At 39.5% G+C, this 576,716-nt stretch overlaps 3 protein-coding genes, 2 long non-coding RNA genes and 2 pseudogenes across 11 annotated transcripts; 5 read left to right on the top strand and 2 right to left on the bottom strand.

The window, feature by feature from the left end:
* The first annotated feature begins 1,964 nt into the window (after window positions 1-1,964).
* Window positions 1,965-3,794, top strand: LOC309870294 (ATP synthase F(0) complex subunit C2, mitochondrial pseudogene; annotated as a pseudogene). The gene is made up of 2 exons: window positions 1,965-1,999; window positions 3,235-3,794. The product of its transcript is annotated as an ATP synthase F(0) complex subunit C2, mitochondrial pseudogene (transcript).
* A 145,742-nt stretch (window positions 3,795-149,536) lies between these two features.
* LOC309870141 lies at window positions 149,537-207,688 on the top strand. Its single transcript, XR_014314507.1, has 5 exons — window positions 149,537-149,677; window positions 153,289-153,380; window positions 163,500-163,555; window positions 205,336-205,407; window positions 207,418-207,688. It is a non-coding gene; the product is annotated as an uncharacterized lncRNA (long non-coding RNA).
* Window positions 196,343-382,976, bottom strand: ANO6 (anoctamin 6). 2 transcript variants are annotated; one of them, XM_082742292.1, is made up of 21 exons: window positions 382,203-382,656; window positions 335,447-335,500; window positions 308,475-308,554; window positions 275,715-275,843; window positions 261,120-261,185; window positions 259,904-260,191; window positions 259,573-259,686; window positions 257,436-257,551; window positions 251,097-251,231; window positions 243,983-244,088; window positions 239,866-239,926; window positions 232,494-232,636; window positions 230,187-230,264; window positions 225,091-225,316; window positions 223,854-224,023; window positions 223,552-223,649; window positions 217,175-217,305; window positions 210,228-210,433; window positions 205,805-206,007; window positions 204,419-204,524; window positions 196,343-199,532 (listed from the first exon to the last, which is right to left on the bottom strand). In XM_082742292.1, exons 1-21 carry the CDS (start codon window positions 382,273-382,275, stop codon window positions 199,326-199,328), a joined length of 2,790 nt encoding a protein of 929 aa, XP_082598418.1. In that variant the 5' UTR covers window positions 382,276-382,656; the 3' UTR covers window positions 196,343-199,325. The 2 variants fall into 2 exon arrangements, with proteins under 2 accessions (XP_082598418.1, XP_082598419.1); XM_082742293.1 differs by lacking the exon at window positions 335,447-335,500 and having other exon boundaries at window positions 382,203-382,976.
* A 48,310-nt stretch (window positions 382,977-431,286) lies between these two features.
* Window positions 431,287-533,245, bottom strand: LOC309870140 (uncharacterized protein). Of its 3 annotated transcripts, none has more exons than XR_014314505.1 (7): window positions 532,898-533,245; window positions 469,140-469,243; window positions 450,794-450,854; window positions 442,526-442,711; window positions 438,487-438,796; window positions 435,365-435,469; window positions 431,287-431,587 (listed from the first exon to the last, which is right to left on the bottom strand). XR_014314505.1 is itself a non-coding variant. In XM_082742295.1 (5 exons), the coding sequence occupies exons 2-5, from the start codon at window positions 469,191-469,193 to the stop codon at window positions 438,907-438,909; spliced, it is 333 nt and encodes a 110-aa protein (XP_082598421.1). In that variant the 5' UTR covers window positions 469,194-469,243; window positions 532,898-533,245; the 3' UTR covers window positions 438,867-438,906. The 3 variants fall into 3 exon arrangements, 1 of the variants encoding a protein (XP_082598421.1); XR_014314506.1 differs by having other exon boundaries at window positions 438,487-438,641; XM_082742295.1 differs by lacking the exons at window positions 431,287-431,587; window positions 435,365-435,469; window positions 438,487-438,796 and adding an exon at window positions 438,867-438,938.
* LOC309870143 lies at window positions 435,555-512,266 on the top strand. The gene is made up of 3 exons (XR_014314509.1): window positions 435,555-435,617; window positions 505,261-505,394; window positions 511,647-512,266. It is a non-coding gene; the product is annotated as an uncharacterized lncRNA (long non-coding RNA).
* On the top strand, window positions 503,480-504,215 carry LOC309868835 (ribonuclease P protein subunit p29 pseudogene; annotated as a pseudogene). Its single transcript has one exon. The product of its transcript is annotated as a ribonuclease P protein subunit p29 pseudogene (transcript).
* DBX2 (developing brain homeobox 2) lies at window positions 532,057-567,055 on the top strand. 2 transcript variants are annotated; one of them, XR_014314504.1, is made up of 5 exons: window positions 532,149-532,623; window positions 546,237-546,332; window positions 558,085-558,272; window positions 563,658-564,172; window positions 564,494-567,054. XR_014314504.1 is itself a non-coding variant. In XM_082742294.1 (4 exons), the coding sequence occupies exons 1-4, from the start codon at window positions 532,203-532,205 to the stop codon at window positions 563,985-563,987; spliced, it is 1,035 nt and encodes a 344-aa protein (XP_082598420.1). In that variant the 5' UTR covers window positions 532,057-532,202; the 3' UTR covers window positions 563,988-567,055. The 2 variants fall into 2 exon arrangements, 1 of the variants encoding a protein (XP_082598420.1); XM_082742294.1 differs by having other exon boundaries at window positions 532,057-532,623; window positions 563,658-567,055.
* The last annotated feature ends 9,661 nt before the right edge of the window (window positions 567,056-576,716 follow it).

The raw sequence follows: 576,716 nt of genomic DNA, 5'->3' as shown, positions 1-576,716 counted from the left end.
GGGACTCCTATCTGAGATAAAGTGGGCCATGGTTAGGCATAAAGTAATTACGCTGAAATTTGTGAACTTTCATAATATTGTTCCTTCACAAGGGAAAGGTCCATCAATTCAACGATGAGCCTGATCATTCATGTTTGGCTACAGAAGTGACTAACATGATCCACTGATAAACAAATGTCCTAGGGACTTCTGATGGCAAGACTAGGGAATTCCAATCAACTTTCTGCAAAGGACAACCAGAGGTGCTGGACAAAATATTTTTAAAAATCTGTTTGAAAACATCAGCTATCTAACATGATCGTAAAGAAATATAGCCTAGGATGTGGAAGAAATAGAGGGACATGGACATAAGCCCAACATCCAGGGCCATTTTTCCTTTTGGAACATTTGCCAATTCCGGAGGAGCTATTGAGAGCCTAAGACATTGAGAAAAAGTTTTTAAAATGTTTATTTATCTTTTCCATTTTTATTGAGACATAATTCACATGTAACATGGTGTAAGTTCAAGGTGTATAGTAAAATGCCCTGACTTATATATATTGTAAAATGCTTACCATTATGATTATCAAAATGATTAATAATAAAGTTACTTAATACCCATCATCTCATCAATATATTAAAGATTTTATTTATTTATTTGACAGACAGAGATCACAAGCAGGCAGAGAGGCAGGTGGTCGGGGTGGGGAGCAGGCTCCCTGCTGAGCAGAGAGCCCAATGCGGGGCTCGATCCCAGGACCCCGAGACCATGACCTGAGCCGAAGGCAGAGACCCAATGCACTGAATCACCCAGGCGTCCCTGCTTGAAAATTTCTTAATAAATTAAGAATTTCTCAATAAGTACTAAAAAGGGGTCTCCTGTTTGAAATTTTCTTTTTTTTTAAGGATTTTTAAAAATTTATTTATGTATTTGACAGAGAGAGAGATCACAAGTAGGCAGAGAGGCAGGCAGAGAGAAAGGGGGAAGCAGGCCCCCCACTGAGCAGAGAGCCCGATGCAGGGCTATCCCAGGGCCCCGAGACCATCACCTGAGCTGAAGGGAGAGGCACAACCCACTGAGCCACCCCGGCACCCTTCATCAATATATTAAAATCGTTTTTCTTTAGGGGTGCCTGGTTGGTTCAGTTGGTTAAGTGACTCTTAATTTTGGCTCAGGTTATGATCTCAGTGTTGTGAGATTGGGCTCCACACTGAATGTGGAGGCTGCTTAAGAATCTCTCTCTCCCTCTGCCCCTCATCCCCTTTCTCTTTCCATCCCCCCCACCCGTATCAAAAAAAAATTTTTTTTTTCTTTGCAATGAGAATGTAAGCAAAGGTTTTGATAGCTTCATGGGGCTAGGGTAGAGATTAGAGTACAGGATTTTCTAAGTTATTGAGGGTTCTGGTGGAACTGCCTCAATTAGGCTATATTTTGAAAGTTCATACTCAAAATATAAGGGTAAACCCAAAACAGACAGAAATCTTAAAGAGCTCAGGTTAATCTTAAATCATCTCAATCCTTGAAATTAGATTTAAGTTCTCAAATTGTTCATGCCTCCAGCTACCTGATATGAATATGCGTAAAACTTCTTTGGAAAAAGAAACCATCATTATTGACTACAGATGAGTTCTACAAGTAGTTCTATAAATACAGCATGCAGCACAAAATAGAAAATAACCCAACATATGAAGTGATAAACTTCACGAACAAAATACAACAGAAACAGACAGTAGAAAAAGGCCTACCAGGGATTGCCGACACTGTAGTCATCAGACACAGACTAAAATAAAAATGTTTACTGTGTTCAAAGAGATAAGACCATGTTGCACATTTAAGACTAAAACTGGAAATTATAAGATACAATAACAACACAAAAAAAGACTTTTTCTTAATTTTAATAAAAAGACATAGATAAAGAGAGAATTAGAAAATTAGAAGAAAGGTCAGAAAAAAATATTAAGAATGAACATGGAGAAAAATAAGCATGGCTAAAAAATATAGAGGATATAGTGAGAAGAGGTAATGGTATATATATATTATGGGAGTCCAAGAAGGATTGAGGAGAGGAGACAGAATGGGTCACAAATAATATTGGAAAAGATAATGACTGAAAACTTTGCAAAACTAATGAAAGAAACCAAACAACAGATTTAAGAAGGTCTAAAAACCACAAGCAGTATAATCGTAAAAAATTTTAATTTATATACAACAAAGAAAAAGCAATGAAAACCAAAGAGAATATATTCTTAAGCATAAATCCTTTACATGCATTTATACCTATATAAATCATTGTTATATTTTCAACCATTGGCTTTATTTGTAAAACTTGTCTTCTTTTGTGATTTTGATCTATCTTTACATAGTCTTTGATTGTTTATAGGTAAATTTCTTTGTTTTTATTTATTTATTTATTTATTTATTATTTTTAAATATTTTATTTATTTATTTGACATAGAGAGAGAGAGAGTGAGAGTACAAGAAGGAGACTCCTCCTGACCATGTTGACCAGGGAGTCCAACATGGGGGGGTTGGTCCCAGGACCCTGACCAGAGCTGAAAGCAGACACTTAACGGACTGAGCCACACTGGCATCCCAAGAAGAAAGGCTCTTTGTTTTTATTAAGGGATTGTAAATTTTTCTTCTCGTAGGAATGGCAGAGTAGATTCATGGGGTGACCCAATCAACTGCTTGTGGATTAAGTAGCAATCCCAGCATCTCTAACTCTGTAGGGAATGAAAGTCTGTCTGAAGTTATGCCAAGGAAGGAGCTGACAATAGGGATATTGTTTTACTAGCTACATTGGGTTCCCTGAGGAAAAGAGCCAACCCACATGTATTATTTAAGATTTATTTATGGTCTAGTTTAAAAAAAAAAGATTGAAACACATGTAAAGTAAGACATTTAAAAGTAAAACACAACAAGAAAGAACATAAGTTGTAGATAATTTCTGGGGCAGATCTGAGGGACGAGATAATAAATTTGGATTCCACTATTCTGGCTTAAAAACAAAGAGGGATAGGGGCGCCTGGGTGGCTCAGTGGGTTAAGGCCTCTGCCTTCGGCTCGGGTCATGATCCCAGGATCCTGGGATCGAGTCCCACATCGGGCTCTCAGCTCAGCAGGGAGCCTGCTTCCTCCTCTCTCTCTGCCTGACTCTGCCTACTTGTGATCTCTGTCAAGTGAATAAATAAAATCTTAAAAAAAAAAAGAGGGATAAACCCAAGTTTACTTAACTTTGACTTTTAATTTTTTCAGAAACACAAAACATACAGATTCAGTTAAAAAGGCAACATTTTGCCCCATCCCTCTCTGCCTTCTCTGCCCTGGGAGCAGCTTTCCTGCCACAGCTGCTCATCCCCTGAAAACGTACACCTCTGCAAAGTTTGTTTCCACCCGTTCTTGGTCAGGAGCACCTCTCAGCTGTTGAGCTGATCACTGTCTGCAGTGGTGCTAAATCCACCCGAGACACTGACAGATGAGGCACCTTATAAGGGCCTCAGCATCTTGGCAGCCCCACATCCCCTGACCTCACTTATTCCTAGCCGCAGCTTCCAATCCAGTGCCATTTCAAGGGACGTCCATACAGCAGCCAAGTTCATTGAGGCTGGGACTGTCACGACAGGGGTGGCTGGCTTTGGGGCTGGAACTGGAGCTGTGTTTGGGACCCTTATCATTGGTTATGCCAGGAATCCCTCCCTGAAGCAATAGCTCTTCTCTTACACCATTCTGGGCTTTGCACTCTTGGAGGCCATGGGGCTCTTTTGCCTGTTGGTGGCCTTTCTCAACCTCTTTGCCATATGAAGGAGCCGTCTCCACCTCCCATAGGTCTTTCTCTCATGTCTCATCTATGATGTATGTTCCTTTTCCTAAACCTCCCTAGGCAAGCTGAGGAAAGTAGTTGGCTCAGGGTTTGACAGAGGGAAGACAAATAAATGCTGTATTAATAAGAAAAAAAAAAGGGGCAACATTTTCCCTGGCTATTTAGGAAAGGAAACACTGAAAGTGGTTTAAAAAAGCATTGGATTTGGTGGTAAGACAATTGGGTTAAATTCCAACTTTGCTACTCAATAACTGCTCAATTAATCTCATTGAGTCTCAGTGACTTCAAAAGAAAAGAAAATAAAAATAACTGATCCACCTATCAGGGTCATTATGAAAAATACATTCAATTTGGAAATAATAAAATAATATCAAAAAAGACTTGAGCACCTAAAGACACAAGAGAATGGATAAAGGTATCTGCCTGCTTCAAATGAATTCAGGGAACCAGATAAAGTTGGATTTCATTTCAGCGGATTGACTGGAGAAAAGAATCCAACCCCAACATCAGTAATCTTAGAAAAAAAAGAGGTATTAAGAATGAAGGTAAGCAAATATTGTCTTAGTATTTACCAAGTGCATATGAGTGGGGGCAGGGAAGAACATTGAATTTTAGGAACGAACACCTAAACTATACTGATTTTTGGCAAGATTCTATAGTGAGTTTTGAGATAGAGTATTCATTAGGTTAAGAAAGAAAATTGCAATTACCAGCAATCAGTATGGGTCCGCTAAGAACAACTTATAATACCTGGTCTTTTTGTTCATGGTAGGTTGGAGAAATGCATCATGATTCCAGCAAAGCATCTGACAAAGTTGCCGGGTGTCACTGAGGACAAGGTGAAGACTGGGATATAGAAGACAAAAATAATTAGGCAGATTCAAAACTGACTGAAGGCCTGTAGGATCTCCTGCTAATGAACTGATTATCAACTAGGTGGAAAATTTTAGCTGACATGCCACATAGGGCCATTCAACTTGTGAAATTATCAGCTCGGATAAAAACAGAATACATGCTGTCTTCATTTTCAGATGCTGTAAAGGAAGTTAGTACATTGAGTGATAAAATAAGATGCAAGAAGATCTTGATAGCCTGGAAAGAACAGTAAATTAAAGAGAATAAATTTAATAAGGACAGATGCATACAAAGTAAACATTTCCTTTGCATTAAAAATCAACTGCACAGGATGGTGGAGATTTGGCAGAAAAGTGGTTTATGCAAAAAAAAGTTCTCAGGGTTTTAGTTGCCAACAAGGTCAACATGAACAAGTCATGTGATTTGCAAAAGAAAAACAAAAACAAAAACCCCACAATCAACCAAACAAACAAACAAATAAAACCCCCAATCTTCTTAGGCCAGATCAAGAGAAATAGCCCTTCCAGAAAAGGAAATAATAGTATTCTGTATTTGGAATTGCTTAATTCACATCTGGAAGATGGTGACTAGATAAGGGTGCCACGGTTTAAGGGGAGGGTGTTGATAAAATGGAGCTGACCAGAGGACGGTAATCAAAATGTTGGAAGGTCTGGAAATAGTCATATGAGAAACAGCTGTAAGATCTTGGTTTGTTTCGCCTGGAAAAAGGGATGGTGTGCGTCTGTGTTTACAGAGGGAGATAACATCATAATGTCTATAAAGAATTTAGCACAGGGCTCTTTACATAGTAAACATCCAATAAATGCCAACTATAATTATAACTCCAACTGGAGAGGACTCGAGTATTCTATGTAACCTCAAAGGGCAACACTAGGAACAATGTGTGGAAATTATGGGAACATTATTTTTCTCTCAGAACTAAACAAAGATTTAACAGATTGTTTTGTAACCTGGTCATCACCCTAGATGTTGTAGAAATTTCTGTGTTTTTATAATCGACATAGCAATCTAAAGAGGCAAAACGAGCTGGAATTATAGATCATCTTGTGGGTGAGAAGCAGACCATCTTCTGTCAATTGGCCATTTTGGAATGACGAGTTTGTAGAATGAAGTAAGACACCTCATTAGTAATGATTATGTTTGTTGTCTGAGTGGGAGATGTTTTTGCCGAAGGTATGACATTCGTTTCTTTTCTTTTTTAAGGAGGAAAATATTTTACAGGAGAGTGTTAGGATCATTAGCACATAAGAGCACCCAATAAGTATTTGTTTAATGAATTAGTTATCCCGACAGAAAGTAATTCCAGTTGTAACTGCTGGAAATTCCCATATGGAAATTGATAATGAGAAAATACTCCTTTCCCTCCTAGCCTTAGAGAAGAGTTTTTCCCCATTTTGGGGGTACTTTGTGCATGTGTGTGCACACATGCAGACACGTATATGAACTTATTCTGCCCAGAGAATTGTTTCTGCCTGAACTGAAGAGAACTATCACTGTGTCTTGCTCTGAGATGAGGCGTACTTTGGTGCATAAGGCACTCCTCAGTAACTTAATGTCACTTGTTCCTTCAAGACTGACAGTGCATTTAGAAGTAGAAGCAAAATGGAAATCTCTCTTTCTCTCTTCCCTTCTCCTCTTGATATGTGTTTTGGAAGTAGGGTAGACAAGCACACCTGCCCTATTGCTGACTGAGAAACTTGAGAGCAAGGCTCCTACTGCTGGTTGTATAGACCTGGCCAGCAGCCTGTTTTTTTCAAGGGACACATTAATAGTCATCATTAATAATGGAACAAACATCTTTCCACTGAGCTTCCATACTGTAATGAAGGCTACTGGTAAACTCACCTCTATGCCCTGCCCCTAAGTAACCACCTTGCTTTCTAGAGACCTAATCCATTAAGCTGTCTAACATTTAAGGGCAGATGCATGATTGTTTTGAAGGCTAGGATGTACATACCAACTCTACTTAAATCTATTCATACAAAGTGATATCACAAACACCTATTTCTCTGGAAAAAAGAACTTTAGAGATCATGGAGTTTTACATCATTCTATTAAAGTGAAGTTGAAAGACAGCCTAATACTTTGTTGAAGAGGTTCACCATCAACCTTAGCATCTATGCTTTAGACGTTTTATAAGGAATAGAAGAAGAGAAGAAATAGAAGAAATGTGGAAATAATTCTGGCTTTTAAAACTTGCCTCCCATTCTGCAAGAGGTGGTTTGGGCATGAACTTATGAGGTTCAAGGGGAAGAAGACAGGTCTAAGTAGAGTCATGGAGAGATACTCAGACCCTAATGAGATTTATTTTTAGCACTTGTCAATGGAATTGTGATGGAGGTGCTTTAAATGATAGGCTCTTTTAAAAAACTGAACAGTCATGAACAGCATTAAGTTTCGGACTTTAAAATTATGTTTTATTTAGAAATTAGGACAGTGATAAGATGTTGTTTGTATTGCCTGTACTGATGACAACCCCCTTTCCTTTTCCTCTCAAATGCATTGCCTTAAATCTGGTAAGTTGACCAGAAAGGAAGTAATTGTATAGACTCAGAAAGCACCAAGTTATAAGGGCAAGAATCTAATTTATACTTCGTGCTTGAGACTAATGTTGAAGGTAATCGTATAATATACCCTCTAATGTGATTCTTTAACACATGCAGGAATTTACAATATCCTCCTCTCGTTGGTATGGCTTTATCTCCTGTGGAGCCACTTATCTTGTTTTTGTTTGTTTTCTTTTGCAATTATTTATTCCTTCCAGGATTAGAGAGTTTTGATTATTTTTAAAGCTGACCTATGACCTTAAATCCAAATTGTTATCATTTTTTAAGGTGAATTTTTAGGATATCCAGGAACTATTTGGGCACATTCTTCATTTATACTCAGAGTCTCACAAGATGGCTTATGTTTCGGGTGAAAACTCTGCTGAGGTTATTTTCGTCTCTGCTGCAAGCAGAGTGGCCTTACTATTTGTCTTAACACTGGGGGTAGGAGTCTCTAGGCAAGTGAGATGTCTCTGATTTGATTTGAACGTTAAAATCTGGAAACACGAAAACCTGTCAGAGAGCCCCCATTTTGAGATTATATTATCCGAATGTCAAGATATTTGCGGTTATCTTGTTTCTTTGCACCTTGTTCCACCACCTTCTGACTTGAACACAGCTGACTTCATCATTAAGATAAGTAACTGGGAAAGAACAGTGATGGTTTCTAATGGAGCTGGCACAGTTGTGAGAAGGGAGAGCTTTTTAAGTGGTACGAAGCGGATTTGGGTATCTTTGAAGTTTCTTGTCTGTGATCGGAATGAACCCCTATGAGTTATAACTGGAGGGTGTTCTCATGATGCCACGTCCTATCCCTGGCATATGAAGAAATAATTTTCTGGGGTGTATGAAATGCAGCAAGAATTTTTGTAATACCAGCATTGAGAGCCTGGATGAAGCCGAGCATTGCGCTTTAGGTGGGAAGCCTGGCCCGTGGGCTGTTCTTCCCTCAGGATGGTGGCAGGGTGTGGAGATACGGGACCGCAAGGGGTGGGGACACAGAAATGGCTTGAAGTTGTGGTACTTCTTATCTTTGTGAAAGCCTACTTTTATTAAGACATTATGCTGGGTGTATTGGATGTTGAGGAGAGAAAGGAATGCTTTGGAGGGCGAAAAGAGCATAGAAAGAATACTTCTGAGGAGAATCAGAAGGGAGAAGGAGTGTTCTCCAGAGTAGAACAGAGGAAGAACATGGTGGCTCAAACGGGAAGGGAGAGGCTGTTAGTGAATGTCCGCAGGAAAAGTAATTAGATCGAAGTTCCCTTATACCTAGGACAGCTGGCCCGCTACCTCTTCCCTGCTCTGGCAGGTGACTGGAGGTTCAAGAAGTTGAACTAGAGCAAGCAGGAGGGAAATGCTGGAAGGAATACGAGAAGATGCCGTTGGAGGGGGAAGGCAGCTGGCTGGAGCAAAGTGTCTGGATCTGCTGGAAGATTCACCAGCCGACGCCTGGAGCTGACAACTGAGCTGATGGGAGGAGCCGCAGTCAGAAACCTGCAGAGCAGCTCAGAACTGGTAAAGAAAGCCTGTTGTGGGCTTCAGAGTGCAGAGGTTCTGGAAGAACTTGATAAGGGCTGGGAACCTTCAAGCTGAGTAGGAATAGAGAAAGAATTTCTAAGAGACTATTGCAAAAAGTGACTGTTCTTGGCATTTAACCTCTATGAGCATTACTGGGTTTGGAAAGAATAATTGTCCCCACGCAGGCAGTTCACAAAAAGGGAAGTACACACGCTGGGTACACATATGCGAGGGCGTTCAGACTCACATGTGATTGAAGGAGATGCATATACAAAGAGTGGTCACCTTTAACTAAAAATTAGCAAAGAATGTGGACCAGGGGTGTTGAAATAGGTGCTGGCATACTCCTGGAGGGAATATAATGAACCATTATTTGAAGACAGTGATTTGACAGTGTGTTGATAGAGTTGATACAGTTTTTATTTTTTTTAATTTTTTTTTAAAGATTTTATTTATTAATTTGACAGAGAGAAATCACAAGTAGATGGAGAGGCAGCCAGAGAGAGAGAGAGAGGGAAGCAGGCTCCCTGCTGAGCAGAGAGCCTGATGCGGGACTTGATCCCAGGACCCTGAGATCATGACCTGAGCCGAAGGCAGCGGCTTAACCCACTGAGCCACCCAGGCGCCCCAATACAGTTTTTAATTTATTTGTTCCCTTTGGCCCATAAGTTCTGGGACTCTCACCTAAGAAAAATAACTGGAAATGCAAATAAATATAAATGATAAAAGATGTTTAACACTCATTAATTTTGATAATTAAAATTTAAAATGAACTAAATGTTCAACAATAGCATCCAAGTAAATTACGGTGCCTTGCTGCAATGAAATATTATGCAGCCATTAAAATTTATATTTGCCAAGAGTTTGTAAATTTGAAATATGGGTGCAATCACTTTAAATAGTAGAAGCATTTGTTTATATTTATGTTCTCAACAATGTGAAAAAAACACTTGAAGGAAACATGCCAAAGTACAACTGTTTCTAGGAGTGTTTGGATTATAGATGTTTTCCTTATCTTTAAAACTTCTTTATTGAATTTTTAGGTATTCTAAATAAGTTCTTTTTTTAATTAAAAAGCATAGGAAATGATGCCTTTGGAGAAGATCTGGAAGAACGGCTATATTTTTTTATTGATTAACTTCAAACTCATCAGGGACCACAGATATAATGAATTTGTAGAGATGCAATATTTTAAAATCTGAAATTATGTCGGGAAATGAGTAAACAAAGTGTGGCAGGCAGAATAATGCCCTCCCCCCACCCAGAAGATGTCCACATCCTAATCACCAGAACCTGTGAATATGTTAGGTTCTGTGGCAGAAGAGAATTAAAGATACAGATGGAATCACATTTCCTAATCGGCTGACCTTCTGATGGGGAGATTATCCTGGCAATTTTCCTGGTGAGGGCAACGAAATCACAAGGGTCCTTGTAAGTGGCAGAGGGAGACAAAGAGAAAATGAAAGAAATGGAAAGGTGAGAAGAACTTGAACTGACATGACTGGTTTCAAGATAGAGAAATGGAATCATGAGCCAAAGAATGTGGGTGACCTGTAACGTCTAAAAAAGGCAAGGAAAGAGAATCTTCCCTAGAGCCTCCAGAAGGAGCTAGCCTACCGACAGCTTGATTTTAGCTTTTTGAGAACCATATCAGACTTTCGATCTCCAGAATTAAAAGGTAAATTTGTATTGTTCTAAACCACTGAATTTGTAGTGATTTGTTACTATAGCAACAGTAAACCCATACACCAACCGTGATGCCATCACTGTGACAGAAGCCAAAGTCACTACTAAGAGGACAAGTATGTAGGCCAATGTTTGTATAATAATTTCACATATACAAAATGCTTTCAGCAAGCATTAGATCATTTGAAATGCACAGCCATCTTGTGAAGGAGAAAATACGTTCTCCTTCTGATTTTTACAAGTAGGAAAACTAAGACTTGGAGCAACAAAACAAGTGGCTAGAGGGTTGCCCAGTGGCAGAGTTGGGATTCAGAGCCTGGTCTCTGGCACCCAGTGCCATGCCGTGGTCTCTCTCTCACCATGTACACAACGTAAGCAAAAAGTAGCAGAACCTTTGTAAACTGTGGGCCTCTACCTTGGCCAAGAACAGCAGAGGAAAAGAATGCTGTGAAGAGCTGGTGTTAAGTTTATAGGAATTTTTTTGAAGATTTTATTATTTTTTTAAGTAATCTCTACACCCAGCATGGGGCTTGAACTCCTGATCCTGAGATCGAGAGTCACATGCTCTCCTGACTGAGTAGCCAGGCTCAGTTTATGGGATTTGTTTTCAAATCAGATTTATGGGATTTGTTTTCTATAAAATTTTTGAAAAAAAAATTAAAACCCTGAAGTAGTACATAAAATGTAATAATCTCAAGCCTGTGGTCCAATTATTTTCTTTGTCTCCTCCAAAGAAGGGAATCTATATTTCCGCATGGACAAATGGGGGAAATTCTCAGTTTCTGGGAAGGATAATCTAACCTAGAGCTTGGCCTTCTCACTGATGTCACTTTGCCCTTCTCTTAATCATAGATGCCCCCATCAGATGATGGCAGAAGAAATAAAAGGTGACATTCAAGCCCTTGAAATAACCTGGTGGTTATTTTTATGTGTCAGCTTGGCTGGGCCAAAGAGTACCCAGATATTTGATCAAACATTATGCTGGGTGTGTCTGTGTGTTTCTGGATGAGATTAACATTTGAAATGATAGATTCAGGAAAATATGTTGCTCTCCCTCATGTGGGCTGTTCTCTTTCAATCAACTGAAGACCTGAATAGAACAGAAAGGCTGAGTAGGGGGGAACTTCACCTGTCTGCTTGTTCAGCTGAAACATTGGTCTTTGCCTACCCTTGGACTAGAACTGATGGCTCTCCTGGTTTTCAGGCCTTTAGAATTAAACTTAAACGACACCACCAGCTCTTCTAGATCTCCAGTTTGCTAACTGCAGAGCTTGGGAATTTTCAGCCTCCATAATTATGTGAGCCAGTTCCTTATAATAGGTGTCTCTCTCTGCCCCCCCCCCCCTTTCTCTAGCGATCCATAACTAATAAATACATCCAGAAGTAACTAAATGTTAGTAGAAAGTCTGAGGAAAACAGTTTCAACCCCCCGAATAAGCTAATTTGAGCTTCTTAATTTCCTTTTAATTATTCTGGAGGTGGCTGTCCTCCCAACATTCAGCAGTTCAAAGACAGGCACCAGGAATGGAACTGCGGATGCCCTTTAGGAAAGCAAGCACAGACTATCAGTAATTAGGGGTTCCATCTATCAGGACCAGATGTGGTCAGATCCCAAGAGTAGGGGCCTGGGCCTGAGGGAAGTGCTGGGCAGGGTGTCCGGATAAGGGTCCGCTCTACTGGGCAATGTGAAAATGAGCCTAGGGTCTCTGTTGACCAATTTTTATTTATTTATTTATTTATTTTTTATTTTTTATAAACATATAATATATTTTTATCCCCAGGGGTACAGGTCTGTGAATCGCCAGGTTTACACACTTCACAGCACTCACCATAGCACATACCCTCCCCAATGTCCATAACCCCACCCCCTTCTCCCAACCCCCCTCCCCCCAGCAACCCTCAGTTTGTTTTGTGAGATTAAGAGTCACTTATGGTTTTTGACCAATGTTGTGATGCATGCTTCCTACTCTCCCTTTTAATATCTTCTAGGGTAGTCTCAATAGCCATCATGGCCACAAATGAACTTCTAATAAAAAGGTTGCAGAAGATTCACTTGGAGAAAATGTGCTCTGGAGAAGAAGTTGTTCCCCCTGTTTTGTATCCCGCCTCTCCCTTGCCATTCCCCTTCCCTTCCCTCGCTCGCTAGTTAGCCAGTAGTCTCTGCCCTCCCCACTCTGTGAGCATACATAGCAGGTCTGAGGCTTGCCCTACTTTCCCCTCTCTCACATTCAGAGGGAATGTAGCAAACCTCTCCTCCCTCTTGTGTGGAACCCAAGACCCTCACAGCGATGGGTGGTCCCTCCAGCGATGTGTGTGGGACCCTCCAGCGATGACCATTGGGTTTGGCCACTGTGCCCTCTGGGGCTCTAAGGAACATACTGCCTGCCTCTGTTTCACACTATCAACCCTAAAGTACCCCTGATGCACGCTATAGACCTTTGCCCCACTTCTCCTCCACCCTACCCAAGGGTTAGAGAATTAAGCTTCTACTTAAGATCCAGTGCCCCAAGACCCCAGGCGCAAACCCAAGCCATCTCTGCAGGTAGCCTTGAACCCTCATCCTGGGGTGAGCCCTCTAGTGCCCTTGGACAGACCTCACACTTGGCAGGTACTCTTCGATCTGGCTGGTGGATTCCTGGTCCCTGCACCTCGCGCCGTCGTGCAGACTGCTTCATTAAGGCTGCTGCACCAACTGCTGGATGACACCCAAGCCTTCAGACCCCAAGCCTTGTCAGTCTGATCAAACCTCTTGTACAAAACTGGCTTGTTTCCAGTACCCTCCTGCCCTTGGACTCAGTCTTGCCTATTTTGCTGCAAGCATGGAGCTGCGCTTGAAATAACTGCCTAAAGGTTCCTAGAACCCTGCACAGTGTGAGGAAGAAGTATTTGTCTCAGAGGGGAATTGGGCCGCCATTGTCTGTCTCCTCTCGGCATGTTTCTGGAGGACTGAGAGTTTGTCATTCCTGGAAACAGGATTTAAAGGGCTGCTGGGAGGGGCGCCTGGGTGGCTCAGTCAATTAAGCGTCGGACTCTTGATTTAGGCTCAGGTCATGATCTCAGGGTCATGAGACTGAGCCCCGACTTGGGCTCTGTGCTCAGCTTGGAGGCTGCTTGAGATTCTCTCTCTCCCTCTCCCTCTGCTCCTTTCTCCACTCTCTCTCTCTTTCACTCCCTCTAAAGAAAAAAAAAAAGTGACTCTTAATCTCACAAAACAAACTGAGGGTTGCTGGGGGGAGGGGGGTTGGGAGAAGGGGGTGGGATTATGGACATTGGGGAGGGTATGTGCTTTGGTGAGTGCTGTGAAGTGTGGAAACCTGGCGATTCACAGACCTGTACCCCTGGGGATAAAAATATGTTCATAAAAAATAAAAAATTTAAAAAAAAAAAAGGCTGCTGTGAGCAGTAGGGTGGCTATCAGTTGAGGACAGGGAATCAACGTGCCCTAAGCAGCTATGCTGGCCGAGAATTTTCTGTCTTCCAATTTGTAATTTTCCCAGTGCCCACACGAGGCAACAGTTATTATTATTTTCCTTTACAGAGGATGAAAGTGAATCTCAGAGAGGTGGAGGGAGCTGGGGTGCTGTGGCGTGGGGATCCATGTCTGCTCTATTCTCCGTCCTGTGTTAGGTGTCGTTCTGCCGTAGATGTTTAAAAAAACAGCACATGTCACAGACGTTCGAGGCACTCTGTATCTACTAGTTGTTTATAACCTTCTTCCTTTGAAGTCTGTGTTTGTGGAAAGTCAGGCTCCTACTTTCCTGGTCACAGGAGGTGATATATTGAAGTTCTTTTTCTGACGTGTGATAGAAGTGTGTTTTTCCTGATGCTTCAAGATGGGGAAAAAAAACCTCTGACCGGCCCTCTGGAAAGTTGTATTTCTAGATGCACTGGAAGTTTTTCAGTAGTAAAAAAAAAAAAAAAAAAAAAAAGCTAACATTTCAGTTTAAACAGTGGAGGCATTTTTGTCTTGGCGTTACGACAAGGTATGAGAAATGAAATCAACATACTATCTATACTCTCTCAACAGGGGGAAGGGAGCACCTCGTGTAGAGTTTAGATAGTCTTATCTGGTGAAATACCCCGCAAATAATCTTAAATCATAAAGGTGGCTTTGTTGTTTTCTCGCTGTGCCCTGCTGCCCCCTATCGGGTCTGGGGATGATGTGTGGAGGCTGTTCTCATAGGGGTGGGCCTGGGGGCTCGCTGCCAGTGGTGGCAGGTGTAACCCGTGCCCAGGCCTCCCTAAGCTGGCTCTATGTCATCTAAGGCTGTCCGCTCTGTACTGATGAACCTTCAGTGAAGGCAGATGTGTGGGCTTTCTCAAGGGCTTTCCAAAGAGGGAAAAACAAAGGCTTCTATTGATTATGGTAAAGTCAAAATTTTTTTCACCTGGAGACAGTGGTTTCTATTGTACTTGTAACGAAGATGATCCTCTAACCCAGTGGTTTTTTTAAACCTTTCTTGGATTCCATATTCCTTCGAAAAGCTAATGAAAGTGGTAAGAGCTCTTACCCCAGGGAACAAAATGTACATGTACATCCAAACAAAATTTTGTGTGCTTTCAAGGGTTCACAAAGCCCCGGGGGTATGACCTAAACTACCTCCTCCCTTGGGGTTATTTATTCTAGTTTTCTTTTATTTATGAGAACCTATTGCCTTCCCGAGCTTGTGGTCAAACATAGCAACCACTATTTTTATTTTAGTATTCATAAAAATGAAATCTACCTAGGAAATTTCTTAGCAGTTTAGCACAAAAGTTCACTAATTAAGAATAATCATTGCCCATCTTAATCAGCCGCTGATGCTTAGTTCTTTAGGTTCTCCCCAAATGCATTTTTTTTAAAAGATTTTATTTATTTATTTGTCAGAGAGAGAGTGAGCGAGAGCGAGCATAGGCAGACAGAGGGAGAAGCAGGCTCCCTGCGGAGCAAAGAGCCCGATGTGGGACTCGATCCCAGGACGCTGGGATCATGACCTGAGCCGAAGGCAGCTGCTTAACCAACTGAGCCACCCAGGCGTCCCACCCCAAATGCATTTTACTATTTGCATTAATAGCTTCTTTCTACTCTTGGCTGTGGGGACTTGGTGGGAGAAGGGAAAGGAGGAGTGTGTATTAGAGTCACCTGGAGGGCTTTTTAAATAGTGCGGTCTCTTGCTCCTCCTCCTCCAGAGTCAGGACTTAGAGTTGCAGACCTACGGGCTGTCTTCACGATGCCTTGTGGAAATGTGAGGGCTCTCAAGCAGAAGGTACGAATTCTACTACAGTCTGTGCTGTTTATTACAATTTTGTGTCCAAAGAGAGGGTGGGTGGTTTAGAGAAGTCACAGAATCTGACAATGTTCGAGTTGGGAGAAATGATGTAAACATTTGATGGTGGTCGGTACTAAGAAACACAATGTCCACTTACATTCTCCCCCCCCCCTTTTTTTTTGTTTAAGGTGGTGCCATTTTACTCAACGGTCTCATTACAAAAATAACCAGAATGTGTATTGAGGCAGAATTAGGAAAGATCCTCTCTATCCCCACCCCTACCCCACCCCCGAGCCCCACCCCAGGTTTCCACGTGAGTGGCGCCGGAGGTGGGGGGTGCAGCCTCTTCCACACAGTGCCCTTGTGGCTCTATAGAGGGACCCTGGCTGAAGAGTAGGGGCCTGGGCTTGGCCAGCACTGTCTATGTGAAGCCCCCACCCTGTCCCTTTTAAATAGGACTCGCGACATCAAACGTCTTCCCTGCCCTGCTGTTGAGGTCTTCAACAGGACAAGTTGTCCTAGAAATTTCCTTCCAGGGGCGCCTGGGTGGCTCAGTGGGTTAAAGCCTCTGCCTTCGGCTCAGGTCTTGATCCCAGGGTCCTGGGATCGAGCCCCATATCAGCCTCTCTGCTCAGCAGGGACCCTGCTTCCTCCTTTCTCTCTGCCTGCCTCTCTGCCTACCTGTGATCTCTCTCTCTGTCAAATAAATAAATAAAATCTTTAAAAAAAAAAAAAAAAAAGAAAGAAATTTCCTTCCACCCAGCCAGCCAGGAAGGTAGTGAATACCTATATACATACCATGGAGATGTGCAAAATGTTACCATGGACGGCATTCTAATTTTTCTGTCCTACTCTATTCTAGTGCCATTCTGGTTCCAAGACACTAAATTAATGGGCTATAGCCATAATTTGAAAAAGTCATGCAGACGAATAGCCTTCGAACTAAATTCTTGGGATTGTCTGATGAGACTCAGGACTGCCTGTGGTGAGGGTGAGGAGGGGAAGGAAAAGGGTAACGGGGGGGGGGGGGGAGAGATAGTAGGCTTAGCTCCTAGTACCCCTCTCCCCCAGTCAGAGGAGCTCCATCAGGATTTTATTTATTTATTTATTTATTTTTACAGCATATTGGGATTCTGTGTAATACTTTATTTTAAAAACATCGAAAACCACTGACCTAACCTATTTTACAGATGAGAAATTTAAATTCAATACTACGTGATTTATTCAAGTCAGACCAGTAGGTTAGTAACAGAGAACTACTCTGATTTTTTTTTCCATCCTTCTTTTGTTTTCAGTGTTAATTAATGTTTACTTGGTAAAATGTCAAATGATTTAGCAGAAATTATGAAGAACATCAAGCATCTCTCACCCACCTTTTATCCCAAAGGAAATTTGTCTGCTTCTGATTTTAGACTTTGCTAACTATCCCATAACTCAGAATATCCTGTTTGCCTCTCTGCTCCTTAATTTATCACTTAGACAACCCTGTTGACTCCCCACTATGCAGGATAGAGGCTTAGCTCACTTTTCCTATCACCTCCTCTCTCCCTCTTCCCAGGTGTTTTCTAGTTATGTTATTTTTAGCTGCATAATTGATTACATGTGTTATTTTAAGTTAAACTGTAGTCCTCTATTTCTGATTATATCCTCGTCTTCTCACCCCATTCTATTGCCTTTTCTATTGCACCATTTCCAGCACCTCCAAAAACAACACCAATGCTGAGAAATTTTAGTTGACAGTAAGATGAATTAAAGTGTGATATGGCTCCTTCCAGAAGCTAGAGAAACTTTACACTGTATTATTAGAGATACAAAGTCAATAAGCATAAGGTTTGAAATAGGTGGATCACAAGAGAATTTCTATAACACACACACACACACACACACACACACACACACACACAGTCTGGTCCCTGGGAAAAGAGACCAAATATTCTTTGTATTTCTACCTTCCATTGCACCTAGGTCTGTGTATTCTGTTCGGCAACAGAGGGTAAAACTCAAACTGGCAAATGAAAAAATGTTGACATGTCAGATACAGGCTGAAAATAGAGAGATTTCTAATAAACCGTCCTCCAATATGGAGGTAGTAAGTTAGTAAGTTCCTTAGGACTGAGTGTCCAAGCAAAGGTTAGGAAAACCCATGTTAAGGTTTTTGCAGAAGGGCGAATGTCCCCTGTGTTATTTTCAATGCTGAGATTTTGTGATTTTACGGAAATAATGGCATGTTTCATAAGGTGAGTGTTGTTAGGTCATGCATTCTCTCTCTGTTTTAAAAAAAAAAAAATTTTATTTATTTGGCAGAGAGAGAGGAAGCACAAGCCAGGGGAGCAGCAGGCAGAGGGAGAGGGAGAAGCAGGCTTCCCATGGAGCAGAGATCCCAACTCGGGACCCTAGGATCATGACTTGAACTGAAGGCAGATACTCAAACTGATTGAGCCCCCCAGGCTGCCCTAGATCATGCATTTTCGATGGGGGCGCTGTCATCCTCAATAGAACAAAAATCAGTTTGGGGGAATGTGTGGAGAAAAAAACTGAATGATTTGTGGCCCTCCAAAAAGCTATATTACATAAACAGTTGTACAATATATCTGTGACATTAAAAGTTTATGGCAGGCAGGACTTAGGAAGAAAAACACTACAAAGTTTTGGGGATGGGGTAGGGCAGACCATGGTTCAGAGCTGAAAAATACTGAAAAACAGGTTAAGAAACATTGTGCTAGGGTGCCTGGGTGGCTCAGTGGGTTAAGCCGCTGCCTTCGGCTCAGGTCATGATCTCAGAGTCCTGGGATCGAGCCCTGCATCGGGCTCTCTGCTCTGTGGAGAGCCTGCTTCCTCCTCTCTCTGCCTGCCTCCCTGCCTGCTTGTGATTTCTCTGTCAAATAAACAATAAAATCTTAAAAAAAAAAAAAAAGAAAGAAACATTGTGCTAGACTTCACAGTACATTGGTAAGTTCCTGTATTGGTTATATCCCCTCCCTTGGGAAGTCTTTTGTGACTCCCTTGTTCTTTATCCCTGGGTGGAAGGATTTGCTCTCCGGGTCCCACAGCCTATTTATTCTCTGAGTTGTCCCAGAGGCAGTTTGGGGAGGAGTGTTTCGTAGGACTGGATTTGCACCAGTTTCTGACATTGACCGGCTGTCTTACTGCTGATAACTGATGTCATCTCCCCAAGCCAAGCCTGAGTTTCCTCCTCGTAAATGGAGCTAATGACTGTCCGTTCATTCCACACCGGGTTGCTGGGATGTTTAAATTTTAAGCCCTCAACGTGTGAATCTAGAACCACTAGAATACGCCCGCGGGGCAAGCTTGTTAGATAGGCAGCGTCTCAGGCCCCTTCCCATTCTGACTCTCTCAGAACCCGTATTTTCATAGGATTCCCAGATGATTTGCAGGTACATGAAAAAAAACCTGAGGATTACCTTAAATGAAATAATGCTTGTAAAAGAGCTTATCACAGGACCTGATGTTGGGGATTATTACTATTCATCCCTTTCTCCCACACTACATTGTCAATTCCATGTCAGGACTTGGTCCTATTCATCCTCTGTCCCCAGCCCCCAGAGCAGTGTCTGGCAGATGGTAGCCACTCAAATTTATATATCGATTAAAAGTCTGCTAGATGAGAAGCCGAGAGGGGTGAGAAGACAATGCTTGCTTTCTGAATATAGCTAGAGATGACTTTTCTGCTCAGTCCTATTATCTGACTCCCAGCTCCTTCCCCCTCCATCTGGAAATGAAGACCTTCTCCACTGGGAACTTGTCTTTTTTTGTTTTGTTTTGTTTTGTTTTGAGGGCAGGCACATTTAATTAAGAAACTTTTATGGAGTGCCTTCTTTGTGTGCATCTTGTGTGGAAGAAAACAAATACGAGTAAGACACAGCCCACCCTGTGCCACTCTGTGTGCGTGTGTGTGTGTGTGTGTGTGTGTGTGTGTACTCTATCACAAATCTCTTGCAATACACTCATTTCAACCTTATCTTGGCTTAAAAGATAAGGAGCGAACCGAAACATATGGGGTTTGTTGGCACACTGGGGCTGAGTTATGAATACTGTCACAGACACAGGAACCAAAGATTCAGGCAAGAAAAACAAGCTTTAATAAAAAGGTTCCAGAATTTAGACACCATTTTCTCCCTCCACCCCCCCACCTGCCCTCAGTGAACCCCCTCCTCCTTCTAAATACACTTTCCTGCTGCAAATAGCCTTCAAGTTTACCTCAAAATTACCTTTTTTTTTTCTTTTGTCAGTAAGAATGATCCAACACATTTGCTCCTTTTATTTTTGCTTTTGCAGATAATTCTTTCTTAGAATAGGTAGGTCATCTGGTGACAAGCTATCCTTAGTCCTCTGTGCAAACTCTTCACCTCCTTAGCCATGGTGCCCTTTGGAGTGAGAGAAAACGGCCTTTCTTGCCCTCCCTCTACTCCTTGTTTGAAGTCGTGCATTACTGGAAATCATCCAATTTTTTTTTTTTTTTTTTTGTACAAAGAAATTTTGTTCCTGACTAAACTATTTGAAGTGATTTTTTTTTTCTCCTGAGGTATATATTACAGCAAATTTTTGCTCTTTATTAATTATACTTGATTCCCTTTTTGAGGGCATTTGGATCGCACTGGGAGGTTAGGGACGGGCTGGGTCAACTCTTGGGAAGGAACATGGGGGCAGATATCCAGATGCCTTCGGTAAGAGCCACGATAATTCAGGACACTGGTGATTCAGGGCACCAGCCTTCCCTCTGAGTCAGCAAGATTAACTGTAGTTTGCAATGCTTTTCATCTGGGAAGCTATGGACTTTCCACAGATGAGGTCAGTTAATGCTGTGAGGCAAATATTATGAATGTTTCCATGATTCTTTGTGGTTGAAGAGTGCACAGAAGATGGTGTTACCACCCAGGTGGGCATCACGTAGCTTAGAGCACCAGGGAGATCCTGTAACCTTGCCTCTTAGTCTGGCTTTTGCATGGTGGGGAGATGTGGATTTTGGAAAATGGTCCAGCTTATGATTAGAATCTTCATCTGGATGTTCCATAAGCCCCCAGATTCAACAAGTGACCTGTGCACTCCTCTTTGTCCTCTGGATTCATTCTCTTGGTTGCTGACATTGCCATATGCCCATCTGGTGATGTCCTCTGGATCTTCAGCATCTAGCACAGTACTTGACATATGGGAGATGCTACTCAATGTTATAGAACATGCAAACAACTTCTCCTCTTCTCTATGACCCTTTGCCCCCACAATCAAGCAACCATGCATCAGTTTGCCCAACAGATCTTTACTGAGTACTTATGTGTGAGGTATTGTACTAAACTCTGGGGGATCTAGCCATTAGAAAAAGCAGACCAAAAACCCTGTCCTTGTGTTTACATTCTAGCAAAAGGAGCCAGATAATAAACCAAATAAATGATGTATTTTAATGGTGATAAGTTCTACCAGGAAAAATTAAGTAGATAAAGGAAGAAAGTTGTGTTGGGAGGCAGTATTCAATTTTAAATACGGAGGTCAGGAAAGGCTTCACCAAGAAACTAACAGTTGACTAAATATTTGATCTAGGGAAGGTCAGGAAGTTAGCCCCCCAGATATGAGGTTGGTGCAGGCAGCGGGCTATGAACATGCTTGGCAGTGGGAAGAGCAAATGCAAAAGACTCTGAGCTGGGAGCATGTGTGTCAGGTTCAAGGAATAGAAAGGGGGATCAGTGTGGCGGGAGTGGTGTCAGCAAGGGGAGCAGAAGGAGAGGAGGTCAGAGAAGTAAGTGGTTGGGCAGACTGTGTTGGGACACGAAGGCAATTTTGTGTGAGTGGAGATAGAAAATCATTGGAAGATTTTGAACGGAGTGGCCTGATCTATGTGTAAAACAGGATCACCCTGTAGTTTTGAGAATAAAGCGGAGGTGGGGTGTGTGTCGGGGAGAGGAGGGGATGGGTAGGAGACGAGATGCCAGTTGGGAAGCTTTTGAAAGAAACGCTGGTTTAAAAAAAGAAGAAGAAAGAAAGAAATGCTGGTTGCTCAAGTGGAATGGTAGCAGCTGAGATAGTGAGAAGTGGAGATATTCTGGACTTATTTTGAAGGCACAGTCAACAAGGGAGGCTGACAGATTAAATGTGGGGGTGTGTGAGAGAGCAGAGGAGGAGACAAGGATAACTCCAAAGGTTTTGATCTGAGCACTTGGAAAGCTGGAGCTGAGGAAGACTGCAAGAAGAGCGCTTTATGCTGGCAGGTCAAGAATTCTGATGTGAACAAGTTAAGTGAGTGATGCTTTAGGCATCCCAGTGAGGAATATGGATGGGCTGCTGGCTGGGCACACGTAGACTTCAGGCCAGAGAGCTGGACTGGAGATCTAAATCTGACAAAGCATAGAGTGTGTATGCAAAGCCATGAGACTAAATGAACCCATCTGAGGAACCACAAGAAAGTCCAGAGGCCCAAAGGGCTGAGCCTGGGGCCCCAATGTTAAGTGCTAGGGCCATGGGGCAAAACCAGCAGAGGAGACTTCGAAGAGAAGCCAGTGAAGTAAGAGAAAAAGCAAGACTGTGTGATCTTCTGGAAGCCAAGTGAAGAAAATGTTTTAAGGAGGAGAGAGTGATTGTGTCACATGATGCTGTAAGGCCAAGTAAGATGAGGACTGACATCATTCCCAGGGCACAGCAACAAGGGGCTCCCTAGTTATCCTGTGGGAGCAGGTGTAGTGGTGTGATAGAGTGAGTTCAAGAGCACATGCGAGCGGAAATTTGCACTGATGAGTGTAGATCACTCCTCTTCCCTTCCTCTAGTTGGAGTCTTGCTCAGGTCCTATCTGGCCAATTGCAGGAGGTTCCCTGGCTCAATTCTTGATAAAATCTTTAACGTGGCATTCAGGCTCTTCACAGTTCAGCTTCAACAAACTTCCACAGCCTCAGCCCCTGATAATTCCTATTCTTCGCCCTGTTCCCAAATCAAATCCTTTCCTCCTAGTGTCAAGAGTTCCCTCAAGCTTCTAGGCTATCCTACATGCTGTTTCTCTGGCAAAAAAAATCCCAACTTCAGCTGCCTTCAGTACAGTGAACTCCTGGCCATCCTTCAAGATATAGTCAAGTGTCATTTCCTTGGGTGAGTCTGCCCTGTCTCGCCTGATTGGCAGAGCAAGTTCCTATCTTCCCCCACCACACCCCCACCACTTTATGTGTGATTATACTTTTGCACATATCACACACCATCATGCTGCAACTTGTCCACAATGTGGTCACTAAAATTCTAACAGACTGATAGCTAGTATTTATTGAATGCTTACTATATGTGTTGTGGATAATGCTTTGTCATCTTTGAATAGCTTTATGAGGTAATCACAACGATTATCCCTTATCTCATGCATGAAACATTGAGTCAGAGAGCGATGAAGCAACCTGACCATGGCCATTTAAATTCAAGACACAAACCTAGGTCTGGATCATTTTAAAGACCATGCTAGAATTAACTTTTTAATTAAGATTTTTTAACTAACTATTTTTTGTTTACTTTTCAAGAATTTTAGTTGAAAAGGTTTAGGTGATACTGAAGGAATTAATGTTCCTAAATCTGTGAAAGATTTTCATCTTTTTAAAGTAAAGTTTGGGGCCTATTCACAATATCTTCCCTCTTCTTCCAGTTGTACCTTCATACAAAAATTTCTAGATTTTTTTTTAATTAATTTTTTTCTCACCATAGCACCTACCTTCCCCAATGTCCATCACCCAGTCACTCCATCCCTCCCCTCATCCTCCCCAGCAACGCTCAATTTGTTTCCTGAGATTAAGAGTCTCTTATGGTTTGTCTCCCTCTCTGGTTTCATCTTGTTTCATTTTTCCCTCCCTTCCCTTATGATCCTCTGTTTTGTTTCTCAGATTCCTCATATCAGTGAGATCATACAATAATTGTCTTTCTCTGATTGACTTATTTTGTTTAGCATAATACTCTCTAGTTCCATCCACATCGTTGCAAATGACAAGAGTTCAGGTTTTTTGATGGCTGCATAGTATTCCATTGTATATGTACACCACATCTTCTTTATCCATTCATCTGTTGCTGGACATCTAGGCTCTTTCAATAGTTTGGCTATTGTGGATATTGTTGCTATAAACATTGAGGTGTATGTGCCCCTTTGGATCACTGCATTTTTATCTTTAAAATAAATACCCAGAAGTGCAATTGCTGGGTCATAGGGTAGCTCTATTTTCAACTTTTCGAGGAACCTTCATACTATTTTCCAGGGTGGCTGCACCAGCTTACATTCCCACCAACAGTGTGGGAGGGTTCCCCTTTCTCCACATCCTTGCCAACACCTGTCGTTTTCTGACTGGTTAATTTTAGCCATTCTGACTAGTGTGAGGTGGTATCTCATTGTGGGCTAGATGCTCATCCTTAATAAAATTCCATAAACATAGTAACTTAGATAACCCTACTTCATTGATAAGTGTGCATTTAAACCTTGCCAACATAATAACGACCACAAACCAACAACATAATTTTGAAATTTATACAGATAGGGACAAAATATGAAACTTCAAAATTTCCTTTTATAGAGTAAAACCACCGTCTAAATGAAATAGTAAAATGCTGCCCTTGAGACAGTTACTAAAATTTCTGCAGCCTTTGTGTACTGTTGCTCAAAACTAAAGTATTTATGAGATTATGTCCGCATTCTAGACTGGCATTGCCCAGTAAATCATGTTGGGGTGATGACGATGTCCTATAAATCCACATTGCCCAATATGGCAGCCACAGACCATAGGTGACTATCAAGTGCTTGAAATCTGGCTAGTATCACTAAGGAACTGGTTTTTATTTTAATCAATTTACATGTAAAAAACTACACATGGATGATGGCTACAATACTTGGCAGTTCATTACTAGAAACCCAGGCAACTCCAGATACCTTAGGTAAATACTATCAATGTTGAGAAAGTTATGAGAGGGTTTTTATTCTCTTCTTTTACCTATACCATGACTTATACCATGGTACACAATAACCATGACTAAAAATTCATATTTTGAAGAATGTAAGATGCCACTGATTTTAAGATGCATTATTTTGTGTATGTCTAAGAAAAAGATTGCTGACATTTATGATTGTAAGGCATCATTGATTGTTAGGCACATTGCAATTTCAGAGACTAAAATGTTGGGGAAAACTAATCCTAGAATCAATGAAAAACTTTAATATTTTGATCATTTCCAGGAAATTCCCTGGATGATTTCCAAATGTCACATTTTTTTTTCCTCCTATTAACCTCTAGTATGATTAGTTAAGACTGGGTGGTATCATTTCCAGTTTAACTTAATTTTTTAGGTGAAGTATGTGGCAGTAAGAACTGAAGTAACAACCAAAAATATTAACAGGTTGTTCCTCAGAGGATCAGGAAATGACATATGCATATTCATGTTATGGGCGGGGCTTGGTTTCTTGACATCTATTATTGTTTCCTTTCTTCCTCCCCAGCGCTGTTCCATTTACTTTTGCTGTTTCTTTCATTCAGGCCATCCCACTGCTTGTCTAAGTGCCAGAGCTCGTGGTTGGTTAATACTGAAGGATGCTAGCTCAGAACTAAGTGATTATGAATTCTTTGCCCTGTGATGCGGTATTGTCCTCTGTACATTTTTCCTAAGCCTTCACCTTTTCACTGAGGGCGGTTCCAATGTAATTCTTACACTCGTCTAACCTCGTTTTCTGACTGTTAAGTGCGGCCCTCTGGTTCCACCTTCAATTTTTGAGATCTCTTAAAAAACAAGGCACAAATCCAGCTCCTGTAACTAGAACCATCTCCAACTTTGAAGTGATTTAAACCCAAATGGCATGTCTTTTAATATTTAAAGCATTAAGTCCTAATCCATCCTCTTTAATGCTTTCACTGTATTTCTTAAGATGCAAAGAAAAGGCCCGATCCTTTACCCAGCTGCAACAAATTAATAAGTAATTTCAATGAAATAAAATCATTTTGGTCCTGAGATTCACTCCACGTTCTCCCGTGCCTGGGACTTTAATAAAATTGGTAAAATGTGTGTGAGGTTAAACATCTGAGCTTTGGAATTCAAGAAGACCCATGACCTGTTTGGTAGCTTTTTTAAAATTCCTGGTCAACAAAATGATCCTTTCATCTAATAAAAGATGAAGTTTTAAAACAACATATTGTTAGGAAAAGAGTACTTAAATCTAAGAATAGTGTGTCTTGACAGAAAGGTGCCACCAATCAGGCAAAATTAGAAACACTCTGAATATGAGTCACAGCGCTTTTAAAAACCTAATTTGAAGAAGGGAAAACAAGACAAAACAAAACAACAGAGAGCGCTTGGAATCCTTTATTACAAAGGCAAGGAGCCAGTGTTCAGGCACTCCTGCAGAAGGAGTGGGTGAAATGGAAACCAAGCCCAGAAGTCTCTGATACCTCTCCACACACCCCCACATTTATTTATAAAAAAGGAAAAAAAAAAAATCAAGTCAAGGGCTGTTAATAGTATCAGTTGTCATCGTACCCTGCACCTGACTAGAAGTCTTGAAATCCTCAGTGGCGCTGGTTCCTGTAAATGATGTTAGCAATCCACAGGCAGCCTCTTTCCCTCCCTCAGAGAGTGCCTGTATACCTCACATCTGCTACGTAACCCCCTGTTTTATTCCATAATTAACAGAACCACGGTAAATCTCCTTTCTGAGAACCTGAGCAAAGGAAGATGATTTTGAGGCCATTGCCTCCCCTCCACCCCACCCCTCCCCCCTCCCAGAAAACCTTACGGTTTTCTTTCAGGAAAGCAGTGCAGCATTATATCTTGCCTTTTCTTTCTAACATGGTAAGTGCTAATTACACCCCTTGGGTACACCTTGGCTGCTGTGTTAAACACATCTAGAGTTGTTTTTCTTATTACCATGAAAAAAAAATTTGACATGAAAGACTACCTGTGGAGGCTCGGAGGGACATCAGAATAAACCTCCATAATTTACAGGTGAAGCAAGGCAAGGATGCTGAAAGATGGGGTAGCGCTGAGAGAGAGGTGCAGGGAGGTCCCTATTGTGTGAGTTTGTTTAAATGAGGAGATGAAATCAATATGATGTAAAGAAGAGTGCCCCTGGAAGAGAGAGAGAGAGAGAGAGAGAATGTGTATGGGGGAGATGGGGCCCCGTGTTTTCCCCCAAATCCGCACTTCTGCTCATTGACCACTTACCATAGATTCTGCTGTCTTACTACTTCTGAAGTGGGTAGGGTAGATTTTCAGTTTACTCACTTAAGTCCATAGAAACAAGCTGTTCTTTGTTATTCTGTAACCCAACTAAAGTTTAATCTTGGAAATTCAGCCCCTTTTCTTGAAGGGCTCTTAGGTGGCCCCTGAGGGTTACTTCTGTCAGCTCTGTTGGTCATCCTCTTGGGCATCGAGGTTGACATCCTTGTTCCCATTGAGCCTCTTAGTAGTGGGTCCGTGCAGGTCCCAACTAACAGCTCCCCGATTGATGTCTGCATCTGCCCTGCTCTGGAGGACTGGAGAACGTTCTGGCTTAATCTTCTGGGCAGACCTTTCTTCTGTTGCCCTATCAAGCTGGCAAGGGGAATTCTGGACTCTGCCTGGGAAAGGGGTCCATGGAGTCTCAGAGCCGATCTGGAGCAGGTGTCATTACTATGTGCTTCAATACCCTCACTCCAAATATCTGGGCTCAGGTGAGTCACAGAAGGCAGTGTGGCTGGGCCTGAGGTTCAGGACCTCCTAGGAATAGCGCTGTTGACTTCCCTACAAAGCCCCCTTCTCTGTTGGTGCCTCCAAACCCCACCTCACCCCGAGACTTACTTTGAGATCATTATGCATTCTCTAAAATCTTTTGTCTTATGCCTGGAGTTTACTCAGAGCTCAGGTTTATACCATTCAAAAAACAAAGCATCTGAAACCCAAAGCCTTGGTTTTTAGCTGAACCTTCTCATCCCTGAGGAAATAAATACTGTTCACCAAATATGAGAAAAACAGTGAGGAAACGAAATGGACTGGTAATAGGAGGAGCCACAGCAAACATCCAGAAATATCGTCACATCCTCTTTTTCTTTCAAAAATCCTTTTCTCCCCGATACAGAGTTGAACTCATTGAAGGAAAAACCCAGTGCACTGAGGCCCTGACATATGTTTATTTCAGAAGAGGAAACATTCTCTTTGACTTAGTAGTTCTCAGAAGGCTAAAGTGTTTGCCTTTCTGCTCACAAACAGTAACTTCCCTTTTTTCAGCACAATCTCCAAATGCTCTGTCCAGTCTCTGCTTGCATTGTATTCTCCACAGAATCTTTCTGGACTAAATTCACCGACCCCCTGGAAGCACTGGCTCCCTTGAACCACTTGCCTTCTCCTCCTGGAAACAGGTTAGTGGTGTGTGTCCCTTTGTACTCAGGTGAGAAGCCATTTCTCTTTGGGACATGGGGAGCGCGTTCCACTTTACAGTTTGTAATAGGCTCTCATAACTGAATAGTGCTCTTACAGGACAAGTGTTCCCCCATGAAGTGAGTATCACTATTTTAGATGCGATGCAGTGGGGGCTTTGAGGGGCTCACTGGGTCTTTGCACCCAAGTTGTCAGGCCTTTTGTCAGTACCCACACACCAAGCCTTCTCATCTACAGCTCTGTGATTTCCCTCCTCCTCCACCTTCCATCCACCAAGGCTGATATGAACTTAAATGAGCTCATCCATTCAACTGACATCTACTGAATGTTTTGTGTTGGGCTTGTATGAAGCATGGGATGATAAATGGTGACCAGAATAATTTTGGACTTTGTCCTCTACTTTGCCCATGGAACTGATGGTCAGAAAGGAAAAGAGACACCTAAAAAAATAATAATCACACATACATATATTTTTAAAATGTATACAGGCCTAGAAGAAAAATACTAGGGTGCTCTGGGAGCCTGTATAACAAATGGATCTGGTCTAGTCCTGGGTGGGGTGCCTGGGGGGAACATGGCATTGTAGGAATGCTGGGGAGTGGGTGGGAAGGATTTCCTGAGGAAGTGATGTTTGCAATCACCAGGCATTAAGTAGAAAGGAGATGGGGTTGGGACTTCATCTTTTGTAAAGACCCTGATGGGGGGAACCTGCCCTTGGAGGCTGGGAGTGGAGCCAGCAGGACAAGAGGGGATGGTCTGTGGATAGGCAGGAGAGGAAGATGGTTCAGATCCAAGCAGGCTATCAGGTATTATGATTTTATTCTGTAACACATGAAGTCAATTAAAAGTTTTATTTTTTTTTAAAGATTTTATGTATTTGATGGAGAGAGATCACAAATAGAGTGGCAGGCAGAGGGAGAGGGAGAAGCAGGCTCCCTGCTGAGCCAGGAGCCCAATGTGGGACTCAATCCCAGGACCTGGGGTCATGACCTGAGCCGAAGGCAGCCACTTAACTGACTTGAGCCACTCAAGCGCCCCAGTAAAAAGGTTTTAAAGCAAGGAGTGTCTTGATTCTGTTAGCATTTTGGAAAGACCTCTGGGTGCTATGCAGAGAGCGGGGAAGCTGAGCAGGGCCACTGGCAGGTAGGAATGGGCATTCTGGGGCCACTGCAGGAGTCCAGGTATGTTTGGATTCAAAAGGTTTAAAAAAAAAAAAAAAAAAAAGGAAGGCGTAGGAATCTACAAAGAGCTACTTCTAGCATTATGTATCTATTTATCTGTCAAGGTCCTGGGCAGGAAAAAGGTTGCACAATAAAATGGGGTAATGTGAAAAGTGTTTAATAAAAGGACTACTTCTAGGGACGCCTGGGTGGCTCAGTTGGTTAAGCAGCTGCCTTTGGCTCAGGTCATGATCCCAGCATCCTGGGATCGAGTCCCACATCGGGCTCCTTGCTCAGCAGGGAGCCTGCTTCTCCCTCTGCCTCTGCCTGCCATTCTGTCTGCCTGTGCTCGCTCTCTCTCTGATTAAAAAATAAAAATAAATAAATAAATAAATAAAATAAAAGGACTACTTCTAAAGGTGCATCAGAGGCTAGGGAAACACATAGGGCACAGGACCCCTGAGTGCAGTTTTCTCCACTGGGGCTGAAGGGGTCTCACATAGAAATAGTCATTGCAATTCAGAGACACCACCGGACAGAAGTGTGGCCTTCAGTGAAGGGATATGGCCAACCCACACAACCACTGGGGTATGGGGGTGTGGTAAAAGGAATAAATATCCCAACCTTGCTGGGTGTTTGCCCTCCCTCCAGCATCGGGTAATGTTCTCCATTGGTGAACCCAATCGGCGGCCCCGGGCCCAGGAGGGGCCTGTTGATGTCACCAGACAGAGCAGGCTCCCAGGGGGCAGGGAGCCGGGCAGAGAGTGGATCTCAGGGGCACATGAGTTTTGCAACAGTACGTGGATTATGCATGTTTTCTTGTAACCTCACACTCCATCCCTTGCCAATACCAATGAATGATAAAAGTCTTTGTAGGTGGAGATATTTTCTCTTTCTTTCTTAAACACATTACTATGTCTGCTGGAATGTGATCCTGCTTACCATTTGGAACAAGAAGTCTTTCCTTTGCTTTTTTTCCTTTGCAAGTGTATTAATATTTAGGTTTTTTAAAAAAAGATTTAGTTATTTTTTTTAAATAGTTAAAAGATTATTTATTTGAGAGAGAATGAGAGAGAGAGAGAGAGCACTCACAAAGGGAGAGGAAGAAGCAGACTCCCCACTGAGCAGAGAGCCTGATGTGGGGCTTGATCCCAGGACCCTGAGACCATCACCTGAGCTAAAGTCAGATGTTTAACCAACTGAGCCACCCAGGTACCCCGAGTATATTAATATTTGGTTTAAGAAAATTCTGTGAAAATATCTTTTTTTTACAAAAAATACTGAACCACTGGCGGGGGTGTAAAGATGTTCCCCTGAGTTGGGAACTCATTTCCTCCACTTCTCAGATTTCTACTGGAGACTGTTCCATTAGAGCAGCTCCCCCGGGGCTCTTGCTTGTCTCTCCTTGTGTGGAATGGGAGAACTGCCTGATTGTTGGACAACAGCCTTAGGTCTCTGGTTCCCGAGTGGGTAGAACTTATCTATTAAAAGGCTGTGAGCATTAAAGATTTGGTTTCTTCCTCCTGTTTGCCCTGGAGCAGTGCAGGGTTGCAACCCTGAATCAGTACTTCTGCCCTCGGTTTCACACCTTCCCTTGAGCTCGAGTCCCAGTTAGGACAGAGAGCTGCAAAGTGAGCCTATTTGATGACACATCTCAGCCTTGTCCTCTAATGCAGCGGTAATAAAACTGACATTTCAATCTTGACTGATTCCCAAGTCTGTCTGCTAAATTGGTTCATAACCTGAGTTTGGGAAAGGAGGATTTTATTTATTGGAACTTTTTAGAACTCTGTGCTTGGCATTACTTGCCGGGAAGATAACGCCACGCCATGACAGACCCAGATCTCTTGCAGATAACACGGAGAGAACCCTGGCATCTCTGAGACTTCAGGCACCCAGAAACTGGAGGCATTACTAGGAGACAGGTAATGTCTGCGCTGTAAAATGTCAGTGCCTAGAGTTTGGAAAAGTATTGGGAACTCAGGAGTCAGACTAGTGTTTGAGTTTGGGCTCTGATACATTCTAGCTATAGGTCTTCTGCAAATTATTTAAGCCCTTTAGAACCTTAATTGTATCACCTGTAAAGTGGAAATTATATTAGGTCTTACTATTTATTATTGTCACAATTTAGGTAATTTTCCCTAAAATAGTCAAAAGTACCCTTTAAAAAGACCAAGAGGGCCCAGGCTTTTTTCTCTCACTCTGCCTAAAGTGCAGGGTAAGAGGAAGTACTCTGCCACAGGGAAAGAAAGTTCTGGAATACATTCCTAAGACTTCTAGTACTTTCACCTCTGGTAATGAGATCTCTGACCACAAGGTCAAATCATTGAACTACATCCCCTTTGTTAATAGAAAAGTTACTGAAGTTGATAGAGTTTCTATTGGGCTATTCAACTTCCGATATGTTATGCAAATCATAGCTTCTGTAATTTCCACATGTATGTGTCTCACTTGGAACTTTGAACAGATCTTTTAAGCTCTGCCTAATTTATCTGTGCCTACATCTGAGTAACCATGTGTTGACTACACTGTAGAGTTTGATTTATGTATTTGGAAACCTAACTTTCTGGAAAGTTTTACAAAAATTACTTTGACTAACCTTTGATAAGAAGCTATTAACCCATTGTGATATCATTAGAAACTAGCTCTCAAGGACCAACAGGATAAAAGAGAGGGCAAAAATAATTTAGTTGTTTAAGTTATAAGCAAGATTTCTTCTAGTCAATAGACGATTACAATTTATAATCAATATGCTGATGGAGACAAGGAATTTTTTTTAAACATTTTTAAATGTTTAGTATAATTGACACATAGTGATACATTAGTTTCAGGTGTATAACAGTGATTTGACAAGTCTATATATTATGCCAAGCTCACCACAAGTGCAACTACCATCTGTCACCATACAACATTGATGTATTTCCATTGATTCTATTCCTATGCTGTACCTTTTATCCCTGGACTTATTCCATAATGGGAAGCTCTATCTCCTGCTCCCCTTCAGCTATTTTGCCCATTCCTCTTCCCCTCCCCTCTTGCAACCATCAGTTTTCTATATTTATATGTCTGATTCTACCTTTTTGTTTTTAGATTCCATATATGAGTGAAATCATATGGTATTTGTCTTTACCTGTTCGACTTATTTCTCTTAGCATTATACCCTCCCCTCTAGGTCGATCCAGATTGTTGCAAATGTCAAGGTCTCAACATTTTTTATGGCTAATATTCTATTCCAAATATACCACATCTTTATTCATCTATTCCATTGTGTGTATATCTATATACACACACACCACACTTTATCCATTCATCTATTGATAGACACTTGGGTTGCACCCATATCTTGGCTAATGCAAATAATACTGTAATAAACATAGGAGTGCATATATCTTTTTGAATTAGGGTTTTTGTTTTCTTTGGGTAAATACTCAGTAGTAGAATTATTAGATCATATAGTATTTCTATTTTTAAAATTTTGATGAACATTCATACTATTTTCCATAGGGGCTGTATCAATTTACATTCCCACCAACAGTGCACAAGGGTTCCTTTTTCTTCACATTTTCACCAACACTTAGTATTTGTTGTCTTTTTGATTCTAGCCATTCTGACAGGTGTGAGGTAATCTCTCATTGTGGTTTTGATTTGCATTTCCCTGATGATTAGTGATGTTGAGTATGTTTTCATGTATCTGTTGGCTATCTGTATGTCATCTTTGGGAAAATATTCTGGTCCTCTGCCCATTTTTAGTAGGATTATTTATATTTTGTTGATGTTGAGTTGTGTAAGTTCTTTATGTATTTTGGATATTAAAGGTTAATGGAAATTTTCATGAAGACAAAATGGCAGACAATAGTAGTGAATGCCTGAGGAGTTAATGCTCCCTGAATTGTACTTACTGAGCTTCTGAAATTTTAAAACTGGAGGTTAGGTAAAAATTGTGTAAGATAATTATGTCAGATGAAGACCATTTACTATTTGACTCAAGTCCAGTGGGTTTTTCTTAATAAGAAAGCCTTAGAGAACACAAGGGCAGGGACAAGGTATATAGGAGAATAAACGAATGAGTTCTTTCAGGTGGGAAACATAATTGGGAAATGAATTATCCTTTTTATTGGTACTATAAAGTTTCTTCTCTTTTATGAAGCTCCATCCTCATCAAGACTAGCAAAGTGATTGGCATAGAGTAACCATCATGTAAATATTTGTTGATTTGATGGATCCAAAACACAATGTTGGGGACGCTAAACTTCCATTACTCGTGAAATAGGAACTGTGTTTTAAGGTGGGTCAGACTTGACCTGCTCTTGTGCTTTTAGAAGTCATTTTAGTTTTTATATCGTTAGTCAGTTAACACAGTGATTCAGTATATGCATTTGGATGTCTCACTTGCTCCCAAGTCTTTTGGAGACCCACAAGAGTCCAAAGAAGCCTCAGAGCAATGCTGGGGAATTTGCTACAATCGCTGATTTTAGGGTCAGTCACTTCCTAAAGAAGATGATTAGGAAGTCACTAAATGTGTTGCCTAAAATATGTGTGGTTCAGTTTTCCTACTTTGGAAGCCTTTTTTTTTTTTACAAATTTGGTGGACTCCCAGTCAGTCTCCAAGATTTGGTGGAAATATCTGATAGTCTCCCAAACTCCCCTCAAGTGAAATTAATGATTCCTCCACCACATCTCAACAACACTCTCCTGCTCCTGATCTATATGGTGCCTCCTAATTATCTGCTTAGATATCATCATATTCTTCTGAAGTTATTTGTCCTCTGACTCAAGCTCCCAACATTCACCTTGATATTAGCAATTACTGGTCCTTGTTACTGGCCTGGTAACCAATCAGGAACAATTAAGCTCTCACAGGTACTCTATAAGGATTAGACGAATATGTGAATAAGAATATAGATTTGAACTAATACTTCTTCTTATAGATGTACTTATAAAATACTGTAGTACCTGAAAAATCTTATTGGAGTAAATGGATGACTTTTGAGTCCAATTGGGAAAACCAAATCTAAGTGACTTTTCCAGTTCTGCAGGCTCAGGTATGTTAACAAGCAATGATTTCCTTAAACTGTAGGTGGACCTGGACTGTAAGGGAGTTGGACTACAAGTGGAGTGGAGCCTAGTAAACTTCCCACCCATTCCTCTCCACTCCTCCAAATGAGCATTTGGATTTAGATAGTGAAACATCAGAACCTTACCATTTATAGACCTCTTGAGCTTCGAATGCCAGCTATCTCTTTTGGGTAGTTTAGGATTCTAATTAGAGCATGTAGTTGCTCACTTTTTGCTCTGTATACGCCCCTGAGTCTTGAGGCCCGACGAGACTGTGAAATGCCTGAGGGTGAACCCCTGCCTTTATATTTCCATTTTCTGATACAGAATATGTAAGTAGCCTATAATTAGCAAAGAGTTTTTGATGGAAATAAATAAAGGCGAATAGATGGAGCATAGCTCTCTTTCTTCGTCTACTCTCCTGATTTGTGTTTTCTGTCCTCACCTAGACCTTACAGTTTTGGATCCGAGTTTCTCCTCCAAAGTCAGGCTTTTAAAGCCAAACATTCGAAGTCACAGAAAAAAAAATCCATCTAATCTTTTGATAAATATCTATTGAGTACTTGGTATGTGCCAGGTGCTTTGAATACAAATAAGAATGAAACATGACTCTTGACCTCAATGAGCTCACGGTGTCATTAAATAGCAGATAACAGTAGTTATTAGTTAATGGTCATTCAAGCTAATGTTTTTACTTAGATTTCAGCTATCGCCAAGTTCTTGGGCCCTCTGAGAAATTACTAGGATGGAACATAGATTTGTTCTATAAACTGTGACTTAAAGGGAATAAAGTGCCATAACCTTTTCCCCCATAATGGAATTGTTTTTCAGAAAAAGTGCCAAGTCTTAGAATTATGAATATTGAAAATTTTACCAATACAAATATTTTAGTAGACAGAAAAAATTAGAGATATATAATTTTAGTACTACCCAGGCTTAAATAGGAACATTTGGGGGGGGGAGAGATCAAATGTTGGGTTCGCAGTTCAGCAGCAACAAATAGGGGTTTTTCAAGTATTTTTTTTTTTTTTTAAATAACAACACATATGGGGAAAAGCTTGTATTTGGTAATAACTTTTCAAACAAGAGGATGTTCTGGATTCAGGCTGGCCACCAGAAGAATTTCCGCCTGATTTGGAAGACAGAAGGGAGGCAGCAGCCATGGGCATGTAAGGGTGATCTAAGGCACTGGTTTCTGTAGCAGCTTGTTCATGTTGTCACTTATATACAGCCTTACTTTGTAGGTTGTGGGGCTGCGGATGGCCCCGTGGCTCCTTCAGCCTCTGCAGATCTCCTGCTCCAGCTCCTACACATTGTGGACCAAGTGCATGGGCAGCTCCGTGGTGAAAGGCACCTGCTCCTCTACAGGTCACCAGCCTTATCAAGTCAGAGGTGGTGAAAGACAGGTGTGGGTGTCTTTTCACTCTCTGGGCTCTAGTTTGCCCTTGTGGGTTCCAATTTGTCCATGTCTGTCCCTTCTGCATACTAATCTTGCAGACCCACAGCAATTTCAGGCCCACGACTAGCTGCCAAGGTAACAACTTTCCATAAATTTTCTAACAATGTCCATAGTTGTGGAAGTTCCAATCCTTACACTCCTTAATACATGGCATTGTGGTTCTTCTTATCTGTCTGAACCATAGCCAAGGCAGAGACTAAACCTACATCTTTTAATGAATCCACTGACAGGATTTCTCTGTTTCCTACCATCCCATCTCTGACCCCCATTCCACTGGGCACCTGAGGAAATAGTTTAAGAACCATGTTGTGCAAAAAGGGGCACCTGGGTGGCTCAGTGGGTTAAGCCTCTGCCTTTGGCTTAGGTTATGATCTCAGGGTCCTAGGATCGAGCCCCTCATCAGGCTCTCTGCTCAGCAGGGAGCCTGTTCCCCCCTGTCCCCCTACCTGCTGATCTGCCTACTTGGGATCTCTGTCTGTCAAATAAATAAATAAAATCTTTTTAAAAATTGCATATCTTTAAACCCTCGATTCATGTTCAGTGCAGTAAGGTGCACACATAATGAAAGACCCTTGAAAGCTAAGGGAAAACCAGATTCACGTCACCCCTCTCAATCTTACTATGGAATGTGGTTCATTGAGTGGGAATCACTCACAAAATGAGTCCTCCATTTTAAGTTATGGCTTCTCTTTCTTTTTCTGTATCTGTGTGGTTCCCTTGATCACATGTGGTTGACCTTTAGGAAATTAAATGCATATAGAATGCAATGCCACCATAAGAACACTGTCTTCTTCATCAGGCATTTTCTTCATTTCCTTTCTAGTTTTAGTATCGATGACTCTTTGCCCTCAAGTTATTTCATTCCTGGCACCCTCGCTCTGGAGAAACCCACTATTTCCCCTCAGCTTCCCTAGCCCGATTCAGCTTTAATCTTCTTCCCAAACAACTACAATGTGAGACTTGAATGGTTGCTCCTTCAAAGTTGTAAACTGAGCAAATTTATGCTGTGGATTTTGTTACTGGAGTGAAATGAGCATGCCTAGGTCATTTGAAAACATCCTGGGAAATACTCCCAATCCTAAAAGGATTATGGGAGGATCATAATTTATCCTATTGTTCAGTAAGGAGAGCAGTTTCTTGGTAAGCAGATGCTTAGAAGCAGATGCTATTTCAGTATTGTCACTTCAGAATTGTGTAAATCTTATACTTAGCTGTGAGTTTTAATTAATGAACTGCTTACATTAAGGTTGGGTTTCTTGATTTATTGAGATTTTGTTTCACCTACATTCCACTTAACTAAATCCACAAGCTTCAAGCTTGATTTACATGTCTCATTTCCACTGAAAACACATTTCCCTTACAATATTTACAACTTTCTTAATAGGAAGTCATTGAGAAACAAACTTTTGCTCATTGTAACGATACTAGAATATTATAAAAATTCAAAATCTTCTTTTCATTTCTCCTGTCCCTATCTGAAAACCCACAGAGCCTGCCCATTGCCTATAAGAGAATGTCTTAACCTTTTTTCACTCAACATATGTCCCAATGATTTCTACTTTGCAGACAAACTCCCACAAACATCATAGTCCCAAGAAAGCATACACTCTGGATTATTGTTTGTGACCCATATTCCTGTGGCCTTACCAGTGCAAATGAGGTCACAATTTAACCTACTATCTCCCGATTGATAGCCTCCACCTGTGTGAGAGCCCATGCCCTTCTCAGGTTCCTTCTAATTTCTTTCAGGGAGTCTCCAGGGGTGTTTCAGGTGGGCTCCCAGCTCTCTGTATGTGCTTGTGAATTCGTAAGTTCTAGCCTGTTGACCCTGTACTGGCCAAGAAGTGATGCTGCCCCTCCCATGTTGACTTCACGGTGAGTTACTCCTTTATTACTGGACTAAGCACAGCACTTACTCTTTCCTTAATTCTTCCTATGGAGACCAGGCTTTGATGTTAACCAAAACTACTGAAAGCTTGGGAGAATAGAGGAAATTACAGCAAAGAAACTTACAACTGGTTATTAAATGTGGAGGCTCTTGGAGCTGTGCATTGTAGCCTATCACCATATAGGGGTGTCTTACTTACTGATTCCCTGGATATAGGGCTTCCTCTCCAACTAGCTGCCAATCTCCTCTTCACCTGAGGACACCAGCTCCCCTTATTGCCACCTAAGCAGCCTGGATATTTTTTTTTTTTTTTTTGAGTTCTAAGCCTACAAGAGTAAAGCCTAAAGGAGTTCCGTCTTCATCTCTGGTTTAGTGTCTGCCTTCCCAGTTGTCACTCTCAGTCCTAGGATCTGCCTCTGTGCAGGGTGACTGTGAGTGGGAAAGTCCCCTGAAATTAGGAGAAATATCATTTATGTTCACATCTGGGAACTTGTCTTCAAAGAAACCATCCAGATCCCAACCGTCCAGACTCATACAATGGATAAACAAAAATAGGAATGTTACTTCCTTGTATTTCTCTCCTCCAATTGCAAAAGAAAGGACAGCTCCTTTCTTCTTAATTTTTCAAAGTTTGAGTTGAGCAGTTTTAAATAACATCAAGTGAGTTGAATTTGGCCAAATCCAGTTGTTTCTCTTTATGCTTTTTCCAACATGAATTGAAAATTGTGACTGTACGTTCTTCCTGTGGTTTCAGTTTCTAATGTCCCAGTAGCAACAACTCAGTCAGAAGTCCACAGATCTCTATAAGACAAGGAGTTACTTCTTGGGTCTAGGTACAGTCTAGACCCATGTTTTTATTTTTTTTTTAAGGAGGAAATATAATATTAAAAAATTTTAAAAACTTTATTTATTTGACAGAGATCACAAGTAGGCAGAGAGGCAGGCAGAGAGAGAGAGGAGTAAGCAGGCTCCCTGTTGAGCAGAGAGCCAGATGCGGGGCTCAATCCCAGGACCCTGAGATCATGACCTAAGCCGAAGGCAGAGGCTTAACCCACTGAGACACCCAGTTGCTCCTAGACCCATGTTTAAAAGGAAACCCATCTCCAAAGGAAATAATTTACAAAATACAAGTCTGTTTAAACATATATAGGCTTTTACTTTAGACCCACAGCACCTCAAGCTTTCTATGTCATTTCCATAATTAAATAGCTCACTGATGCTTCAGTCAGTACAGACTAGGTTATGCTGTAGTAACAAACAACCTCAACTTTTTTTGTTGTTGTTAAGATTTTATTTATTTATTTGAGAGAGTATGAAAGTGATCATAGAGGGAGAGGGATCACAGAGGCAGAGGGAGAAGCAGACTTGTCACTGAGCAGAGAGCCTGATGTGGGGCTCAATCCCAGGACCCTGAGATTATGATCTGAGCTGAAGGCAGACACTTAACCAGCTGAGCCACACAGGATCCCACAATCCTCAACTTTGAAGTGGCTTAAAATTTATTTCTCACTTATGCTATATTTCTGCTGAAGGTCAACAAGAAAGCTCTGCTTGTTGTAATTATTCAAGACTCAGGATGGAATAGGGCTCTTCTCAAACATTGCTAGTCTCTCTGCCACAGGTCTAGAGAGCTCCAGAGGTTCTTGCACGGCCCATTAAGTGCTTCTGACTCAGTGTTACATGTCTCTCGCTCAAACACATGGGAGTAGGAAGTTCAATCTTATCATGACCCTCTCATTTTTTTGAGATTTGAAACAATATCTTTAGTTGTATATGTGATATATCTCTGTCACATAATAATAGGTCAAATCTTTTGATGATTACCAAACCTAGCTGTTGTACTAATATATACCTTTATGTGTATAACTTATTTTCATTTTAAAAATCTTATGAGGTAGACACTATTATTATCCCATTTTATAGATGCAGAAACTGAGATACAGAGAAGGGATAAGTAACTTTTTGTGGTCATACGCTACTACTTGGTAAGGTTGGGATTTGAATCTTGGCAGTCTGTTTTCATATGCCATACTCTTAGCCACTGCACTGAACACATCCTATTCAACTTTCTGAAGCTGAGTTTTTCATCTGCCTACCACTTCCCCAATGCTACCCCTGCTCTTTCTTCCTTTTCCTAAGTTGGGCAAATGGCGTACCACCAGCTACCTGATTACATCCTATCTGATTACATACCTATCAGACATCCAGGCCTTCTCTTTCAGCTCCCACATCCAATCCAAGCCAGTTCTCAAGACTGACCTCTGTCACCCTTTCTGTCTCCTTGGTACTGCAGTCCCCTCCTCAATGATGTCTGGAATTGTGTCCCACTATAATCAGTTCTCCACAATGCAGTCAGAATGAACTTCTAGAAATATGTAACTAAAGAATTTTATGTGCTACTTCCTCACTAAAAAACCCTACAATCACTTCCCATTTCCTATGAAATTAGGTCTGAAATTTTATTGTTCCTTCTTCTGCTGGAACAGCCCCAACAAACACATACACACAATTTAGCTAACGACTGCAAATTTCCACTTAACTGCCACTTCTTCACAGAGACCTCCAGACTGGGTTAGGTCCCCTTTCAAATTCTTCTAAATACCTGTCATCACACTTACATTGATTTGCCCAATGTTTGTTTTCATCTTTAGAAAATGAGTTTTATGATGATTGTTTATTTTGTTTACTGCTGTATCTGTGGCACTTTAACCGTGTGTGGTATGGGGCAAGGCATTTAGTACATATTTATTGAATGGATAAGTGCATATTTACTAACAACTTGCAATCCACTTCACGTGGGTTACAACACTGCAGTGGAGAATCTCTGGTTGGGAATTGCTGAACTTCTTAACTGGTGAGGTAGTGAAGTAGTGGGAGGAGTTGGGGCTCTGATCTTTGCGCTGAGTTCAAATGCCCCATAGCTATTGACCAGGCTTGACTATGGGCCAGTAACCTAAATGCTCTAATGTTAATCTTCTCATCAGGGAACTGGGAGGAAAGGGGGCCTCACAGAATTGGTCTGGAAACTAAGCCAGACTATGCTAGTTCCCTTCTTAGGCTATTGCCCAGGAGTCTTGTAGCAATCTCACCTCCTGGACCTTTCCAAAGTCATCTTTTGCTAAAGACCTCAAAATAAATAGCCTTTCTTCCAGAAATATCATCCCTATTTCTGATGCATGCCTGTTTCCTGAAAATCCAGCTCAAATCTCACCTTTTAAAATAAAATTTCCAATATGCTTCGTTCTGTTCCTTTAGCATTTCAATAGAAAGTTCACTCTATATCAGTTTGTGCTTGATCATACCTGGCTTTATGGATATTCTCCAGCTGGTTACATGGAAAGGTGACAAATCTGTAGAAGTGGTTCTTTTGCTTTGTATGCTGCAGAGTGCTTTGTACAAAGTAGACTGTCTTAATCATTTATTAATTGATTTGCTCATCCTATCTAGGAAGCAGAAGTTGTTCTAATCATATCTGTTTCACACCACGGTTGTTAGTTTTAGCCAGGAGTATTTTAAACAGAAAAGAAGGTGCTCACGTTGACAGGTTATGCAGATGCGTTTAGTCTCACTTTGTCTTATTTGACACATAGACAAACCCTGGTTAGTGGTTTTTTTTTTTTTTTTTTTGTATTTTTTTTAAGCTTGATCTTCTCAAAGAAATTATTCCAGTGAGATAGAAGAATCAAATTTCCTTAGTCCATTAACAAAAAAAAACAATTAAAAACCTTTAAAAAACCTCAAACTAATAGCTAAAAAATTAAAAAGAGAAAAACACAAACTAAAGAAACCTCCGTATAAAAAAAATAAATGGCACAGTCCTATTTCCACTAAGTAAATTAGATCCATAGTTAACCTCTCTTCATCCCAAAGTCCCCCTCTACGTCTAAATGGTATCACTGGTGAATGCTCCTTAACATTTCAGTTAAAAAAACAATGCTAGTTTCACTCAAAAATCTTCCAGAGAATCAAAGGGAAAGGAATACTCCCCAACTCATTTGTGAGACCAGTTTTATCTTGAGAGCTATCCACTATTCCTCATGAACTCAGATGCAAAAGGCCTTAACAAAGTATTAACAAATTGAATCTAGCAATACATCAAACTAATAAAGGGCACCTGGGTGGCTCCGTGGGTTAAGTCTCTGCCTTCGGCTCGGGTCATGATCTCAGGGTCCTGCATCGGGCTCTCTGTTTGGTAGGGAGCCTGTTTTCCTCCTCTCTCTCTGCCTACTTGTGATCTCTCTGTCAAATAAATAAATAAATAAAATCTTAAAAACAAAAAAAGCTAATAGAGCATGACCAAATGAGGTTTATTTCAGGCATAGTAGGTTGGCTCAACATTTGAAAATCAATGTAATTCACTATGTGGACAGTCTAAAAAAGAAACTGTATGATCATTTCAATAGATGCAAAAAAGACTGACAAAATTGAAGGTCCATTCCTCAAAAAACTCTTAGCAAACTAAGAATTGAAGGGAATGCTAACCCAATGTAATAGACTGCCTCTATCAAAAGAAATCTACAAAGACAACTGAATAGTAGCTGACTTTTAGGTGTTCTTATGAAGATCAGGAACAAGGAAGGCTTTCCATTGAACCAGAGGTCTTAGCAAGTCCAATAAGGCCAGAAAAGCAAATAAAAGGCATACATTTTGGAAAGAAAAAATTAAAACTGTTTGTATTCTCAGATGACATGATGGTCTACATAGAATATCATGTAGAAGCTACCAAAAAGCTTCTAAATCTTATAAGTGAGTTTAGGATACAAGAGCAATACACAAAATAATCATATTTCCATGTATTATAAAGTCACAATTAGACACCAAATTTTTTAAAGTACCATTTAAAATAGCATTCAAAACATAGACTACTTGGAGATAAACCTAATAAAATATGTGCAAAATTTCTATGCCAAAGATTAAAAAGCACTGATGACAGAAATAATAAAAGACCTAAATAAATGGGGTACATTGTGTCTTGATAGACTTGAAGACTCAATATTGTCAAGACCTCAATTTCCCTCAAAGTGATGCATAACTTAAATGTAACTTCAACCAAATTCCCAAGAGGCTTTTTGTAGAAATTGATAAGCTGATTCTAAACATTATATGGAAAAGCAAATGCAAAAATACTTCTGAAAAAGAACAAAGAGGACTAAGCCCAGCTGGTCAAGACTCACTGTAAAGTTACAGTAATCAAGACAGCCTGGTATTGGCAAAAAGATAGACACATAGATCAATTGATCAACAGAGAAGAGAACGAGAAATAGACCTCACAAATGTTAACTGAGTTTCAGCAAAAGTATCAAGGCAACACAATACCGAAAGGCTAGTCTTTTCAATGAATTGTACTAGAGTACCTGGAAGTCCCTTTGTAAAAAGTGACATCCATACAGATAGCGTGTCACCTTGTATTCAAAAGTGAACTAAAAATGGATCAAAGACCTAAATTCAAATTTAAAACTCTAAAGTCTCTAGAATAAAACACAGGCAAAGAATCTTTGTGACCTTGGGTTAGGCAAAGATTTCTCAGAAAGGACATGAAAAGTATGATCCATAGAAGAAAAAAAGTTGATAAATTAGATTTCATCAAAATTTCTCATTAAGTGTGGTTGCGAGGAGAATGTAAGGAAGACAGTCCACAGACAGGGATTAAATACTTGTAGAACATCCATCTGATAAAGGATTGGTAACTAGAGACTATGGAATTCTCAACATTCAGTAATAAGAAAGCCAACAAACTATTATGTGGGCAAAAGATGTGAACATTTTTCTTCATCCAAGAAGAGATACACATGGCCAATAAGTATTATGAAAAGATGCTGAGTAGTATTAGTCTATAGAGAAATGTAAATTAAGAGCCCACTATGATGCTACTACACCCCAGTTATAATGGCTCAAGTAACAGCAAACTGACAATATGAAATGCAGGTGAGACTCTTGAGTAACTGAGTAACTGGACTTTTCAGACATTTCCTGGTAGATATGTAAAGTGATACAGCCAGTCTGGAGTGTCTGACGGTTTGTTAGAAGTCCACACAATAACCCACGTATGAATGTTTATGGTACCTTTATTCATAATTATCCCAAACTCAAGACAACCAAACAAATACTGAATGGATAAATTGTGGGACATCCCTCTAATCATAATAGAATATTATTCAACAATAAAAAGGAATGAACTCATCATACACAGCAGTGCGGAATTCAGTAGCGTTTGCAAAGTAAAAGAAGTCTGATTCAAAAGGCTGTATACTGTTTGATTCCATTTATATAGCATTCTGGGAAAGGCAGAAATAGAAAGCAGATCTGCGGTTGCCAGGTGCTATGGGCTGGGGTTGGGGTAGGGGATTGACTACAAAAGGATGCAAGGATATTTTTAAGATGATGAAAATATTCTCTACCTTGACTCTGGGGGTGGTGGTATGGTTTACATGACAGGAGAAACCTCTCAAAATACATAGAACTGTACATTTTATCTGGTTTTTTTTTTTTTTTTTAGAACTGTATGCTTCCAAAGACAAATTTTACTGCTTGTCAATTATAGTTCAATTAAAAAAAGAACATTTTACAAGCCTCCTATAGAAAGTGGATGTGGATGGAATTAGGAGAGGATGAAAACCGGCTCAGTGTCGCTGTTGCAATGTCTCTTCTGCTCCAGCTGCTGCTCCAAACGCTGTCCCACCTGGAGCGGGGCTTATGGGCAGGAGCAGGTGGATTCAGGAGGGAAGGAGGAAGGAGCATTAGCTCAGTACTCTTTGGCTGAGAATACCTGGTTTCATCCAGGGAAGATAGCACCAAAAACCAACCAAACAAAAAACTCCTCTGCTTGAAAAAAGTAATCAAAAGAAGAAATTGTCTATCAAATTTATAGGGACCTGTCCAACCTTAATACTTTTTGATTAACCCAGTTGCTAATGAGTTAATGCCATAGTCAGAAGGGATGTTTGTCTTCTCTAATTTTCACATTTCATTAAACCCATTAATTCTACATTCTCTGTCTCAGATACTTTCTTCCCCACATCTCCATGTGTTCATTTCAAAAGAAATGGTCTTATCCTTAAGGTAAGAGGAAAATTTCTAGCATTTTTTTTTTTTTGCCAAAACCAAACCAAAACAAAACAAAAATAAACTCCCCAAAGCATTTATTTTGGTAGGGAATGATTACACAACAATGAAACATTGTGAGGTAGCATGAAGAAATTCCTGCAGCTCTCCAAGCTAGCTTAATAGCTGTGAAGAGCTCTAAGGAAAAGAGTGCAGGGTCAAATATTATCCTGAATATGACATTTGGGATGATTTGCTTTTTACCCTCTAATGGTCTCAGTAGGAGGTCTCATCAAACACATTGCATATCCATTTTTGCCAAACACTTCTGAAAATTCAAAGAACAGCACCAAGGTGTTTTATTTCAAATGTTGGGCCATACCATTTCCCATGACACTTGATTATTTTCCCTTCTGTGCTTGAGGCTTGACCTTTTCCAAAGGGAAGAGTGCATTTGGGGTGAGTTTCCCATGCCTGATGATCTGGCATAGAGATACATGACAACCAAACTTCTGGTATTTTCTTGGACTTCCACAATTAAAAACTTTTCTTCCCCAGCTGTCAAGCCTCATGTCCCACATTTTGATAAAGTTTAGAAGGCTAGAGAAGATGGGCTTAATCAGATCTAACACCAGAAGTTCTGTTCCAGAGCTCATCAAATTATACCTTACCCACAATAGGCTCATTATTTTGTTACTTTTGTGAGACCAATATGCAGTATTTAATGGCATGAATGTGGTTGTGTGAAAAAGAAGTTTTGAAAACATGTAAATAAAAATCGTGGGATAGGCTTAGCTGCTCAACTAAAGAACAGGATGTCTTCTCAAACCATTAGAAAACTTTTATTTTCTTCTATTTGCCTCTTTCTTTAACTTTTATAATTTTTTATTAAAATGGACTGAACTGAATTATATTTGGGAGAACTTTCTGTACAGAAGAATCAATATGCCAGAGTAGGTGATTTTTTAAATTTAAATTCAATTAGCAAACATATAGTACATTATTTTCTGATGTGCATTTCAGTAATTCATCAGTTGCATGTAATACCCAGTGCTCATCATATCACGTGCCCTCCTTAACGTCCATCACCCAATTACCCCATTTCCCCACCCACAGAGTGTAATTATTCTTACCAAGTGGAACTGATTACAACATGGAACGCACTTCCATATTCTAACAAGAGAAGGGCAATAAAATTGATACTCTCTCAGTGTCTCTAGGATATTTAAACTTAAGAATGCCTAGACAGAACATATGAACTTTACTCTCAAAAACAACATGTCCATCTTTTTTAGGTGCTTATGTTTAAAAGTCATTGTTCATCTGCCTCTCCTTCTGCTCCTGAATGTAGCCCATCAGCAAATCTCAAATACATCTTAAATCACACTACTTTTCTACATCTCTAGGGAGCTAGTCTAAGCCACCGTTCTTCTCTCGTCTACAGCAGGGCTTGGCAAACTTGCTTTGTAAAGGGCCAGATAGGAAATACGTTTGCCTCTGTGGGCCGTGTAGTCTCTACGGCAACTGCTGAAGCTTGCCATTGCAGCATGGGGGCAACTGTAGACAATACGTGAACAAATGGGTTGGCCAAGTTCCATTATAATTTTATTTATGAAAGCAGACCCTTGAAAGTGGTTTGCTGACCCCTGAATTAGACTACTTCAAGAAGCTTCTTGCCCCCTGCATCCGGTCTTGCTCCTCTCCCATTCTTCATCCTGTAATGGCAGTTCTCTCTTTACGCCTGAAATCGGGTCACTTCACATGGACCAGTGACTTTCTATTGCTCTAAGGTCTAAATTTCTTATCATGGCCCTGTGTATTCTGATCTGACTACCACTCCAGCTTCATGAAGTATTAGTTCCCTCAGTCTCTGTGTTTTAGTCACAGAGACAATTCTTCCCTCCTGGAAATGCTCTTCCTAACTGTCATTGCCCAGTTAATTCTTCTTTGAGTCTCAGTTTACATGTCACTTAATTTGAAAGGTCTTTTCTTTTTAAAGATTTTACTTATTTATTTGACAGAGAGAGGGAGAGCAAGAGCCCACAAGCAGGGGGGAATGGCAGGCAGAAGGAGAGAGAGAAGCAGGCTCCCTGCTGAGTGAAGAGCCTGGTGTGGGACACGATCCCAGGACTCTGGAATTATGACCTGAGCCAAAGGCAGTGGCTGAACCACCTGAGCCACCCAGGCACCCCTGAAAGGTCTTTTCTGATGATCACCTTCACCCAGACTAGTTTAGATACCCCAGTATCTACCCTGCATAGCAGTTGTAATTAGTTAATTTTATAATTATTTGTAGAATGTTTCTCTCATTAAATAACAAGCTCCCTGAGACTAAGGACTGCATCTTGTTCACTGCTATCCCTCTTAGGTCTAACATAGTGTTAGATAACCTAGAGCATAGGTCAGTCAGTAATACATCAGGCTGCAATAACAGAACTTGATTTCAATAACTGAACCAAAAGTGGATTTATTTTTATCACATAATAAAAAAGTTGAAGATAGGCAGTCCAGGGCTGGTATAGTATCTCTATAGAATCATCAAACTTGTTGGTCTATTTCTTTTTCTGTTCTCCTCACAGTTGCAAAATGGCTGCCACAGTTCCAGGAATTGTATCTGCATTTCAGACAGAAAAGTCAAAGACACTACCAAATGAGTTTCTTGCCTTAAACACACACACACACACACACACACACCTCTTTCATATACGTCTTTTTTTGCTTTTTTAAGACAGGAAAAGAAGGGAGGGGAATTGGGGAGGTGTGGAGGGAGAGGAAGAGAGAGAACTTTAAGCCAGCTCTATGCTCAGCACAGAGCCTGATGTGGGGCTCATTTCACAACCCTGAGATCATGCATGACCTGAGCTGAAATCAAGAGTCAGATGCTTAATCAACTAAGCATCCCCCCCGTGCACCCCAACTGATACATCTTTTTGTCTACACCTGGTCACATGGCAACTCCTAGCTGCAAGCGTGTCTGAGAAGTTACACAATGATATCTTGAAAAAGACGGGATTATATTAGTAAAGAGTAAAAGGGGATTGACTATTGAATAGTACTGGTGTCTGTCCTACCAAGCAGGTTCAATAAATATTTTTTGAATAGCTAAATGAAAATCTTAAAACTCATTTGAAGTACAATAATTCTGCATAAAAAGAATGTGAATAACAATGGCACTTGAATCTATGTTAATTTTCTTGTGTTTTTTTTTTAAACAAATTTCACTCTTATGTTTAATGTTATAGGTCATCATTTGCTGTAACAATTTTGAAGGGTCAGAAAAAAATGTGTTTAGGTGGGCAAATCCAAATGTATAAAAATTTGTTTGGTGTTTTTGGTTTTTGCTTCTGCAGAGATTTTTCAAACAATGTTCTGCTGGAAGGGCTTTAATAACATGAGCATTTTAGGCCAACATTGTTTTCTTCAGAAATACCTTATTACAAAATTATAATATATAAATATTTTAGCAGTAATAATATGGGTAATGGTTGTTAATGGCCTGATCTGCCTATGGGCTTCTAATTCAGTATAAGGTATTTTTTTTTCAGACAATACTGTAAAAATCTGATTTTATGTTGCCCTGCTGTGAACATCTTCAAGTCAAATAGTAGAAACAATGCTCTTCTCTTATTTAATGTTTTAATAGCTCCCTAACCTATATTCAGAAGAAGCTATATATAAAATGTAACCAGAAGACAGTCTTTTTTTTTTTTTTAAAGATTTTATTTATTTATTTGTCAGAGAGAGAGCGAGCGAGAGCGAGCACAGGCAGACAGAGTGGAAGGCAGAGTCAGAGGGAGAAGCAGGCTCCCTGAGGAGCAAGGAGCCTGATGTGGGACTCGATCCCAGGACGCTGGGATCATGACCTGAGCCGAAGGCAGCCGCTTAACCAACTGAGCCACCCAGGCGTCCCAGAAGACAGTCTTAATAGCAAAACCATCTAATCTTCTGCTGTCCATTTTTTTAGTGTAAACTTTTTTTTTTACAGTTCTGAAAAGTGAAAATTGGATTTTTCCAAATTATTAAAAAATTGGAGCAAAGATGTATTTTTAAGATCAAGGTACAATATTAAGAATTTTTCAATGCTTAATAGCACTTGAGAACTTGTCAACTGGAAACCTTAAATCTTTTCACAAATATCAGCCCTCGGCCAATGCCCTGGACCTGTTGTGTTGCTCAGCACCCTGGTCTTTCTTCTTGGTAAGCACTCCCTGACTTCCTTTTGAGGAGTCATCTTTCCCATTGTGTGCAGACTTGGTGGGATTTCTAGGACCCAGGGTAGCACTTGGACTCTTCTCCTGAGTTTTGGTACCACTTCTTCTGTGGTTGGGTTCATCTGTCGGACCACTGCCACCAGATGAGACCACTCAGAGGCTGCCCCAGTTCTTGTCCTTCTATGACCTGACCCTTCAATTTCCCTTTGATTCTGTGAACTGGTTTACATCCTTCCAGCCAATTCCTGTTCTCCTGGCTCCAGTTGCTGCAACCGTAGAGCCCTAGGGATATAATCCGCTAGCCAAGAATATGAGCTCCACAATACAGAGGCTATGGCAGAGACTGCTAGAGAACTACACAGTGCCTTTACTTTCTTACAGGTTGCAGGTTTTACTTAGGGTGGAAATATGTCCAGCTAAAAATGCTTACTCTCACATTCTGATTTGCAGCTAGGGGTAGCTGTGTACTGTAGCTCTGGTCAGTAACATGTGAGCAGAAGCCTACAATCCTATCTGCATTCCAAACAAGCAGAAAGGGAAAGGGAAGAAGGAAGGAGCAATGCCCGTGTTAGGAAAATAAAACTTCCCAGAAGTCCCTGGCAGACTTCTGGAATAGGTGTCTTGTGATCATGAAATTACAAGTATGAGCATAAACCCTAGCCCTTTAAGGAGGCTGAGCAGAAAGAGAGAGAGAAACTGGGTGCCTGATGCATCTCAGCATGTCCTACCAGCCCTGACTGCCTCCCTCATGATTTCCTTCAAGTGAAAATCATGATACCCTCTTCAGTAAAGCCACTGGAGTGGGAATTTCCTTTAATTTGAGCCATGTTGGTTCCTAACTGATACAGGTGCCTGGTCTATTTTATTGCTTTAACCGCATGCCTGGCATGTAGTAGACATTAAATATATTTGTTGAATGAATGGATAGTAATCACTAGCAAGAGAATCCTCATTGATGCACACAATTCCTCAATCATTGCCATCTCACAGATGGGGAAAATGATACACGCGTGTAATGTACTTGTGGTTAGTAGCTGTGTCACTTGATTTATCTGCTCTGAAGTATGGGCTTTACCCAGGTAAGTTGCAGAAGAGAAAACGAATCTCTGAAAAGAACATATGTGGAGAAGATAACAAATTGTTATTTAATAATAAATTCTGACCTAGGAAATATGGCAAACAGATATTTCAGAATGTTGCCAAAGAGTCACCAAGACCTATGAGATTTTTTAAAGCCTAAAGCTGTTATCTCAGCATCCTCCTAGCTGGTGGCAAGGCTTTCAGTTCGACTTTTGCCCCATGAAAACCCTGATCATCCCTTTGAGACCAACCCTACTCCCATTCCCCTTCAGAAAGCCTTCCCTAACCACACTAGCTGGCACTCTTCTCTTTTGTAAATTCATATGTCACAAGGTCAATTTACTTAATCCAGTACAACACCATTTTTTTTAAATTTTAATTTTAATTTTAATTTTTTTATAAACATATAATGTATTTTTATCCCCAGGGGTACAGGTCTGTGAATCGCCAGATTTACACACTTCACAGCACTCACCATAGCACATACCCTCCCCAATGTCCATAACCCAACCCCCCTCTCCCAAACCCCCTCCCCGCAGCATCGACTCTTAATCTCACAATACAAAACCATTCTTGATCGATGATAAGAGTCCTTACAGAAGAGAGCAAGGACTAATCATTTTCATTTCCTGTTCGAGGTGATACTTGGTCCTATCCAACTAAGCAGCAGAAAGTAGGGGAAAGAGTGATGAAGGGAAAATGAGAAGATTTGAATTCATGTTTGAGGTCTAATCTCTGGTAGGTCATTCGGTTCATCAACATTCTGGAAGCACCCTCCTGCTGTGAGCACTTTCTTGAGTCTCATTTGCATTGTCTGAGAAGTGGAGAAAGTAAATAACACCCAGATTACAGGTTCCACTGGGCTCCAATGAGACAGTAGATGTGAAACTGTTCTCTGTTAGTTGCTGTGTCATAGTAAGAGGTCTAAATGTACCTGTTGAATTAAATTTTATATGGTCAATACTCTTAAGGCAATTTTACATGAAGAGGCTTGAGTGTTTTCTCTTGGTCACTTGATCTCTTTCAGGTTTTATGACATTCTAACTTGGTTGTGTCACTCATAACAATCATTAAGGGCCTTAAGTATTCCAACAAATGCTGGCTATTACCCCCACATCATTGGACATGCAGCCAAATGCCCATGATGTGGTCGCTACAAATTATCCATTAGCCTCTGGAACTTTGCCAGGACCTCATTCAGCCAAAGAGCTCAGGCTTGAATTAATCAGACATCCAAGTAGTTAGTTACACAGTAAATGTTCTTAAGGCCTTCTGTGAGAAAGAACTGAACAAGGGCCAATGATCACCTGACTCATCCATGCAAAGCATGGGAATTTTTTTTTTTTAAGATTTTATTTATTTATTTCACAGAGAGATCACAAGTAGGTGGAGAGGCAGGCAGAGAGAGAGAGAAGCAGGCTCCCTGCTGAGCAGAGAGCCCGATGCGGGGCTCGATCCCAAGACCCTGAGATCATGATCTAGGCCAAAGGCAGAGGCTTAACCCACTGAGCCACCCAGGGACCACAGAGAGCATGGGAATATTGATCGAAGTTACTGAAAACATTTGTTTTTCTCTTTTTTTGGTCACCTCTAATTCTTTACACAATTATGTTCCACAACTTCTTTATGGTTTCACACAGCAAAACATTATGAACTTTGTTTTACAAAAGGTCCTATCTAATAAGCCTCTCTCTTCCATTTAAAATATTTTTATTCCAAAAATCTGATGTAGCCTTGTGTTGGGGAACAAACTGCTTCTACTTTACATTTCCGGAAATCACCTAGACTTAAGGAATGAAATGCTTTAATTTGGGTTCTCTTAAAAGCAGAGCCTGAGACAAGGATTTGGGTGCAGGTGATTCATTTGAGAGGTGATCCTGGGAAGAAGGAGTGAGGGAGTCAGTCAAGTAGGACAACGGAGGAATAATCAACTGGGAGCACTATGGAGAAGACACTTCAGCTGAGATCACCTGATTAGTTCACAAAACACTTCCTGGAATTGTCCTGAAAGACAGTGGCTCCTGCCTCCCATCAATTGAGAGTTTCTTCACAAGCTTTTCCTCCCCTGTATTTCCAGGCTTGCTTCTTATGCCCAGATGAGTAAACTCCAAGGTGTGGTGAAGAATGCTGAATGCAATATCCCATTTGAGTTAAGATATTGGTAGTGTGAGGTGGGAGGGCTTGAATTTAACTGTCCATTGTAGCCATAGCTGACATTAGAGATGGGCGGAGAACATGTGACAAGGATACCAGAGGCACCTGCTACATGGAGTTCTGCTTTTATGGGTATACATTATCCTGATTTTGAGATATTTACATGTAATTGTAGTAGACAGATGTCTTCAGCAATAACAACAACAACCATAATATCACCTAATCTTTACTGAGTGTTCTGTATGTCAGGCTCTGTTGTAAGCATTTGAAAAAAAAAGGTTCCTTCCCTCCAAGTGACTGCCATTATTATGTTAATTATTATGAAAATAACTACAGTTGCATGCAGTTAATTCCCAACTAATAATTTTGACCATCTTTATTATCATTACTAATAACAATAAGTGCATATTATGAACACAGTCAAAACAGCTTCAGCTTCTTAAAGAGGACCCAGAATCCTGGGTCAGATTTTATTCTAAAATATCCAAATATTATCCCAATTATGGTGTTTTTTCATAGTGGTAGGGAAGACAGGGAGAAGTTATATCCAGCAGACCATATTCTGTGCAGAAACTCATAGCCCGCTGTGACTGTTACAGATGGGACATGTGTTGGAGAAAAGTCAAGAATTTTTGCTTTAGGCTAAACCAACTTTTCTTCTTTATAACTTTTTTTTTAACCTTAAAAAAAAGTAAAGCCAAAAATGTCCTTTTTAATGTCATTTATTTTTAATTTTCTATTCAGAAGGTGTTAGATCTGATTGTGTTGAACATTTTCCACTTGGCTGTTAACTACAAATTCCCTCAGAAGAATAGTGTTGAAGGGTCTTCTACCCTGGGGACACACATTGAAGAAAGAGACAATCAGAGCAGGCCACTCCTCTTCAGTGTTGGCACCAGGAAAATGGCAGGCTATAGTGCTGTCCTAGGAAAGTAGGGCTGTGGGGTGAACTCCTCTCCTGACTTCACCTGGTATCTCCTTTTCAGAGAGTTTCCCATGTGAACACTGAAGGCATAGGACAGCCAGGGGACTGATCGCTGTTTGAACAGTACTCAAATGATTGTGGTTATATGTCTATACATAGATTTCATCTTGCTGCCTCCCGGACTTGATGTGTAAGTCATGACCACCAGGCACATGAACAAGTGTTACCGTGTTCTTCATTTGTAATGTTTTTGTGGCAGGCACCCTGTGCTAAGAGGCAGGAGATCTGCATTTCCTGGTTCAGCTGGTCACCAACTGACCTTTAGCAAGTCACTTCTCTTTCTCTGGCTCAGTGTTCCCAATGATACATACTGGAGTCCGACTGGCTGAGTGGTTAATTCTGTTCTAACTTTGCAATCTGTAGCTTATTGTATACAGTTTGATTATACATTCCTTTACATTTTCTTGTTTGGGATGGGGTATGGAAGACAGCAATGGTAGAAAAATCCCCAAATCATAAATAATATTCTATGCTCATCCTTAGAGTTTCTACTACTCATTTCTTTGTCTTAAGAGTCTAGAAAATCCTGAAATGGAATGATTTTTGATTTATGTCTGTCTCTTTCTGAAAGAGTTTGAAGGCAAGGCTTCTTGGTGTGTAGGTGGTGGTGGTATTAATAGAACTGGCATTGTTACCCTATTGATCCTTCACCTGGCTACTTGGTGCTTCAGGATTTTCTGATCCTTCCATCTGGTGGTTTTACCTGTGCTCTCTTGACTGCTTATTTTTTAACTTCTGAACTCTTCAATTCTGAACTCTTTCTAGCTGATGCTCTTTAGAAACACAATTTCTAAACCCATCAACTGCAGTTCTTTTTTAAAGGTAGCTTCAAGTCTTCTATTCAGTTCAGGGGTATCTCAACACAGCCACCCAGGAAAAGCCAATGGATCGTCTTTTCCTCTCCTTACCTGATTTTTAAGCAAGTAATTTTAGATGCTGTTACGATGGAACAAACATACTAGAAAACGAGTGAGCTCCTTGACAGAGTACAAAATGTAATCTAACAAATGAGAGGCAGCATCATGGCATCTCATCTTCATAGCAAGAAATTGAGGATAATATAAATGTCTGAAAACAGGGATTTGATTAAACAATTGATAGTACATTTATACATTGGATTATTGGGTTACTGGATTATTCCTGTGTTACTAAAAATATGTTGTAGAGAATTATTTCATAATGTGAAATATTCTAATTGTATTGTTAAAAAACCAAAGCAGGTTACATAACAGAATTTACCATATAATCTTTAAAAAATACTTTTTGGGTTATGTGCAATGCATAGAAAGAAAGACTGAGGGGCACCTGGGTGGCTCAGTGGTGCTCAGGTCATGATCCCAGGGTTCTGGGATCGAGCCCCACATTGGGCTCTCTGCTCGGCAGGGAGCCTGCTTCCTCCTCTCTCTCTCTCTGCCTACTTGTGATCTCTATCTGTCAAACAAATAAATAAAATCTTTGAAAAAAAAAATACTGAAAGGATATAGAAACATTCACAGGGCTACATATTGGCAGGTGGGAGATTAAGAGTAATTTAGGATTTTTTCCCTTGTTTACTACCTGAAGTTTCCTAAAATGTCTACAAGAAACATGTATTATTTTGTGATAAAAAAAGAAACAAAAATACAAAAACAAATTTCAGATGAATAAAACAGTACATGTAAAAACAAAATTTTAAAAATATTAGAAAAAAATTTAGGAGACTCTGTTTAAAATGAGGCAACAGGGAGATCAAACAAAAACAAAGAGAAGTGACCAGAAACTATAAAACAAAAGTATATTTATTTGACTTTATAAAACCTAAAATATTTTATTTGATAAAAGAGACCATAAAAATGACCCCACACCTCTTTGTAATGTATACAAATGTTGAATAACTATGGTGTATACCTGAAACCAATATAATATTGCATGTAAACCACACTTCAATAAGAAAATATGACCAAAAAATGTATAATCTGAAAAATATTTGCAATACATACAGCAGATAAGGGTTTAATAGCTATCCAAAACTCACAACTTCTACAAACACATTAACACAAGAAACCCAAATGACCGGACAGTAAAATGGACCAAGAACAACCATAAGACAGATGACATATGCAAAGATGTCCCATCTTTTGAGCAGTCGGGCAAATGAAGATGTAATAAAAAATGAAGTATCTGGCACCCACTAGAATGGCAGAATTTGAAAACATTGATAGCGCTTCATGTTGTGTGAAAGTAGAAGATGATCTTCTCACCATTCTTGGTGGATGTATAAAATATTTTAGCTTTATTTGAAAGCATAGATCGTGTAAATGACCATAAAATGGATGTCATTTGTTCTAATAGTCTGACAGGAGGGCACATTGTCTCCCTCTTCTGCCATTTTTTTCCACGTGGAGAGAGTTCTATCTGGGGAGCAATCCTGGCTTCTGTCCATCTTTCAAAGTCTCTTCAACAGTTGAGGAGCAAGGAATCATCTGATGGGGGAATCTGAGGGTCAGAACTCCGGCATGTGTAGCTCCGCCCCTCTCTGGCTCTTGGATCCGCCCGCTGGAGAGAACATAGGCTCCGGGGATTTTCCTGGCCATGTGGGAAGCCCAGGGCTTAAGGCCCTGCTCCAGTAAGGGACCTGTGGTTCATTAGCACTGCCTGGACTGGGTGGTGGTAGGGGAGTGTGTTTTCTATGCAGATGAGCTCTCTAGATCTCCCTTCAAGATAACTTGCTGTGAGAAGTTTACATTGTGAGAAGTTTACAGTGCTCATGCTGAGGCCACATTCTCCGTGGCTGGGACAGCTTTCATGGTGGGGCCCTCCAATAACCTGGAGGGACTTCTCCAAGCTACAGGGCAACTTGAGGTTTTTTCCTTCCAATCTTCCCTTCCCCCAGTGCCAGACCTGCATTATCATCTGTAACCTGCATCACGAACAGGTTGTTCGTGGGTGTTCCCTCCCGAAAATTGTTTACAAGTCTAATTCTGTCTTGACAGCTGCTTCTCCGAGGATTTAGACACTTCGTTGGTACTAGGAGTGGTCTGAGGAAGCAGTAAGCTGTGGTTGGGCTGGGTCATTTGCTGCTGGCAAGGAAGGCCTCAGCCTACGTGCAACTTTTCTATTGTTCCTGTAAAAAAGAAGAAAAAAAGACTGCAAGTTTAGTTGCTTAAAACAGCACAGATTTATTCTCTCAAAGTTAGGGAAGCTAGAAGTCCAGAATGGGTTTCACTGGGCTAAAAGCAAGGTGCGGGCAGGTCTGTGTTCCTGCTGAAGGCTTTACGGGAGAGTCTGGTTCCTTGCCTGTGCCATCCTCCAGGGGCTGCCAGTATTCTCTGGCTTATAGTCCTTTCCTTCATTTTCAAAACTGGTGACCTAACATTTTCCAATCCCTCTTTGACTCTGATGCTCTCTCCCTCTTAAAAAGGGGGAAAAATATATATATATATATACATATTTATTTATTTATTTATTTATTTATTTATTTATTTTAGAGAGAATATGAGTCGGGGGAGGGACAGAGAGAGGGAACCAAGTAGACGCCTCACTGAGCGGGGAACCTGACAGGGGGCTCGATCCCAGGACCCTGAGATCATGTCCTGAGCCAAAACCAAGAGTCTGTCTCTCAACAGACTGAGCCAGCCAGGTGTCCCTCCCTCTTTCATTTATAAGGACTTTTGTCTTTACACGGGACCCACCAATATGCACTTCAAGATAATCTCACCATCCTAAGATCCTTAGTTTAATCACATCTACAAAGTTCCTTTTATCATGTAAGAAAACATATTTACAGGTTCTGTATTTTTTTGTTTGTTTGGGTTCTTTTGATCAGGGTGGGGAGCGTTATTCTTTTCTGCCTAACATCGCGTAATACGCAGGGCACTGATGGCATATGGTAGCAGCCCAATTGCTAAAAATTTCACTGTTGGTGACCTGGGTGAGTGGGAATAGCCTTGATGATTCAGATATTTGAAATGCAGTGGGGCGGGGTGTGGGGGAGAGGAACAAATGCATATAAGCGCCATGGTTTGGGTTGGTGTTTAGAGGTTGTATTAATGCCCTGCAGAGAGATAATGAAAAGCTGAGAGCTATTAATACAGCACTAAAGCCTAAATGGGAGAGCCGGCAGGATTCTCTGTGGGAGTTTCCAAAGACACCCTACCTCCTCAGTGGAAGCTTGGATGTAGTTGAGGAGCAAGTGTGGGACTCAGTTTAAAGCTCTAGCTACCCCTAAATTCTCAAGCCAGGTCTAGAGTGCTAAGGTCAGGGTCCTGGTTGGGAAGACTTGGGACCCTGATATAGGAGATGTGGGCATCTACCTTGATGCCCACAGGCATCGTGACTCTATAAACTCCTCTGAACCCAGGGGCTTTCAGCCCATCCCTCTGTATGAAGATCGAGCCTTCCTCTCATGTAGGAAGGCCCTGCAGAGGCTCGCCTCCCTGAGGCAGCAGGTGTCCCTCTAAGGAGTTATCCCTGCTGCCTCTCTTGAATACCAGGACCATAACTGGGTTAACTCCCAGAAGAATCCAGCTTGGATGTGCTAGGCTTGATAAGAGAGGAAAGAGAGTCCTCTCCGCAAAAGACGAACTAGCATGTGCTGGCAAAAGCAAGGACAGTAGGCCTGGGAATGAACTTTGATAAGGTCTTAATCCAGGAGGCAGAACATAACACTAGATGAGCAAGAATTCACAGACTTTAGGAAACTATCTCAGGACGTGAGATTTAACACTGCCTAAGACCACAGGGGATGGGGCAAGTTTACTGCTTAGGGAGGCTCTTAGGAACCTGGGCGTGACTGGTGGCCCAGCTGATGGGTCAGGAACCTGGAAGGAAAAGAATGGGTACTATTCCTCAAGGAAACTACCATTGCCTTGGTGGCAATTCAACTACGTTGAGTCCCTTCCATCCTAGAAGGGCCAGTATTTTGTCCTCATAGGGACAGGTAACTGATGCTTTGTATGGGTTTGCCTTTCCTATCTGCAAAGCTGCAGCCAAACTCCTTTAGAGGCTTACAGAATGTCCGACCCGCAGGTGCAGAAGCCTGTACAGACAGCATAACACCTGACCCCATTTTGTAGGAGACAAGTCCAAAACAGGTGACTTGAATATATTTCTGCAATGTATTAAGTGCGAAAAGCATACAGACAGTGTGATCCCATTTTTGAAAAACCAACAATAACAACACTACTTTATATAGGTATTTGTTTGTGATTCTAGCAGCATGGAACTGTTATGAAATTATACATACCAGGTCATTAATGCTGGTTACATGAGACTTGGGATGGAGCAGAGGGACGTCTGCTGGGGGAGGGGGGGTGGGAAACAGGGAGTAGGAGGAAGTTTAAGAAAAAAACAAACCTGCATTTTTAGAAACTATTCATGATGAAAAAGAATATTATGGTATTATCCCATTCATACAAGTTGCATGAAAGATGGCCACTAGAACAGGAATAGCGGTTATCTTAAAGTGATAGGATTCCAGAACATGGCAGCTTCTATCATCATCTGTTGCTTTTTGGCAATCCCTCAATCTTATATATTGAAACCTCTGTCCCTTAACCACTCTGGTTTTCAGTGTTTTCATCTGTGAGATAAGAACTTTGTGATGTGCAAAGGCAGTAATAGAGTTTCAATATTTCAATTTAAACAGTTTAATTCAGTACAAAGTTAAAAAAAAAGATTGAATGTATACTATGTGCCAGGTAAGTTGCAGAGTGCAGGGATATGAAGATGACTAAGACATGGTTTTATAGCATAGAGGGTATTCTTAGTGCACTCGTGCTGTTATAACAAAAACACCATCAATGGGGTGGCCGCTAAACAGCATACATTTCTTCTCACAGTTATGGAGGCTGTGAAGTCCAAGATCAAGATGCTGGCAGATACGGTGTCTGTTGCAGACCCACTTCCTGTTCATAGATGGCCGTCTGTTCTCTAACGTCACGTGGTGGAAATGACAGGGGACCTCTCTGGGGTCTCCATCATAAGGGTGCTAATCCCATTTATGAGGGCTCTTCCCTCATGACCTAATTGCCTCCTAAAGGCCCCACCTCCAAATACCATCAGACCCAGTAGAGAATCACATATGAAAACAGATGAATTTAGCATATGGGAAGTGCTATAATATAGGTATTACAGGGTGGTATGGGGTCTCAGGCTGTAGTAAAGGGGCAGAGTTTGGAAAGGGTACGTGATACTGAACACCCCCACCTTAAGAAATGTCCATTTTATGATCTCGACTATTTTAAGAAAAACAGTCCCTAAAATAAAGATGAAAAAGTCGTATGTCAAAATCTTGACAGTTATTCCCCTCCCGTACTCTCTACTGTTTTCTCCTTTTTCTTTTCAGTGAGGGTTTAATAAAGTTTTATCTTATTTTGGTTGGATTATATCAGCTCAGAATGGTAATACTCCTGTCTTACATGTGTGAAATGCTCTCTAATGAATCTAAATGAAAAAAACTTATCAATTTTTACTTACATGGTCATCATGGTAACTCAAGTATTTAAAAGTAGAGAGCTCATGATAGACAACTAGTATCATAGTAAAAGGTATCCTTAGCAGCAAACATTTGGAAGCTACCAGGCAAGAACCCAAAGATACTTTCTGGCTCTGGGATGCCATGGAGAAAGCCCCTCATGGTCCTCTATGTGCACCCCTTTGACATGACCTCTCCTAAGAAAAGGTGTGTGGTTGATCTGACAGTTACCCATTGATTTCACTGCCAGGTTTTCACGCCCCCATAGATGCTTCACAAATCATGGAAGCCCACACAGCTATTTTAATTCCTTTCCCAGAGCAACTGTAAGGGACTGGAATTTTATGTGTGTAGAAATGGAAACCCAGGAGTCAAATGATTTGTCCAGAGAATTTCGGAATTAGAATTAGATCTGGAAACTCTTAGTCTTCTTCATCCATAAGCTGTGAAAAGAGCTTTAGAGCTGTTGATGGGAACCTCTCTTTGCTGCTGCTAATGTTTCAAGGGCTCCTGGGTTCCTGTTCAGGCTCTTGTGCTATCCATCACCTACCTGGCCCTAGCCTCTCTTTCTGGTGTGTTGTATGACTCCTGCTTCCTCTGCCATAGTACTCACATGTTCATGAGAAGCACATAATGTTTATCTTTCCCAGTAAAGGATAAGATTTTTTCAAAAGATTTTAAAATTTATTTATTTGAGAGAGAGAGGACATGAGCTGGGAGGAGGAGCAGAGAGGGAAAGGGAGGAGCAGACTCCCCGCTGAGCAGGGAGCCTTACTCCGGGCTCGATCGCAGGACCCTGAGATCATGACATGAGCCAAAGGCAGATGTTTAATGGATTGAGCCATCCAGGCACCCCAAACTATAAGATCTTTTTCATTACTTTCCCTCAACGCCTAAGTTGGTACCCGACACAGTGACTATTAAGTAATGTATAAATTAATAAAAACGTCTCTGACTTTGGGTCATGGAATGGCTAACACATATTAAGGGCTTATGAAGTGCTAAGCACTATTCTAAATGTTTTACCTGTATTAACTCATTTAATTCTCCCAGTGAACCAAGTTTGGGGGGTATTATGATTACTCAGTATTACAGCAAGGAAAGTGAGGTTCATTAGCTTGTGAGGTCATGCAGGCAGTGAGTAGTAAAGGTGAGACTTGAACCCAGTCATCTGATTCTGCAGTCTGTGCTCTTAATCACTCTTCCATGTTGATTTTAAACTCATTTAACCTCCCTACATATCAATTTTTCTAACAGAAAAGTGGCTTGAAATATCTACTCACTGGACTGTTTAAGGCATTAAAAAACAGAAGAACACGTGAAGATTTGTACACACTAAGGTGTTATGTTTTATTGTTATCATTAATGTTAATATGCAATTGCTAATCTCCTTAGCCATCACATATCACTTTTATGCCAAGAAAAATCAAATATTGTGATTACAAAAACATACTGCTGGGTAATTGATAATAGTAGAAGGTTACAAGCTATGGTTTCTTAATCTTAACTATTTTTAGACTTCCTGAATGACTTTAGGAAAATAATTTCTTGTTACCTTGTTGGGTTTCATTTCCCCATCACATAAGGGGTCTTTGCTGCCTGCCCAGATCTGTTAATCAAGTACTTGATACAAAGCATGAAGTGTTCTTAGAGTACTGGGGAGGTGACTGAGCAAGGGGACTTAAAATTCTTAGCTGAGAAAGGAGAGAGTCTCCCCCTAGTGTTCGTCTTTGTGCAGAAGAATCTGAACCCTACCTCAGGCTCTTGATTTAGTCTCATTCTCAAAATCAGAGTGTGATTTTTGGAGCTAGAAGTTCAGAGTTCCAATCCTACAGCAGCATAAATGAGAATTTATGTAGCATATTAAGTGTTTTATGTAAAGTGGGGATGGATGTAAACATGCACGGCCAAGTAGCTGTATATTCACAGACGGGTCCCCATTTGTCTTTGAATCATTTTAAGATATTGACCCTTTGCTAGTTCAAGATGATTACTCCATGACCCAGTCCAGGGTTGACGAGCACCCTGGGAATAAATAAAGAAACTAGTTTTCATTGGGTACATACTAAGTGACAAGTTCCTTAACAACCACCATCTTTTCAATTCACAGTAACTTTTGGTTGCTGTGAATATGGTTACAGTATGTGGTTACAGAATGTAACTATTTTTTTTTAAAGATTTTTTTTATTTGACAGATCACAAGGAGGCAGAGAGGCAGGCATAGAGAGAGGGGAAACAGGATCCCTGCTGAGCAGAGAGCCCGATGTGGGGCTCGATCCCAGGACCCTGGGATCATGACCTGAGCCAAAGGCAGAGGCTTTAACCCACTGAGCCACCCAGGCGCCCCCACAGTAACTTTTAAGGCAGGTATTAGTCTACCCAGAGATAGGAAGACCAAGGCTCAGAGATCTTTAGGAGCTTGCTCAAGTATTACACATTGTATGCATAGTAAGTGTACTATTCAAACCCAACTCCAAGACCCATGGCTCTGTCCTTTATACTTTGCGGCTCAACCTATGGACTCTGGCTTCTCAGGGGACCCCTGAGGGTGTCTCAACATTTCCAGCCCCCACTGAGTAGAGGTCAACCCTTCCTGTTTCTCTGGATTCTTTCCTTGGTTACCTCACCAGTACTTGTATCCATAGCTTGATGGTTAACCAGATAAATTGTTAATGTTACTATTCATGGATAACATTTTGGTTCATGGATAATAATTATAGGGAGTATCTTGACCTAAGAGAGAGGTACTGTAAGTAGAATTGTAGGAAACTAGACCTGGGCGTGGCATTATTTAAAAACATCCTTGTTTTAAATAACCTTATTATTTGGAGATCAAATCTTTCAAAACCTCAGTTTATGGTGGCAGAATAATAAAAGTGATGTTTCTTGGTTAAAAAAAAAAAAGGACTCTTCTTACCTCTTAAATCATGGCTTTTTCATTCGACATGTGGAGCCCGCCAGGCCAGTAATTTATGATGGACCTATGCATTATCTTATATTCTCTTCACAATTTCGTATTTAACTGGAAGTGGGGGAGTGAGGCGAAGGGAGAGGAGGGGAGATGCTCTTTGGCAAATGGTCAGTTCTATGAGCAAGTTTTTGTTTTTGTGGTTCTGTAGTTATGTCGGTGAATGAAGCATCCCATTCATATAGTCCCGACTAGTTATAAGCTAGTATTGAGTGATGGCCAATTACAAGTTATTCACATTTGGATCGATATCCCAGACGTGAGCTCATTAACCCCAAATCCTATTATCTCACACATGTGAAGCAGATTGTTTTTAATGTGATGACATTTTCACTGTCTACAAACCTGAGTTCTGATGTAGTAAAAAACCCTCAGCAGATAGAAGCAGAAATGAGCAGCTGCGTTGATATCCACACAACACGTGAAATGACATGTGTGAATTAATACATGTCTGCTTGTGCTATTTAGGGGTTCAGTCTCAGAGTCGATGACCTTGGTGAATTTCCTAGACTTTTTTTTCTTATTCCCCATCTCCTTGGGATTCCAGCTCTTCCTCACATCTAGAAACCTTTCCTCTTTAGATGTCTATAGATGATGAGTCCCTGACTTCAGGCAGTTTCTTTATTTTCCAAGACATTGGTTTTTAGGCCTGTTGTTGCTATGGCTTTTATCTATTTAATCCTCTCTGAGTCTCTCCATAGCAATTTTAATTAATGGGCAGGTTTTCTTTATGGAGGGAATGCTCATACCTCTTAAAGATATATCATTGCCTTTGGTGAGTGCTGTGAAGTGTGTAAACCTGGCGATTCAGACCTGTACCCCTGGGGATAAAAATATATGTTTATAAAAAATAAAAAATTAAAAAAAAAGATATATCATTGCAGTAATTAGAATCATTTATTCATATGCCATCCCATTTTCCACCTTTGCAAGAGCAGTCAAATTTTTCTTCAAACCCTTATCTACACAGCCAATGAATTGAACCCCAAATTAACTCTGAATTACGTGGCTGCATCTTACATTTATCTTTTGTTTAGGGGTCCACTTTGAGGCTGGCTGCCTGAACATCCGCTCTGTGGTCTTCAAGTAAGTGGGGGGGGAAGCTTTGACTTTTTATTAAATATACTAAAACAAAAAACCAAACAAGAAACATTGACTATTTTCTTCTGGTCTGACTCATGATGTCATCTCAGTGGTATAAAATTTAAATTTTGATCTCACAACATTTGATATTATAGGATCATATTTTCCCCATCTGTAAAGTGGAGACTACCTTTCCAGCGTACTCACACAACAGCTGTAAATATTAGGTGCATTTGCAAAGTGTATCATGCTATATAAAAAATAGGTACATATGTACTTATCAATGGCTCTCTTTTGCCCCCAGGCAACCTTAGCAATGTCTGGAGACATTTTTGGGTGTCAGACCTGGTGGGGGGAGATGCTCCTGGTATCCGGTGTGTAGAGGTCTGTGATCTGCTAAGTATAATGCGAGGAATAGCCCCTACACTGAAGAATTATCTGCCCCCAAATGTCCATAATGCCAAGGTTGAGGAACCCTGAATAAAAAGACTGTGATAAAAAAAAAAAAAGCAGAACTTGAGCCTTGTTCAAAAAGCATCCTCTCTCCTGCTCCTCTCCCATGTCCATTTTCCTAACTAACCTTTCCGGTGGTGGGCAAGCTGAATCAGGTAATGAAATACTCATCGGAAGTGCCACTCCTCCTACAGGTCATTAGGTGGAAGAAGCCAATTTGATAGACACTATTTTTAACCTTTCTTATTAATTAAAAAACATCATGTAGATAATCTTTAGTGGCTGGAAGGGTCAGGGTGAGTAGTTATTCTACGCTTTTATTTCTGTTCTCTAGTTTATCTTTCAGTACAATACCTAGTCATTAAAGAATAAAATTCTAGAACCTGAGACGGTTGCCAGAGACATGACTTAGGTCCATGACTAAGTCACTGAAGACAGACAGTGTCTAGATTCTTTTCCTGTTAATTGCTGTCCTAGTAACAATGATAGGCAGCAACTATTGAGCATTTATATAGGTTCAGGCCCTTTGTATGCATTACCTTATTTTGTCTTCACAACAATCCCCAAAAATAGTTATGTCATGCTAGTCAAAACATTTTTTAGAGTTTTTTGTGTGTGTGTTTTTTTTTAAAGTTTGGAGGGATGCCTGGGTGGCTCAGTCAGTTAATCATTGGCCTTTGGCTCAAGTCATGATCCCGGGGTCCTGGGATTAAGCTCTGCATCGGGCTCCCTGCTCAGGAACCTGCTTCTCCCTCTGCCTGCTGCTCCCCCTGCTTGTGCTCTCTTTCTCTGACAAATAAATAAGTAAAGTCTAAAAAAAAGTTTAGAAATAGAACTTTCTATACAGTTAAAGCTTGTGTCTGCTGCTTGCTCAGTTCTCCTAAGATGGTCAGTCAAGCAGTCAGTATACATAGAATTTCCTATCTGCACAGCTCTTTGGGAACTCAGTGACATTTCTTTCAAAAAACACGAGCTTTAGCTTGAACAGTATAGCCCAAATCTTTGTGAACACTATAGTGTTCACCAGTAAATGGTCTAATGTCTGCTAATACAATAATGGTTATGTAAATCTTGGAATAAATCTTAGTATATTTACACAGATTATCTCAATACGTTGAGTTTTATGAGTAGGCTCTCAGTGGAACAGTGTGTATATTATAATAAAGTTATGTTGAAAATATATCTACACATTTTTCAATGCAGGAATTGCTATGTGGAAGGATTTTTGCCAAATTGTGAATTATGGTTATCTTTGGGGATAAGATTATAGAGAAACATTTTCTTTCTCTCTATGATGTAAATCTTTTATAACCATGTATCATTCTAAAGAGCAATAAAAATATTTCTATTTAAATATACAATAATAAAAGCTAGTAGCTCAAGATACGCATACAAAATATAATTTATAGCAAAGCGGGAATAATAAACCACATAATAGCTAATATTAATTGCATACTTAGCCTGTATCTGGTATAGTTCTAAGCATTTTACATACATGAACTCATTCAGTCATCACAACAGCTCCATGAGATTCATCCAGTTTTTATTCCTATTTTATAAATGAGGAAATGGAGGTGCAGAAAATGTAAGTAAGTCACCCAACGTCACGGAGCTAGTACTTGGTTAAGTCAGGACCAGAACTTGGGCAGGTCAGTTCCAGAGCCCATAAGTTGAATCTTTACCCAAAAGTGCCAGATGAATGACACCAGTGAGGATTCTAGAAAACTTTGGAGGGGAAAGGGCTTGAGGTCATTCTGGGTTCTCTGAAGGTGATCACTAGCTTCCTACCAGATGAGAAGCAGGGCAGACGCAGTGGCGAGGGTACCTTTACTTTGCCCTCAATACCTGAAATAGTGTCTCCCCCCTTACAGACAGCCGGTATTTGACACGTACTTACTGTATTTAAAGTTTGTAGATATCCTAAGATTAATCTGTTTTCTGGGTGTGATTAGAACCATTTCCATGCCATTTCACAGACCAAGTCTTCATGTGGAAAGAGGGTTTGACTGTTCTGTGCCTGGTCAGAGGTGAGAGGGCATGAGGTTTGAGAAGGTGTGCATTTTGTCCATCATGCATCTTGCATTCCTGAGCACCTGTCAAGCTCAGGCAGTGTTCCAGAGACACAAGACACACATCTTGCCTTTCTCAGTGTTTACATCTCTGTGGTGAAAGCTGTCAGAAACAAATACACAGGAAGACACCAGGAACACAGCGATCAACCCTTGGGGACATCACAGCACTGGGGGTTTTGAAAGTTACATGAAATGTACATTTTGTAATAAATTAAAGTGTTACTCTAATAGATAACCAGAAGGGAAAAGTTCTTATATCAGGCAAGTTACTGGTGTTGTATTATTAAAACAAGGAAATTAAACTTAATGGCACCAGAGGGAAAATGATAAAAATGATTTTCTGGTCACGTGTTATTAACCATAATAAAATAAATAGAGGAATGGTAAGTGGGGAAAGGGCTGGGTTGTTTGTCCCCTCAAGGCAAGGCACAGTTAGAGAAGAAAGCTGCTTCTCCTTTCCATCTTAACTCTTTCCTGGGCTTTCTTTAAGACCCAAAACTGTGTTTGCGGCTTTGTATTCCAAGGGGCCCCGGAGTCCACCTTAACTGATTCTCCCGCAAGCTTCAGAGTTACTTTATGTTGTCCTTGGAGATAGAAAATAAGCTTTTACCTCTCGTCTGGATTCATTTTCAAAAATGATTCTTGGAAATGAGTTTTCCTTAGACACATTTATATATAATGACAGGCTAATATCTTACACACCATTACTGTATGTAATAACAGTGTGACAAAACTGACAAGAACTAGACTATAGATGTAAGGCAATTAGCTGTGGAGGGAGAGTTATCCAGCAGAAAAGATGAGCATCATCGCGCAGTGTGGTGACTTAATGGTTACTAAGTGATAAATGTGGCCATCTCCTGAGGCAAAACTTCAAATAAATGAAATTTGTCCTCACAGCTCCACTTTTCTTCTTTGGCAAATGCTTTCCTGTTGCCAAGTCCTTCCTACCATGGAGGAAAGTCCTGGCCCCGAGCCTAACTCCTAGTCGGTGATCAATAACTCTGAATGAATAGACAGATGGACTCACTCGCCAAAAGGTGGAAGGAGCTTTTCACATCACCCATTTAAGTCTCTGAAATTGTTTGTGACAGGAATGAAGTGTTAATGATGGGATTTTAGGGATTAGTGAGGAGATGGTTTTAGATAGAAAAGACTTCTCTCTGGTGCTCTTCAGCTCCTTGTGCAGCCCAGGGTGTGGGGGCGGGGCAAGGAGCAGACTCTGGAGCTGGACTGTCTCAGATTGTATCCCTGTCTGCCACTTTCCAGCTGTGGGGTCTTGAGCATTTTCCTCACCCTTGAAATGGGGCTAGTCACCCTATTGACCTCACAGGGCTGTGTAGAGGATCATAAGAGATAACTTAGATGGCTAGAGTATCACAGACCCGAGCTCCCCTTCGGTGATGTCACACGTCAAGAGAAGTCATAGGTGACTAAGGTTCCAAAGAGAGTGAGTAGCCAGGTGTGGATGGAGCATTTCCCATCTGTGACCAGGTACAGGGCAGTGTAACTGCTCCTTTTTTTCTCCTCACTCTCCCCTTCTTGTGAGAGCCATTTCTCCCTGTTGGATAGCAGAAGAATAACCTCCTCTGACTTGTCCTATTGCTCCTTCTGCTTGGTCACACTGCCTCCTTGCTTTTCCTCAGACATCCCAGTGTGCTCCCCTGGTCAGGCCTCTGTACTAGCTCTTTCCTCTGCCAGGAGTGCATGTCCCCAGAGGTCTCCAGGGATGATTCTTGGACCTCCCTTGATTTTTGCACAGATGTCACCCTCTAATTGAGATTCACTATGACCATCCTGTAGGAGTTGCACCCCACTTTCCCACACTCGGGATTTCTGCTACCACTAACCCTGCTTTTCCAGTAGCTCTCACCACTTTTTAATATGCTCTATACTTACTATGTTTGTCATTTATGTATTTGTCCCTTAACTGGGAGGGAAGGTCCTAGAGGGCAGGAATTTTTGTGTGTTAGGTTCATTGATACAAGTCAAGTGATACGATCATAGGCACCGAACAATATAATGGGCACTGAACAAATGTTTGGTCAGTAAATGAATGGTTGAAACAAATGAATGTATTGCAAAACATAGAAATGTAAAGAAAAACCACAATCCTTGCAATTGCTTAAGCTAGGAAATCAAGGATTCATCTTTGGGTCCTTTTTCTTCTTCCCTCTCCTTATCCAACTGGTCGTGGCCCTGAGGCTTCTCTTTCTGAAATATTCTTCATCTACTCCCTTTTCTCCATTTCTATAACTTTATTAGTTCTTACTGAATTTTCTAAGCCAATATTTTTCTTCTTCTCCAGTTCCTTGCTACATTCTGAGCCAATTGTTTATGTAAAGTACAGACCTACTGAGGCCACTCCAGTATTGAAAAGCCGGTTAATGCCTCCCTATCAACCCAGGATGAAATCCAAATTGACCCTAATCTAACAGCTCTGCCATTAACAAATCCTGTGAAGTAAGCAGAATAAGTACCCTTACCACATGTGCCCACAAGAGATGTCCGTGTTATCATCCCAAGAAACTTTGAATATGTCAGCTTACATGGCAAACGGAAATAGGGTTACAGATGGAATTAGGCTGATAATTGACCTTAAAATAAGGAGACTATCCTAGGTATCTGGGTGGACCTAATATAATCACAAGCGTTCTTAAAAAGTAGAAGATAGAGTCAGAGTCAGAAGGAAGCATGACTACAGAAGGAGGCCAGAATGGTAATATGTGAGAAGGACTTGAACAGCTGGTTTTAAAGATAGAGGAAGGAGGCCATAGGCCAACAGCATGGACAGCTTCTATAAGCTGAAAGACAAGGAAATGGATTCATCTGGGATCCTCCAGCAGGGAACATTGCCCTGCTAACACCTTGATTTTAGCTGGGCAAGATCTGTGTCAGACTCCTGACTTCTAGAACTCCAAGATAATTTGTTTTGTTTTAAGCTAATTTGGGGCAATTTGTTATAGCAGCAACAGAAAACTAATACACTGTGTAACTTTTTTTGCCTCTTTGGGCTGAGCTCTTTGAGGTTATGCTGTATAATGGGGAGAAATGATACTAACCTTTTGAGGTTACTGTGAGGATTAGAGACAATATTTACAAAATGCCCAGTTATGCCGCACACCTAGTAGGTACTGAACAAATAACAGTTGTTAGCTCTTGTCATCTTGTCCTTCTAAGCCACAGGTCATTTCCGAGGACAACGAATCACTCCCTGTTTGCTATGCCCACAGGGAAGAACCCAAATCCTGCCTAGTAGATTTCTTCCTCCTTTGTAGGCCCTCCCTAGACAAGTTTCTCAAATGCCACTCTCATGCCAGGCAAATGTAATTACCCTTTCCCTGTTTCCTCAACTCTATGATTCATACAATAACTACGTGAAGTAGGTATTATTATTCCCAGAGGCTGGGATGAGGGTGAGACAAGCAAGATGCCTCGGGTACAAAACTTAAGGAGGCACTCATTCTTAGGTTTATGCAAGTGTTTTGATGTACCTTACCCTAGTTCTGGTCCTGATTCGTCCCATTTTATTGAAAAGAATCCAGGTTCAGGGAGATAAATTATCTTGCAGGTAGGTGGCAGGGGGAACAAAGTCTATATTCTTATTTTGCTATCTACAGGTTCCTAGAGCAAAGCCTGGTACACAAGCTTTTGTCAAATGAATGAACTGAGTTGGTAGGATGGGTAGCACGTTGGCCTGATATTTGATGTAGTAGTGGTGGTAGTGGTGGTGGTGGTGGTGCTGCTGCTGATCATGATGATGGTGGTGGTGGTGGTGGTAAATGCCCAACCTTTACCATCTATACACTGTGTGCTAGACACTGTGTTAAGTGCTTTGCATATAATTCTCCTCACGGCCATTCCATGAGTTAGGCACCATTATTATCATTTTTATTCTAATATGAAGACCTGAAACTCAGAGAAATTACCCACACGGTCTGAGGTCATACAGCTAGTAAGTTTTCATTAAATCTGGTGTGAACCTGAGCAGCCTGGTTCAGGAGCCCTTAAACTTGATTTTTGTCAATCTCACTTCAAAGCATTGATCAAATATTTTGTCTATCTCAGAATAATCAAAGGCTGGTTACCCATCTAAGGGTTAGCTCTGAACCTTCGAGGGTCTAAAGGTGTTTCAAAACCTTTCTAAGGAAGATAGCTCTGTCCTATGTCAGCAGGGCTGATACGGGAATGAGATATTTAAGGAGGCATTGAAGCTGAAGGAGACAAACTCAGGATAGCAGACATGCCAACTCTGTTCTTGTGAAGTGTGTTTACTCATCTGTTATGAGCTCACTCTAATGTAACTTTACTTTTGGTGTAATAAATTGTATTAACTTTATGCTTGAATGAGTTATCTCTCAAAATAGAAAAATGTGTATTTCCAGGAGTCTTCTTTCATTTACACATGGAAGTCTATGGGAGTTTAAAAAATGGATTTTAAGAGCCTCAGTGATGGCTAAGAAATTGCTATTTCAGTCTTGAAAATTGCCTTTTCTACCAGAAACACTGAGCAAGGAAATCAGGCTATCTGATCTTACTGGATTGGAAAAAATTACTCAGGTGCTGAGATGGCCTCTAAAATTTAATCCCTTTCCCCTGGCCCCTGATGTTATGAAAGAAATTAAACCTCAGGTTCCCTCATCAGAATTCCTAATAAATAGGATAATACAAGAAGCTAAATTATTTCTTTTAATGAAAGATGTCTCCCAAATGTTCTAAGCCTTTTTTCTCTGTTGTGGTGAGATCCCAATAACTCTATTGAATAGTCTATTAAAAATTGGGAGCCTAAATAAACTCATGAGTTTAGTGTTATTTTTCTGTATACAAAGAGCGTGATCTTCCATCTTTGGACCACAATTACTTTGCTTATGTTCAATGACAAGCAACTGTAATGATTTGGTTTTAGCCCTGTAATTCAAGTAGTCCAGGTCCAATAGCAACACTCAGTCATTCTTTCTTTTAACAGCCACCTAAAATTAGTTGAACTCTTCTTTACACACAACTGTGAAAAGTCAAAGATCTTCTCCAAATTCTCTCCAATGTGAGAAAAAGTGTTTGGATTCTCATGGTGCCTGCCTTTCACCCTTGATTGCAAATGTCTGCAGTCAACACAATTTTTGATCTCTTCTTAGTCATCTGTCAGCTATTGTCCTCTCTTTCTAGTGTTCCATTCCTAGCATGTTCCTTTTTTCCTCCTTTACAAAAGGCCCTCTAACAATATTATAGAATGTAGTGGACGTTTACTCAAAGTTAGAGACTCAGTGGGAGATTTTAGCATAGAACAAACAGTAAGCAATCCAAAAGTAAATCTTAGAATTTCCAAATAAGATAAAGAAAGCTGAGAAGAGTGTTAGTCTCACCCTACCAGTAAGAAACAAATAATTGACAAAGTCATGAATTTTCTTAAGTCTATCAGAAAATTCTGGTTGATAGATTGAGTTCATCGGACAAACAACTGGACTAAAGTCGAAGGAAGGTAGAGGGCCCCCAGGGAGGGGCATTTGATAAGAAGAATTTAGTTAAATATTTTAACAAAGTGCTAAAGGCAAGGGGTGGACTGTGTGAGAATATAAAACACTCTTGTGTCACCTAAACAAGGAAAATCCATATCTACCCATAGGCCCTTTACCAATACTCACAGAGAGATTAGGGGCAGGGTGGGAACCTGTAGAAAGCCTACCTCAGTGATACAGGCTTAGAGAAAGGAAGCAGCTGCTTTTGTGGAAAAGCCAGGAAGTTTGCTTGGATCCTCTTCTCTTAGAAGAATGAAAGCCTTAAGACAATGTGGGGACAGCAGCAAGCCCTGAAACCCCTAAGGTATGTGAGGACCCAGGCAGCTGAAGAGTGGGCTAAAGGGGAAACAAAAACCCCTCCATTTGAAGAGAAGGGGAAAGAAACCATCAGACACTCAGGACAGGACATTAGATGTCCTTCTGCTGCTATACCTGGTGAGAGGAATGATCATTAAGATCATCTGAGATGCTAAGACTGGAACTTAGGACTGAGATAATAAACAGTCTCCCTCTCTACCTCTACCACTTCCATAGATGGAAAATCACTGAGTAATGAGCAGCAGCAGCCTTCTGGGGGAAGGCAAGTCCTTTAGGATGGAGCAGGAATGTTGAGAAAATCATCCCATAAAGTCACCCTCTCCATAAATACAAGGTAATGCCAGAGGAGTCTGAAGCAAGTGGTGTATTGAAGATAACCAGAGCAACATCGGAACCCAAACCCAGTTCAGCTCCTAACCTGACTGACTACCCTCTCCAGCTGTCTATCACTCCTCAGCCCACCACACACATACACAGACTAGCAGAAGAAAAGGTGTATCCATTTGCACTTTCCAAACACAAATGCTATTTACCTCAGACTCTGGTGAGCTCCAGATGCTATCTGGCATTCAGTGAAAAATTACAAACATGCAAGAGAGAAAAGTTACTCTCAAGAGACAAAATAATAAACACAGTCAGACTCTGAGGTGACTCAGAACTATTGGATGGGGAACTTAAAGCAACTATGATTAATATGTTAACGTTTCTTTTGGAAAAAGGGTATAATATGCATGATCAGAAGGTGGTTACCAGGAAAGACATGGGAACTACAAGAAATCATCAAATGAAAACACTGGGGGAAAAAATATAGTTTCTAAGATCTTTATCTTAGAATGCCTTTGACAGGCTCATCAGATGACTTAGTACATCTGAGAAAAGAAATGGTGAGCTTGAAGATAAGTCAACAGAAGGTCCCTAAACTAAAATACAAAGAGAAAGGGGGTGGAGAGAAACAATAAGAACTGAGCATCTAAGAGCTGTAGGACAATATCAAACAACTTAACATGTGATTTGTGGAATCTCAAAAGGTGAAGAGAGTGAGGATGAGACCGAAGAAATATTTGAAGAGATAATGGTTGAGAATTTTCAAAAAAATAATGAAAGACATGAAACCAAGAAGCTCACAAAATGCCAAGAAGGGTGAAACTACATCTAGACCATAATATTCAAACTACCAAAAAAATCAATTATGAAGAGAAAAATCTCAAAGGTAGCCAGGTAAATAAAACATACCTGGGGCACCTGGGTGGCTCAGTGGGTTAAAGCCTCTTTCTTCAGCTCAGGTCATGATTGATCCCAGGACCTCCTGGGATAGAGCCCTGCATCGGGCTCTCTGCTCAGCAGGGAACCTGCTTCCTCTTCTCTCTCTGCCTGCTTCTCTGCCTACTTGTGATCTCTGTCTGTCAGATAAATAGGTAAAAAAAAATCTTTAAAAACAAAACATACCTACATACAGAAAAATAAAACTAAGAATTCATAGATGTTTTTGTTTACTAGAGCTGCCATATTGAAATAGCACAGACAGGTGGATCAGAAACCAGGAATTTATTTTCCCACAGTTCTAGAAGCTGGAACTCCGAGATTAAGGTGCTAGCAGAGTTTGTTTCCTCTGCAGTCCATCTATTTGGCTTGCAGATGGTTGCTTCTTGTTGTGTTCTCACATGGTCTTTCTTTTGTGTGTGTGTGTGTGCATGCATGTGTGTGTCCCTGGTGTCTCTGTGTTTCCACATTTCCTGTTCTTAAACGAAACCAGTCAGATTGAATTCAGGCCTAAACTAATGGCTCATTTTAACTTCATCATCATTTTAAAGGATCTGTCTTCAAATATGGTCACATTCTGAGGTACTATGGATTCCAGTTGGTTTTTTTTTTAAGATTTTATTTATTTATTTGACAGAGAGAGATCACAAGTAGGCAGAGAGGCAGGCAGAGAGAGAGAGGAGGAGGAAGCAGGCTCCCTGCTGAGCAGAGAGCTCGATGCGGGACTCGATCCCAGGACCCTGAGATCATGACCTGAGCCGAAGGCAGCAGCTTAACCCACTGAGCCACCCAGGTGCCCCTGGATTACAGTTTTAACATAAGAATTTTGGAGGGATGCAATACATCCCTGTAATACTGGACCAGTTATCAGAAACTATGCAGTCTAGAAGACAATGTAGTCTTTAAAGTTCTAAGAGACAAAAAAGTCAACCCAGAATTCAATGAAAATAGCTATCAAAAATGAAAATAAAATAAAGAATGAGAGAATTAATTACCAGAAACCTACATTATAAGAAATGTGAAAGGAAGTTCTTCAAGTTGAAGGAATATTGTACCAGATAGAAGCCCGAGTTTGCACAGACAAAGCAAGATCTCTGGAAATGTTAAAATAAAAGTAATTGTGAAAGCCTTTTTTTCTTTTTTTAATATTGCTTTAAAGGTAAAGGACTGTCTGTAAAGAAGCAGCAATGTAGTTTGGCTTAAAAAAAACAGGTGGAAAAGTCAGATACATGAACATAGTAGAACAAAGATGGGAGGAACAAATTAGGAGTATGCTATTGTAAGGTTAGTTTCTTCTACAATACATGTAGCAGTATTATTTGAGCTTATATATAATAACCCTAGGGTAAGCACTAACATTATTTAGAAGGAGATTTAAAGAGGGTGCCTGGCTGGCTGAGCTGATAGAGCACGTGATTCTTGATCTCAGGGTCATGGGTTCAAGCCCCACATTGGGCATGGAGCCTACTTAAAAACTAAAAAAAATTTAAAAAAGAGATTTAAAAGAGCAAATTGTGAAGTTATAAAGCAAAAGGAAAAAAAAAGCAGGCAAAAAAAGGAACAAAGAACAGATGGAACAAATAAAAAAAACAGCAAGATTGCTGACTGTTACCCAATCATATAATTAATTAGATTAAATGTAAATGGTCTGAATATACCACTTTAAAAACAGAGATTGATAGAAGGTTTTTATTTATCTAAGTTAATAAATTTAAATTGAAGTATAATTAACAGTGTTAGTTTCAGGTGTACATTATAATAAGTCAATAATTATATATATTACTCAGTGCTCATTACCATAAGTATACTCTTCCACCCAATCCCCAACACAACTCCTCTCTGGCAACCACTAGTTTGTTCTTTGTATTTTAGAGTCTAGGTTTCTTTTTATCTCTTTTTTTCTTCATTGATTTGTTTTGTTTCTTATATCCCACAAGTGAGTGAAATCATATAGCATTTGTCTTTCTCTGCTTGATGTATTTCACTTAGCATTACATCCTCTAGGTCCATCCATGTTGCAAATGGCAAGATCTCATTTTTTCTTATGACTGAGTTTTATATATTTATGTGTATTTATATTTATACACATGCACACACATATATACACAGATATACACATACATATGTACATAAATACACACATATATGTATGTCACTTTTTAAAAAAGATTTTATTTATTTATTTGACAGATCACAAGTAGGCAGAAAGGCAGGCAGAAGGAGAGAGGAGGAAGCAGGCTCCCCACTGAGCAGAGAGCCCAGGACCACATCCATGGTCCCAGGACCTTGGGATCATGGCCTGAGCCGAAGGCAGAGGCTTTAACCCACTGAGCCACCCAGGCACCCCTGTATGTCACTTTTTAAAAATTTTTATTTATTCATTTGTCAGAGAGAGAGAGAACACAAGTAGCAGGGGGGAGCTGCAGGCAGAGCAGGCAGAGGGAGAAGCAGGGTCCCTGATGCAGGACTTGATCCCAGGAACCTGGGATCATGACATGAACTGGAGGCAGATGCTTAACTGGCTGAGCCAACCAGATATCCCTATACCACTTCTTCTTTATCTTTTCATCTATTGATGGACACTTGAACTGCTTCCAGATCTTGGCTATTGTACACAATGCTGCAATAAACATAGGAGTGCATATATCTTTTGAATTAGTGTTTTTATTTTCTTTGGGTAAATACCCAATAGTGGACTTATTGGATCATATGGTAGTTCTATTTTTAATATTTTGAAGAATATCCATATTTTTTCAACAGTGACTGTAGCAATTTGTATTCTGACCAACAGTGAATGAATGTTTCTTTTTCTCCACATCCTCACCAACATTTATTATATCATGTCTTTTTGTCTGTAACCATTCTGACAAGTGTAAGGTAATATCTACCATGGTTTCAATTTGCACTTCCCTGATGATTAGGGATGTTGAGCATCTTTACGTGTGTCTGTTGGCCATTTATATTTCTTTGGAACAGTGTCCATTCAAGTCCTCTGCCCATTTTTATTAGGATTATTTGTGGGATTTTTGGTATTGAGTCATATAAGTTCTTTTTATATTTTGGACATTAACCTCTTATTGGTTATACCATTTGCAAATATCTTCTCCCACTCAGTAGGTTGCCTTGTTGATTTGTTGATGGTTCCTTTTGCTGTACAAAGGATTTTTAGTTTGGTGTATTTCCCAATAGTTTATTTTTGCTTTTGTTTCCATTTCCTGAGGAGACATGTCTAGAAAAATATTTCTATGGCAGACATCAAAGAAACTACTGCATATCTTTTCTTTTAGGAGTTTTATGATTTCAGGTCCCACATTTATATCTTTAATTCATTTTGAATTTATTATTATCTATGGTGTAAGAAAATAGTCCAGTTTTATTCTTTTGCATGTAGTTGTTGAGTTTGCCCAGTACCATTTATTGAAGATACTGTCTTTCCCTGTGTGTAATTCTGCATCCTTTGTCACACCTTAATTGACCAGATAGGCATGTGTTTACTTCTGGGTCTCTATTCTCTTCCATTGAGCTATGTGTCTATTTTTGTGCCAGTACCATACTGTTTTGATTACTTCAGCTTGATTGTATACCTTGAAATCTGGGATTGTGATACCTCCAGTTTTGTTCTTCCTTTTTGGGGTCTTTTGTGGTTTCATACAAATTTTAGGATTATTTTTCTAGTTCTGTGAAAAATGCTTTTGATACTTTGATAGGCAATGCTTTAAATCCTTTGAGTAGTATGGATATTTTAATAATATTGGTTTTCCCAATCCATGAACAAGGGATATTTTTCCATTTGTGTCTTTCATTTTCCTTCATCAATGTTTTATAGTTTTCAGAGTATAAGTCTTTCATCTCTTTTGTTAAGTTTAGTCCTAGGTATTTTATTCTTTTGGCATTAATTGTAAATGGGATTGTTTTCTTAATTTTTCTTTCTGCTACTTCATTATTAGTGTACAGAAATGCAACAGATTTCTGTATATTAATTTTGTATCCTGCAACCTTACTGAATTCATTTATCATTTCTAGTGGTTTTTTTTTTTTTTTTGGTGGAGTCATTAGGATTTTCTATATATAGTATTATGTCATCTGCAAATAGTAACAATTTTACTTCTTCCTTAACAATTGGGATGCCTTTTTTTTTCTTACCTGATTTCTGCAGCTAGGATTTCTAGTACTGTGCTGAATAAAAGTGGTGATAGTGGACATCCTTGTGTTAGTCTTGACCTTAGAGAAAATGCCAACAGTTTTTCACTGTTGATTATGATGTTAGCTGTGGGTTTTTCATATATGACTTTACTACACTGAGATAATAAAAAAAATTCCCCTCTAAAGCTACTTTGTTTAAAGTTTTTATCATGAATGGATGTTGTAATTTGTCAAATGGCTAGTTTCATTGATCTTGTCTGTTGGGTTTTTGTTTTTTTAAGACTCTATTTCATTTCCGTCTTTCTAATCTTTATTATTTACGTCCTCCTACTCACTTTGGGCTTTGTTCTTCTTTTTCTAGCTCTTTAAAGCATAACGTTAGCTTGTGTGTTTGAGATTTTTCTTGTTTCCTGAGGCAGGCTTGTATTGCTATAAACTTACTTCTTAGAACAGCTTTAGCAGCATCTAAAAGATTTTGGATTATTGTGTTTTCATTTTAATTTCTATGCATGCATTTTTAAATTTCCTTTTTGATTTATTGTTTGATCTATTGATTGTTTAGCAACACATTATATAGTATTTATGATTTTTTTGGTGTATTTGTGTATTTGTGATCTTTCCAGGTCTTTTTCGTGATTGATTTATAGTTTTATGCTGTTGTAGTCAGAAAAGATGCATAATATGATTTCAGCTTTTTTGAATTCATTGAGAATTGTTTTATCGCCTAATATGTAATCTATTCTGGAGACCATTCCATGTGTATACACATACAGAATGTGTATCCTGCTGTTTTGGCATAGAATGTTCTGTGTATAACTGTTAGGTCCATCTGGTCCAATTTGTCTTTTAAAGACATTGTTTCCTTCTTTAAAAAATATATTATTTATTTATTTATTTGAGAAAGAATGAGCACAATGGGAGAGTGAGAGGGAAAAGCAGACCCTTGCTAAGCAGAGTCCAATGTGGGGCTCTATTCTAGGATCCCAAGATCATGACCTGAGCTGAAGGCAGACGCTTAACTGACTGAGCCACCTAGGTGCCCCTAAATCCATTGTTTCCTAGTTGGTTTTTTGTCTGGATGATCTATCCATTGATGTAAGTGGGGTGTTGAAGTCCCCTACTATGATTGAATTACTGTCAATTTCTTCCTTTATGTCTGTTAATAGTTGCTTTATGTATTTAGGTGCTTCCATGTTTGGTACATAGATATTTCAATTGTTATATTCTCTTGTTGAAGTGTTCCCTTTTTGATTATGTAATGTCCTTCTTTGTCTCTTAGTATGGTCTTTGTTTTAAAGTATATTTTGGCCAATATAAGTGTTGTTACCCTGGCTTTCTTTTCACTTCCATTTGCATGGTAAATGATTTCCTACTCACTTTCAGTATGCATGTGTCTTTAAGTCTGAAATGAGTTTCTTGTAGGCAGCAGATAGATTGCTCTTGTTTTTTAATCTACTCTATCATCTTATGTCTTTTGACTGGAGCATTTAGTCTAAAGTATTTATTGGTAGGTATGTATTATTGCCATTTTGTTACTTGTTTTATGGTTGATTTATATGCTATTTTCTCTCTGTTCTTTTTCTCTTGCTCTCTTCGCTTGTTGGTTTGATTTTTTTTTTTTTTTTTTTAGGGTTATGCTTGGATTCCTTTCTCTTTATTTTTCATATGTCTGTTTTTTATTTTGGTTGCCATTAGGTTCATATATAACATATATATGTTATATATATATTTAGGTTCGTATATAACATCTTATGCATAAAGCAGTTGATATATAACATATTATGCATATATAACTTCTAATGCATATAGCAGTATGTTGATGGTCACTTAAGTTTGAACCCATTCTAAAAACATTAAACTTTCAACCCCCTACCCTTTTTCTGTATATGATGTCAGACTTGACTGATTTAATTGATTTTACTGCTTTTGTGCTTTAGCCTCCATACTAGTTGTAATAGTGATTAATCTACTATTTTTATTATATGTTTACATTTATCTGTGAAATTTTTTTCCTTTAATAATTTTTTTACTCCAATTATGGCCTTTTCTTTTCATACAAAAGATTCCTTTTAACATTTCTTATAAGGTTGCTTTAGTGGTGATGAACTCCTTTAATTTTTGTGTGGGAAACTCTATATTTTCTTCTATTATGAATGATAACCAAGTAGAGTTTTCATGATTGCAGGATTTTTCTTTCAATACTTTGAATATATCATGCCCATTTCTTCTAATCTGCAAAGTTTCTGCTGAAAAATCAGCTGATAGTCTTGTGGGGTTTCCTTGTATATAACTGTTTTTCTCTTCTCTTGCTGCTTTTAAAATTCTATTTATCACTATGTTTTATCATTTTAATTATTATGTGCTTTGGTACAGACCTTGTTGGATTGATTTTGTTGGGAGCTCTCTGTGATTCCTGTTTTGGATGTTTGTTTTCTTCCCCAGATTGAGGAAATATTTAGCTATTATTTCTTCTAATAATCTTTCTGACTCCTTCTCTCTCTCTCTTCTCCTTCTGGGATCCCTATAATGCAAACATTATTACACTTGATGGCGATGTTGATTTCCCTTAGCTTATACTTATTTTTTATTCTTTTTTCTTTTTGCTGTTCAGCTTGGAAGATTTCCATTACTCTGTCTTCCAGATTGGTGGTCTGTCTTCTTCTTCCTCTAATGTGCTATTGATTTCCACTGTTTAAAAAAAAAAAAAATCTGTTATTGAGCTCTTCATCTCTGTGTTTTTTTGTTTTTGCTGTTTTAATTTTCTGTCTTTCTGTTGAAGGTCTCACTGAGGTCCTCCACTCTTTTCTCAAGTCCAGTGAGTATCTTTATGACCACTACTTAGAATTCTTTAACAGGCATTTACTTATCTCTATTTCATTTAACTATTCTGCTGTGGTTTTATCCTGTTCTTTCATTTGGGACATATTCCTCTGCCTCCTTATTTTGTCCAAGACTCTGGGTTTGTATCTATGTATTAGGAATGTCAGCTACATCTCCTGATCTTGAAAGTAATGGCCTTTTGAAGAAGAGGTCCTATGGTGTCCTGTAGTGCAATACTCTTTATTTACCAGATGCACACACTCCAGGGGTATCTCCTATATGGGCTGCACGTGCCCTACTTTTGTGGCTGAGTCATATATGCCATCAGTCCAGCTGGCTGCAGTGGTCTGCTTTGCCTATTGTGGGCACACCAGGCAGTGTTTGGTCCCTGTGCTATTATGGGAGTTGTCTGGGGCTGCTGTGGACTTGTAGTTGGGCAATGTCAGCAGTCAGATCAGATATCTTTCCTTAGTCCTTTTGCCAGGGTTGTGGTCATATCAAACTTCAGACTGTTCTCTCTGTGTTGTCCCCTGAGATGTTTTTGTTGGTGGGGGGCTGGAAATCAGACCAGATGCCTGCCCTCAGTCCATCTGCTGGGGTAGTAGTTGCACTGATCAGCAGGGTGGTCTCTCTGCACTGTTGGGGACCATGGGCATACTGTGTGTGGTTCTTTTCCTCTCTCCAGGACAGCAGTCACTTTGGAGTCATGCTGGTCCCTGCTGGGGTTGCTTGTAAGGTCTGTTGGGCAGGAGTAAGTACAGCAAGTTGGATGGGGTAGATTCAAAGGGTGATAGGGGGTTGGGGCACATGTTGCTAGGGTGTTTATACTAGTTCACACAAATATCTGGTTATCTAGACTGGAGTTATGGGGAGAAATGGTACCCCCCAACATTTTTGCTATGGAGAAGTTCTAAAGATCCCTTCTCCTCCAGCGTATATTTTGATATTAGTGAATAAATCTTCAAATGTACCCTGGGCACTTTCAAACTGCTGCTTCTATGCTGTATCTTGGCTGGGTTATTTGTTATCTTGGCTCTTCAAGGACAGGGATTCAGTTTCCTATCTCCATCCAGCTACTTCTTATGAAATATCTGGAGTTAAGCCCCACTGGTTGTAAAAATTCACAAAGTTAAGCCCCACAGGTTTGCAAAGCCAAATTTGTGGAGTCTCTCTGGTATGGCTCCCTTATACAAGGGGTGCCTGGTGTCTGCTCCTCTCACTTTTCTGTGGCCTCCTTTCCATTTGCACAGTTCCATGAGGGATTTGGTTCACATCCATGTCTTGGTTCCTCCTACCCTTTTCAATGTGATCTCAGTTCTACAATTAACTGTGGAAAGTCTGTTCTGCCTGTCTGCAGGTCATTTTCAGAGTAGTTGCATAGATGTAGCTGTTATCTGGGTGTGTCATCAGGATGAGGTGAGCTCAGGATCTCTCTACTCCACCATTTTCCTAGAAGTCTCTGGTAGAATGGATTTTAAAAATGACCCAACTGTCTACATGAAATTCATTTCAGTAATGATGACATAGGTTGAAAGCAAAGGAATAAAAATAAATCATGTAAACACTAATTAAAAGAAAGCTGGAATAGCAATATTAACATCAGATTTAATACAATTCAGAAAAGGTTTAATACCAGTGATAGAGAAAGGTATTGCGTAATGATAAGGTGTTAGTTCACCAAGAAGACATGACAATCCTAAATGTGGATGCACCTAACAATAGAGCCTCAAAAACTGATAGAACTGGAAAGAGAATTAGAAAAATCCACAATCATACTTGGAGGCTTTAGCACTCCTCTTTAAATAATTGATAGGACAAGGTGGCAGAAAAATCAATAAGGATATAGGAGACCAAAGAACTCTATCAACTAACTTGACCTAATTGACATTTATAGTACACTAAACTCAACAAGAGCAGAATACACATTCTTTTCAATTTCACATGGAACATTCACCAAGATAGACCATATTCTGGGCCATAAAACAAACTTCAACAAATTTAAGATAACTGAACTCATATGAAGTAAGTTAGTTCTCTGATCATAACAGAATTAAATGTGAAATCAACAATAAGAAACATCTGGAAAATTCTCCAAATATTTGGAAATGAACAAGGACACTTCTAAAGAATCCATGCTTGGGTCAAAGAGGAAGTCATGAGGAAAATTAGGAAATATTGTCAATTGAATGAAAAAGAAAATAAAGCATATAAAAATCTGTGGAATGCAACTAAAGCAGGATGAAAAGGGAACTATGTAGCATGTAATTATCAACAGACATATTTTCTTTATGTTTCTTTCATTATGATATTAGCCCTGACCTCCAATATTATATTCAACAGTATAAGTAATAGGGGTATCTTTATGTTGTTCCTAATCTTAGAAGGTATGCATCTAAGTTCCTTTATTAAGTATAGTATCAGTGGTTTTGTTACATAAATTTTACCAAGAATATTTTTTATTATTTTAGGTTTTTTTCCTATTTTTTAAAATCATAACAGACTAACCCTCATCAGATGGCTTTCTGTGTCAATTCAGATAATGACATGATTTTTCTCCTGTAGTCTATTAATGTCACAAATTTTAATAATACATATATTTTTAGAAATACTTTTTTATTGAGATATAATTGATATGTAACATTATACTAATATCAGGTATACAGCATAAGGATTTGATATTTGTATATATTGAAAAATTATTATCATAGTAAGTCTAGTTAATATCCATCACTACCCATAGTTACCAGTGATTTTTCTTGGTGAGAAATTTTTTTTTTAAGATTTTATTTATTTATTTGACAGAGAGAAAGATCACAAGTAGGCAGAGAGGCAGGCAGAGAGGAGGAAGCAGGCTCCCCATGGAGCAGAGAGCCCGATGTGGAGCTAGATCCCAGGACCCTGGGATCATGACCTGAGCCGAAGGCAGAGGTTTTAACCCACTGAGCCACCCAGGCACCCCAAATTAAATCATTTTTAAGTTAATCTTCATTCCCTCCCAAATCTTATAGCCACAAATAAAAAGGATAAAAATGTGCATAAATGTCTTCTTATTTATTATTATTGTTATAATATTATTGTTATTATTATTGTTATTGTTATTTATTATTATTATTGCTACAATAATAATAAGTAGGATTTTCAGATTTTAACTTGTTACTAAACAAATGGGAATACTGACCATCCCCTTTAGGGCAACTTGTTCACCTTGGATTTTTTATTTTAATTTTTTATTTTTGATAAACATATATTTTTATCCCCAGGGGTACAGGTCTGTGAATCACCAGGTTTACACACTTCACAGCACTCACCAAAGCACATACTCTCCCCAATGTCCATAATCCCACCCCCTTCTCCCAAACCCCCTCCCCCCAGCAACCCTCAGTTTGTTTTGTGAGATTAAGAGTCACTTATGGTTTGTCTCCCTCCCAATCCCATCTTGTTTCATTGATTCTTCTCCTACCCACTTAAGCCTCCATGTTGCATCACCACTTCCTCATATCAGGGAGATCATATGATAGTTGTCTTTCTCTGCTTGACTTATTTCGCTAAGCACGATACGCTCTAGTTCCATCCATGTTGTCGCAAATGGCAAGATTTCATTTCTTTTGATGGCTGCATAGTATTCCATTCTTGATCCATTCATCTGTTGATGGACATCTAGGTTCTTTCCATAGTTTGGCTATTGTGAACATTGCTGCTATAAACATTCAGGTGCATGTGCCCCTTTGGATCACTATGTTTGTATCTTTAGGGTAAATACCCATAGTGCAATTGCTGGGTCATAGGGCAGTTCTATTTTCAACATTTTGAGGAACCTCCATGCTGTTTTCCAAGTGGCTGCACCAGCTTGCATTCCCACCAACAGTGTAGGAGGGTTCCCCTTTCTCCGCATCCTCGCCAGCATCTGTCATTTCCTGACTTGTTGATTTTAGCCATTCTAACTGGTGTGAGGTGATATCTCATTGTGGTTTTGATTTGTATTTCCCTGATGCCGAGTGATATGGAGCACTTTTTCATGTGTCTGTTGGCCATCTGGATGTCTTCTTTGCAGAAATGTCTGTTCATGTCCTCTGCCCATTTCTTGATTGGATTATTTGTTCTTTGGGTGTTGAGTTTGCTAAGTTCTTTATAGATTCTGGACACTAGTCCTTTATCTGATATGTCATTTGCAAATATCTTCTCCCATTCTGTCAGTTGTCTTTTGATTTTGTTAACTGTTTCCTTTGCTGTGCAAAAGCTTTTGATCTTGATGAAATCCCAAAAGTTCATTTTTGCCCTTGCTTCCCTTGCCTTTGGCGTTGTTCCTAGGAAGAGGTTGCTGCGGCTGAGGTCGAAGAGGTTGCTGCCTGTGTTCTCCTCAAGGATTTTGATGGATTCCTTTCTCACATTGAGGTCCTTCATCCATTTTGAGTCTATTTTTGTGTGTGGTGTAAGGAAATGGCCCAATTTCATTTTTCTGCATGTGGCTGTCCAATTTTCCCAGCACCATTTATTGAAGAGGCTATCTTTTTTCCATTGGACATTCTTTCCTGCTTTGTCAAAGATTAGTTGACTGTAGAGTTGAGGGTCTATTTTTGGGCTCTCTATTCTGTTCCATTGATCTATGTGTCTGTTTTTGTGCCAGTACCATGCTGTCTTGATGATGACAGCTTTGTAATAGAGCTTGAAGTCCGGAATTGTGATGCCACCAACTTTGGCTTTCTTTTTCAATATCCCTTTGGCTATTCGAGGTCTTTTCTGGTTCCATATAAATTTTAGAATTATTTGTTCCATTTCTTTGAAAAAGATGGATGGTACTTTGATAGGAATTGCATTAAATGTGTAGATTGCTTTAGGTAGCATAGACATTTTCACAATATTTATTCTTCCAATCCAGGAGCATGGAACATTTTTCCATTTCTTTGTGTCTTCCTCAATTTCTTTCATGAGTACTTTATAGTTTTCTGAGTATAGATTCTGTGCCTCCTTGGTTAGGTTTATTCCTAGGTATCTTATGGTTTTGGGTGCAATTGTAAATGGGATTGACTCCTTAATTTCTCTTTCTTCTGTCTTGCTCTTGGTGTAGAGAAATGCAACTAATTTCTGTGCATTGATTTTATATTCTGACACTTTACTGAATTCCTGTATAAGTTCTAGCAGTTTTGGAGTGGAGTCTTTTGGGTTTTCCACATATAGTATTATATCATCTACGAAGAGTGATAATTTGACTTCTTCTTTGCCGATTTGGATGCCTTTAATTTCCTTTTGTTGTCTGATTGCTGAGGCTAGGACCTCTAGTACTATGTTGAATAGCAGTGGTGATAATGGACATCCCTGCCGTGTTCCTGACCTTAGCGGAAAAGCTTTCAGTTTTTCTCCATTGAGAATGATATTTTCGGTGGGTTTTTCATAGATGGCTTTGATGATATTGAGGTATGTGCCCTCTATCCCTACACTTTGAAGAGTGTTGATCAGGAAGGGATGCTGTACTTTGTCAAATGCTTTTTCAGCATCTATTGAGAGTATCATATGGTTCTTGTTCTTTCTTTTATTGATGTGTTGTATCACATTGACTGATTTGCAGCCCTGGAATAAATCCCACTTGGTCGTGGTGAATAATCCTTTTAATGTACTGTTGAATCCTATTGGCTAGTATTTTGTTGAGTATTTTCACATCTGTGTTCATCAAGGATATTGGTCTATAGCTCTCTTTTTTGATGGGATCCTTGTCTGGTTTTGGGATCAAGGTGATGCTGGCCTCATAAAATGAGTTTGGAAGTTTCCTTCCATTTCTATTTTTTGGAACAGTTTCAGGAGAATAGGAATTAGTTCTTCTTTAAATGTTTGGTAGAAATCCCCCGGGAAGCCGTCTGGCCCTGGGCTTTTGTTTGTTTGGAGATTTTTAATGACTGTTTCAATCTCCTTACTGGTTATGGGTCTGTTCAGGCTTTCTATTTCTTCCTGGTTCAGTTGTGGTAATTTATATGTTTCTAGGAATGCATCCATTTCTTCCAGATTGTCAGATTTATTGGCGTAGAGTTGCTCATAGTATGTTCTTATAATAGTTTGTATTTCTTTGGTGTTATTTGTGATCTCTCCTCTTTCATTCATGATTTTATCTATTTGGGTCCTTTCTCTTTTCTTTTTGATAAGTCTGGCCAGGGGTTTATCAATTTTATTAATTCTTTCAAAGAACCAGCTCCTAGTTTTGTTGATTTGCTCTCTTGTCATTTTGGTTTCTATTTCATTGATTTCTGCTCTGATCTTTATGATTTCTCTTCTCCTGCTTGGCTTAGGGTTTCTTTCTTGTTCTTTCTCCAGCTCCTTTAGGTGTAGGGTTAGGTTGTGTACCTGAGACCTTTCTTGTTTCTTGAGAAAGGCTTGTACCGCTATATATTTTCCTCTCAGGACTGCCTTTGTTGTGTCCCACAGATTTTGAACCATTGTATTTTCATTATCATTTGTTTCCATGATTTTTTTCAATTCTTCTTTAATTTCCCGGTTGACCCATTCATTCTTTAGAAGGATGCTGTTTAGTCTCCATGTATTTGGGTTCTTTTCAAACTTCCTTTTGTGGTTGAGTTCTAGCTTTAGAGCATTGTGGTCTGAAAATATGCAGGGAATGATCCCAATCTTTTGATACCGATTGAATCCTGATTTAGGACCGAGGATGTGATCTATTCTGGAGAATGTTCCATATGCACTAGAGAAGAATGTGTATTCTGTTGCTTTGGGATGAAATGTTCTGAGTATATCTGTGATGTCCATCTGGTCCAGTGTGTCGTTTAAGGCCTTTATTTCCTTGCTGATCTTTTGCTTGGATGATCTGTCCATTTCAGTGAGGGGAGTGTTAAAGTCCCCTACTATTATTGTATTATTGTTGATGTGTTTCTTTGATTTTGTTATTAATTGGTTTATATAGTTGGCTGCTCCCACGTTGGGGGCATAGATATTTAAAATTGTTAAATCTTCTTGTTGGACAGACTTTTTGAGTATGATATAGTGTCCTTCCTCATCTCTTATTATAGTCTTTGGCTTAAAATGTAATTGATCTGATAAAAGGATTGCCACTCCTGCTTTCTTCTAATGTCCATTAGCATGGAAAATTCTTTTCCACCCCCTCACTTTAAATCTGGAGGTGTCTTCAGGCTTAAAATGAGTTTCTTGGAGGCAACATATAGATGGGTTTTGTTTTTTTATCCATTCTGATACCCTGTGTCTTTTGACAGGGGCATTTAGCCCATTCACATTCAGGGTAACTATTGAGAGATATGAATTTAGTGCCATTGTATTGCCTGTAAGGTGACTGTTACTGTATATGGTCTCTGTTCCTTTCTGATCTACCACTTGTAGGCTCTCTCTTTGCTTAGAGGACCTGTTTCAATATTTTCTGTAAAGCTCATTTGGTGTTTGCAAATTCTTTCAGTTTTTGTTTGTCCTGGAAGCTTTGAATCTCTCCTTCTATTTTCAATGATAGCCTAGCTGGATATAGTATTCTGGGCTGCATGTTTTTCTCGTTTAGTGCTCTGAAAATATCATGCCAGTTCTTTGTGGCCTGCCAGGTCTCTGTGGATAAGTCAGCTGCCAATCTAATATTTTTACCATTGTATGTTACAGACTTCTTTTCCTGGGCTGCTTTCAGGATTTTCTCTTTGTCACTGAGACTTGTAAATTTTACTATTAGGTGACGGGGTGTGGGCCTATTCTTATTGATTTTGAGGGGCGTTCTCTGAACCTCCTGAATTTTGATGCTCGTTCCCTTTGCCCTATTGGGGAAATTCTCCCCAATAATTCTCTCCAGTATACCTTCTGCTCCCCTCTCTCTTTCTTCTTCTTCTGGAATCCCAATTATTCTAATGTTGTTTCGTCTTATGGTGTCACTTATCTCTCAAATTCTCCCCTCGTGGTCCAGTAGCTGTTTGTCCCTCTTTTGCTCAGCTTCTTTATTCTCTGTCATTTGGTCTTCTATATCACTCATTCTTTCTTCTGCCTCATTTATCCTAATAGTGAGAGCCTCCATTTTTGATTGCACCTCATTAATAGCTTTTTTGATTTCAACTTGGTTAGATTTTAGTTCTTTTATTTCTCCAGAAAGGGCTTTTATATCTCTCGAGAGGGTTTCTCTAATATCTTCCGTGCCTTTTTCGAGCCTGGCTAGAACCTTGAGAATTGTCATTCTGAACTCTAGATCTGACATATTACCAATGTCTGTATTGATTAGGTCCCTAGCCTTTGGTACTGCCTCTTGTTCTTTTTTTTTTGTGTTGAATTTTTCCGTCTTGTCATTTTGTCCAGATAAGAGTATATGAAGGAGCAAGTAAAATACTAAAAGGGTGGCAACAACCCCAGGAAAATATGCTTTAACCAAATTAGAAGAGATCCCAAATCTTGAGGGGGTAGAAAGGGGATAAAAAGAGGTTCAAAAAGGAAGAAAGAAAAAAAAAAAAAAGAAAAAAGAAAAAAAAGAATTAAAAAAAAGAAAACAAATAAGAAAAATATAAAAAAGAAAATATATATATATTGGATAAACTAGTTAAAAAATGTTAAAAAAGAAAATGGTAAAAGTTAAAAAAAAAATTTACCAGAAGGTGAGAAAATAAAACAAAAAATGAGAAAGAAAAAAGTCAAATTAACTGCAAGACTAAAAAAAATCACAGGGAAAAAGCCATGAGTTCCGTGCTTGGCTTTCTCCTCCTCTGGAATTCTGCTGCTCTCCTTGGTATTGAAACCGCACTCCTTGGTAGGTGAACTTGGTCTTGGCTGGATTTCTTGTTGATCTTCTGGGGGAGGGGCTTGTTGTAGTGATTCTCAAGTGTCTTTGCCCCAGGCGGAATTGCACGGCCCTTAACAGGGGCCGGGGTGAGTAATCCGCTCGGGTTTGCTTTCAGGAGCTTTTGTTCCCTGAGCGCTTTCCGTGGAGTTCCGGAGGACAGGAATACAAATGGCGGCCTCCTGGTCTCCGGCCCGGAGGAGCCGAGAGCCCAGGGCCCCACTCCTCAGTGCGCCCTCAGAGAACAGCGCCCAGTTACTCCCGTCTGCCTGACCTCCGGCCGCGCTCCGAGCTCACCGAGCCTGTGACCGGTTCAAGGTAACACCGAGCTGTGAGCTTACTATCGGCTCTGTCTCTGTAGCCGGCTTTCCCGTTCCAATACCCGCAAGCTCTGCGACACTCAGACACCCCCGATCCTTCTGTGACCCTGCGGGACCTGAGGCCACGCTGACCCCGCGTGGGCTTCGCCCCGGTTTAGCCTCTGGAGCAATGTCCCTCAGCGGAACAGACTTTTAAAAGTCCTGATTTTGTGCGCCGTTGCTCCGCCGCTTGCCGGGAGCCGGCCCCTCCCCCCGGGGTCTATCTTCCCGTTGCTTTGGATTCACTTCTCCGCCGGTCCTACCTTTCAGAAAGTGGTTGTTTTTCTGTTTCTAGAATTGCTGTTCTTCTTCTCTTTGATCTGCCGATGGATTTGCAGGTGTTTGCAATCTTTAGATAAGCTATCTAGCTGATCTCCGGCCAGCTGAAGTAGTCTCAGCCTGCTACTTCTCCGCCATCTTGACTCCCAGGATCGCTTGGGATCTCCCTTGGCAACTTTCAAATATACAGTATGTTATTATTAACAATAGTTACTAAACTATACATTCCATGTTCAATAATGTATTTTCTGATACTAATTTTCTGATGTTGTTCCCTGCATTACTGATTAGGATATACTATTTTAAATTAATTTTATTGTTTATTTTATGTTTATCTAATATATTTAGCCAATTAAATAGCAATTCATTTTATGTATTAAATATATTAAATGTTTAGAATTTGTTTACTAATATTTTACTTTGGTATTTTGAATCTACATGTGTAGGTCAAGTAGGACTATAATTTGTTTTTTGTATTCTCCTATCTCCCTTTTTTGCTGCCAACATTTTTTTGCACCCACTTTCCCTCAACAAAGATATTTCCCTATCTTTCTGCTTCCTCAAGTCTAGAAGTCTCCCTTTTTGAAACTTTGGTGCAAATAGAAAAATTTGTTAGTTTTTATGTTGAGCAATTGCATTTCCTTGGCCTCAATAGTCTCATTCCAGGATAAACTCATTGTGTTGTCATTCATAGTCAAAATCCCATTAATGTGTTTCCTTGCATTTCTTTTTTAAGCCCTACAAAGGACCAGCAGAAGCTTCGAAATGACAGCTTTTCTTTAATACTTCAAAATTCTAGATTACATTTTAGAAAGGGCTCAGGTCAGAGAACCTTTGCTTCTCATACCAACCTATAGTCTCTGTAAATGGAAGGGGGCACCAGAGTTTTTGTGCATTTCCAGAGCAAGTCCTTGGAGGTATGCCCCCGCCATTATATCGCAAAGTAGTTAATCATTCAAGTGGAAAAGGGGTATAGAGGAAAGCACTCAAAGGGCTGAGTTGAAGGTTTCATCTTTCCTTTTCTTTAAAAGAAAAAACGAAAATACTGATTTTTCTATTCCATGAAACTGGGAGTGCATTAATCCATTCCTCCATTCAGGAAATATTTTAGGGCCTACTGTGTGTCATGCACTCCTCTAAGGGCCAAGTATATAAGGCTAAAAAGCAATGAACAAAATGATAAAGAAACTGGCTTCATGGAGCTTATCTTGTAGTGAAAGAGACAGACCCAAACCCATAAACATATAATTTATTATCGGTAGTGATAAGTGCTTGGAAAGAAAATAATTCAGGTAAAGAAATAAACAAAAAACTGGCATGGGATGCTATGATGATTTAATCTAGAAAGGACCCTCTGAGGTTTCTTTTTCTGTCCTTATTCTGCTCCTTATTCTACATCTTCCCTTCATCTCTGAAGGGTTGACATTTGAGCAGAGACCTGAATGCAGTGAGGTAGCCAGCCATGCAGATGTCTGATTGAAGAGTCTTCCAGGCAGAAGGAAGGACAAATTCCCTGGTGCAAGTATATGCTTGGTTTGTGTGAGGAACAGCAATGTGGCAGGCGTGGTGGAACAATGTGAGAGAGCAGAGAATGCAGGGCTGATCGGGTCTGAAACACAGGCTGGTGCCAGATGGTGTAGGACCTTGTAGGCTGTGGTAAGAAGTTTCTGGAATGCCTGTTTTCCCTGAAATGCCATAAGGGAATTATTCTTGGACACACACACACACACACACACACACACAGACACATACACACATATACACAAACACACATAAACACAGTCAAATGTAGCTTCCCGTAGAATTTTTGGGTGGACATTGTTGTTGTGTTTTTTTATTGTGAAAAGGACTCCTTTGCACTGGCATAAGGGGAAATTACATGAGCTGAATGGGTGCAAAAATCTATTGCAAACATACACCTGCAAATACCACAAGGAGCCTGATGAAGTCTGGGTCAATGGAAATCCTGCTTCAGGGGGATTTAGATGAAAATTATATGCCTTAGTTCTGGATGTAGTAGCAATAATGGGGTCACTCTGGCTTTAAAAAAGACCAACATTTTTTTTTCCACCCAGATTACCACTGGCATCCCTCTCCTAGCAAAAGAGACATCTGCTTCTATGTATAGCATAGGCTTCGGGCCCTGAATTATAGTGTGGTAATTCATGCTTAACGGTTTGAATGGCTGCATAGCCCTCAGCCCTGCATCTCCTAATGCACAAGATACTAATTATTAGACTATAATTCACACTGTGTGAGTTCTTATTGCTTATCTTTCTTGTAGGATACAGATAGCTAGGAACATATAGTGCCTGTGAATGACCAGTATGCTCACTCAAATAACATTAGGCAAGTGATTCTGCATAACACGGAAGAAGGTAAGAGTGGAAAGAGAAATAACAAAAAGGCCTTTGAGAGAAGGATTGTTTTTCACAAAGTGCATTAACTAATTGCCAGTGGTAGCAATGGCACGCAGCCTGCTCATCGGAAAACTATCAAACCTTTCATCTCTCTTGTAAGACAAAGGTTCTAGAAACTAAACATGCAGCCTTTTAAAGAGATTGTAAAAAACACTGACATTTGCCTGTGAATTCACCTATAGATCTGGTGAAAGCTTCATGATGGATTTGGGAAGCCTATTATTCTGTCATAGCTTAAGGAAAAAGCTGTGGTGTTGTTTGATGGTTCAAGAACTAGAACTTGTGAGACCATGGGAAAAATATAAATTGGTACAAAACAATAACATTCTCACAGCTGGACCATCTGGTGGGTTATGCAGACATAACTGTGTATATCACTGAATGGCTGCCATAAAACACCAGATGAAGATAAGAGCTGGCATCTACTTCTAATTTCCCAAGACTTTAATTGCCTTTAGTTCCTTAAGTTCTGGAAATGAGGACTTCATTTACAATGGTCTCAGCATCCTCCAAAATGTGATCTTTTGAAACAAATTATGATGGTCAGTTCTGGGCTAGAAAAATATGTCCCTCAAATAATTGTCATGGACTCTACTATACACTGTCCGGTAGAAAGGACACCTTCTGTTCTTATTTAACTTATTTTTAAAAAACTCTCCTTTCCTTAGCATAGCACAGTGTGTATAAGAGCCCTTCAATGCCACATTGCTGGCATGGGAATCCTGGTTCCACGGACTGGGTATGTGTTGTGTTATGCATTTTTGGCTTCCTCATCTTGAAACTGGGACAATAATAGCACTTAACCCATATGGTTGTTGAGAAGAACAAATGAGTTAAAAGCTTAGAACACTCACACAGGAAGCACTATACAAATGTTAGTCCTCATTGCAGTAGTAGTAATAATCATCGTTTTCATTGCTAAACTGAACTGGATGTAGTTTTACCCTCTAGTTCTTTCTTAATGGCCTATAAAATGGTTTACACATAAAGAGGTCTCAATAATAATTAGTGAATCCACATCATAGTATATAAATGTGAGGAACAACTTAACAAATACTTGACAAAGCAACTCATTTATTGTGCTACTATTATGTGGCAGGCACTGTTGTAGATGTTTTCCCTAGTCAAGAAGTATTAAGTCTCTCCAGTGACTGAGATATTGGGGAGGTAGCTATGAACCAAAGAGACATGGCTCTGATCCTATGAAAATATTAGTATTATTTTGTAGGTGGAAAAATGGAAGCTCTGTGGATTTAAATACTGCTACACTCTTAGTAAGTGGTAACTTCCTGAAGAGCCTTTTAGCTTGAAAGCCCATGTTCTGCCCACTACATTTTGCTTTCTCCGTTGGTGTAACTCTTAGAGTCTTTGAGATTCAATAACATAAGCCAAATTTGGGACTTTCTGAGTATCATAAAGCGTAATATTTGTAATGAATTGCAACATGTCGAATTAAAAAAAAATAGTCATAAAGAGGTGTGGGATGGAAGAGAAAGAAAGCTCTTCTTTAAAGTACAATGCCAACTAATATGTAAATGAAATTAGGAAATCACCATTTTGCAACTCCTAATTTAATAATTAATTGAAGTAAGAGCCTACAGATAGAAAGATCTTAATAGATCCTAAAACCACTGGGTGAAATTTATTGGGGATCTGGTTATTCACACTCTCTCAAAGTATCATCTCACAGACTACCTATTAGTTTAAAAAGGGAAAAGATACCTTTATGATGGTTCAAATTTAGTAACTCCAGTAATAAGACAAGCTTATCTTATGCAATGCAATGAAAAATGGAGAGCATCAACAACAACAAAAAGGAATATAGAGCACTGTTGGTAAAATTCTTGCAATATTCTGACTAATTATGAGAAAACAACCAGAGAAATTCAGACTGTAGGATGGACAACTTACAAGACAACTAGCTTGGACACTTATAAAAACAATGTCCTAAAAAACAAAAATAAAAAAGCAAGTTATTCTATGTTAAAACAAACGAAAGAGATGTAACACCCAAATACGATATTTTATTTGATTGGATTCTGGACCAGAAATGAAAAAACAGTTTAAAAAGACATTTTCACATCAAAGGGAAAAAATTGAATATGGACTATATATTAAATGATAATTAATTGAGTTTCTTGGTTATGATAATTTTACCATGGGGTTACAAAGAAGAATATTCTTAAGATAAACACGCTGATATATTTAGGGATAAGGTGTCATGTGTTGTGAGATCAGCAATTTAACCTGAGATGTTTCAGTTCAAAATGTGTGTATGCATACATATAATATATAACATATACATATATTTACATATGTATGGAGAGAGAGAAAGATTAAGCAAATGAATGTAGTAAAACATTAATAATCTAGGGGAAGGGTATATAGGTGTTTATTTGTTTCAATTTTTGGTGTGTTTAAAAGTTTTCACAATTAAAAGTTTAGAGAAAAAATACAAACACTGAAGTTCTTTACAGTCTAAATGAAGCTCTTCCCATGATGCTTCCAGGAGAAAAGTGAAGCAAAGATGAAACACCTTCCTCTGGTCCTAGAAGGAAGGGGCCTACCCCATAGGTTCCAAGTTTATATGTCTTTGCTTCTATTGATAAACAGTTTCATTCATGTCTCTGAATTTAAATTTCTGAGAGATGGAATCTAGTTTAACTTTGGTTCCAGTTCAGTCTAGTGTGGGGCCTGTCCCTGTGAGTGCAGGAGCAACTGAAGGTACCTGCTGGCCAGAGTCCTTGGATGGGACCCTTTATGACAGAGGGGAGCTCCCAAGCTACACTGACATGAAGGTTGAATACAAGTTTGTCAGGAAAAAAAAGGTTGGGGAGCATCACACTCAGGGAGGACTAGACTCTGCTCAGGCATTATTCTCCAAGGTGGTAGTAGCCTGCATTGAAACAAACTCCCATATTTATGGATTAATAAATTTCACATTTATTCTATTTCACTTGTAGTTTACATTATAGAACTTAACATGTGTGAGTAAATTAACATGTGTGAGATAAAATTAAATATAAATGAAAGTTTATATGTATTTTTCTCTCTTTCCAATGTTTTAGGCACTCCATTTTGCAATTTAATATTAGGTCTTGGGCCACTTGGGTAGCTCAGTCAGTTAAGCATCTGACTCTGGTTTTAGCTCAGGTTGTGATCTCAGATAGAACTTGCATGGGACTTGTCTCTCTCCCTCTGCTCCCTGCCCCTCATTTCTCTCACTCTTGAATAAATAAATAAAATCTTAAAAAAAATAATATTTGGACTCATTTATGGGCATCCACATATATATTTATTTATCAATACCTCAAGGTACTTTTAATTCAGTTTTATAAACAAAAAGAAAAAACAATTGAAATCTTAAATTCATGTCCTTTAGAATAAATTACAGTGTATATATTTTATATAAATTATATACCATGTATATTATTATTATAAATAATGCTTATCTTCCTCTGTCAATATCTTAAGTTTATAAATGTTTTCATCTTTGTTCAGAATAAAATAGACACCGTAGTTTACATTCCTTCCCATTGGTCTCCACTTCTCTCTCCCACCTCCCCTCCATTTTTGGTATACACTATACTATTCATCATACACTTTTATGAATATGCTATGCAGTCATTATTTAGACTAGTGATCTATAAACTTTTTTGATCATGTGCCTGTATTAGGGAAAAAAAATGGAAGCATACCTAGACTTAATTTTAAATTATACGACATACACTGTATTAATAGATTATGCACATTGTAAAAGTTCCACTGTAGTAGATTTTTTTTAGAAAAGAAATTTAAAAATAAATATAAGTAGGTGTTTTAATACCTTTCTGTAGCACATCACCTATATTAGTCAAGGTTTTCTAGACTGACTAAGAGAGAGAGAGAAAGAGATTTTTACAAAACTAGGGTATACCATTGTAGAGGCCGGCAGGTCCACAATCTGCAGGGAGGCTGATAGGCTGGAGACTCAGGGAAGGGTTCATGTTGCGGTGCAAGTCCAAAGCCAGTATTCTGGCACAATTTCTTCTTCCTCAGGGGAAGTCTGTCCTTTTCTTAAGTCCTTCAACTGATTGGATGTGGTTCACCTCCTTTATGGAGGCTAATCTGCTTACCTCTGTCTCCTTATGTAGATTTTAATACCACCTAAAAAAATACCTTCACAGCACCATTCAGATACATTTGACTAAATACCTGGTCCAGCTGACACATAACCATCCTGCCACCACCACTGCTTAGGTTGGCCTGCCTTTCATTTGTCACACTTTGGAGTCTACTGGTATAACAAACAACAATGTTTAAGTGATCAATGCTATTTCTTGCCTTCTCTTGAGGCTTGGCTTTGTTTTCTGCATTTATTTGTTTTTTATTGGGTTATTTTTCCTGAGGGTGCTCTCCAAGGAGGTCTTCATATGGTAAACTTCTTGATTATACTTGAGAATATCATTATTGTGCCTCCCATTCAAACAAAATTTAGCTGGATATAAAAATCCCAGCTTCAGTAAATGTTTTCCAACATTATTCCATTATCTTCTAAAGTTGAATGTTGTTTTTAAGAAGTCTGATACTAGTCTGATTCTGTTTGTATTCAAGTGATTTGCTCTTCTCACTGGGAAGCCTTTTCAAATGTTCTCTTTGTCTTTGATTTTCTCAAATTTCACTGGAATGAATTCGGTTGTAAGTTTTTTCTTGAGTTTTCTGTGAGTCCTATTCTCTGTGAGTTCTTTATACTGGGGTCCTACATCTTTCGTCCATTCTTGGTCAATATTTCTTCCAGTATTTCCTGCCCTGCCCTCCTATTCCAATCTACTTTTATCTTCTTTTAGAGCTCCTATTATATAGATCCTGACATTTTTACTACTTTCCTCCATATCTTTTCAATTCCTTTTTTATGCTTCCTCTCTTTAGTCCTTTCTGAGACTTTTCAACCTGGTTTTTCAGCTCACCAATTTGTTCTTTGGATCTGTTTATTCTGCCATTTGGTTAATTAATTGAGTTGTTTCTTTTAACAGTATTTTTTATATCCAGTGTCTCCGGTTGGCTTTCCTTCCAATTGCTTTTTCTCCTTTATGTTTTCTAATGTTCTCCCTTATATCTCTAAGGAATTTTATTTTATATATTTTAAATTCTTGTTCAATTTGACCAATTAATTCTGCTTTCTCTTACATAGGTTGTTTAATTTGTTTCTTTGCTTTTACAGTGCTTGCACTCCTCAGGTGTCTTATCTTATCCTCCTGGGAGTTCATGTTCGCTGTGGCCTTCCAGATGGCTCAGCTGGGACTGTGCACATGGGGGGATAGACCCGCAGAAAGTACACGCCTTAGCTTGTGTCCACCTAAATGAATGAGGGAAGGGTATGAATTAAGATGTAAATCTCTGGTATTGTAATCATTCACTTTTATCTTCCCCTCCACACCTGGGGCCCTACCCCTCAGGGAACCTCCCAGTAAAATCTTGTGTATGCTTTGTCCCAAGGCTACTTCCCTATGTGGTAATAGACTGGTTCGTAGTGGGGTGGGGAAAGAAGCTGCTCATGGGCCCCTTAGCCCACCTGCACCCATTAACATCTACTTCTCATCCCAAGTGCGGTTCTAATACTGTCCTGACCTTACTCCATCCTCTGGCTAGGCATTGTTGTTTGTCCCTCTCATAGTGGCCATAGGACAGACCAAGGAAAAGTGGACCATATAAAAAAAAGCACAAATAGAAAATGCTACTTCCAAACCATTGCTTTTCCTGCTCCTTGGCTCTATGTGCCAGGAGGTCATTTCCCACTCTGTCTATCTCCCCAAATATTCTTCCCTGGAGACCTACGAACCAGTCTCTTCCTTTTGTGACATATCCAGAGTTGGGGGTTGAGAGGGGTGAACCACTACTTCTCTGCCATCTTGCTTCACTGGCAGTTAATCATAAACAATCTACATTTATAAACATGGCATAGGCCAGAAATACTATGGGCATGTCAATCTCGATGCCACCCAGATTCTTTTCCTCCTATGTTGTACTGGCTCTGCTTCATTTTCTTCATCCTATGTTATGCTGGCTGTTTGGCATTCCATGCTGGTATACTCAAGGCTGATCACTTCCTTTCATAGTGAGCATTGTCAGTCTCTGTAGCCACTGTTGCTCGAAATCTAGTTCTTAACAGGGAACATTCATCAATTGTAGTCACATTTGTCTGGTTTAAGGGTTTCTTTTTTAAGATTGATTTATTTATTTGACATGGGGGACGGAAGGGCAAGGGGAGAGGGAGAACCTCAAGCAGACTCCCTGCTGAGCATGGAGCCCGCCATGGGGCTCTATCCCATGACCTCAAGATTAGGACCTGAACTAAAACTGAGAGTTCATTGCTCAACCAACTGATCCACCCAAGTGCCCCAGTTTAAGAGGTTTTATACTGCGTTCTGGTTAGGCTGTGAATCGCCTAAAGTTGTAGGTAAAATTTGTGACTATGTTGAGAGGATTTGTAGCTTTCAACAGATATTGAAGGGAACTTGTATTTTCTGAAAAGATAAGAGTTAATACTCCAATTATTTCCTCTCTTATATTGTAACTCACAAATATATTAGCTAAAACTCCTGGAGGCATATCTTTTCTCTATAAAATGTGGGGATAGATTAGCTCTGTAAGTAGGGAAAGGGGGAGGAAATGAATAGTGGGGCAGATAACCTAGTGATGGGCACTAGCTTCCCTGGATTTTGAACCCTGACTTGGCTGTTTGTTAACTGTATGATCTTTGACAAGTTACTTAACCTCAGTTTTTGTAAAAGGGGAATTATCATGGTAATCCTTTATACCTCACAGGGTTGTCTTAAAAATGAAAGACAATTTTAAAATAAAAAGCATATAGAATGGTAGCTGGTATCAATTCTATAATTACAGGTATTTTTATTATTATTAAATCTCCAAGGTTTCTAACATGGGGAGACGGGTGGTAAGAACATTGCCATAGATATTTACCTGTGAACCCTGTTTAGGTCTAGCCAAGTGACTTGCATATCAGAGAAATTTTGTTATGATTTGTTGAGTGTGATATAACTGGATCTCCATGTCGAATTCAGAAAGTCTAGTCCTATCCTCTGATTCAACTTGACTACCCCCTTCTGGTTCACTCTCTTTACTTTAGGGGACTTCATTGGATCTGGAAGAAAACATAAATTTGGGGGCAAAGCTGGTGCATTCTAGGAGAGGAGGAGAAAAACTAGGGAAATCCATGTCTATGTATTAGCAAAACTGCTTTTTTAAAAACACCTATGGAGTAGGAGGGGAGTAGAAGTATTTATCAGCAACAGTTATATCATGAAAGTCTTAAGTAGTCTAAAAGAAAATGTATTTATTTGTAATATTTACAAAATTTAAGTCTATAAATAAGCACTACCAATACTTCTTATGTTCAGAAATTACTATGGGAACAAGGGATTTAAAAAAAGAATCTCAAAGAAATTCAGAATGTGGTAGAATGCAGTTTCTGCCATATGAGGCTGGGTTTTCCAGAGAAACAGAACCAATAGGATCTGTTTATAAGAGGACCAACATAGAGAGATTTATAAGGAATTCACTCATGTGATTATAGAGGCTGGCAAGTCCAAAACCTGTGGGGCGGAGAAGGGCCATTGCTGTGGTTCAAGTCAAAAGGTCATCAGGCTGAAAAGCCAGGAAAGGGTCAGTGTTACAGTTCAATTCCCCCTTACTCAGAGGAAGTCCATCTTTTATTCTATTTTGGCTTTCAACTGATGCAGCCCACATTATGGAGGACAGTTGGCTTTACTCAGAGTTCACTGATTTAAATATTGATCTCATCCAAAAACGCAGAAACATCCAGAATGATATTTGACCACTATTTGGGCACTACAGTCCAATGAAGTTACACATAAAATTAACTATCACACAATTGTAAAGTAATATGAAGAGGAAACCTGGGGACACATACTAAGCAGAGAAGAAGAGTAAACAAGGGCGGGTTTTAGATTCAGAAGACTTGAGTTCAATTTGTACCTCTGCCCCTTGGTAACTGGGTGGCCCTTGAGGAAAATACCACACATACTCAAATTAGGCAAACCTGGAAATGAGGTGAGGTTTCACTTTTACAGTCAGAGGACCTCAAAAATATGTTTTTGGTCAACTTAAATATGTAAACAGAAGAAAAAGATTCAGTTGTAAGATATAATTTGTAATGTATGCGGATATTTAAAATTATATAACACATGAAATAACTTATTGGTTTACAAGTATTCCTTTTTTTCAGTCTTTAGATTTCAAACTCTTCCCAAGCCCCTTTGACATCAGTGTCTGTTGTTTTTCAGCTGCTTTCTGAGCTCCTGCACATAATTTTTTGGGTTATACCTTCATATCCAAATTACACAAGAATCTAAATTTTTGAATCTGTTTCTTGATGTCACCGGAAATTTTTTCCCATTCTATAAGTATACATTGACATAACATTAGGAAAGTGGATTTTAAAATTCATTAGGTGACTAATCATTATGTTTACAACATACTCTTAGAGTGATTTAAAAAGACTTGAATAGGGAGGAGAAAAAAAAAAAGACTTGAATAGGGAGGTTTATTAGTTCCCTCTGGGAGTAACCAGTTTTACCACCTTACTCTCAAAACTAGCACAAATTGTGATCGGGTAAATCTTCTCCTCAATATGGCTTTCTCATACTATTCTGATGTTCAAAATTTAGTAACTAAAATAATGTCTTTTAATATGAGAGGAATTTCTCGGGGCGCCTGGGTGGCTCAGTTGGTTGGACGACTGCTTTCTGCTCAGGACATGATCCTGGAGTCCCGGGATGGAGTCCCGCATCAGGCTCCCAGCTCCATGGGGAGTCTGCCTCTCTCTCTGACCTTCTCCTTGCTCATGCTCTCTCTCACTGTCTCTCTCTCAAATAAATAAATAAAATCTTTAAAAAAAAATAATATGAGAGGAATTTCTATAGAATTGCACATGAAGCAACTTTTCTGATGGATAATTCTGGGAAAAAATGTAATGAACATATGTAGTATTTTTTTTTCTTTTGGAAGATAATGGCGGTAATTACCTCACTGGGTTATAATGAAGATTAAATGGGATAATTTAAGTAAGTCCATGTGGTACAATGCCAGTAGATCATAAGGGCTTTTAAAGGTTAATAGCAATCATACTATTATTATTGTTTTGTTATTAGTGCTATTATTATTAAGCAGTGTGAAAGTATATTGTAGATGCCCCCTTCTTATTCCATAGTAAATGAGAAAGAAGAGAAAATGGGCTTGGAATTTCTTTTCTCCTTTCTCCAGTAGGGGTTTAGATGCCTGGCTTGTTTTGACTATGCGACCTTCAGCAGTCAGATTTCACTGGGGTCCATAATGCATCATGGATGTGACCACCAGTTGCATCCTCCTGCTTCTATCCCATTAAGACTCTATAAAAACTGGTTATATCTATGTCCTTCCTTATCTTGGCATATTCGGGCAGCTATATTGCCTAAGTAACAGCTGCTGGTTGTAGACAATTTAGTCTTCTCACATAATCCAACATCAGGATCCTGTGTGTATGATTAGTTACTGTGCAATAATCTTGCCTCTTTCTGAAAGGGTGTAGACTCCTTTCTTTCATTCAATTTAGCCCCGTAGGCAAAATTGAGCTAGATAACAACTTCAGAAGTCACTTTTGTTAAAACTTCTCAAGACACAGATAAAGAGAAAAAGACAACCCTCAAACCTCCTTGGTAATAACAATAGTAGCAGAGTCATTATTCTAGTGCCACTGTGATTTGCATTTCAAGGGAGGTGGGGGGAATATTTGTGTCACCCTGTTGGTCTCCTTATTTTTATCCTGAGACTACGAAGAGACCTGCCAATTATAAGAATAACAGCAAACTTGGAATTTTTCCCTTTAACTGGTTATTTTCTTCATGCCATAAATTTAAAGATCAATTTGAGAACAAATAATGTTGCAGTGTGAATCAAGTAAATGCAATTATCAGGGTGAATCAGGAGAACCTAACAATGTGATTTCTCATCCCATTAGAAGTACTATCCTTATGGTTCATAGAATGAAGTGTACTTTAAGGCAATTTGGCTCAAGTTCAGAGAATATTTCACTATGAGAATGGATTTTAGTTTGACATGGACAGCAGGCAGACAGATGTGTATCAAATAGCATTTGCAGCATATGAAAATTAATTTTTCACAACCAGTAAGATATAAATATAGTAATGTTTTTCATTTTAAAGTGTCATTTACATCAACCAGAAATGTGATATATTAGGGAAAAAATTCACAGTCTATAAATAGCGCTGCCTTGGAGTCCTCATTTGTGGGTAGATGGACAATGGTGGTAGGGATTCCTTTCCTTGGCTCTGATCTTAAATCCCAACTGTCCGTGCAACTTTTACATTTGGTTGTCTTGAAAGCGTATTTTACTCTTTATTCTCCCACTTAGATTTGGTCCTTTTCTTGGATTTCCTCTCCTTGTACATGACGCCATCATCCATTTAATTGAAAAAAGCATAAATGCAGAAATCATCCTAGATACCTCTCTCTTCCTCACCCCCTTATCCAATTCATTTTGTCTCTTCTATAACTATCTGTTTTTCTTTCTCTGCACTGAGACCATCCTAGTTTAAACTACCATTAGAAGTCAGGTGTCTTACCACCATGGCCTTGTGTTTTAAAATGTACCTAGGATTTGTTTTAATCAGGTATGGTAAGACCTGTAAACACAGAAATGACTATCATAAAGGAAGAAGTTCATAGCCATAGATCTCTAAGAACAGGATGCCTGGCATGCCACTGAAGGGCCCTGCATGGGGAAACCCTAGGATTGATCAGGAGACAGAAGGGAGTAAGGGGACAACGGAGGCAAGAGCCTTTATTATGGTTTCCGTGCGAGAACATGGGTGAAGTGGTATAAGCAGACTTAGGATTGGCTAGTTGGAAAAATTTCTGTGGGCTCTGGGGGCATAGAGGCTGTCTTTATTGTCTAGTACCTGGTCATGGGGTGACTAGGTCAGATGGGTAGGGACTGGAGTATAAGAGCTCAGTAAAGGAAGTGGTTGGGTGCTTGGCCTTTGGATTGGTTGGTTTCAATGTGACAGGAACATTTACAGGCAAGTCCTTTATTATCTCTAAAACTTGGCTACTTTTGGGAGGGGCAGCCTCTCCAGGGTCAGCAAGCTCCAAGTGTCAAAACATCAGAAACACATAATTAATACACTTGTAACCAGTCTCTTTGAATCTACTTCCCAATACCAAAGTAAAAGATCCTTTAAAAAGACAAATAGGAGATCTCCTGAGTCCAAATGCATCAATAGCTTCTTCTTGCTCCTCCTAGAAGGCTCTGGGTGATCTGGTCCTTACCTACCTATTGGGCCTGCCTTGTTTTGCACCCCCTTCCCTTTATGAACCTCAGCCACATTAATTTGCTTTCACATTTTTAAATTGTCATGTTCCCTCCCTAGACCTTTACATGTATGGTTCTCTCAGAATGGAACCTTCTTCCTGACTTCTTCCCTGTGTTGGTACCTGATAGCACTGGAGCTATCAGCATAAGCAGCACTTCCTCAGGGAAGGCTTCTCTTCTTTCTCTGAACAGGTCATGTTCCATTTAGACTCTCATAGCATTTCATGATTCTCTAGTGTACTTACCAGAATTTGTGATTGTATGTTTATTTGTTTGATTAATTTCTGCTCCCTGGGATCCATAAAGGCAGGACTGTGTCTTTGTGACTCACACTATGTTTTTAGCTCCTAGCAGAGTGTCTCAATAACTACGGAGGCCTTTAATAACCATGTGTTGAATAAGTGAATAAATGCCAGTCTTGGTTTAGGATATAGACAGTATTTTCAACTTAAAGACTGAGTTGGAAAAACAGAAATAGTTTTCCTGAGACAGCCTTTTAAAAAAATCACTTGGAGTTAATGCATAATTGCTCTGAGTGATGTGTTATCAGAAGTAATGGGAGCCATACCAAACTGTCTCTACTGGGCATTGTGTGTCATGGCAATAAGATATCTGACATGATTTGAAACATGAAGGAAATAGATTGTGAAAAGTCATAAATATATGGAAGTTTTCCCCTTCTCACGAGGATTGTCTGAAAATTGCTCTTAGTGGTCGGTGGAAGTTTTATGACTGTCCTTTCAGAGAAGATGAGAAAAGGTGGTCTTTAGGAAGATCTTTCTAGATTGTATATAGAAAGGAAACTGACTTGCTTTTCTTTAAATCACTCTTTTACAAAATGTAATTATAAAAACTTGACATAATCTTAAACATTCCCTAGATGTTTAATATGGGAAAAGAATCCTGAAAAACCAAGCATCTTATTTGTTAAATTAGACTTGAGCTGTGGGTAATCTGGAAAGAGTGATCAGATTTCAAATTTTTAAAAAGATAGAGGATGTCAAATGAGTAACCTAGCATAACAGAGCAGAGAGTTCCCTGTCAAGAAGACTCTATAGTCTTAACAGGAGATGTCAAAGCTCTTTTTTTTACATAATTTCTGAAGGTATAGTGGATTTTAAAAATCCTTTTTATAGTACAACTCTCTACTTCCCCACTTCTCCATTTCTTCCTCTTGAGGGCTTAACTTCTCTATGCATAGAGGAAGCCATACAAAAATTTGGTCAGTTGAAGCAGAGAATTGATGTAATAAACTAGATCAGATGTTGTAACTGAATGGTCATGGTGACAGTCACATATATTTGATCAACATAATATTTTTGTTTGTCTTGAAAAGGGATTAGAGTTTTTTGAGTAGTTTGCAACACTTAAAATTAAAATACTCTACATTAATAACCTTAATTTTAATTGAAACATGGGACAGTCTGGGAGTCCTGAACCTACATATCTCCATGGCCCTATTGCTCTTGCTGAGCAGAGCCCTTAAACAGGGCACATGTTCTCCAGTGTACCAACATCCCTACATGGTCCTTGTCACATTTTTATATTACCTGCCTGGTTTCTGTAGACGTTTGACTTTGATTCTTAAAATATAAGACACAAGCAATTACATTGATTTCTCCATTTGTTCCAACTACAAAGAGGGTATTTTTACAGTCCAGTTGACATAAAGAGATCCTTTCTGAAATCCAGAAGTCTAGAACAATTTACAGTGAGCAGATTTCGACAACATATCTTGTGGATTACTTCCCTGTGAAGCTTTAAATACGTAATTCCCTTAGATCTTATTTTCTCAAGGATTTAAAGAACTTCCTACAAAATTATCAGGCATTTCTCTTCATTTTTGTGCCACAAGAAGAAAGGCTACTGGGCTATTTAATTCCCAAGACCTAAAAGATGGTATGTAATGGTTATTTATAAATGTCAATGGGCCATTACCCACTACTTTTTTGAATACCCTAATACCCTAAATACCTTAGCTGAATACCCTAAGGTTGTCACAGGAAAAATCATAAATGGGCATGATGTTTACCTAGAATCTGGTTTGTTATTGTTTGCTTTACCTTTCACTTCAAGATACATACTCAAATACTGATATAAAATTAGAATAATTAGGCAATCTAAAACAATAAAGAAATGGAAACAAAACATGGATTAGGAAAAAAATAGATATATAAATAAATCAAGAAACACACCATATCTACAGCATTACTTCTTTGGGGCAAAACTTTTCTAATGTTATTGTGTTCACTATTATTTTTATTTATTTATATGGTGATGAAAAGTTGAATTCACAAAATTGGAAATTAGACTGTTTTCCATTGTATCTTTAGCATGGAATATAGAAACTAGCACATAATATGTACTCAACAGAGTACAAAAATAAATTAAAAATGACTTTTTAGACACAAATGTACACAAGTGAATTATAGTCATTTTTTTCATAAAGGACAGATCAAGGTTATATATACTTTAACAATGAGGTAACTTAGAATACTTAAACACAGGTACCGGGGTGGCTCAGTAGGTTGACCGTCTGCCTTTGGTCATGATCCCGGGGTCCTGGGATTGAATCCCACATTATGATCCTTGCTTAGTGAGGAGCCTGCATCTCCCTCTGCCTCTGTCCCTGCTTGTGCGCTCTCTCTTTCTCTCAAATAAATAAATATATCTTTAAAAAAAAGAAGAATACTTAAAAACAAAACAAAACCTCTGAATTTAATGATCGTGTAAATTGGCTTGGTTTGTGTCCCAAACTCTTAGGCTCCCAAAATGTGCATTACTCTGCCTACGTCCATGGACCCATGACTCTATGAAAAACCAAAATATTTTTACTCCTACCTTAGAGCATTGCTCTACGTTCAATACTTTTATCTTAGTACTTACTGATTGCAAACTATTCCCAGCATTTTCTTACAGTACTGTCACCAAAAACAAAACAAAGCTTGCATTGGAAGGGCTACTGACTTGATCAGGTTCTGCACAATGCAGCCACAAATGACACAAGAGCATTTGACATCTAGCATTTCAGTGGCTATAGAGAACTTACCATCAAATCCATCCTAATTGACCAACTTGCTCTATTCCTATTGTTATTATTCTTGCACATTGACTAGCCCGGTTGCCTCAGTCTATTTTTTATTTTCTTTTTAACTTATTTGTCGAAGTGTCTACCATGGACTTGAACTTTCTTCTGTGTTTCTTGGTCAAAAACAGAAAAAAGACTTCTGATTTCTGGTTCACCATATAAGGAGCTTAGAAGTCACCACTTCTTTCTAATAACAAGCACAAAGCATAACAGATTGAAAAATCAACTCTTCTAGAGTCTATAAAAAAGAGAGGACTCAGGGGAAATTCATGCCTCCAAGTTTGGAGATATAGACAGGTGAATGTTGGGAGACATAGCTTACTGGCACAGAGACCCATAAGCAGAAACTGCCAGAGGAACCAGTGTTGGGGCAGGAAAGCATGAATGGCAATTGATAGATAATAATCTATCATCAGTAATCATTTTAACATCAGTGTTCTACATGCACCAATTAAAAGACAGTGAATGTCAGTGTGTATTAAAAAGAGATCTTACTATATTATCTATAATAAACTACCTTTAAATATAAAGACACATATAGATTAAAAGTAAATTAATGGAGACAGATATGCCATGATAACACTAATTAAAAGGAAGCAAGAGTAGCTATTTTAATTTCAAACAGCAGAGACTTTAGAGCAAGGAAAGTTATCGGGGATAAAGGAATTAGTTCTCTAAGAAGACATAATAATCCTTAACATGTATACACCTAATAATAAGATATCAAACTACATGAGGAAAAAAAACTAATAGAACTGCAAGGAGAAATAGATGAATCTACTGTCATAGTTGGAGACATCAACACTTCTCTATTAGAAATGGACAGAGACAGCAGACAGAAAATCAGTGAAGACATAGTTGAACTCAACCATACCATCAATCAACTGGACATCTATAGCTATTTTCTTCAACAGCACATTATTCTAAACATTATTCTCAACTCACATGGAACATTCACCAAGATAGACTACATTCTGGGAGATAAAATATACCTTAAAAATTTTAAAAGAAAAAAATTATGCAATGTCTTCTCTCAGATTACAATGGAATTAACCTACAAATGTAACTGGAGAACCTCAAAGAAGTGGAGATTAAACAACACACTTCTAAATAACACAGAAGTAAAGGAAGAAATCTCAAGAGAAATTTAAAAATATATTGGCAAGATGAAAATAAAAATAACTTACCAAACTTTGTAGGATGTAGTAAAAGCAGTAATTAGAAGGAAAATAATAACAATAAGTATATATATTAGAAAAAATATCTAAAATCAATCATCTAAGTTTTCACTTTAGAAAACTAGAAAAAGACAAATAAGTCCAAAAATAAGCAGAAGAAAGGAAATAATAAGAATCCAAAGAGAAATCAATAAAATTGAAAACAGGAAATTAATAGGGAAAATTGATGGAACCAAAAGCTTGGTTTTTAAAAAAAAAATTTCTTAAAGATAATAAAATTGGTAAGCCTCTAGCCAGGCTAATTAAAGAGACAGAGAGGACATAAATTGCTAACATTAGAAATGAAAAAAGGAATATCACTATAGGTCCCATGGACGTTAAAAGAATAATAAACAGAATGAATAGCTTCATGCTCACAAATTTAATCTTGATGAAATGGGCCAATTTGTTGAAAGATACAATCTACCAAAATTCATACAAGAAGAAATAGACAATCTGCATAGGCCTATACTATTAAAGGAATTAAATAAATAAATAATAACTTCGCAAAAAAGAAAACCCAGGGTCAGATGGGTTTAGTGGGGAATTCTATCAAACATGTAAGGAAGAAATTATTCTAGTTCTTTACAATTTCTTTCAGTGGCTAGAAGCAGAGGGATACTTTCTGACTCATTCTATGTGGCCAACATAGGCTTAAAAACAAAAACAAAGGCATTGTAAGATGAAAATAACCTGCACACCATTATCTATCATGAATGAAGATGCAAAAAAATCTTCAGCAAAATATTAGCAAATTGAATCCAATGATATATATAAAAAGAATTATGCACAATGACCAAGTGACCAAATAGAATTTATCCCAGATATGGCAGCTGATTCAACATTTGAAAATCAATAAGTATAAGCCATTACATTAACAGACAATGAAAGAAAATCCACATGATCATCTAAACAGATGCAGAAAGGGCATTTGACAAAATACAACACCTATTCATGTAAAAACTTGCAGTAAAGTAGGAATAGAGGGGAACATCCTCAACTTGACAAAGAGTATCTACAAAAAGTTACAGTAACATAATGTAATGGTGGAAAACTTAAAACTCTCTCACTAAAATCAGGTAGAAGGCAAGGATATCTTTTCTCATACACCTTTTCAACATCCTACTGGAAGTCCTCACTAATGTGAAATAAGAAAAGGAAATAAAAGTGATACATATTGGGAAAGAGAAAGTAAAACTGTCTTTGTAGATGACATGGTTATCTATGTTGAAAATCTGAAGCAATTAATATAAAAACTCCTAAAACTACTAAGTGATTATCACAAGGTCTCAAGATACAAGATAATTACACAAAAGTTAATCACTTTTCTATATACCAGCAATGAACAGATGGAATTAGAAATTGAAAACACAATACAATTTACATTAGCACTAAAAAATGAAATATTTAGTTATTAATCTAAGAAAATATGAAATTTATATGAAATAAAGTATAAAAATCTGACAAATGAAATTAACTAGAGAAATGAAGAGATATTCCATGTTCATGGATAGGAAGACTCAATATTCTCAAGATATGTTCTTCCCAACCTGATCTAAGATTCAATGTAATCCCAATAAAAATTCCAGAAAGTTATTTTGTGGATATCAATAAACTGATTCCAAAGTTTATGCAGAGAGGCAAACACCCAGAATAACAACTCAACATAATATTGAAAAAGAAAAATGAAGCTGGAGGAATAACATTACCCAACTTCAAGAATTACTATAAAGCTACAGTCATCAAGACAATGCGGTATTGACAAAGGAATAGATAAATCCATCAATGGAACACAATCAAGATTCCAGGAACAGGCCTACATACATATATTCAAGTGATCTTTAACAAAGGAACAGGGCAATACAATGGGGGAAAGATAGTCTTTACAACAAATGGTAGTGGAAAACTGGACATCCACATGTTAAAAGAAAAAAAATTGACACTGTTCCAGAGTTCCAGGGAAGATGACAGAGTAGGAAGATCCCAGACTCATGTCATTCCATGGATGCACCTAGATAACACCCAGATCAGTGTAAGCAGAAAATGACCCCAAAAGACTGGTAGAACAGATCATTCACAACTAAATGTAGAGAAGAGCTCATATTGAAGAGGGTAAAAAGGAGGGAGATGCTGTCAGGAGGAGTAGTGACCTATGGGACCATCTCTACGAGGAAGGGACAACATGGGCATGGAGAGGGGAGAGGAGACCCCATACGAGGCACCCCAGACACTGGAGTCCTGCATGGGGAAGATGAATTCCCATAACATTTGCCTTAGAAAACCAGAGGGACTTAACACATGGAACTTTAAAAATCAGTGGGCTCAGTTCTGGGAAAGCCTAAGGGCATTAGGAACTGGAGTCCCTCCCCAAAGAGACTGCATGACAAATAGCTATGCTGAGATACAGCAGAAACAATATTTTGAAAAATACCTTGGGTATACAGGAGTGAGATTTGTTTACTAATCTCAGAGTGTGTGCCGGAGAGGCAGTGATCTTTGGGGGACTTCCCCAAGAACAAAAGAGTTGGCAGGAGTCACTTCCCTCCCCTCACCTCAGACTAAATACACAGACCCTGCAAGAATCAGCCCAGCAGGAACACTCTACACCTAGCTGGTAATAGCACACCCTTCTCCCACACTCTTCTCTGGACCTGTTTCCAGCTCAGTAGGAGTTTTCCAAAGTGGATCCAGGTCCTCCCTCACAGCGGATGGTGCAAACCTTGCTAACACCATGTGCCCTGCCCTTGCATTCTCCTACAGATACCTCTCCCCTCCAACCCAGTCTCAGCAGGAGTCCACTCAAAGCAGTGTCATAAGTGTGGTAGTGTGCAAGCAGCCCTGACAGGGGTCCTCACCACCCCAAAGTGACTCATGCCCTGGGACAGAAAAAGAAAAACCACACACACACTAGTTTGTGTCTCCAGCAGTGTGCTGTGGGCAGACATCTGGTCTGACCACAGGTCCTGCCCACTAATGAAAGGCTCTCAGGGGACAAAACAAGGAGACCTCCTTGCAGTTCAGTGTACTGCAGCTCTGGCAATGCCTGATCTGATTCATCTCAAACAAAAAGTGGCCGCAGACTGGTCCTCTAACAACACAGGGCCCAAAACCCAGCTCATAACAGGCAAACAGATCTATTGCAGACAACTGGATTGAAGGCAAGTGAGGCTCAACCACAATAGTGGGGCACATGCAGCACACACAGGAGACGCTTTTGAAGTGCTAGGTTCTGGTGTACAGGGACATTGCACTGCAGGGCACTACAGGACCTCTTCTTCATAAGGCCACTATTTTCAAGTGCCGGAGAGCTGACTTTTCTAACACATAGAAACAGACACAGGGAGTTAGACAAAATGAGGAGACAGAGAAATATGCCCCACATAGAAGACCAGAACAAAATTACAGCAAGAGAGCTAAACAAAATGGAGATAAATAATATGCTTGACAGAGAATTTAAAGCAATGGTCATAAAGATATTTATTGGACTTGTGAAAAGAGTGGAGGACCTCAGTGAGATCCTCAACAAACAGAAAAGATAAAAAAGAACCATTCAGAGATGAAGAACTCAAAAATACACCAGAGGGAATAAATAGGAGACAAGAAGATGCAGAAAAATGGATTAGCAACCTGGAGGACAGAATAAAGGAAAGCAGTTAAGCTGAATAGGAGAGCTAAAGAGAAAGAGAGAGAGAGAAAGAGAGAGAGAGATAATAAATGAAATAGATTAAGGGAACTCAGCAACACCATCAAGTGTGTTCTATAATACAAATGTAGTACCATTCATAGAACATGAAGTGTGTGCTATAATATGAATGTAATATTCATATATAACATTCATATGAATGTAATAACATTCATATTATAGAGATCAAGAAGAAGAGATAAAAGGAGGCGAAAAATTTCTGAATCTGGGGGAAGGAAACAGAAATCCAGATCCAGGAGGCAAAGAGAGGCCCAACAAAATAACCCAAGGAGCTCTACATCAAGACACAGAAATTAAAATAGCAAAAAGTAGTGATAAAGAGAGAATTTTTAAAGCAGTTATATAACAGAAAATAGTTATAGTATATATACTATATATAATATATATTTCTATATATGAGGGAAATCTTATAAGGACTTTTTCAGTAGAAACTTTGCAGGCCAGAAGGCCATAGCATGGTATATTAAAACTGCTGAAAACAAACAAACAAACAAACAAACACAAAAAAATCCTGCAGCCAAGAATATGCTATCCAGCAAGGCTATCATACAGAACAGAAGGAGAGAGAAAGAGTTTCCAGACAAACAAAAGTTAGAGAAATTCATCACCACTAAAATTATAAGAAATGTTAAAGGGGACTTAAGTGGAAGGGAAAGACTACAAGCAGAAATAAGGAAAGTAGGAAGCACAAAAGCAATAAAATTCAGTATATCTATAGAAATCAGTCAAGGATTCATAAAACAAAAGGATGTAAATTATGACAGTATATACCTAAAATGTTGGGGGAGAGAAGAAAACTTTAGTGCTTTTAGAATAAGTTCAAACTTAAGTGACCATCAATTTAATATAGACTACTATAAGATCTTACATATACTCTAATGGTAAACACAAAAAGTAGTAACAGTTATGCAAAAAATAAACAGAGGAATTCAAGTATAACACTAAAGAGAGTATAACACTAAAGGGTGGCTCAGTGGGTTAAGCCGCTGCCTTCGGCTCAGGTCATGATCTCAGGGTCCTGGGATCGAGTCCCACATCCGGCTCTCTGCTCAGCAGGGGGCCTGCTTCCCTTCCTCTCTCTCTGCCTGCTTTTCTGCCTATTTGTGATCTCTGTCTGTCAAATAAATAAATAAAATCTTAAAAAAAAACACTAAAGAAAGCTAGCAAACTAAGAGAGAAGAGAGAAAGATAGAAAAGGCATAGAGGGTGCCTGGGTGGCTCAGTGGGTTAAAACCTCTACCTTCGGCTCAGGTCATGATCCTGGTGTCCTGGGATTGAGCCCTGCATCGGGCTCTCTGCTTTACGGGGAGCCTGCTTCCTCCTCTCCCTCTGCCTGCCTCTCTGCCTACTTGTGATCTCTGTCTATCAAATAAATAAATAAAATCTTTTTTAAAAAAGGCATAGAGAAAAATTACAAAAATAACCATAAAACAGGTAACAAATGGCAGTAAGTGCTTACCTATCAATAATTTGAATGTAAATGGACTAAATTCTCCAATTAAAAGACAGGGTGATGGAATGGATACAAATTAAGACCTATATACTGCCTACAAAAACTCATTTCAGACATAGAGACATGCTGATTGAAATTGAAGGGATGGAAAAGCATTTATCATACAAATGGAAGTTTAAAGAAAGCTGAGGTAGCAATACTAATAAGGGACAAAATAGACTTTAAAGCAAAGACTGTAACAAGAGACAAAGACACTGCATATGATAAAGGGAACACGCTACAGGAAGATAGAACAATTACAAATATTTACACCCAATATGGGAACACCCAAATATATACAACAGCTAATAACAAACATGAAGGAAGTCAATAGTAATACAATCACAGTAGGGGAATTTAACATCCCATTTACACAAATGGATAGTTCATTTAAACAGAAATTCAAGAGGGAAACATGACTTTGAATGATATATTAGACCAGATTGGCCTAACATATATTCAGGACATTCCATCTTAAAATAGTGGAATACACATTCTTTTCAAGTGCACATGGAACATTCTCCAGAATAGATCGCATGTCAGGCCACAAAGCAAGTCTCACCAACCTCAAAAGGATTAAAGTTGTGCCAAACATCTTACCCAACCACAACACTATGAAACTAGAAATCAAGCACCAGAAAAAAATCTGAAAAGGACATGGAGGTTCTATAACATGCTACTAAAGAATTAAAGGGTCAACCAAAAAATCAAAGGGAAAGTTAAAAAAAAAAAATACATGGAGACAAATGAAAGTGATAACTGTTGTGTTATTTATATCATTTTTATTTTTTATTTTTATATTACATTATACATTGCAATAACAACATGATACTTGTATCATTTATACCATTATATATATCATTTAGCTCAAAATCTTTGAGATATAGAAAAGCTGTTTCAAGAGGGAAATTTATAGCAATACAGGCCTACCTTAAAAGACAAGAAAAATTTCAAACAACCTAACTGTACACCTAAGGGTACAAGAAAAAGAACAAACAAAATCCAAAAACAAAAGAAGGAAGGGGTGCCTGGGTGGCTCAGTGGGTTAAAGCCTCTGCCTTCGGCTCAGGTCATGATCTCAGGGTCCTGGGACCGAGCCCCACATCAGGCTCTCTGCTCAGCGGGGAGCCTGCTTCTCCTCTCTCTCTCTGCCTGCCTCTCTGCCTACTTGTGATCTCTCTCTCTGTCAAATAAATAAATAAAATCTTAAAAAAATAAAGAAGGAAGAAAAAAAATAAGCATTAGAGCAGAAATAAATGAAATACAAATGAAAAAAGGAATAAAACAGATCAGTGAAACCAGGAGCTAGTTTTTCAAAAAGATCAACAAAATAGATAAGTTGTTAGCTAGACTTAACAAAAAAAAAAAAAAGAAGAGAGAACTCAAATAGACAAGTTCAGAAATTAAAGGGGAGAAATAAAGAACATTACAGAAATATGAAACATTGTAACAAAATACTATAAAAATTGTATGCCAAAAAATTGAACAACCTAGAAGAAATAAATAAATTCCTAGAAACATATAATCTCCCAAAACTGAATCAGGAAGAAATAGAAAATTTGAACAGACCAATTACCAGCAATGAGATTGAAGCAATAATAAAAATCTCCTAAAAAACAAAAGTCCAGAACCGGATGGCTTCATAGGTGAAGTCTACGAATCATTTAAAGAAGAGTTAAGATCTATTCTTCTCAAACCCTTCCAAAAAACAGAAGAGGATGGAAAGCTTCCAAATTCATTCTATGAGGCCAGCACTCTGACACCAAACCAATTAAAGGCACTACAAAAAAAAAAAAAAGAGAACTACTGGTTAATATAGCTGATGAACATAGATACAAAAATCCCCAACAAAGTCTCAGTAATCTGAATCCAAAAATACATAAAAAAAAAAATTCACTACGATCAAATGAATTTTATTCCTGGGATACAGGGGTGGTTCAAATTAGCAAATCAATCAACACAATATATCACATCAATAAGAGAAAGCCAAAAAAAAAAAAAAAATACGATCATTTCAGTAGATGCAGAAAAAGCGTTTGACAAAGTACTACATCCATTCATGACAAAAACCCTGAATTTCTCAGTCATATAGTGTCCAGGTGTGCTTATGGACCAGTGCCCATGGCCTTCCTGGGGAATGCCAGGAGAAACATCCACATGTACCATGTCTACCTACCACAGAGTTCTGCAAGACTTCAGTTTTAGCAAAAATAGCATTAGGTCTCATTTAACAAGCAGACAAGTGTACACCTGACTAAAACTTGCCACACTCTGGTTAAGGTCCAAATACTGCCCACTGCAGGCAAAAGAACCTCTGCAGATGACTGACTTGAGGGATAAAGCAGCTAAAACACAGCAGCAAAGTGCATGCAGCACACAGCAGACACTCTCTGAGCAGTCATGACCTGGACACTGTATGACCTCTTCTTCATAAAGCCATTATTCTTAGAAGCAGGAAACATAATAGGCTTTTCCAATGCAGAGAAGACACAAAATGTCTCTAGACATTTTGTCTAGAGACCTAGACAAAGTGCCAAAATTGAGGAATTCATACCAAAAGAAAGAACAAGAAAATGTCATGGCCAGAGATATAATCAAAACAGATATAAGTAATATCTCTGTTCCAGAATTTAAAGCAACAATCATAAGGATACTTGCTGGTCTTAAGAAAAACATGGAAGACATCAGGGAGACCTTTACTGCAGAGATAAAAGAACTAAAAAATAATCAGGAAGAAATGAAAAATTCAATAACTGAGATTAGAAACAGACTGGATATAATGGCCACAAGGACAGAAGAAACAGAGGAACAAAGAAGTGATATAGAAGATAAAATAATGGAAAATAATGAAGCTGAACAAATGAGAGAAAGAACTATGGATCATGAGAATAGACATGGGGAATGCAGTGACTCCATCAAATATAGTAACATTCATACCACAGGAGTCCCAGAAGAAGAAAGAGAAAAGGGGCAGAATTTTATTTGAGGAAATAATAGCCAAAAACTTCCCTAATCTGGAGAAGGAAAGAGATATCCAAATCCAGGAGGCACAAAGAACTCCCATCAAACTTTTTAAAAAGCAGGCCAACACTAAGACATATTGTGGTTAGACTTGCAAAGTATAGTGAGAAAGAAAAATTCCTAAAAGCAGCAAGACAAAAGAAGTCCCTAACTTGCTAGGGAAGACATATAAGGCTAGCTGGAGATCTCTTTACAGAAACTTGGCAAACCAGAAGAAAGTAGCATGTCATATTCAATGTGATGAATGGGAAAAAGCTCCAGCCAAGAATACCCAGCAAAGCTATCATTCAGAGTAGAAGGAGAGGTAAAGGGTTTCCCAGACAAACAAAAACTAAAGGAGTTTGTGATCACTGAACTAGCCCTGCAAGAAATATTAAAGGGTACTCTGAGTGGGAAAGAAAGTCTGAAAATGCCAATGACTAGAAGGGAACAGGGAAGATCTTCAGAAACAATGACAAAACAGGAATAAAATGGCTTTAAATACATATCTCTCAATAATTACTCTGAATGTAAGTGGACTTAATGCTCCATTCAAAAGAAATAGGTAGTCAGAATGTATAAAAAAACCAAGACCCATCTATAGCCTGCCTACAAGAGACTCATTTTAGGCGTAAAGATATCTGCAGACTGAAGGTGAGGGAATGGAGAAACAACATTTATTATGCAAATGGATGACAAAAGAAAACCAGAGTAGCAATATTTATATCAGATATAATAGACTGTAAAACAAAAAGTGTAACAGAGACAAAAAAAAGAACACTATATAATAATAGAGGGCACAAAGCAACAAGAGGATATAACAATTGTAAATATTTATACACCCAACATGGGAGAACCCAAATACCTAAAACAGGTAATAACAAACATAAAAGAAATAATTCACAGTATTACAAAAATGGTAGGGAACTTCAATACCCCACTTACACCGATGGGGAGATCATCCAAATGGAAAATCAATAAGGAAACAGTGGCTTTGAATGACACACTGGCCAGATGGACTTAAAAGACATATTCAGAACATTTTATCCTAAAACAGCAGAATGCACATTCTTTTCAAATGCATATGGAACATTTTCCAGAATAGATCACATGTTAGGCCACAAAACAAGTCTCAACAAGTTCAAAAAGATCAAAATCATACCATGCATCTTTTTTTTTACCACAATATTATGAAACCAAAAATCAACCACAGGAAAAAATCTGGGAAAAAGACACACATGGAGGTTAAATATTATGCCATTAAACAGTGAATGGGTCAACTAAGATGTGAAGAAGAAATAAAATATTATGTGAAAATGAAAACACAATGGTCCGAGATCTTTCGGATGCAGCAAATTTGCTCTAAGGGGGGAAGTTTATAATACAGGCCTAATTCAAGAAGCAAGAAAAGTCTTCAATAAACAACCTAACTTTATACCTAAAGGAGTTAGAAAAAAAAGGAAAAACAAACCCCAAACCAGTAGAAGGAAGGAAATAATAAAGGTTAGAGTAGAAATAAGCAAAGTAGAAACTAAAAAACCAATAGAAAAGATCAGTGAAAAAAGGGGCTGTTTCTTTGAAAAGAAAAAATTGATAAACATTTAGCCAAACTCATAACAACAACATAAAGACAGAGGACTCTAATAAACAAAATCAGAAATGAAAAAGGAGAAATAACACCCAATGCCATAGAATTATGGCATACTATGCCATAAGATATATGCCATAAGATAATATTATGAAAAATTACATGCCAAAAAATTAGACAACCTAGAAGAAATGGATAAATTCCTAGAAACATATAACCTCTCAAAACTGAATCAGGAAGAAACAGAAAATTTGAACAGACTGATTAACAACAATGAAATTGAGTTAGTAATTAAAAAACTTCCAACAAACAAAAGTCCAGGACCAGATGGTTTTACAGATGAGTTGTTTATTTATTTTTTAAATATTATTTAGTTATTTATTGAAGACACTAGAGAATTCCTTTCTGGAGAAATAAAAGAATTAAAATCTAATCAAGTCAAAATCAAAAAGCTATTAATGAGATGCAATAAAAAATGGAGGCTCTAACTTCTAGGATAAATGAGGCAGAAGAGAGAATTAGTGATATAGAAGATAAAATGATGGAGAATAAAGAAGCTGAGAAAAAGATAAACAACTACTTGATCATGGGGGAGAATTTGAGACATAAGTGATACCATAAAGTGAAACAATATTAGAATAATTGGGATACCAGAAGAAAAGGAAAGGAGGGGCAGAAGGTATATTGGAGCAATTTATAGCAGAGAACTTCCTTAGTCTAGGGAAGGAAACAGATATCTAGGTCCAGAAGGCACAAAGAACGCTCTCAAAATCAATTAAAAAAGTCAACACCTTGATGTAGAATAGTGAAACTTGCAAATCTCAGAGATAAAGAGAAATTCCTAAAAGCAGCTCGGGACAAGAGGTCCATAATTTATAAGGGTAGAAATATTAGACTGGCAGAAGACCTATCCCTAGAGACCTGGCAGGTCAGAGAGGACTGGCATGTTATATTCAGGGTGCTAAATGAGAAAAATATGTAGCTAAGAATACTATATCCAGCAAGGCTGTCATTCACAATAGAAGGTGAGATAAAAAGTTTCCAAGGTGAACAGAAACTAAAATAATTTGTGAGCACTAAATTAGCCCTGCAAGAAATATTAAAGAGATCCTTTAAGCAAAGAGAGAGCCCAAAAGTAATACAGACCAGAAAGGAACAGAGACAATATACAGAAACAGTGACTTTACAGGTAATACAGTGGCATTAAATTCATATCTTTAAATAGTTTCCCTGAATGTAAATAGGCTAAATGCCCCAATGAAAAGACACAGGATATCAGATTAGATAAAAAAAGAAAAAAGTAAGACCCATTGATGTGCTGCCTACAAGAGACTCATTTTAGGCCCAAGAATACCTCCCGATTGAAAGTGAGGGGATGGAAAACCATTTATCATGCTAATAGACATTAAAAGAAAGCTTGGGTGGAAATCTTTATATCCAACAAATTAGATTTTAAACCAAAGGCTCTATTAAAGGTGAGGAAGGACACTATATCATAATTAAAGGGTCTACCCAGCAAGATGATCTAACAGTTATAAGTATTTATACCGCAACATTGGAGCAGCCAGTCATATAAATCAATTAATAACAAACATAAAGAAACACATTGGTAGTAATACGATTATAGTAGGGGACTTCAACACCCCACTTACTGCAATGGACAGATGATCTAAGCAGAAAATTAACAAGGAAATAGTGGCTTTGAATGACACACTGTCCAGATGAACTTAACAGATACATTCAGAATATTTCATCCTAAAGCAGCAGAATACACATTCTTCTGGAGTGCACATGGGACATTCTCCAAAACAGATCATATACTAGGTCACAAATCAGGCCTTAACAAGTACAAAATGATTGAAATCATACCATGCATATCTTCTGACCACAAGGCTATGAAACTTGAAGTCAAACACACAAAAGAATTTGGAAAGACCACAAATACACGGAGGTTAAACAACATGCTACTAAAGAAAGAATAACTGGGTGAACCAAGAAATCAAAAAATCAATTTTTAAAAAAATACATGGAAACAAATGAAAATGAGAACAATGACTGTCCAAAACTTTTGGAATGAAGCAAATGGGATCCCAAAGAAGCATGTATCTATATAGGCCTACCTCAAGAAGCAAGAAAAGTCTCAAACAACCTAGCCTTATTCCTAAAGGAGCTAGAAAATGAAAACAAATGAAGCCTAAAGCCAGAAGAATAGGCGAACACAGAGGATTTTTAGGGTAAGCATAATACTCTCTATGTTATTATAATGGTTTATACATGTCATTATCAAAACCTATAAAATGTGCAACACTAAGAATGAACCCTAAAGTAAACTATGGACTTTGAGTGATTATGACATTTCAATGTAGATTTATCAATTGCAACAAATATACCACTTTGGTGTGGGACATTAATAATGGGGAGGCTAGGCACATGTTGGGGGCAGAAGCTATGTGGGAAATCTCTGTATCTTCTTTTCAATTTTGCTGTGAACCTAAAACTGCTCTAAAAAATAAAATATTTAAAACAACAATAAAACAGAACAAAGGGATCTAAGTGGCTCAGATTATTCTGTGAACCCGTCTTTCTTTAGGTCAAGGGTTCATTTCTTACTCAATGAATTGTGATGGGAAGTCATGGAGCCCACTGTCCATTCAGCAGGAGTTGTGTGTAAAACAGGACATAATGATGTCTCAGCTTATTTGGTTTATAATAAAATACCATAAACTTGGTAGCTTATAAACAACAGAAAAGTATTTCTCACAGTTCTGGAGGCTAGAAGTTCAAGATCAACATGGTTTTTGGGTGTGAGCTCTCTTCCTAGTCACAGATTTGTGTTCCACCCTCACATGGCAGAAGGTGGTAGGAAGCTCTGGGAGGTCTCTTTTATAGGAGCGTTAGTCTCATGTATAAAGTTTCTGTCTCATGACTGAATCACCTGCCACACCCCCCATCACCTAATACCATCACCTTAGAGATTCTGTTCTATATGAATTTTGGGGGGACACAAACATTTAGACCATAGCAAATGATACAGGTGGAAATTTGAGCAAGGTGATTACTCTGAGTCTAGCCACAGCTAAAGGATGTGTGTTCCTCCAGTGATACAGTTGATGGAGAACTCCATGAATCTAGCCCTGCATGAGGTTTGTGGGACAATGGAAATTCAAGTATTATAGCTATCAAAATTTGGATGAGGTTTCCATTCACTAGAGCAGATGGGGCTATAATATTCAAGTGGCGTGATGAATAATGGCACAGTCATGGCAAATTAGACCATTACCACCCAGAAGAGGTAAGAATCATTATCAATAAAGGAAAGGCTCCTCTACTCTAGCAAAGTAAATGGTGACTGAGGGGATGGAAATTTGAAGCTCTGCAATTCAGATGCTGCTGTGACTTAAAGCAGGTTACTTAAAACATGATTTGTGAGCTTGATGGAAATGTATGTTCTCAGACCTAAAGCTGGACTTAGTGAATCAGAATCTCTGGTATCAAGGTCCTAATTTTCCACTAATTTTCCAGGTGATTTGGTGCACACTAAAGTTTGAGAAGCACTGGCTTCAGAGTCTTCTCTACCTGATTGAAGTCTGCATAAAGGAGTGGGGAAAGAACAGGTATGGGAGGGGTGTGTGAGTGGTTTAGTTCTGGATTTGAAGAGTTAGAGATCTTTGGGGGAAATTGCAATTTAACAGTGGCATCCCTGGATTAAAAAGGGGAAGATCATTTACTCTTTTTTTTTTTTTTTTTAAGATTTTATTTATCTATTTGACAGACACAGATCACAAGTAGGCAGGCAGAGAGAGGGAGCCGGGGAGCAGGCTCCCTGCTGAGCGGAGAGCCCGATGCGGGGCTCAATTCCAGGACCCTGGGATCATGACCTGAGCTGAAGGCAGAGGTTTTAACCCACTGAGCCACCCAGTCGCCCCAAGACCATTTACTTTTGAGAGGATGTTGGTGTAAATAAGGAGCTGAGCTTCTAGAAAATGAGAAACTTCTGGAAAAAGCACTTCTTGCCTTATACATTTGGAAAAGTGAATTGACCCATAAGGCCCACCTATGTGTGGAATCAAGAACATGACTAAGGGTTCACAGACCTATAGGCACAGACCTCATGGATACCACATTTATCGGATAATATTCTAGAGGGTCCCCAAGCAGAATTTGCCAGATGTAGCAAATGCTTAAGAGTTTCCTTTCCAACACAATTCTTGCGAAAGGTGTAAAAAGTGAGGCTACATTTTCTTTTATAGTGGGTGATTATCATGAAGACCTTTCAGATTATCTCTATCTGGGTATATGTGGATAAATAATTGTTTCATGACGAGAATACGTTTGTTTGTTTTTTTTAATTTGCACTGATTTATCAAGTACAGTGTGATGATGGCTATGAACCAGGCTGGGTACCTTCCCATGAATCTAAGCTACTTGACAGTAAAAGCTGCTGGTAACTGCTATTCTCGATTTATATTTCCTAATCTACCTTACTTTTAAAATAGATACAAAGGACAACGGATAATGTCTGGTTACCCTTAATACCATGGAAATAGACAAGATGACCCAAAGGCTTCCTATGGTGTATAATTACATGAAGATTAAACTGAATCAGAGTTTTATCATTTATTTCTACCAGTTACAGTTGTTATAAGTATCTTCATTAGTTCTTCAGTAACATTCTATCATGCCCTGGCTAATAAAATTGATGGACTTGACAAGTAATATTCACATATGCAAAAAACAAAACAAAACAAACCCCTGTTACTATAGCCATAGTTGTGATAAATTATTTTTGAAGATATATTTTGGGCAGTTGCTCTATTGGACTGCTCTATAAGTCCAAGTCCAGATCTGCCTGCAGCATGACCTCAGAAAATACTGATTTTATTTATTTAAGATTTTTATTTATTTATTTGACAGAGAGAGAGACAGGGAGAAAGGGAACACAAACAGGAGGAGTGGTAGAGAGAGAAGCAGGCTGAGCAGGGAGCCCAATGCAGGGCTCAATCCCAGGACGCTGGGATCATGACCTGAGCCAAAGGCAGACACTAAATGACTGAGCTACCCAGGCACCACAGAAAATACCGATTTTTAAATTAAATATGACATTTCACCTTTTCTATCAAAACAGAAGACCAAAGGAAAACAAAAAGGAAGATGGAGATTGGACTTTTGAAAAGAAATGTAAAAAGATGTGACTATAGCTCCTAGATAAAACAGGCAATATTTAAAAGGTAACTGATTCATAAGTTAGTGAATTTAGATGGCATATGTTTTAGAACATTAGCTTATAAATCTAACTTCTTAATTTTGTGAACAATCTTAGTTGATGAGGTAGGTTGTGGAGAAAAGCAAATTGCATTTATAATTTATCATTTGTATTTTATTGTTCTTAAATGATGTTGTATATGAAAAGACATAGAATCCCACTATTTTCTCTCCAACACTATTTTCTCTTCTGTGGGATCTCAGGGAAGCCTCAGACATGGGTGATGGCTGCCAGTCGGTCATAGTAATCTCCTCAAATCTACCTGATAGAAACCAGAAACAATAAGTTATTTTAAACAAATAAAAATTTCAAGAATCATATTCAACATTTTTTTTAACCAAATAAAACTTTTTATTCTTTCAGTCAGATAGGTCCACCCAACAACTTGCCTTTGGAAATAATGACCACTTTTTCAAGTCCTAATACTGAGCTAGAAGTGACCTTCATAGGGTGCCTGGGTATCTCAGTCAGTTCAGCACCTGCCTTCGGTGCAGGTCATGATCCCAGGGTCCTGAGCCCCGTATCAGTCTCCTGCTCAGTGGGGAGCCTGCTTCTCCCTCTGCCTGCTGCACCCCCGGTTGTGCTCTCTCTGTGTATCAAATAAATAAATAAAATCTTTAAAAAATCCTAGAAGTGACCTTCATTAATAGTTTGATATTTTAATGAAGTCACCTGCAACATATTGGAGCTTGCATGACCCTGATGTATCATGTTTTAGGCTGTAATCTTTCGTACCAGGCTGAGGGCAGCTGGAGCTGGCCATTTTTGCTTTCTAGATAAAGGACACATGAATATGAGTCAGGGAACCATGGTACCAATCTCTAATGATCAATTCGTCAGCCCTTGCCAAAAAATCTACCTGTCTTATGGCTATCTTGGTTGGACTTAATTAAATTTGACTAAAAAAATTATTGCAAGGCAATAATTAAGTATAAGGTATTGTAGAGGAATCAGATGTGATAAAATATGTAATTCAATATGGTCTGATATATGATTTGATATCATATAGACGAGTTATAGTTAGGTCTTCATTGTTTCAGCACATTCATTATTTTATTTGATCTTCTCAACAACTCTTACCCCCTATGGCTGAGGAAACTGAGGCCAGAGGAATGGAATGATTTGCAGTGCGCATGGGAGACTGGTCTTTGGTGACAGAACACAGACAAGAACTAACTCCCACACCTGATAAGAGTTCTCACCATCACTCTTATCTCTCCCTAACTTGCAACACAGCCATTGATTTGTTGCCATCACTCTTTATTGATGAACACCACGTGGTGGAAAAACATCATTGTACACAGCATTTCCTGGTTGCTGAGCCACTCTTCACCCTGGACGTGAAAGATGCTGCCTGCCAAGTGAACCTGACCGAGAAGGCGAGAGGTTCGCAGCTTTAACAGGTGCACATCAAGTCGTCATCAATCTTTGTAACAGTGCTGCTCTCATTCTTTTTAACCTTGCTCAGAAGTGTGATGCCTTTGTTAAGACTCAGGTTTGGAGGGAAGAAAAAGAATGTTTCTTTCCCGAAGAGCATGCTGACTTCATCAAATGCATTTTAGGACAAGACAAAATCTACCCTTTCCTTAACTTTATGTGAAATTCTCTACCTAGAGCAGACTGGAGGTTCTTATCCAGTTCCATCAAATGTCAACATTCAGCTACTCATAAACATTTAGCCCCAAACCTAGGAGAACTCCATGGGAGTCTCTATTCTTTCCCTCCCTTATCTACTCCTTCAATAAATAATTATGACTCTATTTCCAAAATCTATTCCCTCAGTGCAAACTCGTCTTTTGCTCTCCCCTGCTGCTCCCTGAATCCAAGCTACCATTGCCTCTGCCTGCCTTCTCTGGTAGGAGCCGAAGCTCTGACAGGTCCATTTCCTTTCATTCTTGCCCCTATTGCTGTCCAGCCTCCACAAGGTGCCCAGAGAAACACTTTTATCTTTTTAAAGATTTTTATTTATTTATTTAAGAGATTGAGAGCAAGGGGAGCGGCATAGAGAAAGAGAGAGAATCCCAAGCCAACTCTGTGCTGAACACCGAGCCCAGCATGTGCTCAATCTTATGACCCTGATATCATGCCAGAGCCAAAATCAAGAGTCCAACACTTAGCAGACTGAGCCATCCAGGCACCCTGAGACAAGCTTTGAAAAAAGCAAGTCTTATTACTCTCTGTTTAGAACATCTCACTGGTTACCCATTGACATTAAACTTAAACCTGAATCCCTTACTTGGGCCCACAGGCTCTGTCTATCTCTCAATCTTCATGCCTACACTCCCCGCCTTGGTGTATGCTGCTTCAGCCACACACACCGGTTAGGACATGCCACACTCCTCCTACTTTGGTAGGCTGAACATTGTCCCCCTCCCCCACCAACCCACAAAATATATCCATGTCCTGATCCCCGGAACCTGTGGATGTTACCTTCTATGATAAAAAATAAAAGGGGGGGGGGATGATGGATCAATCGATTGATTGCAAATGTGATTACATGAAGCGTCATGAGATGGGCAGATTAATTATCCTGGGAGATGGGACCTACAGGGATATTAGTCAGACACTCACACAGGAGAAGCTTTGAAGATGTGGTCTCGAAGATTGGAACAATTCCAAGGAAAACCAAGAAATTCTGGCAGCCACCAGAAGCTAGGAAGGGCAGGGAGCAGATTCTCTTCTAGCGCCTCCAGAGGGAGCGTGGCCCTGCGAACACTTTGTTTTCAGACTTCTGGCCTCTAGAGCTGTGAGAAAATAGATTTCTGTTGTAAACCACCAAGTTTGTGGTAGTTTGTTACAGCATCCAGAGGAAATTAATATATCCTGGTTCCTATATTTATGGTTCCTTCTGCTTGTAGCTTATTTTTATGAAACCTTCTTATGTCTGCCTCTTTCTTGTTCCTTATGACTCAATTGAAATAGTACCTCTTCGAGGAGACTTCTCTGACTGTCAGAGCTAAGATAGCCAGCTCCATTCAGACATTCTTTATCACACCACCTATTGTATTTTCCTCATCATTTAAAAATATGATTTATTTTTAGTTTTTCTTTGACTTGACTATTTTCTTAGTCCAGCACAAAAGCAGTATCTGACATGCAGAATCCTTACTAAAATATTTCTTGAGGAAAGGAAAGAAGGAAAGAGTATTATTCGTTGCCTAACAATAAAGTAAAAGATTTAATACACATATGGGCTTTTAAAAGATCTTTGGCTTCTATGGCGAATGTCTTCTACTATAGAGAGGGTTGCCTATTTATAATCCTATAAACAAAATACAGGGTAGCCAGTTAAATATGAATTTCAGGTAAATTTTTTTAAATTTTTTAAATTTTTAAAAATTTAAAAAAAAATTTTTTTAAGAGGGAGAGTATTCTAGATTATACAGGTGGGCCCAGTGTAATTACAGGGGTTCTTTAAGATTTATTTATTTACTTATTTGACAGACAGAAATCACAAGTAGGCAGAGAGGCAGATAGAGAGAGAGGGGGAAGCAGGCTCCCTACTGAGCAGAAAGCCCGATGCGGGCCTTGATCCCAGGACCCTGAGATCATGACCTGAGCCGAAGGCAGAGGCTTTAAACCACTGAGCCACCCAGGTGCCCTTATTTTTTTTTTTTTTTTTTAAGATTAGGTTATAGTGGTAGAGATGGAGAGAGGTAAATAGATTCATGATATACTTAGTAGGTAGAACTGAGTTCTGGATTTTATGAAGAGGAAGGCAGCAGCTTAACCCACTGAGCCACCCAGGCTAAATATCAAAAAATATTTAGTATAAGTGTGTCCCATAGAATAAGTATATGCCATCAAATATTGCATAGGACATACTTATACTGAGTATTTGTTGTTCAAATTCAAATTTAGCTGGGCATCTTGTTTTATTTTGTTTTTATGAAATCTGGCAACCCTAATTGTAGAACACTACAGCTCTCTGTCATCAACAGATTATTAGTCTCTCAGGAGACGAAGGGGTAAACTAAAAATAAAAAACCAAACCAAACAAAAAGCCTTCCTCTGAAAATCTTTTCTCATGGAATAAGTCTTCAAAACTGTAAAACTATACACATATAAGTAAGTGTACCCTTCTCTCTGAGGGAAAACTAAAGAAGTGCTTGTTTACACATAACACCCAGGGAAAGGAAAGCACCCATTCTGCTAAAAGCTAGCCCGGAGGGTGTCACTTGTGATCTGGATAATGCTGGTACTGGACATATTCTACATAGTGGAACAATGACTATGTATGAAGGCAATGCGAGTTTCTAGGATACGTTTTGGTTCCTTGTTTAAAGTGCTTTTGGGGGGGGGGGTTGGGATGAGATTTTGTGCATGTGTCCTTTTACTCACCTGCCCCTGCCCCTTTTCCCCCAGGATACTGGCTGGTAAACAGACAAAAGATGGATTGACAGAGAGAATGAATGAAATCCTTAAGACTTTCTGGTCAGGGCCAGCCTGGAGATTGGGGTGTCTAAGCACCCATCCCCGTGGAAGACAGCAGACCGTCAGAGCACACCCTCAGTCTTCATGCCGGGAGAGAATAGAGGGAGACCTGGTGACCTTGGCAGAGGCAGGCTCTGCTAGCTGTGCCCACAGACCAGATGAGCACTCTGAGGTCCTAAGAGTGAGAGCTCATATGTCTCGTGCACACCGGCTGTGAGCAGGCCACCGAGTAGAGAGCATGGCCCGACAACTGTCCAGTCTGATCAGCTAGACCTCTTCCCATCGGGAAGAGAGTCAGGAGTAAGTGGAGGTGGATGGCGCCTCTCTAGCTCTTCCTTGTCACAGAGGAAGTGTTTGCAGATGTTCCCTTCTCTTCCAGGTCAACTCGGGAATACGAAAAGAGGAACATCATTACTTCTTCCTAAAATGCTGCTTCAGGGGAAGGGCTATTTGCAGGATGAGGTGGTCAGGACTACAGAGAGATTTGACCACCTTCAAGCCTATTAACATGACAGGTTCACTGTGAAAACCAAAAGGTTTCCACTGGGCAGCAGAACTGTTTAAAGGTCCTGTAAAGCATACTTTGATAGTTGTGTTTACCTTGAAGCCCCTTGGAAATCTAAAAACACGAAGTTCTGTATTGAAAGGCTGCCTATATGTATGGACAGAGATGGCATCCAAATGCAGAGCCCTAAACCCATGCCTCAGTTTACCCACAGTCATACAGTGGGAGGCTCAGTTCTGCTCATTTCTTCTCAATGAGAGTGCCCACCACAATATAGGAAACTCTCTACAAGAAGAAATTCAAATAATGACTAAATATTTAAATCCATCTCCAGGGCAATATTGTTTTGTTTTTTGTTTTTTTTTTAAATATACAGACACAATTCCCCTCAGTCATCTCGGGAGAAAGAGCAATAAAAGAAGTGCCTTAATGAAGGACCCACCGTCACCTTTTAGAATTTCCCTGGAATTTTGTTTTAAGACCAGAGACTATCAGAAAAATAGTCTTTTTTCTCTTCCGTATTAATTTAAACTAAGTTTTGTGATTATTTTGTTTTCTAAAAATGCATTAATTTCACATTTTAAAGAAGACACTGAGCCCTAGTGGTTACCAATAGAATAAGTGTATTTTTCTAAGACTCAGCATTCAAGAACTGATCCTGGGGTAAATTGAGCCTTCTATATTATTATTTAATAATTTCCAGTATATAACTTGCCCTATATTATTCTGATGCCTTAAAAAATAAATATAATGGATGAGTCCATGCAATTGGGTAAGCTTAGTTGTTTTAAAAGTTGGAAGATCTGTATCAAGTTGTGTATAAGGTTCTCAAGTTTAGCTTCACAGTATTTTTTGCATGTTTCTCCTATATAGTTTTAGCAATATTTGAGTCTCCTCAAAATTTTTTTACATTTGAGAAATATCTATAATGTATAACCGACTAATTAAAAGAAGAATTAAATGTGAAAAAGCAATCTTATACACTTTAATTTTTCATTGTTTTTTCCTGATGAAAATGTGTGTTCACTGTAAGAATCTTAAAGTGTATAAAGTAAAAAATAGTAATTTCCCTTCCTTTCATTCCAATTCTCCATTCCATAGGTGAACAGGGTGAATAGTTTGATATATATCACTTAGATTTTGTTTTCCTGTGGACATAGAAATATATATGTAAGTATATTTTAATTTAATCTTCATTATGAAAAATTGTAATTTGAAGAAATAGAGTATTATATTGAATCAATATTTACCTCTCACTCAAGTGTTTTAAATTTATAGTCAGTCTTGTTTCACCCATATTCCCACTCACTTTCTTCATTACCTCACTGGATTATTTGTAAGCAAACATTTCTAAGTCATAATATTTCATTAGTAAATACTTTAGTATTTATTTCTACAAGATAAGAACTTTTAAAAACTATAACCACACTTAAAATTATTTTAAAGATTTTAAAAATTTATTTGTTAGAGAAAGAACACAAGCAGGGGGAGTGGCAGGCAGAGGGAGAGCAGGAACCTGATGCGGGGCTCCATCCCAGGACCCTGGAATCATGACCTGAGCTGAAGGCAGATGCCCAACTGACTGAGCCACTCAGGCATCCCAACACTTAAAATTTTTTAAATGAATAACTCATAAATAACGTCAAAGAACCTAGTGTTCTAATTTTCCCAATTAAACATATGTAATTCTTTTTTTTTTTTATGAATGTGGAACTATACTAGACATAGTGTTATAGAACTTACAGAAAAATTTAAAGGGAAATATCAAAGAATGTTGTTGGGATGCAAAGGGACTCTTGTGCTTATATTTTACACCACTCCTATTTATAAAATCCTACTCATCGAAGGCCAGGCTTAAGGCTCATTTCCTCTGTAAATGAGCAAGGAATGTCAAACATCTTTTCAGGTGATTATTTTCCATCCATGTATACATGGACAGCGAACTATTTCTTTACGTCTTTTGTCCATTTTGTAATTGGGGTTTGTGTGTGTGTTTGTGTGTGTGTGTGGGAATACTTTTGAGAATTCCTTCAACATAAAATGTAAGTCCTTTGTCACCTATGTGGTTTGCAAATATTTTCTCCCATATTCTAGCATGTCTCTTTATCTTCTTAGCAGGCTCTTTCACATAGCAAAAGCTTTATATTTTGTTAAAGTTCGATTTATTGATTTTTTTCTTCTTTTGGTGTCATGTCTAAAAAAAATAACTAAGCTGTAGGTCCCAAAGTTTTCTCCTATGATATTTTCTAAAAGTTTTATAGTTTGTATATTAAATTTATGTCTATGATTAATTTTGAGTTATTTTTGCATAAGGTACAAGATGGGTTGAGCTCATTCTCTTCTGTGCAATTCCATTTGTTCCAGTATCATTGATTAAAAAGACTGTCCTCCACTATATTGCTTTTTTACCTTTGTCAAAAATTAGTTGGGTGTCCTTTTTTTAAAAAAAATATTTTGTTTATTTGACAGCTAGAGAGAGAGCACAAGTAAGCAGAGTGGCAGGGAGATGGGGAGAGAGAGAAGCAGGCTCTCTGCTGAGAGCCTGATGCGGGGCTTGATCCCAGGACCCTGGAATCATGACCCAAGCCGAAGGCAGCCGCTTAACCAACTGAGCCACCTGGATGCCCCAGTTGGGTGTCCTTGTATGGGTTATTTCTGTGTTCTCTATTGTTTCATTGATACATGCCTCTATGGGTTAATACAAATTTTGTGTAATGTTTCAAAATATTTCCGACCATTCAAGGTAGTCACCTGTTGGCTATAGTTCATTACTGTGCTCAACCAGGACCTCTTACTCATTATGGTCCTAAAATAAGTTTTTTCGGTCTGTCAAGGAGCTATAGAGAATCTTGAATATTGTCTTCTAATGGCATTGTGTGAATTTCCTCATAGAAACATCTACTTTCTATATTAAAATTTTTTGAAATTATCAAGAATAAGAAACTTTCAAGTTTATCTTTATATCATTTATTACTTGATGTTTATGTAATCCAAATGTTTCACATTTCATTTCCCTTTAATGTGCAACTTTCAGCAACCTGAATCCCCCTTCATATGGAAATTCCATTTCTTTCTATCAGATGTCTTTCAGAATACTCTCCCATGCTTACATGTTGCCCCCATGTATCCTGGTTGGCTGTCACTTTAGCTGGCCATCTGGCCTTGACCTCCACTTCGGTCCTCTGTAGGCCCTTCTCACTGCCTTGAGATAGGTCTTCTATGTGCTGCTGCAGTTCTCTCTATGCTACTTTGCTTCAGGTATGGGCAGAGATGTGCAGACAGCCATCCCTAAATTCCCCATCATAATAGGTTGGACCAGGTTGTCTGTTTAACGAGATTTCATTGAAGCCTTGAGTACAATTCAGAGGACTGAAACTACTTGAAGTAGTATATGAAAATGTTTTCAGTGACATGACATGAGGAATGGAGTTTTAGATCTTTGAACCTAACTGCCATTGTCAACATGTAGTAAATAGAAGTAGTAGCCACAGAGAAAGGGAGTCTCAACCACAAAGATGAACACACAACTAAAACTCACTAACCACTTAGGAAAGCAACACCATGAAAGAAAGATAATAAATAAATTCAAAAGTCAACACCTGAGCAAACAGAGTGAATAGATAAAAAAAAAAAAATCTTTACTGTATCCACCAAATGAGAAATCCTACTGTAAGATAGAGCCAGTTGGGGATTCTAAAAATATAAACATAATTTTAAAAATCTAAATAGATACATAAATAACATAAATTATCAGAAGAATGAGATAACTAAAGAACCTACTACAAAGTGGGAGTATTGAAATTTTTTAAGGAATTCTTCAAGATTATAAAGCAAAAGGGTAACATATGAGAGAAAAATAGAGAGACATGGAAAATAATTTCAGAAACCCCAACACCACTATGGTAGATGTTGCACAATAACAGGAATTGCAGAAGAGGAGAACACAAAGAATTGAGGAGAGGAAATAATCAAAAGAATAATGGAAGGAAATTCCCCAGACATAAATCTTTGAATTTATAGTACCCACCAAAAGCTAAATAAATGAAAAAAAAGGCCTACAAAGATGAATCATGATAAAATTTTGTATATCAGAGATAAAGAGAAAAGTTAGAAACATTTTCAGAGAACAGAGAAAGCAAAGCAAAACAAAATAACTGAGGCTATCTACAAAGGAAAAAGATCCAGGATTTCATGCTAAGGAAAACTATACCTCTTCCAGAGAACTAATTTCCCCCCCTTTCAGTAAAAGAGTTATGAAACTATCATATTTCCCTTTTTGCTCCAAATAACAGGAAGCTATGATGATTAAGCTCTGTAGCATGTTAACTAACATGATAGAATATCTGAATTTTTGTTCTTGGTTGTCACTTACTTTATTTTATTAACTTTTTATATAATTTAAAAATTTTTAATTGTAGCAAAATACATATAAATAAAATTTACTATCATAACCATTTTTAAGTATACAGTAATGTTAAGTACATTCACATTGTTCTGCAACCAATCTAAAGAACTCTTTTCATCTTGAAAAAGCACAACTGTATACCCATGAAAAAAACAATTCCCCATTTCCTCTTCCCTCCTCATTCCTCAGCTACCCCCATTCTACTTTCAATCTCTATGATTTTGACTATTCTGCATATGTATAAGTGGATTCATATGTATTTGTACATTTGTGACTGGTTTGTTTTTCTTATATCTTTAAGTTTCGTGCATGTTGTACCAGGTGTAAGAATTTCCTCCCTTTTCAAGGCTGAATACAGTTCTGTTGTATGTATATACCACATTTGGTTTATCCATTTAGCTATTAATTGAAACAGGTTGCTTCAACCTTTTGGTTATTGTGAATAAGGCTGCTGTGAACATAAGTGTATAGATGTCTTTCCAAAGCCCTGTTTTTAATTCACTTCAGTATATAGTGAGAAGCTGGATTATATGGAAATCTTTTTAAATTTTTAAGGGATTGTTATGCTGTTTTCCAGAATACTAAACCATTTTATCCCACCAGTAGTGTACAGGAGTTCCAAATATTTCTATATCCTTCCCAACACTATTTTTCTTTCGTTGTTTGTCAGTAACCATCTAATGGGTATGAGGTGGTATCTTGTGATTTTGATTGACATTTCTCTAACAATAAATGATGTTGAGCATGTTTTCATACTCTTACCCACTCAGAAATCATTGGAGAAATGTCTTTTGCCTGCTTGGTAAGTTTATTCCCAAGTATTTTATTCTTTTTAGTGCCATCATAAATGGAATTGTTTTCTTAATTTCTTTATAAATTATTCATTGAAATAGAAATGCAACTGATTTTTACATGTTGATCTTGCATATGGTGACTTTCCTAAATTAGTTTATTCTATCAGGTTTTGTGTGTATGTGTGTGTGTGTGAGTGTGTGCAATTTTTAGGGTTTTCTGCATATAAAATTATGTTGTCTGTGAACAGAGGTAATTTCACTTCTTCCTTTCCAATTTGGTTGTCTCTCATTTCTTTTTCTTGACTAATTGTTCTGGCTGAGATTTTCAGTACCATGTGGACTGGAAGGATGAAAATAAATCTCTTGTCTAGTTCCTGATCTTAGAGGGAAAGCTCTCAGTCTTTCATCAATGATGTTAGCTGTGGGTTCTTCACATATGGTCTTTATTTTGTTAAGGGAGTCACCTTTTATTCTTAGTTTGTTGAGTGTTTATATCATGAAGAGGTGTTAAATTTTGTCAAATGCTTTTGCTGCATCAATTGAGATGATCATAATTTTGGGGCCTTGGCTTTTTGTTTGTTTTTTGCCTCTTCATTCTGTTCATATGTTGTATAACATTGTTTGATATTTGAATGCTGAACCTTCATTGAATTCCAGGAATAAATCCCCCTTAATCATGATGTATAATCTTTTTATGTGTTGTTGAATTCTGTCTGCCAGTATTTTCTTGAGAATTTTAACAGCAAGATTCATCAGGGATCCTGGTTTGCAGTTTTCTTGTATTGCAGTGTATTTGTTGGGTTTGGTAGCAGTGTAATGCTGGCATCATAAGTATTCCCTCCTCTTCAATTTTTTGGAAGAGCTTGAGGAGAATTGGTGTTAATTCTTCCTGAAATATTTGGTAGACTTCACAAGTGAAGTTTTCTGGTCCTAGGCTTTTCTTTATTTGAAGGTTTTGATTATTTATTCAACTTCCTTACGTTTTATGTCTGTTCAGATTTTCTATCTCTTTATAATTTAGTCTTGGTACGTTTCAGGTTCCTAGGAATTTGTCCATTCGTGTGGGATTTTCTTGGTGTACAATTGTTCATAGTACTCTACTATAATAACTTTTATTTCTGTAAAATATAATATCCCTTCTAGAATTATAATTCTAGTTATTCAAGTCTTCTCTTTTTTTCATAATCAATTTAGCTAAAGTCTTGCCAAATTTGTTTATAATTTCAGTGAACCAACTGTTGGTTTCACTGATCTTTTTCTATTCTCTATTTTATCTCTCCTTGAATCTTTATTATTTTCTTCCTTCTTCTATCGTTGTGTTTGATTTGTTCATCTTTTTCAATTTCTTAAGGTGTAAAGTTAAGTTATTGATTTGAGATATTTGATATCTTTCTTCTTTTTTAAAATAAGCATTTGCAACTACAAATTTCCCACTTAGCACTGCTTTTGCCAAATCCCTAAATTTGATATATTTTCATTTTCATTTGCCTCAATTTTCTAAATTCTTTTGTGACTTCTACTATGACTCAATGATTCTTTGAAAATGTGTTGCTTGGGGGCACCAGAGTGGCTCAGTCAGGTAAGTGTCCCATTCTTTTTTTTTTTTTAAAGATTTTATTTATTTACTTGACAGAGATCACAAGTAGGCAGAGAGGTAGGCAGAGAGAGAGGAGGAAGCAGGCTCCCCACTGAGCAGAGAGCCCAATGCAGGGCTCGATCCCAGGACCCTGGGACAGTGACCCGAGCCAAAGGCAGGGGCTTTAACCCACTGAGCCACCCAGGCGTCCCTGTGTCCAATTCTTGATTTCAGCTCAGATCATAATCTCAAGGTCATGAGATCAAGCCCTGTGTTGGGCTCTATGCTGAATATGGAGCCTACTTAAGATACTCCCTCTTCTATCCCTCTCCCATCCCCATTCATGCTCTCTCACCCTCTCTCTCTAAAAAAAAGTGTGTTTAATTTCAAAATATTCTTGTGTTTTCCAGTTTTCCTTCTGCTATTAATGTATATTTTCATTGCATTTTATTTTTTTTATTTTTTATAAACATATATTTTTATCCCCAGGGGTACAGGTCTGTGAATCAGCACTCACCAAAGCACATACCCTCCCCAATGTCCATAATCCCACCCCCTTCTCCCAAACCTCCTCCCCCCAGCAACCCTCCGTTTGTTTTGTGAGATTAAGAGTCACTTATGGTTTGTCTCCCTCCATTTTAATTGAAAATATCATTTATATAATCAACTTTTAAAATTTATTAAGACATTTTTGTGGCCTAATATATAGCTTAATCTGGAGAGCGTTTATGTGCACTTGAGAAAAATGTGTATCTTGCTGCTGGATAGAGTGTTCTATATATGCCTGTTAGATCCAATTGGTCTATAATGTTGTTCAAGTTCTCTATTTCCTTATGGATCTTCTTTGTGGTTGTTCTATCTATTACTGGTAATGTGTTATAGGTCTCCTATTATTATTGTAGAACTTTCTATTTTATCCTTCAATTTTGTCAATGTTTGTTTCATATATTTAGGAGCTCTGATGTTTGGTGCTATATTTGCACAACTTATTCCTTCTTGGTAAATAAACACTTTCATTATTATATAATGTCCACCTTTGTGTCTTCTAACACGTTTTGACTTAAAGTCTTTGTCTGAAATTAATACAGCTACTCTGCCTAATTTTTGTTACCATTTATGTGGAATATCCTTTTCTATCCTTTTGCTTTCAACCTATGCATGTCTTAAATCTAAAGTGAGTCTCTTATAAGGCAACCCATGCAATGGGAGAAGATATTTGCAAATGACAGTACAGATAAAGGGCTGGTATCTAAGATCTTACAGATAAAGTGTTAGTATCCAAGATCTATAACTCAAACTCAACACCCAAAAACCAAATAGTCAAGTCAAATAATGGGCAGAAGACATGAACAGACACTTCTCCAAAGAAGACATACAAATTTCCAACAGACACATGAAAAAATTTTCAATATCATTAGCCATGAGGGAAATTCAAATCAAAACCACACTGACATGCCACATCACACCAGTTAGAATAGCCAAAATGAACAAGACAAGAAACAACAAGTGTTGGAGAGGAAGTGGAGAAAGGGGAGCCCTCTTACACAGTTGGTGGGAATGCAAGTTTGTACAGCCGCTTTGAAAAAAGTGCAGAGGTTCCTCAAAAAGTTAAAAATAGAGCTACCCTCTGACCCAGCAATTGCACTACTGGATATTTATCCCAAAGACACAAATGTAGTGAAAAGAAGTGCCACATGCACCCTAATGTTTATAGTGGCAAAATCCACAATAGCCAAACTGTGGAAGAAGTCAAGATGCCCTTCAGCAGACAAATGGATAAAGAAGACGTGGTCCATATATACAATGGAATATTACTCAGCCTCAGAAAGAATGAATACTCAGTATTTGCATCAATCTGGTTAGAACTGGAGGAGATTAAGTGAAATAAGTTTCACTTATTTGTGAAACATAAGGAATAGTGTGGAGGACATTAGAAGGAAGGGAAAAATGAAGGCAGGGGGGCGGGAATCAGAATGGGAGATAAACCATGAGAAACTATGGACTCCAGAAATCTAACTGAGAGTTTTAGAGGGGAGCAGGATGGGGAGAATGGGTTAGGCCAGTCATGGGTGTTAAGGAGTACATGTATTGTGTGGAGCACTGGGTGTTATACGCAAGCAATGAATCATGGAACGCTACATCAAAAACTGATGATGTACTATACGATGATTAACATAACAAAATAAATAAATAAATAAATAAATATAATAAGAACATTCTCTTCACCAAAATGAAAAATAAATAAATAAATAAATAAAGTGAGTCTCTTGTAAATCGCATATGGTTGAATCTTATTTTTTTCATCCTTTTTCTTAAAATCTTTTGATTTGGGGAGTTCAATCCATTTACATTTAGATTTATTACTGATCTGGAAAGATTATTGGCATTTTGCTATTTGTTTTCTGCATATGTCTTACAGCTTTATGCCCCTCATTTCCTTCAAAACTGCTTTCCTTTCTTTTTCTAAGTGATATTATTTTATTATCATGATTATTTTTCTTTTTTTAATTGTAGTATACTTGACATGCAATGTTACATTCATTTCAGGTGCAGAACATGGTGATTTGACAAGTTTATATATTATGCTATACTTACTGCAAGTCTATACATTATGCGGTAGTTACCATCTGTCACAGTGCTATTAGAATATATAAGCTAATTCTCTGTGCTGTGCCTTTTATCCCTGTGACTTATTCATTCCACAACTGGAAGCCTGTACCTCCCACCCCTCTTCACCCATTTGCCAATCTCCTACACACCTCCTCTCTGACAACTATCTGTATTTATGGGTCTATTTTTGCTTTTTGTTTGTTTGTTCACTTGTTTTTATTTTGTAGATTCCACATATAAGAGAAATAATACAGTATTTGCCTTTCTCTGACTGACTTGTGTTCCCTTTTATTTTGTTGGTTTTTTGTAGTGACACATTTTTATTCTGTTCTCTTTGTGTGTGTGTTCTATAGACATTTTTTCCAGTTACCTAAATTATAATAATTTATTTTAAACTCTTACTAACTCAAGTTCAATTGAATGCAAAAACTCTACTCCTTCATATCTCTGCACTTGACTTTGTTTTTGATTGATGTCACCAATTACATCTTTATATATTGTGTGCCCATTAATGTAGATTTATAATATACTTTACGCTTTTGCCTTTAAATCCTATAATAGAATAAAAGTAGAGTTGTGAATCAAAAAGAGTATACATGATTTATATTTATCCATTTATTTAAAATTTTTTTTAAATTTTATTTATTTGGCGGGGGCAGAGAGAGAACAGGAGAGGGTCAGAGGGAGAAGGGTGGAAGAATCTCGGTCAGACTCCCTGCTGAGCATGGAGGTCTCCATGGGGCTCAATCTCAGGACACTGAGATCATGACCCGAGCCAAATCAAGTCAGATGCTCAACCAACTGAGGCCCCCAGGTCCCCCATGTCCATTTATTTATTTTTATCAAAAAACTTTATATTTTTGTATGACTGTGAATAACTGTCTAGTGTCCATTCATTTCAACCTGAAGGACTCTCTTTAGCATTTCTTGTAGGGCAGGTCTGGTGGTAATGAGCTACTTCAGGTTTTGTTTATCTGGCAATGTTTTAATTTCTCCCCCATTTTCAAAGGACAGTACTCTCAGTCAATGGTTTTTTTCTTTTAGCAGTTTTAATATATCACTGTATTGCCTTCTGGCCTGCGAGGTTTCTGCTGAGATATCCACTGATAATGTTATTGAAAATCTTTGGACATGTTGAATTGCTTTTCTTTTGATACTTTGACAATTCTTCGACTTTCAACAGTTTGATTATAATGAGTCTTGGTTTTCCTATTTGGAGTTTGTTGAACTTTTTGTATTTGTGTGTCTATATTATTCCTCAAACTTGGGGACTTCCTAATCATTATTTCTTCAGATAAGCTTTTTCTCTTGTTCTTCTGACCATTCTCTTAGTGTAGGTCTACCTGACACTGTCCCTTAGCCCCTATACTCTCTTACTTTTCTCATTCTTTTTTCTTCTCAGACTTGATTATTTCAAATTACTTGTTTTCAAAGTTGCTTATTCTTTCTTTTGTCTTTTCAAGTCTTCTGCTGAAAATTTCTGTTGAATTTTTCAATTGTTATGTTTTTCAGCTGTAGAATTTCTGTTTTATTCTTTTCAGTAATTTCTATCTCTTGTTGATATTCTCATTTTGTTCCTTTCTCATTTTCCTGATGTTGTTTGTCTGTCATGTTTTGCTTTAGCTCATGGGGCATTTTAAAGACTATTTAAAGTTGTTGTGGAGTAAGGCTGAAGCCTCTGATAATTTTCAATTTCTGGAGTGTTATTTTTTTTTTTGAGTCAGCCATGTTTCCATGTTTCTTGTGATCTTTTGTTAAAAATTGAAAATTGGATATTTGACAAGAACAGTCTCTATGTTTTTGTGGACTGGGTCTATGCAGGGATAAATCTTCCTTAATTAGTTTAGTGTGGACTCTCAAGGTCCTCTCAAGCCTCTTCTGAGCATGTGTCGTCCCGTCCTGTTTGTGTGCTTTTCCCCAAATTCCCCTGTATATATATTTGCTTTTAGATGTCTTAATTTCCTGTGAGCTTTGCTCGTGCTCTTCTCAAGGACTCAGATTTCTGTTGTATTCCTCTGCCCATAATCTCTTGAACCGGTGTCCACAGGTCTGCGGCCTTCCTGCAGCTCTCATGTCACAGTGCTCACCACTGCTTCTGGATATCCAAACTATGCCACCATCCCATCTGTGTCCTAGAAAGGTGAGACAGAAATTAGTCCCCTGGGCATCCCCAAACAAGCCAGAATATCACAAGCAAGTTCCACATTTTTTTTCTTTCTCTTTCAAGGTAGGTACCAACGAATGGGCATTTTCCAAACTCAGAGCACTGGGGAGGAAATGGGGCAAGGATTGGCAGAAACCCCTGAAATTTCCTACCCTTTTGGGTGTGACTTTCTTTGGTTAGTCATTCACTGGTTTGCTACAACTCTTTAACTGATTTCTAGAATTCTCACATAGCTACTTTTGTCTGTAAGTTGTATATTTGGTGTTTCTGTGAGAGAGTAGGTGTAGACTTTACTAGTCTGCCATCTGGCTGAAATTACTCTTCTGTGTAAGTCTTCTGATGTAAGTAACCTTACATCATTTTGGAAATATGTCATGAAACAGTTGAATGAAATGAAACCATGCTGATTAAGAGGGAAGCGAATTATAGAATATTAATGTATTTGTGCTTTAGAGAATTGAGTAGAAGAAACTAAGATTTTTTTAGACATTGGTGCTCAGAGTAAGTACAAGCAAGTGCTAAAGGAGCTGTGAATGGCGGTAGTCTAAATAGTTATAGACCTGGGGACCAGAAGTTTAAAAAAAGACCTCCAAATAACCTTTAATTGACCAGAAAGTAATAAGATAATATTTAGTGATTGAGTTCTAACATATGGAGATTAAAGTACTCAGTTGGGGCTTAAAAGTTTTTATTTTGCAAAATAGGTTTTTCATCCCTTTAAAGTATGTTCATTTGCGAGACAAAGAATATTGCCTCCCCATGGTTTAATATATTCAGTTACTTTTTCTCATAAGGAAAATCTAGAGGTAGAAAGAGTCAGGGGGTGGTTCAGCAGCTCAGTAATGCCAGAATGTGTGTGGGCATGCTTCTGGCCTTGCCTCGTGGTTGCAGATTGGTTCCTGCTGCCCCATATTCGGAGCAGAAAGAAGAGCAAAGTTGGTTCCAATTATCAGACTCTTTATCAGGAAAGCACTGAGAGACTTCAACTTACAGCTCACTGGCCATAATATGGTCACATGGCCTTTTTTTGCTACAGAGGAGTCTGAGAAATTGAGTCTACATTTTCCTGCCTATGCTGTAGAAGGTGGCAAGAGAGAAACAGGGTGGGAATGTCTGTTGGGTAAACTGATCCAGCAGTGTTTCCCTGGGGGGAATTCAATGAGGAAAATTCTACTTGGTTCTCAGGTAAGTAAGCAAGAAATTCTGTGCCTTCATTTCATCACAGACTTCTAGTCTTCAGAGTCGTACTCTGATAGAGTGGTGCATGCACAAAGTGTATTTCTCAGTTTCTGTTTTAAGATAAGATTTGTATTTTGGGGGGGCGCCTGGGTGGCTCAGTGGATTAAGCCGCTGCCTTCGGCTCAGGTCATGATCTCAGAGTCCTGGGATTGAGTCCCGCATCAGGCTCTCTGCTCAGCAGGGAGCCTGCTTCCTCCTCTCTCTCTCTCTCTCTCTCTCTCTGCTTGCCTCTCTGCCTACTTGTAATCTCTGTCTGTCAAATAAAATTTAAAAAAAAAAAAAATCTTAAAAAAAAAAAAGATTTGTATTTTGGAACAAACGCGTATGTTGCTTTATTCCCCTGTTAACAATTTTAATAATATTTGACCTTTTTATTAACTCATTCTGACCACATTTATTAGGTGTCATCTATGTGATAGTAATTATAGTAGATACTGATACTTCAGAGATGAGTAAGATCCTTAGCTTCAAGCGGTTCATAGTCCAGAAGTTAAACGCTTTGAGGTAAACAATTACATATATGCAATTGTAATTTATTTTAAAAAGCATTGCTGTGCATATATGATGATATGTACATGCAGCTCCTGTGATGTGCATATTCTTAGTCTGCGGACAGTCTTTTGAGTTTGTGGGTATTGCTAGGAGATCCAGGGAAAAGAGTTTAGAGATGACTTACAGTTCGTTAAGCAAATGCCACTGTAATGATACCACCTTTCTTTAAGCTTTATATTGTCCCCGAAGTCATTGAAGTCTATAGATCTTTTATGTATTTTTTAAAATATTTTATTTCTTTATTTGACAGAGAGGGATCACAAGTAGGCAGAGAAGGGGAAGCAGGCTCCCTGCTGAGCAGAGAGCCCAAAGCAGGGCTCGATCCCAGGACCCTGGGATCATGACCTAAGCCGAAGGCAGAGGTTTAACCCACTGAGCCACCCAGGCACCCTGAAGTCTATAGGTCTTTTACATGAGGCACGTTTACCCAACCTGATGATAATACAGTGGTTTAAATTTAGGTTCCAGTGTTATGCTTGAAAACTAAGAATGTCATTGACATTTAACTTTATGTCTAAAAAGAACTTGTGAGTGACTACATCTGGTTCTGTTGATGTACTCAGGTACTGAGTAAGAATAAGAATATGAATCAACTGCACCTGGCAGCCTGAGGCATTCCATTTTCCAGCCCCTGAGATCTGCTGCTCCCAAGCAGACCACATGGAATGATTCCCCTTTCACTTCTGCTTCAGGAGCTCACAACTGCCTGGAATCATGAGAAACTTTCATTCCTCTTCTTTGCTAGGAATCTTCTCCCCTTTTCCTCATTGGATTACATGAGACCAGGCCATGGCATGAATGCTTGCGTTCCTTTACCTCTACTTTATGATTCCATATCTCTGCAAAAGTCCCTTGTTTAGAAGTCCACAAACTCCAGTCTTTGGGCCAAATACTGTAGCTGTAAAGTCTGGGAGCTAAGAAGGGATTTTATATTTTTAATTCATCGAAAAACCCAAAAAGAGTACTTTTTTGGTGACATGTGAAAATTACATGAAATTCAAAATTTAGTGTCCACAAATACACTTTTATTGAAACACAACAACGTTCATTTGTTTACCCACTCTCTGTAGCTCGTTTTGAACTACAATGACCAAGGAGGATAGTTGCCACAGAGACCATATTATCTACAAAGCCTAAAGTATTTACCATCTGGCCCTTTACAGAAAAATTTTACCAACCTCAGATTTAGAAGAAAAATGTCTGCCTCTGGCTATAGAAATAAAATCCATAATCACATTAATAAACTACTCTAACCAGACTGGGATTGCCAATCACCTGCCAGTATGCCGAGTTGTAGAGGCATTGACAATATTGCATGGTAGTGGTGGGTGGACATTTTTAGCAGCATAACTGTTTTTTTAAATAATTTTTATTAGTTTACTTGTTCAATATGATATATATTTTTTATATAATTTTATTTTATATTTTTATGTTATATATTTTATATACAAAGTTTGTATATTTAGATATACAAAAATGATATGAATACGCACATTTCGGACTGGTCCCTGGATTCATCTCCAAAGTCCCTCTGGTGGTCTCTAAAGTTCTGTGGCTCTAGGTTTGCCTGAAGTCTCAGCATCTATACTCTTAGAAGGACTCTGTCATTGCTAGGAGGAGCTCTACATGACTGGGGGTTTCACTGTTCCCACCTTTAGTAAATGGTGCTGATAATCTCTACGAACCAAAAATCTGCATGTCAACTGTCACAACCTTTCCTCTCCTTTATCCCCACATTCAATTTACCACCGAGCCCCATCAGTTCTAGCTCTTAAATATCTTGCATGAGTATCCTTGTTTCGCTTTCCACCATTACCTCTCTACCCAACATGAACTTGGACTCTGGGATAAGTCATCCAGTGATGTCATTATTCACTCGTGCTCCCCTGAAATTACTCTCCATAAAGCAGGGTAGGCTTTTATAAGAACAGATCTGGTGAGAGATTGCCTAGTTTTGACCCCTTCAGTGTCTTCCCCTTGACTGCCTCTCCAGGCCCACCTCTTATCTCAGTCATATTGGTCTCTTTTCAGTTCCTTTACTGAGTAGTGGTCTGCTCAGCCTCAGGGCCTCCTCGCCTGCTATTCCTTCCTCTCTTACTCCCTCTGTTCTTTAGTTCTTGGTTTTTGTTTACAAAGGGAAATGTTGAATATTTATCTTATTCCAGATACTGTGTTAATTGCTCAGAATACAGATAATAAAATGACATAATCCTGTCCAATATAGACCTTATAATCTAAGAAGGGATACTTAGATATATTAGGGATATATCTAAGGGATATATTAAATAAATAATCTTCAAATAATTACAGTTGTGATCAATGATAAGCTGAAAGATAGGCAGGAAGATTTCAGGGAGCAAAATGGGAGTATTGATTTTATCTTGTAAACACAGGGAAAACATTGTGGGAAGAATATTTAAGCTTACTCTCATAGGAGGAACAGTTATTCTTTAGGTAAGGGAGAGAAGAAAATTCTAAGCCAAGGAAAATAACATGTACAAAGTCCTAAGGCTAAAAAGAATTGAAAGGGATCTAGTTCCAGAACATGAAGAGGAAGGGAGACATTGACTTAAATAAAGGGATGGCCCAGATCAGGTAGAGTCTGGTAGGCTCTGTTAAGCATTCTGGCCATTGAGGAATTCAGATTTAGGTGTCTTTTCCTCCAGGAAGCCTTCCTTCATTCCCCAGCTGGATGAGGCAACCAGCCCCCACTCTCTGTTCTGACATCACACACATATGGTTCCACAGTCTCTCTTCTTCACTGACCTTTATTGCCTTGTCTCTTTTCCCTGCTAGCCTGAGAGCTCCACGAGGATAAGAAATTTGTCTCCTTCATCGCTGTTCATCTGTGCCTAGCACAGTGCTTGGAATCCAGTTGAGAGTTCAATACAGGTGTGTTAAATAAATGAATGCCCCTCCTTTCTGTCACTGTCTAAACACGGGCTCTTCTGGTGCTTCCCAGAAGTGTGGAGGTCACCAGATATTCTTGCAAAGGCCCTATTTATGGATGATTCTCCTTGATCATTAGAATAGCCTCTCCCCTGCTCTCCTGACTTCTGTTTTCTTGCTTCTCATTACCATCCTTCCTGCTGCTCCCTAGAATACTATCCCAAAGTAAAATTTGGATCATGTCTTTAAAAAAATATTTTTCTACTTTCACAGACCCTTCATCACTTCTCCCTGTCCACAGAATAAACTTTAAGCTCCTTTGTTGCTGTCCTAAATCATCCATGAGTTGACCTTGACTTATGGATCTTATCTATCTTTGGTCTTATCTATGGTCTTATCTATTTTTCAGTTCATGTATTCTGACCTCTGATCATAGCCCAGTGCCCCACCATGTCAGATGCTCAGATATGCCCTATTCCAGCTGTGGTACCAAGAAGGAATACCTTTCTCTTTCTTCTCTGTCGATGTTTGGCTCGTCCTTTGCCATCCAAAAGAATCCCAGCATTCTGTTCTTTTTACTGTTTCCATAGCCCAGTGGTTCCCAAAGTATGGTCCCTGACCAGCAGCAAACTTGTCTGATGGGAAAATTCTCAGGTCTTACCATAGACTTACTGAAAACCTGGAGTGCTGGGGTGGGTGCGTGGGGGGATGGAGGTATAAGCTGGTTGAACAAACCTTCTAGGTGATTGTCATGCACATTAATGTTTGCCCAGCTCATGGCTGTACATTAAGTTCTGGCTAATTATTTACTTGTCAGTATCCCTTATTAAAATATAAGTAGCCTGAAGGCAAGAACTAGATCACATCCATTTTATCTCTGCCACAGTGGAGGAAATGAAATGGCAATGAAGTACAGGATACTTATGGGTAGTGGGTGCTGCTCCTTTTATTCCTAATGCAATTTAAGGTTTCCCCCTCTGCAAGTAAATTTATTTGGAAAGGAAGATAAATTATGTTGCTATACACGATATTACATTACACTATATTTCATCACGCACATATATATGTATCTATCTATATCTACCTATCTCTCTCTCTACCACTATAGTAATTAATTCACCTGCAACATTCTTAATGATGAATCCCAGACTTGAGTCTTAGGAACCTGCTAAGAAGAAAGTTCTCTAAGGGGAAACTGATTTGTCTTGCCTAGTTAGGATTTAGGATTTTTAGCCCTGCTTCTCAGACTTTCACATAAATATGAATCACCTGGGATCTTTTTAAACTAAAGTTTCCTGATTCAGTTGGTCTGTGGAGAGGCCCATGAGTCTGCCTGTCTCACAGGCTCCCAGGTGGTGCTGCTAGTCTGAGTGGGCCTCAGAGGGAAATTTTACAAATGACCTACCTTCTTACAAACTAGCTATGTCGTTTTTGTCTTGCACAAGGAGATTTGGCATGAGTACAACTTCTTTGTGGTATTTTTATTCATGTGTGGGTCAAAGGCCCTAGCCAGTGGTTCTCAACCCTGGTTACACTTTTGAATCATCTGGAGGTGGTTTTAAAAAATACCAGTGCCCAGGATCTACTCTCTGAGAGCCAGATTCAATGAACCACAGCCCTAGGCAATGAAGTAAAACAGGTGCAGAAATTACTGTTATGTTCCACACAGCAGATCTATGACAAGTCTGCCCTTGAGAAGTTTTTCATTTAAGTGGTAAGATGGTACAATGCATTTTAACAAGGATTTAACATAAAATTATTAAAAAGAAAAACAAAAAGCAAACTTTGTTCATGATATAAAATATGACAGACCACCTACAGGAATAGTTGGAAACCAAACCAAACAGTAGGCCTGCTGATATTTGTACGTTTCTCTGGAAATACTCCTAAGGAAATTGTTATTTGGGAGAATAGGAATCTTGCCTACTTGCTTGGATGATGAGGTTAGACCATCATAATTAGTGTATATGGCCCATTTGAAGATATTATAGCTGAAATATATTGGATTACGTTCCAATTCTTTATTTCATACCTTGTTACAGAATTGTGAGACATATATGCTCTTGTTGTGTTGACTTTGCAATGTCTCCCACAAGAGCAGGAACAACATATTTTCTTTTCTCATTGATGTTGGGATGGACCAGTGGAATGTCACAATACAAAGACTTTAAATTTTTTTTTAAGATTTTATTTATTTGACAGAGAGAGATCACAAGTAGGCAGAGAGGCAGGCAGAGAGAGAGAGAGAGAGGGAAGCAGGCTCCCCGTGGAGCAGAGAGGCCAATGTGGAACTCAGTCCCAGGAAACTGAGATCATGACCTGAGCTGAAGGCAGAGGCTTAACCCACTGAGCCACCCAGGCGCCCCCAAAGACTTTAAATGTTTTGCTTGGCTTCTTGTACTTCCGCTGTTCCACAATAAGACCCCACTGAGGGGGGTGCCTGGGTGGCTCAGTCAGTTAAGTGTCTGCCTTTGGCTCAGGTCAATGTCTCAGAGTCCTGGGATCAAGTCCCAGGTTGGGTTCCCTGCTCAGCGAGGAGCCAGCTGCTTCCTCTCCCTGTGCCCCTACAGTGAGGAGTCTCCTTCTCCCTCTGCTCTCACTGTTGCTCTCTCCTTCAAATGAATAAATAAAATGTTATTGTTTTTAAAGATCACACCTAGGATAGCAGAGGTTCTGACTCACCTCCAGGAGACTTGGGTGCAGCTCAGAGATTTTTAAATATTAAACACAGGTAATTCACTAACTTCGTTTAAGGAACTAGAAAGTCGAACAGACAATGTAGATGCATTTTGCCCAATACATTTAAGTTCTCTTAATCAATGACACATCTGAAATAGGCTTTATTGGGTGATTTCGGTGATGGAATCATCACTGTTTAATTGTAAAATAAGGATACAGTGGTTAGGGTTTTATAAAGTCAGAGTATTCAGTTTGGAAATTTCTTTATTTTGAGAATGTGCTATTATCTCTTTTTTGTTTAAATTATTTCTTTTTTGAAATGATATGATAGTTGGTTAGCTATGTTTTTTTCCCTTGCTTAGTTGGAAATTGAATGTTAGAAATCTTGCCTATGTTCCTAATTTTGGTGGTGTGCAGGAGGAGTTGCAGAATTTTCATGGCATATGAATCCAAAAGCTAGGAAACCACCTTTATAATCCATTACCTTCATCCAATGTAGAGAAATCAAATTTAGAAGATGAATATTAGCTGAGGATTAAATGAACCTGTAGGCAGAGGTCCTTCCTAGTTGCTGATAGGACAAACAAAACATGCCCTACAAGAAACCCATACTAATTAGATGTTATACCAGAGCACCGTGTTTTGCCATCAGTTTTTGTTTTGCTTGTTTGTTTTGTGAACTTGTCTTAAATTGGTGAGGCTTCTCTGCAGAAATCAAGGATGGATAAAATAGATTTTAGCTAAGCAAATGCAGTGTTTACAACAAACCACACCTAATCATATAAAAATGTCAAAATCGCTCTTCCTAATAGTGTTATGAGGTGTTCTAAAATGATAAGCTGTTAATTTCTCTTTCTGGGATTTCTAGCTGACTGTCAAAATAATGGTAATATCACCTGATATATTTTCAATATTAAAAAAAGATTGGCAATATCTTTATAAATATGCAGTACTGCAGAATTGAGACAAATGGTACCAGTTGGCTATGAATAAACTTCCCTGATTACTGTTTGGAGGGGCTTTAACTCCTTCAACTCCATGAGGCAGCTATGACAGGGCAGAAACACAGGGACAGGCAAGACCTGGCCACCTGTGTGTGCTTGGACAAGTCCATTTAACCTCTCTGAACCTCAGTTTATTTATCTACAAAAGGCAGGATTTAGATTAGGTGGCTTTTAAGGACTGTACCAGAAATGAAATTCTATAATATTATATGTATTCATATAATTACATTTCCAAATGAAGAGGGAAAAAATGAGGTTAGTCTGGCCAAGTTACTCCTCAATACTTTCTTAGTAAGGTAGTATTTTAGCAAATAAGGAAACAGAGCCACAGAAGGGTTAATCAACTTGCTCCAGATCACACAAAAACTTTATACTTTTGTATATGGTCTTTTGGATCCAATTTTAAATATATGTAGATCTATTTTTCCAAAAGAGCAGCCTCAAAAAATTCCCATTATCTGCATTTCACTTTAGCAGACATTAAAATTATTTTTACCCTCTTTAAGTGGATTATTAAATTCAGGGACATTTTCTGGTTTACAATTATAAATAAAGTATTTCTAAATACCAAGTGCCCTGACTTTAAAGAATCTTTAGATTTTCCCTTTAAAAGATAAACAAATACCAGGGGCCAACTTTGGGGCCTAATCAGTTAACCATCTGTCTTCAGCTCAGTTAATGATCTCGGGATCCTGGGATCAAGCCCCAAGTCATTGTGGGCTCCCTGCTCAGTTGGGAGCCTGTTTCTCCCTCTCCCTCTGCCTCTCCCCGTGCTTGTGCCCCCTCTCTCTCTCTGTCAAATAAATAAATAATTCTTTGAAAAAAAAAAATAAACAAAAACCAATTGAGTAAGCTGAAAAACAACTTGCTTTTTCCAATTATTATACATGCACGTGTGTCTGCATCTATGTGCCTGTGTGTGTATGTATATGTATGTCACAGGGAGGAAAATGCTATGTCATTTTGTTTTCTCCTAACGCTTTTTACTCCCATTCATCATAATATAGTCATTACCTAATTATCTATAAAATGTGGCCCAGGTGAAACCCAGCTATCCTTAGTTTTCATAAGGTGCTCGAAGCACAGAGGGCTTCATGGACGTCATCAAGGTCACACAGAACTTTACAATCCTGGCTGGGATTAAAATCTAAATTTCCTGACCCAGGCGCTTTTCTCCCATGAGGCTGTTCTCTTAGAGGGCTTAGACTACGTCCTCCTTCGCAGGCAGGATTTGGACACTCTCGTGAAATGCTTAACAGTCACAGCGCTCTTGGGCATGGCTACCAGTGACATCCCCAGGTAACAGATGATGGGTTTTGAACAGGAAATCAGGGAATTTAGAGCATAAATTCACTGGAAAATAAAGTAAGGTATGAGGACAGGCTGGCCTTTTACTAATAGTCAAGCCACGGCTTTCACACTGGGATTCCATTTTTTCCTCTTGGCTCATTACTCCACCTCCACAAGCATTTGGTTTAAATCGGATACTGTCCCTGGGACTAATATTCAACAGCCTAAGATCTTGTCTTTTCAGTTTGGATTTTTTTCCCTACTAAAGCAGATTTCAGTGTATTTATAAGAACTCCGTTGATGGTACTGTATAAATAGTATTCCAACAAGTTTCTTCAACCCTAATTAGAATATTGTTTTATTACGCTGCACATTTCCTAAATCGCACACTAATTAAACGTATATTGTACTTCATTATTACCCATGAACAACTATCCGTACTCAGGATTTACGGCTGTGTACCGTGGTGGTTGATGACGGTATCAGCATTTCAATTTCAAATGCGTTTCAGAGGTTTAGAGCTTATCTGGAAAATTAATTGCAGCTGAAAACCTGGCGTGGCCTGTTTTTACACAGACCAGCCTGGGGCTCTCCTGCTCCCAGCTCCTTTTTCTGGAACAGCTGCCGGGGGAGTGGGGTGAGGAGTGGGAGAGGGGCGTAAAAGGAGAGTGGATGGGTGGGGGCGGGGGGAAGCAGAGAGCCACTCTTCTCAGACCTTTCCACCAATCGCTGGAGTCTGTCTGGAGGGGAAATGAAAACTCTTTTCTGCTTAATGAATGCAGTAAGTGGAGGGAAGCCTGAGTTCCCAGCACTCCATTAGCAAGCCAGCCAGCCAGCCAGGTGTTGGCCACTGTCAACGTTGGCAGAGTTTGCCCTTTGTTTATTTTTTAAGCAAGGACTTCGGAGTTTCGTGGGGTTTTCTGTTTGTTGGTTTGGTGTGATTCGGTTTTAGTTGATCTCAGCTACGGGGTTTCAAAATATGGACATGTTTGTTGGCTTAGAAGCAGATAGATGAACCTTGAAGGCAATTGGACTTTTTCCTGCCAGCTCATCCCTCAACTTTTCCAAAGGCAGGTCAGGGAACAATAAAGACAGCTACTCTGGCTGGTGGCCTTGCAACCCACGTACTCTGCATTCTGCTTTGTGACTTTAATTGTACTCTGCTTAACAACATAGAAGAGCAGTTTTCCAAAGGAAAAAACAGGAGCATTTGCTTTATTTATTTATCTATTTTTACTAATTTAACAGGAAGGTCCTGGTAATAGACTAGGAACTTTCAGTTTACCATGAACACTGAAAAGCCAGAACTCCCTGTTGAATTCAAAGGACCATTTGGTTGCAAAAAGCAGCAACCAACAAACCCCAGGTTAAGTTAATGGAATGCAAGAACCAGAAGTATAGCTGAATATTATGAGCAGTTGGAATTATAAGCTTGGAAGTCTTCAGGAACCAAGATTGCCATTCTTTGTCATCTCTTTCTTGCCCATGCTTAGCTTCTGTTTATTTCAATTGTGTATTTCACTTCTACCTCTTTTGAGACATCTGCTTTACCCTCTGCCTTTTACTGTGATCTGGTTCTCCACACAGTTCCCAAACTCCCAGCCTTGAGGGTCTACATGACTCTCCATTTCCAGTGACTACAACTAATTACTACTGTTCTGCTATCTCAGTTTAAATTAAGAGACAGGCTCTGATTGATTCCACTTGGGTCAGCCGTCCAGCCCAGGTCTGATCAGTTTTGATGGGTGTGATGGCACCACCACCAGTAAATACGTTACTTACTTTTGTAGAGTCTATGAAAGCAGCATTGCCAAGAAAGAGGGTGTTGGCTGGACACCTAGTGTATTGTACACACACCCTGGAAATGGCTTAATGGCAAGCAAGTGGTACCATATGTGAAAAACAGGTCATAGAAAACAAAAAACAGTTTAATTCACTGGCTTCTAAGCATTAGAGGGCATACATACTCTTGCACTTCCTATGAAAAATGCAGATGCCACAGCTCCCTCCAGAGATGATGGTGTAGGGGTAGTTAGCAAGAATCAGTACTTTTTAATAAGTCTTTCAGATGAGTCCAATGAAAATGGTCTGTATACCTCATTTTGAAAAGCCATGGTTTCTCAGCAGATCCTTAACACATTCAGGTATAGCAAGTGATTAGTGGCAAAGAACATCTTTAATGATACTTAGTGTTGGTAATGTACAAGAACCCCTGATTTTCCCCATAGTGATTGGAGCAAGTTAGTGAGTGGGAATGAACTATGTCCTACATCTGAGCTTTGACTGTGATCTAGTGATAGGTGTGTATAAACAGTTCAGGATCCTATTCAGAGAAATGCCAAGTGCTTTCATTTTACGAGGGATAGTTCCTGTCTGAAAAATAAAAGATAAATTAATTATGAAATAACATGGTCATATTAACAATGCCAGAGCAGTCCGCACTAGAGTGAAACATACCAGAGTTGATTACATTAGCTTGCCTGGGAGGATTGATACTAAACTGTCAGGAGTGACATAAAAGAACTTCTAGTGCTGTTAGTCCTACCTCGCAGGAGCATCAGAGAGGATAATTTAATTTCTTTCATCCTTGTTTCCAGGGTTTCATACCTTCCTGAAAATGCTCATTTTAAAGCACACAGATTTATAATTTTTCACCACCCCCCCCCCCCGCCAAGTTAAAAATAAACTGAACGGTTGCAAGCTTGCTGTTTTGTGTGTGTTGAAGAATGGTTTCAGGTTAGCTGGTGGGCCAAATATCTACCTTCCAACACGCAGGGCTCCGCCTGTTTTACTGGATGGAAACACCAAAGCCGTGGAGGAAGAACAAAATTAAAAAGAAATTAAGATATGAGCTTCGTACAGCCAAGTACATCATCATCTTTCCACATGAGGCACAGACCGTGGTTTTCCAGGCGCGCACAGGAACGTGGCACCTGTGTTCATTTAAATGATTACACATTCAACAAAATTTGAATGTGCGATGTGCAATCATTTGAATCACTCATTATACATTAAAATAAACTGACACAAATACAACCCGTTCTCTGCTGCTTTTGAGACGCTAAGTAAATTAAAGAACGAAACCCAGGTGATGCTAGGCAGAAGATTTGACATACAATAGAGTCAGAAAATTCCGAATTCATGGTTTTTGACTGTGATCAGATAACTTTCAGTGCCGGCATGCGATTAGAAACACAGCAAGAGGAAGAACAGTGTCTGTTCCTTATCCTGGACCTTCCCACCTGGGGCTCCCAGACCACTTCTCACGGGGCTTTGGACCCTAGCGTAGCAAGTGGCAAGAATGTAGTCCTCCAGCAAAGTACAGGTGTTTTGCCCAGCTTCCCCCATTATAATTGTTCGTGATCACCGTCTCTTCCTTTTTATGGCTAATGATTCTTACATCTGACTTGAACGGGGCTTCTGAGACTGTCAATCCACTGAAACTGTTTTCAAGGTTTACCACTTTGACAAATCCAAATTTCCTCCTTTCCAACCTTCCCTGACCTGTCAGCATTTGAAACGGATGACCCCCTGTCTCCTACCTGAAACTTCTCCTTCCTTCCACAGTAACACACAGTTGTAGTTTTCCTTTCTCATGGTAGTTCTGCTGAGCCTTCTCCTCCTCCTCCTCCATATTAAAATCTGAAATTTAAATGTGATGAAAACAGAACTCTTACTTTTTAAACATACCTCTCTTTAATAGTAGCATCTCCATCCCTAGTTGCTCAGGCAAAAAATGAGTTATTCTTCACTCGTGTCTTTCCCTCTCTCCATCATATGTTCAATTCATTAGCAATTCCATTCAAGACTGCACCCAAATGTTCCCCAATCCTTTGGGCTCCATTACCATTCACCCTGATGACTATTACAGCTATCAGGTTTCTCTCCTTCTAGTAGTAGTCAGTGTTCTTTCCCTCCAATTTTATCCATCTTTACTGATAACACCCTTGTCAGTCACCCATCATATTTTGCCTGGCTACTGTAATTACCTTCTAATTGACCTCCTAACTCTACGACCAAGAGATCCTCTAAAAAATACAGAGAAATTTTGACATTTCCTATAATAGCTTCCTATTATATTTAGAATAAAATTTGGGATTATCGTGGCATACAAAGCCCTAGGAGATCTATTTCTGAATTCCATGACCATATTTTCTATGATTATTCACTTCACAGAATGTTCTTTTAAAAACTTAAATCTGACTTCGTTTTTCCCCGGATTAAAAACCTTCAAAGTTTAGTAATCTTTACCACATTGTACAATGTTACGTCTGTTAAGAATATTTTTGGCTCTAAGTAATGGAAAAACTAATTAATGGTGTCTTAAAAAAAGGGATGAATTTTTCTTAAAGAACAAGAAATCCTAAGTAGACAGTTGGTGGTATTGGTGCAGCTGTTTAATGATTCCATGAAGTCCTCAGATTCCTTCTTTTTTTCTCTTCCATCCTTAGTATGTTGGTGTTTGATCTTGTGCCTATCACTTCATGGTCCCAAGATGGTTTGTAAAGTTCCAGACATCACACCTATATCATCCGTGTTCAAGGTAAGAAAAAGGTAGAAGAGATAGGAGCTATCTCTCCTAAAAAGGTAGAAGAGGTACTCCTCTTCCAGGGCCTTTGCACTTATTTCTCCAGCTGGAAAGAGTTTTCCCCAAATTTTCATATGGTTTGCTCCTTGTAACTACGGAGGTCACAATACAGATATCTCAAAGAGAAGAGTTACTAATCCAAAGTAGCACCTCTTAGTTTACTCTGTTTTTTTTTTTTTTTTCCTTTTATTGAAATCTATAGCATTTTGTAGGGTCGCTGTAACTAAGTATCAAAGACGAGGTGGCTTAATGTCTTCCTTCAGGTTTCTGTAACAAAAATACCATAGATGGGGTAGCATACATTACCGAAATTTATTTCTCACAACTCTGGTGGATGGAAAATCAAGATGCCTGCTGATTCAATTCCTGGTGAGAACGCTCTTCCTGGTTTGCAGATAGACACCTTCTTGTGTGTCCTCACATGGCAGGGAGAGAGCAAGGAAGCAACTTCTTTTGCATCTCTTCTTATAAGGACACTAATACCACCATGGAAGCTTTACTCTTAGGACCTAATTATCTCCCAAAGACCCCATCTCCAAATGTCATCACAGTGGGGACTAGGGTTTCAACATACGGATTTGCATGTTCAGTCCACAGGACTCAAACAATGGAAATTTATTGTCTCATAGTTCTGAAAACTAGAAATCCAGATCAAAGTGTTGGGGTTGATTCCTTCTGAAGGCTGTAAGGCAAAGAGTTGCTCCAGACCCTTCTCCTTGGCTTGCAGATGGCCATTTTTCTCCCTGCATCTTCACATTGTCTTCCCTTTGTATCTGTCTGTATCTTCTTCTCATAAGGATACTAGTCATATTGGATTAGGATCCAAGCTAATGACCTCATTTTAGTGTGATTACCATTGTAAAAAACATCTATCTCCAAGGTCCTGTTCTGAGGGATGGGGGTTAATAATTCATATATATTCATAATATTGTATATGATATATAGTATATATATAATTCATATAATATGAATTTATAATATGAAGTTATCTATATGAATATAGATACTCATAACACATATGGATTGAATCATGTCCTCTTCCTCAAACCATAACAAACTCAATAAATATGTGCTAAACGAATGGATGGATTTGAATCATAGCCACCATTTACTGAATGTTTACAATGTGTCAGGTGCTACATGGAGTGCTTTAACCCATATCCTTTAATTCTCACAGTAATTCAGTGAAGAAGTTTCTACATGTATTCTCTTTTAGAAATGGGAAAACGATAGCTAGAGTTGTAGTGAGTAAAAGGGCAATATAGTGGAAGCCAGGAAGACAATGAAGGCTGGGATGTCTCTATCAAAATACTGAGGAAACTTCATTTGAGACATCTTCATTATCGTTGACCACATTAGATCATAATTAAACAAGAAGACTGAAATAGAGAGTTTATACAGGGGTCAGCAAACTGGTTTCCATGAAATACATATTTTAGGCTTCTGGGTCACATGGTTTCTGTCATAACTTCCTTGTCATTGTAGTATGAAGAAGCCATAAAGAATACATAAACAAATGACCATGGTTGTGTTCCAATAAAACTTTATTTATGAAAGCCAGTGACTAGTCTTGGTTAAAGAAATTTTTATTTTTTTTGTCCTTTCATTTTCCTAAAAGCAAATTAATTTTATGAATTTAGAAAAGCTTTGCTGACCTGCATCTCTGAGATGTCCCTTTTAAAAAGATTTGTACTATATCATTCAAAATTTGAGAGATACTCCGAAGGTCTACAACTGTCTTCCCAAATGTTCTCTCCTCTGGAAAATTTATTGTCACGTCCTTTTACATGGTGGACTTATTTCTGAGTGATGACAGAAGAGAGCTCTGGGGACAGAAAAGAAGTCAAAGGGACAAAGATGCAAGAGCTAGCAATCCTGAGTTTCATTCCTGGCTGAGGGATGAACAAAGCTAGCTTCAGTGCCTATTACTTCAATTCTCCACGAGTTGTTTCCTTGCTTGAAGAGATCAGAAAACAAAATTTATCTAAGGATGTAGTCCTGGGGTGCCTGGGTAGCTCAGTCATTAAGTGTCTGCCTTTATACTGGCATAAAAACAGACACATAGACCAGTGGAACAGAGTAGAGAGCCCAGATATGGACCCTCAACTCTATGGTCAAATAATTTTCCAAAACAGGAAAATATATACAGTGGAAAAAAGACAGTCTCTTCAATAAATGGTGCTGGGAAAATTGGACAGCTGTATGTTGAAGAATGAAACTCAACCATTCTCTTAAACTGTACACAAAGATAAACTCAAAGTGGATAAAAGACCTCAACGTGAGACAGGAATCCATCAGAATCCTAGAGGAGAACATAGGCAGTAACCTCTTCGATATTAGCCACAGCAACTTCTTTCAAGATATGTCTCCAAAGGCAAAGGAAACAAAAGCAAAAATGAACTTTTGGGACTTCATCAAGATCAAAAGCTTCTGCACAGCAAAGGAAACAGTCAACAAAACAAAGAGTCAACCCACGGAATAGGAGAAGATATTTGCAAATGACAGTACAGACAAAAGGTTGATATCCAGGATCTATAAAGAACTCCTCAAATTCAACACACACAAATCAGATAATCATATAAAAAAATAGGCAGAAGATATGAAAAAGACACTTCTCCATTGAAGACGTACAAATGGCTATCAGACACATGAAAAAATGTTCATCATCGCTAGCCATCAGGGAGATTCAAATTAAAACCACATTGAGATACCACCTTATACCAGTTAGAATGGCCAAAATTAACAAGACAGGAAACAATGTGTTTTGGAGAAGATGTGGAGAAAGGGGAACCCTCTTATACTGTTGGTGGGAATGCAAGTTGGTGCAGCCACTTTGGAGAACAATGTGGAGATTCCTAAAGAAATTAAAAATAGAGCTTCCCTATGACCCTGCAATTGCACTACTGGGTATTTACCCCAAAGATACAGATGTAGTGAAGGCAAATTGGTGCAGCCACTTTGGAGAACAATGTGGAGATTTCTATAGAAATTAAAAATAGAGCTTCTCTATGACCCTGCAATTGCACTACTGGGTATACAGATGTAGTGAAAAGAAGGGCCATCTGTATGTACCCCAGTGTTTATAGCAGCAATGGCCATGGTCGCCAAACTGTGGAAAGAACCAAGAAGCCCTTCAACGGATGAAAGGATAAGGAAGATGTGGTCCATATACACTATGGAGTATTATGCCAACATCAGAAAGGATGAATACACAACTTTTGTAGCAACGGGACTGGAAGAGATTATGCTGAGTGAAATAAGTCAAGCAGAGAGAGCCAATTATCATATGGTTTCACTTATCTGTGGAGCATAACAAATAACATGGAGGACATAGGGAGATAGAGAGAAGGGAGTTGAGGGAAATTGGAAGGAGAGGTGAACCACAAGAGACTACGGACTCTGAAAAACAGCCTGAGGGTTTTGAAGGGGTGGGTGGTGGGAGGTTAGGGGAGCCAGGTGGTGGGTGTTAAGGAGGAGGGCACGAATTGCATGAAGCACTGGGTGTGGTGCATAAACAATGAATTCTGTTATGCTGAAAAGAAATTAAAAAAAAAAAAGGTGTCTGCCTTTGGCAGGTTATGATCCCAGGATTCTGGGATTGAGCCCACATCTAGCTCCCTGCTTGTTGGGAAGCCTGCTTCCCCCTCTCCCACTCTCCCTGCTTGTGTTTCCTCTCTCACTGTGTGTGTCTCTGTCAAATAAATAAAATCTTAAGGACTACATCCTTTTTTCTTTTTTTATTAAACCTTGGAGGTGACCTGAATAAATATACTTGATAAATAGACAAGGTAAGGGTAACCTGATTAAGGGGCACTAAAGAATTCTCCCTTGTTGCCTGAATATTTGTATATTTTCAACTTTGTGAGTCCTTGTGCTCCTTGTCAGCTTTTGATGAGTTTTTTATATTTTCTCCTGATTATAAACCTCAAGGACTCGGCCTGTTTGTTTTTTTTTGTTTTTGTTTTTCTTCCCCCTCTTCTCACAACTGTCCTATTTCATTATAGTCCATGGAGGTCTTCTTTTTTCAAGTCTAGATAAGATGGAGTTTCCATTGCCCCACCATTCACCCCTTAGTAGCACGGTGGCCCTGCTTTGTGGGCCCATGTCTGTTGCACTTTAAGCAGCCCACTTCTAAAGCAACCTGAGAAACAGGACCTAACAGAAATGAATATGGGAGTTTATATGATAACCTAAAGATCTTACAGTAGTGGACCCTGGTCTAAGACTTCTCCATGTCTTCATTTTCATTTAAGAAAAACGTCATTTTTTTATTACAGCAGTAACACGTGGCAATATGTTAGACTAAATGTCCTGAAAATCTGTACAATATGAAATCCAAGGAATTCTATATTAAATATAACAAACATCCTTTAAACACATAGCTGAAATGATAAAAAATGTTAGAAAAATCTCTAAGAGCCAAAAACAAAGAGGGAGCTGGAAACCTGTGTGGTTCTTCCCGAAATTCTTCTTCTTCTTCTAGATTTTATTTATTTATTTGTCAGAGTGAGATAAAGAGCACATGAGCACAAGCAGGGAGAGCAGCAGGCAGAGGGACGAGCTCAGCTGGGAGCCTGATGTGGGACTCGATCCCAGGACCCTGAGATCATGACCTGAGTCGAAGGCAGCCACTTCACCAACTGAGCCACCCAGGCATCCCCTGAAATTCATCTTGAAGCACGGACTTCCCAGGGAGCCTCTGTCAGTTCTAATAATCAACAGACTTTCATTTTAATGGCTGGGCAGTAGATACAAGATGAGGTTTTAAAGCCTTCAGGATGGGGAATTGGAACTTCAAGATCCCTCCAGAGCCAGGACCTCAGAAATACATTCTGAAGGAAGGAATGTACTAGGAAAAAACAAACAAACAAACAAACAAACAAAATCCACCTACTGGCTATATGAAATGAAAATGACACTTACTTATCAGGACCTAAGCTCCAGACTGAAAAAAAATGTAATCAAGTCTTTCCCATGTGTGGGTTTGGGATTTGAATTTTAGATTACCTGAATGTCTAGGAATCCCTAGCCTGAGGAATTCAAGAAGTTATTTGAGAGGACCCCAGAACACATGACAAAAGCAAATGCACATTCCCCATGGAGGCTTGTCTTCTTACTCAGGCTCTGAAGGATTCTTAGAGATTAAACCCCAAATAAGACTTCATAGGTTAAAATTTCACATAGGAAATGAACCATTATGTATGACCATGTTAACAGATACAATAAAAGCAAAATTAGACACCCAATACCTTTTGATATTAAATGATCACATATAGGTTATAAGTAGATTTTAATATGTCTCTTTGCCAGTACCAGACTTGTTACTGTACCTTTAAAATCAAGAAGTATGAAACCTCTGACTTTGTTCTTCTTCAAGATTGTTTTGGCTATTGTGGTCCCTTGGGATTCCATATGAATTTTAGGATGGACTTTTCTAATTCTGTAAAAAAAAATTCACTGGAATTTTGATAGCGATCACATGAATTATTTTGAGGAGTGTTGACATCTTACCAATATTAAGTTCTTGAATCCGTGAGCACAGGAAGTCTTTCCATTTATTGGTGTTCTCTTTAATTTCTTTCAGTAGTGTCTGGTTTTCAGTGTACAAGTCTTTCATCCCTTAGATAAACTGATTCCCAAGTATGTTATTTGTTTTGATGTGATTGCAAATGGAATTTTCTTAATTACTATTTCAGATTTTCATTGTTAATGCATAAAAAAGTAACTGATTTTTGTGTGTTGATTTTGTAGGTTTTAACATTGCTAAATATACATATTCTAATATTTTTGTGTGTGGAAACTTTAGGGTCTTCTACAAAATCATTGTTTGTGAGCAGAGATAATATTACTTCTTTCTTTCTAATTTGGATGTTCTTTATTTCTATTTTTTGCTTAATTGCTCTGCCTAGGATTCCTAGTACTATGTTGAATGAAAGTAATGAAAATAGACTACTTGTCTAATTCCTGATCTTAAAGGGAAAGCTCTCAGTCTTTCACCATTAAATGTGTTAACTCAGCTAAACTTTTCAGAATATGGTCCTTTATTATGTTGAGGTAGTTACCTAATAGTGCTAGTTTGTTGAATGTTTATATCATGAAAGGGTGTTAAATTTCATCAAATGCCTTTTCTGCATCAATTGAGAAAATCATAGGTTCCTTTCTATTAATGTAGTGTATTACATTATCTACATTAATCAATGTAGATTAATATTTGTTTGTTGAACCATCCTTACATTCCAGGAATAAATCTCACTGCAGCATGGTATATAGTCCTTTTAAATTGTTGTTAAATTCTGTCTGCTAGTATTTTTCTTGAGGTTTTTATCAGCAATATTCATCAGGGGTATTGGTCTGCAATTTTCTTGTCGTAGCTTTTGTTGAGATTTGGTATCAGTGTAATACATAGAATGAGTTTAGAAGTACTCCTTCCTCTTCAACTTTTTGGAAGAGTTTGAGGAGAGTTGTTTTGTGTGTTTCTAGGAATTTGTCCACTTTATCTGAGATACTGAATTTGATGTACAGTTGTTCATAGTATTCTCTCATAATCCCTTTTATTTCTGTAAAGTCTACTGTAATACCCCCTTTGTCATTTCTGGTATTAGTTTTTGAGGTATTCTGTTAGTCATTGTAGCTAAAGTTTTGTCTGTTTTGTTGATCTTTTTGAACAGTCAATTCTTGGTTTCATCGATTTTTCTCCATTAGGTTTTTAACTCTCTATTTTGTTTATCTCTATTCTAATCTTCATTATTTCTTCCTTCAGCTAGTTATTGATTTGCTATCTTCTCTTTTTATTCTTTCCAATATAATTAATATGTGCTATTATATTAGTTTTAGGTGTATAATATAGCTATTGAGCAATTCTAGACATTACTCAGTGCTCATCAGGGTAAGTATATTCTTGACCACCTTCATCAGTTTTACCCATCCCCTCTGATAACCACCAGTTTGTTCTCTATATTTAAGAGTCTGGTTTTTTGTCTTCTTTATTTTATTCAATAAATTCCACATATGAGTGAAATCATATGATACCTGTTTTGCTTGTCTTTTTCTGACTCATTTCACTTGGCATTATACCCTCTAGATCCATCCATGTTGTTGCAAATAGCAAGATTTCATTCTTTATTATGACTGAGTAATATTTCATTGTGTGTATGTGTATGTGTATATGTGTACACACATCATCTTTATCCATTCATCTGTCACTGGGTGTCTGGGTTGATTCCATAATTTGGCTATTATAAATAATGCTGCAATAAACATAAAAGTGCATACATCTATTCCAGTTAATTAATGTTTTCATTTTCTTTCATTATATACCAAGTAGTGGAATTACTAGACCATATGGTAATTCTATTTTTAATTTTTTTGACAAACCTCCATACTGTTTGCCACAGTAGCTGCACCAGTTTGCTTTCCCACTGACAGTACAAAAAGTTTCATTTTCTCCACATCCTCACCAACACTTGTCTCTTGTATTTTTAATTTTAGCCATTCTGACAGGTATGAAGTGATAACTCATTGGGGTTTTGATTTGTATTTCCCTTATGTTGTGCATCTTTTCATGAGTCTGTTAGCCATGTGTATGTCTTCTTTGGAGAAATGTTTGTTCATGTGTTCTACCCATTTTTTACTTTGATTATTCGTGGGTTTTTGAGTTCTAGAAGTTCTTCATATATTTTGGATAGTAACCCTTTATTGGATATGTCATTTGCATTTATCTTCTCCAATCCAGTAGGTTGTCTTCTTGTGTTGTTGATTGTTTCTTTTATTGTATGGGAGCTGTTTATTTTGTGATAGTCACATAATTTACTTTTGCTTTTATTTCCCTTGCCTGAGGAGACAGTGTTGCTGTGGCTGATGTCAGAGAAATTACTACCTGTGATCTCTAGTAGGATTTTTATGGTTTCAGGTTTCACATTTAGATTTTTTATCTATTTTGAGTTTAGGTTTATGTGTGGCTTAAGGAAGTGATCCAGTTTCATTCTTATGCATGTTGTCCTGCTTACCTAACACTGTTGTTGAAGAGATCATCTTTTTCCCATTGGATATCCTTGCCTCCTTTGTCAAAGATTAATTGATCACATAACCATGGATTTATTTCTGGGCTCTGTATTCTGTTCCATTGATCTATGTGTCTATTTTTGTGCTAGTAATAACTAACTTCATTACAGTAGTTTTGTAGTGTGTCTTGAAATTTGTGACTGTGATACCTGCAGTTTTGTTCTTTATAAAGATTGCTTTGATTATTCAACAGCTTTTGTGACTTGATAACATTTTAGTATTATTTATTCTGGTTCTTTGAAAAATGCTATTGGTATTTTGATAGGGGTTGCAACAAATCTGTAGATTGTTTTGAGTAATATGAACATGCTAACAATATTTGTTGTCTCAGTCCCTCAGCATAAAATATCTATTTGTTTGTGATATCTTCAATTTCTTTCATCAGTATTTTATAGTTTTCAGAATGCAGGTATTTCACCTCATTGGTTAAGTTTATTCCTAGGTATTCTTGGTGCAGTTGCAAATGGGATAGTTTTCTTAACTTCTCTCTCTGCTGCTTCATTATTAGTGTATAGAAATGCAGCAGATTTCTGTATATTGATTTTGTGTCCTGCAACTTTACTGAATTCATTGATACTGCCAAATTGTGTGTGTGTGTGTGTGTGTGTGTGTGTGTGTACAGAGTCTTTAGGGTTTTCTATATGGAGTATCATGTCATCTGTAAATAGTGGAAGTTTTAGTTCTTCTTTACTGATTTGGATGCCTTTTATTTATTTTTGTTGTCTGATTGCCATGGCTAGGATTATCAGTATTAGGTTGAATACTTACTCCTGATCTTAGGGGGAAAAAATAGTTTTTTGTTTTGTTTTGTTTTTATCATTTAGTATGATGATGGCTATAGGTTTTTCATAGAAGGCCTTCGTTATGTTATGGTATGTTCCCTCTAGATCTACTTCGCATAGAGTTTTTATCATGAATTGATGTTGTACTTTGTCAAATGCTTTTTCTGTATCTATTGAAATTATCATGTGGTTTTTATCCTTTTATTGATGGGTCCTTTCATGTTGCTTGATTTGTGAATATTGAACTACCCTTGTGTCCCTGGAATAAATCCCACACGATTGTCAGATTTATTCGATTTGAGTTACTAATATTTTGCTGAGGACTTTTTCCCTCTATATTCACAAGAGAGATTAGCCTGTGGTTCTCCTTTTTATTTTTATTTTGTGATGTGTGGGTTTTTTTTTTTTTTTTGGTTTTGATATTGATGTGATACTGTGTGATACTGGCCTCATAGAATGAATTTTGAATCTTTCCTTCCTCTTCTGCTCTTTGGAGTAATTTGAGAGGAATGGGTATTAACTTTTTTTTTTAATGTTTTATAGAATTTTCCTGTGAAGCCATCTGCTCCTGGACTTGTGTGTGTGTGTTTCCAGAGTTTTTTGATTAATGATTCAATTTCATTGCTGGAGATTGGTTTGCTCAAATTTCTATTTCTTCCTGGTTCAGTTTTGGTAGTTTATATGTTTTTAGGAATTTATCCATTTCTTCTAAGGTGTCCAGTTTGTTGGCCTATAGTTTTTCAGTTTTCTCTTATAATTGTTTTTATTTCTGTGGTGTTGGTTGTTATTTCTCTTCTTTCATTAATAATTTTGTTTATTTAGGTCCTCTCTCTCTCTTTAATGAGTTTTGCTAGAGGTTTATCAATTTTATTGATCTTTTTAAAAACCAGTTCCTAGTTTCATTGTTTGGTTTTTAGTTTCTATGTCATTTATTTCTGTTCTAATCTTTATATTCCTTCTTTTTGCTGGATTTGGGTTTTGTTTGTTATTTTTCTAACTCCCTTAGGTGTAAGTTTAAGTTGTTTGAGATTTGTTTCTTGAGGTAGACTTGTATTACTATAAATTTCCCTTCTTAGAACCACTTTTGCTGTATCCCAAAGATCTTGGACATTGTGTTTTCATTTTCATTTGTTTTCATGTACTTTTTTTTTTTTTTTTTTGATATCTTAGTTGACCCATTAATTGTTAAATAGCATGTTGTTTAACTTCTTTGTGTTTCTCTTCTTTTCAGACTTTTTTCCTGTGGCTGATTTCTGGTTCCATAATGTTGTGGTCAAAAGATGCCTGGTATGATTTTGAGCTTTTTGAATTTGTGGAGACTTGTTTTGTGGCCTAACATGTGATCTACTATGGAAAATGTTCCATGTGCACTTGAAAAGAATGTGTATTCTGCTGTTTTAGGATAGAATGTTCTGAATATGTCTTTTAAATCCATCTGGCCACTGTGTCTTTCAAACCCACTGTTCCCTTGTTGAAGTTCCATTTGGATGATCTTTCCATTTCCATCAGTGTAAGTGGGGTGTTGAAGTTCCCTACTATTGTTGTGATACTGTCAATTATTTCTGCTGTTTGTTATTACCTATTTTATGTATTTGGGTACTCCCATGTTGGGTGTATAGATATTTACAATTTTTATATCTTATTGTATTGTAACCTCTATTATTATATATTGCTCTTTTTTGTCTCTGTTATAGTCTTTGTTTTAAAGTCTATTACGTCTGATGTAAACATTGCTTCTCCGGTTTTTTTTTGACATACATTTGCACTGTAAGTGTTTTCCATCCCTTCACTTTCAATCTCCAGGTATCTTTAGGTCTAAAATTAGTCCCTTAAAGGCAGCATATAGATGAGTCACTTTTTTAAAAATCCGCTCTATCTCTCTATGTCTTTTGATTGGAGCATTTAGTACATTTACTTTCAGAGTAATTACTCATGGCTATGTATTTGTAGCCATTTTGTTATGTTTTGTTGTTGTTTCTATAGATTTTTCTCTCCTCCTTTCTTCTCTTGTTGGCTTTCTTTAGTGATACACTTAGATTCCTTTTCCTTTACTCTTTGAATATTTATTGCTAGTTTTTGATTTGTGGTTACCATTAGGTTTGTATATACATCTTCTGCATATAGCAGTTTATATAAAGTTGATGGTCACTTAAGTTTAAATCCATTCTTTATTCCGTTTCCTCCTACATTTTAGGTATATAGTGTCAAGTTTTACATATTTTTTTTTTTTAAGATTTTATTTATTTATTTGACAGAGATCACAAGCAGGCAGAGAGGCAGGCAGAGAGAGAGGAGGAAGCAGGCTCCCTGCTGAGCAGAGAGCCCGATGCGGGGCTCGATCCCAGGACCCTGGGATCATGACCTGAGCCGAAGGCAGCGGCTTAACCCACTGAGCCACCCAGGCGCCCCAAGTTTTACATATTTTTATGTTATTAATCCCCTGACTGATTTTTATAGAAATATTTGTTTTTATTGCTTTTGTGTTTTTCACTTTTCATACTCTTACTTATTCTCTTTTCACTCAAAGAGTTCTCTTTAGTACTTCTGGTATGACTGGTTTACTGCTCATGAATTCCTTTAGGTTTTGTTTATGTGATAAACTCTATCTCTCCTCTATTCTGAATAACAGCCTTGCTGGGCTATAGATTTTTCTGTTTCAGCACTTTAACTATATCCTCCCACTCCCTTCTGGCCTACAAGGTTTCTCCTGAAAAATTTTCTTATAGTCTTAAGGGGTTTCCCTTGTATGTAACTGTCTTCTTTTCTTTTGCTGCTTTAAACTTTTTTTTTCTTCATCACTATTTTTTGCCATTTTAATTACTATGTGTATTGCTGTGGAACTCCTTGAGTTGAATTTGGGGGGGGGGTGCTTTCTGTGCTTCCTGGATTTGGTTATCTGTTTTCTTCTCCAGATTAGAGAATTTTTCCACTATTATTTCTTCAAATAAGTTTTCTGTACCCTTATCTCTCTTTTCTTCTCAGATATCTATAATGCAGATACTACACTTGATGGAGTTACTGAGTTCCCTAAGACTATTCTCAATTTGCATAATTTTCTTTCCTTTCCTTTGCTCAGCTTGGTTACTGAAGTCATTACTGTCTTCTAGTCATTACTGTCTTCTAGGTCATTAATTTATCCCTCTGCTTCATCTAGCCTGCCATTTATTCTGTCAAGTGTATTTTTAATTTCATTTATTGTGTTCTTGATCTCTGATTGGTAGTTTTTTAAAAAAAATCTCTTTGTTAAGGATCTCACTGAGTTCCTCCACTCTTTTCTTAAATCCAGTGAGTATCTTTATCTAATGAGTATAATTATGTTACATTCTCTATTGTGCATATTACTTATATTGATTTTGCTTTGGTCTCTTGCTGTGGTTTGGTCCTTTTATTTCATTTGGGACATATTCCTGTCTCCTCATTTTGTCTGAATACCTGTGACTATTTCTGTGAGTTAGGAAAGTTAGCTACTTCTCTTGTTTTTAATGGTAGCCTTATGAAGTAGTACCGTGCAGTGTCCCCTGTTCCCATAGGCCTGATGCTTCAGCGAGTATTTCCTATGTGTGTTGTGTGTGCTCTGCTATTGAGTCTTGGCTTTGTTTTCCTTCAGAAAAGTTGTCAGCAGAGGTTCTCTTTGCCTGTTGTGAACAGAAGGTGTGCAGTGGTCTGACAGTGAAGCAAGACCTGCCCCTGCTGGAACTAAGGTCCCCAAAATGTGCGGGTCTTGACAGGGTTTGCCGAGGTCTTTGGAGGAGAGGCCCACAGCACCAGGACTGAGGCAAGCATGACTGGGAAGCACAGGTTGGGGGAGGGTGCAAGCAAGTTATATAAGGAGTGTTGGAGCTGTGCTGGTTCCCACAGATGGCCATTGTTTATGCTGGGGAAATAGAGAAGGGAAATGGCACCTGCTAGCTCCTTTGTTCCTGGAGGAGTCTCCCCATGATCCCTGTCTCTCTGGGCCATGCTCCAAGATGAGCAAATCACTCTCCCTCACATCTGCCCCCCAGAGTTTTTTCAAACTGCTAGTTCTGTGCTGTATCTGCACAGTTTGTCATGCTGTCTCTTTAAGGGTGGAGACTCCACTTCCTAATACTTCAGGGCTCTTCTAGAGCTGAGCCCACTGATTTGTTAAATTTCAGACTTTAAATCTTACTGGTTTTGAGAATTCATGGAATTCAGCCTCTCTCACCTTCAAAGGCAAATATTATGGAGATTCCTTTTCCTGTTCATGGTCTCCCTAGTAAAAAAAAAAAAAACTTTGTTTTCTGCCCTCTCTGTGCCACAGGTTCCCTCCCCACTGCAGATGAAATATGGCTATGTCTTTGCCCTTCCCACCTCCTTCAGTGTAGCTTCCTTCTCTTCATTTAGTTGGGAAGTTTATTCCATCAGTCTTCAGGTCATTTTCTTGGTTATTTATGCTGGAATGGACATTACCCAGTTGTATTTAGGAGGATGTGAGCTTAGGCTCTTCCTACTCTGCTGTCTTCCCAGCCGACCTCTAGAGACATCTTTTTTCCCAGTTGTATTGAGATATAATTAACATACAACATTATGTAAGTTTAAGGTATATACAATGTGGTGATTTTATCTGCTAATATATTGCAAAATGATTACTATCACAGCATTTGCTAACACTTCCATCATGCTAACATAATTGCCATTTCTCTTTTATGTTGAGAGCATTTAAGACCTATTTTCTTAACAACTCTCAAGTATCGTGATACAGTATTATTAACTCTAATCACCATGCTGTATGTTAGATCTCTAGAATTTATTCATCTTATGACAGAAGTGTATACTCTTTAACCAGCATCTCCTCATCTCCCCCATCCCCAGCTTTTGATAACCACCATTTTACTCTGTTTCCAAGTTTGCTTTCTTTTTTTTTTTTTTTTAGGTTCCATGCATAAGTGATGTTTTATAGTATTTGTCTTTCTCTGAATTAATTTAACATAATGCCCTCAAATTTCATCTAAGTTGTCACAAATGATAAGATTTATTTTCTCATGGCTGAGTAATATTCCACTGTATTTCTACATCACATTCTCTTTATCCATTCATTTGTAGACAAAGGTTGTTTCCATATATTGGCTATTGTGAATAATGCTGCAATGAACATGGCAATGCAGATAGCTCTTTGAGATCCTGTTTTAATATTTTTTGGATGTATATCCAGAAGTTGAGTTGCTGGACCATATTGTAGTTCTATTTTTAACTTTGGAGAAACTTCCATACTGTTTTCCATAGTGATTGCAAGAATTTACATTCATACCAGTAGTGCACAGGGGCTCTCTTTTCTCCAGATCCTGATCAAGACTTGTTAGTTATGGTATTTTGATGATAACCTTTTAACAGGTGTGAGGTGATCTCTCATTTGGTTTTAATTAACATTCCTATGATGATTAGTGATGTTAAGCGCCTACTGACCATTTGTATTTCTTCTTTGCAAAAATATTCAGATCCTCTATCCATTTTTAAATTGCACTGCTTGTTTTCTATTGAGTATTTTGGATATTAACCCCTTATCAGATATATGATTTCAAATATTTCTTCCCCTTACATAGGCTGCCTTTTTATTTTGATAATAGTGTCTTGACTGCAGAAATTTTGTAAGTTTGATGTAGTCCCACTTATAATTTTTGCTTTTGTTGTTTGCACTTTTGGTTTCATATTCAAAAAATTATGGTCAACACCAATATCCAGGAGCTTCTTCCCTATCATCTTCTAAAAGTTTTATTGTTTCAGTTGTTATGTTTACATCTTTAATTCCTTTAGAGTTAATTTTTGTGAGTGGTATAAACAGGGGTCTAGTTTCATTCTTCGGAGCATGATTTCCAGTTTTCCCAGCATCAGTCATGAAGAAACTATTCTTTCCCCATTGAGTGTCTTGGCTCCCTTGTCAAATATTAGTTGGCTGTACATGCAAAGGCTTATTTCTGGGTTCTCAATTCTCTTTCATTTGTCTATGTGTCTATTTTTATTCCAGGGCCAATATTGGATTAATGTAGCATTGTAGTATAGTTTGAAATTAGTAAGTGTGATGTCCCCAACTTTGTTCTTTTTCAAGATTATTTTGGCTATTTGAGGTCTTTTGTAATTCCATACAAATTCAAGGATAGTTTTTTCTACTTCTATGAAAAATGTCATTGAAATTTTTAAAAATTTAATTTTTTTTCATTTTATTTATTTTCAGTGTTCCAGCATTCTTTGTTTATGCACCATACCCAGTGCTCCATGCAATATGTGCCCTCCATAATACCCACCACCAGGTGTCAAAATTTTGATAGGCATTGCCTTGAATTTATAGGTGGCTTTGGGTGGTTTTCTTTGAGTAGTGTTTCTTTCTTCTTTTCTTGCCTTTTTTTTTTGTTTTTAATTTTATTACTGAAATATAGTTGATATGCAATGTTTTATTAGTTTCAGGTGTACAACATAGTGATCTAATAATTCTATACCTATGCAATATTTACCATGATATATGGAGTTACCATCTGTCATTATATAGCATTATTACAGTATTATTGACTATATTCCCAATACTGTGCTTTTAATACCTGTGACTGACTTATTTTATAACTGTAAGCTTTTACCTTTTAACTCCCTTCACCTATTTCACCTATTCCCCCTACTCCCCTCCCCTTTAACAATCACATTTCTTCTCTGTATTTGAGTTTGTTTCTGGTTTTGTCTGTTCTGTTTTATTAGATTTCACATATACATGAAATCATACAGTATTTGTCTTTCTCTATCTGACGACTTTCACTTAACCAAACACCCCCTGGGTTTATCTATGTTGAGGAAAATGAGAAGATCTCATTCCTTTTTATGACTGAGCAATATTCAGTTGCATACATATATAGCACATCTTGTGTTTGTTTTTTTTTTTTTTTTAAGATTTTATTTATTTGAGAGAGAGATCACAAGTAGGCAGAGAGGTAGGCAGAGAGAGAGGGGAGGAAGAAGGCTCCCTGTGGAGCAGAGAGCCCGACGCGGGGCTCGATTCCAGGACCCCAGGATCATGACCTGAGCTGAAGGCAGAGGCTTTAACCCACTGAGCCACCCAGGCACCCCTATAGCACATCTTCTTTATCCATTAACCTACAACACTTAGATTGCTTCCGTATCTTGGCTGTTGTAAATAATGCTGCAAAGAGCACAAGATTGTGTGTAGCATTTTGCATTAGGGTTTGTGTTTTCTTTGGGTGAATACCTAGTAGAGGTATTACTGAATCATGGTAATTCTATTTTTAATTTTTTGAGGACCCTCCATATTGTTTTCCACAGTGATTTCACCAATTTACATTCCCACTGAAAGTTCTCTTTTGTCCATATCTTTACCAACACTTGCTAGTTCTTGTCTTTTTTGATCCTATCCATTCTAACCAATGCGAGATGATATCTCATTATGGTTTTGATTTGCATTTCCCTAGTGATGTTATCTCTTCATGTGTCTGTTGACCATCTGATGTCTTCCTTGGAAAAATGTCTATTCAGATCCTCTGCCCATTTCTTAATGGGATTATTTGTTTTATGGTGTTCAATTGTATATATTCTTTATATATTTTGGGTATTAACCCTTTATTGGACATATAATTTACAAATATCTTCTCCCATTCAGTAGGTTTCCACATTGTTTTATTGATGGTTCCCTTAGTTGTGCAAGAGCTCTTTATTTTAGTGAAATTCCAATAGTTTATTTAGAAAAACATATCTCAAAAATGTTGCCAAGGTTGATGTCTGAGATTACTGTGTTTATTTTCTTTTAGGAGTTTTATGGCTCCAGGTCTGTCTCACATTAAGTATTAAATCCATTTTGAATTTATTTTTGTATGTGGAGTAAGAAAATGGTCTAGTTTTATTCTTTTGCATGTTGCTATCCTGTTTTCCCAGCACCATTTGTTGAAGAGATTATCTTTTTCCCATTGTATGTTCTTGCCTCCTTTGTCAAAGATTAATTGACCATAAAATCATGGGTTTATTTCTGGGCTCTGTATTCTGTTCCATTCATCTATGTGCCTATTTTTGTGTCAGTAATTTGCTAATTTGATTACTGTAGCTTTGTAGAATATCTTGAAATCTGTGACTGTGATTTTGTTTTTGCTTTATTCTTTTTTATAAAGATAGATTGCTTTTGCTATTCAGGATCTTTTGTGGTTTGATAACATTTTAGTATTTTTTTTCTAGTTCTGTGAAAAATGCTATTGGTATTCTGATAGGGATTGCATCAAATCTGTAGATTGCTTTGAGTAATATGAACATATTAACAATATTTGTTGTCTCAATCCTTCAGCATGAAATATCTATTTGTGATGTCTTTGATTTCTTTCATCAGTGTTTTATAGTTTTCAGAATACAGGTCTATCACCTCATTGGTTAAGTTTATGCCAAGATATTTTATTATTTTTTGTGCAATTGCAAATGGGACTGTTTTTTAAAATTTCTCTTTCTGATGCTTCATTATTAGTGTGTAGAAATGCAACATATTTCTGTATATTGGTTTTGTGTCCTGTAATCTTACTGAATTCATTGTTACCATTAATTGCTTTTTTGGTGGAGTCCTTAGGGTTTTCCATGTATAGTAACATGTCATCTGCAAATACTGGAAATTTTACTTCTTCTTTACCAATTTGAATACCTTTTCTTTCTTGTCTCATTGCTATGGCTAGGACTTTCAGCTCTATTTTTTTTTTTTTTAAGATTTTTAAAATTTATTTGACAGAGATCACAAGTAGGCAGAGAGGCAAGCAGAGAGAGAGAGGAAGGGAAGCAGGCACCCTGCTGAGCAGAGAGCCTGAGGTGAAGGCTTTAACCCACTGAGCCACCCAGGCACCCCTAGGACTTGCAGCACTATCTTGAATAAAGGTGATGAGAATGTACACCTTTGTGCTGGTCCTGATCTCAAAGGGAAAGCTGTTTTTCACCACTGAATATGATATTAGCTGTGTTGTTGTTGTTGTTGTTTTTTCATGTACAGCCTTTATTGTGTTGAGGTATATTTCCTCCAAACCCACTTTGTTGAGAGCTTTATTAACAATATATTGGATTTTGTCAAATGCTTTTCTGCATCTATTGAGATCATATGATTTTTGCTTTTCATTTTTTAGTGTGATATGCCACAATGATTGATTTACAGATATTGAATCATCCTTTGATCCCCCGAATAAATTCCACTTAATTGTGGTAAATGATCCCTTTAATGTATTATTGAATTTGGTTTGCTAACATTTTATTGAGGATTTTTGCATTTGTGTTTACCAATACTGGCTTGTAGTTTTCTTTCTTTCTTTTTTTTTTTTTTTTTTTTTTGGTAGCGTCTTTGGTTTTGGCTGGCTTCATAGAATAAATTTGGAAATTTTTCTTCTATTTTTGGGACTATTTTGAGAAGAATAAATATTAACTCTTTTAAAAATATTTGGTAGAGCTCACCTATAAAGCCATCTGGTCCTGGACTTTTGTTCATTGAGCTGCTTTCCATAACCAATTAATTATTTTTTTTTTTTACTAGTAATCTCTTTGTCCATATTTTCCATTTCTTCCTGATTCAGTTTTCAAAGATGGAATGTTTCTAGGAATTTTTCCATTTGTCTAGGTTGTCCAATTCCTTGTCTTAATTTTTTTGTAGTAATCTCTTCTAATTCTTGACATTTGTGTGGTTTTGGTTGTTACTTTTCTTTCATTTCTGATTTTATTTAGAGTCCTCTCTTTTTCTTGATGAAGCTGGTTAAAAGGTTATCCATTTTGTTTATGTTTTCAAAGAACTGACTCTTGGTTTTGTCAATTTTTCTTTGTCTCCATTTATTTCTACTCTGATCTTTATAATTTTCATTTTCTACTAACATTGCATTTTAGTTCTTTTTCTGGCTCTTTTAAGTGTCAGATTTGATTGTTATTATTTGAGATTTTTCTTGTTTCTTGAAGTGGGCCGATATCACCATACATTCCCTTTTAAAACTCCCTTTGCTACATTCCAAAGAATTTGGACATCATATTCCATTTTCATTTGCCTCCAGGTATTTTTTAATTTCATCTTTGATTTCTCTGCTAATCCATTGGTTGTTTAGTAACATATTGTTTAGCCTGCAGTTGTGTTTTTATTTTCCGATTTTTTTTTCTTGCAATTGATTTCTAGTTTCATATTTTTGTGGTCAGAAAACATGCTTGATATGATTTCAGTCTTAAATTTATTGAAGCTTTTTTTATGGCCTACTATGTGACCTTTCTTGGAGAACATTCTATTCTGCTGTTTTGGGATGGAATGCTCTATATTTATCTGTTAACTCCATCTGATCTACTGTGTCATTCAAAGCTACTATTTCCTTATTAATTTTCTGCATTGGTGGTATATCCATTGATGTAAAAGGAGGGTTCCAGTCTCTTACTGTTATTGTATTACTGCCAACTTCTCCCTTTGTCTATAATACTTTATGTATTTAGGTGTACCTAAGTTGAGTGCGTAGATATTTATAATTATTACAACCCCTGCTTAGATTAATCCCTTTATCATTATGATGCTCTTCTATGTCTCTTATTACGGTATTTGTTTTAAAGTCTGTTTTGTCTGATAAAAGTATCGCCACTCCAGCTTTTTTGGGGGTGGGGGGCTGCCTTCCTTTTGGAATTATGATTTTCTGTAGTTGTATGCTTTGATTCCTTTCCCTTTATCTTTTGAGAATATACTGTAGGTTTTTGTCTTGTGCATACTCTGTGTTTTACATATAACATCTGATAGATTTAACAGTTTACACTAAAAACTTCAGTTGCATATAAATCTCTACCCTTTTATTTCCCCTCCTTTTACATTTTGATGTCACAATTTTCCTTTTTTATATTGTGTATCTATCAAAAATTATTGTCACTGTCATTATTCTTAGTGCTCTGTCCTTTAATGTTAATACTCAAGTGGTTAACACTCCATCATATTACAGTATTTGAGTATTCTGAATCTGACTATATACTTACCTCTTGTGTATATTTATTCACATGTTTTCATTTTACTGATCAGTGTATTTTCATCTCAGCTTGAAGAATTCCTTTCAACATTTCTTGTAAGGCAGGTCTAATGGTGATGAAGTCCCTCAGCTTTTGTTTGTCTTTGAAAGTTTTTATCATTCCTTCATTTCTGAAGAATACTCTGTGAAGTATTCTTGGTTAGTGATTTTGTTTTTTTCCTTTTAGTACCTTAAATATATCATCCCACTCTCTCCTGAACTGTAAAATTTCTGCTGAGAAAACATCTGATAACCTATGGGATTTCCTTTGTGAGTTATAAGTTATTTCTTCTCTTGCTTCTTTAAAGATTCTCCCTTTGTCTTTGATTTTTGACATTTTTATTATAATAAGTCTTGGAGTGGATCTTTTTTTTTTAATTTTTTATTTTTTATAAACATATATTTTTATCCCCAGGGGTACAGGTCTGTGAATCACCAGGTTTACACACTTCACAGCACTCACCAAACACATACCCTCCCCAATGTCCATAATCCCACTCCCTTCTCCCACCCCCCCTCCCCCCAGCAACCCTCAGTTTGTTTTGTGAGATTAAGAGTCACTTATGGTTTGTCTCCCTCCCAATCCCATCTTGTTTCATTGATTCTTCTCCTACCCACTTAAGCCCCCATGTTGCATCACCACTTCCTCCTATCAGGGAGATCATATGATAGTTGTCTTTCTCTGCTTGACTTATTTCGCTAAGCATGATACGCTCTAGTTCCATCCATGTTGTTGAAAATGGCAAGATTTCATTTCTTTTGATGGCTGCATAGTATTCCATTGTGTATATATACCACATCTTCTTGATCCATTCATCTGTTGATGGACATTTAGGTTCTTTCCATAGTTTGGCTATTGTGGATATTGCTGCTATAAACATTCGGGTGCACATGCCCCTTTGGATCACTACATTTGTATCTTTAGGGTAAATACCCAGTAGTGCAATTGCTGGGTCATAGAGCAGTTCTATTTTCAACATTTTGAGGAACCTCCATGTTGGAGTGGATCTCTTTAACTTGATCTTGTTTGGTTACCTAAGACCTTCATGGGCTTGGATATCCAAATCTCTCTCCAGATTTAGGAAGTTATCAGCCATTATTGCTTTAAATAAGCACTTACTACTTCTCTCTCTCTTTATTTCTCTTCTGGGGTTCTGTTAATTCTCAAATTGGTGTTTTGATGGTGTGCTATCGATCACATAGGCTTTCCTTTTTCCCACATTTTTCTTTTTGCTCCTCTGATTTGGATAATTTCAGTTGATCTGTCTTGGCCCTCATTTATTCTTCAGCTTGGTCAAGTCTATTGCTGAAATTCTCAAGTCTGTGGCTGAAGCCTTCTTAAGTTTTTATATTCTGCAGTTCCAATTTGTTTGGTTCTTTTTTGCCTTTTTCTTGTTGTTATTATCTCCATTAAACTTCTCATTTTGTTGATTGTTTTCTTGATATTGATAATTATTTACCTGCATTCTCCTGTAATTCTGTGAGGATATTTAGGACAATTATCTAGTAGACTTGTTGGGCAATTCCTGGATCCCCACTTATTTGGGGCCAGTTGCTGGAGGTTTACTGTATTCTTTTGGTTGTGTCATCTTTTTTTGTCCTGATTCTTTGTAATTCCTATACCTTTGCATAGGTACCTGCACATTTGAAGCAGCAGCTACCTCTTCCAGACTTTATGGACAGATTTGGGTAAGGGAAGACTTCCTTTGCATGTGAGGGCACACTGAAGTGTTATGATCCCAGGTTTAGTGGTGCAGGGTGTGAAATGCAGGGGTATATGGTAGCACTGGGTCTAGGGAGGTTTGTTGTGGTTTTTGGCTCAAGCCATTGGGGTCTATAGCTTTGACAACTGTGTCGTCATTGGCAAGTACTGTTGTTGGTCCTCAGTGGCTGCAAGGACTGTTGGAATTCTCAGTGAGGACAGACATCAGCCATGGCTAAAGCCAGCAGTGTACACATACTCAGCTGTGGGGACCAGCTGTAGGTGTCTATAAAGTTTCAGGGATAGGTTGCAGATATACACATAGTGATGTGTGCCAGACCAGGCAACAAGGGTCAGAGCCAAGGAAGGGTTCATGGGCAGCTGTGCTATTTGTGCTGTCCTCTGATTGTGTAATCTCTTCCTGGGCATATGCATTGCAGTGGATGCCAGTGATGTGCATCAGGTCAGCAGTGTGCAAGAGTATAGCTGGAGGGGCTAGCCTCAGGGGTCCTCTTGGTGGTGGAGGTCAGCCAGCGGGTTCTAGGCTGGTGTTCAGCATTCCAGTAGCTGCAGAGGCCTGGACAGGGGAAAGGAGCAGAGAAGGACTCAGTTGATTGGCATCATTGAATCCAAACACCTGTGGGGAGAAAACTGGTGAAATCTGCAGGAGGCTCACAGCAGAAATGCTGGCCATTGGTTCCTCCTTCTATGTTGAAAGCTTCTGGGTTTATCCATAAAGAAAGTCACTGTGAATTGTGATCACTCCCTTGGTGTGACTGCTGCTTATTTTCTTCCTTGCTCCTAGCTGTCCCTTATAGCCCTTTCTATACACCATCTTTGTGGGGGTAAAACTAAAGTGGGACCTTCATGTTGTCCTTCAAAAGCACTTTCTGCCTTTCTTAGTGAGGGAAACTATTTCTAGTTGTGAAATTCCTTCTTGGCATTGAGTAATGCTGGCTTGGGGAATGGAATGATATAAACAAAATGTCACTGTCTTCCTTCACTTTTTGTGCAGGTATTAGGATTTTTGTTCCACTGGGTTGTTGAAGTTACTTTAATGGATTCCAGAACTCACCCAGTGCTGGTTAATTATTGATATTTTGGGTGGGGGGGAGCCTGAGGTGTCCTTCATCACCATTTTGGTGATGTTACTTTGCTGCCTTGGGATTTTTGGTGAAACTGAGCATTTTAAAAAAGCAGCTACTTCTTCCAGTCTTTGCCCACTAGATTCATGAAGGGGGAGATATCCCCTAATCAAGCCAGAGAAATTTATGGTTTTAAATACCAGTATTAAAAAATTAGTGAGCCGAGGAACACTACTCTCTCTCCAGTATTTAAGACAATGCCTGTCATACAATAGACACAATTTGTTGAGTGAATTGTGAAATGAATCTAAGTTAAGAAATTAGATAGAGGGTCACCTGGTGACTCAGTGGTGACTGCCTTTAGCTTAGGTCATGATCTCAGGGTCCTGGGATCGAGCCCCACAACGGGCTCTCTGCTCAGCAGGGAGCCTGCTTCCCCCTAACCCGCCTCTCTCTGCCTACTTGTGATCTCTGTCTGTCAAATAAATAAATAAAATCTAAAAAAAATAAAGAAACCAGAGAAAAATAAAGACTAAATCCAAAGAAAATCACAATAAAAATGATATATTGAATATAAAATAAAGACATAATAAAATGAGTCAGCAAAGTCAAAAGTTGGACCTTTCAAAAGTCCAATGTCATGAACAAACCAAAGTCAAATATGACAGCAAAATCATATCTTGCATACCCTGGTACTTACTGTTTCCAATTAGCCTGAACAGAAATGAGAGTCAGCATTTGCCTTTGAGAGTTTGTTTAAAAGCCCAAATTCAAATGTTCACATGCCCAGAAAACTCTCCTTTACCATTTTCCTATGAATAGGGAATAACAAGGTGCTAATATCATGATAGCTCAGGCAGCCTTCTGGTTGAATCTGTCTCCAGTTGGAGGTACCAAGTAGGAATCAGTCATGGGAACCACACGGCAGATGAGTTGAGGAGTTTGCCCAATGCAGCATTTGTATATGGAGATTGATAGCTTCCCAGATCCACTTCACTGGCCTTTCACATTGGCTTCTGTATGTCCTGTAAAAAAATCTTTGGTGTCACCTCACCTCATAAGGCAGCCGTAGTTCTGTATTGGACTATGCCTCATTTCAGTGGTAGGCTGGTGGATGGTGGCCAGCAGAGAGCTGGCAAGTGTCTGGGGAAGTACCAGCGTCTATAGTAAAAAATATTTTCTCTCCGTTTACACTCAGGACTTCCACCCATTCAACCATTGTATGAAGCCAACATCTCTAGCTCTACCCATCTTGATTTAATAACTTGCACAGTCAACTGTCATTTTTATTTTCACCCTATTTTATTTTCCTGGGTATGCTTTCTAAGTCTCTTGGCCAGAAGAATCTGATCTCAGGGAAGGTTAATACATTAATTCACTTATTTATTCATTCAGTCAACAACTGTTTGTTGAACATCTACTCTCTGCCAGGCCTGCTACAGACATGGTAATGAATAAATTTACTGTCCTCTTTATCTAAAGGAAATATCTTTCATGAAATTGCTTCCTGCATATGGTATGCAGGTCCATTGTACACCGTGTTTTTAGAGTGGGGCTCTAAACAGCATCAAGATTTGTAGTTCTGACCATTTTCTGCATGCTAGTTCATTAATATTAATGGTCTTATTTCCTCCCTTGAGACTCCAGAATTTCTAAGTGAGACCCTGGAATCCAACGTATATACACAAATCTATGCTCAATGTAGCAGGATACACGGAAGAGGCTGCAGAAGTCCTCATCAAACTGTGTAACCTGGGGCAGACAGCTGGGAAATAAAGATCAAGAGCTAGCAGGCATCAGTCTGGGATGAGGGCTTTGTGTGAGAAGAAGCACCAGTGCAGGCCTTGTGTTGGTCCTGAGCTTCAGTGAAGATCATTAACATCGACCGGAAGATGAATTTCACATGCACTGAGAGTGGAAAGTTTGCACTGGTCTTTCTGCCCAACCCCTCACACTTGGAGACATATTGTCCACGTTAAATGTGAATGCCATGGTTTGCTCTGGTTCAAATTTCTTACTGTTATAAAGCAGTGATTTTTATACCTTTTGCCCACCAAACCCCTTCATACTCTTCAAACAGTATTGAAAACCCTGAAAAACTTTTGTTTGTGTGAGTCCTATCTAGTAATATTTAGAGTATTAGAAAATAAAACTGAGAAATTAAAAAATGTCCTTAATTTTAAAACAATAAACCCACTGCGTGTTTTAATGAAAAATAACTATATTTTTCAAAATAAAGTGAGAAGAGCACATCGTTTTATATTTTTAATGTCTGACTTAATAGAAAGCAGCTGGATGCTCATAACGGCTTCTGTGTTCAACCTGGGGCCACATGGAATGTTGTGTAGCTTCTGGAAACCCCACTCCACACCGAGGAAATGAGAGAGAGAATGCAGATAATGTCTTCACAGTATTATGAAAATAGTTTTGCCTTTGCAGACCTCCTGAAAAGGTCTCAAACTCTCCCAAGGGAACCTAGACCACACTTTGAGAATCACTGTTCTAGAATCTCAAGGCTGGCAAGGTGCTTTTAACATACGTCAACATTTCTCAGACTTTTCCACCCAAGTTCCAATGAAGAGAGAAAAGGAAAGTCAATTATGACTGGGGGGTCTAGATGAAGCCGTTCAACATAAGCAGGCAATTCCTTTGAATTTTGTTATTTTATATTATGAATTCCTTTACATTTTACATTCAGTTCCAAAATATATCTATGTTTGTTTTGATATGACCTTTTCTCCCCTAATCATTGAAACCCACACCTCAAAGTAGATGCCTTGGGTTCAGCTGTGGTTTCTTATGTTGCCTAGCACACTGAATTTAGTCTGAGACATTAGGAACTCCAAAGTGACACTACCCAGTAGGAACAAATAGCCCCATTTAATGGATCAGGAAGCTAGAGGCTACAGAGGTTAAATAACTCAGTGAAAATAAAGATCAACCAAATGAAAGCAAGCAAAACTATTTATTCAGAGCTTGCTATAGTAAAGGAATCCGCCACTGTCCAGTGCATTTTGGCTAAGACTCAATGGTAGAAATAGGAGTGAGGAAGCTTTCTAGTGGAAAAATGGGAAGAGTCCAGGTGTGATCTAGTTGGAGGCTGTTGACATGGGGAAGCTGGAGGCGAGCTATGTAGAAGGGGGGCGTCCTCTGTGATTGGTCAGGGTGCATGTTTGGCTTTCTGTGACTGATCCTAAGTTGGATGGAGGGGTAAAAATTAGAGAAGCTGTCAGTTATTAATCAAGCCCCTGCCCTGTGGGGCTGACTGTTTTAGGGGTTATTGTTTGACTTCCTGGACTGTCACTAGAGAGAAACGGCCCGACTTCCTACAAGTCTGGCTGGCCTTCTGGTCTGGCTAGTGGAGTTAAGGGGTTGGTCTCCTGAGCTGATTGCTACAGGTTGTGGGTCAGTGTTCTATTTCTATATACGGTCTCTCAATTTTCCACTCCATATTCAGTCTGTCAGTAACAAAGGGTAACAAGAGAGGACAAGGCCTAAATGTCTTTGTGAAAGTTATCTTCGGAAGAGAAGAACATGGAAGAGTAGAATTTGCAACTCCCCCGCTTGTGGCCTCTTGACCACAGCTGGTCAGAAAACTGGAGTACTTAAAGAGGAAATGGAATAAGCCAAATTTATAATTGCTCTTTCAGATATTTTAAAGCATTTCATTTAGTTTGCAAGAGGAGACAGACATTCAAAATTCCCTTAAAAGTGATAAAATTTGCTAAGTTTATGAAAAGAATAGAATTTGGGTTGAACTTAAAAGTAGAAGGAAAGAAGTAGCTTTTCTGATCTATAACTTCAATACACTAAAGATAATTATTAACACCAAAGCAAATCTCTGAAGTCTCTTTTGGGCAAAAAGATGACCCCTATGACCTCAGCTCACATTTTCTGGCCCTCTGGAGTGGGCTGGGCTGGGCTGGGTGAGAGCAGGACTTAGGTCTTTCTCACACAGCCTCCATGTACAGCTTCAGAAATTTCAACATGTTGTATTGCTTCTATAATCATATGCTTCCTTTAGAATCATTTTTTAAAAGCTACTTAAAATTCACCTGCAATAAAATAAAATGTTGACAGTGAGATAATATGTGAGTAAGCACCTGGCACTGTGCATGGTATTTATCTGACCCCCACCAATACAGCTGACCGTTGAACAGTGAAGGAGTGGAGGTTCCCAGCCCCTGCACAGTTGAAAATCCACATAGAACTTTTGACCCACCAAAAAATTTACTACTACTACCCTTTTGACCAGAAACCTTACCAAAAGCATATGAACAGTTAACACGTTTTTGTTTTTTTGTTTTGTTTTGTTTTGTTTTGTTTTTAATGAAGTGTAGTTGGCACACAATCTTCTGTTAGTTTCAGGTGCACTCCATAGTGATTTGAGAAGTCTGTATGTTATGCTATGCTCGCCACAAGTGTAGTTACCATCTCTCCCCGTATAGTACTGCTACAGTATCATTGACTATATTGCCTATGCTCTACCTTTTCCCCTGTGACTTGGTCATTCTGTAACTGGAAGTTTGTCTTTCCTGCCTCCCTTACCTAATTTGCCCATCCCCCACCCCCTCCTTCTGGCAACCACCAGTTCTCTATTTCTGTGGGTCTGTTTCTGTTTTTTGTTTTTTTGTTTTTTTTGCTTTATTTTTTATTCCACGTATACATGAAATCATATGGTATTTATCTTTCTCTTATTTCACTTAGCATAATAACCCTCTAGGTCCATCCATGTTGCTGAAAATGCATGATTTCATTCCTTTTTATGACTAATATTCCATTGTGTATATAGAACATCTTTTTTATCCATTCATCTATTGATGGGCACTAAGGTTGCTTCTATTATAAATGATTATTATAAATGATGTTGCAATAATAAACATAGGGGTATGTATAGCTTTTTGAATTAGTGTTTTTCTTTCTTTGGGGTAAATGCCTAGCAGTGAAATTATTGGATCATATGGGATTTCTATTTTTCATTTTTGAGACACCTCCATACTGTTTTCTACAATGGTTATGCCAATTTACATTCCTACCAAGTGTTCCCTTTGTCCGCATCTTCAATCTTATTTCTTGTTTTTGTTTTGTTTTGTTTTGTTTGTTTGTTTGTTTTTAAGATTTAGTGATTTTAGAGAGAAAGAGAGCACAAGTGCATGAATGGGGGATGGGCAGAGAGAATCTACAAACAGACTCCCTGCTGAGCATGGAGTACCATGTGGGGCTCAATCTCACAAACCAAGAGATCATGACCTGAGCTGCACCCAAGAGGTAGATGCTCAACTGACTGAGTCACCCAGGTGCCCCTATTTCTTATCTTTTTATTCTAGCCACTCCCACGGGTGCTATCTTATTGTGGCGTTGATTTGAACTTCCCTGATGATGAGCATCTTTTCATGTGTCTTTTGGCCATCTGTATATTTTCTTTGGAAAAACATCTGCTCAGATCCTCTGCCCATTTCTTAGTTGGATTATTGGTTTTTTGGTGTTCAGTTGTATACATTCTTTATATACTTGGGATATTAGTGTCTTATCAGATACATTATCTGCAAATATCTTCTCTCATTTAGTAGGTTCCCATGTGATTTTGTTGGTGGTTTCCTAAGCTATGCAAGAGCTTTTTATTTTGGTGAAGTCCCAATAGTTTAGCTTTGCTTTTGTTTCCCTTGCCTTAGGAGACATATCTAGAAAAATGTTGCTGAAGTTTATGTCCAAGATTACGGTGTATGTTTTCTTTTAGGAGTTTTATGACTGTGGGTCTGTCTTATAGTTAGGTTTTTAATTCATTTTGAATTTATTTTTGTATATGAAGTAAGAGTCTAGTTCATTCTTTTGCATGTAGCTATCTAGTTTTCCCAAACCATTTGTTGAAGATACCCTTTTCTCAATTGCACATTCTTGCCTTCTTTATTGTAGATTAATTAACCATATAATCATAGGTTTATTTCTGAGCTCTCTATAGTGTACCTTTCATCTATGTGTCTATTTTTGTGCCAATACCATAATGTTTTTATTCCTATAACTTGGTAGTATGTCTTGAAATCTGGGATTGTAATACCTTCAGGTTTCATCCTTCTTTCTCAAGATTGCCATACCTATTCAGTCTTTGTGGTTCTGTACATATTTTAGTACTATTTACTGTAGTTCTCTGAAAAATGATATTGGTGTTTTTATAGGAATTCTGTTAAATCTAATTGCTTTCATTAATATGGACATTTTAATGACATTAATTCTTCCAATCTGTGACATGGAATATCTGTCTGTCTGTGACATCTTCAATTTCTTCCATCAATTTTTCATTAAGTTTTTTATTTTAATTCTAGTACAGTTAACATCTAGTATTATGTTAGTTTCAGGTGTATGATACAGTGACTTAAGAATTCTGTGCATTACTCAGTGCTCATAATAAGTGTTGTCTTAATCTCCATCACCTATTTCAAGCATCCATTTACCTACCTCCCTTTTGATAGCCATCAGTTTGTTTTCTATAGGTAAGAGTCTGTATCTTGGTTTTTTTCTTTTCTTTTTCTTTTGTTCTTTATCTTTTTCCTTTGCTCATTGTTTTGTTTCTTAAAGTCCACATATGAGTTAAAACGTGGTATCTGTTTTTCTCTGACTGACTTATTTCTTAGCAGTATACTCTTTAGCTCCATCCATGTTGTCACAAGTAACAAGATTTCATTCCTTTTTATGGCTGAATAGTATTTCGTGGTTATATATATCACATCTTCTTTATTCATCTATTGTTGAACACTTGGATTACTTTTTATACTTTGGCTACTGCATATAATGCAATAAACATGGGCATGTATTGCTTTGAAGAGCTGTTTTTATACTTTTGGGGTAAATACCCAGTAGTGCAATTCCTATCATAGAATAGTTCTTTTTTTAACTTGTTAAGGAAACTCCAGACTGTTTTCCACAATGGCTGCACCAGTTTGTATTCCCATCAACAGTACATGAGGTCTCACATTTGGTCTTTTTTTCCTCCACCTTCTTGTCAACACATGTTGTTTCTTATCTTGTTGATTTTAATCATTTTGACAGGTGTGAGATACCTCATTTTAGTTTTGATTTGTATTTCCCTAATGATGAGTGATGTTGAGCATCTCTTCATGTGTCTGTTGGCCATCTATATGTCTTCTTTGGAAAAATGTCTATTCATGTCTTCTGCCCATTTTTGAATTGGGCTATTTATTTTTTGGGGTGTTGAGTTTTAGAAGTTCTTTATATGCTTTGGATACTAACTCTTTATCAGATGTGTCATTTACAAATATCTTCTCCTCCTGTAGGTTGCCTTTCAGTGTCATTGTTTGTTTCCTTCATGGTGCGGAAACATTTTCTTTTGAGGTAAACCCAATAGTTTATTTTTACTTTTATTTCCTTTGCCTCAGGAGACTTATTTAGAAAAAAAGTTGCTATGGCCAATGCCAGAGAAATTACTGTCTGTGCTCTCTTTAAGGACTTTTGTAGTTTCAAGTCTCATATTTAGGTCTTTAATCTATTTTGAGTATATTTTTGTGTGTGCTGAAAGAAAGCGGTCCAGTTTCATTCTTTTGCATGTAGCTGTCCAGTTTTCCCAAAACCATTTGTTGAAGAGACTTTTTCCTGTTGTATATTTGTTTCTTCTTTGTGAAGATTAGTTGACCATATAATTGTGGTTTATTTCTGGGTTTTCTATCTGTTCCATTGACCTATGTGTCTGTTTTTATGTCAGTACCACACCATTTTGATTCCTGCAACTTTGTAATATAATTTAAAGTCTGGAATTGTGATCCCTCTAGTTTTCTTTTTCAAGATTGCTTTGGCTATTTAAGCTTTTCTGTGGTTTCATACAAATTTCAGGATTGTTTGTTTTATCTTTCATCAATGTTTTATAGTTTTTGGAGTATAGGCCTTTCACCTCCTTGCTTATGTTTATTCTGGGATATTTTATTCTTTTTGGTGCAACTGTAAATGGGACTGTTTTCTTAATTTCTCTTTCTGTTTCTCTATCATTAATGTATAGAAATGCGCCAGATTTCTGTATATTAATTTTGTATCCTGTAACTTTACTGAATTCACTGGTTTACTGCTAATTGTTTTTTGGTGGATTTTTGAGGGCTTTCTTGTGGATATATGCCACCTGCAAATTGTGACAGTTCTACCTCTCCCTTACCAAGTTGGATGACTTTTATTTATTTACTTGTCTGGTTGCTCTGGTAAGGACTTCCAGTACTATTTTGAATAAAAGCCATGAGAGTGCACATCCTTGTTTTGTTCTTAATCTAGAGCAAAAGCTCTATGTTTTTCAGCATTGAATATGATGTTAGTTGTGGGTTTTTCATAGATAGCCTTAACTATGTTGAGGTATGTTTCCTCTAAACCCACTTTGTTGGGAGTTTTTATCATGAATGGATGTTGAACTTTGTGAAATGCTTTTTCTTTATCTATTGAGATGTTTACATGATTTTTATCCTTCATTTTGTTTATGTGGTGTATCACGTTGATTAATTTGTGAATATTGAACCATTCTTGCATCTCCAGAACAAATGCCACTTCATTATGATAAATGGTACTTCTAATGTATTGCTGAGTTCAGTTTGCTAATATTTGTTGGGGATTTTTACATCTGTGTTCATCAGGGATATTGGCTTTTAGTTTTCTTTTTTTTTTGTAGTGTCATTTCTGGTTTTGATATCAGGGTAATGCTGGCCTTGTATTTAGAAATTTTCCTTCTGTTTATATTTTTTTGCAATAGTTTGAGAAGAATAAATATTAACTCTTCCTGAAAAGTCTGGAAGAATGCAATTCTGAATTCCTCTGATCCTGGGCTTTTGTTTTTTAGAAATTTTATACTGATTCAATTTTGTTACTAGTAAGCTGATTGTTTAGATTATCTGTTTCTTCTTGATTCACTTTTGGGAGATGGTAAGTTTCTAGGAATGTATTCATTTCTTCTAGGTTGTCCAGTTTGTTGGCGTATGATTTCTTATAGTAGCTTCTTATAATCTTCTGTATTTCAGTGGTGTCAGTTGTTACTTCTCTTTCATTTCTGATTTTATTTATTTGGGTGGGTCCTCTGTCTTTTTTTGCTGCTGAGTATGGTTAAAGCTTCATAAATTTTAATTATCTGTTAAAAGAAACTGCTCGAGATTTTATTGATCTTTTCAGTTGAAAAGGTTTAATTGATCTTTTCATTTCTTTTTATTTCTCTCTCCTTTTCTTTCTCTCTCTCTCCCTTCCTTCCTTTCTCTCTCTCCTTCTCTCTCCCTTCCTCCCTTTCCCTCCTTCCTTCTTTCTTTCTCTCTGAGTTCATTTGTTTCTACTCTGATCATCATTATTTCCTTTCTTCTACTAACTTTGAGCTTTGTTTTTACTTTTTTCCTAGTTCCTTTAGTTGTAAGGTTAGATTGACTATTTGAAAATTTTCTTATTTTTGTGTGTATGAGTGTTTTCTGTTTGTTTGGTTTGGTTTGAGGTAGGCATATGTCACTACAACCTTCTCTTTTGGAACTGCTTTTGCTGTGTCCCAAAGATTTTAGACCCATTTTCCTTTGTCTTCATGTATGTTTTTATTTTCTTTTTGATTTCCTTAATGACCAATTGGACACTTAGTAGCATGTTGTTTAACCTTGATGTGGTTGTGTTTTTTCTTCTTTCTTTCTCTCTCTCGTTCTCTCTTTTTAATGGTAGGAAAAGGTGCTTGATATGATTTCGGTCTTCTTAAATTTATTGAAACTTACCTTGTGACCTAACATGTGATCTGTCCTGGAGAATGTTCTATGTGTACTTGAAAAGAATGTTTATTCTGTTGTTTTGGGTGGAATGTTCTGTATATAAGTGTTAACTCCATCTAGTCTAAATGTGTGATTCAAAGACACTCTTTTCTTACTGATTTTTTTTTTTTTTTTTTTTGCCTGTGTGATCTAGCCGTTGATGTACAAGGAATATTACCACTACTACTGTATTACTGTCCATTTCTCTTTGTATCTGTCAGTAATTGCTTCATGTATGGAGGTACTCATATGTTGGGTGCATAGATATTTTCAATTGTTACATGTTTTGGTTAGATTGATCCCTTTATCATTATGTACTGCCGTTCTTTGTCTCTTGTTACAGTTTATGTTTTAAAGTCTATTTTGTCTGATGTAAGTATTGCTACCCTGTGTTTTTTCTTCTACAATTTGCATAGAATATCATTTCCCATCCCTTCACTTTCAGTCTATATGTGTCTTTAGGTCTGAAGTTAGTCTCTTGAAGGCAGCATGAGATTAGTGTTTTTGTTGTTGTTTGATCCATTTTGTCACCCCCTGTCTTTGGATAGAGCATTCAGACCATTTACATTTAAAACATTATTTATAGGCATGTACTTACTGCAATGTTGTTAATTGTTTTCTGGTTGTTTTTGTAGTTCTCTGTTCCATTCTTATCCCTCTTTCCCTTGTGATTGATGACTTAATTTAGTGTTATGGTCACTTTTTTCTCTTTTACTATTTTGTATCTATTATAGGTTTTTTGTTTTTAGTTATTGTGAAGTTCATATATAATATCCTAAGTATATAGCAACCTCTAGTAAGTTGATGGTGTCACTGAATTTAAAATCCATTCTAAACGAATTTCATTTTTATGTATATGTTGCCATATTTTACAATTCTTATTTTGTTAGTCCCCTTACCTATTTTCTTAAGGTATAATTGTATAACTTCTGTCTTTAACCTTTATACTAGCTTTATAAGAGTTAGCTTACTATCTTTACCGTGTGTTTGCTTTACTTATGAGATTCTTTTCTTTCATAACTTTTTTACTTATATTTATGGGTTTTTCTTTTCTACTTAAAGAAGTCCCTTAAACATTTCTCATAAGGCTAGTTTAGTGGGAATGAACTCCTTTAAGTATTTTTAGGGTTTTTAAAAAATTTATTTGTTCTTGTCTTAGAAATACTTTATCTCTTCTTTCACTTTTTTTTTTTTATTGCATTATGTTAGTCACCATATAATACCTCATTGGTTTTTTATGTAGTGTTCCAAGATTCATTGTTTACATATACCCAGTGCTCCATGCAATGTGTGCCCTCCTTAATACCCACCACCAGGCTCACCCATCTCTCCACTTCCCTCCCCTCTAAAACCCTCAGTTTGTTTCTCGGAGTCCACAGTCTCTTGTGGTTCATCTCCACCTCCGATTCCCATCCCCTTTCACTTTTCCTTTCCTTCTCCTAATGTCCTCCATGTTATTCCTTATGTTCCACAAGTAAGTGAAATAATATGATAATTGACTTTCTCTGCTTCCCTTATTTTACTCAGCATAATCTCCTCCAGTCCCATCCATGCTGATGCAAAAGTTGGGTATTCATCCTTTCTGATGGCTGAGTAATATTCCTTTGTATATATGGACTACATCTTCTTTATCCATTTGTCTATTGAAGGTATCTTGGCTTTTTCCACAATTTGGCTATTGTGGACTTGTTGCTATGGCCCTTCTTTTCACTACTTCTGTATCTTTGGGGTAAATACCCAGTAGTACAATTGCAGGACATAGGGTAGCTCTATTTTGAATTTTTTGAGGAATCTCCACACTGTTTTCCAAAGTGTCTGTACAAACTTGCATTCCCACCAACAGTGCAAGAGGGTTCCCTTTTCTCCACATCCACTCCAACATTTGTTGATTCTTCCCTTGTTAATCTTTGCCATTTTAGCTGGTGTAAGGTAATAAGTATCTCAATGTGGTTTTGATTTGAATTTCCCTGACAGCTAATGATGGTGAACATTTTTTCATATGTCTGTCAGCCATTTGTATGTCTTCAGTGGAGAAATGTCTTTCTTGTCTTCTGCCCATTTTTTGACTTAATTATCTCTTCTTTTGGGTGTTGAGTTTGAGAAGTTCTTTATAGATCTTGGATACAGCCCTCTGTCTATAGTGTCATTGTGAAATCTTCTCCCATTCTGTGGGTTTCCTCTTTGTTTTATTGACTATTTATTTTCCTGTGCAGCAGCTTTTTATTTTGATAAAGTCCCAAAAGTTCATTTTCACTTTTGTTTCTCTTGCCTTTGAAGACGTGTCTTGAAAGAAGTTGCTGTGGCTGATGTAAAAGAGGCTACTTGCCTATGCTCTTCTCTAGGACTTTGATGGATTCCTGTCTCACACTGAAATCCTTCATCTACTTTGAGTTTGTCTTTGTGTATGGTATAAGAGAATGGCCCAGTTTCATTCTTCTGTACCTAGTTGTCCAATTTTCCCAGCACCGTTTACTGAAGAGATTGTCTTTTTTCCACTGGATATTTTTTCCTGCTTTGTCAAAAATTATTTGACCATAGATTTGTGTTATCTGGGCTCTTTACTCTGTTCCATCGGTCTATGTGTCTGTTTTTGTGCCAGTACCATGCTGTCTTGGTGATCACAGCTTTGTAATAAAGCTTGAAATCAGGCAACGTAATGCCCCCAGATTTGTTTTTCTTTTTCAACATTTCCTTGGTGATTCAGGTATTTTTCTGGTTCCATACAAATTTTAGGAATGTTTGTTCCAGCACTTTGAAAAATGCTGATGGTATTTTGATCGGGATGGTGTTGAAAGTATAGATTGCTCTGGGGAGCATAGACATTTTAACAATATTTATTCTTCCAATCCATGAGTATGGAATGTTTTTCCGTCTTTTGTGTCTTCTTCAATTTCTTTCACGAGTGTTTTGTAGTTCCTCAAGTACAGATCCTTTACCTCTTTGGTTAGATTTATTCCAAAGTATCTTACTGGTTTTGGTGCTATTGTAAATGGAACTGATTCCCTAATTTCCCTTTTTATATTTTTATTGTTAGTGTATAAGAAAGCAACTGATTTCTGTGCATTGATTTTGTATCCTGTCACATTACTGAATTGCTGTATGAGTTCTAGTAATTTACAGGAGGAGACTTTTGGCTTTTTCACATACTGTATCATGTCATATGTGAAGAGAGAGAGAGTTTGACTTATTCTTTGCCTTTTATTTCTTTTTGTTGTCTGATTGTTGTTGCTAGGACTTCTAGTACTATGTTGAACAATAGTGGGAGTGTGGGCATCCCTGTTGTGTTCCTGATCTCTCAGCTTTTCCCCACTGAGAATGATATTCTTTGTGGGTTTTTCATAGATGGATTTTATGAAGTTGAGGAATGTTTACTCTATCCCTATACTCTGAAGAGTTTTAAACAGGAAAGAATGCTATATTTGTCAAGTGTGCTTTTTCTGCATCAATTGAGAGAACCATGAGGTTCTTCTCTCTTCTCTTATTGATTTGTTCTATCACATTGATTGACTTGTGAACCACCCTCACATCCCAGAGATAAATCCCACCTGGTCATGGTGGATAATCTTTTTAATGTACTGTTGGATTCTATTAGCTAGGATCTTGTTGAAAATGTTGGCATCCATATTCATCAGGGATGTTGGTCTGAAAGTCTCCTTTTTGATGGGGTTTGGCCTGGTTTGGGGATCAAGGTAATGCTGGCTTCATAGAAAGTCTGGAGGGGCTCCTGGGTGGCTCAGTGGGTTAAAGCCCTCTGCCTTTGGCTCAGGTCATGATCCCAGGGTTCTGGGATCAAGCCCCGCATCAGGCGCTCTGCTCAGCAGGGAGCCTGCTTCCTCCTCTCTCTCTGCCTATTTGTGATCTCTGTCTGTTAAATAAATAAAAATCTTAAAAAAAGAAAAAAAAGAAAAATCTTTTAAAAAGAATAAAAGAAAAATCTTTTAAAAAGTCTGGAGATTTTACTACTGTTTCTATTTTTTTTTTTTTTTTTTTTTTTTTTTTTTGGAAGCAGCTTCAGGAGAATAGGTATTATTTCTTCTTTGAATGTCTGGTAGAATTCCCCAGGGAATCCATCAGGTCCTGCACTCTTGTTTTTTGGTAGGTTTTAGATCACTGCTTCAATCTCACTATTGGTTATTATACTACTCAGGTTGTCAATTTCTTCCTATTTCAGTCTTGGAAATTTATAGGTTTCCAGGAAAGCATCCATTTCTTCTAGGTTGCTTAACTTATTGGCATATAGCTGTTGACAGTAATTTCTGATGATTGTTTCTATTTCCTTGGTGTTAGTCGTGCTCTCTTCCCTTCCATTCATTATTTTACTAATTTGGGTCCTTTCTCTTTTCTTTTAGATTAGTCTGGCCAGTGGTTGACCAATTTTATTAACTCTTTTAAAGAACAAGCTTCTAGTTTCATTGATGTGTTCTATTGTATCTCTGGGTTTTAATTCATTGATCTCTGCTCTAATCTTAATTATTTCCCTTCCTGTGTGGGGGGTAGGCTTAATTTGTTCTTGATTCTCCAGTTTTTTAAGGTGTAAAGAGAATTTGTGTATTCAGGATTTTTCTGAATTTTGTTTTTGTTTCTGTTTTTGTTTTATTGAGGCTTGGATGGCTATGTATTTCCCCCTTAGGACCGCCTTTGCCATATCCCATAGGTTTTAGACTGATGTGTCTTCATTCTCATTGGTTTCCATGAATTAAGTTCTTCTTTAATTTCCTGGTTGATCCAAACATTCTTGAGCGGGATGGTCTTTAGTTTCCAAGTGTTTGAACTTCTCCCAAACTTTTTCTTGTGATTGAGTTCCAGTTTCAAAGCATTGCTGTCTGAGAATATGCAGGGAATAATTTCAGTCTTTTGGTATTGGTTGAGACCTGATCTGTGACCCAGTATGTGGTCTATTCTGGAGAAAGTTCCATGTGCACTTGAGAAGAATGAGTATTCTGTTGTTTTAGGGTGGAATGTTTTGTATATATCTCTGAGGTCCATCTGGTTCAATGTGTCATTCAAAGCTCTTGTTTCTTTGTTGATTTTCTGCTTAGATAATCTGTTGCTGAGAATGGTATGTTAAGATCCCCTACAATTAATGTATTCTTATCAATATGTCTCCTATTTTGATTAACAGTTGGCTTATGTAGTTGGCTGCTCCCATGTTAGGGACATAAATACTTAAAATTGTTAGATCTTCTTAGTGGATCAACATTTTAAGAATGATGTAGTGTCCTTCTATATCTCTGACTACAGTCTTTAGCTTAAAATCAAATTTGTCTGGTATGAGAATTGCTACCCCAGCTTTCTTTTGAGGCCCGTTGGCATGAAAGATGGTTCTCCATCTCTTCACTTTCAGTCTGCATGTATCTTTAGGTTCAAAATATATCTCTTTTAGACAGAATATGGATGGGTCCTGTCTTTTTATCCTATCTGCAACTCAGTGCTGTTTTATGAGAGCATTTAGGCCATTGACATTGAGAGTGATTATTGAAAGATATGTTTTTATTGTCATCATGTTGCCTGTGAGGCCATTGTTTCTATAGATTGTCTCTGTAAATTTCTGTTCTGTATCACTCTTGGGGTCTTTCTTCTTTTATAGAATCCCCCTTTATATTTCTTGTAGTGCTGGCTTGGTGGTCACATAATCTTTTAGTCTTTGCCAGTCTTGGAAGCTCTTTATCTCTCCATCCATTTTGAATGTCAGCCTTGCCAGATGGAGTATTCTTGGCTGCATATTCTTCTCATTTAGTGCCCTGAATATGTCTTGCCAGGCCTTTCTGACTTGCCAGGTTTCTGTGGATAGGTCTGACATTATTCTGATAGTCCTCCTTCTGTACGTAAGGGATCTCTTCCCCTTAGCTGTCCTTAAGACAATTTCTCTGAATTTATGATTCGTGAATTTCACAATCACATGTCTGGAGGTCTTTCTTGTTGATCTTGTTGATCTTGGGGGATGTCCTCTGCCTCTAGGACACAAATACTTCTTCCATTCCCCAGATTAGGGAAATTCTCATCTACAATTTGCTCAACTATATCTTTTAGTCCTCTTTTTCTCTCCACCCCCTGAGGAATCCCAGTAATTCTGACATTAGAACATTTCAGGGAGTCATTTATTTCTAATTCTGTTTTCATGGTTTCTAAGCTGTGTGTTCCAGGCCTCCTGATCCTTCTTTTCTATCCGTTTGTCTTCTAGATCACTAAATCTATCTTCTGCCTCATTTACCCTGTTAAGAGTATTTAGATTAGATTTGATCTCATTGATAGCATTTTTAAGTTTTGCCAGATCAGCTCTCACTTCTGCCTTTAGGGATTCCATGTTGCCACTAATGGTTTTCTGCAATTTAGCCATAGTCTGGATAACTGTTACCCTGAAATCTATTTCCAACATCTTCCTTATGTCTATATCCAATAGTTCAGTGGCTGAGTCACAGTCTGTGAATTTTTCCTCTGTTGGAGGTTCCTCCTCCTAGTCATTCTGGTGAGAGGTGGTTGAGGGGATGTATAGTTGAAAATATCAACAACAATCCAGGCAAGGTATAGTATCTCCACTGATGATCCTCTGCCCCTGTAGAGATTCAGAAGTGTGTAATCTTCCATCTCAGGTTGATTTCATGGTTGTTCAGAGTGCTCTGGTAGATATCTAGCTCAATTCAGGGAACCAGTTGAAATAGGGTCTTCTACTCTTCCTTTAGGGTCATAGGGTCAACCCTCCTTTCATTCTTTTTTAATGATAACCTTGCCAGGTAAAGTATTCTTGGTTGTAATTTTTTTCCTTTCAGCATTTTGAATATATCATGCCACCCCCCATCCTCAGCCTGCAAAGTTTCTGTTGAAAAATTAATGGATAGCTTTATGAACTTTCTTCTGTACATAGCTTTATGAGGTTTCTCCTCCTTCTTTCTTGCCATTTTTAAAAATTTTATCTTTGTTTTTTAATCCTTGAGATTTTAATTTTTATAGATTGTGTGAACTTTCTTGGGTTCATCTTGTTTGGAGTTTGCTGTATTTCCTAAATGAAGATGTCTGTTTTCTTCCCCAGTTTAAGAATGTTTTAAGCTGTTATTTCCTCAGATAAATTTTCTCCCTCTTTCTTTCTTTTCCTTCTGAGACCCCTATCATGCAAACGTTTGTTCACTTCATGTTGTCCAAGAGATACCTTAGCCTATTTTTAAAACTTTTTTCTTAAAACAATTTTTTTCTTCATGCTGTTGGGCGTGGACTCTTTTCACTATCCTAACCTCCATATTGCTAATCTGTTCTTCTGCATTTACTAATCTACTGTTGATTCTCTGTGTATTTTTTTTGTTTCAGTTATTGTATTCTTCAATATTTATATTTTCTTCAAATAGTTATATTTTGTCTTTGTTGAAGTCCTCACTGAGTTCATCCACTCTTCTCACTAGTCCAGTGAGCATTTTTATGACCATTATTTTGAACTCTTTATCAGACACGTTGCTTATCTCCATTTTATTTAGCTTTTGTCTTGGTCTTTCATTTGGAGCATATTCCCTATCTCCCCATTTTCTGTGTTTATTTCTATAAATTAGACAGAATAGCTATTTCTCCTAAACTAAAAGGAATGATCTTGTACATGGCTGTCCCTGTGTAGACTGTATGTCTGGTGACTTTGGTGGGTTGGCTGGCTGAGGCTGTGACTTTTGTGGCCTGGGGATGGGGACCACACTGGTGGAATGGCCGGAGATGGGCATGAGCCCAAGGCAATCCTAGAGCTCTCAGCACAGTGCACCCTGGACCAGAGAGCTGAAGTGGGTGCAAACTGGAGGGTCCAAGGACTCTCTGTGAAAAGGGCACCCTGGCAAGAGATCTGAAGATGAATTAGGTACGAGCTGGGGTGTCCTGGGGCTCTCTGCACAGAGGATGCCCCAGCAGAATAGGTAAAGCTGGAGTTGGTATAAGCCAGGGTGTTCTGGGATGCTGCATGTAGAGGGTGCCATAGCTGGGCAGCTAGAGCCAGGATTGGTGTAGGCTGTTTTGGGGTGCAGGGGCTCTCTGGCATTGTGGTCAAAGCATGCTTGTGGAGGGGAATCCACAGGGCTCTCCACACAAAGGGAGCGCTGGTAAATTGTCTGGAGCCAAAGTGAGAGCGGGGATGTCCTGGCAAGTCATCTAGAGCCAACATGGTATGAACCGGGAGTGTTCTTGCACCTGTATCACTTTGGGGAGATGGCTGGAGCTACAGTGAGGGCTGAGCAGGGGTGTTCTGGTGTGCTTCAGGCAGGGGACCATTTTGGTGGTACAGCAGGGGGTAGTGTGGGCTGGGGGCTCACTGGGTGGTAGGCTTGCTAGTGTGTGCCCAGACCCTGTTCCTGTCCACATTGCCAGGTGGTGGAGAAGGAAGGTAATCCAGCCCCTCCAACCTGGAGAGAGTTTCAGCAGCTCCTCTGCCATTCGACATAATTCTAGGGCTGGATCCTTAATATTCTAGTTGCTTTAAGCCATGGTTTTGTTTGTGTTTGTTTTGCTTTGTTTTGTTTTTTCTGTTCCTGTGGGGGCATTTGAGACTGGTGTGGGCTCAGGAGTCCAGGCCTTGATAAGGCTGGCTTTGACACCCTGACCCTGCTTTTCTCTGTGCTATCAAGGTAAAGGGTAAATGCAAAGTATGGGGCTCACCAGCCCTTCTGACCTGGTGTGAGTTCCAGTATCTTGCCTCCCATTTGACAGGGTTCTAGGAAAGATTCCTATATATTCTGGTTGACTTTGTAAACAGTGGCCTTTTTCCAGTGTTCAAGGGCAGATGAATTTGCTCATGATCCCTCTGAATTATTGCTCCTCTCACGGCAGTTTGCAATGGGGGTGAGGGTTCCCTTTGTTACCTTGTCTGTGTCTCTTGCTATTCCCTCTGTGGTCTTTCATTGTGCAGAAGAGGTTTGGTCAGTCCTCAGTTCTTCAGGAGGAATTGCTCTATAAATAGGTATTAGTTTGGTGTGTCTGTGGAAAGGGGGAGCTCAGGGTCTTCCTTCATTGCTATCTTAGACCAGAAGATGAAGTCCAATCAACATATATTTTGTATATTTTATACTCTATTCTTACAAAAAAGTAAGCTAGAGAAAAGAAAATGTTAAAATCCTAAGGAAGTGAAAATACATTTATAGTACTGTATGTATTATTAAAATTTTATTATTAAAAAAATCTAGGGGTGCCTGGGTGGCTCAGTGAGTTAAAGCCTCTGCCTTTGCCCTAGGTCATGATCTCAGGGTCATGGGATCGAGCCCCAAATCAGGTTCTCTGCTCAGCGGGGAGCCTGCTTCTCCCTCTCCCTCTGCCTGACTCTCTGTCGAATAAATAAATAAAATCTTAAAAAAAAAAAAATCTGTGAAGAGGCACATGGCTGCCTCAGTTGGTTTAGTGACAGACTCTTGATTTCAGGTCTGGTCATGATCTCAGGGTCCTGAGGTAGAGCCCTGCATCAGGCTCTCTGCTCAGCGTGGAGTCTTGTCCTCCCTCTGCTCTTCCCCCTGCTGTGTGTGCTCTAATAAAATCTTAAAAAAAGAAATCTGCATATAAGTGGACCCGTGATGTTCAAACAGGTGTTATTGTAGGGTCAACTGTATTTATGATCTCATCATTCCCTGCAAATGGGAAATGGTACTTAGCTTAAGAAATGAAATTCTGGTCAGTTCTTTGCTGGCTTGAGAGTAAAAATAACGTTAGTATTGGTCCCAAGGATATCATGTAAGGGTAAGGAAAGTCTTCTTGTTGGTCCAGTTATGGATTTTATTTGATTTAGAGTTTTCTTGGAAGCCTAATGAGATTTAAGTTGGCAAAAATCAAAACCAAATGAAACCAAACCAAAATCCAGAAAACAAACACTTCCCTCTAATAAAACAGAAAAAGTTAAAATCTGTCACCAAACGCCTTCCCTTTTAATTACCCATGCATGCATCTTGAATTTCAGAAAACATTAGTTCACAATGGGGGGCAGAACATGCTCTGTTACTGAAACACTTCTTGTACCATATGTTGTCCAGGATAAAAAGGTTGATTTTTATAATGACATTTTCCCCTCTTTTCTTCTCCATAATTTCCCCTTTCTGTACCCAGTGCTGCAGCAGGTTCAAACAGAGCCTTTCTGGGATTATTAGAGACTTACCCTCTCTGGTGGCACTGCCCCTTGCAATCATGTTTAGCGTGCAGAAGCCAACTTTATGCAGTTGGAGAAAAGTGCCTTTTCCTCCTCGCGATGCAGCCTGGCTCTGGCGCACCACAGTGTGGGGGGGCCGGAGGGGAGCTGGTTCTCAGCTCCCACCTGCTCTCCGGGCTTGGTGCCCTTGGCAGGGCTTGCTCAATCCAAGCAACTGGTTTTTAGCAGCCCTGGCTGAAACCCCACACCAAGTTTTTCCCAGAAAAATCATGTTTCAAAGTAAGTGTAGGTGGTGAAAAATATAATTTTAGATATCATCTACATAAAAGCACACATTTGTTATCTGGGTGATACATAACTGATAAATAGTGGATATATATGTGTGTATATATATTACATTTTTATATATAAATGTATACTCTCCTTAAAAACATGAAGACAAATATAGAGACCAGTGTTGTTTTGAAAAATGAATTTATTAAAATGCTCATAATTATAAAAGAATATTAAAATGCACAGAAATTCACAAAACATTACAAACTTTACATCTTATGCCACAGTGTATGAAAGCATCATGAATATTTCCGTTCTACTTTAGTTAAGCTGCTCATACATTTTAACTTTTCAAACATCTTCTGCACAATGAGAAAATGGTACAAGAAGTGTTTCAGTAACAGAGCATGTTCTGCCCCCCATTGTGAACTAATGTTTTCTGAAATTCAAGATGCATGCATGGGTAATTAAAAGGGAAGGCGTTTGGTGACAGTTTGCAAGATGGCCTTGTTGAGTTTTCAAACAGAAATGATAGCGTTCCCTATCTATTGACACATCCGAAATATCTGAGGGATATTTAAGGAAAAATCCCCTGAGTATTTTGGTCTAATGCTTCGATCTGTTAAAATTCACAGGCATTACAAAAGGATACAAAACAAAGTTCTCTAGTGGTTAACACCAGGCAGGTGGAGGGCCAGATTTTCCTTTCATGGGGGCACAGTCACACCCACCCTTTTTCCTGGGGTGCTGCTTCTGCTCACATTTACAGATCCAGCCCGTGCCTGCCTGCAGACGCAGCCCCACATTTTTCTTTGCAGCGGACAAGTCCACGCTGGAGTTACATTAACACTGTCGCTGTCCCAGGTGACCTGGCTCCCCGCTCGTCGCTGTTTGGGGAATATTGGCAGTGTCCTACATCCCATTTTCTGCCTTTAAAAATATAGAGCTTTCCCCCACTCCTGTCCACAAAAGCACATTTTAACCTATGAATGATTGATGAAAGATGACTTATGAAGACGTAAATGCACAACTCTTTTAAAGTTTTATCGTATATACAAGGAAATAAGGCAAGAAGATTTCCTTTCTGTGCTCCCCTAAATGGTGAGTACTCGCCCAATCCAACACGAGGAGATAGTCCTCGGCTTCAGAGAAGAGCAGAGTTAAGAGCAGAGGAAGCGGCCCCATTGCCAGGAGAGGTATCCCAGGTGAGCAGGGGAGGGACCAGACGCAGTCTGGGCTGTGAGGAAGGAGCAGCTGTGAAGAAACGCCTTTCTTACTCCCTGTAGGGTCAGAGCTCTTGTGGCTCCTGGGAACGCTCTGTTCCCACTGTTCATGTGACCAAGAAGGTTAGTGAAATGTTGTCCCCGATCCACTGGGCCAATTCAGAAGTCCAGAGCGCTGCTCCGATGGATCCTCCATACGTACTATTTTTGTTTTTCAAACCTTCACGGCATGCATTTAGAACGGTGACCTTGAGTCAAGCTGCTCTTACCACAAGCCTCTGAATCCGCTCAGGAAATGGCTTTCCTTTCCCTCTGCCGCTGGGATTCTGAGTGGCTTGGCCTCTGGGCATTTAGCAGCACCGCAGTGGGTGGCGGCCCACCTTGCAAGAACCCAGTGCCAGACACCCTCTCCCACACCCAGCGCTGCCCAGGTACCAGTCAAGCAAGCGCAGTGCGGGCCCCAGGAGGGCTTTGCACCTGAAAGGCGGTCAAGCACAGTAAAGGCTGCTGAGCGGACAAACTGAAGGCAAGATGTGCGCAGTGTGCGGGCGTTCATCAGTTTACCTCCCGCCGGCGGCAGGGGTTGTGACCAGACTGTGGCTTTAGGGAGGCTCCTATACAGACCAGAGTCTCTTTTTTGGATGGAGAGTGATCTGAGTCTGCCTGTCTCTTTCCTCTCCCCCCACCACAACCCCCCCACCAACCCCTACCCCGGTGCACGCAAGTTACAAACAAGTTCTGGGCTGGGACTAAGGGAATGGAGGATGTAGGGAAGCACCTTGACCATGGCAGATGCTTTGGTATGTTGATCACTTGGATAGGCAGGACCCCTGCTGGAAAGGCACTCCCCACCGGGACTCACAGTGAGGGCACCTGCTGTTCTCTCAAGCTGTGCAGCACAGTCCTGTAGGGTGGGCTGGGCAGTGAGCCATTCCCAGGGGTGCCAGTGAGCTGATCTGATGGCTATAGGGCAACTGCTGGGAAAGGGATGGGCTTATCTTTCCAGACCCTTACGCTGATAAAAATGTAATTTTAATCCCTTGATTTTTTTTTTTTTTTCAAGAAACCACCTATCTTTAGAAGAGGTAAATTAATTATCCTCATCAATAGGAGTCCCAATTCTATTTGAATCTGTACCTTTCCCCACTTTTGTCATCTTATTCCCTTGAGATTTGCAAAGCAGTCAACACTGATTAGGCACAGAGGATTCCAGGAGTGCTCCTGGAAGATAAAAGGTGTCACTGTGGATTAGTCCAAATACACTTCAGGACCCTGCTATCTTTATTCCAATCCATTAAGAGTATTTGAGATGGAAAGACAGGCCAGAATGAAGACAGAAACTATTTCCTCTTATTAAGTGAGGTTTCATTTTCTGTAGGGATGTGCTAATACACCTAAATATTGTGAATTCTTGGGTCTATTTGCCGCTGAATACAGCATTCAAACTGAATTCTGAGTTAGCTATTTTTAATCACACAAAAGCTAGTATGTCTAGTCTTTAACGAAAGTACTGTAAGGGAAAGAACTCTGGGACCCATCTAGCAAAGTGAAGAAATGAAACACCACCTAAAAGGGGAGCATGTGCTTGAGAACAGAAAGGAATGAAAATAATCAAACGGAAGGACAAAAATCCATTCAGCTTTGGAAGAGGTGGTTTTTAAGCACACTGCGAGACACTTTCTGTGTTACAGAAATTCCAATTTATCAAAAAAGGGTAACATTTCTGGTTTTCCAGGTGATTAGTTTTATGCACTTCTTGATCTAAATTTTGCATTTCCCAGGTCCTGCATGGCAGGCTGAAACTGAAAAATAATCTCTATGAAAATGGCAATAGCGAAGACACCTATTTGCCAAAGTGTTTTAACTTCAACATTCTCATTAGTGATTCAGAATATATGTTGACGGAGTTAAATTCTGTAAAGTGCTTCTCAGAACATAAAGCTCTTATTCTAATTTTGGTCGTAAATTGTTCTCTACCACTGCCCCCATCCTCTCAGCTATGACCCCCATATTTTTTGTCATATCTTTGAGGTGATTCTCCCGAAGAAGCTTTTGGGTTAAGTACTTTTCTCTCTTGATCTTGCTCTTCGTGCTTTTGGATACATCTGGGATGGCATAGGATACAAAGAATTTCACAGAGTAGATGAGATGCTGTGGGAGAGAAGAAAAGTGTCCATCACAAGGAAATGGTGGGAAACACAAAGCTCTTTTCGTTTTTGTGGTTTTTTTGTTTTGTTTTGTTTTTGGTTGTTTTTTTGCTTAGTCATCCCAGCAATAGATCTGGACAACCAGTCTCTCCTATACCATGTGGTCCGCCAAAGAGCTACATTTTGTTGCTTTGACAATTTCAAGAACACTAACACTTACCCTGACAATGCTGTAGTATTTTTGTGTATGTTCCTTTCCAGGGCTCTTCCCCCCCAAATTAGCACTAAATCCTATCTGTGTGAGTCTATCTGTATCATTTTATTTTTGAGACCCTGTCTACCAAAATATGTAGATAGCCCCAAATAATATATTGTTTAGTCTCCCTTGATTTGGGCTTTATAAAAAAGTAAGATACTGTATATGGTCTTTTGAAAATTACTTTAAAAGATTTATTTACTAGAGAGAGAGAATGCACGTGAGCAGGAGGGGGTAGAGAGAAAGGGAGAGAGAATCTCAAGCAGACTCCTCACTAAGCACGGAGCCCAACACGGGGCTCGATCCCATGACTGCAAGATCATGATTTCAGCTTAAACCAAGAGTTGGATGCTGAACTGTGCCACCCACACGCCCCTAAAAATGACATCTGCATTCAAGACTAGTTTCTAACCCATCCATGTTATTGTGAATAACTGCAGTTTGTTCATAATTCTGTATAAGGGTCTCCTGTCAATTACCCCATCAAAATGTACTGGACTTGTTTCTAGTGTTTCTATTAGAAACAATGATGTTAAGAATGTTTTTGCATTTGGATTCTGGAGGACATCTGTGGAGTTTCTCAAGGGGATGACCTAGAAGTGGAACTGGCAAGACTCTGTTAAATGAATATTCAAATTTCCAAAAGTCTTTTCCAAAGTAGTTAATCCAGCTTCCACCTTCACCAGCAGCGTGTGATGGTTTCAGGGGCTCTGCATTCTTGCCAGCACTTGTGGTCATCGTTTTTTTCCTCACCAACATAGTGATTATAAAATGCACTTTCATTTTAGTCATTTAGTCGTTTCTGATGACTAATGATGTCGAACAAGTTTTTATTTGTTCGTTATGCAAAAGTCTCTGACCTACCGAGGAAATACACAATATACAATGTACATATCATTAAAAATCAACAAATTGTACATGGTGTTCACGTGATAAGAGTGTGGCGAAAGCAGTAAAGCAGATCAGGAGTTTATGTGTTACGTGGGAGGCCAATTTCAGATGGATTTTGTACAGATCAGACTGGGTATGCCTCACTTTGCCAAGGCTTTGAGGAGGTGGGGAACCAGCCACGCAGACATCAGGAGGAAAGGCATGCGAGGCAAAGGGAACAGTCAGTACAGAGTCTGTGTGGTGGAAGCCTGCTGGCTGTGCATCAGGAACAGCAGTGGGGAGGGATGAGAGAGAGAAAGAGAGGTAACAGAGCATGGCTAGAGCGTGTCAGGCCTTGCACAGCACTGTAAGGACACTGGCTTTTACTCTGAGTGAGATATGAAGGCAGCAGAGAGCCTATTTAGGAGCCTACAGCCCTAATTCAGGTGAGAAATGATGGTGGCTCCAACCCGGTTATAGAAGCAGAGTTGGTAATGGTCAGATCTGCAATGTACTGTCCAAGGAAAGCCAGCAGCATTGCAAGTGGGGGACCCTTAAGAATTTTGCCCTTAACAACCAGTGAGGTAGCTACAAATGCCATGACTGAGAGGGGGCAGACCCACTGTGGGTGGAATATTTAGGGCAGCATGGAGAGGAGAACATTCCAAGTGGACTGAAGAAAATATGGGCATTTGGGGCGGTAGATGTATCTGTTAGCTATCCCAGCAGAAAGGTCAAGTAGACATTGGATTCATGGGTTGAGTTCAGGAGAGAGGGGCTCTGGAGAAACATATATCGTTGAGTCACTGGCATATACATGGCATTTAAAGCCAATGGACTGCGTGAGATCACCAAGGCTGTGAGGAGAGAGAAAAGAAAGAGAAGGAAGGGACTAAAGAGATTATGAAGGGACAGCCTAGTGAGATAAGAGGAAAAGGGAAAAAAAAAGTTTTCCTGGGAGCCAACTGAGGAGGAACTTCAAGAAGGAGTGAGTGATCAGCTGTGCCAAAGGCTTCTGATTAGTAAGGTAATGGGAGAGTGGAGAATATCTGAGATGAGAGTGTGTCTGAATGATGGAAATTATAGAGTAAAGGGGCGAAAGCTGATGATGTAGGAAGGGGAGGTTCTTTTTTTTTTTTTCCCCTATCTATATATATAGACGTGGACTTTCTGTATTATGCTACCCTTGCATTTCTGGGGTAAACCAATGTGGCCTGATGTCATCTTTAAAAAATACATTGCTAGATTCAATAGGCACATTTTAAAAAGATCCTTGCATCAGTGCAACAAAGGAGACTGGATTATAATTTTCCTCTTTCTATTCCTGTCTGATTTAAGGATCTAAAAGGAGTTGGAGAGTGTTTCTTTTTCTGGTCTCTGGAGGTAACTAAAATGATCTGAAAGTATACGTCTAGAAAGTGTGGCATCACTCTCCTACAAAATCATATAGGCTGGCATTTTGTTTATGGAAAGATTTTTCAATTACTCAAAATTTTGTTATAATACTAGGTTTATAGTTCCCTTCTTTAGCGTTTTAGAAGATATTTGACTACTTGCTTCTGGCTTCCATGCTGCTGTTAAAGTCTACTCTCATTTCAATTTTATCAGTCATCTGTCCTTTTTCTCTGGTTGCTTTTAAGATCTTATCTTCAAGGAGCTGCACTTTTGTTACAATCTCTGTAAGCCTGGATTTCTTTATTCTGCCTGATATTTGCTGTGCTTTCTGCTCTGTGAACACATCCCTTTCATTTCTTTGGGAAGAATTTCGGCCATTAATTCTTTAAATATTGTCTCTCCTCTAGTATTTTTTTTTTTCCTTCTGTGGATTTTTAAAAACTGCTTAATCTCTTTTTCACATTTTCCACTTTCTTCTCTCCTGTGATGTGCTGGGAGTAATTTTTTTCAGACCTATCTCTCCATTCATTCATTCTTGCTTCAGACTTCTGTTTAATCCATATGCTTTTTCATTTAAACAACTATATATTTTTCAAGATTACCTTGTAATTTTTTAGTTTCTTATTGTTTGCTATTTGTCAATCACTCATTTTTTGTTTAAACATATTCATACACATTTTAATTTATAATTCCTAATGTGATAATGCATACTCTTGAAGTTATTGAGGGTCCAAATTATTATTTTCTGAATCTCACTTGTGGTTTTTCTCATTTCCCCATGTTATTACTGTTCATCTTTGGAAGCTCATATCTGATTATTTCAATCTGAGAGAAAAATGTGTTCTAAACGGAGGACATTCTTTTCTCCAGGGAATATATGCATTTCCTTCTGCTCTGAGACAAATTCAGCTCTTTGGGGGGCCCCTGGCTGAATCCAAGAGTCTCAACTTTAGCTGGTCCACCTTGTGGCTGACCTGCTGCTTGGCGCCCTTGAGACTCTCGGGGTGGAGCTGATACCCCCCCCCCCCCAGCCTCAGAGGCACCTGCGCCCCAGGCGGTGCTCACGGCTGGAGCTGAGCCGTTACCTTTCTGTCCCCCTTTGTAGATTCTCCTCCCTTTCCCTGAGCTTGAAAATGCAAAGGAAATTCTACTTTAACCTGACTGTGAATGTTTTGTAGTGAAATGACCCCTCAGAGTATCTAGTCAGCCATGATTTCAGAAGCAGAAGTCGAAACACTTTGGCCACTACATATCTGAATATAAACTAGTGATTCTTGCTGATGTAGCAGATACTCCAGGAATCCTCCGATGATGGGGAGCTAAATGACAACTTGGTTCCTCTTCTGTTAATGTTGGGTTTTTTTGTTTTGTTTTTGTTTTGTTTTTTAATAAATACCAAACTGAAAAATGATCAAAGCCACACAGCCTATCCGGCTTTTTTCTTGCTAACAGATCCTCATTTTGTTCAGAGCAAACCGAACACCTCCTGTCTCAGCCTACTCTGTTGCTTGGCGGAGCCGTGTGCCCTGGAGGCTTCTGGCAAAGCATTTTCTCTCCTGACAAAAAGGAACAGATATGGCAAGCGTCCTCTTTCTTTCTCCTTACTGTCTAGACCCTGTACGTGTTCCATCGGGAGTTGCAGCTCTCACCCTGCAGCCACACACACGACATGCCGAGATAGAGAGCGCGTGCACGCAAGTGCCAGAGAGACAGAGATCCTGTCCCTGTCAGTGAGCTGGTCTTGATTCAGAAGCTGCCACCTACTATGCTATATGAGAAAAATCAACCTTTAAGTGTTACCCTAACTGGGACCACACCCATCAAGCAACTTCTGAGCCTTCACAGTTTGGTAATGGTTATTCCCTCTGCGTCAGAAGTAAAGTTGCTTAGTTCAATTTCAAATTTACTGCTGCCTCAGTCATTTTAAGAGCTGGTTAATTTTAGGGATACAAAAAGACTATTCTAAGAGGTAGATTATGAAAATGTAATAAAAATGCTTAATAGTAATACAAATAAAACTACGACAGCAATAAAGTTCCTCAGGGGCAGAGATCATATCTTAGTCGTCTAGAATGAGCCCCTTCCTGGTCTAGAATGCAGGCCAGCGCCCCAAATTTTTAAAAAAGGCACTCAGTACTGCAGTGAGAGGCACCGAATCCCCCTAGCACACAAAATGCTTTCACCTTTTCAAACAGATAACCGATTTCATTTCATTAATGAGAGCATTATGGGTATTCGCCTGTTAAATTTCATTAATAGATGTCCTAAAATAACTGCTAGCAAGAGAAAAGAATGTATTTTAAGTCCGAGTTGGCAATACTTAATGCTTATACTGCCGTATAAGCTCTTTCAAAATATACTTCTTTTACCTCCATGACGATGATGAAAGCCAGCTTGGCTGCGATCACGTGCCAGTAGTAGATGTTGTGTTTATACTGCTGTTCGTGTCCAGGTGGGTTCCGGAAATCACGATACCTGAAAAGTAAAACAGGGATATCAGGAGGTTCTTTTTGATTAAGTAGTGAAAGCAAGGACCCCTTTCAAAAGAGGTCATAATTAATGTACTGCTTTTTAAAACTGGACATCCTATAAATTTTCTCCAAGAGTTTAATTTGGCTACAAAATCCTGAAATAATGAGTTCAGTAATACTTAACATAAAAAGATGATGGTAATACATACCTACACATACACCATATGTGTAAAAAGGAAAGTATTTAAAAATTTTTTTGTCAGAATTTTATTCCTGCTTTCTCAAAAGAGTATAACACTAAAATGACGTGGTGTATTTTCACAAACAGGATTATAAATTTATTTATCTCGTGGTATCAGCAGGCTTCCCTCAGCTATGGGCTACCCCTCCTTCTAGAGAGGAATGCCCAATTGCTTGCTGTAATATAATCAACCTAATTTCCTTTTTAGAGGTCAGGAGCTACTGCTGTTAGTCTATTGCCCTCAGGTAGCACATCTCAAATTTTCTGCCTGTAACCTTTTAGACCTGGAAGAGTGTAACTACTCTTTAGAATTATGTCCAGTAAGAGTAAGAAGATTCGATACGGGATTCTGAAGAGGCTCTAAAAACATTTATTTGGGGCTTATTTCTAGTTTCTTGGTTGTGCTGCTGAGAATCTGAACCAGAGCAGGGTTTGAGGAGTTGAACTAAGTAAGATTTAAAATCTTTTTTAGGGTTAAGACACTGAATTAAAAACAAAAACAAAAACAAAAACCTTTAGGACCTGTAGTCCACAAACTTTATCAAGTAGTGATTTACTTGTTTATTGTCCACAGCTGACCTCACCAGCCATCACAATCAATGCAGAGAGAAGCGGCCTCATGGAACGCTTTCGAGAATGCTGCTAGGTGAGCATGCAGTCCTCCCATTTCTCGCATTTGTATTTCTTGGAGTGAGAGGGCTGCTTTGCTGTCACTCAGCACATCAGCGTGTGCTTGAATAACAGATTAGTCATTACAACTGAATTGACTTGTTTTGGGGGAACTCCTTGAGTTTCTTCCTTTCTAAGGTATGAACAAGACTCTCCTCCTGGATCAGTTTCCCTGTAATCATTTGAAACTCCCATCTTTAAATGAGGCTTTATGTTCTGATTGGTAAATTCTGACCCCAGTCTGTATTAAGTTTGGCTGAAAAGAAACCTGGGGGCGGGTGGGGAATGTCTCTAGCAGTTTTATTTAGAATTACATGACAATAAAAGTCCTTTAAAAGAGGAAGCACATTTTTAAACAGGTAAGCAGAACTTGCCTGCACGTGGTAGGGATAACCGCCTTAGGGTCTGGATTTCCCTTGCTTTGGTTTTTGAAGTCTGAGACGTTGAAGATGGAGAGAGTACTGTTGATGTAGCCTTCCATGGTGTAATGGGTGTGGTTGCCATATGGCGGGACGGAGAAGGACCAGTAATACACCAGGCGGGGGATCATGTCCGATGTGAAAGCAATAATCATGGCCTGTTTGGGGAGGAACACAAGACGTGGGGTTGTTAATTTAGAGCCTCTATAGCTATGGTTAACAAACACACCAGAATTACATGTTCATTAGTTGATTTTTTTTTTTAAATGAAAGATTCAGGAACTTTAATCCTTTCCTAACCGTCAAATGGATATAGATAGCCAGTGTCCTAAAGTCTTTGAGCAATGCTTTAAAGGATAGTTACTTCCTCTTGGTCTTCAGTTCACATAAGGGCTGTCCAAAAGTCCATCTGCAGTCGAAAAGCAAAGGTCTGCAAGTTGCCTCTTAGGTTTCTTAAGTACAGTAATTGTAGACCAGGGTATCCTGGATTAACTCAAGTTGCTTGCATATGTTGCATATAAATTAGGTTTTCAAAAATTAGAATATTATACAACTCAACCTTGAAACTCTACTTGATATAATTTTAATCTTTCTTTTATGATTGAGAAGGCCCTTCTGTCTAAGTAATATTAGGGCCAGTATTACAAAAATAATGTGGCCTTACATAATTCCTTTGTAAAGTTTACAATTGATACAAAACTCATTTTTAAATCACTTGCCTCTTAAAATTAATTCTATTTTTATAAATTATAAATTGCATAAAATAGATTTTCCTTAATCTAATAAGGGCCTTCAAATTCATACTTTTTCCCCCTAGAGTATCTTGACTTATTCACATCAACTCACAGTCTGATTTTAAACCGTCAGTATATACTTACATATGTTGCTTCATTAGAGAGCAAAAATTTTTTATTAATTTTAAAATGTAGGTAGCAAGAAACTCGTGGGGTTGTGCAATTCATATGGTCAAGTGTATGCCTGTTTTATTGGACCTCGTGTCTAAGCCTCTAAACTTCAGAAAGACTAACTGAAGAAAGTCTAGTGTGTTCCAAGATTAAAGGAATAAATTCAGATCAGTTTTAAACCTGAGTCTGTGTCAGTCTCTATCAGGATAGAAGGGTATTATGAATTACATGAATTTTTCTCTAAAATTCTTTAATTTGGGATTTCAACTCTCCAATGTATAATATTGGTTTGAAAGAGGGAGAAAGTAAGGAATATACTTTAACCCAAATTCTATGTGAATAAACAAAGCTGAAGGGTTCCTTTACTGAAGCAGAAAGACATGTTTTGGGCACAACATGATTTTTAATAGTGTTCATCTGAACATATGGTTTAGATGCAGTGAGACCACAAGTCAACAAACAAGATCTCAGCAGATCAAGAAAAACAACAAAGGGGGCTTTCCTATTGCAAAATTACTCCCCCTAGTAGAACCAGCTTTGTCATTTCCTCTGACGTATGTGTGTATGTTTGACTCTGGGTGGGGCTGGGGAGGGATGTAGGACAAGAATATTTTACTTTTTCCAGATTTCAGTAGTTTAACATTTCCTGTTATTTAACTATAGCTTTTTACAGAATCACCTGCAGATGTGCTTGGAAGCTACAAAAATTCCAACAAGGAAGAGAATTCTTTTGTCTTCTGACAAGACCCTTGTTCCTCCTGAACTGAGCTGCTTTGAGACACACTGCAAAAGTGCAAGTAAATGCGGTGTGCTGCTTTTCCATTTGTCAAAATAAATTAAAATCAGTCTTCAGTGGCAGATACTGTGGCCTGATACAACCTGTCAATTCAGTTTATTGTACAAGCTGCTGGAAGATGAATGATTTCATACCAAACTCTTGCTTGATGTCCATTTTCATCCCTGGTGGCAATTCTCTTTCTCCTATAGTTGAAAGTTCTCCTATTATGGAAAGTTAGTCCTCTCTATGCCCAGGAGATGGTAGAGGCCTACATTAGGTATGGGAGGGGATGATACACAAGGGCCATTCCTACAGACACACAAACATGCAACAGGACCTGCAGCCTGGAAGCTGGACCAAATCCTAATCATATGGGGAAAAGGATGGTCTGTAGTTCAATGATCTAAAAAGCAGTTTTCCTAGGGTATAATAAAACGATGCCTAGGTTATGAGGGAAAAAAAAACCTACTGGATAAGGACCAGTAGCACCAATTAGCAAGCATGCAGGTGCCTGTTTACACCCACCGCCCCCCCCCCACACACACACGGTAGCCTTAGAAACACAGCAAATACCCCATTTGTGCCAATGGAGTGGAGCCCTGCTGGGGATATCAGGAGAAGGTGCCTACAACAATCAAACCAAAGTGCTGGGAATGGGGAGTACAAATCATCTGAAGTTTCCGATTAGCTGAAGTTCAATCAAAAACACTTTAAGTTTCAAACCTTATTGCTTAAATATTCCTAAAGTGCCCAGGTCCACATTCCTACCTTGCTTCATGCTGTACAGCATACTGAATGTGACAGACTCATTCCTTTATGACTGTAGAACTTGAAAAGCCTCACTGTCCTATTTCTGCACATCAGTCTTCATTTCGTAGCACAGGGGATGTGGAAGGTGTGGGTAACTTGGGTAAATGGAAAATGATATAGCCTAGCAGTTGTCTTTTGTGTGCAATTTGCAACTTTCTTCAGAAAGCAGGGATAGCCTACAATTTGAATAACTTGAGGGTTCTTGGCAGGGGGTGACAGCTGAGTTCCAGAAAATTGGCTTGATTGTGTAAAACTGTAACCACAGCTCAGTGACACATTGTAAAAATCTTGTGCCTTTAGTTTAGATACCTGTCAAAGTCTACACAGTCGCTGTTACTGATGATGGGTGATGAAGAGAATAACAATAGCTAACACTGCATGAGGACCAGGCTCCAAGTATTAACTCACTGAAGTCCCTGCGTTACTCTTTAGGGTATATAATTGTCTTAAAATATACAGCAAGGAATTATTCAATTTACAAATGATAAACTGAAGCTCTCCAGTGTTAAGGTCTGGCCCAAGGTCATGCAGCTGGGAAGCTGCATCAATGAGAGCTGGACTTTGGGTCTGACCTGTGTCTGCAGTGCAGAGCCTGAGCAGGAGCCTGACCCACAGGCACTTGCTGAATTCTGTTTCTACAAGTGCTCGTGGGAAAAGGCTGCGGACTCCGGGCAAGTGTGGCTTGACAAAGAAATTAAAACTCGGATAGCATCGTGTTGGGATTGTGACCTGAGAGTAAAACGGTTAGTGAAATAAGGGAAGAAATAACCCCAGCTGTAAGGATATTTCTAGGGAAGGTGGTCATTCCCCTACTGGGATGGAATGGAACTTATTCTCCCTGAGAGCTCCTTGCTGGCCTGTGCTTAGAAAAAGAGAGAGGGAGAAGGGAGGGGGAGGTAGGGGGTACTGACTGTTCAGATTGGTCCAAATTCTATACAGGTTATGAAGGACTGTGTTCTGTTCCCCAAAGCTGGGACACATAGAGGGTATGAGGCTGTTTAGCTAATGACCAGTGAGTGGCGAGCAAAGGCCAAGGCTGGGGTGGAGAAGAGAGATGGGACCCATTCTAAAGCCCCCCTCCTTGAAGAACCTCTGCCCCAGGAGAAAAGGAAGGTAACATGTGAATGGAATGCAAACTGCTTATGCATACATCATCATCAAATAGTTAATATTTTCAGTTAATAGTATGGAATATATGGTAAAATAGGATAGAAGGATAGTTCTTAATTTAGCATCCTCCCACTACAAATGGACAGATTACTATCTCTGTTTTAAAAGCACTATTGGGGGGGGCACCCGGGTGGCTCAGTGGGTTAAAGCCTCTGCCTTCGGCTCAGGTCATGATCCCAGGATCCTGGGATCGAGCCCCACGTTGGGCTCTCTGCTCCGTGGGGAGTCTGCTTCCTCTTCTCTCTCTCTCTCTCTGACTGCCTCTCTGCCTACTTGTGATTTCTCTCTCTCTGTCAAATAAAATCTTAAAAAAAAAATAAAAATAAATTTTAAAAAAAGCACTATTGGGAAAAAAAATAAAAGCACTATTGGATAATAGTGAGAGAGAGTTGGTTCTTACTCTTATTACTATTACTGTGTTTCTATTAAATAAAACCTTTAGCAAATGAACAATAATAGCATAATGGTCACTCTTAGCAACTGTTCCTATAAGAGGTCTTGATTTATAAGTCACGAATAATAATATAAACAATTAAGAACATTAAAAAACAATAACAATCACAGTTATAACAACTGTTTTTACATGGACATTAGTATTGGCATCTCCCTCCCATTCAAAAAAAAATATAGCAAACATTTGGTTCTTTCGGTAGCAACACTAATGCATTTTTGGATTTCTCGAGCTCTTTACCCTGGGAAGCCTAGGTGTACTCACATTGGTCACCACAGCCAGAATTGCTATTCCTTGCATGATGGGCTGCCACGCTCCGATGTCTTGGGCTTTTTCTGGAACCATGCGTCTATACTGGGTAGTCATTTTCCATGCGTCCACTCTTATTTCCAATATATTGTTCACCAGAGCCAACAGGGGGGCCAGTGGAAAAGAGGCCACAAATAAGGTGACGAACCCAAACTGAATAACTGTCAATGGAATGGACACGCATCATGGAGCAGTGGGTGGATGGGAGGACAACACACTCTCCTTGACTCTTATAAAGACAAAGGCAAACAACAAACTGAATCCCAAAGAGAAAAGACATCCATGGTAGTAACAATGTTCAACAGGGAAGGAACCCAAACCAAAGACAAAGGTGAAGTGTCTGGAAAGAAGACTGGTTAGAGCCGGTTTCTTTCCTATGTACACACGGAGTAGGAATAATATATTTAAAATCTTTAATCAACTAAAGTTATTCGCTGGCAGTAAAGTTGGGACACTCCAGGTATATTATCCATTCTCTGCGGAAATAATAGAATGCTGGAAGAGGATTTGTGATTTAGGGTTAAAAAAAAAAAAAAAACCAGGAATATTGTGGAAGCATCTAATAAGTTAAAAAGAAATAAGAAATGGACTTTTGGGAAGACTCTGTTTAGAGAATGTTAGAGGAAATATGCTAGAAACGCAAATGAGTGAGCTCCCGCAAGTCTGCAAATGCAATGCAGTGCATTCAGAGAATTTTTAGTATTATTACAAATCGCAGACATGTATGTGTTGAAAGTGGCCTAATAAGGCAAAATATACTTCTTCAGGAATTTTTCTCTTGACATTGTTGCAGTCTATGTAGTCACAGTAAATAAAAATTCAAGTGATAGCTCAGAAGTTCTTTTCTTCCTTGTCTGTAATTTATATGGCATCACTATAGACGGACATCAGAGATTTGGGGTAAACTGTACCATGGCAGCGGGGCAGTGTGTGGTAAAGTTTAGGAATGAGATGGCCAGAGATCTAAAAGAAACCTTTCAAGTAAACTAGTACAGATGTGGAAATAAGGCTGTGAGTAAAGGGAAGATTTATGGCCTCTTTAAAGTTACAGCTCAGAAAAGGGGCAGGGACCAATCTGGCCAAAAAGGGCAAGACTATGGAGGGAGAAGGAATTGGCATGTGCTTCTGGTCTGAGAGGCCAGGGTGTGTTGCAGAAGAAGAGAGGGCTGAAAAGATCTGGCAGGTCCACAGGCCAGGCAGGAGCCATCACCTTCAGGAAAGATAGCCAAGGACCAGAGCTGGTGATGTCATACATGTTGACACTAGTGCTTGGTGCTATGCTGCGGACTGTGTCTATGGACCACCTGCCCCTCAATGAACTCATCTGCCCACAGGGACCAGGCAAGAATAGAAATGCATGGAATGGGTACAGTCAACTGTGGCATACTGGCAAGTCTGTAGGCTAATGAAAGGGACTACTCACAGTTGCCACATCGGAATGAGGGTCCAATGTTGCCAGATCTCCTCGTTATTCAAGAGAAGCCAGAAATTAGAACTATACTGGTAATTAACCCAGTTAAATAGCCCAAACAGAAAAGATGCCATTTAATATAACAATAAAAGTTCAGACTATTTAGGAATAAATTAGTGAGAAATGTTAACACTGATATGATAACAGCCTAAAAAAATAAAAACAAATAATGATAAATGAATGGATGGCCAAATGTTCCATACTCTTAACTGGGCTGACTCATCAGTTATTTTCTCCAAAACAGAATTGCAAAATCTAATGAAAATTTAATTAATAATCCCCAATAGATTTTTTTCTTTTTAAAGCTGAAAGGTGATGCTACAGTTTTTCAAGAAATCTACACAACTACACAAGTAAAATAATGAAGAGGGATGCTTGAATTGACAGCATGAGAGACATTCCGAGAAAGGCTAAGGTGGGGCCAGAGAGAAACCAATGCATATTATCACACGATGGCAACTGAAACAGTTCAAAGATAGTGCATTCACAGTGCGAAACAGAAGAGAAGCAGATATCCCTGAGATTTTACTATATTATAAAACCTGATACTTCAAATCCGTGGATTCAAGTATTAGAGCAATTAGCTACATCACTGGAAAAACTGGTATGGAGTCCTCACTTCTGTCACCAAAATAAATTACAAATGGATTAATTTTAAAATAATGCACTAGAAAAATCAACACGGTATATAACCCATTTTGATGTTCAAACGAGAAGAACTTTCTAAACTTCTGAAATCAACAACAAAAAAGACCTATGGATTCTGCAAGGCAAAAACACACACTGCAAAAACCCAAATAATCCTTGACTCGAATTTTTTCAGGACCCTATAGTGCTCTCTACTACTCTGCTTTCTTCTTCACTGTGCAGTCAAGCTTCTCGAAATACCCCCTCAACTATTTCTCCACCATCCTTCCTTCCTCAGAGCCACACCTCCTGCCTCAGCCCTCGTGACGCTCACTCTGCAGCGACGGCCTATTCCTAAACCAGCGTGCATTTTCAGTCCTTATTTGTTGGATTAAGAGGCTGTTTTTGATATGGCCAAGTATTTCCCTCTCAATGTAATGCTTTTCCCTCTTGACTTTTGTTTTACTTAAAGAATCTAAAAAGCCAAGGAGAGGGTTGTGTGTGTGTGTGTACACGCACATGCAAACAAATTTTTTTTTAAAACGCTACCTAGCTATAGGGTGTGGCTTCTATTTAACCCCACTGTCCAGCAATGAGGCAGGGGCTTCAGCTCTCACTTCTCTGTGTATTTCACATCATGCTCCTTTTATTCGGTGTTCAAATCCCTCTTAAGCAACGTTATCACGCACCCTCTCAGCTTCTATGTTGACACAACCCTCTGCTACGTCTCTTCCAAGTGTTCTGCTATTCTTCTTTCTCTTTGTGGATCTCTTTCCCCATTGACCCTTCACATGACCCTTCCTTCTACGGCCTCATCATCAATTCTGTGCCTGGCAGGCCTGAATCACTCCCATGGTCTCACCTGCAGCTCCTCTGAGCTCCTGATGGATCCAGCTTCCTAATGTAGACATTTCTATGGACGCATCCTGCAGACCCCCTTACACACAAAATACCCAATGCCTAACAATCTTCTTGAAACCAACTTTTCTCCTTATATTCCACTTGCGTATTCTATCTCCTGGAAATTATCTCAATAATTCCATTATATGTAATTATTATTATGTATTATTATACTAGTCATCTCTTTAACACTTATCAAATCTGTCTCCCTGATCTCTACTCCTATGCTTACCGCCTCTACTTAGGTGTGGGGATTACCCAATTGTGTGGGTTACCTGGTGTAGCCTCCCCAAATATCATTTTCATTCTAAATACCTTCCATTCTGCAGCAGAATGAGCTAATCTTTTTCAAAATAAACATTATATTATTCTTTTGCTTACAAATACTCCAAGCACAAGTTCATTAAGGGTAAGTTCTAGGGATGTCTGGGTGGTTCAAAGTTGGTTAAGCGTTTGCTTTTGGCTCAGGTCATGGTCCTAGGGTCCTGGGATCAAGGCTGCATCGGGCTCCTTGCTCAGTGGGGGCCTGCTTCTCCCTCTGCCTGCCACGCCACTCCCCTGCTTGTGTGTTCTTTGACAAATATTTAAAAAAAAAAAAAAAAAAAGGGTAAGTTCTACCGTCCTGGCTAAGCAAGCATAATGACCTAGCCCTTGCTTCCCTTATAGTCCTACCGATGGATCCTTTGTTCTTACCATATTTTGTTTATTTGCCACTCTTTGAACTGGCCAAGGTGTTTCATGCCCTGGTACTTTTAAATGGGTCTGCCTCTCTGTATGAAAGGTCTAGTTCCTTTCCCATACTTCAGATAGACAACTTGCACCCATCCTTCCAAGTCCAGTTCAAGTATCACCTGTTCTAGGAAGTCTGATCTTGTCCCTTGGCTCTGTGAGGACAGACACCCTGTCTTATTTGGTTTCGCCACCAACTGATATGGTATTTGGCAGGCTCCATAAATGTTTATTGGATGAATGAATGAATAAATGAGAAAAGAGATAGGAGGCATCATCAGGTGGTGGGCATCAAAGCAGGTGGTGAGCAGAAACAGTAGAGATGAGGGAGTGGGGGAAGACAGGCCTGGCCCTAGAGAGTATAGGGGTGCTTAGTGAGGTGAGCACTGGAGAGACAGGAAAAGGAGTGGGTACGAGAAGATGCTCAAGTGCTGACAGTAATCATAGTAAATTAGATGGAGACAATAATAATTGAAGGTCATTGTTTCAATGGATCTTTTAAAAAAGTAACTTGGAGATGGAAGAAAAGGAGGCCAAGTTAACAAGGGTAGAAGAGGCAGGGCTAGAGAAAAACAGGGTCCACTCTGCCACTTTACTGCATTTAATTTGTGCCACCTGCCCCTGGAAGCCACCATTGAATTCTCAAGAGAGTTTCTACTCTGTGTAGTGCTGGGAGCACAGAATGGTTATCTTACGGCTTCCAGATTGTAGACTGACAGGCTCTTTCTCTGTATCCTCTGTCTGAATTCTCAGAAGGTAGGAACATATACCTGGGGAGGCAATTTTGGTTAACACACCAGGGTTACTTTAATCACCTCCAAGGATGGCAGACAGAAATAGATAAATAAAGTAGAAATTTCACCCAAAAATAAAACCCCAAAGACATGCCATAAAGAACTTCACTGGGATGCTGGGGGCCATGTTAACACAAACTCGACTAACAGCTTATGTGTGTATTGAAATGCCAAGCTCGGGTCACTTAAATATTTATGAGTACTGGGTCCAGACCGTGGTGCTCCAGCTGAGGGCTGAAAGATGCAAAGGTCTTGGTAGCCACCTTGAGGGGAATCAGTCTAGCCAGGGGGACAGGCACACACAGAGCCAGATGCCATCAAGGCAGGAAGCAAGCGCTGTTAATGCCTAGAGAAAAGAGCAGCAAATCTGTGTGAAAAGTTGAGTGTTACTGCTGAGGCTTGGCAGGAATTCCTCAGGTAGAGAAGAGAAAGGTGTTTCAGGCAGAGGGGAGTTCTAGTCTTCTCCATTGGGCAGAGGGGAACAGAGATGGTGGTGGAGTCTAAAGGCTCCAGGGTTGTCTGGCAGAAGATGGTTCTCCTCAACAGCTAGGAGGCATAATTAAAAAGGTAGATGGTGGTGTCATTCACAGATATGGGAAAAACCAGAAGGAAGGAGCTGTGGTGATGAGACCAAAGGCACTCTATATTTATTTTGGAGAAACAGAAATAATTCAAAAGGTACTTGGCAATTCTATCTCCCACAAACCAAATAACAAAAAGTAGACTTTGCTCTGGTGTTGAATACCAATCAGACGGCCTACTCTCAACAATAGATGAATTTTTCTAATTCATTTGTTATTAGTTAGATAATAGGAAAACAATTCAATAATCTAAAAAAAAAATTGTCTTTAACAGTTATTATTCCATCCTTTCTTGTAGGGTAGGATGAGACCGAATTATTGTGTTGGTAATTATTTTAATGAGATTATGAAACTCAAAAAGTCATGCCAACTTCTCCCCAAAGCACAACCTTTTCCTATTACTTCTTTCAACACTATCTATTTGACTAGTCAACCACAGAAAAATAACTTTTTCCAAGCAATGTTTTTGGTGCTAAAATAACAAATGATATTCTGTCCCAGAATGTTATTGTTATTAATGCTGATAATAGCTCCAATAAGAAATATTACAGTTATGACTCATTTTGGAATCAGAGGTAACTGTCTTATAGTCTTTTTGAAAATGAACAGAATAAATAAATAAATACAGCTTCTACATTATGTACTGAAGCTATACCCTTAACTGAACCTGGTCACGAAACATAACGAAAGCAAAAAAAAAAATGAAATTCAAATCAAACTCCAGGCTGCAAAGTACTGTTGACTGAATAAGCTATAAGACAAACCTTTCACTCACTGAAGGAAGCAGATGTGATCCATGTATAATGTATATTTTTAAAAGCAATTATATATAGAAAGTGATTTAATAAAACCATCCTCTATCTGCAGACTTGGAAACAGGAACCACAAAGGGGTATCTTTGCAAACACACAAATCCCTGTTTAAAAGCAAGGCCTGTCAACCAAAATGTTGTGCCTCGTTTTCTATTCTCTTAAGCTTAACAAAATTGTAATTCAGGGCAGTGGTTAGCTGAAAGTGCAAAGATACAAAACATGTAAATAGTAAGCCCTCCAACGGATACAAGTGTGTCATGCATATAGAAAAGACAGTGCTTCCTTTGGAAATGTTTTGAGATGTGTCCATTTAAAGACACCCAAGAGCTCAGATTCAAGTCCAGCGGAAGAGAAACAACCTAGGCAAATACTGCACAAATGGACAACGGCATTCAAGAAAGAAGGGGCCTGTCCTCAATCTTAATTTCAAACCAGCCCAATGTTAGTTCTAAATTCAAGCCAGTGATCAGCCATGAGGTCACTTAAGGAACCACACAGAAAGGATGGGCCAGGAGAAATAGGTACAACTGTCAAAAGTAGGTGGGAGGTGTGAAAGGGGGAACCCTGTGATCCTCCCTGCCTGGAAACAGCATGCTCCTGCAGGCTGTCGGTGCAGCCTTGATTAAATGACTCACTCAGAAGTGTATCGGTCAACAGCTGGGCCTGTGTGGACTCCAGCCCAAGCTGAATCACCTCTAGTCATAGCTGTGAGGGCGTTCTCAGATGGCCTGGGTAGAGTGCACTGAGAACGGTGAGGATGGACCTCAGTAAGTGTTCCATCGGACTGCGTAGTAATAAACCTTGAGCTCTGTACAAAGAATATTGACAAAGACACACACAGTCATCTTAGTTTAAAGCCTGACTGTGTAATTTTATCTAGTGGAGAAAAACACGTTTTGTTTTTTTTTTTCCATTTCACTATGCCAGGTAATTAATTATGTGGGATCCAAAACATGTTCCAGTATGATTTATGTCACTAAGGACTTACTCATTTCAAGATATTCATAAAACAATCCCAGTTTGCCCATGAGCTGCAGGTGGTAGTCTTGTTCCCATCGCGGGGTCATTTTTTCTGCTCCAGAAACTGTGCGACATCGTCCAATCAGGTTCTTGACCCAGCTGCCAAAAAGATCGAACTATAAATTAGAATAGCATTAATTATTTTGCAGATCTCTCACAAGAGAACCACACAACGTCCCCAAGAAATTAATCGCTTGTTTTCATGATAAAGTTCTATTTCTGCTTCCCTACCCCCAGATATTTTGAAAACCAGTACTATGTACCAGGCTTTATTAAAATCGTAACTGCTACTGTTTTTTTCTCCCAGCTCCTTTCCATATGGCAGTTAGTTTTTAGAAATACTTTTCTCTCATTCGATTAACTTTAGGTTTTTGTTTTGTTTTTTTGTTTTCCTCCATTTGGCTGCTATTATCCAAAATGGTCCTTCTAGTATAAAATCACCAGAGAAGAAAATATAGGCAGACATGGTATGGGAGCTGATGATCCTGCTGCAAAGAAGAATGAGGCAGGGCAAGGAATGGAGATTGTCTGCATTCGTGGAAGGGGGAGAGGGGCTATGGCAGAGAAGGGCTCAGGTGGAGGAGTGACATTGGAATAAAAATGTGAAGGAGGCAAAGGGTACAGTGACTCCAGAGCCCCAGAGGCAGGAGCAGGCCCCTGACTTTCCTTCAACGGACAGCATGGCGCCCACTGTGGTCCTGGGTTAGCAGGAAACTGCTAGTGTGGTTCTGAGCTGTGCAGAGCCCAAGAGATCACCATGAGGATCTGGGCATTTTTTTACTCTGGGGGAAGCGGGGAGCCACTAAAGGTTTCTGAGAGAATGGGGAAATATTTTCATTTAGATGAAACAGGTCCAAGACCTTATTTTAAGCTGAATAAATCAAGGACCCGAGAAGTGACAATGCCCCACGCTCTGCTCTATTGGACACCGGCCCCACTGAGTCGTCTGTTGTCTTTTATGTTACCTTCTTTCCTAATGTCTCCAGACAAATGTGTCCTCTCCCACTCCCCCTGCTTTTAGGGCAATTTTTCCTGAAAAGAAATTGAAGTTGGCAGTGGCACGAAGCGTGCACCTGTAGCCTAAAGAACCGTTGTCCCCTCAAGCAACAGCTGGCTTGTGGTTTCCTCGTGGAGTGCACCGTAAGAGGCACGACAGCAGCAAACAACTTCAAATACAAACATCTGGGCTAAGCTGTGGATGATCCAGCAACATGCTCGCACGGATTTTCAAATTCAGATACTGAGAAGGCTTCACCCTAAAGACAGCCCTAGCAGGGTTGCCCATGCACACGTGCTACAAACAGCTTGTCATGCCAGACGTCCCACTGCTGCTGGTCTCTGTGGACCGACCCCCAACCCTGAGGCGCACGAGGGGGCGACCGCTCTATGACAGAACACGCCCCTGGCTTCACAATCCTGCCGCACTTCGTTCTCTTCTGTAACATTAGGGACACAGCGCGAGGCTTGGGAAGTGGCGGAGACACGGTCTCAGACACCCCTGAATCCGAATCCACACTTCACTGCTTACTACCTGACTTCGGTCATGCTAAAATAAAATGGGGTGCCGAAGCCTATCCTGTCCAGGGTTTCTGTCAGGATTAAATGATCCAGAATAGATAATGTATCTAGCACATTTCCTAATACATCAAAACCCCCTTCACGGGATTTTCTTTTGAGCAATACAGGCTCACTGGCTGAGGCCGATGGTAAACCCAGCCTCTTGGCTTGGGGACACAATGCTGTCTGGATGGGTGGGTCCCACTTCAGCACTTAGAATGACCTGGAAGGCTTGTTGCTGTGCTCCTTCCTATACCTTAATTCAAAGTTCTGTAATCAGTCAAGTCTAAGGCAAGGCCAGGCACCTGCAGCTTTAGGCATGATTGGGGTCTTGGGACACTGGTGGCATCATCCATCACCCTTCAGGACACCCAGACTGGAGACTCCTGATTTCTATTGTCTTATTTATTTATTTTGGCTCACACTTCCAGCCTCAGCCTCTTGATGGATTCCTCTCCACACTCCAGAGAAGCATTCTTTTATGACTGGGGATCTAAATCCATTCCAATTTGGACTGAGGATGAAATTTCTGTGCTGGCAACCACTTGTATGACCAGCTCCTCTACCCACTTCCCTCTGGCACCGTACTGCCTTCCCTTACCCATAATAGGTCATATTAGAAATCCTTCTGACTGGCTTCTTTTTCTGAGCTACAGACTCTGAGTCTCTTGTTCCATCTTCCTCAGTTGAACCACTTATCAGCAACAGGAAATCTTGGGCTGTCATCCATCCATCACTGTCCTTGGTCTTTTGCGTTTTCTAGTGGGTTATGAATCTAGGGCAGAGATCTCAATCTTGACTGCACGTAGAATCACCGAGAGAACTTTTTAAAAACACTGGTACCAGACATTTCTTCCCCTGACCACAGTTGGAAGCTTCCTCCCTCTAGCAGAGGTTACAAAAATAGTTTTCTTAAGAATTTACCATGCATACTAGCAATAACAGAACAGCATTGTAAAAAGCCACCCTTTCCTAAGTCCTTATTATGCATAAAGCAGGGCTTAAAGCACTTTACACCTCATTTTCTCTTTGTTTCTTCATTATCATATGTAATCCACATGGTACAGATAATCACTATTTCTATTTAAGGCTATTCCACAGTATTCCTACTTGCTAATTTTGAATACAAGCACCCTTCAGTATCTGAATCTATTTTACTCTTCCTGAAAGTGAAGGATCAGTGTGAACAGTGAAAGATAGCTTTATGTAAGGTTCCTTACTCTATGTCTTTGGTTCATCCTCTAGCCAAATCAGATCTTGAGAAGGGATATTTTCTCTTATAATAGTTCACTTTTTTAAAGTAGTGCATATCTATTGTGAAAAATACAAAAACATATAATGGATGAAAATTACAGTCATCCATTATCTAAACACCAAAGAACAATGCTATTGGTATTTTAGATATTTAACTATAATTATGTTCCTTAACATTTATCATAAAAATTTCTCCAGAGTAAGTAGCTTCATGCAGCAATTGTATTAGTCTTTTGTCAAGCACAGAATAAAATTCCCAGGAATGCCTCAAACACTAAAATACTGAGTGAGGCTGGGATGATGAAAGGGCTCTGAGCTTGTTCTCTGGGTCCAACAAACAACTGTGTCACTTCGCTGATGTTATGTATTTGAAGCCTATGGCTCACTCACTCACTCCTCTGCTGCTGGGGACTGCCCGCTAAATCCTAGGTACTGACTTAGGTGCCGGGGGGACCCCAAAGGGACCTGGGTCATGGTGCAAGAGGTGCTGCTTCTTACACTCCAGGAATCCTCACCGAGGACCTCAAATGGGGTGGCGGTGGAAGGCGGCAAGTTGATGGTGACATTCATTTCATTATGTTCCCCATGACATACTTAAATGGTGTGAAAACAGCTACTGACTTACATACACAGTTTTTCTCTCCCCTCCTGTGTGTTTTTGGGGTGGGGACAGTTTTGGGTAGCAAGAGTAACTGCACTCTCTCTCACTGTTGTGGAAAGAGTGAGAAAGAAAATGGCACCTACCATAAGAAAGAATGATGGGAAGAGCCAGAGTCACTCTCTAAAGTGGCTAAAATTTAGCATTCCTAGTTTTCAGGCAAGGGGAAAAGAATTCAAAATGTACCACCCTCAAGTATTTTAGGCCAGGCATAGAAAGAGCTGAACAAAAAGTTTAGCTTACTAAAATTTTGCAACGATGGCCTCACTTGAAGTGCAGGTATAAAGCAGCCATGGACACTATATACATCCTTTATTTTTAAATATTTCATGTGAACAAGATTCATTGCATATTAATTTCTCAGTGCCAGTTTAGGAAATATACATGTCCTTCCATCCCACCCCAACAGCCACTATTTTTTTTTTTTTAATCAGAAAATAGCTCTCTGACAACCAATTAGTCATCAAAATTTGGTTTAAATAACCAGCCTACTTCCTTTGGAAAAATGGTTTTTACTCATCTGAGTGAAGCCTTTCCTCTATTTGATATATTTATTTTCATATCCAACATTGGTGCATGACCTACTTGTACTCATTTGGAACAATCTGAGTATGAACTCAGCGAAGGTAAGGGTTGTTGACTGTGTAGTAAGGTCCCCAAATATCAATTTTATAGCTAAGACCAAAATCCATTTTCCTGTGAGTGGGGAGAGAGGTGAGGAGCGAGCTGGGGGCAAGAGGAGGGTCTGTTTGGAGACAGACCCTGACAGTTTCCATGGAAGGTGGAGGATGAAGCCTGGTGACGAGACGTGGAAGGACACACTTTGAAACCTGGAGGTTTCTGCTCCGCAAAGACGGGGCGGGGGGGAAGAGGTTAAATGTTCTGCAGAGAGAATGAACAGGCACCTGGTAATGGGGAAGAGAGAGAAGTTAGTGGAGGGAAGAGAAAGAAAGGGAAGTTCTATGTGGTGGGGGGAAGACAAGCAGCAGAGTCTGAAGCTACAAAGAAGGGTAATAGGGAAAAAAAAAAAAACAGTCATACAGTTATATGGACGAAAGACTTTAAAAAGATGGATTTTTAAAATTTTAAAATTAAAGTTGTTTGGGTTTCTGGCTCTGTGTCCCAAATGTCAGTAAAGGCTGCTGGTGTGAGTGGTTCTGGAGGACACTGAGGAGAGGGGCCACAGCTGGCGTTAGGGTTGGCATAAGCAGAAAATACAGATGTGGGAGGCAAGACAGAAGAGAGATCAAAAGTTTTTTGAGAACAGAAACTCAGAGCCAGAAATTATCTTGAAAAGTTATGTGGAATAGTCAGAAAAATGGCTTCCCAACAGATGTCTACAGCCCCCGCCTAGAACAAACGAATATGTTACGTTACCTGGTACGGGGGAAATAAGGTTGTGAATGAGCTGACAATAAGACAGATTTTCCTGGGGGCACCTGGGTGGCTCAGTGGGTTAAGCCTCTGCTTTCAGCTCAGGTCATGATCTCAGGGTCCTGGGATCGAGCCCCGCATCAGGGCTCTCTGCTCAGCAGGGAGCCTGCTTCCCCCTCTCTCTCTGCCTGCCTCTCTGCCTACTTGTGATCTCTCTCTCTCTCTCTCTGTCAAATGAATGAATAAAATCTTAAAAAAAAAAAAAAAGACAGATTTTCCTGGATCATCCAGGTGGGCCGACTGAAATCATCAGGGTCAGTCAAAGCGGAAGAGGGAGGGAGGGAAGAGCTGAGGGGATGTGACTACAGAAGTCAGACACAGCCACAAGGCTGGCTCAGAGATGAGAAAAGAAGCCATAAGCCAAGGAATGTGGACAATCCTAGAAGCCAGAAAAGGCAAACAAATAGATTCATCTCAGAGGCTTCTGGAAGGGAAGGCTCCTGCGAACACCTTGACTGTAGCCCACTGAAACTCGTGTCAGACTTGTGACTTCTGGAACTGTAAGGTATTAAAATCTGTTGTTTTGTGTTTTTTTTTTTTTTAATTGTCTTCCTATTACCATTAGGTTGGTGGTAATCTGCTCAGCAGGAACAAAAAAGAAATATACTAAGCCCCCTGAAAATGTGCAGAAATTGAGACAGCACTGGACTCTTCACTTTGATATAAGATAGGGCTTAATGAAGATTTAAAAGGACAGTGTGACCTTGGCTAACATCTGTTGCTCTCATTTCTTAGGGAAAGAACAGTAAGCCAAAACATTTGTGGTTATTATTTTAGATGATTATCTCTTAAAACATTATGTAATCTTGCGCCTGAGGAACCCAAGAGAACTCTGGTTGAAAGCACATGGATTTGGAGTCCTGGGATCTTGGATTTGAATCCCACAGTAGCCTCTTACAGATAACGCAAACACGGGTAAATCATTTAACTGCTTTAAGCCACAGAATCTTCATTTTTATAAAGGAGATAAAAATAAGGATTGTCTGTAAGATTAAATGAGAGTGATCTATCAAGCACGTAATACAGGGACCTGGCACATACTAGGAACTCAACAAATTACTACTGTTGGTTTTTAAAGCTTACTATAAGGGAGGAGAAAGTCATGAAAGTTGGGGAAATACTTAGTTCACAGCGTCAACAAAGTTCATCTCTCCAAGAACGAGGATCAGTTTGCTACCAATAATGGGCTAATAGGCATAAAATGCAGCAGATGGGGATTTAAGTTAAATATGATTTTTTTTTTCCTTTGTAACATAATTGTCAAACACTGGATACATTTATACCATTGGTTGGACCATCTTGTCTGGAGACCTATAATAAATAGAGTTTACTCCATTTTAGAGGTGGGCACGCAGCTGTGTGAACATACAGGCAAGTGATTTGGATGTGTGGGCTGTTCTCTCCTCAGTCACAGCCCCGGGATTACACAGCTTCATACTCACGGGAGTAACACCTCTTGTATGTTATTCCAGATTGCTTTGCCTCCCATGATTATCGTCAGCTGCGTCGTCAGTTCAAGGAGACAGCCACCTGGGTCACACTGGAATATGACAAAGAAAATCCCATTTAAATTCTAGATGGGTCAAACATGAAATTGAGTCACTACTTTTATTTTTTGGTGATATTCTTCTGTTGAGGTGAAGAGACTCTCTAGACTATACAGTGAAGAAACTCTTCACTGGGCAGCCGGGAGGAAACAGAAAGCAGCTTCAATTGTCAAGAGAATCCAGTTCTAAGTCCGTACCTCTTCATTTCTGTATTTTCCCAGCCAATAGACGGGGTCTCCTGGGTAACCTACAAATTTGCCCTTAAAGAACGCGATGTAGAAGCATGAAGAATAGTAGTTGACAAACTGGAATAAGAACATCTTCATGGTCAGGCTGTTCTCATAGTCTGTCTGCGTCCTTGGGAGTTCTGTAGTTGAATAAAGGTGAGATTTTAAAACTGTGAACAGCTTTGAGACCCTAAGCAAAGACAGGGATACATGAGTTAACATGTTTGTTTTTTTTAAAAAAAAAATACAATTCACACTGTTTCCGTTTAAGCTGTTCTGAATTCCTTAATATAGCTACTGTGTTAATTCCAAGTTTACACATCGTTGTAAGAGTCCTCCCTCCCTCCCCCTTCCGCCGAGAATACAATATCCCATACGGCAAAATTATTCAAGGATTCCTTAATTTTTATGAGCCCAGTGTTCTCAAATGGACAAGGCCGTGCTCTCTCAGGTCTAAGTGGACAAAAAAAAATTTTTATTTGAACAGCCCTGCTAAATGATACTCTCTTGTCTTCCTGAATTGCGATAAGGTGGGGCTGTTGAAACAAACAAGGGGGAACTTGTTACAAGCAGTTGGAGAAGACAAAACAGGTCATTCTTCTAGTTTAGAATTTAAATCAGTCTGATCATTTTCAGAAGATGACTGCTGAGCAGACCATTCGGAAAATGACCCAGGCATATGCAGCATGTGGGGAGTGCTTAACTCTGACCACCAAGCAGCTGCCTGGGATACAAGCCAGGGAGAGAGAAACATTTATTACAAAAGCCGGAGCTGCTGAGAACAAAGCTATATTAATATGAACAGCATGGGGGGAAGCCACGCAACAGTGTGATTACTTGTCCTCTCAGCAAAAGAGGAGCATATTTGCCACTGGAACCATGACCCTATTCCACTTATTTGCAATAAAGAGACTATTTACTTTCAACAATAGGGTACGTGATCTAACATAATTGAAAATATTATTCAGGGCTGATCTGTTTACACAGAGCTTGGACATTATAATGATTGTCTTTGCTTTGTCCCTTTTGCTAATGCAAAGCTGTAGATAATTCATTTCCCACACAGGTTAGATGAAGTATGTTTACACTTGAAATTTTCAAAAATTTGTAACATGTTGAAATTGAAATGCCTAAAAGAGACAGACTCTCTTTTTCACCAGGTTCTAAAAATGTCTTACAGATGACCAAAGCTGTAATAGGACCTTACCAAAATTCGTAATCATGATGGCCACTTTTTCATATATGATGTTCAGAATCATAATGATGACAAAGCTGATGAGGGAAGCTGTGATAGACGTGGCTGTCTGAGGGGTCAGGTACTTCTGGATTGAGTCTGTCCCGTTCAAGGTCTCGGGAAGTTTGGTAGAAAACACAATGAACACCGACAGCCTGTAGACAATGATCCCAATAACGGAGGCGATGATCAACAGGATCTGGAAGCAGAACAAACACACCCACGTGAGCTTCACGAGGAGTATTTTTATGCTTAGAGATGAACCCCTGTGTGAATGGACAAGGTGCACGTGTGGGATAATGGGACTCTCGCACAACAGCCCTGAGACAGGTAGAACCTGGGCATGCTAAATTTCCCAAAATAGGGGAAAGGAATGATGGAGGTCAAAAGAGCATGTATCCACTGAGGGAAAATAAAAGCAAGGGGAGAAACTGCACAAGGAGGGAGGGGTTCATGGGAAGCCTGTACTTTTGGGCAGTTTGTCTGCAAACCCCAACCTGCTCCAGAAATGAAGGTCTATTAAAAAAAAAAATTATCTTCAGATGAGTAAAAACTGGAATAGTAGAACGCATGAAAACATCTCTCCTACAGTTGCGGCATCCTTGAGGGTATGCAATAGTTTTCGCTCAGTTATGGTGCATTGAGGGGATAGCTCTCCTTCCAACAGAGAACCGAGCACAGGTTCAAGGGTCAGTAGGTGCTAGCGTCTTAGTCACCTGCACGAGGCGAGATTCTGAACAGGACCCGGGAGGCTGCAGCATGCCCACAGGGAAGTTGGAAAGGACAACAAGGTATCTGCTGATGAAGGCGGCACATGCTTTTCACACTTAGATCTTAAGATCTGAAACTGGCAGTTATTCACACCTGCCTTCGCACAAGATTCATTTCACTAATCTGTTGCATTTTTGACAGCACAGACCCCATGTTGGCGGGGGGGGGGGGTCTGAAGCCATTTATACATGGTTAGTAGAACATTACTTCCGCACTAGGCAGGTTTTCTCTGGCCCCACTAGGCAGGTTTTCTCTGGCCCCTGAGTAACACACACTGAAGATCCCTTTTTCAAACTGTTTCCCCTACGTCTACTTTCTTGGACTTACTCCAAGCATGTACTCGATGTGACTGACTGCCCGTGAGGACTGCTACCAGGGAGAAAAGCTACAGACACTGTGCACTTCAGGGCCAAGCAAATCACTTGGTGTTTACAGCAAGAGAGGGTGCCTGGTTTTCACTTGGGGAGAGATTATAGGTGAGGCCCTGGAGTCAGCTTCCTGCATTTGACTCCCAGCTCTGCCTCGAGCTGTGGGACCTTGTGCAAATCACTTAGCCTTTGGGGTTTCAATGTCTTTGTCCTTAGAGTGAGGGATCCCAATGGGAACTAACTTATAGGATTGTTGTGAGGCTTTAATGAGTTACCGCAGGTAGAAACACTTAAGAACATTAAGCCCATGCACATGAAAAGTACTATGTAAATGGTAGCTGTGAATACGGCAACTGACATGTTATTAATAAGAGGTTTTTCTTACTTTTAAAGCCATCAGTTTGTAGAGAAGGCATGATATTTCCTCTTCTAATCTCTCTCATTATCTCCTTCCCTTCACAGAAAGGGCTTAATACTTGTGAAAGGAATGACATGTTTGTGTACGTCAGTACAAGTGAAAATTAGCCAAGGTGGAGAAAAATGAATTAGTGAAGGTATATCCCGTCTTCCTCTCTGAGCACAACAAATATTGGCCATTTAAATCGTATATATTTAGGGGCACCTGGGTGGCTCAGGCGGTTAAGCCTCTGCCTTCGGCTCAGGTCATGATCCCAGGGTATTGGGATTGAGTCCCGCATCGGGGTCCCTGCTCAGCGGACTCCCAGACCCTCTCTGCCTCTCCCTCCCACCCCGGATCATGTTCTCTCTCCCTATCTCTGTCTCCCTCTCTCAAATAAATAAATAAAATCTTTTTTTAAAAAAATCATGTATATATTTTTAAAATCTCCATAATAATTTGAATTATTAAGTAATTATAATAGTTGAGATTCTTTTTTTTTTTTAAAGATTTTATTTATTTATTTGATAGAGATCACAAGTAGGCAGAGAGGCAGGCAGAGAGAGAGAGAGAGAGAGAGAGAGAGAGGAGGAAGCAGGCTCCCTGGCGAGCAGAGAGCCCAATGTGGGACTCGATCCCAGGATCCTGAGATCATGACCTGAGCCAAAGGCAGCGGCTTAACCCACTGAGCCACCCAGGCGCCCCAATAGTTGAGATTCTTTAAATGCTTACTCTTCACCTCAGCACACATATTTTTAAAATCCTCAACAACAGCCCTGGGAGATAGGTAGCCTGGTATCTTTTACAGTGGAAAAAGAGCCAAAGAGATTGAGACTTTGACCCAAATTAAGCCACTAGTAACTGAAAGAACAGAGACACTCAGAGACTCCAGAGTCCCACTAACCTCTACAGGGCACTGCCTCCTACGTGAGTTAGGAAATGAATTCCAATTCATTTCAGAGCTACAAACTTGACTTGTTTCCATACTTCTTCAGGGTACTTGATAGGTTCAATATATCTTCCCAGGAGGAAGATTTTAATTCTCAAGCTCTTATGAATCTTTTCTGATTATAACTTTAATATAGGATTATTGGAACACTTGAAATTACACCACAGTGGACACTGGTTGCTCTTGCTGCCTTGGATCTGTTCCCAGTCTTAGCAGCAGACCCAGCTCTTGCTTTGGCGGAATGAACTCTCCTTCATTTTCAGTCCTGTGGTTTGCACTGGATTGTCCCCCTGCTCCCCCGTCTTTACAGGTACATCCTGGCTGGTTTGAGACAAATAGGTATCTCATCCTGCTGGCCTCACGAAGATTCAAGGCCTGACAAATAACTTAATAAGAGCCAGGAGGATGTGAGGAGAGATCTACTAGTGTCTATGAGGAAAAGAAACTTGCTCTGTCAAGAGGAAGCTGCTAACAGAAAACTCTCTTGGTTTGCATGTGATGTGAGATCTGGAATACTGCAGCATTCTGAGTTCAGAAGGTAGTGCCCAAAACCACCGAGCCAGGAGACCACTGGACACAGAATGAAGGCAGAACAAAACACACAGCCCAGGATGTCATCTGGGCTGCAATTATCTACCCTCATGGAAGCCCTACCTCAGACCTGGGAGTTTTAGTTACAGGAACCAATAAATGTCACCCACTCTCAATTTGTTGTTGTTGTTTAAATCAACTGAAGATTGATTTTTCCATCACCTACAACTGAATGACTCCTAACTATAAAAATAAAGAAGAAAGAAAGAAAAATAGAAAAAAAATGTATGTACCATCTATATGTAGGCACAATTCCTTCAGAATTATGCATTATTTGCATATTAAAGATCATTTTACATATTTTATCCTTTTCTTAAGCCTTTCAAAACCATAACATTTTTACATGTAATAAAGTATTTTCATGGACATACTTTCTCATGGCTACACCATATTCAATTGTATGAAGGATTAGATGTAGGATATTTTGGCTGAGACGTTTTTATATATAATAATGCATAAACCACATAAATAAATGTGTATATTTGTAATAAATACATGTGACTAAATCTTTACTTTTCTTACCATTTTGAAATACCTCCTTATTAAAGGTTTTTAAAAGCTGAATTAGTAGATTAAAGCACATAAATATCTGTGACTCATGATACTTTCTAGCAAACTGCTTTTTAAGACCAGGGCAGCTTAAAATTCTCACACTCTAAGTAGGAGAGTAGCTGATCACTGCACCTCACCAACACTGGGCCTTCTCAGGTGAGAGGTGAAACACTGTATCTCATTTAAATGGGCACTGATTTAATTAGTATTGACATCTGACATTTGCCAGGGTATTTTTCCTTTTGTGAAAGGGTATTCTTATTCTCTGCCTCCTCAGCTTTTGAGATCTTTCGTGTTACCTTACAAGTGATCCGGATTTCTTATGTATTGAAGGTATTAACCTTTTGCCCTCATTGTTAACAAAAATTTCATCTGTTTTGTTTAAGCTTAGAATGATACCAATGTGTGGGAATCTGTAGATTTTCCTCTGAAACTTCTTTCACTGCTGTGATGTTTAAGAAGGGTTTTTTTTATGCAAAGATTGCATATTCATCAATATTTATTTCCAGTTTGTGGTGTTACCTTCCGAATATTTCTGGAATTACAATATGTATTCACAGTATGGTTTTAATCTCTATTTTTTTCCCTAAGAGCTAACAAGTATTCCATTGCCATTTATTTATTTATTTTTCAAAAAAGATTTTATTTATTTATTTGACAGAGATCACAAGTAGGCAGAGAGGCAGGCAGAGAGAGAGGAAGGGAGGCAGGCTCCCCGCTGAGCAGAGAGCCCGATGTGGGGCTCGATCCCAGGACCATGGGATCATGACCCAAGCCGAAGGCAGAAGCTTAACCCACTGAGCCACCCAGGTGGCCCTCCATTGCCATTTATTAAATAATCTTCACTTATTCCATGAGTTATAATGCCTCCCTTCTCATATACTAAATTATTACTGATATGAGGGCCCATATTTGGGCTTCACATCCTCTTTTCTAATTTTGCTATTCCTGAGCCAATAAAACTCTCAATATATTACTAATGATTATATTACTAATATGACTTTAATAATAAACCCCAAATTAATGTGATAAGTCCTGATATTTTAGAAATATTACTTTTTTTAATCTATAATCATTTGTTTCAGTCTTCTTTTATACCTTTCAGTAGTTTTTATGTTTTCTTTGATAGTTCCTATTATCTTTTTAAGGCTATTCCTTGACATTGTATTTTTGTTGCTCCTGTTGGAAAATTTTAAATTCCTAAGGCCTCCCACTTGTTTCTTCACCAGAAACTGGGAAATCTGGACCCACTCATCTGATTTAAACCAAGGAGGTGAAAGGAACTGGAAGAGCCACCGTGAGTGGACGGATATGAGAGCTGCTCCATGTGGTGGCTGACTGGTTCTCCGGAAACAATTCTATGAGACCACATGGTTTCCAACTTGCCTTGAGTTTCCTGGATATTTACAATTAGATATTAAAATGTCTGTGACAGACTTACCCAGAAGAAGACAGCACTTGCACAGAGGGTTATACGGACACATTTTCCCCAGGTAGTGAAGGGAACACGCTCTTGTTCCTGAAAGGAAAAAAAAAAAAAAAAGAAAAGAAAAGAAAAAAAGTCTAGTCAATCAAAGGAGGACCCTGGTGAAATGATTTTTTTTCTCCTCACTGGTCTCTAAATCTTAGGCTTAATTTTTGGAAAAATTCTTTTCCAAACATAGCCCCTTTCCCCAGAATTACATTTTTTTGTTGTTGTTGTTGTTAATTTCAAACACATGCACAACAAGGCAACTGCAGTGCTCATTTTAATGTTTTTTGAAAATGCAAGCATGAATGATGAAATGTTTGTCTGCCATGACCTGAGCTCAGGAGCCTGGGTATGTGACAATGCTAAGTTGTAGAGCTACATTCCTGAGCTCATTGGAGATGTTAGCCACGGTAGCAACGACAGCATAGAGTCAGGGCAGGACAGGAAGTGTCACGGGTATCTGCAAATACTGTTATCTATTATGTGTTTCTTGGAGGAGCTTTATATATTAATTTGGTATAGCTATAAATTTTCAGTTTCCATGGCCCATAAGAATACATTTAATTTTTAAGAGAGGAGAACAATACTTCTCAAGATTTACCTGGATTATATGAGCAGCTGTAGCATAATAATAGCTACAAAAACTTCCACGACATTTACTCTATGCCAGGTACTATTCTAAGTAGGTTCTACCCATTAATTCAATTAACCCTTACTACACTGTGTGAGGAAGCAACTCTATTATTCCCATTTTTACAGCTGAAGAAACTCTGGCATAGAAAAGTTAGATCATTTGTCAAAGACCACTCAGCTAGTAAGTTGCTGTGTTTGGTTTGCACGCCATCTCATTCCCACCACTTCATTTCCACACTAAACCAATGGAGGGTGCATTAGCAACAAAAGGAACATGAAGAAAAAGAGAAAGAAAAATGAACCTTCATCTTCAATTTTTTTCACAAGCAATGTTTCAATGGAAATTTAACTTACTGGCTGGCAATTTTAAATACTACATTTTCTTTTCTTTAGTACTTTTTCTATCATGCCAATATTATAAGCTTTTTTTTAAAGTATTTAAAAGGCGCTTTCAGCATCTAATTTTATCTAAGTTTCTGCTTTCATTTCTGAATGTATAGTCTTCCAACAACACATGGTTTGACCTCATCATCTTCCATTGAAAACAGTGAGAACGATACATAATGGGAATTATTTGAAGCTTGTTACATTGTAAAAGACAAATGTCACCTTCTGTTGATAATTGAACCTCATTTTTTTCCATTTATAAAATGAGGAGGATGAACTGGTCCCTCCAGTCCCTTTTAGTGTTGGCATTCTATAAATCTGTGGTTCAATTTATAAAATCTATACTTAGGGACATTTTCTGATGCTATTGGTAAAAGCATTTTCTTTCCAAGAATTATTCGTATTCTGGATTGACTGTCCTTATGCTGATGACTGCAAGTATAATCAGCTCTACATTTTCTGTGTTGATGGAAAGGAGCAATAATGCAGATGATTCAAAAATTACCCTTCACTGGCTTTGGAATATATATGTAGAGAGATACAGTTTCATTTTTTTATTTTTTGCAGCAGCAGTAGCAGAAGCAAATCTACCTTTCCAATTATATAAAATGCCGAGCACAGGCCTACACATAGTTGGACTTCAATGAATGTTTCCCTTCTCCCTCTACCCTTTCTCCAACTTTTGGAAGAGAGCTGCACGATCTTGTGACCATCCCAACCAGAAGGTGGAGCAGTCCCGGAGGCTTAGAGCAGCACAGAGGGCAGCGGGCTCCTCTGGATGGAAAAGGGGTTGTCAGAAGGAGGGGCATGTGAAAAATGAAAAATCAACTATAAAATCCAATGTGTCCTTCCTTATACAACTATGTCATAGACTCTAATTTTTCTCGTTTGCATTTTTTATCGATATGAAAGAAAGGACACAGACCAGTGCATCTTTTATTCTACATTTCTGTCGCAGTCTAATTTTCTTTTCCCCAATTTTACTTTTATTATGAAAGAAGGCGTCACATTTATCTCCTACGTCCACTGTTCTAAGCAATACTTCTTCACCTCAGCTACATATTACAATTTCCAGAGAAGCTTTACATAATCCCTGTGCCCAGGACAGACCTCAGGCCACTAAGGACCACCAGAGTATATAGTGATGGGACCTACGCATCGAGACTTTCCAAGGCCCCCAGGTGATGGCAGTGTGCGCCACAGCTGAGAACCACCGTGTACACAGACTAAGCCGCATCTACTTAATGTTCTCTTTACCTGAGTGATCTCATTGATCACCACGTGAGTACACTGCGCTTCGTATTCTGGCCGGGGCTGCTCTTCCTGCTGTAACTCGACTGTGTCCCACTCGTACTCGAGTTCTGCCTGGCGCCGCTTCCAAAACTCCAAAAACAAGGTGACTAATGGAGAGAGAACAGGAGCATGTGGTTCATAGGTGACTGAGGTTTCAGAAATCTGTACCAGATTATTGATGATTATAATTACCCATAACACTTTTATACACTGTCAGTAAAGTCTAATTTACAGGGGACACTAATTTTTAAAAGAGAGGGTTAAGTGATTATAATAGTTACATTATATAACTTGTGTTATATAATGTGTATATATATATATATATACACACTCAATATATATATATATACTCAATCCCAGGACCCTGAGATCATGACCTGAGCAGAAGGCAGAGGCTTAACCCACTGAGCCACCCAGATGCCCCGCAGATGCCTTACATTATATAACTTGTGTTATATAATGTGTATATATATATATATATATATATATATATATAACACAAGTTATATATATATATATATACACACATATATATACACACATTATATAACACAAGTTATATATATATAATGTGTATATATATACACATTATATAACACAAGTTATATATATATACATATATACACATATATGTGTATATATATACACACATTATATAACACAAGTTATATATATATATATATAATGTGTATATATATACACATTATATAACACAAGTTATATATATATATATATACACACATTATATAACACAAGTTATATATATATAATGTGTATATATATACACATTATATAACACAAGTTATATAATGTAAGGCATCTGCGGGGCATCTGGGTGGCTCAGTGGGTTAAGCCTCTGCCTTCTGCTCAGGTCATGATCTCAGGGTCCTGGGATTGAGTCCCCTGTTGGGCTCTCTGCTCAGCAGGGAGCCTGCTTCCCCACCCCACCCCCCACCTTCCTCTCTGCCTACTTGTGATCTCTATGAAATAAAATAAAATAAAATCTTAAAAAAAAAAGGCTTCTGCTACTAGCACTTTATCGCCCACCAAAAAACCACAAATAACTACAGTAATTCAAGAACCAGTTTATGGTCCGTCTGTCCTTCAGCCTGTTCATACCTACATCCCCCTCTTCTTTCTTGAGGGCCTGACGGGGAGCACCTGAGCAGTCCTCAAATCTCTACTTACCACCACCCAAGCCACCCTAAATTAAAAGACTATTCTTAAATATGGGAATCTGATATTTTTCTCAACCTTGTGTGAAGTATGAATGAAACTATTTTTAAAAATCTTTACTATCTTTCAAAGCTTGGAACTTAAAATACTAAATAGAAACTTAAATACTAAATAGAAACAACATCAAGTAGTGATTAAAAATGTAGTCTGAGGGTAAATCCCTTTGACCCTTCTTTCGATCAGACTGGTACCCCTACGCCTTTCCTAGACAGAAAATTCTGGATTTACCACTGTTCCACACCCAAGTACTTTTATGTGCTGACCATAAGGAGAAAAGACACCCGCCTGATTCAAGGAGTTCCTAAATGTGCAGGAATTATGGTGATGTGACAGCTACAGCAGACCAGTGAGGGTTCCCATCAAAGTAAGCACAGGTGGCTCCAGGGGCGCAGAGCCAGAATACGTGACCAACGTGTGGCTGAGGTTCTCCCAGAGGAGGGGACCACTGCAGATGATCGACCTAGAGCTGATCAAGTGAAGTTGGGACATTAAGGTCACCTCCCCTGAAGGAGCCACACATACGAAGGCAAGGAAGCCAGAGAATCAGATACTTTCCAGAAGCAGCAACTATCTGGAAGTGAGTGTACAGTGTCATGAGGAATGTGGGGCAGCCGGTGGAGAGAGAGCAGGGGCACGTCATAAAGGACTCCATGCCTTAAGTGACCCTTTTGTAACTTCAAGGTGGAGGGGACACTGCAGGAGTTCTAGAGAGACTAGAGGCAGGGAGACCTGCCAGCAGGTACCTGATGAGGCTGCTTGGGTGTGGAGGAGAGAGAACAGAGCATGTTTGGCAGGCAGGATGGTCAGATGCAGAGGTGTAAAGGGGAGGGAGAGGTCTAGGATGCCAATCGTGTTTCTGGCTAAAGTGAGGTGATGCCCTAAATTCTAGGGCCATTATCCACAATAAGAAGGGCAGTAATAGGAGTGAAGTCAACAGGTTTGGTTCTAATCAGGTGCCTCTGGGCCACAGGAGAGACGACCAGTAGGTAGGTAAACATCTAGAACTTGGGAGAAAAACCTAGGCTAAGCTGGAAACTTTATAAAGCATTAACTGAGGCTGTGAGCAGATGAGATCATTAAATGAGGTGTAGAGGGGTAGTTCTTGGCGTGGCTGCACATGAAAAGCCCTTGAACTTAAAAAACAAAACAAAACAAAACAAAACACTGAGCCCGGGCAACACCCCTGAGTTTCCGACTTTACTAGACTAGGATGATGCATAAGCACTGTGTTTTGTTTTTGCTTCAAAGGTCTACCATCAGGGTTGGGAACTGCGTGAGGACAGAGCAGAGAGAGGCCGGCCAGCCCTACTGCAGAACACCTGAGGATGACCACCTGAGGATAGCCAGAGACGCAGGAGGACCTCCTGAGACGGGGCTGTGAGCAGCAGGAACTCTGCACTCCCTCCCCAATGGCCAAGAAAACTGAAATAAAAAGCACTCACTTCCCAGCAGCATTGGTTGTGACTTTGTTTTCCAGTAATGATGAGTGAGAGTAGAAATAAGCTGGGTGTTGGAATTGAGGTCAAATTCTGGTTCCAGTGATTATTAGATGTGACTCCTGGTCGACATGTTCCAACGTGCTGAGCTGTTTCCCACTCTGCGACACGGGGTCAGTGGGACCCACCTTATAGGGCTGTTGTGAACTTCATGGCATCATCTGTATCAAAGCCCTCCCACCCCTCAGTGGCAACTGCTATTACTCTCCTCATTTCAGACAAAGAGAGAGAGAAGCACAGAAAGGTTAAAACACCTGCCCGAGATGACAGTGTTGGAGGCCGGGCGCTCTGGCTTGCAGAGCCCAAGCTGTGCTTACTCACCACGGGGTACTTCCTCAAGCCTCCTGCTGCGAAGTGTTATGGGATATTAGAAGGGGAGGTCTACAAAACCTTGGGTACTACGTTGCTGGGTGCACGTTGTGTATCATAACCACCTGTGTTTTTAGAATGTTGCTGGACGATATCACTGCTGACTCATGTGGCTCAGTGTCCCACCCCGAGGGCACCAGGAACTAGGGTGACCGGGTGCCATGGCAGACTGGAGTTTCCTGTTCTGTGTCTTTTGATCTTTCCCCGCTCTGGTGGGGAGCACTACCCTTGTGTTCTCTGGCAAACCACACACCAGGAGGCCCATGTTGATTAGAGAGACCCAGTTAGGACTCTTACATCAACCTGTAATGAGAGGAGAGGGAAAGCTGCCTTGGACCTTGGGAATCATGAACAGCTTGTCCTCTCAATCATGGTGTCATTACATCTAAAAGAAGGCTGCATCACATGAAGAAGACAGCCATCTACAGCATGGGTGGTTATATCCAGCACCGTGTAAGGACAAGGCACACACACGCATACATGGTAGCATTCCAGCTGCTGTAAGATTGCTGCTGGAGAGCCAGGCCACTTTCCTGGGCCTTGAAACCATTCAGACCTCTTTAGTCACAAAGCTGAGCAGGGCAGATGAACTTGCTCAGCCTTTCTTCCAACTTCTACACTAAAAGACCAGGTTTTAAAATAATAATAATAATACATTTTTTCAGACTCTTGCTGTGCAGGTTCCTGGTGTGATTTTATAAAATGTCCGTCAGGTGCATGTGTGTGTCACTTAAACCAGAAGTGGGGTTGAATGGAGGCACAGGCAGTTGCAGGAGCTATGTTACTCTGCTGGTGTGCATGCAGCGGGAGAAGTGCAGTTCTGGAACTAACCGGCAAAAGCAGTTCCGTGATCTCCAAGTGTAGTTAGTTAGGGGACTGCCTTCCTGATTTCCCAGCTCCCCCTAAGCCAAGTATCTGGTGTTTTTCTGGAAATCATGAGGCCCAGCCTAGAACTCAAAGGTTAAAAATGCAGCCATGCTGCCAAAAGCCTGTAGCTCTTGGAGAATCCAGCAGAAGTAGGTACGAAGCAACAAGCAGGAAGGAGAAAGGTATATGCTAAGATCTGGCACATTAGCTTTGGGTTGGTGTTTAGGACTTGAGTCAGTATGAATGTGTGGCCTGGCAGGGCCTGAAAGGGTAGACATTATTCAGGTAAGTACATGATATGTACTACATTTATTATAAAAGGTTTTCAACCTTCAACTTTTATAATTCCTAGAGAACAGAAACATAGTAAAAATACTCAAATAGATCTGGGGACACAAGAGATGCTACTAGACTATAAATGGTGGAGGGGGGTCTGGGTGGCTCAGTGGGTTAAAGCCTCTGCCTTTGGCTCAGGTCATGATCTCAGGGTCCTGGGATCAAGTCCCGTATTGGGCTCTCTGCTCCTCGAGGAGCCTGCTTCCCCCGCACCCTCTCTGCCACCTCTCTGCCTACTTGTGATCTCTCTCTCTGTCAAATAAATAAATAAAATCTAAAAAAAAAAAAAAACCAAAACACTATGAATGGTGGTGAAATGAAAGACTTCACATGGTCCTCCCTCCTCTTTGGTTCTGCAGTTTCTGACGTTCTATAACAAGGTTCACAGCAGTGGTTCTCATAACGCAGACATAGCAGGAAAGGCAATAGAAGACACTTAAAGACTTCATCATACATACATATCCTTAAAGATACACATATGGTGCTACAAGCAATGTTGAAATGTTTTCTGCCTTCTAAAATCTGATGACATAAAATCAGCTCAATATGCTTAAGTCAGTTCAATAAACCCAGTATAGTTAATGATCACAGAAAGCAAGGTTAGCTGGGAAATGGCAGGTTTGTCTTTCCAGTGCCAAAATTAGTTGATATTTTTGATTTATTTAAAATGTTTTCTGGGGCCTGGGTGGCTCAGTTGGCTGGGCATCTGCCTTTGCCTCAGGTTGTGGTCCTGAGATCCAGGCCCACGTCAGGCTCCCTGCTCAGCGGGAAGCCGCCTTCTCCTCCTCCCTCTGCCTGCCACTTCCCCTCTTATGTTCCCTCTCTTGCTGTCCCTCTATCAAATAAATAAATAAAATCTTTAAAAATAATAATAATAAAATGTTTTCAGGGTGCCTGGTGGCATCTGACTCTTGATTTCGGCTCAGGTTGTGATCACAGGGTCATGGGATCAAGCCCTGGGTCGGGATCACTGCACGCTGAGGAATCTGCTTGTCCTTCTCCTTCTGCTCCTCCCCCACTGCTTGTGCTCTATCTCTAAAGTGCATAAATAAAATCTTTAAAAAAATGTATTTCTAAATTAGGGCTGTCAACATCCATTAGTATATGGAGTTCAACAGATGCGTCAGAATTTTGTACATTACAAATCAGTGCTAAGCCCAAGGTTAGGATAATAGGTAAAGCGAGCACCACCCATGTGTTCAGTACCTGTGCTCTTATGGGGGGATGGAAGGGGGATGGGGTGGGGAATAACATATTTTATAATAGAGGAGTACAGAGGATTTTAATCCTTGAATTTGATCTTTATTCTTCTACGTGTCAAATATTAGCTAGTGTTTGGTCTCTAGCCAGAACATGTTGAATATGCAAAAGACAGTAACTTTGTAGATAGGTTTGGCCATCCTAAAGTTCTCTTTATCAAGGAGTGGCAACTAATCTCTAAGAGTTGTCCAGAACAGTTGGATCGTCTGTTCTGAGATCTATCTGGTGACTTCTAACAGGCACAGCCACTGCAAAAGGAAACACTCTCAAGGATATATTAAAAGCACCATGAGATGCTCGCGTTCATGTGCTGTCTTCTCAAGAGTAAGAGATCTGAGTCACATTATTCCCCCAACTAGCTACAACCTGAGCTCTATTCCCCCCTTAACTTACACAGTAAAATTGGAAAGAATTTGTTTTTGAAAATGCAGTTCTTTTCTTCTACGGTAGAATGCTTACATTAACATTTAAATATTTGCATTTAGAAAAAACGACAATTGCCTCATTACAATGATGCTATTCAAAGTAAATAATATAACTATAGTGTTAAAACATCCACATAAGAATTATATTTTTGGGGGGCGCTTGGGTGGCTCAGCTGTTAAGCATCTGCCTTCGGCTCAGGTCATGATCCCAGGGTCCTGGGATGGAGCCCTGCATCAGGCTCCCTGCTCTGTGGGAAGTCTGCTTCTCCCTCCCCTTGCTTGTGTTCCCTTTCTCATTCTCTGTCAAATAAATAATCTAAAAAAAAAATTCTATTTTTTAGGACTATATCTGTTTTACTTATTAAACAGAATTTATTATTTACTATTATAAGACATAACGCATAACTTAATAAATACTTGCTCATATAAAAGAATATAAAGAAGAAAGCTTACCTGTAATTCCTGTATGGCTTCACCGGAACCCCAACCCCATGTAAGTCAAGGTGGACCACAGCCGTAGGGACTGTTACAATAATGGCTCCCTATGAACCACGCCTCCCTGCATCCAAGCCCCGGGGTAGTGCTCCCACCTCCTCACATGGTTGCTGGCTTGGCCATGACCTACTTTGGCTGATGGGACATTTACAAACTTGATGCAAACGTAGGCTCAAAAAATGTTGCGCACTGGGGCTTGTCCTCTCTTGCTTCTCTTTGGAAGCCTAAAGCCACCATGTGAAGAATCCTGGACTAGCTCAGTGGAGGAGAGGGCATAATATAGAAGTAAGATGAAGCAGCCCAGGTGAGCTCAGTAGACCAAACCAGCCTGGCGACCGCCAGACCATTTCCCTCAGTGAAGCTGCAGGCTCACTGCCTCCATCAGCTGAGCCAGCAAGTGACTAAAGAACCTCTCAGCTGATGCAGAGAATCATGAGAAATAATAAATGTGTCTTAAGCAACCCCATTTTGAAGGAGTTTTTTTATGTGGTAACTCGTAAAATGGCCTTACGGATTATAAATTGAGTTCTAAGGGAGCTTAAGTTTAGGCAATCCACTGGGTTACTTTGATAGCATATATCAAACCATGACATGGTATTAAGTTAGCAGATTGTATGATCTCATGATTTTAAAATTTTTTAAAAATGTAATTCTCTTACCAAGGGAAGGAGGCATATGAAAGAATAAATCACTCTAAGATTCAAAGGAGTCTTTAGGAAATTAGGATAAAGGATTCATTTTTTCCAAAACAGTGAAGAAAATGTAGATAGGGACATGCAGTTTTTTGGTTTTTTTTAGTATCAAGATGCAAAAGTAAACTGAAAGAAAAAAAAAAAAAGGAAAGTAACTTACCCCATATTCCCATAAATACTGCAAACACTAGGGTTCCAAAACTGTCAAAGATGCACAATTTCTGGAAAACAAAGTAATGACATATAACTAAGTCATATTTTCTACTCACTAGCATTTAGCAAATATGCAATACTTTGTGTATTCTACAGTCTGAATCTCTTTTAAAGCTGATACCTAGTTTAACAATCACCGTATCTACTACAAATTTGGAGATGGGATTTCTTGTTGTTTTGAAAGCAAACAGCCTTTGCTGTATTTACCACAGTGCATTTTCCAAGGGAATCCTTCCATAACGTGATAAAGCAATTGGCATAGCTGCCAAGATTCCATTCGGTTTAAAGTTTCTATCAGACTTCTGAATGAAGGCCTCTTCTTATAAGCTGTCTTAGTGAACTTGAAGTACTATAGCTCTACAAATAAAAGGGACTTTAAGCAACTTTTGGACTTATAATTTGCATCTTATCATCATTTCATCCTGGTCAGAGGGTAAGTTACTGAATTCTTGCTTTTCTTGCTAAGAAGAGTATAAGGCTGGGGTTTATTCTGAGATGGTTCTGCCCAAGGAGAGCTCTGTTTCCCCAAACCCCAGTGATGGCTTTTCTACCATTAATGACAGAGGCTACCATTAACTTAGGTAAGGACAGGGGCTGTTGCTAAGCTTACTGTGGGTACAACCATGAATCAATCAATGACACACCTGTACAAAGAAGGCTTTTATCCTCTAGTTCTGCTAAATTTCATTTTTTTCCTAGTATATAAATAACCTATCTCCCATCTCCCATTTGGGATTCCCAGAAAATCTTTAAATTAGTTACTAATTTTTCCTCTGGTGAGCATTTAAAAAATCCTAAAAAAAAAAAAAATCTATAAAATATAAAGGTACTGGAAAAAGTGGCAAACATGTAGAATATCAACTTTATTACTTTATTATAGATTTGCACAGATAATACAAAAAGTAAAGAAGACAGTGTACAAAAAGAAAGTATAGGATTAAAAAAAAACTTTTTCAATTGCTAAAGAAAATTCAAAGTTGGTTTTAAAGAAACTTTTTGTTTTAGGTAACTTTGTTGGTTACCCTTTATATACTGACATAAATTTGGTAAACTTTCACCTATGTGAAAATATTATTTTCATAAAAGAATATGCACTTAACCATAAAAGAATATCCACAAAACACTTGTACATGTGTTTCCCAAAGCATATAGATGCCCTTCAATCCTCTATCTGGAGCTGATCAGAAAGTACAATCCCAAACTGGGATGCAACTATTTCTCTCAAAAATTAGCTCAAGAAAAACAGAATTAATAAGTGAGTGGCCAGTCTGGGGAACACTGCCCCCCACTTAATCCTCTAGTCTTAGAATTCCATGGACCAATATTTCAAATCTTCCAGTCTGGACTCTTTATGGAAAAGCTTTCATTTAATGTTATGCCTCATCCCTCAGTGAAAATTACTGTAAGGAAAGTCCTATGCAGAACCGTCCCGTGTGTTATTATGGTATTACTGAAAATTCTGTCTAATGCTTCTCCTAGGAATCATTGCACACCTCTATCTGATACCTCCCTACTTGCTCTGACACCCCTGAGTACCTACTCTAGAAAGAAAAAACCCTACCTCTGAATTCTTAGCCCTACCATGTTGAGATGCTTATCTATCAGTGTGAAAGAAAAAAGAAAAAAGGGGAGTAGCAAGAAAAAGCAGGTTTACCACTAATGCCAAGATTACCCCAGTTGCCTGGCTCAAGGTAAAGGATGTGCCTTGAGCTCCTACAAGATGGAGTCAGGTGGTCTGGAGGAAGTTACCATTTTTGCCACATTTATGAAGACTGAGGACTCAGCAGAGAGAACAAGATGGCTGGTGTCTCCACATACCCCATAAGCAGGAATTGGGGAAGAAGATGAGCAAGGGGCTTTCTTGGTAAAAAGTTTAGCTTAGTTTGCTTGACTGGAGGGCAGAGATGGGGAAACACAGATGTATTAAGAGCAGCCCCAATCAGCATCCTGCTCTAATCACAGGGAACAGGAAAGAAAAGAGAAGGCTGCATATGCAGGAAACCAGAGGAACCAATGAAAATCTAGAAAAGTGACCATTTGTTGTGTTTCTTCCTCCAAAGGAATAAAACCAAAATTTTATAACAATGTTTTCTGAGAACAGAATATTTTAAGTTACCACATTTCCCTTTCATCTTGCCAGTCAAAACGTAAGAAACTTATTTAATGCTCAGTCACACAAACAACATCAATCCTGATTATTTCCATAACTGTTCCCTCATTTCCTTGATCATGATTTTCTATTTCTACTTTATTAATCCTTTTAGCATTCATGTCCATCAGTGAATACTCTCTTTCCAAAAGAAAGAGGCAGAAATGTATACATAAATGTATAAATGAAGAAATGATTGAATTAACCAAAGAAAGACATGGAAAGCTGCTTTTTCTCCTTTTTAAAATTTTTTAAAAATGTAATTCTCTTACAAAGGGAAGGAGGCATATGAAAGAATAAATCACTCTAAGATTCAAAGAAGTCTTTAGAAAATTAGGATAAAGGATTCATTTTTTCCAAAACAGTGAAAAAAATGTAGATAGGGACATACTTTGAAAGTCATGTGTTTAAGGATGGGTCGGTGGAAAAGAAGAACTGAGAGATGAAATGGGGGTCTCGTATTTGAAAGAGAATTTCTTAAGGAAAGTGAACTTTCCAATTACAGTTTGTGGAGTAGAGTTTGCCTCTGGTGTTATCACTGGCATTTGCCTTAACCCTGGTGTCCAAGGATATGCACTACCCAGTGAGTGACCTTTATGAGTCAACATCACTGGAAGGCAGCTTCCCTCCTGCTAGTTTCAAGTCCTTTACTTTATGTGATTTAGGACAGATTTTTATAGTCTAGAATTTGTGTTGGTTTCTGGGGGAGAGGCAATGAAATCTGCTTTAATTCATAAATTAAGAGTAAAAATCCATGTGTCGACAATACCCTGCAATCATCTTAATTAAGTAGCAGAACATTTTTCAAACACAGTGCTCAATTTGTGAGTGAAGTGGCTGCTACTACCATCAGCTGGTGAGGAACACAGTAATGGCAAGAAACACAGATTGGCTGTCAGTTTCTGGCTTCATCAGTTACTAGGTGGGTGACCTTGAGCAAATTATTTAACCTCTCCGACCCGCAGTGTTTTAATCTGTAAAATGGAGGGAGTACCTGTTTCGCCTCCCTCACAGGGTTATGTCAAAATAATAAGTTCAAGGATCTTTTAAAATAAAAGTTCTAAGTAACACCATTATAATAGGTATGTATTTGGTTTAAATAAGACTTTGATGGAGCAGGTTAGAATATTCTAAAGTAATTTAAAGGTCCCTAAACTTCCATGGTGGAACAAGGGGACAGAGAAAAAGATCACAACATGGGAAAACAGTAGGTCCAAGTTGTCAGGAAAATTCTCCAAAGTAAGATGACCACCTTTCTTTCCAGCCAGAGTTTGTGGCATGCCTTTCAGTAAGCTACCTCTGGTCTCAGTACTTGTCCTAAACCTCCTGGGTTGTAACAAGTCATATAGCTCAAGATCATCAGCATGCTTAAGGGAGCCAGATGTATTTTTTGGGAATGTTCTGGGACAAAGTGAGTATCTATTATCATTTATATACAAAACCTTTCTTATGCATATTCATAGACACACCTAAATCTGATGACCAAGGCTTTTAAAAAACCAAACTTAGTTTCAGCACACCTTGAAAGTGGAAAAACATAAGTACAAATATCAGGTTTCTACTCACTTGAAATAAGGAAAAGATTTATAGTAAGTAAATCTATTAAACAGTATTCATGAGATAAGCTGGTTTTGAGATTTCTGCTTTGATTACTTCAAATACTCTAATAGTTCAATTCTGTAGTTCTTTACTGACCCACCTGAAGATTTTAGATAAGGCTTTTCATCTCAATTTACTATTTGTACAAGAGGAATAAACACATACATTCTATGTCTACCTTTCAGAATGTTTGGAGGTTTATTTGAAAATTACCCTTCTGAATTTCGCAGAAAAAAAATAATTCCAGGCTGTACTAAAATTATTCAAAAAAAAAAATCTTTCATTATTTGCAAATGTTTGGAGTAACAAAAATTACCTTTGAGGACTCGCAAGTAATATTGAGATTCCAGAATGAACAATGTTTATCACACTGAGGACACATGATGATCTTGCCACCAATATCAGGATGACAAACTTCTTTGCTAAAGGACAAAGAAAAATAAAATTTAAAAATGTTTTAATGACTAGGACTTCCTTTTTAGCAGCATCATAAAATCACACAACCATTTGTAATAAGAAAATAACTAAATTCTTATAAAACTAGGAAAGAAATTGAACTTCCTTAACCTAACCGAAGCTTGCTACATAAAACCTATAAAAAAAAAAAATTATACTTAATGGTAAAATGCTAAAAGTATTTCCTTTAGATCAGGGTAAAGTATCTTGTTATCACTACTTCTTTTCAGTTGCAGGGGCCTTGCCAGCACAGTAAGTCAAGAGAAACAAAGATAGGATGCTGAACACAGAATCCGTGTACAAAATATACATAGGGTCAGAAAAAGGAATTGTGCCCCTATAGATCTGCAATAATTAGAAATTAATTTTTTAAAATAACATTTTCCATAGCTTAAGAAAAATAAAGAGCCTAGCAATAAATCAAATTTCAGATGTATAAGCTTTATAGAGGACATGATAAAACTGTTCTGAAAGAATTAAGATCTAATGGATACATTATCATATTCATAATTTGGAAGAATCAATATATGAAGATGTCATTTCTCCTTCATTTGAGCCATAAATTCAATAAAAGAGCAAAATGGTCAGACCATTCAAGACATTCCTCAAGAACAAGAGGTTGTTGGCAGAAGAAGGAACTGAGCAAGAAAAAACACAGAGTTTATGAAGAGACCTCGGCATATACAGCAACTGACTTAGGATAGGGCTAGTCCAGCAAATTAGTAAAGTGAGAAGTGACATTTGCTGCAATCGAATATCCTTATGGAAAAATGTGAAATTGAACTCCTAAAGCCTATTACATACAAACTCACTCCAAGTGGAAAATGGGAATGCAACAGTAGGAACTTGTTGGGGCTGGGTGGTGGGGAGGCTATTTAAATAACATTGGGGTAAGGAGAAACTCCACTAATGAGGAAATAAAAAGTAAAGGAAAATATTGATTTACTCAAAATCTTATAAAAGTGAGAACTTCATTAAAAGACCATAAAGTGAGAAGAAAAAATAGCCATAAACTGGTAGAAGTTTTGCAACACATGAAACCCATGACAAAGGACTATTCACTAGAGTATTCAGAGGACTCCTACAAATTAATAAGGAAAAAAGAACAAACTTAGAACAGGGTGCAGACTGCCCCCTGGCGCACGGGGGGGGGGGGGGGGGGGGGGCAGGGCAGAGCCTCTCAGATGGACTCCTATGTTAATGGCCCTGGAGTTGCAGAATTCATTAGCGTTGCAAATAACTCAGTTAGAAGCAAACTGGCAGGGAAAACACTTCTAGAATAGCTGAGTAAAGATCTTGGGAAAACTGCTCTTCCATAAAAACACTGGCAAAATTTGTGAAAAGTAACCTTTGTAGTCATCTGTAGAACTCTGGAAATGAAACAAGGGCTTACAGCAATCTGAGTAGTAAAAATAGCTAAATCTCCATAATGATAGTGAGCTTTGTGACATTTTAACTTGACCTATTCCCATCCCCATCTCCTAAGCCTAATGGTAGGGTTAAAAGACAACAGCCACTGTGGTAGCCTAGGAGCCACTGAATGAGGCAGAAGTGATCTTAAGCCACCAAAAATCCATCCCTGGAGAATTGTCACTATTCGACTAGTCTGAAAGCTCCCTGGAAAAGCTCCATTATCCGGATCTGTCATTTTTGTCCCATCTCAGAGCTCATATGTGCTGTGCAAATGGTCCTATCCCCAGAGTGTCTGCTGAAAGCATTAGGAGGAATGATTAACGTTACAACTGCCTATGGTGCAATACCAGGAGGGGCCAACAAGATGCTGATCAAGAAACTTAAAAGGAAACATTGGGGAATGAGATACTGATAGGGGGCTTTAAAAAGTTCCTATAAATTCCTAGGACTGTAGAAGGCCATGAGCATGTGTAGGATAGTGCAGGTGGCCAGGAAAGACCTGAGGAAACCTTAATTCCTCATCTCTGAGTGGCTCTGAGTTTCTGCATAAGCAGGAAGTAGAGGCTCAGGAAGAAAGGCAAATGGCCTGCTAAAGTGCTGCAGGCATTCCTCATAGACACACACAGAGCAACTTGGCAAGAGCTCCAAGAATGACTGGTTCCCAGCACTTAGAGAAATCCTGTCCGATCATTAGCTGACAACTAAGCTTACTGAAAACAGTCTTCATGGTCACATGCAACCAAAAATAAAGACTTTATAGAATTTGTTCAGGATAATAACTAACTAAACAACAGCAGTGATGACTGTGTGAAGCCACACAGCAGGATGCCTGCTTCTGCCTCTCCCATTCCCCCTACTTGTCCTCTCTCGCCATCTATCAAATAAATAAATAAAAATCTTAAGAAAAAAAAGAAAAAGACGGGTCAGTCAAGTATTCTATATCTTCCAAAACTGTCCTTCAAAAGAAAAAAAAAAAAATGGAGAAATTAAAACATTCCTAGATAAACAAAACCTGAAAGAAAATGTTGCTAGCCAACCTGCTCCACAAGAATCACTAAGCAAAGTCCTTCAGGCTTAAATGAAAGGATACTAGACAGTTACTCAAACTACCTAAAGAAATAAAGAGCACTTGGTAGAGGTAACTACACAGGTAAATAACACATTATAAATATATTTTTGTATGTAATTATTTTCTTCTGAGGTAAGAGACAACTACATAAAACAATAATATAAAATTGTGCTGGGCACCTGGGTGGCTCAGTTGGTTGAGCAACTGCCTCTGGCTCAGGTCATGATCCTGAACTTCCAGGATGGAGTCCCACATTAGGCTCCCAGCTACTTGGGGAGTCTGCTTCTCCCTCTGAACTTCTCCTCTCTCAGGCTCTCTCTCACTCATTCTCTCTCAAATAAATAAATAAAATCTTTAAAAATAAATAAATAAATAAAACTGTGCTGATGGGCTTATAATGCATAAAGATGTAATTTGCATGAGAATAAGAGCACAAAGGGAAAAGACCAGTACTGATGTAAAGTTTCTGCATAACACTGGAAATTAAGTTGACATTAAAACTGAATGAAATTGCTTTACAACAAGATATTAATTACAATCTCCAGGGCAACCACTTAAGCAAATAACAACAAAAAAGTAAGAAATGACAAACTGGAATTAGAATGGTATACTAGAAAATATCTGTGTTACACAAAAAAAGTCTTAATAGAAGAATAAAGAAAAAAAGACCAAACAGGAAAAAAAAATGACATTAAATGTAAATGAATTAAGCACTCAAATGAGAAGCAAAAGGCAAAAAAAAAGAAATAGAGAATAGATAAACAGAAAAATCAGCATAAACAAAAGTTGGTTCTTTGAAAAGATCAACAAAATTGACAAATATTAGCTAGACTGAGAAAAAGAAAAAAAGTTTCAAATTATTAAATTCAGAAGTGATAAGAGGAACACTGTCATTGACTTAAAAAATAAAAAGGATTATAGGGAATATTATGGATAATTGTATGCTAACAAATTAAGTAATCTAGATGAAATAAATTCCTAGAAAGAAGTAAATAACTGAAGCTGACTCAAGAAGAAATAGAAAATCTGAATGGACCAATAGCAAGTAAAGAGACTGAATTAGTAATTAAAATTTTTTTTAAAAAATTCCCATGAAGAGAGCCCCACATTGGCTCTCTGCTCAGCAGGGAGCCTGCTTCCCTTCCTCTCTCTCTCTGCCTGCCTCTCTGCCTACTTGTGATCTCTGCCTATCAAATAAATAAAATCTTTAAAAATAAATAAATAAATAAATTAATTAATTCCCATGAAGAAATGCCTAGGCCCAGATGGCTTCACTAGGGAATTCTATCAACCATTTAAAGAACCAACACAAATGCTTCACAAACCCTTCTTAAAATAAAGAAGTGGGAACACTTCCTAATTCACTCTATGAGACCAATGTTACAGATACCAAAATCATACCAAGATGTCAGGGAAAACTAAAGACCACTATCTCTTATGAATACAGATGCAAAATTCCTCATCAAAATACTAGCAAAGCAATCCAGTGATATATAGAAAGAATCATCATCAAGTGGGATGTATTCAGGAATTCAAGGATAGTTCAACACACAAAAATCAATTCATGTAATATGTTATTTTAACAGAGTAGCAAATAAAAACTCAGAATAGAAGGGAACTTCTCAACTCAATAGAGAACAATTATGAAAAACCCATAGCAAATGTTATCCTTACTGGTGAAAGACTGAATGCTTTCTTCTTAAGATTAATATTATACTGGAGAGTCTAATCATGGCAACCACACAAGGAAAATAAATTAAAAGCCTCCAGACTGGAAAGGAGTAAGTAAAACTACTTGTATTTGAGATGACATGACAGTTTGGATTAAAATTCTAAGAAATGCGTCAAAAAACTATTGGAATTAATAAGCCAGCCCATCAAGGTTATAAGACACAAAATCAATACACAAAAAGCAATTATATGTCTATACACTAGCAATGAACAATCCAAAAATTAAATGAAGGAAGCAACTTCATTTATAATGGCATCAAAAAGAATAAAATACTTAGAATTAATTTGAGAAAAGAAGTGTGAAATTTAAATAGTGAGAACTACAAAAGAGTTTATTAAAAAAAATTTAAGATGACCTACATAAATGGTAAGACATTCTGTGTTCATAGATCAGAAGTCTTAATATTGATCTGCAGATTTAATGCAATTCTGGCGTTTTTGCAGAAATGGACAGCTGATCCTAAAATTAACATGGAAGGCAAAGGACCCAAAATGGCCAAAACAATCTTGAAAAAGAAAACGTTATGTGAAGTTTTCAACTTCAAAACTTACTAACAAAGCTACAGTAATCAATATAGTATGTATTTGTGAAAAGGGCACAGAGATCATTGGAAAACAATTGAGAGTCCATAAACAAACTCTTACACCTCTAGCCAAATGGCTTTTGACAACAGTGCTCAGATAATCCTAGAGGGAAAAATTTCAATAATGGTCCCCAGACCCTTGGATACATACCTGGTAAAAAATGAATCACAGATCTAAATCTATAAAACTTTTAGATGGTAAACACTGATAAAATCTTTATGACTCTGTATAAAAATGCTTTCTAAGGTACGATACCAAAAGCACAAGCAATCAAAGAAAAAAATTAGGTAAACTAGGCTTCATTAAAATTAAAAACTGTTGTGTTTCAAAGGACACCATCAAGTAAGTGAAAAGGCAACCCACTCAACTGTACTCTGTGAAAGGGCACACTTTATTGTACCTGAATCATATCTCAATAAAGTTGTTATGTTTAAAGAGGGACTTAAGCTTTAAACATAAGATTTTGAGAAAGAGGAAATACCTATAGGAACCTCCACTTACACATGCATATTTTCAAAAGCACACAAAATGAAATATATTTTGTAGGGATACAGACATATGTGATAAAAAAATATATACAGTCTATTTAAAGGAATGATAAAAAAATCAAAATTTACTGTAGTTCTGATTTCCAAAGTGGAAAGTGAGGGAATGCAACTGAGGGAAGCATCTCCGAGGTCAGAGTAATGTTGTTTTCTTTAAACTGGTGAGGGATCATTATTCCTTAGACCTTGAATACATTTTCTATTCCTGTGAATCTACTCAGCATGTAATAAACTTAACTGAAAATATTTAAATGCATGTATTTTAAAAATACTTTAAGTAATTAAAGCCCCAACAGTTCTGAGCACAGGGAGTATATCCCCAAGACCCTGCCCCAGATTTCTGTAAACCAATCTGTGTGAAATAGTAGAAAACATGTGCCGTGACTGTCAGGGTGTTTGTATAAAATGACCTGTAATGAGGACAGCCACAATGCAAGAACCTTATAAAAACGCTAATTTGCACTTTAAAATATATTTTTGAGATGTTGTTTTATGGTTTTTGTTTTTTTGGTTGGAACAGTATACAAAATAATGGAGAATACAAAATAAGTGAGAGACAAATTTAGGCAAAAGGTAGCAACATTCAGCCTCTGGCCCTGAACTCTTATTTTCAGTGAAGAGAAGAGAGTACTTCAAAGACCATCTGCAGTTTTCTAGCTAAGAAGCCATAATGGGTACAAAATGCTCAGAATTCTCCGTTAAATAGAATGGATAATTATGCCTATACATCAGAGCTGCCATGTAAGCTTCCTGCCTCAGGAGCCAGGCTGATGTGCTTGGGGCTAGAAAAATCTGGTCATCAGCTAGCTCATAGCTGGTGCCCAGAAATTTTGATCTGGCTGTCACAGCTGGAGAGAGGCCAGGTGAACACAAGAAAATGCCTGCTTCAGTGTGGCATCCCTTCTAAAGGTTGATACTACCAAAAGCAGAGGCATAATGACAATTCAGAACAGTGTTGGGGAAATTCAATGTTCTGGCATCCATGCTTTTTCCCTTTAGACAGTGCAGCTGGTATTTTAATTCTAACACCAAGCACAAACTAATTGTTTATCACTTACTTTTTTTTCCATAACACTGTAAGGCCTAATTTTTTAAAAGTAGAACAAAAGCAAAAGTATTGTTTACTTGAATTTCTAAACACCAATTTCCTAATATATATTAAAAAGTCATTTCTAAAAGCATAAAAATACCAATTTTATCGAGTTTTGCTTCTGAAATCTTGAAGAAATCCGAGCGCCTCTTGGCTCCCATCTGTAGGCCTGAGCGGAACATTCCTCTGGGGAGCAGAAGTTCAAGGACAATTCTCCCTCCAGACTGCCTTTCTTTTTCAAATACAGTATTGTCTTAAAAATTGGAGTGTTTCCTAAGGGTAATATTCCTGTCAGAAACTGGGCTGCATTATCTAAAAAAAAAAAATTTTCCACTTCACTTAGTTATTACACTCAGGACAAAAGGGATATATTATCCAAGGCAGTAAGTGTTCCGTGATGAGTCTTCTTTTTACTAAAACTGCCTAAGACACTGAAAATAATTGTATGTCTGATCAAAATTTTCAAATTTTTGATTTTGGGAATTTTTGAATCTCTCATCAGAATTTTTCATCACAGTAACAAGGAATAAACAGAACTCACCTCCACGTACAGTTATTTTGATTAAAATAGCCATAGAGAAAGCAAGCCACTCCTACAACTGCGGCCAGCAAGAGCATCTGAGTATAGTAGCCCAGCCAGGCAAAGTAGATTCCAATCTTTTCTCCATAATATTTCCTGAAGAAAGACAGAAAAGGTGATTTTAGAAGACACACCAAACCGCTTTGCATCTTCATCCTAACCTCAATTTCTGATTTTAAATACCGGAGGCTTTAAGCTTAGACCTCTTACTCAATTTATACTTAAAACATGTTCCTTTTCATAAAGACCCCAAATTCCACTAGGAAACAAGTATTTTACATATCCTAGAACTACAGATCACTGGTAAGCCTGATGAAGCAAAGTCAGTTAGAACTGGGCGAAGGAAAGAAAAATGCTACACAGTAACCAAACAGAATACATCACCATCATTCTTTGTAAACACGAACACATCTGATACATTCTCCAAAAGACCGTAACATGCATGAGACAAATGAACATGAACAATCCGCTCCCAGGCACTTGCTTTTGCTTGTCCAGGGAACTCCCCTGGAGTCAGTGTCATGTACATCAGAAATGAATTAGTGTAAATCACAAATACAAGGACTGATGAGAAGTCACTGACAATGACTGAGGAATCCACTGGGCTGTATTCCTTACATCTAGCACTTCCATTTTCTCTAAATTGTGAAAACTGATCAGAGGAAGAGTCTAGAAGGCCCCTTTGGAAGAAAGGAGGTACGGCAGGGAGCCGCACCAGATTATTCCTTTTTTTTTTTTTTTTCCTTAAGATTTTTTTTATTTGTTATTAGACAGAGAGAGATCACAAGGAGGCAGAGAGGCAGGCAGAGAGAGAGGAGGAAGCGGGCTCCCCACTGAGCAGAGAGCCTGATGCGGGGCTTGATCCCAGCACCTCGGGATCATAACCTGAGCCGAAGGCAGAGGCTTAACCCACTGAGCCACCCAGGCGCCCCCACACCAGACTATTCCTAAAAGGGAGACAGATGCAGTTCAGGACTAGGAGAGAGTTGAGAGGTGAGGAGAGCACACTGAGATGATTGTTAGGAGACGGCTGCTTTGTTGATACTTTCCTATACTGAGTCGCTCCCGGCTCAGTACTGGCCCACAGAAACTATATTTACTTAGCTCTCTGCTTCTTTAAAGACCTCTATGAGACTTCCGGCTCAGTAGTAAAGAGCTGGGTTGAGGTCCTTGGGCTTAGCCTGGTGGGGACTAAGCTCTGAAGAAGGCCTGAAGTCCCTGGAGACTCCCTTCAGCCAGGAACATCCCTGGGCTGAACCTGCCGTCAGCTTCAGAGGTCGTAGGCCTGGGTGTAGGCTAATCCCTGGGGATAAGGAAGGACTGGCCCAGACATGGAATCAGGAGTCAGGAGGAACCAAGTGTTGCATTTTTATGTGACTGGGGCTTTGCTGTCTGACTCATAAACTGTACGTCAATGACAGGCTTAGAGTAGTGCTGAGAAAGAAAAGCTTGGCAATGGGTTTGCAACATCTTGGCTGTTAGGCTTTCTGTGATATGTTCTTATCAACCATCCATACTGGAAATGCCACACTTAAAACTGGAAAGAATGTTAGAGGTTACTGGTCCAACTCTCCAATAGTAAAAATATTCTGCCTCATTTAGAGCTAGTCAGGCAGTCCCTGCTTGGATACTTAGCATGACAGGGAGTTCATTGTTTCCAGAGATACCTACATTATATTGGAGGCAAGAAGATCAGAAAGAATTTTTGAATCCAGACCAAAAACTGCCTCCAAGTTCCTGCTGAAAGGCTGGGAATAAAATATAATAATTCTTTCAAATACGATATTGTGATCATTCTTTTTCTGCCAAGAACATTCCAATTCTTAACATCAATTTCTAAAAATTCAGCTTTTTGATCTAAGTTAAAAGTATATACTCAGCAAGGGGTCAGAAAGTTCTAGTAATTGTCACGGCGGTTCACCGCTTAGTTTTCTGTATGCTTACCAACAATTCAACCCCAGACTTTGACCTAACATGTAATTTGCTCAGTACTTTCAAACACATGAGGTGGTCTATTGCTTTCACCTCCTTGAATGAATCCCATCCGATCTTCTCCAACCCAGATTAATGATTCTCTAGCCCTGCACAGAGCTATCACCTGGAATCTCTCCATTTTTCTCTCACGTTGGGAATCCCTGTGTACTGAAGCCATGTTTTCCTCTTCCTTCGTGGAGCAACACCTCCACTACTTTGCACGTTTAAATGGCAGAAGTTCCTCGCACTTATTTAAACAGCTTGACCACCTGTGGAGTTGGAAAGTAAGAAATCACATCCCTTGCAAATTTGAAGTTACTGCTCTCTTTTCTACCCGCAGTGTTGTCACTGAGGAGTTTGGTGTTATTCTGAGTCTTGGTCCTTCAAATGAAGGTTTCTCCTTCTGGAGGTTCTGTTTCTCCTTCTGGACGTTCTCAGGATCTTCTTTTTGTCTTCAGTGTCCTGAGGTGTCATGTTGTCATGGCTTGATGACATGCTGAGGTGACTGGCTGGCTCCACTTTCATCCTCTGAGCCCTCAGTAAGCTCCTTCCATCTGGAGACCCGGCACATTCAGTTCCTGTCCCGAGTGTGCTATAAAGGTGTGTAGGTACAAGTTGTGTCTTTCCACAATGTCAGCTTTACTCACTCATAAAGCAAGATTTGCACAACTGTAACAGCTTTGCGACTCCAAACTCAATAACACTTCCCTGCACATTTGATCTGGCTTCATACACGCCACACAGGGCAAGACACAATACAAAGTCACACAACAGACAGGATACAATGAGGGTAAAAAATTAATGAACCAAATGCAGTCAGTCCCCGAGCGTACAGGTGAGATGAGGACTCAGTCTAGTCCAGGTCCACTCGCGACACTTAGTGCTCATTACATTCAAGCAGTGGAGGGTCTCTCTTATGTTCAGAGACCAATCTGGGGCCGCTGTCTTTCAAATATGGTCAGACAAGGAAAAGTCCGAATCTGGAGAATCTGACAGTTTGCTGCAGAAGTCCTCCCTTTTTAAGGAGTTTTATCAGTCATTAGCCTTCCCAAGCCTCTTCTGGTTCTTCCATCAGCTCTTGGCTTTACCAATCATCAGTTCTTGGTACCACCTGCATGTTCTAGTGTTATCTGTTCTCAGCTCATCTCCTTTGGCTGTCTTCCTGATTCCTGACAGCACAACTTGACACGAGGGACTCCTCATGCTCTCTATTGTTCTGCCATATGGTTCAGACACTGCTCGGATTTCCTCCCCATGTTGTCTCTGTTCTCATTCCTAGCACCCTACTCTTTGTTCATTGCATCTCCCTGACTGATCTTCTCATTTTTATTTCTTCCTGTCCTTTTTCTTTTCTATCTCTTTATATTTTTGCTCTGTGTTCTGTACAATTTCTTCAACTTTATTTTCTAATACTATGATTAGGGTTTTTTATTCTATTACATTTTTAAGAATCACATTTTATCCTAAAAAAAAGGAATGATCCCTTTTTTATAGAACTCCTGTCCTTTCTTACGGATATCATAGTTTCTCACTCTGAGGGTAAAAATGGGAGTTTGGGGGGTAGTTTTTCTTTCCTTTTCTTTCTTTCTTCTTCTTCTTCTTTTTTTTTTTCTGTGCAAAATGTGTTTCCCCCAGTTGCTTTTTCTGGTTTATTTGGTTTGCTTTTTGGAAAAGAACTGATTTTCCCTTCAGGTAATCCCTGGGGCCCACAGTTAAAGGTTTAACAGCCCAAATGCTCAAAGGGTTACTAGTGGGAAGCAAGGAAAGGAAAAGGGACAGGGAATAGTTAGAAAAAAAATACATTTTCCTTAGCAAAATATACTTAAAATAGTGGGGAAATTGTTCTCTTTACCAAAAAAATCAATAAAGGACGATGAAGAACCCAACACCCTGCCAGCAGATGGTTTGGGTTTAACATAAAAGAAAATCACATGTGAGTATCAGCTTCAAATGTTTACATATGCACAAACACCCTCTTTTAAAATTTTATCCTATAGAATACCTGGAGTTAATGAAAGAAAATGCCTCTTTATGATTGTAATCCAGTTAAAAAAATGAAGAAATTAAGAGTATGACCAAATGAAATAGCAAAATAAAATCCCTGATGAAATGACTCTAAGCAATGATCACTAATGGTTGCTATCATCACACACAGAAGAAACAGTACATTATGTAGCTTCTGGTAGAAGTATGAAACTCCACATATTAAGTATTCTTCTACAAAGCTGAACCGCAATCAGATCAAATTTTCAAATGAGGAACAAATTACTTAGCTAAAGCAAATACACAGGACACAGCAACAAGTCCAACACCAGCACAAGGAAGAATGAAGTCAGTAAAATAGAGAATGGAGAAACTCCTCCAAAGTCACAAGGAAGAAAGAAATGGAAAGATTAGAAGACAATTGAGAAATACATTAATTGCGCCATCTGGACCTTGTTTGGTTCTCTGATCTGAACTAAAAATTGTTAAAAAAAAAAAAAGTTTTTGTGATAATCAGGAAAATTTGAACATGGCTTTTTGATGATTGTAAGTATTCAGACTGCATTTAAAAGAGAATGAAATATTAATGAGATATAATGATATCTGGGGTCTTCTTCAAAATGCTCCAGTGGAAAGGGATGAGAAGGAGGTAGAGAAAAATGAAACAAGACTAGGGAGGAGCCCCTCATTTTTGGAGGTGGGAGACAGATACAGGCGGTTTCCTATATTTCTGCCTATGTTTGAAATTTCCCATAAGAAAATGTAAAACAAAGCAAAACAAAAACTCTTCAATGTTTTAAAACTCTTACTTTTAAAGTCAAGTGGTTTTCCCATGTCATTGGGCACTGAGGTGAGGTAGAAAAAACAGGCACTTGGCCCCAGGTCAACCTGGGGGAGCCTGACTCTCCGCTCCTCACTCTTCACATTCAACCCCCAACAAAGTCCCACAGACTCCCCTACCACCCATTCCAACTGTGCTGCTAAGAGTTCTCCTCTGGCCTCTCCGACAGCCTCCTACCTGCTCTCCCTGCTTCCTGGGGCCCCTGTCAGTCATTCCCCAAATTATCTTTGCAATGTGTGAATGAGACAAAATTATGGGAGTACTTAAAGCAACACAAGTGCTTTTTACTGTCCTTAAAATCTAACCTCTTTTCCGTGATCCAGCCACCCCCCTTCTAACCTGTGTCTCATTCTTCTCTTCTTAGCACAGGTCTTCTATATTTCCTCACACTTGCCAGCGACCCTGGACCTCATGGGCCATCGTGCAAGCTGCCAAGAATGACTTCTTTCTAATCCACAAAATCCTGGCTCCTTTTCACTCTCCAGGTCCTAGTTCATCTGTTGCCCGCTCAAACGTAACTTTCTTCACTTCCTTCCCCTCACCCCAACTCATCATGGCATTTCTTCATTTCAATCAGAAATTTTGTTTACTTCTTTGCTTATTTTTAATTGTTTCTTCATTATTTTTGGTCTGTCTCTCTCTCCAGCAGCCTTGCCCAAACAACAAAAGTTTCTGGAAAGCAGCTGACCTTGGTGTTTTCAGAAAATAAATGCTGAGCTAGTCATCACACCTGGTTAGATATAGTGAAAGAGTTTCTAGCAGCGGATATAGGGAAGCAGTGAAAACTTGCATCTCTTACCATACAATTTAAGCTAACTCTAACATTTACTCCTGTGTAATGAGGACTATGGTAAGTTTTTATTCCCAATTTTGGGAGGTAACCTCTAAACCTTTGGAATTTCCCATGAAAAGGGTGTCTTTGTTACTCACGAAGAACCCCTGGGACCCCACCCAACAGCTGATGCCAGTGAGGTGACTCATGGAGGGCCCTTAGTCTGTGCTAATGGGATGACTCAGGACGGAGACTGGTCGGGCCAGGAAGACCAACCATGTGACTGGAGGACTGGGGGGCTTTGAGCCATAGTATGTTGGGAAAGGAAGGGGCTGGAGACCGAGCCACAAAGGCAATGACTCAGTGACTCTTGCCTATCTAACAAAGCCTCAATAAAAAGCTGTGGGCAGGGGTGCCTGGGTGGCTCAGTGGGTTAAAGCCTTTGCCTACAGCTCAAATCATGATCCCAGGGTTCTGGGATCGAGTCCCGTATTGGGACTCCTCCTCTCTCTCTGCCTCTCTGCCTACTTGTGATCTCTGTCTGTCAAATAAATAAATAAACACCAATCTTTAAAAAAACAAAACAAAACAAAACAAAAAAACGCTGTGGGCAATGAAGTTCAGGGGTCTGGGTGAGCTTCCCTGGGCGGCAATCCTCTTCGAATACTGTCACTTTGATGCCAGAGAGCAATCTGAGTCCTCCCACTGGCACGCTCTCTATACACCTCACCTGATAAGATCCAAGGGCTGCTTTTTGTATATACTTCGTGGATGAGCCCACTCCCTGTACAGAAGGTACCGTTCACTCGGGCAGCTGACATCCTCTGACTTATGGTTGAAGGTGCACTGTGAAGCAGAAGCAAACAAGTGAACATATAAGCACTAGGTGTTCACAGAACTGTTGATTCAATATGGTACTCGTACGTCACAGGAATAGGGGGCTCTCCTTTGCTGGAAGGGATGGATAGGTCATCTAATTCTTAGTGATTTTCAACCAGTGGTATTATTAATCACTTGCGGCCACTTGCAATTGTGGGTGGGGAGGAATACCTGGTTGTTATAATCCTAGAGAACACCTCAGGTACCTGGTGGGAGCCCCAGAGATGCCTTATATCCCACAAGCATGCCAACTCCTAAACAGTTAAAAACTGGGCTGCTCAAGTGCAAAACAGCCACAGTGGAGGAACACCTGCTAGCCACACTCTCCCTGGATGCCCGGGAGGAACCAGGGCCTTAGCTGGTTAGTACCAAGGTCAATTCTAAAACCCAGGCATCTTTGTCCCCCCCAGTTCAGCAGTTACTCTGGAACAACACGCAGAATATGAACAACAAAGAAGTATGACATATTATATACTTTATTTACTCAAAAAACAAAGGTTCCTGCCTCTACATAAACTCAGTCACTCTTCCCATCTGACTCGTTTTTCTCCCTCCTATACTAGAACCAGATTATCACCAAGTAAGCCTTAACATAGGTCCTGACCTCCATTCACTTCCCTTCCAAATGCCACACGAGATCCCTCCTTAGGCTGGATGTGGGATCACTGCAATTGAAAGAGGCTTTAGCGGGAAAGAACTGGGCATGGGCGGATGCCAACTGAATACTACTGAACTTTGGCATCCCACATTAATATTCATGACAGCTATTCTTAAGTATCCCTAAAGTTTGTATCATGCTATACTCACTAATTTTGCCGGCAAATATAAAACACATGGACCCTCAGTCTGGGCTGCCATATTGGGTCTCTTCACCAGGAAATTCAGAATCTACTCCATTCAGCTCTCAGCTCTCTATTTACACATGTGCCTCAAGTAGCTCTTTTGTATCCTAGTTTATTATCATCTACAGTACATTTCAATAACGCCGTCATCCACACATACACGTACTACCCAGCAGAAGGATCAATCTCACTCTTGGCTTTCTTGGTCTTAGAGATTCAGAAAAATTGATAGTGAATGTGACAAAGCTATAGCACACTATAATATAGTGTTTAATTTATTTCAATGACAGAATTTACCTAAAGAGCTTAGATATAATATCCCTGCATTTATGGAATCGTTAAGGGTCTGAAGCAGTCACATTTTACAATTCTCATTTCATGAGAGATGTTATCGGCCACAGAAGTGCTCTTGAATTTGAGGAGCTGCTGTCATGTCAGAACGGAGTCCTTAAAAAATGTCAACACCCTGCAGTATTGCCATCAGGACGAGAACTCTGACAGATGCCTATGTAAAAGCCTGATGATAGTCTAGGACACAGGAAGAAAATGGTATTTCAGGGCGAAAAAGCCCATGTTCTAGAAAATTATGAGTGAGAAGATCTAACACGTATTTTACTTAAAAAGAACCAATACTTTTCTAGTTGATAACAATATCTGTCAGTAATTATAAAGAGAGCTATTGCTTATACTACATGCCAGGGATGGTGCTAACATTGGACAGAGATAATTTAATTAACCCTCATAACTCTATGGCATAACTCTATGATGTAAGTATGATAATTATCCCCATTTTATTGATGAGGAAATTGAGGTACTGAGAGCCTTAGTGACTTTTATGAGGTCATCCAGCTCGAAAGTGGGAGAGCAAGCCCCAGAGCCCGTGCTCTTACCTGCCCACCAGCAGAGCTCTATATGCGCACTACAAGATGCCTGCTATTTCCATCATCCGTTCATTGACTGTTCAAACTGACGGCCTTCTCTATGGCCCAAAATAACCCAGTTCCTGCCCTCAATGAGCTTGTAACCTTGTCATAGACGATCTTCATTTTATAGAAGAAGAAACTCAAGGTTAAGAAGATTAGCCCTTCTCTATTCACAGTAAAGTACACCTTGGGTATTTTATTTCGTTCTTGCCACTTGACTTACATCATGGAGAGGGAAAGCCGCTTTGTAGATCCCAGAGCTGACAAGTTTGTTAATTCCAAACTTTTTAACATTGTCTCTTATTTGATACATGACCCGAGAGAGGATGAAGTAAACCTAAAAAAAAATTATAAAACAGAATGAATGCATTAATGTGTAACTACCCAATTATTGTTACTATTGTAACAGGAATCTGCTTCCTTTTCAGTGAGGGGTTGGGGGGAGGGGAGAGCTTTTAAAAACGAAACTAAACCAAGCACACCAGACCACTAATTATTCAAGCAGGAGGTTCCAAATTACTCGAAGACAGAAACTACATTTGGTTTAGACTTACAATGCGGCTTCTGGTGGCTGGATTGAAGAAAGTATCTCTATCCTGAATATAAAAATCATTCATCCGGTTCTTCTCAAATGGGGCAGTGAAAAACTCCTGCTCTGGCTTGATGATACTTTCATCCACTTGGAGGACTTTGGTAAACCAGCTGAAATTACCAAAGGCTGAGGACCGGGTTTTCAGATCATTGGGTTTCAGAGGCAATTTGATGTGCATTATCTCAGCGTACGTACATAACACCTCCCATGGGGCATGTACTTTTACAAACACAAGCTTATCATCCAAAACCTACAATGGGAGAATAAAAACATACCAGGAAACCGATTATTTTCATAATTTTGAAACACGTATGGATTGTTCTTAGGTTGCTGGTAGTCAAAACATAGGACGCTGGTAAAGATGAAGATAAAATAAAAACAGACTTGCATGCCATCAGATATTTTTGCCTTAAAGATAATTTCTTGGTTCAAAATTATTGAGCAAGTAATTAAAGTCATTTTTATACATTCAGAAAACTACTATTATTTTAAATGAAGAAAAAGCAAACTTGTTAATTTGCCTATCACTCCACCCAAATTGGTGACTAAAAAGAAAAACATTAGACTATTCACTGCAGTGCTATTTTAACGATAATTGTAAAATTTTTAACCCAGAGCAGGACTCATTAGTATATTATATATCTTTTAAATGTCATGTTATGTGTCCATAAGAAAAAGATGTCAATATAGAAATGCATCTACTACATATTAGCAGAAAGAAAAGCAAATTATAAAACTGTGAAATAATCATCCCCCTTTTTGAAAGGGAAAAACAGATATGTTTTGAGGAATAAAAAAGTTCAGTGGGACCACAAGATTTATTTATGTATAATTAGAATATAGAGGATTTTTATTTTTGTTATTCTTATATTCACTACTTTTTATAAGCCATTGTTTATAAAATAAGAGATCTTTTTTAAAAGCTCTTAAAAGAAGAAAATGATAATTTATACATGCATTCAGTATTACATTCTTTGGCTCCTAAAAAAGGTATACTGACTTTGATCAGAAACAAATACATTCTATAATGCAGATTTTGAGGGATGCCCCCCCCCTTTCCGCCCAGCCTAGGACATCACTCGAATTGCAAGCTTCAAATACCAGTCTAGCATCCCAAATGACATGTAGCTTCCCAAGAGCAACAGTCAGCCAGGAATAGGAAAGGATCCAACACTTACCGATCTTGTTGCTTCTAAATGCAGGCCATCACAGATGAGGTTGGATTCATATGCTTGTCTTTTTCTCTGTCAAAAGAAATTGAAAAATATGTTAGGCCCTGTAGTTTGGCCAAGGACAGAGAAAGTCTTTTTAAAGACAAAGGAAACCAAATCAAACCAGTTTGAATCGGATGAAAAGATAGATCTGCTCAAAAGGGCACGTAAGCAACCAAGGTGCTCTTGCTGTTGGTGATTTGTGGGTGTGTTGGATTCCTGCGATGAAATGCAATGGAGTGTACTTGGATTCACTTAGCACTCTCGAAGGCCTTGGTTGTCCCTATGGGTTTCAGGCCATTCGGGATGCATAAAAGTCTCTGGCTTTGATTCAATTCCAAAACTTTTTTTTTTTTTTTTTTAATTATAAGCAGTCTGGCACAAAAAAGGAGGTTTCTGAGTCCCATTCACTGATGTCATTTACCAGATCTGGCATTCTAGACATATCAGACATACAGATGGTTCCAATTTCAGATATATATATTTCATCTCTACATACCTTGAACAAATTCAACAAACAAACAATTTTGGCAAAATTTGAAAGAATGTTTTTCTCTGCAAGATTAAAATGTCCATGAAGGTATAAAACACCTATAAACCTACAAAAACAGGGAATTAATTGATAATAGATCTGTCTGTGTCACGTGGCCATTTGAAAAGGTGCAGAATGTACCATATTTATTGATATTAAATTCTATCTGGCTAGGCTTTTGTCAGGTTGTGTCCTAAGCTGTAAGGAAAGCATGTCAAGGTAGAGACTTAGTTAACCTTTTAAAAGAAGGTTTTTGGTGATGAAACAGCTATATTGCATCATGAAATCAGAAAAATGAGTGAAGACAGGGGTTCAGCATACAAACTCTACAACCAGACTGCCTGTGTTCAAATTCTGGTGCCATCACTTATCAGCTCTTCGACCCTTGGCAGAAAACAAACTCTCTATGCCTCATTTTCCTTCTCTATTGAATAGAAAAAGCCTAATTTCCTTTTGAGGTTCTCATGAGGATTGTGGAATTTAAACCACATAAGGCACGTAAACTAGAATTTCCATTTCTAGTCATCACAGAAGATTAATTAGACCAATTCACCCACTGAAGACAAGTGAAAAAGTTGGACAAAAAAATCCCCCCAAACAAAAAACATTTGTCTTAACTTGAGCAGTTAACAAGCTAAAGGAATTAGTGGATCATGGCCTAGGTAATCCAAGGGACACAGCAGTCAAGACCACTTTGCCCAGGGAGCGCCATTCATGATTTGCCAGTTGCCAAGGGGAGGAGGAAAGGCTGAGCTGCAGTGCCATCAAAGTGCTGAGAACACAGAAAGCAGCTAATAAACAGAAAGCAGATGGTGCTGCATGAAAAAGGCCAGAGGCCACGAAGTGAAAAAATACACGTAGTATTTGGTTAAATATGAGTCCAAGTGGAATCCCTAACATCTTTTGTAGAAGTATCAGAAACAGAATATTGGTATGATTTTTATTTATTTAGTAAATGATGTGATACAGTACTTACGACACGCCAGAGGCTGGTCTAAGAGCTTTACAAATGTAATACATTTAATTGCTTCTTACAATTTGAGCATGCAATAGTGAGAGAAAAATCAGCAAGAGCTACACTCCCTTAAACAGGAACAAGCAACCAGACCTGCTATATCCCCAACTTTAGCTTGGGAAGCTCCTTTAGACTCATCCTGCTTCAAACTAAGCAGTATTTCTTCACTCCAGATCCTAACCTGCATTTTGATTCTTGCATGGTAGTCCAGTTCTTGTGCCTGATAGCTTCTTTCTTTACTACTGCTTAAAAGCACTTTTCAAGGGTGCCTGAGTGACTCAGTAGGTTAAGCATCTGGCTCAGGTCATGAACTCAGGGCTGTGAGATGGAGCCCCGCATCGGGTGCCATATACTGGACGTGGAGCCTGCTTTTTCTGTTGCTCCCCCCTCCAAATAAACAAACAACAACAACAACAACAACAACAACAAAAACCAAAATAAAACATTTTAATCCTGCAAACAATGTTCAACATGGTGCTTGGCACGGAGTCTATGCCGAATGCTGGCTTGTTCAAAGACTATACTCAACAAATGCATATTAATTCCTTCTACAAACACTCTTGTGAGCATCCTTCAAAGCACTGAAAATTCAAAGAATTTAAAGTAGTTTGCTATGGGGGAACTAGAGAGAAACTCAGCGTCCAATGACCCAAGACCTTCTTCTGATACAGAAGGACTAAAACATTTATTCGTGTGTTTCATGACAGCGTAACAGGCATTTGCTGTTCCTTATGGCGCCTTCAACACTGCAGCTCTCCCCACAGCCCATGCCCACTACACTGGTGAAAAAAATACATTCTCCTTCCCGCTCTCCTGTGAAGTTCAGCTATTTGCACATGAGCGAGGCCTTGTCAATCACACCAACCCCTCCAGACCCTCTCTCAGAAGCCAGTGACACAAAGAAGCTGGGCCCAACAGAACTCATTCGAGGGTGGTTTGGAAAGCAAATGCCAGTTCCCGAGATAGCCGAAGTAGAGGTTACAGCAGATCGGAGCCGCTGCTACTGACCAGCAACCATGCTTTCTCTCCCAGAATGACTCTGCAGTGAGATTTGGGGCACTGCTCAAGGCTGCCTGGTTTCCAGGCTTTTCTGTCCAACCCTTCAGAGGAACTTGTGAGCTCCCTAACATTCCTCTGATAAACTCCTTGTTTGCTTATGTTAGAGCTCATTTCTGTCACTTGCCAGCAGGAATCGTGACTGGTTCGGTAACCGTGAACTAGGGAGAAGTTGTTAGGCTGAAACTGACATCACTGTACAGTGGGGAGCAGGTGCTCTGAGTACACCAGACACTCTGACTTCCTCTCCTTCAGGGAAGATGACTCATCCTGCGTCTGTACAAGGGGCAACCCAGACTGACCCATTAACAGGATTCATGACTGTGTCTTCTGTATGCTTTTGAAGTCAGTCAGGAAAGATTTCAGTTAGAATGTAAAGGTTCAGGCCCAAGGATATTCACTCTTGTAGACAAATGTCTTTCTCATGAGAAGACCTGGAGAATCAGTCAAAAGAGGAACTTCTCTAGTGGATAAACGGCTATTTTAACAATTAAGTACTGGCAGAAAGAAACACATAACTGCATTACCTGGCCTTATTACAAATTCATGGTTACTACTACAGTTCGGTCCACTAGGATACACAGCCATCTCCTTTCTGGCCCCTACTCATCCACTAGGGAGCTGGTCCATACCTTCAAGGAGCTCCTCACACTCCACACCAGGACACTCTGCTAGTAACCTCACTTCCTTCCTTGCAGAGAAAATGGCAGCCACTCGTGGGGACTCCTGCAGGTGTCTTTCTATTTACTTATCAACAGCTAGATACCATCTCTCCTCCTGGAGTCAGAAGACGGCATCCTTTTCACTTCTCTGGAGCTTGCTTCAGCAATCCCTTCTCTTTTTCTCTTTCTCTTTATTCTTTCCTCTTCGTTGCTCTTACTCCCAGCCAACAGACACTTCAAATGTTTCCCATCCTTAGCAATATTAAATCCTTCCATGGCCTTAGCTACTCTTCAATTACCATCCTTGCCTCCAGAGATGTCTTTTAATCTCGATATCCTCAGCACTTAGACCTATAATAGAATAAACATGCAGCAAATGTCTGATGAATGAATGAATAAATTGAGCAGATGGCAGATCGATGGCTGCCTGTTAAGTTGGAATGGACTGAGGAATAAAAGTACTGAGTGAAGCAATCATGCTCACCTTTTCTGAGGCCCCCAGAATGTTCCATGAACTTTTGCTTACAAGTATTACAGGATATGACAGAGATGAAGAGATACAATTTAATTCTGGGGTGTGCTAGCACCAGATAGCTCAGGGGCATTCAGAGCATGAAGTGTCTTCTAGACACCCTGGAGCCTGAATTACTAGATGGCAAAGGGGAATGGTTAAGAGAGTTGGAAATGAACCAACCCCACAGGAAGGCAGTTCTGTCATCTAACATATGAAACACAAACTGCTCCCGTCTTGGTGGTATCGGCTCTATCACCATGATGGTAACATGCTCAACACTGGACAGTAAGACTTGGCTCCTTCTTTACAGAATTCCTAAACTGAGGCTACAACTCTTTACTGCCTTCACGGGACTCTCTCCGTTCACATTTTAGTCTACTAAAGAGCCCATTTAGTTCTTTCAGTTTTTGTTTTCCTTTTAGAAAATAATGGCATGATAGTTAGATTCAAAGTCAAAATTCAAATCCAGATTCTGTGACATTGGGCAAAATAATGTAAATCATACAAGCGCTGGTAGCTTCATTTCAAAATAGGACAAGAAATAGCTTCATCTTGAGGGTCTTTTAGGGATTAAATATGATCAGGGATATAAAAGCCCTCAGTATCATGTTTTATACATAATAAGCCATAAACATGCTAGCCATTACCATATTCTCTTTTTCTCCATTCAAACATGCTCAACTTCCCTTATTCCTTTTAAAAAACAAAAAACTAAACCCTCACTCCCCTACAAGCCTTAGGGGCTCACCTCTTCTTTTTTAATGCGAAATATCTGAATAAGAACAGGCAACCCCAATCCACTTGCACCCAGTGACCCCCTTCAGTGGGACACCAATGACACTGTTTTACTATAACTCCGAGAACTGGATCTTAGTGCTGAGTTACTCTGCTCTCCCTCTTGATTCTTCTATACTACTTGGTCATCCTGGTCCTCGGACTACCTTCTTTGTTATCTGATAAATGAGTATATCTGTGTGAGACAGCGTGTGTGTGTGTCCTCTTCACTCTCTGAAGGTTGTGAACATATCTTTGTAACTTCTTACTTTTCCCTAATTTCTCTGTATAATAAGGGAGGTCATTGACAAGAGTGTATATAGCACACGGGAGTATCAAAGATGCAGAAAACCTTAGAAATACTTTTCTTCCACCTCATTTTAATGGCTTGGTAATAGTCTCTCAGAGAGATATACTATAATTTATTTAACAAATCTCAAATTTTTGGATATTTAGGTTGCTCCTAACTTTCACTATTATAAAAATCCTTGTAGAACAGTCTTTGTGCATCCATTATTACTTCCTCCGGATAAAGTCCCAGAAGCAGAATTGTTCAAAGAGCGTATGCAATTTTAAGTTCTTTAATATGTACTGCCATACTGCCCTCCAGAAAGGTTGTACTAATTTATCCTATTTTAGTTCTTATCTAGTTCTTAATAAAGAACTCCTGAGATATTTACCTGATTTCTCTCAAGATAATTGGTAGACCTTGGAGTTGGTTTATAATGCCCTCTATTTTACCACTCACTATAAATACTTAAACAGTTGAATCAAGGATAGGACATTTTTATTTGCTTAAACATCTTAATCTATCACCTTGGAGTTACTTTAATAAGACAGTTCTTGTTATTTTCCTTTGGCAAGGCAATTCACAAAGAACTAGTGGAATATTTTAAAAATTGATCAAACCAGTTTTCTTGGTTTGTCAGGTAGCTAAAGTAAATTAGCATATGTACGGTATTTGTCAAACAAGCACATATCAGGGAAAGACTGATTACTTAAGAAAAGATTGCTTCAGTCTGTTTAATATGAAATCATTATCTTCATTTCCTTGTAGAATTTATACTTAGATAAGTAACAGTGTTCTTGACATTTAAAAAATTAGGGTAGAGCTATCTTCCATGTTAAAAATGAAAGAAAATTAATATTGCATATTGACTGACATAGCCATGGTTCAATAAATATTTGTTGAAAAAAATAAATATGAGATCACACATTTTTTTTCACTAAAGATCATCTATGTGCCTTATCGGAAAAACTTTACATATATGAACCTAAACTATGTTCTATAGTCTATAGTATTTAGCAGCACAAAATAACCAAACTAGGCTCTTTGGCTCTGAAAAATGCCCAGTCATACTTTAGATTGTACTGTAAATTCTTCTGTCCCTAGGGGAACAAATTCATTGGCATTGCGACCTGGATTTTTTTTTTTTAACCTAAAGTAAATCCAAAATGACTGTAATCATTGAGGACCTGTGTACCTCCTGAAAAGGATGGATGTGATTCCACTACTGTGGGTGGAGAACGGTGCTGGAGGTTCAAAGTAAAAAAGGATAAAGAGTACCTATCTCACCCCAGAAACTGGAATTTTATTCATACCTCTTTTGAGAGGTTAATACAGTGGTCAGAGAAATAAAGAACAAAAGCAATCAAAATCACAAAGGACAGACTGGCATAATTAAGGAAGCTTTCTGCCCCTAAGCACTTTAGATTACACATCTCATCTGGCTTAATAAAGTCACAAGAATGGCCTGTGAATTATACAGCAATAGTATTGATTGTAAACACCAATCTACCATTTTCTTTAAGTCAACCAGCTTTCACAGGATAAGAAAAACAAGGATTGTAATGCCTATGAAGTAAAGTTACTGAACACAGTATAATGATAATAAACCACAAATCAGTTGGGATTAATGAATATATGCATAGATTAATTTCAAGTATTCTTACAGCTTTGTTGGGCAAAGTACTGATGGTACTGTCAGCATATTTTTCAACTTGCCAATCTTTGTTAAGCCTGCAAAGATGAATGACGAATACATTAAAGGTCCTTAATTTGTACAAAAAAAATTACTAACTACTATAAGTACTATTTATTAGTTATACATCATGTGCTCAAAAAGGTTTGCTAAGCAGAGTAAATAATTTAATTGGGACTTAATTTAAATTCACAGGCTGGTGATAAAACATTTAATGTTAGTGGACCAATCTGATGAGGAATTTACTCAAGTAGATAATATGTGTTCTCTAGGGGACAGAAAAAAGGATGCACATTTTAAATAATAAGCATGGAATGGAAGTGAATATTAACTTCTGACTTTCTTTTTTAAATTAACATTTTAGGTGTAATTACAAAAGACATAAATGCTCTCTGTGGGTAACTTAGAGAAGAGAAATTTTCTGAGAAAAGGAGAAAAAGCAACTTATAAAAAATCACTGCTGAGGGCACCTGGGTGGCTCAGTTGGTTAAGCAACTGCCTTCAGCTCAGGTCATGATCCTGGAGTCCCAGGATCGAGTCCCGCATCGAGCTCCCTGCTCAGCCAGGAGTCTGCTTCTCCCTCTGACCTCTCCCCATTCATGCTCTCTCTCTCTCTTACTCTCTCAAATAAATAAATAAAATCTTAAAAAAAAAAATTAAGACAACTAATATAAACATTGTAGTGCAAGTAAGTTTTAAATTTTTATTAAATTTTTTAAAATTTTAAATTAAATTAAATTTTTTAAATTTAAGTTTTAAGTTTTATTAAATATTTAAAAAAAAAAATCTGTTGAGGGATCACCTGGCTTGACTTCTCATTAAGTCTTATGTGTATTAAATGTATGGTTATTTGTGGGTAATAGATGATAATTAACAGTATGGATAACTCAGAAATCATTTATTATTGACTTTAGCTTGCAAAGTATAATTTTTCTAGTCATTAGCTCCCTATATATGCAAATACTACATTTATTTATTTATTTATGATTTGCTAAAAAAGTATTTGAGGTCACTTACAGAAATAACATCAAGAATAAAGCAGTTAAATGAGAAACACAGAGTGACAAATGTGAAGTCCAGGAAAATAAAATGAAGTGATGTATCACAGTAATAAATAAAATGATTTTTTATTAACCATAGATCCTGTTCAGAAGTTAGAGTTCCGTTGTAAATATGCTTCTGAGTTTCCTACTAGCCAAAGAAAATTGGAGATGTTATTAATAATATATTCTAATGCTTTACCACAACTAAAAAAAAAAAAACCTATCCAAAAGAAATATAATGTTCTGAGGATCTCCCACAAAGTAATGTGTTCCATGGAGCCTCATAAAGGAGAAGACATGATTGAGCAGACTTCACATTGGCATATCTTCCCCATGTTGAACAAATAAAAGGAATGGCAGAAAGGGATTCTGAAGCATCAGAACAGCATAAAATACTTCCTGGAAATGACATGTTTGCCACAGATAGTCCATGAGTTGGGAACTTCAGGCTTATATTAGGAGAGGTTAAGAAGAAATGATGGCAACCAGTGTTGGCTGGTTTTACCTCCCCAGTAACTTTTGGTAAGTGTCCTCTCTTCTGTTTTAGGGAGCAAAATCCAGTCTGACCTCAGTTCACTAGCATTCTGGACGAAGGCAGAGACCTCTTCTTTATATTTTTATCTCCTTTCTTTACACCCTACTTACTTATACTAAGATTGTAGGTTAAAAGGAATAAAGTAAATTAGAATCGACAGTTTCAAATTACAGCTACAAAATGTGTTGCTGGTATAAGCATGTTTGGTTTTATTTTTGAGTACTCAGCATGAGAGCAATTAATCTAAATCTTGGTTCTTACTCCTCAAGTGGAAAGTAACCTGGGGCCCAATTCTTAAAACAGACAGAAAGGTCACCAGGATGTGGAGAACAGAAAATCCTTTTCTTTCTCTGATTGCTCCTTCTGAGATCTGGTCTTAGGTTGGAATGAAAAAGCTGTCATTTGTCCGGGGGGGGGGGGGGGTTCTAAACAGTCACCTGTATCTCACTTTTAAAAAGGCACAAGTTTAGTAAAAATCAACTATACTAAATTTTCATAAGTAATAAGCTTGAAAGGGATAAAGATCACAAAGGAGTAGCTGCTGTATGCATAGAGAAGGTGGTCTCAACAACAATATTTCTTAACTTGGATAAAAGGCATCTTCTTTACTTGTGGAAAGTAGATTGCTCAGGCAGCATCTGATACCTACTTAGTCAGAATCTCCAAGCATGGGGTCAAGAAAACTACTTTAAGCAAGTGCTCCAGGTTGTTTGTATAAATAAGTAAGTTTGGAAAACTTACTTGCCCTAAAACCCACGTATCATAAAAATGCTCAGCAATCCAGGACTAGAAGGGGACTCCTTAAGCTTTTTTTTAAAGAAAACTGCCAAAATCTTATAGAGGTGTGATATTTTGGTGAAACTGTACAAACATTCCCAATAAAATCAGGAATACTATAATGCTGACTACCGTGTGTTACTGGTTTTATTCAAGAGGTCTTAGCCATTGCACTCCAGTAAGAAAAGGAAAGTATAAAAATGGCAAAGGTAGACCAAAGCTTTCATCATTCATAGATAATTGGTCTTTTCCTGAGAAATCATACAAGACACACTGGAAACTATTAGAACTAAAAAGAGTTTATCAAGGTTTCTGGGTAGAACTGATGAAAATCGATGAAGATGTTTAATACACAATAAATCACAAACCACAATTTAAAATGCTGTTGAAAATTTCAACAAAATTTTAAAATAAGAGTAGTTAATAAAAATGTACAAGATCAGAGAGAGACCAATACCATATGATTTCACTCATATGGAGTTTAAGAAATAAAATAATCTTCATAGGGGAAAAAAGAGTGTCAAAGCGAGAAACAGACTCTCAACCACAGAGAACAAAGTGATGGTCACCAGAGGGGAGATGGGGGGGAGGGGTGGATGAGTGGATGGGAATTAAGAAGTGCACTTATGATGAGCATGGAGTACTGTAAAGTCTGGAGTCTTACTAAACTCTACACTGAAACGAACAAACAAAAAAGTAAAAGATTTTCATGGACACTGTTATAAAAAGTTTACTAAAAAATGTAAGACCTCAGTAAATGGAGTGATGTAATGTATTCACTGTACTAGAACTTTTTGATGAGCTTTGAAACATGTCCAAAGGAATCTCAACCAGCTTCTAGGCAAACATTTCCAGCCTTGTGATAACTCATCTAAAACCATGGGCAACAGTTTTTAAAGCTCACAGGATCTGTAACCAATTAGTTAGTTGTCTCACATTATTTGAAGTTTGGGATATAATTTAATTTGATTGCTCATTTCTTAAAAACCTCTTATGCTATGATCTCCACAGGCCAGATCCTTCTGCCACCTACTAAAGAATTCTTAAAGTCAGGTATGAAATACAAATTTACATTTCCATACACAAAATTTACATAAACTTCAAGGACATAAATTTTCCATTAACTTTTAGGAATGGATTGCGCAGACAGAAAGCTAAACTAAACAACTTACTCGGGATTGCTTATACTGTCTTCATGCTGCCTTGACCCCTCCACCCTCTTTACTGACACCTGAGTTCCCTTGGTCATAAACCCATCTATTTGAAGGGATATCAAGTGTCATACAAACAAATTTCAAAACAGACCAATTCTGCCACTTGTTTGCAGGTCTAACAAAGGAAGTGGAAGGAAAATTACTAACAAAACTGAGGAGAAACAGTTGGAAAAAAATACGGACGTTTCATTGAGAACATCTTTGTTATTCCCAGTGTACATCAAACATATTTAGATATAATTAACCATGTGCTATTCCAGACACCGCTGGCTACCTAGCGAACAGTCATTTCCCCCTTCTTCACTACTAAGAAAAGCCTGATGCTTTTTCAGGTATTGGATGATTAGGCAATTTAAGAGATGAAAGACTCATCTTCATTTGTCTATGCTAATGATGCTAAGTAATCCCATTCATCTTGCCAACAGTCATTTTTGGAACAGACCCGTGATAGACAATGAACTGTGAAGGAAAATCTGCTTAGGGTCCTTCTAGGGGGAGCTTTCTTCCCCCTTAAAAAAGGCATTCCCGGGGCACCTGGGTGGCTCAGTGGGGTAAAGCCTCTGCCTTCGGCCCAGGTCATGATCCCAGGGTGCTGGGATCGAGCTCGGAATTAGACTCTCTGCTCAGCAGGGAGCTTGCTTCCCTTCCTCTCTCTGCCTACTTGTGATCTGTCAAATAAATAAATAAAATCTTCAAAAAAAAAAAAAAAAAAAAAAAGGCATTCCCTTTCCCACCTCCAGGTGCCTTGAAGTACAACAGTGATCTTGTAACAAGGTAAAGTCAGTTTAAGAACGGCAGCATATGAGGATGGCAGGGCAGAAGGATGTGACGAATTCAACTCCTGATGACCTCTTTAAACTAATGAATTACCTAACCAGAAATGATTTTATCTCTAGGCTACTTTTTAAGTGAGAAAATTTATTTCCTTTAGCACTTAAGCCATTTTGAGTTTGGTTTTCCTGTTTCTTGCTGTTAAAAAAAAAAAAAAAAAAAAAAATTCAAAGTGATTCAGTGCCAAGAACAGTGGGCTAAATGGGCACATATTATTGAAACAACTTACAGTCATTCCCCATACCTAATCTAAATGTAAATGACTTATACTTTTTAAAGGAAGGTGTGAAGTTCCTGAAGTAGTTTCACTAATATAGGAGGACATAGTGACATGCTATTTGAAGCAACCAGTGTTGCTTCACTGGTTGCTTCAAATAGTGTTGCTTCAACCAGATCTGGCTATGGAAAATATTTTCTCTTTTGCTCATGGAAAGATGCAGCCTTTTACTCCTCTATATTTTGTGGCCCTATGACTTCTCTCTTTCTCTATCTCTAGAAAGTACATAATGATACTCTTTAGATCAGTCACTGGTTAAAGTCTACCTTGGTGTTACTTTAGGAAATCAACATGATTTAGACATAATTTTTTTTTCTCTCAATGAAAACAGAATTTTGATATTGCCTTTCTCTGGTGGAGTCCTAAATCCTGAATAAGGCCTGTATGATGGAACTCACAAATATTTTTCTGATTAATAAAAATGATTCCAAAGCTGAGCTTTAAAGTCTGGTGAAATCTAAGTAAAATGTACAAATACAGACTTTAAAGCACTTCTAAGCATGGCTTATAAAAACCAACATTGTGGTACATCTCTCCATTGAGTTCAGAGATTGCCAAATTAATGATGATTTTTTCCTCCTGATTTATAAGAGCTACCCTGGGACCTATGTTTCTGTGTAAAACCAATGCAGCACTTATTAATAATGAAAGCAGCTCTAGGGCTCCTTCACCATGGCAGTAAAGCTCTTGTCTAAAACCAGAACTGTTTCCTTTACACTTTAATGGATTAGATTTAACTTTCTATATTGCTCAATGCAGTTTCACTGGCATATGCATGCTTAATGAATATTTGATTGTGACTATGACTGCACATAAAATATCTTAGTGTCCACAGGAAAATGATAAAACATTCTAAGGTATAGTATTCTAATAAATTTATATATACATACACACACACACATACATATATATAAATTATATAACAAAAGAGGAGTCATGCCTGTTCATACTAATACTTTGTGTTAAGAAAACTGGAAATAAAAGATTTAAGAATTAAAATCTATTATCTAATATGTGCTAACAATCTATATAATATTTCTATATAATATTGTGCTTAATCCTACCCATAATCCTATGGATTGGGTATTGGAATTCCCACTTCCTGAATCTAAGATGCCATCAGTGTGTGATGGACCAATATTTTACATATCAGTAAGAAAAATTCAGCCAATGAAATTATGATATGTCATATGTAAGACATACCCTGATTTTAAAAAAACCAAAATGTAAAAATGACATACATCTCAAAAATAATAATAAAACAAGATACTGATCAGAAAATTCACTCAAGGCATATAGCCAGTTACAGCTGTGGTCAAGACAAGCCAGCTGTCCACCAGAGATCCTTGATGCCCTTCCATAGGGTAGCTTTCCTGTGCAGAAACGGCTGTCTAGTCGGAAATGACATTCTCCACTTTCCTGAGTTCTGACCAAGAGAAATGTGGCACATTCGATGTTGTCACTTCCAGGCCAAAGTAGTAAAGAAGCACAAGTCCTTTTTCCATCCTCTCTCTTAAACTCTTAGTTATGTTAATGCCCAGGATGATCTTGGAAACTACCTGCTAAATATGGAAAAGCTTCTGTGTCAGCCCAAGTCCCTGGATGACTGCAAAGGACAGAGCACGCCTCTCCCCCCACAATACCTCTAAACCCATCTTGCTTAAAACAGGGACTCCACATCTGCCTGGACATGAGCAATAAGTAAACTTTTACTGTATCAAAAGCCACTGTAATTCAGGGCTGGTCTGTTGTATCCATTGGAATTACTCCACATAGAGTAGCAGAATTAGAATTTGAATGTCAAGTTTCAATGCCTGGGTTTACACTGTAGGTATCACACAAAGACAAACCTCTAAAGTTACCCCTTCCAAAATAAACAAACAAAACAAAGCAGGCATGATTGCTTCACTTTAAACAGATTTCATCAGCTGTTTTGAAAGAATGGGCAGAAGTCAATAGATTTAAGAACAACGAATTTCAGAGAAAAAGTCCAGAGAGGGACAATTAAAATTGTGTGGATACAATAGCACAGAGGTGAGAACAAACAAACAAAACAAAAAATGAGGGAGTTATTTTCAAAGTGGGAAACGGTGACACATGTGTGCTCTCTCCTTTCTGTCCTGTTTCAGTTTAATACAGTTTCAGTTCAGGGAAAGAAGATCCAGGCACTTGTTATAACCCTAGCCTACTAGGGGCACCTGGGTGGTTCAGTGGGTTAAAGCCTCTGCCTTCAGCTCAGGTCATGATCCCAGGGTCCTGGGATCGAGCCCCAAGTTGGGCTCTCTGCTTCCCCGTCTCTCTCTCTGCCTGCCTTTCAGCCTACTTGTAGATCTCTGTCTGTCAAATAAATAAATAAAATCTTAAAATAAATAAATAACTAAATACCCTAGCTTACTAAATGGTTTACTGTCTGAAGCTAAAATAGTCTTGTGACTTAGAGGAGCCTGAAGAAAAGGAAAGGGATGAAGGAACAGCTTGACCGGTAATGGATAAAAAGGAAGGGAAGTGACAGAAAACGGGAGAGGTGACAAGCACGGGTTCTCCATTCAAGACAAAGTCACGAACCATGGCTTCACTATTTCTCATCCTACAGTTGGTGATCTTGGGCAATCATTTAACCTCAGGGTCACTTCTGTCAACTCCAACAGTACCGTAACAGAATGTACTTCACAGGTTCTTATGAAAAGGATGTGAGACAATGCATGTATGAGGCTCATTCTATCCATGAGCGCACGCTGAATAGTTGTTACTCTGCTGGCAATCATTATTAATCATTAGCTTCCTCTCCCACCTCATACAAATAGCCAAGTGTGCTTTTATTTTTTATTTTTTTTTAAAGATTTTATTTATTTATCAGAGAGAGAGGGGGAGAGAGCGAGCACAGGCAGACAGAATGGCAGGCAGAGGCAGAGGGAGAAGCAGGCTCCCTGCCGAGCAAGGAGCCCGATGCGGGACTCGATCCCAGGACGCTGGGATCATGACCTGAGCTGAAGGCAGCTGCTTAACCAACTGAGCCACCCAGGCGTCCCCCAAGTGTGCTTTTAATGTCAATCTCTTCTACAGATAGAAAGTACAGTTCCTTAGGAGAAAGTCTGCCCTCTGCTATGAAACCCACTGAGGTGAAGAGCCTGAGGAAGTTTCAGCTTCAAATGAACAAAACAACAACAACAATAACAAAAACTCTTAACATGCCTTGAGGGAATGATGAGAAGGGAAAATATAAAGGTATGTTTGGTACTTGATACCTGAAACATCAGTTTCACTTTATTGCTTACATAAAAATAGCCCTTTTTTTCACTTCACAATATAATAAGAAATAAAAAGGAGAATAGTACACACAGAAAACTTACCCTTTGTTTTTCATTTGAACCCTTTTTATTGGTTTCTTTTTTGCTTTCATCTTCATATACTAGAACAAAGTCGATTCTTCGCTGACCATCATTAAAAAAAAGAGAGTTGGGTTTCCCATTAAATTCTTCCTGTGTGGGGGAAAACAAATTTTTACATAATTTTTAAGTGTCCATTTATAAGTGTTTATTTTCTAGTTTTAATCAGTACATCAGTGTGTTTATAGAGAAAAAGAAATCCATTGCTAGTTGCTTAACCAAGAGGTCAAGGTCACCATGATCTTTGCAAGCATAGCGTGTTCTAAGTGAAAGAAGTCCTTAAATTAAGCAGTTTAGGATTATTTTACAAACACATGGGAATTTATCAGTATTTCCTGTGTAAACACAATCATCTCAGAATTGTTCCCTCCTCCAGCAGCAAAGGAGTCACCACTTTGTAAATAAACACAGTAACCAGAGGTGCCTATCTGAAGGAAAGAAGTTTAGTTTCTTCTTCTTTTAGGATGAAAAATCAAAGACAAAGCACCGTTCATGAAAAATCTCATCCTTCTTAACCATATTTTCTAACCTTCCTCATGGGATCTCACCACTTCACAGAAAGTACCACTTTATAACATTAAACATACACCAGATGACGCTCTGATAAACACAAAAGCTACAGAGGTTGTTGGTATTTGTTCCTGAATCCACAAAAGATACCCTTCCTTGCCTAGCAAATAAAACAAACAAATGACCCCAGCGACAATCATAAATAAGTGAGTCTTTAGTTTAGAGCTTAAAAGCCTTATGGCTTAAAAATAAAGAAATAATGGTGCAACACAGACCTAACAGCGTCTAAACAATCTTTATTACCATGTGGATTTGAAAGGAATTGTTTTAATTTGCTCTAAGCAAAGACTTGGGTTTGTGTTTCTCACACAGTTTGTGGGGACACTGATGTGAACTCTGTTGCTGTTGAAGAATCAGACTACTTTATAACTGATATGTAACATTTCTAAATTTGTAACTTTTTTCATTAAAAACTCATGGGGGTATTTTGTAGTCATTTGGTAGAACCGCTTAATCCCTAAATGCGATTAATTCTTCTCTGTACTTTAGCATCAGTTCATACAAAAACCACTGCCCCTTCTTCCTTTCTTCACACGTTTGAAGAGAGACCTTTTGCTGAATGTATACAAGATACTTGCCATTCCTTTCTTATCCACCAGGAGGCGGGTGATGGTTTACTTGCCCGCAGTCACGCCACCTGCCACTCAGCGGGTTGCCTCACCTGTGGAGCAAGTGCTGCTGGTGTAACCTGATTCCACACACCTTCACACCGGTCACACTTCACCAGGGATTCTAACCACCAGCAGTGTGATGTCCCCAGCCAGAGCACGGTGGGGCCAGGACAACAGACACATCCTTGCCTTAGGCTGGGGCCACTATCGATTCTTTTATTTACAATTTCAGCTCTTTAACACCCATCCACTGTAAAAGTGTTTCAAGCTATACAAAAGTGCTAAAGCCATGTCTTTTTCATTTCAGCCACAAAGTCCTTTGGGCTCCTTCCATTTTTCTTCCTTTCAATAAAGATGTCACTATTGGTGACAGCCAGGGTGGCTGCTAGGGGAAAATTTTGTGTAGAGGAAAAAAAAGAAAAGAAAAGAATAATTTCTTCAGAACAGCAAAGGGAAGGCAGAGTTGGGTGGAAGGGAGTCACAGGAGCCTGGTCACCATTACAGATGTCTGAAAAGTATACAAAAGCCACTTGTTCTCTGTAGCCCACATTCTGTTGCTTTTGGTGGCAGCAAGCCGGACTCACTGACGTGAGGGTCCGAAGCATGAAACCCGGAAGGAACACCACATAGCTGCCTATGGCTCCCGGCACTGTCCTGAGCATGGCCCTTGCTTGGCCATACGGGCCAGAGGGCAGCTCCCAGGTAATCTGGTCTGTATGCATGCCTTTCATGGGTGACAGAAGACCATGGCCCTTTGTTTGGAGGAAAGCCTCAATGACTTGGCATCAGCCGTCTGTATGAAATAACTAGGTCAAACTCTGATATGGTATTACTGGAATGCAATGCCAAGGAAAGGAGGCCAGTTTTCTGCTGCTATGAAATCCAGGTTTCCCATCTCTTGGCAGCAGATTTCCTACTAGGCAATTGGGAAGAAGGAGGAATCGACGCAGGGCTGGGAAGAATAGGTTACAAACAAGAAATCTGGCCTAAATTTAAAAAGACTGATTTAGGAACAAAAATGGGTTTTTTTTAAAGGCTGGAGTTTTCAGTAATAATTCTACTATAGCCCTAACTCACCCAATAGGACATTGAAATAACAGAGAATTAAAAACTAATTCCTCTCCTAAAGTTTTGCTTTAATGAAGTAAAGTTTTAGTAATCTCTCAGGATAAATACTGATAAACTTGTTTAAAGAATGACTAATTGTTCAGTGATGAATTAGTCTAGTCCTGACCTCTCTGCCTTTCTTGGTCCCTACTCAAAACCAGATCTTTATGCTTTCTGACCAAGTCCAATGGCACCAAGACAAAACACAAAAACCCTGAAAGCAGGGTTTAAGCCAGAGATTGCTGGATGGCCAACAGACAAATGAGAAGATGCTTGTTGACATTCATCATCAGGGAAATACAAATCAAAACCACAAAGAGATACCACCTCACACCTGTCAGAACAGCTAAAATGAACAACACAAGAAACAACAGATGTTGGCAAGGATGTGGAGAAAGAGGCATCCTCTTATACTGTTGGCAGGAATGCAAGCTGGTGCAGCCACCCTGGAAAACAGTATGGAGGTTCCCCAAGAAGTTAAAAATAGAGCTACCCTAGGATCTGGCAATTGCACTATTAGGTATTACCCAAAGGACACAAAAATAACCAATGCCCTCAATGATCCCGAGGATACTAGATTCCACCAATCGAACATTGATTTACTCCTTGGTGGCCACGTGACCTAATGTTGTACTTTAAGTTAATGGCTGCAGGGGTTTAAAAAAAAAAAAAAACATATTTATTTGCCATTATATCAAAACCCATGCTGCCAGCCACCGAGGAACAGGGAACCTGACCACCTCTGTCTTTGGCTGTTGCCTTTGACATTTCACGCTTGGGATGCAGAGGAGACATGCTGGTCTGAGCAGGAAGAACCTGGCTGTGGAGAAGAGGAGAGAGGATAAGAAGGGAGGTCCGGTGTGATCCATGCAAATGATGTCATCCAGGCCTCCCTCCTCTCAGCTGGCTTCTTGCCTTCTTTTACTTGTGGGGCATATCCTTCAACAAAAGAGCCCCAGAGGGCAGGATCTGCCTTAACCAAATCAGGATTAAAAAATGCAAGCAGCAAAATTCTGTACCCAGTGCTTTTAAGCTAGAGTTTTGAATTTAGGAACTTGAAAAAATGTTGCTATTGGCTAAGGGGTACGGCTGGGTATGAGTCCCACCCCAGGATTCAGTTAAGGCCTCTGGACTTACTACAGGACAAGAGACTGAGAAAGAACATCCGATTGGACAGAAAGACAAGTCCAAGATGAGCATCTTCCAGGAATTATTTGGTAGGAAAACGTCTCATAAGCAATCTCTGGCTTAAATAAGGCCTGAGCCTTCTTGACGAGGATGCTGCTGGTATATGAAGGGTCATACGATGGTGAGGTCTGTCTTCCAGGTGGAGAAAAAAGGACTGGGCTAAGACAGGAGCTGGGCAGCCGCCGTGTGAGTGGCACTGCTCTGTTCTAGGTGAGCAGCCCATCTTACTAAAGCAGCCTCATGCGATCCCTGTGAACAGCACTTGGCAAGGCCGGGAAATAATTTGCTGCTAAACATTTGTCCAATCTCATCCTTCTCAAGTGCCCACAAATTGGGTCCTCAAATAACCCTGCCAAAACAAGATTAGAAGTCCCATTCCACAACAGAGGCATCTATTCCTAGAGCTTAAAATGCTGAATTTAAGTTATTTGTCCAAGATCTACATAAAAAGAAGTCCAATTGGGATTTTTGCTCAAACTTTCATGTGTAAGCATGAGTAAAACTTTCCCTGGACAGCAAGTGATATCTGATTCTATGTCCAGAACTGTCAAATAGTCTATTCCCGATAGGGCTGTCATTTACTATGATATTGGAGAGTAGTCCAAGCTTATTTGGGTAATGGTCTCATCCTTTATAGGAAGCAGGATGCAAGAAAGATTTAATGCCTAACAATAATGGTTGAGGAATTACATCACGAAAAATAAACAGTATCAAAACACTCAGACAACTAAAGAGCAACTGATATGTGAATGTGGAAAAAATGTGACTCCCTGCCATCTTTAAGACCAGTAAAACAAAGCTAACTAACTCCAAGAAGGACACAACAGCAAAAAAAAAAGCCAACTTTAATCATAGAGAACTAAAATGAAAATATTGGATCTTCCAATTTTTCAGTCAACCCTGAATCCATGCACATAGCAAGTTCTAGGGAAATCGAAGTTCAGAAGCAAAAGCCTTTATGTAAATATTTAGATCTCCCAAAATACGGAGCACAGTGGAATTTTATTTACATGCCATACAGTTACGAGATACACTCTGAAGTGTTTTCCGTAACTGTAGGAGAATTCCGCGAGATTCAAAGCATAAATAATAGTGGAACCTCTTTGCTTTACACAACTGTGTAGAGAGAAAAGCAACCAGGACAAATTCTTTCCTTCTATGAGATCTCCTCTTCCGTCTGCAAAAACAAATAGTGAGAAAATGCAAAGTAGAAAGAAAAATGCCAAGCCCTACCGGTATGGAAGACTTGATGCCAAAGGTAGGAAGACTAGTATTGTGGAAAGTAGCGTGGAAAAGAGGAAGTGACCTGCTCACAGGGATAAGGAGAAATACGTGGACACACACGGGAGCCAAATCAGAAGTCAGGTCAGTTAACTGGTGTCTTGAAAGGGATGAGCAAGCATGTTTTTGACTGGACTCAGGCATTCAGGAACACTAAAGGGAAGGAAGTCAGCAGAAAGAGGGTCCATTCCAGGAAGAAGGTGTATCCAGAATAAGGACTCTGGTTAGTTTCAGAGTCAAGCATGTCAGAATGTTCCACAAAGATCCCTTGATGGTGATGCCATAATGATCCAGGTGTACTCAAGACCGACCCAGAATATTTGTACACATCAGTCTCCTTTCCCACTCTGTTAACCACGCTATTAACTTCTGAAGGCCAGTGGCCATGTCTTGTTCACCGTGAGTTCTCTCTGAGCCTTGCATATAGCACGAGCTCGGTTTACTTTTTTCTTAGGAAAAAAATTTACCTTTTCTCCCCTGTGATAAAAGTAATATATACTCAATTTAAAAAATTTTGAAGATACGGAAGAGTAAAAAGAAATAAACAGAAGTCATTTGTAATCCCACCTCCCAGAGCTGAGCTGAGTTTAGTATTTTGGAGTAGATCCTTTCAGGTTTTCATGCGTGCACACACACTAACCAAAACGGTACCATACCCTACATACTGTTTTATAAACATCTCTCATAGACATTTTTCTAGCTAGATCTAAAGCTCTGTGTCATATTTAATCACTACAATATAAACATTTCCTCTTCTGATGAACACATAAATTGTTTCCAATTTGCTGCTTTTATAAACACTGATGCAATGAGCATCCTTGTATATGTGTATCTGTGCACATGTTCAATGACTATTTCCTTGGGCTTAATTCTAGAAGATTTTAAGTGGCACAGCCTTTTCAGAAGCTTTTGACATATAGGTCACTAAACTGTCATTGTAATATTTATGATAAATATATACTTGCACCAGCAGAGTAGGAAAATGCCTTTTCCACCCTCACTAGATTTCAGTTATTTTCACTTTCCCCATGATCGTCAAAATATCTTTTTTTCATTTGCACTTTTTAATTAGAGAGTGCCAACATTTTTATGGGTACTGTCCAACTGAATTACTGCTTTTGTGAAATGCCAATTACTATTCTTGACCTAACTGAATTATATTATTATTTAATCCCTATTCAGTAGATTCTCTTGAGTTTCACTGATGAGATCCTAAAGACCATACAGGCAAATGGGGCAAGTGGGGAAATGGTAATATAGAAGGAGCCCATAAAATTACCAAGTAAGTTCCAAAAGGAAAAGGGAGAAATATTTTAGGGTATGGTCCATCAGTCGTGGGTTCAACGATGTAGACATGTTTTCCGAAATTTCAGACATTGAATCGGAATGTGCTATACCAGTTTTAGAGATCCTTGCCCCAAGCTGACATACTTTCCATTATAGTTTATATGCCACCTCTGTAACTACCAAAGAGCAGTTATATATTTTGACTCAAAAATTTCCGAAAAAAAAAATTTTAGAACTTAACACTTACTTAGTCCATAAGTGATCTTTGTTGCAGGCACTGGTAATTGGCTCTAACTCGTTCCCCAATAGCTGAACTTAGGGGTTTTAGTTCTTTCTCAGCAGGGATAGATCCAGTTCACTTATAAATGCTCACTAGATTGTGTCATGAAAATGACGCTGCTGCTTCTGGGTTTTTGGTTATACCCACAAGGGAACGTGCGCATGCCAACGGGTTGCTCATTTGGGTTATGTATTTTGCCTTTGTTTCCTTTTGCTTGTGTTAAAATAAACTCTGGAGTTCTATTATTAGAACATCACATTTCAGATGCTGGATGAGTATAAAGGCATAATGCCTTAGGCATAATTACTGTTAAATATTCCCCTCCAGCCCATGCCAAGGAAACAGTAGTTTTATCAAATGAAGTTCTCACATGACTTTATATATTCTTCAAATTTCTGAACCAAGCTTGAGGAAATATGAAAATAGAACTTTTAATGACCTTTTTAAAGGAGAACTTCCTTAAAAGGAGTTACGTAACTAGAGTAGATAATAGGCTTTCAGAAAATTTGCAGGGAGATGCTCATAGAAGGCTCCTCCCAGGGCAGGGGCTCTGTGTGAACCTTTTCCTTAACCCTATGGTAAGAGCTAGGATTGGGATTTTCAGTGGCATAGCTATATATATTTTTTCTCTCTCCTGTTTTTCCATACACTTTCCAACCATTTTAAAACCTCTGGTTAGCGTTCCTTAATGGTGATCTGTGAAAAGAGGAATAAGAAAAATCACAAAGAGAAAGACAAAGTGTGAAAATGCCTATAGCGGTTGTTTTCATGCTTTTCCAGAAGCAGCCATCACTGGTGTGCACAGTTCACATCTGATAATGGTAACACTGGTGAAATGTGGGTGAGATTAAGCTGTAAATATTCCCAATAAAACCTGTGGAAAGATAAAGTGTTAGACGTGATAAAACAAGTCGAGTGGTATAAGGCGGTAGTTCTGAGAGGCAAGGATTACCCTCCTGGAGGCTGAACCTCTGAAGGTTTCAATATCCCCAAAGTGACCTGCTTTTGCTTTCATAACACATTATGGATTTAACATTCTTAAACATGTTTTGAATCTATTAGAACTTTCAGTTTGTACTACCTCTTGAGGAAAAATGTTCTAGAGGTTTCCCACCTAGGCAAGATGGTTGTCCTAATTACACTTTTTGGACCTTTAAGAAAAAACTCCCAATCTTATATTCTGGAATCCATTAGAACCAAAAGAGTATTTGGACCAGATCCTTGATGATTTAATGGGCTTTCACAATATTCTGTCCACAACTTTAAGATCATCAGTCTTAAGAAACAATGGTTTTCCTGTGACTTTATAACGACAGGGTTCCCCTCCACCTACCGTCCTATTCCTCTCAGTCAACCATAATTCAAGTGGCTCTCACATATCTAGTTTCAGATCTCAGAAAACTAACTGGTTCTGACTCAAAAATATTCACTGGTAGTTCTCATTCACCAAATCCATTGCTGTGAACCATTTCCTTTTCCTAGTCACCTAAGTCACATGTGACCTGGATTACAAGTCCCTGAAATTTTATGCTTTTGAAAGAAAATCCTACCTCATAGAAGGTGATTATAATCTTAGAATGAACAGAAAACAGGGTTTCAAACTGGTTATTCAGACTGTCAAACTGCAGATGATATGGAAGAAGGTAGCACTGGGGGTGTAACCAAGGCAACAAGTCAAGCTCTTTCCTAGGCTCCTGTCCAACTCCTCTTCCCAGGCTCCCTTAAAGTTACAATCCGTCACTCCCAGAGGCTCTTCATCTTTTACAGAATGTTGCTGTTTCTCATCTGAGAACTGCCCTGGGTTATTTTTAGCTTTTCAGCTGCTCAGAGTTTGCAACACAAGAGTCCTGTCATCAACACTCACTCCCTCAAAGACTGTTATGTCCCATGTATCCATGGGCCATAATCTTCTCAGACTACTTCTCTGAGAATTGGTGTTTACAAGCTCATTCAAAGCAGGAGGAAGAAAAAGAAATCAGAGCACCCAGTGCCCAGCAAAGCAAAACAATACAACAACACCTATCAGCTGGTTAATGTTTTATATAAATGTTACCTTCTCTCCCTTAACTCACAAGCATTTACAGGAATGGCTATTCTTTGTGATATGAAAACGAGGATGCATAGAGGTTTCCAAAATAAAACTTAAAAAAAAAATAGGACTAATTTAAAACCATGGCACAAAATTGTTTGAAACTGACTATAAATTAAAAAAATAACACTTCACAAAATCCTCTCCCAGCCAATTGTTGGGAATTTTCAAGAAGCAAAGTGCTCTGACGTAACATTGTTAGATAAACCTTATACCAATTAATAAAGGTCACTTTAAGCTTTTTATACTCTAAATTTTCTCAAATACAGTACACAATATTTTTTATATCTTTTAAGAGGTTATTGAACATCACTTAGAGCTGCTATTATTATTGTTATTGTTATGATGAAGGTAAAAATGAACAGACCCCCAAAAGAGAATACAGAATATGGGCTTTGTTATTCAGCTGAGCTGATTTCAAAACACAACTCTGCTACATACAAAGCAGTATGCCTTTATGTATATATTTTATTTTTTTAAAACTATTTATTCGTCTGTGAAAAGGTGGAAATCAAAGAAAGAAATGCACGGTTATTGTGAAGATTAAGAACAATGATACATGAATAGCAACAGCACAGCGCCTGGAACAGGGTAAAAGCTCAAGAACTGTGAGTTCTTCGTTTTCTCTAATGCGTAACAGTTCTTTGTTAACGACCAGCTGCCAAGGGTGCATTTACATACTCCACAGTCACTAGGAATGTGCACCTGCTTCTTGCTTTTCCTCTCTGCCATTACTCAGATTATGAAGTCATTTCTTTTGGTATCACTTTACCTGTTTTTAATAGGCATTTCATTACACTCTTATTTGCTGCTTCTCATTTGCTTTGAATTGGACAACCAGATTAATGGAATTTATCGAATTTCTTTGAAATTTAATATTGGTGCTTTGGTTTTGGACATCAGAGTCTTTAGTTTTCTTAAAGTTCTGAGTAAAATGTGACTGATGTAGAGTGCCCTATCCTGTGAGTGAACAAAATATGTGAAGGGTTAATATATTATCATGACACTATATTCTCCCTGTGATATACTGATTTATAAGAAATATGTATTTTGCTATTCAGATGACCAAAATCTCTTTCTCAGATGTATCTGGTCTTCATCTATATGTCCTGCAGAGGCTTCAGAGACATAAAGGTGAAATGGGTGTCTTCTTATTAATAAAGATGACTTCTGAACCCTACCCAAGGGTGTGGGACTGGCTGCCAGGAGGACCAACCATGTAATTAGAGGGCTGAAAATGTCAGTGCCCCCCATCACCTCCAGGGAGGGGGAAAGGGTTGGAGTTTGAATTAGCCAATGACTTAGCCAATCATGGCTATGCAATGAAGCTTCCAACCAAATGGACTGGGTTTGCAGAGCTTCTGGGTTGGTGAACACATGGGGACGCAGGGAGAGGGGCAGATCTGGGGAAGACATGGAAACCCCAAGCTCTTTCCCCATACCTTACCGCACATATCTCTTTAACTGGCTGTTGATTCATGTCCTTTAATAAGCTGGTAAATATAAGTAAATGTTACCCTGAGTTCTGTGAGCTGCTCCAGCAAATTGATTGAACCTAGAAAGAAGGTTGTTGGAACCTCCAATCTGTAGTCACTTGGAAGAAGCCCCGGTAACAGCGTGGGTCCCTCTCAACCAGGGAGTGGAAGGCAATTTTGTAAAACTGAGTCCTTAACCTTTGGAATCTGATGCTATCTCCTGGTAGACAGTGTCAGAATTGACTTGAATTCTCCGATACCCAGTGGGTATCTGAGAACTGCTTAGTGTGTGGTGGAATGGGGAACACACCCCCCTTCATGGGTACTTGGAACTGGTACCAGGAACCCTTCAAAGACTCTCCCACTGCCACCTCTTTCAAAAGTGGTCTTATGGCATCTGGCATCAAATAGAATGAAAATAATAAGATTAATGAATTGTAAATAGAGAGAATCAGGGCCAGAGAAAGTAGAAGGAAGAAAATGTACTAACTGCTGGGACAACTGTAACTGCTGTGATTTTAACATGACACTTGGCACAAAGCCTCCTGGCAGCAGGGTGAAAAGGAAATGTGTTCAATGATCCAGTTCTTATTATCAGAATGAAAAGAAGCATTCTGATTTGGGTGAGGGAAAGGTCTCATGTGAGACCTTATATAGAAACACACAGTTTTTGTCCATTTCCCTAACAATGTCCTTGGCAAGGAATTGGGGTTATAAAATACAATATGCCGGTAACCTTTGACTTTTTCTTTAGTTCTCATATTGCTTCTACCTTTGAAGCAATTAGTCTACATTTTACCCTGTTCCATCTATTGCCAGCTCTCCAGGCTGCATTCTTGACCCTCACAAACTAGATTACTATTAATATTCCAATCAATCTCCTTGCATCCAGTTGTCCTGTTTGTCAAATTCACCTTCTACACGTCTACCGAACAGATGGTCCTAAACCAACATGTTCAAGTAGCAGGATTCAAAAACCTTCAGTTACTCCCAATGACCTCTGGAAAAAGTGTAAACATTTCCAGTGGGTATTCAAGAGCCTTCAGAATCTCATTTGTCATAGATATCCTAAATATACATATCAATTATATATATATATATATATATATATATATATATATATATATATAAATTATACATATAGATATATCCCATAGATAGCTATCTATATCCTATCAAATATAGAATAAAATATATCCTGTATTTTATTATCACTCCTCATCCCTAACCCTCCAACTCAACCATCCTTTCTCACCAGTGTTTTGGCTACATCACTATGCTTCCCGCCTCTACTCCTTTACTTACGTGACATCCCCTCCTAAAGTCTCTTTCCCACCTATCCAAAACTTAGTTCTGCTTCAAGGTGGAACTCCATTCTTCTCTCATGAAGCCTTCCCTGACAGAAAGTTCCCATTTCTCTCTCCCTCACTATGCTACTGTCAATGCCAATGGGTGGGTGCATTCCAAATTTCTGAGACCCCTTCAAGGGACCCATGGGGCCATGGCTATTTTTCTAATACTAAGATTTGATCTGTCTTCTTCACTGTGTTAGCATCTGCAATGATGGTGCAAAAGCAGTTGGGGGGGTAGGTAACATTGCCAGAATCTTCGCACTACTTAGCGGCAGCACCAAACTCTACTAGTGGTCTTTATACTCTTCAGCACCACATACAGTAGAGCCACTTCCCTTAAACATGTTCTTCATGAAGCTGTAACAACGACTAACTAAATTAAATCCTGACCCTGGAGTACATGGCTTTTCAATACTCTGTGAGAAGAAATGGAAGTCCCCATAAAGCACTTTCTGATGCACACTCAAGGAGGATGGTTGTCTGGAAGAAAAGTGCTTGTATAATTTTTGAATTGCCACTTGCTTCCACAGATACCACTTTTACTCGACAGATGACTGACACAAAATTCAAGTTATCTAGACTTGGGTATTTGGCAGATATTTTTCCAAAAATGAACAAAGTGAAACTGTCATTTCGGGAAAAACAACTGACAATATTTACTGGTAATGATAAAATTCCAAGCAAGTATTAGAATTTAGGACAACTTGTATTCACCACTGTGAATTTGACAGCTTCCCAATATTCATTAGCATTTCTGATGAGTCTGGGTGCGTGTTAACAAATGTCATTTTTTTTCATATTGTATAATGAAATGGGTCAACATTTGTAAGAGCTGCTTAACTCAGTGAACCAATATTTTCAACTGTTCTATGCATGTAATAAAAATTATGCTTCGGTAAAGATCCATTCAAAATGCAAGACAGGCTTTCAACATACAAAAAGTTTGTCAATATGGTTTCACATTCTACAACCAACTTTTAAGATGCTTATAACCAGCCAAGTTTTAAATTGGTATCAAAGAAGAATACCCACAATTACCTGAAAAGATTTAAAAACTCCTCTCTTGGAGCACCTGGGTGGCTCAGTTGGTTAAGCATCTGTCTTTGGCTCAGGTCATGATCCTGGAATCCCAGGATGAAATCCCACATCAGGCTCCTTGCTCCACCGGGAGTCTGCCTTTCCCTCTGCCCTTCTCCCTGTTCATACTCTCTCTCTCAAATAAATAAGATCTTTAAAAAAAAAAAGATCTCCTCTCTTTTCTGACTACCTACCTGTGTAAGGCTGGATTTACTTCATATACTTCAACCAAAACAACATATTGCAATTTTTAACTGCAGAGGTAGATATGAAAATCCACCTGCCTTCTCGTAAAGAGAGCTGTAAAATACATAAAATAATGCCACCCTTCCTACTAATGCCTGTTTTTGTTTAAAGAAAAGTTATTTTTCATTAAAATATTTTATGTTAATGTATATTGGGTTTATCATTGGTTATGTTTAAGTAAATTAATATATTTAACTTTTTTTCAGTTTTAAGTTCTATTATAGGAAGTATCAATATACCCACATAAAAAAAGCTATTTGGGGTCCATACTTTAATAAGAGTGTGAAGCGCAGGACTATGAAGCCTTTAGAACCACTGTTTTATACTACTCATTCTGGCTCTTAATTTTGCATTATATAAATTATAATAATAGTATGATAAAATACCTATATATGTCATCTTACTATTTTTATGTATACATACTATCATTTTTATTGGATTATAACAATGAAGGAGAGAAACTTGTTTTTTGGTTTAACCTATAACCCCTAGGAAAATAAGCCAATAGACACTTGCTAAATTGACTTGAGATCACATTCGAGTAGAAAGTGTTTAAAAGAACCATCTTATTCAAGTTTTATAAAGGTTCAGTCTCGTTGGTTTCTAAAAGTTGCACCAGGTGGCTTTGAAAATTTAAGACCACATTCCATCCCAAAGCAGTAGTCAGATTCCGTATTCCATTAATGTTTTTAATGGTTATAATGTATTCCACTGAAGTAAACTATTTCCCTCCCCTCTTGGCATATAAGGTCCCCACTACCTGGAACCCCTCCCTTTCCCTGCCTAACCTTCCCTGTCCTCCCCAGCTAGCGTAGGTCTCCTCCTTTTATACTCTCAGAGCACCTTATATGTCACCTCTCACAATTTTAATTGTGTAGTTATTCATGTAATTATTTGATTAATGTCTGTTTCTCTCACTAGAATATATGCCCCAAGGGATATTTCAGTGATATTTCCCAATAGCACTTAATAGGGTTATAGAAATATTAAGTGGATAAATATTATTAAGTCCATTGAAATTAATTAACCCTTTATTCTGTGATATTTCGTAATGATACAGATAAAGCAACAGCAGGCAGGGGGCGGAGGTGGGGCAGGATTCCATTAGCCATCACAGAAGAAATGAAATTTTCTGATTTCTCCTTTTTAAGGAAGTGCTTAGAGAACAGATGGTGGGTGGCCAAGTGGCAATGGGAGACTGTGAAAGTCCAGGGAAGAAAGACAGTGAGGGACCTAGTCTGAGGGGGCAGCAACAGAAATGAAGACAAAGGGACAGGCAAGTCATGACTTACACTTAGACACAGCAGGTCAGAAACAATGTGAGGAGGATGCTGAGGTTTCTAGCCTGAGCAGCTGAGAGGATGGTGAGTATATTTACCAAAACGCACAAAACTGGAAGAATAGCACAGTTAGAAGGGGAAGACTCCTAAGACTCTGTGAGATTTCTGAGTGGAACGATCAAGGACTGAGGCCGAGACTGTAAGTAGAAACCTGGGAGCTGTTAACACAGAGTTCTGTGGTAACTGGAGGTAAGGGAGGGAGTGTGAGGAGAGCCAACGAGAAAAGATGGGCTTGGGAAATCTGACCGATAGGAAGGGCTTGGGCAGACAAGGAGGGGAAGCAAGAAGGTAAACAGGTGGCCAACCGTAAGATTATCTTGGGTTCCTTCCCTTCATTTCCCAGCTGTCTCCCTTCAGTTCCTCTTCCCGCACGGTCCACCGGCCTGGGACTGTCACAGTGGTCCACTAACTGGACTGCTCGCTTGCTTCTCTCCTTCCAGTGCCTTCTGCATGCTCCAGCCAGACTGCCATCCCATCCACGCTCTCCAGCTGCACTGTCCAACACTACTAGCGATTAATTACTAGCCCGCGGAGCTACTGCATTCACAGGAATTAAAATTAAACAATTAAAAATTCGGTTCTTCGGTGTCACTAGTCACATGGTAGGGTAGGTCATCAACAGGACATGACCACTGGTTGACCCTGGACCTGGACCCCAGCAATCAGAGGCTCCTCACCCCCTCCTCTGTCTTTGGAATGTGCATTCCATTCGCCTTCCCTGCTCCGAGAAGCTACCCCAAGGACATAGCCTTGAGATAGTGATGTGGAATTCAGACCATCTGGTCCACATATATGACTGAACACAGTTAAGGCTCTATATAACTTCTAAGATTCTGGCAGGTGGTGGGGTTGTGGGGTAGTGGTGGAGATCTAACTGCCTTGAGGCTGCTTAAGATAAGCCTTAAGTTCCCTTGCTTATTAAACCTACCACCTCTAGATCTGGAGTGGCCTCTTTCTTCAGTCTCTCCTTCTCTTCACACATGGGGTCAGTTTCAGATTGTACTCAGGAAGGTCCCGAGGAGGTTTTGAATGAACACCCTACTTCAAGGGTCTCCACAGCCAGACATGGCTAGAGGGCTACGGTGTTGGACATCAGAGAGATAGCACACTTCCATCATCACAGAAAATTCTGTTGGGTAGTGCTGCTATAGCATTGCTTTGTCTTTTCAGCTCAAAAGTTCAAAACCTTGATCCTTGGTCCAATACTGCTACATTCAGCCTCCAACTGTCTAACTCCTCCCACTACCCTAGATCAACTCTACACTCGATACACACTGGACACTCCTTACTCATCCCCACCTCCAGTCGTGGGTTCATGCGGTTAGGAAACCCTCCTGTACTACAGCCACCACACGTCGGTCAGGTTCGTGGGTCAGCTTGGCTAGTCTACAATACTCAGTTATGCAGCTGAACACTAATCTACGTGCTGCTGTGAAGGTATTTGGTAGACATGGTTAACACATACATTCAGTTGATTTTAAACGAAAGGTTATAATAATGACATACTTCTATTATAAAATGTATGATACAGGGTGCCTGGGTGGCTCAGTCAGTTAAGCATCTGCCTTTGGCTCAGGTAATGATCCCAGGGTCCTGGGGTCGAGTCCTACATCGGGCTCTCTGCTCAGTGGGGAGTCTGCTTCTCTCTCTGCCTCTGCCTCTCCCCCTGCTTGTTCTCTCTCTCAAATAAATAAAATAAAAATAAAAATAAAATGTATGATACAAGCCATTAAAAAATAACACTCTTTTTTAAAAAAATATTTTATATATTTATTGGACAGAGAGAGAGAGAGATCACAAGTAGGCAGAGAGAGAGAGAGCTGAGCAGAGAGCCCAATGTGGGACTCGATCCCAGGACCCTGAGGATCATGACCTGAGCCGAAGGCAGCGGCTTAACCCACTGAGCCACCCAGGCGCCCCAAAAAAGAACACTCTTAATGACTTAAATTATCTTAAATATTTACATCACATACTGGTAATTAAAGGAGCAGCTGCCCTAAAAAATATTCAGAGCCTGACCGACTGTTCAGGTGGGACACTGGTCTTCTCCTACCCTGAGACTGGGACTTATACCATCGCCCTATGGTTTTCTGGCCTTGAGATTTGGTCCAGAATTCACACCATTGGTTCTCCTGATTCTCAGGCCTATGGACTGAGACTGAAAATGTGCCACTGACTTTTCCTGGGTTTCCAGCTTGCTTTCTCTTTCTCTGTATATGCATCTCTGCACGTGTGTGTGGAACAAAAAGTCTGGCAACTTTCTCACTCAATGCTCCTACAAAGATCATTGCTTTTACCCAGGATTAAAATAGTTCCAATCACTGAACACTACATTAGAAACTAATGATGCACTATACATTGACCAAGTGAATTTAAATTAAAAAAATAAAATAAAACTAAAATAAGACGAAATTTTATTTTATTTTATTTATTATTTTATTTTAAAAATAAAAGGAAAGGTGATTCTCCTCAATGATCTGGGTGAGACTCACCTCATCAGCTGATGGCCTTTAAAAAAAAAAAAAATATCCTCAGGTTTCTCTGAGATAAAGAAGTTTTACCTTAGGGCCTGTAGCAGCTACACCCCTGCTCCCAAGGCTCCAGCTGGCCCTTCCTGCCACCATGCTCTATGCCTTGGACTCCACACTGCATAGACAAATTCCTTCAAGTAGATCTGCTTAATAAATCTCTGTTTATAGGGGCACCTGGGTGGCTCAGTGGGTCAATCCTCTGCCTTCAGCTCAGGTCATGATCCCAGGGTCCTGGGATCGAGCCCTGCATGGGGCTCTCTGCTCGGTAGGGAACCTGTTTCCTCTTCCTCTCTCCCTCTGCCTGCCTCTCTGCCTACCTGTGATCTCTGTCTGTCAAATAAATAAATAAAATCTTTTTTAAAAAAGTTGCTTAAAAAAAAAACCTCTGCTTATATATAGATACAGATATATACGTACAAATATGTATACACACAACTGAATGTGCAAATACATGTGTGTGCGTATGTATATAGCCTACTGTTTTCTGGACTGGAATACCTTTCGGTGCAGATTTCAGCACCTGGTGAAATATACCCTTCAGGGCTGAGCCATTTACCACCAGCGCCTTCAAAATTACAAATGTGACTTTTCAAAGATAATGGTTCTTAAACGAGGCTGCACGTTAGAGTCACCTTCGTAAAATTGTTACAAACATAGGCAGGTTCTAACTAGAAGCAAGATTAGCATCAGAAGGCCAGCTTGGACCTTCACTTTTTAAAAGAGCTCTCTAGGGAATTCTGAGGCACGAACAGAGCTGAGAACCAGGATCCTAACCGAACTCCTCTGGGCTTTAAGTGCTGCTGGAACTCCTCAAACACCGCACACTGCCTCATGATCATTCGTTCAAACAACTAATCAGCATCAGTGGCAGGACTAACATTTGTCAGTTATGAAGACTTGTAAGTGCGTAGGGGACAGAGGCAACAGTGGGCCCACTCTTGGCCTTGAGGGGAAACACTGAGATATACTGCTTGGTATTCCTTGCAGCACATGGATTAATAAATATTAAATGAATGAATAAATGAAAATTTTAAAGCAAAATTTAGTGAAGCTGATGGTGGTTTATTCAAAATAGTGCATAATTTAAACAGCTCTTATTTCTAGTTCAATTGAAAATCCTATTAGCAAGTGTTGGTAAGTGCCTGACATATTTATTTATTGATAGACTGTACTGTAGGTATTTTAGAACATTGCTGAGTAGGATTAATTCTCACCCCACAGATAATTTGGTAGATACCCCATGCCTATAACTACTCTCCTAAGAGGCCTAAAAAACGCCTCTCTATGCTCTTATAAGGGGAACAGAACCAACTCCTGATACCAGCACAGTCTGAGCTCGTCCGAAGGGGAGGGGAGGGGGACGGAGGGGCTGATGGACACAGGGCTGTGGTTACTGTGAGGCTGGCCAGCCCTGTACCTGCAATCTGTGTGGTCAAGTATAAACGTCCATAAATGTTAGATAAGATTTCTACTGTATTATTATTTTATGAATATGCTTTTAAGATGGCTAAAATGCTTTTCCATCACTGTGCAGTCACGGAACAACACCCCAGTGAAGGAATCTGCTGGTTTTTCTGCTTTTTCACATGAGGAGACTGAGTCCTAAGAGAAAAAGCGACTGGCTCACAGGGGACTGAGAGCCGAACGGCATAGGGACAGACGGCTTCTAATTCCCTGGAATGCCATCTTGTGCTCAGCTTCCTGGGGGACTTTCAGAATGACTTTCTTTTACAAAAAAAAAAAAAAAATTTTTAAGTAAAAACACTTTTCAAAGTCTCAGAAGTACCTCCTCTCGTTCACCTCTCTCTCTCTCCTTCAACCTTTTTATTTCACAAGACAGTATATTCACTTTTTAAAAACACTTAAGACTACCGAAAAACCATGAAATGCTGGTGATACCATTAGAATCCCTGAATGATCTGTCAAAAGTATCATTATGTGTTTTTATTTTAAGGGATTTGGACTCAGCAGTCAAATTTTACTCCAGCCACAAGTATGGTCTTGACTTGATATATTCTAATTCTTACTAATATTGTAAAGATCTATATTATTGGTTTGCTCATTATAATTAATGAAAATGCTCTTTGGTAGTTATTAAAATCTGTAAGGTCACATTAATCTACATTTCAAAAAGTAACTTGGGAGAAGGAACTGTAAATGCATTTTCCTTTTAACAGAGCCATTGGAGTTTTCTGGGTAAAAGCGTATCTTACAGTGTTTGGTTTGGTTTTGCTTTTTAAACCAGAGACAGACTTAAGGAATACATATGCAGCTTATAGTAAAGATGCACTCTTTATTGTTATTTGTCAAAACAAGGAAAGCTAGGGTTAACTAGTAGGACTTCAGAAATAAAGGGATTTTAAATCATCTTTCCAAAGCCCTTAAGCCTTCCAAATTAATTACAAATTCAAAATACGTTGGGGGGTGGGGGCAGCTACAGTTGAAATCCCACAGGTCTCTCCTTTTCACTTTTCCAGGAATCCTGTGAATTCATTCTGTGTATAGATTTCTGCCAAGTTCTGTGTTTCTCTTTAAATTTTTATTACAACTTCTTCCATTACTGCTGTTTTTTAGGTCATGGCCCAGTCAGGTTATTTACCAGCAGACTCTCAACTTTAACTCAATTCTTTTACTTCTATGGGCTTTTCTGGCCATCATTGTGGCATGCTTCTAGATGACTTATAATCAAATGAGTTCCACGGTAAATACTGACATCACAGCTTTGTTCAGAATGCCCAGGGCTCCCTGCTTTCCTCATGCCTGTTTTTGTCAAATTAATTTTGACATTTCCCCAGATAATGGATAGCTCACTGAATTCCAAATGGGATACTTTGTGGGGCAAGAATTCACAAGGCATTTCAGTCAAGGCTTTCTGAAAATAGGGGAATAAAAGCAGTCAAACAAGAGGAAATTTGGTTGATGATGATGATAGGTTACAGGAGGGGAGAAAAATAAAACAAAAGCAACTCAGATTCATCAGAGCCACATACAACTTGCTAGGGTGGGATAGCCAGAAACATCCTGTCTTTCTCTCACGCCCTGCCTGCCTCCCACTACCAAGTCCTGCTACGCATAAAACATCACACCCTTCTTTCCTATTCCCATTGACGTGTCCTGGTTCAAGCATACATCATCTGCATAGGCTGTTACCATTCTGTCTACATGTGAACTCCTCCAAGGAATTATGATACTTCAAATATGAGCCAGTCTTTCTACTGAAATGAAATGTCTGCCTATATATACTTAAAAAAAAAAAAAAGATTTTATTTATTTATTTGATAGAGATCACAAGTAGGCAGAGAGGCAGGCAGAGAGAGAGAGGAGGATGCAGGCTCCCCACTGAGCAGAGAGCCCAATGCAGGGCTTGATCCCAGGATGCTAGGATCATGACCTGAGCCAAAGGCAGAGGCTTTAACCCACTGAGCCACCCAGGCGCCCCTACACACCTTCTATTCATGGGTCTTAACACTGTATTTTGCAACTCCATCCACCAATTACTATCATCAAATATTTAAATTTGATATCATTCTCTTGCCTAAGTGTCAGAATCCACTACCATGTTGATTTTCTAGAATCAACATGCTGCCCACTCCCCACCCCCCCGCCTCAAACTGGTGCACCCAGAAGAGTGGGTGGCTTTACTGATAATGAGCAGGAGAAGCCTAGTACTTCCTTTGTTCTGGACACATAGGTATGAATGCAACCTAGACTTGCATTAACTTTTTGACATTATTATTACATGCTTGATTCATACTAAGTTTAATTAGGCCAATACCTAGCCTTTTCACATGATCAGTCATTAGCCTCAGCTCTAACAATCTGTACTTAGGCAGCATATATTTGTGAATTAGGGTGCAGGAGCTTACTTTAATTCATATTGATTTTTGTCTCCTCTAGGAATTGATTTCTAGCTGTTGTTCCAGTCTTGGTAAGATCAATTGCCCAGATAAGTATCCTCTCACTGGGTCCACATTTCTTCATTCTGTATCTAAATGTAATCTTTTTCACACTGTTTGCTAAAATCAAAACACGCAAAAATGTGTCAACTACACTTCAATTAAAAAAGCACAATAATGCCCATGGCTTTCCCCTGTTCTGCCATTATAATCACCTCCATTAAAAAAAAAAAAAAAAAAGAAAAAGGTAATGTACTCAGTTTGACATGACTTATTTTTACTGAACTTGCATTGGCTCCTGATGACCTTTCCTTTTTTAACATTCACAAACCATCTGCTTAAAAATCTCATTCTGTAATATTCCTGGAGATTAATACTCTAGAGGCAATGTCTCCATTTATCAGAATTCAGTCTATGTCCAACTTCTACCCTAACCCTACACCTTCTGGAAAACTGTTATATTTGTCCCTCTACAATTCTAGAACTTGTCCTGGCCCCCATATCACCTCCAGATTCCCAACTGTGGTTCCAGGAGCAAATCACATGTCCTCTGAATACCCTGGTTGACACATAATCCTTCTAGCTAAGAAGTTTAAACTCATTTGGAATAACGACATGCCTTGCTACACTAGTTTTATGCAGCATGGGAATAAATAAAAAAATAAAAATTAAAGGAAAAAAGACAAAAGAAATATAGAAGCTGACAAGTTCTTCCCCCCTCTGTTTTCTTGTACCATTAAATAGTCTTCCTCAAGTTTTAGATTACTGCTTCAAAATCCAACACAACTCTAAAGTCAATCCTTCTCTCTTTCACTCACCATGCTAAGCAATTTTTCCACAAGCTTCCATTCAACACATTCACTCCAGACTTCACTTTTATTCTTAACTTTTAGTAATAGTGGAAAAAATAAGATTGGGATATTCCAGAGGATTATGAGCATGGAATGATAATTTTGTTAACTCTGAGTTAAACTGGTCGCGTAGCTGGTCTGGTCCAGCTGGACCAAAAGCCCAGTCATCATTTATGACTGTTTCTCTGGGAAAATACATTCTGCATTCCAAAGAAGTGACTCAGAAAGAAATCTCTGACTGAGACTTTGCACGCTGGCCTATTTTTGCTCCTACCCTCCAATCCTAACAAATCAACAAATGTAGCTTCTGAATCAGCCACATAAAGCAAACGAGTAGGTCCCCTTCTCTCTATATTCAGGCAAAGTAAACGCTCCCTCACCTTTTGCTCCTGAATGCATGAAATGCTCTCAAAGTTGAAATGCCAGATGAATTCCTACCATAGCAAATGGGCCAATTCAGCTATTCTTACTAGCCTATCTTTGGTCTCTTTTCTTCTTTTGAGATCTTTTGCCAAATCCATGTTCCTTTGTTTGGTTTCCTTATTTGGGTGAGTTCCTTTTCTCTTTTAGTTTGGTGAATTTAGTGCCAAAACCTACAAAACAAAGCCATCCTATTTCTTTGTAGAAGACACAAGAGTACAAAGCCAAGTAAAGAAATGTTTTATTCCCAGTCTTCCAGGTCCTGAAGATCCTGGGATCTTGAGGCAGACCTTGGGACTTTGGTTGGGTTTCTGAGATTAGCCAGAAAGACTCTGGACTGCCAGTCTCCCTCCACAGCCCCAGCACCAATTCATTTACCTCAGGGCCAGTTAAGCCAGAAATAACCAAAATGAAGTCTGGATTTCTGGGGGAGGGGAGATGGAGATTAAAACAGACCCCGGAAGCCATTTTGAAATAAAACTTGACCAATCAGGGGTGCCTGGGTGGCTCAGTCATTAAGCGTCTGTCTTTGGCTCAGGTCATGATCCCAGTATTCTGGGATCAAGACCCGAGTCAGGCTCCCAGCTCAGTGCGAAGCCTGCTTCTCCCTCTCCCACTCTTCCAGCCTGTGTTCCCTCTCTTGCTCTGTCTCTCTCAGTCAAATCAATAAATAAAATCTTAAAAACAAACAAACAAACAAAAAACTTGACTGAACACTTTGAAACAAAGCCTGAAAACAAAACTATGCAGACCTCTGGGCAGGTGGCTCTGATCATTCTTTCATACCTTTCACACTCAGGGCAAAGAAGTAAGGCTGACATTCACGCTATTCTATAGGTCACTCTCAGACCCTTAGTGTTCTTGGGGTAAAAGCAGCCCCTCTTCGGTCCCTGCAAGTTGTGTAGACCCCCAGAGTTTCCCAGAGCCTATCATCTCCCACCTGCTAGCTGCTGCTCCTGGTCCACCGAAAATCTGGCCCCTGATTCCCATTTCCCTCTCCTTTCCATGCTGTCCCTCATCCAGAAGGACATCTGCATCCACAGACATGACTGGGCCACAACTTGACCCTAGTGATGCTCTCCCTTTCACGCACGAACTTCCATGGTCTCACCCTGGACCTTGTCATCACTTGAAAAATTCTCTTTCCAAAACCACTTACTCAGGTGTCCCCCTTTGGGACCATCACTAACATCTCCTCCTCGAATCCCAATGCCCTCCGAGGCACCGTGACTTTTTCTAACCAATCTGTGGATGCGTGTTTCCTTCCCTACCCTCCCTTCCTTTTGAAAGGTTACATTTCCCAGACTCATCATTTCATCGGTATTACCAGTATTCTGCACTTTCCATCTTGACCATCTAGCGAAGCCCCGACTCGGGCAGAAGCCTGCCGTCTGCTTTCGGGGTGTCCGAGCGACCTGGAGAATCCACAGCAAGCAGGCTGGGATTGCTGGAATTCAGGCTCACCAGCCCCACCTGGGCCCTCACCACGGCCCAGGCATCCTCATCCCGTGCTTCTCCTGTTTTCTAGGCCAGTGTGGTCTTCCGCTCCTCCGGCTCTCTAGGACTGCTTCAAAGCACCACCTGCCCCTCATCCCCCACCACCCCAACATTCTGTTCTCTTCACTCTCGGCGGCTGAAAGTGGAAGCTGTTGGATAAGAACTCCCTCTGCTTCTCTCCAACAAAGCCCTAAACCAGCAGCATCTAGCGGCTGCTCCCGTATCTTTAGAGACACTGCTCCTCCCATCTAATGGGGACCCTCCAGATCTATAAACCATTCCACAGCACATCTCAAAGCCACTCTTTTCTCATCGATATTTAAATCTGTCCAGGGTTCCATCCGACAGGAGGGTATCATCTCTGGTTCTCTGTCTCCTCCACTTCCTTCTCTCTCACCCTCCATCCCTTCAAAGTCAGACTCCCGGAAAGAGAGTTCAGGATTTCCTATTTTTTTTATTTCTCCTCCTTGTTCCATAATCCACTCCAAACGGGATTAGAGGGGCATCCCCACCACTCCCCAAAAACAGCTCTATATAAGGACACCAGTGACCCTAACACCTTTCCAGGATTCATTTAACTCACTGGTTCTTAAATGAGGGCAATTTTGTCCTCAGGGGACATTTAACAATGTCTGGGCATATGCGGTTGTCACAGCTGGGGACAAGGACCTTTGCATCCCATGGGCCAGGGCCAGTGATGCTGCTAAACATCCTACAGTACACAGGACAGCCCCACAAGAGAAATCCAACCCAAGATGTCAGTGGTGCTGAGGCTGAAGAATCTGCTGACTGAGTCCCTATGCAACACCCAAAACTACTCCCCACGTCATCTGCGTCTCAGCTTCTATCCTGCCACCCTTCAGGTTTCTCTCCCACCTCTCCAGTCGTCTCCTTTGACAGCCACCTACTGATCCCTGAGTCACCAGTCCTCCTTTCTTAGAGATTTGAGCCCTGCCTCATTGTCAACCTCTCCAAGACATTTCTTCTGACATAATTCTTGGGGATTTCCACCTCCACCCTCCCAGCACCCTGTCCCTGCAACTCTACCCTGCCCCAGCCCCTCATTCCAATGCTCAGTATCCCAGACCCTGTCTGTCCTAATGACTGTAATTCCTCCCTTAGTCAGAAAGATCCTGACTCTCCAATCATATTTTTCCTGTTCACTCTCTCCAATACCCCAACTGCAAAAATTATCAAACCCCACTAAGGTCTAACTGTCCTGATCCTGCTCATGACCCTGGTGCTCTACTCTCTTGCAAACACCTTAAAACTCTCTTAGCCCTGTCTTGCTTCACTGAACTGGCTTGAAGAAACCCCCACATTGCCTAAATCAAACTTGTTGTCTAAGGTACTGTTCCCCAAAGCCGGACTTGAATGGGACAACCACACACTTGCCATGACAACAAACCCCAGGTGGGTTCTCCTGGTGCTGCCAGGAAATCACACTGCATTTCCCAGAGCTTCCACTCTCAGATGACTGTCTCATACCTTCTCCTCTCTCTTTAGGTCTCTTACGCTCTTCTTTCTTCCTCAATGTTAGTTAATGTCTTGCTTTTCGTTTCACTGCTAAACAAGAAGCAATCAAGAAAATACTTCAGGGGCACCTGCGTGGCTCAGTCATTATGCCTCTGCCTTCAGCTTAAGTCATGATCCTGGTGTCCTGGGATCAAGCCCCGCATCAGGCCCCCTGCTTGGTGGGAAGCCTGCTTCTCCCTCACCTACTACCCCTGCTTGTGTTCCCTCTCTCACTGCATCTCTGTCAAATAAATAAATAAAATCTTAAAAAGGGGGGGGGGGCACCTGAGTGGCTCAGTCGTTAAGCATCTGCTGTTGGCTCAGGTCATGATCCTGGGGTCCTGGAATTGAGCCCCGCATCAGGCACCCTGCTCAGCAGGGAGCGGTCCCAATACACTGGTTTTCCTCCTACTTGTAAGAATAAACTCTCTCTGCAGCCATGGGAGTGTCCAACCTCTCTACTTATGGACCGGATTCCATTCCTTTCTTTTCTTCTCAAGGATGTCATTCCAAAAATCCTTCCTTCTTGCTCCCGCATCATCCTGTTTTCCCTCCCTACTGAATTAATTTCCATCACCTTATGAACAGAAACTCCTGCCTTTTTTTTTTTTTTCTGTACACAGCTGGTACAGCTGGGCATACCAGGCAGTTCTCTGGGGCCTATAATGCTTGCATGGTGGACATGCTGGTGGGGCAGGGGATCTTGTCCTGGGCTTGTGACACCTGGGTGTCCCAGAGGCTCCCTGGCCCTAGGTCCTGAGCAGCAAGGGCAGCAACACCAGGCTCAGCTCACGTCCTTCAGGGCGGGGGCGGCACACTGGGGCAGGATGGGGACTCCTGGGGCACATGAGAGTTGTAGTATTTCCGCTGCATCGGTTCCGCCTGCTTCCGTGTCAGCCGCTGTGTGAGCTTCCGGAAGTCAGTGCTCAGATATTTGCTGCATAGCACAGAGCCCATCGGGCCACTGGGGTAGGTGGGGACGGTGCAGTAAGGGGAAGTCGCCACAGGGAAATCTGACGTCTGGGGGGCACTTACTGCCACTCGCCCTGGCAGGGGACACGCACCACCATCCTTGAGGGCCACCTTCACGAGCTGGTGATAGAACTCCTTGAAGAGAGTCTTGGCAGAGCCCAGGGGGTCTGCAGAAATCAGTGATGATGACATCAAAGGCATCCTTGTTCTGTTTCATGAACTCAAAACCATCGCCCACATGTAGGGTCAGCTTGGGGCCACAGCCCCCCACAGCTATACCTGGCAGGAACTTCCTAGAGACCTGAACAGCATCCTTGTCAGTCTCCCACTGGACCACAGGCTGACTCCACGGAGGAATGCTTCACCCCCTCCTGCAGGTCACCCCCATCTCCAGCCCCGATGAGCAGCACCTGGCAGGGGACGGGGCGGCTACAGAGGGGCAAGTTGGCTATCAGATCCCGGGAGAATCAGCCCCCTCCGTGCACTGGGTGACGCCGTGCAACACTAGCACGTTGCCACAGTGCTCACTGCAGAAGACAAGGAGAATCCAGGGCAGGCTGCAAGGCAGGAGGAGAAGGGCAGCAGGAAGGGACCGGCTCCACGCACTGCCCGTGCTACAGCCTAACCTGGCCAGGGGTAGGGGCAATGCCTGTCATCTTCAGACTAAATTAAAAAACTTCTCTTCGATGTGGTATATATACACAATGGAATACTATGCAGCCATCAAAAGAAATGAAATCTTGCCATTTGCGACAACATGGATCGAACTAGAGCGTATCATGCTTAGCGAAATAAGTCAAGCGGAGAAAGACAACTATTATATGATCTCCCTGATATGAGGAAGTGGTGATGCAACATGGGGGTTTAAGTGGGTAGGAGAAGAATCAATGAAACAAGATGGGATTGGGAGGGAGACAAACCATAAGTGACTCTTAATCTCACAAAACAAACTGAGGGTTGCTGGGGGGAGGGGGGTTGGGAGAAGGGGGGTGGGATTATGGACATTGGGGAGGGTATGTGCTTTGGTGAATGCTGTGAAGTGTGTAAACCTGGCGATTCACAGACCTGTACCCCTGGGGATAAAAATATATGTTTATAAAAAATTAAAAATTAAAAAAAAAATCAACTGGAGGAAAAAGAAAATAAAAGGAAAACCTCATTCTAGTTTTATTAAGGTGCAGGAAGTATAAAACTAAAGCATGTCTTAACAATTCGATGAGAAGTTCTGTTACCATAAACCTGATACATATGCTCAGTTGGAAAAAAAAAAAAAACTTCTCTTCGTCCTCATACATAATAACAGCTTGTTCTGCATTCATGTTCAGAGAAGAAAAATATAACTGGACGTGTTATCTAAATGCTGTGTATCCCATTCCTCTTCTCCCCTACTGTATTCAGTCCTCTCTAGTTTTGTATCCCACTGCTCAGCTCAGACTTCTCCTGCCAAGGCTTCCACACTACTAAACCCAACTTCCCATCCTTCCCAGCAGATCTGGTCATTCCCTCCAACTTCAAACCTTCTTTGGCTCCCAGGACTCTCCTCATTTTCCTCCAACCTCGCTGCTCCTTCTTCTCAGCCTCCTCTGTGGATCTGTCCTCAGGGCCTCTGACTTGTGAACACTGGAGTCCCCAGGGCTCTGTCCAGGGTCTCTTCATCTGAGGCCTCGCTGGCCTCAGTCCATGGAACAGATTCAAACACCACCCGTGTGCGGACAACCCCCACATCTCTAGCTACACTGCTCTAACTCTACATCTGTATATTTTACAGCGTAGCGACATCTCCGCATGGATGTCTCAAACTTCACGTGCTGAAAACAGAATTTTTATTTTCCTCTGCGTATTCACCCCTCAAACTGCTCCTTCCATAGTCCCCCAGGGTCAAAAACCTTGAGTCATCTTTGACTGCGCTTTCTTGCACACCTCAGGTCTGATCTGTCAACAGATCCTATTGATTCTACCTTTGAAACATACGAGAATTGGAGCATGTCTCACTAACACCAGAATTAGCACTCAGGACCAAGCCACCGCCACCTCTCATTTGGGTTCCTGAGAAGTCCAAGCGGTCTCCCTGCTTCTGCTCCTACGCTTCTGTAATCTATTCCAAATACAGCCAAAGTGATCCTGTCAAAACACAGGGCAGGGCAGTCAAATCATTCCTCTGCTCAAAAGCCACCAGTTTATCCTCCAAAGGCTTACCCTTAATTGATTTCCCAACTCGTTCAGAATAAAACCAAAGTGTTCACAAGCGCCTATGAAGCCCCACTATCTGTTGTCTTCACCACATTTCATTCTGCTCATCACACTGGCCTCCTTCCATTTCCTCAAACGTATCTCAAACTCCTACCTCCAGATGTTTGTCTATGCTATTCCTTCTGCCTAGAACACCCTTCATCTAGATTTCCAAATAGTTTTTGTATCACCCCTGCTTTCAGGTCTTTTCACCTGTCCCCTTCTGCACACCCTTTTCTGAGACATGCCCTGACCATTCCATTTAAAGCCACAGCCAGCCCCTGCCCCAAACACATACGTGTTAATTCTTCCTTTACCCTTCTCTAAAGGACTTAGCATGTCCTAAGATCTTATTTATTTTGTCCTTTATGTCTCCCCCACCAAAACGTAAGCTCCAGAAGTACAGGGATGTTTTTTCTACTGTTCACTCTAGTGCCTCAAAGAACAGAGTAATATTTTAACTCTCGGGGATCGTATATATTTCCATCTAGTTAAAGACAATCAAATGTCAATTTCAGGAAATCAACAATATTTTCTGCAAAGCAGTATCTCCCCTCAGAAAGGGAGCCCAGTTACACAAAATCCCAAGCAAGGATAATGACTCTTCAGACCTCTTTTCTGCATAGACAGAAGTGTGGAACAAAGGGGACCCCCTCTCCCTCCACTCTGATCCTCCTCTTCCTAAGTCTCTGTCTCGACTTAGTCTTTCTAAATCCTGTAGTTTCTCATCATCTTCCCTGGTTTATCCTATTATGACCCTAATACTCTTTGGCGAGCCTAAGCTCTTATTATTTACTGCAAATTTGGCTGAAGCTAAACTAAGGAAAACAGCATCAACTGGCATGAAACAAGAGGTGGTTAGAGTATTCCTGCCTCTAAAAGCCAGGAGATTTAGACATAAAGCCCAAGTTCTGGAAAGGATGGAAAGAGGGATCTTATTAGCGAGACTCAGCTCATAAAATACAATTCTTTAGCCTTTCCTTTCCTTCCATGTGCTCTTGTGTTGACATCAGCCTGGTTTCCATCCAGCTAGCTACAAGCAGCTTCCCCACTGCTCCCCTGAAGTTCTTCCCCACACCCCATTCCTCCTGTGCACCCAGGTTCCTGGGTCAGTACCAAGAGAGTCAGGGTCTCTAGAAAGAGCCCTATCACTCAACCTTTCCCTACTCTTCCTGCACTCCTCAGGGCTTGGAATGAACCTGGGCTCCTCTGAGCCGGCCATGACTGATGAGCCCCTGGCCTCAGGTCACCTTTGCTCTTAAGCAGACCCGAGAGTGAGTGCACCAGAGGAAGCCTGGGTTGCCCTCCATCGGCATGCTACCACACTGCAGAAAAGCCTGTATCTGCTCCACTACTGTGTTGGTGGCTCCCCAGCCTCGGTTCTAACTGAACTGCCTCGTTCTGCAGCCTCTGCTTCAAAGTCTGAACTCAGCAAGGTTATCTGGGTATCTGATAATCCAGTCCCCAGACTACCTTTGGCCAAATCCCTTCTCCACAATCCAATCCTTGTCCTCATGAACCTAGCGTGTCTTCAGAGCCCATGTCCCTAAATGATGGCCACCCACCACAGGGTTCCCGAGCATCTGGCTATGTCACCGTTTCCTTCACTAGGTACCCCTTGAACTAACTGCTTTAAAAACTACAATAGGATTAATTATGGTTCATCAGCACAAGGGAACAGAAGTTAGAGATAACAATAATGTCAGAGAGAAAAAAAATAGCATAGAGCCGTACACCGTAAACCTTCACCGTACTGTGTCCGTCCTATCTCAATACACCTGGAAAAACAACAGTGTGGGACAACATTCAGAATAAAATACTAAGTTAATTAAGCAGATCACAAGCAGATTTTCACTGCGCTTAAACAAAGAACAGGATGGAGCTGGTCACAGCTCGAGCTACCACAACAAGGTCACCCAGTTACTCTCTGTGGAGCCAACATTTCACCAGGCCCCGTTCAGCGGGGGCCCCGTCCACACGTCCACGCCGCCTCAGGTGGGGCTGTGTCCAGCTGGAATGTCCCCAGCTCCTCACAAGCAAGAACACAGGCACCCAACGTCCGTTTCAGCTTGCCCCTGGGCAGTTCAGAGAGTCGGGACCAGCCGCGGAGGCCCCACCGAGACCCGGCCACGCGGGGGCTTTCCGGCGGCGTTTACCGATCCCTGATTTACGCAGTCCTGACCGCAAGCCGGCTGGACCTGACGCATCGCCACAGACACCTGAGCTGGGAAGGATAACTTTCCCGTTGCTTATCGTGCTGGGAATCAAGGTACTCAACCAGCATCGCTCGCGCGGGCCTTATATCAAACAAAAGAAAAACAGAAGTCCTGAAGGATACAAACCAATAATGATAAGCGTTTTATTCTCCCCATTGGCCAAACTGTATAAATACACTCCGCTGAAAACACGAGGCTCTTGATCCTTCTAAAATCTGAGCTAGCTGAGGATAAAGCCTGGGTAAATACCGTCTACGCCTTGCTGTGTTTCCGTTCACCTCAGCACACGGCAGCTGCTGCTTCCAGATGCCAGATGGAGAAAAACAGAGTGCTGAAACCTCGGCTCCTTTTCTTCTTCTCCCTCTTCTTTCTGTTTGCAGTTTCGCTTTCTGCCACGCTCCCTCTGCTCCTGGGTTTGTGCTGGTGCCCCTGGTTCGGATCTGAATGTTTGGTTTGGACCCACATACCTGGTTTTGTCCTGGCATCCGCCCAATCCACCTGCCTACACATGAGAGCCACCGGTTTTTACGGATGCTGTCGCTTTCTGCCTCCAAAAAAAGGCTTCCCTTGCATGTCGTGCCTGAGTCCCTCGGGTACTCTGTTCTCAAGGCGCCTTACGCGCCTCCTGTTTGTTTACCAGGGAGGCAGCAGTTTGGGAAAGATCTGTGTAGGAGGGAACTGAGGCAGGAGCCACGGTGATGTGGGGAGGAAATGCAAGCGGCTGTGGGCACGGTCCCTGCCGACGGGGGCGTGCAACGAGCATCAGAGGTGCAGATGTCTAAAAAGCATAAGAAAATCAGGGACTCCTTCCTAAACACAGTCTGAACTCGCAACTAGAGAAAGATAATAACTGGATACAGAAATCTTGTCTCAACCACACATCTAAGAAAACCATGCTTCACCAAGTTTAACTCTGCTCCTGTGGTCTCAAGAAAGGACTCTAGATATCGTTGAGGTGTGACAGTGAGAAAGAAAAACATGGGGAGTTAGCCTAAAAATCCCCTTTCAGCGTGGTGTTCTCAGAGCCATCGTTAAGAGAAATCTCTTAAAACATCAGTGTATCCTGTGATCCTCAAGTTCTACCCCTCGTCATCCTTAGACTCACCAGCCTTCACCCCTTGCAAAGGAAAACAAGGTGGTCAAGAAGCTGACACTGAAGGTAGAAGAACATTACCAGTGTGATTACAGTGTAGACTACCTGTTGCAAAGACCTCGCTGAGGCAGGCCAATCTCAAACCTCCTAAGACACTAAAATCTGTTCTTGAGAAAAATACTTTTATTTTCACACAGGGAATCAGTGCGAACCGTATAGGTGCTTGCCAAGCACATCAGCACTCTACTGCACACAGCTCTTTGTAGATTAGAAATAGTGCTTGAAGAGTATCAACGTGCAGCAGTTAGAAAATAAAACAAAAAAGGACCAGCTCCGGGAGTCTGTATCAATTTCATATTCAAATGGGAAAGATCTGTATCAATTCTGCTTTGGCGTTCTCACTGTAGAAGTTAGGGGAAAAAAACCACAAAACTGCCCTGCTACTTTAACTAAGATACAGGATACATTTGGTGGGCATTCGCAATTTTCCTTCACTGAAAATCTCATTGAATGTAACAGGGAAGTCATTGAATACGTGGTCTTTCTATTATAGCCAAGTGATTTTCACAGTAGGCAATCTGCTAGTACGCCACAGGAGTCCCACACTGTGAAATAAAATGGCATTGCAGATACAGTTTCATGTGCAATCCCTTTTCAGTCCAGAGCACTGCCTAGTTTCCTTACTCTTGGCTGAATTTAGTAAGTAATCCATAAAGAATGAGTGAGAAGAAGAAAAGCACATAATGAGTTCTCTCTTTTTTTTTCTTTATCAATAATACAATTGTGCTCTGCCAATTACTGGTGTAGCAACTGTTTGTCACACTTTGAAAATAAACCAAAAAAGCCTTTTGCCTTCCTGAAGTGGTAGACAAGCCATTTGCAGCAAGGGGCAAAAATAAGTAAATCTAGGTGGATCCTGGTGTACTTTTCCTACACATCTGGTGCAGTAATACGGTACGTGAGTCAGAGAAACACTTCTTCCCATCCCTCTCTTCAAACGAGCCTAATATAAAATCTATTTGCTAAGGACATTCTGCACGTGACATCCTATGTGCTTAATTTTCTTTAAACAAGGCATTAATAAAATCACAGTAGCATCTAATAAGATTTTTAATTCCTTGAGGGTGAGAACCATGGCTAATCTTTAATGAGCCTAATTTAGTGAGAGCAGTTAGTTCCCCCGTTGGTAGGAACAATCAACAAAACAGTCCTAGCCCTACGAGATACATCTATAAAGGTCGTATGACTGACGGCTGCATAGTGCAGTGGGAATCAGACTGGGCAATGTACCTGTATGTGCTCACGGGAGACTGGTTTCCAGAGTCACTGATGGCAGAAACTAACGGCAAAGCTACCCGTGAATGGAGGAGGAGTTTTGGAAGGAACGATGCTACTTTACTGCAGAAAGTACAAAACAGTATGAAGAATAAGTTTACACAAGACACTGTAGTTCAGGAACCCGTTCCCCAGAGAACCGGAGCTTTAAATACACAGCTCTGCCACTGAGGAGACCTGTGCCACATCTAGAGGCACTGAGGTCAAGATTTCATGAAAAACCTTCTGCATTTGGTGAGAATGGAAGAGGTAGTAATAGTACTTACAAACTCTGGGGTTCGGAAATCAGGCTGACTTTCCAGTGCTCCAAAACTGGAGACAGCTGTCTGTTCAATGTTGTCCAACACTAGAAATAAACAAAGAAAGCAAGCATGACTTTCACTGGCTCATAATACTTTTCTGCTTGTGAATCACCAGCATCGGTGTTTAACAACTGTATCAGCACTTGTGGCACACCTCCCAGGTTATGGGACTCAACACTCTCAGCCATCAGGGCCACTCAAAATCTTTAAGAGCTATTCCATCTATTGGACAAGGCCATGCTTATAGGATACTCTGTCTTAAAATGCTCGAGGCTAGATCAACTATGGAAAATCACTTAGTTTCCACTTGGAAGGACACAGCAACTGAATGTTGTAAAACTCTAGCTAAGGAACATTTTAGCCTATTAATGTTCTCTCTTCAACTATATCTCAGAGAACTGAGGTGGAGTCATTTGGGGTAGTAATTTTCTGTCTTAAAATCTGTTGACTAGCACTATCCAGTAGAAATATACTGGGTGCCAAATAAAACTTTCTAGTAGGTACATTTTGAAAATGAAAAAAAAAACGGGTAGGGGCGCCTGGGTGGCTCAGTGGTTTTGGCTGCTGCCTTTGGCTCGGGTCATGATCTCAGGGTCCTGGGATCGAGCCCCGCATCGGGCTCCCTGCTCCGCAGGAAGCCTGCTTCCCTCTCTCTCTCTCTCTGCCTGCCTCTCTGCCTACTTGTGATCTCCGTCTTTCAAATAAATAAATAAAATCTTTAAAAAAAAAAAAACGGGTAAAATTAATTTAGTAATATATTTAATTTGATATACCCAGATCATCTGAACATGTATTCAACATAAAAAATTATTAACAAAATAGTTTACTTTTTTTTTTATCCTAAGCCTTAGAAAGCCAATATGTATGTTATAGTCACAACACATTTCAATTTGGACTAGCTACATTTCAACAGCTTAATAGCCACATGTGACTGGGGGTCACTGTGTTTCACAGCAGTATGGGAGGGGAAAAGGAACCAAATCCACAGGCTGGTTTGTTCTGCAAACACCAGTCTCACCGTGCCCCCAAGTTCCTGATATGAATAAAAGGAACTGGTCCAGATCAAAAGATAAGAGAGAAAACAAGACAAAACAACCATTTGCAGTGTGTGCTTCCAGACTGGATCTGGGCTTGAACAAACCAGATGTAGAAGACTTAAAAGCAAACTGGGGAAATCTGAATATTAAGCATTGGATTATATTAAGGAGTTATTAATATTGATAAAGGTAACAACATCATTTGGACTCTGTGTGGGGAAAATGTTCTTAATTAAATGAACTTAAATATTTAAATGTCACATGCACATTTAAATAAATTTAAATATTCTAATTTATCAACAGGTCTAGCCTCTTCAATAAATCGATGATATGAAAAAGGCAGAGATTGAAAGAGCCTAAGGAACGTATCTCCAATATGTGTTTTCTTCCCCACACCATCAAACAATTACCTGAATTCTGACACTATCCACCTGAAGAGAGCATCAGACCATGGGTTAAGGGCTTGGTCCCACAAGACAGGCCCCAGCAAGTCCAGGCTGTCACTTGAGCTTCTGACTGACTGGCTGTAAATCAGAGGTTCCCACCACCCTCTCCTTGGGTTCAATTAATTTGCTAGAGTGGCTCACAGAACTCAGAGGAACGTTTACTTACAGTTATCAGTTTATTATAAAGGATACAGATGAATAACAAGAAGAAGAGGGTCAAAGGCAAGGTATGCGAGAAGAGGCACAAGGCTTAGATGCCCTCTCTTCATGAAGGCGCCACTCTCCCCACACCTGCACAAGCTCACCAACCTGAAGCTCTCCAACCCCACCCTCCAGGTTTCTACATAAGCTTCCTTACTTAGACAGGATTGATTGATCACAGGCCACTGGCAACTGATTCAATCTTCCCTCCCACCTCCTTGGAAGTCAGAGGGCAGGACTGAAAGGTTCAGCCCTCTAATCTCCCTGTGGGTTTCCATTGCAACCAGCCCCTCACCCTGGGGTTACCCAGGGGCTTTCCAGAAGTCCCGTCATCAACATAACAAAATGCACCTTTCTCTATCTCCTCATTTAGGAAGTTACCAGAGTTGCAGGAGCTCCTGCCTGGAACTGAGGAAGATCGAACATATTTCTTATTATAAAATCACAATATCACAACCACCATTAGCAGTATATGGTATCTGCATCCCAACTTGGACCAACCAGCTTTTTTAAAGGACATATTTATCAAAAATAGAAAGGCTGAGCATGGAATAAGCATTAAATTGTGTTAAGAAATTACTTTTAATTTTATTAAGTGTGATGTTATCTTGGCTTTGTCATGCCTTTTAAAAAAGTATTCTAATTTTTAAAGAATCCATTAGAGGCTTTTGGGAAGGAAAAGGTTGAGTCCCCACCAATCCAGAAAAAAATTCCCTTCAATGGTTCAAAAGAAAGCTTATTGGGGAGATGGATTAAAAGTGGCTATTCAACAAAACCAAAATGTCAGCCAACAATTCAGCTACCAAACTCTTAGTTTTGACACATCACTAAGAAACATCTCAATATCTATATTAGATTTAAGATCTACTCAGAATCTTGTCCACTAAATTCAGATCACTGTACACCTATGAACCGAAAGGTTGTGCCAGTAGCCATGACAATACAAACAAGTGATTCTTACTCTAGAAAAACTGAGCTTCTCACAAGACCCCTAAATGTGAACCGAAGCAGAAACCAGAAATAAACATGGTGGGCCAGAGCTTACAGAACTGCAGCCAAAGCCAAAATTACAGGGCTTGCCTCTGAGTACCCCAGAGGAATGTGGCGATTACCGTGCAGCCTTCTACACTTAGAGAATTGTAACGTAAGAAACTGGTTTATTCCAACATCAGAACCACGGTTGTCCAAGATAATCACAATCTTGAAGGGTGCTTCTAGAACGTGCTAAAATGTGTTTATACTGGTGGCTGTGACACGGAGTTGGAAATCAGTGATCTGCAACTTGGTTTACGCTAGGAAGGAAATGACCTAACGTCTTATATTTAGATATTAAAAATCAGGTATGTGGTATTTATGATACATTGTGTTGTGAGGTTTTCTTTTTTTTTTTTTTTTGGCAAAACCAGCAACTCACTGGAACATAATACTCAGATATTTCTAAAAATGAGTTTTGTGAATCAGATGAAGTGATCTGACTTTCGCATCTTATCTGGATTACTTCACAATTAGATGCCCAATTTAACCATGAGGAATCTGAGGTCAAAAGACAGGATAGAACTGCTGTTGAGTTTTTTGGGGTTTTTTGTTTTTGCTTTTTTAAGGAAAGACTTAAGAAAGTATGCATTTGCTGAAGGAGAAGAAACAAGATGTATTACCCAGATGTTTTATCAAATTAAAGACACGGACTGCAGCTTGAGAGGATTTGTGAGAGAAAATATAGAACTATTTATAGTTTTAGTTATTCTGTCGGTAATGGAAACTAATAGATTCACTGCTTAATGTCAACACAAAGGAGAAACTGTAAATTTGAGTGAATAAAAACAGAAATGGCTTTACTGAAACATCATCTAGGTAGAACAAAGCTGCAGCTGTTGCTCTCCTGACCTACTGCAGTACTGAGAAGCAAATGATTTATGATGCTAATATGATCATTATACTTCCACTACTGAAGGGCTCCCGTTACTGTTTGATATTCTCATTTCTGGTAATCTAACACAGCTGAAAAAGTTCATTTCTCAGCAAAAACAGTCAAAAGCAAGGTGACGCTTTGAGGGCTTTTTATGAAAAACAAGGCAGAATCGGGGGAAAAAACCTTCTAATATGGCAAAAATGTTAATTTTTTACCTTATATAAATCATTTTTCATTTACCATTTTGAAATGTATTTTTAGTACTGTCAACATGCCTCGCTAAACACAACGAAGTACCACTTTGAATGGCTTCATGGTAAGGTCATTTAATTTCAGCTGTTGGTACATAAAAGTATATTTTTGTGATCTCTGTGTTATCTGCTCATCAAAAAGCTGACTAGAGACCCGAAAAAGAGTTATTGTAATATGATGACCAAACTTTGGCCTTTACCTATTGGTGGAATTTTTGTATGGATTTACAAAGAAAGCACAATGGAAAGTCAGGTTCGACGAACATTCACTGCCCGGTTTTTATTTTACACGGTCATTTGTCATTAGGCCCTGGGGATACCAAGAAGAACCAGGCAAGCAAGTCTCCCTCTTCTTGAGAAAAAGAAAGTGAGACACGATGAATGTTAATTTTAAGCTCATTAGTAAGTGCCAGGCTACAAAGACTTACAGAATACTGAAGGAATACTTTGGAAAGCACATATCTATCAATTTGGTTTATGTAGGTAAAAGTCAAACAATTGAGGTTTTGGGTCAAAAGAAACCCATTAAAATTCTACTTTTCCAAAATTTAATAATTAATCACATAACAATTAGTTAAAAATAAAAGAAAAGCATGTTTTAAAAACTATCAAGGTAGAGTACCTGGGTGGCTCAGTGGGTTAAAGCCTTTGGCTCAGGTCATGATCTCAGGGTCCTGGGATCGAACCCCACATCGGGCTCTCTGCTCAGCAGGGAGCCTGCTTCCCCGCCCCCCGTACTTGTGATCTCTGTCAAATAAATAAATAAAATCTTAAAAAAAAAGAAAGAGTCTTATTCTAAAAACAAACCAAAAAACTATCAAGGTAGGTAGGTAAAATAAGATTAAAGGAATCCAGTCATTGGTGGTATTAGTTCTGACTGACTTGCCAGAAAAAAAGGAAGGGGCCCAATATCTAGAGGCCTTGTCACTTTAATGGGTTCATAACAACACAGTGGAAAGCTCACCAGAGAGTTGCAATTCATATGCTTATTCATCTATCAATTAGAAGAAATGGAATAACTAACACTTATTTTCCGACCGTAAAATAGATCACTTCTAGAGCAAAGCAAATTTGAAACTTATTTAAAGTGGGTGATAAAAGGATCAATTATCTATAATTTTATAACTTAGCCAATCTATTATCCATCAGAAAACATAAAAAGACCTTTCAGGAAATTCATGAGTAAAAAAAAAAACAAAGTGCCTGATAAGTAGTGCCCTAGCAATGAAAGTAATCAGAATTAGGCATTCACACTTTATCAAACAGCACCAGCATGGAAGTGAGTGGGTCCAACTGACGTATTTATTACGGGGATTGGTTGCCACTCCCATCCAAGTACTAACCAGGCCCCACCCTGCTTAGCTTCCAAGATCAGAAGAGATCGGCGTGTTTAGGGTGGTATGGCCTTAGACTGATTGGTTGACACTGAAATGACCAGACTCCTAGTGACCACATGAGAGACAGCAGGTAAAAATAGATGAACCTGGTGCAAAGGGCACTGGGCATGGATTAAAGGGATTGACAGAGTTCAAGTCCTGATTCTGCAACTTTAGCAGCATGATCCCAGGCAATAGCTTAGTCTCAGTTTATCTGAAGCTGTTAATAAAATTACTTTCCCTTGTTATCTCACAAGGCTGTGTGAAAGGTACAAATGACAACTCAAAAGCATGTTGTAAAACAATACAGCACTATATAAATTAAGTTCATGTACACAGACCCAGCAATATGAAAAACTATAAACAGAAATTTCCTGAGTGTGTTATTTTATGCTTGGCACTTCTAAATTTCTGATCTTATTTAATACAATTTTTATCTTTGTTTTCACAGATGATAAAAATTTCAGGTTATCAGTTGCCTAAAGCCAACCACCAAAAGTGACACAATGAGGATCTGAATTTGTCCAATTCCAGAATTGGACATATTTTTGAATATATTGATTTGTCTCCTCAGCTGCTATGAATAATTCCAAGGGTTCCCCCTATTGCTAAATGTAAGTTGATAAGAAATCAAGATAGCATTGTACATACAAGTCAAATAAATATTAACCAACAACCCATCTTTTTATTTTTTTAAGATTTTATTTATTTATTTGACAGAGAGAGAGAGATCACAAGTAGGCAGAGACGCAGGCAGAGAGGGGGGGAAGCAGGCTCCCCGCCAAGCAGAGAGCCTGATGTGGGGGCTCGATCCCAGGACCCTGAAATCATGACCTGAGCTGAAGGCAGAGGCTTAACCCACTGAGCCACCCAGGGCCCCCTAACCAACAATCTATCTTGAAAATCAAATGACAGAACGGTATAGTAAATATATCAGCACCATTAGAAGAACTAACGGAAAACCCCCACAAGATAAGTAAACAGATACAACATTCTGGCTGATGGTTAAAGACCAGAGCTAGGTAATAGGAGTACAAACATCAAGATAAACAAGTACAGAAACTGCCTTCAGGAACGTCACGACCTAGTGAACTTTTGTACAAGCAAAGAGGTATCAGAAGGGCGCCTGGGTGGCTCAGTGGGTTGAGGCCTCTGCCTTCAGCTTGGGTCGTGATCCCAGGGTCCTGGGATGGAGCCCCGCATCGGGCTCTCTGCTCAGCAGGGAGCCTGCTTCTCCCTTTCTCTTTGCCTGCCTCTCTGCCTACTTATGATCTGTCAAATTAAAAAAAAAAAAAAGAGGTATCAGAGGAATGGCCCATTCACCTTGGAAACGAGGATGTATTCACATATCCAGATTGGGGAGGATGTCTAATGATTTGCCAGGTAGTCCTACATCTGAAACTCTTCTCCCCTTTGACCAGAAGTCTCTGAAAACTGGTCTCAGCATTCACTGGGTATTTGACCTGAATGCTAGCACCCAACAATCACAATTCTTAAAGTAACTGCACACTTGGGCTGCCATTTCCTACCACTTCACACTTCCCAGGTATTACGTGGGTCCACTCAGTCTCGCTACCCACATCTTTTACACGTGAGCCTTCCCGACAGGGCCTGCATCACCATGTGGTAGGTGTATTTGGTCCTCGGGTTCTGGTATCTCTCTCTCTGGCCTGGGTTTAACAGGACCTATTGTATTTTGGTGACAATTAAGTAGGGGAAAATCTATTTCTCATATTCTCCATAGCCTGTAAGCCTGCAGATTATAGACCCTGTCATATTAAATGAGATTCTAAAATGAGGCCAAAGAGTCATCATAAATGAAAAGAAAGTTAAAAATGAAACATAAAACACAAAGACACGACGGTTTCTTTCAAGGCTGAGATGGCTGTGTTTTACCACTCAGGGCCGTGGACTTGAATTGTAAAACCTTTACACAGTTTAACTCTGTGGCTTCAGGCACACCATTCAACCCTGAATCTGTTTCCTCATCAATAAAGTGCAGATGATAATGCCTATTTCAAAAGGTCATTGTGGACAATAAATTAACTGACACACAGATAAAAGTGACTTGAAAAGTGTTAAGTACTATATAAATATTGGCTATTATCATTTTTTTTACTTTAATAAAGTCTGGCATTCTTAATCTTGTTAGGCACCAAGTTTTCTTCCTAACTTTTCACCTTGACTCTTCTTTTTCATAAAATAAATTCAAGTGTAAAAAAACAAAAACAAAAAACAACACAACATTAACTCAGCAAATATTTTTGAATGACCTCAATGTCCTATGCACTGTTGACTATTACTTGCAATGAAAAGAGACATGACTCAGGAAATGTTTCCTCATTTTTCTGAAAGTGGACGGGTAATTTTTTTTTTTTTTAAACCCCAGCTTGTTACTGGCAATAATGGTAATATTTAAATGGGAAAAAAAAAAGTGACATCATCCTCTAATCATTTCTGGAATGCAATTTCAAATTCAAATTGATGGTTTCTATTAGAATTCTGTGTTTCCCATCATAAGGCAAAAATGTGCTCTTTCTCACTCTCTTGTATGTGCTCTTTCTCTCTCTCAGATCATTCTGGAAGTGGAAGAAATAGCTGAAGGGGAAAGAAAAAGGAACAAAGGCAAAAATGTCATTATGAAGATGTCAAGTTTGTTAGGGTAAGGAAATTTTTGACTCATGTCTGAAACCCAGCACTATCCATCAGGCAATTTAGAAAATTAATAAATATTCTCCCTAAATTATGGTAAAAACTGCCTTGTTTCAAACCTTCCCCGTTGGCTTGCCATTTTTGATCAATATATTGTAATCACATTGATTCAACTACCTAAGCCAGAGCTGGGGTCATTCTTACTTTTCCCTTTCCTTACTTGACATTTGGTCAGTTACCAAGTTTTAACCTTTTTATTTTATTTTTTTTTTTAAGATTTTATTTATTTGAGAGAGAGCGAAAGCATGCACGCAAGTAGCACCGGGTGCATGGTGGGGTGCATCAAGAGAGAAAGGGAAAAGCAGAATTCCTGCTCATCAGGGACCCCAATGTGGGGCTCAACCCCAGGACCCCAAGATCATGACCTGAACCGAAGGCAGACACTTAACCGACCGGGCCAACCAGGCACCCCATTCTTTTCATTTTTAAACTCCTCCTAAGTACATTTTATCTGAAATGTGCATCCCTTCACTGCCTACACACACACACATTCTACTGTTTCTTTAAATTTTTATTCCAGTGCCACCAATGTACACCATTTATGGACCAAGTCATGTTACTTGCTCAACTTCATGCTCCTATAGCACTTTCCATTGTCTGGTAAAACCTGTCAGGTCACTAAAGGTGCCCAAAACCTCAACTTGCATTATTAGTTATCAAAATAGAGTATTTTTCAGTTGGTCTTCTAGAGTGTGGAACAGAAATAAAGAGGAGTGATTATTATACATAAATTTTCAGCTTTGTACTGAACAGAGGCCTAAATAATCACATGGTAGTTGCTCTCTCACAACAGGCCACCACCACAGAAGATAAAATTTGCGGGAAATATAGGTTTCCATCCCCCTCACTGCACTGTATGGTCCTGATTCATTCTTTTTCTCCGCTGGTCCATAAGCTCTCAGGAGGAAAAGCCGTTATCTTATTCTACTTCGTTTCCTCAGAATTTGAAACAATACCTAATATGTTACAGAATATCCGTAAGTGAGTGAACCAAAGATGGGATGAATTATAAGCTCTGTCATTCTAGAAAAGTTATTAGCGCTCTTCAATTTTCAGAATGTAGTCTGATTACTTACATAATCACACCAGAGTTTTTATAGTTCCAAAAACATCCTGCATTGGGCCACAGTGAAGTATGTTCACACTCAAGGCAGGCTACCAACACGGTGCTCCTCCAAGATAATATTCTTCCAATATTTTGACAGTATTTACAAAAAGGAGGATCTCTCGCTTTCCTCTGCACTGCCCACCGCCCCAGCAATGCATCAAACAGAACATGCTCCTTCCCACAGCGCAACAGAGTTCCACAGAGGAACAAAAGAGGGACCGTTCAGTGAGTCGCTTGGGCATCTCACCCTTCCAGCCCCACCCCAGTGGCAACTCTAAGGACTTCTTCGATCCTCCCAGTAGCAATATAATCCCCAACAAGAGCTCTGATAAACACAATTTTCTTCATCTTGTTATATTTCTGTGCTGTTTGGAGTGGCTTTAGCTCCTCTTACGCACTGCCTCTCCCTATTCCCGCAACTGTCCCCTGATAATTCTGCTCCGAAAATATACCTGGAAGTTAAACACGTCTGTTTTTGAAGAGCTGGGAACAATGATCCCATTATTCATTCGCACATCCCAACCAGGTTAGCTAACGCTTTTACAGAAAAGCCGACTGTATCTCTCACACTTCTCAGATTCCAACTGAATTCATCAGTTCCTTTCACCATCTTCAAAGTATTTTATTGTTCTACCCTATGTGAAACATAAAAACTTCCATTTTAGCAATTTTTCAGTGTACAATCATTGTACACTGGTGGCATTCATTCTGTTCACAATATTATGCAACCATCACCACTGTTTCCAAAACTTTTTGTTAATCACATCAGAGAGACTCTATAACTGCTAGGCAGTAACTTCCCATTTCTCCCTCCCCACAGGCCATAATAACGTCCAATCTACTTTCTGTCTCTATGAATTTGCCTCTTCTAGAAATATTTCATGTGAGTGGAATCATACAACATTTGACCTTTTGTTTCTGGCTCATTTCTCTCGGCAGAATGATGTCAAGGTTCATCCATGTCGCAGCACGTGTCAGAACTTTATGCTTTTCTATGACTGAATACTGCACTGTGTGTGCGGGGGGTGTGTGTGTGTGCGTAACAAACCACATTTTATTTATCATTCATTCATCCTTGATGGACACTTGGGTTGCTTCCACCTTTTGGCTGCCGTGAATAATACTGCAATGAACAATAGCAGACAAATATCTGTTTGAGTCTCTGTTTTCAATTCCTCTGTGTCTATACCTGGTAGTGGAATTGCTGAGTCATTTAGTAATTTAATGTTTAGCTTTTTGACGAGCCAGCAAACTGTTTTCCACAGTGGCTGCACCATTTCACATTCTCATCTACTCCACTGTGGTTGCTGGGCCTGTTTTTATTGTCATATCTTAGAATCCATTGCCAAATCCAAGGCCAAAGATTTACCCCTGTTTTCTTCTGAGAGTTTTAAGTCTTTAACTCTTATGGTTAAATTGTTGATCCATTTTGAGTTAATTTTTTTGTATCTGATGCAACGTTCAGTCCAACTTCATTCTTTTTACGTGTGGAAATCCAGTTGTCACAACATCGTTTGTCAAAAAGATCCTTCTTTCCTCACTGAGCGTACTTGGCACCCTTCTCAAAAATCCATTGGCCATAGATGTACATTTTTATTTCTGGACTCTGGAGTCTATCCTACTGGTCTATGTTTATCCATATGTTAGTACCATACTGTTTTGATTACTACAGCAGCTTTGTAGTAAGTTTCGAAATCAGGAAATGTGAGCCCTCCAACTTTGTTCTTCTTTTTCTAAGTTGTTTTGGCTATTCAGGGCTCCTTATAATTCGGCATGAACTTGAGTCAGCTTTTCCAGTTCTGCAACCTTTACCACTTTAAAAATTAAGTTTTTAAAAATTCAGATTTAATAGCATTGATAATAATCAATCATGTAAATGAAGAGTGACTTTATTTGATTTTACCAATTTGGTGTTGTTTTTTAAAGCTTGGCTAAGACAGTTTATGCTCTATAAAGGACAAGTGGTATTAATTATAGAAATATGTTGCAACAATATCTTGGAAAGCTATTACTATCACTTTACAGTTCAACTGGCCCAGGCCTCCCAGGACCCTCAGGGTCCTGAGTTTGCAGTTGGCTATAACTCAGCTGAAACCCGGTCCTAGTCGCTGACCTGTCAGTCCCCAGATTATAGTGATTATACAGTGTCCTGGGGATGAAAGAAGACACCACCCTTAAATTTCTATTGTCTTTAAACTCAAAACACATTGAGTTGTTACTCCTTGCTCACCCTACCCAAGTAGGCCTGATTTCAAAATGAGTTTTTGAACCCTATGAGGGATAAGAACATAGAAATGCAAGAAAAAAAACAATAATTATACACACACACACACACACACACACACATAGGCCCACAGTCCCTTACCCTTATCTGAAATCTTTGATGCCAAAACCTCTGTGTTTCAGAATTTAAAAAGAAAACAACTGGAGAGGGGGCTGGAGAGGAGAGGTGAGCCTGGGGCAGCACAGATTGCACGGAGCACTGGGTGTTACACGTAAACAATGAATCATGAAACACTACATTAAAAAGGGGGGCTTTGATATACAAAAAAAAAATAAAAATAAAAGATAAAAACATTATTTCAAAAAAAAAAAAAAAGAAAGAAAATAGCTTTTATGTATATAGTATACATTACTATGTACCCTCAGTGGAGTCTGGGGCAACATCCCTTAATCAAATGAAGTCAGTTTTATAGCCAAAAATATGAACACGCACTCTAAGTGGGATAAATAAGATATATAAATAGCCTCATGTTGGCTGAGGTCCAGTGTCTCCACCAAAACTGTCAGGTGTTTTTTGGTTTGTTTTTGTCTTTGAGTATAGTTGGCATACAGTGCTATGATCTGTCAGGCTTTATAACCAAATGAATTACCAAAAAAATTCTTTTTAGCACTTTTAAGATTTTTGAATTCTAAGTAAGGAAGTGTGAAAGTTTAACTACTAAGAATGTATTTAGCACACAAAACAGAAGATCTCAAAACCCAATTACACAGCTTGTCATATATACACAGAGCAAAAGGCTCACAACTGCCTTCGAATTGAAGACGAGGAAGGACCTCTTCTTAGATTGTCATCATCACTCATCATCTCACATGTTCAGTATTTGCCAAATCAGTATTTTCCCCAGGAATCAGCTACAAACAAACTCAGAAAGCGAACCATAAATTTGCATTAAAAAAACAGAATTTACATGCCATTTTTAATGATCAAATTGACAGAAAATAATTACTAACACCTAATAGAAGCGAAGGAGCAGAGAAGACATACAGATTTTGCTAGTGTCAGGTTGTACGAGTTTGTGGTTGGCAATTTGGAAAAATGTAGCAAAAGCTTTAAACTCGTCATATTCTTCAATCTATTATAATTCTATTTCTAGGAAACAATTCTTGCTTAAGTCACTGAGGACATGGCTACAGATAATACATAATGCAATTATTTAAATAATTTTGTAGAAGAATATTCATCACACAGAATTTTGACAATGTACTTCAATGTGAAAAAGTAAAACTGCATATAGTATATGCCCCAAAGAACTGAGAGCAGGAACTCAAACAAATATTTGTATATACCCCTGTCCATAGCAGCATTATTCACAACAGCCAACAGGTGGGAGCAAACCATGTACCCAACTACAGATGAACGGATACACAAAGTATACTATGCAATATTATTTAGCCTTAAGAAAGCAAATTCTCACACATGCTCTAACACGGATGAATCCTAAGGACAGTATGCTAATTGAAATAAAGCTGATCACAAAAGGATAACCACTTTATGATTCCATTTATCTGAGATCCCTAGAGGAGTCAAGTTCAGAGACAGAAAATACAACAGTGGTCATCAGAGGCTGAGAGGAGGGAAGAATGGGGAGTGACTATTTAATGGGTGCAGAGTTTCGGTTTTGTAAGAAGAAAAACTTCCAGAGATGGGTGGTGGGGACAATTGCACAACAATGTAAATGTACTTAATCCCACTGAACTGTACATTCAAAAAGGGGTTACAAGTAAGTTTCAGGCGATGTGTATTCTACCACTGTGAAAACAAAATGTCGTTCTGCTAATGACTGTGGACGAAGCTGCCCTAGGTAGCAGGCACCGGGGGTCCCAAGACAGAGGAACATAAACAAGATACTATGCCTTACCCTCCTTAGCTGGAGAGCTCTCTAAAGGGTTGAGTCCATAACCACTCTGTGGTGGAGGCATAGAGGGCTTTTGTGGTGCTAGGGCTCTTATCTCCTTGCCTAGATTTTAAATCTCCCTTTTGTCATGAGCTGTTTTTAATAAACTGTAGAGTATATAAAACTAGCAAACAAACAAAAGCCCTATATATACTACATAATCTAAATTTGTATGGGGTAAAAATAAACTGAACCCGAAGATAATGGGTGATGGAATGTCAGGTGTTTTCATTTTTTTAGTATCTGTCTATGTTTCCCAATTTTCTACAGTGAACATGTACAAAACATGAATATGTTAAGGAAGGGTCTCAATCTTTTTTTTTTTTTTAATATTTTATTTATTTATTTGTCAGAGAGATAGAGTACAGGCAGGCAGAGTGGCAGGTAGAGGCAGAGGGAAAAGCAGGCTCCCTGCGGAGCAAGGAGCCTGAGGCGGGACTCGATCCTAGGACCCTGAGATCATGACCTGAGCCGAAGGCAGCTGCCCAACCAACTGAGCCATCCAGGCAACCCCGGAAGTGTCTCAGTCTTAACTACAAGCCAAGTTCTTGATTTCCACCCTCCACTATGCCCCCCTCCCCTGCCAAAAAGACTTTCTATACGCCACCTCCGTCTTCCCCATCTCATGAGGAAGTGGCCCCCAAATCTACCAAATTAATCAGATCAAAATTACTGGAGTCCTCCCTGGCTCCTTTCCCTCATACCCCTGCATTTAACTCCTCAATAAATCCTATCACCTGAATTTTCAAAGTCTACCCAGATTTTAGTTTAAGCTACCAGTTAAATAATGGACCCAGAAAGTAGCTACTTCTCACCATTTCCATAGTGCCTACAGAATACCAGCTACCAATTAAGGACTCCTTATATTTCAATGCTTGTTTTATAGCTAAGTTCTTTTTATATAGAGTTCATCCTCCGTTCATCCTCACAACAGCCCTATAGGGTAAAAATTAAGTATTATAGTTACCTTCATATCACTGATGAAGAGGCATAGAAAAGTCCAGCGTTTTGTCCAAGACCAAACAGCTAATGAGCAGGAGAATCAAAATTTGAACTTAGGAGACCAGAAGCAAGGCTTATAGCCATATTACACTGCCCCTTGGCCTTAGCTTGCTCTCTCCCATTATTCAAGTCTCTGTTCAAAATGCATGCCCCAGAGAGGCTGTCCTTGAAATCCTAAATTTAACAGCCCAAGAGTAGAGCCACTGTTCTCCATCACCTTGCCCTGCTCTACTTTCCTTTAGGACTTAATAATAACTTCCTTATTATATATTAAGTGAGTTCCATGACGGAGTTTGTTTGTAGATGAATCCTAAGCACCTAGAACAGTACCTGGCAGTGCTAGGGACTCCATAATTATCTCAATGACTTACCAAATGGATGCATAACTTCTGTAAGGCTGGCTGCTGAGTCAGATCTGAATTCAAATCCCAGACCTACCACTTCCACACTGTGTGAATTGGGGCCATTTATTCAACCTTTCTATGCTTCCAAGTCTACACCTGAAAAATGGGAATGATAGTACTTCCTGCCGGGGTTGTTCTAAAGATGAAATGAGTTGTGGCATGTGAAATGTTTAGCGCATTCCCTGCACACAGTAAACACTAAATGAATATTAACAATAAGTATTATACAAGGAGGGAGAAAATGATGTATTTGAACCTTCATGAAATTCTTTTTCATTTTTTTAAAAAGACTTACAGTCTTCCAAGTATGTCAAGAAATAAGAATGCTGACAGCACTTTATTCAATGTTCTAGTAACTCAAAAATTAGGAGAGTGTCTGTAAATTCAATCTGATACTTAAAAGAGATCACAAAGAGAACTCAAGACATGTAAATTCCATTTTTATGCATTCTCTACTGTATTATCTAAGTATTTCTAAATCATGCATATTACTTAAATTTTGAATGTATGCATATATTTTCTAAGCTACCAGTTAAATAACAGACCAAGAGGACAAAAATTCCTTTCATGTGGATTAATTTTAACAGTTTAGGATATTATTTTAGGTGAAACAGAACTGAATGCCTATATGGTTAAGGTGGTTTAAATTCATATGTGGTCACTGCATCTTCGTGCTGCCCATGCTCAGCAGAAACACGACAGAGTCAAGGGGTACTCTAGCCGCAAAACCTCATCCTCTTCCCTTTCACCCTCTAGAGCCCAGGGAGCTTGGCGGAAGTGGCCACCCAGACCCCACGCCCCTGTCATTCCCTTGTGCGGAAGCGATGGCCAGAGCCAAGGCCATCTTAAGTGCTGAGAACGCGGGGGAATGTGCTCTGAACGAGTGGCTGTTTGAGGGAAACTCACACCCTGAGTGGAGAGACAGGCGTTGAGGCAAGAAGCATCCTTCCGGATACACAAGCGCCTCTCGAGGAGGTCCCAGGGATTGAACCCAGGCCTTCTGATCCACAGAAAAAGTAACCAAGTCTGGGGTCTCTTTCTTTCCTTATACTTGTATTCTGTAACTTGAAATACTATCTCATTTGCCAGCGGGTAAGAACCTCCCACTACTCTCCCCAGTAGATGAGGCAGGGCACAGAGACAGGGGTGGGGAGGCAGGCAGCCCGCCCACACAGGAACATTCCAGTCCTAATTTGGGAGCTCTTTATGTAATGCATTAGAAGGCCGTTTCTTTTAGAATCCCATCAGGGACTTCAGTCATGTGATTATCTTCCAGCTGGCCAGATGCAGCAAGAGAGGTTCAAGTACTTCTACTCCAGAAAATACCACAAAGTGGTTATTTGAGATGTTAAAAATAAACAGATCATCCAAATATAGCTAAATCACCTAGAGATGCAAGGTATTTAAATTCTCTCAAAATATGCATTTAACATGCTAATTACAGAAATACTAATACAAATGACACTTAAAGCTGATTGCCTTTCCCTGGGGAGTAATAATCCTGAGGCCTGTTCCAGAATCAAATGTCTTAAATTACTGGCCCTTTGTGAGTTCATCTCATGCCTGCTTTGTCCTTGTCCTTCCTTCCTGTGTACCAAATTTATATAAGCATAGGGCTTTCACACAAAATAATATCAACCATTTCTGTAGCATGCAATATGAACTAAGTCCTACAGGTCTTTGAGATATAAAAACATCCATTAAGATATTTACATATGAAAGTTTTAGGTAAGAAAAATAATACAAGTGACCATCCAGGAAGGACAGATGCCACCCAGGGTTGGGAAGCTGAAGGTGCTCCTCAGCGGAACTGGCTGGGGGCTGGAGGAGGTGGTCCTGAAACCAAGCTCTGAGCGAGGTACCAGAGGAAATAGGAGACCACCTCAGAGACTGCTCTGATAAGATAATCCAGGCTGGAACTAACAGAATGACGGTGGTAGTGAAGACGAACAGAATTAGATGGAGTCCAGGGATATTAGGGCCTTAGAATCTACAACTCCTGTGGGTGACGGGAGGGAAAGCAAGAGACGCCCGGTCTCAGACTCCTGTCTGCCCTGGGCAACCAGGTCTGCAAAACAAGAAGGGCCTCCGGATCTTCAACGTCTCCTTTGCCAGTTTCAGTGAAGAAGTCTTAACCTTCTGGTTTGTAGAGGAAGTGGAAAAACTAGGTGCTTTGAGAGAGAAATGTCATAAAGTCCCATGCACGAATCAACTGCACTACACGTTATTCATTCAAGCAACGAGCAACTGCCGGGGGCCTGCCATGTGCCAGCACTGGCCACGGCTCTGGGGCTGTGGCAGTGACCAGTGACAGAGGACCCTGCTCCCCGCCCCCGCCCCCACCCTCCTTGGCCTAAAGCCTCCTCTTATGCCTTGGTTCCCATTCCCACTGGCTTCTTACTATCCGACATTCAGCATTTTTTCCTGACTTCGACCTACTCTTCACTTGCCCCTCGTTGACATTTTTCACGCTCAAATTTCTTCCACCTTAAAAAAAAAAAAAAAAAGAAAAAAAAAAAAAAGAAAGAAAAGGCCCCTTGCCGTGGGCACTGTCACACTATCAAAATGTCAAACACACATGCCCTTTGACCCCACAACTCCATGTTAGGAACTTGTTCCAGAGAAATTCCTGTGCACATATATACGTAAGGACACACAAGTAAATATGCACAGGTGTGTTCAGTGTAGCGTTGTGTGAGAAAGCAAAGCTGTCTAAATATTCAAATATCTAGAGAATCGACTCCAACACACTAGAAGACTATATACACCTGCTCCATGGGATGAGGTCTCTGAAATACACCGGTACAGATATAAGCTTTAGCAGACCCTCTGGCCATAAACCCAATTTTTGTAAAGTAAGTGTGTATCACTGTGTGTGTGTGCTAGAATATGCACAGAAGAATCTAGAAGGATATACCTCAAATTATTAATGGTGGTCATACTTGAGGGAATGCAGTTAAAGAGGCTGTTCTCAGTCATATTTTTTAATGTTTAAAACTTTTACAATGAGTACATACTGCTCTGATAACCAAAATAAAACAATAAAGATAAGTGTTTCCTTCCTTCCTGAGAAGGAAACACGACTTTATCAGCCTTTTCTACTGCATCTGCTGCATTACAACATAGTCCAAAATCCTTAATACTAATGCTACGGCTCTAGGTGGGCAGGCATCCCTCGTACGGGGACCCAGCCTCTAGCCACCTGCCACTCAACCCTGGCTAAGATCATCCGTGACTCGCACGCTGCCAAACCCAACATCCGTTTTACATTTTTGCCTTCTTTGACATCTCAACAATCTCTGACACAGCTGACCATGACTTCTTCTGAAGACTCCCTTCTCTTACAAGTTCTTCCGTCCCTCCATGGGGCCTCCTCACCAGGACTGGAGCTTTGCTTCTGAAAATACTCAGGACTCCACCTATGGCCTGCTCTGCTGTAATTTACCCATGGTGTCTGTTAACAGCTTCAGCAAAAGGCTCCAAATGCATCATTTTATCTCGGGTGATCTCTTCTGAATTCCAGACTCATACGTCCAAATGCTTATGTGACCCCTCCTCTTGGAGGGGTATCTCAAACTCACATAATGTTCACACAGGATTTATGTTTACACACACACACATGCACACACACACACTTCTTTCTCCATGATGTCTTATTTCAGGAAATGGCACGACCACCAATGCAGCTGGTCAAGCCAGAAACCTGTGTGTAATCCTGGACTCCCTCTTTTCTTCATCCTCACAGTCAAACATTCATTATCCTCCGGTGCTGAATATATCTTGAGTCTATCTTGCTCGGTCTGGCCAAGCAGCCCTGATCTGGGCTAGAGCAGAACTTCCCTGACCAATCCCCTGCCAGCAATTTCCACTCCCTCCCAATCCTCTCTCCCTTCAGCAGCCTAAGTGACTTCTGAAAATGAAATTCTGACCCAGTGCTCTTCTGCATTAAACCTTTTAGTGGCTTCCCATTAGGAAGCTACTTCCACATTTATGACCACGAGCATGGGTTACGTCTTTAATGCAGGAAAGTAAGAACAATCATTTTTAAAGGAGTCTGGTTACAAAGAGACTCTAAGCACCATGAGAGCAGGGCTTAGGCCTGTGTGGGCTGACGCGGAAGCTCAGGGCCCAATCAGGTCCCTGCGTGCAGCTGACTAACACATACGGACCAGCTGGCTGAACGACTGAATGAACAGGACGCGGGAGGACCTCGGCTGGACACAGAGTTGAGGAAGGCATGGTTTTGTTTGCTGCGCCTTGTTTTAGAAGACAAAATATGGGGGTGCCTGGGTGGCTCAGTGGGTTAAATCCTCTGCCTTCAGCTCAGGTCATGATCCCAGGGTCATGGGATCGAGCCCCGCATCGGGCTCTCTGCTCAGAAGTGAGCCTGCTTTCCCCCATCTCTCTCTCTCTGCCTACCTCTCTTCCTTAATTGTGATCTCTGTCTGTCAAATAAATAACTAAAATCTTTAAAAAAAAAAAAAAAGAAGACGAAATATGTACTCATATTACATATTCACAGACACACACAAATGGTGATGGAAAAGAGTGAAAGTAAAGTAGATAAGAGGGGTCCCTGATGGAGACAGGCATAGACAGAGGGTTAACCCTCCACCAGAGAAGCAAAGTGAAGTGTAAATGTAAGTGTGTATGTGCATTATACACATACATTGCACACATGTGTATTATACACAATTTTTTTTTTTTGAGGGAAGAAAAGTTGAGACATTGTCCCCAGAAAATTTCCACTCCCTCCGCGATTTAAGAAACAAGATGACCTACTAAGAATGAGGGGCAAGGGTGTGAAATAGGAACCCGAGGAGAGCAGTGGGAGTTGGAAATCCTTTCCAGGATGGATACGAATGTCGGCTGGCTAGGTGCGCAGCGTTCAGTTTCTGTTCTGTGGTTTTTTCCATGAGCTGGGCAAATAAATGCTCAAGAGTCTGATTTTCTCGTTGGCCTCCTGTCCCTAAGGCAATAGGTTCTCAGAGTCAGTCTAAGAATCAAGTGTATCCCAATAACTTGGGGAACTCTGACAAAAGGATTCCTAGGCCCCGGCCCGTGGGGATTCTGCATTAGTAACTGGGGGCAAGGATGACTCAGGTGTGCAACTCAGTCTGGGATGCATCGCCCTAAAGAACCTCACCTTGGTCTCCAGCCCACCAGGTCACCAGCCTCGCAGATCACACTTCCTCCTTAGTCACTGTACTGACCACTGCTGGGCACACTGGGTTGGTGATCAAACCAGCCAGTCAAAACCACAGTGACATGCAATGTCCACTTGGTCTCTCCATCTAAAAAGAAACTGCAGTGGGGAAGAAACAAAATACAGCTGTGGCTTTTATCTGCTCACACTGGGCTCCCACAGGAAGGACACACTTCCTGGTAGGGTGCTACCAAGAATGACCATCCCTGCCAGAGAGGAAAAAGGCAACAAACCAGACCTCTTTCTCTAGTATCTTCCCCGTTTTTCTGGCTCAACCCTAACACTTTATCTCCCTATCGAGAACATGACCCCAAGCATGCTTTGCAGCTAAAGTACTACCAGCTGAAAATAGCCCAAAGGGAACAAATTCAGAATTTTTAACCATTTAACAGTTTCCTGTTCATGAAACGTGGGTTGCAATTTTACTCAAGACTTTCAAGATACCAGAGTTTCAGAGACTGACTGACAAATCCAAGGACAAGCTTCACTTCTGCAATTTCTTCAGTTGGTTGCCACAACTCTGTTTCCTAATCTGGTGTTCAATCACACATGATTATCCCAACTGCTTAGAAATAAAATCAATCTTTGGGTACAGAGAGATCTTAAAATCACCTACTGCAATCCCTTGGACTTACAGATGAGAAAATAATGGGGAAGGGGGTTTCCATAGTGAAGAGGCTTAGTTTCCAGCATATTAAATGCAAATAGACCTACACCAAGGTCCATCATAATGTAATTTCCAGAAAGAATTTTCATACAAAGGTTTTTAAGTCCAAATGGCAGGAACTTCTGAAAAGCAACACTGGAAGGCAGAGGCTTCAAAATTCTGAGAAGAGATGATTTCTACTCAAGAATTATAGTCAAGCCATCACTAAAAAGCCAGCGAACACAAAGGCATTGTCAGACCTGCAAGTCTCAAAAAGTTCTCTCTTCTTATACCCTTTCTACCTAAGGAACTGGGCACTGTGTGCCAGCAAAATGAAGTAGCAAACCAAAAAAGAATAAGTCATTCAGGTCCAGAGATTAGGGGCTCCAAAATGGGAGTGGCAAAAGGAGTTCTCTGGAGAGTGGTGAAGGGGAAGCCAAGAAAGCAACATAGGCAGAGATAAGATCAGAAGGGTCTGAGAGGAATTTCCCCAGAAGATAAATTTGGTACATTCTCGATGTGGTTGACTGAGAGGAGATTTACAACTGGGGTAGAGCCTGAGGTTGAATATTCATAAGTTCACCAGAAATGAAGAGATTTTAAAAACTCAGTATCTGCTATGTAGTCTTGACAGGAAAAGCAATCCAACAATATTACAGAGCTTTTCTGTGGGAAAGTATGTTATAATAAACATCTCATACTGATTTTACCAAAATTATAATATAAATTCAACTGAGAGCATGGGAGTTGGGAAATTTGTGTTAGAGGAAAGAGGAGCAGGCGTGGATGAACCCGAGCTAAATACTCACTTTTTCATCAATAGATAATCCCTAAAACTAAGAAACAGATGAGTAACAATATGATTATGTTAATTAAAGATATAGAAGCAGTTACTAAAATAATCAGCTAAAGTTGAAAATACTTGCCTCTGGGGAACATAAAATGGAAGGGGAGCTGCTGCTCTTCATAACAAATCTTGTATTACTTAACTTTCTACTCATGTAAACATTATAAAATAATTATACCACACTTTGACAAAAGGAAAAAATTACTTTTTCCCCTTTAAAAAAAAAAAATGAAAGCGAGGACTCAACGTCAAACATCTCATGACAGGACATGTATAAACATTAAGAAACCCTATTCTGGAACCTATTCTGTGCCAGGCACCATGCTCAATGCAGAAGACAGAACAGATAACACCACAGAAAAAGTCCCTTTTCAGGTAACTTACGTTCCATGATAAAACTAAATGCAAGCTTTGGGGCGCCTGGGTGGCTCAGTGGGTTAAGCCACTGCCTTCGGCTCGGGTCATGATCTCAGAGTCCTGGGATCGAGTCCCACATTGGGCTCTCTGCTCAGCAAGGTGCCTGCTTCCTCCTCTCTCTCTGCCTGCCTCTCTGCCTACTTGTGATCTCTCTCTGTCAAATAAATAAATAAAATCTTTAAAAAAAAAAAAAAAAAAAAAAAAAAAAAACTAAATGCAAGCTTTAATAAGACAGAATAGGGATATATCTGGCAGAAGCAGCAACACAGAGCTCGAATGACCCTGAGAAATTTCACGAGTGATGGGAAAGAACAGCAGATCTTAGTAGAGTAAAGAAGAAATGGGTAATGAAGAACTATAGCACATCTAGACAACATTTTAGAAATTCCACCATAATTAAAGGACCAAGAAATGGGGTGAGAGATGGAGAGGGTTTAAGAAGGTGTCTGGTTCTTTAGTTTTTAACATAGGGGTACATGAGCATTAATTCACGTATTCCTTCAGTCATTCAGAAACACTTATTGAGGGGTGCCTGTGCGGCTCACTGGGTTAAAGCCTCTGCCTTCAGCTCAGGTCCTGATCCCAGGGTCCTGGGATGGAGCCCCGCATTGGGCTCTCTGCTCAGTGGGGAGCCTGCTTCCCCCCCCTCTCTCTGCCTGCCTCTCTGCCTACTTGTGATCTCTGTCTGTCAAATGAATAAATAAAATCTTTAAAAAAAAAAAAACACTTATAGAGCATCAGAACAGTGTTCATATGCAGCTTATGATCTACTGGAGGGACAGAGGCAATAAACAAATACAGACTTAATTTCAGGTAGAGAAAAATGCTTTGAAACATTTGACATCAAATGTTTGAAGTTGAACAAAGCAGGTGAAGGGAACCAAGAGTAATGGTGGTGTTTTGTCCAGGTGAGCCCCCAGGGGTGGTGTCCGAGGGAGAACTGATTGAAGTACAAGACGAGAATCCTAGACAGAAAGAGGTTGGGAGGGGAGAACAGGGGAGAGATGGGAATGAGAGCAATGTTCCAGACAGGAGGGTGACATGTCAAGGGCCAGTGAGGGGCTGGTGTGGCTGAAGTCCCTTGAGAGATGGGCAGAACGAGAGACAGGGACAGAGTGATGGCAAGGGCATTACAGTCCATGGCCAAGAGTTAGGACTTTATACTGTTTGTGGAGAAGCCGCTGCAGGTAGTATAAAAGTATAAAACAGAAGAATTCCCTCAGCTGTTGTGTGAACTCAGACCACAAGGTAAAGAGTAGAGGCAGGAAGATTCCAAAGTCCCGGCAAGACATGGTGGTGGTGACTGGGGGGCTGGGACTTAGGTGTGGGGTGGGAGAGGAAGAGTGCTTGGATCTGGGATAGATGCTAATGGGTCCAACAGGAGGTGTGAAAGAAAGGCAGGCATCCAGGAAGACTTTGGGTTTGGGGGCCTGAGCCACTGGGTGGAGTCACTGCTGAGATGAGGAACGACGAAAGAAAACAAATGAGGAGTTGGTTTTGCACATGCCACGTCTGCAATACCCAGGAGACAACCAAGTGGAAGAGGTAAAGCAGGCAGCTGAAAAGCCAGGGAGAGACAGGGACTGGGGAGAGGTATCTGGAAGTCATCACCATATAGACGGTATTTAAGGCTCTGGAAATGAGTATCACCTAAGTGAGCTGAGATGGGAAGCAGTCAGAGAACAAAGTCATCGGCACTCCAAAGTTAGAGGCAAAGGACTAGGAAGAGAAGGATCCAGCAGGGGAGACAGGAAAAACAAGGGAGGTGCAAACAGAATCATAAGGAAGCAGCATCACAGAAACCAAGAAAGAAAGAATTTCGGGAAGGAGGGAGTGGTCAGCTGTGCTCAGTGTGGCTAAGATAAGCAAGGGCTCCACCGTAAAGGGCTAGGGCCTCCATGACTCAGGATGAATGAACAATGCTCTGGGAGAACATTTCCTACCCAGAAATGCACTCAGACGACTTAGTAATTTGGAAGAGTAAGCCTCAGTTCATCTCGAACACCAACGCTCTGTTTCCACGAGTGCCTCCTCACGTCGCCAGTCCTCCCTCCTTCAGATTCTCCCAGGAAGCGACCCAGGAGATCCCCATGCCCGGGAAATAAAGGCAACTCTTATGGGTAGACTTAAACGCAATGACATAGCAGACCAGTGCTCACCGCAGAGAATCAGATACGCTTGGGCAGGACGGAACTATTCCACAGGTCTCTGCATTTTTCTAACTCACAGCCTGGGAGAGGAAAATTAATGCAATCATTCCATGCATCTCGTAGAGCCTCTGAAAGTGCAGAGTATCTGCGATTTCTGCAACTTCTGATTACGCCTTCTAACCCCTTCCCCTCTCCCTCTTTGCTATGTTGTGGTACCAGACTTTCTTCTTTTTTTAAATCAGGTTTACTAAGGTTTAATTTTATATACAGTAAAAATTTACCCCAAGTCTGGTGCATTTTGACTAGCATACACAGTCATGTAGCTCTCTCTCAAAGCCCCTCCATAGTCAATTTCCTCTGCTTGCTTCTGGTCCTTGGCAAGTGATGATTTCTCTCTAAGGTTCTGCATTTTCAGAATATCATATACATGGAATCAAATTGTATGCAGACTTTTATATCTGACTTGTTTCACTCAGCATAATGCTTCTGAGATTTTATCCATTCTGATGCCTGTATCTGTAATCTGTTCCTTTTTGCTCCTCAACACTGTTCCACTGTGTGGCTGTATCACAGTTTATCCATTTGCTAGTTGACGGACATTTGAGTTGTCTCTAGGTTGTAGTTATTATAAATAAAACTTCTATAGACTTTCACTAGAAGATCTTTGGTGGACACGGTTTTCATTTCTCAAGGCAGCACCTAGGAGTGGAATTGCTAGGTCATGTAGCATCTAGTTTTGTCCGCTAAGAATAGCTAAACATCTACCAAGCACTTAACTTTGTATCACATACTTTGTATCACTTACTTTGTATCACATTTTATAACACATTCCAAGCTCTTCGTAGGCCTTATGCCATTTAATTTTTAAAACAGCAAGTTTAATCAAATTATGAATGCCCCTTGATGAGGAAACTAAGGCACAGATGGGTTAGGTGATGTGCCCAAGATCACACAGCTTGCAGGCAGCAGGGCCAGGATTCTCAGACCCAGGAATCACATCACCAAAGGCAAATCACCCACCATTTTGCTTTGCTGCCTCCCTCAAGTCAAACGTGTGATGGCTAAGAGATAGAGTACCAAATTCTACCTGATGCTGTTAAGTGTTTGGATCAAAAATGGCCACCACTAACTATTCCCTTCCCCTCTTTTAACCATGACAATGAATACACTGGAAGTCTCGGAGTGTCACTGCCGTGAGGACATGCCATTGTAAAGTCAGAACTTTATAGGACATTATGAAGAAATGCGTTTAACTGTGTCACAGAAGCTTATAAACGTTAACTTATGAATGTTAAATAGTAACCGTAAGAAAAGCTGAAGTCAGCCGGCGTCTGACCGTGATAGTAAAACTCTCTTCTGGAGACTTCTCCACTCTCATGATGTAAGAGGCCATGTTGGTTAGAAAATTAAAAGCACTTCGGAATCAGATAGACCTGGATTTAAATTTTGGCTCCACTCCCTGGTGGATAGGTGCATACACGTGCATGCGCGCGCACGTACAGACACACACACACACACCCATCTTCAAACAGGTGTGAACAATTCCTAATTTGCAAGATGGTCGTAATGATCAGACAGCGAAACAAGGTTGAATCACTGAACACCGCTCTTACATATCTGATAAATCCTCCTCTCCCACAAGGTACTGCTGAGCCTCTGAAACTGGTCTGATAGAAGCTGGTTACTTAGCAAAAAGTTTTATCAGTCTGTCCATTTTTCACCCAAATAGCAGCAAAGGAGCAACTGGACATAGGTGCTTCTTTAAAACTTCATCTCTCATCTTAAAAAGGAAGTCAGGCAAACCCTGCACTTTCTATTTCAGAGTGTAACCAAAATTGTTTTAATAATAAAACGTTTTATATTTACCACCAGCAAAACAACTTCGGTTTCTCCTGAAATGTCTAAGACCAGTTAAGGAAGATTCCCCCTGACTACACAGGGGCCTCACCTCCATGCCACCACACTGCCCCTTTCCTGATCACAGAGCAGGAGACCGTGACATCTGAGACCACACTGGCCATCCTTCCCTCCTGACTGCAACATCTTGACATCATCTTCACATTTATCCTACGGCTCTCAGCCAGTTTACAGTCCTGGATCTGTAAGCTCCCAATTCTCCACAAAGGAAAACAGCTTCTCTCTGTGACCCGTGTGCCGCCTCCTGGCCACGCGGCTCAAGAGATGCAGTAGCAGCCTGTCTTCGGAGTCAGCCCTCTGATACAGCCAGAAGACTCAACATAAAAACACTGCAAACCTGGGAACATTTTTTCACATAAAAATAAATTACTGACCAAGAATGAACCTTATGTCAACAGGAATGACAGAAGATTCATAGTTTAGGTTTTGTTTTGTTTTTTTTTAATCAATTGAACTGAATTGAATCAATCACTATGAATTGAAAGTAATTTAGCACATGAATCCAGAGAAGCCAAACGATTTGATTTAGCTCTGCTAACAGAATGTGGCTTCTCAGAGTTATGTCTGCAGTATGATAAAGGAGATAATTTAGTCCTTAAAACACACTTCCATGAAATAGCTTTGTTCTCTTGATTCAACTTTCTGTCTTAAGGTAGATGCCACATGCTGCTACCCTCCACTCACAGTTGTCAGTATTTTATTCAAAAGTCCCTAGATGTTCTAAGTATCTTGAGCAACTTGGGAGGTCACTGAAATTCTGTTTTCATTTACAACAAAAGCGCCCTGAAATTTTTCTCCCCAAAACCTCTGTTCTGGAAGATAGGGGTGGAAAGGCGCAGTGTATGAGATCTTGACCCACAATACAGCAGGCCCTAGAAAGACAAGTTTTGCTTTCAGAACTTTTTCTGAAAGCTAACATATAGAAATAAATGGATTATTTTTAGCAATCTATGTGGACTAATGGAGGAATTAAAAAAAAAATCAGGGTACTTCAACTCAACAAACGATCCAGAACCCTACAAGGTGCCAGCAAGTTACAGAAAGGACACGAAGGGTGTGGGCTCCTGGAGCCAACAGCCCGAGAGGAGAGCTCGGGGTGCTGTTCAAACAGAGAGGAAGGGCATCTTACCCGGCCTGGATGGGTGAGAAGTCAGAAAAGGCCTCTTGGAGGCAGCAACATCACCTGAGGGATGAGGAAGCATCAATAAATACAAAAAACAAACAGAAGGTGGGGAGGCAGGCAGCAGACACACCAGACAGAGGGTCAGACCCAAATCCCAGACCTGCTCCTGCAACAACTGGGAGCTGACCTTGAGCAAGCCGCTTGCCCTTTCAAGTTTTCATTTTTTTTCTCATCTGTGACATGGGATGGTTAGATTATGTCTGTTTACCCTAACCTTTGCCTTGCATCAGGAACCTCTGGGAGCTTTCTAACAATACTAGCTCCCTCCTCCAGAAATGTGGTTTCAATTGGTAGAGCCCCTGTGTTTCTCTCAACAGCTTTCCAGGTGGTGCTGGTCTGATCGGCAATGGTGGTATAGTGGTGAGCATAGCTGCCTTCCAGGTGACGCTAGTCTGCAGTCATCGTGCGGCACCACTGGATGAGAGGTCTCTCAAGTCTGTGGTTCTCAACCCCCAGTGCTCAAGAAGACCCTCTGGGGAGCTTTTCAATATCCCGAGGTAGGCTGCATTCACAACAATTAAACCAGAATCTCTGGGACCCAGGCATCTGTATCTTTCCAAGTTCCCAGGCTGATTCCAAGGTGCAGCCAAAGTTGTGAACCACTGTTCTAGGGGCTCTTCACATTTCCATTTCCTAGGACAGCCACTGAAGGATGGCAAAGAGAAGGGAAGAGAAGCTTTTAAGTTTCTCCCTCTCTTTTGGGTCAAATTAAAAGGAGAACGGCATGCCAGAGCTAGTGACGGATTTTAAATGGAACTGTAGCACACAGTAGGATTGATTTTGGACATATGCATAATTCACACCGACACATGACAGGTAGAAAGATGCTTATTCCAAAATGCTCTCAGTTCTGAATTTAAAATTTAACAGAATACATATAAAATGACTCCATGGTGTGTTCTCTGCAATAGTTAGTTAGGATTTGATTTGCATGGCTGCCTATAATATGAACATTACATTCCCTACCCCCAAGGTTACTTAAATCCACTTATTAAGTCAATGGTGAGCTAAACAAACAGTAATTAGAAACACTCCAGACTACCTTTTAAATCTGTTGCTAAATTATATTTTTCCTGCACCAAAGCCCATACACACACAGCATATCCACAAGCATCACAAAACCAAAACCTCAGAAATATTTACATTCATAAGAGCCCAAGTTCCTCTGGGTCTTCCCATTGGGTTCTGCAGGGAAGTAAGGCCAACTTTGGAAAAGGGCTGTTCATTACTGCTATTTCTCACATCTGGGTAAATAAAGCACTGCCCACATGTGGTTAGAAATCCCTGGAGAAAACTAATTCTCCGTGGGTCTGAAAATGAAAATGAAGAACACCTCTGATAGACTGCTTCATTTCCTGAAATGAGTCAGAAATGAAAGCAATTCTTCAGCAAAGAACATGTGCACTGTGGTACAACTTATAAAATAACACCAGATGATACCTGTGGCTAGGAGGCCGGGCCTGAGCACGGAGGGAGGGCCCGGAGAACAGGACTGGGCCTTCTGTGCTGTACTTAATCTCAGAGATGCTGCTGGCGCTGCCTTAGAGGTCTGCAAATCCAATGAGCCGCCGAGCATCCCGGTCTCAGCTGTAAATCTTGATTAGCAGTAAGACTGCTTACATTCCATTAGGAAACTGGCCCCTCTCCAAAGGGTGGAAGCAGCCAGAAAGGATTCATGGGCCATCGTGGGCACAGAAACAGCAATTCTTACAAGAAAAATGGTTTTACTTCACTAAGAAGAGTTTCTGCCTGTTAATGATTCAGATTGGTCTTTCTTCTTGAGGAGAAAGGACAGCTGTGTGCTGTGACTGAACGCCGTCCAGGGAAGCCCCTCCTTCTACATTAGGCCGGAAGGAGGTACTGGCATATGGTCAGGGACTGGAGGGTAAGAAAGCCTGAAATGCCCTTCACAGTAACTGATGAGGACCAGTGCACAGGAAGGTGACAAACAAAGGCTGTCTTCCCCAAAATTGAAGGCTGCTTGTGTCCCTTAGGTGGCTCACTACCGTTCCTTCCATAATGCGTATTTAACAGGAATCCCACTCCATTGTTGGTAATGCGGGTGGACAGGGTACCTGGAGACAACCTAGATGCCGATGGGCAGGTCACCAGTTACATCCACAACATATACAATGGAATACTATGCAGTCATTTAAAAGGCCACTACAGAGGATGCACGGATACACAGATGTGTGTTTTTGCCTGATACTTCAGACCAGACAATAATGTACCTGGACTCTGCAGAGCAAACATTTGTGTCAGTGTATTTAAAGAGGTTACCTGAGTGTGGAAGGAAGGGGCTAGGAGAGTGTTAACTTTCCTTTATAATCGTGAATACAGTTTGAATGATCTTTTCATGTACTTACCCTCCCTCTTTAACAATAGGCATTGTTAAATAGCTGGAAGGCTATTTTTGGTTTCTTCTTTATACTAGTCTCTCCGTATAAAACAAATGAAGATTATTTTAAATAGATGTTATATGCTCAATTGCATCTCATCCAAATTCACGTGTTGGGGCCTTAACACGCCATACCCAGAATCTTACGAACCTTATGATCTTATGAACCTTAATGGAGTGATGAGGTTAAAATGTAGCCGTTAGAGTGGGCCCTAATCCAGTCTGACTGGTGTCCTTCTGAGAGGAAAAATGGGCAGAGACCCAAACACACAGAGGAAGGACCGCATGAGGACACAGTGATAAGATGGCAGCTGTGAGACCAGGGGAGAAACCTCAGAAGAAACCAAATGTGCCAACACCTGGACCTTGGACTTCCCGCCTCCAGAACTGTGAGAACATAAATTTCTGTTGTTTGGTCACTCAGTAAATTTATCTGTAAATAGACAGAGGGACACAGTTCTACAACACAACAGGGGGAGAGGCACCGGTGAAAGTATTTGGTGGGTTAAGAACCCACCATGTCGGGCGCCTGGGTGGCTCAGTGGGTTAAGCCGCTGCCTTCGGCTCAGGTCATGATCTCAGGGTCCTGGGATCGAGTCCCGCATCGAGCTCTCTGCTCAGCAGGGCACCTACTTCCCTTCCCCTCTCTCTGCCTTCCTCTCTGCCTACTGTGATCTCTCTCTCTGTCAAATAAATAAATAAATAAAATCTTTAAAAAAAAAAAAAAAGAACCCACCATGTCAATCCACCCAAATCCTTGAGGAGAACACAGGCAGCAACCTCTTTGACCTCAATGGCAGCAATGTCTTCCTAGGAACATTGCCAAAGGCAAGGGAAGCAAGGGCAAAAATGAACTATTGGGACTTCAAGATCAAAAGCTTTTGCACAGCAAAGGAAACAGTTAACAAAACCAAAAGACAACTGACAGAATGGGAGAAGATATTTGCAAATGACATATCAGATAAAGGGCTAGTATCCAAAATCTATAAAGAGCTTAGCAAACTCAACACCCAAAGAACAAATAACCCAATCAAGAAACGGGCAGAGGACATGAACAGACATTTCTGCAAAGAAGACATCCAGATGGCCAATAGACACATGAAAAAGTGCTCCATATCACTCGGCATCAGGGAAATACAAATCAAAAACCACAATGAGATATCACCTCATACCAGTCAGAATGGCTAAAATTAACAAGTTAGGACATGACAGATGCTGGCGAAGACGCGGAGAAAGGGGAACCCTCCGACACTGCTGGTGAGAAGGCAAGCTGGTGCAACCACTCTGGAAAACAGCATGGAGGTTCCTCAAAAAGTTGAAAATAGGGCTACCTTACAACCCAGCAATTGCACTAAAGATACAAATGTAGTGATCTGAAGGGGCACGTGCACCCTAATGTGTATAGCAGCAATGTCCACAATAGCCAAACTATGGAAAGAACCTGGATGTCCATCAACAGATGAATGGATAAAGAAGAGGTAGTATATAAATACACAATGGAATACTACGCAGCCAAAAGAAACGAAATCTTGCCATTTGTGACGATGTGGATGGAACTAGAGAGTATCATGCTTAGCGAAATAAGTCAATCGGAGAAAGACAACTATCATATGATCTCCCTAATATGAGGAAGTGGAGATGCAATGTGGGGGGCTTGGGGGGTAGGAAAGAATAAATGAAACAAGATGGGATCAGAAGGGAGACAAACCATAAGAGGCTCTTAATGTCACAAAACAAACAGAGTGGCCAGGGGGAGAGGGGGAGGGAGAGGGTGGTGGGGTTATGGACATTGGGGAGGGTATGTGATATAGTGAGTGCTGTGAAGTGTGTAAACCTGGTGATTCACAGACCTGTACCCTTGGAGCTAATAATACATTACATGTTTATTAAAAATTTAAAAATAAAAAAAAAAAAAAGAAGAACCCACCATGTCTGCTACGATGCATCATTTGGCAGGCAAAGAAACTGGGGCTCACTGTGTTTCTGACTACACCAGTGTCACCCCCTTCAGTGACGTGAGCCAGGAATAGAATTGGTTTCATACCTCCTTAGTCAAGACTAAATCTGCTCACGCCACTTACATTTTATGGTATTTTTAACAAGTCCCATAACTTGAAGAACTAGCGACTGAGATATTTTATTAGTGTCTTTTAAAGGCCTGGCTGATGTTCAAAAGGTTTTCTTCCTATGCTGATAAGTAAAATCATTAATTTAAAAAAAAAAAAAACTTGGTTCCAGAGTTTGAAAGAAATCCAGAAAAATAAGCAATGTGCCATATTTGCATGCCAACTTAATTTTTTATACTGTAAAACATGTGGTTTCAGACCACACTGCAATATATTAAAAATATGGTAGTCCAAAACTAAATTTTTTTGAAGATTTATTTGAGAGAGAGAGAGAGAGAAGGGCAGAAGAAGAGGGAGAATCTCTAGCAGAAACCCCGCTGAGCAGGGAGCCTTGATCTCATGACCCTGAGATCATGACCAGAGGCAAAACCAAGAGTCAGATGCTCAACTGACTGAGCCACCCAGGTGTCCCAGCCAAAGTTAAAATCATATATAGAAATTATATATGTTTACAAATTAATTAATCCTTCCTTTAAAAATAGAGTTTAGGGGGCTCCTGGGTGGCTCAGTTGTTAAGCGTCTGCCTTCAGCTCAGCTCATAATCCCAGGGTCCTGGGATGGAGCCCCATATCCGGCCCCTGCTCAGCAGGAAGCCTGCTTCTCCCTTTCTCTCTGCAGCTCCCCCTGCTTGTGTTCCCTCTCCTGCTGTGTCTCTCTCTGTCAAATAAATAAAAATCTTAAAAAATAATAAAATAAAATAAAATAAAATAAAAATAGAGCTTAGAAATCAGAGCAATATATTAAAGTCAGAGACTGTGCCTATAGTATCTATAACCTAGAAGTGGGTGAAGGCCCAGGCACAAGAAAATACAATCAGAACTTAAAGATAAATATTTGGAACAGTCTCGGGCTGCATTCAGAGGAAGGCAGAATCCACCCTGAATGGTTAGGAAAATTTTCATGGAGGGCAAAAGCTCAATCTGGAATTAGATACATAAAAGTTACAAAGTGATGTATGTCCACATCTATCTTGCTACTAAAGTTTTAAAGGCAAGAGCTGTGGCTAAGATCCTAACAGAGTGCCTGGCAAATAAAAGGCATGTGTCAGTGCCAAGGCAGGAGAAACCAGCGGGAAAGTACACAGTACGAGTACCTAGTGCAGGTTCTCGTAAGGAGGTTGTGGGGTAGAAGGTTAAAGAAGTTACGATCAGCCTGTAGATGTGTTGAAGTTTGGGCTTTAGCCCTGTGCGCTACGGACTGTTAGAAGGTGTTTCTGAAGGAGAATGTTGCCAAGAGCACAGATGGGACCAGCAGTGATGCGCAGAATGGAAAGAAGTGGCAGGGAAACGACAAGAGCCAACCAAGCGGTGTCAGGGGTTAATCAGGTGATCCGTTGGGGAGTCTCTGCTTCCCAGTGTGTAAAATGGGCATCATACTGCCTATCTTCAATGGGACTTTTACAAAAGACTAAGGGGCTGTAACACATTAACAGTTATCACGTCAGAAAATAGAACTGTCATTATCATAATCATTTTTCCACCCTGAAAGATACAGAAGAAAATGAGAGAACAAGGGTGGGGTACAGAGCCAGGGTATGTCCCCTTCGGCTCTCTTCAGGCACCTTAAACAGACCGTGATAACGGCTGTCTTCTTTTCTGGACGTGGAGTACACCATATTTTTACTCCCTAGTTCTCCAGAACTTAATACACCGATCCAGTAGACCCAGGAGGAACAGATGTCTGAAATAGTATTTAAAATCAAGACACTGCAAAATTAATTTTTAAGTTGTTTTTGTATATAAGTAACTAATAGGCTAATGCCAATCAGCTTTAAAACACTAAATTAATGGACTCAGCTATACATCCAGGAAAACCATTTTCATAATGAAAATGCCAATGCCTTTTTAATTAAGGACGGAATTGCCAACATCAAAGACTCAAGATAAATGAGGAATCGTTCTTTTCTCTCATAAATGAAAGAACCTGATAACTCTGAATTATTCTGAGATACTGATTACCAGAAATTGTTTGGAATCTAAGCTACAGGATTTTCCAACTGCATAATAATCACTTCATACCGGGGCTGACAGCCTCAGACCAAATTTGATGCCCTGGCTTTTTAAGTCCTTTTTCCTAATTATTATCAGGAGACCGATGGCCCTATATTTAGAGTCATTATGCAGATATGAAGCTCTACTAAAGATAATGGCACTTGGTCTAACACAAAGTAATGCTAGCTTCTTTGTAAATTTGACCTTAAAAGATCTGCTATACAGAAAAAACTATATGCACATTTATATAAATGTGGAGATGTGTGTTCATGGGAAAGCTTTACCAACTAATCATTAGCTCCAGTCATCATAAAATAAATACATCAGAGATCTGTGCTGATGTTCCTATTCTCAACATTCAGGATGTATTTAAAAACTGTTTGCTCTTTGGCCCCAGACCACGTTTCCACATTTCCTACATCACTGGAGGGTGTATGACTTCTTAACATTAAAAAAAAAAAAAAAAAAAACCCAAACCCAACAAAGTGACCCAAAAGGGCTAACACAAAGGGAGTGAAATAAAACATAACTGGTTACTGCTGCCAGAGTCCACAGAGACTTTCCAATAAACAACGAGGCCAAGAGGAAGACAGCAGGGAGCAGTCCAACAAATTAGTAGGCAAAGACCGACAGAGTAAGGAAGGCAAACACACCAGCATAACATGACTGTGAAGAGACATTAGTCAGCACATACATGCATTCAACACTGAAGATGAGGAGCACCTTAGAGGACATGCCAGAAAACAAAATCAGGAATTTCCCAGAAGTACAAGACCGAAGGCTAAGACAACATGGGGCAGGTTATGGAGTAAACCACAAGATAAACTGAGAGAATTAGTTTTAATCCCTCTCCTTTTTCTCCCCAACTGGCTTCCTTCAGAATGTTTCTTGATTTTCTAAACCTCAGCACCTTCGTCTACAGTCTGAACAGGGAACATATATGGTATCCCAAAGTCTCTCCCAGTTCTGACAATAGATCGGAAGTTTCTGTTTAGCTGATACAGAGACACTTTGTCTTTTATAGGCTTCTCTTACTTCATAATGAGCTTCAAGTTTGCAAGCCTGGAATTTCACAGAAAGGAGCCAAACTCTGTCAGCATGCACATGGAGCACAGCCCTAAAGCAGGAGTCAAGCCAAGGCCTCTGACAGGAGTCCAAACAGCCGGCCAGTTCAAATGTTACCTGTGACATCATGTCGACAGTCCCTTTGGCCCTGCCCTCCTGAGCTCTTCTGAGCTGGGTACACTCGATTTCTCAGCCTCAACTCTTCACATAACCCTACAGGTTTCATAGACACTTACTTAAAAAGGTTAGGAGAGCTCGTAAGAGGTAACAGGAAATGTTTGGTGGCAGCTCCTAACCTGGAGAATGGCATTGCGGGTTAACAAGAACCAGCACTCAAAGAAAGAACACCTCGCATGGCCCTATGGCAGCGAGTCCTTCACTGGCTCCACTTTTTCAAGTCTTCATAAAATAATCAGGATGCAAACAAATGTTTACACCCACAGATATCTCGCAATATTACTAATAACAGCAAAAATATCTGCCACAGGCTCGACCTACAATAATCAAGGAAGATTATGTAAATCATATATCAAGTTAGGCTCTCTTGGTACATGTACCCCTCACTCCTGTGCTCACCCACTGACAGCCACTGCCTTCACCAGACTTAAGGTCCAAGAGGCACAAACCACATTCTGCTCGCGACCTTAGCTGTAAAGTCTGCTTCACAGCAAACACAAAATAAGCATCGGTTGAATGTTTGCTAGTAAATGCTCTCAAGTAAATTCTATATGGTCGGATAGCATGCAGCTAGTAAGCATGGTGTGTGAAGCATGTTGAAGTGGAGAGAACACCGAGGAGGAAGATGTTCTGGAGAGGCAAAGCAGCGATGGTTATTCAACAGTGCAACCGTATACAACGTCCCTGAGTTGTGCATTTGAAACTGCATAAAATGGCCAATTTTATGTTATGTATGGTTTACTACAGTGAAAAACGTCAGGGAACACTTCTGAGGCAAGGTAAGTGAAAAGGCGGGGTACCACACATCTAAACTCTATGACATTACGTCTGCGTCTCTGAAAAGCTAGAAAGCGGCACACTAAGGTAGTCATGTTTGGTTTATCTTAGGGTGATTTTTTATTTACCATTTCCTGTATTTTCTTTCCAAAATATCCACCACTGTCCATGTCTAATGCACACCATGAGAAGAAGCTGTGTCTCAGGAAGCGTCAGGGATGAGAAGGTCTGGTGACCAGCAGATTTCATTTAGGTGGGGATCATTCACCTGGCTACAGCCCTTGCTGTACGTACAGAAAACATACCACCTGTGCGTGCCTTCACTGCACACCTTCGCTGTGGAGATAATCCAAAGGCATGCCACTGGAGTTCGATTTTTATATTATACGGACGCGGATTTTTCTACTTTTTCTTACTCTTATGCCAGAAAGCCTGCATCACAGATTTGCTGCTCTGTAACTACACTTTGCCCAGGCTGAGAAGAAGCCACAGATGGTGTTCTGGACGCATTAATGCCAAACTGGAACGAAAGCACAGCTGTTCTGAGGGGACAGTGTTCAGGACCTGGGACAGGCGTGTCTGGAACTCCTCACAGAGAGTAGTGAGGTACCCAGGCAGCCTCAGTAAACACTAGATCCGTTGTGTTTCACAGCTGAATTAGAAACAAGGCCTCTGGAGTCACACGGACTCGGGACTGAAGTAACATATGACGTAGTCCTCGGACTGCCACCTATGACTGTCATCTTGAGGGCTCTTGCCTCAGTTTCCCCACAAACAAATGGAGATGATAATAGCTACGTCCAGGTATTAAACAGTACGATGTTTAATCAGAGATGCATCAAGAAAACCCAGGGCCTGCTGTCTGGAGACGTGCAGTCAGCACCCCTACTTTCATTTCCTTTCCTTCTTTTAGAGTGAGTCTAATACGGGAAGGCAACAGTGAATGTGTAAAATGACCAACTATCTATAACTAACAGTTAACATGGTAGGGACATAAGAAGATATTTTCAATAATCTGCTAATTCACTCCATCGATTCAGAAGTCCTCATGATACAGCTCAAACCAATTTTCCTGTTCTGTCTTCCTCAGTAGTTGGAAAGTATTAATCACCATTCTCTGTGTACTTCCTATACCCGAGACCATGAAGCCACCCTCAGGTTCTTCTTTAACATCCTAATATTTAAATCTTCTCTTCCTTTAAGTGCATCTGTGACTCCCCTGAGCCCTCTGCAAGCTCTGCAAGCTTCCCCAACATCCCGTTAACTGGGGACCCTCTGGATCCTTCTGAATGGGGCTGAGTATCACGCAAGGCAGGAGCTTGCTTTGTGAATCCCAGTGCTGAGCGTGGAAAAATACAATTGCATGATCATTATGCTTCTGAAGGCTACTTGACTTTGGGCAACAGACGAAGGTGTGTGGGTACTCCCGACACAGATCCAAGTGTGGCCAACGGTGCCCTCTGCATCTGCTCCAGTGACCTTTGTCCTGTGCTCTGCCTGTGGTTACCAAAACTGTTTAGCAAGCTGATTGCCGATACTGTCTCAGATTCGGCACTGCACCAAATCCCTCCCTTCAAGAGAGCAGCCCCTGTCTTTGCAAAAGATCTGCTCCCTTCCTTGATTAGCTCTTTTACTTGAGTGCCTCCTTAGGCAAAGGATAATGGAAATCTTCAGCTGGTTGGGCATGTGCCTGTGTGTGTCTGTGTGCAGGCTAAACCGTGAACTCCGCTACCTTCAGGCTAGAAAGCTCAAGCTCATTCTTCCAATAAACATGAACTGAGCCCAGCACTTAGCCCATTCAAAGATAAGCTAGTCATGCCTCATGAAAGAGAATATCAACAATCACACCACAGTGCAATATGTTCTAGAACAAAGATATAGAGAGGGTATCGTCGTAGCTGCCTAGAGGGGGGAGGACGCTGGCTCTGCCTAGGCAGGGTTCTAAGAGTTGGGTAATTCACACATCTCCTTACCAGCCAGCGCTGAGGAATGAATGAGCTGACCTGCAGTGTCTCTGGGGGGTTAATGCCACTGCAGTCTTTTAATGCCGCCTACTTAATACCACTGCCACCAAATTGCTTTGGTTACTGTATTTGCTTTCTTGTTCTCCTCACATCTTCATGTCCTTACTTTATTTTCAGAATAAAACACATGGTGCTTCCATTCTCTCCCCAGTCTTTCAACCCCATAATGTTTCCTGCCCTGGAGAGTTGCTTTGACTCTCAGGGAAGCAACACTGTAATGGCTTAGCGGGAGCAAACAAAGAGACGGGAAGGAGGCTGCTCCGTGAAAGGAGCTAGAAAAGAGTGCGTGGAACCATTCCCAGAGGAGCCGCTATGGCCAGGCCCTCCGTGGCTCCAGCAGGGAAGCGCCCTGGAGATGTCAGGGGCATGGCCATCCTCCGGGGACAGCTTCTCTGCAAATCATTTTCCAGCCTCTGCCCCTCACTTCACCTCCTTCTAAGGATATGATATTTGTCAAGAGTGTTTTTAAACCTTTCAGAGGCCATGCAACTCTCTGGGAAAATCTGGTGATATTGAAGGATCCTCTCCCCAGAAAAATTTCCAGAAGCAAATAAACATAAAATATTGTACATCACTTCTGGGAATTCACAAACTCCTGAATCACATGGCTACTAGGAGGGGGCACACTGTTCAGTCTGAGTATTTTTGAGCTTCTACCCTGTACCAAGCACCATGAAGACCCACCTCAACTTGTCACCATTCTCCCACACACATTGCCTGGAACACCTGTCCCCATGTTATCTGTCACTTAAGCATCACCTCTTGAATGAAAACATTCTTGAACCCTTCGCCCTAACTCACCGCCCTCCCCCGACCAAGAGGGACTATTCTTCCTTCTGCCCTACTGAATTCTGCAGGATCTTGCATCAGAAATCCTACAATTGTAACCATCCTCATGTGTGTTCATGTAGTCATCTTTTATTTCTAGCGTCTAGTAAAGTCCTCACTCAGGAGAAAAACATCCCACTGAGAAAAACAGACACAAGAGCAAATATTTTAAACATGGTGTTCCGAATGCTCCATCAGTTGTGTGATCTTAAGCTAAATCTTAAAGGAGAAGCTACAGTAAATAAGACAGAGTTAGGATTGGCCACTACAGGCAGAGGCGGGGCAAGGCAGGCAGGAAACCATGCATACGGGGAAGAAGGTAATTCAGGATTCACGGTGATTACCAAGGCAGGTAGGAAGAAGGCATCATCGATGAGGAGAGAGAAGCAAAGTGGAATGAGGTTACAGAGGGCACTGGGTGAAGTATAAGGGGCTCGGACTTAATGTGTAAAGGGGGGAAGTCACTGAAAGATTTCTATTTTAAAAATTTAAAAACCATTAACAAATAATAGTTCTAGAAAATAGAGAAAAGGCACAAACAAGAAAAATCTGCAACCCCACCACATTGAGACGACCACTATCCTATCCTTTCATCTTCATACATTATGTAAATGCATATTTATGTGTATGTGGCCATGGTTTTCATGTCCTTTTGATTCTGCTAATATTTATTAAGCATATACCAGGTACCAGACATTGTGCTAAACACACTCCATGCTTTCTGTCGCCACGCCATTTAAAACTCACAGAAATTCGTAGATGTAGTTCCTCTTGTAATGCCATGTTAAAGAGGAAGGCCCAGTGAAGGTCATAGGAAACGGCACAGGCCACACAGCTCATATGTACCAAAGCTGAGGTTCAACTCCCAAGTTTTCCCACCGCAAAAGTGATAATCTCATGCCACCATTTTTCTTATGTATTCTCACGCGTTTATTTTATAAGACAAGTAACTCCGTTTATCCAGTGGTCTCCGAAAACTCCCTCTGGCTTCTTGATGAGCACTGCGGTACACTGAAAGAAACAAACCTACGAAGCATCCACTTTTTCCTACTGTCGCCTCATACAGACAGCACAGAAAACCCCTGGCCTTTCTTTCAGTCTTTTTTGCAGTCTTGGTCAAGTTCGCAGTTTTCTTCAGATTAATCAGGCGACGGTAAAGAAGGACGGGTTTGAGAGGACAAGACCGGAAGGCTGGAATACAAACCCAGAGACAGAGCCACCATCCAGGGGAGAGACAGGCACGCCAAGGCCCAGGGTAGTGGTGTTTGGGACTGAGGAAGGGAGTGGACTCAGACACACAGAAGACATCCACCCAGGCCTGGGTGTGCAGAAAGAGCAGCAACAGGGTGGTGGGAGGAGAGAGAGGAGGGAGGGGAAACCAGGCGGCGGATGGCACCGAGAAAGACAACCCAGGGAGAGAGGTGTTTTCCCCACTGTGTGGGGTGCCAGACACAGGAGGATCAGGGGTTCGACGGTGAATATGAAATCCCTGAGCACATTCTGAGCGCCTACTCTATGCCAGAGCCTTGCTGAGTGCCGGAGAGACAGCAGTCAAGCCACTGAGCAGGTCACAGGATGGCTGGAGTGGGGGTACCAGGGTGGAGAAAGGAGGAAGTACAGGGGGAGGGGAGTGCAGAGGGGAGGCATCCCTCGGGAAATGTCCTACGGGGGGTCTAGAGTCCAAGAACAGGCCAGCACCTCTAAACTCCAAGTGTGACTGAGCAAGCCTTGAGAATACATGGGCAAGAACAGATGTGGACTGAGATTGCTACTCTAAGTAATGTCGGTGTTTTAAGCAGAGCAGAGGAAGCAAAAAACCAAGATGGAAGAGTCAGATCTAGGAGGAGGGCAAGACTGCCTCTCCTCCTGAGAGCCAGGACCACAGAAGCCAAGAGGCAAGTGGAAAGAATAATAACCCATCTTCAAACCATATTGCCCTTGGACTTCTCAGGAGGAATGAATTCTTTTTTTAATTCAAAGGTCACTCAGTTGATTTTAAACTTTAAACAAAATCATATAAAAAGACCATGATGAGGGTAAGAATTTACATCTCCTGGCTGTGCCTCTCAGAGTTTTATCCACCGGCCATATGGAGTTGAGGGTTAATATTCAGTAGGAAGTGAATTTATAATCATGTGCCTGCCATTCAAATGTGAAAAGAAATGTTTTCTGCTCAGTACACCCAATAATACATTAACATATTTCCAGTTTAAAATACATTTATGAATAATTTTATACATTTTATAAATTTCCTGGCAAGAATGATAATAGAACAATCTATTTTCACTGCTACATGAAACAAAAAAGAGGAATGAAAGGTTCAGTTAATCAAGAAACTTAATATGCTTTATAATAAATATCAAACAGTCATTACTTGAGCTATACAAAGGATGGCTGAGGTCAAAAGATGATTATAATAGCAAGAGTTTGTGCCCATATTTATTCTCTGTCAGTTGCTTATATTTGCATAAGAAGTTTCCTCTATTCATGAATTTTTTTAGCCACATTAAAATGCTAGAAATCAAATTTGTTTTTCCTGATTTATATACGGGCAGTAATAATAAGATTTTGTAATGATTAACAGTGGTAACAAATAAATGGAAAACACCAGCCCTTCCAAAGCACCATGCAACGACAAACAGATATGAAAATAAATTACCTCCACTGCCTTAGGTAAATGTGGTTTGGAAAGCCAGGAAAGCACCAGAATCTGAAATGATTACTGTGTCAGAGTTTGATGAAGCCAGGAAAGACAAAATACGGTGAGTTCTTCCTTCTTTGTCACCTTTTCAACACTATGTATGTATGTGTACGTGTACGCATGTACAGACACTCAAATTGATGGCATCCTCATCAGAAGATGAGAGGCAGTAACTTCAAATTTATAGTGGAGACACTTGGGGCCAGAAGGAGATGCAAAATCTCTCCATCTGGGAGAAAGTAATGTAGTCATAATTTCACTTCTCAACAATCACCCAGAACTGGGAGTCACCACTAGTAGATATGACAATTTAATAACATGAAAATGACTTAGGGGTGATTCTTTCTAAATTGAGGAGAATCTTATGGTTTCATGATGGTTTCTTTGGGATTAAGGTCCAACAAGTAAAGTTCATTACAGCCTTCTCCAGCAACATTCCTGTTTCTCTTGGAGGAGAGAATTCCAAGTCCGAGAGAGAAGGAGATAATGATGGCTAAGCTCTACGTTTTCAAAGATGGCCAAGATGAAGGGCTTCCAATACATCCCACACTCAAATACCAAAATAATAAAACCAGGAAAGGAAGGAGAGAGGAAAGGGATAAATGAATAAATCATATAAAATAGATTCTATAAAATTAAAAACCCTGTCATAAACAGGAATAAAGTTTTATTGGCTTTGGTAATCTAGACATGCAAAAACTATGGTAACTTAAGTTTTCAGTGTTTACAATGTAAGAGATATTACATATGGCATGTTTAAGTAAAAAAAAATAGCTTATTCTCATTTATAAAATATATAAGGGAGTTAAAAATTTGATGTCTTAAATCTTAAGCAGGATCACTTTAAAATATGATTATTTTACGGTATGGCATTCAGATAAAACTATATAATTAAATAACAGAACCAGGAAACTTCATTTATGCATCTGGATATTCCAACTTTGTTTATAGAAAAACTTGGCCATAATGTATATTTCTACTTCACCTTCAACTGATAACTAGTGCCAATCTTTTGTTTTTATGATATTGGAAAATTTCCACAATCCATTTAATCATAAGTATATCTGGTGAAAAAAGTTAAATATCACCAGAATTGTGATAAACACTTAACTAGCCAAATTAAAAACAAGTTATCCAGACTAAACTGTATTAATAATATTTTCCAAAAACTTGAGATGTGATGATAAAGAGTTGGTTCTACAAGTACAAGCAGTACTTAGTACCCATGATGCCTTCAACAAACTTGCCCCGTCTTGTGTAGCCCAGTCTTCTAGGACAGAGTACTGCACAGGGGTCAAGAACACAGATTGTCAAGACAGATGGCCTCAGTTCGCTTCCCAGCTCAGTCACTTGCTAATCATACGACCTTCGCAAGTTACTTCATCTTTCTGTGCCTTGGTTTCTTCACCTGTAAACTGGGACCATAAAAGCACCTACTAATCCAGACTGTTATGAGGAGTGCACGAATCAATGTGAAGCACTTAGAAGAGCCCTCGGTACACACTACGTGTTCAGTAAGGATTGGCTTATCATTATCTGCTTACTCTAATTATCATCATCATCACCATTATTACAGCTCTCATTGATGTTGTGGGCTTTCCATGAAACAAAAATCAATTCAGGTCTGAGTGCTCAGGTCTAATAATCAGTTACTCGTATAATACCTTATTTCAGCTACCATAATTAAAATGTAAGATCTGTGCATACTTTTGGTGGACTATAAAAGACAATTACCAGCCCAAGGCTAATGAGGGGTAGACATAGGACTGGATCAGGAAATGCTCAGACAGGAGTCTTCTGACTCATGTCAATGCCCCTTTTCATGGTAACCCCTAAGCTTAGCAGACTTTCAGTAAACTATAGCAACAGATCCAAAAACAAGCCAATAAATAAATAACCACCAAGGTAAGTAGTTCCCTATAGATGACAATCAAAAGAAAGAATATATGTTCAAAACACACAAATATGCAGGGTGTGGCTTTGGCCACACATGACAGTAGGGTGAAAACATGGCAGGAAAAATAATCCTTACCCGGCCGAAGCCATGCTTTAGCGGGTACTGCCTCCCCAGGCAATAATCCCCAGTAACATCCTTATTCCCCGCTCCCCCTTACTGACCCACCTTCAGGACTGGGGACAGCTGTGTCACCAGTCTGAGTTTCCAGAATCCCGGAGTAACCTCTCCCTGGCTCTCCAAACTAGAACACACAGGTCTTTCCCTACTGCCTTCTCCTTTCTGTACCATCCAAGATCCATCAACCTCCTCATTCATAAATTGAGAAACTTCTGGAATTATGACATGTAGAGTTCTAAAGAGCTTTTGAAAATCTGAAGCACAAATCAGACATGACTAGCTTCACTGTAAGGGTTATTAATATACAATTATGGGATGGGCAAGCTGGGAGGACTCTTGGATATAATCTAGTCCAAACCTTTCATTCTATAGATAAGAGAACTCTGATATCGATGATAACAGACTCGAAGTAATCTAATGCATTCATATGGCTTGAAAAGGACACCTTAATTATACATTTTCATGTTCTAATATAGCAAAAGGTTAACCATCAAGGCTGTTAATGATATTACAGATCTTCTAACTTAAAATCATGGAAGATTTAGGGATAATATTCAAGCTTGTTAAATCATGTGTTTCTTCTATGGACCTCGAATGCACATTTCATTCTTAATAATGGCATCAATATGCCTTTCATAAATTAGCTCAAACAATGAATAACTTCATATATTTAGAGATTTCTGAATTGTTTTTTTCTTCTCTGCAACTAGATCTATGGCAGGGGGCGTGGAGAGAGCTGAGAAGCAAGTTCTGGACTCCTACTGACTTCAAATGGGAAAGCCTAGTAAGAATGAGCAGGATGAAGATAGTCTGCTAAGACGAAGTTTAAACGTGCTGTTTTTAAAAGGATGCCCATGTCCTTTTACTAAATGGAGATCTTCCACTATTGTATATTTAACAAGAGAAGTCAAAAGGAAATTCACAAATAAATAAGTAAACAATCTTATTTTTCAATTCTAGGGACTCAACTTCTATTTCTCATACATAGATTTTAGTTGGTGGAAGCAGCCTATGAAGCCTACAAACACTTTAAGGGAGTAGGAGAGTCATGATGTTAGAGCAGATTGTTTAAAATATATATAGCATGTCTGTAAATGGGAAAACACCCAGAGAGATACAACCCAAGACCAACTTCAACCAGACAGAATGTGTTAGGTAAGGCCAGACTTCATTCTGACTAATTGTTGCCTGTGTCATATAGGCTGTTAAATATTTTTTATTCACTATTGATATAAACCAAAATGTTAACAGACATTATTAGATGCTATCATTTTCTTTTTCCCTATGTATATTCTCATTTTCTTCCAGTGACAATGTAATACTTATACAGTTAAATAAATGTGACATTGAACAGGCCAAATTATAGAATGTTCACTACTCCCTTTAAGAATCTTGACTTAGGGAGTGCCTGGGTGGCTCAGTGGGTTAAGCTGCTGTCTTTGGCTCAGGTTGTGATCTCAGGGTCCTGGGATTGAGTCCCACGTTGGGCTCTTTGCTCGGCAGGGAGCCTGCCTCCCTCTCTCTCTCTCTTTCTGCCTGCCTCTCTGCCTACCTGTGATCTCTCTCTGTCAAATAAATAAATAAAATCTTTAAAAAAAAAAAAAAAAAGAAAAAGAATCTTGACTTAGGTTGTGCTGGTCTACAGACTATCTCACTATCAATAAAGCAATTTTCTTTTTTATAGAACAAGGAAAAGTTACCATTTAAAAAAGTAGACACAATAAGCCTTTAATAAGATAGCATTGGGGCGCCTGGGTGGCTCGGCGGGTTAAAGCCTCTGCCTTCGGCTCAGGTCATGATCCCAGGGTCCTGGGACCGAGCCCCATATCGGGCTCTCTGCTCAGCAGGGAGCCTGCTTCCCTCTCTCTCTCTCTGCCTGCCTCTCTGCCTACTTGTGATCTCCATCTGTCAAATAAATAAATAGAATCTTTAAAAAAAAAAAAAAAGATAGCATTAATTATGTCGGCACTTGCAAGAACAATATAGTGGTAACTTCTTTCCCCAGAAGAAACCTCATAAGAAAGACATCAATACCTCAATGAGCCAAGAATCATACTTTCCTGCTGTGTGAAGGTTTTCCCAAGTCTTCAAAGTTAATTTAGAGACAAAGATTATAAAGATCATATCCTTATTAGAGCTGAAATTTATATTCACATTGAAGTGTGTCAATGACCAAACCATTATGCTTAAGATATAATGAAGGAATACAGCATTAAAAAAATAAATAAATAAAACAAAATAAATGCTGATTTCCCCCACTACCTCCTTTATAAATTAACTCTGAACCACAGATAAAGGCAAGAATTGTTTTGACTTAATAGAAGGGTAAATTGGGGTGCCTGGGTGGCTCAGTGGGTTAAGCCTCTGCCTTCAGCCCAGGTCATGATCTCAGGGTCCTGGGATCAAGCCCTGCATCAGGCTCTCTGCTCAGCAGGGAGCCTGCTTCCCCCTCTTTCTCTGTCTGCCTCTCTGCATACTTGCGATCTCTCTGTCAAATAAATAAATAAAGTCTTTAAAAAAAAAAAAAGGGTAAATGACCTACTGTGAAGGCTGTTCCAACCTGTGTCCAAGTACACCCCATTGATGTAATTATGTTCCAGCAACTCTAAGCTTGATGGCCCTGAGTAACAAAACTCCTTCAGAGCAGTGAAATGAGTATTTAATGAGAACACCGATTGTCGGCCAAATTTCAGCACGTGTCCCTAAGAAACAATGGAAAGATGTCAGTTCTTATAAACGGCAGCTATTAAAAACAGTAGTTTAAAAAATTCCCTAGACTCCTAAAAAAAGATACAGATATGTTTATGTTTAGAACTTTCTGACCACTTTCCTATAATATTTGCTTAATAATTTCTTTAAATCCTTTACAGCACCATCTGTTATGTTCAAGATAAACCCAGGTCTCCAGGAGAGATTAGTTCAAAGTATTTCACTTAAGTTCAAAATTATGTAAAGAGGATATATCACATCAGGCTGGTTGGTTGTTTAATCATAAGTTATGGTTTTCCAACAGCTAAATTGTGTGTGTGTGTGTGTGTGTGTGTGTGTGTGTGTGTGAGATTGTCTGTGTGCTCTGCCAGGTGAAGCCAGCATTATTACCAGCTTCCTTATTTCAAGAAACCACTTATTGTAAATGAAAAGGTTAGGAAATGTCCTGTGCACTTGACTCCCAAGTCAGGCCCATGGAAAATGCTCTCAACAAGCTGGGGCAGCCAGTACTTCCTACTGTGGAAGACAGTAGGGAGGTTCCTCAAAAAATTAAAAATATAATTATCACAGGATCCAGTAACTGTACTACTGAGTGTTTACCCAAAGAATACAAAAACAGTAATTCGAAAGGATATATGCGCCTCGATGTTTATTGCAGCATTATTTACAGTAGCCAAGATACGGAAGCAGCCCAAGTGTCCACTGATAGATGAATAAAGATGTGGTACAAATACAGATACACAGTGGAATATTATTCAATCATAAAAACAAATGAAACCTTGTGATTTGCAACAACATGGACGGAGCTAGAGGGTACTGCGCTAAGTGAAGTAAGTCAGAGAAAGACAAATACCATATGATTTTACTCATACGTGGAATTCAAGAAACAAAATAGACAAGGTGGGGAAGGGCAGGGAAATAAACCAAAAAACAGACTCTTAACTATACAGAACAGATGGTTACCAGAGCATAAGTGGGTAGGTGGCGGGGGAAACTAGGGATGGAAATTAAGATGGAAATTAAGGGGATGGAAATTAACACTTATCTTGAGGAGCACTGAGTAATAGATACAATTGTTGCATCACTATATTATATACCTGAAACTAATATAACATTGTATGTTAACTATACTTGAATTAAAACTTTATTTTTGAATTAAAATTTTATTTTTAAATAAAAAAAAGAAAATGCAATCAAACTTGACTTTTCAAGATGTCGGTATTCTTTATATTAAATAAAAATTTAAAAAGCTTAAGTGGTGGTTGAGAAACACATAAAAGTGGTAGGCTAAACACATAAAAGTTTAAAATTTTTAATAATAAACAAAAACTACAGAATGGGCAAGAAAGGAGGCATGGAGAAAGGGGACTACTTTTGGTCATCAGCATTCTCTCCTAGGGCATGACTTTTCCAGCTTGTTAAGCATTTGAGAGGGCTAAATTTAAACCAGCAAGCTTTACCACAGTTGAACAAACTTTACCATACATGGTGAATGGGACTACAACAACTTTTAAACTGAGGCCATTAATTCTTGGCAATGCCTCTCGTGAGGTGGTGGGGGGGTTCACAGCCCCTCCCCTGGAGTCTGGGCAGGCCTATGACTGCTTCCTTCAGTAGAGGAGAATGGAAATGGCACTTGTGACACCAAAGACTAAGCCATTAAGAGGCCACACAGCTTCCATCTTGTCTGCTGGATCCCTACTCTTTGCACCCTGAGTTGCCACAAAAGAACTCGCACTACCCTGAGGCCGCCATGCTGAAGAGGCTGCGTGTAGGTCCTCCAGCGACCAGCCGCAGCCAAGCTCAGTCCTCCAGACACCCCGCCAAGGTCAGAGAAACAGGACTGGAGCTTTTAGGGACCAGACCATCTGCCGACTGAAGGCTACTCAGCCAACCAAGCCTGGGCTGAATCTCTGGGCAAAGTCAGAAGTATAATAAATCCATGGCTGCTTTAAGTCACTAAGCTTTCAAGACAGTTTGCCATGCAGCACAAAGAACCACAGAATTTGAAAGGGACTTCAGAGATGTGCAGGTGAAACACTGCTTGTGTTGAGGAAATGAAGATCCAAGATGGTTTAACGTCCATAATTACTAGTTAGCAACCGCGATAAAACTAGACACCAGGTCTCCAGGTTCCCAGCTCTATTCTTTCAAAGAGCTCATCTTGATTTCATCACAAACCATCTCCCCCCTTTTATTCTGTTATGTGTGAACTCAAAAGTACCTGGGCATGTTCTTAGAAGTGGTTCCTTCTACCTATTTTTATTTTTTTAATTTTTTTTAAATATTTTATTTATTTATTTGAGACAGAGAGAATGAGAGAGAGAGAACATGAGAGGGGAGCAGGCAGAGGGAGAAGCAAACTCCCCGCCAAGCAGGGAGCCTGATGCGGGACTTGATCCCAGGACTCCAGGATCATGACCTGTGCCAAAGGCAGTTGCTTAACCAATTGAGCCACCCAGGCACCCCTCTTCTACCTATTTTTAAAAGTTAAGAAAAATTCTGACATATTCTTTTTCTTAGGCCTTTATCTTAAACATTTTCCTTGGGTGAAACTAGGGAAGAATTACTGTTTGGAGAGTATAAAAGTTCTGACCAATATTTGCTGCAGTAATGTGGACAACAGTGTTAATTTCAAAGAGGAGGCATAAGATTTCACGTCTTCCCATTTCACATGAAATACCTTCAGGTAAACCTTGGTGTTACTTTCTCCATTACTTACACAATCAATGTTTTATTCCAACTTGTTAAGACAACCCATGACCTTTTATTAGATCTAGTTACACAGTTCTGGAGTTTCATTCCCTTGGTTAGCTGAAATACACACTAAAAGGCAACACTGTACTTCCCAAGATTATCCTTTTGTGTGAACTGTTTATGGGAAGTGTTTCAGATGTTAGGCTCCGTATGAACCTGAAATTGCAGATTAATGATCTGCTCGGTAAGAAACTTTCTCATTAAGTACCTTACTCTTTTGGATACCATGTTCATTAAACTGTTAATAAAGACAAGAAGATGATTCCAAAGGTCAAGTAACAACTTCTAGCAGCCATTGAAAAAGAAAAGTGGGTAAGATATGGACGTTCAGGCAATTGGCACACTGGAAGTATTTAAGGTCAGATGACCACAAACGGTTGAATGATTTGGAGAATCAGAGTCTAACACTGTCCTCCAGAAGCAGGTTTCCTCTAAACGTACATGAACTATTAACAAGATATTTGAAAACCAAGTTTATTACCTGATGGCGATCCTCTTCTGCTCTCAACAGACCTGTATCTTCCATATCCTATCCTCCACACAAAACAGAGATCCCTGAAATGTCTTACAATTGGAATTCTTTGCCTGCCAATGAATTTGCCCTCAGGAAAAAATAAAAAAAAATTTTTTTTTCAAATGCATGACTGCACCCCCCAAAATGAGAAGAGTTCTATTATATTAAAAAGAATTTTCTGAATTTGTAAACCTTTATACACTTGCAGAATATTTAATAAACAAAATTCAAAATGGCAGACTGTACTCCAAAGGAATCAACAGCTCAGAAAAATCACCCAGGATGAAATACTGATCACAACTTAAAAAAACAGTATTTGTGAACACCTTGTGAACAGGATACAAATTAGGCAAATTTCCTGTATAATGTACTCTTTCTTATTGTCAGATAATAGGTTTTTTAATCATGCATTTTTGTGTTTCTGCTTCTCTGATATGGAAATTGCAGCTTCAAAAAGGAAGAAGTTACTGTATTTACAAGGCATTGCAGGACCAGGACATCCCAGCAGCTGGGACGATGCTATCAGCCTGCAATTCAAAATCTTTGAAAGCAATTTAACATCTACGCTATCATTTCATCCTCACAGAAAGTCCTATGTGGTACCACTGATAGATATTATTATGGTTTTAAGACAACTTTTAGACCAGGATGGTTAAGCTACATCACTGGATGATAATCCTGACTCAGCATAACAGCTTCCATTTCCGCAGCAGACTTATCCGCAAAAAAAGGAGGTATTGTAAATGGCAGGTCTTATTTTTGGCTAAGGCTAGCTAACCAGGCCCAGAACAGATTGCCCTGAGCTAGAATAGTATCTAAGACTCAGTGGGGCCCCACGTGTACTAATTAGTGGAACCTTTGTTTAAATGACCTTTGCCAGGGTCTTCTTCCATATTCCTTCAAGTCCATACGCTCTCAAATTCCTGGTTGTGTTTTTTCTAAAAAGTTTCTTAATCATGAAATATATTTTCTTTAATACCTCATGTATATTCCCTGAAGACACAAAAGAAAATTCAGCCTTACTACTTGGTGAAAGGTTGCTTTTTGTTGTTGTTGTTTTGTTTTGTTCTTTAAAGATGTATTTATTTGAGAGAGAAAGGGGGTAGAGAGGCAGAGGGAGAAATCTTCAAGCACACTCCCTGCTGAGCATGGAGCCTAATAGATTGCAGTATTTATCAAGCTTTGTCCCTCCATTAACACTAAGGACTACTGTCATATCTAGATCAGCTTTCCACCTAGGGAGAATTTTTGAGTGGATGAAACAAAAGTAATGGCAATGAGATGCTACATATTATGAAGTAAGATTCATAATCCCCCAGTAGATTAATCAAGTATTTACACTGTTCTTATTTTTCATGTTTGTACCCATAACTAGATTGTCTAGGAATCAGCTTAATGTTTGAGTCAAAGTTTCGATCCTGCCTGCATTGGTCATTTGCTGTGTGGCTACAACAAATTACCTAACTTTTATGTCCCTCGATTTTATCATCCATAAAGTGGTAATTATAATAGCACCTACTTAATTGCATCATTATAACTATCAAATGTATGAATACATATGAAACAGTTATAATTATACTTGCCACTTACTATAGGTTACTCTTTTTTAGGCACCCTCTCAGTTTTTAACATTTCTCAGCATATAGCAGACATTTAAATCCTAGGTTAATGGATTTCATTAGAAAATAGGATAGAACTGACCTACATGAAGCCATCCGGTTTACCCCTGTTTGAAGTAGCCCTATATCGAAGTCAGACCAATTGTTGTCTTGTCTATTTTTTTAAAGATTTGTATTTATTTATTTGACAGACAGAGATCACAAGTAGGCAGAGAGGCAGGCAGAGAGAGGAGGAAACAGGCTTCCCGCTGAGCAGAGAGCCCGATGTGGGGCTCAATTCCAGGAGTCTGGGATCATGACCTGAGCCGAAGGCAGAGGTTTTAACCCACTGAGCCGCCCAGGCGCCCCTGTCTTGTCTATTTTTAAACATTCTTAGGAAAAAGTCTGTATTTGGACCTCAATAAGTGTTTAACAACTATACCATTAGGTTAATTCTAAAAATGAATTCCCCAAATCCACTAAGATTCTCTCTCTCCCCATTTCCACAGCTGGACTCTCTACATTATTAGAGTCTACTAGTCAGCTTTCTTTTTTGAAGCCCAGCAACATGGGTCCCATTACTTCTCCCTCAGCAATGTTTATTTTGACTTCAATTCCCAAGTGTAGAAGCATTTCAGGCACCATATTGACCCAGGTTAAAAAAACCCTGAAGAACTCAGAAAGGATTACACTGGAAAGTGCAAGAAAACCAAAAACCACAAAGTAAATTTTCAATAGGTTTCAGTCTTGGCTCTAAAGAATGTCACTGATTCAACAATTCTGATCGGAACTATTTATTACAAAAGGTAAATGACTATATTCATTTTTATTCGTTCATACTATAAATTTATGAAAATTGAGCCCCAGAATAAACTGAATAAAGTCAGCTGAGGAATAAAATCAATTAAAGACGTACTGTGTACTTACACTCAGACAGACTTGGAAATTCAGTGCTTTAAGCTAATTTCCCTCTTGATATTTTCAGACCGAATTCAGTAATACAAGTACTGCTTATTAGTAATATTAATGTACCATATGCTATCTCTGTCAACTTAATAATATTCTTGGTTTTCTTGACTAAAATGTCAATCTAACTTCTGGAATCCTACCCAAGAGAATCTATGCAAAATAGAATGAAAAGATTCATTCTATAGGCATAGCAATTAGCCATGGGCCCATTCATGAATGTCTGTAATTAAGTTCTTGTACATATTATAAAAATTTTATTTGAAATCATAAGATTTGCATAACTTGGCTAATATAGCTACTAGTCCCAGGCACTGTACTAAGTCCTTTAAGTACATTATCTCATTTTATCTTTATAATAAGAAAAAAATGGCTGAAATTCAACAACTTACTGAAGGCTGCACAACCAGTAAGTAGCAGAGTAAATATTTTAATTTAGTTATGCTAACATCAGAAACCCTTCCCAACCAGCCTTTTCTATTGCTTTATACCAGAGAAATATTTGAATAACATTCATATTTTTCACAAAAAAAAAATTTAAAAAGATAAAAGAGCAGATTTAGCCATAACTTTTCTAGAAAGAGCCACTAACACCACCAACCCAATGAGCGCCCCCCAAAATCAGGGTTTTTTTGTTAAGACAGAACAATAGAATATATCTGATGTCTCTAATTTTACACTAAGAAAAGCAAACATAAAACTATTAGATTATTATGAATATTAAACACTACATTTCTTTCTCTTTTTTAAAAATTTTATTTATTTATTTGACAGAGAGAGATATCACAAGTAGGCAGAGAGGCAGGAGCAGTGTGGGGGAGGGGGGGAAGCAGGTTCCCTGCTGAGCAGAAAGCCCGATGCAGGGCTCGATCCCAGGACCCTGAGATCATGACCTGAGCAGAACGCAGAGGCTTAACCCACTGAGCCACCCAGGTGCCCCAACACTACATTTCAGTACACTGAACTGACAGATAAACTTCACTGCCATTTTGGTTTTAGAAGGTAACAATACAAAAGTTCAACAGAAGTGTGCACACTCCCCATGGTCACTTACACAGCTAATGTAACTTCCACAATCTCTGCAACCTAATGTCCACAACAGCAATCTTAGGGATCGGTTTATAAACCCACGAGAGCTATCGGCTGAGATTTCCAGGAAGGAGAAAGTACCAGAGCTCTTTCTTCCTATGGATGACATGGTGAAAAGGGATTAATGGGAGCAAAACCACCACTGCAACTTAGTGACCAGAAGCGCGATGGAGCAAGTGGGCATCCCTTCCATGAAACCCAAGGGCAAGGCTGGCTCTTGCAGCTCAAATGACCTCTGCACCTTTCAGTTGTTATGCTAAAAAATTCCCTTTTTGAACCCTCCTACATTGTTGGTGGGAATGCACGCTGGTGCAGCCACTCTGGAAAACAGTATGAAGGTTCCTCACAAAGTTGAAAATAGAGCTACCCTATGACCCAGCAAGAGCACTACTGGGTATTTACCCTAGAGATACAGATGTAGTGATCTGAAGGGGCACGGGCACCCGAATGTTTATAGCAGCAATGTCCCCAATAGCCAAACTATGGAAAGAACCTAGATGTCCATCAACAGATGAATGGATAAAGAAAATGTGGTATATATACACAATGGAATACTATGCAGCCATCAACCCCCCCCCCCAAAATCTTGGCATCTGCAATGACGTGGATGGAACTAGAGGGTATTATGCTAAGTGAAATAAGTCAATCAGAGAAAGACAATTATCATATGATCTCTCTGATATGAGGAACTTGAGAAACAGGACAGAGGATCATAGGGGAAGGGAGAGACAAATGAAACAAGATGGGACCAGGGAGGGAGACAACCCATAAGAGACTCTTAATCTCAGAAAACAAACTGAGGGTTGCTGGAGGGTTGGGGGGTGGGAGGAATGGGTCGGCTGGGTGATGGACACTGGGGAGGGTATGTGCTATGGTGAGTGCTGTGAATTGTGTAAGACTGATGATTCACAGACCTTTACTCCTGAAACAAATAACACATTATATGTTAATTTAAAAAGTAAAAAGAATCCCTTTTTATTAAAGCTGTTTGATTTGTTTTTTTTTCTTTTTCTTTTTCTTTTTTTTTTTTTTTTTTGTCTCCTATGACTAAAAATTCCCAATTAAAACAGGAAGTCACATGTCAAGAAACAAAAAAGTAACATTTTCTATTCCTTTTCTGGTCTTCCCCCCCATAACACCACTACTTAAGGAAATCTGTTGGACACATTGTAACGCAGGTGGACCTTAGGGATTAACAGTGTGGTTGCTGATGAGGACAGCATAGGAAAAGAGAGGTTTTTAATTTCAAAGGCAGCAGTGTTGGTTAACAATTTCATACCACTGTACAGTTAACTAACCTTAACTCATGAGATCTGTACTGTAACCACCTTAGTTTTTATGGAACTGGTAATTCAGTCCTTTTGGATTAAGAAGCCCCTTAAGAATGTGATGAAAGGTATGGCCTCCCTTCGCCAGAGACTTGTAAATATTCAACTAAACACATTTCCCATACAGTCTGGGGATTCAAAGACTCTCATGACCCCAAGGCCAAGCATGAAGACCTACAAACCCAGTTAGGAACCCATGCAGTACCAGTGCTTGGGTGCTATGAAAAACAGCTGTGGAATGAGCAGCATGTTTCTGGTCAGTTTCTCAAAAAGGTCATCCTTTGTGCCTAAGGGGCCCACAAGTCTCAAAGATGCCTCCCAGATCTCCTTTAAACAGCCTTTCATCCATTTACCTCCTAATGGTTATAATAAAAATAAGGCAGGAATCATGAAGAACATGAACAGAAACCTTTTCTATTCTGTCATCAAAAATCAAATATGATTTTATATTACTATTACATTTCCCTGTCCCATCAATTTTTTAAGTTCCCGGGAAAGCTTTGTATAGCATTTATATTATACTATCTAAAGTATTTGTAATTATTTCAATAAAACAAAGGACAAAGGGCCCTTAGTATAATCTCCCTGTACACATAATTCCTCTGAGAAAATGAGCTTTGATATGTTATTTTCCCTATTCAGCCCATTTTCAGGAGGTAACTTGCCACAATTGAGAAGGCAATTGTACTGCGTCTGAATCCTTCCCATTTAATGGGCAGTAATTAATTACACTAAAGACTTATCTATAAACATATCTACTAAGACCAAAAAGTATATCTGGAGAGGTACATTATATATAATGTAATATATATCTGGAGAGAGATACATTAAAAAAATTAAACGCTGGGACACCTGGGTGGCCCAGTCAGTTACACATCTGCCTTGGGCTCAGATCATGATCCAGAAGTTCAGGGATAGAGACCCACATCTGGATCCTTGCTCAGCAGGGAGCCTGCTTTTCTCTCTGCCTCTGTTTCTCCCCTTGCTGTGTGCTCTCTCTCCCCACCCTGTCTCCCGCTCTCTGACAAATAAATAAAATCTTTGAAAAAAATTTAAAAGTTAAATGCTTTATTCCAGGTAATCATGCTGGATGACCCTAAGAAAGTGGTGGTTTTAAAAGTTCAGAATGCTTGGTCAAGGTGACTCGTATGCACACTGTTTATGTATTCCCATGTAGGCTATGTTTAAAGCCTAGTACAAATAAATGCACTTAGGCTTTAAAACATTACAAAGCAATTTATCACAATTATTATTTATTTCTCACTCCTAGTGGACAAATAAATTAACATGGTGTACAGAAGTCACAGGTGATAGATATTCTACATACACTTGAAAAATATTGATTCATGTATACTTTTCTACACAAGCTGCTGATTAAGTCAGAAGTCACAACCGAGTTTTTTGAAAGGCACATGAAACATTGTAACCTTGTTTAATAAAGTAAAAAATTCAGAAGGGAACCTTTCTCAATCCATTTTGAGGAGCTCCTAAAGCTTAATAAAGCAACTGGCAATGGCACACACCAGCTCTTGTTGCACAAGAAGCCCTATGGTTGACCTATTCACAGCATTTACCTCTTTTTTTTTTTTTTTCCTTAATTTAAACCTATGTCTAGGTTCTGTCAAAACAAGGTTAGGCCTGTTTTGGCTGTGTGTTCACCTAGAACTAATTTCCCTCTCTGAAGGCAGACGAGATCCCTCTTCCCTTTCATTTCCAAAGACAGGCTGACCTGGTGAGAGCCAGAAGGGGACCTTCAGTGAAAATTTTCAGTTTGGAGCCTGCCTGCTGGGGTGGGTGGGGGAGGGGAGTGAAGTCTGCCTTATGGGCAAGTGCTGGGGAATAAATCAATAAATCCCAAGCAGGAGCCAGGAGGATGGCCACCTGGGAGAGGATGTGGTTAACCAAGAAAGGTGGAGAGAGAGGGGCAGGCTAGTTCAGGAACACATCAGCAGCAGCAAGAGAAGCAAAAAGGCACTCAAAAAAGGTTCTCAACTTGTGAGATTCCCAGCACATTTTCAAGTATTGGAAATTTTCAACTAGGGGACATTTTAAGTGCTAGCTTTGCTCAGATACCCTGCTGCTCAACTAGGTCACTCCCCAGCACTGATGGGCGGGGGGGGGGGGGGGCGGACACACAACACGGGACACAGGAGGACAACACCACTGCTTTTGAATAGAATTGTTTCCTGTGAGGCCCTGATTTCTACTGCTCAGGAGGTGATTTCCCCACATTCCAGTAAACATTTGATCTTTCTTGCCTGTCAGGTTGAACTGAAGTCTCCTCTCTTCCCGCAGGAAACCATATCCCACTCTTACTCACAGCCCCACTTACAGCAGCCAGGGCGCCATGACTAAGTTAGTGGCCTGAAAATCAATACGGTGCTTTGATCACAATTCGGCGTCCAAGACTGAAGGTGCCCCCAGGATAGCAGCTAAAGAAACTGGACACAGAGCTCTGTTACTAAATCTGGGGACACCGGGATGCCATTATCAGGGCAAGCAGGGATGGGGGAGCACCCCCCAGGGGAAGGCCTTCACACCCAGGACAGGAGGGCAATTCGAAGGCATTGCTGAGTAAGATGGGACCTAAGAAAGGAGTTTGGGCAACCTGGGGAGAAAAAGAAAATGATGGGCCAAATGATCAAACCTGAAACACAAACACAAGGTTAATGCTGGACTGCTGCTAAGTGCGGAAGTTTAAAATCCTTCTTGCCTGGAGCCAGAATTGGTTGCAGAGACTGCTGTGTAGCTGAGCCAGGAGATAGGAATCAAGGGCGGGTGGGGGTGGAGGTTGGGGAGTGGGGTCTGTGAAGCCTGGAATGAAAGCCTGCTTTAACCCAACCCCTGAAGATGACTAACAGTGGAAACCAGACTCAAGAAATCCTGAGTCATCCTTAAGGGAAATAACGTCAGCGTCCGTCATTTCTCTGGGAACTTGGAACACACGCGCTTGAACAAATATTTTGGAACCTAATAATGTGCACCGACGCTGAATTGCTCCTTCATTTTGGATAGGTCCCCCTTACCTTTCTGTTCTCAGAGCTCTTCAGTTACCAAATGAGGCCCATAATATCTGTTTAGAATATATTTAACCCGTAAAAAAAAAACTTCAATAAGAGCTGACCTTTTTGGAAAAGTAAATTTTCCTATTTGGAAAAATAAATGATTATGCCTGAACTACTTGGAAGGAAAGAATCCACAAATAGTCCACTTTGGGCAGGTATCACGCTCACAAGCAAAATCGTCAGTGGGCTAACACTCAGAATGAACGGGCAGTCACGTTACGCAATCACGGCACAGCAACTGAAACCTGAATTTCTCTAAAATGAGACAGGAGTTACTTTTCCTCACACATTCCCTTCCATCTGAAGAGAACATTTGCTGATTTCCTATTACAGGCAAGGCATCGTATGAACTGTTACAGGGGTTACAAAAATAACTAAGACCAAAAAAATACTTGACATTAAAGTAAAAATAATTGAAAGGCTAAGTATGATCAGGCTGCTACCTAGGAGAGATATACTATTTCACAATTTAAATCAAAATATTTTTCCAGCTATTCTTTATACAAAATATACTGGACTGCAACTGAGACCCAAAACAATGTGGACGGATCTCCAAAAATAGGGCTGAGAAGCCAGGCACACAGAACACCACATTCTACTGGCTTCCACCTACAGGCAGCTCAAGAACAGGCCAACCAGTGTATCATGGAAGTCATTCAGCGTTCACCTGGACTGGGGGAGAAAAGCATAACTTGAAAGTGTCATGCAAGTGTCTTCTGTCTTGTTTTGGGGGATAATTATAAAATTTGTCAAAAGTTAGCAAACCGAACAGCTAACTTTGCATTTACTGTATGTAAAACAGGCTTTTTAAATGTTAAAAAAATACCGCAGGACTAAATAAACATTACTAAGAATGGAGGGTTCAGGTAAAACCACGGGGAAGGGTTATTTGTAGCATCTCTTACACTTGATCACAAAGGTCTTTATAAAGAAAATATTCCCAGTTTGAAAGGAAGGAGATGCAACGGCTAAAATAGTAAGTTTAATAATAATATAATCCCATTGCTTGCTGGATTTCAGTCAAGTATGAAAGAGCCCAACACAGAAAGAAAACAGGAATTTTTTTTTAATATTTTTACATATTTATTTGATAGAGAGATCACAAGTAGGCAGAGAGGCAGGGGGCAGGGGGAAGCAGGCTCCCTGCTGAGCAGAGAGCCTGATGCAGGGCTCAATCCCAGGACCCTGAGATTTGTGACCTGAGCTGAAGGCAGAGGCTTAACCCACTGAGCCATCAACGCACCCCGGAAACAGGATTTTTTTAATAGTAAATGAATATAGTATACGAATAGTAAATGAAAATAGATTTTGCATCCATTTCTTCCTGCAGTAGCAACTGAAAACAGGTTTTAATTTGCATCTTCATGATGACTCCATTACCAGGGTACTTTGGCTAGTAAGGACTTCTAGAGTGTGATTCTCCAGCACTGGAGTTTCTCAAGAGGAAAGTCCTTGAGGGAGCACACCAGGGTTCCTGTGGTGTCAGTCACTTCCAGCAAGTCACATCCCTTAGCAAAGCAGGCCAGAAAGAGTGGAGAACCACTCTTCAGTTTCCTGCTGAAAACCCAAGGAACCCTTTACTAGCTCCCTGCTCCATTCAGGTCAAAAGAGGAAAAGGTGGACCATGGGGACAAGATATACGTGCTCCTTACTTCTCTCCTCCTCCGTCAACGGCGGGAAACTGCACGGAGACGGAAACTACCATCTCTGACTGACGGAAGGGAGAATATTATGCTACACTGGGCTATGAAAGAAGAATTAAGGGAGCTGGGGGCCACCTACCAGGTTCTGTGGCTTTCCAACCCAGTGCTAACAATCTGGCCAACCTACTAAGAAATAAAGGGCACAGCACTGTTCAGAGAGAGCTAATGGCTCACTTTCCTGAACACACTAACAGCTGCAGAAATCCAAATAAACAAATCTTCCTCGTGGAGTGCGGGCCCAGCACAGCACAATCAGAATCACAAGTCAGAACACAACCGTGGTGCTTTACGCATGAATCTAACGTACATCTTGAGCCTTCTCATAGACCTACTTTTTAAAGATGACACTCTAAGGCTGTGTTATTTTTAGAATTATGAAAATAACAGCTGCACTTGTCAGCCATCCTCCAGTGGGGGCCCGCCTCCTTGAGCTGCTGTGGAAATGCCCAAGTTCTGTTCTCATCTGTACTCTCCTGGGTCGGTCTCTTTCTTCCACAGTCTTTACATATAATTTGCTGGTAATGTTGGCATGTTTGTCTTCCCTGCTGGTCAGCCTCCTCCTTGAGGGCAGAGGCCACTGCTGCCTCATGTAGGGCTGAATTCCTAGCACAGAACACAAGGCCGGACACGTAGGAGGTGCTGAATAGACATTAGGTAAATGAATGGATTTTTGCATACACTTTCGGTTTTTACTTTATCACTTCTTTAAGATTTTATTTATTCATGGGGTGCCTGGGTGGCTCAGTGGGTTAAGCCTCTGCCTTCTGCTCAGGTCATGATCCCAGGGTCCTGGGATGGAGCCCCATGTCGGTTGGGCTCTCTGCTCAGTAGGGAGCCTGCTTCTCCCTCTCTCTCTCTGCGGGCCTCTCTGCCTACTTCTGCTTACTTGTGATTTCTCTGTCAAAAAAATAAATAAAAATCTTAAAAAAAAAAGGATTTTATTTATTCATTTGAGACAGAAAGATAGAGACAGCATGAGCAGGAGGAGAGGCAGAGGGAGAAGGAGAAGCTAACTCCCTGCTGAGCCAGGAACCTGACATGGGGCTGGATCCCAGGACCTAAAGATCTTGACCTGAGCTGAAGGCAGACACTTAACCATCTTAGCCACCCAGGTGCCCCTAGGTTATCACTTATTAGAAAACAAACTTCACTAAAGCTGGAATTCTCTCTGGTTCTCTATACTCAGAACTTAAACAGTACATGACCCAAATGAGGTCTTCAGTAAAGACTGTGAAGGACATTAATTCAGTGCTCTTGAGTTCAGTGAAATCTCTATGCACATCTTTTGAGAGAGAGAAAGAGAGAGAGAAATCCTGAGCAAGCATGGGAGCGGGAGGCTGGGGGTTCGGGAGAAGAGGCAGAGAATCCCAAGCAGGCTCCACTCTCCACATGGAGCCTGACCCTGGGCTCGATCTCATCATCCTGAGATTGTTACCTGGGAAATCAAGAGTCAGATGCTTAACCAAATGAGCCACCCAGGCGTCCCTAAGCACATGTCTTTTTAAAAGAGCAACAGTTCCGATTTATGAAGGCCACTAGTAGCAAATTCCACAATCAGCTTCCAAAGGGATTTTTGTGCGTGTGCCAAATAACTTAGTCAAGACTGTGACCAAACTCTTCAAAATAAGTATCTTGGAGTATGAACAAGCCGCTAGCCACAGTTTAGGCAACTGTAATTCTCAGGAAAACCATCATTACCCCATTGCTCAAAAGCCATTTACTGTGTTGCTCACCCTTAGAGCAGATGACAAGGACTGTTAGTAATGCTCACATCTCCTCTGTGATTTGTAAGCTGCAATGTGCTTGTTATAGAAGCATGCACGCCATAGGTACTAAATGCTATTTAAACGGAGGGAGGAAATAGGAGACAGTCTGACAATCTAGACTATAGGTTGAAATCCATGGACAAGAATTGCAATTCTAAGGGCAATAACCAAAAGATGAAATTTTCACGTTTGTTGCAGAGTCACTTCTATGAACACTTAACTATAAAGCAAATCACTTTAACTCTCCTTAAGGATAAGAACAGCCTTCCTCTTTTCATTGTGCTTTGATCTACCCAGACGGAATGGAACATCTAACTTTTCTTATGGCTGATGCTACTAGAGGGCCCTAGCAGTGTTTTAAGTTCTAACAACTGGGTACAGGCAAATCAGTCTCAAACCTCAAACACACAAAATGAAACATATCATTTCATGTACCTATTTTTGCAAATTAGGTAGAGATTATTTTATTTTTATATCACTAAATTCAAAACAATTCAAGCCATAAAGGTAACGATTTCTTTGTGGGCTCTTGTCTTCAGTTTTATCATTTTGCTCTGTATCCTATTCTTGTCTTTTAACAGGTTTTATCTGACTTCAAACTTTTCAGTAATACTTAATGAAGAGAAATTTTAGCTCTGGGAGCAAATGAGACATGTCTGAATTTTTCCATTTAAAATAACGGACCAGGGCACCTGGGTGGCTCAGTGGGTTAAAGCCTCCGCCTTCGGCTCGGGTCATGATCCCAGGGTCCTGGGGTCGAGCCCCACATCGGGCTCTCTGCTCAGCGGGGAGTCCGCTTCCTCCCCTCTCTCTCTGCCTACTTGTGATCTGTCAAATAAATAAATAAAATATTTTAAAAAATAAAAAATAAAATAAAATAACGGACCATTCAAATAATAACTAAATATTACATGTCTATTTTAAAACTGCGTATTTTAGGGGCACCTGGGTGGCTCCATTGGTTAAGCATCCAATTCTTGATTTCAGCTCAGATCATAATCTCAGTGTTATGGGACTGAGCTCCCTGTCTGCTTCTCTCTCTCTCTCTGCTCCTCCTACTCATTCATGCACACACAAGCTCTCTCTCCCTGAAATAAATAAATCTTCCTAGGGCGCCTGTGCGGCTCAGTCTGTTAAGCCTCTGCCTTTGGCTCAGGTGATGATCCCAGGGTCCTGGGACAGAGCCAGTGTCAGGGTCCCTGCTCAGCAGGGCGCCTGCTTCTCAGTCTCCCTCTGCCTCTCCCCTGTTCCTTCCCTCTCTCAAAAAAATAAAATCTTTTAATAAAAAAGTAAATAAATAAATCTTTTTAAACAATGCATATTATGTTAAAAGTTGACTTCATTAAAATTTCACAGGATCAATATCAAGAACACTACTCTTTAGACTTAAACAGTAGATACTTTGAAAGTCTTAAATTTGCCAAATTAAGAAATGCCCTTATTTCTTGGGTGTTTTCTTTTACTGTAAAATCTAGCAAAGTATCATTTAAGTTTCATTATCAATCTTTATAGTATATTCTCTTGCCTTACTAAAATTATGTATCTTTCAAAAGGATGATACTGTTGTGAAATATATCTACTAGAAAATCTAACTTAAGTTACACCAGTCAATTATAGTGTATTTTTCTATGCTTGGTTGTTCTATAAATGACTCCATTGTTTGTTGGCCTATTATGTGCCAGGAACTGTCCCTTGTACTTTTATATATTAATATTATTAAACCTTGTAACAATTCCATAAAGTATCATTACCCTTTCTATATTAGGTCTACAACATTTTTCTGATATGGAAACCAAGGCTCCAAAGTTATAAAAACCTACCCGAGGGTTGATCTATACACAAAGGCCTACCTTCCCAGTCTTTCGTAGTCCTTCAATGATCAAAATCTTTCATCCATTCACTCATTCAGTAAGCATGTACTGATCGCCTACCATGTGCCCAAGCACTATGCTGCTCAAGGAGGTGACAGATCTCCTCAAGATACTCACAGTTTAATGAGAAAGACAAAGACTAACAGTGAGCTATATACATGGAAGGTATAGCCTTGGGAGAAAGGCAAAACCTCTAGTGAAAACCAGAAGAGACAAATCTGGGCTGAGATACAGGAAAAAATTGTTACCCAGAATATCAACATTAGCTTCTAATTATAGAGGGTTTTCAGTGTATCAGGTACCGCAACACTGCAAAGCAAGACTTTTTTTTTTTTTTTTAATGACATCACTGCTACAGTCATGCTTGAAGTAGGTTCTAATATCAGCTCTGTTTTAGAGAGGAGGGGAACAAAGCTCTGTTACTACTCAAGGTCACACAGCTAGTAAATGTGTGGGCTAGAATTTGAATCCCATCTGTCTAAAACTGAAGTGTAAGCAGTGGCAGTCTTAACCTCAGGCAATTTGTCTGAGGAGAACACTGGGACAGAGGTCAGATAAAGAACTCTGAGGAGAATGATGGGCAACTGAGGAGCCAACAGGGGATAAATAAAAAGGACCACCGGCCAATAGAGAGCCCCATTTCTTCCTGATACACTACAGGGTGCCCGTCCATATCCCCAGCCAAGGTAAGGCGAGGTTAGCTATAATAGATGGTGGAAATAATCTTTCAACACAAGGAGAAGTCATCCTTTTCTTTTAATCTCTGGTATAAATATCTCTCATCAAATTCAGATTTTCACTTGCAGATCCAAACCTCAAAAAAAGAGCACTTTCACCTAATCCCCAATACCTACACTCATCCAGGGCTTCAAGGAAGAGAGTGGATCGGATCCCTCAGACAGGGAGCTAAGGCCCTGGTGTCTCCTCCCCTTCAGACCTACAAGGATGTAGATACAAGAATGGAGTTTGGGTGTGCTCCAGTAACAAGATGGCCAGGAGGTCCTCTCTCTGAGATACAAGGTCATTCCACGGGATGCCTGGGTGGCTCAGTGGGTTAAAGCCTCTGCCTTTAGCTCGGGTCCTAGTCCCAGGGTCCTGGGATAGAGCCCCAAGTCGGGCTTTCTGCTTGGTGGGGAGCCTGCTTCCTCCTCTCTGCCTACTTGTGATCTCTGTCTGTCAGATAAATAAAATCATAAAAAAAAAATTAAAAAAAAGGTCATTTCCAGTTCTGAAGATGTTTAAAGAATGAGGGGCCGAAACTGACTGCCTGTACACACAATGGTCAAGAACTAGAATGTGGGCAATGGGAAGGGTGTAAAGCCAAATGGGTTTTTCACGTCAGATCAATGATCACGCCCACCACAGACCACCTCCCTGCCCTCCCTCCAGTGAATGGCAAACATCTCTGAACGATCTTCCATGTTTCCAATTTCAGGAGTAACAGTGGAATCAGGGAGAACTCTAACCACTAAAAATCTCCTCATTGATCTTCCTCTCCCCTATTCTCCCATGATATTCAATTCTTAATAAAAAATTTATTTATTACTTAAATAAATTTTATTTATTTATTTTATTTATTTCTTACTTAAATGTCTCCTTCCTCATGTCTTGTACATACAATTATCTGATGACACATGGGAGCACACATACTTTGGCAAGAAGTGCCTGACAGCAATTGAGCAAAAGGGATAAGCTACAGGTACTACCAATGGAAAAAACAATTTCTACCTTTACGAGCCATTTATTGGGAGCCCACAAAGTAACAGGCCTTAGGATCTTTTGCTAAGATTCCCTGAAGGAGTTTCCTCCTGAAATAGGTTTCCTGGAATTCCGAAAATATTGTCAGTCTGCTTGAAGATGGGGGAGGGGGGCACACACAATAATTATCTCTTTGCAGAAAGCACATGCTATTCTTCGACTCCTTTATCTTTAGGCACCTGTGTCTGCAGCACAGCTGCTGTCACCGTCATCCTTAACCTGACATTTAGTGGGCAGTTTCTGCACAGACGATGTGACCCGAGCAATACAAAACACAGAGCCAGTGTGTAGGAGAGAGGACTGAGAGATCACAGAGGTGAAGAGTAGCCACTTTTTTAAAGATTTTACTTATTTATCTGACAGAGAGAGAAAAAGAGAGAGAGAAAGCACAAGTAGACAGAACAGCAGGCAGTGAGAGAAGGAGAAGCAGGCTCCCCACTGAGCAGGGAGCCTGATGCGGGGCTTGATCCCAGGACTCTGGGATCATGACCTGAGCCGAAGGCAGACACTTAACCGACTGAGCCACCCAGGTGCCCCAAGAGTAACCATTTCTTAGGCTGAAATTAAAATAAAATGAGGCGAGATCTTTAAAAAAAAAATGAAAAAAGTAGCATGTAAATACATGAATTCATTAAGATGGTGACATTGTAACTGCCACTTGCAGAGCATTGAGTGAAAAGCCCCACATGGCACTACACAGACACTTCGCATCTTCCTAGCAACCCTACTAGGCTGAAGAAAGCAGCTCAGAGGAGCCAAGCAACTTGCCTCAGGTAATAGATTCTCAATGTCAAAGCCAACCACAAACTCGTCTTCTGACCACTGGCCAATACACTCCCTTGGCCCTGCTCTGCATCAATACTGCCTTCCCAGCCCCTCGTCAGGGATTCACCTTCCACCCTCCCTCCTTAAAATCTCCTATTTCCCTAGGTGGCATCTCTGACCAATGAATTTACATGGTTTCCTTACTACTCGTCTCACTTAGAAACAATGGTGGGTTTTGCTTATTCTAATTTTTTTTTTTTTTTTTTTTTTAGAAAGGGGATCTTATCTTTTACACAAACTTAGCATCCAGGGCTTGTTTATTTAATCAGTAACAGCAGAAAGAAATAAAACAATATAAAAATTAATGCAACAGTTTCAAATCATTATATAAACAAACTTTTAAAATAATGTTAAGGGGTGCCTGGGTGGCTCAGTGGATTAAAGCCTCTACCTTCTGCTCAGGTCATGATCTCAGGGTCCTGGGATCGAGCCCCACATTGAGCTCTCTGCTTAGCGGGGAGCCTGCTTCCACCTCTCTCCCCCTGCCTGCCTCTTTGCCTACTTGTGAGCTCTGTCAAATAGGTAAGTAAAATCTTTAAAAACTAAAAAATAAAATAATGTTAAAAGTCTGAGTTTTATACGTGAGAAGGGTATACAATGTTTGCTTACAATTTAGTGGGGAATCATTTTTCTTAAAAACTAAGCACAAATCAGAAAAAATAACAAAAACAAAAAAAAAAGCTTAAGGCTGTGTCTAGGTGACGCCAGAGAAAGGTTTAGCCATCATTTTGTTTGTGCCAAGCCGAAAATTATCTTTCAAATATCTAGGTAGAAATCATAAAAAATTCAGTTATGTCAACACAATCTTAGTTTATGTAAAACAAGCTTTATAAACAAGCCTATAATTCGCCTAATTGCACTTTGTGAAAGAACATCTATTTGCATGACTGACCTAGGGCTGAAGTACTGCCAAAGTTAAAATTAAAATTATAAAAAAGATAATTTTAAAGATCAGTATCCTTTTTCCCTCAATTTCAAGGATTTGTATTTTTAAATAATGTGAGAAATAGCAGAGTTTCAATATCCTAGATGAAAAGCATTAAATATAAAAGCCACATCTGGACTTCACAAAAGAATACATTTTCCTTCATTCATATTTTTAGCTGCCGAATAAGTTGCTGCAGCAAGCTTTTTCAGTGAGAACTCAGACATGTAGCCGGGGCAGTGATAAATACCACAGCAGAGAAACTTGCTTATTAACCCCTCAACCTGTCTTCCATGCAAACATTCCATCTGATGTTCTGGCTGAGAGGTATCTGAATAGCTTTTTGATACATAGCCACACTATTCCATTCCTGATGTTTTCATCTAGTATTCTTTAAACTGGCTGCTTCTTGGGATGGATACTAATTAATTTTAGTTGCAGTATTCTAGAGCAAGGCAAAACCAAAGGAAATGCAATAATGGCAATGATGATAAATGACGTAAGACAATCCGTTGATTGTATTAAATTCTCACCATCTCCATCTTTATATGGGAGCTACCAGTAAGTTGAAGTACATTTCCTTGGTTGAAGTTAATTGGAAACGATGTTTTCCTGTTCTAAAACTGGTGATTTTTGCACAGACCCCACCCTGACTACATTGCACCAGAAGCAGATCAAGCTTTAATCTTACAGCGTACAAAGCTTCCATTAAATTCTAAAACAGTCCCTTAGCAAATGTTTATTGAGTATCTACTATGTGAAAAGCATTACAGTACACAGGCTGTGAAGTAAGTGCGTAGCACCTCTCCCTTTAAGACTATATAAGCTTTGGGGCGCCTGGGTGGCTCAGTGCATTAAGCCTCTGCCTTCGGCTCAGGTCATGATCTCAGGGTCCTGGGATCAAGCCCTGCATCAGGCTCTCAGTTCAGCAGGGAGACTGCTTCCCCCTCTGTCTCTGCCTGCCTCTCTGCCTACTTGTGATTGTGCTCTCTATCAAATAAATAAATAAAATCTTAAAAAAAAAAAGACCTATTGAATCAGCTAGAATACAAAACACAAACTGGTAAGTATGATAACAGATGAAAACCTAAAGTATTAGCTACAGTGGAAACTTTTATTAAAATATAATCATTTTACTCTAACCTGCTATAACTACCCACTTTGAAAGTTTAAGACCATTTTTTAACCTAAAGCTAGATTATGGGATTCCTAATAATGCGTTATAATCTCCCTTCAAGAATGTCAGAATTTAAATAGCATCTCTGACAGAAACCTTCACAGGAGCTTTTGGTCTAAATTTACTGGTTTCTAAAAGAAAAAAAAATGTACAGTAATCAATATATGTGATATTGCAACCACTGAGAAAAAGAAAGGGTTGTGAGTGTGGAAGTCTTTTAGAACTGTGTCTGTGTCAGATTTAGAGAATGACTGGAATTACAAGAGGAGATGGGAAACATTTTAGAAAGCAATTCTTTGACTTGAAAGTTAAAATGCAGAAGATAAATTGTGACTGAGGGTTTGAAACTGAAAATAACAGGTTTATATTTTTTAAAAAGGGGGCAAAACGACACTCAAAAGAGAAAGGCTTTAAGGATCATTTGTTTTGTTTTGTTTTGTTTTGAACTGTCATTCTACTGGTAGAGACAATCTTCCCCTCGCCATAGCAGATAAAGACAGCATCAAAGTTCATTTCATCAAAGTACCACATTTAGGAATACTCAAGACACATCGTTGTCCTAGCCCCACCCACTTATCTATTTCTGATCCTTTCCGAGGCCATTCAGGTGTGGCATCTGAAGAGTCCTTTTGGCAAGATTACAGGCTTTCTCCTTAGTACCACCAAGGACCCTGGTACACATCTTGATTACAGCAGTAATCACAGACTAGTGCAATTATCTATTTGTGTATCTGCCTCCTTCCCAGATAGTGAGGTACAGGAGGTCAAGGACCCTGGAACCCAGCAGAGTACCTGATATGGACAATCAACAGATAACAAGGGAATCTCAAAGTGACATAGAAGAGAATTCTATGAGGGCCATAAAACCACCAAGCATAATGTTAATCAAACTGTTTTAAAACAGCAATTCACTTATTGATCTTTCAACAATGATCTGCTTGGCTTCTACCAAAGAGCAAGCACCACTGGAGGCACAAAGGGCATAGCTTCGAACACAAAGCATGCAAGACCCCTGCCTTCAGGAAACTGGTATGTCAAAGGAGGATGAGAAAGCGAACATTTTTTTTTTTAATTGTAGAAGTGAATGTCTACAATGTTCGGGATATTCTGCATGATCTCTAGAAGACCCAAATGACCTAGTCCTCAGTGCCCAAGAAATTTACATTCTAGCTGTGGGGATAAAGATAATCAACAACAAAGACAAAATACAAAGTGCGTGCTAAAAAACAAAACAAAACAAAAAAGTGCATGCTAATCGTGTAGAACAGAAAAATAAGGTGTGTAACAGTTTACTGTTGGGCACTCTGGGCAATGAGGATCAGGACTAGCTTTCTAGGTTTTTGACAGGCTTGGAAGAGAGTGAGCCACTGAAATACAGAGGAGCTAAGTCTGGTATTAGCAAGGAAGGGAAATGGTCTGAGCCAAAGCAGAGGAGAAAAGTGTGAGACTTGCTGGAACAATAGAAAAGTCTCCCCTCCTGCACAGCTGCCACCACTTGCCACCTGATCACTCAGCTCAGGTCCAAGAATCCAGCTGTTTGCTTGTGGCCTCAGAGAGGTCACCTCTTTCCTATACTTTCAGACCACTCCTTTCTACTCTCATGGCCACTGCAGGCATTTCCAAGCGTGACTACCAGAAAGGCTTACCTCTACCACCTCCCCTCTCCACCCCACTTTCCAACATGCTGCCAGGGAGATTTATCTTAACGCAAATTTGCTCCTATCACTCCTTTCCTTAAAATCTTTCAGGACCTCCAAATACCAAATCCTTAAAACATGCAGAATATTCTTCATGGTGTAGCCCCTTCTTGCCTTCTTGCCTCCCTAGCCTTGTGGCTGTTCCCTTCTACCACGGGCAACTCCACGGAGCTCCTGAGCTTCCCTCTGCCCTCCCTGCCACTGCATCTGCCTGGGCCTCCAGCGCCCAGCCCAGCAATCTCTGCTGGGAAGCTGCCTCCCGCACCTCCTCCCATGGCTGTGTACGCAACTCGATAATGGCACTTACTGCAAAGGGCTGGTTCCCGGCCCCCACCTATCCGCAGCCAAGGGGTGCATTTTACTCATTTTTAGTAAAGCCCCACACCCAATCTTGCACCTAGCACAGAAGGGTTGCTCAGTTAATATTGATCTAGGATCAGATCTTCAGGTGATTAAACAGATTTCAGGGATAGAAATTGTGCAGTAAGTCTGTGTAAAAATGTGAGATTAAAAAAGGAGCCAATAAAGACACTTGAAAGATACAGCTGGACCATCAGAACTCAGAGGTAATGGGCCTCTGCCCACAACGGCCCTCCTCTCCCCTGCCCCGACCCACAACCAATGACTCAACCATCAGCTGTGGGGATCAAAGAGTAAATTCTACCATAAACAGATTGGGAACCCAAAGCAACCAACCAAGCATCTAAACAAACCTTTTTGCCTGAACCATCTGACTTATTCCTGATAATTCCCTCCTTTTTTGAGAACACTTTACCTGTCTCAGCAAAGTCTGAACCACAGAAATGCAAAATCAATCAATCAATCAATCAGCACACTATAGTACCTACATTTTGGCTATAAAAGATGTTTCTATCATTTTCTACATGAACAGGGAGAAATGATGGATTTTATTTACTGATTAATGGGGCGGGGCGGGGGAGCCCATGGGAGGAGTCCTGGAGGGAGGCCAGCCAAAAACACTTTTTTTGCACACGGGCACACAAAACCTTTCTGGACACATGCTATCTACCAGCATCAGTGCAAAAGGGCTAAAAGCCACATGTTTCCTGCCTCTACTGCCCACCTGTCATACCTGCATTTGGTTGTTGGAGCTGATTTAGAAAATAAGGGGTCTTTTGCAAAAATGTTCTCATGCCAACAGGTCGCCTCATTCAGAAATCTTTGGGGACAATTTCTGGTGGCCCTGAGCAAAGTAAATAAGGAAAAGATGCTCATAATAAGATTACCATCTCTGATTCTCTGGTCAGATTCAGGCCAAACAAGGAAGCAATCTTTACACATAAAGCAAAAGTAAGCAGAAACCCACTGGTGGGGTGGGGGAGCCCTAAAGCCCAGTCTACTACAGGGCACCCTTCCATGTATGTACATAAAACATGTATATCCTACAACCAGGGACCGCAACTAGTTTAAGAAGTTTTTCTTTTTGTGTTTTGCAAATTATCTGGTGACGATGTTTTACCCAGGAACTACATCAAAAATAACTCTACTGTTCTGAATGACAAAGTTAATATTCACAGAGGAATTACATAGAAACCTTCGGTACCTGAGTGGATTTTAAATTATACAACTATTGGTAATGACAATCCAGTACTAGGAGAAATATGTTAGTCAACAGCTTTAACATAGCACTACATTATAAAACAAGAGGCACAGGTGAAAATTATCATCTTCGTTTCACTAGAACTTCCTCTCCCATAGTTGAAAATTATAATTATTTTGTTAAAGGCTATATACCATCAGCCTACTTCTGCTAACCTTTAAAAAGACTTACTACTTTACAATGACATAAACTTTCTATTGACCTGGTAAACATTTGTGCTTATTATAAAATCAGTGCAACCCACACTGAACTTGTATAACAACCAAAGACTGCTGAGATAATAACTCTCTGACATAAACTGTTGAGTTGACCCTTAGAGACAGTAAAGTATCAGTATCAGTAGCTTATGGAGGGAAGGGTGAAGGAGGAGATATTTAACTTTTTATTAAATACAGTTACAGTTTGACTCGATAGAAACAGCATAAATTACATCTGTAATTACAAAAAAGAACCTATTGCCACACACTTAAGATAAATTTTATGATGCCTCATCTGGTAAACATAGACAGGACCAAATTAGTTTTCTTTCTAAACTGAGATCTACTGATGACACAGCAGAACAAACAAAGCTCAGAGTCTCTAGCTTACTTTGATTTCCATTAGGGTTTTTATCCTTATTTGTTTACAATACTCAACATAAACAGTAACACCTCACCATAACAGACAAGGGAGGGGGCTGTGTTCAGTCAGTTAAGCAACTGCCTTCAGCTCAGGTCATGACCCCAGGGTCCTGGGATTGAGTCCCCCACATCCTGCTCCCTGCTCAGTAGGGAGTCTGCTTCTCCCTCTGCCCTTCTCCCTGCTCCTTCTCTCTCTCTCCCTTACTCTCTCTCTCAAATAAATAAAGCTTTTTTTTTAAAGTATATTCCTACAAAACAGACTATGCTACTTTATTATAACTTTTTAAAGTTTGCTCCTATAATTTACATTTTTATGTAATCATGATTTACCAGTAAAGCCTGCTAAATAGTAGTATTATACGTTATCTGACAGCTGAGTGACCAGGTGTCAAATGGACTAATAATGCACACAGGTCTTGAAAATCAGAAAGTCTGGGTTTGAATCCTAACTAGTTATACAAAAAGCTAGGCAGATAAACCTGTGAGTTTCAGTTTTCTCTCTAACAAAAAAAAGAATACTACTGGCTCCCTCCATCTAATAAATTGTTCTCAAATGAATGAAAAGTAAAGCTAAATCATGAAGTATAAGCCCCTCTATTCAATTTGTTCCCGGTCAACAAGAAAGTTATCTAGTTCTTTGGGTGTTAATGAGCAGTGCCTATAATAACCAAGATATAAAAATAACTTAATTGTCCAAGTATAGATGAATAAAGATGTGGTGTGTGTGTGTGTGTGTGTGTGTGTAACCATCACCACCACCACCCAGTCCCCTCACCATTTCCTCAGCCTTGCATGTGGGCAACGGAATATTATTCAGCCTCGAGAAAGAAGGAAATCCTGCCATTTAGGACAACATGGATGGCACCTGAAAGGGCATTATGCTAAGTGAAGTAAGTCTGACAAAGATAATTACTGTACATCACTTACAGGTGAAATCTACTACTACAGATAAAGTCATTTAGAGGTGAACTCATAGAAACAGGAGAATGGGGGTGGGGGGAGTGTTGATCAAAGGCACAAACTTCTGGGTGCTTCAGTGGGTTGAGCCTCTGCTTTCTGCTTGGGTCATAATCTCGGGGTCCCGGGATCGAGGCCCGTATGGGCCTCTCTGCTCAGCGGGGAGCCTGCTTCCTCCTCTCTCTCTGCCTGCCTCTCTGCCTGCTTGTGATCTCTGTCGGATAAATAAATAAAAATTTAAAAAAAAAAAGGGCACAAACTTCCAGTTGTAAGACAAGTTCTGGGGATCTACGGTACAGCATAGTGATTATAATTAATACTGCATCCTGTACTTGAAAGTCGCCAACAGAGTGGACTTTAAATGTTCTCACCACAAGAAGGAAATGGTGATTATGTGAGATGATGGAGGTATTGGTTAAAGCTATGGTGGTAATCATTTTGCAACATCTAAGCGTATCAACTCAGCACTTTATAAACCTTAAAGTTAGAAAATGATACGGAAACTATATCTCAATACAGCTGGGGGGAAAATGATAAAAACCACCCCTAGCTCCTAAAATTAAGTTACTTCTAAAGTTATCAGAGAAAAATAGGTCTTGAGGACAAGAGCAGGAACTGTTAGGTTTTAAACTGATTTTGCTTGCAGGAAACAGACACAGAGTCTCTGAGCAGACCAGCAGGGTAATTAAATTGCCAGTCTCCTGGAGGGACCCAATGTGTCATTCCCTGACAGTGATATTCTCCCTTCTCCTCCAGTAGTTTTCCCCTTCCCCACCTCCTCCCTTCCCTCTTGTTTGTTTTAATGGTTGTTCTACTCTTAAACAACTCTCCCTGCTTTCCGTCTACAACTTCTAAACATTTTAAACTCTAACTGGAAATGGTAACACCCAGGCTCGGCTTCCACCCCCCACCACCACCTCCCAGTCTCGCCAAGCTCCAGGGGCCCTCTGGACTTGTAGACACGTCCGGAGGTCCGCCGGGACTAGGGTTTACTCCTCCAATCACGGCCCCGGCGGGCTCCGCGGCTGACAAAAGGATCCCGGGGCTCCACCCGCGGCCACAAATCCGTTCCCCGGGCGCCCCACCCAGCCCCCACCCTCCCTCCCAGAGCCGTTCCTTTCTTTCACTTTACAGCGGATGCAGGTGGGTCACACCCCTGTTCTCCGAACCGGGGCCGGCTCCCCGCCCGCGCCGCTCTCCGGAATCCCCAGAGCAGGTTCGAGGGGGGGAGGAAATGACCCCAAAGTTGCTGCTTCTGAGTCAAGACGTCGGCGCGCGGAGACCTCCCTGTATCTGGCATGACGGTTCCGAGGCTGCGGCTGCGGCCCGCCCGGACGCAGTTTTCGGGAGCCCGTGCGCGCCCCGCGCCTCCCCGGCCTTCCCCCGGGCGCCGGCCCGCAGGCAGCTGAGGCTCGAGGAGGCCGCACTGCGGCCCCGGGACCGCGGCGCCGTCTCCCTCCTCCCCGGCCGCCCGCGCCCGCGCCCCTCCGAGCGGCCGAGGGTTCCCGCAAGCCGCTCTCGCGGAGGGCGCGGCGCCCACGCGCAGTCCTCAACTTCTTCCGGCGTCGGCCCCCGCCGGGGAACCCCTCGCTCACCGATGTCCCCGTCGTCGTCGTCCTCCTCCTCCTGGTCCATTTCTAGCAGAACGTCCCTGGTCATCATTTGCATGGCTCCCCCGGAGGGCGGTTCCGAACTTGGCGCGAAGTTGGGGGGTCCCGGGTTCCGGAACGACGCGGCTCTGGCTGGGCCCTGCGTCCGGGCGGGGACCGCGGGGCGCGTCTGGCTCCCGGCTCAGGGGCTGCAGCGCCCGGTCCGCACTCCTGGAAGCCCCGCCGAAGCGGCCGCCGACCCGAGCCCTGCGCCCAAGACAGCCACTCGCCACCGGAGCGGGGCCGGGCCACTGAGCATGCCCAGTGAGAGAGCCGGGCTCGCTGCGGAATGATTAAACTTCCCCCAGGTTTATTAGGCTCCCAGAAGGAAGTCGGGACGCGAGCCGGAGCAGTCGGCGTTCGTGTTCTGCACGCCAGTGACCTCGGGGAAGGCGGTGGCGAGAGCACGCGGGGGCGGGAGTGGACAAGGTTCCCCAAACGTTGCCTCCAAACGAGGCAGCGCCCTGTTCTAAGGTCATATATGGACAAGTCCTGGGGCTTGCTTTCTTTGACATGTGTTACTGCAGAGGGGGAAAAACGCCGCCAACAGCTCAGGTGGAGAACCCTGAAGGCGAGCACGTTTGAACCATATGTAAAGGCTAGGTGGAGCCCATGGAGGATCTTCAAGCATCAATTACTCTGACCCCAAAGTAAGGGAACGTGTATTCTATGGGGGCAAGGGGAGAGGACGATTGCAGAGAGAAGAGGCAAAACTCGCAAATAATAAACGATACGCGAAAAAAGACAAAGAGAGGGATCTCAAGAAACGTGTTCACAAAAGGCCGCAGGATTTCCGCATAAAGGGAAGTTAGAAAGCGAGAGAAGCGCCCCCTACCCCCGCCCGCCTGAGCACACGCAGGGAGTGGTCGCGAGATGGTCATGAGTCAGCTTAGTCCTCCCTATCAAAAATGCAAAAGAAGCCAAAGAATTTCCCTGTGGTTGGAAGCAAGCTCTACTATAATGCAGTGTGAAAGACTGTAACAACCAGAGGAAACAAAGTACTAAATAAAATTGGGGCAGAAAGTAAAAGAACGCGACCGAAGGGAGCAGAAGGAGAAATACAAAGAGATTTCTACTTTTAAAGACTCATGGGGGCGGGGGTGGGGTAGTTTGAACTGCAGGTTCCTGGGATTGTGTGTCTGCAGAACTGTTTTCAAAGAAGCTGCTGTTAGGTTCATTTTGATTCCTGAAAAGGGCTTAGAAGGTATATTTGAAATCCTTGTTATATTCATTGCCCTATACTTCTCATCAAAACTCTTTTTAAACAATTTTATTTATTTGACAGAGGCACAGAGGGGGAACACAAGTAGGGGGAGTGAGAGAGGGAGAGGCAGGCTTCCTGCTTAGCAGGGAGCCCCATGCGAGGCTGGATCCTGGGACCCTGGGATCATGACCTAACCCCAAAGCAGACGCTTAACGACTGAGACACCAGGCACCCCCCATCAAAACTTTTTATATTTTTTCCATGGAGGTACCAGAATTATCATAATTATGATGACAGTAAATCTCCCGTGCATTTTATTCTCCCGTACATTTTTTTTGAATTTCCATATGTAAGAAAAACATTGGGACCAATCATAAGTGGTAGAACAGCCACAAATATGCATAAGACATGTGGAAATTAATTTTAAGAAAATGTCCAATATCTTAAAGAACAGAATTTTAAAAAAAAATTTTTTTTGTTTAAATAGGCTCCACACCCAGCGTGGAACCCAACACAGGGTTTGAGCTCATGTCCCTGAGATCAAGACCTGAGCTGAAATCAAGAGTTGGAGACTTAACTAACTGAGCCTCCCAGGAGCCCAGAGAGAATTGTTTTTAATATAAAGAGAAAACAATACATTGCAAAGGGCAGAGGGGGGGGGAGGGGTATCAAAGAATAAAGAAGGGGGGGGGATGAGGAGGAAAAAAAGAAGATTGTTTTCTTTCGTGAACTCCTCCACAAAGCTTATGGGACCTACTAAATTAGAAATTCCAGAGGCATTTTAGCGACATGATCAGTTATCACAATTTTCATTTAACAAATGTGTACATTGTGCTTTTTATATGCTAGGCATAGTTCTAAATATTTTACATTGAGTCATGTAATCCTCATAACAATTCTAGCAATTATTACCACTCTTTTACTCAGAAACAGAATGATTAAATAACTAATTCAATATCACATATAGGAAGTAAGTGGCAGAGCTGGGGTTCAAACCCAAACATCTAGAATCTGGACTGTTGGCCATCTGATAAACCACCTCTAGAGACAAATCACTCCCCTCACCCCAAATTCTAAGTCTCATCAACTTTCTGCCCCAGTTATCTCACGAAATGGTCTGGTTTTTATGGCTTAAGACTTCGCTCAAAATTAATTAGTAGTTAGAAAACTCTTGTGGTTGAGTTTGTAATAGGGTCCCATGAGTCATTTGAAATTCCTTTTAGATTTTAAAGTCTACATTTTTGTTGCTTGATAAATGTTGCAGAGCGACACTGCTGGCCTTATGTGTAAAGGTAACTGTTGCTAGAAGGGAAATGAATTATTTACTTGTTATCTGTGAGTCTATCATCAGCAAATTCTATTCTTTCATTCAATCTATTTTATTTTCTGTAGCTCCTCTCATACAATATCTTTTTTTCCAACCGAGTCATAAATGCTTCACACATAATCAAGGTTAATTGGCCCATGTAAGAACCACATACTTGATCCTAAAAAATTATCATCTATATCATGAATAGTTAGTGAAATAAAATGTGCCTAGTAATATGTGGCCAGGTTATTGGATTTGCAAAGCTTTTCCACGTCAGAGTGGTAGACCAAGTATTTTCTCTTCTATTAGTCTTCTGATGAATTACAACCCTCACTTGACCACAGGATGCCCTTTCTCTGCCCATCCCTTGAATATTGGTACGTCTCTGATTTTGATCCTGTCTTTTTTTCTTCTCATTTTTCCCTGTTGAACTCATTCAGTCTTAGGATTTTACTATCTAATTCAAACAGGGCCAGTTTGATGAGCACATCAACACCTGATTTACAGAGGGCCCAGCACTCAGAAGCACTTAATGCTTGGGGCATTAATGCTCTGTGGTTGCAGGTTTAAATTCTTAATAACATTATCTTTGAATTTTTGTTTCATATGTGTCGTTCAATGAAACAATGAAGTGTGCTTGGTTCTCATACAGTCCTGCCTCGCACTGCCGCTCTGCCCTCTGGGACAGCTTCTCAGCCTTGCCCACCCTCCTTTTTGCCCTACCCAAAACCAGGACCACTAGGACAAAGAACACCTCAGCACAGGTACAGGGAAGTTCAGGGTCGTGTTCATGCACCCATGGTGCTGTAGGGCAGGGCCTGAAGGCAGCTATCCCTGCCCTATACTAGCAGTTTCATAGTGCTGTCACCCAATGGGTGTGACTTGGTGGGAATGAGCCTCTTTCCCATGCCCTAAGTAAAAGCATCCTCTGGGAGGCTGTGTCTTTAACACGGTTTGGAGCCTAGAGTCCATGGGGATGGGGAAGGGGAGATACCTGGCTCCACTTCTCTACCATCAGCCAGGGCATGGTCTATCAGTCCTACAAATTGGTGGGAGGGGGATCTGGCTCCTGGTGGGCTTCATGTGCTCACTGAACAAGAAATCCTGCAAAGTTTTGTTTGCAACGGGCATTGCAAATTGGATAGCTGGTCCTGATTCCAAGGTCTTTATTTCCAAATCTCTCTTCTGTGTTGCAAATGTTATATATACTTGAATGCTGGACATCTCCACTTGGCTATTTCTTAGATATTTCAAAATTAGCAGGCCCAATACTGAATTTATAATTTCTGCCCCAAACGTATTTCCCTAAATTCAGGAATGTGTAGTTACACAAGCCAATAATTTGAGAAACATTTTGACTCCTTCCTCTCTCTATCCCTCATGTCCAATCAGTTAAATCTTGTTATATCTACCTCCTGGATATCTCAAACACATCCTGCATCCATTGCTGATTGGTGCATAACTGCACAGCATGACATTTTAGCAGAAGCCTGGTGTAAGAGATTGAGATGTCAAACTACCTGAGCGAAATGGAGTTTTAGGCAGAAGGGAAAGCAAATGCAAAATTCCCAAGGAAAAACCAGCAAAGAGATCATGTAGCTGTGGCATAATACACTGCCCAAATTCAGCAGCCCATGGCAATCATAAACAGGTATCCTTTCATACAGTTTCTGTGGATTAGGAATTTGGGAGCAGGTTAGTCAAGTGGTTCTGGCCTAGGTTCTAATTTGTAGTGACAATGTTGTTCAAGTTACAGTCACTTAAAAGCTTGACTAGGGTTCAAAATCTGCTCCTAAAACAATTAAACCTCACGTGATCCTGCTTGGCAGCAGTCACTTCGTTCCTCCTCCACCAGCCTGTCTGTAGACCCCTTAAACATCCTCATGACACAATACTGTCTTCCCTGACAATGACTAATCCAAGAGGCTGGGTGAGGTAGAAGCCACAACATATTTTATGACCTAACCTTGGAAGTCATGCATTGTCATTTCTTTTTTTTTTTTTTTAAGATTTTATTTATTTATTTGACAGACAGAGATCACAAGTAGGCAGAGAGGCAGGCAGGGAGAGAGGAGGAAGCAGGCTCCCCGCTGAGCAGAGAGCCTGATGTGGGGCTCAATCCCAGGACCCTGGGATCATGACCTGAGCCTAAGGCAGAGGCTTTAGCCCACTGAGCCACCCAGGCGCCCCTGCATTGTCATTTCTGCCACAGTTACAAAAGTTCAGTCAGCTCTACTGCCTATGGGAGGGGTTTATACAGGAGCATGAACACCAGAAGGAGGGCTCATTGGGAGTCATCTTTGAGGTTGGCTGCCACGTATCTCCGCTATCACTCTTGTGACACATGCCACTGTCATTCTTCATACTTAGTTACTGAGAACTAACTATATGCTGACCACTTCCCTGGATGTTGGGGATTTAATAGTAAAAACAAAAAACAAAGACAGACAACATCTCTGCCATGAAGACTTTCCATTGTAGTGGAAAGAGACAAATAAGAAAGTGCCTGTCAGACAATAGTGGGCACTAGTGAGAAAAATGCAGCAGGGCAAGACACAGAGAGAATGATGGTTGGGAGACAGACTTTATAATGAGTGGTTAGGAGAAGACTCTCTGATAAGGTGACATTTTTGCAGAGGTCTGAAGGAAGTGAGGGAACAGAGTATATAAATCCCTGAGGAAACAGAGTTTCAAGAAGGAAAAGCAAATGTGAAAGGCCTGAGGACAAGCATGCTTAATGTCTTCGAGAAAAGCAGAGGCCAGTGGTGACTGCAGCATAGTGATGGTGGGGGGAGTAGTAGGAGGTTAGGGATGGCAGAGGAGGGGAGTTCGGCATCACTTAGTCATCAGAGGGCCTTGGGTTTTGATTCTGAATAATGTGAAAAGCCTTTGTAAAGTTTTGACTAAATAGGTGTCATCCTTACATTTTATTTTTTTTAAAGATTTTTATTTTTTTATTTGACAGCGAGAGATCACGAGTAGGCAGAGAGAGAGGAGGAAGCAGTCTCCCCGCCGAGCAGAGAGCCCGACGCGGGACTTGATCCCAGGACCCCGAGATCACGACCCGAGCCGAAGGCAGCAGCTCAACCCACTGAGCCACCCAGCAAATGTAAAATCAGGGAGGCCAGTTAGGAGACCAGTTCTTTAATTCAGCCAAGAGATAACGGTCCTGAACCAGAATGGTACTGGTAGATGTGGATTAAGGCATGTTTTGAAATAAATCTGAAGAGTGTCTGAGGTACTGGATATGAGTCTGAGGGGGGAAAGAGGGAGTCAAAGAGAACTCCAATATTTTGACCTGAGAAACTGGGAAAATAGAGTTGCTATTTTTGAGATGTGTAGGACTCCAGGGGAGGAAGAGAGTGGAGGAGGTTGCGTTTGGACCCATAAATTCGAATTTGAGGTTAGACATCCATGTGAAGATGTCCAGCAGTCATGTGTCTGGGGCTTGGAGGAGAGATGTGCACTGGAGATAAACTTCGGTCTGGTTAGGATTGCTTAGGAGGTTAATCTCTGTAAAGATATAGGCTCCAAGGGACTCCTGGGTGGCTCTGTCAGCTGAGTGTTGGACTTTTGATTTTGGTTCAGGCCATGGTCTCAGTGTTGTAAGATCCAGCTCCATGATGGGCTCTGTGCTGGGCATGAAGCCCATTTTAGAGTATCTCTCTCCCTGCCCCCAACCACCAAAAAAGAGATAGTGTCTGAAGGCTGATCTCTAGGACTCTGCCCTCCAACACTTGCTTTCGGACAATGTGGAAAAACCAGTAAAGCAGACTGAGAAGGAAGGAGTGTCCAGTGAGAAATGAGAAACAGGAAAGTGTGAAGTTAAATTTTTTCCCAAAAAGGTAGAAACGATATTCTGTGTCAAATGAATCTGATACCATGCCTTTGCAAAGATTTCAAATTTTCCTGTAGCTAAAATAGCTTTCTTTGAGTATGAAAAAAAAATTTGCCACTGGGTTTTGCTGTGGGAGGTCACAGGTGACATCAGCAGATTCAGAGGAGTGATAGGGGGCAAACGTATAGAATAGGTTGCCTAGTGTATTTTTTCCAACACCGCAAAACATTTCAGTGGATAGTGACTGGGTATCCTACAATTAACTCAATTCTGACACTATTTGGAGATAGCATCAGATTCCATAAGTCAAGAGCTCAGTCCCACAAAACTGTCATCCCATCCCCCCACTTCGGACCCCTATCACAAGTCCCAGTTGTCACCTGTGCTTCTGACCAACTGGCTATAGATTGGAGGTTCCCACAATCCCCAACTCAGGTTTGATTAATTTGGTAGAGCAGCTCACAGATCTCAGAGAAACACTAACTTACATTTACTAGTTTGTTATTGAGGAGTTTATAAGGGTAGAGATGAACAGCTAGATGAAGGGAGTAAGATCCAGAAGTTTCTGAACATAGGAGCCTCTGTCCCCAAGGAACTGGAGTGTACAACCTTCCCAGAACGTGCATGTGTGCACCCATAAGTTTATCAAGTCTTGTTGAAGAGTATAGAACTCAATCGTCAGCACCCTCCTACCCCCTTCTCAGGGACCAGTGGGTGGGGCTGAAAGTTTCAACCCTCTAATCACTTGGTCTTTCTGGTGACCAGGTCCATCCTGAAGTTATCCAAGGGCACCACCCTGTCATTTCATTAGCATAAGCCCAAAAGGGCTTATCACTCAGAAAATCAGAAAATTCCAAGGGTTTAAGGAGGTTTGTACCAGGAACTAAGGGCAAAAAATAAATATATTTCTTGTTACATCACAGGTTCACAGAAGAATGAAAGAAAAAGAAATGGTAAAAATGGCTATCAACAACTCTTAAGGAACCTTGAAGTTCTTTGAAACCCACAAACTCCAGAATTCTATACCCATTTCTATTTGGATTCTAACAGGCAGCTAAAATTTAACATCCAAAATCAATCTCTTGATCTTCCTCCCTGGTTTATCAGTAATCTTCTCCATCTCAGATAAAGCAAAACTCCATCCTTCTGATTGCTCAGTCTCCAAAGCCTGGAGTCATCTTTGACTCCTCTCTTCCTTGTACACTCTGTATTTACTCCATCAATAGATCCTTTAATGTCTATTAAATATAAATATATATATATACATATATATATATATGTATATATATATATAATTAGGACCACTCCACACCACCTTCCTCACTAACATCTCATCTGTGACAACATTCTCTCTTACTTGGATTATTTTTCTAAATTCCTTACTTCCCACCTTTGTCCCCCTATAGCCCATTCTCAACATGATAGCTAATGTGATGCTTTTAAACCATAAGTCGGATCATATTATTCTCTGCTCAAACTACCAAGAGTTCCCCATTTGCCCATAGGAAAATCTAAGGTATTTGAAAACCACCCTATTTAAATTGCAAATTTTCCAGAGCCCCCCACCCCATATGATTGTGCAAGATGTTTGCACAGGTGCCTGGACAGGGGGAGTAAAATGAGGCCTTGATATCTAACTCAGGCTCTGCCTGCCAAGCTTCATGATTTGGGGCAAGATTTGTTCTGCCTGTACATGCTTCCACATAGGTTGTCAGCAACCCTGGTCACCTTTCCACACATACTCCACCTCCTTCTTACTTTGCTTTATTTTCTCCTTATTACCTAACTCCCTGTTACATTACATCATTTGCTTACTTACTCTCTGGGTTATCTATCTTCATCAACCAGAGAAGAAACTCCATGAAAGCAGTGCTTTTGTCTTTTGTTCATTACTATATCCCCAGTGCATAGTAGGTACCCTATTGAATTGATTTGAGGGTAGTGTAAAGGGTAGTGGATAAATGCATTAGTAGAGAAAAGGGTGTGTGGAGCCAACAGAGGGTATGTGGGAGAGAGAAGAGAAAATTGCTGTAGAGATGTCCTTGGGTAGGTGAAAGTGATGAGCTCCTATAAACTAGAGATAATGGCTATAAAATGCGGGATAAAATTCTATCATGCAAACCATAGTGAAAATGCAGTATTTGGATACAGATGCAGGTATATAGGTAAATGTATTGGTAGAAGCTGTGGAAGCTGTCTTTTTTCCCCAAAAATGTTTATTTTGACAGATTTTAAATATATAGAAAAGTTGGAAGAATAATGTAACAGATACCTATACATCCATCCAGACTTCAAAATTTTGAATATTTTGCTATGTTTGATTTATCTGTTTGTCTTTCTGTATATATTTCATTGAACCATGTTAATATTGCAGACCTCATGACATGTCATCCCTACATAAATAACATATTCACATAGAAGAGATTTAACAGCATTTCCTTCATATCAAGCCATCCCATATTCAAGTTCAGAGTCTTTAATGGTTGGGTTTTTCATTCAAACACCCAATCACATTTCACATACTGTGACTGGTTATATTATCCCTGGCTTTTTTCCCTATGACTTTGGCTGACTTTTTCTTTTCTTTTATTTTATTTTAATATTTTATTTATTTATTTGAGAAGGAGAGAGAGAGCACAAGCAGTGGGGAAGGGCAGAGGGAGAGAGAGAGAAACAGACTTCCGACCAAGCAAGGAGCCCAAGATGGGGCTCGATCCAAGGACCCTGAGATTATGAACTAAGGCAAAGGCAGACACTTAACTGACTGAGCCACCCAGGTTCCCCTAACTTTAACTTTTTTAAGAGAACAGAAGAGCTATGAATGATTTTTTTCTCCGGATACTAGTTTTCAAAGTCTAGTATTTCCTATTAACTGGATATAAGTCAGAGGTTTAATTAGATTTGAGTTAAACATTTTTGGCAAGAATCTGTCATAGAAAATGCTATGTTCTTCATGTGACATTACAGTAAGAGGTATCCACGGACAGACTGTCCAACAATTATTGGTGTTAAATTTGATCACTTAGCTACATGGCAAATACCAATTCTTTCCATTAGGTCAGGGTTCAAACCTGGGCAGTCTGACTCTAGTGTTTGGGTCTCTAAACACTTGGCTATCGTTGAGGTAAATTTCTAAAATGAAGTCATCTCTGTCTGAGCTACCATGTCAGCAAACAAAACGTCTGTGTTCCTGTAAATGCTATCTTTGACCAGAAACACAGTACAGTTGACCCTTGAACAACAAAGGGTTTAGGGGTGCCAATCCCCCCCACACACTGTTGAAAATCCATGTATAACTTTTGACTCCTCAATAACTTAACTACTAATAGCTTACTGTTGACTGGAAGCCTTACCAATAACATAAACAATTGATTAACACATATTTTATATGTTATATGTATTACATACTATGGTCTTATAATAAAGTAAGCTAGTTAAAGAAAATCATAAGAAAAGTATAATAGGAAAGAATCAATAAGAATGAGAAAGAGAAAATACTGTAGAGAATAATAAGTACTGTACTGCATTTATCAAAATAATCCACATGTAAGTGGATGCACATAGTTTTAACCCGTGTCTTTCAAGGATCAGTGGTATGTCTACTCAGCCAATCCCCAAATGCCAAGCAAACTTTGGGCTCTATATTTATTTTCTTGTTCCTCCGTCTTTCTGAATAAGGTCAGATATGCAACTTAAGCCATTCATAATCTCTTTATGAATTGCCACTTATAATGTTCTATAAAACTCACCCTTGGCCAAAATCCATTGGGAAGAGTGTTTGTAAGTCACTGTACTCCTCCAGTCCATACATTATTTGCCCTTAAAAAAAGGACATCAAACTCTACTAAACTGCTGGTTGTGTCATTTCACACTATTTCTCTTTAGGTAAGAGTGCAAGTCTCAAGAACAAAGAGCACATATATGAGCAAGACTAGGTTTCAAAGGTAAGTCCCCAAAAGCTGATTGCCTCTCCCTCACTCCATGAAAATTCCTTATCAGTTTGGAATCTTAAAAAAGTGCCCTTGGTATTACATAATAATAAAGGGGTCAATCCAACAAGAGGGTATAACAATTATAAATAACTATGTACCCAACATGAAAGCACCTAAATACATAAAGCAAATATTAACAGATATAAAGCAAAAAATTGACAGTAATACAATAGTAGGGGAATTTAACATGACACCTGCATCAATCAATAGATCATCCAGGCATAAATTCAGTAAGAAAACAGTCACTTTGAACAACGCATTAGATCAGATAACAATATATATACAGAACATTTCATTTAAAAACAGCAAAAAGCACGTTCTTTTCAAGGGCACATTGAACATCCTCCAGGATAGATCACATGTTAGGTCACAAAACAAATCTCAGTAAATTTAAGGAGACTGAAGTCATATCACACATCTTTTCTGACCACAATGGTATGGAACTAGAAATCCATCATAAGAAAGTGAGAAAAGAACACAAACACATGGAGGCAAAACAACATGCTACTAAACAGCCAATGGGTCAATGAGGAAATAAAAAAGCACATGAAGATAAATGCAAAATGAAACACGACTGGACCAAAATCTTTGGGATACAGCAAAAGCAGTTTTAAGAGGGAAATTTTTAGTGATACAGACCTCAAGAAACAAGAAAAACCTCAAATAATTAATCTAACCTGACACTTAAGGGAACTAGAAAAGAACAAACAAAGCCCAAGATTAGCTGAAGGAAAGAAATCAGAAATTTCAGAGCTAAAATAAATGAAATAGAAATTTAAACACACACACACACACACACCACACACACACACCAAGGAAAGATCAATGAAACTGAAAGCTTATTCTTTGAAAAAGTCAACCAAATTGATAAACCTTTATCCAAACTCATCAAAAAAGAAAATGGACACAAATAAATAAAATCAGAAAGGAAAGAAAAGTAACAACACCATAGAAATACAAAGAATTATAAGAAAATACTGTAGAAAATTATATGTCAACAAATTGGACAACCTGGAAGAAATGGATACATTCCTAGCAAGATACAATATTCTAAAAGTGAATCAGGAAGACATAGAAAATCTGAAGAGAGCAATTACTAACTAGTACCAAAATTGAATTGGTAATTCAAAAACTCTTCAAACACAAAAGTCCAGGACCTGAATGGATTTACAATTGCATTCTACCAAACTTTTTTTTTTTTAGATTTATTTATTTATTTTAGAGGTCGGAATGTTCAGAGAGAAAAAATCTCAAGCAGACTCCCCACTTAGTGGGGGATCTGATGTGGGACTCGACCTCACGACCCTGAGATAAGACCTAAGCTGAAATCCAGAGTCAGATGTTTAACTGACTGAGCCACCCAGACCTCCCTTTACCAAACATTTAAAGAATATTTAATATATATGTTCCAAAATCTATTCCAAAAAATAAAAGAGGAAGGAAACGTTCCAAATTCATTCTAGAAGGCCAGCATGACTCTCATAAAAAGACCAGACAAAAACACTACAAAAGAAGAAAAACTGTAGACCAATACCCCTGATGAACATAGATGAAAAATCCTCAACAAAATATTAGCAAACCAAACTCAACAATATATTAAAAGCATCATTCACCATGATCAAGTGGGATTTATTCCAGGACAGAAGGATGATTCATTAGTTGCAAATCAATCAACATGATACACCCCATCAACAAAATGAAAGATAAAAATTTTATAATTATCTCAATAGATGCAAAAAAAAAGCATTTGACGTAATTCAATAGTCATTCATGATAAAAATTCTCAACAAAGTGGGTTTAGAGGGAACATACCTGAACATAAGAAAGATCATACATGAAAAACTCATAACTAACATCATACTCAGTGGTGAAAAATTGCAAGATTTTCCTCTAAGATCAGGAACAACACAGGGATGTCCACTTTTATTCAAAACAGTACTGGAAGACCTAGACACAGCAATCAGATAAGAAAGAGAAGTAAAATGTATCCATATTGGTAAGGGAGAGGCAAAACTGTCACTATTTGTAGATGGCACAATACTATATATAGAAAACCCTAAAGTGTCCACCAAAAAAAAAAAAAAAACTATTAGAAATAATAAATGAATTCAGTAAAGTTGCAGAATATAATATTAATATACAGAAATCTTTTTCACTAATAATGAAGAGAAATCAAGAAAACAGTTCTATCTATGATTATGCCAAAAATAACAAAAACCTAGGAATAAATTTAACAAAGTAGGTGAAAGACCTGTACTCTGAAGAGTAAAAAACACAGATGAAAGAAACTGAAGACAACATAAACACAAAGAAAGATATTCTATGCTCATGGATTGGAAGAATTAGTATTGTTAAATTGCCCATAGTACCCAATCTACAGATTCAATGCAATTTCTATCAAAATACCAACATTATTATTCAAAGAACCACAACAAATAATGCTAAAATTTGTATGGAATCAGGAAAGACCCTGAATAGCTAAAGCAATCTTGAAAAAGAACAAAGCTGAAAAAAAAAAAAAAGAAAAAAAGAAAGAAAAGAAAAGAAAAGAAAGAAAGGAGGGAAAAGAACAAAGCTGGAGGTATCACAATCCCAGATTTCAAGGTATACTACAAAACTATAATAATCAAAATTATAGCATACTGGCACCAAAAAAAAAGACATCTAGATGAATAGAATAGAAAACACAGAAATAAAACCATGCTTGTGTGGTCAATTAACCTATGACAAAGGAGGCAAGAGTATACAACAGGGAGAAACAGTCTCTTCAATAAATGTGGCTGGGGAAACTGGACAGGTGTATGTAAAAGAATGAAACTGGATCACTTTCTTATAACATAAACAAAAGTTAACTAAAAGTGGATTCAACACCTAAATGTGAGACTTGAAACCATAAAAATCCTGGGAAAAAACATGCAGTAATTTCTTTGACATCAGCCTTCACAACATTTTTGTAGATGTGTTTCCTCAGGCAAGGGAAATAAAAGTAAAAATAAACTATTGGGACTACATTAAAATAACAGGGTTTTGTGCAGTGAAGGAAACCACCAACAAAATGGAAAGGCAACCTACTGAATGAAAGAAGATATTTGCAAATGATATATACGATAGGGGTTAAGACAGAAAATATATAAAGAACTTATACAAGTCAACACCAAAACCTCTGGATAATCTTTTTAAAAACAGGCAGGAGCACCTCGGTGGCTCAGTCACTTAAGTGTCTGCCTTTGGCTCAAGTCATAATCCCAGGGTCCTGGGATCAAGCCCCATGTTAGGCTCCCGTTCAGCTGGAGCCTGCTTCTCTGTCTCCTTCTGTCGCTCCCTGCTACACCAGTACATGCTCTCTCTCTCTCTCAAATAAATAAATAAAATCTTTCAAAAAAAAAAAATGGACAGAGGACCTGAATAGACATTTTCCCAAAGACATATAGATGGCAAAGAGACACACGAAAATATGTTCAACATCACTAATCATCAGGGAAATGCAAATTAAAAACTTATACCTGTAAGAATGGCTAGTATCAAAAAGACAAGAAATAACAAGTATTGGAGAAGATGTAGAGAAAAAGGAACCTTCGTGCACTATTGGTAGGAATGTAAATTGATATTGCCACTATGGAAAACATTATGGAGGTTCCTCAAAAATTAAAAATAGAAATATCGTGTGGTCCAGAAATTCCACTGTTGGGTATTTACCCCAAAAACACTAATTCAAAAAGATATACACACCCCTGTATTTATTGTACCATTATTTACAACCAAGCTATGGAAGCAACTCAAGTATTCGTCAATCAATGAATGGATAAAGAAGATGTATATCTTATAAATATAATGGGATGCTACTCAGCCATAAAAAGGATGGGTTCTTGCCATTTCTGACAACATGGATGGAACTAGGGGGCATTATGCTAAGTGAAAATCAGCAACAGATCCACAAATACAGAGAACAAATTAACTGATGGTTGCCAGAGAAGAGAGGTAGAGGGAAAGGCAAAATGGCTAAGGGGAAGAGGGAGACACGGGCTTCCAGTGATGGGATGAATGAGTCACAGGGATAAAAGACACAGCATAGGGAATATGGTCAATGGTTTTGTCATAGTGTTGTATGGTGAGAGATGGCCACTACGCTTGTGGCGAGCATCGTGTAACACAGAGCTGTTGCATGACTGTGTTGTGTACCTGAAACGAATGTAACATTATGTGTCAACTATAGTTTAACAAAAATATGAAACAAAAAAAAAAAGTAAGAAAAATAAAAAGGAATGGGAAAGTGAGAAAAAAAAAGAGAGAGAGAGAATTTCCTACTGGGTTGTTGGTTGGTTTATGAAATTATGTGGAGGCCCCAGATTTGTCAATAGCTTGACTTTAAAAATGACTCTATGCAATGGAAAATATCAAATACCCCAGAATGTTCACATGCCCAGTTCAATACTAATCTAAGTCATTGCTGTGGGAGGTAGGGTGAGGGGAAGAAGCAGCATGGATTTCTACAATGCAATCTCAAAGTTATTAGAGTTTAATTACATTTTTAAAATATATAATACTTCAGAAGGCAAGATGAATTATGAGGAGAAAACAACCCAAGAGTCTCATACTTAACAAAGAGATTAGAAATAACTTTCTATAACAACTAGGGAGTAGTTTAGGAGTAGTCCTTCATTTTCACTAGCATTTAATTCACAAATCATTTTCGAGAGAAAGTGAAATAAAATCTCCTTTTCTAGAACATGGTTAGATATTTTTATAATCAACAGGAACATGTTTTTATGACTATAGTCAAGTCACAGAATTATCTCAGCCTTTTTGGCACCATCTGTTTTCATTTACTGAGATCGTATGTCCTGTCCACAAATCTGAAAATATTTACTATTCAACACTTTACAGAAAAAGTTTACCAACACCTGGGTTATACCATCCCTTCTTTAGACTTCTTAAAAAATATTTTATTTATTTATTTGACAGAGAGGGAGAGAGCACAAGTAGGCAGAGAGGCAGGCAGGGGGAGAAGGAGAAGCAGGCTCCACGCCGAGCAGGAACCCTGATCTGGGGTTTGATCTCAGGGTCCTGGGATCATGACCCAAGTCAAAGGCAGGTGTTTAATCAGCTGAGCCAACCCCGGTGGCCCTGGACATAATTTCTGAAATGTGTATTATATTTCTGAGATGGAGCTGTTTCAGCAGGCAAACAACCTGCATACATGGGTATTTATAAAAAACCACTTATTTAGGAGTTGATTTTTATTCATTACTTTCAGCAATTACATTTTTCCCCCTATCGATGATCATGGAGGAAATCACAAATGACTTTATAGAATCAGCAGACAACCTAAAGGGAGTACTCCATAGTGATGTTTTTGACAAGTGTTAAATGTCCTTTTGGTTGAGTCAGGACAGGGAAGGAAATGGTGCCCAAGAATGGAGCCATGAGTCCCGCTCAACATTAAATTTTTCTCCCAAACTGGTCCCGAGGCCCCTCAGTGTACCTGGGGGCAAAGGGGTCAACTAGGCAGGTCTCTGATCTTTCTCCCAGGCCTTTGTGGCGTTGGGTCCTGCCTCATTAGTTTCTATCTAGCCTGGGCAGCATGCATGCCACCTTTCCTCTGCTCACTGGCATAGATTCTGGGTAGTAATGCCAATCTTCATCATTCCATATGCCAAGCTGAGCCCATCCTGCTCTGGGTGCATTTCATTCTGTATCTTCCCCAACCTTGTTGGGGAATCCCATAGCTTCTTCCCAGTGATGGTCTCACTTGAAAATTTCTGCTGAAGTTCTGGGCGGCAGATAAGAGCTGAGACTCTTTATGCTAGACATGTTTGCCTTTCTGCCTTGGGGTTTTATTAGGGGAGTAACTCTGTGCAGATATTCCTGGTTTGTTTCCACTGACACCTGTGCTTGGTGGGGGACCACCCGGCTGGGTGGGGAGGCCGTGGCTGGGGCAGGAGACCTGCGGTGGGCACAGTGCTCCCAGATGAGAGTGAACCAAGTCGTAGACTAAAAGTTATAGTTCTGGTGTTGTTTTAATTGCGCTAAAAAAATGCATAACATGAAATTTAGCCTTTTCTAAGTGTACAGTTCAGTTGTGTACATATATTTACATTGTTGTGCAACAGATTTCTAAAACGTTTTCATCTTGCAAAACTGAAACTGTATATTCATTGAACAACTTCCATTTTTCCCTCCCCTAGCCCCTGGCAGACACTGTTCAATCTACTTCCTATTTGTGTGAGTTTGACTACGTTAGCTATCTCCTATACATGGAATCACATAGTATTGTCTTTTTGTGAGTAGCTTATTTCCCTTAATATAATGTCCTCAAGGTCTGGAAACTATCTTTTGATCATTTCAATTTTCTCAGTAAAATAGAAAACAAAGGTCACTGGCAGGAAATGAGAATGTAGAAGGAGGTTTAAGTGAAGAGATTTGGAATGGTTATCAAGACAGCTGGAAAGGAAATGGACTAGGGAAAAAGCACAGGGTCATACCAAAGCCCTACACAAGGTCATGGATTTGACGTGAAACCTGTTAGCACACTCATATGTTTTTTCCAGGCACATTCCACTACTCTGGTCCATGCGTCAAACAGGTGGACAGCTGGATATCACTTGGGTTGTGTTTTGCAAGGTAAGTTCCACAGAGGGAAAGAAGAGGGAGTTGATGGCCTATGCAAGGGAATGCTTTCAGCAATGACAGGATCCAAGAGGTAAAATGGTGAGGACATAACTAAACAAGAGTTGTAAGATCATAAAGTTGAATACTTCAGTGTACAGAAGGATCAGAGTTGCTGGAGCTATTTCTCCTCCTGGAAGACTTCCTTGGTTTTCCCCGGTCTATATATCCAGTATTTTCCCACACAAGCATTTAATACACTTCACTGTAAATGCTTACTTAATTGTTTAACTATACTTTAATTCTCTGTATGTTCTGTTGAGGGAAGGGACCCCGTATGCATAGCTCACTCTATATATGAAGCATTGAAGGTTTTTTTTTTTTTTTCTTCTAGTATTTAAATCTCACATAGAAGGTGCTTGTTAAAAGTGATTCTATTCCTTCCTTCTTGAAACTCTTCTTGGAGCTTCCCAGGAAGTCTCACTCATCTGATCCCTCCCCATTCACCAGCCACTCCTCCCTACCCCCCCTCTTAGCCCTCTGTTCTATCTCCCTCCTTTCCTGAGGTTATTTCATCCAGTGAAATGGATGACTTAAAAGTATCATCTAAATCTTTCTCTCTAACCTGAACATCCCTTGGGTGTTTCCAGATTCTTTTGTCCACCTGTTAATTCTATGTTCCTGCTTGGGGAAAACAGACTTATTAATACTACCAAAGCACCATTACCCAAATCCTCTCCATTTATTGAATTGTTACCTGTGGCAGACTGTATTTTATAAAGATAGCTGCACCAAAATACTTACCCACTTCCCAAGCTCTTCTACAATGTGACTGACACTGCTACATTGAAGTTGGGTTCTGTGATCTCTCTCCTTGTATCTGGGCAGGGTCCGTGACTTCCCTGATTAGTGGAGTACAAAGGAAGTGATGCTGTGTCACTTCTGAGACCGGGTCATAGAAAGGGTAGAGCTTCTTCTGCTTGGCTCTTTATCTCTCTCGAGATGCTCACTTTTTGAAGCCAAACACCATGCTGTGGAAAAGCTCAGACCACATAGAGAGGTCATGTGTACATACTCCAGCTGATAGGCACACATAAGGCCTAAGCTGACAGCCATCATTATCCATTAGACATGTAAGTTGAACAGACCTTTAGATGGTTTCAGCCTCCAGCCTTTGAGCCTTCCAGTTGAGGTTCCACACATGGAACAGAAACGAGGCATCTCTGCTGGGACCTGTCTGAATTCCTGACTCACAGAAATCAGAGGAGACAATAAATGATCACATTTGGGAGTAACTTGTTACGCAGCGCTAGATATACAGTATACAGTATAGATATACAGTATAACAGCTAGTCACTTGCTCAGGCCAAAAATTTAAGAGTCGTTCTTCATTTCTCTTTTTCCCCCTCATATCCATATGCAATCTATTCAACAAGTCTGGTTCACTTATCTTCCATGATATACCCTGATCCAGGTAATCATTATCTGTGGCTAAAGCAAGCAGAAAATTTCTAAATTATTTCCTCTATAGCCCATTCTCCTTCCAGTGGTCAAAGGGATCCTTTGAAAATCTCTATCTGAATATGCTCTTTCCCTGCTTAAAACTCCCCACAACTGAAAAAATTCTAACACTCTCAAGATGTTTGATACTATTAAGAAAAAAACTGTGAATTTTTAAGGTGTGATAATAGTATTATAATTTTTTGATGTGCATATAGAAATCTTTGTAGACAAAAGGATATAATTTCTGGGATTGTTTCAAAATAATACATAGAGAGGGAGAGTAGGTAGGGATATTGACCAAACAAGGCTGGTCAGGAGATGAAAATTATCTGTGCTAGTGATAAAGACTAGGGAGGGATTAGTATTCTATTCTAATGTTTTCGTGTTTTAAAGGTTATTTTTTTTTTTAAGGGGAAAAACCTTGTACTGTCTTTCTTCCCATTCTTCCTTTGTTCCCTTTTTCCCCTTATTTTTTATTTAAGAAAAGTCATTAATTTTTTTCATTTTCCTTCATTTGAAAGATCTCTGAATGGCAGGGCCTGAAGAGCTGGGACTAAGGAAACAGAACTGAGGAAGTGACTGTAGACATGGAGGGGAGATAACACTCCAAGGCTGAGAAAGCAGTGGTGGGGTTAAAAGGTTGGTTACATGAAAGAGGACTGGGCAAGTAAGTGAATATGTACAAATACGGAAAAGGGGAAGGCTTGATAAAGTCCCATGGTTTGGATCAGAATTGGAGACATTAGAGAAGTCATAGTATCTAACTATCTATCTAATGTATGTATGTACATATGTGTGTATGTGTGTGTATATATACATGTGTGTGTGTGTGTGTGTGTGTATATATATATATAAAACGTTTGTGTGTGTGTATAGCTAGCTATAGAAATATATGTAGATATGTTTTATATGTATATGCTCTATGCATATGCTCTGTCTGTGTGTTTCCCACCTCAGTCCATTGAGATGGTCTATAGCATCCTGGGAGCTATGACCACACTTAGCATCCAAATCTTGGTTTCTAAAACCATCCCCCACTACAAGGAGCCAGGGGTCCTGGGAAAAATGGCTGACTCCAGGGCTGGGACAGGGGAAGCACAAGAGGAGGCTGGGAACTTCTCTTGGGCCAGAAAGTAAGGAAGAACTTAAAAAGATTATGAAGACATGTCAGAAGAGCACAGGAGGCAGTCTGAAGGGACTCTCAATGGCTAAATCTGGACAACTTGAGCACCCAAAGAAATAATGAAGTAGTAAATTATAATCCATTGAAAATAATAGGAATCTATGAATCTATACAGATAATGAGAGAATGAGTGGATAAATGAATGAATGGATAGGGGGAAAGGGAAAACTCTCTCTTACCTTAGAATGCAATGAATAAATGTTGAAGGAATGAACAAATTGGGAAATTGCTACTCTGCAACCATCACAATAATGGTTCAGACATGAAACATCAACAAATGATAAAGCCAGGGGGTGAAAGGTTATCAAGAAATGGAATATTTACATAGGCTCAAAGCCTTTTCCCCACAAAATAATTTATTTTAAAGGTTAAAAAGTAATGACATTATAGGGGATAAATCTGATAGAAACCATTTTAATCAAAATTAACACCACTCAGGGGCACATGGGTTAAAGCCTCTGCCTTCAGCTCAGGTCATGATCCCAGGGTCTTGGGATCGAGCCCTGCATCGGGCTCTCTGCTCTGCGGGGAGCCTGCTTCCTCCTCTCTCTCTGCCTGCCTCTCTGCCTACTTCTCATCTCTGTTTGTTAAATAAATAAATAAAATCTTTTTTAAAAAAATTAACACTACTCAAAATCAGAGAAATTAATATTATGTGCCTTCTGATATGTCAGACAGAGAAGAATACAGAATAATTTCTGTAAAATTCCTACGCCAAAAGTACAACCTGAATAATCATGAGGAAACATCAGAGAGACCCACACTGAGGGTCATTCTCCAAAATAATTAGGTTATGACCTTGAAAAATGTCTACAGTCTCAAAATATAAGTCTAAGGAACTATTCCAGATTGAAGCAGATTAAAGAGATATGGTCATTAAATGCAACCCATGATTCAAGATTGGGTCCTGTACCAAAGAAAAAGAAACTTGCTATAAAGGATATTATTAGGACAGTAAGGAATCTCTTGGGGGATAGGCTTATATATTATTAATTCCCTAATTTAGATTATTGTACTATGGATTTGGAGGGGAACCTGGGTGGAAGGTATATGAGAGTTTTTTGTATACTCTCACATTCTCTTTGTAACTTTGAAAGTACCTAAAAAAACAAAACAAAACAAAGGTATAAACAAATCTCAAACAAAAGCCTCTGGGTGTTCCTTTGCCTGGTCCTGCTGGTGCTGCCTTCCTCCCCTTCCCCCCGTTTCTCCCTCTCCCCTTGTTGGAACTGCTCCAGCCAACCCAGCTTTTTTCCCTTTTCTGAACACCAGCCGAGTGGGTTCCCTGTCAAGGCCTTGGCACTTGCTGATTCTCCTTCCAGTCTCCCCAAGGCTCCGTCCTCTTCATTCGGTTCTCAGCTCACAGGGTCATGTTAGACCCTTTTTACTTCTCCACGGCATCTGTAAGACTTTCCTATCTGTTCACTTGCTTGTTGCCCATCTCTCCTCAGTAAATGTGAGCTCCTGGAGCCCAAGGACGTTGTCTCTTTCACCCGCATGGACTCAACAGCTAGAACATTTCCAGGTGCATAAGGGGTGCTTATTAAGTGTTGCCATGTGACTGCTTTCATAAATGTTTGTTGAATTAATGACATGTTGAGCTTCTAAGAAAGTCTCTCAGTTTAGTCGTCTAGTCCTTTCACATGACCTAGCTCAAAGAAAAAATTTTAAAAAGAAAAAGGAAGAGGAGGAGGAGGAGGAGGAAGGGGGTGGTGGGGAAGAAGAGGAGGAGGGAAAGGAGGAAATAAGAGTTTGGTTACCGCATACATTAGGAAAATGCTCCACACCCTCTCTGGGACTCACAAAGCTTCTCAAAGCCCTCCTGAAACAAATCCTGCTTATCAAGACAAAGCTTGTCTTAACTGTATTTCAGCATGGGATCCTCTTCTATTTACTTATTTTTGGATATGAGAATATAGAATACTGTGCTAGGATCTTTTTATTGTACATGTTCCAGCAATAGAGGCAAAACAAAATAAAACTAAGCCACTCTGATACAGATATACATACATATCATATATATGTATATATATATATTTTTATATATTATATATATATATGAAAAATAAATCTCTAAACATACCAGAAAGTGTCTCTTGTTGGACCTGAGAAGTCGTGGATGCCATGCCATTTACTGCAAAGTGGGGCCACCTCATTCTTGATGATCAGATGTCCCACCTCCCTCCTTCCTCTAGCAACTTTCCCCAGCAAAGCTGTCACGGGCTGCTGTGTCAGGGACAGGAGAGTGGCCTATGGGCTATAGATCAGCTGTTGACACCAGAGGAAGAACCGTGTAAGCAAGAAGGGATTCTTTCATATTTCTTGGTTTCTAGAAACAAGAAGTCTGCTAAGCAACATAATTATAATGGATTTTTTTAAAAAAAGATTTTATTTATTTATTTGACGGAGAGAGATCACAAGTAGGCAGAGAGGCAGACAGAAAAAGAGGGGGAAGCAGACTCCCTGCTGAGCAGAGCCCGATGTGGGACTCGATCCTAGGACACTGAGATCATGACCTGAGCTGAAGGAAGAGTCTTAACCCACTGAGCCACCCAAGTGCCCCTATAATGGGTTTTTTTTAAATGTAGTAAGTTTTTTTGTTTGTTTGTTTGTTGTTGTTGTTGTTTTTTTTAGTGATATCTGTAAGGTATAGTGTAACTAAATAATCACAAATGTATTATTTTATACTTTCCAATGACTTTCCGGACTATTCCTTACCTTTCTATATGTGGACTAGTAAGTCTGGATCACTAAGGAAATTCATTTTTCATCTGTTTAGCACCATGTTTAGCCCGGCTCAATTTCAGCAGCCCTTTGGTACTACCCTATCTCCTCTATCCTCCAAGTAGAAAGTTGATTCCATTTTTCAAACTGGGCATGACAGGAAGAAGTTACACAGTTTCTTCTTCAGAAGGAATTTCTAGGACCTCAACCTGCTTCCCTCCACTCCTCTCTCTTGGGCTGCTCCCAAACTGTCCTACCTCCCTTTCCCAGAAGCTCCCATTCCTGTTGTTCTCACACAGTGGCAAGATGACACAAAAGACTATATTTTTTACCAAAAGGTCTGCAAGTTCCAAAATGTCACAGGCTTAATATTTTTTCTTCACTAGGTCAACAGTTTAAACCCTAGCCCAGCCCAAGGTCTCCCCCTCCCCAAATGCATTTCTGTTCCTTTACCATTTTCCTTATATGTTCTAATTTGAAAGCAATTTTTTTCTAAAAAGATCTAATCCAAACCTCAGAAGATACAAAGTTCAACAAAGAACAGGGTTTTCTCAGTCTATATCTGTCACCACCACTGGGGTACATGTTGGAGAGGACTCACTTTTTTTTCTTTTTAAGATTTATTTATTTATTTGAGAGAGAGAGAACACATGAGTGGGAGGGGTAGAGGAAGAGAGAGAATATCAAGCAGACCCCACTTCCACACTGAGCATGGAGCCCAACTCTGGGCTCGATCTCACGACCCTAAGATCATGACCTGAGCCGAAGCCAAGAGTCAGACTCTTAACCAACTGTGCCACCCAGGAGTCCTGCGGTCTCGATTTCTGTATGAGCATAAAAGCATCCATATATAGATACAATCATGACCCTAGGAACCAGTCTGGGTTAAAGACATTTTCTACTGTCTTCTGTGGCTACATTTTCTCACAAAGCATATCCACAAAGTTGAGACCCTGGATGGCTAAAAACTCAAGAGTATCTTTTAGGAAGCCTGGGTAGCCCAATCGGTTAAGTGTCTACCTTCGGCTCAGGTCATGATCTTGGGGTCCTGGAATCAAGTCCCACATCAGGCTCCCTGATCAACAGGAAGTCTGCCCTTCCCTCTCCCTCTCCCTGCTTGTGTTCATGCTTTCTCTCTCTCTCCCTCTCAAATATATAAAATCTTAAAAAAAAAAAATAAGAGCATCTTTCTTCTTCACCTCTCAGGATAGAATTGGAAAGGAACTGGCATGGTTTTCAAATGCTCACTCTGAACAATATCCACCCTTGTGATTTAGGTTAGAGAAAAACAGGAATAAGTAGTGAGAGAAGGAAGGGGTTAAAATGAAAGAATGAAGACAGAAAATAAGTATTAATTCAAAGTATTAAATAATGCTGTCATAGATATCTGAAGCCAAATCCAGTATTTGCAGATAATACTTGTAGAAACTTTCTAAACCTGGGAACACACACCTGCATACATATATAATATTTCATGGAAATAAATATGAGAAGAAATATGGATGGATGATCAATTCTAGGTTTCTGTTTTGCAAGTGAGCCCAGGGCTACGTGGAGGAAGCATCTCTGAATCTAAACAGAGAACAAGAACCTTCATTAGGGTTAGGGTTAGGGTTTGGTCAGGGTTTGGTTTTGTTTTGTTTTCAGGAATTTTTCTTCCTCACCTGATATTTTGATATACCAACATCTCTGGAAATCATCCAACTAAAACCTAATCGGCCAATACCTTTCTTTTTTTTTTTTTTTTTTTTAAGATTGTATTATTTGATTTTATTTTACACTAGGTGGCGGGCACAAAGCAAACCTTTTTTTTTTTTTTTTCGGCCAATACCTTTCTTATCTGATAGCGGCTCAAAGCAATCGGCCTCTAATTCGTAATTTATAATCATAATCCATCAAGTCCTCTACACAGGGGAGGTAGGCCCTAGTTGTAGTGACTTATTCTTACAGAGGATCAGGGACTCGTGTCACTATGAGAGTCACGATGAAACCGCGAAGGGCACTGCGCAGCAGCTGGAGTGAGAACACGCTAGCCGCATAGGGGGTTCCTGTCTTGCTCTCCTCTCTCAAGTAAGTGCCACTGGGGCTGAAGGCCACAGATCTGTCAGTCTGGCCCTTTAACAAAGGGTCTTTCGGGGCACTTGGGTGGCTCAGTGGGTTAAGCCGCTGCCTTCGGCTCAGGTCATGATCTCAGGGTCCTGGGATCGAGTCCCGCATCGGGCTCTCTACTCAGCAGGGAGCCTGCTTCCCTCTCTCTCTGCCTGCCTCTCCATCTACTTGTGATTTCTCTCTGTCAAATAAATAAATAAAAATATTAAAAAAAAAACAACAAAGGGTCTTTAAAGGAATTTATTTAAACCATTTTCTCCCATAGGGATCCGAAAGTTCTAGCTACACCATAGGTTGTTGGAATAAAATGAGAAGGGTGCTTTAGATCGGTGTCTGCCCTCTATGAAGCAAGGAGGGGGAAGGTTACCACAACTGTAGGGCTGTGCAGAACAGAGCCAAATTTTAAAATATAAAAAAGTTCCCTCTAACTTCCGCTATTTCTCTCAGATCGTTTTTCTCCATCCCTTGGTGTACAGATATCTTACTTGTCTCCAAGTCTGCTCTCAAGAAAGAGCATCTATCTAGGTTCAGGGTGAGAAGACCTCCAAACGTGGGTCCAGGAAGGCCTGGATTTGGCTCACATCTCAAGTCTGCTCCTTATAAACCACATCACCTCAGACAACTTGCTTTTCTCTGTCTGCCAGCTTCCTCTTTCCTTGGGCAGGATCATGGGGAGGGAAGGAAGTGATGGAGATAAAAAGAGCTAACTCACATTTTATAGCAATGTTCTCCTCACTCGACAACTCTTTAGTCTCCCTGTGTGTGTGCAGTTGCGATACAGTGGAAACAAGTCTCCAAACCAGTCCTTAAGAAGTTTATAATCTGACAGAAATGTGAGTGCCTTTTATCTACAGGCAGTCCCTGACTTACGGTGGTTTGACTTATGATTTTTTGACTTGATGACGCTGCAAGAGTGATACATATTCAGCAGAAACTGTACCTCAAATTTTGAATTTTGATCTTTTCCCAGGCTAGCGATAGGTGGTTTGATGCTCTCTCGTGTTGCTGGGTGGTGGAAGGGAGCTGTAGCTCCCTCCCGGCCACAGGATCGGTGGGTAAACAGCCCATACGCTGACAAGCTTACTTACCCCGAGGACCATTCCATCTTTCACTTTCAGTACAGTATTCAGTAAGTTATGTGGGATTATGCAACACTTTATGATAAAACAAGTTTTGTGTTAGGAGATTTTACCAAAGTAATTGTTCTGAACACACTGAAGGTAGGCTAGGCTACACGATGGTGTTTTGTAGGTGGGGTGTACTAAATGCATTTTTTGTGTAGGTATTTCAAACTTATGGTGGGTTTCCCAGTGTCGCCCATGCAGTGCAAATCATGCTTGACACTCAGTCTTTTTATTTTCTACATTCTTATTTTTTTTAAAGATTTTATTTACTTATTTGAAAGAGATAGCGACAGAGATAGCTCTTGAGAGGAAGAAGCAGGCCCCCCACTGAGCAGGAAGCCAGACTGGGTCTTGATCCCAGGACCCTGGGGATTATGACCTGAGCCACTCAGGTGTCCCTATTTTCTATATATATTGAAAAGGTATATGAAGTCCATGTTCCTCCATGATGGAAGGGGACACCCCAAATATTTATCATCTACCAGTCATCTGTCAGGCTCTGGACACCCCCCCCCCCCATGCCCCTGTCACCATGCATTTTTCTCAGTAATCTTCACAACAGATGTGAGGAAGGCATTACCCCCAGTTTATAGAAGAAGAAACTGAGATCCGGAGGGGTTGAACACCAAGGACTCTTAACAAATGAATTTTTGAGTTGATAGTCTGAGCTTCTGTAATAAAGAGACCAGAAAGTATAATGGCTTAATTAATTAAGTTAATGTTTATATCTTAACAGCCCCAGTGTGAGCATTCCAGATTGTCAGAGCAGCGATACTCCATGAGATCGTTTTGAGACCCAGGTTCCCTTTATGTAGCTACTGCCGTCTCCGGCATGGCAAAAGCTCAGTCACCACCTTGTTTTGTTGTTGTTGTTGTTTATAATTTTTTTATGTTATGTCACCATACAGTACATCATTAGTTTTTGATGTAGTGTCCCATGATTCATTGTTTGCATATAACACCCAGTGCTCTGTGCAATCCATGCCCTCCTTAATACCTGCCACGGGGCTCACTCATTCCCTCAAGCCCCCTCCCCTCTAAAACCCTCCGTTTCTCTGAGACTATAGTCTCTCATGGTTCGTCTCCCCTTGATTCCCCATGCCCCCCTTCATTTTTCCCTTCCGTCTCCTAATGTTCTCCATGAATCAACACAGATGGAACTGGAGGAGATCATGCTAAATGAAATAAGTCAAACAGAGAAAGACATAAGGAATAGCATGTGGTCACCACCTTATTCCTGTGTGTCCAGCATACAGGAAGGAAAAAGGATATTTAGGGCAACTAGCTTTGCCCTGAAGAAGCGGACCCAGAACCTGTGAAAATCCTTCTTGCTCACACTCTACTGACCTGAAACTTAGACACATGGCCATCCCTAGGTGCAGGTGAGGCTAAGAAATGTAGCCTATGGCAGGGCAGCTAGCCCTGTTTCCCACTCTTACTCTCTTTGCTCTCTTATAAAACAGAAGTTGAGGATGAGCACTTAGAGCAGTCTATAGCCTCTGGCACAGTAAGTAAGTGATGAAGTGGAAAATCAAACTTAGGTTTGCTTGAATCTAATTACTGTCTCTTAGATATAAGAGCTTGAGAACTCTGGCTCTTCCATTTGTCTTCAGTGCAGAATAACAATAACAATAATAATGATAATGATGTTTTGTTGTTATAGTTTAGGATCAAGCAATTGGAATTATGTGTCAACTTCTCAGAAACATGGTGTGTGTGTGTGTTTTAACTTTTCTTCCTATAGATACTAATATTCCCCCCCTCCAGCCCCCCCACCATTTTCTTGGAAATATGTCAAGCTTCTAGTAGCCTGGCCTTGTGATTCATGTGAACTAGATAAATGGGTTACAAAACAGAGGGAAATAATTCAGCCACTTGAAAAAACAAAACAAACAAAAAAACAAACAAAAAACAAACACCAAACCTGTCATCTCCTTGCCAGATTTGTAAGACATGGTATTTTTAAGGTAGTAAAGTGCAGCCCACTATAGGTTTCATTAAGGTTGGCTAATGTGGTAAGAATTAAACAGGAAGACTGAGTGAAATGCCTTTCTCCCCCTCTCTGAGGTTGCTTTTCCCCCATTGCCCCTATAAACAGAGGTCCTAAAAACTACATGTTAGGATATCTTTTTAATTCAGAGCCAAACAAATGCCACATCCATCTGAAACTACTGTTTCTCCGACGTGAAAAGCTTTGTTTTCATTTCTTTCGTTTTTATAAGTAAATGCAGTTCTTTCCTGCAGTGATACAAAGGGCTAGTGCGTAGCTCAACACTCTCGGTCTCCTTAAGCTTCTTGCTATAAAACGTGCTCTCTTCTCCCCCACCCCCACCCCACACCCACTGATCACTAACTAGAAGGTAGTTGTCTGGACCACAAACCCTTTCCCCTTCTTTCAGTTTTTCTGAGTCCCTGACATTCTGTCTCCTTGATCTTTGATCCAAAATGCTTTTTTGAAAACTTGCTAATGATCTCCTAATTGCCAAAGCCAGTGTTTATACCATCCTAGGGCTCTTTGTAGCCTTTGATACTACTGACGGCTCCCTTTCTATTTGAAGCTCTCATTTTTCCAGATCTGAGTTTTAAAACAATTTTGTCCTTGACCCCTCTGATCTTTCACTCCAGTAGCCCAGTCGGTAAGGGCTTTTCTCTCCCACGGAGTCAACCAGCACATCTACCCATATTCAGAGGGGTCAGCATCTCTGACTTCACTCCTCCTGAGGTCCAGCCTTGTATTTCCCAAGCATCTCCAGCTGAGCATTCTCTGTGGATGGCCCTACCAGAAGCAACAGTTGTGACCGTGAACACCTGACCTTTTCCCCCAAAGCCAGCTCCTTCTCCCAACCTTCCTAGTTCTGTCCGTGGTACTGGCCATCTCCCTTGTCCTGGCTTGGAAGCTGGGTGAATTGATCTTGACTGATGCACCCATCACTGACTTTTCCTAGTCCCCGTATCAAAGCAGTCATGAAGGACTGTCAGCTCTGCCTTCACAATACTATCGCTTCTCCTCCTCTCCACTTTATTGGCCATCACGGCGGTTTAGGGTTTGCTATCTAATCCTTGGACCCCAGGAAGAATGAACTTGTTAACTTGTCTCCAAAAAACTTGGTTTCTTTCCCTCTCCTGCACTCTGCTTCTACCTGAATCCATTTTTCCCTCTGCTTCCCCACAAATTGTTTCTAAACCCCACTTTCATTCTACCAGTTCCTCACTTGAAAAATCCTCAATAGTTCCCTGATGATAAAACATCCTAATACTTGACTCTTCTCTTTATTTCAACAAATGGCAGACAGACGTGCTTCTCTAACTACTGGACGAACATACCCTTTTCACCTCATCCCCAAATCCATGTACTTCTCTCCACGTACCCACAGCTACGCCATAGTCCAGGAAACCCCACCCTCTTACCAGGACATTCCTCCCCACTGGCCTCTCTGCTTCCAATCTTGTTTTACTACAGTACATTCTTCACAGCCAGCACGGTCTTTTATTTATTTACTTTTTAAAGATTTATTCATTTATTTTAGTGAGAGAAAGATAGAGCATGCGCACCAGGGGAAGGGTGAAGGGAGAGAGAGAGAGAGAGAGAGAGAGAGAGAAGCAGACACCCTGCTGCGTGCAGAGCCCAGTGAAAGCGCTCGATCTCAGGAACCCAAGATCATGACCTGAGCTGAAACCAAGAGTCAGACACTTAACCGACTGAGCCAGCCAGGCATCCCCAGATTTACTTTTTAGAAAGTAAATGGTTTATGTGCTAGCTGGTCTCCAATGAGCCACGTCTCCCAGTATTGACACCCTTGCTGAAGGTGAGCGCCATCACTCCCGTCAGTCAGCAGAAGGCAGCACATGTGACAAAGGCAGCCAGCTCTGAGCTGAGGCTTCGAAACGTCTAGGCAGCTTTTGCTTTAGTACTTGCAGAAGCCCTGAGCTCCCATATAAGTGATCTACTTATCTTGTGGGTGAGATCTCATGGGAGAGAGCCTGAAACCAAGCAGAGGGAGAAGAGAGACAAGGAGAGAGAGAGAGGGAGAGGCCCAGGTGTGTCAGTGTTCAGCTGAGTCCAATGGTATAGTCGTCTCTGCCTAGGCACTGGACACACGAGTGGGTCGCCTTGAGACTGTCCCAGCCTCGTCCAGCTCTGCAGCCTGAGCAGACATCTTGTGAGATAAACTGGCCAGCTGAGCCCAGTCAGCTCCCAGAATTGTGAGACAGTCAAATGGTTATTGTTTTAAAGCACTCAGTTTTGACAGGTTTGGTACCTAGTAACAGGTAACTGAAGTACAATTAAATCCAGCTCCTCCTTAGAGGTGCCTACAAGGTTCTCAAGGTTCTAAAGGACCAGGCTCTTGCCTACCCTGTCCTCATGTTCTGTTCTAGTCACTCTGTTCTGCCATCCTGGCTTGTGTCTGTTCCTCAGCCACGCTGCCTTAGTACGTCCCCTGGACAGACCCTCAGCCTGGAATGCCAACCACCTTCTCAGATAGCCCCTCAGAAGCTGCTCTCTCTCCATTCTCCCTTCCCCACCCCTTCTCTTTATCAAGACATTTATTTGCTTTGAGGTAAATATCACTCTCTGAAAAAAATCTCCTTTGTCTACTAGCTTATTGTCTATCTTTCATCCCTGCTTCCTCTAGAATATAAGCTTCGGGGGAGGGTCCCTTGTCTTCCTCATCAGGTAGAGATTTACCATGAGGCTCATGAAGCTTATTCTCAGCGACCCTCATTTGCGTGTACCTCTTCAAAAGCCCTATATATAATTTTCTATTTGTAATTTGGCATTCTTTTTCTTAGAGAAGTCTCCTTAAATTGTTTAAACTTCGGGCCCCACAAAACCCCGGACCCACCTTTGTTAATAGCTATATTCCTGGGGCCCAGAATGGTGCCTAGTACATAATGAACAATACATGTCTGCTAATGAATGAATGGTGCCTGGCATTTTGCAGGAATTCCGAATGTGTCTTCTTGTTTTAGGGAGGGAATTTCCATTCCTCTCGCACCTGTCCTGCACTTTGCTCCCACATGAATCTTCTTAAAATATCCCCTTCCTTCAGTCACTTCCCTTTTCTAGAAATCTTCAACTCCAACATGAGTGGAGGATAAAGTTCAAATCTCTAAGCCTGCCATTCACTCAGGCCTATCACAAGCTCCTTCTTCAATCTTATCTCCTGCTTCTTGCCTTCATAAACACCGTATTAGAGGTGAGAGAGGTATTTACTGCCCCATGACCATCCCCACCCCTTCCATTCTCCGAGTCTTCACATTGGATAGTCCCCTCATTTGGAGAGCCACTTTCCTTTAGTCTTGGCCACATGGAATCTCTCAACTCCAGTAGACCTAGTGTTCTCTCCTCCTGAACTCTGGCCAGGCACGTTATTCCACTAGTTGTGGAATAGAAAAAAGTAGAACTTCCTTCTATTACTAATGATCTTCTCTTGTCTCTGGTCTTGTCTGCCCATCTGGATCATACAAGCACTTTGCCCAGAGCCTGTATCCTCATTGGAACCATTCCCAGTTTAGAGGCCCCAGAGGAGACTGAAGAGGTCCTAGGGAAGCCCACTGGGTTCTACACTTGGAGCCAAATGGGAAGAAAGTACAGAATTTCACAGCCTCCCTGGAACCAAATAAAATCACCAGAAATGTGAACAGAAAAGAAATAAAGTCATGAAAGAATAGCAGTGTAATACTTTAATGTAAGTTCTTAAATCATAAATGCTTCAAGGGTAGCTCTGTCACGGTACCTGGAAAGTACCTGGTTTGGGGGAATTTATGGCCACACTGCACCCCTAAGGATAAAACATGAGAGCCGTCGGTCATGTGGTGATCATGGTGGTGGCGATAATGATGGCAATGTGAAGAAAGCTCAAGTCTGTGAAGGCGAAGGAGACATTGGTATTGTTTGGTGGGGTCCTGCATGGGTAGAATTGACTCTGTTACTGCTTTCTGTGTTACCAATGCCAAAGGACACAAAGTTTTTCCAAAGGAAAGTATAATTTATGTTTTATTTTTCAAAATGGCTACATTTTCCTAAGGCATAATGGGAGAGTCTTCTTCTTCAAACAATATAGTACTACAAAAGAAAGAACTTTTTAGGAAATGGGGAAGAGCTGTTGTTTCCTGCTAACATCCGACTTCTTTGTCTTCTTTTGTGTGTGTTTCAGTGATAGGCGAAACGACAGTCCTTTAGTAGAAGTTAAAATTACAGCCCTAAAAAAAAAATCTACTCAAATACAGTATTTTATTTCAGTTTAGACTCATTTCCAATTGTGCTTAATCTTTTCCAGGCTTGTTATTGCTTTCTCTTACAGTTTCCACTGTGAAATGACATCTTTAGTCTCTTTTGCCCTCTATTGAATTGCCCTGGTAATAACAGTAACTAGCAAAATGCTAGTCCTCTAGCATGTAGGGGAAGACATAAATATTTGATCTCAGATCAGTGGTGTGTGTAATTGTTGCTATAGAGAAAATCTTTTGATTGCTGCCCAAATCTGGAGGCCTATTAAAATTTAATTCCTGGGTCTTCTCCATATATATAAAACTCAGAACTTTTCATAGCATGTAAGTTAACCCTTGCCTGTTCCTGGGACAGACTATTGTCCATCTCCATGGGGATGGAGCAGTAGGAAATGCAACTCACTCACAGGAATAAGATTTGGATGTTAGAGAGAAATTCCTTCAATGAACACTGAGAAACTCTGGAAAGGAATATCGAGGGAAATTGTGGTTGTCTTCTCTAGATGCCATTAAAGGTAGGATAGACTTTCATTTGTCTGTATACTGTTCTGCTATTAATATTCCTAATTTCTAAAAAAATCATAGAAAAGCAAAATAATTGGACAAAATAAATATAAAAGCAATTGATGCATTAGCTTGCTTTTTTTTTTTTTAAGATTTTATTTATTTATTTGACACAGAGAGAGATCACAAGTAGGCAGAGAGGCAGGCAGAAAGAAAGGGAAGCAGGCTCCCTGATGAGCAGAGAGCCCAATGCCGGGCTCCATCCCAGGACCCCAAGATCATGACCTGAGCTGAAGGCAGAGGCTTAATCCACTGAGCCACCCAGGTGCCCATTAGCTTGCTTTTATAAACATGTCAAGAGCTGGGTCAATGCTAGGAAATTGAAACATTATGGTTTCAGAGTGTTTAAATGTTATTCATAAGTTACATTTACAGAATTCCACCTATACAAAGAAAACATAAAGCAAATGTTCTTAGGGCAACAATGGCAGAAGTATAATATATGAAGCTTTTCCTCCTAATACTTACATCACAATTGTAAGTGGGATTTGGCTACTGGCTGACTCATCTCATTATATCCAGATGAATGAAGTACTAAAGAAGTAGATAATCCCAAAGCTTAATTTTATACATTAGTTTCAAAGTCTCTCAGCTGTACCCAAAGCTGTTATGGTAACACAATTAACTGTTCTATCTTCTACCTCTTTGTCTCCATCCTTCCCTTCTGACAGGGCGTGACATAAATCCCAAAGTGATAAAAAGTTTGCAGAGCGTAAAGGTAGGTGAAACTAGAGGGCTAGCTATCCACATTTGTACCCCCTACCCCAAAAGCCAAAATTGACCAAAAGGTAAATGTAAAAAGAAGTCTAATGAGATTTTAATTTGAGATTCTTTTTCTTTGCTTGACTTATTTCACTTAGCAAAATCCCCTCCAGTTCCATATGTGGAACATAAGAAATAGCACGGAGGACCATAGGAGAAGGGAGGGGAAACTGAATGGGAGGAAATCAGAGAGGGAGACACACCATGAGAGACTCTGGACTCTGGGAAACAAACTGAGGGTTTCAGAAGGGAAGGGGGCGGAAAGAGGGGTAACTGGGTGATGGGTATTAAGGAGAGCACTTGTGATGATGAGCACTGGGTATTATACAAAACCAATGAATCATTGAACACGACATTAAACTAATGGTGTATAATACGTTGGCTAACTGAACATTAAAAAAAAAAAAGAAATCTGAGATTCTCTTGTTGACATGTGTCATGCAACTAATTTCTCTACTGGGATTTAAGATGGGAGAGGCCAAAAGTACTAGTTAAGAAATGAGGAGTCACACATGGGACGCCTGGGTGGCTCAGTTGGTTAAGCTTTGGCCTTCAGCTCAGGTCATGATCCCAGGGTCCTGGGGTCTCTGCTCACTGGGGAACGTGCTTCTCCCTCTCTCTCTGCAGCTCCCCCTGCTGCTGCCATCTCTCTCACACACACTCTCTCTCAAACAAATAAATAAAATCTTAAAAAGAAAAAAAAAAAGAGGTGTCAAACAGTCCAGAGGTCCAGTACTGGTTATGCCATTTAACTGCTGCATGATTGCTTAATCTTAAGTGATTTTTTTTTTTAATCTTCTAGGCCTCAATTTCTTCATCTGAATAATGAAAAAGATAAAACCTCATAGAGTTGTTCTGAAGACGAAATGAGACAATATCTGTGAAATACTAGGAAGAGACTTGGCCGGAAGAGACTTTTGATTAATATTAGTCTATTATTAGCATCATCACAATGACTGTAATTCTCAACATTATCTTTATTATTTTGAGCATGAATAATGAAGATAATAGGAATAGCCTTAACAGGGAAAATTTCCCTAGACATTTGCTGGGAAAGAAGGCTGAGAGAGGAAGTCTGAATTCTGGACATGATCCCTCCCAGCTCAGTGTTGTATTTGAGGCTGTGACCCAGGACAGGAGAAGGCTCACAGCACTCCTTGGCATCATGTCTGGTCCTAGGCTTCCTGCATGTTTTCTAAGCAGGATTCAGAGCTTTGCAGGTAATTCAGGTAATTGATCAACCATGGACGCGGCGAGCTGTCAGCTCAGCAATTCTTTCTTTGACACATGCGGACGTCTGATTTGGGCCAAGAATTAGAATGAGGGAATTATTATTTAACTTTTTAACATAGAAAACTGTTGCACAAACCGGGGCCCCAAAATGTCAGAGAAGATGAAATCTGTATTGTCAATACATACGCATAATTCTGAAGTACCAAGTAGCAATCAGTTTCAAGTATAGGAATTTACAAATTGGATAGAAGTTTCGTTTTCTTTTGTGTTTGTGTTGCTGGGGGTGGGCAGGTGGGTACTGACAGGGAATTGCCATTACCTTTTGGGGGTGGGGTGGGGAGAGGTGTTGAAATATATTTTCTAATAAAGAAGCACTCTTCTTTCGGATATTCTAAGTAGATGGTACATAAAGGTGAGGAAGGGGATCCCCATTTTGGAGGACTGTCTCTCAAAGAACAAAGAGACTGTCCACTAATGTGTGTCTGGGGAGGTTTGGGATGTTCAAGCAAGCTGACCATTGTTGAGTCCCTGAGAGGTAGGGCTGGAAAAGTTTACGTGGAAAAGTTAACATTTTACGAGTTATAAGGAAATCTCTCTACAGAAAGACTGAATTATAAAGAGAATGAAAAAGGCTGAAAATCAAAGAGGTTGAAAGAATTCAATTCTTTTTTTTTTCCCCTCAAGCGAAAACAATGGAATCTGAAGAACCAGTATGAACAGGCATTAACTAGTGTATCACACACCTATGTTGCCTGAGGAGTGGGCTGGAACACTAAGCTTTTAAGATTTGGATGACATTTTACTTGGCTGTATCCTTTCCTGGGTCTCTCTCTCTCTCTCTCTCTCTCTCTCTGTGTCCCTCTTTGTCCTTTAAATTTAGTTAATACCTACTGAATGGCTGTTATTTGCAAAATACTGTGTTAGGCACCTTGGTCACAGTAGGGAGCAAAATGGCACACCATCCCTGGCCAGCTCAGATATTATGGTAACAGGAACGAGTACGTATTTTTCACTGCAACTTAATTAATTGGGATTCTGATTTATGCATCGACCAGAGATGATTCGGTTAATGTGAGTCTCCAAGAGGCTGATTATCCAGATACATGGACTGAATTGAGTTTTTACTCAGCTGAGAACCAAGCCATCCATGGTCCCTGGGGACCCACTGAAGACACTGTCACCCTGGGCATTGTCTCTGGGTTCTCAATGGCCATCTCTCTCTGAGAACTTGGGCCCATTCTTATTACTTGCCAGGGTACAGTTCTTATACCAAGTCATAAATACAACCCTTGTTTGAGAACTATAAACAGGAAATGCTGACTTTTGGTTTTGTTGTTAATGTTGGTGTCTGTTGACCTGCCCCTGGTATTCCTCATGGTATGCATGTACAATTCTGAAAAGTGAGCCAGCAGGGAAGTGGTGCTAGAAACGGAGATGAATGTGAAGGGGATTTTTTAAATCACAGAAACTGACATTAAAAGGCCGTGGATATAATCCAACAGCTAAGGAAAGTGTAATTAAAACAATGATTTCATAACATCAATCATGCTCTTTTTATCCCAAATTTCAAGAATTCATCCTATAATATTTTTATTATTTTATATTCTGAAATTACCCAAAGCACAAATCTATATTCTGAAATTACCTAAAGCACAAATCTAACCATGCGATTATAAATTTCCTGAAAAGTCATGAAGTACTTCACAAATTATTCATTTACTCAAGATTAAATGTTACACTGGCTATTATATTCTCTAATAAATCCTATTATCGATTATTTGTACAAATGATTTACACATTTAACTACATTTTTAGCTTGCTGCTTATTAAGTCTTAAACCCTCAAAAGATGAGATTAAAAAGTTGCCTGGGATAATATATTTTACGTGAATTAAATGATTTAAAACCAACCACAAAAGAAGCAAATCCCACTGCATCTACTTAGAATGGCTAAAAATGTTTCATTTACGTGGTTTAAAGTTGTCCTCTATTTTTATTTTGAAACTTTTACCCAGTAATTTGGAACTATTTGTTTTCTTCATTGACTCTGACCTTACAGCTGGAATGGGCTAAGACAGCACAACGTATCTCGACACTCAAATGTGGAAAGCTCGCGTTGGACTTAGCTAACATATGCAAAACATGTCCCCAAGGCTCCGTTTCTCTGCTTCCTTTTTTTTTTCTTTTTCTCCATGGCACAACTCTGGAAGTGATCAATAGGTTGTCTCCTTTTGAAGGCCATGACTCTGGTTGAAAAAGGCTTCAACCAGGAATGGATATTTCCTTTGTGTCTAAGGAATACATGCTCGTTAACAGGAAAAAAAAAAAAAAAAGGTTTATTTTAGAATTGTGATTCATTATGATGAGAATAGTAATAGTACTACTGTGAAAAATATTAGCTAGGCCCATGAACTAATCAGCACGTATATATAAAATAGTTCTGCTAAAAAAAAACTGTCCTTGTGAACTAACTAATCAGCATGTGTAAATGCATATATTAAATTCCTGACCATGTTCCAATACCGCCCTGTTAGGGAGCACACTAAGTCATTACTTAGACTCATTAAGGCCACCAAAAAAAAAAAAAAAAAAAAAAAAAATTGCAAAGAAAAGAGGCAAGTGCATTTTTCCAAATAGCTAAAATGTTAGTGCTCATCCTGTGTCAGGCACCCTGTCCAATAGCTTTATGTATTAACTCATGCAATCTTCACGACAATTTTGGAAAAGAGATGCCACGACTGCTCCTATTTTAGAGATGGAGAAGGCGGAGTCTCAGAGAGAGGCAATGCTGTGCCCCACAGGGCCAGCTCCAGCAGCGCCACCGGAACCCAGCGGCCTGGCTCCGGGGCTAGAACTCTCAACCACTCGGTGATGTTCCCACTCGGAGACTGCACAGAATCACAACCCTAACTCAGAGGAGGAATCAGGGATTTAGTCAAGCTCTTTCTAAAATATAGAACCACTTTTCCCAGGCTGGGTAAACCAGTGGACCACGTGTGCCAGAAAAGAATGGAAAGGCAGCTTTAGCTAACAGACCCCAAGGGTTCTGGTCGGCCCGAGATCACATCCTCGAGAGACAGATGCACCCTACCCACAAACCTTCAGCAGTCCTCACCCCACAACTTTCGGATTATTGTTTGGTTTTTCCCGAGGGTCTCCCAAAGGGAGAGAATACAGTCATCACAGAGATAGTGTCCTGTGATCCCTGAATGCTAATGTCTTCGTACAAATGAACAGTCTGATATTTATCTGCATGCGCTGCCCTAACAATCGACCACGTCATACCCCACATGAGGTGTAGGAGGAAGCTAGGGAGCTGCGCCAACAACACAGTCCTGGCTGTACTCAAAGTCTCTTCCTTTCCCGACATTCTCCACCCTCTCCTGCACATGGACCAAGCCACTGGGCTTTAGAATGGAGAGTCCCCAGGACCCTCTGCCTTCCCTTACACAAACAGATCTTTGGTGGCCTACCCTTGGGTTCCCAACCCATGTCGCCCTGTACATCACACCTTCCAAGTGGGTCACGGTCTTAACCACATTCTAAAAACAACAGCTATACCAAAATTGTGGCGTGTGGCTCTACTTTGGAAACCGACGCTTGGAAGGTGTACAGGACGACTGTGGAAAGCCTAGTGCTGAGAACCAAACCCATGGCTCCTGATTCCCGGTTCCCTGCTACCCCCTAGTGGTCCACTGTTAATAGCCCTGCTTCCAAAGGCACGAGGTTGAAAAGGCTCTTTCCTTCTCTCAGGATAAGAAATAGAACAGATCTACTAACCAATCACAGAAAAACTCAGGAGTTAAATCAGAAAGAAATCTTTTTAGACCAGTTTTCCAACTAGTTCTTCCAAATATTTTGAGGAATGATGACCTTATTAAAAATTCTTCTAATTTAACTAAAATGTCATGATTGTATTACAAAAAAATTTAAAAGGCCCATTTGAGGATTATTTGGGACTTTAAAAGGTGAGAAAAGTAAGTATAGCAGTTTCTGAAACACACTAAAACATGATAGTATGTGCCACCAGCAAATTATTTTCAAAGGTCATCTTAGAATGTTAGAATGCTGCCTTTCTGGGCTACATTGTTTGTAAATTTTATTGACCTTCAAATAAGTGAGAAGGACCCAAATATTAGCAGTTTAACATTGCCATGTGAAACGTTTCTCTTTAAGCTATTTCAACGAAAGAATGGAATTGCTTGGTATATATTCTTTTCATTCTCTGACATGTAGCTAATAATATGTGTATATGCAAATATCATGTGACAGTATGTCAAGTGGAATTGTTACTTACAATCTGAAGCTTGAGAAGCCAATGTCCAAAATTTCATACATGTGTTGTATTCATATATATGTATATACACTCAAACATATATACATATGCATATATATACTTATAGATTAATCACCATATTCTACAAAATATTACAAAGATATGCAAAGAGAAAGACATTCTGCTCAAAAGCATACCCACATATTGTGATTCACGTTAAAAACTTAGCTATAACCTTAGAAGTGATCTTTCCAAGTTCATGAGCCAAGAACAAGGGTTGGTGCCCAAGTGTTCCAGTTGACTCTAAGAGAGAGAAGGTTCTGGTCGCCTTGCAAAAATTTAAATTAAGTTTCACAAAGCACTAGCTGCAGCAGTGAATTTGAACCCAAGAGGAAAGGGCAATTCTGTAAATGCCAGCTCTTGGTTGCAGTCCACAATATGGTCCTTGGACCAACTGTTCTGCACAACAGATGCAACAGATGGTGTTGCTCCCCAGAACTCCTCCATGGCTTGTGTTCTGCCCTTTCACCAATGGGCCAAACAAGCCACCACTTACTCTGGTGAGTTGTGCTCATTTTCTTGAAAGGCAGAGGGCTTTCATTGGGGCTTCCTTTCCAGTGACCTGGTGGCCCACAGTGGAGAGACCAGAAAGTTCTCAGGTTACGTCGAGGTCTTGAGGCTATGAGAGAAAAGAACAGATGAAGCCTACATAGGGTAAATTTGGGATTTGTTGAGATGTGCGAATTTTGGGGGTTTCTTTTCATAAATTCACTGAAAGATGATTTTTCTCTCTTTGGAAAATAATGACATCTTATGGGAGAAGAGACTATCTGTTACGTCACTGTGATGTCTGCTGAATGTCTGTACAACATCTGTGAATGGACTCCAGCTTAGCGTAATAAGAAAATCCAGTCACTAGTTGTATAGTCAAAATCAGGTAGGGACGCCTGGGTGACTCAGTAGGTTAAGCGTCTGCTTTCTGCTCAGGTCATGATCCCAGGGTCCTCTGATCCAGCCCCGCATCAGGCTCCCTGTTCAGTGTCGAGCCTGCTTCTCCCTCTCCCTCTTCACTCCCCCTGCTTATGCGTGCATGCCCTCTCTCTCTCTCTCTCAAAAAAACAAAATCTTGAAAAAAAAAAAAAAAGCTAGGAAAAGAAAAAAATGAGTGGAAGCTTAGAAACAGGATCCATTTTAAAAAGTGAGACTTCAGAAGCACAGATTTTAAGTCTAAATGGTGACTTAGATTATTTCAAATACATTTTAATAATGTCAGAGAGGCAGGTAATCTCCATCACTTGTAAATTAGAGCAAGAAGGCTTCAAGATATAAACTACACAAACAAAGAAAATCCTTACCATAAGCAGTAACTATACTTCAGTGGTTTACTAAAGGAACAGGCAGTGCAGGGACATAGCATAAAATTTTAACATAGTTAAAGCCCCTGGTGAATTCACGGGAATAATCCTTTATACACCTTGCCTTGTGGATGTCAAATAGCTTTTCCCTAAGTGCTTTCAGCTGTAAGAAAATCACCATCTCAAAGGGCAAATCATTCTGTTTCCAAATAACTTAAATCATTAGACAGTTCTTTCTCATTTTAAGGTGAAATCTGTCCCATGTAACTTCCATCCCTTGGTCCACTCTCTAGAGCTATAAAAATAAGATTTGTTCCCCCTCCATATAATAGCTCACTAGATATTCAGAGTTCACGATTATGCTCTGCCTCAGCCTCTCCCCTTTGCTGGATAAAAATCCCATTTCCTCGGAGCACTCCTGACACCATCAATTGTCTTTCCTTCCTCGTTCATCTTCCCCGATTGTGCTCAGGTTTGATCTTTTGCAATCTCTAACACATCCCTGAAACTTGAGATTCTCTTTTCCTCTTTAAGTTCTGAGCATTCCTCTTCTTAAAAACAGACAATCAAGCAAGAAACAGTACATGCGTTCCATTACCTTCCAGTTCTTACTTGGCTTCTCTTTTCTCCTTCAAAGTTGAAGTTCTTGAAAAAGTGTTCTCTACCCACTTTTCCACTCCCTCCCTTTCAAAGCCACTGCAGTGTGGCTTTTGACTTCAGACTCGCTGAAATCATTTCTAGTGATAACACTGCTGACCCTGAAGGACAGCTGACACAGGACTGGGGGCCAGACAGACATGGTTTCTTGGATCCACCCTTTGTGAGTTGTGTGACCTTGGCAAAGTACATAACCTCTCAGTCGTATTTTCCTCACTGATAAAATAGATCGTTGTGAGGAGCTAATAAGATGATGTAAGAAAGGTGTTTACGGGGCTGGGCCACAGCTGGTGGTCGACGTCTGTGGGAGTCATTGTTATTACTATTACTGCTCTCACTAGTGGCTGTCAACCTTCAGTAGACATCAGAATCACCTGATGGGTGAACAGAATCACCTGATGGGTAAAACAGACTGCTACCGCCCCGCCTCTGTCCCCGACCCCGCGCCCCCCCTCAATTCAGTGGGTCTAGGGTACAGACAAGAATGTGCACTTCTGACAGGTTCCTGGTGATGCTGATGTTGCCACTTCAAGAACTGTCTTTGAGAACCACTCTGGCCTCAATCTTTGCCCTTCCAAGTGTACCGAGAGTATTGACACCAACATCATCTGGCAACATTTTAGAACTTCCACACTGACCTCCTGAATCTTATTGGGCATGTTAGTGAGACTAAGAACGATTCTCATGCACACCAAGTTGGAGAAGACAGGAGACATTTCCTGGTCCTTGTATCCGTTCAGTAATATCTAATGCTTTATTTCTCCCTTCTTTTTAGCTTTCCAGATATAATTTCCTCCTGCCTGGTTTTCCTCATATCGCTTTGATTCTTCCTTCTTAATCTGATTTTCCTTCCTCCATGGCTAACATCCTCCCTTGGGTTCTGTTTTCCTCCTGTTTTCACTTCGCATGCTTGTATTGGTTCAGATTAGATTCCACGGCAAGTAATAGTTAACCTCCCTCCCCAAACAATGGTGTAGACCAGATAAAAGACTGTTTCTTTCTCCTGTCAAAGTCCAGGTGAGGGCAACTCGGTGCTGGTGTGATGAAGATTCTGTTCCACACAGCTTTTAACCATCCATGTTCCTTTTATTCTGCTTCTTCATCCTTCACGGCTTTCACTCTCAGTGTCACTCATGGTTTAAATACCACCAGCAGGTCTGCATTCCAGCCACCAGGAAGGAAGAGGGGATACAGAAAAAGAAAAAAGCTGCCAGCTGCTTCTGGGAAGGCTGCTGGAAGTGGCCACAAGATACATCTGATCACAGTTCGTTGGCCAGAGCTCCGGAGTTATGTGTTATGGCCACACATAACTGCCCTGGAGGGTGGGAAATGCAGTTGGCTCAGCTAAAAAGTGGAGATATTCATACTATAGAGCCATAGTCTGCTGCATGGGCTGCAATTCATCCATATATTAACAATCTTACTACACACAGAATCCACTCAACGCCCCTGCACCCCCAAGGGAGGTATATGGTTTGCGAGGGCTGTTATAACAAACTTCTGCAAGCTGGGAGGCTTCAACCACCAACATTTATTGTCTCGCAGTCCGGGAGACTGGAAGGCCAATGGCAAGGTATCGGTAGGGTTAGGGAAGGGGCTGTTCCAGGCCTCTCTCCTTGGTCTGTAGATGATCATTTCCATATTCACATGGTGGCCTCCTCGTGGGCATATCTATGTCCAAATCCCCCCCCCCCCATTTTGTGAGTACACATCAGTCTTATTGGATTAGGGACCACTCTACTCCAGTAGGATGTCATCTTCATGAATTACATCTTCAACTGCCATCTTTCCAAGCCCTGAGGTATTAGGGGCTAGGACTTCAACATATGAAATTTGGAGTGGGACACAATTCAACCCATAACAGGAAGTAATCCTTATTATCTGTCAGGTTATTGAAGTCTAGTCTAGGATAGGAGTCTTGGATTCTAGGAAGTCTAGGAATCTTGGGTCAAGTGGCCAAACCTCGTGGCAGACATGCTGGACGAAGAGGGGAGAACATGTTACTGCCATGACTGCCTACTTCTGCCAGATGGCCAGTGATTACGTTCCAGGTAGTTTCTCTCAGAAGGGGTTGTGGTCGGGTCCATCTATACTATGGATGTGATTGCTATGTCTACTGAGCATGCCACCTGCCCAGAACCCCCTTATTGGAGCACAAACATATTTATGACAGTTGCTACTCTGCTTGGTACATCTCTTTAGACATTCAGCTGGCTCAATCAGACTCTGTTCAAGTATCACCTTCACAGGGAAGCCTTTCCAGACCACCCTGTCTAGAATAGCCCTTTCCCCTTTCCTTCCACCAGCTTCTAGACTCTGGCCATAATTTGTTTTCTTTCATAACATTTATCACTACCTGAAATTATATTAAACATGCCTGTGTTTCTTCTCGGTCTTCCTCACTAGAATGTAAACTCCATGAGGACAGGGATTTGGGACATTTTACTCACCCCTACAGCTCCAGTACCTAAAGCACGGTGCCCAATAAACTGTTGAAGGAAAGAATAAATCCTCCAAGACTTTGCTATCTTACATATATCTTGTAATACATAGATTAAAAATATATTGAGAGTGGGAGAGTCTTAAATTTTGCTCCTGGGCTAATATTAATAAGAATTCATAATTCTGTGACCTATAAGTTAAGAGAGCTATAGACATCCTTGCCCTTTTGATACTTTACCTGGTTTGAGGATTTCACTCAACTTTCTCACTTTCTCTGATAAACATGCACCAAACCGTATGTTCTCATGAGAGCAATATTTTCAAACTATGGGTCATGACTCATTAGGAGTCATAAAATTGCTTTAATGAATCACAACTATTATTAATGAAAAGAAAAAAATGAACTAGATGTCAGAACTTGTCCCATGTTTTAAAAATAAATATTGTTTTTGTGAAATCTCTGTTTTGGTTTTATATATCTATGTACATGTGTACTGTGTTACAAAATAAAATGTGTTTGTTATTTTGGGTCATGGTCAAAAACAGTCATTGCTTTTGTCCTCAGAGAATTGAAACACAAGGAGCTTATCTTAATGCAATTTTTTAGCTATTGAAGCTTAACTCATTTCTTCAATTCACTTCTTTGAGGAAAGAACAATCAATTTGGTTAACACATTATTTTTCAAAACAAACTTTGCCCTTGAAAAGCTCATATTGTTGCAGAAAAAGCAGAATTACCATATAGGATGGGAGATTTAACAAGAAGCACAGTCTTATAGGAGTTCAGGGCAGGGAGCAATTAATTTTGCAGGACAGTCCTAAGAAATGTGTTTACAGTTAGATTTGAGAGATGCACATATCATGAGAAAAACTGAAAACAGGTTTTGCCTCTTTCACACTTTTGATAAGGTCCAGCCTGGATGGAGCAACAATCTCGGACTCTTAACTACTAGAGCCATTTTGCTTAGGGCTTGAGAGCATTTCGATTAATTTTAATATCATACATATATATTTTTAATATCATATATATATGCACACACACACATACATGCACACGCATGTATATTCTCTCTTTACAGTTCTTCCTATGAAATTCTCCACAGGAACAACGAGATAACATATATTTGTTCTGGCACCCTTAGGAGTATAATAATATTAATATAGATTTTAGGCACTGTGGTTGAACCCATTTTTTTCAATTCAGAATTGTTTTTCTTTATGGAGAAGTAGATCGACTCTGTGTCTTCCCATATGATGTCTATTGCTTTCAGCACTCCAGATTAGGGCCCCCATGTTACTGCCTACTTGAGGATATTCCTAACATCGTGGAATTCTATTCCCTTTAAAAAGATGATGTGTTACCTATTTGACAAAGTATCAGTGGGCATTTACGCATTTGTAAGACTTGGCTTTAGAAAAATCACACATGTGAGATTTTTAGACCAAGAATCTTGATTTGGGGGTCTCTAAAATATGATTATAGAGTCAACAGTATTATTTATCATTGTTATTAGAGATCAGTGGATATTAAACAGAACTCTGGGTTGCGTGTGAAAGAAAGCAGGACTCTGGCTGGTTTTAGAGGTGACTTGAAAGCTGCTAGGTTGGTCTTTTTCTCTTCTCTCTATTCCTTTCTGCTTTTATTCTCTCACACTGGCTTTTGCTACCCAGCAGGAAACAGATGCCAGCAGCTTTTCCCCTCATTCCTTCTCAACTGCACCACTGAGGAATCCAAATTCTCTCCCTCTCTCTTGTCCCAAGTTAATAAACAACAAACCAATCAACAAATTGAGCCTGAGGAAAAGTTTAAGTTACCTCAACAGAAGTCTGGTACAGGTGGCCCCCACTCTCTGAAAGTAGAGCGTTCCTATGAAAACCTAGAATGGTGTAAATTGAAGAAGCAATCAACATCAATTTATGTGGAAAAATTTTTTGAGCGTTCCAAGACCCCATCCAAATTACCTCTCTTGTGCTTTTCTGATACCTTAGCATGTCTTGCTAACAGATGCACCAAAAAAATAAAAGAAAGAAAGAAAGGAAGAAAGAAAGAAAGAAAAAAAAAAGAAAGAAAGAGAGAGAGAAAGAGCGAGCGAGCACAGAGGCTCACAGACATAGTTCAAAGCTCTGGTAGCTTGATGTGGAGATGCTGAGTGTAGTTCCCAGGGAAAGAGTTTGGGCGCGCCACTCGTAGCTCAGAGTGGGGGCTACCTCCATGAATGCCTGCTGCAAACGAAGCATGAATGCTATTTTCACTCTTCTTTTTTCTTAAAACCAAAAATCCTCTTCAAGTTTCTTTCGATTAGTGAAATCAGGTACTAAAGTAGGTCTTTTCCTAAAAGCAAAGTGGCATAAGGAGAACTTTAGAAAAGCCAAGGATACCTGTTCCCTATCCCAGGCCAATAAACTGTGTCGGGGATGTGGGATACTCTTATTAATCCAGTTTCTGTTGGATAGACATCCCTGGGTCAGTCAGTGGTGGTGACTTGCTGGGAGGTGTAAGAAGATGGCAATTTTTCCTTTAATTCTCCGGCTAAGTTGAAGCAGTAACCCAACACAGGAACAGAGCTTATTTGGGGGCGGATCAGACCATAAACGTTCACTACGTGGGTGTAATGTTAAGTACCTTACACGTATCACTTAAGAGAATCCAGCCACAGCGTGCGAACAGCCCTTAAGATTTAGTTCAGCTTGTCATCAAATTGTTTTGTCCCCAGGTAGAGAAACACAGGTGCTTTGGGGCCAATCTCGGTGGGTCATTCTTGAAGAGAAGCCTGATAAAATCTAGCCCTCTTGGTCTTGCTTGCTAATGGTTTATAGCAATGGAAGAACAGATCTTTTGATACTATAGAAGGGCCTATCATAAAACACAGCAAGAAGGTTTACCTTGAGGTTTTCTGTGTAAAAATGCTGATTTGACCTATTTTTCCCATATGGGCTGACCCTCATTCTCTGCTGCTCCTAACAGCTGCTCTGAAGGTTACAGAGTCTGTTGCTTACACAGCTGCTTTGGCAGAGAGGGGCCCAGGCAGAGTTCCAGCCTTCAGACTGTGGGTTAACCCCTTCACAGCTATTTCTGAAGCCTGAGGAGGGAGATGATTTCATAGTCAGGAGCTTATGTTCCAATTCCGTTTCAAACACTGGGGCTGCTGACACCGAAAGTCTTTTTTCCTCCTGTCTCTTCTCTTCCCCCTCCTCTCCCTCCTCTCTTCCTGTCTTCTTTCCCTCCACCTCCCTCCCTCTCTCTCTTTTTCTTTTCTTGCCAATTACAATTTCTTGCATATATGGGTTAACAGGTTTGTCCCCCCCCCCACCCCCCCACTGTTACCTGGTTTGCCCCTTCCTCCATTACAGTTCTGGACTCGAGATATTTTCATTTCACCCTTCTCCCTTGGCAACAGTTTAATTTAAAAATTTCCTTAACATTAAAAAAGAAGTTCTAATTTCTTTTACAATTTTTGTTTACGAATGGGGTATCGTCATTGAATTTGCCAAAAGATATTGCTAGCCATAAAACAAGGAAAAGACAGATTGTTAGCTATCATTTTGGATCTGTGACATACCTAGATGTATCATAGTGACCAGAATATGAGAACTAGACCGGATCCTAGAAAGACAAGAAAATTGTCTGCTCAGTTGAATCAACCCACACTTGAAGGGCTCTAACATATGTTAGTTTTATTGACATCATCTGATATAAGATAAACAGTATATAAATACTATTTCAATCGGCTCCAAACAAGGAAGTATGAGTGATCAAACTCTTTATTCAAGCTAGTCATGATGGTACGGAGGTAAATAAGACTGACGTCATCCTTGATATGACAGAGCTCACTATTTAGTGTAAGAGGCATTAACGATTTCCCCAAGCCAATAAATCACAAGTCTTTTGAGTACAATGAAGGAAATGCACAGAGTGAGGAGGAAATATGTAACAGGGGGATGATTCCCAGCCTGGTATTTGGTGAGGAGGAGGTTTAAAGCTGTTTCTCCATGGCAGGAACATGGACAGATAGAGCGAATGTGAGTGGAAGTTGGCTTAACCAAGAGGAAAGAGAAATAGCACCCAGACTCCACGTAGAGACTCCGTGCCGGGCAAGGCCTTTGACACATCTGAAGAATTGAGAGGGAGGTCGGAGTGTAGTGTGGGGAGGAAGAAGAGGGAGCATGCTGCAAGCTGAGGCTGAAGAAACCCATAATGGTCCTTTTAGGTTGTCTGAAGTCTTTCTTTCTTTCTTTTAAAAGATTTTATTTATTTATTTCACACAGAGAGAGAGATCACAAGTAGGCAGAGAGGCAGGCAGAGAGAGAGGGGGAAGCAGGCTCCTGACTGAGCGGAGAGCCGGAGGCGGGGCTCGATCCCAGGACCTTCTAAGTGGATTTTACGTGAAGCTGTAGCAGTTAGTGATTGCTGCGGGACGTACGACCACGGCCCCTGAGGGGCATAAGAGAGTAGGCATTTGTTTTTTTGCTTACACAAGTCGACTGGGTTGGCTTGGCTGTAAGAGGCCGCATATCTGAGGGTCAATGAAAGAGGCTCCACTCCACACGTATCACTCTGTGGTGTTGGCCCAACAGCCAGTAGCTGCCAAAGGAAGCTCTTTCTCATGGTCACAGCAAAAGCTCAAAAAAACAAGACTGACAGCAAACGACAGGCATGGCTTCTGCTTGCGTCACATGGACTAAAATCCCACTGGCCTGAGGAAGTCGTGTGGCCATGCACAACATCACTGGGGCACAGAAGGAGGCAGGTGGGAGAGAGAGTGTTTTTTTCTATAATAACCTAACCTACCACAGAAGACACAGAGGGATTATAACCCAGGAGCCAGGAAGATAGGTTTGATTTTAAAATGGGCGTATTTGGGGATGTGGAGAATGGATTCGGGAATAATTGTAGAAAAACAAGGTGATTATTGTGCTATAATGAAGAGAGAGATGACAGTGGCTGGAATGAGGTGGTGCTCCTGGGTTGCCCTGGAAGGATTCACATGTATATGATGTAGATGCAAATAACAAGACATGTTGAGCTTAAAGGAAATGCTACCTTGGTCTTTGCTGTGGGATCTTGGGTGGATGAACAAACTACTCACTGGGACAGAGAAAAAGAGAAATTTTACAGCAGGAGATGATGAGTCTAGTTTTGTATCTGCTCAGATTTGCTAAATCAGTGAGATATGCGAGTCGAGCTCATCTGCATCATCACTGTGAATCATATCTCACACAGCCAGGGCTCATTTTCATAATTTCTCCATAATAGCATCTGTTGTTAGACTTACCTTGGCTAGTAACTAGAAGAGATTGCAAGTAGATGTTTCAACAAAGAAAAATAACTTTAAGAAATAACCAGTAAATTGATGGAGTTTGGAGATCATTTAGGTTAATCCCCTCATTTGACAAATAAATCGAAAGGACCCGGAAAGCGTTTTATTCTTTCCTACATAGGGGGGTATTTTAAAAAGCATAGCCTACACGGATCAATCATGGAGCAAAACATTTGACTGAACATTTATGGTATGTTCCAGACTTTATTAATTGATTTGTGGTATGAATAATAATAATAATAATGATAGTAGCAATGTAAAATATTTAAGTACCAGGTGCCAGGGAGTTACAAAGTGTTTTTTATGCATTAGAGTGCTTATTTCTTATAAAAGACTGAGTTTATTAAGAAATAGAATTCTAATGGTTAGTAAATTGTCCAACATCATGTTCTTAACTATTATGCTCTACTATTTTTGTTCCTGATTTAGAGCAACCAAGAATATGATGGGAGGGGGCAAGTATTACACACACGCTTAGAAAACTGTACAAGAAGGCATTTTAAATACTAGTTTGGGGATAACAGACTAGAAGCTACGGCAACATCTTTATAGACTAGAGACTTCAAATCAGAGGGACAATGCTGTAGACTTTATGTGAAGTTTGTTCATCTTTGGGTTAAGATGATCATCTTTTTTTGTTGGACATCTGCTAGACATTGAATAGGAAAGAATTTTTTGTCCTTGGTGTGTAACTTGCTTGTTTGGAAGACACAGACCTTGTGAACTTTCTCAGAGGCTCTTGACAACTTCCTTCTTGTCCTTGTTCAGCTCTCCGCCTGCATGGGGGGTCGTCTCCCCTTTTGGACTTATGAAACCCCTCACTGTAGAGCGAGGACTCTGCCATTGTGACCAGGTGCCCCAGAGAATGGAGTGTGGGGGAATTCGATGTTCTTGAAATAAGCCTGGAAAATAAAAGGCAGATCAATTCTTCCTGTATTCTCTGTCTCGTGGGCTTCTCTAAAGCGTGGTTTCTCCACGTTACTCTTCCAGACCGTTTACATGTACTGAATGAATCAATCCAAGGAGCCTCCCTTAGGGTTGTCATCTTGATCCTGAGATAAGCAAACTGCTCTGAAAACAACGCTTTGCACTTTTCCCCATCATCTTGATTGCTCCAGCCTTCCTCCTCTCAGGTAAAATGTTGGCATCTTAATCCTTGCTTTAGGCTCTTTTTTAAGAGCCAATGGTGAAGAAAACATTTAAAGTTTCGACACTTTGAAAGTGGCATCAAGATTTCATTATGCGTAATAATTTCTAATTTCTTTGAGGCAAGAAGTTGAGTTACATTTTCTCATCAAAGTTGGTGGGTAGGATTAAGTCACTTACCTAGTGACTGAATCCTGACAAGTGCCGAACTAGTGTGTTATGGTGAAGCTTCAGTAGTCTATATTCATGCCTCACCAAGCTTTTTTGGTATAAGCCACATGCTATAGTTCTTCTCAAAAAGTATCAGAATATCAGTGAGACTTAGGATAATGGCAAACGTGTAGATAACTTGGGGGCCTCCCAGAACTCCCACCTCGGTAGGCTTGCCAAGGTCATTTCAATAATCTTGGAATAATTCAATTCTGTATTTTATATGATAGAAATTTGTGGATCCCACTTACAGCACTATGGCTGGGTTTAAGTATATTTCATTTTATTGTTATGTATTGAAATAAATGGACATATTATGCTGCAGGTGCAAAAATGTACATGAAATTTAGAAGATAAAATACAAGACTCCAAAGAAATATGTTTGCCACAGACTGCTTTGAGAAAACATGCTCCACTCCTCTTGGAATTCTCAGTTGCTAGGAGTAATTAGCTTGGAAAATTTGAGAACCACTGTGTGGGTGTATGTATAATTCCCCCCCCCCCATTAAACATATTTATACATCTATAAAGTGAATAAAAAAAGTTACTCAAAAAAACTGCTCCATGTCTGTGTTCTAGGGGGATGTTGCAGAATTGCTTTTCAAAGGAAGATTCCTTTTTAGTGTGGAAGAAGACACTGTAACAGGCCTTTTGGTTTTCCAAGTTAAGTAAATCCCAGCAGCTAGTCTGGAAGGGAAATGTTGAAACACAGAGGAGTGTAAACAGCTATCATCATTCTGCCAGGTTGACAACCCTTGCAAGCTTATTACGGGATGGCCTGTTTTAACACCTCTGGCTGGGGTTAAGGGAAAAGGAATGTTTGGGCTCTACTCACAGGGCGGGAGGTTGAGCAAGAACCAGACTCTCATTTGAACTGACACTGGTTCTGAAAACAGAGCAGCAGGCTGAGGGCTCCAGAGGAAACTACTGACCGACCCAGGACCTCCACTTAAAGGATGTGATAGCAGATAGGTTTGGTTGTGTTTTTCTTCTCTGAAATTCTCCTCTGTTCTTAAGCCCTCAATTGTGCTTCGGGGACTGAGGAAGGTCTGCGATTGGGGGCAACGTACACCTGCAGACTGTTGGGGCGGCATATAAAAGTGATGATGAGTTCCCCAGAAATGATGAGGGAGCAGCAGATTGGAACGAGAGCAAACCACACCAGAGGAATGAGAACATTGTCTGGGTATTCTCGGAATCGTGCAGAGCTTTGCATTTCCTGAGGCAGAGGGGTTTGAATTTGTTTTTTGGGGTATTAAATGCATTGAGTCATCACAGAGGAGAGAAGAATCTCAAAGTATAAATACATGTCTATGGTATTGCAAATCAAGGTATGGTGTATTTATTATTGGAAGGGTACATGGGATTAAAAAAACATGGATGAAGGAACAAAGTCTCTGATAAGAGACAATGATGCTGCCTTCTCTGAGAGGAAAGGCTGGGCTCACAGGAGGGACATGGGATTTTAACAAAGATGTTTTATAAATTGAACCCTACAGAGCAGGCAAAAAGGGGACTAGCAAGTGTAGAGCAACGGGACGATTAGGAGAATCAAGACATCCTTTAACTAATTTAGTTACAAGGACTTCTATCTCTTGAAGAATCTTTTAAAAATACAAATCTGATCACATCCCCCATGCACTTGAAACACATCAATGGTTTCCCATTGCCTGTAGGATCAAGTACCAAATCCTTAACTTGCTTGGTAAGATTGTCTGAGCTGGTGCTTATATCAAGAATTTCAGTCCCTTCTCTTGTCATCACTCTTCTCTGTCCTTCCCCTGCCAGCCACTCTGGGTATGTCTGTCTCTATGATTGCATAAATAAAACTTCAGTTCCTTTACCCCTGGGCTTCTGAGCCAAGTTTTCCTTCCACGTGTGTCCCTCTTGCCTCTCCTCTTCCACTCTTTGTTCAAGTAGCAGAGGAAATGCCATTTCTTTAGGCTGACCCCCTTCAGCTCCCCAGACCTGCTGAGGTCCCCCGGTGAACGCCCTTGTAGACTCTGTGCTTCCCCCCTTCATACCATTCTTCCAGAAAATACTTCCTGAGCCTGGCATTGTTACCTGCTTGAGAAACACAGCAGTGAAGGCAACAGACACGAATCTCTGTCCTCCTCACAGTGACATGTTTCCTCCTTGCATTCTCTGTTCGACACAGCTCCATGGCGGGGGGCAGAGAACATGTCTGTCTTGTTCGCCCTTTAAATCCCCGCACACATAGTATCGAGCCTGGAACACTCTGGTGCTTAACGAGTATGTGTCAAAGGTATGAATGTTAGAGAAGTAGGAGATTCACCGGGGCCCGTCAAACTGGAACCAGGAAGTCTTAAAATACTTTGGTGGCTAGTTTTAGCCTAGATCAACGGCACACAGTGATTTATTAAACCTGAAAAATTATAAAACTTGCTAGGAATATGATTGATATGAAAAGATGGCTTGACCTATTAGGTGGCTACATTTCAAGCTTTCTAGGGCAGATATTGACTTGAAGTGTTTTAAGGGAGCAGGGTAGAGGGGGAGCAAAAGTGTCCTGGCCTCCAGCAGCTTTTCAGAAGCTGTGGGGCCTCCTTAAATGCTTACGTTGGGAAGTATTTTACAACCAACCTCGTGTTCGTTTGGGGGCAAGCTACTGCTGTAGAATGTTTAGAATTTTTCTTTCTTTCGTCTCTGTTGGCATGAGAGAACAGAACTAAGTGGGAAGGCTAATTTTGCTTTAAAAAAAAATTTATCCTTTTGCAAATTAGTTTTTAGCTACAAATAAATACTGGTTCTGAATGAGAAGTTTGAAAGAGTAAATTAATTTAATTCTAGACAGTAAATTCCTTGAGAATAGGGTCTGTGCCACAGTCAGCTTTGAGTCCTCGGTACTGAGCACTGATCCTGACAATAATAAATTACCTAGAAGTATTGTTTTTTCTTTTCATGAATGAAGAAACACAGTTTCTTGAGTGGGAAAAAAAATCAGTCAAATTGCTTGTTTTTGTTAGCATAGAGACCAGTAATTTTAATTGGCTAAAGTTTTCGTATTCATAATTCATGGATTATTTTGATGTAGATAAGGTCAGGAAAAATTGTCAACCAAATCAAAATAAGATGTTTTAATTAGATCACATTAGACTATGTATTTATAGCCTACCTAGTTCTATAAGAAAATCAAATACAATAAAAGAAAACATATAAAACAAAAACCATAGAAAGGAAACTAGAAAAGAACATTACATTAAGAAAACATCTTTGAGGAAAGGCATAGCAATCTAGCATGATACTTAGCTTTAAGTTTCCTGTCAGCCAATGCTAAGAGGAAAACACGAAGGGGTACCTACTTCTCATTGTCCAGGAGAAGGAAGCATCCAGGTTCATCCAGAGAAAGAACATCTTCCTCCTCCTGACATTGAGGTAATTTATTCGATAGCTTTGTAAAGAAGACCCTGAGAAAAACGGGAACAAGAAACTTAACGTCAATTTTACAAATAGAGATGAAAAGACAAATACATGTGAAACGTTTTTTTTTCCTGCTGTGGGCGAAAGATGAGGACAGAACATTAAAACGTGATTCCATGAAAACTATTCTTGAAGGTAAGAGGAGAAGTTCTGTTTCTCTGGAGGAATGCGGTATAAAACTTGGGGAGGATTAAGAACAGAGTATTTTGTATCACCCTTGGTTCTAAAGGTCTCAGAGTCCAGGGCCAATCAACTGAGTGCCACAGAAACCAAGGCTGAGACAGGTGAAGGCTGTCACCGTGGGGGCGGTGAGGAGGACAAGGCAACATGCAAGTGCTCTGAGCCTTCACCCCTACTCTGCCTCTACTGCAACCAGTGATGTTCCTCATTTCCAGGTTTTAAATTTTGGAGCTCTTTTCCCACTTTTGCTTTCCTTTGAGAGGAAGCTTCTGCAGGGAGATAGGCACACTTGTAGCATTACATACTTCTATGAAGAAGCCTTCACTGACCAGGCTGTTTAGAAAGCACCCACCTGCCTCGAGCCAGCAGCTTTATCCCCTTGTGCTGCTTTGTATTTCTTAATAGCTCTTACCAATATCTATGTTACTATATAACTTATTTCCTTATTTTGTGTATCAGTCAGGATTATAACAAGACACATTATCCTTGAACTGGGTGATTGGAACACAGTATAATCAAAGAAATAGTGACAAAGATGTGGGCAAGGTTCAGGGAAACCAGTGAGGGCTCATGTACGGCTGTGGGGCTGACAACAGTGGCAGTAGGGTTGGGGGTGGGGGCATGGATACCTCCAGGCCTGTAAGGGAAAACTGAAAGAGCAATTATTAGAGGTGAAAGAAAAATCTAGAAAGGATAACAACTTGGAAGACACCCTTGGAAGAAGGATATGGCCCTCCCATGATGAACAAATTCCACAACTTTTTTCTCCTCTTGAGCTCCCAGTCCCTTCCACTGGCCAAATTCCACTGGAGAGGAGAGGGCAAGTGAGTTTGTTGATGCGGTCTGTGGAGAAGGCTGGAAGGTACGTCAGGAAGAGCATACAAAGGATCACCACTATATTTCATTTCCTGTCTTTCTCCTCAGCCGAAACCTAAGTTCCAAGAGGACTGGGATTTTTGCCTGCTGTATCCTCTGTGTTTAGAACAGTGCTTGGCTCATGGTTGGTGCTCAATAAACATTTCTTTCTCTTTTTTTCTTAAGATTTTATTTATTTATTTGACAGAGATCACAAGTAGGCAGAGAAACAGGCAGAGAGAGAGGAAGGGAAGCAGGCTCCCCACTGAGCAGAGAGCCTGAGGCGGGGCTCGATTCCAGGACCCTGGGATCATGACCTGAGCTGAAGGCAGAGGCTTTAACCCACTGAGCCACCCAGGTGCCCCTCAATAAATATTTCTTAGATGAAGAAATACCAGTTGATTTAACATAAGCTTAAAAGCTCGACTATAATGGAATAGCAGTTATAGGCTATTTATACAATGTTACCATGCGAGATACTTTTTACATTGGTTTTCTTTGTCTCCCTGATTTATAGGAGTAGTAAATGCTTGATACTTGATAAATTATTTGAATTATATATATATTTAGGTTCCTGGACCCAGTTTCCATGTATATGTGCATATGTATGCTGGGGAGGATTTCCTACATAATACCAAGCAATTTTCAAACACTAGTGGAGTGTCCTAAGGTCAACTCAAAAGGGTTCAGTCCTTCAAGACTGCACCCCCACTCCCCCGTGCCAATTTTAAGTCCAGGTTGTCCTCTGTGCTTCTGACCATCTAGTTAGAAATCGGTGGTTCCCAGGACCTCCTCCCAGATTCAATTACTTTGCTAGAGCAGCTCCCAGAACTCAAATATTTTACTTACTAGATCACTGGTTTATTACCAAAGGATACAACTCAGGAACAGCGAGAGGGAATAGATGCATAGAGCAAGGTATGATATGTGGGAAGGGCTCAACGCTTCCATGCTCTCTCAGAGTAGGTCATTCTCCCCAAATCTCCATGTGTGCATCAACCTGGAACCTCTCTAAACCCTATCTTTTTTGTTTTTTTGTGGACGTTCTTTACATAGGCACGACTGATTAAATCACTGGGCATTCTTGACTATTCAACCTCCAGCCCCTCTTCTCTGAAGGTCTGAGGTGGGACTGAAAGTTCCAACCCTCTAAACAAGTAGTTGGCTCCACTGGCAACCACCTCATTAGCATAACATAAGGCACCTTTATCACTTTCAATAGTTAGGAAATTCTAAGATTTTTGAGATCTGTGAGCCAGAAATGGGGATGAAGACTGTATATATTTCTTATAATAAATCACAACTATATATATTATATGTGTATATAAATATATATGTGTGTGTGTGTGTATATATATATATATATATAGTGTGTGTGTGTGTGTGTGTGTGTGTGCAGCTCCAATATGGTGTATTTAAAATTATATTATTAACACTTTTGAAATGATTTTCAATTGGGCTTTGAATAACTATATTTAGAAGAAGAACTTCCTGCACTGGCATTTTCTGTATATTAATAAAATTCAAATCATCTTTATTTCATATGTACCTCATGTTGCTGAGGACAGCATTATCTTATTTAAGTCCTCTACATTTCAATAAAGCAACAATCATAGCATAAAACATCAAGCACAACAACATTTATACCACTAAACTGGTCAAGATTTATCACAGAGACAACTGTTTTGAACACCCTTCTGCTAGGGCAAAAAAAAGGAAGGTCAGTGATTTATGTGAATGGACAGATGGGTCATAATGTATTCCTTCAAAGTGATCTAATTTGGTCTCTGACAGGCTGTAAAAAGAAGTGGCTCAGGGCAGAGTGTCCTTCACTGACACAAATGCGGCCTCTGGTGGAGGAACTTCTCTATGTACTCAGCCAGGGGCTGGGCAAGGGTTGAGGTCCGCCTCTTAAGGTGTCGGGATCACAGGGCCTAGGAATTAGATCAGGAGCAACTCCTTGACTCACCTGAGGAAGTCTCTAGGTTACCAGTGCCATCTGTCAGTGTTGGAGGAGCTCAACTCAATATGGCTGGCATGGCTGAGAAAGCCATTAGGTCTCTGGAGCTCTGGCAGCATCTTGTGAAGTCTTGAGACTTGAGAGGTTCACAGACGGTGCTCCTTCTAAGACAATTTGGTGACATTGTGACAGGTGTCCAAAGTGAGGGTGTTAGATCATATTCCAGCTCACATGGTTTTGCCACTCCATGGGGCGCTGCTCCCTGAAGGAGGATTTCACATTCTCTGTTCGTATCAGGATTGGCCATATATATGACTTGCTTTGTGGATGAAGTAGGGAAAGGAGATTTAAGAACAAGCTTGAATTTTATCATGATTCATTTTCCTCTACCACAGTCTTAATGCTCCCGGAGAATTTTGCTCTTTAGTTTCATCCTGGAGTGAAGCTGGCGTCAGTCAGAGCTGAGGGTCAAGTGACAATGGACAATGAATATGAATGAGAAATAGACCTTTGTTGCTGTTTGCCACTGAGACTTTGGGGTCATTTGTTACCGCAGCATAACCTAGCACATCTGACTGATACAAGGAAATCGTTCCTATTCACCCAACCTCTGGGAGGAACAGCTGTTATTGTGGCCAAACAGTAGGCTTGTAGGTCTCACCAACCATGTAAGGTGGTAACACAATGAAAGCTGATGGAGGTCAGATCGAGAGTGCCAGGTTAATGGGGAATTAGCCACTGGCAACGTTTCCTTGCTGAGAAACAATTTCAACTTGAAACTGGCCCGAGCAAGGATGTGGGTGTTGTTTCAGAGGCTGTGACTAGCTCAGGGTGGTTGTTTTGGGCTTCCAGGAGGATGCATGGGAAGGTGGCCAACCAAGGCACTGCTACAGAAGGACTGTTCCCAAGACATGGAAACCCCTGGACTGTTTGGACTGTGAGTACTGTCACAAGGTAACAGTGACATCTGGAATTGGTGCTCCTGAAGAGGAGGCAGTGGAAGCAGCAGGAGACGGAAGCATTAATAACTGTCAAGAACAGGGCGGACAGGCTAACTTAATGGGTGAGCTCAGTCCACTCGGGGCCTGATAAGTCCTGTCACTCTCCCTTTCTACAGTCACTCCTCCTGGGAGACGAATAAATCATATCCAATGACCTAATAAAATAATAAGGTTTGTCTGAGTTTTGACAACAGTGGACCTCAAATTCAGAGGGAGAGAAATAGGAGGCATTTTAAAATTGCTTTCTCACCGGAATACAGGAAGGCTAGAGATGAACACAAAGTTATGTTCTGTCCACTAGTTGTCAGTTTCCTGAAAATACCCACAAATCTATAACACTTTATAGAGCTATACCCCAGAGTCGGGTTAAGTAGGTGGCGTTTTTCTATGGGACGTTGTCTCTGTTAGGTAACTCAACAGTATCTTTTTAGCATGACATTAATTTACTGAAGGTTGATCTTTAAAATTAATTCATTTTAATTACGTGGAGTGGGCATTCAAGCAAGGCAGATCTGAGTTTGAATCTCAGCCCTGCTCTCTAGACCTCTGGCCTTGGCAAGGTACTTAATTTCTCTGAGTCACTTTCTTTCATGTGTTGTTGTGGGAAATTAAATAAAACTACAATGTATTTAGGCATTTGGCGCAGAGCCTGATACTTAAGAGCTCAATCCTTTTTAGCTGGGAGGATTTCTGCTGCTGGTGCAGGTTAGTCCTGGTATGACTAACAAGGTGCATTTGGTAATCATTATAATTAGAAGAATAGGTGACTACTGAATTTACCATTTACTCTATTAGGTCAACCACATGGTGAACCCAGCCCAATACTTTGCTGTAAATATCTTGGTTAAATTTCCACATGGCTGGGGCGCCTGGGTGGCTCAGTGGATTAAGCCGCTGCCTTCGGCTCAGGTCATGATCTCAGGGTCCTGGGATCGGGTCCCGCATCGAGCTCTCTGCTCGGCGGGGAGCTTGCTTCCCTCTCTCTCTCTCTGGCTGCCTCTCTGTCTACTTGTGATTTCTCTCTGTCAAATAAATAAATCTTTAAAAAAAAAAAAAATTTCCACATGGCTGATAGCTGGGTATAATGTTTCAGTTGACACGTTTCCTTATTCATTAAGAGCCGGTAGTTTGTGTCACTAGTTAATACCGTTGAATTCAGCAAGTATTTGAGTCACTATTGCACACAAAACACCGTGATAATTTCTCCAAGGCCATCCTTTTTACCTGCTTTCTGTCTTCTGCCCATTTAACAAAAAGGGCTGCTGTTTCTGTTCTACCTGTGTTCTCAATTCTGTCTTTCCAGACCCTCAGGAAACTTAGTCTGTCAATTATTTCTTCCCTTGATTATTGTCAATCCCCTCTGTTCTGCTGTTTCCTTCTCTGCTGGGACAGAAAACCAAAGAATAAAAACCAGAACAGCACACACAGGGAAGGATCCTTTACCAGGAAGCTCAGACGCTCCAGTTCAGGCCAGCTGATACAAAGAGCATGAAGGGGCTGGGTGTTTGGGGTCATCATCAGGATAATTAATTATATCTGGTGAATCTGGACACCTTTTCTCTCCCTATACCGAACAGCTGGTAGAACCTAGCTAATTAAACTTGTGACAACCTTTCTTAAATAGAGTGTATGAAATTCTTGGTGCTAGTCTAGCCTGAACTGTGGATCTGGAACTTTCTAACAAGTAGGGGCAGGAAAGAGGGAAGGGAAAAAGAGACTGGCATATTTTCCTAGCATAAATCCTAACAGAGGTTAGTAGCAGGTGTTCTGCCGTGGGTAACGCTCCGTCAGATGCAAGAACCAAAAAGGACAGGGACCTCCCAATTCCAAAGAACCAACCACCAGTACACTCTGCCATGCTGGAAATTGGACCCCTCTTCCAATCAGAGGATGCAGAGAGTTCCAACATTTGGATGTGATTTATTTATTTATTATTTTTAAAGATTTTATTTTTAATTAATCTCTCCACCCTACTTGGGGCTCAAACTTACAACCTCGAGATCAAGAGTCACATGTTTGGGGCGCCTGGGTGGCTCAGTGGGTTAAAACCTCTACCTTCAGCTCAGGTCATGATCCCAGGGTCCTGGAATCGAGCCCCGCTTCCGGCTCTCTGCTTTCTGCTCTCTACTCTCTGCTCGGCAGGGAGCCTGTTTCCTCCTCCTCTCTCTCTGCCTGCCTCTCTGCCTACTTGTGATCTCTCTCTGTCAAGTAAATAAATAAAATCTTAAAAAAAAAAAAAAAAAAAAAGAGTTGCATGTTCCTCTGACCGAGGAACAGACTCAGTATTGTCAATCTCTTTTCAAACAAGGGAAGAAAATGATCAAGTAATAGGAAAGGGTCAACTGCTCTACCATTGTAGCATTTGCTTTGTCTTATTAAATATTCTGATTATCTTATGCATTTCAGTGCTAAAGTGACAGATTCAGGCTATCCAAGCTAATATATATACCACATAAGCCATTTGAAGTCATAAAAAATAGTTTTTAAAATTCATAAAATAAATCCCATCCTTTTAAAAGATTTCTAGATCCTTTTGATTTTCATATACATCTTCAAATCAGCTTGCCAATGACTCTGCTTACTCTTTAATATAACACTTTCGACCCACCCATCCATTTTGTTGACTTGAGTTATAACATAAAAGGTAAAATGCAAACATATCAAATGTAAACAACATTCAAATAATGCAAATATGTGAATAATATGAAAAAATGCTAATTTTCCACAAGTAGAACACAGGCAGAAGTTGTCACACCTTTAATCTGGAGGCAAATGGGCTCGTTACCAGCTACTCGGTGTAGGGGAGAGAAAAGAGGTCTAACTTGTCCAGCACCTTTGAATATAGTTCTTTAATTAATGGAAATGTGCAAATATGCAAATCATGTGAAAATAAGTGAACTGAGAAGAGCTTCATGCTCTTGACTTAGTATTCCTGAGATGAAATGACATGCCTTTTCAGTTCATAGATAATCTTCGAAAACACAGGAGATGGGATATCTATGAAAATCATTACTAATCTAATATTTCAAGTTGTGGAAATGCATTACCTTTTTCTTTAAAATTATCCAACGACTGGCAGACGATTTGCTGGCTCCCTGGAGACCGCCGGTTATCAATACAGCACACTGGAAGAAACCCCAAAAACCAAGGAAGCAGTGGGATTCCAGACAAGGTGGAATTTAAGGTTGAGAGAGGCTGTAGGCAAGAATGATGCAAAATTTTCACCTTTATTCCTAAAAATGGAATAAAGAAAACACTATTATTTCATCAGTGTTTTCTCATGTCATAAAAATGTCCTCAGAACCTCCCCTTTAATTGGCTGTTTAATATTCTGTGGTGTGGTTGGACCAGCAAACTGAGTTCAACAGTGCAGGAAGAGTTCTCCACACGACAATGCAGCAGCGACTTACTACTAGGATTTTTATTAAGACTATAAATCAGATCAATAGGCTCAGGAAGAAAATACCACCAATGGATAGTGAAAAGCCACTTGATAAACTTCATCCCCAATTTCACGTTTTGCTGTGTTCTTCAGCAGCTGCTATACCACAGAGGTTTTATCTCCTTGACAGTTTGAACCGCTGGAAAAAAATGCTCCTGAAAGTCTTTTATTTCTTAAGTAATGATTTAATAACCTTCCATTTCTAGGTTACTAATGGTTATTGATCTGTTCTGATTTTGTTGACCGTCTTAAGTCAATTTTATAAAATTCCTATTTTCACAGAAAACTATTTTCCAAGGCTAAATATTATAGGCAGAGAATTATAAATAGTTCTCTACCATCATTAATTTTTCTCCTTTCTATCTGTTATAATAGCTTTTTTTGTCCCTATTTTTGTTAGGGATTTTCCACTTTTCTTGATTAGATTTACCAAAGGCTTATTTATTGTATTTTTCTCATCAAGAAGTGTTTCATTGAATATAAAACCTTACTTTTCAAAATTCATTTTGGTTTATCTTTATTACTTTTCTCTCTGCTTTACTTAGGTATTTTATTTATTAGATGATTGACTGATGTTTATCTCTTTCAGCTTGAGTTGGATTATTTATTTTCATATTTAGTTTTAATAATAAAAATTAAGATTATATGTTCTGCCTTCAGTGGAATTATTCATTCATTTCACAATTTTATTGAATGTCTACTGAGGATCAGTGCACAGAGCAAACATAAATCCCTGACTTCATAGAGCTCACACTGATAGAGGAAAGTGAAAAAGATAAAGTTATTTATGTAGTATATGAGAAAGTGATACATTTTAGGGAAAAAAGATAAATGAGAAACAGTTGATAAGAAATCCTAAATGGGGTGACACTTGGGTGGTTCAGTCATTAAGCATCTGCCTTCAGCTCAGGTCATGATCCCAGAGTCCTGGGATCAAGCCCCACATCAGGCTCCTTGCTCAGCGAGGAGCCTGCTTTTCCCTCTGTGTCCCCTACTCTCCACTCGTGCTCTCACTCTCTCTCACTCTGCTTGTGCTTCCTCTCTCTCTGACAAATCAATCAATCAATCTTTAAAAATATCCTAAGGGGGTATGTATAGAATTTGCAATTAGGTTATTGTATCTTGAGAATTCTTAATTTCACACCTTATTTTTGTCCAACTAGTATATATTTGCATTATTTTTTTTTTTTTTTAAGATTTTACTTATTTATTTGACAGAGATCAGAAGTAGGCAGAGAGAAAGGAAGCAGGCTCCCCGCTGAGCAGAGAGCCTGATGCGGGGCTCAATCCCAGGACCCTGGGACCATGATCTGAGCTGAAGGTAGAGGCTTTAACCCACTGAGCCACCCAGGTGTCCCTATGTTTGCATTATTATTTCCTTCTTTGCCAGTACTTACTGAGAGCACCTTAAATTTTATAACTTACTTTAACACTCTTATCACTTATTTCCAGTTTTGTTGAATTGTTGGTTAGAGGACGTGGCTTAGACAGGCTTTGTGGTGGGTGTACTTATTGATGTGTTTTGTGACCATGTAAGTTAGCACTGGGCCTAACAGGCAGTACCAGAACATCCGGTAAGGGGCTTGCGTAAGGGGCCAATTCTTGTCCTCGAAGAGTCCACAGTAAGAAGTCCAGGACTGCCATGAAGGAACAGGGCTGTTTCCCTTTTCCTGCTCTGCTGATATGCAGAGAGGGGCTGCATCTCAGGCATCTGGTGGATATTATAGGCAGCAAGGAGGAAGGCCAAGAGGCAGTACTAGCTGGTCCTTGCTGATGTGTCTTGCTGATGTGTCTGATGGTCAGAACTAAAGCCCATGGGCACCCCCAGCCACAAAAGAGCCTACAGATAGAGAAGGAAAACTAAAAATGTACTTATTTTGTAGTTTAGAGTGATATTGGGTAGGCCAACACAGTGAATCTCTCACAGTATCCCTTTTTGTAAATATACCCAAGACATAGGAATTATATATCTTTATAGGATTCTTTTCCCCCTAAATTTCAAATTCCTTATGTCATTGTTATTTTTTGTATACTTGACCCGTCAAAGGCTAAAAATGGTCTATAAAGTCTTCTAGAATATACATGTTTTTCTTTCTGCTTTGATTTTTAACAATCATACTTTCTATATTTTAAAGCTATTGCATTTAGTGCTTAAAGGTCATTGATATGTTCTTATTATGGACTAATGCCTTTTATGCTGTCTTTTTTTTTTAGATTTTATGTATTTATTTTTGCAAGAGAGAGAGATAAAGACAGATAGCGAGCATGAGCAGGGGGAGGGGCAGAGTGAGAAGCAGACTCCCCGCTGAGCAGGGAGCTCAAGGCAGGACTCGATCCCAGGACCCTGGGATCATGAATTGAGCCAAAGGCAGACACTTAACTGACTGAGCCACACAGGCTCCCCTATACTGTTTCTTTCTGACTTGGATTCTATTTTATACAACTCCTTCCTCTATTTTATTTTAATTTACACTTGATTGGAAAACCTTGGCCCATTCTTGTTTTTTAACCTTTGCCATTTTATTTTCGAGCATCTCTTCTGTGTATCATACACTTCCTTATTTATCCACTCATTCATCACAAATATTTGCTGAATTCCTGTGGTGTGCCAGGTAATCCGTGATGCTGGAGATAGGACAGGAGACAAAACAAAGGATATAATTGTGAGACTATTACATATATTGAACAAGTATGACCCATGGAACGTAATCACTGGGTAACTTTAATTCATTGGTACTCCTTCAAATTTATTCATGAAGTTAGTTCTTTCTCTTGCCGATTTACTTTTCTCTTTCTCTAGGTTCCAACATAATTGAGTCCAAAAACCAGCTTAGAAGAGCAGTAGGAGCAATAACAGTGCCAGGAAAGAGAAGCCAACAAATAACAGTTTTCTCACAGAGAATTTGTTTGTAAAAAGGCCTGAGTTGGGAAAGGGGATAATCTTTGAATAGAGTTTAAATTTTGATTATCATTTGACATACTAATTACTACCAGAGGGTAATGAGAAGTCATGGAACTGGCCTGAAATTTCACCTCCAGGGAAGTAAGAACCAGTCCCATATGCATAGGTCTCTCTCTCCCTCTGTATCTAGGTAGCTAGTTCCCAATTTGTTGCTATAATCTGGGGTCCAGATTACATTGATTAAATTATAATCTTCCAGATTTTCTCTTTTGAATTGATTTTAAATTGATTGAATTGATCCTGTAACTGTATTTCCAATGATTATTTACAACAAATTCTGCTTAATTTTCATATTTTCAACCCCTTTTTTTTTATATCCCATATTTCCCATTCTAAGTTTTGATTATTTTATCTCCAGGACAGAATGCATTTTAAGTTCTTATCTGTAGCTTAGGTAAACAGTCAACAATTCATCAGGTTATCACATGCTTGCATTTCACAATTTCCCCTTTATAATTTGTGATCTTTGTTTCATGGTCTTCTGGCATTAATGTTACACAAGAAAAGTTGGAGGTAAAGCTAATTTTCCTTCTTTGTAGGCAACAAAATTTTTTGCCTGAAAGGTCATAGAAATTTTTCATTACCCTTGAAGTTCAAGAAATTTTCCAGAATAGTTTATGGTTTAATTTTGTTTGGATTGTGGTATGCCTTTTTAACCTGCATTCCCAGAACTTTCTATAAAATCTTCCCTAATTTTGATACCCCAGATCCCTAGTTCAGTTCTTATAGACAGGCAAGCAAATTACAAAAGAGTCTGTATCAAATTTAAATTCAAACATATGATATATAATTCTTACCACATTCATTTATTTTAATACAGAAATAGCTGAGTAATAAGAATGATTTAATAATTTATTAAAGTAAACCTTTTGCCTATAAAACCAGATTTTTAAAATGTGTCTAACAACCCTTAATGAAGTAGAAAAGTCAAAATGGTAATATTGTTACACTTCAGGATTAAGGTAGAGTAGAAGAGATCAAAGGACAGAGAGGATAAGTACTTGTCTTATTCAGGGAAAAATAGAACATTTGTATGGTTAAGAAATGTATAGAAAAATAAATATAAGGATGAATACTCAAAAGAAGAAAAATAGAATGTATAACTTTCACATCAGACAAAATTTTATCTATCAAGTGGAAGATAGAAAATCAGAATCAAATACAGTAAGTAGAAAATATAAAATTAGACAGCAAAACTGTTCAAAGAAGCACAAATCAAAATAAATATGAATGAGTTGAACTGACAAAAGTTCAGATCCTCTCAGATCAAATGACAACCACCAACAATGACAACAACCAAGATCTTGACAAAATTTGCTCCATATATCATTGGAAACTTATGCTGGACTAATTGTGTAAACGAAACAGGGACAATGGTAGATCCCCCAGACTGTAAAGGTAAGCTAAAAATGGGCTGTGACACCTGCTAGAGCTTCATAATTTACATAAAGTAGTCTATGTGGGATGGTAAGGGAGGATGAAACAGTTGAGCAACAGAATGTGAGCCACGCTGCTTTCATGGGGACTCAATTTGTGACGTCCCTCAAATCATGTCAGGACAGAAGGAGAATTGTGGTGGACTCTGTGAAGAACTACCCAGATTCTCCTTCGAAGGACTTGTTTGCCCCAATTTCTTGGAGTTTTGCTGGCAGCACAAAATATAATTTTATCCCCAGCTAAACTACTATTTAAAATTGAGTTTAAAATATAGACATTACGGGTCATGATCTCAGAGTGCTGGGATGGAACCCTGTGTCGCGCTCTCTGTTCAGCAGGGGATCTGCTTCTAACCCCCCTCCCCACATGCCTCTCTGCTTGCTTATGATCTCTGTCAAATAAATAAATAAAATCTTTTAAAAAATATATAGACATTATTCAGATACACAAACATAGTTTTCTGTCCAGACACCCTTGATTAAGGAGTTTTTTTTTTTTTTTTTTTTTTTTTTACAAAGATTTACTCTAACAACAAAAAATCTGTAGAGAGGAAGTATGATGCCGAATTGGTGAACACATTTCTAAATTAATTAAGTGATGCTTATAAATCAGAAAGAAAAGCTCAGTGTGTAAAGAATTATAGCTGTATTATAAGGAACGAGATACTGAAACCTTCAAATTTTTATTACAATAGCTTTATCAAATCAACTAAAGGAAAGAAATGGTGGGGAGGAAATAAAAAGCATGATAAACATAAAATACACAGTATGATGTAATAACTTTAAATGTTTCAATAATCAAAATAGGTATAAATGGATTAAACTTAACTATTAAAATACCAATAAAAGATTTCATAAAAATCAAGCTATTTATGGCTTATAGACAAACCCATAAAATAAAACCACAGAATAAAATACACTGGGATCATAATCAAAACAAAACCTGCTGTGGCAATGTTAGTCAAACAGAAGAAAATTTAAGTCAAATGCATTAATAGGATTGAGGCAGACATACACAACGATAAAAGAATAATCTACAAGAAGAGCATAATAATCATGAGCATGTATAAACTTGACAACATAGCCTCAAACTACAAAACACAACGTTTTGGAAGGAATGGAAACACCTACAATCATGGTTGAATAATTTTAAAAACCTTGATCAAGAACAGAGATAAAAGAGACAAAATAAAATTAGTAAGGATAAATAATATTTGGTCTGCTAAATTAAAAGTTTATTGTACATAAACATGTACACACAAAACATTTGGCCCAATATATAAAGCATAAACATTCTTTTCAAGCACAGAGCATTTATAAAAATTGAACATGTATTAGGTAACAGAATGTTCCAACAGATTCCAAAGACATGCTGTCACACAAACCGTGTTCTTTAATGTAATTAAGTTAGAAAGCAATAGTGATGTGACAGTTTTTAAAAACCCTGAAACTCTCTCTTGGGGTGCCTGGGTGGTTCAGTGGGTTAAAGCCTCTGCCTTTAGCTCAGGTCATGGTCTCAGGGTCCTGGGCTCGAGTGCCACATTGGGCTCTCTGCTCAGTAGGGAGCCTGCTTCCTCCTCTCTCTGCCTACTTGTGATCTCTGTCTGTCAAATAAATAAATAAAATCTTAAAAAAAAACCCCACACAAATAAACCCTGAAACTCTCAAACAATTCATGGGCTAAAGAGGAAACCACACAGGAAATGATAAAATATTTAAGGCCGAACAACAAAAACACCCCCCAGTACATTTCAAAATTTATATTATGCAGTTATAATATTTAGGAGGAATTTCTACTTTAATGTATTTACTTAAAAACAATAAAAATCATTTTCAGTAAAAGATCTCATCATTTAAGTTACTGTAAATATAAAGTAGTAAACTTAGAAAACAATATAAGAAGTTAATCACAATGAGAGCAGAAATGAGTAGAGAAAACAAGCAAAAAATCACCAATAGTAATAATTAACAAACTCAAAACCAATTTTGTGAAAAGGCTGATAAAAAATATATATCCTTAAAAAAACTTATCAAAAAATTAAAAAATGAAAAGCAGGTATTAATAATGAACTACAATAGAAACATGGGACATAACCACAAATATTGTAGAATATATATATATAAAGTATATGTATATTTATAGAGACTAACCATTGAAAAATATAAATAATATGGACGGTTTCCTAGGAAAATACAAATACTTAAACTCAGAAGAAAGAGAAAAGCCAAAATAAGTGAATAATTGCTAAATTGGACCAGTTTTCTCAGATCTATTCTTCCAAAGAACATATTTTAGGTAACAAAAGACGAGTTGCATGAAATTTCAAGAAATAGATAAACATTTCAGACAAGAGGAAAAAAGAGCAAGACAATCGACTTGTACATGCCTAGAATATACCCTGTATGCTAAAACTAAGCAATAAGCTTATTGACAAATGTCATTTATTGTCACAGATGCAAAATAATGAAATAAATTATTAGCAAATTAAATCCAGGTAGCTCTATTTTATCTTATTTTATTTTTTAAAGATTTTATTTATTTACTCGATAGAGATGACAAGTAGACAGAGAGGCAGGCAGAGAGAGAGGAGGAAGCAGGCTCCCCGCTGAGCAGGGAGCCCGATGTGGGGCTCAATCCCAGGACCCTGAGATCATGACCTGAGCCAAAGGCAGAGGCTTAACCCACTGAGCGACCCAGGTGCCCCCAGGTAGCACTATTTTAAAACTGTAGTTCTGAACAACATCGATTTTAACTCACAAATTAGGCACAGTTTAATACTGGAAAATCTACCCACGTAATTTAATACATTAATTGAGAAAGTAAAATTACATAAACATCTTAGCAGATAATCATAATAAAAAATCTGATAAAGTTTAGATTCATTTATTTTTAAAAAGTCCTGTCAGATTATAAATATAAGGAATCTTCTTAAATCCAATGAAGGATGTATACCAAAACCCTACTAGTAATGGCAAAAAATTTGAAACAATCCAAATATTCATTAGCAGAGGAATTCAGAAGGAATAGGGTTTATTCATACAGCAGGACACTATGAAGCAGTTCTCAGTAAAGACAGATTGAAAAGATAAGTGAAAAAAAGCAGTATGTTGTTTCTGTGTACATTGTTGAGGGAGAGAGGGAGTTAAATTGGGAAGCAAAGGACATAGGCTTCAGAGTTATCTGTCATGTTTTAGTTCCTTGAAAAAGGACTTACAAATACAGCAAAATGTTAATGTTTATTACATTTGGATGGCAAGGACTGTTGTTTTTATAATATCTTTAAAATATTTAAGTTTTTTAAAAAGAGAATTTCTTAAAAGTCACTAACATCAAGAGTAGGCATTCTCTCAGGAAAAAGCAAAAATCCCAATTTTTAGTAGCTTCTCATGGTCTAAATAACACAGTCGAAACCCCTTATAGAGAGAAGTTAAGACTTACATGTCTTACAAACATGTAAGATTCTCATGGACATACCTGCTGCTTTTCTAGCCTTAGATCCCATATGTGACTTCTTTATTCTCTCTGGGGGAGGCTCCTTGCCAGAAAAAGATAAAATAAAAATAAATATTAACGGATGTTCTACTATCCCAATGAAGCATACTGGGAGGGACAGACCATTATCTAGGCTAGAGGTACCAAGAACTCCAGCATTCTCCCAACCTTGAGTTACCTTGTCCCTTTAGAGAACTTTAAGAGTCCTCTTGAACCCAAGATTCCCTGAAAATTTCCCTTTATAATTTAGATAAACTCTGACTCAATAATCTTTCATTCCTTTTGTCAACCAACAAGTTTTTATAAAGTTAGGCATTGTGCTAGACACTGGACATACCAAAGAAAACACACAGATGACCACAAAGAAAACCAAAGATAGATGACTAAATGTAATATAATTACATATATAAGATATATATACACACAAGTATATATGTATATAATAGAATTATATAGAAATATATACACATATAAACACATACAATTATAGATAATACATAATATATACACACACAAATATAATATATATATACACACATATGTATACATGTATAACATATACACACAATGGAATATTATTGAGCCATGAGAAAGAAGGAAACCCAGCCACTTGCAGCAATATGAATGGACCTTGGGGACATTATGCTCAGTGAGATAAGTGAGAGGAAAACAAATAATCTATAACAATCTGTCACTTACATGTAGCATCTAAAAAAGCCAAATTCATAGAAACAGAGAATAGAACGATGAAAATAGGGTTGGGGAGTGCAGGAGGAAATGAGAAGACGTTGGTCAAAGGGTACAGACTTAGAGTTATAAGATGATTACATTCTGGAAACTAATGTAGAGGGTGGTGATTTTAGTCAACAGTACTGTACTAGACACTGGGTAGCTGCTAGAGGAATAGATCTGCAGTGTTTTAACAGCAAAAGGAAATGATGATTATGTCAGGTGATGGAAGTGTTTACTAACCTTACCTTGGTAATCCTTCCACAACATATAAGTGTATTAAATAAACATACTGTATGCCTTAAACTTACACAATGTATCCTGTCGATTTCATCTCAATAAAGCAGGAAGAAAACAAATAATCAAGTAGGTACACAGCTATCTGAAGTAATTATTCCTTATTACGGATGTTGGGGAACAAACCGGGATGCTGCACTCGGAAGTTACACAGGTGATTAGGTAACGACTTTCCGAGCAGGTGATACTGGAGTGGAGGTTTACAGCACCAGAAGGTGGTCCTGTGAAGGTCTAGGATGGAAGTTCTGGGCAGAGAGAAGAGGAGTACAAATGTCTTCACTTTTTAGGAACCTGTTAAAGGGCCAGCATGGTGGGGGGACAGTCTCCTAGATGAGACAGGACGGTAGCAGAGGCAGAGAGATCCCGTAGGGCCTAGGAGACCGCAGCAAAAAGTTGGTCTGTTATTCCAGGAGAAGTGGGAAGCCATGGAGTTAGTTTTAAGCAGAGGAATGACAACTGATGTGTTTTTTAACGATCACTCTGTTTTAGTGAGCTTGGACTGCTATAACAAAGTACCTTAGACGTAACCGACAGAAATGTGTTTGTCCCGGTTCTGGAAGCTGCAAAGTACGAGATCAAAGTGCCGGCCCATCTGGTGTCTGGCGAGGAACCACTTCCTGGTTTTGAGACGGTCAGCTTCTCATCATGTCCTCACAGGGCAAGAACACAGTGAGAGGCTCTGGGTCCCTTTCTGAGGACACTAATCCCATTCATGAGGGCTCCGCCCTCATGACCTAATTACTTCCCGATGGCCCCCCTCCTAATAGCCTCACGTTGGGGGTTAGAATTTCAGTATAACAGTGGGGGTAGGAGTGGACACAAACATGCGATACAGGACGCCATCTGTCTCTTCTCAACATATTTCATGGCGGCTTGGGTGGGTCCTCCGATAACCTTAGCTGTAAGTGGGGACTTGCCCAATGTGGGGTAGGCTGGCAATTTTCTAGCATCAATGGAATATGTGGATAATTCCATCTAATGCTGGATTTCAGTATGAGAAAGCCCCTTTTGCCACGTACCACAGCAGCGCTCTCAGTGAGAAGGCAGTTGAGAATTCAGACGGGCAGGCAGATGCTGGGAGAGGAAGGATGAGCAAAGAGCTGGCTTCTGTTTGTCCTGTGTCTCATTCCACACTCACCAATCCAATGCCCTCCTCCACTTCCGCAGGGAGTAAAGTGAGAAGGCAAAGAAAAAAAAGGCTAGGACTGTCACTTTAGAAAAACACTCCCTCCATAGGGAAAGAATTGCTGGGAGTGAGAAGTGCTTTTCCTTGTGCCATTCTCTGTCTCTCGTCTTTTTATTTATTTATTTGTCAGAGAGAGAGAGAGAGAGAGAGACAGAGATCAAGAAAACACATAAGCAGGGGGAGCAGCAGGCTTCGTGCTGTGTCTAGAGCCTGATGCAGGACTCGATTCTAGACCCCAAGATCATGACCTGAGCCAAAGGCAGACCCTTAACTGACTGAGCCATCCAGGTGTCCCTGTATGGTTCTCCGTTTGAAGGCTGCCCCCCACACTTCCCTTACTCCCTCTTTAACTCTCTTGCTTGCTCTTATAGCTTGTCTTCCTCCTGGGGGAGATTAAACAGATTCTGCTTTTCCTGTCAGTCCCAGATGGCTTTCATCTCATACCCGGTTGAGTCTCCACTGAGCCTATAATTTGTAATCTTGTGTATTTTTCCGTATCTGCTGCGGACTTGAAGACCTGTGCGGTGAATACAGGGGAAGGCAGAGGAGAGAGTGTTTGCAAATAATGGCCACAAGTAAACTCTTCGAAAGTCACTTCGTTATACTGTCTGTTCCTTACAAGCTGACTTGTGAAGTTATTAGCCTCTCTGTGTCATAGAGGCATAAACTGAGTTTTCGAAAAGGTAAATGGCTCTCCTTAGTCCTGTAATTCCAAAGTGGGGAGAACCAGAATTCTAAGCTAAGTTTTCTCACTTTTCAGTCCTCCTGTGCTCTTTCCTTTGAACACAATGGCTTGTTTAAAAATCTTTGCCTTTTTTCAATGTTTCTTGGTTTGCTAGCCTCTTTCTCTTTAGCCTGCAGATGAGAGAGGAGAATGTCAGAGAAGCTCTGGAGAACAGAGAACAGAATGGCTTCTTATCTATGTATGAGAGAATTTGTATAAAAGTACTTTAATAGTTCAGTGCATACACATTCCTTGCTTAACAGGTGCAATTATCTTCCCAGTCCCTAGTCCCTGAAAGCCCACATTCAACTGATCACCTCTTTAACTCCCACTTGTCACATGTGGGCAAGTGGGTTGAAGCAAGAAACAGCATTCCATTTCCTAAACGTTCTTTTTTAACTGGGAAATCTCCCCGGGAAGAGAGACATCATTTCCATCATGCCCTGGGTGGAATAAATGGTGACTAGTGCTTTTCCCAGCTGGAGGTCTCCCTGCCAACTTCTGCTCCATTTTCTCATTCTCTTCCCCCTCACCTGGATCTACATCCTTCAACTCCCGGCTCAGTCTTGCCCATTCCCAGAATTATCTTTTCAAACTATAAACTAAGGATAGTTTATATCCTTAGACTATCTTTAAGGAAAAAAGGTATTAAAGGAAATATTTCACATACCCACAAAATAGAATAGCACAATAAATCCCAATGTACCCATCACCCAGAATCAAGAATTATCAAAATTACACAACACTGGATGCCTGGGTGGCTCAGTTGTTGGGCAACTGCCTTCGGCTTGGGTCATGATCCTGGAGTCTCAGGATCGAGTTCCATCTCTGGCTCCCTGCTCGGCAGGGAGTCAGCTTCTCCCTCTGACCCTCTCCCCTCTTATGCTCTCTCTCACACTCTCTTTCTCTCAAATAAATAAATAAAATCTTAAAAAAAATTACACAGCACTGCCATATGTATTGTTTTTTTCTTTGCTGAAATATGTTAAGTTCTACCCCCAGCTTCTTATCACTTCACCCCTGCATATTTCACTATGGACTGAGGGCAAGCTGTTCAATGTTGCCAATGCTCTTCTAAGAAGTATAGACTTTAGTCTCTAGGTTTGTTACTTACCAAATTATTTCATAGACATCCCACACATTTGGTGTTTGGATTTCTACCTCAAGTAAATAAAATATAAATGAAATAAATCAATAGATTGTGTTTACCCCAACATCTGGAAGAAAAATGTCTATATAATTTTAAAAAATGGGTGAAAGAGTCAATGGATCCTTTCAGTAATGGATCAGTTGGATGGAGAGGCAGGGAAATAGCTGGGATGGCTGCTTCTCTAACTGACTGTTGCAGAGCTGAAGTTTCTGACCTCTCTCTTCCCTAGCCAGCCACTAGAAAGACTGCCCATGGGAGCCCTGCTCCCTCCTGCACTGTTTCCACCCAGCTGTGTAGCAACAGGCTGTGTGCCACAATGAAACTGTTCTTTAAGACCAGCTAAAGTCCCACCTGCTCCGGGAAGGCTTTCCTAATTATGGCTTCCAGTTGGCTCTCTTCAGCACACAATTCTGCAATTACAGTTTCATGCATATAGTTTGTCTTCTCTGGTAGTCTGTGAGGGCATCAAGGGTAAGAAGTGTGTTTAGCCTTATACTGTGTGACTTATGGTGCCAAAGAATGAAGACACAGCAGGTGCTCAATAAATATTTATAATGCAGCTTTCATTTGGGCTGATGTCATTAGTGTCACTTTTTCTGTTCAGAATCAAGTTATAAGGGAAAGAAAAAAACTCAGCAGAGCCATTTCTGTCGAAGAATGTGAATAAAAGACAGGTTGGGTTGGGTTGGCTTTCATCCATCCACTAGTTCAACCTGCTCTACAAGTCTCTTAAATCCTGCCCCTTCTGTCTTTGCTTGAACAACCTACAATGCTTTTTTTTTCTTTTTTTTTTTTCCCTTGTGCAAATGACTAGGGCAATTGTCTGTGGTTGGCACGTATTGTGGTATGACCACATGTTTAAGAATCATGAAACCCTACATTAAGAAGTCGATCCTTTAACTGAACCTTTACCCAAAGCAAACGACTCAGTCCTGTCGCAGCGCTATGGTGCCACCAAGTGGACAGTTTTTGAACAACCCAACTCATAAACCATTTGTGGCCAGTTGGTTTATGGAATGGCAGATTTCACACTCTGCATTTTCTACCTAGAATGTTTGATGAATTCTAACAACTTCTTCTCTTATGCTTCTTGAAATATTATTCTCTTTAACTCCTACTTGTGATTTAAGAAAATTCCCAAGCAAAGCATTTATGAAGTACAGTAACATGGGAGCTTACTTTTCATCTTCCTACCTCTCGAGAGAAAACAAGTTTCTCGTTACCTCTGAGGAAACTTTTAAAATATTAATCCTATTTCCTAGGGCAGTCTACTTAAAAAGGAAGAGAGTTTGCCTCTGCACTATGATATATATGTCACCTATGTCTAGTCTTGATGTATAGTTCCTCAGGAGTCAATCTCGTATCTTACTAAGTCAGAACACCAAGTGAATGGTGCTGGAAGAATCGGATAACCAGATACAAAAAAATGAACCTCAACTCTTAGCTGACAGCATAAACAAACATTAACTGGAAATGGATGCGATTATCACAAATTCCCTAAGTCTCAGCTGAATGGCCAGTTTAAGGACCTCCTTGGAGAAACAAAACAGCTCTAGGACACCTTATTCTCTCCTCCTTCCCTGAGGCTAAACATACCTCACCTGCATTTTTCTCAGGAGAGGCTGCATATGATGAATTTTCTTTCTTTAAAAAAAATTATTTTTTCAATTTAATGTTTAATTTTTCTAAAAGTATATCTTGGTTCTATGTAATGTAGGGTGGTGTATACTTGTGTTCTGTATGAAAGAATTGGAATTTTTTTTTTAATTTATAGGTCATTAAAAAATTCATAAGATGTAGACAAGTGCACTGGACGACCAGCCAGGAGATGGAAGGTCCAACCCCAGGTCTGTTACAAACAACCAGTGTGGCCATGGACAGGACCAGATTCGATCTCTCTGGGTTTCCACATTTGTCAGGTGGTTAATGTCTCCCTTTTCAAACTGTATGTATTTTTACATTTTCTCTAATCAGCCTGTTTATACTATTAATAAGGACTTTGGGTAGGATCTCTTAGATTCCTTCCTTGTACCTTGTTTTATATATATATATATATATATATATATTGCCATTGTGTTTACTTGCAAATTAGTTTCCTTGCAATATGAGTTCTTCATTTAAAACTATTACTCTTAAGATCTCAGATTAATTTTGATGACCACTCTTGGAAAATTTCTCGGAGCTATAAGTTTCTTTCAAATTTGCTAAATGTACGTTACATGTGTATTTCTCATTTTTGCCAAATTTCAAGTTTAAGTGAGTTTGAGCACCATGTGCCCTAAATATGCCATCGAAAAACCCCTCTACCATTTTCCATAAAAGAAAAGGCAAATTAACCCTCATGTACTGTGCCTTGGGCCATCATGCGAGGGGATTGCACAGGATCCTACAGTAATTTTGCTGTATTAAAATACATCAAAAGGCATAAAAATACAGTGGGGAAGCCTTGGATTTCAGCCTGAACCTCTCAACCTCCAAGCACATGATTGCAGGGGAAAATCCTTTAATGTGTCTGAGCCTATGTCTTCTTATCTGCAAAATGGTGATACCTGTTCTGCTGAAAATGCATTTGGTTGAAGGTTCAAGTGAAATGAGATTCAAGGTAACACACTGAAAACTTGGAAGAGCAACTCTGATGGGAACCCTTCATTTCATAGGAAGAAGCTGAAGAGCTTGGAAGGATAGGGGATACAGTAGAAGAATCAAGGATGATTTAGGACCAGATGCAAAACCTGAAGGTGCCTTCTGGTGGGGCATGATAACCAGCAGCTCTTCCTGGTCCCCCTCTCCCCCTTTTGGGAATGATGGAAACAGATATGGTTTTCTGTCCACCATCCTTTTCGCCCAGATAACAGGAAGGGAGAGTAAGTTGGATGTGACAGTCCAAGGATCAGTAGAAAAATGAGGGGGAAAAAATAGGGCAGGAGAGGATGACCATGGGATTGACACTATGTTATCACCTGTAACAAGTCAGACACCGTGTGCACGTGATCTCTTTACATGCAGGGATGGTTTCTGGGTTCCCAGCAGCAGGAATATCTTCAATGCATGAATGTAAAGTAATCATCATTGAAAAAGTGAAACAACTGCAGAATGAGAAATGTTCTATTTTTCTTTAAGAGGAGGACTATATTTTAAAATTGTCAACATAGAAGACAAAGAAAGGTTATAGAAATGTTCCAGATTAAAGAAGGCTAAAGGGATAGGATGAATACACGTGATCTTTGATCTATGCTGCATATGCTACTAGAGGAGACAAAACAATGTCATAAAACATTATTGGTCAATAGAATTGGAATATGGTTGGCAAATGAGGGGAAAGGACTATGTCAACACTAAGTTTACTGGAGTTGAAAACAATGCTACGGTTCTGTAGGCAAATACCCCTATTTAAGAGTGGTGGGCCATGATGGATGTAACTTATCTCTAAATGGTTCAGGGAAAAATATATAAAGAGAGAGATAGAGTGACAGAGAAAGTGAGCAGGTAGGGTAAAATAATATAAGTAGATGATCTGGACAAAAGGTAAATAGGTATTCCTTGTGCTATTTTTTAAATTTTATTTTAAGTAATCTCTACACCCAACATGGGACTTGAATTTATAACTCTGAGATCAAGAGTTGCACGCCCATCTGACTGAGCCAGACGGGGGTCTCTGCACTATTTTTATTTGTGCAAGTTTTTCATAAATTCGAATTTATTTCCAAGTAGCAAAACTTTTAAAAAGTGAAACAAATATTCTAATGAGATCCTCTATGCATTAAACATTCTCATCATTATTTTTAGTTATTAAATAAATAACACTTAATACCTGCAAGCCTCTGAACCATTTACAAAGTCCACATATTTTGTTTCACTTAAACCTCATGAAGAAGTCCCATTTTATAGAGAAGAGAACTGAGAATCAGAGATTTCTCATAGGACCTTGGCTAAATTGTCTTTGTATTTTCACTGCCTTGTCCAGTGAGAAAAGGAAGGCAGACAGACAGGGATGATGAAGGGACCTACCCCCAAACCACAAACCTAGAGGCACCCATGTCAAACTAAGACTCAGAGCTCAGTACCTTTTATTTCTCTGCAGCTACCAAATACTATAAAACACACTTAAATCTCAGAACAGGACTAACCGTTATTTAATTACTGTTTGACGATCACAAGTCACACAATCTTACAATGCTTTAGGCTAACTTTTATGTATGCCATTTATCATCCTGTAGCTAAGGGAAGTAGCTGTCAAAAAATGTTAATCCGATGCCGGCAGAATAAGACTACCCTGTAGTAAACTCCAATATATTGCTTTTACCAGTGACACCATGTAACCTAATAAGATAAAGTTATTTTATATAGACATTTTTCTTAAGAAACAAAAAAGAACAAAAAAGATGTTACCAAGATATCCACATGGCTTATTCGAGTGGTATGCATTACCCTTAGAATGACATTTTGTGTACTGTTAACACTTTTTTTTTTTTTTTAATTTTCATCTCTCCCCCACCCCCAGCTTCATTTTCAGCATTTAAAGTGAAAATCCTAGATCGCCAGAGGAATTTGCCTTCACAAGTGAAAAGGAGCATGGTACCAGCGGCAGAAATGGCTTTCTCCACCTGGTTAGTAATCTTCAGTGCCAAGTAATTTTTGACATTCGCTGCATGTGGTTTCCTTTTAAAGTTCAAGAAGTTACACTAACTAAAAGCAATAGCAATACATATATGAGGGAAAAACAACAACAACAACTCACAACAACCCAGAAGTGCCAAGAATGAGAATGAAATCCTAGACTGCTGTGCTTGGGGGGAATTACATGGTCTAAGGGCAGGTATCTGGGTGATGAAGAAAATCCGGTGTCGGGGGCTGCCATGGGAATAGGTGTTGACCAGGCTGACTTTCCCGAGTGGGTCTTCAGTCAGCGTGTATTGATCTGTCTTTTACTCTGTGAGTCATGAGTCTAATACTGGATACTCATGTGTAGGCATGCGTTATAGTTGGGAGGGGACAAATGTGTCATCTGGGGAGGACAGCTGGCCATTTGACAAAGTGTGAAGGTGATTAGACTGATTGTTGCCTGTTAATCAACCTTCAGTGAGCGGCTCTTTGAGACAAATAGACGTGGCTTATGACGGACTCCGCAATCTGTACTGAGCTCTCCATCCCTTTTCTCGTGTGATGTATTGTCTTGCTCATCAGTAAATTAAAAACTAGGTGCAAGTCAATTCTTTTTTTAAAAAATTTTTAAATTTTTTTATAAACATGTAATGTATTATTAGCTCCAGGCGTACAGGTCTGTGAATTACCAGGCTTACACACTTCACAGCACTCACCATATCACGTACCCTCCCCAATGTCCATAACCCCACCACCACCCTCTCCCTACCCCTCCCCCCAGCAACCCTCAGTTTGCTTTGTGAGATTAAGAGTCTCTTATGGTTTGTCTCCCTCCTGATCCCATCTTATTTCATTTTTTCCTTCCCTACCCGCCAAACCCCCCATGTTGCCTCTCAACTTCCTCATATCAGGGAGATCATATGATAGTTGTCTTTCTCCGATTGACTTATTTCACTAAGCATAATACCCTCTAGTTCCAACCACGTCGTTGCAAATGGTAAGAGTTCATTTCTTTTGATGGCTGCGTAGTATTCCATTGTGTATATATATCACATCTTCTTTATCCATTCATCTGTTGATGGACATCTAGATTCTTTCCATAGCTTGGCTATTGTGGACATTGCTGCTATAAACATTCGGGTGCACGTGCCCCTTCGGATCTCTACGTTTGTATCTTTAGGTTAAATACCCAGTAGTGCGATTGCTGGGTCATATGGTAGCTCTATTTTCAACTTTTTGAGGAACATCCATGCTGTTTTCCAGCGTGGTTGCACCAGCTTAGAGGCAAGTCAATTCTTAATGCCGGCCGAATGAATGTGTTTTGAACGGTTATTCTCATATAGATTCTCATTTGCATAACTTATAGCAAGAGGATCTTCTGTGAGTTATTCACCCTCCATGGGTACTTAGCTTGGCAGATTATAACCTCATATTAAGGTGAGCAAACTCATAGGTTTCATTTTAGGAAGAGCAGATTTACTTCTCAATGCTGCAGGGTGTTTTTATTGAGCACCTACTATAAGTCATGGATTGAAGATTCAAAGGTGAATAAGGCTGACTGTTTTTATAATTGGGGAAATAGGTAATTAAACAGGTGATCACCAAAAAGTGATAGGCACTAAGAATGGGGTAAGAACAAGGTTCTATGGGACATTTTTTTCTTAAAGATTTTATTTATTTGATACAGAGAGAGAGAGCACAAGCAGGGGGAGTGGCAGGCAGAGGGAAAGGGAGAAGCAGGCTCCCTGCAGAGCAAGGAGCCAAATACATGGCTCCAACCCAGGACCCTGGGATCATGACTTGAGCTGAAGGCAGATGCTTAACCGACTGAACCCCCCAGGTGCCCCTCTATAGGACAGTTTTTGACAGGCACCTACTCTATGACAGTCACTTGGTCTCTTTGCTCGTCAGGGAAGGTTTTGGGGAAGAAGATGGCTAGGCTGAGCACTGAAGGACACATAAAGGTTTAATGGGGGAAGGTAACAGAGGGAAGATAGGAATTCTAGGGGTTAAAATAGACAAAGGTCAGGAGGTGAAGGAGAGCAGGGTATATTTTGGGGACTGCAATCAGTTGACAGAGCTGCACCTAAGATGGGGCCGGATCACGAAGTTTCTCAAATGCCATTCCAAGAATCTTGGATTTTAAACTGATGGTTTTAAAACAACGCTGAAGGGTTTTAAGTAGACATAAAATGATCGAGTGTATAGAGAATGGATTGGCACGTGGTAAGTCTGGAGGCAAAGAAGCGGGGCCACAGCTTGAATCACCAACATCCTACAGCTGTCTGCTGTGGCTAGAGAGGTTGCTAGGAAAGAAGAAGTGGGGGTGGAAGAATTTGGAACCCATCTGTGCTCTCTGCCCTTTTAAGGAGTGTTAAATAAGTCATCTTTATTTTTAAAGAATTACACACTCATAGTAGTGTACTCTAATACGTCATTTGATAGAAGGAAAAAGCAACATTATTTACACGGAAATGCTGATACCAAGACGGAGTACTTCAGAAGTGGATGAAACAAGGTAGGAAATTATCAGCTGTGAAATTTCACCAACAATTGCAATTTTATCGTCTCATATTTATTTTATTTGAATTCAAATGGAGTATCTGCAAATAAATATATACATTGGTTAGACTTAAAAAATTATTCCTTTATTAATTCTTAGCTTTAGAATTGAGAAGACTATATTCTGTTCATTTTCCCACACTTGCTACCTGAGACAGGGGCCACCATACCGTAAGTGCTTAATAGGTGGTTGAAAGTCAAGAATTAAACACACACGGACTAAAATAGATTTTCTAAGACCTCTGATGATTTTCATGAAAATTCTAAGAAATTTCCTTAACACCAAACAAATATAAGTTGGAAGTCAAATAAACAAATACTATATTCATTTTGGATAAATGTAGCTTCAGATGTGTTTGATACAATTCGCAAAAAAGGCAACGGGAATTGTGTGGGTGAAACTGAATGAGGAATTCGGTCTTTTGTAATTTCGAGCTGTTTAAAATGAGAAGGGTTGAGTAGTTTAAAAATGGATGGGAGGAGCTGGGGCTTAGTGGCAACCCACAATTTTCTTCTCATGGTTGTGACTACAGAAAGAACATTTTCTAATTTCCCACAATGCTCACAAAGATGTTTCTAGATCAAGGACCGTGAGACCCTTTGAATGTAAGAATTAGAAAAGCCTTATATGGATATATACACCTCGCTTTCAATTGTGTCCAAATTTTAATACACAAGTTTATAATATAAATCAATATAAATAAAATAAATTAATAATTATATCCTATAATAAAATATTATTGTAATATAAATAAGTTAATAATTATAAATTATAGCTAAATGAATACTTAGGTTTTAAGAAAAATCATCTTGCATACTTTTTAAATGTTACTATTTCACTTTTTCTGGTCCCTTAAATAATGCTTGTATAGCTTGAACCTTTATTTTTGCAATAAAAGCCTAAGTTTGCAGCAAGTGGAGCGTAAATTACACAGCTATATTCATACAAAAGTGCAGTCATGAAAACACATTATGCCAACCACATTCCTTATTAAATGCATGCTAATATTTTCTTTGGCTTTTATTCTTTGTATGTTAGTCATGTAGACAAGGAAGAATGTTTTCATGGGGACTCCTTATTAAGTGCTGAATAGAGATCGATCACTATCAAGGAGGTCCGTACTGTACCCTGCTCCAAAACCTTTGCCTTTGAGTCTATTTTTCTGCAATGCCTTTTGTTGTCACTGTTGCTGTTACAAGACGGGATTTTCAGTTTTAAATTTAAGATTCATGCAGCTAAGGAGCTCTTCCCATTTCTTCCCTGTGGCCCATACCATGGCCCATACCATGCTTTAGTTTCTTTAACAACAGTTCTAAGTAGGGAACCTGGAGCACTGAGTTTCAGTGGAGATGCTGGGGCTCCTGTTGGTGGCAGCACTGCCTTTGCTCTCTGTGACTAGTCTTGGAAATGAAAAGTTCACTACCGAACAGCACACTTTGGGGGTCCTTTGAGTACAGAATGATTGGAATCAATTAGATGAACAAACATGAAACCGTAATAGATGTCCAGTAAAGCAACCTCATTTTAGGAAAACCAAATATATTAAGTTCACAAAAACACATTGATTGAGGAATGGTATGGTTTACATTACGAAAAACCTGCAAAATTCTTCAAGTAGTGAGCTACGGAATACAAATTTTGAAATCAGCATTTACAATTTTAGAGCATTTACAAATTTTACAATTGTAAAATTTTACAATTTTTACTCTGGCACACCAGAGTAAAGCACCCTGGTTTTCACACGAGAGTAGGACATTTTGCATTTGGCAGGTTTTTGAACTTTGCAAAGGAGCCCATTGCTGGGTCTCCTCTGATCTGCATATTCCACCAGCTGTGGGCAAACACCACTATACTCCCCTCCCCCTGCAGAACCCACACAGCCTGGTAGAGAGCCCATGACCTCTAACCCAGCACCAGTTCCTCCTACCCCATTCCTACAAAGGCATTTGTTTGTTTTTTGTGTGTGGTTTGTTTGGATTTTTTTTTTTTTTTTTTTTAGTGGAGGTATATGTCTATTGCAGGTAACATATATTTGTTTGGACACTGTGTGTATTAAAATACTGCTGGCGTTTAGTGGACAGAATTGAGACACACCCTTTAAACCCTTAAATGATGGACATTTGGGGGGGCGCCTGGGTGGCTCAGTTGGTTAAGCATCAGCCTTCGGCTCAGGTCACAATCCCAGAGTCCTGGGATCGAGTCCCACACTGGGCTCCTTACTCAGCGGGGAGCCTGTTTCTCCCTCTCCCACTCCTCCTGCTTGGACTCTCTCTCTGTCAAATAAATAAAATCTTTTAAAAAATGATAGACATTTTGTATTACATTTTAAAATCACCTCCCTTCTATTTCAGAATGTTATAAGCAAACCTATTATACCCATATATGGCAAACATAGGGTAGATGCACATTTTCTTACTAGTTAATATTTTTTAAAGTTCTTATTGAATTTCAGTTAGTTAACATACAGTGCAATCTTAGTACAATGTAGAGATTCAACACTGAATCTCTATATTGTACTGTAGAGATTGAGTCCATTACAAATGGACTCAAATCCCCGTCACCTAGCTCACCACCCCCCCCACACCTCCCCTGCAGTAACCATCAGTTTGTTCTACACTTGAGAATCTATTTCTTGGTTTCTCTCTCTCTTTTTCCAAGTTAATGAATATTTGACAGATACTTCTTCCTACATTCTGGGGTAATAATTTGATATTATTTCCCCCTGCGCTGAAAATTATTTGCTCATCACTTTAGGCTGTACACATTGCTTTTTCTGAGGAAATATCATAAACATGACTCTGACCCACTAATTTGAAGAAATACGCATTGCGCACAAGCAGAATGAGTAGAAAATTTATGCCCGACATCCCCACTTTGATTCCATGTGAGGGGCAGAACCTAATTTTGTTCTGCCCAGAACCAAAAGTGGGTGGAGACATGCAAAATTGTGAGCCCTGAGGTGATAGGTAGCCCACATCAGTCTGTTACACTGATGAATTTTTTAAAACTCGATTTAACCGGCACTTTGCACGTAGCTGGTGCTCAATAGTACTGTTGAGTCAGTTAACTGACTTTGGTTAGTTCTTGATTTGCCTGGTTTAGTCCTTGCTAGTTTTCCTATTTGCTGCCTGATGGGTCCATCTGTTAGCAACTAGTTCCCAGCTTTAGGCTAGGCTCTTTGCTTGACACTGACCTTTTTGCTGTTATTTTATTTTCTGAGATGTTTTGGAAAGGGCTTCATTTTTTAGCAGGAGAGATGGCAAACCGTGGCCAGACCTCCCTTGAAGAAATGTGGTTGTTCTGGGAATAGGCGAGCTATCAGTCTGTCAGTGGAAGAAGGCAGGGCAGCCCTCCATTTCTTAGAGAGGAGGATTTGCTTCACTTGCACCTGGTGGCTGGGCAGAAGGGAGGAGCTCCAAGGCAAGTGTGAAGTAACTTGCCTCTTACCCGGCCCCACCTCCGTGTCCCTTAGCCCCTTTCCGCTGTCTGTTGGTCAGTCTGTCCACCTACCCAGGCTCCTTCTAGCCTCCAGCATTCTAACCCTGGCTGCTCTGAGGTCATGTCTCCCTTTCCACATCCATTCCCCTTTCCATGTCCCACCACCCTAGAGCAAACACTTATGAATAGAGCTTCCACTAGCTGGTTGTTAGAAGAGTAGCAATTAAACCAATTCATACCAATATATGCTGTAATTTGTGTAAGAATATTTACATTTCAGAAGAATATGTGTTTAAACCAAAAAAGTGAAGCGATGATGACCAATTTTGTATCAGTAAGGACGTGTTTGAACCAGAATCTTCCAGGTACTTAATGAGTGGAAGTTTATTCTCATTCTATCTCGGTCTCTGGAAGGATGAGAAGAAATGTATTGGGATAAAAGTTATTTGTTTATAAACCGGTGTCATGCTTGGTCACGTTCTGCTTGCCTCTGACAGCTTTGTAAATAGTTAAGCTGCTATGTAGTTTAGTTGGGAGAATCTCAGAAAATTAGTTTATCACTTTCCTTCTCCGATATGAATGAAGGAGGTGATTAATATTGTGGAGTTTGTGCCAGAGAGAAAGGCAAGGCAGTTTCTGTCTCTTGCCAGCTATGTGGCCTTGGGCAAGGAACACTACCTTTCTAAGCCACAGATTTCCTGTTGAGCTCATATAGCTGATGAGAGTGATTTCTGTATAGGGAAAATCATTAATATTCCCAAATACGTACATTTGAAGCAATTTGGGTCAGAGTCCCACTGTTGTGGTTATTGTTGGTTTTAACTGGTCAAAATACTTCTGAAGTTAATACATGGAAGAAAAAGTGTGTCAGTATTGTCAAGAAAGTTTTGAAAGAAAACAAACAATGAAGGGGAACTTGCCATACCGGATATTAAACTTTCCAGCATGGCTGCTACAATCAAAATAAAATGAATATTAGCTCAGGGATGAACAAATTGATCAATGAAACAGAACAGAGAGTGCAGAAACCAATTCAAGTTAAAACATGAACTTTGTATATGGTGATGCTTATATTTCAAATTATTTTGAGAAAAGCCACAATTACCTTATATAGAGCATTAAAGTAAGGAAATACTCACCTGAAAGGAAGAAGGAAGGAAGGAAGGAAGGAAGAAAGGAAGATAGATAGATTTGTAACTTGAGTAAATATAAAGAGAATATTAGGATATAATGAAGATTATGAAACTTGAGGGTAGGAAAGGGACCTTCATATGTTAGACAGAAAAATCCACAAATCGGGGGTGTCTGGGTGGCTCCATCCATTAAGCATCTGCCTTCAGCTCACATATGATCCCAGGTCCGGGGATTGAGCCCCACGTCTGCTCCCTGCTCAGTGGGCAGTCTGTTTCTCCCTCCCCCATCTGGTGCATTCACTCTCTCTCCCTCACAAATAAAATCTTTAAAAAAGAAAAATCCACAAAAAATTTTTAAAATGGATTGACGTGACTACAAAGAAACCAAACATTTCTGAATGTCAAAGGCACCATTAAAAAGTTGAGGGATGGGGTGTCTGGGTGGCTCAGTGGGTTAAAGCCTCTGCCTTTGGCTCGGGTCATGGTCTCAGGGTCCTAGGATCAAGCCCCGCATCAGACTCTCTGCTCAGCGGGGAGCCTGCTGCCCCCCTGCCCCACCTGTCTCTCTGCCTACTTGTGATCTCTATCAAACAAATAAATAAAATCTTTAAAATAAAAAAGTTGAGGGACAAATGATGGATTGGGAAAGAATATTTGCAACAAATATGACAAGGCATTAATTTCCTTTATAGACGATGACTTGTGAATAAACAAAAGACAAGAAATATATCAGAAAAAGGAGTACACAAGATGATCTAGCAATTATCTAATGAGGGATACAAATAGCCATTAAACATTTTAAAAAGATGCTAAACTACAGTGTTGGTCAGGGATAAACTAAAGAAATAGAGAGTTTTCATGTATCAGAGAGACAAGAATTTTTTTTAAATGGATCAAATTTACTTTGGCAAAAGTGTGGAGAAAACATACCTTTTAGGCACATTGGCGAATGTATAAATTGTTAACATTTTTGAGTCACCTGGTAACATGAAATTTAAATGTGCGTATCTTTGACCTAGAAATGCCACTTCTAGGAATCTAACTTACATAAATAAAAGTGCTAGTTTTAAGAAAAAGGCTGAGTGAAATTGCATATTGCTGCATTTAAGGAATGAACTCTCCAAAGCCCTGGAATATACCCTGAACATCCACCAATAAAACTGATTATTATTTACCACCAATAAGACTGAATATTATTCAAATATTTACGTAGGTCTATACTCATTGATTTAGAAAAATATCCGTGATATATTGTGAAGTGAAAAAAGCAAGTGCTAAAAATAGGTGTAATACATTTTATTTTTTATAAAAAGACTATATACCTGGTTGCGTGTCTGACTATAGGACTATGTAACACCTGGGGTGTTGGGTGGGTCAGTCATAGACAGACTTATGGAAGGATACTTTCCAAAATATTGGAAGCTGAAGAATGGGACTAGATTAGAGGAGGAGAGCATTAAATTTTATATCTCTTTATTGCTTGAATTATTGCACAAAGCCTTCATTACTCTTACGAATTGAATTATGTCCCCCCTCAAATTCATATGTTAAAGTCCTAACCGCCCAGTACCTCAGAATGTGACCTTACTTGAAATTAGCTGTAGGTGTAATTAGCTAAGCTAAAATGAGATCATACTGGAGTGATTGTCCTTATGACTGGTGTCCTTACAAAAAGGGGAAATATAGATGTAGATGTAGATATAGATATCTATCTATCTAGATCGATCTACCTAGATCTACCTAGATCGATCTAGATAGATAGATATAGATATAGATGAACTACATAGATATATCTATATCTATATCTATATCTATATCTATATCTATATGAGATTTTATTTCCTTGAGAGACAGTGGGAAGGAGCGGCAGGGAGGAGCAGAGTGAGATAGAGAAGCAGACTCCCCACTTAGCGGGGAGCTTGATGTAGGACTTGATTCTAGGACCTAGAGATCAAGACCTGAGACAAAGATAGACGCTTAACTAACTGAGCCATCCATATGCCCTTATAAAGGGGAAACTTAGACACAGAATCAGGGAAGACAATGGGAAGACAAAATGATGGCCATCTACAGCCGAGGGGAGAGGCCTGGAGCAGCCACTGCCTTCCCTCGCAGCCCCTGGAAGGAGCCCACCCTGCTGTCAACACTTTGCTCTCGGATTTCCAGCCTCCAGAACTGTGAGAGAAGAAACTTCGGTTGTTTAAGCCTCCCAATTTCCAGTCCTTTGTGTTGGCAGCCCTAGCAAACAAATACAATCACTCTTGAAATTCAAAACCAATAAAATATTTTCGAGAAAGGTAAAGAATAAAAAGAACTGCATTGTGTAAGTTTATTCATTCAAGAAACATTTACCAGATATCTGTAATGTGCCAAGTAGTTTATCTTAATTAGTTTTCTTAATTTTCCAGAAATGCAAGAGGATAAGAATTAGTGCCTGCATTTTACAGACATTCTGTAGCTTTTCCATTATCACACAGTGAATAAATTTTAGGGTAGGAATCAGTACCTGTTTTTCTGTGGCAAATTCCAATGCTGAGTGCTTGATCTCCTCATTGTCCATTTCCAATCTTTAGTGAGCACTCAGGAGAATGTGCCCGTCTCCATTTCTTTCTAGAACGTTAATGTAAGACACGGAATAATGATGCCAGAATGACACTGTCCATAAAGTATGACACCAAAGTGGAATGATTTTATGGAATCTCCTTTTAGTGGGTTGTATTGAAGGGAAAGACAGTGAACAATGGTTATAGCCTTTTCTTGGTTGTACTCAACATTTCATGTTCATTTTTATCTTGCCAGTTGTCTAAGCTAGAGAGCTAAAAAATAGGAAGATGGAAGAAAGAAATATTTCAGAAGTCATATGACTTAATCATAGATAGGTGGTTTGGCTCAGTGACATATTTCAGAGTTTCATCAGGGAAAAGTCAAACTGAAAATACCCATGACCTTGTGATACAGATGTTATATTTTCCAAATCCTTTAGTGTAGGGCAGAAGGTTTCTTTGTTGCTCAACTAGCAAAGGGCACTCTGATGACCTCTTCTATTAATTCTAGCCACGGCCATGTGCATTTGGATGCTTATTATTTTATGCGACCATTTATGGATAAATGCTTATTCATCCAGCTCAATGCACACGTTCTATCACCTTCTCTCAGGTCAGTTTGTTGTACCTTCTTCTTTGCAGCTGTAACACATTTTTACTTAAAATACAGAATATATAAGGTATTCTTAACAACATGTATTCTCTTGTACTATTTATGTGTGAGACTCTTTTTCTACATTGTAAATTCCTTAGGGTTTGAGACCACTCAAACTCCATGTTCATTAGGCTCTCACAACCAGGCATACCAGTGACCTAGAGAGCAGAGAGGATTAGAAATACCGGGCAGGTCAGCGGTGGGGTGGCAGAAGAGCACCTTCCCCATCTAGACTGGAGACGATCTCATCATTCATCTTTCCCACAGGTACTATACCTCCAGCTGGCATGATCACAACTCTGTAGTTCGCAGACAATTCCCTTTTCCAAATACCCGCTCCTCTTTGCTTCCCCGCTTCCTTCACTCCCTGGCAGAATACAGTTAGTAGTAATAGTACCAGTACTGTTACTTGCACTGGGAATAGCTAACACTTATATGGCATTAATTGTGACAGGCACTTTTCTAAGGCTTTGCATACACTAAATGTCTTAGATAGGTACTATTATTAGCCCCGTTAAATAGATGATAAAATTAAGGTGCAAAGAGATTAATTTGCTCCAAGTCAGATAGCTCCTAAGTGGTACAGCCATAATCCAACCCAGGCAATCTGGTTTCAGAGTCTATGCTCTACACCACTATGTCTTCATACCCAAGAAACTCACACCTGTAATTGATACTGTGGTAGAGAAAGGGAGTTAATAAAAGATTATCTATCTGTATTTATTGAACTGTTTAAAATTAAAATACAAATGTCTCATTTAAGTGGTCAAACTTTAATGGTAGGGTCCAGGCTTTTTCTTTGAGAAGTCTGCTGACTGAAATTCTTCCACATTGATCTTGAATTATTTTTTTCCTTTTTGCATGGTTCTATAATTTCTAGCTTTCATTTCACTGAAGAGAGAAGTTGAAATGCACTCACAAGGTAATGAATGCAAAATTCATCGAGACGTCTTACCATTGTCTTCCAGTTATTTTTAGGTGTCTGACCTCCCAATGCAAAAACATCTTCAATTTTCATTTCAGATTTTCATTTTTTCAATTTAGGGAGCCCTTCCAAAGCATTTGTTTTCATAGACCCAGAATTCTCTTTGTTTTCACACTGAACCCGAATTGATTCACATAACATTTAGTTTGAGTAATGACACTAGTTAATACAACTGGCATAGACCCCCAGGAATCAACACCTCTGACTTGAAAAGCACACAAGTCATGAGCGAGGGGGGGAGTCTGGGGCACCCCGGAGGGCAAGTTCTCCAGTCAGGAATCGGGAGCCATGGTTTCCAGAAAGTAGGTGTGTAGAGGGGTTAGGAGGGCTGGGTAACCTGGTGTTAGATGAAGGTGGCTGAGCAAGTGCTAATGTGTTCTGTCCTTGGAGCCCTCGGCTATCCCTTCCACTGCAAGCCTTCTCTAGTTGTGTCTCCACCTGATACAGAGGGAACTGCCTCCTCTTCAGTGACCCTATAGTATGCTATGTTTCTAGTGCATACTTTTTTAAAAAATATTTTATTTATTTGTCAGAGAGAGAGAGAGCACAGGCAGGCAGAGGCAGAAGCAGGCTCCCTGTCAAGAAAGGAGCCCTATGTGGGACTCGATCCCAGGACACTAGGATCATGACCTGAGCTGAAAGCAGCCACTTAACTCACTGAGCCACTCCGGCATCCCTGTATCTAGTGCATACTTATCATTCTTAAATGTGGCTGTGTTTTTAAAAATTTTTTGTTGTGATAAAATACACATAGCCTAAATTTACCATTTTTACCGGTACAGTTCGGTGGCATTAATTACATTCACATTGTTAGGCAGCCATCACCACCATCCATCTCCAAAACTATGTACCCATTAAACAATAGCTCTCCATTGTCCCTTCCCCCAGTCCCTGGCAATCACTGGTTTACTTCTGTGCCTATGATTTTAAATATAATAGGTACCTCATATAAGTGGAATCACATGGTGTTAGTTTGTATGCATTGCCTTAGTTCATTTAGTATAATGTCCTCAAGGGTCATCCATGATGTAGCATGTGCCAGAATTTCCTTCCTTTTTGAGGCTGAATGATATTCCATTGTATATATATATCACATTTTGTTTATCCATCCATCTCTCCAGCGACATTTGGTTTGCTTCCAAGTTTTAGCTATTGTATGTAATGCTGCAGTGAACAGGGGTATCCAATGGTCTCTTCAAGACCCTGCTTTCAATTCTTTTGAGTATTAAATGTGTGTGTGTGTGTGTGTGTGTGTGTGTTTTAGTACATAGCTCTTCCTCACTGGAATGTGAACTAAATCTCACATTTTTAGTGGATAGCACACTTCCTGGCGCATAGTAATTTAATAAAGGCTCATTAATAAAACATACTCTTTGACAGATAACCTGGAGGTTTTATCAAAGGAAGGTCTAGAGCCACGATTACTAACCACATGTAAAATTTGTACCTGGAGAATTACTCACACCTGAAGTAGAGTTAATTTGAGAACTCTTGTCCCAAAACACTGAGAATCTATAACTAAGATCACCTTTCTTTCTTTCTCCCTTTTCCCCCAGGTAATTGTATATAGAATCATACAGCATGTCTTCTCCCTTAAACTATGAGGCCTACCTCATTTTTCTAACTGTAGACTCTTATATATAAATTCAAGGTGGCAGAATTTTCCAAGGAAAGTACAAATCACTATTCATTCTTGACATCTATTTATAAAAGAGTCTATCTAAGTCTTTAGAATGAAACATGAAATCTCCTATTTTCACTTAGCGTTTGATGCAGACGTTTTGGATAGCTCCCGAATGTTTACATCAGCTAACTGATCATCATTACTGCCATGAAAAGATTCAATTTCCAACAGCTTAGAAGACTGCGTGAAAATTCTGTGGGGAGAGCATACATTTTAAAGCTTAAAATAAAAAAAAAAAGAAAAGAAAAAAGAAATGCTGCGAAGCCATTGACACAGGTACACCAGAAACAATTTCATGAAGAAATGTTTCAAAAGGAAAAAACGAACCAAACTCTGATGAGGTTGCTTGCTGTCAGGGACTGTTTCAGCTAAACTGCTAACCCAGTGAAGTCTATGTTATTAGTGAAGTGTTATTAATAACCCTTTTAATGGGATGAGTTCTACATTTTTTTCCTTCACTGCTATTATAAAGAAACTGTATATTTTTGGCTTCAGTCATGATATATTAATTTTATTTTTACAATGATTTCCTTTATGTACTTTTTACTGGTATAATCTAGGACTGATGGTTTGAGAGAATGGAAAAAAAAAACCAAAAAAATAAAAAAGAAGGAAAGAAAGAAAAGAAAAAGCTCAGGAAATACGCCAGTCTTCTATTTATGAGAATAGTTATTTTGGGGGGCACCTGTGTGGCTCAGTCAGTTAAGCCTCTGCCTTTGGCTCAGGTCAGGATCCCAGGGTCCTGGAATCAAGTCCCAAATTGGGCTCTCTGCTCAGCAGGGAGCCTGCTTCTCCCTCTGCTTCTTCCCCTATTTTTGCTCTCTCTCTCACTCTCTCTCTCAAATAAATAAATTTTTTTATAAAAAAGAATATTTTATTTTTTATTTGCATTTAGATTGCATTTGTCTTGCCAATGCCTCTTCCACTGAGTTTTTTTGGACAGGACACTACCCTTAGCTTTCTCACTTTACATTTTTTTACTTTGTAAACGATACGATCATGTAGACATATTTGTAAGAGGGAGGGTCTGATTTTGGTAATGTGTTTATGACCTTATTCAAGGACACAAGCTAAGGGGGCCACAGAGGGTGAGAAAGGACTCAGAGGATGCCCTCAAGTTCTCACTGCAGAACACTGAAGGGGAACGAATGTCAGCAAGTCACCTTCATTTCTCAACTCCTGAATTAAACTTCTAGCAGAAGATTTCCTTAGTTTCCACTGTAAACACAGAAATCTGGAAAACAGTAGTATCTTATGGTATTTGTCAGAAGTATACCTGAGCACAAGTGACTTGGGTAACTGTCCTGCATTCCTTGTGTTACCTTCTTTCTAGCTGATGCTCCTGCCCCCACTCCCCTGAAGATACACATGCACTGCCTAGCAGTGACCTAAGAGGAAAGAGGAAAGGAGTATTTATTTACAGAGCTTATATTTAAATTGGGGACATAAACAAGAAAAAAATTAATACACAGCAGGTGTCAGGTAGGAATACGTACTCTGAAGAAAATGAAATCTGGAAGAGGGACTAGAGAATTATAAGAGTACATGTGCGCACCTGTGCGCGCATGTGTGTATGCATTTATGTGTTGGGAGTAGCTAATTAGGTGGTGTTTGAATCAAAACCTGCAAGAATCCTAGGCATGAGCTTTGTAACACCACCTGCGATACAGGCAAGATGGCAGCTTCCCCAGGCTCTGCTCATTAGATGGACACACATATCACAGACACAAACACATTTATCAAAGAATACATGTGTGCTTCTCTTTCTCAGGGCTTAGCACTGAGCGCTAGCACAGCACAATGAGTGACCCTAAATGTCTCTTCTTGGGAATAAACTGGCGCTCAGACGCCAGAGAAACTCTTGTCAAAAAATTTCTTGTGCCGTGACCTCAAAAGAAAAGGCCACAACGTCCCAATGCTGTTAAGGGTGGCTGGTTGTACTGCTGTTCATACTGGAGAGGGCCTGAGGAACAGCGGTGCACGGTAAAAGACATGTTAATTGACTTGTCAGATTCTTCTCAGGAAAGAACGGATTCTTGCATAATTACAAATTATTTCCCATTAGTGTGCTAAATGTCCACTTCCTTCTTTCTCCTCATGCTCTGATTTGCAGTTTTGGAGATAGAAATGAATTTGACTTTTTACATTGAAATTATCAGGACACTGAACACTAGACTTGTGGATCATTTTATATGTACAAAAATATTTATTATAGTCTACGTACCTTTTCCAAAAAGAAGTACAAGTTCATCTTAATCAATTTAATAAAATTTTGATTGCACTATAAAATTATTAAAGTTAGTAATCTTTAATATTTTGTCTACCCTATCATAAAATAACCACAGCTTTACACTGACATAAAATTGTCACCATGAAAGTCTATTTGTCAAGGCAAGAGAATATAATATATTTTACTTGGCAGTTTGTTGTCTTATCATTGTAAACACAAGATGCAGAAACTCTAATTTTACTTTTGCCCTGGGCTCTTGCAATGTGAGAGACGGGGCTAGAACACTGCCAAGACTGGAGGAAAGAAAGTTCTGGGCTGAGGGAAGAGCAAATACAAAGGCTTTAATATGAAAATGAGAATGGTCCCTATGAGGATCAGCGCACAGGCCAGCTGTAGCAAGAGGAAGGTAAGCCAAGGGTGGATCAGTAGGAAACCAAAGAGAGGTAAGCAGGAGCCAAACAATCTAGGTATATCATTGTATGAAATTTGGATTTTAGTCTAAGTGTTGTTGGAAGTCTTTTGAAAACTGAGAGCTGATACCCCAAATATTAAAAAAATATATATCACTTACACTGTTCTGAAGAACAATGCTGGAATTAGAAGAGCCAATAATTTATCACAATACTGCAGACAGGAGATGATATGTATGAGCTAGGGGGACAGCAGGGGAGGTCACTGAGGTTGGGATTTATTTTGAAATTAGTCAACAGGACTTGCTGATGAATCACTGTGGAATGAGAGAGAAAGATGGAAGTCATGGATGACTCCAAGGTCTTCAGATGATGCAACAGGTTTGCTAAGGTGGGAAGACTGGGGAGAAATTGAGTTTGAAGAAGAAAGTCAAGACTATTGTCTTAAATTAAATTTGAGGCACTTCTTCGACATCCAAATGTAGATGTCTAGGAGGCATTTAGATATCTGAGTTCAAAGTTCAAGAGACAAGTCAGGAATGCTTGAATCAGTGCTGGGACCCAAGAGCTAAAGTTGTTTAGTATTGAAATGGTTGCAATCATCTAGGGACTGAAGGTAGATAGGGAAGAGAATGGAGTCCTTCAATATTTAAAAGTTGGGAAGAGAAGGAGTCATCTCAGTTTAAATTTCACCGTCTTCAGGAAGCCTTCCCTGACCCTTCAAGGTAAGTTATACTCCTAATGGACCCCAGAAGACCCTGTAGTTTTTACATCTATGACACAATGATGCAATCCCCTATTACTCATTCCCCTCTAAACTGTGAGCTTGTAGAAGTCTCCTGTGCTTTTGTATTCTCATCATCTTGTGTAGGGTTTGGCTTCTTGAATAAATGAGTTATTTTACCATTTGTTAGGAAATTTGGGGATATTTAATTTTTATAATTAAAGTCATCATAAGTGTTCTTTTAAAAAAAACACTGACTTTATTATTGTTTTTAAAAAATGTATCAGTAAGTCCCCAATTAAAGCATCTCTTATCTATTTATAGCAAAATATTTAAAAAATCCACCACCTTAGGTATCCATGTTCATGGATAGGAAGACTCAATATTGTCAAGATGTTAGTTCTTCCCAACTTAATCAAGAGATTCAATGTAATAGCAGTAAAAATTCCAGCAAGTTATTTTGAGAATATTGACAAACTGATTTTAACTTTATACAGAAGCAAAAGACCCAGAATAGCAATACAATATTGAAGGAGAGTAACAAAGTTGGAGGACTGATGCTACCAGACTTCAAGATTTACTATTAATCACAATAATCAAGAGAGTGTGGTATTGACAAAATAATGGGCAAAAAAGATCAATGGAAGAGAATAAAGAACTCAAAAATAGACTCATATACATACAGCCGATTGATATTTAACAAAAACAATACAATGGAGAAAAAGTCTTTTCAAGAAATGACACTAAAATGATTGGACATCCACTCACATACACAAAATGAATCTAGACACAGACCTGACACACTTCACAAAACTAAACCAAAACTGATCATAGACTTAAACGCAAAGCACAAAACAATGAAACTCCTAGAGATAACATAGAAAATATAGATAACCTTGGGCAAGTTAATGGCTTTTTAGATACAACACCACAGGCATGATCCATGAAAGAAACACTTGATAAGCTGGACTTGATTATAATTAAAATCTTCTGCTTTATGAAAAACACTGCCAAGAGAATGAGAAGTCAATCCACAAGCTGGGAGAAAATGTTTGCGAAAGGCATATCAGATAAAGGATTGTTATCCAAAATATACAAAGAACCCTTAAAACTCAACAATAACAAACAACCCAATTTAAAAAATGGGCAAAAGATCTGAATAGACGCTTCATCAAAGAAGATAAAAAGATGGCAAACAACCACATGAAAAGATGCTCAACATCATATGTCATTAGGGAAAACACAAATTAAAATAACAATGAGGTAATGCTACATATCTATTAGAATGGCTAAAATCTAAAACACTAACAACAATAAATGCTGGAGAGGATGTGGAGCAACAGGAGCTCTCATTCATTGCTGGCAGGAATGCAAAATAATACAGCCACTTTGGAAGACGGTTTGGCAGCTTCTGACAAAACTAAAAATACTCTTACCATCTGATCCAGAAATTACATTCCTTGTTATTTACCCAAAAGAGCTGAAAGCTTATGTCCACACAAAAATGTGCACATGGATGTTTATAGCAGCTTTATTCATAATTGCCAAAACTTGGAAGCAACCAAGATGTCCTTCAGTAGGTGAATGGATAAATAAAATGTAGTAGAGCCTGACGATACAATATCATTACAAGTTAAAAGGTAATGAATATCAAGCTATGAAAAGACATGGAGGAATCTCAAGTGTACATTGCTAAGTGAAAGAAGACAATCTGAAAAGGCCACATCCTGTATGATTCTAACTATATGACATTCTGTAAAATGCAAACTGTAAAGACAGTAAAAAGATCAGTGGTTTCCAGGGTTTAACATGGAGGGAGGGACAAATAGGCAGAACATAGTAGATTTTCCCCGCATAGATCAGATTTTTATTTTTAAAAGATTTTTCTTATGTTAGACACCATATAGTACATCATTAGTTTTTGATGCAGTGTTCCATGACTCATGGAGCATTCAGTACGACATGCCCTCCTTAATACCCATCACCAGGCCCACCCATTCCCCCCAACCCACTCTCCTTTAAAACCCTGTTTGATTCCCAGAGTTCACAGTCTCTCATGGTTCATCTCCCACCCTCTGATTTTAAGGGTAGTGAAACTATTTTGTATGATACTATAATAGTAGATACATGTCATTTTACACTTGCTAAAACCTGTAGAATGTACACCCAGAGTGAACCTTAATGTAAACTATGAATTTCAGGAGATGAGGGGGTAGCGATGTAGGTTCATTAATTGTTATGAGTGTACGACTCTGGTGTGGAATGTTGATACTTGGGAAGGCTGTGCGTCAGGGGAAGAAGAGAATATGTGGGAGCTCTCTGTACTTTCTGCTCAATTTTGGTGTGACTCTAAAGTTACTCTTAAACAGTTTATTTTTAAAAAATCATCCTTTGGGTATCACTGTCCTTCACTCCCTAATGTTCACTGTCTTAAAAATAATTTTTTCTAATTTATGGCTGTATATAATACAGTGGAAAGGTGAATCTTGTCTGTTTGACTCCATCTTCCTGGAAGCAGAAGTACCTATTTTTTAATGTATTTGTTACACTCACTGATCAAATTATATCAGAAGAAATGAATTCTACACTATTTTTTTTAAATTATGCTTTTGTATGTTTAAATTCCCTTAAGAACTGCTAATCTTAGGGAAACCTTTAGAAACAGTTCACTAAGAAGCATAACTAGGCTTCATGCCCACTTCTGAAGAGGACAGTCTTCAGTGTCACCCTACTCTCTCAGGTGGGGCCTTCTTGATACCCATGTCCAGTGGCTTGGACACCCTGAGTCTCCAGAATTCCTCTCACATCCTATTTTACTCAAGTCTTTACTCTCTTTTGGTTCAGACATCTGCTCTGGACTATAGCCTGCCCTTGGCTAATACGAACCACAAAGGGAATGAATATTATTGGGTAAGAACACTGTGTCTGCATTTTAATGGACTATCTGTAAATGATGTTCTAATACACAGTAAAAACTCCAATGGCAGCAATTCTAGGTGTTCTGGCAGGTTGGTGGAAGTGATATTTTGAGGTAGGTCAGAATTTTGATGTTCATGTATCACACACATTCGGCTGGCTCCTAGTCTCCCTTTTTTAGGGTCAGCATCATCAACAGATGAGTGCTTTTGTCTTTTCCTTTATTAACAAAAATTAATTTGGTTTCCACTTTTGAATTTCTCTGTATTTCCTTTAAAAAGAACAAGTAAAAGTAAAATGGTCATGCCATTCTTTCCATCCCTATTAGTCCTAAGAGAACAAAGAGAAATGACAATAGTTAACCAAGGAATTTAAAGAATCCAGAAACAGTTTTGTCTGTTTGTTTCTAAATATCCTTGCTTTATGTACTGAAGCACTGAAACTAGTTTTTCTGAAACATGTGAGGTGTTTCATCTCTTTGAACCTGGTCTCATTTTACAAATATGAAAGTGACTTTCTAGTAACCTCTGACAATTGGTATGGGGCAGACTCCTTGAAATCAAGTTAATGCAAAATGAAATGGAGACTTAGCAGATAGTAAGTTGCTGAAAGTTCTTGACAGCATATGTTAATTAATTTGACAGTGTACAGCCTGAATTTCCTGCACAAATGCAATTTTCCACTTTTGCGATCATCAAGTCTTGGAAACACAGAGGTAATTGTAAGTAATGATGAACATTTCTTTTATATATATGCAGGAGGTGTGGAGTGTGTAAACAATACCATGGCTTTGTCTTTGGTGTTGGGAATAGAAACATAAAACAGCAGAGGCAGAAATACAGTCCTTGTCCTCAAATAATTTACAACCGACTTGAGTTGATTCCAAAGAAAACTATTTAACCCAGCAGAAAATAAAAACCTGAAGGTGAACGAGCACACAAAAACCCTCAGATTGTCCCATTCTTACCCATGTGAGAGAGTGATGACGTGTCCATCATCAAACAAAACCACAGAGGGCAGTGCTCTCAGATCCCAAGTCCGAGGCGAACATGGCATCATCTGAACTGAAGTTCGCTGTAACAGACCAGGCTTATTGGGACAAGCCAACAAGTACACGGACGAAGGAGTCTGGTAAAAAAATTCCTGTATTTATACACGTGGTTCTGCTTCATGTCATCATACTTGATGTGGCTATGTCAAGGGACATATGTTCTGACCTAAAGAAACCAGACCACTCGAGGAGAAAAATCTATTTCATTTAGAAAAAAGTGTACACTTAAGTATATGAACTGTATCATCAACGTAGAGGGCAGTGTCTTTCTGTTACATGAATAATAGATGCTGAAAGTATCCTGATTATTTCTATGGACAAGAGATTTTTAATATCTAAAAAATAACTATAGGTAGTCACTGTAGTGGCATAACTTTCTATTCTAATCTATTATTTGAAAAGCAAATTTGTCTATTGGAACCTAAAGATGTGTGTTACGAGGTTATTTCATACATGGCAGATTTTCAAAGTCCTGCAATGATGACATTGATATAGTGCCACTACTCTGTTATAACCTTTGTATATTATTTAAGTGTAACAAATACTTCATTCATTGCTTGCCCTAAACTTTGCATTTGGTGACATTCTTGCTGCTGTGTTAATATCAGGTCTATTAAGCTGGACCTCATGGTCCATTACCCTTTCTTTAGATTTGACCCCATGAAGTTTAGGGGTCTTGAGCACAGTGTGAAAAAGCAAAGGGTTTCACTCTCACCCAAGGAGCTCATTAGGACTTTATAGAAACACAATAAATACTCACACAGTACTAACATTTCCACTGAGGGATGCTCACCAGACACACAGCCTGGTGTCAGAAGGTGTCCATTGTTCCCTTTATCTAGGCCTGCCACTGATTCAGCCCACTAACTAAAGAGAGTGCTCATTTGTAATCTGGCATCTTTTTCTTTGTAGGAAAGATTCACTTACTGGTATTCTGACTTACTGGGATTTTTTTTTCTCTCTTTCTATGTCTTGACCCATTTCTTAAAGATTCCACCTAAAATTTGGGTTGCGTAATTTAAACCAATTTCCACAGTTCATGAAACACTTCCAATAGGAAGTGCTGGCAGCAGTATCTGGACAGCAGGCCCTTATTCCCTCATAAACTACACTATAATTCACTAATCCTATTTGCCTTATTAAATACAGTTTTATAATGCAGCTAAATATTATTAGATTGGCTTGGGGCACCTGCCACCAACACTGTTATTTTAGCCTTATTTTAAAGTCTAGTGTGCATTAACTCTCTGATACAACTTCTCATATTTAAAATTTTATAGTAGAGAGTTGTGTCATTCGTTACATAGACCAAAATTTGATTATATCATATTACTATGTCCAACCACCACCATAAGCAGGTTTCCCTTTTTAAAACAGATTTTAGTCTGAGAGTGTCATGAAACATTTTCTTCCAGGGGCTTGTAGGCAGCATGAAATGGGATAATGGGATTTCTATCCAGAAGTAGAAGCCGTTTGTTACTGTGAAGTCCTTTTCCCTAAGGATGGCTTTTATGAGGTACAGTTGGAGATTCCAACTCTACTATTCAAATTAATCATATTTTTTGGGAAGAATGCCTCTGGAACCCCCTACAAAAACTCTTTTTGTCTTCATACTCTGCAAATTACTTAATGAAAACACTGGATTACACAAAACAAAAGGATTTTTCTGCTTGTGCCAATCAAGCATTGATGGTTTTATTTTTGTTTCTAAAACAAGAAAACAAAGGGAAAATTTTGCTTTACAACATCTGGATGAATCACCTCACTGCATAATTTTCTAAAAAATTTTATTGGCAGCTTGGGGAAATATTGGCAATTCAGTAATTTCCGACTTGAGACCACGTGATAAGAATCAACTATAAGACAAATTTACCAACCTTTTTTTCTTAAACTAACCAGCTACTCTTTAAAGAGCAAAGTGATTTAGAACATAGGGCATGCTTTAGCTTGACAAATGCCAAAAACATTCACTCATCTTTTACTGTGTTGGGAACTCTGCTATTCATATTGTAGATACAAAATCGGATAAGACTATGCTAGGAGTAAACGGGTTGGTGGAGCAGATTCAACTAACCACCATCCAACATAGAAACATGTACCATTAACAGAGGCTGGGACAGGAGGGGAGTGTGAGGGGAAAGAAGAAGAGGGGAAGAATACACTTGGAAGGAGGAGAACTTTCCTAGGTCATTAATGGGGGACAGACATTCTATGCAGATTGCATAGCATGAGGAAAGACAAAGAGGTGTAAAAATTCCTGGTGTATTTAGGGAGTAGCTTTAACTGCACACCTGAGGCAGGAAGCCAGGCATTGGGGAAGTGGTGAGAAATGTGCTTGGGAAGGTCAGGAAGTGCTAGCTCTGGATATCCTGCCAAGAAGGAATTTGATATTTCTCTTGGTGACACTGAAGGATTTCAAGGATCCATGGAAGGAAATGAAAGAAACCACTAATATAGTCAGATCATTGCTCTAGGAAGATAATTGATGGCCAGGTGGAGGCTAGTCAGGAGAGGGAATAATTTGTTCACAGAGAATAATAGAGGCGATTACAAGAATCCGTGAAGGCAATCCGAAAGGTCTAAACTAAGGACGTGCAAAAAGGATAAGAAATAATATATTTAGGAGACATGTATGAAGAATTGATATAACTTAATGACCAACTGCATATGCAGATGAGCAGTTAAAGATAAGAGAAAGAGATAAGCCTAAAAAGTCTCCAAACTGGGTGATTGTTTAAATAGAAATTCCCAAGAGCAGGTTCATGGAGAACATGGTAAGTTTGGTTTTGGACATGCTGGGTCTGAGACACCCACTGGGGAAGCACTTCAGGTTATTGGAAATACGAATCTAGAACTCAGGGAACATGTCAGGTAGAGTTTGGGAAGCACCTTACCAGAAGTGAATGGGGAAACCATAGCTGAAATCACGCAGGGAGAGAGGTTCAGGGGAAGCAGATTTCCTGTTGCACATAACCTCCAAATGACAGCGAGCTTTCTGAGATGCCCTGTTGAGAAAGAATTTAAGGCCCCTTTTAGGCAGAATGGGAAAGAGCACCGTGAATCATGATTATATCCACCACTGGCTCCAGGGAGGAAAATGGTTGCATCTGTGTCAGATATTAGACATTCCCAGTAAGAAAAAAAAGGCACTCAAGATCCAACCCCTAGAGAACACCAGTCCTTTAGGGACAGTGGGAAAGTCTGTGCAGGTAAAAGAGAACAAGAACAGAATTAGGAGGACCATGAGCCAGTGTGTCACATGGTAGTGCTTAGTTCAGCATCTCAGACATCGTAGTCAGAAATATTTGTTGAAGGGATGGATAAGTTAATAAAATCAAATGTTGACAACTATACTGCAATTGGAACGATATGGAAGGTCAGCAGTATGATTCATCACGAGAACAACAATATCCCCAGGGGTTTTGGGTTAAGTACATTAACTCTTTGGTTACTTTCTCCATTTGAGAGTGCTGTTTTCCCACTTTTCACATAAATGTGACAATTAGCCTCGTGTATGATCATTTGGGTTAATACTACAGAAAAAAATCTTTTTTTTTTTTTAAGATTTTAGTTATTTATTTAACAGAGATCACAAGTAGGCAGAGAGGCAGGCAGAGAGAGAGGGGGAAGCAGGCTCCCTGCTGAGCAGAGAGCCCGATGCAGGACTCGATCCCAGGATGTGGGGCTCAATCCCAGGACCCTGAGATCATGACCTGACCCGAAAGCAGAAGCCCAACCCACTGAGCCACCCAGGCGCCCCTGGAAAAAAATTCTTAAAACAATAACAGGATAAAAATGTATATGACTTGGTGTAGGAAGATGAGAAATTAAGTGTAGAAAAATAATGGTTAAAGAAAAAAATGAAAATGAAGGAAGGATACTCTTTGGGACATAGCCACAAAGAAGAGAGCTAAATTCTCCCTTTTACACCCTCAAAGACAAATTTTTTTAGGAACAAAAAGAGAGAAGAGATGTCCCATCTATCAGATAATGTAGAGAATCAAATGCTTCCAGCCTGCACCGAGCATGTAAACACCACCACCGTATTATTTAGGCATTTTGTATTTGAAAAAACTTTTCTGCCTCTGAAACTTGACTCTAAAAAAGTCAATGACTCATCCATTAAGTGCTTTCTTCTGAACATCAACCCTGTGTATGACACTGCTCAACCTGTCACGGGTGTTGGCAGAATCAATGAAAGGATGTGGAAGCTTTAGAAACAAAGTGGAGTGTAGCTGCTACCACAAGGAGACAAAGTTTTCGGGGTGTATTATGTCTGTCCATTGACAGTATGGCAAGTGGGAATAAGTGCTAACATAAAAACACAAATGTAAATAAGCAGAATGGGGCGCCTGGGTGGCTCAGTGGGTTAAAGCCTCTGCCTTTGGCTCGAGTCATGATCTCAGGGTCCTGGGAGCGAGTCCTGCACCGGGTTCTCTGCTCTGCGGGGAGCCTGCTCCCCCGCCCTCTCTCTCTGCCTGCCTCTCTGCCTTCTTGTGATCTCTGTCTGTCAAATAAATAAATAAAATCTTTAAAAAATAAATAAGTAGAATATTCAGCAATTATGGTACATATGGGGAGATAAAGTCTAAAGAAGGAAGAAATCACATCTTCCTTCTTTGGAAGGAAGGAATAGGTATCAGCAAAACCTCTTTGGAAGACTTTCCAAACACTTCCAAAGAAGAACAAGACTGGCAAAGCCTCTTTGAAGAAGGTAAGATTTACACTGAACCCTAAAGAAACCCGAAGGAAAAAAATGCATAAAATTCTCATCAGTGAGTAGTAGGAAGCAAGGTAAGGCAGGTAACTTGAGCAAAGGCAAAGAAGAGAAATCTTACAAATTCTGGAAGAGGGAATGAGCCAACTGAGCCACAGAAGACATTTGAGGACTCTGGAGTTTCTGATTCCGCTCTTTAGCACCCCAACTTACTTCTCATCGCTCCTTTTTCGTCTCCTTTGGCTTTGAGTTGGGCATTGGTTGCTTGGGCTCCTGCCAAAGGAAAAAGGGTGAAGGTGCCCCGCATGTTGCTTCTACCTCCTATGCTTCATAATGCTCTGAGAGGATGCCAATACAAGGTTTTGCAAGCCAGCTTCCCCCAGCTGTTGGAGAAAGAATTTACTGATGTAAGTCTGAAAACCTCAGAGGACCTAAACAAAAAGAACATTCTCTAAAAATGGGAAGGCAAGAATAAAACATGGGCTGTGAGGAGGTGTTAGAAGAGGGACTCCAATACTTCTGAACTTTTGAAGCTTTAAGGATTGGAAGATATGACCTATCTTTGGATAAGGGTCTTGCTTTTTTTTTTTAAGCACAATTTTTTGGGTAAGTTTTAAATCCTGAAGATGTGCCCTACTTATTGTTCCTGAACTGGTCATCTAAATTCAGCTGTTTTTAACAAAGATAGAGTAGCCTTACTGTGATTACATGCTGGACTTTTGACTTTCATTTCCCAGAATTTGGTATAAGCTTCTTGATGGCAAACTCTGTATTTTATACTTCTTTATAGCTGCCACATTTTATTTTGCTGAAAACATTATTTTGTCTTGATTGAATATTGCCTGGCCCTCTACTTTACTCAGTTATTTAAACAAATAACACTGAGAGAGAGGAGGCTCTGAGAAAGATTTTCATTGTGCCTTGTAATAGTTTAACTCAAACTTATTTTTTTCATTATAAAACTAATACATACCTCACAATAGCCAAAGGGTGGCAACCATCCAAATGCCCATCAAGAGACAAATGGATAAACAAGATGTGGTATATACACACAATAGAGGATTATCCAGCCACAAAACCGAATGGCACTCTGATACATGCTACAGCATGGACCAACCTTAAAAACATCAGCTGAAAGATGCCAGGCACAGCAGGCCACATCTTGTGTGATTCCATTTACAAGAAATATCCCAGAATGGACAAAGCTGTGGTGACGAAAAGCACACTAGTGATTGTCAGGCACTGGGGGAGAACAGGAAATGAGGAGTAAATGCCAAATACGTACAGAGTTCTCCATTCAAGGTGATGAAGAAGTTCCAGAACTAGACAGCATTATGAACAGACTTAATACCACTGCCTGGTACACTCTAATATGGTTAAAATGGTAAATTGTATGTTAAGTGTATTTTGATGCAATAAAAAATAAGTTTAAAATATTTAGTCAAGGGGTGCCTGGGTGGCTCAGTGGGTTAAAGCCTCTGCCTTTGGCTCAGGTCATGATCCCAGAGTCCTGGGATTGAGCCCCGCATCGGGCTCTCTGCTGGGCAGGGAGCCTGCTTCCTCCTCTCTGCCTACTTGGGATCTCTCTCTGTCAAATAAATAAATAAAATCTTAAAAAAAAAATTTAATCAAGCTCATCATAGAAATTCCACTAAATTAAATTCCCTGGCAGGAGTGCCAAATAAAATACTATACATACACTAAAGAATTATTCATTGTTTATCTGAAATTCTAATTTAACTAGATGCCTATATTTTTATGTTAAATATGGCAGCACTACTGAGAGTGGAAGTTTTGTTTTTATCATTGCTTTACTCTAAGCACTTAGGATAGTGTCTGGAACATGGTAGCTATAACCTCAATAAAGATGTTACATGAATATAAATTTGAAAAGACTTGTAAAAAATAGAAACTACAACATAGAAAGAAGAAACTAAAATCATTCATAGATCCACCAACCAAGAAAAATTACCCAGAATTTTTGGCTACTTTTACCTAGAGCCTTCTGGTATGTTTTGTTTCTTGGTTGTTATTACTAATGTAGGCCAACTGCATATCTTACTTTTTTCAGTAATGACTTTAATGGAAGCATCCATCATGCTACCAAGATCTCCTAATAAACATAAATTGTAAAAGCTGAATGATGATGTATTGTGTAGCTATATCATAGTTTACCTATTTTCATATCATAAAATAATTAGTTAACTTTTTTTTAGTGCTTTATACATAGTGTATCAGTAAACATATTGGTCTCTAAATCTTTTTGATTTTTCTAAGATAAATTAGTAGAAGAAGAGTTACTATGTAGAAGGAAATATACATCTTACCACTGTCAATCTCTATGGAAATATTGATTTCCAAAGCATCAGGTTAATATATGCTTCTACCTGTGATGAATTCAGCTGCTCATTTCACTGCCCTGGCCACTACCTTTATGACAGCCTAAAATCTTTGCTAATTTGATAGAGGAAAGAGAATATCTTGTTCTAACTTGTGACTTTTTTTAAAAAAATGAAAACTGAACACTTTCCCACACATTTGCTAATCAATCATTTCTTTTGTGACTGGTCTCTGCTGATTTACTTAGGGGCAAGACTTATTGTTCTCATTAATTTGTATGTACTTATTTTAGATCAGAGATATTAATCCTTGGCCTGCCATTTATTTAATAAATATCACTTTTTGTCTGTTGTTAAATTTTAGTCATTCCTTTTGTGATAAGGGCTTTATTAAAAGAAGGAGTGCTGGTTTATGTGTTACTATCTCTTGTGATTTCCCTTTGGTCTGAAATGCTGGCAGAGTCAGCATCACCTCAGGGTCTCAGTGTCTGGGAGTGGACAGAAGGAAAAAAATATAAAGAAAAAGCAAGAGCAAAAAAAACAACAAAAAAAAAACAAAAAAAAAAACAAGGGCACTTGGTCATTGGAGAGCATCATTATTCTTCTCTCGTAGGATCCTGTTTGTTTGGTCAGCCACAGCCTGAACCACTGCTCAGCTTCCTTCAGTGTATGTAGCCTTACTGTCAAAGCCCAGCCATACCCTCATGTCTAATTTTCCCAATTTTTTTTTTTTCAGAAAATTTACTTTGCTGGTAAGATGAAGGTCACTTTTACACCCATTCAGTGGCTTTTGGTACTCTCAACAAATATTCACGGAACTTACACAATGAAAAGTTTAGCCTTGGAGGATTCATTTTAAGGTGAACCAGAACTAAGAATACACTGTAACTAAAGTTCACAACTATCCATTAGGATGTGAAAGGTACCATACTGACAACAACCCAGCTTAGATGGACGGAATGTCCTGTGACAACAGACCAGCACATGACATGATTGTTGGGGCAGAGAAAGAAAATCTTAGAACTTCTGCTTATATTTATTATAGATCTTGTAAAGTTTTTATTATTTATTCACTTTGTAATACATACACTTAGTAAACAAATAAACATAAATTGGAGGAATATACTGATTTTTTTTTTTAATGGCAGGTGTGCACAAAAATGCCTTGGAAATGACTGTAAGAGATAACTAGAAAGTATAACTGTTCGTGAAAGGGCACAAAAGAAAAGACTAAAAATGAAGAGAAACACTGAGTAAGGTTTTATTCATATGTATTAGCTCCCCATCACAGAGCTGAATGGCATCCAAAAGTTATTTTTTATAAGATTAGTTTTCACTTCTTTTAAGAGTATTTGAATAAAATCTGATTGCACTAAGGAAATTTACTCAGGCAGGAGGTCCAACCTCTGCCAGTGGTAAACTAGAAGTAATTTTAGATTAAAAAGAAAAACAAAACAGAAACACAAAAAAGCTATGAGCCCAAATGGAATGATGTTATTTTAAATCAGTTAAACTAAGTTTTATTGCTAAGAGATGTTCTGCTTAGCAATTAAGGAAGACAGATCAAGGCACTGTTAGGGTTCATGGGATAGGAGTTTCTGATATATGCTATAATATATTTCATTTTTTGAGTTACCTTTTTAAAACTATGCTTTATGACTATTTGCTTTGCATAATTTTAACATCAGCATATAACCAGATATCTGGCATCTCCACTCTGTCCTCTTCCAGGTGTGCCTTAATCAGGCAAAACCTAGGAAAATGGTAGATGTGACTACTAGCAGTTGGCAGCTTTTGTAATGTTTGCCCAGGTTGCAATGACCCCATGATGGGACCCTCCTGTCCTATTGAGGCTGGGCCCTGAGAAATCTGGGAAAGAGAACTCCACACTTCCAGGACAACCTTTATTGTACTTACGGTTCTGATCACAATGTGGTGGGTCAAATCTCCATGAAGATTTGGGATCAGAGGAAACTGATGGCAGAAGGTAAAAAAAGGAAAGAAAAAGAGACAAGGTGAGTGGAGAGGAAGGATTATGAATTTTCTGGAGATTTTTATTTTCAGGAACCATTTGTGTCTTCTTTCCTTGAAGTCTGAGAATTCCCTTGAATTGCTCTGCAATTCCTTGAATCATTATGTCCTTGTGATACATTTTTCCTTCTGTTTTTTGAAAGTTATCTGCAATTGGTTTCAAATACCAGGAGCCATAGGGCTAATGAACATATTACATGTTGGCCGTCACAACTTCAGAGCGTAGAACAATATGCCGGCAGATGGAAGGCTGTTCACTCTCCCGTCAGAAGGCATTCTCAAAACCCAAGCACAGCTCTGCTCTCCTTAATTCAGCAGGCACTGTTTCCCTACAGGATCCTTCACATATGTTAGTAGTTTGTGTGGCTGACCCACTGCAGTTGCTGAAGTGGCCAAGGACATTAGCTTTATCTTTCTGACAGTTGTTTTTTCAATATGTTGCATGGCCAGAAACGAATTTTCTGCAATTAATCAATTTTGTTACTTTAAGTGTGCCTGTGGTTCTGTGGGAGTATTTTTCCAATGAAGCCATGGACTCCTGGGAGCTTTTGTCTGCAGAAGTAGAGGAGTATGAGGAGGCCAGGCTTGAAGACTATAAGGGATGTCTTCTTTAACAGCCTCAGCCTCAGAGGAGACAATGAGAGTTCCCTTCTGAGGAGCTACAAAGTTCCTTATGGGCAAATAGGAGCTCAACTTAGGCGTCATTAGAATAAACAGAAAATTGCAGTCAAAATGGTGAGGTCTGAATGTACTAGTTACGTGTCCTAAAGTAAGAGATTCTGCTTAACTCATCAACAGACAGCTGCTCACATAATTTGATCTGAAGGTTACTGCAAGGTTTCTCTTTCCAAAAAATAATTCCCTCACAGAGTACATCACCCACTCCTACAGGAAATTCCAACCTTCTTTGATCAGACAATTTAGGGAGAGCCATGAATTGTCCCCAGAAGGTTAAACTGCAGATGTTATCTAGGAGCAAAGAGAATCCTGTGGGTTCTATTGATCTCTCATTGTACAATGGCAAGCATTGGCTTATTATTAGACCAACAAACTGTTCCCTAGGAAACCAGGAAAGTGGTGGGGGTGAGAGGTAAGTGCAGGTGAGCGGTAAAGTTAGAGGATGTTATCAAATAACCTGAGGTAGACGTGGATCCTCAGAGCTGAACATGGAAGGTTGGCATAAGAAGAGCCAACACAATGACCCCATTGTGGTTGGGATACTAGAGAGATTATAAAAGAGACCAAGGGCAGTGTGAAGAAATGTCCTGTATGATTATACAAAAACAGAGTGCCTCAGGGACCTCAAAGGTTTACCTTGCTCTCTTGTTGATCAGAACAACAAGCTATTTGAAGAATTTGTATTAATACCTGGAACTATTCTCTTGAGTTCCTCAAATATCCACTATATTTGTGAGAAAGTAAGGATCAGTTATAAATGACTACTTCTGTTCTTCTGCCCTTTTTAAAGAAAAGTATTACCTTCCCCTTACATGAAGAAGATTCGTGGTGTCTATGTACACTTCACTACACCAGAACTGGATGGGGACAGATGTACACCCACACCAATTCACTGTTGCCCTGAAGTTAAACCTGATAGTGGTGAAATTCGTGTGTCTTTAGACTAAGGTTGCCAGATTTAGCAAATAAAAATATGGGGCATCCAGTTGAATTTGAATTTCTAAGTCAAATTGAAATTTAACTATATGTTCTGTATTTTATCTGGCAACCCTACTTTGGAACTAATGGGGAGTGTCTTTTTCATACATGTACTCTTCATATTTATATAGAAAGCAACTAAAACTGGGAACTGAATATTCAGTTTGAATCACAAAACCATTACTGGGCAGGCACTTCCATTTTGTGAACTATTGTGCTAGGCTGTGGGGAAATCAAACATGATTAAAATACCATCACTCTTTCTTCCATGTTTACGACCTAAAGGGAAAAGCATTTGTGTAAATAACCATCAATAATACAAGGCAGAAGGAAATGTGCCAAATAGATTGTGTACTAAGACTACAGAAGGGAAAAAAAAAAAAGACTACAGGAGTGATTAAGTTTGATGGAAAGAATCTGGATAGAACTTCAAAGAATATGCAGCATCTCTGTCAACAGAGAACGGAGAAATAGTGTTCCAGGCTCAGGGAGCAAAATACGGGAGGGATAAATGCTCATGGTCCATGTTTGAGAAGCAGTGAGTAGACTAGTAGCAGGGGCACGGAATGTACAGAGAAATGAGGTGGAGTTGATGCTGAAAATGCTAGGTTAGGGCTGAATGGAGGGTAGTCTCCGATGTTATGCTAATTGTTAAGACTTACTTTCATGAGCAAAGGTATGGAGGTGGAGGAAGAGCCTAAAGGTTCTGGTTTTTGTGTTGTTTTTTGTTTTGTTTTGTTTTGTTTTTGTTTTTTTGAGCTTAAGTTGTTCTGAGATGAGAAGAGCATGAATCCACCCCGTGATGAGGATGATACATCTGTAGCAATGTAATGATGGATGAGTGAGGCAAGAGTTCAGAGGCAGGGAGTTTCAGCTTAGGAGGATGATGGCAATTATGGGCAAATGGGGAATTATACTCATGGTTTTAGGAAAAATTAGCCACTTTCTCTTTAATGTACTGAAAAGCCTACTTTCTGTGTTGAAGTGAAGTAAGAGCCCCTTTAATGCCCCTTCTGTTGTTGATCTTGGCCTCTGACATCCTATGGGGCCCAGACCTGCCACTTTCTTCCCTAAAGTTAGCAGTTGTGTATCCCCCTGCATATCCAAGTGGTACACAGAACAATTCTTGGGATAACAAATATCCCTAAACTCCTCTGGACTGAAAACTTGGACTCACCACTCTGATCCTAATATAAAGGGAAGTGCTTATGCTGCTTACAGGGATTGGGAAAAGCATGAACTAAATTACTTATCAAGAATTTTTTCCCTCCACAGATTTGTAATTTCATGTTCTTTATGGAAAAGATAATTTTATTTTTACTATTAAGCATGTATCTTCATTTAGATGCTTAATTCTCTTAGTTTGAATTTCTCCACTGACCACCTTTATTTATATCTGTAATAAGAGATAAAACAAATCAATACCCATAATGGTAACTAAAAGTCATTAACTATTATTAAACACTACATATTTTCTAGTCACTGTATTAATTTATATGAATTATCTCATTTAATCTACCCACTATCCTATGAATGGATAAATATGTTATTAAGAGATAATTCATATAGGAAGAACAATGAAAACATCATGGGGATTATTAAAATTCTAAAAGGTATCTCAAAGATATGCAAATTATTTTTGAAAGCTGTCATTTGTACTTATTAACTTGGTACATATTAAGAAGAAATAACTTCAAGTGCTGGTTTCAATATAGTTTCATGTACTACTACTAGGATGAAAATTGGTAAGACTTTTCTGGAAGACCAATTTTTAGTAAGTGAAATTTCCATGCCCCATGATCCAGAAATTATATGTGAGGAAATTTGTGCCAGATAAATAATTAGAAAGGTATAAAAGATTATGGTATAAGGATATTCACTACAATATTATTATTGGAAAATGGAAAAGACCTAAATACTTAAGAATAAGAGATTTGTGAATTATGCTTTAATTGCTGCTACAAGGGTAATTGGCTAGGAGGATAGAAGATGACTTTTTGTTCATTCTTTAAATTTCTTTGAGAAAGGTATTAAAGCAGTTTAAAAGTGCTCTCCATGTTATTAAGACACTATATGATAATACAAATAGTATTTTAAAAGAAATTATTTAAACTTCCTTTCTTATTTTTTTATACTCTACTATCCATACAGTGGAAGAATAAACATGGCTTAAAAGTTTACAGTTAATTTTTGTGTCTTTCTTAGTATATGTGCTGCTGAAGCGAGCACAGTTTTTGTGTCTTTTTAATTAACAATCAGTATTCTTCAAACCATAAATTTTAGGAATTATTATACCATAATGGATATTTATATAATTCAGCCCATCAGATCAGTCTTGTCATACTGTCAAAGGTTTTTTTCTTTGAGTCTTTTCACATACACTGGATTCAGGCTGTAATGAGCCAGTTTCATTTTGTTTTGTTTTTTATTTTCTTTAAAATTTATTCTTGAATGAGAAAAAAGAAACGATGTGAGTACCTAGCCAACCTACTGAACTCCTTTTTCCCCTGTTTAAATAAAATACTAAAAAAGAAAAAAAAATCTTGCGCTCTATGGCTGTTTTAATTTGCTGCTGCTAATTCTTTAGATGTAATTTTTTTCCTCAACACATAAACTTGGTTTTATTTTGTCTTTTTGAGTCTAGTGGGCTCTCTGTCTAAATTTTTCTATCCACCTGACAGTCAAAAGAACTCCTGGTTTCTGTAAGGATTAAGTCAGGAAGCAGTTTTTAACGACAACAAATTGAAACGTTTGCACAAGGAAGTGTTGCTTTTATAAGTGATGGGAAACTTCAAATTTGATTACAAGCAACCTTTGGCTTCCTATCTGTTCAACAATAGGCTATGTTGTTAAGGGCAATTTCCATGCACAGCATGTGGGTCCCATTTTTTCATCCTTAGACATGGTTGTTTACTGTTCAGCACTGTTTATGCATTTTAATCAGGCTTTTTCAGTCTCCCTTAATAAATCACTACAAAGCAAATGTACCAAAACAAGAACTATTATGCAGTATTGGTTGCCCTTACACAATATTTGCTGCCCTCGAGTTTCACTCAGTACCCAAATTTAAAAAATAATGACAACAAGAACAAAATCCATAGCCAAGAGTATTTTATTTAGAATTGCAACATTTCTGGCTAAAGACCCTCTTTGAGCTCCATTCTTTAACAGTAGGAGCCTGACTTTAAAATTCAGTTCAAGCAAGAATGACTTAACAATTGGAAACTGCCATCAGTCCTTGGGACTGAAAGTCTTTTTGATGGGATGAAGCTGACAGCCTAGTTCCTGCCTGGCAGGCATTCACATGGAATGAGCCTGTATTAGTGCAGATAAATGTTTAGACATTCAGGTATCTTGCTGTCTGAGAAGAGTATTACTGGTTAAGGCAATGGTAAGCAGAAGAAAAAAGAGTTCTCAGGCATTCATGCCTGAGTGAGGAAAGACAATGGCTTGTTAGCATCATCTGGCAAGTGGGCAAAAGACAGGCTGACCTATCTCTCTTCCCTCCTTAAAGCTAAACTTTCATTTGGTTTTGAATAAACCAAGGGAAAAAAGTATGTTCTTTTTCCTCCGAGAATTTGTTGTTGTTGTTGTTGAATTAAATGGATTTTTTTTAACTTTGGCTTCTAGCATCAAAGGCAGATTATTATAAGCTGTAGTATTTTTAAAGCACAGGCCAGAGGTAAGAATGCCCTGAAAGAAAAAGAAGGCTAAGGACATTGTACAATACAGATTTGCATTTTAAAACATGACGGCACTTAGAATTTAGATTCATTGATCAAGAGTGACATAGTTTAGAGGAGTCACTGGAAAATTAATAGTATAAACATGTATGCTGATTTGAGGCTCAGGAGGAGTTTACTAAATATGAGAATCTTTGAGAAATATTTTAAATGAGTAGATAGTCTCCAAAGCAAATAATTATTTGGTAAGATTTATATTAACCTGCTTTGCACAACACCCTGTGTTACCCTTTGACTTCACTGTATAAAATCCTCCGGACTCCCCTGGAATTCAGCACAGGCAGGTGCCATGCAGAATTCCTCACATACCTGGCCAGCCAAAGTGCTATTCTGCACGTGGCCCAGAGAAAACATTTCATGAGTGAGAAATTAAATTGTCATGTGTTTAATTAAGAGGTAGATACAGGTGTTTGAGGATCTTTTCTAAAAGCATTCATCTTTTCTAAAAGCATTCAAAAGGTGACATGCATACCTTTTAAGGTGTTCTGGTTTTCATTCTTGCACAGGACAAAAATATCGCATCTGAAAAATAGGAGCTTGGCATTTAATTTACAACTTTTATGAACTGTATTGAGCTTCCCAGAAAGTCACTCTTCACCTATTTTTGCGTATAGATTTTTATCCCTTTTTTTGTCCAAACTTTTTTTCCTCAAGCCTTGATTTCTTTCCTCATGATGCCCTCCTTGCTATCGGTTGCCTTAGGGATAAATAACCCCCCAAATATTACATTTTCACAATTTAATTTAGTCTTTCTCATAAATTCACTACAATTCTCTATTTCTCAGTCCACAGTCCTTTGAGGTAGAGGCTATCCGTGAACTCCTCAGTACTCTCCTCAGTAATATTTCTCTTTCATGAATGAACACACATTTTGCACAGATAATGGACTACATTTTTCAGCCTTCCCAGGGTTTGGTGTGCTGATATGACTGTGGCCTAACCAATAAATTGTAAACAAAAGTATTGTGTGGGTCCTCCAGGAAATCTGCCTGGAATACAGATATGATGCTGCAGCTCTAGCAGCTATATGGACTTTGGGGATTGGAATCACATCCTATAAGTAGGAGAGCTATGAACTGGAAGGATCCCGAGTCTTTAGTAACTTTGTGGAGATGTCATTCTAGCCCAGAGCCATGTTAGATTTCTCTGTTATACACAATTGAAATAATTGTAATGGGTACACCCTGACTCAATTATGGGGAAAAGTTAAGGTGGGGAAAAAGGATAGTTTAAGATGATTAGCAGAAACTTAAACTATTTAAAAAAAAAATCACAAGAAGAAAAAAGAGAGACAGCTTAACCCAACTGGAATTTTTATACACAGCAATTTTCTTTTTAGATATGTGTTTCTGATAGCTAAGTATCTATTTTAATCTTAAATATTTATGATTTGGATAAATTCTCCCTATGGCCTATGATAAAATCATAGATTTGATTGGAAAATATATGGGATTATTAACATCAAAACTTTAAACCAAATGCTGCCAGACATTAGGGAAACATGTTACGGATTGGTGTTTATATCTGGTTTGGTTAGTACAAAGCATTTCTTTTAAGGTTTTTTTTTTTTTTTTTTTTGCCTTAATAGTTTGGTTATGAACTGTTCATGCTAAGAAAAAATATTTCTCAAATATCATAATAACCAGAATGGTATTATTATTATCATTTATTATTGTTGCCAACACTTACTGAGCACTTATGACATGTGAGCACTTTGCTAAATACTTTACTTATATTAGTTTTATTTAATTTTTCACCTGTAAGATAGAAATGAAATTATTATTCCCACTTTCCAGTTGAGGAGATCAAAGCCAAGAGAGTATATCAGTGGCTTTAGAAAATGGAAGATAAGACAATTTAGACTTATCACAGGCAACTGGAAAAGTCAAAGGAGAACCCCAAAAAAGTTTGCTTGAAGATACTGGACTGCTGATGAGGTAGTGTAGCCCTCAAACCAGAAGATTACAAAAATAAAGAAATGTGAGCTTAGTATTTGAGGAAAGGGTACATCGGAAGAGGGGAACATTTTCTCTGCTGGAACTTGAAGGTTTTCAAAAGATGGCTGAGTGGAGCACTTTACATTTATAGAGTGAGGGCCACAAAATTTGGAGTCCAGGACATTTTGGAGTTGGGAGCTCAAGTAAACACTTTGGCTTGGGACCCTGAAGGGCTAAATTTTACTATTAAAGGTGAACTACATATAATTTAGCTCACATATCGAAGTGCCCTAGAAAATCTTAATTCTTAAAATTAAATAAAGGTATTCTGAATTCATAATATCCCCAGGTATCTGACAAAATAAAATGAAAAATCCTCTCTAGAGAAAGACAACATTATCCTAGGGCTGAAATGATTTCACTAATTTCTATATATAATATGTGGTCAGTCAATAATAACAGCATATCAGGAGACTAGTTAGTATTAAGACAATCAGTAGAATCAACAGACTATAAAAACAGAACCCTAAGACCACTGGATATTAAATTAATAAAATGCTGGTTTAAAATATCTTGGATGCCAAGTTCAAGGAGATAAAAATAAATTTGGTTGAGAGCTAGAAACCACAGAAAATGACACGACACAATTGACTTCTCCAAAAAAATCCTTGTCAGAGTATAAATCTTATAATCTTAAAAAAGCTAAGAAATTAGTAGGTGGATTAACAGAAAATTAAATACAAATGAAGAAAGAATTAGTGAATTGAGAGAGCTTGGAACAAAATATTTAAAATTCAGATGGAGATATAAGACAAAATGTGATGAGAGAGAAAGATGAAAAACACAGAGGAAAGAATGTAAGAGTCCAACCTACATTTAATTAAAATGCCAGGAAGACTTAATAGATAAATGGAAAGAGTCAATTTTCAAAAAGATGAAGGATGCCTTTTTTCAAAAATTGCTGAAAGACAACAAATCATAGGTTTAAGAAACTATGTAAATGGATTCAGGATTAATATGATATCCACATCTGAATACATCATAGTAAAACTGAAGAAGAACAACTAAAATGAGGAAAAAAAGAGATTACATTAAAGAAATAGGTCTGAGAGCTGCTATGTCAATAGAAACAATGAAAGCCAAAGACTAGAATTCTTTACCTAATCGAAACATCCTTCCAGAGTAAACGAAAATGGAGAGAATTTATTTTCAGAACATCCAAAGTAAATGAAACCTGAAACATACTTTTTAGGAAGAAGGAAATGATACCAAATAGAAATTCAGAGAGTAAGAATGGGAAGATGAATAGTAAAAATTTGGGTAAATATAAATCAATAAAACAATAATTATTATGACTTATGCAGGTTTTTAAAAAAGGATTTATTTATTTTAGAGAGAGGGAGTGTATGTGCACATGAGCAGGGGGAGGGGCAGAGGAAGAGGTGGAAGGAAAATCCCAACTCAACTCCCTACTGAGTACAGAGTCTGATGTGGGGATCCAATCCTATAACACTGCGATCATGACCTGAGTGGAAATCAAGAGTCAGAGGCCCAACAAGCTGAGCTACCCAGACACCCTGACTTACGTAGTTAAAAAAATATCGAGGACTTGAAATATATGACAATAATAGCATATAAATTGGGAAGAGAGTTAACAGCAGTCTCCGTGCCGAGCAGAGAGCCCAATGTGGGGCTCAATCCCAGGACCCTGGGATCATGACCTGAGTTGAAGGCAGAGGCTTTAACCCACCGAGCCACCCAGGTACCCCTCTTCCCTTCTTTTAGATCAATTATTTTTCTATTTCATATTTTTCCTCAGTCAGCTTGGAAATTAGTTATATGTTCTTTTATTATTCTTTAGTGAGATTTCCATATGTATACTTTATTTATCAAAGTAATCTTAGTTGATGTTTTTACTCTCTTCTAAGGCAATGAAAAGACCTTGGAATACTGTTATTAATTAATTAACTCTCTTCCCAACTTATATGTTGGGAATTAGTTATATGCTCTTTTATTATTCTTTAGTGAGATTTCCATATGTATACTTTATTTATCAAAGTAATCTTAGTTGATGCTTTTACTCTTCTAAGGCAATGAAAAGACGTTGGAATACTGTTATTAATTAATCTGTTAACTCTCTTCCCAACTTATATGTTGGGAATTAGTTATATGCTCTTTTATTATTCTTTAGTGAGATTTCCATATGTATACTTTATTTATCAAAGTAATCTTAGTTGATGCTTTTACTCTCTTCTAAGGCAATGAAAACACCTTGGAATACTGTTACTAATTAATGCTGTTAACTCTCTTCCCAACTTATATGCTATTATTGTCATATATTTCAAGTCCTCGATATTTTTTTAACTACGTAAGTCAGGGTGTCTGGGTAGCTCAGCTTGTTGGGCCTCTGACTCTTGATTTCCACTCAGGTCATGATCTCAGTGTTATAGGATTGGGTCTCCACATCAGTCTCTGTACTGCCTCTCTGGTCTCCTGTCAAAGAAATTAAAAAAAAAAATTAAAAAAAAACATTGCATTTTTATAAGCCATGGAGATACTAAAAAAGGTAGTAAAATAAGGTTATAAGTGGTTTTACACCAATATATTAAAAACTTCATTGAAACACATTCTTGGAAAAACATATTTGGTCCAATATTGACATAAAAAGAAACAGAAAATCTCAATATTCTTACAGTTAAAAAATTTTTAATTAAATATTTTCCTACAAAGAAATCTCCAGGCTCATATGGTTTAACTATCAAGTTCTAAAATATATTTAAAGAAGAAATAATCCTCCTCTTACAAACACATCTCTTCCAGAAAATTGAAAAAGACGTTTGCAAAATCGTTTTATCAATCCCACATATCTTCAATCCAAAATCTGACAAGGGCATCTGAGAAAGGAAAATTAAAGGTCAATCTTATTTAAAACATGAGGGAGGGGCGCCTGGGTGGCTCAGTGGGTTAAGCTGCTGCCTTCGGCTCAGGTCATGATCTCAGGGTCCTGGGATCGAGTCCCGCATCGGGCTCTCTGCTCAGCAGGGAGCCTGCTTCTCTCTCTCTCTCTCTCTCTCTCTCTCTCTCTGCCTGCCTCTCCATCTACTTGTGATCTCTCTCTGTTAAATAAATAAAATCTTTAAAAAAAAAAAAAACATGAGGGAACATAGCAAGCCAAATTCAACAATATCCAAAATGGTAACAGGTAATTACATCACAAACAAGTTGGGGTCCTAGGAATTCTAGGTTAGATACAATTTGCAAATAAATTATGTTACATTAACAAAATAAAGGAGAAAAATCACATGATCATTTCAATAAATGCAGACAAACTCAACCTCCATGATAATTTAAACAACACTAGTAATAAACTAGAAATGGTTTACTGATAAAAAGTTTCTAAAAATCTTATAAATATCATGCATAGTGGTACAGTGCTGAAAACTTTCTCTTGAAATAAAAAACAAGAGCAGGTTATCTGCTTTCATTCTATATCTATCCCACATTGAATTGGAGAGTATATTAAGATACTTTTACGAGCAAGTAACAGAATATACAATTAGATATGGATTAAATAATGAAAATTTCCTGTCTAACATAACAGGAACTCTAATAAAAACTTCCTGGATTTTCCCAGTGGCTTAGGGATGTCATCAAGGACCCAAGTTCTTTCTGCTTTGTCCCTCTCACGTTGGCTCTTGGGCTTGTCTTTTCATAGTTCACAGATTGGCTGCCACAGAGAAACAGAACAATATTTGCCAAAAAAGAATTGCATTGCCTCCCATTCTCTATTTAAAAGGAAGGAAAACTTGTCCTAGAATATTTCTGGCAGACTTTCTTCACATCCTATTGGACATGATTGGATCACAGGCCAATTCCTAACTTCAAGGGTAGCCAGGAGAATAGTTGGTATTCTAGGCTTCTGTAGGGGTGTGAAGGCCCTGTCAAGAGAAAAAGGCAGAGGAGAATAGGTAGAGAATGTTTTTGTTTAAGGAACAATAGTTTCTGCCATAGATAGCTTAAATAACTCACTCAAGGTCACATTTCTTTTTTCTTTTTTTTAAAATTTTTTATTTATTTGACAGAGAGAGATCACAAGTGGGCAGAGAGGCAAGCAGAGAGAGAGAGAGAGGAGGAAGCAGGCTTCCTGCGGAGCAGAGAGCCCGATGTGGGACTCGATCCCAGGACTCTGAGATCATGACCCGAGCCGAAGGCAGAGGCTTAACCCACTGAGCCACCCAGGTGCCCCAAGGTCACATTTCTTTTTAAATGGTAAAGCTAGGATTTGAACCCAGGCAGCCTGACTCCAGAGACCACACTGAATGGTCATACAGTCTCGACTTGCGTATGACTTTAAAAGCAATGAATTTTAACTATTACTTAATTCTTACCCCAGAACCTATAAAATAACCTGGGTACACTGACTCTTAGTGCCACCCTCAAAGTCTTTGTTATACTCTATTACAGTATTCACAGGAATTAGTTGACAAGTTTTGAGAACCTTAAGTAAGCTAAAATTCATCTGTTTTCCAGAGAAAAACCTTAATTTCACATAGAATTCTTTAGAAATAATTATTTATAACATTTGGGAATTTGAAGATCAATCTATTATGTGTGTTTGAAAGAATGTGAGAACAGCTCATCAACTCTGAAAAGAAGTAATATGCATACAAATCACATAAAAGGTTTATAATAAGAAGATTAAGTATCACTAAGCAGAAAAAGAAACATGAAATACAAGGGCACATTTAAAAATAAAATGGGTACATCTTAAAATAAATCTTTTCAGCAAAGTTAAAACAGTAAAATATGCTTATGTAGGGAAAAAGTTGTAAAACTGTGAAATCATATTTTCACTTCACAGTACATTTAATATTATATGCATACTATTATATTATAACAGAATAATTATACCTATTTATCACCTATTGTAATAAAAGGAGATATAATTGATTTAAAATGTCCTTAAGTAGTTTTAATTATATAAACAAAAATTAGCTTTTATAAGCATGTGTGTGTGGGTGTGTGTGTTTAGAATTGGTAAACAAAGTAACTTTGTGAAATTAACTTACCCTTGGCTCTAATCATTACTTTCAGATCAGAGTCTTGTGAGTTCCATATTCTGTGGTTGTATTTTTATATATAAAAAAAGAGAGCATGTAATGCTATTTTTTTTCAGCTTCCAGCCTAACCTGGACCATATTTTATTTTCACTTTCTATGTGGGTTCATTTATGGTTCACAAGTCAAAAATGACCATTCACAGTCTTATGCTGTCTATCCCCAAAAGGCATTGGCCAGGCTTGTGTATGAAGAGGGAAATTGAGGTCAAGGCAGCAGGACCACCTGTATCTGGATCTTTTGTGGGTAATCTACTACCATCATGGGTATAGTGCTGGAGTCTGGAGGCCTCAGAGTGAATAAAGGGGAGAACTCAATCAATTACATTTCTATTACCCTTTGACAACAGTTCTAGGTACTCTGGAAATTACGAGCCACCCCATATTTGCAGTTCAACAGCTCATAATCTATGGGGGAGAAGTAATTATACATAAATGAATAGATAACTGGCAGATTATACTAGGCAATTATAGAAGCATCTGGAGAGAAGAATCCTCTCTGGGTAAGAATATGGGCAAGTTTCAGGGCACCTGGAAGACTCGGTTAAGCTTCTACCTTCAGCTCAAGTCATGATCCCAGGATCCTGGGATGGAGCCCCACGTCAGGATCCCTGCCCATCTTCCCGGTTTGTAGACATTCTCTCATTACACATGGCTGAGAGAAAAACCATCTCTCTTGAGTCTCTTTTCAGTTACGCTTATGCCATTCATGAGGATAGCACTTTTAAGACCTGATTACCTCTCAAAGTCTCCTTCACCTGACACCGCCCCACATGAATTTGGGGGGAGGACACATTCAGTCCATAACACCCCTAATAGCAAGCGTGCAACTCTCTATAGAGTACCACACCTCCTATATTTTAACTGAGTTCCTCAAACACTCTAAATTTAATAATTCTTTGATTCCATGGGGGTTTTGAATTCATTGATCCATAAGTGGAAGCCTGTATCTTCCTCTCCCCTTCATCCATTTTACCTAACATCCCACACACTCCCTTCTGGCAACATTGAGTTTATTTTCTAAACTTAGAGTTCTGGTTCTGCTTTTTGTTTATTCATTCTTAGATTCAATTTGTATGTGGAGTCATATGATATTTTTCTTTCTCAGTCTGACCTATCTCCCTTAGCAAAATACCCTCTGGGTCCATCCATATTGTCTCTAAAGGCACAATCTCATCCTTTTTTATGGCTGTATACTATTCCATTGTGTATACATACATATATGTACATTTTCCTTATCTATTCATTTGCTGGTGGACACTTAGGTTGCTAACATATCCTGGTTATCGTAAATAATACTGCAATAAACACAGGAGTGCATGTATCTTTTCAAATTAGTGGGTTTTTTTTCCTTCTTCTTCTTCTTTTTTTTTTGGTAAATTCCCAGTAGTGGTCCAGTTTCATCTTTTACATATAGATTTCCAGTTTTCCCAGCATCATTTGTGGAAAACACTGTTTTTTTTTTCTCTATTGTATATTTTTGCTTCTTTTGTCATTAATTAACCAACCATTTAATCATGGCTTTATTTCTAGGGTCTCTTTTCTGTTTTATTGATGGTCTGTGTCCATTTTTGTGCCAATACCGTACTGTTTTTATTACTAAAGCTTTGTAGTATATCTTGAAATCTGGTATTGTGATACATCCAGCTTTGTTCTTTTTTCTCAAAATTGCTTTGCCTATGTAGGGTCTTCTGTGGTTCGATATAAATTTTAGTATTATTTGTTCTAGTTTTGCAAAAGATGCTGTTTGTGTTTTGATAAGAATTGCAGTGACTGTAGAATGCTTTGGTTAATAAGGACATTTTGACAATAATAACTAAGCCAAAAGCATGAACTATATCTCCATTTGTTTGTTTCATCTTCAATTTTTTTCATCAGTGTTTTATAGTTTTTGAAGTACAGGTCTTTTACCTCTTTAATTAACTTTACTCCTAGGTGTCTTAGCCTTTTTGGCGGAATTGTAAATGGAGCTCTCTTTTTGTCACTTGGCGTAGTGTATTGAAACACTACTGGGGCCCGCATATCTGCGACCCTAGCTGAGAGTTGGAGGATCTCAGTCTGGCGACTTGGTGCATCCTTCCACACGGGACTTTGTTGAGAAAAGTTTTGATGGCCAAGGCTGCAGAGAAAAGTGAAGAAAGGTAAAGAGTGAGGGTCGCCCCCAGGAAACGTCATCAGAATGCACCGGAAGTGGCCCAATACTGAAGCATGTGATGCACCATGAATTTTCTCAGAAGATGGCTGGAGTTTGATGCCCATCTTCCGGGAGCCCAACAGGCGGAGGTTCCTGAAGCGCAGCATGCCCCACACGAGCCAGCAAACCTGCGAGGACTAACTGCAACGTAAGACTGTGGTCTGGGAGTACTCCACTCACCAAAAGAGAAAAGAGAAGGGGAAAAAAATCCAAATACCTTTCTGCCAGGCAGAGGAGGGAGATGCACCTTTTTGAAATTGAGCCAGAGCAGCAGAGCTATGGTCTTCTCGCCCTCTAAGAGAACTCTGAAAACAGTACCACCAGGACCTGTGCAGTACTCTCAACCCAGGCACGCAGCCACAGAGGATTCAGGCCAAGCTCTTAAAGGCAGATCTTCATGGGGCTCTTGTTTAAGTCACAAAATCCAAATGCACCTCCTATGTGGGTGTTACAGGAATCCTTCTACAGGAAACAAAGCACGTTTTCAAAATCCTCACCAAAGACTGCCTGAAGGTTATCCCCAAACTAAACTGTGCGTACACAATAAACATTGATAGCTTCATTTCCAACATTTATGGAAGCAAATTCCAGCTTCTGTCAAGTTAGCAATCTGCCAAGAAATTCAAAGCAAAGGGAATAGTTGATCTGTGAGCTCTTTGCTGTGGAGACGATTGTTTGTGACCCCAAGGACTGGGCGCAACTTAGTGCCTGTCTCTCAGCCAAGAGATGGCCAGGCTGGTTCTGGTTCTAGACCACCCCTGACCCATTAACAACAGAGTTAAGAACAATTCATCATCCGGGATGAAATGTGTGGTACTGAGCAAATAAATCAGGGAATGGAGGGATGTATATGTTTCTAGGTTATGATGGGTGTGTATTGCTCCCATGAGAGAAAAGCATTGTAGAATCAGCACAGGTGGACCTGACTGGTAACATTATTAGGTTCTTATATCTTTTTCATCCTTTTCTGTGTCTCCTGAGTGTTCTGTTAATGAATCCATTGTTTATGTGATAAACACACACACACACACACACACACACACACACACACACAAACCCCTTCTAATTTCTGGGTGTCTATTTTGTATCCTGCTACTTAATTTAGTATTTCTAATAGCTTTTTGGTGAAGTTTCAGGATTTTTTAATGTATAGTATCATGCTATCTGTAAATAGTAGCAGTTTAACTTTTTATCAGTATGGACCCATGTTACTTCTTTTTCTTGTCTAACTGCTATAGCTAGAACTTCCAGTATTTTGTTGAATACAAGTGGTGGGAGTGGACATCATTGTCTTGTCCTTGACCTTAGGGGAAAAGCTCTCAGTTTTTCACTACTGAGTTTGATGTTAGCAGTGGACTCTTCGTGTATGACTTTATTATGTCAAAGAATCTTCCCTCTAACCCCACTTTGTTGAGAGTTTTTATCATGACTGGATGTTGAATGCTGTTAAATGGGTTTTCTGCATCTATAGTAATGATCACATGATTCTTATAGTTTGTTTATTTGATGTAACACATGACATTGATTTGCAAATATTGAACCATTCTTGCATCCCTGGAATAAATCCCACCTGGTTGTGGTGAATGATCTTTTTAATATTTTATTGTATGTACTTTGCTAATATTTGAGGATTTTTGTATTTATGTTCATGAGATATTGGCCCATAGTTCTCTTTTTTGTTGTTGTGTATTTGCAGGAGGTGCTACTTTAGGTAACTACCTTTTGACCCCACCACAATGTCCCTCACTCTATGAAAGCAGAGGATTAAGGTCCAGACTGTGGAGAATAGCTGCAGAGTGACATGGACTGTCATCCATCCAACCCCCATCAGTGAGTTACCCTGAATAAAACTCTATTTCAATGGTATGAGGTGGCCTTCTTCATTTTTTGGCCTTAAAGTACCTTTTCAGTCTGGCAGATACTTCATTGTCCCTTATCCTCCTAACATTTTCCCGCTGAAAAATCTGCTAACCAGTTTATGTCTGTTCTCATAGTCTTTGCCATTCTGCCTGTTGAAAGATTAATTGTCCATTTCCCTATATAAAGCCAACTGAACTGGTTGTACATGGACCCAAGTAACCCAACTGGGCAGATGAAGATTTTCTCACCTACTCTGGGACTTACCTCCTAACAATTATCCCTTCTTTCTCCTGAAATATCACATTTTCCTTTACAATAGATTATTTTTCAGTCTATGAGCATGTTATAATAGCTTCTTTAGAAAACAAAAACCCTCACACAACCCTTTCAGATACTATTCTATTACTCTGCTTCCCTTTATAGTAAAACTCCTCAAGAGATTTCCTTAAATGTACTGTTGCTCTCTCTTTATCTTCTATATTCTTTTGAACCCATTCCAATAAGGCTTTCATTTTCATGACTGGACTAAAATAATAATTGTTAATATTTCCATGAATCTCAATTTTGCCCAATCTAATAATCCATTTTATTTAAAACATGTACTTACTATTTAAAAATTAAAGAAAAAAATTAGGCAGGAGAGTTTGGTCTGGAAGAGCAGTATGGTACTGGCACAAAGCCAGACACATAGACCAAAGGAATAGAGACAGAGAACCCAGAAATGGACTCTCAACTCTATGGTCAACTAATATTGCACAAAGCAGGAAAGACAATCCAAAGGAAAAAAAAAAAACCACTCTTTTCAACAAATGGTGTTGGGAAAATTGGACAGCCACATGTAGAAGAATGAAACTGGGTCATTTCCTTATACCATATATCAAAATAGACTCAAAATGGACGAAAGACCTAAATGTGAGACAAGAATCCATTAAAATCCTAGAGAACACAGGCAACAACCTCTTTCTTCTTGGCTGTAGCAACATCTGATAAAGGCAAGGGAGACAAAGACAAAAATGAACTATTGTGACTTCATCAAGATAGAAACCTTTTGCACAGCAAACAGTTAACAAAACCAAAGACAACTGACAGAGTAGAAGATATTTGCAAATGACATAGCAGATAAAGGGCTACTATCCAAAATTTATAAAGAATTGATAAAACTCAACAACCAAAGAACAAATAATCCAATCAAGAAATGGGCAGAAGACATGAACACACATTTCTCCAAAGAAGACATAGAAATGACCAACAGGCACATGAAAAAAATGCTCAACCTCATTTGGCATCAGGGAAAGAGAAATCAAAACATCAATGAGATACCACCTCATACCAGTCAGAACGGCTAAAATTAACAAGTCAGGAAACAACACATTTGGCAAGGATGTGGAAAAAGGGGAACCCTCCTACACTGCTGGTAGGAATGCAAGGTGGTGCAGCCACTCTGGAAAACAGTACGGAGGTTCCTTAAAAAGTTGAAAATAGAGCTATTGTATGCCCAAGCAACTGCACTACTGGGTATTCACCCCAAAGATACAAATGTAGTGACCCAAAAGGGCACCTGCACCCCAGTGTTCATAGCAGCAATGTCCACAAGAGCCAGACTATGGAAAGAGTCCAGATGTACATTGACAGATGAATGAATAAAGAAGATGTTTTATACACACACACACACACACACAGGATTACTACTCAGCCATCAAAAAAAAAAAAAAGGAAATCTTGCAGTTTGCAATGATGTGGATGGGACTAAATGGTATTATGCTAAGCAAGATAAACCAATCAGAAAAAGACAACTATCATATGATCTCACTTATATGTGGAATTTAAGAAACAAAACAGAACCATAGGAAAGAGAGGGAAAAAATGAAACAAGATGAAATCAGAGAGGGAGATAAACCATAAGAGACCCTTAATCATAGGAAACAAGCAGGGTTGCTGGAGGGGAGGTGGATAGGGGATGGGGTAACTGGGTGACAGACATTAAGGAGGGTACGTGACATAATGAGCACAGGCCATTATATAAGACTGATGAATCACTGACCTCTACCTCAGAAACCAATAATATATACTAATTAATTGAATTAAATTTAAAAAATGAAAAGAATATTTATATGAAAAAAACCAGAAGAGCCTTGATACTCAATGTGATCAACGAACAATCAGGATCTGCATTTCCTGGAATCATATTTAAAATGTAGACTCTCGGGCCAATGCCTGACCTTGAGAAAACTCTCTGAGCCTTAGTTCATTTATCTATAAAACAGGTAATAGTCAATTCTTGATCCTCATCTTATTCAACCTTACTGCTGCAGCTGACTAGTTGATTCTCCTTCCTTGTTGAATCACTTTCTTTTCTTGGCTCTGGGATGCCACCTGCTCCTGGTTTTTCCACCATCAAGTTTTTCTTAGTCTCTTGCTAAATCCTCTCCTACTTTGCGATCTCTAAAAATGTTTGAGTGACCATGGCATCCTTTTTGATTATTGTTCTAGCCAGTGTGAACACACAGGTTATAAATGTTTCCAAGATGTGATCCCCAGAGGTTCTTACTCATTACCTCTAGCTTCAGGCAACTTTGTCTGCCTTTTCAAGTGTACAGATATTATATTTTGGGGGGGTGAGCAATGACATGAAAAAAGGTTGGAAAACACTATCCTGAAATATCTCACTTAATTGTTTGCTTTTCAATACCACTTATGTTGCTGATTTCCAAATTTATATATTGAGCTTTAAATCTCCCTTGAACTCCAAACACCTGTTCTGAATGCCCTAAGTAATATTCCTACCTGAATGTCTAATAGGCATCCCAAACTAATAATACCTCGAAGTGATTTCATAGCACCTCAGAGCACCTCACAGCACTCAGATAAAATTAAAAGTAGTAATCCTGGACTCCTAGTCCATCAGTAGATGTAGAAGCTAAATTCAAAGTAGTCCTCAAATATGACCATTTCTTATTGCCACTATTATCTCCATCCTAGTCCATGCCACTGTTATCCCTCATGTGGATAGCTTCAGTTCTCTTTTAACTCCCTTACTTAGAGGCTAGAATTTTATCATATAAACCAAATCATGTAATTTTCCTGTTTTGACCTTCCATTGCCTGCATTTCACACTTAGAATAAAACTGGGAGTCCTCTGATGACCTATTAAGCTACAAATGACCAGGTTCTAGGCTATTTCCCCAACATCATTTCCAATATCTCCAAACTCTTCATGTTCCATCCACCACTGGCCTCTTTACTATTCTTAAAAACCAAGTGTGCACTCACCTCTAGCCTTGTACTTGCTGATCCTCAGCTTCGAACCCTCTTTTGTAGATATTTTCATGCCTCATGCCCTCGCCTCATTTAAATTTTTGCCAAAATATCACTACCTCCTTAGAAAGGTCTTTTTGAAAATCCCAGCCAAAATAAAATTACACTCTGTTCTCTCACTCTCCTTTGTTATCTTTATAGTGTTTTATCTAACTACCAATAGAACTTGTGTTTATTGTTTGTTTGTTTTCTCTCTACCCTGGGGAAAGAAAGTTCTATGAGAAAAGGCAAGCACTAGTTTTGTTTACTCCTGAGTCCTTAAAACCTAGAGCAATTATCAGGCATACAGATGCTCAGTAAATACTCATTTAATTAATTCTGAATAAAGAAATGTTGGAAAGGTATATGATACATTGACATGGTGGTGTGATTGAAGAAAAGAGAGATAAGTAAGAAATATGGCTGGGATGCTCTCACAATAATTCAGGTCAGAGATACAAATCAGTGCTAAAAAATGCCTTGAGAATTTTTTTTTGTAAGAAGAATATATACACACACACACATACAGAGAGAGAGAGAGAAGCAATGTATATATAGGTACATTGTGTATATATATGTATACATATATATGTATACACACACACATATATATACATATTTTCCTTCCAACAAAAAAAATTATACACACACATGTGTGTGTATATATATATATATAATTTTTTATAAAATTTTTATTAAAGTTTTTTATAAAATATAAATTTTTATAAAAATATTAAAAAATTTTATAAAAAATTATACACACACACACACGTATGTGTGTGTGTGTGTGTGTGTGTATAATTTTTTTTTGCTGGAAGGAAAATCCAAGAAGAATCATTTTAATGGCCTCTTGTGAGTACAAAATGTATCTTTAAAAAGTTTAAAGTTCAATGACTCTCCTAGATCTCTAATTCATTCTTCTACCTCATTTACCCTGGCTGTTAGAGTATCCAGTTTAGACTGCATCTCATTCATAGCATTTTTAAGTTCATCCTGATTAGATCTCATTTTTGCCCTTATTCTATATTGTCACTAATGCTTTTCTCAAGCCTAGCTATTGACTTCATAATTGCTACCCTGAAGTCTGTCTCTGACATCTTGCTTCTATCCATATCCAAGCCCTGGGTGTTATATGCAACTAATTATTCATTGAACACTATATCAAAAACTAATGATATACTATATGTTGGGCAACTGAATAGAATAAAAAAAATAAAGTCAATAGTTCACATTAAAAAAAGATAGTTCAATAAATCATTATTAAATGGCATTCAGGATATTAACTGATCATTTTACTCAGCATATATTTATTGCTACCTATAATGTGGCACATGCAGAGAGTGATATAAGCTCCTTCTTTGAGAAAGAAAAAATACAAAAGCAGAAATATTCATCTTCCTTTAAGAACCAAATCAACTTTAAGTAAAGTAAGACAATGAGAAAAAAAAGTAAGACAATGAAAATAATTACTTGAACTAAAGAGTATTTGTTTAATTCAGATACCTTTTTACAAAACGTCTCTGTTAAGGAGGTTAAATTCGGTTAGCTAAAGAAATTTGACTAGTCTGTGCTTGCTTTTTTTTTTCTTTTTTAAAAGATTTTATTTATTTATTTGACAGACAGAGATCACAAGTAGGCAGAGAGAGAGGAGGAAGCAGACCGCCTGCTGAGCAGAGATCCCGATTAGGGGCTCGATCCCAGGACCCCGGGATCACAACCTGAGCAGAAGACAGAGGCCCTAACCCACTGAGCCACCCAGGCGTGCCTGATCTGTGCTTTCGTATAAGCAACATACTTCTTTAAGTTTCCTGCCACTGAAAATAAAGAAAAGGGGACTTATTTTATTAGATGGTATTATCGTTATTACAGCTTGTCTTTGATGAAATGTGTTTCTTATTTCTTTATGGATATCAAGATTTGAGAAACATGAACAGTAATAAAAAGTAGTAACAATAGCTAGTGTAACAGTAGTAGTTTGTTATGTTTATGACTTACTGATTCAGAAACAATGAAATTTAACATACATTACTTAAAAAATTTAAACAGTTATTTTCCTGCCTACAATTAAACTTTTTATTTTCCACACGCCGAAAGTTTTGCAATTCAATATATTTGGAACATCAATTTGATTTCCTGATACAGCTCTTTGTAGAAAATTTATATTAAATAAAAAATGTGGTTATGAGTTTCAAAACATAAAACTCCATGCTAAGCTTTGTTTATTTTCTTCTGCAACACAGGCAATGTACTAACTTTTAGGAATGAACAGAACAATTGACTGACTCAATCTCATGTAAACAAAGCTTATTCAGGTAGAGAGGACAGCCATTAAATTAAAAAGAAATTATTTAATTATACTTAAAGAAAATCCTCAGAGTACTCTGAAAGTAAGTAATGGGAGTATAACCTTGACTAGCTATGAGACTAGGGCATTCAGAGAAAGTTTTCTGAGGAAGAGACATTCAAGCTGAGACCAAAAAGACAAGTGGGCATTTTCTAAATGAGGCTTAGACAGAGAAGAGGTTTTCTGGCAGAAGGAATAATATGTGCAAAGGCTCAGAGTTGGGAAGGAACATGATACTCATGAGGAACAGACAAAGAGCAGTTAAGTTGGAGAAAGCGACTGAGATAAGACTGGCAAAATTGTCATGGGTCAGATTAACTTGGGCTTTGAAGAACATGTTAATGATCTTAGATCTTATTCTATTCTTAGAAAAGAAAAATAAAACTACTGAAGAGTTTTAAGCTGGGGATTTGCAGGACTAGACTTATATTCCATGAAAAGATTAATTTGACTCTTGGTAGAAAATAAAGTATTTCCACTTTTGGTGATATGGGAAAACCAAATACAGGCACACCTCACTTAGTTGTGTTTCATTTTACTGTACTTAATAGATATTCCTTTTTTTTTTTTTTTTTTTTTACAAGTTGAAAGTTCAAGACTTCAGTCGAGGAATAACTGCAGAGGTGGTAGAAATGGCAAAGATTCTGGAATTAGAAGTGGAGCCTGAAGATGTCACTGAAATTCCTGTAATCATGATAAAACTTTAGTGGATGAGTAATTCCTTTTTATAGATGTGTAAAGAAAGTGGTTTCCAAATTTGAAAGAACTTCACTGTGGATAAAACATTATTAAACAGCATTACATGCTACAGAGATATTTTTCATGAAGGAAGAGTCAATTGACACAGCAAACTTCAAGGTTGTCTTATTTTAAGAAACTGCCACGGTCACCCCAACCTTCAGCAACCACCACTTTGATTAGTCAGCAACCATTGACACTGAGATAAGACCCTTCATCAGAAAGAAGACGATTCACTAAAAGCTCAGATGATGGTTAGCATTTTTAGCAATAAAGTGTTTTTAAATTAAGATATGGACATTTTTGAGACATAATATTATTGAACACATAATAGACACAGTATAGTGTAAACATAACTTTCATATGCACTGGGAAACCAAAAAGTCACTTGACTCATTTTATTGTAAGATTCACTTTTTTGTGATCTGGAACTGAAGCCACAATACATCTGAGATATGCCTATAAAATAAAAACAAAACCTACAAAATAATAAAAAAATTATGCATAAATATGGCATTTTTCTTTTAAAATATATAGCTCAGGTTTCAGTTTGAATTCTTCAATATGCATCTTCCCAAGACCTCATCTTGACAGGGCTGGAAAAACTGGCAGAAGTAGTCACAAAGTATCTCTAGAGTGACACACATGAAAGTCAGATAACAGTGGATTTCTATAAGACACAACTGCATTAAAAATGACTTCATGGTATGCTTGGGTGGCTCAGGTGGTTAAGTGTCCCACTCTTGATTTTGGCTCAGGCCATGATCTCACAAGATCAAGCCCCACGTTGGTTAAGATTCTCTTTCTCCCTCTTCCTCTGCCACCCCCATTCTTGCATGCTCTCTATCTCTGCCTCTAAATAAAAAATGACTTCACAACCCAAAACTGCAAAACATAACTAAACAATATAAAAGCAAATTTCATGTGATAGAAAAAATAACAGGTATAGCTCTTTATGATCTTCAGATAACAAATTATTGATGGAACTAACAAAATATGCTTAAATTGCTTAGAATTATTTTTAAAAATTAAATAATTAAAATATGAGAAAAGATCAATATCTTATTAAAAATGGCCAGGAAAATTTGAAGAGAGAACTAGTAAAACATCTAAAATTAAACCTGAAAGTATAATAATTTAAATTAAAAATTCACTAGCTAATATTAAATAGCAAATTCAACAGCTAAAGGGAGAAATAGTGTCTGGAATATAGAGATAAATTATTTACCTAATTACCTAATCAACTGAAGTGATGAAAAGATTTTAAAAATTGCATAAGAGAAAATAGGGCCAAAAATTGGTAGAATTGTTCTAATAGGATTTTAGGAGAGCCTAGAAAATGGATGAAAGAGAAGTAATATTTAAAAAGATAATAACTGGGTGCCTGGGTGACTCAGTGGGTTAAGTCACTGCCTTCGGCTCAGGTCATGATCTTAGGGTCCTAGGATCGAGGCGCACCGGGATCTCTGCTCAGCAGGGAGTCTGCTTCCCTCTCTCTGTCTCTCTGCCTGCCTCTCTGTCTACTTGTAATCTCTGTCTGTCAAATAAATAAATAAGATCTTTAAAAAAAATAAAAAGATAATAGCTGACAATTTTCTAGAATTGATCAAGTATAAAAATCATCATATTCAGAAAGCACTTTAAGTTCAGAGGAAGATTTAAAAAAAAAAAAAAGAAGAAGAAGAATCACTAGATTTATCTTAATAAAACTTAAACAGCCAAAAAGAAAAACAGCCAAGAAAGAAAAGACAGATTACCTACAGAGGAATGGCAGACTGACTGTAGAGTTTCTAGCATCACCAACAGAATCCAAATAACATCTCCAAAAGTCCATAGAAAACCACTGTAAATCTAAAACCTATACACAGCTAAACCATCATTCAAGAAATGACAGAAAACTGAAGACATTTTCAGTAAGAAACTGAAAAAAAGAAGGTACTTCATAAAAATGGACTATATACATAGGAAAAATACTAGAATTAAGTTGTTCGGGACAACAATAGAGATATTCATTAAATTTAGGTTAATGTTAAAACATTGAGATTCACCATTAGTGGAACAGTAATGGAGTACATTTTGTCTTTTGACCCAGTAGGCAGGGAAAAAGGAATAAACAAAATGTTTTCAATTCAATAACAATCAAGAAAGCAAGAAAGAGAAAGCATAATAAAGGAAAGGTAAGTAGACACCACAAAATAAAATGGCCAAAATTGAAAATATCAGCTATAACACTGAATATAAATGAGTTCATTCATTAGAAGACAGAGGTTTTCAGAGTAGACTTAAAATCCAGCCATACCTAAAACCCATAAGAAATATAAAAACATGAAACATTTAAAAGAATGTAAAAATACAGCAGAAAGTAATAATAAAAACTATCCTGCCATAACTATATTAATACTAGGCAAAACAGACTTTAAAGATGAAACATTATGAGAAAGAAGATACAAATTACACATGATATATGAAATACAAAAAAAAAGAAGTAACTACATAGTAGATTTTAATAAATTTCAGTAGTTGAAAATCCAAATAGATGAATAATTTCCAAGGCTAAAAGATTTATATAACAGCTTAATGAAATGAACACATATAGAACCTTGTAAATAAAAACAGAGATTACACACACGTGCACATGCGTGCACATGCACACGCACGTGTGTGAGCATACATGCACACACACACTTTCTTTTGGCCAGCCAGGGAAGAACATGCCCATGGCTAACGCTTCATAGTTCACTGAATTAACTTTATGGTAAGGTAAAACAATCAATATCTTAGCTAAAATAAAAGGCAGCCTGGTGGATTGCTGGGAAGATGGTGGAGTAGGAGGACACTAAGCTCAGCTTGTCCCAAGGATACAACTAGATAACACAGAAAATGACCTGAAGACTGGCAGAATAAACCTCATTATTAGAGAGAAGACCACATCAAAGATGGCAGAAATGACAGAAAAATTGTGGGGGCTAAATGGACCATGGGACTCTCAGTGGGAGGGAGGGACTTTTGGATGTGGAGAAGGGAGAAGGATGTGGAGAAGGACTACCACGTTGGGAAGCCCACACAAGGAAGATACATCCCCATAACATTTGGCTTTGAAAACCAGAAGGGCCAAATTCCATGAGTTCCTACAACAGTGGGACTTAAGGCCTGTAATTTTAAAGATCAGCATGGTTGGATCTCAGCAGGAGGGCAAGAGGAAACTGAATCCCCACCATTAAAATGATAGAACAAATAATGGTCCCTGGAGATAGAGCACAGAAGCAACAGTTTGAAAAAGAACTAAAGGTACAAGGAGGGATATTTATTTAATAATCTCTGAATGTGTCTTGGAGGAACAGAGATATCTGGGAGACTTCTGAAACAAAGGAGCTAGTAGGTGCCATTTCCCTCTCCCATCCCTCAGTCTAAACAAATGGCAATTAGCATAGTGCATACATTCGCCACCTAACTTGCTTATCCCCTGCTCCATCTGGCTTTGGCAGATCTGTCTCCTTTAGCCAGGCCTGCCTCAGTCTTGGTGCTGTGGGTCCCTTCCCCACAGAAGACCAGCACAAACTGTGCCAACAGTGTCTCCTGACCAGCACACTTGGTGGAACCTTGGTCTTGGCATTGGCAATGATAGATTCCCTTCTCATGTTGGACCAACACACAAACCTTGCTAAAACTATGCACCCCATCCTTGTGTTCTTTGCAGATCGGCATCCTCCAATACAGTCTTGCCCAGAGCCAATTCAAACAGGGCCACAAACCTGGCAGTATGCACGCATCCTTGACAGTCACTCCAAAGTGACTCCTATCCTGAGGAGAAGGAAAGACAACCACACACACCAGTCAGGCTGTGGCCCCAGCAGTGTACTGGGAACACACAGTTCATCTGATTATAGGCTGTGGCCACCAATGAAAGTTTTTCAGGGGACAACACAGGGAAAGCACCTTGTAGTTTTGGGCTACTGCATCTCTGGCAAATGCCTGGTCTGACTCAGCTTAAGCCCAAGGTGGCCCCAGACTGGTCTAACACTACAGGGAACAAGCAATGCCCAGATCAGGATAAGAGAGCCATTACAGACAATTGGACTAAAGGAAAAAGTGGATTAGCTACAAAAGCTATGTGCAAAAACACACACAGGAGATACCCCTAAGTGTTGGCTTCTAATAGATAGAAGACACTCCATTGCAAGGCCACTACAGGACCTCTTCTTCACAAGGCCACTAGTTTCAGGAGCAGAAGTGGCTGACTTTCATAACACACACCAAGAGACAAAGAGAGTTAGACAAAATGAAGAGACAGAGGACTGTGTCCCAAATGAAAGAATAGGATAAAACCATAGCAAGAGACCTAAGTGAAACAAAGATAAGTAATATGCCTGATATGATAGAGAATTTAAGTAATGATCATAAATACACTCACTGGAGTTGAAAAAAATTGGAGGGTATCAGTGAGACCCTTAACACAGAGATAAATAAGAATCTGTCAGAGAGGAAGAATATAATAAATGAAATTAAAAGCATACCAGATGGAATAAATTGCAGACTAGAGGCAGCAGAAGAAGGCACCAGCAAACTGGAAGACAAAGTAATGGAAAGTGATCAACCTGAGCAGGAGAGAGGAAAAAAATATGCAAAATGAGAACAGACTTAGGGAACCCAGCAATTCCATCAAGTATAATAACATTTGCATTACAAGGATCCTGGAAGGAGAAAAGAGGGAAAGGGGGATAGAAAATCTATTGGAAAAAAAATAGCTAAAAAATCACCAAATCTGGGGAAGGAATCAGAAATTCAGATCCAGGAGGCACAAAGAGTCCCCAACAAAATCAACCCAAGGAGGTCCATACCAAGACACACATTAATTAACTGGCAAAATGTACTGATAAAGATTGAATTTTAAAAGCAACAAAAGAAAACAGTTACATAAGGGGAGACCCCCATAAGATACCTAGGAATAAACCTAATCAATGAAGTGAAAGACCTGTATTCTGAAAACTAGAGAACACTTATGAAAGAAACTGAAGAACAGACAAAGAAATGGAAAAAATTTCTATGCCGTTGGATTAGAAAAAGAAATACTGTTAAAGTGTTTATACTAACCAAAGCAATCTACACACTTAAAGCAATCCCTATCAAAATACCACCAGGGGCACCTGTGTGGTTCAGTGGGTTGAGCCGCTGCCTTCAGCTCAGATCATGATCCCAGGGTTCTGGGATTGAGCCCCCATTGGGCTCTCTGCTCAGTGGGGAGCCTGCTTCCCCCCACCAACATGCCTCTCTGCCTACTTGTGATCTCTATCAAATAAATAAATAAAATCTTTTTTAAAAAAAGTTGAGGGACAAATGATAGCCTGATAGCCTGCTTCCCCTCTCCCCCTCTGCTTCTCTGCCTACTTGTGACCTCTCTCTCTCTCTCTCTCTCTCTTTCACTGTCAAATAAATAAATACAAACTTAAAAAAAATACCACCAGCTTTTTCACAGAGCTAAAACAAGCAATCTTACAATTTTTGTGGAACCACAAAAGACCCTGAATAGCCAAAACAATCTTGAAAAAGAAAAACAAAGCTGGAGACATCACAATTCCAGATGTCAAGCTGTATTACAAAGCTATCATCAACAAGAAAGTATGATACTGGCACAAAATGGACATATGATTGAATGGAATAGAACAGAAAACCCAGAAATGGACCTATAACTCTATGGACAAATAATCCTTGACAAAGCAGGAAAGAATATCCAATGGAAAAAAGACAGTCTCTTCAACAATTAGTAGTGGGAACACAGGACAGTGTAACATACAGAAGAATGAAACTGGACTACTTTCTCAAACCATATGCAAAAATAAATTTAAAATGGATGAAAGAACTAAATGTGAAACAGGAGCCCACCAAAATTCTAGAGAAGAAAACAGGCAGCAACCTCTTTCACCTTGGGCATAACAACTTCTTTCTATGCACCATCAAAGGCAAAGGAAACAAAAGCAAAAATGAACTATTGGGACTTCCAAGATAAAAAATACTGCACATCAAAAGAAACAATCAAGAAAACTAAAAGGCAGTCTACAGAATGGGAGAAGATATTTGCAAATGATATATCTGATAAAGAGTTAGTATCCAAAATCTATAAGGAAGTTATCAAACTGAACACCCCAAAACCAAATAATCCAGTTAAGAAATGGGCAGAAGAAATGAATAGACATTTTTCCAAAGAAGACAGCCAGATGCCCAACAGACACATGAAAAGATGCTCAACATCAGTCATCATCAGGGAAATAGAAATCAAAACCATGATGAGATACCACCTCAGACCCATCATAATGTCTAATATTAACAACTCAGGAAGAAATAGATGTTGATGGAGATGTGAAGAAATGGGATCCCTCTTACACTGTTGTAGGAATGCAAGCTGGTTTAGCCACTCTGGAAAACAATATAGAGGTACCTCAGAAAGTTAAAAACAGAGTTACCCCATGACCCAGCAACTACACTACTAGGTATTTACCCAAAGTATACAAAGACACTGATTCAAAAGAACAAAGGCACCCCAATGTTTATAGCAGCATGATTAACAATAGCCAAATTATGGGAAAAGCCCAAATGTCCATCAATTGATGAATGGACAAACACGAAATATTACACAACAACAAAAGAATGAAATCTTGCCATTTGCAATGATATGGATGGAGCTAGAATATATTACGCTAAGTGAAGTAAGTCAGAGAAACACAAAAACCATAAGATTTCACTCATGTGGACTTTAAGAAAGAAAACAGAAGAACATGGGGGAAGGGAAAAAAGAGAGGGAAGCAAACCATAAGAGATTCTTACCTACAGAGAACAAACTGAAGGTTGATGGAGAGAGGGTGAGCAGGGGGTGAGTTAAATGAGTGATGGGCATTAAAGAGGGCACTAGTTTGTGGAATACTGGGTGTGGTATGTATGTGATGAATCACTAAATTCCAGTCCTGAAATCAATATTACACTATACATTAACTAGTTTGAATTTAAATAAAAATTTGAAACACACACCAAAAAAACCCCATAAAAACAACAAGAGACTCATGTCAGACCTAAGACACCTGCAGATTAAAAGTGAGGGGATGGAGATATATCTGTCTTGCAAATGGATGTGAACATAAAGCTGGGGTGGCAACATTTGTATCAGACCAAACGGACCTTATAAAAAAGACTGTAACAAGAGACAAAGAAGTATACTATATAATCACAAAGGGGAACAAATCAACATGAAGATATAACAATTGTAAATATTCATGCACCCAATATGGGAGCATCCAAAAGCATAAAACAGTTAATAACAAACATAAAGGAACAAATTGATCATACAATAATGGTCAGGGACTTTAATGCCCTACTTACATCAATAGACAAATCATCCAAACAGAAAATTGATAAGGAATCAGTGGCTTTGAATGACACATTGGACCAATGTATCTAACAGATACACTCAGAACATTCCAACCTAAAACAGAATATATTCTTTTCTAGTGCTCATAGAACATTCTCCAGAATGGATCATGAGTTAAGTCACAAAACAGGTTTCAACAAATTAAAAAAACTGAAGCCACACCATGCATCTTTTCTGAATACCACACTATGAAACTAGAAGTCAATCACAAGAAAAAAATCTGGAAAGAGCACAAATACATGGAGCTGAAATAACATGCTACTAAACAATGTATGCATCTACCAAGAAATCAAAGAGGAAAGCAAAAAATACATGGAGACAAGCGAAAATGAAAACAAACTTGTCCAAGATCTTTGGGATACAGCAGAAGTGGTTCTAAGAGGGATGTTTATAGGAATACAGGTCTACTTAAGAAGCAAGAAAAATCTCAAACAATCTATCTTTACACCTAAAGAAGCTAGAAAAAGACCAACAAACAAAATACAAAACCTGTAGATGGAAGGAAATAATAAGGATTAGAGCAGAAATAAATGATGTAGAAACTTAAAAAAAAAAAAAAAAGGAAAGAAAAAGAAAAAGAAATAAAGAAGAAGAAGAAAAAAACCCAACAGTCAGATCAATGAAACCAGGAGCTGTTCTTCAACAAGATCAACAAAACTGATAAAACTTCAGACAGACTCCTCAAAAAGAAAAAAGAGAGAGAGAGAGAGAGAGGGAGGGAGAGAACTCAGATAACCAAAGACACCAATAAAAAGATGAGAAATAACAACAAATACCACAGAAATACAAAGGATAATGAGAGAATATTATGAAAAATTATATGCCAGCAAATTAGTTAAGCTAGAAGAAATGGATTAATTCCTAGGAACATAAAATCTTCCAGAACCGAAGCAGGAAGAAATAGAAAATTTAAACAGACCAATTACTGGCAAGGAAAGTGAATCAGTAATTTTAAAAAAACCTCCCAACAAACAAAACTTCAGGACCAGATGGCTTAACAGGTGAATTCCACCAAACATTTAAAGAAGAGCTAATACCTATTCTTCTCTAACTATTCCAAAAAATAGAAGAAGAGGGAAAACTTCAAAATTCAATTTATGAGGCCAGCATAACCCTGATACAAAAACCAGGTAAAGACACAAAAAAGGAGAACTACAGGCCAATATCTCTGTTGAATATAGGTGCAGAAAACCTCAAGAAAATATTAGCAAACTACACATAACAATATATTAGTAAGATTATTCAACATGATCACATGGATTTATTCCTAGGATGCAAGCATGGCTCTATACTCACAAGTCAATCAACACAATACATCACATAAATAGTAGAAAGATAAGAACCATATGATCACTTCAATAGATACAGAAAAAGCATCTGACAAAGTACAATATCCATTTATGATAAAAATATTCAACAAAATAGGTTTTGAGGGATCATACTTCAACATAATAAAGGGTATATGTGAAAAACCCACAGCTAACATCTTCCTTGATGGGAAAAAAAAAAACCCTGAGAGCTTTTCCCTTAAGGTCAGGAACAGGGCAAGGATGTCTACTCTCACCACTTTTATTCAACACAGGACTGGAAGTCCTAGCAACCACAATCAGACAACAAAAAGAAATAAAGACATTCAAATCAGTAAAGAAATAGTAAACTTCCACTATTTGCAGATGACATGTTACTGCATACAGAAAACCTCAAAGACTCCACGAAAAAAATTGCTAGAACTTATAAATAAATTCAGTCAAGTTGCTGGATACAAAATCAAAGTACAGAAATCTGTTGCATTTACATGCACCAACAATTAAGCAGAAGGAGAAATTAAGAAAACAGTCCCCTATATAATTGCATTAAAAATAAGATACCTTGGAATAAACCTAACCAAAGAGGTGAAAGATCTGTACTCTGAAAACTATAAAACACTCTTGAAAGAAATTAAAGATGATATAAAGAAATACTAGACATTCCATGTTCATGGATTGGAAGAACAAATATTGTCAAAATGTCTAAACTATATAATCTGTCCACACATTTAAAACAATCCCTATCAAAATACCAACAGCATTTTTCACAGAACTAGAACAAACTACCCTAAAATTTATATGGAACCACAAGAGACCCTGAATAGCCGAAGCAATCCTGAAAAAGCAAAACAAAGCTGGAGCATCACAATTTATACTACAAAAGTGTAGTCATCAAAACAGAGTAGTACTGGCACAAAAACGGACACATAGATCAAAGGAACAGAACAGAAAAACGAGATATAAACCCACACGATATGGTCACTTAATTGTTGATAAAGCAGTGGGAAAAGAACTGTATCTTCAACTAATGGTGTTGGGAAAACTGGAAAACAATACACAAAAAAACTGAACCACTTTCTTACCTCATACACAAAAATATATTCAAAATGTAATAAAACTCTAAATGCGAGGCCTGAATCCATAAAAATCCTAAATGAGAATAAAGGAAATAACTTCTTCAGCATCAGCTATAGCAACTTTTTTTCTAGATATGTCTCCTGAGGCCAGGGAAACAAAAGCAAAAATAAAGTACAGGACCATAACAAAATACAAAGGTTCTGATAGCAAAGGAGATAGTCAACAACACTAAAAGACAACCTACTGAATGGGAAAAGATAGTTGCAAATGATATATTCAATAAAGAGGGTTAGTTTCTAAAACAAAGGAAGAACTTAACTCAATAACAAAAAAAGCCCCAATTTAAAAATAGGCAGAAGATATGATCAGACATTTTTCCAAAGAAGACATAGAGATGGCCAAAAGACACATGAAAAGATGCTGAACATCACTCATCATGAGGGAAATACAAAATCAGAACTACAATGATAGATTATCTGACACTTGTCAGAATGTCTAAAATCAACAGCACCAGAAACAACAGGTTTGGGTGAGGACGTGGACAAAAGGAACACTTGTGCCCTTTTGGTAGGAATGTAAACTGATGAGGTCATTATGGAAAACAATATGAAGATTCTTCAAAAAGTTAAAAATAGAACTACATTGTGATTCACAAATCACACTAATAGGTATATACCCAGAGAATACAAAAACATTAATTCAAAGGATACATGAGCCCCTTTGTTTAGTGCAGCATTATTTATAATAGCCAAATGAAGGAAGCAGCTCAAAGTGTCCATCAGTAGACGAGTGGATAAAGAAGAAGTGCTTCTATGTCTCTCTTTCTCTTTCTCTCTCTCACCTAGTCATGGACAGACTAACTCCAAAAGTGTAACATACCCCAAATGTCAAGAAATCAGCTACTGTCTTAACTCAGTAATGATGCTACCACAACTACAAACCATGTGAATCCACATATGACTTCTAAAGTTCACCAAACCATGAACTCCTGTTTCCCACCAATACACAATCATTTAGGCAATATTACTCAGCTGTTAAAACAATGAACTCTTGCCATTTGCAACAGTATGGATGGATCTAGAGAATATAAAGCTAAGTGAAATAAATCACTTAGAGAAAAACAAAAACCCTATGACTTCACTCATATCCGGAATTTAAGAAACAAAACAAAGGAAAAAAGGAGACAATCCAAAAAAACAAACTCTTAACTATAGAGAACAAACTGATGGTTACCAGAGGGGCGGTAGGTGGGGTGTGGGGGAAATAGGTGAAGGGGATTAAGAGTACACCTACCAGGATGAGCACTAAGTAATGTATAGAATTGTTGAATCACTATACTGTATACCTGAAACTAATAAAAGACTCTATGTCAATTATACTGGAAAGAAATTTAAAAAAGAAAAAAAAGGCAGCCTAGCTATTTAAGACGATCATATAAAATTGTTTGGAATTGTTTACTTAATCAGGCCTAGTTCTAGAGAATCTTCTGATAACTTCTTAAATACTTCTATTTATATTTACTTGTCTCACAGGCATCTGACGTCTGCTGTCCAGAGTCTTAAATACTTCTGCATAATCGCTGTCTTGACAAATGACCTGAATGTTTCCAGATAAACACAGGATAATAGCACACCAACTGAGGCTCCATCTAAAAATCTGACATCTACAAATCATATTTATAAAGAGAATCAGCATCTGTGATACGACCTGGGAAATCCTTGATTATCTCCTCTACAGCCCTGGTTGAATGAGAAACAAAAGGGAGAACGGAGAATTTTAAAAGTTTCTAAAATCTTTTTCTAAAGTGATTGCTCTGTAACCATGGAAACAAGTAGCCCTCAAAACGGAATAGGTTTTAATCCTGTTCAGCAGATACACAATAACTCCCCTTGTGAATACACTTTTGCATGTCATCCAAATATTATCAGCAACCTGCATCTGAAAGTCAGCTAGTCATGGACAGACTAACTCCAAAAGTGTAACATACCCAAAATGTCAAGAAAGCAGCTACTGTCTTAACTCAGTAATGATGCTACCACAACTACAAACTATGTGAATCCACATATGACTTCTAAAGTCCACCAAACCATGAACTCCTGTTTCCCACCAATACAGAATCATTTAGGCACCATCTTTGTTTCCTCCGTTGGCCTGGAGGACATTATAGCACCTACAGAAGCCCTTAGCAAATTCTCCAAGCTAATCTTAAATGATAGCCAACAAAACCTGTCCTTAACTGAACACTGCAATGTCCTTAATGACAAAAGATGTCTTCCAAAATAGAATGGCCTTGGACATATTAATACCTTGCAATTAGGCACGTGTGCCACTGTCCAAACAGAGTATTGTCTGCTCATATCTGATGAGTCTGCTGATGTTTTATCTTTATTAAATCATATGAGGACACAAGTGAAATACCTGAGTGATCCAACCCATAACCTAGGGGATTTAGCAATCAATGGTTTGGATCATGGGAATCTTGGTGTGGGGGAAAAAAAACTATTACTAGATTTTAGAATCTTTATTACGATCTGTGTTTTCTCTCATATGTGCCTCTGTTGATGTGATATCTGCCTCCAGTGCAACAAGATAGCCACCAAAAAAGTTATCTCCGTGTGGGTGAAACCTGCTGACTATTCAGGCCACATCATGGAAGAGGAGGGTATATAAGACTATTAAGAGTCAGTCATGAGTTGGTGGAGTTTTGGGGGGGGAGATAATTGAGAGGTCATGACTGCCAGTTCACCCAAGAACTTGACACTGGACACGGACAATCAGAGTTTCCTCACCCCCTTCCCTGTGCTTGGCATGTACACTCTCCCCACTGTTCCCACAGTGGGAGATGTTTTCAAGGACATAGCCTTCAGAGAGCTATGTGTTGTTGAGACCATCTGGATGGTATAACATGATAGAACTGAGTTAAGTCCTCTATATAAACTTTTAAGATTAGTTGGTGGGTGTAGAGATGTCCTGGTCTTGTGGCCACCCAAGAGAAGCCTCATATGTAAGTTCCCTTGCATAGCCAACCTACCACTGTCCAATCTGGAGTGAACTGCCTCTTTCTCTGGTCCCTTCTTGCCCTCTGAGTCCTAGGGGACAGTTTCAGATTTCACTCAGGAAGCTCCTAGGGTTATGAACCGACCGAAGCTTAGGCTAAAAGAAGAAAGGATAGCTGGACCAGAGGTGTTGCATTAGGGCTGGGGGAGATGTGTAGATGGAATGATGGGGAATGTGAAATGTATGCATGACCCTGAAACAAAGAGAGCGGATGTTTGAGTGATATAAGGAGGGTCACTTGAGAATTACACCACACAATTTAAGTGGTTGACTGTCAAGCAATATTTACTTCAGGAGCTTTGTAGTGTTACTCTAGTTTCCAAATAAATCAAAGCCCTGAAACTCAGTAAAGAACTGGGGGACTAGGAAAGAAACAAATACTCTAGGGCTTAATTTTTATTTGCCTAAAATGCTTATTACATTTTATATGAGACAAATTCTTGCCGGAGAAATGACACTTCAAAGCGAGGAGATTGACACACCTCAGTTTGGTTCAGAGAGCCTGAGTTCACAGCCCTGAAGCAGTTTCACCAGGAATTAACTTCTCTATATGTACTTCATACTCGGGGCAGTAAATGCAAAAAACTTAATGTTCATCTGAAGGGACGATTCTGGTATAAACCCTGGGGAACAGGACAAAACTCACAACGCGATGTGCAGCCTCCCTTCTATCCACAGCAGTGGTAATTCAGGGCAAACCCCAAAACTGTAGGATTTCAATATGAATGAGAGGCACCTGTGGCTGTGAGGACACTGAGACAATGAGAAACAGTTGAAAAGACCTGCTGCTCAGCAGCATCCAGAGTAATTTCCTCAAAATCATTCAGTAGCCTCACATTCCACTTTGGGCCAAGCAGGACAAGTGGAAAAGTGGTTAGAAATGATCAATGAGCGAGGAATGCCAAAGAAACTGAATAGCCTGGAAAGAAACTGGGAAGTCTCCCAGTTAGAGAAGAAAGTCCGCAAAATAGGGTTTGGAGGTAGAATGCAGGGCACGGAGATGAACAATGCCCGAGGCATGGCAAAATAATACACCAAAAGCCAAGAGAGCCAGCCAGAAAAGACATGTGCAGGAAAAGGAGGACAATATGAGCATCAATCCTGCCAGATCAAAACTGAAAACATATTTATAAATGTCTTTTAGAGGTGAGCCAGAGTTTTAGAATTTATTTTGAAGACCCAAGAGTATTTGCGGATGGAGTGGGATGGAGGGAATGGGAGAATATTTAAGAAAGTATGTTACTGTATGGAGTTTAACTGAGTAACAACTGTTGAAGTGGCTGTATGTGCCTCTTCACATGTTCCTGTACTTTTAAAATAAAATATATATTTTTTTCTAATTTAAGGATTAGGATGTAATCTGCCCAAAGTTCTGAGATGTGGGGGGTGTTCGTGGAGAGAATCTACAGTTAGCAGTTCTGGGAAATATCTGTCTCTCCCTAAGTAACCCTGCACCAGCCAGATTTCCAGTGGTTACTAAAAAGGCTACAATGAGACTCTTGAATTTTCTTTCAGTTGAGAATAGAATTCCTCATAACCACATCTTCTTTTCAAAGATATCTGATTGTTGGAGTGGGTGCTTAGAGGCTGCCAGTGAGGTCAACAATACAGAGTGCATGTTACCTGGGCTATGAGAAACTTCTCTCCTCGCCAAGCACAGAGACTCTCCTGGCCAAAGAGAGATTTCAGCTGATATCGGAGGAATTAGGGAAGCTTGTTTAGATTCCACTACAGAATTCTAATTCTTAGTGGAATTACTATAAGTATGTGTGTGTAAAATTAAAAAAAAAAAAAGATTTACTTGTTTGTTGTATTTGCTTAGTACTTACTGGGTTGGAGGAGGGGCACTAAAGGGATACATATATAATAACAGAGTCAGCAAATTAACATAAAAGATCTAAAGTGAACTGAGGCTGGAAATGAGAGAACTTCAGATTAAGAGAATTACTTCAATTAAACTCTAAAATGAGGGACACCTGGGTGGCTCAGTGGGTTAAGGCTCTGTCTTTGGCTCAGGTCATGGTCGCAGGGTCCTGGGATTGAGCCCCACATCGGGCTCTCTGCTCAGCGAGGAGCCTGCTTCCCTCTCTCTCCCCACCTACCTCTCTGCCTACTTGTGATCTCTCTCTCTGTGTCAAATAAATAAATAAAATCTTTAAAAAAAAAAAAAAACCCTCTAAAGTGAGTTCAACTTCTTGGCATTCAAAACGTATTAGGAAACACAATGGGTTATATAGTTCCCACAGTCTGGATAAAACCAAGCACACTGGTTCTTAGGAGAGAAAAGACTTCCTCAGACTCTAAATTCACAGATATCTTCTAGATAGATCTCCTATTCTCCTACTTCTCCCCATGGTTACTGCCACAAACCCAGTACAAAGTCCCAGGATTTCTTCTCTGAATTACGTAACGGATGAAAATGGCCTGAGCTTATTGGGCTTTCTCAATGATTAGGTTCTTTTTCACAAATAGTCTCCAGTCAGCACAGTCTCCAGATCCTAAATCCTAACACAGTCTCCATACCATAGGAATGATCCTTTAAAATACAGATATGAAATAACATCTCATTGTTTTTTTAAAATTGAGATATAACTGACATATAATACTGGAGTTTTAGATGCACAACATAATGATTTTATATGTATAGCACAATGATTACCACAGTAAGTCTAAGTTAACACCCATCACCATATATAGTAACAATTCCTTTTATTCTGGTGCACATCTCATTGCTTTAAGGACAAAGTACAAAATCCCGAGTACTGGGATGCCTGGGTGGCTCAGTGGGTTAAAGCCTCTGCCTTCAGCTCAGGTCTTGGTCTCAGGGTCCTGGGATCGAGCCCCACATTGGGCTCTGTGCTCAGCAGGGAGCCTGCTTCCTCCTCTCTCTCTGCTTGCCTCTCTGCCTGCTTGTGATCTGTCAAATAAATAAAACCTTAAAAAAAAAAATCCCGAGTATTGTATACAAGGCACAATCTGGGCCAAGCCTACTTTTCCAGACTAGTGACAAATAGGCCTAAGCATATGCTTTCCTTGGCAGTCTCTGACCACCCTACCCCCTACACCCAGCTCTTTAATAACTAACTCACTCTCTATTATTTTATATGTGGTTAACCCATAGGTGTCAACCATCTGACCCTGAAGGTATTTGATTTTGCAGTGATGTTCCTTTTTTTGGAACAGATCTCAGCATAGACCAATGCGGTTCTTTAACGGATGAAAATGGCCTGAGCTTATTGGGCTTTCTCAATGATTAGGTTCTTTTTCACAAATACAAGAAGCTTCAAATAGCTAATTAAGCAAATTCAGAGATTTAGAGCCATCTCCGTAAGCCCATGGCCAGGTGTGAGGGCAAATGTCAGATTGAATTCCACGACACATTCAAACATTTATGTGCAAACATATACAGAAACAGTCCTAGAATATGTTTGTAAGCTCAATGATGTCCATCTCTCAGGCCTTTCAAGGTCACACCCTGTCAGAAAGAACCACTTGAGGAAATGTGACAGTTTTCTGGTCCCAGGATGCTGGTAAGATTATAGATGGATTGAGGCAACCCGTTCCTTAAGTCAGTGACTGAACACAGGACTGGGTAAGAATTAAGCCTGGGGCTCCATTCTGGAGGGTAAAGGCTTTCAAGTAAAGGTGAGAATGCTTTCCTTCGTATCTTAAATACCACTTATTTATCAGGTGAAAAATAACTTAAAATGTCTATTGTGCTATCTAAAACACCCTCTCATATTAACTGAAGATAAAGATAACTGTTGGGAAAGTCTCCTGCATGTGGTCTTTCATGCTCACTTGGCTGCATGAGAACAGGCCTTGGACCCAGAACACTCCCTTACCAAAAGGGAAAGAGCTCGCACCACCTGTGCTGGGTTGATCACGGCTCTTTGCTCTATCAAACACACTTTTACCTCCAGCCCCTTTTCTCTCACCGTATAAATAGCTAGCTTGCTTGCTTTTTTGGCCCTGTAACTCCCTTTACCTTCCCCTTGTGTTTCTTCAACTTCTACTTCCCTATTCTTTTACCTTCCATACATTTTCAATCATACATGAACTGGTATCTACTACCTCCCCTTCCTGAGGAAAAGGTTCTTGCCCAAGTCACTAAGGATCAAATTAAATGTTTTAAAAATCTGAGACATTTGCTGAGTCAGCATATTAAGGTGAGAATATTCTGTTGGAAACCAACTCCTCAATCTTAATGGCCTTACCCAGTAAATATTTGTTTTTGTTTATGTCATGATCTACTTATGTGCATATTTATTTTTGTGTGCCTTCCATGTGGTGATTTGGGAACACAGGCTGCTTTCATCTTGTGGTTCTGCCATGCCCTGAGGACTTCTTCATCCTCTGGACCTCTGGATCTGGCAGCTGACTAGCAAAGGACTGTGTGGATTGTTACAGGACAGAACTGGAGGGGAAACAGATCGCTTCTCCTCTTATTGCACTGGCCACACATAGCCTGCAGGACAGGCTGGGAAATGCACTGTAGCTGCTTGGCCATTTGGAAAATAAACTGCTGAGCATAGAGCAGTTCTTTACCAAAGTCCTCCATTCCTCCTTTTTGAAACTTCCTTGCCTTTGACTTCCATGGCTCCATTCTCTCTTCTGGTTTCATCTTCAAATCTTGACTGCTTGTTTTCAGTCTTCTTCAAGGCTCCTCTTTCTTCTCTCCATCCCCCTAATATTGGTATTCCCCAGCAAATGTTTCTTGGCTCATTTCTCTTCTCAATCCACCATTCTCCCTGGAAGTTTTTGCAAACAACCAGAACATCCATCTCCATCTTTCTTGTCATTCTTCCATGTGAAACCTGCTCCTCATCTTCTAAGTCCCCACCCTGATTAAGTAGGCATCTACCCACTTATCAGACCAGAAAACCTGAAGCGATCCTACATTCTCTTACTCATCTTCTATAACAGAGGTTTCTCAACCACCCCACTATTGACATTTCAGGCTAGATAATTCTTTGTTGGGGGAGCTGTCCTTTTCATGGTAGGATGTTGAGCAACATCCTTGGCTTCTAGGTGGATGGTGGCTAACTACCCTATCCTCTTGTCGATTTGGGGCAACCAACAGTATCTCCAGACACTGCCAAATGTCTCTTGAGTAGGGAGGGACTCACCCCCAGTTGAGAACTGCGTCTTCCAGTCCTATAGATTCAATCCACTGTAATATTTATCCCCTCCATTCCATTTCCTTGCCATTAATTTTGTTAAATTCCACATCACTTTGTGTCTGGATTTCTCCAGTTGCCTCTTATCTGGCTGTGACAAGTTGGCTGACTTAACAGTTATTCTTGACTCAAGTTTTCATTGCCACCTTCCACTACAGAACAACAAATAACTTGTGTCTTAGCCTCCCCTTGCTTGGCCAGATGACATAATTTTGCATGGCAAGCAGATTTGTGAAGAGACTGACAGGTGAACTTAAAGTTTCTAAGGCTTTGGAATCACCCAAAGCCTCATCACTCTGGGAGTTGTGTGGTTTTAGGAAAGTAACTTAAGTTTTCTGTGCCCCATCAGTAACATTGGGCCAACAGCACAACCTTATAATATTATTATTAATATTATTATGAAGTTAAACAAGTTAATATGTACAAATTTTTAAGTGTATACTTGTAAATGTAAACACTGCATAAGTGGTGGCTATGATATAGGACTGGCAGGTATGATATAATCTCTCTTTTCCTTGCTAACCTCAAAGGTTACAATTTTACATCCCATCCCTGACCACTGTTCACTTTTTAAGATTCAGTTTAGGGGAATCTTACTCTGGAGGTTTTCTCACACTTTTCCTTCCAAATTACAGTCCCTTTCTCAGACATTACTTGTTTTTCTCCCTCACTAAGCTTTGAACTTCTACAAAGCTAGGGCCAGACCTTTCTTTTCACCTTCTACACATTCTCAGGACCACCACAAATGCTTAATAAATATGAAATTCTCAGTAAAGATTTGTTGACTAAAACTGTAAGTGAATGAATGTTAGTAACATACACCACCCTCTCAAATAACGTCCCTTCCATTTAGCAGCAGCAGAGTGAGTGGATTTCTAGAAAGCTTTTGACATACCTAGTGTAAATGAAACACAAATCAACGAGGTGAATTTTTAAAGGAAATTTATCTCACTAGCCTGGCAACCCTGGCCAGCTTTTAAGTAAACTAAAAACTATTAGGATAAAAAGGAAAACCATATGTGCAACCCCAAGCCTTTCAGACATTCTTTAAAATTTTTATTTTAAGTAAATTCATCTAAATCTGCACAGGAGAGTAGCAATGGGAATTGTTAATTGACAGAGAAGTCACAGTTTTAAAATTCCATTGCTACAGTTTCTAAAATGAGGAGATTTAAATTGCCTTGTGGTTAAAGGAACTTTTAACTACACACAGACTTTTGCCTGTCCAGTCTCCAGCAGGCTGTTAATAAATTGGAAACTGCCCAGATTTCTACGGGGGAGGGAGGGGAGAGCAGCTGTAATCCTAAGTAATTCTCATCCTGGTCTGTGTGTTAGGAAAACTTGGTGGTGCTTTCCTTCCTGGGTTTTGGATCCAACCATTTAGCCAACTCCAACTAAGATCTCTTTCTCTAGGTCAAAATTTATTAGAACATTTCTTCTGGAGTGATTCCTAAGTCAAATCTTATTAAAAAGTTACTAGAAACTACGAAATTCTTTAAAGGTCTTCAAGAAAAACTCATTTCCTTTGCCTTAAAGGGGGGGGGGGGCGGGGCGCGGAGGGCGCATCTCATATGCATCCCACTTTTTAAACCTTCTCATCTGTAAGACCCCGATGTCTCAGTAACACTTGCGACTTTCTCTGATGACTACAGCCCTTCAAGACACTAGTGACAACTATTCGTTTCCCTTGGACTCCCCTTCATTCCTGAAGAAGTGGCATCAACATTGGAGAGCCGGGAGTCGACCAACAGGTGGTACACCGAGCGCTCTCTAGAAGGGAGTGTCGCCCGCCCTCGGGGCACTTCTCCGCGGCCGCGAGCTCTCGCGCCCCGGGAGCTGCGTGGGCTCTAGAGCCAAGGCCCCGGCCGTGGGGACCGGGCGAGCGCGCCCGGTTCACGTCGCCTCCACGCCCACCTCCTCCCGCTCTGCGTCCCCTCCCTTTGCCAAAGCTCAGACTCTCTGGGCCGCCCTTATTGTTGGCCGCGTCTGTCACTTTGTGGGCCGGGTGACATGAATGGATGGGCTAGACACACCTTCCAGCCTTCTAGAGAAAAAAAAGAAAAGTCCGGATCTGCATAGGGAGCGGGAGGGACTCCTCCGGCGCCCCCAGAGCCTACGCCGCGGGCCAGAGACACGCACAGCTCCCCCTCCCACAATCACTCCTCCCATCCTTGAAAAAAAAAAAAAAAAAAACCGCCCAACCCAAATAAATAATATCGTTCCGAGCCTGCCGGCGTCCTCGGTGCCCTCTCCTTCTTCCCGGGCTCAGCGCGCTCCAGTTCTGCGGAAGGCTGCGACCGGAGGCGGCGGCGCGGGCCCCGTGCGGGGCGCGGAGCGAGAAGCGGGCGCGCCCGCGGCCGCACTATGCTCCCCAGCGCCGTGGCGGCCCACGCCGGCGCGTACTGGGACGTGGTAGCGTCCTCCGCGCTCCTCAACTTCCCCACAGCGCCGGGCTTTGGCAACCTGGGCAAGAGTTTCCTGATCGAGAACTTGCTGCGGGCTGGGGGCGCCCCGCCGCACGGGCTGCAGCCACCCGCGCACCACGGCCCCGCGTCGGCTCTAGTCGCCGCCGCCGCCGCCACAGCCGCCCGCGCGCAGGTCAGGCCCCTGCCGGCCAGCCCCGTTCCCCTCAAGCTGTGCCCTGCGGCGGAACAAGTCAGCGCCCCCGGCGCGCCGTACGGCACGCGTTGGGCTTTTCAAGTGCTCAGCCCCTCGGCGGACGGCCCCAGGCTGCCGGGCCGGGCCCCGGCGGACCGAGAATGTACCTTCCAGCCTTCAGCCCCAGGTGAGCTAGCTCTTCCCTCCCCAGCCGCGCCTGGCGCCTCCTGCACGGCTGGACCGGGATTCGGGCGCTCCGCGGTGCGCCCTGCGTCAAGGGAGTCCCGGCCCCAGCGCGCAGGCATCCGCTCTGGCCTGGGACCTTCTAGAGCTTCTCGAGCTTTAGCGGAGATGCCACTTCGGGGGTGAAGAAGGTACCACCACTGACTGTGACACCTCCCCTCCCCCATCCCATGCCACCCCTTTCCTCTCGGTCTCCTTTCAACAAGTGGTAGGGCTACCTTGATTTTCAGGCCTTTCCGGAGAAACCCTGAATGCACCTCATTGGGTTAGCGGGAAAGAGCAGCCCCAGTCCCCAAGATCTCTGGGCTCGCTGGACCAATTTCACGGGGTTTCCCAAGTTGAGCTTTTCTGCCCGCGGTCTGCTGTCCTGGGAGGCCGCGCGACAGTAGCTCCCCGGGAAGTTTTTGGCAAGGAGAAGTTCTCGAGGTCCGCTTTGGGGGCTTTTTCTTCTCAAACTGTTGGCGATGTCCAGGAACGCTCGCAAAGATTTTTGGAAGCAGAATTGCGCAAACTTTTGACTTTCCCCATTCTTAATATTTTGGATTACTAAGGCGCAAGGAAATCGCAAGGCCGACTTTTTCTTTGTGGTGAGCCGAAACAACTGAATTGGCACCTGGAATAGGAGATTCACCAATAAATAGGAATTTTCTTACCCAGAGAAAGGCAGTTTTGGTTTGTTTTCATTTTCGGATAAAATCCAAGTGTTATGATTGGGAAGAGGATGCGAACTTAGATATTAGCTAAAGTCAGATATTAGCTTAGTCAGATATTAGCTAAAGGGAATGGAGTGGCAGCCGAAATGGGCAGTGAGAAAAGGAAAATCTCTTAGAAACTCAGAAGCTGAGATCCAATTGGATTAATTTTTTTTTTCCGCTGCGTCCTTAGACGATCTTAACTCATTCTTTTAATCCCGATGGGTTTGTCGAGAATGACTAATAGACGCTTTTTCAGCAGATTCCATTGTCCCAGCAAACTGCCGGATCAAATTTATTGCTAATGGCTTTATAGAATTTAACATGTTTAGAACCTGTCCTAGTCTTTCAGTTTGAAATGGTTACTAACAGAATGGAACAAATATAATTATATGAGCATCGGTCTTATTCATAAAGTGCAAAACCTAAACTCTAGGAAGACTTTTTTCATCTTGGGAAATGAACAATATACAGTTAAAGGCAGGGTTTTTGTTCCTTGGAAATTTGGGCCACTCTGTTATTTCTAAAGTATTTGGAAAATTAGAAACGTATATAGCCGGCTCACCTAAGTAAGAATTAGTAAATTATGTTGGGTCATGAAAAATAACATTTTCAAAAAGATTGGTGATTTGCATAACTTTTAGTGGTTTGGCATTGAGTTCATTGAAGTTATTTTTAAAGATTTTTAAATTGGTCCTGATCATGATTGGCTACTCAACCACTGAAATTTACTTAATTTTCACCTTTGTGCATTTTACAGATTAAATTTAAATAAACCAAATGCAAATCAAGCACAGATATTTCAATAACCGGAAAAGCATTTTGTGTATCTGTTTCATTAGAAATATTGCAATTATTGGGTAAAGGTACTCCTAACTACATTTTTAAAAATTTTCAAGGATATAATCATTCTTGTACACTTATTAAAGTGTCAAAATGCAAAAATGCTTTTTAGAATAAGAGAACAAGAATTTATATTTCCCTTTTAGGTGTTCTAATATAGTTTAAGCATATATTTTCCCAATATTTTACTTAGTTCTCATTGAAGGTATGATATTCTCCTGGGTTTTATTTGAACAAATAACTGTTTATTTAAAAAAATATAGGAGTGCATTTAAGTTTTGAATCTAGAGAAGTATCTTAAGAAAATTAAAGCGCTCTCTATTTGTTCCTACAAATATGCTGCTTAAAACCAGCATTTACATTCATTTATCTTTGTAATTTGACACAGAATGTAGTTTTCTGAACATTGCCCTAGTTTTATTTAAGTGACAGATTTTTGTCCTACCGAATGTTGTGGGAATTCTTTTCTACTATAGAATTATGAAGTTATAATGAGTACTGACAAGGTTACTATCACCTGAAAATTAGCTGACTGATGACATAATGATTGATGTTCTGTAGAGAATATAGAGGAGAGAGAACTACCATTTTTGGAAAGATAACAGGATTTCTTTATATTTCTTTCTGAAATGTCAGCAAATGACTGCTTCTGATCCTTCAGACACTTACTTTGGAGTGGACCAAAAAATGTTATCTTTAATCATTTCAGCATATTGACTACTCGCTTTTTTTTTTTTTTTTCAACTTTAACTCGTTGGGCGTACCAACCCGAATGTCGAATGAAAAAAGCCCAGAGTTCTATTAATTGGTGTGTTGGTGAGCTACAGAACCATTTAACTAAAGGACTTCTGCCCCTGCATGCAATTTCTGCTTCATTATCTTTGTTACCCATTTTTAATTATACCACATATTTCATTCATGCAGCAAATGCTTATCAACTATCTCCCATGTGTCAGGCTCAGTCCTAGGCCACTGGGACAGTCAGTGCACAAAACAGATGACTGTCTCTGCCCTTGTGGAGCTTATATTCCATGTTCATACTGCTTTGTGGCTTACCAAGTATTTTCATAACTGTTAGCTACTTTAATCTTCCTGGTAGGCCAGTTTTTTTCCTACAGTGATTTACTTCACTTACCAATTTTGTTTTTGTCAGAAGTAGCAGTGAAAACTTCTGTGGACTTGTGAAAAAAAAAAAAATTACCCTGTATCTTCGTATTCCTTATTTTAGTCTTTCATTGAATAGCAGAAACTAGTGATAACCAATTACATGTCTTGCAATAATAAATCAATTGTGATTTTATGTCTGAGCCCAGAAGGAAAGAGATTGGCCTTCCCTGTTCATCTTGCTGAGGATCTGCAAGGTGGAGACAGTTAGACAGTAACAGGGATTTACAGGTAATAAATGAGAGGATGGCTCTCAGTGCTTCATTCCGGAAAAGTGATCTGAGTATTCCGAGTAGGAAGAAGATACTCTGTAGCTATATGTCATCAAGTGGTTTATATAGAGTAGTTTAAAAACCTTAAAAATCAAAGGGCATTCCTCAAGGCTCTAGACCGGCACATTTAGTGCAATAGAAGGTAGTAAATAGTTTACCTCCAGGGTTGAATCTTTGGATCTGTTACAGTTTATTAGGGGAAACCAGGAGGTTTTGCAAGTAAATTAGAATCATCAGACAACCTTCCTCAAAAGTTCATGTATGTCATTATTTGGTGACTATTGTGCTAGATTAAAATATTCATTTTTTTATATAAAAGAGAACTTTGAAATGTCAAAAGCTGAAAAATTTAAATTTATCTTGGTTATGTTACCAGATTTATTCAAAAATAAGTGGAGGGGCACCTGGGTGGCGCAGTCGGTTAAGCTTCTGCCTTTGGCTCTGGTCATGATCTTGGGGTCTTGGGATGGAGCCCTGCGTCGGGCTTTCTGTTCAGCGGGGAGCCTGCATCCCCATCTCTCTCTGCCTGCCTCTCTGCCTACTTGTGATCTCTCTCTCTGTCAGATAAATAAATGGAATATTTGAGGAAAAAAAAATAAGTGGAGATAGGCCTTGCTTTTTAATGACATTTGTTATTTTAAACATTAAAAAATTGACATAAAGATAATTTCCTGAATGTTATTTATTATTAAATCTACTTCTTAAAAGGATTAGAAAGCAATTGTTTCTTCTAGATAGGTGAGTCTTTTCTTTCTTTCTTTTTTAAATTTTGTCAAGGAAGTTTTACTATATACTATAGGAAAGGTACCAGATCCATGGCATTTTACTGACCCCTTGTTAGGATTCCTTCTTACCATTAATACTTAATGTGCACTCTAGTTTTCCTGTCCACCTCCCAATTCTTGTTACTATTTACCTGTTAATCCATAATGCTGTCTTAAATTAATTGCACTTAGTTTTGTCTATGCCTGCTTAAAGACTTTGTGATCTAATTTATTAAGCCAGAGTTTTTCACTTATTTTTGCTACCACTGTGCTTTATAGATTTGTTCTGGCAAATTAAAATCACAGCATCTTAAATGTTGGTGATGCTGACCCTGTACCAGGGTGGAGAATGGAGAATCCAGAGAAGGGTAAGGATGGACCCCATTCCAGTGGTTCCTTGCTCAGACCATCACCCCAACCATCCTTTGATGGAATTTGCAGATATTCTTACTTTGCCTGTTCTTACTACATGTACATATTTTTTGTATCTTCTTAACGTGTCTTTGGATTTATATTAACGTATTAATAACTTAATACAGTTCGTGAGAATCAGCTCTGAACAAACTGTTCTATGTTCCCCAATCTGAATCTGCTTCAGATTCATGGAGAGATTTTTGCTGTGAAGAGAACCAACAGACTATAGACAGTCCCTTCCCTTCTAGTAGTGATTCAGTAAGCCACCCTCTTTACAGAATAATTCCTGAGTTGGAGCTACAGTGGCGTAGCAATTTATGTGCATTTAATTTGCCTCTGACTGTAGTACCTATCCCAATCCCAACCCCTAACATATGCTGCTCTACCTTCTCTACTCCACTTTAACAACAAGGAATCTCAATCTGTTAACAGGTATTGAAGCTATTGAGGTTTAATAATAAAACAGGAGTAAATGAGCAGGCAAGTAGGAACATTTTAGAACTTTCCCCTAAACTCCTATTGACTTAAGAGATCTGAGGGTTATTTAAAGAGGCTTGAATGCCCAGAAAATTGTGTACACATTTATGCATAAGTAAACATAGGATTCAGAGAGTTCAGAGTTATGTGCAGGAAGCCAAAGGATGCCATATGTTGTGGGTGATTTAAAAGGATTGTCGACAGTGATTTTATACACATTTATTTGCCATAAATGGGCTTCAGATATTGGTTGTCGACAGTGATTTTATATACATTTATTTGCCATAAATGGGCTTCAGATATTGGAACTGAAGCTGTGAATTAAATTCCATTGTATCACTTTTTGAGTGTGCCTCCTTCCTTCTGTTCTTGTGCCCATCAGAAAAACGTCTCCTTTGCTTTAAGAAATCACTTTATGCTTAGGTTTGCTGCTGAATAATAGAAATGAGAGCAGCATGAAAGTAAGGGAAGCAACACAAGTAATAGATGTATTCATAAAATACTTCTAGATGTTTTGCTATGCAAGTTTTTACAGAAGTGAAATGTTCTTATCTTTAACATATTTAAACAAACGTGTCTTTAGGTTTGTGGGGGCTGGTAAGTATTTCATTTACACCTCACTCAGCCTGTTTTCACCACCCTGTTTCTGTTGTTGTTATGGTTTATAACTTTAAAATACTGTCTTATCATATCTTTCCTTTTCTTAAAGATTTTATTTATTAGGTAGAAAGAGAGAGAGCACAGGCACAGAGAGGGGGAGAAGGAGAGGGAGAAGCAAGCTCCCCACTGAGCAGGGAGCCCAAAGCAGATTTCTACCCCACGACCCTGGGATCATGACCTGAGCCAAAGGTAGACACTTAACCGACTGAGCCACTGGGTGCCCCTTATTATATCTTTCAGGGAACTTGATTTGTAGCTCTTAATACAGTATTTTTCTGCTTAGTCTTGGATTAACAGAGGTTTTAAATTATTTTTCCTAATTACAGTTTTTTTTTTTTAAATAGTGAAAGTACACAGTTTTTAAACCAGTTAAGAAGCATAAGTTTTCATTTGAATATACCTGGAGTCTGTCAGGAATAAAAAGGCAAATTGGAAAAAGAAACAGTATGATTTTTATCTAGGAATGCTTGTTAGAATCTTTATTTAAGACTTCATTAGATCATGCTTTTCTATTTTACACTCTCTTAGTAAGAAATTGGATTTTTGCCTTAATGTATAATATGCTTACCAGACCCTTGTATATTTTATTCCAAAACATTTTATTTTACTTTCAGTAATGTTTCCACTTTTAATGAAATCTCTCCCTTTTATTCTTTTTAGCCTCCAGTCAGTACTTGATTTGGCAATGCTGAGTGATTCATCACTTTATATAAAGTCACCATAACTGATCCTATTTTTAATAGCATTATTCATTTTGTCAACCAGCTATTAGTTGGGAATATTTCAGGGGCACATTTTTGTGAGCTATGTGAACAGTAAACTGAAGGCACTAAAATTCTCTCTGAAGTCAAAGATCAAAAAGCCTCTGAAGCTTTTAGACTTTTGTTTCAGAACAAAAGCATCTGGGGAAAGGAAAGAAAAAAAAACTTCACATCTTTTTCTATATTACTGAATACTTAATTGACTTCTTGATTATCAATATTCCAATGATGAATTGGGTTTTTCACTCTTCTTTCACGTTTAGTCACCTTGCCATAACAACCTTAATTTTATTAACTCAAAGTGGCTGTCAGAAATAAAATATGCGATATATGATACATTATTACCAGTCCTTTTGGTAAGACTCAAAATTTCTTGTTCTTTAGAATGTTAAATTTCTGACAACTTTTAAAATTAAAATATGTGGAGGAGCCTGGTTGACTCAGTTGGTTAAGTGTCTCACTCTTGATTTTGGTTCAGGTCACGGTCCCAGGAACAATGAGATGGAGCCTGCTTAGGATTCTGTCTTTTTCCCTCTGTTTGTCCCACCCCACTCTCACATGCCCAGGTGTACTCTCTCTACTCTGAAAAAAAAAATTAAAATATGTGAAGGTGTTAGGTTATTCTTTGAAGAGGTTTTTGTACATTAAAAGAATAAAAACCATGATTGGTGCCATATTTCTTAAAGAGACTATCCTAGAGCTGGATTGAGTTTAGATGTACTGAACCAATTCTATAGTTACATTGGATCTGAAACCAAAAGACAGTACTTTTTATTTTTTATTTATTTATTTTTTTAAAGATTATTTATTTATTTATTTATTTGACAGACAGAGATCACAAGTAGGCAGAAAGGCAGGCCGATAGATTTGAGGAAGCAGGATCCCTGCTGAGCAGAAAGCCTGATGCGGGGCTCGATCCCAGGACCCTGGGATCATGACCTGAGCCGAAGGCAGAGGCTTTAACCCACTGAGTCACCCAGGCGCCCCAAAACAGTACTTTTTAAAGCAGGAAAAGAGTCAGTCCTATTTCTTTATGTACTTTCTGTAGGTGCTTTTGCATCACACATTGAATAGTTGCAACAGAGACCTCTGGCTGCAAAGCCTAAAGTATTTCTTTCTTTAAAGATTTTATTTATTTATTTGACAGAGATCACAAGTAGGCAGAGAGAGAGGAGGAAGCAGGCTCCCTGCCGAGCAGAGAGCAGAGAGCCCGATGCGGGACTCGATCCCAGGATCCCGAGATCATGACCTGAGCCGAAGGCAGCGGCCCTACCCACTGAGCCACCCAGGTGCCCCAAGCCTAAAGTATTTTTTAAAGTAAAATTTGCCAACAGTTCCTCCAAAGCAAAAATGGCAAGTTGAGTAAATTTAACAATACAGTGTTATGAGCTGATTTTAGCAGCATTTCCATAATTTTAAAGCCTAGATTCATGTCTAAGGTCTTTATATTATTGCTTATATAATCATAATTCACAGAAGCTCCTTGAACCTCTGTTTCCTCATTTCAAAATAAGAACAGAGATTACAGTCAGCATCTGACTTTCAAACACATACTACAAAAGCCCCCTGACAACATACAGGGAAAGATCTGAAAGACTCCTTCCCACCATTTCTCCACAGGCAAAGTGTTGGGGGAAAAAAAGGGGAATTACTGTGTAAAAAGCCATCTCAAAGCTTAGAAGCTTAAAGGAACAATTCGTTATTTTCTCTCACAGTCCCGTGGGTTGACTGGGCTCTGCTGGGTAGTTCTCTCTTAGAATCTCATTACAGCTAGATGGCAGCCAGAGCTGTGGTCTTCTAAAGACCCAGCTGGGCTGGATGTCCAAAACAGCTTCACACATGGCTGAAGCTGTTCCAGCAGTCCACACTTGGACTTTCCAAGTGTCTTGAACTTCTAATAGCATAACGCTTGGGTTATGAAAGGGAGTGTTTTAAGAGCAAACACTCTAAAAACCCCAAGAGTGGCTGCAAGAATCCTTGTGGCCTAGGTATTAAAGTTCTAGAATGACATTTCTTCCATAGCCTTCTGTGAAACAAGGCAGCAGGGTCATCCCAAATAAAAGTCAAGGGGAAATCGAGATCTTACCTCTCAGGGGAAGGAGTGTCAAATAATTTATAGCCATTTAAAATCTGCTACAGGGTGAAATCAGGGTAACAATCAGATAAAACTCTGGCCAGGGTTGTCTCCTGCTGGAGTAGATCAGTGCAAGGATTAGTCACACAGGGTGATATAGCTTGGGGCTCAAGGAGTCTCCATTAGGGCTTCTAGAATTGGAGAGCTACCCATTCTATTCTGTTATGCTATTCTCTCCTGGGATGTTGACTTTATAATAAAAAGAGCAATGGTTTTCCTCAGATTTGTCAGCACTGCTATGGAGATGCCTTAAAGGGAGAGGTAGCAGAGGTAGTGAACATATTTGATGATTGCAATGAACCGGACCCCCACAGCTTGAGAGGAAGCAAGATCTGCTCACCTGCTGCAGTGAGGCCGGAAAAGATGCTGGTGCAGTGTCCAAACAAAGGGGTGCCATCACCTATTCTTATTCCTGCAGTGGGACCCTTCCACGTAGCCTTACGGTGCTCCACCACATTGCACCCAGTACTGCCAGGTGAATTTTCCCAAAACAGAGCTTTGTCATATCGCCAAGCTACTCAGGGAAGCCTTCTTTATCCCCATCTGATGGTCAAATTAAATAGAAATACTCTGTTCTCCCAACACCTTCATTCCATCAGCAACATTTCGGTTCTCCAACTACATTCCTTAGAGTTCAGTCTTTGGGCCTAGTGCCAGCAGTGGGCAGGTCTTCTTAACCTGCCCCATGTGCTCCTCCTCAACCCATCCCCCCGCCTTTTGTTCTTGCCACCTTTCCTTGTTGGAATGCCTTCTTTCTCATCCTTTGCAGTTCTAGATACCTTCCAAATCAAGGTGTGGATTAAGATGTTGTTCCTGATTAAAGCCTTCCTGGACAAAGCCTTCTTAACAATAATCTTTTCTTTTTACTTCTCTATTTCAGTGGAAGTCTTGACCATGCTGCTTCTTTTCATAGGTTGTCTCACAGTTGATCTCAAATTGCATAACAATGGCAGGAGTAAAGGCTAACATGTATAGAGTGCCTGCTGTGTCAGACATTGTTTTGTGTTCTTTTCAGTGTTTCCATCCTGGCGATGCATTGTAATGACCTGTGCAGCATTTGAAACAATGCTGTGCTAACGAGCCCACCCTTAGCCAGTGTGATTTAACCCCATTGGTGTGTGACCTGGGCATCTGTATCTTTGAAAAGCACTCCAGTTAATTCTAGTGTGTATTCAGGGTTGAGAACCAATGGTTAGGAAAACGCACCATATGAATTTTTTCAAGCCTCTCTTTCTCAGGGAATGCTTCAGATTTTACAGAACAAAATTGACTTTGGAGAAAAGAAAAATTTGCATTTCATTTCTCTGACCTGCAGATATAAATCTATAAGTAAAGAAACACTAAATAGAAATTCTTGTAGAGAAGGAAACTGTTTCTTTTTCATCTTTGTAATCCCAGTACATAGTACACTGTGTGGCACTCGATAGAGATGCAATAAATACTATTTGCACAGAATTAAAAGGATAGAATCAAACAAGTAGACACTACACTTGATTTATCTTCTCATAGCTGTACCAGAACATTAGACCTTTGTTTTTCTGTGTCTGAAATACTCATTGAGGAAAAAAATGTGGACTTCTGTTGTTTTCTGATGAGCAGGAAGATAAAGGATGAATTTACTTAACTTGCTTTCCCTTGTGACTGAAAGCAAATTTGCATGTGGATCACATAAATGAATTCCTTTCAGGTTGTGTGATAAAATAAATCACACCTCATTAGGTAAGTGATATTTCTTAGGTCTTACTACTCTGGGCATCTGGTTGCCATTCTTTGGAGTCTTGTTTTTGGGTCCACTCTATTTCAAATGTGTATTCTTTTCAGGTCACAAATTTAGATTTCTTTATTTCTGGTGCCCATGTACCAGGCACTTAAAGAAGGTTATTTAAAACCATTTTTTAAAAATTATTTAATTCCCTGTTATTTCCTAGAGGTATGTTTTGACCCTTTGATTGCCTTATTAAGACATCTTGGAACCTTTTCTCATTTCTCCTCATCTTTAAAAGGTGCTGCCAACTGGCATAGCACTGCAGTGGACTCAAAATTTATTTGAAAGTTTTATTAGTGGTCTTTAGTATTCTTTCTTTGAAACATCAACTCAAGTCAGTTTGTACCACAGTTTTGCATGGACAATAAAAAGAATGTGGTTTCACCCTTTTTTAAGTACCCATTGTTCTTCTCCATCAGTAAAAGAAAAGTGAAAATAATAACAGAGAAGCAATTTAAAAATTATTGCTTGCTTTCTAGACAACAGAATTTTGGAGATAATTTCTCTGTAGTTAGGCTTGTAATTGTTCTTGGCTATGAGATGCTTGTATCACAGAACCATCTCGTTAAGTTTGGAAAGAAATCAGGCCAGTTCACGGTTAAGTTGGCTCTAAGTTCCCACCTTAATTAAATATGCAGAAGAGTTAATAGATATTTTGATTCTGTGGCTTCAGTTAAGTCAGAACATCTGATTAAGAAGTGAAAAGTCCATGAGGTTTTCTGTAAGTGATTTTCGTCATTTGGATTCAGACAGTTCAGTTCCAAGAATTTTAAGTGATTTGTTTGTGACTTGTAGCAGATTCCTACAGAAACTGGAAGCTAGTTTTGTCAGTGGAATACAAAACTCTGAGTATCCTGAAACGTTGTGCTGACAGAACCTAACATCATGCTGTAGCACCTGACAGTGTGCGTTCCGTTCCCCCCTCCACCCTCACACGAAAGGCCATTTGTTTTTCTTTTATGGAAAGCTTGGGAGATGAGTCCCTTTTCTGGGTTCCAACTCTTAGGAATAATTGGCAGTCTCTGCATGAAATCCCTATCTTTCCTGGCTAATGACTAAATATGCTATCATATTTATGTTTCTCTTGTCTTTTTTAAAAAATTTGCTGAAAATAGTCCTCATCACATTGCAGACACATGCCTGAGTGGTAGAGGTTCTGAGTCTGAATGGTAATGAATGAATGAGATAGCGTGTGTTAAATTCATAGCTAGTCCAGTGCCCGGTGTCTAGTAGACACTCCTTAAATGTTATTGTCATAAATATTATTTAGTAAACTCGTGATGAATTGTTCCCAATATGATCAGTGATAAAATGACTGTATTTAGATTGCACTGATGGGCTTTGAAATGCATATCATCCAGGATGAAATTCCCGTGTTCTGCCTTTTTAGAGCATTTTCAGAGTAGTTCTTAATGGCTTACAAAAGTTTTAACAGGTCTGTTAACTTGTTGCTTTGTTTTTATCACAAATAAGTTTCTTTGTTTGTTCATTGCTTTAAAAAGCATGAGGTTTATAAAAATTTTAAAGTGTAATATATATTTCTAAATGCATTTCATTGTTTATTTTATTATTATTGTTTTTTGCATTTCATTGTTTTAAATCTCATTTCCTCATACCATTCGACACCCCTGCAATCACATGGTCAGCTGGATTAACATTTGACTTATGTCAGTTTGTAGGCACATGTTAAAAAAAAAATGGAGCACTTAATTGGAATTTCACAGCAATTTTCACATAAGCCAGTTTAAACAAGGTGTATTTATGTATGGGAATCAGGAATGAACTAATCTGTGTAAATATATGTATGTCAAAGAGTTGATTTAAAATGGTGAAGAAATTCTACACAATGGAACCTGAAGCTTGGTCATGTAATGTGTGGTTCCGTAGCCACAAGAGTTTATTACGGTAGATAACATGTCATTTTGATTACAGCTTTCCTCCATTAAGATAAGGTAATATATAGTAATAAACTATTCAGTGCAAACATTTTATGGTTAAACTTAACACTAAGATCATATATCTCAAAGCTTCATTTATCACAAATGAATTTAATTGATCACATGTCTCAAATGAACCATTCATTTTTTAAAAATCTTTTAGCTTTCTATTTTTAGGGCCATAGGGTTAGTCTGAGAAACATTTTGGTTAGAATGGTAAAATTTGTACATGTGGTTTCACTAGTGTGCTTACTTTCTACGCTTTATTAAGTACAAATATTTTTTTCATGTGTGTTTTTCCAGCTATTGTTATAAATGTTTCCTTGTATGCATGTAAATACAGCATTGCATTTTGTGACAAACAGCGCAATTGCCGTTACTTAATTATCTGTGGAATGTTTCTTTTGGGGGTGAAATAAGTTAACAGAAATGCTTGAGAATAAACATAATGTGACAAAGCTTATACATAAAAATATATTTTTATTTTTCAATGTACTTATAGTCCAAGAATAATGAAAAATGTAACTCTGCCTAAATAATGCCATTTTCTTGTAATATAAGATGTTAAATTAAGAAGAAATGATTTGTCATTTCTTTGATGGTTTTATAGTCAATATTAGAATGACTTATGATAACAGTGAAATTAAAAAAAATGTTTTATAGGCTGCCTGGGTGGCTCATTCAGTGGAGCGTGCAATTCTCGATCTCAGGGTCGTGAGTTCAAACCCCACATTGGGGATAGAGCATATTAAAAAAAAATCAGAAAAAAAGTTTTATAGTACTTTTGAACACCAAAATGGATTTCCTTTTCGTACTTTGCTTAATTGCTGTATTTTCAAAATGCCATTTTTTATAGGATTTTATTTTCACATAATCTCTCTACTCAGTGTGGGGCTCAAACTTACAACTCCAAGATCAGGAGCTGTACGTGCCACTGACTGAGCCTGCTGTGTATGTTTGGAAATGTTATTCAGACAAACATTTTATTATTTGAAAACTTGGATATTAAAAAACTGAGAACATTAATATTGGTAACTTTCCATTATATTATGATTTATGGTTAATTTGCAATTTGAAGGCATTAAGAACCTAAATTCTTGTTGGGCAATACACTTATTTTGACATACCTTCAAAAATATTGGCAAAAATAAATACATGCTTATCAATTGGTTAAAATACAAGTCTGAAATTACTGTGTTCTTGAAAAACCTATGTCTTCATGTCAAAATAATATTCACTAAATATGACTAAGAGAAAAGTTGCCATTGAATATGTAGCAAGAGTGATAAAAATATTTATTTCCAAGTGGACAGTAGAGATAAAGGACATTCTATCACCACAGATCATTCTCTTGGATAGTGTTGCTCTGGGGTATTTTAAATAAAAGAATACATGCTACATGTAATTATGACAACACAGAAAATTAACTATTAAGTTTGGTTTTGATCCATTGATTATTTCTAACACATCTTCCAGATCTTGATTAAACTCTTTGGCAATCTCTTTGGGTGATAAAGGCTACTTTAGAATGACCTTAATTTCAGTAAAAGTTATAACTAGCGAAGTAAAGGCTTAGAAAATGAAATGTTTTACTCATTGGCTTTGGGGAAACTGGAATTTTGAATATTGTCTAAAAGAAATGGCTCATCCATGAGATCAATGCTTTCTCCACAGCGTCTTCCAAGCCTTTTTTCCTGAGTGCCCCTCCATTCTACTCGGCATGCTGCGGTGGGTCCTGTCGGCGCCCTGCATCCCCCACTGCTTTTGCAAGTAAGTTTTTATGCTTCATCAGCAATGCCTCAGTTATTCTGTAAACCAAAGCAGCAGGATTTAATGTGCTCTGGAAAACTAATTGGTAATGCAATGGCAAGGAGCTAAATCCTCACTAAAAAAATCACAGCGATCCTATTCAGGAGGTTTCCAGAGATTTATCAGACCTCAGCACACTGAGCAATTGTGAGCAGTTTCTAATGGCATTGAAACCCAGGGCTGACACACCAAGGAAAGTGACTTGTTTTCCATTTGATATAAAAGATCTCAGAGGGACCAGTTTGGCTCTTTCTGAAACATGTAGCAATACTCATTTAGAGAAGAAAAAAGAAAGGAAGGAAGGCTAAGAAATTGTGCTGTGTGAAATTTCCATTCAGCTTAAAATGTGACACAGAAAGTCACTGGGTGTCCGTAGAAAATAGTTAAAATTGTCCAGGTTGTAAAAGGAGACAAATACCTCCTCTTTATGATCTTGAAGGAAAGTAGCCAGAGTTGTAGGAAACATTTTCAAGAGAACTCTTCCTTGAACATTACAAAATTTAAACATTGTCCAGGGGTGAAGTGAGAATGACAACTTTGAAAAACTTTCAGAGCACACATGCACACATACACTCACATAGCCAAAGAAAACAATGTCAAACAAAAAAGAAATAAAGTTCACCTTGATCTTGAGATTTCTAGGTAAAATAAGAATCTGTAACCAGAGAATCTGAGCTTATGAAAAAGGAGTCCAGTAAAGGGGCACATTTATTTCAGGTGCCCAAGAGGAAACATTTATTCAGGCTAACCCCTCCATCAGGTGAAAAGTGAAATTGGAGTTGAGTCAGGCTGGAGTAGAGAGCTCTATCACGGTTGAATTCAGGTCCCTGCTGCCTCTCGGTTAATGTGTTTTATGAATGTTTCAGGAGAGCAGTTGCTCAACAGAATGATTCCTGACAAGTGAGGCAGCAAATGCTGGCCGTTTAATGAGCTGCAGGCCTCTGAGCATCTCTTTAGGGGGCCGATACTTTCCCACAGAGCATTTTATATGGCAGGGACCCAGCCACAATGGGTGACAGACCCGTGACCAATCGTCACTTTCACTTGACTCATCCACACGCGACCTCACCACGATTTTTCACTGTGCAGATGAACTTTAGGAGCCATTTCACATGGAAAAGGCTCGGGCAAGGGTCAGTTGCCCTTTTGTATGGTCATAAAGCGAGGCTCTGTGTGTCCATCTTTTCTCCTGTCTCACGTTCCGAGTGAATTTCTGGACACCATTTAAAGCACTTGACTGAAAAATAAAGCAGTGAATGAAACTGACTTTTATAGACTCATTCTAGCTCATCTTCCCATATAACCCTGTCCACCTGAAAAGGGATTTAGTGGATGAGCTGAGTGTATACAGGACTTGCTGAATACATAGGGTCCATTATCAACTCTGGGGATTGTTTATTAACCAGGACTGATACACCACTATTTTGGAAGTGACCTATTAATTGTCCATTTAACTAGAATGTATTGATTCACATAGAAAAATAGAAACCGTGACTAAACCTTTTACTCGCTCCTTCAAGGTGGTCTCCTATGAGGGCAGCTGAAAAGTGTCGCGCAAATTAAGGACACATTTGTCACCATAGATTAGAGTATCAGGAAAAGGCTGTTGGAGTGGAGACTTAAGTCCAAGAGACCTGACACTGGGGTGTCGTGGCATGTCTGGAATTAAATCTTTGGTGTCGCAGCCCCACGGTAGAGATTGAAAGAGATCCATACCCTGTTTTGGTTACTCTACCTTGACAGAATACTGGACTTCCGTTTTAAAGAACCTCTAGCAGTGTAGGTTAGGTAAGTGGAAATGGACAAAAAAATCCCGTGTAACAGGTAGATATTCATGTGTGTATACATGTATAGGTTTATTCATTTTATAGCAGTGTTTTTGTAAGAGTGTTCAAGCCCTAAATGTACGCTATTGCCTGGGCCAGTTTGATCCGTAGAGCACATAAAAGTAATTCTAAAAGGCATTTCCTGGAGAACGTCACCTTGTCAGTTGCTTGAAAAATTACTTTAAGAAAGATTTGTTTTCCTCCATCTCCCTCTGGGTTCTTCCTACTTTGTGCCTTTGGCATAAACGTTGTAAATTGTGGTGTCTCTCCCTAGAGGCTTATAAAGTCCCATGTTTATCTTTCTTAATTCAGTAAAACATACAAGGGGTAAATCAGCACAGCTCAGATCAAGTATACAGAATGCTGTACTTGGTCTGTCTCCATTTCTGAAGTTGGCATTTTAAAACTCGTTAGAGATGCCACAAGTGTTTTTAATGAACTTTGGTGTCTCATTAGTTATAAATCTGAAATGAATTTTTTATTTTTTATTTATAATGTTCATCGTATTTACAGCAAATGATAATGAAATGGTGGATTTATGCTGTCAATAAAGGGTTTTACATAAATAATCATGATACCAAGGAGCGTTAATAAGGCTGACATCTGCATAGTACTCTTTACTATTAAAGGCATTTACTAGATTTTCTCTTCTTCCTCTTTGTTTAATAATAAGAACAATTTTTACGCCCAAGCATTAACATGTTTTTTTCCATTGCATAGGAGAAGGAAAATGAACTGTCCAAGTAATCTAGTATTAAATTTCAGCCAAAATGTGCTGACATGTGTGGACTGCCAAAATCAAGGTTTATACTAAACATTTTAATGAGCAATGAAGTCTGAAAAGCATAGGATCAGATCAACAGGTTCATAGCTAGCAAGTAAAATATCATTTTGACTCTTTTAACATGATTCACTTGTATAAAATTGATTTCATTTTTCTTGTTAACCTTTTAGATTTATGATTAACTTGTTGTTGCAATGTGGAAACAATCATTTCTCTAGTGCCCTTCTCACATATAATAAATGGTTTAATAGGCTCTTTAAGCACAGCCCTGACAGTGGGAAAAAATTAAAAGGCAGTGGTAAAAGTTCTCCCCTCCCCCAAAGCAGTGGAAGGAAAATCTTTGATATTACAGCCATGAGGTTCTTTTCAAAATCACACATTTCTCGGCCAAGATGAAATAGAAAGTCGTGGAAATTATGCGGAGAATGACCTTAAAAAAAAAAAAAAAAAAACAGACCTGAAAAGGTACAGGAGTCTTAATTATGTAGAATGGCTAACTGAATTAATCAGATAATTATTTCATTTTGTCTTTGAGTACCCAACTTGAATGTAATCCTTCAAAAATGTTATGCATTAAAAGACAAAGTTTAAATTTCGAGTAACGTTGTGAAAATATGAGCAGGGAAATATTCTTCTGGGACAAACTGCTCTGCCTTTTCCTTGGGAGATTTTGAACTTATATTCTACACTGTAAGATCATGTTACTCTTTTCTCTTCCTTGCTAAAACTTAGAGGAACATAATACACTCTCCAAATTTGCATTTAGGATTTTTGTTGAAGGCAGCGGGGAAGGGCTGTTACTTTTATTGCTGATAGGTCGGTCTGGTGAATGTCACTATCAAAGATAGGCAATGCTCTGGTGAGTATTCTTGGCACTGGACCTGGCTTGTGTTCTCTTTCACTGTTCTCAGCTGGAGTGCTGGGTGCCCAGAGAGAACTGACAAGACCTACAGCAGTCCTTCTGTAAGGATTTATCATTAGCACTCTAAGATCTTCAGAGGGATGCAGCATTTTGTGCTACTAGGGAAAGAAGCAAGATTATTTTGTTGAAAATATAATCAGGTTTGTGCAGTAAGTTGAATACAGGTTTTGACTTCTCAATAGTGAAGGGAGGGGTGTTCCAGAGATAAATGACACTCAGTCAACCAGGAAGAATTGTTTAGAGGAGTCAGAGACTCAAAGACAATAGATTTTCCAAGTTGATGGCTCTATTCAACAGTGTCTGCAGAGGCAGTGAACATATTTGAGTAACTTTCCAGGAACGAGTTCCCTTTCTCCCCAGATGTGTTCTTAAGTAGTAGAAGATGGAGGATGGAAAGCAGAGCTACTTAGTGATATAGGGTGCCTGTTCCTGATCTTGTCTACAGCCCTTGCCTAAACATAATGTGACATCTAATGGGGCAGCTGATAAAGTCCTGATTTGAGATTCCCCCCCAAAAGTGCATGAGTGCATAACAGAGTGACAGAATTGGCTGAACAGAACAAAGAAGGAAAGGGTTGTACTCTTAGCTCACTATGTGTCTACAGAATGATATGGGGATGTTGGATTATGCTTTTAGAACTATAATACTCAGAGCAAGGGAGATAAGAGTCCTACTAGTCTCTGTAATGGTCAGACAACCTACACCTGTTCAGTTCTGGAGCCCCACTTTAAAAGGCACAGTGAGCCCATTTGCCTATAAAGGTCAGGTCAGGAATAGTCTGCAGCTAAAATGGTGAAAAGTCTCTATGCCTGGTCATGAATTTTCTAAAGTGAGTGAGTATGTTTGGCCTGGAGAAGAGAAATAATAGGGAGAACCTGAGCGTTATCTTCAAATTAGATATACTGCATTCAGTATAGATTTAAAGGAGAGACATGGAGCCAACGAGTGGAGTTTAATGGAAATTGAATCTGGACTTAATATTAGGGAAATATTTTTAGCAAATTAATATGGTTATAATATATGATACTGAAATATTATAGCATTCCCAAATACTATATTATATAGAGAATGGAAGGTAGACTTCTAGTTTAAATGAGGCAAGCCAGGGAAGTTCTGTATCTTCTCTCTCCATGCCTCAAATCCGCAGGAATGATATAAAATACACACACACACACACACTACATCCTCACACGTGAAAATATGAAGGGGTCCATTAATTTATCTTGTGTTCTATTCCTCTGTTGCTCCCCACCTCTCTTCACCCAACAGTGTCATTTATACACAGCACAACTCCAGCCGGAGCACCTGTCGCCAGCCCCATTTCATGCAGGGGCTCCCTGGAGGATGGTGCATGGGGCCATCTCAGCCCTCAGGGAATCATGCTTTTGAAACTTTTCTATCCTCTGTCTCTCTGCCACTTTAATGGGATTCTTCCCACCTCCCGACCTCTTTGCCTACTTACAACTCTGACAGTCTTTGGTATGATTATAAAGAGGATTGGTGGACTTCACTCTTCCTTTTTATGTGACTTCAAAGGCACAACTTAACTTTTCGGAGCCTTAGTTTTTTCCTAGGGAAAGTGGAGGAGATAATACCTCGCTCTGGGGGTTGTTGTAAGGAAGACATGCCATGCTTCAGGGAGTGGCGACAAACCTTAACACCTGATGAGCCCCATTAAAAAAAAAAAAAATATATATATATATATAATATATATATATATATAATATATATGAATGTATATATATACATATATATATATATGTATATATATATATACATATATATATATGTGTGTGTGTGTGTATGGAGGCCACGGGACAGAATCATCATCATCATCATCATCGTCATTGTCATCATCATCATCACCATCATGTTCCCAAATTGGTAGGGTCTATAGCACCTTGAATTGGTGGTCCTGGCCTTTAAAGCCTCTTTTCTACATGTCTTAAATTCTGTATCTGTTTATGTTTATTTTTATATTACTCACTTGTTTATTTTTTGTCACCTGGAAGTTCCTATACAAGTCAGACATGTGTCATGAGTTTAGGCGTAGTCAGAGGTGTTTGTTGCTGATAACGTTGTAATCGTTTCTGAGAGAATTTTGAGTCACCAACAAGTTCTTGAAGTCCTTGTGTTTGTTTTGTAGGTGTAGATGTGAGCACATATTAGATTTAGAAGGTATGGAAGTGGTGTAGGTTCCTCAGTACACTTTATTTTTTTTTAAGATTTATTTATTTATTTATTATTTAGAGAGGGAGAGAGGGAGGGGGGAAGGGAGAGAAAGTACACAAGCAGGTAGAGGGGCAAGAGGAGAGGGAGAGAATTCTCAAGCAGACTCCCTGCCAACCTGGAGCCCAGCGTGGGTCTCAATCCCAGGACCCTGAGATCATGACCTGAGCCTAAAATCAGGTTGGAGCACACTTTATGGACTGAACCACCCAGGTGCCCCCTCAGTGTGGTTTATGGTTCGATCCAAAGACAGCCCATAAAAGACCATGGGGGAGAGATGGAGAGGAACATCCATAGTAAAAGTCACATCTTCCCAACTTTTCACAGGAACCTAAGGCTCATCACCTTGGGAAAACCAGCATGATGTGCATATTGACAGCAGTGCTAAGAGGAACAGTAACTAGAAAAGAATATGGTAGTCTTTATCTTTGCCTTATTCGTTTGCTTGTCATTGCTCATATCTGTGCTCATTTTCAGGCACTGAAACCTGAGGGTCCCAGACCCAAGAATTAACCCTTTGGCCATCATAACCATTTAGTCTCTCTTTCAAGACTGAGGTCTACTTTGGGTCCACGATTTTCAAAAATGTTAGTATTTATCACATTAGTGAGAATAATTTGTTTGTAGATTGTCCTCAATGGGAAACTTCTTTCTCTTTACTTAAAAATAGCTCTATAGGAAAACTTATGAGTTTCTTTAAAAGTTTTAGGGATATTTAGGGGCACCTGAATATATATCTATAGTGGCTCGGTCAGTTAAGTGTCTACCTTCATTTCAGGTCATGATCCCAGGGTCTTGGGATTGAGAGCCACTTCAGGCTCCCTGCTTAGTGGAGGGCCTGCTTCTCCCTCTCCCTCTGCCTGCTGCTCTCCCTGCTTGTGTACTCTCTCTCTGTAAAATAAATAAATAAAATATTTCAAAAAAAGTTTTAGGTTTCTTTTAATGTGTTACCCCATTGTTTTATTTAAACTTGTAGGTCTTAGTGAAGAAGAGGCTAGGATGGGTAGAATCATGGTCCCTACCTATAAAATCGCTACCTAGAAAACGATGTAGGTAGAGTTTTAAAAATGAGGCCTGTAGACTCACAAATTTGCTGTGCATTTCTATAAGATATAAAAGGTTTTATTAACTAGGAAAATACTGGCCTTTCAACAATGCTGAGCTGGTCAGGTCCTCCTCAAAAGGCTTTTCTATTGGGCAAGTCATGACCTGAGCTCGTTTCAGTCAACCCCAGCCCTAATGTACCTTTCCAGCTTATCTTCTGTGTTCTTGGCACTCATACCCTGCAATCGGGAAATACCAAGGTTCCAGGTCCACCGTGTTTGACCCATGTCCTCACTCCGTTCATGGGTGCCCAGATTTGAACCCCTCTTCTCTACCTGCCTTTGACTAGATTGCCTGTAAGAGGAATTGCTATTTTCTTCTGTCTTTTCTTCTCTCTCAGAACTTACTCTGCTCTCCTCCAAGTCTAAGTGGCTTCCATCTAGTTCTCTGCCATGGTCTGCAGTTACTGATCTCACTGTGTTGTGGCTGGCTGTGTAATTTCTTGGACCTTTCCTTATCAACTGTGAGCACCTGAAGGATGGATTGGCTTCATCTTCACTTGTCTCTCAGCAACATCTCAATCACCCCACCAGATTATTCTCAAAAAGGTTGCTACAGTGTTTCCTTAGAAAGTAGAACCAGACTTAGAATGCAGAATAGAGATGAATTATTTGTCCATAACTCTATAGTAGCCTACTTTATGTTTATTTTTGCCTTTTCAGTCTCTTTTCTCGGCATTTTTACTTAGTTATAAACATAGTATGTGTCTTATTTATTACACAGTATAGCATATTATCTTTGCTGCTGCCTGGTCTTCATAGTTCTCATCTTTAATAGTTCTTTAAAATTTCACCAGGGGGATATGGCATCACGTAATTACACATTTCTTTACCTTTTGGTATTTGGGTTTCTTTCCTCAATATTTAACACATATGGCTATAATAATGATAGAGTATATACATTTGTGAATGAAAAATGCCAGAATCAAAATATCAAGTGATAAGACTTGCTGGAATTTGAGGACACAATTATCAGGAACAGGAGATGCCTTGTAGTCCATACTCACACACTGGTCCAGGACAGTGCAGAAGCCTGTAGTCATAGACAGGAGCTTTGACTGTGTTTATAAATGTTTCTCCCCTTCCGTTTTGACATGTGACATCTGAGTAGAAAAACAGTGTGGCACAGAGGAAGGAGCCAAAAATTTAGATTTGGAAGGTCCTGCTGCCAGCTGAGCTCTGTGTTCTTGGTGTGGCTTTGGACCTTAACAGCCCTGAATACTTCTTCATCTGTATGGAGCATGTCTGTGACATGGTTCTTACAAGAATCAAATGAAATCCAACAAGCAGAACTAGATAGATTCATGGGATCCTTCCTGTGGGCCAGGCACTGTGAAATTTTCTTGTATTATGTCATCAAATCCTTAGAGCAGTCCTATAAGATAAGCTGAAAAAGGCTAATTAAACTGGCTTTAAGTCATACAGGTAAATGCCATAATCCAAACCGAGTTCTTCCCTATTACACATTTCAAACTCCTTTGTCCTAGCCTTCCTGGAGAGGAATCACCCCAACAGATGAATTTCGGAACCCATGTAGAAAGCCCAATAACATAGTCTCTACACCAAGGAAAGTTCAAAGAAGCAGCACATTTAGAAAAAGGATGTATTGAGCTATTTAGAATATTTTTATTAGTAACCAATGTTTCATAAAACTATTTAAATCTTTGATAAAGAGGTAGTGAATCTGGTTGTCAAAATGTGGCCTTCAAGGTATGGCTTTGGCATGTGACAGGCAAAAAAAAAAAAAAAAAAAAAATGATGCTGTGGGTGGAGAATTAACCAAGATCTCATGCAATGAATGGAAAGAGCATCAACAAAAATAGACGTTTGTAAAGAATTTGGCGTGATAACATCCGATGGCGTTTCCGAGGAGATGCAAGTGTTACAGAGCTGGAAGGAAAGAGAGAGAGGCCAGATCTTCTCGTGATGTGAGGATGAAATAGAATGAGGTGTAAACCAGGGCCAAGAGACTCGCTGGGAGATAACCTGCAGTCTTTTAGACAAGTAGGGAAGGGAGTTGTCATATTACTAAAGTAGATGTGACAGGATTTATTCATTTGTTGATATTATTCCCCCTAAAATACAAGTCAGATTGGATTAGAATATATTGTGTAGTGTTAGGAGCATTTGTTTTGAAATTGGTTGTCCTGGGTTTGGAGCCCTAGTCATGTGCCCCTGGGACAAAGTTTCTTAAGCTACCTGATCTTCATTTTATTCATCTATGAAGTGGAGAGAATAACATTTGGGGCATAGGCGGGGCAGGATTATATGAATTAATGCATGTCATTGGCTTAACAGAATAAATATAATGGTACAGAGTATTCCGTGTGACTTTATTATTATCACGTCACACCCTGATGAAACTACTACTATTTGAAACTGTTACTGATCTTCACTACTATTGGATAAAGTCCTGAACTCTTGTAGTACTCTCTGATCTGGCTCCATTCCACTCTAGAATCTCTGTGTCAAAGGTCCAGATGTCTTCAAGAACCTGGCGGGTTAAAAAAAAAAAAAAAGCAAGCTAGGTGAGGCTGTGGCAAATGAGGGCCATCAAAATGGGGGACCTGCTATTCACTCCAGTAGCTCTTTGCTTGCTGGCAAGATGAGCCTAGTGTGGCTACCTTTGAAGAGATGTCAGAAACCTGGACTTCACATGAAATCTAATTATTAAAGATGAACAACTGTATCAGAATTCTAAGACCATACAAAACCCATCTGCGGGCTGGACCTGGTTGCCAGCTTGCCCCCTCTGCTTCATGCCCTTCCCAGCCTTGTAGACTGCTCAGTTTTCCTGCAATTATGGAAGACACATATTGCATGGAGCACTGGGTGTGGTACATAAACAATGAATTCTGGAACACTGAAAAGAAATTAAGAAAAGAAAGTAAAAAAAAATATTTTTTTGTGATTTAAAAAAAAATGCTGAGTATTGCTGGCACACAAGTTTACAGTAGTTTCAGGTGTGTGACATAGTGATTCACCAGATCTGTACATTATGCTGTGTTCAACCCAAGTGTAGCCACCCTCTGTCCTCATACGTGTCTTGCAGTATCATTGACTACATTTCTCATGCTGTCCTTCGTTCCCATCATTTATTCATACCATGATTGGAAGCCTGCATCTTGTACTCCCTTCCATTCATTTTGTGTCCCATCCTTCACCTCCCCCTCACCTTTGGCAACCATCAGTTTGTTCTCTGTGTTTATAGTTGTCCCCTAGTGCTTCTGGACAGGTTGGTCACTCTGTCTAGCTTGGTCTTGGTTCCTTCTCTCATGAACTGGATTGGTCTTTTAGACTTGGCTCAGCCTGTTTTCTCAGAATTAATTACTTCCTCCTTTGTGATGCCAGAGCATTTCATAAATCATTCTAGTGTAACACTTAAGACATTAATTTGCTTTTTTATTTAGAAATAATTATTAAGCACCAAAATGCCTACCAGCTACAGCTGTAAACTGCTGTCCCTGTTCCCCTGGGGCCTGTATTCCACTGTGATCTTCATGTCAGTCCTCCCATGAGAATGTGAGTTCCTTAAGGGCAGGGACCATTTGCTGTTGGCCTGGTTTCCTCAAATAAGTTCAGTTAGCCTGATACCAGGTATGAGTGTCCTCTTGTTGCCATAACAAATTTCCACAAAACTGCTGTTTTAATACAAGCTTATTATCTTACAGGGGGGTCAGAAGCCTGCAATGGGTCTCACTGGACTAAAAATCAAGGCGTGTCAAAAGGGCTGGGTTCTTTCTGGAGGCGCTAGGGAAGACTTTGGTTCTTGCCTTTTCCAGTTTCTAGTGGTTGCCTGCATTTCTTGGCTTGTGACCCCCTTCCTCCATCCTTAAAGCAAGAAGGGTAATATCAGAGAAAGTAAATCTTTCTCTGTGACTTCATTTTCCCACTCATAATGACCCTTGTGATTACATTGCCCACCTGGGTACTCCGGGATGCTCTTCTAGTCTCTGGGTCAGCTTGTTAGCAGCTGTAATTCCATTTGCGACCTTAATTCCCCCTTGTCATGTCATGTAATATATTTCTAGGCTCTGGGGAACACATTCACATAGGCATCTTTGGGAAGGCCATTATCATTCCTACCACAATTGAGAAGCTGAATGAATGAATGATGATAAATGAATCTCTTAGAGGGCTGGAACTGGTTTTGCTAGCCACAGAAGATAGAAAAAGTAGTAGATATCTCTGACTTGAAGGACTTGATGAACAACTGGAGTGAGGAATGGTGGTGGTTGGGGATCTTCTAAACCTCCCTTCTCAGACTGAATATATTGGACTCCTACAAGCTTTCTCTGAAATCCCAGATGACGACCAGATGCTTGTTTTGCATGCCCAATGCAGCCTCCTTGGAATACATCCTCACACTTGTGACTTTAGTTCAATAAATGCCTTCCACTAAATCTTACAGGTAATGTGTACAATAAAACACATTTGTCTTGTTTCTCAATGTGTGTCATTGAGCAGAGCACCTGGCAAACTTTGTTGAGAGAAAAAGAAATGAATAAGTAAATAAAGAATTAGACAAAAATAGAGTGTTTAAACCACCTACTATTTGTTCTGCATTTGAACTTTTTGACGTGGGTCCATGGACTTTCTAACATGGCACCCAAATTGTGAGGGCAAGCATATGTACTTTTCTATCACTGGTGAGCAAAGAGTATTTCTTGAATTCTCAGTGGAGTCCATGACCAAGACCATGGAAGAAGCACTGCTCTAAGTATGCAGAGTTCAGAGATGAGAGGATTTGGCCATGGTACAGAGAAGAAGGATACTAGCCTGGAAAAGGCAGACTGACTTCTCCTCACTAGAGCTAACTGGGCTTTTGTAACTGTTTCCCCCTTCTAGGAGAAGAGAGTGTGCTGCCTCTCCTGACACAGGACTCTAACTCCAAAGCTCGGAGGGGTATTTTAAGAAGAGCTGTTTTTTCTGAGGATCAGAGAAAGGCTCTGGAGAAAATGTTTCAGAAGCAGAAATATATCAGCAAAACAGACCGAAAGAAACTCGCCCTCAGCTTGGGACTAAAGGAATCACAGGTACCAATGAGCAGGAAAATGTCCACTGCTCCTGATTTCTGAAGTATGGAAGTATGATTTCTGAAGTATGAAATCCATACATTTGGCAAATGTCTCTTGTACTAGGTATGGTGCTGGACCCTCAAGTATTACTGAAATGATTTTCACAGTTGTTGAGTGGGTGGAAATACATGTCAGAATTCCTATTTGAAAATAGACCCATTTGCTGAGAGGTCTAGGTTTTTGCATGATTAATTCTTCCCAAATGAAGAGAACCTCTAAGGATGTCGCATTTACATCATTAATTGTTTGCTCTGGTTTCAGAGAAGTAGACTACATAATCTATAAAAGCAGGAACCAATTTTCCTGTCTTTTTTTTCATTCCCAGTCCAAAATCCAGTCATAAATGTGTGTGACTCATAAATACTTCCAGATAGATTTCATTACCCTGCAATCTGGGCTTATGTCAAGTACAGTAAAGTAGTCTCATATTTGCAACACCTACAAACCTTTCTTATATATTAAGGTACTAGTATTTTAAAACTAATCATTTTATAGTAAGCACATTAATCATCCTCATTTTCTAGATGAGAAGGTATAAAGAAATTAATACAGGTCTGCTGTCATGTAGTGAACCTGCTCTGGAGCTGGGCTCTCCCCCCAGCAACCTGGTTCTGGAGTTTGTGTTCTACTTAACCTGGAGCTATCACGTATTGTTGTGCAGGCTATGCACTGCACAAGGGCACAAGGGCTAAGAGGCATGGCAGCAACTGAAATGTAGCAGGTGCTCAGCTTGCCAAAATGACTCTCCTGGTGCAAAACTATATCCACCTGGATTTTTTGAGTTAGCATAAAGGCTCTGAAGGGCTAGCAGAAGCTCTGTGTAACTACCACGCTCTACTATTCTTCGCTCAATACCAATGACCTGGTTTCTAACTCTGGATTTTATTAAACCAGTTATTTTTGGATGAAACTCTCCTTAACCTTGCTTCCTTCCCCTAGGGAAGTGATCTGTCCCTACCCCCCAGCTTTTTCTAGTTGTAGGAAGCAGTATGTGGAGTAGTAGAGGGTAATTGGCCTACATCAGCAGCCTGTGCTTTCCTCATTGTGTGATACTAAGGAGTCCCTAACCTTAACCGACTGCTCTATGCCTCAGTTTCTCACATAAAAAACAGGGACAAATATCAGAGTTCTATCTAAGTTGCAGAGCAATTTTGCATTTATGATAGATAAATCAGTAGCTATATCTTGATGGTCTGTTATGTGCAAGACACTGTGCTAATAAGTAGGCAGTAAGAGGGAGTGTTGATTAAGTACTGACTAAGATACACTCTGTGCACCCAGGAATTTGTATGAGCGACTGGGGAAATAAAGCAGAAGCTCAAGACAATGGCATAGGAGACATTGCCTCTTAGGTTAGATATGCTGCCAAATAAAGGAGCTAGATCAGGGGTTTTCAAAGTTATGTATCTCTCTGGAGATTTATGTTAATCTCCACGACTGGTCCTTATACTCCTCGGGAGTCTAGGGAAGGAAGCGTCTCATCCTTAGAGGAATGGTTGGGCCTGACTAGGAGGCACAGAAGCTCAGTAGGACTGGTCTTCATCTCACTAGTATGGATTAAAAACAAACAGACAACAAAAAAACAAAGACCCTCCGAGTTAGAGTTGAGAAAATGTGAGGCTTTGGGAGTTTGCAGGAGGTCCTTCATTGAGTCAGAACTTGAAGTAGGTGTTAAAAGATATAGGTCACCATACAATACATCATTAGTTTTTGATGTAGTGTTCCAAGATTTATTGTTTACATATAATATCCAGTGTATGGTGACTAACACAACACAATAAAAATTAAAAGCAAACAAACAAAAAACCCCACCACCACCAACAAAAACAAAAGTAAAAATTTTAGGATGCTAATAGGAAAAAAGAGAAAGAGAAAAGGTGGCTATGTTTGATCTGATAGTGCTGAGGCAGTGTGAACGTCTTTGAACTTCCTAAAAATAGATTATTAGAATGAGAATGTAGCCAGTGTACTGGAGAACATTTATGAGGGTATGACCATAGTCTGTCCATTCCAAGAAAACAAACTACTTTTCTATTTTGTATCTTATCTTCCTGTTCGTATTCACAGGTGCTAGTTTTACATAGTTGATTGTATTGTTTTTAAAATTCAAGTGCTTTGAATGAATGAATACTTTCCATGTTATTAAATTTGGTAAACATCTTGGAAGTAATTTCACATTTTCTTATTTGCATAGACATCTCATTATATAATTAACGCATGGTATTTATTATGGTGAATTCAAACAAAGGAGAAATTGGCAAAACTAAAAATGAAAATTCATCTCCTCCCCTTGCAACCCAACTCCTTAGTTATTACTGTCATTTATAAATGGCTCTTGTTTGAATTTATTTGATGTACCATGTATTATCTTTAAAGTAAATGTATATGTGTGTTGTATATGCACAAACACAAAGTAACACAAGCACTTGCACCGTGCCTACCATGTGTCCTTAAATTTGATGTCATTTATCCTCACAATGACCCTGCAAGATAGCCACTTTGATTATTCCTACTTTATAATAGAGACCTAGAATTGAGACCCAGAGTTGTGCATATATGTTTTTAAATAAAAACGGGATCCTATTTTACATATATCTTGACTTTCCGAGGGAGACTACAAATCACCTATGTAACCAACACACAGATCAAGCAGTAGAACCTTCTTGCCAGGGCCAGTAGCCCCCTGCATAGTACTCCCTCCCAGTGACTGTCCTCTCCTTCCAAGACCACCTACTCTTCTGACTTCTAACCACATAGATCAGTTTTGCCTATTTGTGTCGTTTGTATAAGTAGAATCGTTCAGTACAAGTTCTTTGGTATACGTGGCTTCTTTTCCTTAACATTATGTCTGTGAGATTCGTTCATGTGACTGGATACAGCAGTTGCTCTTTTGTGTTCATTGCTGTGTAACATACCCAGTTTCTCCACTCTGATGGTGGATGTTTGGATTACTCCCAACTTTTGGCTATTATTCATATTATTTGTAGCAATTATTTCAGCCGTTATCAAAATGTTTGGAATATTGTGATTAGTAACATTCTCCTGTTACAACCATTGCAAACTCTTCAAGTTTGAAGGTTTTTTTTTTTTTTTAATTGTGGTAAAATAGATGTAACATAAAATTTACCATTTAAACCTTTTTTAAGGGTAAAATTTTGTAGCGGTAAGTACATTCACATTGTTGAGCAATCATGGCTACCATCCATCAGCAGAATTTCTTTCATCTTGTAAAACTGAAACTCTGTATCCACTGGACAGTGACTCCCCATTCCTCCTCCCTCCAGACCCTAACAACCACCACCTTGTGTCTCTATGATTTAACTGTTCTAGGTACCTCAAATGAGTGGAATCATTTGTATTTGTCCTTTTGTAATTGGTTTATTTCACCTAGCATAATATCTTCAAGGTTCATCCATGTGGTGACATGCGTCAGAATCACCTTCCTTTTTAATGCTGAATAATATTCCATTTTATGTATATACCATATTTTGTTTATGCATTCAGCCATCAGTGGACACTTTGATTGCTTCTACCTTTCAGCTTTTGTGAATAATGCTATGAACATGGATATACAAATATCTCTTCAAGTCTCTGCCTTTAATTCTTTTAGGTAGTTTGTGGCTAAGTTTCGTATGTTTGTGGGGTCTTTATTTATCCAGATATTTCTCATTTTTATGTTGTCAGCTCTATTTTTTCTTTTGTGGTCTAGTGTTTTATGTCAATGCTTAAAAAAAAAAAAATTCATCTCTCCAAGACTGTAATGACAATCTCCTATAGCTTTTTCTAGAACTTTTATAGGTTTGTTTTTGTGTTTAGCTGTTTGATCCATTTGGAATTTGTTTTTGTATTTGTTGAGAGGTAGAACTTTTAATTTATGGTTTTCCCCAAATATGTACATTTGTTTCAATACTATTGATTGTGAAGAAACTTTCTTCATGGTTTTTTTTTTTTCATTGAGCTATCACTCAGAAAAAATTCTAGATCTACAGAAAAGCTAAGGAAAGAAGAAAATAATGAGTGTGATGAGAAGGCCAAGAATCACCAATGGGCACAAATATAATGTCTTAGTGAAAACCCACTAGAAATACTTGGCAGGCTTTCTAGGAGTAAATGCCCACTGCAAATAATAAATGAGTTCATGAATAGAACCAAATGCTCTGGTATGTACACATTAGTACTGTTTTCTTATGAAAAGCCTTAACCACAGGATTGTAACTGAGAAGGCAGTCTTTTGGACTTACTTGCCTGGGGTCAGGTTTTTTGCAGCCGTTTTGAAATTGCCTGTCAAGTTGAAAGAATGAAGAAATTGTTTTGCCAATCTGGAAAGATTATCTCAGATAGAGATTTTTCCTTCATTGGGAGAAACATTTCGTTGGTAACACTTTGTAATTATTTTTTAGGGTAAAAACTTCCTGGTCTTTTGTTTTAAAAATAGAAATCCACTAAATTGTTCACATAAAGATGCAGTGTCATGCTTAGGAAAACCATGTGATTGGCTTTTAAAATATCAAGAAACCAGTTGTGGAGTTTTCTGATCAGGCCTGATTGACTACACAGTAGATAGAGGGGAGAGTTAGTAGTAAAGACAGAATCCAGTTGGGTGGGGCAGAAGGATGGCTCAAATAGAAACCCCCATCATAAGCCCTTTCAGGTTCATGATGACTGTTTGTTATTTATTGAGCCTAATTCTTCAAGTTTGATAAATCGTAGGAGTAATCAGACTTGGAAACTGTACGAAGCCTGGAATTTATCAAAGCGTTATAAAATGTTTAGCTTCCCAGAAGTTTCTAATGAAATCTGAATGTTATAAGAGCGTGGGCACTGGGGTGGGACAGTCATGGGTTCTACTTTAAGTGCTTCCATTTCACTAGCTGTGTGACCTTGAACTGATTTATCACTCAACCTCAGGTTTCATACATGTGAGAGATGAGGACTTGTTGCAGTCGTCACAAGGATCAAATTATGTAATCCACGCAGCATGCGTGGCCTGACACACCTGGCATAAAGGAAACAATATTATTAACCGTTAGCCTTTCCTTTGTATAAATAATTTAGCATGGGTTAAATGATGTTTTAAATTGTTGAGGGTGAAATCGGTTTTGAAAGATGTCAGACTTGCAGGATGTAACCCATTTATCGCAGTCGTTTTGTTTCATCAGTCTAGGGAAATTATACGAAAGTAATTGTTCAGATATTTTTGAAGGAACCCAGCAAAAAGCCATAAGGACTTTGCTAGGCTGGCACTCACAGTAAAGTTGTCTCATAAAGAGCATTACAGTTTGCAATTCTGAAGTGAAGTAATGTGGAGTAAGTGATCATTTTCTCCGATTATTTTGTCAATAGGTGAAAATTTGGTTTCAGAACAGAAGAATGAAGTGGCGGAATTCCAAAGAGAAGGAAGTGCTTTCCAACAGGTGTGTCCAAGAAGTAGGCCTTCCAGAGGACCCCCTCTCACGGTCTGCTCTGGGGTTCCCTTCTCCTTGTCCTTCGCTATGGGAAGTCTCCCAGCAGCACTCGAGTCCAAGATGGAGGGAGAATTCGCCAGAACCTTCAGAAAGACTCATCCAGGAGAGTTCGGGGGCAGCGCCCCCGGAAGCAAAGTCACTGCAGAGTGCCTTATATTTGTGTTCCGAAGAAGCTGGAGACAAGAATGTCCTTGCTGGGGCGGTCTGAATCGAAGCCTTCCTCTATGTTAATTTAAAAGGATGCTTAACTAATAACATTTGGACTCTAAAGCCAGCTAGCTTGTGCCTCATCGGTGCCTAAAACGTACTACCTTTGGAGTGATGCATGAACTAATGCTTTAGGAAACCCTCTCCAATGTTCTCTTGTTGGGCTCCCACACTCAGGCTTAATGTGTAAGTGGAATAGAATCTCCCAGAAAGTACAAAGGAACTGAAAAGAATGAGAATTACAGTTAGCTCAGTCCCTGGTCTGAGTATGTGTGTATATGTGTGTTTGTCTTTACATGTATATATATATAAATATTCATTGAAATACATTAGTAGGAGCTAGTTCCTCTTTAAATATTGTACTAAGCAAATTCGTGTCCTTTTATATGAGGAAAAAACAATTATTAACTGGATGTTAATAATTTTTTGAAAATAATGTAATATTTGGATTTTGGTCCAACGTGTTTTTTGTTTTTTTAAAATTCCCTATTTTCTGGTTTCTTTCAGTGTCCAGCTATAAGTGAAACTTAACAACTCAGCTCAGCTACCCTAATCGAATGAGCCACTATTAGATATATACACTGAAAGTATATACTTAAAAGTAATCCAACAAGAAAACTAGAAGAATTTCTGAATGAAACTATTAGAACCCTAAATTTTCCAAGTCTCTGGACTTCATCAGGACATCATTGAGGGAGGTACCCATTTAACTAATGATTATCTTTTGATCTCTTCTCTGTGAGGATGGGCCTTAATCAAGGTTTGCAAAATGAAATGCCTTTAAGGGCCTATCAATATAGAAAGGCCATGGTCCACCTAAAAATATTTGAGTTTAATAATTTACAAAATATTGTGTTGGGCAAAAGAAACCTCTGTGCCAAGCAGTTTGTGACCTCTGGCCAAGACTTAAAGAAATGTCACAGTTCCTAAAATGTTCCCAACTGGACTTCAAAACACAATACTGATGGAACTGGTAGTGGATTTCTGTTTGCACTTCTAGTTATAGACTCAATTTTCCACTTAGGTGGTATACACTATATATATTAGGTTATTTTTATGTATTAACAAGCACCACACAGATGTTTTGTGTGTTTTGTTGTTCCTGAAATAGTCATATTATAAAATTGCATTTCTGGTAACGATTTGCTTAGTTAATCTAGAAATTTTTATTCAAGGTCCAAGAAAAAATTATGTTTCACTTTGAAGGAAATGAGGCAGAAAAAGGAAATGATGTGGTTTTGAACTAGGTTATTATTAATCTGTGGACAAGAAACGTTATTAGAAGTTCATGATGTGGAATTTTGTTAGTGAGAAAGCTGCGTAAAGGGAGTGGCTTCTAATTTGCTTACATTCCTAGTTATAGACTTTGAAGCTTTAGGGTTTAGAGAAGGTAATACCTAAAAAGACAACGGTTTCAGTCAGCATCAGGAAATGATTTTGTTTGAACATGATTAGAATTGGGGTATGCTAGCCTGTGTCTTTATCATAAGATGCTTTACTTAAAAGTCCTCTCAGAAGAAGCTTGTCCTAGTGTCTCTGTGGGAAAGAGGAGCAGGGATCTGCAGACAACAATTTAAAATTTAAAACCTATCTTTAAGTGATTTGTAGTATTGTTGTTGTTGTTGTTTTCCCCTTGGTAGGATGTTAACCTCACCTACATTTATTGGATGTGCCAGAGAATGTGCTAAGCTTTTAGGGTGAATTCATTCATGGTGGTCCTCATGAAAGTAGCCCTAGGAGGTAGGCGCTATTATTGTCAGGATTGCTTTTTCCCAGGTGAGGGTTTAAGGCTATGAGTTAGGGTGGTAGCCCAAGGTCATGAGGTTAATAAATGGAATTTGGACCCTGGCCATCAGGTTTCAAATCTTGAAATCCTACCAGCCATCTTGGGGGTTGTGTGTGCATACCACTGTAGAATGTATTCACCAGCTATGGGATGCGTTGTAAGACATACGTTTCGGAGATTGCAGTAAGATTTATTAAAGAAATTCAGAAGCATATTGTACTTTATGATCTCTTACTTGGGGAATGGTTTTCTTTCTAGTGTTCTCTTCTCTATTAACTTTGAAATTTGGGGAACATAAAGAATTGCAAAAGCCTTCAACTATGAAGCCTCTATAGAAAATAGTCCCATAGGAGTCTTTCAGTGAAATGAAACTTTTTTTTTTTTTTTTACCACTCACTGCTAAAAATTTAAAGTGCTTATCTATGGTTAATGTTTCTTGAGAATAACTTGAAGTTAAATGAGAGCCACCTGCTTCACAGGACCTGATAAGCCAGGTTTTATGTGGGCTAATTGGTGCTCAAATGATCTTCCCCCAGACTTTCACCACAAGCTCTGAGACTCGGCAGGGGCTTTTTTTTTCTGTAAGGTTGGCCTGATATTTAAATATGCAAATAAATATTTTAATTGCTTTCTACTCTGGAATGCTTTAAGCCTCGGCAAAGTACAGTTTAAATGACTATGTTAGGGATACTTAGGACACATGCAGAGACTCACACACTTGGTGCTCAGACGTAAACCTGCTGTGCCTTCACTTTGCCTTCACTCACCTGAATTACTTGAGAGAACTGCTGAGCGTGGTCTTCTAATGAACAGTTCTCTCTTTTTTTCTTTTGAGATCAATGAGGTAGAAACCAGAGATACAGTAGAACGTATCAATGAAACTAGAAGCTGGTTTTTTGAAAGAATCAATAAGATCGATAAACCATTGGCCACACTAATCCAAAAGAAAAGAGAGAAAGCCCAAATTCATAAAATTAAGAATGAAAAGGGAGAGATCACAACTAACATCAAGGAAGTAGAAACAGTCATCAGAAGTTATTACCAACAGTTATATGCCAATAAGCTTAGCAACCTAGATGAAATGGATGCATTCCAGGAAGAAATCGACAACCTGAATAGACCGATATCTAGTAACGAGATTGAAGCAGTGATCAAAAACCTCCCAAAAAAACAAGAGCCCAGCACCTGACGGATTCCCTGGGGATTTCTACCAAACTTTCAAAGAAGAAATAACACCTATTCTCCTGAAGCTCTTTCAAAAAATTGAAGCAGAAGGAAAACTTCCTGACTCTTTCTATGAAGCCAGCATTACCCTGATCCCCAAACAGGGCAAAGACCCTACCAAAAGGGAGAATTTCAGACCAATATCACTGATGAATATGGATGCTAAGATTCTCAACAAGATCCTAGCAAACAGGATCCAACCGCACATTAAAAAGATTATCCACCATGACCAGGTGGGATTCATCCCTGGGCTACAAGGATGGTTCAACATTCGCAAATCAATCAATGTGATAGAACAAATTAATAAGAGAAGAGAGAAGAACCACATGGTCCTCTCAGTTGATGCAAAAAAAGCATTTGACAAAATCCAGCATCCGTTCCTGATTAAAACTCTTCAAAGTATAGGGATAGAGGGAACATTCCTGAACCTCATCAAATCTATCTATGAAAGACCCACAGCAAATATCATCCTCAATGGGAAAAAGCTTGCAGCCTTCCCGTTGAGATCAGGAACATAACAAGGATGCCCACTTTCGCCACTCTTGTTCAACATAGTATTAGAAGTCCTAGCAACAGCAATCAGACAACAAAGAGAAATAAAAGGTATCCAAATTGGCAATGAAGAAGTCAAACTCTCTCTATTCGCAGATAACAGATTCTTTATATGGAAATCCCAAAAGACTCCACCCCCAAACTACTAGAACTCATGCATCAATTCAGCAACATGGCAGGATACAAAGTCAATGTGCAGAAATCAGTGGCTTTCTTATACACTAACAATGAAAATACAGAAAGGGAAATTAGAGAATTGATTCCATTTACTATAGCACCAAGAACCATAAGATACCTGGGAATAAACCTAACCAAAGAGGTAAAGGATCTGTACTTGAGGAACTACAGAACACTCATGAAAGAAATTGAAGACACAAAAAATGGAAGACCATTCCATGCTCTTGGATCGGAAGAATAAACATTGTTAAAATGTCTATACTGCCTAGAGCAATCTATACTTTTAATGCCATTCCGATCAAAATTCCACTGGTATTCTTCAAAGGGCTTATTATTCTTCAAAAATAATCCAAAAATTTGTATGGAATCAGAAGAGACCTCGAAACGCGAAGGAAATGTTAAAAAACAAAAATAAAACTGGGGGCATCATGTTACCTGATTTCAAGCTTTATTACAAAGCTGTGATCACCAAGACACCAGTGGAACAGAGTAGAGAGCCTAGACATGGACCCTCAACTCTATGGTCAATTAATCTTTGACAAAGCAGGAAAAAATATACAGTGGAAAAAAGACAGTCTCTTCAATAAATGGTGCTGGGAAAACTGGACAGCTATATGTAGAAGAATGAAACTCGACCATTCTCTTGCACCGTACACAAAGATCAACTCAAAATGGATAAAAGACCTCAACATGAGACAGGAATCCATCAGACTCCTAGAGGAGAACATAGGCAGTAATCTCTTCGATATCAGCCACAGCAACTTCTTTCAAGATATGTCTCCAAAGGCAAAGGAAACAAAAGCGAAAATAAACTTTTGGGACTTCATCAAAATCAAAAGCTTCTGCACAGCAAAGGAAACGGTCAAAAAAATGAAGAGGCAACCCACGGAATGGGAGAAGATATTTGGACAGTTCTCTCTTAATCTGTAGTCTGCCAACTCTCCACCCACTCCACCTCCCTCCACCTCCAAGACGTACACATGTATTTTCCCCTGTTCTCTCGATGCAGATTCCTTTTCTCCATGTGGTCATATATTCGTGTATTTGTTGTCTGCTCTCCAGGAAAATTCTGCACTGGTAAGCACCAAAACCAGAGAAGCCTGGAGGCGAAGGTATTTTAAAATTTTTAGAAGACATTTTCCCATGGATTTTAGGCAGGTGAGAAGGAAAAAAAATGGTTAGCACCATCCTCTAGCTTGTACAAAGGTAAATATTTTATACAGCTAAGTATATAGTGGGTTAGGAATGGTTGCTGGGTCTGGAGACAGTGAAGGCCACGGTCATTGAAGTCGAAAGGCAATTCTGTTTTCTTAGTGATGAAGTGGGTTGAATGGGGAACCCAACTTCTTGCTCCAATGATTCTCAAACTTCATAAATCCATACATATGAACATTCCGTACCTTCCAACCAGTTTTGGGTATGTGCTCAGATTTTTGTAATATACCTCATACATTCTCTTCACCAGCTACACCTCCCACTCTACACCTTGAGAATCATTACACATGTTTTTCTCTTTTCAAATAAAAATTCATAATTAAATATGCTCGCTCAGGCCACCCATGTCCTTTCTGGCCCCTCTCTTTCTGCTTTCTGAATCTTTTTTTTTTTTTTTAAAGCTACACACTCCTCAGCATGGTCCATGACTTAACTGCTAATGACCAGTGATTTCTTCAAGCTCTGTTGGCCTCTTATACAGCAAAACTCATTCCACTGTGTTTGTAAGCTTGTTAAACACTGCCTCTGCAGTCATCTGAAATCCACAAAAATATTTTTTTCTTTTTGGATTTCAACCCTTACTGGGTACTTGGTGTGAGGCACAGTCCTAGGCGCTGTATAAAGAAATGTGAGGAAGAACGTGGTCCTTGCCCTCAAGAAACTTAGCATCAGTCTTTTTGCCAAACAACTTTTGATATATTCCATGTGTCAGTAACTGGATCCGGTAAATTTGGAGCAAAAAAGAAACTTCTAAGGTCCTCTAAAACCACTGTCTCTCCATGTGCAGTTTGTGGGGCAGGGTGAGGGGGAGTGGGGCAAAGTTTATTAAGTCCCCCACTATTCAGAAAAATACAAGTTTTATTGGTTTTCTCTCTCTCCTCCATTCAGGCCACATTGGTCCCAAAAGGAGTCAGAGCCTAAGGGAAGGATTCATTATTTTTTTTATTGATAGTGCATCCTACCCTCTACTTCTGTATTTCTACCTTCTCAGCCTCAGATCAATCTGAGCTGGTGATTGGGAACAGGGAAGGAAAAGCAAATAACCCAAGTGATGGAGAAACTAGGATGATAAGTATTCTCGAATATATAAGGAAAATTTTGCATAATTAATTTATATCATTTATAACCCGTCTCTAAAATAAGTAACTTTAAGAATGTTGTACAAGCCCCACAAAGATGGTTCTTATCTTCAGCCATTAGTTGAGTTCCATTACAGTGTTATTTTTGGTTGTAAGAGTTACACCTGCTCATTGTGAAGAAATACCCTTGAAAATTCAGTTAACAAAAATTTGTGTGTAACTCCACCATTTGGAGATAGCCAATTTTGCTCTTATATGAAAAACTTTCACTTTGAATGTATGTGCATGTAAAGGTGTGTATGACTAAACAAATTTGGTCATGTTATGTATACAGTCTATCCTGCTTTTTTTAACTCAACTTTTTACAGAGAACATTTCCCCATGCCATTTAATAAATGCTGAAACTATTTATGATGGCTAATAATTTTCCATTGCTAACTCCTTCACTTCTTGAGGTGGACCAGGGGATGGGGCTGGGGGATATCAGGTCATGAAAGAATTATCATGGAGCTCCTGTACCAAATGGAGAACCTCTTCCAAAAAGCCACCTTGAACTTTGTCAAAACATATCCATCCAGTCAAGGTCCATGGGAGTGTACTTGTATTTCAATACCTTGTCAGCAGCAATGATACTAATGTAGGGAGATATTCTACCTCTCTTTAATTGTGGTTATAGTCACTCTGATATCTCATTTTAGCAATGTTTTATTGCCCACAGTGTGGGTAGAAGTCAAGCAAACTTTTGGTATCTGGCATCTGTCACCGTTTTGAAGGCTGAGATGATAAGGCTTCTTTGTCTAGTTAGTCCAGAATTCCACAACTCTGTGGACGTTCTCTCAAAGTTGCTTAACTGAAGAGAAACTTTCGGGATCAGAACATTCTGAGTTTAAAAGGCAGCCTTCAGTATTATTTAAACCCAAAGCATTCAGAATCATCAACTGCTTGACACTAACCAGAAGTCAAAAAATTGGGTATGTCACTCTGAATAAAATAAAGTGTTATAATTAATTCATAATGTATAGTTAACCCTATTATGATGAATTTCCATTGTAGTTTCCTAGAGCAGCCATAATAGATTACTACAAACCGTATGGCTTAAGATAACAGAAATCTCTTCTCTCACAGTTGTGGAGGCCAAAGATCCAAAAATCAAGATGTTGTCAGGCCCATCGTCCTTCAGAAGATTTTAAGGAGCTACCCTTTCTGGCTTCTAGTGGCTCTAGAGAGTTCTTTGGGTTGGGCTGTGTGACTTCAACCTCTACCTATGATTCATATGGCCTCCTCTCCTATGTACTTAGGTCACAAATTTTTCTCTGCCTTTCTCTAATAATGACTGCTGTCATTGGTTCTGAACTGACTCTAAGTCCAGGATAATCCTATCTCAAGATCCTTAACTGCATCTGTGAAGGTCCTTTTTCAAAGAAGGTCACATTCACAGGTTCCAGGAATTAGGATATGGACATATCTTTCTGGAAGCCTCTATTCAATGCACCATGACTATACCCTACAATATCACAGCAAAAGATGCAAAAAAACAAAAACAGAAGACTCAGACCCCCTTAGCATTACCTATAACGAAATTTGAATTATATTGCTTTAACTTAAGGTTTTGTACCAATGAAGCGATGCACTACTTACAGGAGTATTTGGCACAGGGACATTTTTCCAAAAATTGCCTCCATTTTGGATTTCTTTCTACACTACAATTTAAGAAAATGCAGCCCTAATTTTTAAAGCCCTCACATGGATTCCAGATGTTGACCATTTAATCCAAAAAGGTGTTTCTTTCCTTATTATACAAATGTGGTGTACATCAAAAAATTGGCATTGTTTAATTTATGACTCACACGTGAACCATTGTTTTTTTGTGATATCGTTATTTTAAGTGATTCATAAACTAAACAATGCCAATATTTTGGACACATACCATATTTGTATAATGAGGAAACACCTTCTTCTATTAAATGGTCAACATCTGGGATCCATGTGGGAATTTCTTTGAAATTTTAAATAAAGACAAATTAGCATGGCATACATTTTCTCAGAGATGCAGCTAGTTGTAATCAAAAGACAGAATGACTTGGTACTATATTGTGGTTAAGAAAACAGGAATGTTGTTGACAGAAGCATCCAATAATGTTTTTACAGCACTATTTTGATGATGGGGTAAATGGAGTTGTGGAGTGAAACACAATATGGGCAGAGTTGAGTCAGGGATCAAAAATCAACCCTAGTGTACTCTCTTGGTAGGAGTGTAAATTATCAAAAACTTTCTAGAGGGCAATTTGGTAACACAAACAGGCTGTTAAATGAGCATACCCTTTGACTACACAATACCACTTACTGGAATTTATCTTTAGGAAATAGTGCAAACAATTTTATATAGAAAAGTACTCATCAAAATATATTTGACTTTATTTTTTAGAGCAGTTTAAGTTCACAGAAAAATTGAGTAGAAGGCAGAGATTTCCCATATGTCTCCCATCTTCACATATGCATAGCCTCCCCTGTCAACATTTCTCACCAGAGTGATACTTTGGTACAACTGAAGGACGTACACTGACACATTATTATCACCTGAAGTCCATAGCTTACGTTAGAATCCACTCCTGGTGTTGCATACTTGAGGGCTTTTGACAAATGTATGATGACATGTATCTACCACTATAGTATCATATAAAGCAATTTCACTGTCTGAAAAGCCCTGTCATAATATATTTTTATATTTTAATAAGGAATTGGTTAAATCAATTTTAGCAAATTTATATACTGAAATCCTATGCAGTCATTGAAATTGATATTATAGAAAAAAAATGATGATCTATAAAAATGACTGGGAAACAGCCTAATTTTGTGTGTGTGTGTGTGTGTGTGTGTATAAGAGAGTGTACAAGTTTAGAGACAAGACTATACAAACGTATATGAACTGTAGCTGTCTGTGGGTAGTGGGGTTAAAGGTGATGTTTCGATGTTTTTTTCCTTGCTCTTTTTCCAAATAAGTCTAAATCATAATACTCTTCTTTTTATAGATTTTATTTATTTATTTGACAGAGAGAGATCACAAGTAGGCAGAGAGGCAGACAGAGAGAGGGGGAGAAGCAGGCTCCCTGCTGAGCAGAGAGCCTGATGTGGGGCTCAATCCCAGGACCCTGAGATCATGACCTGAGCCGAAAGCAGAGGCTTTAACCCACTGAGCCACCCAGGTGCCCCTAAATCATATTACTTTTAAAATCAGAAAATGCGCATCTTGATTTGGCTATCTCACAGGCATCTCAAATTCAAATGAGCTTTTTTTTTTTTTTTTCACCTCTAGTCTTTACCAGCATTTTCTTCCTTCAGTAAATGGTAAAGTAGGACAAGGAATTCAGCAATGTGGGAGTCAGCTTGCCTCTTTGCTCCCCACTCCCATCATACGGAATGGACTGCCAAGGCTGCTGTATGCATTCTTCTTCTTTTTTTTTTTTTTCAAAGATTTATTTATTTGACAGAGAGAAATCACAAGTAGACAGAGAGGCAGCCAGAGAGAGAGAGAGAGAGGGAAGCAAGCTCCCTGCTGAGCAGAGAGCCCGATGCGGGACCCGATCCCAGGACCCTGAGATCATGACCTGAGCCGAAGGCAGGGGCTTAATCCACTGAGCCACCCAGGCGCCCCTGTATGCATTCTTCTAAACCTGTCTTCAGTCTGTGCCCCTCTGTCCAGCCCCATGGGCCACGAGCATCCCAGATCTCTTGGCATTCCTTAGTCTAGCTTCCTTCCAACTCCTACTCCAGGCTCTAGGTGACTGATTCTTTTAACATTCAAATCCAGTCATGCCATCCTTCCCATTAAAATCTTTCTGTAGTTCTTTCCCAAGCTAAGACCAAGACCAACCTCCTGCACCTAGTTTATAGTGTCCTTTGAGATCTGTTTCCTGTTCCTCTCTGGGGTCTCATCTCTCTTCACTTACCTTCTTGTTCTCTACATTCCAGACGTATTGGATTTTCTCCTATTTCCTTAAATTTCATACATGCTTGTAACTCCCCCAAGCCATTGCACAAGTTTATCCCAGACTCCTGTCCGTCTCTACTCCCAGCTGACGGATATTTCTCCTTACCTACTCTCACCCACACTTCAGGTCTCCCCTGGATTCCTAGGGGAGTCTCTACTGTGTGTTCCTTCTTCCAACACCCTCACCACCCTTTAATTACCTGTTTATCTTTTGTCTTTCTGACCTCATGAATCTAGACAGACTTTAAGCTCTGTAAGTTCAGAAAACCTGTCTGTATTCCCCCTTCTCCATCATTAATAGCTAGCAGGGAGCCTGGAATTCAGTAATTCCATACTGAATGTATTTGTTTGATTTGAAATTAAATGATATGTGAGTTTTCTTCCAGTTTTCCCATGTATTTTGTCTTTTCTAGAGTTCTCTTGTTAAATGAAGTAATGGATAGGTGAGGGCAGCTAGGGAGTGTGGTGGTGGTACCAGAGCAGGCCTGTGTCAGCCTAGGCTAGACATAGCCATTTCCAAAGTTTGGCAGGAACACCATGAAATGCAATAGTTTTCTCAAGTCCAGTCTTTTTCTTCTTATGTGGTATAACATTGAGCAGAAACTCCAGTTGTGGAGGAAAATGTAAGCAGTTGGTAACATGATAATGCAAAATAGATTTTTGATAAGGGCTAAGTAGAAACATATTTTTATTACTTAAGTTATGCTGTCATAACAGAGTACCATAGATTCGGTGGCTTAAACAGCAGAAATTTATTTTCTCATAGTTCTGGAGCCCGGAAGTCCAATATCAAGGTACGAGCAAGTTCGGTTCTGATGAGACCTCACTTCATGGCTTGCGGATGATCTTCTCACTGTGTGTTCATGTGGTCTTCTCTCTGTGCGTGTGCAGAAAAGACTCTGGTATCTCTTCTTATAGCCTACTGCAACCCTTATTTTAAGATAACCTAGTCTTTTACAGTTAAGCCTTGACTTTAAAGTATAATTTCTCTTGGTCAAAAGTTTGTTTTTATATCATGGTCCTGTAAACATATAGTAATCTATTTCATAATGAAGAACTTCAGGTCATTAAGGTCCCAAATAAAATCAGAAGCCCTGATGCCATTGTTTTAAATGGGATACTATTCTCTTTTCTCCATAAGGTCACCATTCTATTATATTAGGGCCCCACCCTGATGACCCCATTTAGCCTTAATGACCTCTTTAAAGGCTCTATGTCCAAATATAGCACATAGAGGGGATTGACCTTCAACATATGAATTTTGGAAGGATACAATCCGGTTTATAACAGTATTATTTATATTGCATTCTCTTCTGTATTGATACAATTGAAACTGTATTTTAACATTATGAACATTTAAGAGATACTTCTGTCTTAAGTTCCTGTAGCTGCTGTAATAACAGATGCTGCAAACTAGGTGGCTTTAAAATAACAGAAATGTGTTCTCTCACAGTTCCAGAAGCAGGAAGTCCAAGATCAGTATTATGGGACTGAAATCTAGGTTTCGGCAAGGCTGGCTTCTTCTGGAGGTTCTAGGGGAGAATCCATTCCTTCCCTCTTCTAGCTTTTGCGGGCTGCTGACATTCTTTGGCCTGTGGCTGTATTGCTTCAGTCTGTGTCCGTACTCATTTGGACTCCTCTTCTGTCTGTCTACTCTATACCTGTGTGTATCAGGTCTCCCTCTGCCTCCCTTTTGTCAGATTGCATGGGATTACATGAGGGCTCACTCAGACAATCTAGAGTAGTTTCTCTATCTCAAGACCCACGAATCACACCTGCAAAAACCCTTTTCCCAGATAAGGTAAAATTTACAGATGCCGGGGCTTAAGACCTGCTATCTTGGGGTGGGGGTGTGGGGTATGGTGTTTTTCAGCCTACTGCAACCCTTATTTTAAGGTAACGTAGTCTTTTACAGTTAAGCCTTGACTTCAAAGTACAATTTCTCTTGGTCAAAAGTTTGTTTTTATATCATGGTCCTGTAAACATATAGTAATCTTCTTCACAATGAAGAACTTCAGGTCATTAAGGTCAGAAATAAAATCAGAAGCCCTGATGCCATTGTTTTAAATAGGATACTATTCTCTTTTCTCCATATATCATAAAACCTCTAAACTACTTTCAGGCAAATAATACAAATTGGTCCTTTCACTGATCACTTGTGCTAAAAGAGATGGCACGTTGGGGCGCCTGGGTGGCTCAATCAGTTAGACATCTGCCTTCAGCTCAGGTCATGATCTCAGGGTCCTGAGGTTGAATCCTGCTTCATGCTTCCTGTTAAGCAGTGAGTCTGCTTCTCCCTCTCCCTCTGTTCCTCCCTGCCTCACTCTTACTCTCCCTCTCTCACACATAAATACGTAAAATCTTTTTTTTTTTTAAGAAATTACATATTCAATTTAAAGATTTTATATTTTTATCATATTTATTTGTTTTAAGTTCAGTTCACATTTTATTGTGTGATCTATTATTTTCTCCGGGTGTTTTTAATCACTGAATTTTTGAATTACTGAATTTTCTGAATTTTTTAATTCCTTTTTACCTTATATCAGGTTCTTCCCCTTTGTGAAATATCTACCGTAACTCTCCTCATGCTATTTATTCATGCCATATTGTTTTCACCTTTATAAGCTTTGTCTTGATTTATCTCCGAGAATTTATATCTTGGGTTTACTTTAGCAATGGAATTTGTTAGGCTCATCTTGAGAGTTCCAC

This window comes from Mustela nivalis, assembly GCF_964662115.1.
Source record: "Mustela nivalis genome assembly, chromosome: 7".
NCBI classification, from domain to species: domain Eukaryota; kingdom Metazoa; phylum Chordata; class Mammalia; order Carnivora; family Mustelidae; genus Mustela; species Mustela nivalis.
The sequence above is the reverse complement of the archived record's forward strand: the minus strand, read 5'-3'. Positions and strand labels throughout refer to the sequence as shown.

What these genes read in the sequence shown, in the direction of transcription:
- ANO6 (XM_082742292.1), bottom strand. Translation starts at nt 382,275, where the DNA reads ATGCAAATGATGACCAGGGACGTTCTGCTAGAAATGGACCAGGAGGAG. An exon ending in CAGCCACCAGAAGCCGCATT is followed by an intron (nt 259,687 to 259,903) that starts GTAAGTCTAAAC and finishes ATTTTTTTTTAG; the next exon opens with GTTTACTTCATCCTCTCTCG. An exon ending in ATACAAGAGGTGTTACTCCC is followed by an intron (nt 217,306 to 223,551) that starts GTGAGTATGAAG and finishes TCTTTTTGGCAG; the next exon opens with CTGGGTCAAGAACCTGATTG.
- LOC309870140 (XM_082742295.1), bottom strand. Translation starts at nt 469,193, where the DNA reads ATGGACAATGAGGAGATCAAGCACTCAGCATTGGAATTTGCCACAGAA. An exon ending in TAAGGCTAGAAAAGCAGCAG is followed by an intron (nt 442,712 to 450,793) that starts GTATGTCCATGA and finishes TTCCATTTTTAG; the next exon opens with GAATAAAGGTGAAAATTTTG. An exon ending in GGATAATTTTAAAGAAAAAG is followed by an intron (nt 438,939 to 442,525) that starts GTAATGCATTTC and finishes CTTGACCCTCAG; the next exon opens with CTCTGACTGACGCCAGCTTC.
- DBX2 (XM_082742294.1), top strand. Translation starts at nt 532,203, where the DNA reads ATGCTCCCCAGCGCCGTGGCGGCCCACGCCGGCGCGTACTGGGACGTG. An exon ending in CTTCCAGCCTTCAGCCCCAG is followed by an intron (nt 532,624 to 546,236) that starts GTGAGCTAGCTC and finishes CTTTCTCCACAG; the next exon opens with CGTCTTCCAAGCCTTTTTTC. An exon ending in TGGGACTAAAGGAATCACAG is followed by an intron (nt 558,273 to 563,657) that starts GTACCAATGAGC and finishes TTTTGTCAATAG; the next exon opens with GTGAAAATTTGGTTTCAGAA.